Source organism: Schistocerca gregaria, chromosome 11 (assembly GCF_023897955.1).
Source record: "Schistocerca gregaria isolate iqSchGreg1 chromosome 11, iqSchGreg1.2, whole genome shotgun sequence".
Taxonomy (NCBI): Eukaryota; Metazoa; Arthropoda; class Insecta; order Orthoptera; family Acrididae; genus Schistocerca; species Schistocerca gregaria.
In genome coordinates this window covers 4,490,213-5,038,447 of record NC_064930.1, presented here as the reverse complement: position 1 = coordinate 5,038,447, position 548,235 = coordinate 4,490,213, and the positions used below count along the sequence as shown (strand labels likewise).

At 49.2% G+C, this 548,235-nt stretch overlaps 252 non-coding genes across 252 annotated transcripts; all 252 read left to right on the top strand.

Annotated features, from left to right (window-relative positions):
* Positions 1-5,128: 5,128 nt before the first annotated feature.
* Positions 5,129-5,202, top strand: Trnaa-agc (transfer RNA alanine (anticodon AGC)). The gene has a single exon. It is a non-coding gene; the product is annotated as a tRNA-Ala (tRNA).
* A 1,502-nt stretch (positions 5,203-6,704) lies between these two features.
* Trnaa-agc (transfer RNA alanine (anticodon AGC)) lies at positions 6,705-6,778 on the top strand. Its single transcript has one exon. It is a non-coding gene; the product is annotated as a tRNA-Ala (tRNA).
* Positions 6,779-8,280: 1,502 nt separating this feature from the next.
* Positions 8,281-8,354, top strand: Trnaa-agc (transfer RNA alanine (anticodon AGC)). Its single transcript has one exon. It is a non-coding gene; the product is annotated as a tRNA-Ala (tRNA).
* A 3,070-nt stretch (positions 8,355-11,424) lies between these two features.
* Positions 11,425-11,498, top strand: Trnaa-agc (transfer RNA alanine (anticodon AGC)). Its single transcript has one exon. It is a non-coding gene; the product is annotated as a tRNA-Ala (tRNA).
* A 3,059-nt stretch (positions 11,499-14,557) lies between these two features.
* Positions 14,558-14,631, top strand: Trnaa-agc (transfer RNA alanine (anticodon AGC)). The gene has a single exon. It is a non-coding gene; the product is annotated as a tRNA-Ala (tRNA).
* Positions 14,632-16,130: 1,499 nt separating this feature from the next.
* Positions 16,131-16,204, top strand: Trnaa-agc (transfer RNA alanine (anticodon AGC)). Its single transcript has one exon. It is a non-coding gene; the product is annotated as a tRNA-Ala (tRNA).
* Positions 16,205-17,705: 1,501 nt separating this feature from the next.
* On the top strand, positions 17,706-17,779 carry Trnaa-agc (transfer RNA alanine (anticodon AGC)). Its single transcript has one exon. It is a non-coding gene; the product is annotated as a tRNA-Ala (tRNA).
* Positions 17,780-19,284: 1,505 nt separating this feature from the next.
* Positions 19,285-19,358, top strand: Trnaa-agc (transfer RNA alanine (anticodon AGC)). The gene has a single exon. It is a non-coding gene; the product is annotated as a tRNA-Ala (tRNA).
* A 3,101-nt stretch (positions 19,359-22,459) lies between these two features.
* Trnaa-agc (transfer RNA alanine (anticodon AGC)) lies at positions 22,460-22,533 on the top strand. Its single transcript has one exon. It is a non-coding gene; the product is annotated as a tRNA-Ala (tRNA).
* A 1,513-nt stretch (positions 22,534-24,046) lies between these two features.
* Positions 24,047-24,120, top strand: Trnaa-agc (transfer RNA alanine (anticodon AGC)). The gene has a single exon. It is a non-coding gene; the product is annotated as a tRNA-Ala (tRNA).
* A 1,503-nt stretch (positions 24,121-25,623) lies between these two features.
* Trnaa-agc (transfer RNA alanine (anticodon AGC)) lies at positions 25,624-25,697 on the top strand. Its single transcript has one exon. It is a non-coding gene; the product is annotated as a tRNA-Ala (tRNA).
* Positions 25,698-27,200: 1,503 nt separating this feature from the next.
* On the top strand, positions 27,201-27,274 carry Trnaa-agc (transfer RNA alanine (anticodon AGC)). Its single transcript has one exon. It is a non-coding gene; the product is annotated as a tRNA-Ala (tRNA).
* A 4,679-nt stretch (positions 27,275-31,953) lies between these two features.
* Trnaa-agc (transfer RNA alanine (anticodon AGC)) lies at positions 31,954-32,027 on the top strand. Its single transcript has one exon. It is a non-coding gene; the product is annotated as a tRNA-Ala (tRNA).
* Positions 32,028-33,530: 1,503 nt separating this feature from the next.
* On the top strand, positions 33,531-33,604 carry Trnaa-agc (transfer RNA alanine (anticodon AGC)). The gene has a single exon. It is a non-coding gene; the product is annotated as a tRNA-Ala (tRNA).
* Positions 33,605-35,001: 1,397 nt separating this feature from the next.
* Trnaa-agc (transfer RNA alanine (anticodon AGC)) lies at positions 35,002-35,075 on the top strand. Its single transcript has one exon. It is a non-coding gene; the product is annotated as a tRNA-Ala (tRNA).
* Positions 35,076-37,943: 2,868 nt separating this feature from the next.
* On the top strand, positions 37,944-38,017 carry Trnaa-agc (transfer RNA alanine (anticodon AGC)). Its single transcript has one exon. It is a non-coding gene; the product is annotated as a tRNA-Ala (tRNA).
* A 4,339-nt stretch (positions 38,018-42,356) lies between these two features.
* On the top strand, positions 42,357-42,430 carry Trnaa-agc (transfer RNA alanine (anticodon AGC)). The gene has a single exon. It is a non-coding gene; the product is annotated as a tRNA-Ala (tRNA).
* A 1,399-nt stretch (positions 42,431-43,829) lies between these two features.
* On the top strand, positions 43,830-43,905 carry Trnaa-agc (transfer RNA alanine (anticodon AGC)). The gene has a single exon. It is a non-coding gene; the product is annotated as a tRNA-Ala (tRNA).
* Positions 43,906-45,291: 1,386 nt separating this feature from the next.
* Positions 45,292-45,365, top strand: Trnaa-agc (transfer RNA alanine (anticodon AGC)). The gene has a single exon. It is a non-coding gene; the product is annotated as a tRNA-Ala (tRNA).
* A 1,397-nt stretch (positions 45,366-46,762) lies between these two features.
* On the top strand, positions 46,763-46,836 carry Trnaa-agc (transfer RNA alanine (anticodon AGC)). The gene has a single exon. It is a non-coding gene; the product is annotated as a tRNA-Ala (tRNA).
* A 1,386-nt stretch (positions 46,837-48,222) lies between these two features.
* Trnaa-agc (transfer RNA alanine (anticodon AGC)) lies at positions 48,223-48,296 on the top strand. The gene has a single exon. It is a non-coding gene; the product is annotated as a tRNA-Ala (tRNA).
* A 1,397-nt stretch (positions 48,297-49,693) lies between these two features.
* On the top strand, positions 49,694-49,767 carry Trnaa-agc (transfer RNA alanine (anticodon AGC)). The gene has a single exon. It is a non-coding gene; the product is annotated as a tRNA-Ala (tRNA).
* A 1,397-nt stretch (positions 49,768-51,164) lies between these two features.
* Trnaa-agc (transfer RNA alanine (anticodon AGC)) lies at positions 51,165-51,238 on the top strand. Its single transcript has one exon. It is a non-coding gene; the product is annotated as a tRNA-Ala (tRNA).
* A 1,397-nt stretch (positions 51,239-52,635) lies between these two features.
* On the top strand, positions 52,636-52,709 carry Trnaa-agc (transfer RNA alanine (anticodon AGC)). Its single transcript has one exon. It is a non-coding gene; the product is annotated as a tRNA-Ala (tRNA).
* A 1,386-nt stretch (positions 52,710-54,095) lies between these two features.
* On the top strand, positions 54,096-54,169 carry Trnaa-agc (transfer RNA alanine (anticodon AGC)). Its single transcript has one exon. It is a non-coding gene; the product is annotated as a tRNA-Ala (tRNA).
* A 1,393-nt stretch (positions 54,170-55,562) lies between these two features.
* Positions 55,563-55,640, top strand: Trnaa-agc (transfer RNA alanine (anticodon AGC)). The gene has a single exon. It is a non-coding gene; the product is annotated as a tRNA-Ala (tRNA).
* A 1,386-nt stretch (positions 55,641-57,026) lies between these two features.
* Trnaa-agc (transfer RNA alanine (anticodon AGC)) lies at positions 57,027-57,100 on the top strand. The gene has a single exon. It is a non-coding gene; the product is annotated as a tRNA-Ala (tRNA).
* A 1,386-nt stretch (positions 57,101-58,486) lies between these two features.
* Trnaa-agc (transfer RNA alanine (anticodon AGC)) lies at positions 58,487-58,560 on the top strand. The gene has a single exon. It is a non-coding gene; the product is annotated as a tRNA-Ala (tRNA).
* A 1,397-nt stretch (positions 58,561-59,957) lies between these two features.
* Trnaa-agc (transfer RNA alanine (anticodon AGC)) lies at positions 59,958-60,031 on the top strand. Its single transcript has one exon. It is a non-coding gene; the product is annotated as a tRNA-Ala (tRNA).
* A 1,397-nt stretch (positions 60,032-61,428) lies between these two features.
* On the top strand, positions 61,429-61,502 carry Trnaa-agc (transfer RNA alanine (anticodon AGC)). Its single transcript has one exon. It is a non-coding gene; the product is annotated as a tRNA-Ala (tRNA).
* A 1,393-nt stretch (positions 61,503-62,895) lies between these two features.
* On the top strand, positions 62,896-62,973 carry Trnaa-agc (transfer RNA alanine (anticodon AGC)). The gene has a single exon. It is a non-coding gene; the product is annotated as a tRNA-Ala (tRNA).
* Positions 62,974-64,359: 1,386 nt separating this feature from the next.
* Trnaa-agc (transfer RNA alanine (anticodon AGC)) lies at positions 64,360-64,433 on the top strand. Its single transcript has one exon. It is a non-coding gene; the product is annotated as a tRNA-Ala (tRNA).
* A 1,393-nt stretch (positions 64,434-65,826) lies between these two features.
* Trnaa-agc (transfer RNA alanine (anticodon AGC)) lies at positions 65,827-65,904 on the top strand. Its single transcript has one exon. It is a non-coding gene; the product is annotated as a tRNA-Ala (tRNA).
* A 2,888-nt stretch (positions 65,905-68,792) lies between these two features.
* On the top strand, positions 68,793-68,870 carry Trnaa-agc (transfer RNA alanine (anticodon AGC)). Its single transcript has one exon. It is a non-coding gene; the product is annotated as a tRNA-Ala (tRNA).
* A 1,397-nt stretch (positions 68,871-70,267) lies between these two features.
* Positions 70,268-70,341, top strand: Trnaa-agc (transfer RNA alanine (anticodon AGC)). The gene has a single exon. It is a non-coding gene; the product is annotated as a tRNA-Ala (tRNA).
* Positions 70,342-71,723: 1,382 nt separating this feature from the next.
* Trnaa-agc (transfer RNA alanine (anticodon AGC)) lies at positions 71,724-71,801 on the top strand. The gene has a single exon. It is a non-coding gene; the product is annotated as a tRNA-Ala (tRNA).
* Positions 71,802-73,222: 1,421 nt separating this feature from the next.
* Trnaa-agc (transfer RNA alanine (anticodon AGC)) lies at positions 73,223-73,296 on the top strand. The gene has a single exon. It is a non-coding gene; the product is annotated as a tRNA-Ala (tRNA).
* A 1,397-nt stretch (positions 73,297-74,693) lies between these two features.
* Trnaa-agc (transfer RNA alanine (anticodon AGC)) lies at positions 74,694-74,767 on the top strand. Its single transcript has one exon. It is a non-coding gene; the product is annotated as a tRNA-Ala (tRNA).
* Positions 74,768-76,137: 1,370 nt separating this feature from the next.
* Trnaa-agc (transfer RNA alanine (anticodon AGC)) lies at positions 76,138-76,211 on the top strand. Its single transcript has one exon. It is a non-coding gene; the product is annotated as a tRNA-Ala (tRNA).
* Positions 76,212-77,597: 1,386 nt separating this feature from the next.
* Trnaa-agc (transfer RNA alanine (anticodon AGC)) lies at positions 77,598-77,671 on the top strand. The gene has a single exon. It is a non-coding gene; the product is annotated as a tRNA-Ala (tRNA).
* A 2,840-nt stretch (positions 77,672-80,511) lies between these two features.
* Trnap-agg (transfer RNA proline (anticodon AGG)) lies at positions 80,512-80,585 on the top strand. Its single transcript has one exon. It is a non-coding gene; the product is annotated as a tRNA-Pro (tRNA).
* Positions 80,586-81,982: 1,397 nt separating this feature from the next.
* On the top strand, positions 81,983-82,056 carry Trnaa-agc (transfer RNA alanine (anticodon AGC)). The gene has a single exon. It is a non-coding gene; the product is annotated as a tRNA-Ala (tRNA).
* Positions 82,057-83,442: 1,386 nt separating this feature from the next.
* Trnap-agg (transfer RNA proline (anticodon AGG)) lies at positions 83,443-83,516 on the top strand. Its single transcript has one exon. It is a non-coding gene; the product is annotated as a tRNA-Pro (tRNA).
* A 1,386-nt stretch (positions 83,517-84,902) lies between these two features.
* On the top strand, positions 84,903-84,976 carry Trnap-agg (transfer RNA proline (anticodon AGG)). The gene has a single exon. It is a non-coding gene; the product is annotated as a tRNA-Pro (tRNA).
* A 1,397-nt stretch (positions 84,977-86,373) lies between these two features.
* Positions 86,374-86,447, top strand: Trnaa-agc (transfer RNA alanine (anticodon AGC)). Its single transcript has one exon. It is a non-coding gene; the product is annotated as a tRNA-Ala (tRNA).
* Positions 86,448-87,833: 1,386 nt separating this feature from the next.
* On the top strand, positions 87,834-87,907 carry Trnap-agg (transfer RNA proline (anticodon AGG)). The gene has a single exon. It is a non-coding gene; the product is annotated as a tRNA-Pro (tRNA).
* A 1,386-nt stretch (positions 87,908-89,293) lies between these two features.
* Trnap-agg (transfer RNA proline (anticodon AGG)) lies at positions 89,294-89,367 on the top strand. The gene has a single exon. It is a non-coding gene; the product is annotated as a tRNA-Pro (tRNA).
* Positions 89,368-90,764: 1,397 nt separating this feature from the next.
* Trnaa-agc (transfer RNA alanine (anticodon AGC)) lies at positions 90,765-90,838 on the top strand. The gene has a single exon. It is a non-coding gene; the product is annotated as a tRNA-Ala (tRNA).
* A 1,386-nt stretch (positions 90,839-92,224) lies between these two features.
* Positions 92,225-92,298, top strand: Trnaa-agc (transfer RNA alanine (anticodon AGC)). Its single transcript has one exon. It is a non-coding gene; the product is annotated as a tRNA-Ala (tRNA).
* A 1,386-nt stretch (positions 92,299-93,684) lies between these two features.
* Positions 93,685-93,758, top strand: Trnaa-agc (transfer RNA alanine (anticodon AGC)). Its single transcript has one exon. It is a non-coding gene; the product is annotated as a tRNA-Ala (tRNA).
* A 1,397-nt stretch (positions 93,759-95,155) lies between these two features.
* Positions 95,156-95,229, top strand: Trnaa-agc (transfer RNA alanine (anticodon AGC)). Its single transcript has one exon. It is a non-coding gene; the product is annotated as a tRNA-Ala (tRNA).
* Positions 95,230-96,626: 1,397 nt separating this feature from the next.
* Positions 96,627-96,700, top strand: Trnaa-agc (transfer RNA alanine (anticodon AGC)). The gene has a single exon. It is a non-coding gene; the product is annotated as a tRNA-Ala (tRNA).
* Positions 96,701-98,086: 1,386 nt separating this feature from the next.
* Trnaa-agc (transfer RNA alanine (anticodon AGC)) lies at positions 98,087-98,160 on the top strand. Its single transcript has one exon. It is a non-coding gene; the product is annotated as a tRNA-Ala (tRNA).
* Positions 98,161-99,546: 1,386 nt separating this feature from the next.
* On the top strand, positions 99,547-99,620 carry Trnaa-agc (transfer RNA alanine (anticodon AGC)). Its single transcript has one exon. It is a non-coding gene; the product is annotated as a tRNA-Ala (tRNA).
* Positions 99,621-101,006: 1,386 nt separating this feature from the next.
* Positions 101,007-101,080, top strand: Trnav-aac (transfer RNA valine (anticodon AAC)). The gene has a single exon. It is a non-coding gene; the product is annotated as a tRNA-Val (tRNA).
* A 1,397-nt stretch (positions 101,081-102,477) lies between these two features.
* Trnaa-agc (transfer RNA alanine (anticodon AGC)) lies at positions 102,478-102,551 on the top strand. The gene has a single exon. It is a non-coding gene; the product is annotated as a tRNA-Ala (tRNA).
* A 1,386-nt stretch (positions 102,552-103,937) lies between these two features.
* On the top strand, positions 103,938-104,011 carry Trnaa-agc (transfer RNA alanine (anticodon AGC)). Its single transcript has one exon. It is a non-coding gene; the product is annotated as a tRNA-Ala (tRNA).
* A 1,386-nt stretch (positions 104,012-105,397) lies between these two features.
* Positions 105,398-105,471, top strand: Trnaa-agc (transfer RNA alanine (anticodon AGC)). The gene has a single exon. It is a non-coding gene; the product is annotated as a tRNA-Ala (tRNA).
* Positions 105,472-106,868: 1,397 nt separating this feature from the next.
* Trnaa-agc (transfer RNA alanine (anticodon AGC)) lies at positions 106,869-106,942 on the top strand. The gene has a single exon. It is a non-coding gene; the product is annotated as a tRNA-Ala (tRNA).
* Positions 106,943-108,328: 1,386 nt separating this feature from the next.
* On the top strand, positions 108,329-108,402 carry Trnaa-agc (transfer RNA alanine (anticodon AGC)). The gene has a single exon. It is a non-coding gene; the product is annotated as a tRNA-Ala (tRNA).
* Positions 108,403-109,788: 1,386 nt separating this feature from the next.
* On the top strand, positions 109,789-109,862 carry Trnaa-agc (transfer RNA alanine (anticodon AGC)). Its single transcript has one exon. It is a non-coding gene; the product is annotated as a tRNA-Ala (tRNA).
* A 1,397-nt stretch (positions 109,863-111,259) lies between these two features.
* Positions 111,260-111,333, top strand: Trnaa-agc (transfer RNA alanine (anticodon AGC)). Its single transcript has one exon. It is a non-coding gene; the product is annotated as a tRNA-Ala (tRNA).
* Positions 111,334-112,730: 1,397 nt separating this feature from the next.
* On the top strand, positions 112,731-112,804 carry Trnaa-agc (transfer RNA alanine (anticodon AGC)). Its single transcript has one exon. It is a non-coding gene; the product is annotated as a tRNA-Ala (tRNA).
* A 1,386-nt stretch (positions 112,805-114,190) lies between these two features.
* Trnaa-agc (transfer RNA alanine (anticodon AGC)) lies at positions 114,191-114,264 on the top strand. Its single transcript has one exon. It is a non-coding gene; the product is annotated as a tRNA-Ala (tRNA).
* Positions 114,265-115,649: 1,385 nt separating this feature from the next.
* Trnaa-agc (transfer RNA alanine (anticodon AGC)) lies at positions 115,650-115,723 on the top strand. Its single transcript has one exon. It is a non-coding gene; the product is annotated as a tRNA-Ala (tRNA).
* Positions 115,724-117,109: 1,386 nt separating this feature from the next.
* On the top strand, positions 117,110-117,183 carry Trnaa-agc (transfer RNA alanine (anticodon AGC)). The gene has a single exon. It is a non-coding gene; the product is annotated as a tRNA-Ala (tRNA).
* Positions 117,184-118,569: 1,386 nt separating this feature from the next.
* Trnaa-agc (transfer RNA alanine (anticodon AGC)) lies at positions 118,570-118,643 on the top strand. The gene has a single exon. It is a non-coding gene; the product is annotated as a tRNA-Ala (tRNA).
* Positions 118,644-120,040: 1,397 nt separating this feature from the next.
* On the top strand, positions 120,041-120,114 carry Trnaa-agc (transfer RNA alanine (anticodon AGC)). Its single transcript has one exon. It is a non-coding gene; the product is annotated as a tRNA-Ala (tRNA).
* A 1,397-nt stretch (positions 120,115-121,511) lies between these two features.
* Positions 121,512-121,585, top strand: Trnaa-agc (transfer RNA alanine (anticodon AGC)). Its single transcript has one exon. It is a non-coding gene; the product is annotated as a tRNA-Ala (tRNA).
* Positions 121,586-124,228: 2,643 nt separating this feature from the next.
* Trnaa-agc (transfer RNA alanine (anticodon AGC)) lies at positions 124,229-124,302 on the top strand. The gene has a single exon. It is a non-coding gene; the product is annotated as a tRNA-Ala (tRNA).
* Positions 124,303-128,191: 3,889 nt separating this feature from the next.
* Positions 128,192-128,265, top strand: Trnaa-agc (transfer RNA alanine (anticodon AGC)). The gene has a single exon. It is a non-coding gene; the product is annotated as a tRNA-Ala (tRNA).
* A 2,762-nt stretch (positions 128,266-131,027) lies between these two features.
* Trnaa-agc (transfer RNA alanine (anticodon AGC)) lies at positions 131,028-131,101 on the top strand. The gene has a single exon. It is a non-coding gene; the product is annotated as a tRNA-Ala (tRNA).
* Positions 131,102-135,328: 4,227 nt separating this feature from the next.
* Positions 135,329-135,402, top strand: Trnaa-agc (transfer RNA alanine (anticodon AGC)). Its single transcript has one exon. It is a non-coding gene; the product is annotated as a tRNA-Ala (tRNA).
* Positions 135,403-136,788: 1,386 nt separating this feature from the next.
* Positions 136,789-136,862, top strand: Trnaa-agc (transfer RNA alanine (anticodon AGC)). The gene has a single exon. It is a non-coding gene; the product is annotated as a tRNA-Ala (tRNA).
* Positions 136,863-139,719: 2,857 nt separating this feature from the next.
* On the top strand, positions 139,720-139,793 carry Trnaa-agc (transfer RNA alanine (anticodon AGC)). Its single transcript has one exon. It is a non-coding gene; the product is annotated as a tRNA-Ala (tRNA).
* Positions 139,794-142,650: 2,857 nt separating this feature from the next.
* Trnaa-agc (transfer RNA alanine (anticodon AGC)) lies at positions 142,651-142,724 on the top strand. The gene has a single exon. It is a non-coding gene; the product is annotated as a tRNA-Ala (tRNA).
* A 1,386-nt stretch (positions 142,725-144,110) lies between these two features.
* On the top strand, positions 144,111-144,184 carry Trnaa-agc (transfer RNA alanine (anticodon AGC)). Its single transcript has one exon. It is a non-coding gene; the product is annotated as a tRNA-Ala (tRNA).
* A 1,397-nt stretch (positions 144,185-145,581) lies between these two features.
* Trnaa-agc (transfer RNA alanine (anticodon AGC)) lies at positions 145,582-145,655 on the top strand. Its single transcript has one exon. It is a non-coding gene; the product is annotated as a tRNA-Ala (tRNA).
* Positions 145,656-147,037: 1,382 nt separating this feature from the next.
* On the top strand, positions 147,038-147,114 carry Trnaa-agc (transfer RNA alanine (anticodon AGC)). The gene has a single exon. It is a non-coding gene; the product is annotated as a tRNA-Ala (tRNA).
* A 2,857-nt stretch (positions 147,115-149,971) lies between these two features.
* Positions 149,972-150,045, top strand: Trnaa-agc (transfer RNA alanine (anticodon AGC)). Its single transcript has one exon. It is a non-coding gene; the product is annotated as a tRNA-Ala (tRNA).
* Positions 150,046-151,442: 1,397 nt separating this feature from the next.
* On the top strand, positions 151,443-151,516 carry Trnaa-agc (transfer RNA alanine (anticodon AGC)). The gene has a single exon. It is a non-coding gene; the product is annotated as a tRNA-Ala (tRNA).
* A 1,397-nt stretch (positions 151,517-152,913) lies between these two features.
* Trnaa-agc (transfer RNA alanine (anticodon AGC)) lies at positions 152,914-152,987 on the top strand. Its single transcript has one exon. It is a non-coding gene; the product is annotated as a tRNA-Ala (tRNA).
* A 1,386-nt stretch (positions 152,988-154,373) lies between these two features.
* Positions 154,374-154,447, top strand: Trnaa-agc (transfer RNA alanine (anticodon AGC)). Its single transcript has one exon. It is a non-coding gene; the product is annotated as a tRNA-Ala (tRNA).
* Positions 154,448-157,304: 2,857 nt separating this feature from the next.
* On the top strand, positions 157,305-157,378 carry Trnaa-agc (transfer RNA alanine (anticodon AGC)). Its single transcript has one exon. It is a non-coding gene; the product is annotated as a tRNA-Ala (tRNA).
* A 1,387-nt stretch (positions 157,379-158,765) lies between these two features.
* Positions 158,766-158,839, top strand: Trnaa-agc (transfer RNA alanine (anticodon AGC)). Its single transcript has one exon. It is a non-coding gene; the product is annotated as a tRNA-Ala (tRNA).
* A 1,386-nt stretch (positions 158,840-160,225) lies between these two features.
* Positions 160,226-160,299, top strand: Trnaa-agc (transfer RNA alanine (anticodon AGC)). Its single transcript has one exon. It is a non-coding gene; the product is annotated as a tRNA-Ala (tRNA).
* Positions 160,300-163,145: 2,846 nt separating this feature from the next.
* On the top strand, positions 163,146-163,219 carry Trnaa-agc (transfer RNA alanine (anticodon AGC)). Its single transcript has one exon. It is a non-coding gene; the product is annotated as a tRNA-Ala (tRNA).
* Positions 163,220-168,859: 5,640 nt separating this feature from the next.
* On the top strand, positions 168,860-168,933 carry Trnaa-agc (transfer RNA alanine (anticodon AGC)). Its single transcript has one exon. It is a non-coding gene; the product is annotated as a tRNA-Ala (tRNA).
* Positions 168,934-170,319: 1,386 nt separating this feature from the next.
* On the top strand, positions 170,320-170,393 carry Trnaa-agc (transfer RNA alanine (anticodon AGC)). Its single transcript has one exon. It is a non-coding gene; the product is annotated as a tRNA-Ala (tRNA).
* A 1,386-nt stretch (positions 170,394-171,779) lies between these two features.
* On the top strand, positions 171,780-171,853 carry Trnaa-agc (transfer RNA alanine (anticodon AGC)). Its single transcript has one exon. It is a non-coding gene; the product is annotated as a tRNA-Ala (tRNA).
* A 1,386-nt stretch (positions 171,854-173,239) lies between these two features.
* Trnaa-agc (transfer RNA alanine (anticodon AGC)) lies at positions 173,240-173,313 on the top strand. Its single transcript has one exon. It is a non-coding gene; the product is annotated as a tRNA-Ala (tRNA).
* Positions 173,314-174,699: 1,386 nt separating this feature from the next.
* Positions 174,700-174,773, top strand: Trnaa-agc (transfer RNA alanine (anticodon AGC)). The gene has a single exon. It is a non-coding gene; the product is annotated as a tRNA-Ala (tRNA).
* A 1,385-nt stretch (positions 174,774-176,158) lies between these two features.
* On the top strand, positions 176,159-176,233 carry Trnaa-agc (transfer RNA alanine (anticodon AGC)). The gene has a single exon. It is a non-coding gene; the product is annotated as a tRNA-Ala (tRNA).
* A 1,386-nt stretch (positions 176,234-177,619) lies between these two features.
* Positions 177,620-177,693, top strand: Trnaa-agc (transfer RNA alanine (anticodon AGC)). The gene has a single exon. It is a non-coding gene; the product is annotated as a tRNA-Ala (tRNA).
* A 1,386-nt stretch (positions 177,694-179,079) lies between these two features.
* On the top strand, positions 179,080-179,153 carry Trnaa-agc (transfer RNA alanine (anticodon AGC)). The gene has a single exon. It is a non-coding gene; the product is annotated as a tRNA-Ala (tRNA).
* A 1,386-nt stretch (positions 179,154-180,539) lies between these two features.
* Positions 180,540-180,613, top strand: Trnaa-agc (transfer RNA alanine (anticodon AGC)). Its single transcript has one exon. It is a non-coding gene; the product is annotated as a tRNA-Ala (tRNA).
* Positions 180,614-181,999: 1,386 nt separating this feature from the next.
* Positions 182,000-182,073, top strand: Trnaa-agc (transfer RNA alanine (anticodon AGC)). Its single transcript has one exon. It is a non-coding gene; the product is annotated as a tRNA-Ala (tRNA).
* A 1,397-nt stretch (positions 182,074-183,470) lies between these two features.
* Positions 183,471-183,544, top strand: Trnap-agg (transfer RNA proline (anticodon AGG)). Its single transcript has one exon. It is a non-coding gene; the product is annotated as a tRNA-Pro (tRNA).
* Positions 183,545-184,930: 1,386 nt separating this feature from the next.
* On the top strand, positions 184,931-185,004 carry Trnaa-agc (transfer RNA alanine (anticodon AGC)). The gene has a single exon. It is a non-coding gene; the product is annotated as a tRNA-Ala (tRNA).
* A 1,386-nt stretch (positions 185,005-186,390) lies between these two features.
* Positions 186,391-186,464, top strand: Trnap-agg (transfer RNA proline (anticodon AGG)). The gene has a single exon. It is a non-coding gene; the product is annotated as a tRNA-Pro (tRNA).
* A 1,387-nt stretch (positions 186,465-187,851) lies between these two features.
* On the top strand, positions 187,852-187,925 carry Trnaa-agc (transfer RNA alanine (anticodon AGC)). Its single transcript has one exon. It is a non-coding gene; the product is annotated as a tRNA-Ala (tRNA).
* Positions 187,926-193,692: 5,767 nt separating this feature from the next.
* Trnaa-agc (transfer RNA alanine (anticodon AGC)) lies at positions 193,693-193,766 on the top strand. The gene has a single exon. It is a non-coding gene; the product is annotated as a tRNA-Ala (tRNA).
* Positions 193,767-203,943: 10,177 nt separating this feature from the next.
* Positions 203,944-204,019, top strand: Trnaa-agc (transfer RNA alanine (anticodon AGC)). The gene has a single exon. It is a non-coding gene; the product is annotated as a tRNA-Ala (tRNA).
* A 1,396-nt stretch (positions 204,020-205,415) lies between these two features.
* On the top strand, positions 205,416-205,491 carry Trnaa-agc (transfer RNA alanine (anticodon AGC)). Its single transcript has one exon. It is a non-coding gene; the product is annotated as a tRNA-Ala (tRNA).
* A 1,396-nt stretch (positions 205,492-206,887) lies between these two features.
* Positions 206,888-206,963, top strand: Trnaa-agc (transfer RNA alanine (anticodon AGC)). Its single transcript has one exon. It is a non-coding gene; the product is annotated as a tRNA-Ala (tRNA).
* A 1,396-nt stretch (positions 206,964-208,359) lies between these two features.
* On the top strand, positions 208,360-208,435 carry Trnaa-agc (transfer RNA alanine (anticodon AGC)). The gene has a single exon. It is a non-coding gene; the product is annotated as a tRNA-Ala (tRNA).
* Positions 208,436-209,830: 1,395 nt separating this feature from the next.
* On the top strand, positions 209,831-209,907 carry Trnaa-agc (transfer RNA alanine (anticodon AGC)). The gene has a single exon. It is a non-coding gene; the product is annotated as a tRNA-Ala (tRNA).
* Positions 209,908-211,302: 1,395 nt separating this feature from the next.
* Trnaa-agc (transfer RNA alanine (anticodon AGC)) lies at positions 211,303-211,379 on the top strand. The gene has a single exon. It is a non-coding gene; the product is annotated as a tRNA-Ala (tRNA).
* Positions 211,380-212,774: 1,395 nt separating this feature from the next.
* Trnaa-agc (transfer RNA alanine (anticodon AGC)) lies at positions 212,775-212,851 on the top strand. Its single transcript has one exon. It is a non-coding gene; the product is annotated as a tRNA-Ala (tRNA).
* Positions 212,852-214,246: 1,395 nt separating this feature from the next.
* Positions 214,247-214,323, top strand: Trnaa-agc (transfer RNA alanine (anticodon AGC)). The gene has a single exon. It is a non-coding gene; the product is annotated as a tRNA-Ala (tRNA).
* A 1,396-nt stretch (positions 214,324-215,719) lies between these two features.
* Trnaa-agc (transfer RNA alanine (anticodon AGC)) lies at positions 215,720-215,795 on the top strand. Its single transcript has one exon. It is a non-coding gene; the product is annotated as a tRNA-Ala (tRNA).
* Positions 215,796-217,191: 1,396 nt separating this feature from the next.
* Trnaa-agc (transfer RNA alanine (anticodon AGC)) lies at positions 217,192-217,267 on the top strand. The gene has a single exon. It is a non-coding gene; the product is annotated as a tRNA-Ala (tRNA).
* A 1,396-nt stretch (positions 217,268-218,663) lies between these two features.
* On the top strand, positions 218,664-218,739 carry Trnaa-agc (transfer RNA alanine (anticodon AGC)). The gene has a single exon. It is a non-coding gene; the product is annotated as a tRNA-Ala (tRNA).
* A 1,407-nt stretch (positions 218,740-220,146) lies between these two features.
* Positions 220,147-220,222, top strand: Trnaa-agc (transfer RNA alanine (anticodon AGC)). The gene has a single exon. It is a non-coding gene; the product is annotated as a tRNA-Ala (tRNA).
* Positions 220,223-221,620: 1,398 nt separating this feature from the next.
* On the top strand, positions 221,621-221,696 carry Trnaa-agc (transfer RNA alanine (anticodon AGC)). The gene has a single exon. It is a non-coding gene; the product is annotated as a tRNA-Ala (tRNA).
* Positions 221,697-224,564: 2,868 nt separating this feature from the next.
* Trnaa-agc (transfer RNA alanine (anticodon AGC)) lies at positions 224,565-224,640 on the top strand. Its single transcript has one exon. It is a non-coding gene; the product is annotated as a tRNA-Ala (tRNA).
* A 2,868-nt stretch (positions 224,641-227,508) lies between these two features.
* Trnaa-agc (transfer RNA alanine (anticodon AGC)) lies at positions 227,509-227,582 on the top strand. The gene has a single exon. It is a non-coding gene; the product is annotated as a tRNA-Ala (tRNA).
* A 1,386-nt stretch (positions 227,583-228,968) lies between these two features.
* On the top strand, positions 228,969-229,044 carry Trnaa-agc (transfer RNA alanine (anticodon AGC)). The gene has a single exon. It is a non-coding gene; the product is annotated as a tRNA-Ala (tRNA).
* Positions 229,045-230,424: 1,380 nt separating this feature from the next.
* Positions 230,425-230,498, top strand: Trnaa-agc (transfer RNA alanine (anticodon AGC)). The gene has a single exon. It is a non-coding gene; the product is annotated as a tRNA-Ala (tRNA).
* Positions 230,499-231,885: 1,387 nt separating this feature from the next.
* Trnaa-agc (transfer RNA alanine (anticodon AGC)) lies at positions 231,886-231,959 on the top strand. Its single transcript has one exon. It is a non-coding gene; the product is annotated as a tRNA-Ala (tRNA).
* A 1,386-nt stretch (positions 231,960-233,345) lies between these two features.
* Trnaa-agc (transfer RNA alanine (anticodon AGC)) lies at positions 233,346-233,419 on the top strand. The gene has a single exon. It is a non-coding gene; the product is annotated as a tRNA-Ala (tRNA).
* Positions 233,420-234,802: 1,383 nt separating this feature from the next.
* Positions 234,803-234,880, top strand: Trnaa-agc (transfer RNA alanine (anticodon AGC)). Its single transcript has one exon. It is a non-coding gene; the product is annotated as a tRNA-Ala (tRNA).
* A 1,383-nt stretch (positions 234,881-236,263) lies between these two features.
* Trnaa-agc (transfer RNA alanine (anticodon AGC)) lies at positions 236,264-236,341 on the top strand. Its single transcript has one exon. It is a non-coding gene; the product is annotated as a tRNA-Ala (tRNA).
* A 2,839-nt stretch (positions 236,342-239,180) lies between these two features.
* On the top strand, positions 239,181-239,254 carry Trnaa-agc (transfer RNA alanine (anticodon AGC)). Its single transcript has one exon. It is a non-coding gene; the product is annotated as a tRNA-Ala (tRNA).
* A 1,383-nt stretch (positions 239,255-240,637) lies between these two features.
* Positions 240,638-240,714, top strand: Trnaa-agc (transfer RNA alanine (anticodon AGC)). The gene has a single exon. It is a non-coding gene; the product is annotated as a tRNA-Ala (tRNA).
* A 1,386-nt stretch (positions 240,715-242,100) lies between these two features.
* Trnaa-agc (transfer RNA alanine (anticodon AGC)) lies at positions 242,101-242,174 on the top strand. The gene has a single exon. It is a non-coding gene; the product is annotated as a tRNA-Ala (tRNA).
* A 1,386-nt stretch (positions 242,175-243,560) lies between these two features.
* Trnaa-agc (transfer RNA alanine (anticodon AGC)) lies at positions 243,561-243,634 on the top strand. Its single transcript has one exon. It is a non-coding gene; the product is annotated as a tRNA-Ala (tRNA).
* A 6,922-nt stretch (positions 243,635-250,556) lies between these two features.
* Trnar-ucg (transfer RNA arginine (anticodon UCG)) lies at positions 250,557-250,629 on the top strand. The gene has a single exon. It is a non-coding gene; the product is annotated as a tRNA-Arg (tRNA).
* Positions 250,630-251,081: 452 nt separating this feature from the next.
* Trnak-cuu (transfer RNA lysine (anticodon CUU)) lies at positions 251,082-251,154 on the top strand. The gene has a single exon. It is a non-coding gene; the product is annotated as a tRNA-Lys (tRNA).
* A 6,318-nt stretch (positions 251,155-257,472) lies between these two features.
* Trnar-ucg (transfer RNA arginine (anticodon UCG)) lies at positions 257,473-257,545 on the top strand. The gene has a single exon. It is a non-coding gene; the product is annotated as a tRNA-Arg (tRNA).
* A 452-nt stretch (positions 257,546-257,997) lies between these two features.
* Positions 257,998-258,070, top strand: Trnak-cuu (transfer RNA lysine (anticodon CUU)). Its single transcript has one exon. It is a non-coding gene; the product is annotated as a tRNA-Lys (tRNA).
* Positions 258,071-258,986: 916 nt separating this feature from the next.
* Positions 258,987-259,059, top strand: Trnar-ucg (transfer RNA arginine (anticodon UCG)). The gene has a single exon. It is a non-coding gene; the product is annotated as a tRNA-Arg (tRNA).
* A 452-nt stretch (positions 259,060-259,511) lies between these two features.
* Positions 259,512-259,584, top strand: Trnak-cuu (transfer RNA lysine (anticodon CUU)). Its single transcript has one exon. It is a non-coding gene; the product is annotated as a tRNA-Lys (tRNA).
* Positions 259,585-260,502: 918 nt separating this feature from the next.
* Trnar-ucg (transfer RNA arginine (anticodon UCG)) lies at positions 260,503-260,575 on the top strand. Its single transcript has one exon. It is a non-coding gene; the product is annotated as a tRNA-Arg (tRNA).
* Positions 260,576-261,027: 452 nt separating this feature from the next.
* On the top strand, positions 261,028-261,100 carry Trnak-cuu (transfer RNA lysine (anticodon CUU)). Its single transcript has one exon. It is a non-coding gene; the product is annotated as a tRNA-Lys (tRNA).
* Positions 261,101-262,022: 922 nt separating this feature from the next.
* On the top strand, positions 262,023-262,095 carry Trnar-ucg (transfer RNA arginine (anticodon UCG)). Its single transcript has one exon. It is a non-coding gene; the product is annotated as a tRNA-Arg (tRNA).
* Positions 262,096-262,547: 452 nt separating this feature from the next.
* Trnak-cuu (transfer RNA lysine (anticodon CUU)) lies at positions 262,548-262,620 on the top strand. The gene has a single exon. It is a non-coding gene; the product is annotated as a tRNA-Lys (tRNA).
* Positions 262,621-263,526: 906 nt separating this feature from the next.
* Trnar-ucg (transfer RNA arginine (anticodon UCG)) lies at positions 263,527-263,599 on the top strand. The gene has a single exon. It is a non-coding gene; the product is annotated as a tRNA-Arg (tRNA).
* A 3,476-nt stretch (positions 263,600-267,075) lies between these two features.
* On the top strand, positions 267,076-267,148 carry Trnak-cuu (transfer RNA lysine (anticodon CUU)). Its single transcript has one exon. It is a non-coding gene; the product is annotated as a tRNA-Lys (tRNA).
* A 1,426-nt stretch (positions 267,149-268,574) lies between these two features.
* Trnak-cuu (transfer RNA lysine (anticodon CUU)) lies at positions 268,575-268,647 on the top strand. The gene has a single exon. It is a non-coding gene; the product is annotated as a tRNA-Lys (tRNA).
* Positions 268,648-270,073: 1,426 nt separating this feature from the next.
* Trnak-cuu (transfer RNA lysine (anticodon CUU)) lies at positions 270,074-270,146 on the top strand. Its single transcript has one exon. It is a non-coding gene; the product is annotated as a tRNA-Lys (tRNA).
* Positions 270,147-271,572: 1,426 nt separating this feature from the next.
* Trnak-cuu (transfer RNA lysine (anticodon CUU)) lies at positions 271,573-271,645 on the top strand. The gene has a single exon. It is a non-coding gene; the product is annotated as a tRNA-Lys (tRNA).
* Positions 271,646-272,580: 935 nt separating this feature from the next.
* Trnar-ucg (transfer RNA arginine (anticodon UCG)) lies at positions 272,581-272,653 on the top strand. Its single transcript has one exon. It is a non-coding gene; the product is annotated as a tRNA-Arg (tRNA).
* A 452-nt stretch (positions 272,654-273,105) lies between these two features.
* Positions 273,106-273,178, top strand: Trnak-cuu (transfer RNA lysine (anticodon CUU)). The gene has a single exon. It is a non-coding gene; the product is annotated as a tRNA-Lys (tRNA).
* A 919-nt stretch (positions 273,179-274,097) lies between these two features.
* On the top strand, positions 274,098-274,170 carry Trnar-ucg (transfer RNA arginine (anticodon UCG)). The gene has a single exon. It is a non-coding gene; the product is annotated as a tRNA-Arg (tRNA).
* Positions 274,171-274,622: 452 nt separating this feature from the next.
* On the top strand, positions 274,623-274,695 carry Trnak-cuu (transfer RNA lysine (anticodon CUU)). Its single transcript has one exon. It is a non-coding gene; the product is annotated as a tRNA-Lys (tRNA).
* Positions 274,696-275,595: 900 nt separating this feature from the next.
* Trnar-ucg (transfer RNA arginine (anticodon UCG)) lies at positions 275,596-275,668 on the top strand. The gene has a single exon. It is a non-coding gene; the product is annotated as a tRNA-Arg (tRNA).
* A 3,476-nt stretch (positions 275,669-279,144) lies between these two features.
* On the top strand, positions 279,145-279,217 carry Trnak-cuu (transfer RNA lysine (anticodon CUU)). Its single transcript has one exon. It is a non-coding gene; the product is annotated as a tRNA-Lys (tRNA).
* Positions 279,218-280,643: 1,426 nt separating this feature from the next.
* Positions 280,644-280,716, top strand: Trnak-cuu (transfer RNA lysine (anticodon CUU)). Its single transcript has one exon. It is a non-coding gene; the product is annotated as a tRNA-Lys (tRNA).
* A 1,426-nt stretch (positions 280,717-282,142) lies between these two features.
* Trnak-cuu (transfer RNA lysine (anticodon CUU)) lies at positions 282,143-282,215 on the top strand. The gene has a single exon. It is a non-coding gene; the product is annotated as a tRNA-Lys (tRNA).
* Positions 282,216-283,641: 1,426 nt separating this feature from the next.
* Trnak-cuu (transfer RNA lysine (anticodon CUU)) lies at positions 283,642-283,714 on the top strand. The gene has a single exon. It is a non-coding gene; the product is annotated as a tRNA-Lys (tRNA).
* A 926-nt stretch (positions 283,715-284,640) lies between these two features.
* Trnar-ucg (transfer RNA arginine (anticodon UCG)) lies at positions 284,641-284,713 on the top strand. Its single transcript has one exon. It is a non-coding gene; the product is annotated as a tRNA-Arg (tRNA).
* A 452-nt stretch (positions 284,714-285,165) lies between these two features.
* Positions 285,166-285,238, top strand: Trnak-cuu (transfer RNA lysine (anticodon CUU)). Its single transcript has one exon. It is a non-coding gene; the product is annotated as a tRNA-Lys (tRNA).
* An 896-nt stretch (positions 285,239-286,134) lies between these two features.
* Positions 286,135-286,207, top strand: Trnar-ucg (transfer RNA arginine (anticodon UCG)). Its single transcript has one exon. It is a non-coding gene; the product is annotated as a tRNA-Arg (tRNA).
* A 452-nt stretch (positions 286,208-286,659) lies between these two features.
* Positions 286,660-286,732, top strand: Trnak-cuu (transfer RNA lysine (anticodon CUU)). The gene has a single exon. It is a non-coding gene; the product is annotated as a tRNA-Lys (tRNA).
* A 932-nt stretch (positions 286,733-287,664) lies between these two features.
* Trnar-ucg (transfer RNA arginine (anticodon UCG)) lies at positions 287,665-287,737 on the top strand. Its single transcript has one exon. It is a non-coding gene; the product is annotated as a tRNA-Arg (tRNA).
* Positions 287,738-288,189: 452 nt separating this feature from the next.
* Positions 288,190-288,262, top strand: Trnak-cuu (transfer RNA lysine (anticodon CUU)). Its single transcript has one exon. It is a non-coding gene; the product is annotated as a tRNA-Lys (tRNA).
* An 896-nt stretch (positions 288,263-289,158) lies between these two features.
* On the top strand, positions 289,159-289,231 carry Trnar-ucg (transfer RNA arginine (anticodon UCG)). The gene has a single exon. It is a non-coding gene; the product is annotated as a tRNA-Arg (tRNA).
* A 452-nt stretch (positions 289,232-289,683) lies between these two features.
* On the top strand, positions 289,684-289,756 carry Trnak-cuu (transfer RNA lysine (anticodon CUU)). Its single transcript has one exon. It is a non-coding gene; the product is annotated as a tRNA-Lys (tRNA).
* A 1,463-nt stretch (positions 289,757-291,219) lies between these two features.
* Trnak-cuu (transfer RNA lysine (anticodon CUU)) lies at positions 291,220-291,292 on the top strand. Its single transcript has one exon. It is a non-coding gene; the product is annotated as a tRNA-Lys (tRNA).
* A 1,451-nt stretch (positions 291,293-292,743) lies between these two features.
* Positions 292,744-292,816, top strand: Trnak-cuu (transfer RNA lysine (anticodon CUU)). Its single transcript has one exon. It is a non-coding gene; the product is annotated as a tRNA-Lys (tRNA).
* A 1,442-nt stretch (positions 292,817-294,258) lies between these two features.
* Positions 294,259-294,331, top strand: Trnak-cuu (transfer RNA lysine (anticodon CUU)). Its single transcript has one exon. It is a non-coding gene; the product is annotated as a tRNA-Lys (tRNA).
* Positions 294,332-295,782: 1,451 nt separating this feature from the next.
* Positions 295,783-295,855, top strand: Trnak-cuu (transfer RNA lysine (anticodon CUU)). Its single transcript has one exon. It is a non-coding gene; the product is annotated as a tRNA-Lys (tRNA).
* A 1,445-nt stretch (positions 295,856-297,300) lies between these two features.
* Trnak-cuu (transfer RNA lysine (anticodon CUU)) lies at positions 297,301-297,373 on the top strand. Its single transcript has one exon. It is a non-coding gene; the product is annotated as a tRNA-Lys (tRNA).
* A 1,448-nt stretch (positions 297,374-298,821) lies between these two features.
* Positions 298,822-298,894, top strand: Trnak-cuu (transfer RNA lysine (anticodon CUU)). Its single transcript has one exon. It is a non-coding gene; the product is annotated as a tRNA-Lys (tRNA).
* Positions 298,895-300,336: 1,442 nt separating this feature from the next.
* On the top strand, positions 300,337-300,409 carry Trnak-cuu (transfer RNA lysine (anticodon CUU)). The gene has a single exon. It is a non-coding gene; the product is annotated as a tRNA-Lys (tRNA).
* A 1,442-nt stretch (positions 300,410-301,851) lies between these two features.
* On the top strand, positions 301,852-301,924 carry Trnak-cuu (transfer RNA lysine (anticodon CUU)). Its single transcript has one exon. It is a non-coding gene; the product is annotated as a tRNA-Lys (tRNA).
* A 1,448-nt stretch (positions 301,925-303,372) lies between these two features.
* Positions 303,373-303,445, top strand: Trnak-cuu (transfer RNA lysine (anticodon CUU)). Its single transcript has one exon. It is a non-coding gene; the product is annotated as a tRNA-Lys (tRNA).
* Positions 303,446-304,872: 1,427 nt separating this feature from the next.
* Trnak-cuu (transfer RNA lysine (anticodon CUU)) lies at positions 304,873-304,945 on the top strand. The gene has a single exon. It is a non-coding gene; the product is annotated as a tRNA-Lys (tRNA).
* Positions 304,946-306,423: 1,478 nt separating this feature from the next.
* Positions 306,424-306,496, top strand: Trnak-cuu (transfer RNA lysine (anticodon CUU)). Its single transcript has one exon. It is a non-coding gene; the product is annotated as a tRNA-Lys (tRNA).
* Positions 306,497-307,944: 1,448 nt separating this feature from the next.
* On the top strand, positions 307,945-308,017 carry Trnak-cuu (transfer RNA lysine (anticodon CUU)). Its single transcript has one exon. It is a non-coding gene; the product is annotated as a tRNA-Lys (tRNA).
* A 1,451-nt stretch (positions 308,018-309,468) lies between these two features.
* Trnan-guu (transfer RNA asparagine (anticodon GUU)) lies at positions 309,469-309,541 on the top strand. Its single transcript has one exon. It is a non-coding gene; the product is annotated as a tRNA-Asn (tRNA).
* A 1,457-nt stretch (positions 309,542-310,998) lies between these two features.
* On the top strand, positions 310,999-311,071 carry Trnan-guu (transfer RNA asparagine (anticodon GUU)). Its single transcript has one exon. It is a non-coding gene; the product is annotated as a tRNA-Asn (tRNA).
* Positions 311,072-317,988: 6,917 nt separating this feature from the next.
* Positions 317,989-318,061, top strand: Trnak-cuu (transfer RNA lysine (anticodon CUU)). The gene has a single exon. It is a non-coding gene; the product is annotated as a tRNA-Lys (tRNA).
* Positions 318,062-319,524: 1,463 nt separating this feature from the next.
* Positions 319,525-319,597, top strand: Trnak-cuu (transfer RNA lysine (anticodon CUU)). The gene has a single exon. It is a non-coding gene; the product is annotated as a tRNA-Lys (tRNA).
* Positions 319,598-321,030: 1,433 nt separating this feature from the next.
* On the top strand, positions 321,031-321,103 carry Trnan-guu (transfer RNA asparagine (anticodon GUU)). Its single transcript has one exon. It is a non-coding gene; the product is annotated as a tRNA-Asn (tRNA).
* Positions 321,104-322,563: 1,460 nt separating this feature from the next.
* On the top strand, positions 322,564-322,636 carry Trnan-guu (transfer RNA asparagine (anticodon GUU)). Its single transcript has one exon. It is a non-coding gene; the product is annotated as a tRNA-Asn (tRNA).
* A 1,454-nt stretch (positions 322,637-324,090) lies between these two features.
* Trnak-cuu (transfer RNA lysine (anticodon CUU)) lies at positions 324,091-324,163 on the top strand. The gene has a single exon. It is a non-coding gene; the product is annotated as a tRNA-Lys (tRNA).
* Positions 324,164-325,620: 1,457 nt separating this feature from the next.
* Positions 325,621-325,693, top strand: Trnak-cuu (transfer RNA lysine (anticodon CUU)). The gene has a single exon. It is a non-coding gene; the product is annotated as a tRNA-Lys (tRNA).
* A 921-nt stretch (positions 325,694-326,614) lies between these two features.
* On the top strand, positions 326,615-326,687 carry Trnar-ucg (transfer RNA arginine (anticodon UCG)). The gene has a single exon. It is a non-coding gene; the product is annotated as a tRNA-Arg (tRNA).
* A 453-nt stretch (positions 326,688-327,140) lies between these two features.
* On the top strand, positions 327,141-327,213 carry Trnak-cuu (transfer RNA lysine (anticodon CUU)). Its single transcript has one exon. It is a non-coding gene; the product is annotated as a tRNA-Lys (tRNA).
* Positions 327,214-328,664: 1,451 nt separating this feature from the next.
* Positions 328,665-328,737, top strand: Trnak-cuu (transfer RNA lysine (anticodon CUU)). The gene has a single exon. It is a non-coding gene; the product is annotated as a tRNA-Lys (tRNA).
* Positions 328,738-330,185: 1,448 nt separating this feature from the next.
* On the top strand, positions 330,186-330,258 carry Trnak-cuu (transfer RNA lysine (anticodon CUU)). Its single transcript has one exon. It is a non-coding gene; the product is annotated as a tRNA-Lys (tRNA).
* A 2,981-nt stretch (positions 330,259-333,239) lies between these two features.
* Positions 333,240-333,312, top strand: Trnak-cuu (transfer RNA lysine (anticodon CUU)). The gene has a single exon. It is a non-coding gene; the product is annotated as a tRNA-Lys (tRNA).
* Positions 333,313-334,760: 1,448 nt separating this feature from the next.
* Positions 334,761-334,833, top strand: Trnak-cuu (transfer RNA lysine (anticodon CUU)). The gene has a single exon. It is a non-coding gene; the product is annotated as a tRNA-Lys (tRNA).
* A 4,823-nt stretch (positions 334,834-339,656) lies between these two features.
* Positions 339,657-339,729, top strand: Trnak-cuu (transfer RNA lysine (anticodon CUU)). The gene has a single exon. It is a non-coding gene; the product is annotated as a tRNA-Lys (tRNA).
* A 1,437-nt stretch (positions 339,730-341,166) lies between these two features.
* Trnan-auu (transfer RNA asparagine (anticodon AUU)) lies at positions 341,167-341,239 on the top strand. The gene has a single exon. It is a non-coding gene; the product is annotated as a tRNA-Asn (tRNA).
* Positions 341,240-342,678: 1,439 nt separating this feature from the next.
* Positions 342,679-342,751, top strand: Trnak-cuu (transfer RNA lysine (anticodon CUU)). Its single transcript has one exon. It is a non-coding gene; the product is annotated as a tRNA-Lys (tRNA).
* A 960-nt stretch (positions 342,752-343,711) lies between these two features.
* Positions 343,712-343,784, top strand: Trnar-ucg (transfer RNA arginine (anticodon UCG)). The gene has a single exon. It is a non-coding gene; the product is annotated as a tRNA-Arg (tRNA).
* A 453-nt stretch (positions 343,785-344,237) lies between these two features.
* Trnak-cuu (transfer RNA lysine (anticodon CUU)) lies at positions 344,238-344,310 on the top strand. Its single transcript has one exon. It is a non-coding gene; the product is annotated as a tRNA-Lys (tRNA).
* Positions 344,311-345,751: 1,441 nt separating this feature from the next.
* On the top strand, positions 345,752-345,824 carry Trnak-cuu (transfer RNA lysine (anticodon CUU)). Its single transcript has one exon. It is a non-coding gene; the product is annotated as a tRNA-Lys (tRNA).
* Positions 345,825-346,736: 912 nt separating this feature from the next.
* Trnar-ucg (transfer RNA arginine (anticodon UCG)) lies at positions 346,737-346,809 on the top strand. Its single transcript has one exon. It is a non-coding gene; the product is annotated as a tRNA-Arg (tRNA).
* Positions 346,810-347,262: 453 nt separating this feature from the next.
* On the top strand, positions 347,263-347,335 carry Trnak-cuu (transfer RNA lysine (anticodon CUU)). The gene has a single exon. It is a non-coding gene; the product is annotated as a tRNA-Lys (tRNA).
* Positions 347,336-348,776: 1,441 nt separating this feature from the next.
* On the top strand, positions 348,777-348,849 carry Trnak-cuu (transfer RNA lysine (anticodon CUU)). The gene has a single exon. It is a non-coding gene; the product is annotated as a tRNA-Lys (tRNA).
* A 918-nt stretch (positions 348,850-349,767) lies between these two features.
* On the top strand, positions 349,768-349,840 carry Trnar-ucg (transfer RNA arginine (anticodon UCG)). The gene has a single exon. It is a non-coding gene; the product is annotated as a tRNA-Arg (tRNA).
* A 453-nt stretch (positions 349,841-350,293) lies between these two features.
* On the top strand, positions 350,294-350,366 carry Trnak-cuu (transfer RNA lysine (anticodon CUU)). Its single transcript has one exon. It is a non-coding gene; the product is annotated as a tRNA-Lys (tRNA).
* Positions 350,367-351,807: 1,441 nt separating this feature from the next.
* Trnak-cuu (transfer RNA lysine (anticodon CUU)) lies at positions 351,808-351,880 on the top strand. Its single transcript has one exon. It is a non-coding gene; the product is annotated as a tRNA-Lys (tRNA).
* A 924-nt stretch (positions 351,881-352,804) lies between these two features.
* Trnar-ucg (transfer RNA arginine (anticodon UCG)) lies at positions 352,805-352,877 on the top strand. The gene has a single exon. It is a non-coding gene; the product is annotated as a tRNA-Arg (tRNA).
* A 453-nt stretch (positions 352,878-353,330) lies between these two features.
* Trnak-cuu (transfer RNA lysine (anticodon CUU)) lies at positions 353,331-353,403 on the top strand. The gene has a single exon. It is a non-coding gene; the product is annotated as a tRNA-Lys (tRNA).
* Positions 353,404-354,844: 1,441 nt separating this feature from the next.
* On the top strand, positions 354,845-354,917 carry Trnak-cuu (transfer RNA lysine (anticodon CUU)). The gene has a single exon. It is a non-coding gene; the product is annotated as a tRNA-Lys (tRNA).
* A 1,462-nt stretch (positions 354,918-356,379) lies between these two features.
* Trnak-cuu (transfer RNA lysine (anticodon CUU)) lies at positions 356,380-356,452 on the top strand. Its single transcript has one exon. It is a non-coding gene; the product is annotated as a tRNA-Lys (tRNA).
* Positions 356,453-357,896: 1,444 nt separating this feature from the next.
* Positions 357,897-357,969, top strand: Trnak-cuu (transfer RNA lysine (anticodon CUU)). The gene has a single exon. It is a non-coding gene; the product is annotated as a tRNA-Lys (tRNA).
* Positions 357,970-358,872: 903 nt separating this feature from the next.
* Trnar-ucg (transfer RNA arginine (anticodon UCG)) lies at positions 358,873-358,945 on the top strand. The gene has a single exon. It is a non-coding gene; the product is annotated as a tRNA-Arg (tRNA).
* Positions 358,946-359,397: 452 nt separating this feature from the next.
* On the top strand, positions 359,398-359,470 carry Trnak-cuu (transfer RNA lysine (anticodon CUU)). The gene has a single exon. It is a non-coding gene; the product is annotated as a tRNA-Lys (tRNA).
* A 2,429-nt stretch (positions 359,471-361,899) lies between these two features.
* Positions 361,900-361,972, top strand: Trnar-ucg (transfer RNA arginine (anticodon UCG)). Its single transcript has one exon. It is a non-coding gene; the product is annotated as a tRNA-Arg (tRNA).
* Positions 361,973-363,946: 1,974 nt separating this feature from the next.
* On the top strand, positions 363,947-364,019 carry Trnak-cuu (transfer RNA lysine (anticodon CUU)). The gene has a single exon. It is a non-coding gene; the product is annotated as a tRNA-Lys (tRNA).
* Positions 364,020-364,937: 918 nt separating this feature from the next.
* Positions 364,938-365,010, top strand: Trnar-ucg (transfer RNA arginine (anticodon UCG)). The gene has a single exon. It is a non-coding gene; the product is annotated as a tRNA-Arg (tRNA).
* Positions 365,011-366,465: 1,455 nt separating this feature from the next.
* Positions 366,466-366,538, top strand: Trnar-ucg (transfer RNA arginine (anticodon UCG)). Its single transcript has one exon. It is a non-coding gene; the product is annotated as a tRNA-Arg (tRNA).
* Positions 366,539-366,990: 452 nt separating this feature from the next.
* Trnak-uuu (transfer RNA lysine (anticodon UUU)) lies at positions 366,991-367,063 on the top strand. Its single transcript has one exon. It is a non-coding gene; the product is annotated as a tRNA-Lys (tRNA).
* Positions 367,064-367,981: 918 nt separating this feature from the next.
* Trnar-ucg (transfer RNA arginine (anticodon UCG)) lies at positions 367,982-368,054 on the top strand. Its single transcript has one exon. It is a non-coding gene; the product is annotated as a tRNA-Arg (tRNA).
* Positions 368,055-369,497: 1,443 nt separating this feature from the next.
* Positions 369,498-369,570, top strand: Trnar-ucg (transfer RNA arginine (anticodon UCG)). The gene has a single exon. It is a non-coding gene; the product is annotated as a tRNA-Arg (tRNA).
* Positions 369,571-370,022: 452 nt separating this feature from the next.
* On the top strand, positions 370,023-370,095 carry Trnak-uuu (transfer RNA lysine (anticodon UUU)). Its single transcript has one exon. It is a non-coding gene; the product is annotated as a tRNA-Lys (tRNA).
* A 920-nt stretch (positions 370,096-371,015) lies between these two features.
* On the top strand, positions 371,016-371,088 carry Trnar-ucg (transfer RNA arginine (anticodon UCG)). Its single transcript has one exon. It is a non-coding gene; the product is annotated as a tRNA-Arg (tRNA).
* A 6,452-nt stretch (positions 371,089-377,540) lies between these two features.
* Trnak-cuu (transfer RNA lysine (anticodon CUU)) lies at positions 377,541-377,613 on the top strand. Its single transcript has one exon. It is a non-coding gene; the product is annotated as a tRNA-Lys (tRNA).
* A 1,467-nt stretch (positions 377,614-379,080) lies between these two features.
* Trnak-uuu (transfer RNA lysine (anticodon UUU)) lies at positions 379,081-379,153 on the top strand. Its single transcript has one exon. It is a non-coding gene; the product is annotated as a tRNA-Lys (tRNA).
* A 17,741-nt stretch (positions 379,154-396,894) lies between these two features.
* Trnaa-agc (transfer RNA alanine (anticodon AGC)) lies at positions 396,895-396,968 on the top strand. Its single transcript has one exon. It is a non-coding gene; the product is annotated as a tRNA-Ala (tRNA).
* Positions 396,969-398,472: 1,504 nt separating this feature from the next.
* On the top strand, positions 398,473-398,546 carry Trnaa-agc (transfer RNA alanine (anticodon AGC)). Its single transcript has one exon. It is a non-coding gene; the product is annotated as a tRNA-Ala (tRNA).
* An 8,180-nt stretch (positions 398,547-406,726) lies between these two features.
* Positions 406,727-406,800, top strand: Trnaa-agc (transfer RNA alanine (anticodon AGC)). Its single transcript has one exon. It is a non-coding gene; the product is annotated as a tRNA-Ala (tRNA).
* A 2,964-nt stretch (positions 406,801-409,764) lies between these two features.
* Trnaa-agc (transfer RNA alanine (anticodon AGC)) lies at positions 409,765-409,838 on the top strand. The gene has a single exon. It is a non-coding gene; the product is annotated as a tRNA-Ala (tRNA).
* Positions 409,839-414,262: 4,424 nt separating this feature from the next.
* On the top strand, positions 414,263-414,336 carry Trnaa-agc (transfer RNA alanine (anticodon AGC)). The gene has a single exon. It is a non-coding gene; the product is annotated as a tRNA-Ala (tRNA).
* Positions 414,337-415,840: 1,504 nt separating this feature from the next.
* On the top strand, positions 415,841-415,914 carry Trnaa-agc (transfer RNA alanine (anticodon AGC)). Its single transcript has one exon. It is a non-coding gene; the product is annotated as a tRNA-Ala (tRNA).
* Positions 415,915-417,419: 1,505 nt separating this feature from the next.
* Positions 417,420-417,492, top strand: Trnat-agu (transfer RNA threonine (anticodon AGU)). The gene has a single exon. It is a non-coding gene; the product is annotated as a tRNA-Thr (tRNA).
* Positions 417,493-418,879: 1,387 nt separating this feature from the next.
* Positions 418,880-418,952, top strand: Trnat-agu (transfer RNA threonine (anticodon AGU)). The gene has a single exon. It is a non-coding gene; the product is annotated as a tRNA-Thr (tRNA).
* Positions 418,953-420,337: 1,385 nt separating this feature from the next.
* On the top strand, positions 420,338-420,411 carry Trnaa-agc (transfer RNA alanine (anticodon AGC)). Its single transcript has one exon. It is a non-coding gene; the product is annotated as a tRNA-Ala (tRNA).
* Positions 420,412-421,915: 1,504 nt separating this feature from the next.
* Positions 421,916-421,988, top strand: Trnat-agu (transfer RNA threonine (anticodon AGU)). The gene has a single exon. It is a non-coding gene; the product is annotated as a tRNA-Thr (tRNA).
* Positions 421,989-423,374: 1,386 nt separating this feature from the next.
* Trnaa-agc (transfer RNA alanine (anticodon AGC)) lies at positions 423,375-423,448 on the top strand. The gene has a single exon. It is a non-coding gene; the product is annotated as a tRNA-Ala (tRNA).
* Positions 423,449-424,954: 1,506 nt separating this feature from the next.
* Trnat-agu (transfer RNA threonine (anticodon AGU)) lies at positions 424,955-425,027 on the top strand. Its single transcript has one exon. It is a non-coding gene; the product is annotated as a tRNA-Thr (tRNA).
* Positions 425,028-426,414: 1,387 nt separating this feature from the next.
* Positions 426,415-426,487, top strand: Trnat-agu (transfer RNA threonine (anticodon AGU)). Its single transcript has one exon. It is a non-coding gene; the product is annotated as a tRNA-Thr (tRNA).
* Positions 426,488-427,872: 1,385 nt separating this feature from the next.
* Trnaa-agc (transfer RNA alanine (anticodon AGC)) lies at positions 427,873-427,946 on the top strand. The gene has a single exon. It is a non-coding gene; the product is annotated as a tRNA-Ala (tRNA).
* A 1,504-nt stretch (positions 427,947-429,450) lies between these two features.
* On the top strand, positions 429,451-429,523 carry Trnat-agu (transfer RNA threonine (anticodon AGU)). The gene has a single exon. It is a non-coding gene; the product is annotated as a tRNA-Thr (tRNA).
* Positions 429,524-430,909: 1,386 nt separating this feature from the next.
* Positions 430,910-430,983, top strand: Trnaa-agc (transfer RNA alanine (anticodon AGC)). Its single transcript has one exon. It is a non-coding gene; the product is annotated as a tRNA-Ala (tRNA).
* A 3,082-nt stretch (positions 430,984-434,065) lies between these two features.
* Trnat-agu (transfer RNA threonine (anticodon AGU)) lies at positions 434,066-434,138 on the top strand. The gene has a single exon. It is a non-coding gene; the product is annotated as a tRNA-Thr (tRNA).
* A 1,387-nt stretch (positions 434,139-435,525) lies between these two features.
* On the top strand, positions 435,526-435,598 carry Trnat-agu (transfer RNA threonine (anticodon AGU)). Its single transcript has one exon. It is a non-coding gene; the product is annotated as a tRNA-Thr (tRNA).
* A 9,297-nt stretch (positions 435,599-444,895) lies between these two features.
* Positions 444,896-444,969, top strand: Trnaa-agc (transfer RNA alanine (anticodon AGC)). The gene has a single exon. It is a non-coding gene; the product is annotated as a tRNA-Ala (tRNA).
* A 1,504-nt stretch (positions 444,970-446,473) lies between these two features.
* Trnaa-agc (transfer RNA alanine (anticodon AGC)) lies at positions 446,474-446,547 on the top strand. The gene has a single exon. It is a non-coding gene; the product is annotated as a tRNA-Ala (tRNA).
* A 1,505-nt stretch (positions 446,548-448,052) lies between these two features.
* Positions 448,053-448,125, top strand: Trnat-agu (transfer RNA threonine (anticodon AGU)). The gene has a single exon. It is a non-coding gene; the product is annotated as a tRNA-Thr (tRNA).
* A 1,386-nt stretch (positions 448,126-449,511) lies between these two features.
* Trnaa-agc (transfer RNA alanine (anticodon AGC)) lies at positions 449,512-449,585 on the top strand. Its single transcript has one exon. It is a non-coding gene; the product is annotated as a tRNA-Ala (tRNA).
* A 2,965-nt stretch (positions 449,586-452,550) lies between these two features.
* Positions 452,551-452,623, top strand: Trnat-agu (transfer RNA threonine (anticodon AGU)). The gene has a single exon. It is a non-coding gene; the product is annotated as a tRNA-Thr (tRNA).
* A 1,504-nt stretch (positions 452,624-454,127) lies between these two features.
* Trnaa-agc (transfer RNA alanine (anticodon AGC)) lies at positions 454,128-454,201 on the top strand. Its single transcript has one exon. It is a non-coding gene; the product is annotated as a tRNA-Ala (tRNA).
* Positions 454,202-455,705: 1,504 nt separating this feature from the next.
* Positions 455,706-455,779, top strand: Trnaa-agc (transfer RNA alanine (anticodon AGC)). Its single transcript has one exon. It is a non-coding gene; the product is annotated as a tRNA-Ala (tRNA).
* Positions 455,780-468,307: 12,528 nt separating this feature from the next.
* On the top strand, positions 468,308-468,381 carry Trnaa-agc (transfer RNA alanine (anticodon AGC)). The gene has a single exon. It is a non-coding gene; the product is annotated as a tRNA-Ala (tRNA).
* Positions 468,382-474,123: 5,742 nt separating this feature from the next.
* Positions 474,124-474,197, top strand: Trnaa-agc (transfer RNA alanine (anticodon AGC)). The gene has a single exon. It is a non-coding gene; the product is annotated as a tRNA-Ala (tRNA).
* A 2,836-nt stretch (positions 474,198-477,033) lies between these two features.
* Positions 477,034-477,107, top strand: Trnaa-agc (transfer RNA alanine (anticodon AGC)). Its single transcript has one exon. It is a non-coding gene; the product is annotated as a tRNA-Ala (tRNA).
* Positions 477,108-478,493: 1,386 nt separating this feature from the next.
* Positions 478,494-478,567, top strand: Trnaa-agc (transfer RNA alanine (anticodon AGC)). The gene has a single exon. It is a non-coding gene; the product is annotated as a tRNA-Ala (tRNA).
* Positions 478,568-481,424: 2,857 nt separating this feature from the next.
* Positions 481,425-481,498, top strand: Trnaa-agc (transfer RNA alanine (anticodon AGC)). The gene has a single exon. It is a non-coding gene; the product is annotated as a tRNA-Ala (tRNA).
* Positions 481,499-488,736: 7,238 nt separating this feature from the next.
* Positions 488,737-488,810, top strand: Trnat-cgu (transfer RNA threonine (anticodon CGU)). Its single transcript has one exon. It is a non-coding gene; the product is annotated as a tRNA-Thr (tRNA).
* A 1,386-nt stretch (positions 488,811-490,196) lies between these two features.
* On the top strand, positions 490,197-490,270 carry Trnat-cgu (transfer RNA threonine (anticodon CGU)). The gene has a single exon. It is a non-coding gene; the product is annotated as a tRNA-Thr (tRNA).
* A 6,382-nt stretch (positions 490,271-496,652) lies between these two features.
* On the top strand, positions 496,653-496,726 carry Trnat-agu (transfer RNA threonine (anticodon AGU)). The gene has a single exon. It is a non-coding gene; the product is annotated as a tRNA-Thr (tRNA).
* Positions 496,727-512,745: 16,019 nt separating this feature from the next.
* On the top strand, positions 512,746-512,819 carry Trnat-agu (transfer RNA threonine (anticodon AGU)). The gene has a single exon. It is a non-coding gene; the product is annotated as a tRNA-Thr (tRNA).
* A 2,846-nt stretch (positions 512,820-515,665) lies between these two features.
* On the top strand, positions 515,666-515,739 carry Trnat-agu (transfer RNA threonine (anticodon AGU)). Its single transcript has one exon. It is a non-coding gene; the product is annotated as a tRNA-Thr (tRNA).
* A 4,315-nt stretch (positions 515,740-520,054) lies between these two features.
* On the top strand, positions 520,055-520,130 carry Trnat-agu (transfer RNA threonine (anticodon AGU)). Its single transcript has one exon. It is a non-coding gene; the product is annotated as a tRNA-Thr (tRNA).
* A 1,370-nt stretch (positions 520,131-521,500) lies between these two features.
* On the top strand, positions 521,501-521,576 carry Trnat-agu (transfer RNA threonine (anticodon AGU)). Its single transcript has one exon. It is a non-coding gene; the product is annotated as a tRNA-Thr (tRNA).
* The last annotated feature ends 26,659 nt before the right edge of the window (positions 521,577-548,235 follow it).

Here is a 548,235-nt window from a genome sequence, read left to right as displayed (position 1 = left end):
AACATAAACGCACGCAAGAAGTTGCAAAACCAGCGTCACAGACTGATATGATGTATACTGTCATAAGGAGAGCAAGATGTAAGTGTGAGGACCGGCTGTTATCGTGGTGTCATCGAGTGCAGATCTGTCTTAGGTATCACGGCTTAACGTCATTGAAGTCTAGAGGTGGACAACACGTTCGTCTTACTCAGAGCGGTGTCTGAACTCTATTTTCGACGTTATGCGTGCCACTTTCATTGTGGCCAACTACGATTCGATACAGAATGCACGAAACCTGAAAGATACCCTCACTGATACATAGAGAGTAGTGTTTGTCTGCGGAATAATGGGAGTGCAAGGGTCTGTGACGTTGATATGACTGTATGTAGCACTACTTGTTATCGGGGGGGGTGGGCGTAGCTCAGATGGTAGAGCGCTCGCTTAGCGTGCGAGAGGTACTGGGATCGATACCGAGCACCTCCAGAATTTTTAACACACCTACATGCGCACCTTGCCATGCAAGTGGAACAATTCCCAACCGGCAGAGGTGTGTAGGCAGATACAAGCGAACGATTAGCATCCACAATTGGCGAGCGTGCTTTTATTCGTGCGCAGGAAGCACCCTCCTCCCACACCTACACTTAATTTAGAAACAGTACAAATGTTCCCATAAGATTCTCAAGCCTACGTCGGAAAGATCTGCCTTGCGCCGATTTCACGTAAATCCCACTGAACATTCCCATTCTTTGCGTCAGTCGGCTGCTACTGGTGTTGCTGGTTGTGACTGCTGATAACAGATGCCGTAGCAATCAATTCATGGAGTGAGTTGTATGTTTTGCGATAGTCTGTCTCTGACAAGGAAGCACAGGTGATATAGGTGCGAACACAGGAAGCTTGCAGCCCCTCGCTGCCTGCAGACACAGAGCAGCCACACTTGAAGAGCGGTCTAAGCCGTAGGCGAAATGTGCTCATTCGCTTTGGCGCGACGTCGAACTGTAAATAAGGCTGTCACTAGCGTGAGCGTCGTGTAAAGTCGGAAAAGTCATCTGCATGGGTGATTGCTAAGTTTGGGGAGCGTTTCGTAGTACGATCAGTGCAATGGAGACGCGGAAACTTGTTGTGTCCCAGTGTTTTGCAGTTGGACGACAAGAGTTTTACACAGTAGCAAAGAGCGAGGCACTGAGTTGGCATGAACAATGGAGAGCACAATGGGGCTCGAGATGTGCTTGTTACCTCAGGTGCTGTGTGATTGTCGACAAGGAGTGAAATGGACCAATTTGTGACCGCCCTTTCAATTTAAGACGTTCAAAACAGACGGAATTTGCATTCGTAATACCAGAGCATCGAAACTACTTGGAACTCTTGTGTATATGAACGTGTCCGCGCCTTTGTATTCTGGTACCTTCGCCGCTACAAACCAACCAAGCATCGTGTCCGTGCACATCAGAGTCGCAAAGAATGGAGAAGAGCCAGGCTTGGTCGTGTGTGTAGCTGTAGCTCAGTTGGCAGATCGTTCGCTTAGCGTGTGAACGGTCTCGGGTTCAAGCCACGGCTCCTCCATGTTTTGTGGTCAGTGCATGGTAAGTGTTGGTCGCGGCGAACATAAACGCACGCAAGAAGTTGCAAAACCAGCGTCACAGACTGATATGATGTATACTGTCAGAAGGAGAGCAAGATGTAAGTGTGAGGACCGGCTGTTATCGTGGTGTCATCGAGTGCAGATCTGTCTTAGGTATCACGACTTAACGTCATTGAAGCCTAGAGGTGGACAACACGTTCGTCTTACTCAGAGCGGTGTCTGAACTCTATTTTCGACGTTATGCGTGCCACTTTCATTGTGGTCAACTACGATTCGATACAGAATGCACGAAACCTGAAAGACACTCTCACTGATACATAGAGAGTAGTGTTTGTCTGCGGAATAATGGGAGTGCAAGGGTCTGTGACGTTGATATGACTGTATGTAGCACTACTAGTTATCGGGGGGGGTGGGCGTAGCTCAGATGGTAGAGCGCTCGCTAAGTGTGCGAGAGGTACTGGGATCGATGCCCAGCGCCTCCAGAATTTTTAACACACCTACATGCGCACCTTGCCATGCAAGTGGAATAATTCCCAACCGGCAGAGGTGTGTAGGCAGATACAAGCGAACGATTAGCATCCACAATTGGCGAGCGTGCTTTTATTCGTGCGCAGGAAACACCCTCCTCCCACACCTACACTTAATTTAGAAACAGTACAAATGTTCCCATAAGATTCTCAAGCCTACGTCGGAAAGATCTGCCTTGCGCCGATTTCACGTAAATCCCACTGCACATTCCCATTCTTTGCGTCAGTCGGCTGCTACTGGTGTTGCTGGTTGTGACTGCTGATAACAGATGCCGTAGCAATCAATTCATGGAGTGAGTTGTATGTTTTGCGATAGTCTGTCTCTGACAAGGAAGCACAGGTGATATAGGTGCGAACACAGGAAGCTTGCAGCCCCTCGCTGCCTGCAGACACAGAGCAGCCACACTTAAAGAGCGGCCTAAGCCGTAGGCGAAATGTGCTCATTCGCTTTGGCGCGACGTCGAACTGTAAATAAGGCTGTCACTAGCGTGAGCGTTGCGTGAGCGTCGTGTAAAGTCGGAAAAGTCATCTGCATGGGTGATTGCCAAGTTTGGGGAGCGTTTCGTAGTACGATCAGTGCAATGGAGACGCGGAAACTTGTTGTGTCCCAGTGTTTTGCAGTTGGACGAGAAGAGTTTTACACAGTAGCAAAGAGCGAGGCACTGAGTTGGCATGAACAATGGAGAGCACAATGGGGCTCGAGATGTGCTTGTTACCTCAGGTGCTGTGTGATTGTCGACAAGGAGTGAAATGGACCAATTTGTGACCGCCCTTTCAATTTAAGACGTTCAAAACAGACGGAATTTGCATTCGTAATACCAGAGCATCGAAACTACTTGGAACTCTTGTGTATATGAACGTGTCCGCGATTTGTATTCTGGTACCTTCGCCGCTACAAACCAACCAACCATCGTGTCCGTGCACATCAGAGTCGCAAAGAATGGAGAATAGCCAGGCTTGGTCGTGTGTGTAGCTGTAGCTCAGTTGGCAGATCGTTCGCTTAGCGTGTGACGGTCTCGGGTTCAAGCCCCGGCTCCTCCATGTTTTGTGGTCAGTGCATGGTAAGTGTTGGTCGCGGCGAACATAAACGCACGCAAGAAGTTGCAAAACCAGCGTCACAGACTGATATGATGTATACTGTCATAAGAAGAGCAAGATGTAAGTGTGAGGACCGGCTGTTATCGTGGTGTCATCGAGTGCAGATCTGTCTTAGGTATCACGGCTTAACGTCATTGAAGTCTAGAGGTGGACAACACGTTCGTCTTACTCAGAGCGGTGTCTGAACTCTATTTTCGACGTTATGCGTGCCACTTTCATTGTGGCCAACTACGATTCGATACAGAATGCACGAAACCTGAAAGACACCCTCACTGATACATAGAGAGTAGTGTTTGTCTGCGGAATAATGGGAGTGCAAGGGTCTGTGACGTTGATATGACTGTATGTAGCACTACTAGTTATCGGGGGGGTGGGCGTAGCTCAGATGGTAGAGCGCTCGCTTAGTGTGCGAGAGGTACTGGGATCGATGCCCAGCGCCTCCAGAATTTTCAACACACCTACATGCGCACCTTGCCATGCAAGTGGAATAATTCCCAACCGGCAGAGGTGTGTAGGCAGATACAAGCGAACGATTAGCATCCACAATTGGCGAGCGTGCTTTTATTCGTGCGCAGGAAGCACCCTCCTCCCACACCTACACTTAATTTAGAAACAGTACAAATGTTCCCATAAGATTCTCAAGCCTACGTCGGAAAGATCTGCCTTGCGCCGATTTCACGTAAATCCCACTGCACATTCCCATTCTTTGCGTCAGTCGGCTGCTACTGGTGTTGCTGGTTGTGACTGCTGATAACAGATGCCGTAGCAATCAATTCATGGAGTGAGTTGTATGTTTTGCGATAGTCTGTCTCTGACAAGGAAGCACAGGTGATATAGGTGCGAACACAGGAAGCTTGCAGCCCCTCGCTGCCTGCAGACACAGAGCAGCCACACTTAAAGAGCGGCCTAAGCCGTAGGCGAAATGTGCTCATTCGCTTTGGCGCGACGTCGAACTGTAAATAAGGCTGTCACTAGCGTGAGCGTCGTGTACAGTCGGAAAAGTCATCTGCATGGGTGATTGCCAAGTTTGGGGAGCGTTTCGTAGTACGATCAGTGCAATGGAGACGCGGAAACTTGTTGTGTCTCAGTGTTTTGCAGTTGGACGACAAGAGTTTTACACAGTAGCAAAGAGCGAGGCACTGAGTTGGCATGAGCAATGGAGAGCACAATGGGGCTCGAGATGTGCTTGTTACCTCAGGTGCTGTGTGATTGTCGACAAGGAGTGAAATGGACCAATTTGTGACCGCCCTTTCAATTTAAGACGTTCAAAACAGACGGAATTTGCATTCGTAATACCAGAGCATCGAAACTACTTGGAACTCATGTGTATATGAACGTGTCCGCGATTTGTATTCTGGTACCTTCGCCGCTACAAACCAACCAACCATCGTGTCCGTGCACATCAGAGTCGCAAAGAATGGAGAATAGCCAGGCTTCGTCGTGTGTGTAGCTGTAGCTCAGTTGGCAGATCGTTCGCTTAGCGTGTGAACGGTCTCGGGTTCAAGCCCCGGCTCCTCCATGTTTTGTGGTCAGTGCATGGTAAGTGTTGGTCGCGGCGAACATAAACGCACGCAAGAAGTTGCAAAACCAGCGTCACAGACTGATATGATGTATACTGTCATAAGGAGAGCAAGATGTAAGTGTGAGGACCGGCTGTTATCGTGGTGTCATCGAGTGCAGATCTGTCTTAGGTATCACGGCTTAACGTCATTGAAGTCTAGAGGTGGACAACACGTTCGTCTTACTCAGAGCGGTGTCTGAACTCTATTTTCGACGTTATGCGTGCCACTTTCATTGTGGCCAACTACGATTCGATACAGAATGCACGAAACCTGAAAGACACCCTCACTGATACATAGAGAGTAGTGTTTGTCTGCGGAATAATGGGAGTGCAAGGGTCTGTGACGTTGATATGACTGTATGTAGCACTACTAGTTATCGAGGGGGTGGGCGTAGCTCAGATGGTAGAGCGCTCGCTTAGCGTGCGAGAGGTACTGGGATCGATACCCAGCGCCTCCAGAATTTTTAACACACCTACATGCGCACCTTGCCATGCAAGTGGAATAATTCCCAACCGGCAGAGGTGTGTAGGCAGATACAAGCGAACGATTAGCATCCACAATTGGCGAGCGTGCTTTTATTCGTGCGCACGAAGCACCCTCCTCCCACACCTACACTTAATTTAGAAACAGTGCAAATGTTCCCATAAGATTCTCAAGCCTACGTCGGAAAGATCTGCCTTGCGCCGATTTCACGTAAATCCCACTGCACGTTCCCATTCTTTGCGTCAGCCGGCTGCTACTGGTGTTGCTGGTTGTGACTGCTGATAACAGATGCCGTAGCAATCAATTCATGGAGTGAGTTGTATGTTTTGCGATATTCTGTCTCTGACAAGGAAGCACAGGTGATATAGGTGCGAACACAGGAAGCTTGCAGCCCCTCGCTGCCTGCATACACAGAGCAGCCACACTAGAAGAGCGGCCTAAGCCATAGGCGAAATGTGCTCATTCGCTTTGGCGCGACGTCGAACTGTAAATAAGGCTGTCACTAGCGTGAGCGTCGTGTAAAGTCGGAAAAGTCATCTGCATGGGTGATTGCCAAGTTTGGGGAGCGTTTCGTAGTACGATCAGTGCAATGGAGACGCGGAAACTTGTTGTGTCCCAGTGTTTTGCAGTTGGACGACAAGAGTTTTACACAGTAGCAAAGAGCGAGGCACTGAGTTGGCATGAACAATGGAGAGCACAATTGGGCTCGAGATGTGCTTGTTACCTCAGGTGCTGTGTGATTGTCGACAAGGAGTGAAATGGACCAATTTGTGACCGCCCTTTCAATTTAAGACGTTCAAAACAGACGGAATTTGCATTCGTAATACCAGAGCATCGAAACTACTTGGAACTCTTGTGTATATGAACGTGTCCGCGATTTGTATTCTGGTACCTTCGCCGCTACAAACCAACCAACCATCGTGTCCGTGCACATCAGAGTCGCAAAGAATGGAGAATAGCCAGGCTTGGTCGTGTGTGTAGCTGTAGCTCAGTTGGCAGATCGTTCGCTTAGCGTGTGAACGGTCTCGGGTTCAAGCCCCGGCTCCTCCATGTTTTGTGGTCAGTGCATGGTAAGTGTTGGTCGCGGCGAACATAAACGCACGCAAGAAGTTGCAAAACCAGCGTCACAGACTGATATGATGTATACTGTCATAAGGAGAGCAAGATGTAAGTGTGAGGACCGGCTGTTATCGTGGTGTCATCGAGTGCAGATCTGTCTTAGGTATCACGGCTTAACGTCATTGAAGTCTAGAGGTGGACAACACGTTCGTCTTACTCAGAGCGGTGTCTGAACTCTATTTTCGACGTTATGCGTGCCACTTTCATTGTGGCCAACTACGATTCGATACAGAATGCACGAAACCTGAAAGACACCCTCACTGTTACATAGAGAGTAGTGTTTGTCTGCGGAATAATTTGAGTGCAAGGGTCTGTGACGTTGATATGACTGTATGTAGCACTACTAGTTACCGGGGGGGTGGGCGTAGCTCAGATGGTAGAGCACTCGCTTAGCGTGCGAGAGGTACTGGGATCGATACCCAGCGCCTCCAGAATTTTTAACACACCTACATGCGCACCTTGCCATGCAAGTGGAATAATTCCCAACCGGCAGAGGTGTGTAGGCAGATACAAGCGAACGATTAGCATCCACAATTGGCGAGCGTGCTTTTATTCGTGCGCACGAAGCACCCTCCTCCCACACCTACACTTAATTTAGAAACAGTACAAATGTTCCCATAAGATTCTCAAGCCTACGTCGGAAAGATCTGCCTTGCGCCGATTTCACGTAAATCCCACTGCACGTTCCCATTCTTTGCGTCAGTCGGCTGCTACTGGTGTTGCTGGTTGTGACTGCTGATAACAGATGCCGTAGCAATCAATTCATGGAGTGAGTTGTATGTTTTGCGATAGTCTGTCTCTGACAAGGAAGCACAGGTGATATAGGTGCGAACACAGGAAGCTTGCAGCCCCTCGCTGCCTGCAGACACAGAGCAGCCACACTAGAAGACCGGCCTAAGCCGTAGGCGAAATGTGCTCATTCGCTTTGGCGCGACGTCGAACTGTAAATAAGGCTGTCACTAGCGTGAGCGTCGTGTAAAGTCGGAAAAGTCATCTGCATGGGTGATTGCCAAGTTTGGGGAGCGTTTCGTAGTACGATCAGTGCAATGGAGACGCGGAAACTTGTTGTGTCCCAGTGTTTTGCAGTTGGACGACAAGAGTTTTACACAGTAGCAAAGAGCGAGGCACTGAGTTGGCATGAACAATGGAGAGCACAATTGGGCTCGAGATGTGCTTGTTACCTCAGGTGCTGTGTGATTGTCGACAAGGAGTGAAATGGACCAATTTGTGACCGCCCTTTCAATTTAAGACGTTCAAAACAGACGGAATTTGCATTCGTAATACCAGAGCATCGAAACTACTTGGAACTCTTGTGTATATGAACGTGTCCGCGATTTGTATTCTGGTACCTTCGCCGCTACAAACCAACCAACCATCGTGTCCGTGCACATCAGAGTCGCAAAGAATGGAGAATAGCCAGGCTTGGTCGTGTGTGTAGCTGTAGCTCAGTTGGCAGATCGTTCGCTTAGCGTGTGAACGGTCTCGGGTTCAAGCCCCGGCTCCTCCATGTTTTGTGGTCAGTGCATGGTAAGTGTTGGTCGCGGCGAACATAAACGCACGCAAGAAGTTGCAAAACCAGCGTCACAGACTGATATGATGTATACTGTCATAAGGAGAGCAAGATGTAAGTGTGAGGACCGGCTGTTATCGGTGTGTCATCGAGTGCAGATCTGTCTTAGGTATCACGGCTTAACGTCATTGAAGTCTAGAGGTGGACAACACGTTCGTCTTACTCAGAGCGGTGTCTGAACTCTATTTTCGACGTTATGCGTGCCACTTTCATTGTGGCCAACTACGATTCGATACAGAATGCACGAAACCTGAAAGACACCCTCACTGATACATAGAGAGTAGTGTTTGTCTGCGGAATAATGGGAGTGCAAGGGTCTGTGACGTTGATATGACTGTATGTAGCACTACTAGTTATCGGGGGGGTGGGCGTAGCTCAGATGGTAGAGCGCTCGCTTAGCGTGCGAGAGGTACTGGGATCGATACCCAGCGCCTCCAGAATTTTTAACACACCTACATGCGCACCTTGCCATGCAAGTGGAATAATTCCCAACCGGCAGAGGTGTGTAGGCAGATACAAGCGAACGATTAGCATCCACAATTGGCGAGCGTGCTTTTATTCGTGCGCAGGAAGCACCCTCCTCCCACACCTACACTTAATTTAGAAACAGTACAAATGTTCCCATAAGATTCTCAAGCCTACGTCGGAAGGATCTGCCTTGCGCCGATTTTACGTAAATCCCACTGCACGTGCCCATTCTTTGCGTCAGTCGGCTGCTACTGGTGTTGCTGGTTGTGACTGCTGATAACAGATGCCGTAGCAATCAATTCATGGAGTGAGTTGTATGTTTTGCGATAGTCTGTCTCTGACAAGGAAGCACAGGTGATATAGGTGCGAACACAGGAAGCTTGCAGCCCCTCGCTGCCTGCAGACACAGAGCTGCCACACTAGAAGAGCGGCCTAAGCCGTAGGCGAAATGTGCTCATTCGCTTTGGCGCGACGTCGAACTGTAAATAAGGCTGTCACTAGCGTGAGCGTTGCGTGAGCGTCGTGTAAAGTCGGAAAAGTCATGTGCATGGGTGATTGCCAAGTTTGGGGAGCGTTTCGTAGTACGATCAGTGCAATGGAGACGCGGAAACTTGTTGTGTCCCAGTGTTTTGCAGTTGGACGACAAAAGTTTTACACAGTAGCAAAGAGCGAGGCACTGAGTTGGCATGAACAATGGAGAGCACAATGGGGCTCTAGATGTGCTTGTTACCTCAGGTGCTGTGTGATTGTCGACAAGGAGTGAAATGCACCAATTTGTGACCGCCCTTTCAATTTAAGACGTTCAAAACAGACGGAATTTGCATTCGTAATACCAGAGCATCGAAACTGCTTGGAACTCTTGTGTATATGAACGTGTCCGCGCCTTTGTATTCTGGTACCTTCGCCGCTACAAACCAACCAAGCATCGTGTCCGTGCACATCAGAGTCGCAAAGAATGGAGAATAGCCAGGCTTGGTCGTGTGTGAAGCTGTAGCTCAGTTGGCAGATCGTTCGCTTAGCGTGTGAACGGTCTCGGGTTCAAGCCCCGGCTTCTCCATGTTTTGTGGTCAGTGCATGGTAAGTGTTGGTCGCGGCGAACATAAACGCACGCAAGTAGTTGCAAAACCAGCGTCACAGACTGATATGATGTATACTGTCATAAGGAGAGCAAGATGTAAGTGTGAGGACCGGCTGTGATCGTGGTGTCATCGAGTGCAGATCTGTCTTAGGTATCACGGCTTAACGTCATTGAAGTCTAGAGGTGGACAACACGTTCGTCTTACTCAGAGCGGTGTCTGAACTCTATTTTCGACGTTATGCGTGCCACTTTCACTGTGGCCAACTACGATTCGATACAGAATGCACGAAACCTGAAAGACACCCTCACTGATACATAGAGAGTAGTGTTTGTCTGCGGAATAATGGGAGTGCAAGGGTATGTGACGTTGATATGACTGTATGTAGCACTACTAGTTATCGGGGGGGTGGGCGTAGCTCAGATGGTAGAGCGCTCGCTTAGCGTGGGATCGATACCCAGCGCCTCCAGAATTTTTAACACACCTACATGCGCACCTTGCCATGCAAGTGGAATAATTCCCAACCGGCAGAGGTGTGTAGGCAGATACAAGCGAACGATTAGCATCCACAATTGGCGAGCGTGCTTTTATTCGTGCGCAGGAAGCACCCTCCTCCCACACCTACACTTAATTTAGAAACAGTACAAATGTTCCCATAAGATTCTCAAGCCTACGTCGGAAAGATCTGCCTTGCGCCGATTTCACGTAAATCTTTGCGTCAGTCGGCTGCTACTGGTGTTGCTGGTTGTGACTGCTGATAACAGATGCCGTAGCAATCAATTCATGGAGTGAGTTGTATGTTTTGCGATAGTCTGTCTTTGACAAGGAAGCACAGGTGATATAGGTGCGAACACAGGAAGCTTGCAGCCCCTCGCTGCCTGCAGACACAGAGCTGCCACACTAGAAGAGCGGCCTAAGCCGTAGGCGAAATGTGCTCATTCGCTTTGGCGCGACGTCGAACTGTAAATAAGGCTGTCACTAGCGTGAGCGTTGCGTGAGCGTCGTGTAAAGTCGGAAAAGTCATGTGCATGGGTGATTGCCAAGTTTGGGGAGCGTTTCGTAGTACGATCAGTGCAATGGAGACGCGGAAACTTGTTGTGTCCCAGTGTTTTGCAGTTGGACGACAAAAGTTTTACACAGTAGCAAAGAGCGAGGCACTGAGTTGGCATGAACAATGGAGAGCACAATGGGGCTCGAGATGTGCTTGTTACCTCAGGTGCTGTGTGATTGTCGACAAGGAGTGAAATGCACCAATTTGTGACCGCCCTTTCAATTTAAGACGTTCAAAACAGACGGAATTTGCATTCGTAATACCAGAGCATCGAAACTACTTGGAACTCTTGTGTATATGAACGTGTCCGCGCCTTTGTATTCTGGTACCTTCGCCGCTACAAACCAACCAAGCATCGTGTCCGTGCACATCAGAGTCGCAAAGAATGGAGAATAGCCAGGCTTGGTCGTGTGTGTAGCTGTAGCTCAGTTGGCAGATCGTTCGCTTAGCGTGTGAACGGTCTCGGGTTCAAGCCCCGGCTCCTTCATGTTTTGTGGTCAGTGCATGGTAAGTGTTGGTCGCGGCGAACATAAACGCACGCAAGAAGTTGCAAGACCAGCGTCACAGACTGATATGATGTATACTGTCATAGGGAGAGCAAGATGTAAGTGTGGGGACCGGCTGTTATCGTGGTGTCATCGAGTGCAGATCTGTCTTAGGTATCACGGCTTAACGTCATTGAAGTCTAGAGGTGGACAACACGTTCGTCTTACTCAGAGCGGTGTCTGAACTCTATTTTCGACGTTATGCGTGCCACTTTCATTGTGGCCAACTGCGATTCGATACAGAATGCACGAAACCTGAAAGACACCCTCACTGATACATAGAGAGTAGTGTTTGTCTGCGGAATAATTGGAGTGCAAGGGTCTGTGACGTTGATATGACTGTATGTAGCACTACTAGTTATCCGGGGGTGGGCGTAGCTCAGATGGTAGAGCGCTCGCTTAGCGTGCGAGAGGTACTGGGATCGATACCCAGCGCCTCCAGAATTTTTAACACACCTACATGCGCACCTTGCCATGCAAGTGGAATAATTCCCAACCGGCAGAGGTGTGTAGGCAGATACAAGCGAACGATTAGCATCCACAATTGGCGAGCGTGCTTTTATTCGTGCGCAGGAAGCACCCTCCTCCCACACCTACACTTAATTTAGAAACAGTACAAATGTTCCCATAAGATTCTCAAGCCTACGTCGGAAGGATCTGCCTTGCGCCGATTTCACGTAAATCCCACTGCACGTGCCCATTCTTTGCGTCAGTCGGCTGCTACTGGTGTTGCTGGTTGTGACTGCTGATAACAGATGCCGTAGCAATCAATTCATGGAGTGAGTTGTATGTTTTGCGATAGTCTGTCTCTGACAAGGAAGCACAGGTGATATAGGTGCGAACACAGGAAGCTTGCAGCCCCTCGCTGCCTGCAGACACAGAGCTGCCACACTAGAAGAGCGGCCTAAGCCGTAGGCGAAATGTGCTCATTCGCTTTGGCGCGACGTCGAACTGTAAATAAGGCTGTCACTAGCGTGAGCGTTGCGTGAGCGTCGTGTAAAGTCGGAAAAGTCATGTGCATGGGTGATTGCCAAGTTTGGGGAGCGTTTCGTAGTACGATCAGTGCAATGGAGACGCGGAAACTTGTTGTGTCCCAGTGTTTTGCAGTTGGACGACAAAAGTTTTACACAGTAGCAAAGAGCGAGGCACTGAGTTGGCATGAACAATGGAGAGCACAATGGGGCTCTAGATGTGCTTGTTACCTCAGGTGCTGTGTGATTGTCGACAAGGAGTGAAATGCACCAATTTGTGACCGCCCTTTCAATTTAAGACGTTCAAAACAGACGGAATTTGCATTCGTAATACCAGAGCATCGAAACTACTTGGAACTCTTGTGTATATGAACGTGTCCGCGCCTTTGTATTCTGGTACCTTCGCCGCTACAAACCAACCAAGCATCGTGTCCGTGCACATCAGAGTCGCAAAGAATGGAGAATAGCCAGGCTTGGTCGTGTGTGAAGCTGTAGCTCAGTTGGCAGATCGTTCGCTTAGCGTGTGAACGGTCTCGGGTTCAAGCCCCGGCTTCTCCATGTTTTGTGGTCAGTGCATGGTAAGTGTTGGTCGCGGCGAACATAAACGCACGCAAGTAGTTGCAAAACCAGCGTCACAGACTGATATGATGTATACTGTCATAAGGAGAGCAAGATGTAAGTGTGAGGACCGGCTGTGATCGTGGTGTCATCGAGTGCAGATCTGTCTTAGGTATCACGGCTTAACGTCATTGAAGTCTAGAGGTGGACAACACGTTCGTCTTACTCAGAGCGGTGTCTGAACTCTATTTTCGACGTTATGCGTGCCACTTTCACTGTGGCCAACTACGATTCGATACAGAATGCACGAAACCTGAAAGACACCCTCACTGATACATAGAGAGTAGTGTTTGTCTGCGGAATAATGGGAGTGCAAGGGTATGTGACGTTGATATGACTGTATGTAGCACTACTAGTTATCGGGGGGGTGGGCGTAGCTCAGATGGTAGAGCGCTCGCTTAGCGTGGGATCGATACCCAGCGCCTCCAGAATTTTTAACACACCTACATGCGCACCTTGCCATGCAAGTGGAATAATTCCCAACCGGCAGAGGTGTGTAGGCAGATACAAGCGAACGATTAGCATCCACAATTGGCGAGCGTGCTTTTATTCGTGCGCAGGAAGCACCCTCCTCCCACACCTACACTTAATTTAGAAACAGTACAAATGTTCCCATAAGATTCTCAAGCCTACGTCGGAAAGATCTGCCTTGCGCCGATTTCACGTAAATCTTTGCGTCAGTCGGCTGCTACTGGTGTTGCTGGTTGTGACTGCTGATAACAGATGCCGTAGCAATCAATTCATGGAGTGAGTTGTATGTTTTGCGATAGTCTGTCTTTGACAAGGAAGCACAGGTGATATAGGTGCGAACACAGGAAGCTTGCAGCCCCTCGCTGCCTGCAGACACAGAGCTGCCACACTAGAAGAGCGGCCTAAGCCGTAGGCGAAATGTGCTCATTCGCTTTGGCGCGACGTCGAACTGTAAATAAGGCTGTCACTAGCGTGAGCGTCGTGTAAAGTCGGAAAAGTCATGTGCATGGGTGATTGCCAAGTTTGGGGAGCGTTTCGTAGTACGATCAGTGCAATGGAGACGCGGAAACTTGTTGTGTCCCAGTGTTTTGCAGTTGGACGACAAAAGTTTTACACAGTAGCAAAGAGCGAGGCACTGAGTTGGCATGAACAATGGAGAGCACAATGGGGCTCGAGATGTGCTTGTTACCTCAGGTGCTGTGTGATTGTCGACAAGGAGTGAAATGCACCAATTTGTGACCGCCCTTTCAATTTAAGACGTTCAAAACAGACGGAATTTGCATTCGTAATACCAGAGCATCGAAACTACTTGGAACTCTTGTGTATATGAACGTGTCCGCGCCTTTGTATTCTGGTACCTTCGCCGCTACAAACCAACCAAGCATCGTGTCCGTGCACATCAGAGTCGCAAAGAATGGAGAATAGCCAGGCTTGGTCGTGTGTGTAGCTGTAGCTCAGTTGGCAGATCGTTCGCTTAGCGTGTGAACGGTCTCGGGTTCAAGCCCCGGCTCCTTCATGTTTTGTGGTCAGTGCATGGTAAGTGTTGGTCGCGGCGAACATAAACGCACGCAAGAAGTTGCAAGACCAGCGTCACAGACTGATATGATGTATACTGTCATAGGGAGAGCAAGATGTAAGTGTGGGGACCGGCTGTTATCGTGGTGTCATCGAGTGCAGATCTGTCTTAGGTATCACGGCTTAACGTCATTGAAGTCTAGAGGTGGACAACACGTTCGTCTTACTCAGAGCGGTGTCTGAACTCTATTTTCGACGTTATGCGTGCCACTTTCATTGTGGCCAACTGCGATTCGATACAGAATGCACGAAACCTGAAAGACACCCTCACTGATACATAGAGAGTAGTGTTTGTCTGCGGAATAATGGGAGTGCAAGGGTCTGTGACGTTGATATGACTGTATGTAGCACTACTAGTTATCCGGGGGTGGGCGTAGCTCAGATGGTAGAGCGCTCGCTTAGCGTGCGAGAGGTACTGGGATCGATACCCAGCGCCTCCAGAATTTTTAACACACCTACATGCGCACCTTGCCATGCAAGTGGAATAATTCCCAACCGGCAGAGGTGTGTAGGCAGATACAAGCGAACGATTAGCATCCACAATTGGCGAGCGTGCCTTTATTCGTGCGCAGGAAGCACCCTCCTCCCACACCTGCACTTAATTTAGAAACAGTACAAATGTTCCCATAAGATTCTCAAGCCTACGTCGGAAAGATCTGCCTTGCGCCGATTTCACGTAAATCCCACTGCACGTTCCCATTCTTTGCGTCAGTCGGCTGCTACTGGTGTTGCTGGTTGTGACTGCTGATAACAGATGCCGTAGCAATCAATTCATGGAGTGAGTTGTATGTTTTGCGATAGTCTGTCTCTGACAAGGAAGCACAGGTGATATAGGTGCGAACACAGGAAGCTTGCAGCCCCTCGCTGTCTGCAGACACAGAGCAGCCACACTAGAAGAGCGGCCTAAGCCGTAGGAGAAATGTGCTCATTCGCTTTGGCGCGACGTCGAACTGTAAATAAGGCTGTCACTAGCGTGAGCGTCGTGTAAAGTCGGAAAAGTCATGTGCATGGGTGATTGCCAAGTTTGGGGAGCGTTTCGTAGTATGATCAGTGCAATGGAGACGCGGAAACTTGTTGTGTCCCAGTGTTTTGCAGTTGGACGACAAAAGTTTTACACAGTAGCAAAGAGCGAGGCACTGAGTTGGCATGAACAATGGAGAGCACAATGGGGCTCGAGATGTGCTTGTTACCTCAGGTGCTGTGTGATTGTCGACAAGGAGTGAAATGGACCAATTTGTGACCGCCCTTTCAATTTAAGACGTTCAAAACAGGCGGAATTTGCATTCGTAATACCAGAGCATCGAAACTACTTGGAACTCTTGTGTATATGAACGTGTCCGCGCCTTTGTATTCTGGTACCTTCGCCGCTACAAACCAACCAACCATCGTGTCCGTGCACATCAGAGTCGCAAAGAATGGAGAATAGCCAGGCTTGGTCGTGTGTGAAGCTGTAGCGCAGTTGGCAGATCGTTCGCTTAGCGTGTGAACGGTCTCGGGTTCAAGCCCCGGCTTCTCCATGTTTTGTGGTCAGTGCATGGTAAGTGTTGGTCGCGGCGAACATAAACGCACGCAAGTAGTTGCAAAACCAGCGTCACAGACTGATATGATGTATACTGTCATAAGGAGAGCAAGATGTAAGTGTGAGGACCGGCTGTTATCGTGGTGTCATCGAGTGCAGATCTGTCTTAGGTATCACGGCTTAACGTCATTGAAGTCTAGAGGTGGACAACACGTTCGTCTTACTCAGAGCGGTGTCTGAACTCTATTTTCGACGTTATGCGTGCCACTTTCATTGTGGCCAACTACGATTCGATACAGAATGCACGAAACCTGAAAGACACCCTCACTGATACATAGAGAGTAGTGTTTGTCTGCGGAATAATGGGAGTGCAAGGGTCTGTGACGTTGATATGACTGTATGTAGCACTACTAGTTATCGGGTGGGCGTAGCTCAGATGGTAGAGCGCTCGCTTAGCGTGCGAGAGGTACTGGGATCGATACCCAGCGCCTCCAGAATTTTTAACACACCTACATGCGCACCTTGCCATGCAAGTGGAATAATTCCCAACCGGCAGAGGTGTGTAGGCAGATACAAGCGAACGATTAGCATCCACAATTGGCGAGCGTGCTTTTATTCGTGCGCAGGAAGCACCCTCCTCCCACACCTACACTTAATTTAGAAACAGTACAAATGTTCCCATAAGATTCTCAAGCCTACGTCGGAAAGATCTTCCTTGCGCCGATTTCACGTAAATCCCACTGCACGTTCCCATTCTTTGCGTCAGTCGGCTGCTACTGGTGTTGCTGGTTGTGACTGCTGATAACAGATGCCGTAGCAATCAATTCATGGAGTGAGTTGTATGTTTTGCGATAGTCTGTCTTTGACAAGGAAGCACAGGTGATATAGGTGCGAACACAGGAAGCTTGCAGCCCTCGCTGCCTGCAGACACAGAGCTGCCACACTAGAAGAGCGGCCTAAGCCGTAGGCGAAATGTGCTCATTCGCTTTGGCGCGACGTCGAACTGTAAATAAGGCTGTCACTAGCGTGAGCGTCGTGTAAAGTCGGAAAAGTCATGTGCATGGGTGATTGCCAAGTTTGGGGAGCGTTTCGTAGTACGATCAGTGCAATGGAGACGCGGAAACTTGTTGTGTCCCAGTGTTTTGCAGTTGGACGACAAAAGTTTTTTACAGTAGCAAAGAGCGAGGCACTGAGTTGGCATGAACAATGGAGAGCACAATGGGGCTCGAGATGTGCTTGTTACCTCAGGTGCTGTGTGATTGTGGACAAGGAGTGAAATGGACCAATTTGTGACCGCCCTTTCAATTTAAGACGTTCAAAACAGACGGAATTTGCATTCGTAATACCAGAGCATCGAAACTACTTGGAACTCTTGTGTATATGAACGTGTCCGCGCCTTTGTATTCTGGTACCTTCGCCGCTACAAACCAACCAAGCATCGTGTCCGTGCACATCAGAGTCGCAAAGAATGGAGAATAGCCAGGCTTGGTCGTGTGTGTAGCTGTAGCTCAGTTGGCAGATCGTTCGCTTAGCGTGTGAACGGTCTCGGGTTCAAGCCCCGGCTCCTTCATATTTTGTGGTCAGTGCATGGTAAGTGTTGGTCGCGGCGAACATAAACGCACGCAAGAAGTTGCAAGACCAGCGTCACAGACTGATATGATGTATACTGTCATAGGGAGAGCAAGATGTAAGTGTGGGGACCGGCTGTTATCGTGGTGTCATCGAGTGCAGATCTGTCTTAGGTATCACGGCTTAACGTCATTGAAGTCTAGAGGTGGACAACACGTTCGTCTTACTCAGAGCGGTGTCTGAACTCTATTTTCGACGTTATGCGTGCCACTTTCATTGTGGCCAACTGCGATTCGATACAGAATGCACGAAACCTGAAAGACACCCTCACTGATACATAGAGAGTAGTGTTTGTCTGCGGAATAATGGGAGTGCAAGGGTCTGTGACGTTGATATGACTGTATGTAGCACTACTAGTTATCCGGGGGTGGGCGTAGCTCAGATGGTAGAGCGCTCGCTTAGCGTGCGAGAGGTACTGGGATCGATACCCAGCGCCTCCAGAATTTTTAACACACCTACATGCGCACCTTGCCATGCAAGTGGAATAATTCCCAACCGGCAGAGGTGTGTAGGCAGATACAAGCGAACGATTAGCATCCACAATTGGCGAGCGTGCCTTTATTCGTGCGCAGGAAGCACCCTCCTCCCACACCTGCACTTAATTTAGAAACAGTACAAATGTTCCCATAAGATTCTCAAGCCTACGTCGGAAAGATCTGCCTTGCGCCGATTTCACGTAAATCCCACTGCACGTTCCCATTCTTTGCGTCAGTCGGCTGCTACTGGTGTTGCTGGTTGTGACTGCTGATAACAGATGCCGTAGCAATCAATTCATGGAGTGAGTTGTATGTTTTGCGATAGTCTGTCTCTGACAAGGAAGCACAGGTGATATAGGTGCGAACACAGGAAGCTTGCAGCCCCTCGCTGTCTGCAGACACAGAGCAGCCACACTAGAAGAGCGGCCTAAGCCGTAGGCGAAATGTGCTCATTCGCTTTGGCGCGACGTCGAACTGTAAATAAGGCTGTCACTAGCGTGAGCGTCGTGTAAAGTCGGAAAAGTCATGTGCATGGGTGATTGCCAAGTTTGGGGAGCGTTTCGTAGTATGATCAGTGCAATGGAGACGCGGAAACTTGTTGTGTCCCAGTGTTTTGCAGTTGGACGACAAAAGTTTTACACAGTAGCAAAGAGCGAGGCACTGAGTTGGCATGAACAATGGAGAGCACAATGGGGCTCGAGATGTGCTTGTTACCTCAGGTGCTGTGTGATTGTCGACAAGGAGTGAAATGGACCAATTTGTGACCGCCCTTTCAATTTAAGACGTTCAAAACAGGCGGAATTTGCATTCGTAATACCAGAGCATCGAAACTACTTGGAACTCTTGTGTATATGAACGTGTCCGCGCCTTTGTATTCTGGTACCTTCGCCGCTACAAACCAACCAACCATCGTGTCCGTGCACATCAGAGTCGCAAAGAATGGAGAATAGCCAGGCTTGGTCGTGTGTGAAGCTGTAGCGCAGTTGGCAGATCGTTCGCTTAGCGTGTGAACGGTCTCGGGTTCAAGCCCCGGCTTCTCCATGTTTTGTGGTCAGTGCATGGTAAGTGTTGGTCGCGGCGAACATAAACGCACGCAAGTAGTTGCAAAACCAGCGTCACAGACTGATATGATGTATACTGTCATAAGGAGAGCAAGATGTAAGTGTGAGGACCGGCTGTTATCGTGGTGTCATCGAGTGCAGATCTGTCTTAGGTATCACGGCTTAACGTCATTGAAGTCTAGAGGTGGACAACACGTTCGTCTTACTCAGAGCGGTGTCTGAACTCTATTTTCGACGTTATGCGTGCCACTTTCATTGTGGCCAACTACGATTCGATACAGAATGCACGAAACCTGAAAGACACCCTCACTGATACATAGAGAGTAGTGTTTGTCTGCGGAATAATGGGAGTGCAAGGGTCTGTGACGTTGATATGACTGTATGTAGCACTACTAGTTATCGGGGGGGGGTGGGCGTAGCTCAGATGGTAGAGCGCTCGCTTAGCGTGCGAGAGGTACTGGGATCGATACCCAGCGCCTCCAGAATTTTTAACACACCTACATGCGCACCTTGCCATGCAAGTGGAATAATTCCCAACCGGCAGAGGTGTGTAGGCAGATACAAGCGAACGATTAGCATCCACAATTGGCGAGCGTGCTTTTATTCGTGCGCAGGAAGCACCCTCCTCCCACACCTACACTTAACTTAGAAACAGTACAAATGTTCCCATAAGATTCTCAAGCCTACGTCGGAAAGATCTTCCTTGCGCCGATTTCACGTAAATCCCACTGCACGTTCCCATTCTTTGCGTCAGTCGGCTGCTACTGGTGTTGCTGGTTGTGACTGCTGATAACAGATGCCGTAGCAATCAATTCATGGAGTGAGTTGTATGTTTTGCGATAGTCTGTCTTTGACAAGGAAGCACAGGTGATATAGGTGCGAACACAGGAAGCTTGCAGCCCTCGCTGCCTGCAGACACAGAGCTGCCACACTAGAAGAGCGGCCTAAGCCGTAGGCGAAATGTGCTCATTCGCTTTGGCGCGACGTCGAACTGTAAATAAGGCTGTCACTAGCGTGAGCGTTGCGTGAGCGTCGTGTAAAGTCGGAAAAGTCATGTGCATGGGTGATTGCCAAGTTTGGGGAGCGTTTCGTAGTACGATCAGTGCAATGGAGACGCGGAAACTTGTTGTGTCCCAGTGTTTTGCAGTTGGACGACAAAAGTTTTTTACAGTAGCAAAGAGCGAGGCACTGAGTTGGCATGAACAATGGAGAGCACAATGGGGCTCGAGATGTGCTTGTTACCTCAGGTGCTGTGTGATTGTCGACAAGGAGTGAAATGGACCAATTTGTGACCGCCCTTTCAATTTAAGACGTTCAAAACAGACGGAATTTGCATTCGTAATACCAGAGCATCGAAACTACTTGGAACTCTTGTGTATATGAACGTGTCCGCGCCTTTGTATTCTGGTACCTTCGCCGCTACAAACCAACCAAGCATCGTGTCCGTGCACATCAGAGTCGCAAAGAATGGAGAATAGCCAGGCTTGGTCGTGTGTGTAGCTGTAGCTCAGTTGGCAGATCGTTCGCTTAGCGTGTGAACGGTCTCGGGTTCAAGCCCCGGCTCCTTCATGTTTTGTGGTCAGTGCATGGTAAGTGTTGGTCGCGGCGAACATAAACGCACGCAAGAAGTTGCAAGACCAGCGTCACAGACTGATATGATGTATACTGTCATAGGGAGAGCAAGATGTAAGTGTGGGGACCGGCTGTTATCGTGGTGTCATCGAGTGCAGATCTGTCTTAGGTATCACGGCTTAACGTCATTGAAGTCTAGAGGTGGACAACACGTTCGTCTTACTCAGAGCGGTGTCTGAACTCTATTTTCGACGTTATGCGTGCCACTTTCATTGTGGCCAACTGCGATTCGATACAGAATGCACGAAACCTGAAAGACACCCTCACTGATACATAGAGAGTAGTGTTTGTCTGCGGAATAATGGGAGTGCAAGGGTCTGTGACGTTGATATGACTGTATGTAGCACTACTAGTTATCGGGGGGGTGGGCGTAGCTCAGATGGTAGAGCGCTCGCTTAGCGTGCGAGAGGTACTGGTATCGATACCCAGCGCCTCCAGAATTTTTAACACACCTACATGCGCACCTTGCCATGCAAGTGGAATAATTCCCAACCGGCAGAGGTGTGTAGGCAGATACAAGCGAACGATTAGCATCCACAATTGGCGAGCGTGCTTTTATTCGTGCGCAGGAAGCACCCTCCTCCCACACCTACACTTAATTTAGAAACAGTACAAATGTTCCCATAAGATTCTCAAGCCTACGTCGGAAAGATCTTCCTTGCGCCGATTTCACGTAAATCCCACTGCACGTTCCCATTCTTTGCGTCAGTCGGCTGCTACTGGTGTTGCTGGTTGTGACTGCTGATAACAGATGCCGTAGCAATCAATTCATGGAGTGAGTTGTATGTTTTGCGATAGTCTGTCTTTGACAAGGAAGCACAGGTGATATAGGTGCGAACACAGGAAGCTTGCAGCCCCTCGCTGCCTGCAGACACAGAGCTGCCACACTAGAAGAGCGGCCTAAGCCGTAGGCGAAATGTGCTCATTCGCTTTGGCGCGACGTCGAACTGTAAATAAGGCTGTCACTAGCGTGAGCGTTGCGTGAGCGTCGTGTAAAGTCGGAAAAGTCATGTGCATGGGTGATTCCCAAGTTTGGGGAGCGTTTCGTAGTACGATCAGTGCAATGGAGACGCGGAAACTTGTTGTGTCCCAGTGTTTTGAAGTTGGACGACAAAAGTTTTTTACAGTAGCAAAGAGCGAGGCACTGAGTTGGCATGAACAATGGAGAGCACAATGGGGCTCGAGATGTGCTTGTTACCTCAGGTGCTGTGTGATTGTCGACAAGGAGTGAAATGGACCAATTTGTGACCGCCCTTTCAATTTAAGACGTTCAAAACAGACGGAATTTGCATTCGTAATACCAGAGCATCGAAACTACTTGGAACTCTTGTGTATATGAACGTGTCCGCGCCTTTGTATTCTGGTACCTTCGCCGCTACAAACCAACCAAGCATCGTGTCCGTGCACATCAGAGTCGCAAAGAATGGAGAATAGACAGGCTTGGTCGTGTGTGTAGCTGTAGCTCAGTTGGCAGATCGTTCGCTTAGCGTGTGAACGGTCTCGGGTTCAAGCCCCGGCTCCTTCATGTTTTGTGGTCAGTGCATGGTAAGTGTTGGTCGCGGCGAACATAAACGCACGCAAGAAGTTGCAAGACCAGCGTCACAGACTGATATGATGTATACTGTCATAGGGAGAGCAAGATGTAAGTGTGGGGACCGGCTGTTATCGTGGTGTCATCGAGTGCAGATCTGTCTTAGGTATCACGGCTTAACGTCATTGAAGTCTAGAGGTGGACAACACGTTCGTCTTACTCAGAGCGGTGTCTGAACTCTATTTTCGACGTTATGCGTGCCACTTTCATTGTGGCCAACTGCGATTCGATACAGAATGCACGAAACCTGAAAGACACCCTCACTGATACATAGAGAGTAGTGTTTGTCTGCGGAATAATGGGAGTGCAAGGGTCTGTGACGTTGATATGACTGTATGTAGCACTACTAGTTATCGGGGGGGTGGGCGTAGCTCAGATGGTAGAGCGCTCGCTTAGCGTGCGAGAGGTACTGGGATCGATACCCAGCGCCTCCAGAATTTTTAACACACCTACATGCGCACCTTGCCATGCAAGTGGAATAATTCCCAACCGGCAGAGGTGTGTAGGCAGATACAAGCGAACGATTAGCATCCACAATTGGCGAGCGTGCTTTTATTCGTGCGCAGGAAGCACCCTCCTCCCACACCTGCACTTAATTTAGAAACAGTACAAATGTTCCCATAAGATTCTCAAGCCTACGTCGGAAAGATCTGCCTTGCGCCGATTTCACGTAAATCCCACTGCACGTTCCCATTCTTTGCGTCAGTCGGCTGCTACTGGTGTTGCTGGTTGTGACTGCTGATAACAGATGCCGTAGCAATCAATTCATGGAGTGAGTTGTATGTTTTGCGATAGTCTGTCTCTGACAAGGAAGCACAGGTGATATAGGTGCGAACACAGGAAGCTTGCAGCTCCTCGCTGTCTGCAGACACAGAGCAGCCACACTAGAAGAGCGGCCTAAGCCGTAGGCGAAATGTGCTCATTCGCTTTGGCGCGACGTCGAACTGTAAATAAGGCTGTCACTAGCGTGAGCGTCGTGTAAAGTCGGAAAAGTCATCTGCATGGGTGATTGCCAAGTTTGGGGAGCGTTTCGTAGTACGATCAGTGCAATGGAGACGCGGAAACTTGTTGTGTCCCAGTGTTTTGCAGTTGGACGACAAGAGTTTTACACAGTAGCAAAGAGCGAGGCACTGAGTTGGCATGAACAATGGAGAGCACAATGGGCCTCGTGATGTGCTTGTTACCTCAGGTGCTGTGTGATTGTCGACAAGGAGTGAAATGGACCAATTTGTGACCGCCCTTTCAATTTAAGACGTTCAAAACAGACGGAATTTGCATTCGTAATACCAGAGCATCGAAACTACTTGGAACTCTTGTGTATATGAACGTGTCCGCGCCTTTGTATTCTGGTACCTTCGCCGCTACAAACCAACCAACCATCGTGTCCGTGCACATCAGAGTCGTAAAGAATGGAGAATAGCCAGGCTTGGTCGTGTGTGTAGCTGTAGCTGAGTTGGCAGATCGTTCGCTTAGCGTGTGAACGGTCTCGGGTTCAAGCCCCGGCTCCTCTATGTTTTGTGGTCAGTGCATGGTAAGTGTTGGTCGCGGCGAACATAAACGCACGCAAGAAGTTGCAAAACCAGCGTCACAGACTGATATGATGTAAACTGTCATAAGGAGAGCAAGATGTAAGTGTGAGGACCGGCTGTTATCGTGGTGTCATCGAGTGCAGATCTGTCTTAGGTATCACGGCTTAACGTCATTGAAGTCTAGAGGTGGACAACACGTTCGTCTTACTCAGAGCGGTGTCTGAACTCTATTTTCGATGTTATGCGTGACACTTTCATTGTGGCCAACTACGATTCGATACAGAATGCACGAAACCTGAAAGACACCCTCACTGATACATAGAGAGTAGTGTTTGTCTGCGGAATAATGGGAGTGCAAGGGTCTGTGACGTTGATATGACTGTATGTAGCACTACTAGTTATCGGGGGGGGGGGGGGGGGTGGGCGTAGCTCAGATGGTAGAGCGCTCGCTTAGCGTGCGAGAGGTACTGGGATCGATACCCAGCGCCTCCAGAATTTTTAACACACCTACATGCGCACCTTGCCATGCAAGTGGAATAATTCCCATCCGACAGAGGTGTGTAGGCAGATACAAGCGAACGATTAGCATCCACAATTGGCGAGCGTGCTTTTATTCGTGCGCAGGAAGCACCCTCCTCCCACACCTACACTTAATTTAGAAACAGTACAAATGTTCCCATAAGATTCTCAAGCCTACGTCGGAAAGATCTGCCTTGCGCCGATTTCACGTAAATCCCACTGCACGTTCCCATTCTTTGCGTCAGTCGGCTGCTACTGGTGTTGCTGGTTGTGACTGCTGATAACAGATGCCGTAGCAATCAATTCATGGAGTGAGTTGTATGTTTTGCGATAGTCTGTCTCTGACAAGGAAGCACAGGTGATATAGGTGCGAACACAGGAAGCTTGCAGCCCCTCGCTGCCTGCAGACACAGAGCAGCCACACTAGAAGAGCGGCCTAAGCCGTAGGCGAAATGTGCTCATTCGCTTTGGCGCGACGTCGAACTGTAAATAAGGCTGTCACTAGCGTGAGCGTCGTGTAAAGTCGGAAAAGTCATCTGCATGGGTGGTTGCCAAGTTTGGGGAGCGTTTCGTAGTACGATCAGTGCAATGGAGACGCGGAAACTTGTTGTGTCCCAGTGTTTTGCAGTTGGACGACAAGAGTTTTACACAGTAGCAAAGAGCGAGGCACTAAGTTGGCATGAACAATGGAGAGCACAATGGGGCTCGAGATGTGCTTGTTACCTCAGGTGCTGTGTGATTGTCGACAAGGAGTGAAATGGACCAATTTGTGACCGCCCTTTCAATTTAAGACGTTCAAAACAGACGGAATTTGCATTCGTAATACCAGAGCATCGAAACTACTAGGAACTCTTGTGTATATGAACGTCTCCGCGCCTTTGTATTCTGGTACCTTCGCCGCTACAAACCAACCAACCATCGTGTCCGTGCACATCAGAGTCGCAAAGAATGGAGAATAGCCAGGCTTGGTCGTGTGTGAAGCTGTAGCTCAGTTGGCAGATCGTTCGCTTAGCGTGTGAACGGTCTCGGGTTCAAGCCCCGGCTTCTCCATGTTTTGTGGTCAGTGCATGGTAAGTGTTGGTCGCGGCGAACATAAACGCACGCAAGTAGTTGCAAAACCAGCGTCACAGACTGATATGATGTATACTGTCATAAGGAGAGCAAGATGTAAGTGTGAGGACCGGCTGTTATCGTGGTGTCATCGAGTGCAGATCTGTCTTAGGTATCACGGCTTAACGTCATTGAAGTCTAGAGGTGGACAACACGTTCGTCTTACTCAGAGCGGTGTCTGAACTCTATTTTCGACGTTATGCGTGCCACTTTCATTGTGGCCAACTACGATTCGATACAGAATGCACGAAACCTGAAAGACACCCTCACTGATACATAGAGAGTAGTGTTTGTCTGCGGAATAATGGGAGTGCAAGGGTCTGTGACGTTGATATGACTGTATGTAGCACTACTAGTTATCGGGGGGGTGGGCGTAGCTCAGATGGTAGAGCGCTCGCTTAGCGTGCGAGAGGTACTGGGATCGATACCCAGCGCCTCCAGAATTTTTAACACACCTACATGCGCACCTTGCCATGCAAGTGGAATAATTCCCAACCGGCAGAGGTGTGTAGGCAGATACAAGCGAACGATTAGCATCCACAATTGGCGAGCGTGCTTTTATTCGTGCGCAGGAAGCACCCTCCTCCCACACCTACACTTAATTTAGAAACAGTACAAATGTTCCCATAAGATTCTCAAGCCTACGTCGGAAAGATCTGCCTTGCGCCGATTTCACGTAAATCCCACTGCACGTTCCCATTCTTTGCGTCAGTCGGCTGCTACTGGTGTTGCTGGTTGTGACTGCTGATAACAGATGCCGTAGCAATCAATTCATGGAGTGAGTTGTATGTTTTGCGATAGTCTGTCTCTGACAAGGAAGCACAGGTGATATAGGTGCGAACACAGGAAGCTTGCAGCCCCTCGCTGCCTGCAGACACAGAGCAGCCACACTAGAAGAGCGGCCTAAGCGGTAGGCGAAATGTGCTCATTCGCTTTGGCGCGACGTCGAACTGTAAATAAGGCTGTCACTAGCGTGAGCGTCGTGTAAAGTCGGAAAAGTCATCTGCATGGGTGGTTGCCAAGTTTGGGGAGCGTTTCGTAGTACGATCAGTGCAATGGAGACGCGGAAACTTGTTGTGTCCCAGTGTTTTGCAGTTGGACGACAAGAGTTTTACACAGTAGCAAAGAGCGAGGCACTGAGTTGGCATGAACAATGGAGAGCACAATGGGCCTCGAGATGTGCTTGTTACCTCAGGTGCTGTGTGATTGTCGACAAGGAGTGAAATGGACCAATTTGTGACCGCCCTTTCAATTTAAGACGTTCAAAACAGACGGAATTTGCATTCGTAATACCAGAGCATCGAAACTACTAGGAACTCTTGTGTATATGAACGTCTCCGCGCCTTTGTATTCTGGTACCTTCGCCGCTACAAACCAACCAACCATCGTGTCCGTGCACATCAGAGTCGCAAAGAATGGAGAATAGCCAGGCTTGGTCGTGTGTGAAGCTGTAGCTCAGTTGGCAGATCGTTCGCTTAGCGTGTGAACGGTCTCGGGTTCAAGCCCCGGCTTCTCCATGTTTTGTGGTCAGTGCATGGTAAGTGTTGGTCGCGGCGAACATAAACGCACGCAAGTAGTTGCAAAACCAGCGTCACAGACTGATATGATGTATACTGTCATAAGGAGAGCAAGATGTAAGTGTGAGGACCGGCTGTTATCGTGGTGTCATCGAGTGCAGATCTGTCTTAGGTATCACGGCTTAACGTCATTGAAGTCTAGAGGTGGACAACACGTTCGTCTTACTCAGAGCGGTGTCTGAACTCTATTTTCGACGTTATGCGTGCCACTTTCATTGTGGCCAACTACGATTCGATACAGAATGCACGAAACCTGAAAGACACCCTCACTGATACATAGAGAGTAGTGTTTGTCTGCGGAATAATGGGAGTGCAAGGGTCTGTGACGTTGATATGACTGTATGTAGCACTACTAGTTATCGGGGGGGTGGGCGTAGCTCAGATGGTAGAGCGCTCGCTTAGCGTGCGAGAGGTACTGGGATCGATACCCAGCGCCTCCAGAATTTTTAACACACCTACATGCGCACCTTGCCATGCAAGTGGAATAATTCCCAACCGGCAGAGGTGTGTAGGCAGATACAAGCGAACGATTAGCATCCACAATTGGCGAGCGTGCTTTTATTCGTGCGCAGGAAGCACCCTCCTCCCACACCTACACTTAATTTAGAAACAGTACAAATGTTCCCATAAGATTCTCAAGCCTACGTCGGAAAGATCTGCCTTGCGCCGATTTCACGTAAATCCCACTGCACGTTCCCATTCTTTGCGTCAGTCGGCTGCTACTGGTGTTGCTGGTTGTGACTGCTGATAACAGATGCCGTAGCAATCAATTCATGGAGTGAGTTGTATGTTTTGCGATAGTCTGTCTCTGACAAGGAAGCACAGGTGATATAGGTGCGAACACAGGAAGCTTGCAGCCCCTCGCTGCCTGCAGACACAGAGCTGCCACACTAGAAGAGCGGCCTAAGCCGTAGGCGAAATGTGCTCATTAGCTTTGGCGCGACGTCGAACTGTAAATAAGGCTGTCACTAGCGTGAGCGTCGTGTAAAGTCGGAAAAGTCATGTGCATGGGTGATTGCCAAGTTTGGGGAGCGTTTCGTAGTATGATCAGTGCAATGGAGACGCGGAAACTTGTTGTGTCCCATTGTTTTGCAGTTGGACGACAAAAGTTTTACACAGTAGCAAAGAGCGAGGCACTGAGTTGGCATGAACAATGGAGAGCACAATGGGGCTCGAGATGTGCTTGTTACCTCAGGTGCTGTGTGATTGTCGACAAGGAGTGAAATGGACCAATTTGTGACCGCCCTTTCAATTTAAGACGTTCAAAACAGACGGAATTTGCATTCGTAATACCAGAGCATCGAAACTACTTGGAACTCTTGTGTATATGAACGTGTCCGCGCCTTTGTATTCTGGTACCTTCGCCGCTACAAACCAACCAACCATCGTGTCCGTGCACATCAGAGTCGCAAAGAATGGAGAATAGCCAGGCTTGGTCGTGTGTGTAGCTGTAGCTCAGTTGGCAGATCGTTCACTTAGCGTGTGAACGGTCTCGGGTTCAAGCTCCGGCTCCTCCATGTTTTGTGGTCAGTGCATGGTAAGTGTTAGTCGCAGCGAACATAAACGCACGCAAGAAGTTGCAAAACCAGCGTCACAGACTGATATGATGTATACTGTCATAAGGAGAGCAAGATGTAAGTGTGAGGACCGGCTGTTATCGTGGTGTCATCGAGTGCAGATCTGTCTTAGGTATCACGGCTTAACGTCATTGAAGTCTAGAGGTGGACAACACGTTCGTCTTACTCAGAGCGGTGTCTGAACCCTATTTTCGACGTTATGCGTGCCACTTTCATTGTGGCTAACTACGATTCGATACAGAATGCACGAAACCTGAAAGACACCCTCACTGATACATAGAGAGTAGTGTTTGTCTGCGGAATAATGGGAGTGCAAGGGTCTGTGACGTTGATATGACTGTATGTAGCACTACTAGTTATCGGGGGGGTGGGCGTAGCTCAGATGGTAGAGCGCTCGCTTAGCGTGCGGGAGGTACTGGGATCGATACCCAGCGCCTCCAGAATTTTTAACACACCTACATGCGCACCTTGCCATGCAAGTGGAATAATTCCCAACCGGCAGAGGTGTGTAGGCAGATACAAGCGAACGATTAGCATCCACAATTGGCGAGCGTGCTTTTATTCGTGCGCAGGAAGCACCCTCCTCCCACACCTACACTTAATTTAGAAACAGTACAAATGTTCCCATAAGATTCTCAAGCCTACGTCGGAAAGATCTGCCTTGCGCCGATTTCACGTAAATCCCACTGCACGTTCCCATTCTTTGCGTCAGTCGGCTGCTACTGGTGTTGCTGGTTGTGACTGCTGATAACAGATGCCGTAGCAATCAATTCATGGAGTGAGTTGTGTGTTTTGCGATAGTCTGTCTCTGACAAGGAAGCACAGGTGATATAGGTGCGAACACAGGAAGCTTGCAGCCCCTCGCTGCCTGCAGACACAGAGCAGCCACACTAGAAGAGCGGCCTAAGCCGTAGGCGAAATGTGCTCATTCGCTTTGGCGCGACGTCGAACTGTAAATAAGGCTGTCACTAGCGTGAGCGTTGCGTGAGCGTCGTGTAAAGTCGGAAAAGTCATCTGCATGGGTGATTGCCAAGTTTGGGGAGCGTTTCGTAGTACGATCAGTGCAATGGAGACGCGGAAACTTGTTGTGTCCCAGTGTTTTGCAGTTGGACGACAAGAGTTTTACACAGTAGCAAAGAGCGAGGCACTGAGTTGGCACGAACAATGGAGAGCACAATGAGGCTCGAGATGTGCTTGTTACCTCAGGTGCTGTGTGATTGTCGACAAGGAGTGAAATGGACCAATTTGTGACCGCCCTTTCAATTTAAGACGTTCAAAACAGACGGAATTTGCATTCGTAATACCAGAGCATCGAAACTACTTGGAACTCTTGTGTATATGAACGTGTCCGCGCCTTTGTATTCTGGTACCTTCGCCGCTACAAACCAACCAACCATCGTGTCCGTGCACATCAGAGTCGCAAAGAATGGAGAATAGCCAGGCTTGGTCGTGTGTGTAGCTGTAGCTCAGTTGGCAGATCGTTCACTTAGCGTGTGAACGGTCTCGGGTTCAAGCCCCGGCTCCTCCATGTTTTGTGGTCAGTGCATGGTAAGTGTTGGTCGCAGCGAACATAAACGCACGCAAGAAGTTGCAAAACCAGCGTCACAGACTGATATGATGTATACTGTCATAAGGAGAGCAAGATGTAAGTGTGAGGACCGGCTGTTATCGTGGTGTCATCGAGTGCAGATCTGTCTTACGTATCACGGCTTAACGTCATTGAAGTCTAGAGGTGGACAACACGTTCGTCTTACTCAGAGCGGTGTCTGAACTCTATTTTCGACGTTATGCGTGCCACTTTCATTGTGGCCAACTACGATTCGATACAGAATGCACGAAACCTGAAAGACACCCTCACTGATACATAGAGAGTAGTGTTTGTCTGCGGAATAATGGGAGTGCAAGGGTCTGTGACGTTGATATGACTGTATGTAGCACTACTAGTTATCGGGGGGGTGGGCGTAGCTCAGATGGTAGAGCGCTCGCTTAGCGTGCGGGAGGTACTGGGATCGATACCCAGCGCCTCCAGAATTTTTAACACACCTACATGCGCACCTTGCCATGCAAGTGGAATAATTCCCAACCGGCAGAGGTGTGTAGGCAGATACAAGCGAACGATTAGCATCCACAATTGGCGAGCGTGCTTTTATTCGTGCGCAGGAAGCACCCTCCTCCCACACCTACACTTAATTTAGAAACAGTACAAATGTTCCCATAAGATTCTCAAGCCTACGTCGGAAAGATCTGCCTTGCGCCGATTTCACGTAAATCCCACTGCACGTTCCCATTCTTTGCGTCAGTCGGCTGCTACTGGTGTTGCTGGTTGTGACTGCTGATAACAGATGCCGTAGCAATCAATTCATGGAGTGAGTTGTATGTTTTGCGATAGTCTGTCTCTGACAAGGAAGCACAGGTGATATAGGTGCGAACACAGGAAGCTTGCAGCCCCTCGCTGCCTGCAGACACAGAGCAGCCACACTAGAAGAGCGGCCTAAGCCGTAGGCGAAATGTGCTCATTCGCTTTGGCGCGACGTCGAACTGTAAATAAGGCTGTCACTAGCGTGAGCGTTGCGTGAGCGTCGTGTAAAGTCGGAAAAGTCATCTGCATGGGTGATTGCCAAGTTTGGGGAGCGTTTCGTAGTACGATCAGTGCAATGGAGACGCGGAAACTTGTTGTGTCCCAGTGTTTTGCAGTTGGACGACAAGAGTTTTACACAGTAGCAAAGAGCGAGGCACTGAGTTGGCATGAACAATGGAGAGCACAATGAGGCTCGAGATGTGCTTGTTACCTCAGGTGCTGTGTGATTGTCGACAAGGAGTGAAATGGACCAATTTGTGACCGCCCTTTCAATTTAAGACGTTCAAAACAGACGGAATTTGCATTCGTAATACCAGAGCATCGAAACTACTTGGAACTCTTGTGTATATGAACGTGTCCGCGACTTTGTATTCTGGTACCTTCGCCGCTACAAACCAACCAACCATCGTGTCCGTGCACATCAGAGTCGCAAAGAATGGAGAATAGCCAGGCTTGGTCGTGTGTGTAGCTGTAGCTCAGTTGGCAGATCGTTCACTTAGCGTGTGAACGGTCTCGGGTTCAAGCCCCGGCTCCTCCATGTTTTGTGGTCAGTGCATGGTAAGTGTTGGTCGCGGCGAACATAAACGCACGCAAGAAGTTGCAAAACCAGCGTCACAGACTAATATTATGTATACTGTCATAAGGAGAGCAAGATGTAAGTGTGAGGACCGGCTGTTATCGTGGTGTCATCGAGTGCAGATCTGTCTTAGGTATCACGGCTTAACGTCATTGAAGTCTAGAGGTGGACAACACGTTCGTCTTACTCAGAGCGGTGTCTGAACTCTATTTTCGACGTTATGCGTGCCACTTTCATTGTGGCCAACTACGATTCGATACAGAATGCACGAAACCTGAAAGACACCCTCACTGATACATAGAGAGTAGTGTTTGTCTGCGGAATAATGGGAGTGCAAGGGTCTGTGACGTTGATATGACTGTATGTAGCACTACTAGTTATCGGGGGGGTGGGCGTAGCTCAGATGGTAGAGCGCTCGCTTAGCGTGCGAGAGGTACTGGGATCGATACCCAGCGCCTCCAGAATTTTTAACACACCTACATGCACACCTTGCCATGCAAGTGGAATAATTCCCAACCGGCAGAGGTGTGTAGGCAGATACAAGCGAACGATTAGCATCCACAATTGGCGAGCGTGCTTTTATTCGTGCGCAGGAAGCACCCTCCTCCCACACCTACACTTAATTTAGAAACAGTACAAATGTTCCCATAAGATTCTCAAGCCTACGTCGGAAAGATCTGCCTTGCGCCGATTTCACGTAAATCCCACTGCACGTTCCCATTCTTTGCGTCAGTCGGCTGCTACTGGTGTTGCTGGTTGTGACTGCTGATAACAGATGCCGTAGCAATCAATTCATGGAGTGAGTTGTATGTTTTGCGATAGTCTGTCTCTGACAAGGAAGCACAGGTGATATAGGTGCGAACACAGGAAGCTTGCAGCCCCTCGCTGCCTGCAGACACAGAGCAGCCACACTAGAAGAGCGGCCTAAGCCGTAGGCGAAATGTGCTCATTCGCTTTGGCGCGACGTCGAACTATAAATAAGGCTGTCACTAGCGTGAGCGTCGTGTAAAGTCGGAAAAGCCATCTGCATGGGTGATTGCCAAGTTTGGGGAGCGTTTCGTAGTACGATCAGTGCAATGGGGACGCGGAAACTTGTTGTGTCCCAGTGTTTTGCAGTTGGACGACAAGAGTTTTACACAGTAGCAAAGAGCGAGGCACTGAGTTGGCATGAACAATGGAGAGCACAATGGGGCTCGAGATGTGCTTGTTACCTCAGGTGCTGTGTGATTGTGGACAAGGAGTGAAATGGACCAATTTGTGACCGCCCTTTCAATTTAAGACGTTCAAAACAGACGGAATTTGCATTCGTAATACCAGAGCATCGAAACTACTTGGAACTCTTGTGTATATGAACGTGTCCGCGCCTTTGTATTCTGGTACCTTCGCCGCTACAAACCAACCAACCATCGTGTCCGTGCACATCAGAGTCGCAAAGAATGGAGAATAGCCAGGCTTGGTCGTGTGTGTAGCTGTAGCTCAGTTGGCAGATCGTTCGCTTAGCGTGTGAACGGTCTCGGGTTCAAGCCCCGGCTCCTCCATGTTTTGTGTTCAGTGCATGGTAAGTGTTGGTCGCGGCGAACATAAACGCACGCAAGAAGTTGCAAAACCAGCGTCACAGACTGATACGATGTATACTGTCATAAGGAGAGCAAGATGTAAGTGTGGGGACCGGCTGTTATCGTGGTGTCATCGAGTGCAGATCTGTCTTAGGTATCACGGCTTAACGTCATTGAAGTCTAGAGGTGGACAACACGTTCGTCTTACTCAGAGCGGTGTCTGAACTCTATTTTCGACGTTATGCGTGCCACTTTCATTGTGGCCAACTACGATTCGATACAGAATGCACGAAACCTGAAAGACACCCTCACTGATACATAGAGAGTAGTGTTTGTCTGCGGAATAATGGGAGTGCAAGGGTCTGTGACGTTGATATGACTGTATGTAGCACTACTAGTTATCGCGGGGGTGGGCGTAGCTCAGATGGTAGAGCGCTCGCTTAGCGTGCGAGAGGTACTGGGATCGATACCCAGCGCCTCCAGAATTTTTAACGCACCTACATGAGCACCTTGCCATGCAAGTGGAATAATTCCCAACCGGCAGAGGTGTGTAGGCAGATACAAGCGAACGATTAGCATCCACAATTGCGCCGATTTCACGTAAATCCCACTGCACGTTCCCATTCTTTGCGTGCAGTCGGCTGCTACTGGTGTTGCTGGTTGTGACTGCTGATAACAGATGCCGTAGCAATCAATTCATGGAGTGAGTTGTATGTTTTGCGATAGTCTGTCTCTGACAAGGAAGCACAGGTGATATAGGTGCGAACACAGGAAGCTTGCAGCCCCTCGCTGCCTGCAGACACAGAGCAGCCACACTAGAAGAGCGGCCTAAGCCGTAGGCGAAATGTGCTCATTCGCTTTGGCGCGACGTCGAACTATAAATAAGGCTGTCACTAGCGTGAGCGTTGCGTGAGCGTCGTGTAAAGTCGGAAAAGTCATCTGCATGGGTGATTGCCAAGTTTGGGGAGCGTTTCGTAGTACGATCAGTGCAATGGGGACGCGGAAACTTGTTGTGTCCCAGTGTTTTGCAGTTGGACGACAAGAGTTTTACACAGTAGCAAAGAGCGAGGCACTGAGTTGGCATGAACAATGGAGAGCACAATGGGGCTCGAGATGTGCTTGTTACCTCAGGTGCTGTGTGATTGTGGACAAGGAGTGAAATGGACCAATTTGTGACCGCCCTTTCAATTTAAGACGTTCAAAACTGACGGAATTTGCATTCGTAATACCAGAGCATCTAAACTACTTGGAACTCTTGTGTATATGAACGTGTCCGCGCCTTTGTATTCTGGTACCTTCGCCGCTACAAACCAACCAACCATCGTGTCCGTGCACATCAGAGTCGCAAAGAATGGAGAATAGCCAGGCTTGGTCGTGTGTGTAGCTGTAGCTCAGTTGGCAGATCGTTCGCTTAGCGTGTGAACGGTCTCGGGTTCAAGCCCCGGCTCCTCCATGTTTTGTGTTCAGTGCATGGTAAGTGTTGGTCGCGGCGAACATAAACGCACGCAAGAAGTTGCAAAACCAGCGTCACAGACTGATACGATGTATACTGTCATAAGGAGAGCAAGATGTAAGTGTGGGGACCGGCTGTTATCGTGGTGTCATCGAGTGCAGATCTGTCTTAGGTATCACGGCTTAACGTCATTGAAGTCTAGAGGTGGACAACACGTTCGTCTTACTCAGAGCGGTGTCTGAACTCTATTTTCGACGTTATGCGTGCCACTTTCATTGTGGCCAACTACGATTCGATACAGAATGCACGAAACCTGAAAGACACCCTCACTGATACATAGAGAGTAGTGTTTGTCTGCGGAATAATGGGAGTGCAAGGGTCTGTGACGTTGATATGACTGTATGTAGCACTACTAGTTATCGGGGGGGTGGGCGTAGCTCAGATGGTAGAGCGCTCGCTTAGCGTGCGAGAGGTACTGGGATCGATACCCAGCGCCTCCAGAATTTTTAACGCACCTACATGAGCACCTTGCCATGCAAGTGGAATAATTCCCAACCGGCAGAGGTGTGTAGGCAGATACAAGCGAACGATTAGCATCCACAATTGCGCCGATTTCACGTAAATCCCACTGCACGTTCCCATTCTTTGCGTGCAGTCGGCTGCTACTGGTGTTGCTGGTTGTGACTGCTGATAACAGATGCCGTAGCAATCAATTCATGGAGTGAGTTGTATGTTTTGCGATAGTCTGTCTCTGACAAGGAAGCACAGGTGATATAGGTGCGAACACAGGAAGCTTGCAGCCCCTCGCTGCCTGCAGACACAGAGCAGCCACACTAGAAGAGCGGCCTAAGCCGTAGGCGAAATGTGCTCATTCGCTTTGGCGCGACGTCGAACTATAAATAAGGCTGTCACTAACGTGATCGTTGCGTGAGCGTCGTGTAAAGTCGGAAAAGTCATCTGCATGGGTGATTGCCAAGTTTGGGGAGCGTTTCGTAGTACGATCAGTGCAATGGGGACGCGGAAACTTGTTGTGTCCCAGTGTTTTGCAGTTGGACGACAAGAGTTTTACACAGTAGCAAAGAGCGAGGCACTGAGTTGGCATGAACAATGGAGAGCACAATGGGGCTCGAGATGTGCTTGTTACCTCAGGTGCTGCGTGATTGTGGACAAGGAGTGAAATGGACCAATTTGTGACCGCCCTTTCAATTTAAGACGTTCAAAACAGACGGAATTTGCATTCGTAATACCAGAGCATCGAAACTACTTGGAACTCTTGTGTATATGAACGTGTCCGCGCCTTTGTATTCTGGTACCTTCGCCGCTACAAACCAACCAACCATCGTGTCCGTGCACATCAGAGTCGCAAAGAATGGAGAATAGCCAGGCTTGGTCGTGTGTGTAGCTGTAGCTCAGTTGGCAGATCGTTCGCTTAGCGTGTGAACGGTCTCGGGTTCAAGCCCCGGCTCCTCCATGTTTAGTGTTCAGTGCATGGTAAGTGTTGGTCGCGGCGAACATAAACGCACGCAAGAAGTTGCAAAACCAGCGTCACAGACTGATACGATGTATACTGTCATAAGGAGAGCAAGATGTAAGTGTGGGGACCGGCTGTTATCGTGGTGTCATCGAGTGCAGATCTGTCTCAGGTATCACGGCTTAACGTCATTGAAGTCTAGAGGTGGACAACACGTTCGTCTTACTCAGAGCGGTGTCTGAACTCTATTTTCGACGTTATGCGTGCCACTTTCATTGTGGCCAACTACGATTCGATACAGAATGCACGAAACCTGAAAGACACCCTCACTGATACATAGAGAGTAGTGTTTGTCTGCGGAATAATGGGAGTGCAAGGGTCTGTGACGTTGATATGACTGTATGTAGCACTACTAGTTATCGGGGGGGTGGGCGCAGCTCAGATGGTAGAGCGCTCGCTTAGCGTGCGAGAGGTACTGGGATCGATACCCAGCGCCTCCAGAATTTTGAACGCACCTACATGAGCACCTTGCCATGCAAGTGGAATAATTCCCAACCGGCAGAGGTGTGTAGGCAGATACAAGCGAACGATTAGCATCCACAATTGCGCCGATTTCACGTAAATCCCACTGCACGTTCCCATTCTTTGCGTGCAGTCGGCTGCTACTGGTGTTGCTGGTTGTGACTGCTGATAACAGATGCCGTAGCAATCAATTCATGGAGTGAGTTGTATGTTTTGCGATAGTCTGTCTCTGACAAGGAAGCACAGGTGATATAGGTGCGAACACAGGAAGCTTGCAGCCCCTCGCTGCCTGCAGACACAGAGCAGCCACACTAGAAGAGCGGCCTAAGCCGTAGGCGAAATGTGCTCATTCGCTTTGGCGCGACGTCGAACTATAAATAAGGCTGTCACTAGCGTGAGCGTTGCGTGAGCGTCGTGTAAAGTCGGAAAAGTCATCTGCATGGGTGATTGCCAAGTTTGGGGAGCGTTTCGTAGTACGATCAGTGCAATGGGGACGCGGAAACTTGTTGTGTCCCAGTGTTTTGCAGTTGGACGACAAGAGTTTTACACAGTAGCAAAGAGCGAGGCACTGAGTTGGCATGAACAATGGAGAGCACAATGGGGCTCGAGATGTGCTTGTTACCTCAGGTGCTGTGTGATTGTGGACAAGGAGTGAAATGGACCAATTTGTGACCGCCCTTTCAATTTAAGACGTTCAAAACTGACGGAATTTGCATTCGTAATACCAGAGCATCTAAACTACTTGGAACTCTTGTGTATATGAACGTGTCCGCGCCTTTGTATTCTGGTACCTTCGCCGCTACAAACCAACCAACCATCGTGTCCGTGCACATCAGAGTCGCAAAGAATGGAGAATAGCCAGGCTTGGTCGTGTGTGTAGCTGTAGCTCAGTTGGCAGATCGTTCGCTTAGCGTGTGAACGGTCTCGGGTTCAAGCCCCGGCTCCTCCATGTTTTGTGTTCAGTGCATGGTAAGTGTTGGTCGCGGCGAACATAAACGCACGCAAGAAGTTGCAAAACCAGCGTCACAGACTGATACGATGTATACTGTCATAAGGAGAGCAAGATGTAAGTGTGGGGACCGGCTGTTATCGTGGTGTCATCGAGTGCAGATCTGTCTTAGGTATCACGGCTTAACGTCATTGAAGTCTAGAGGTGGACAACACGTTCGTCTTACTCAGAGCGGTGTCTGAACTCTATTTTCGACGTTATGCGTGCCACTTTCATTGTGGCCAACTACGATTCGATACAGAATGCACGAAACCTGAAAGACACCCTCACTGATACATAGAGAGTAGTGTTTGTCTGCGGAATAATGGGAGTGCAAGGGTCTGTGACGTTGATATGACTGTATGTAGCACTACTAGTTATCGGGGGGGTGGGCGTAGCTCAGATGGTAGAGCGCTCGCTTAGCGTGCGAGAGGTACTGGGATCGATACCCAGCGCCTCCAGAATTTTTAACGCACCTACATGAGCACCTTGCCATGCAAGTGGAATAATTCCCAACCGGCAGAGGTGTGTAGGCAGATACAAGCGAACGATTAGCATCCACAATTGCGCCGATTTCACGTAAATCCCACTGCACGTTCCCATTCTTTGCGTGCAGTCGGCTGCTACTGGTGTTGCTGGTTGTGACTGCTGATAACAGATGCCGTAGCAATCAATTCATGGAGTGAGTTGTATGTTTTGCGATAGTCTGTCTCTGACAAGGAAGCACAGGTGATATAGGTGCGAACACAGGAAGCTTGCAGCCCCTCGCTGCCTGCAGACACAGAGCAGCCACACTAGAAGAGCGGCCTAAGCCGTAGGCGAAATGTGCTCATTCGCTTTGGCGCGACGTCGAACTATAAATAAGGCTGTCACTAACGTGATCGTTGCGTGAGCGTCGTGTAAAGTCGGAAAAGTCATCTGCATGGGTGATTGCCAAGTTTGGGGAGCGTTTCGTAGTACGATCAGTGCAATGGGGACGCGGAAACTTGTTGTGTCCCAGTGTTTTGCAGTTGGACGACAAGAGTTTTACACAGTAGCAAAGAGCGAGGCACTGAGTTGGCATGAACAATGGAGAGCACAATGGGGCTCGAGATGTGCTTGTTACCTCAGGTGCTGCGTGATTGTGGACAAGGAGTGAAATGGACCAATTTGTGACCGCCCTTTCAATTTAAGACGTTCAAAACAGACGGAATTTGCATTCGTAATACCAGAGCATCGAAACTACTTGGAACTCTTGTGTATATGAACGTGTCCGCGCCTTTGTATTCTGGTACCTTCGCCGCTACAAACCAACCAACCATCGTGTCCGTGCACATCAGAGTCGCAAAGAATGGAGAATAGCCAGGCTTGGTCGTGTGTGTAGCTGTAGCTCAGTTGGCAGATCGTTCGCTTAGCGTGTGAACGGTCTCGGGTTCAAGCCCCGGCTCCTCCATGTTTAGTGTTCAGTGCATGGTAAGTGTTGGTCGCGGCGAACATAAACGCACGCAAGAAGTTGCAAAACCAGCGTCACAGACTGATACGATGTATACTGTCATAAGGAGAGCAAGATGTAAGTGTGGGGACCGGCTGTTATCGTGGTGTCATCGAGTGCAGATCTGTCTCAGGTATCACGGCTTAACGTCATTGAAGTCTAGAGGTGGACAACACGTTCGTCTTACTCAGAGCGGTGTCTGAACTCTATTTTCGACGTTATGCGTGCCACTTTCATTGTGGCCAACTACGATTCGATACAGAATGCACGAAACCTGAAAGACACCCTCACTGATACATAGAGAGTAGTGTTTGTCTGCGGAATAATGGGAGTGCAAGGGTCTGTGACGTTGATATGACTGTATGTAGCACTACTAGTTATCGGGGGGGTGGGCGCAGCTCAGATGGTAGAGCGCTCGCTTAGCGTGCGAGAGGTACTGGGATCGATACCCAGCGCCTCCAGAATTTTGAACGCACCTACATGAGCACCTTGCCATGCAAGTGGAATAATTCCCAACCGGCAGAGGTGTGTAGGCAGATACAAGCGAACGATTAGCATCCACAATTGCGCCGATTTCACGTAAATCCCACTGCACGTTCCCATTCTTTGCGTGCAGTCGGCTGCTACTGGTGTTGCTGGTTGTGACTGCTGATAACAGATGCCGTAGCAATCAATTCATGGAGTGAGTTGTATGTTTTGCGATAGTCTGTCTCTGACAAGGAAGCACAGGTGATATAGGTGCGAACACAGGAAGCTTGCAGCCCCTCGCTGCCTGCAGACACAGAGCAGCCACACTAGAAGAGCGGCCTAAGCCGTAGGCGAAATGTGCTCATTCGCTTTGGCGCGACGTCGAACTATAAATAAGGCTGTCACTAGCGTGAGCGTTGCGTGAGCGTCGTGTAAAGTCGGAAAAGTCATCTGCATGGGTGATTGCCAAGTTTGGGGAGCGTTTCGTAGTACGATCAGTGCAATGGGGACGCGGAAACTTGTTGTGTCCCAGTGTTTTGCAGTTGGACGACAAGAGTTTTACACAGTAGCAAAGAGCGAGGCACTGAGTTGGCATGAACAATGGAGAGCACAATGGGGCTCGAGATGTGCTTGTTACCTCAGGTGCTGCGTGATTGTGGACAAGGAGTGAAATGGACCAATTTGTGACCGCCCTTTCAATTTAAGACGTTCAAAACAGACGGAATTTGCATTCGTAATACCAGAGCATCGAAACTACTTGGAACTCTTGTGTATATGAACGTGTCCGCGCCTTTGTATTCTGGTACCTTCGCCGCTACAAACCAACCAACCATCGTGTCCGTGCACATCAGAGTCGCAAAGAATGGAGAATAGCCAGGCTTGGTCGTGTGTGTAGCTGTAGCTCAGTTGGCAGATCGTTCGCTTAGCGTGTGAACGGTCTCGGGTTCAAGCCCCGGCTCCTCCATGTTTAGTGTTCAGTGCATGGTAAGTGTTGGTCGCGGCGAACATAAACGCACGCAAGAAGTTGCAAAACCAGCGTCACAGACTGATACGATGTATACTGTCATAAGGAGAGCAAGATGTAAGTGTGGGGACCGGCTGTTATCGTGGTGTCATCGAGTGCAGATCTGTCTCAGGTATCACGGCTTAACGTCATTGAAGTCTAGAGGTGGACAACACGTTCGTCTTACTCAGAGCGGTGTCTGAACTCTATTTTCGACGTTATGCGTGCCACTTTCATTGTGGCCAACTACGATTCGATACAGAATGCACGAAACCTGAAAGACACCCTCACTGATACATAGAGAGTAGTGTTTGTCTGCGGAATAATGGGAGTGCAAGGGTCTGTGACGTTGATATGACTGTATGTAGCACTACTAGTTATCGGGGGGGTGGGCGCAGCTCAGATGGTAGAGCGCTCGCTTAGCGTGCGAGAGGTACTGGGATCGATACCCAGCGCCTCCAGAATTTTGAACGCACCTACATGAGCACCTTGCCATGCAAGTGGAATAATTCCCAACCGGCAGAGGTGTGTAGGCAGATACAAGCGAACGATTAGCATCCACAATTGCGCCGATTTCACGTAAATCCCACTGCACGTTCCCATTCTTTGCGTGCAGTCGGCTGCTACTGGTGTTGCTGGTTGTGACTGCTGATAACAGATGCCGTAGCAATCAATTCATGGAGTGAGTTGTATGTTTTGCGATAGTCTGTCTCTGACAAGGAAGCACAGGTGATATAGGTGCGAACACAGGAAGCTTGCAGCCCCTCGCTGCCTGCAGACACAGAGCAGCCACACTAGAAGAGCGGCCTAAGCCGTAGGCGAAATGTGCTCATTCGCTTTGGCGCGACGTCGAACTATAAATAAGGCTGTCACTAGCGTGAGCGTTGCGTGAGCGTCGTGTAAAGTCGGAAAAGTCATCTGCATGGGTGATTGCCAAGTTTGGGGAGCGTTTCGTAGTACGATCAGTGCAATGGGGACGCGGAAACTTGTTGTGTCCCAGTGTTTTGCAGTTGGACGACAAGAGTTTTACACAGTAGCAAAGAGCGAGGCACTGAGTTGGCATGAACAATGGAGAGCACAATGGGGCTCGAGATGTGCTTGTTACCTCAGGTGCTGTGTGATTGTGGACAAGGAGTGAAATGGACCAATTTGTGACCGCCCTTTCAATTTAAGACGTTCATAACAGACGGAATTTGCATTCGTAATACCAGAGCATCGAAACTACTTGGAACTCTTGTGTATATGAACGTGTCCGCGCCTTTGTATTCTGGTACCTTCGCCGCTACAAACCAACCAACCATCGTGTCCGTGCACATCAGAGTCGCAAAGAATGGAGAATAGCCAGGCTTGGTCGTGTGTGTAGCTGTAGCTCAGTTGGCAGATCGTTCGCTTAGCGTGTGAACGGTCTCGGGTTCAAGCCCCGGCTCCTCCATGTTTTGTGTTCAGTGCATGGTAAGTGTTGGTCGCGGCGAACATAAACGCACGCAAGAAGTTGCAAAACCAGCGTCACAGACTGATACGATGTATACTGTCATAAGGAGAGCAAGATGTAAGTGTGGGGACCGGCTGTTATCGTGGTGTCATCGAGTGCAGATCTGTCTTAGGTATCACGGCTTAACGTCATTGAAGTCTAGAGGTGGACAACACGTTCGTCTTACTCAGAGCGGTGTCTGAACTCTATTTTCGACGTTATGCGTGCCACTTTCATTGTGGCCAACTACGATTCGATACAGAATGCACGAAACCTGAAAGACACCCTCACTGATACATAGAGAGTAGTGTTTGTCTGCGGAATAATGGGAGTGCAAGGGTCTGTGACGTTGATATGACTGTATGTAGCACTACTAGTTATCGGGGTGGTGGGCGTAGCTCAGATGGTAGAGCGCTCGCTTAGCGTGCGAGAGGTACTGGGATCGATACCCAGCGCCTCCAGAATTTTTAACGCACCTACATGAGCACCTTGCCATGCAAGTGGAATAATTCCCAACCGGCAGAGGTGTGTAGGCAGATACAAGCGAACGATTAGCATCCACAATTGCGCCGATTTCACGTAAATCCCACTGCACGTTCCCATTCTTTGCGTGCAGTCGGCTGCTACTGGTGTTGCTGGTTGTGACTGCTGATAACAGATGCCGTAGCAATCAATTCATGGAGTGAGTTGTATGTTTTGCGATAGTCTGTCTCTGACAAGGAAGCACAGGTGATATAGGTGCGAACACAGGAAGCTTGCAGCCCCTCGCTGCCTGCAGACACAGAGCAGCCACACTAGAAGAGCGGCCTAAGCCGTAGGCGAAATGTGATCATTCGCTTTGGCGCGACGTCGAACTATAAATAAGGCTGTCACTAGCGTGAGCGTTGCGTGAGCGTCGTGTAAAGTCGGAAAAGTCATCTGCATGGGTGATTGCCAAGTTTGGGGAGCGTTTCGTAGTACGATCAGTGCAATGGGGACGCGGAAACTTGTTGTGTCCCAGTGTTTTGCAGTTGGACGACAAGAGTTTTACACAGTAGCAAAGAGCGAGGCACTGAGTTGGCATGAACAATGGAGAGCACAATGGGGCTCGAGATGTGCTTGTTACCTCAGGTGCTGTGTGATTGTGGACAAGGAGTGAAATGGACCAATTTGTGACCGCCCTTTCAATTTAAGACGTTCAAAACAGACGGAATTTGCATTCGTAATACCAGAGCATCGAAACTACTTGGAACTCTTGTGTATATGAACGTGTCCGCGCCTTTGTATTCTGGTACCTTCGCCGCTACAAACCAACCAACCATCGTGTCCGTGCACATCAGAGTCGCAAAGAATGGAGAATAGCCAGGCTTGGTCGTGTGTGTAGCTGTAGCTCAGTTGGCAGATCGTTCGCTTAGCGTGTGAACGGTCTCGGGTTCAAGCCCCGGCTCCTCCATGTTTTGTGTTCAGTGCATGGTAAGTGTTGGTCGCGGCGAACATAAACGCACGCAAGAAGTTGCAAAACCAGCGTCACAGACTGATACGATGTATACTGTCATAAGGAGAGCAAGATGTAAGTGTGGGGACCGGCTGTTATCGTGGTGTCATCGAGTGCAGATCTGTCTTAGGTATCACGGCTTAACGTCATTGAAGTCTAGAGGTGGACAACACGTTCGTCTTACTCAGAGCGGTGTCTGAACTCTATTTTCGACGTTATGCGTGCCACTTTCATTGTGGCCAACTACGATTCGATACAGAATGCACGAAACCTGAAAGACACCCTCACTGATACATAGAGAGTAGTGTTTGTCTGCGGAATAATGGGAGTGCAAGGGTCTGTGACGTTGATATGACTGTATGTAGCACTACTAGTTATCGGGGGGGGGGGTGTGCGTAGCTCAGATGGTAGAGCGCTCGCTTAGCGTGCGAGAGGTACTGGGATCGATACCCAGCGCCTCCAGAATTTTTAACGCACCTACATGAGCACCTTGCCATGCAAGTGGAATAATTCCCAACCGGCAGAGGTGTGTAGGCAGATACAAGCGAACGATTAGCATCCACAATTGCGCCGATTTCACGTAAATCCCTCTGCACGTTCCCATTCTTTGCGTGCAGTCGGCTGCTACTGGTGTTGCTGGTTGTGACTGCTGATAACAGATGCCGTAGCAATCAATTCATGGAGTGAGTTGTATGTTTTGCGATAGTCTGTCTCTGACAAGGAAGCACAGGTGATATAGGTGCGAACACAGGAAGCTTGCAGCCCCTCGCTGCCTGCAGACACAGAGCAGCCACACTAGAAGAGCGGCCTAAGCCGTAGGCGAAATGTGCTCATTCGCTTTGGCGCGACGTCGAACTATAAATAAGGCTGTCACTAGCGTGAGCGTCGTGTAAAGTCGGAAAAGTCATCTGCATGGGTGATTGCCAAGTTTGGGGAGCGTTTCGTAGTACGATCAGTGCAATGGGGACGCGGAAAGTTGTTGTGTCCCAGTGTTTTGCAGTTGGACGACAAGAGTTTTACACAGTAGCAAAGAGCGAGGCACTGAGTTGGCATGAACAATGGAGAGCACAATGGGGCTCGAGATGTGCTTGTTACCTCAGGTGCTGTGTGATTGTGGACAAGGAGTGAAATGGACCAATTTGTGACCGCCCTTTCAATTTAAGACGTTCAAAACAGACGGAATTTGCATTCGTAATACCAGAGCATCGAAACTACTTGGAACTCTTGTGTATATGAACGTGTCCGCGCCTTTGTATTCTGGTACCTTCGCCGCTACAAACCAACCAACCATCGTGTCCGTGCACATCAGAGTCGCAAAGAATGGAGAATAGCCAGGCTTGGTCGTGTGTGTAGCTGTAGCTCAGTTGGCAGATCGTTCGCTTAGCGTGTGAACGGTCTCGGGTTCAAGCCCCGGCTCCTCCATGTTTTGTGTTCAGTGCATGGTAAGTGTTGGTCGCGGCGAACATAAACGCACGCAAGAAGTTGCAAAACCAGCGTCACAGACTGATACGATGTATACTGTCATAAGGAGAGCAAGATGTAAGTGTGGGGACCGGCTGTTATCGTGGTGTCATCGAGTGCAGATCTGTCTTAGGTATCACGGCTTAACGTCATTGAAGTCTAGAGGTGGACAACACGTTCGTCTTACTCAGAGCGGTGTCTGAACTCTATTTTCGACGTTATGCGTGCCACTTTCATTGTGGCCAACTACGATTCGATACAGAATGCACGAAACCTGAAAGACACCCTCACTGATACATAGAGAGTAGTGTTTGTCTGCGGAATAATGGGAGTGCAAGGGTCTGTGACGTTGATATGACTGTATGTAGCACTACTAGTTATCGGGGGGGTGGGCGTAGCTCAGATGGTAGAGCGCTCGCTTAGCGTGCGAGAGGTACTGGGATCGATACCCAGCGCCTCCAGAATTTTTAACGCACCTACATGAGCACCTTGCCATGCAAGTGGAATAATTCCCAACCGGCAGAGGTGTGTAGGCAGATACAAGCGAACGATTAGCATCCACAATTGCGCCGGTTTCACGTAAATCCCACTGCACGTTCCCATTCTTTGCGTGCAGTCGGCTGCTACTGGTGTTGCTGGTTGTGACTGCTGATAACAGATGCCGTAGCAATCAATTCATGGCGTGAGTTGTATGTTTTGCGATAGTCTGTCTCTGACAAGGAAGCACAGGTGATATAGGTGCGAACACAGGAAGCTTGCAGCCCCTCGCTGCCTGTAGACACAGAGCAGCCACACTAGAAGAGCGGCCTAAGCCGTAGGCGAAATGTGCTCATTCGCTTTGGCGCGACGTCGAACTATAAATAAGGCTGTCACTAGCGTGAGCGTTGCGTGAGCGTCGTGTAAAGTCGGAAAAGTCATCTGCATGGGTGATTGCCAAGTTTGGGGAGCATTTCGTAGTACGATCAGTGCAATGGGGACGCGGAAACTTGTTGTGTCCCAGTGTTTTGCAGTTGGACGACAAGAGTTTTACACAGTAGCAAAGAGCGAGGCACTGAGTTGGCATGAACAATGGAGAGCACAATGGGGCTCGAGATGTGCTTGTTACCTCAGGTGCTGTGTGATTGTGGACAAGGAGTGAAATGGACCAATTTGTGACCGCCCTTTCAATTTAAGACGTTCAAAACAGACGGAATTTGCATTCGTAATACCAGAGCATCGAAACTACTTGGAACTCTTGTGTATATGAACGTGTCCGCGCCTTTGTATTCTGGTACCTTCGCCGCTACAAACCAACCAACCATCGTGTCCGTGCACATCAGAGTCGCAAAGAATGGAGAATAGCCAGGCTTGGTCGTGTGTGTAGCTGTAGCTCAGTTGGCAGATCGTTCGCTTAGCGTGTGAACGGTCTCGGGTTCAAGCCCCGGCTCCTCCATGTTTTGTGTTCAGTGCATGGTAAGTGTTGGTCGCGGCGAACATAAACGCACGCAAGAAGTTGCAAAACCAGCGTCACAGACTGATACGATGTATACTGTCATAAGGAGAGCAAGATGTAAGTGTGGGGACCGGCTGTTATCGTGGTGTCATCGAGTGCAGATCTGTCTTAGGTATCACGGCTTAACGTCATTGAAGTCTAGAGGTGGACAACACGTTCGTCTTACTCAGAGCGGTGTCTGAACTCTATTTTCGACGTTATGCGTGCCACTTTCATTGTGGCCAACTACGATTCGATACAGAATGCACGAAACCTGAAAGACACCCTCACTGATACATAGAGAGTAGTGTTTGTCTGCGGAATAATGGGAGTGCAAGGGTCTGTGACGTTGATATGACTGTATGTAGCACTACTAGTTATCGGGGGGGTGGGCGTAGCTCAGATGGTAGAGCGCTCGCTTAGCGTGCGAGAGGTACTGGGATCGATACCCAGCGCCTCCAGAATTTTTAACGCACCTACATGAGCACCTTGCCATGCAAGTGGAATAATTCCCAACCGGCAGAGGTGTGTAGGCAGATACAAGCGAACGATTAGCATCCACAATTGCGCCGATTTCACGTAAATCCCTCTGCACGTTCCCATTCTTTGCGTGCAGTCGGCTGCTACTGGTGTTGCTGGTTGTGACTGCTGATAACAGATGCCGTAGCAATCAATTCATGGAGTGAGTTGTATGTTTTGCGATAGTCTGTCTCTGACAAGGAAGCACAGGTGATATAGGTGCGAACACAGGAAGCTTGCAGCCCCTCGCTGCCTGCAGACACAGAGCAGCCACACTAGAAGAGCGGCCTAAGCCGTAGGCGAAATGTGCTCATTCGCTTTGGCGCGACGTCGAACTATAAATAAGGCTGTCACTAGCGTGAGCGTCGTGTAAAGTCGGAAAAGTCATCTGCATGGGTGATTGCCAAGTTTGGGGAGCGTTTCGTAGTACGATCAGTGCAATGGGGACGCGGAAACTTGTTGTGTCCCAGTGTTTTGCAGTTGGACGACAAGAGTTTTACACAGTAGCAAAGAGCGAGGCACTGAGTTGGCATGAACAATGGAGAGCACAATGGGGCTCGAGATGTGCTTGTTACCTCAGGTGCTGTGTGATTGTGGACAAGGAGTGAAATGGACCAATTTGTGACCGCCCTTTCAATTTAAGACGTTCAAAACAGACGGAATTTGCATTCGTAATACCAGAGCATCGAAACTACTTGGAACTCTTGTGTATATGAACGTGTCCGCGCCTTTGTATTCTGGTACCTTCGCCGCTACAAACCAACCAACCATCGTGTCCGTGCACATCAGAGTCGCAAAGAATGGAGAATAGCCAGGCTTGGTCGTGTGTGTAGCTGTAGCTCAGTTGGCAGATCGTTCGCTTAGCGTGTGAACGGTCTCGGGTTCAAGCCCCGGCTCCTCCATGTTTTGTGTTCAGTGCATGGTAAGTGTTGGTCGCGGCGAACATAAACGCACGCAAGAAGTTGCAAAACCAGCGTCACAGACTGATACGATGTATACTGTCATAAGGAGAGCAAGATGTAAGTGTGGGGACCGGCTGTTATCATGGTGTCATCGAGTGCAGATCTGTCTTAGGTATCACGGCTTAACGTCATTGAAGTCTAGAGGTGGACAACACGTTCGTCTTACTCAGAGCGGTGTCTGAACTCTATTTTCGACGTTATGCGTGCCACTTTCATTGTGGCCAACTACGATTCGATACAGAATGCACGAAACCTGAAAGACACCCTCACTGATACATAGAGAGTAGTGTTTGTCTGCGGAATAATGGGAGTGCAAGGGTCTGTGACGTTGATATGACTGTATGTAGCACTACTAGTTATCGGGGGGGTGGGCGTAGCTCAGATGGTAGAGCGCTCGCTTAGCGTGCGAGAGGTACTGGGATCGATACCCAGCGCCTCCAGAATTTTTAACGCACCTACATGAGCACCTTGCCATGCAAGTGGAATAATTCCCAACCGGCAGAGGTGTGTAGGCAGATACAAGCGAACGATTAGCATCCACAATTGCGCCGATTTCACGTAAATCCCACTGCACGTTCCCATTCTTTGCGTGCAGTCGGCTGCTACTGGTGTTGCTGGTTGTGACTGCTGATAACAGATGCCGTAGCAATCAATTCATGGAGTGAGTTGTATGTTTTGCGATAGTCTGTCTCTGACAAGGAAGCACAGGTGATATAGGTGCGAACACAGGAAGCTTGCAGCCCCTCGCTGCCTACAGACACAGAGCAGCCACACTAGAAGAGCGGCCTAAGCCGTAGGCGAAATGTGCTCATTCGCTTTGGCGCGACGTCGAACTATAAATAAGGCTGTCACTAGCGTGAGCGTTGCGTGAGCGTCGTGTAAAGTCGGAAAAGTCATCTGCATGGGTGATTGCCAAGTTTGGGGAGCGTTTCGTAGTACGATCAGTGCAATGGGGACGCGGAAACTTGTTGTGTCCCAGTGTTTTGCAGTTGGACGACAAGAGTTTTACACAGTAGCAAAGAGCGAGGCACTGAGTTGGCATGAACAATGGAGAGCACAATGGGGCTCGAGATGTGCTTGTTACCTCAGGTGCTGTGTGATTGTGGACAAGGAGTGAAATGGACCAATTTGTGACCGCCCTTTCAATTTAAGACGTTCAAAACAGACGGAATTTGCATTCGTAATACCAGAGCATCGAAACTACTTGGAACTCTTGTGTATATGAACGTGTCCGCGCCTTTGTATTCTGGTACCTTCGCCGCTACAAACCAACCAACCATCGTGTCCGTGCACATCAGAGTCGCAAAGAATGGAGAATAGCCAGGCTTGGTCGTGTGTGTAGCTGTAGCTCAGTTGGCAGATCGTTCGCTTAGCGTGTGAACGGTCTCGGGTTCAAGCCCCGGCTCCTCCATGTTTTGTGTTCAGTGCATGGTAAGTGTTGGTCGCGGCGAACATAAACGCACGCAAGAAGTTGCAAAACCAGCGTCACAGACTGATACGATGTATACTGTCATAAGGAGAGCAAGATGTAAGTGTGGGGACCGGCTGTTATCATGGTGTCATCGAGTGCAGATCTGTCTTAGGTATCACGGCTTAACGTCATTGAAGTCTAGAGGTGGACAACACGTTCGTCTTACTCAGAGCGGTGTCTGAACTCTATTTTCGACGTTATGCGTGCCACTTTCATTGTGGCCAACTACGATTCGATACAGAATGCACGAAACCTGAAAGACACCCTCACTGATACATAGAGAGTAGTGTTTGTCTGCGGAATAATGGGAGTGCAAGGGTCTGTGACGTTGATATGACTGTATGTAGCACTACTAGTTATCGGGGGGGTGGGCGTAGCTCAGATGGTAGAGCGCTCGCTTAGCGTGCGAGAGGTACTGGGATCGATACCCAGCGCCTCCAGAATTTTTAACGCACCTACATGAGCACCTTGCCATGCAAGTGGAATAATTCCCAACCGGCAGAGGTGTGTAGGCAGATACAAGCGAACGATTAGCATCCACAATTGCGCCGATTTCACGTAAATCCCACTGCACGTTCCCATTCTTTGCGTGCAGTCGGCTGCTACTGGTGTTGCTGGTTGTGACTGCTGATAACAGATGCCGTAGCAATCAATTCATGGAGTGAGTTGTATGTTTTGCGATAGTCTGTCTCTGACAAGGAAGCACAGGTGATATAGGTGCGAACACAGGAAGCTTGCAGCCCCTCGCTGCCTACAGACACAGAGCAGCCACACTAGAAGAGCGGCCTAAGCCGTAGGCGAAATGTGCTCATTCGCTTTGGCGCGACGTCGAACTATAAATAAGGCTGTCACTAGCGTGAGCGTTGCGTGAGCGTCGTGTAAAGTCGGAAAAGTCATCTGCATGGGTGATTGCCAAGTTTGGGGAGCGTTTCGTAGTACGATCAGTGCAATGGGGACGCGGAAACTTGTTGTGTCCCAGTGTTTTGCAGTTGGACGACAAGAGTTTTACACAGTAGCAAAGAGCGAGGCACTGAGTTGGCATGAACAATGGAGAGCACAATGGGGCTCGAGATGTGCTTGTTACCTCAGGTGCTGTGTGATTGTGGACAAGGAGTGAAATGGACCAATTTGTGACCGCCCTTTCAATTTAAGACGTTCAAAACAGACGGAATTTGCATTCGTAATACCAGAGCATCGAAACTACTTGGAACTCTTGTGTATATGAACGTGTCCGCGCCTTTGTATTCTGGTACCTTCGCCGCTACAAACCAACCAACCATCGTGTCCGTGCACATCAGAGTCGCAAAGAATGGAGAATAGCCAGGCTTGGTCGTGTGTGTAGCTGTAGCTCAGTTGGCAGATCGTTCGCTTAGCGTGTGAACGGTCTCGGGTTCAAGCCCCGGCTCCTCCATGTTTTGTGTTCAGTGCATGGTAAGTGTTGGTCGCGGCGAACATAAACGCACGCAAGAAGTTGCAAAACCAGCGTCACAGACTGATACGATGTATACTGTCATAAGGAGAGCAAGATGTAAGTGTGGGGACCGGCTGTTATCATGGTGTCATCGAGTGCAGATCTGTCTTAGGTATCACGGCTTAACGTCATTGAAGTCTAGAGGTGGACAACACGTTCGTCTTACTCAGAGCGGTGTCTGAACTCTATTTTCGACGTTATGCGTGCCACTTTCATTGTGGCCAACTACGATTCGATACAGAATGCACGAAACCTGAAAGACACCCTCACTGATACATAGAGAGTAGTGTTTGTCTGCGGAATAATGGGAGTGCAAGGGTCTGTGACGTTGATATGACTGTATGTAGCACTACTAGTTATCGGGGGGGTGGGCGTAGCTCAGATGGTAGAGCGCTCGCTTAGCGTGCGAGAGGTACTGGGATCGATACCCAGCGCCTCCAGAATTTTTAACGCACCTACATGAGCACCTTGCCATGCAAGTGGAATAATTCCCAACCGGCAGAGGTGTGTAGGCAGATACAAGCGAACGATTAGCATCCACAATTGCGCCGATTTCACGTAAATCCCACTGCACGTTCCCATTCTTTGCGTGCAGTCGGCTGCTACTGGTGTTGCTGGTTGTGACTGCTGATAACAGATGCCGTAGCAATCAATTCATGGAGTGAGTTGTATGTTTTGCGATAGTCTGTCTCTGACAAGGAAGCACAGGTGATATAGGTGCGAACACAGGAAGCTTGCAGCCCCTCGCTGCCTACAGACACAGAGCAGCCACACTAGAAGAGCGGCCTAAGCCGTAGGCGAAATGTGCTCATTCGCTTTGGCGCGACGTCGAACTATAAATAAGGCTGTCACTAGCGTGAGCGTTGCGTGAGCGTCGTGTAAAGTCGGAAAAGTCATCTGCATGGGTGATTGCCAAGTTTGGGGAGCGTTTCGTAGTACGATCAGTGCAATGGGGACGCGGAAACTTGTTGTGTCCCAGTGTTTTGCAGTTGGACGACAAGAGTTTTACACAGTAGCAAAGAGCGAGGCACTGAGTTGGCATGAACAATGGAGAGCACAATGGGGCTCGAGATGTGCTTGTTACCTCAGGTGCTGTGTGATTGTGGACAAGGAGTGAAATGGACCAATTTGTGACCGCCCTTTCAATTTAAGACGTTCAAAACAGACGGAATTTGCATTCGTAATACCAGAGCATCGAAACTACTTGGAACTCTTGTGTATATGAACGTGTCCGCGCCTTTGTATTCTGGTACCTTCGCCGCTACAAACCAACCAACCATCGTGTCCGTGCACATCAGAGTCGCAAAGAATGGAGAATAGCCAGGCTTGGTCGTGTGTGTAGCTGTAGCTCAGTTGGCAGATCGTTCGCTTAGCGTGTGAACGGTCTCGGGTTCAAGCCCCGGCTCCTCCATGTTTTGTGTTCAGTGCATGGTAAGTGTTGGTCGCGGCGAACATAAACGCACGCAAGAAGTTGCAAAACCAGCGTCACAGACTGATACGATGTATACTGTCATAAGGAGAGCAAGATGTAAGTGTGGGGACCGGCTGTTATCGTGGTGTCATCGAGTGCAGATCTGTCTTAGGTATCACGGCTTAACGTCATTGAAGTCTAGAGGTGGACAACACGTTCGTCTTACTCAGAGCGGTGTCTGAACTCTATTTTCGACGTTATGCGTGCCACTTTCATTGTGGCCAACTACGATTCGATACAGAATGCACGAAACCTGAAAGACACCCTCACTGATACATAGAGAGTAGTGTTTGTCTGCGGAATAATGGGAGTGCAAGGGTCTGTGACGTTGATATGACTGTATGTAGCACTACTAGTTATCGGGGGGGTGGGCGTAGCTCAGATGGTAGAGCGCTCGCTTAGCGTGCGAGAGGTACTGGGATCGATACCCAGCGCCTCCAGAATTTTTAACGCACCTACATGAGCACCTTGCCATGCAAGTGGAATAATTCCCAACCGGCAGAGGTGTGTAGGCAGATACAAGCGAACGATTAGGATCCACAATTGCGCCGATTTCACGTAAATCCCACTGCACGTTCCCATTCTTTGCGTGCAGTCGGCTGCTACTGGTGTTGCTGGTTGTGACTGCTGATAACAGATGCCGTAGCAATCAATTCATGGCGTGAGTTGTATGTTTTGCGATAGTCTGTCTCTGACAAGGAAGCACAGGTGATATAGGTGCGAACACAGGAAGCTTGCAGCCCCTCGCTGCCTGTAGACACAGAGCAGCCACACTAGAAGAGCGGCCTAAGCCGTAGGCGAAATGTGCTCATTCGCTTTGGCGCGACGTCGAACTATAAATAAGGCTGTCACTAGCGTGAGCGTCGTGTAAAGTCGGAAAAGTCATCTGCATGGGTGATTGCCAAGTTTGGGGAGCGTTTCGTAGTACGATCAGTGCAATGGGGACGCGGAAACTTGTTGTGTCCCAGTGTTTTGCAGTTGGACGACAAGAGTTTTACACAGTAGCAAAGAGCGAGGCACTGAGTTGGCATGAACAATGGAGAGCACAATGGGGCTCGAGATGTGCTTGTTACCTCAGGTGCTGTGTGATTGTGGACAAGGAGTGAAATGGACCAATTTGTGACCGCCCTTTCAATTTAAGACGTTCAAAACAGACGGAATTTGCATTCGTAATACCAGAGCATCGAAACTACTTGGAACTCTTGTGTATATGAACGTGTCCGCGCCTTTGTATTCTGGTACCTTCGCCGCTACAAACCAACCAACCATCGTGTCCGTGCACATCAGAGTCGCAAAGAATGGAGAATAGCCAGGCTTGGTCGTGTGTGTAGCTGTAGCTCAGTTGGCAGATCGTTCGCTTAGCGTGTGAACGGTCTCGGGTTCAAGCCCCGGCTCCTCCATGTTTTGTGTTCAGTGCATGGTAAGTGTTGGTCGCGGCGAACATAAACGCACGCAAGAAGTTGCAAAACCAGCGTCACAGACTGATACGATGTATACTGTCATAAGGAGAGCAAGATGTAAGTGTGGGGACCGGCTGTTATCGTGGTGTCATCGAGTGCAGATCTGTCTTAGGTATCACGGCTTAACGTCATTGAAGTCTAGAGGTGGACAACACGTTCGTCTTACTCAGAGCGGTGTCTGAACTCTATTTTCGACGTTATGCGTGCCACTTTCATTGTGGCCAACTACGATTCGATACAGAATGCACGAAACCTGAAAGACACCCTCACTGATACATAGAGAGTAGTGTTTGTCTGCGGAATAATGGGAGTGCAAGGGTCTGTGACGTTGATATGACTGTATGTAGCACTACTAGTTATCGGGGGGGTGGGCGTAGCTCAGATGGTAGAGCGCTCGCTTAGCGTGCGAGAGGTACTGGGATCGATACCCAGCGCCTCCAGAATTTTTAACGCACCTACATGAGCACCTTGCCATGCAAGTGGAATAATTCCCAACCGGCAGAGGTGTGTAGGCAGATACAAGCGAACGATTAGCATCCACAATTGCGCCGATTTCACGTAAATCCCACTGCACGTTCCCATTCTTTGCGTGCAGTCGGCTGCTACTGGTGTTGCTGGTTGTGACTGCTGATAACAGATGCCGTAGCAATCAATTCATGGCGTGAGTTGTATGTTTTGCGATAGTCTGTCTCTGACAAGGAAGCACAGGTGATATAGGTGCGAACACAGGAAGCTTGCAGCCCCTCGCTGCCTGCAGACACAGAGCAGCCACACTAGAAGAGCGGCCTAAGCCGTAGGCGAAATGTGCTCATTCGCTTTGGCGCGACGTCGAACTATAAATAAGGCTGTCAGTAGCGTGAGCGTTGCGTGAGCGTCGTGTAAAGTCGGAAAAGTCATCTGCATGGGTGATTGCCAAGTTTGGGGAGCGTTTCGTAGTACGATCAGTGCAATGGGGACGCGGAAACTTGTTGTGTCCCAGTGTTTTGCAGTTGGACGACAAGAGTTTTACACAGTAGCAAAGAGCGAGGCACTGAGTTGGCATGAACAATGGAGAGCACAATGGGGCTCGAGATGTGCTTGTTACCTCAGGTGCTGTGTGATTGTGGACAAGGAGTGAAATGGACCAATTTGTGACCGCCCTTTCAATTTAAGACGTTCAAAACAGACGGAATTTGCATTCGTAATACCAGAGCATCGAAACTACTTGGAACTCTTGTGTATATGAACGTGTCCGCGCCTTTGTATTCTGGTACCTTCGCCGCTACAAACCAACCAACCATCGTGTCCGTGCACATCAGAGTCGCAAAGAATGGAGAATAGCCAGGCTTGGTCGTGTGTGTAGCTGTAGCTCAGTTGGCAGATCGTTCGCTTAGCGTGTGAACGGTCTCGGGTTCAAGCCCCGGCTCCTCCATGTTTTGTGTTCAGTGCATGGTAAGTGTTGGTCGCGGCGAACATAAACGCACGCAAGAAGTTGCAAAACCAGCGTCACAGACTGATACGATGTATACTGTCATAAGGAGAGCAAGATGTAAGTGTGGGGACCGGCTGTTATCGTGGTGTCATCGAGTGCAGATCTGTCTTAGGTATCACGGCTTAACGTCATTGAAGTCTAGAGGTGGACAACACGTTCGTCTTACTCAGAGCGGTGTCTGAACTCTATTTTCGACGTTATGCGTGCCACTTTCATTGTGGCCAACTACGATTCGATACAGAATGCACGAAACCTGAAAGACACCCTCACTGATACATAGAGAGTAGTGTTTGTCTGCGGAATAATGGGAGTGCAAGGGTCTGTGACGTTGATATGACTGTATGTAGCACTACTAGTTATCGGGAGTGTGGGCGTAGCTCAGATGGTAGAGCGCTCGCTTAGCGTGCGAGAGGTACTGGGATCGATACCCAGCGCCTCCAGAATTTTTAACGCACCTACATGAGCACCTTGCCATGCAAGTGGAATAATTCCCAACCGGCAGAGGTGTGTAGGCAGATACAAGCGAACGATTAGCATCCACAATTGCGCCGATTTCACGTAATTCCCTCTGCACGTTCCCATTCTTTGCGTGCAGTCGGCTGCTCCTGGTGTTGCTGGTTGTGACTGCTGATAACAGATGCCGTAGCAATCAATTCATGGAGTGAGTTGTATGTTTTGCGATAGTCTGTCTCTGACAAGGAAGCACAGGTGATATAGGTGCGAACACAGGAAGCTTGCAGCCCCTCGCTGCCTGCAGACACAGAGCAGCCACACTAGAAGAGCGGCCTAAGCCGTAGGCGAAATGTGCTCATTCGCTTTGGCGCGACGTCGAACTATAAATAAGGCTGTCACTAGCGTGAGCGTCGTGTAAAGTCGGAAAAGTCATCTGCATGGGTGATTGCCAAGTTTAGGGAGCGTTTCGTAGTACGATCAGTGCAATGGGGACGCGGAAACTTGTTGTGTCCCAGTGTTTTGCAGTTGGACGACAAGAGTTTTACACAGTAGCAAAGAGCGAGGCACTGAGTTGGCATGAACAATGGAGAGCACAATGGGGCTCGAGATGTGCTTGTTACCTCAGGTGCTGTGTGATTGTGGACAAGGAGTGAAATGGACCAATTTGTGACCGCCCTTTCAATTTAAGACGTTCAAAACAGACGGAATTTGCATTCGTAATACCAGAGCATCGAAACTACTTGGAACTCTTGTGTATATGAACGTGTCCGCGCCTTTGTATTCTGGTACCTTCGCCGCTACAAACCAACCAACCATCGTGTCCGTGCACATCAGAGTCGCAAAGAATGGAGAATAGCCAGGCTTGGTCGTGTGTGTAGCTGTAGCTCAGTTGGCAGATCGTTCGCTTAGCGTGTGAACGGTCTCGGGTTCAAGCCCCGGCTCCTCCATGTTTTGTGTTCAGTGCATGGTAAGTGTTGGTCGCGGCGAACATAAACGCACGCAAGAAGTTGCAAAACCAGCGTCACAGACTGATACGATGTATACTGTCATAAGGAGAGCAAGATGTAAGTGTGGGGACCGGCTGTTATCGTGGTGTCATCGAGTGCAGATCTGTCTTAGGTATCACGGCTTAACGTCATTGAAGTCTAGAGGTGGACAACACGTTCGTCTTACTCAGAGCGGTGTCTGAACTCTATTTTCGACGTTATGCGAGCCACTTTCATTGTGGCCAACTACGATTCGATACAGAATGCACGAAACCTGAAAGACACCCTCACTGATACATAGAGAGTAGTGTTTGTCTGCGGAATAATGGGAGTGCAAGGGTCTGTGACGTTGATATGACTGTATGTAGCACTACTAGTTATCGGGGGGGTGGGCGTAGCTCAGATGGTAGAGCGCTCGCTTAGCGTGCGAGAGGTACTGGGATCGATACCCAGCGCCTCCAGAATTTTTAACGCACCTACATGAGCACCTTGCCATGCAAGTGGAATAATTCCCAACCGGCAGAGGTGTGTAGGCAGATACAAGCGAACGATTAGCATCCACAATTGCGCCGATTTCACGTAAATCCCACTGCACGTTCCCATTCTTTGCGTGCAGTCGGCTGCTACTGGTGTTGCTGGTTGTGACTGCTGATAACAGATGCCGTAGCAATCAATTCATGGAGTGAGTTGTATGTTTTGCGATAGTCTGTCTCTGACAAGGAAGCACAGGTGATATAGGTGCGAACACAGGAAGCTTGCAGCCCCTCGCTGCCTGCAGACACAGAGCAGGCACACTAGAAGAGCGGCCTAAGCCGTAGGCGAAATGTGCTCATTCGCTTTGGCGCGACGTCGAACTATAAATAAGGCTGTCACTAGCGTGAGCGTCGTGTAAAGTCGGAAAAGTCATCTGCATGGGTGATTGCCAAGTTTGGGGAGCGTTTCGTAGTACGATCAGTGCAATGGGGACGCGGAAACTTGTTGTGTCCCAGTGTTTTGCAGTTGGACGACAAGAGTTTTACACAGTAGCAAAGAGCGAGGCACTGAGTTGGCATGAACAATGGAGAGCACAATGGGGCTCGAGATGTGCTTGTTACCTCAGGTGCTGTGTGATTGTGGACAAGGAGTGAAATGGACCAATTTGTGACCGCCCTTTCAATTTAAGACGTTCAAAACAGACGGAATTTGCATTCGTAATACCAGAGCATCGAAACTACTTGGAACTCTTGTGTATATGAACGTGTCCGCGCCTTTGTATTCTGGTACCTTCGCCGCTACAAACCAACCAACCATCGTGTCCGTGCACATCAGAGTCGCAAAGAATGGAGAATAGCCAGGCTTGGTCGTGTGTGTAGCTGTAGCTCAGTTGGCAGATCGTTCGCTTAGCGTGTGAACGGTCTCGGGTTCAAGCCCCGGCTCCTCCATGTTTTGTGTTCAGTGCATGGTAAGTGTTGGTCGCGGCGAACATAAACGCACGCAAGAAGTTGCAAAACCAGCGTCACAGACTGATACGATGTATACTGTCATAAGGAGAGCAAGATGTAAGTGTGGGGACCGGCTGTTATCGTGGTGTCATCGAGTGCAGATCTGTCTTAGGTATCACGGCTTAACGTCATTGAAGTCTAGAGGTGGACAACACGTTCGTCTTACTCAGAGCGGTGTCTGAACTCTATTTTCGACGTTATGCGTGCCACTTTCATTGTGGCCAACTACGATTCGATACAGAATGCACGAAACCTGAAAGACACCCTCACTGATACATAGAGAGTAGTGTTTGTCTGCGGAATAATGGGAGTGCAAGGGTCTGTGACGTTGATATGACTGTATGTAGCACTACTAGTTATCGGGGGGGTGGGCGTAGCTCAGATGGTAGAGCGCTCGCTTAGCGTGCGAGAGGTACTGGGATCGATACCCAGCGCCTCCAGAATTTTTAACGCACCTACATGAGCACCTTGCCATGCAAGTGGAATAATTCCCAACCGGCAGAGGTGTGTAGGCAGATACAAGCGAACGATTAGCATCCACAATTGCGCCGATTTCACGTAAATCCCTCTGCACGGTCCCATTCTTTGCGTGCAGTCGGCTGCTACTGGTGTTGCTGGTTGTGACTGCTGATAACAGATGCCGTAGCAATCAATTCATGGAGTGAGTTGTATGTTTTGCGATAGTCTGTCTCTGACAAGGAAGCACAGGTGATATAGGTGCGAACACAGGAAGCTTGAAGCCCCTCGCTGCCTGCAGACACAGAGCAGCCACACTAGAAGAGCGGCCTAAGCCGTAGGCGAAATGTGCTCATTCGCTTTGGCGCGACGTCGAACTATAAATAAGGCTGTCACTAGCGTGAGCGTTGCGTGAGCGTCGTGTAAAGTCGGAAAAGTCATCTGCATGGGTGATTGCCAAGTTTGGGGAGCGTTTCGTAGTACGATCAGTGCAATGGGGACGCGGAAACTTGTTGTGTCCCAGTGTTTTGCAGTTGGACGACAAGAGTTTTACACAGTAGCAAAGAGCGAGGCACTGAGTTGGCATGAACAATGGAGAGCACAATGGGGCTCGAGATGTGCTTGTTACCTCAGGTGCTGTGTGATTGTGGACAAGGAGTGAAATGGACCAATTTGTGACCGCCCTTTCAATTTAAGACGTTCAAAACAGACGGAATTTGCATTCGTAATACCAGAGCATCGAAACTACTTGGAACTCTTGTGTATATGAACGTGTCCGCGCCTTTGTATTCTGGTACCTTCGCCGCTACAAACCAACCAACCATCGTGTCCGTGCACATCAGAGTCGCAAAGAATGGAGAATAGCCAGGCTTGGTCGTGTGTGTAGCTGTAGCTCAGTTGGCAGATCGTTCGCTTAGCGTGTGAACGGTCTCGGGTTCAAGCCCCGGCTCCTCCATGTTTTGTGTTCAGTGCATGGTAAGTGTTGGTCGCGGCGAACATAAACGCACGCAAGAAGTTGCAAAACCAGCGTCACAGACTGATACGATGTATACTGTCATAAGGAGAGCAAGATGTAAGTGTGGGGACCGGCTGTTATCGTGGTGTCATCGAGTGCAGATCTGTCTTAGGTATCACGGCTTAACGTCATTGAAGTCTAGAGGTGGACAACACGTTCGTCTTACTCAGAGCGGTGTCTGAACTCTATTTTCGACGTTATGCGTGCCACTTTCATTGTGGCCAACTACGATTCGATACAGAATGCACGAAACCTGAAAGACACCCTCACTGATACATAGAGAGTAGTGTTTGTCTGCGGAATAATGGGAGTGCAAGGGTCTGTGACGTTGATATGACTGTATGTAGCACTACTAGTTATCGGGGGGGTGGGCGTAGCTCAGATGGTAGAGCGCTCGCTTAGCGTGCGAGAGGTACTGGGATCGATACCCAGCGCCTCCAGAATTTTTAACGCACCTACATGAGCACCTTGCCATGCAAGTGGAATAATTCCCAACCGGCAGAGGTGTGTAGGCAGATACAAGCGAACGATTAGCATCCACAATTGCGCCGATTTCACGTAAATCCCACTGCACGTTCCCATTCTTTGCGTGCAGTCGGCTGCTACTGGTGTTGCTGGTTGTGACTGCTGATAACAGATGCCGTAGCAATCAATTCATGGAGTGAGTTGTATGTTTTGCGATAGTCTGTCTCTGACAAGGAAGCACAGGTGATATAGGTGCGAACACAGGAAGCTTGCAGCCCCTCGCTGCCTGCAGACACAGAGCAGCCACACTAGAAGAGCGGCCTAAGCCGTAGGCGAAATGTGCTCATTCGCTTTGGCGCGACGTCGAACTATAAATAAGGCTGTCACTAGCGTGAGCGTTGCGTGAGCGTCGTGTAAAGTCGGAAAAGTCATCTGCATGGGTGATTGCCAAGTTTGGGGAGCGTTTCGTAGTACGATCAGTGCAATGGGGACGCGGAAACTTGTTGTGTCCCAGTGTTTTGCAGTTGGACGACAAGAGTTTTACACAGTAGCAAAGAGCGAGGCACTGAGTTGGCATGAACAATGGAGAGCACAATGGGGCTCGAGATGTGCTTGTTACCTCAGGTGCTGTGTGATTGTGGACAAGGAGTGAAATGGACCAATTTGTGACCGCCCTTTCAATTTAAGACGTTCAAAACAGACGGAATTTGCATTCGTAATACCAGAGCATCGAAACTACTTGGAACTCTTGTGTATATGAACGTGTCCGCGCCTTTGTATTCTGGTACCTTCGCCGCTACAAACCAACCAACCATCGTGTCCGTGCACATCAGAGTCGCAAAGAATGGAGAATAGCCAGGCTTGGTCGTGTGTGTAGCTGTAGCTCAGTTGGCAGATCGTTCGCTTAGCGTGTGAACGGTCTCGGGTTCAAGCCCCGGCTCCTCCATGTTTTGTGTTCAGTGCATGGTAAGTGTTGGTCGCGGCGAACATAAACGCACGCAAGAAGTTGCAAAACCAGCGTCACAGACTGATACGATGTATACTGTCATAAGGAGAGCAAGATGTAAGTGTGGGGACCGGCTGTTATCGTGGTGTCATCGAGTGCAGATCTGTCTTAGGTATCACGGCTTAACGTCATTGAAGTCTAGAGGTGGACAACACGTTCGTCTTACTCAGAGCGGTGTCTGAACTCTATTTTCGACGTTATGCGTGCCACTTTCATTGTGGCCAACTACGATTCGATACAGAATGCACGAAACCTGAAAGACACCCTCACTGATACATAGAGAGTAGTGTTTGTCTGCGGAATAATGGGAGTGCAAGGGTCTGTGACGTTGATATGACTGTATGTAGCACTACTAGTTATCGGGGGGGTGGGCGTAGCTCAGATGGTAGAGCGCTCGCTTAGCGTGCGAGAGGTACTGGGATCGATACCCAGCGCCTCCAGAATTTTTAACGCACCTACATGAGCACCTTGCCATGCAAGTGGAATAATTCCCAACCGGCAGAGGTGTGTAGGCAGATACAAGCGAACGATTAGCATCCACAATTGCGCCGATTTCACGTAAATCCCACTGCACGTTCCCATTCTTTGCGTGCAGTCGGCTGCTACTGGTGTTGCTGGTTGTGACTGCTGATAACAGATGCCGTAGCAATCAATTCATGGAGTGAGTTGTATGTTTTGCGATAGTCTGTCTCTGACAAGGAAGCACAGGTGATATAGGTGCGAACACAGGAAGCTTGCAGCCCCTCGCTGCCTGCAGACACAGAGCAGCCACACTAGAAGAGCGGCCTAAGCCGTAGGCGAAATGTGCTCATTCGCTTTGGCGCGACGTCGAACTATAAATAAGGCTGTCACTAGCGTGAGCGTTGCGTGAGCGTCGTGTAAAGTCGGAAAAGTCATCTGCATGGGTGATTGCCAAGTTTGGGGAGCGTTTCGTAGTACGATCAGTGCAATGGGGACGCGGAAACTTGTTGTGTCCCAGTGTTTTGCAGTTGGACGACAAGAGTTTTACACAGTAGCAAAGAGGGAGGCACTGAGTTGGCATGAACAATGGAGAGCACAATGGGGCTCGAGATGTGCTTGTTACCTCAGGTGCTGTGTGATTGTGGACAAGGAGTGAAATGGACCAATTTGTGACCGCCCTTTCAATTTAAGACGTTCAAAACAGACGGAATTTGCATTCGTAATACCAGAGCATCGAAACTACTTGGAACTCTTGTGTATATGAACGTGTCCGCGCCTTTGTATTCTGGTACCTTCGCCGCTACAAACCAACCAACCATCGTGTCCGTGCACATCAGAGTCGCAAAGAATGGAGAATAGCCAGGCTTGGTCGTGTGTGTAGCTGTAGCTCAGTTGGCAGATCGTTCGCTTAGCGTGTGAACGGTCTCGGGTTCAAGCCCCGGCTCCTCCATGTTTTGTGTTCAGTGCATGGTAAGTGTTGGTCGCGGCGAACATAAACGCACGCAAGAAGTTGCAAAACCAGCGTCACAGACTGATACGATGTATACTGTCATAAGGAGAGCAAGATGTAAGTGTGGGGACCGGCTGTTATCATGGTGTCATCGAGTGCAGATCTGTCTTAGGTATCACGGCTTAACGTCATTGAAGTCTAGAGGTGGACAACACGTTCGTCTTACTCAGAGCGGTGTCTGAACTCTATTTTCGACGTTATGCGTGCCACTTTCATTGTGGCCAACTACGATTCGATACAGAATGCACGAAACCTGAAAGACACCCTCACTGATACATAGAGAGTAGTGTTTGTCTGCGGAATAATGGGAGTGCAAGGGTCTGTGACGTTGATATGACTGTATGTAGCACTACTAGTTATCGGGAGTGTGGGCGTAGCTCAGATGGTAGAGCGCTCGCTTAGCGTGCGAGAGGTACTGGGATCGATACCCAGCGCCTCCAGAATTTTTAACGCACCTACATGAGCACCTTGCCATGCAAGTGGAATAATTCCCAACCGGCAGAGGTGTGTAGGCAGATACAAGCGAACGATTAGCATCCACAATTGCGCCGATTTCACGTAATTCCCTCTGCACGTTCCCATTCTTTGCGTGCAGTCGGCTGCTACTGGTGTTGCTGGTTGTGACTGCTGATAACAGATGCCGTAGCAATCAATTCATGGAGTGAGTTGTATGTTTTGCGATAGTCTGTCTCTGACAAGGAAGCACAGGTGATATAGGTGCGAACACAGGAAGCTTGCAGCCCCTCGCTGCCTGCAGACACAGAGCAGCCACACTAGAAGAGCGGCCTAAGCCGTAGGCGAAATGTGCTCATTCGCTTTGGCGCGACGTCGAACTATAAATAAGGCTGTCACTAGCGTGAGCGTCGTGTAAAGTCGGAAAAGTCATCTGCATGGGTGATTGCCAAGTTTGGGGAGCGTTTCGTAGTACGATCAGTGCAATGGGGACGCGGAAACTTGTTGTGTCCCAGTGTTTTGCAGTTGGACGACAAGAGTTTTACACAGTAGCAAAGAGCGAGGCACTGAGTTGGCATGAACAATGGAGAGCACAATGGGGCTCGAGATGTGCTTGTTACCTCAGGTGCTGTGTGATTGTGGACAAGGAGTGAAATGGACCAATTTGTGACCGCCCTTTCAATTTAAGACGTTCAAAACAGACGGAATTTGCATTCGTAATACCAGAGCATCGAAACTACTTGGAACTCTTGTGTATATGAACGTGTCCGCGCCTTTGTATTCTGGTACCTTCGCCGCTACAAACCAACCAACCATCGTGTCCGTGCACATCAGAGTCGCAAAGAATGGAGAATAGCCAGGCTTGGTCGTGTGTGTAGCTGTAGCTCAGTTGGCAGATCGTTCGCTTAGCGTGTGAACGGTCTCGGGTTCAAGCCCCGGCTCCTCCATGTTTTGTGTTCAGTGCATGGTAAGTGTTGGTCGCGGCGAACATAAACGCACGCAAGAAGTTGCAAAACCAGCGTCACAGACTGATACGATGTATACTGTCATAAGGAGAGCAAGATGTAAGTGTGGGGACCGGCTGTTATCGTGGTGTCATCGAGTGCAGATCTGTCTTAGGTATCACGGCTTAACGTCATTGAAGTCTAGAGGTGGACAACACGTTCGTCTTACTCAGAGCGGTGTCTGAACTCTATTTTCGACGTTATGCGTGCCACTTTCATTGTGGCCAACTACGATTCGATACAGAATGCACGAAACCTGAAAGACACCCTCACTGATACATAGAGAGTAGTGTTTGTCTGCGGAATAATGGGAGTGCAAGGGTCTGTGACGTTGATATGACTGTATGTAGCACTACTAGTTATCGGGGGGGTGGGCGTAGCTCAGATGGTAGAGCGCTCGCTTAGCGTGCGAGAGGTACTGGGATCGATACCCAGCGCCTCCAGAATTTTTAACGCACCTACATGAGCACCTTGCCATGCAAGTGGAATAATTCCCAACCGGCAGAGGTGTGTAGGCAGATACAAGCGAACGATTAGCATCCACAATTGCGCCGATTTCACGTAAATCCCACTGCACGTTCCCATTCTTTGCGTGCAGTCGGCTGCTACTGGTGTTGCTGGTTGTGACTGCTGATAACAGATGCCGTAGCAATCAATTCATGGAGTGAGTTGTATGTTTTGCGATAGTCTGTCTCTGACAAGGAAGCACAGGTGATATAGGTGCGAACACAGGAAGCTTGCAGCCCCTCGCTGCCTGCAGACACAGAGCAGCCACACTAGAAGAGCGGCCTAAGCCGTAGGCGAAATGTGCTCATTCGCTTTGGCGCGACGGCGAACTATAAATAAGGCTGTCACTAGCGTGAGCGTTGCGTGAGCGTCGTGTAAAGTCGGAAAAGTCATCTGCATGGGTGATTGCCAAGTTTGGGGAGCGTTTCGTAGTACGATCAGTGCAATGGGGACGCGGAAACTTGTTGTGTCCCAGTGTTTTGCAGTTGGACGACAAGAGTTTTACACAGTAGCAAAGAGCGAGGCACTGAGTTGGCATGAACAATGGAGAGCACAATGGGGCTCGAGATGTGCTTGTTACCTCAGGTGCTGTGTGATTGTGGACAAGGAGTGAAATGGACCAATTTGTGACCGCCCTTTCAATTTAAGACGTTCAAAACAGACGGAATTTGCATTCGTAATACCAGAGCATCGAAACTACTTGGAACTCTTGTGTATATGAACGTGTCCGCGCCTTTGTATTCTGGTACCTTCGCCGCTACAAACCAACCAACCATCGTGTCCGTGCACATCAGAGTCGCAAAGAATGGAGAATAGCCAGGCTTGGTCGTGTGTGTAGCTGTAGCTCAGTTGGCAGATCGTTCGCTTAGCGTGTGAACGGTCTCGGGTTCAAGCCCCGGCTCCTCCATGTTTTGTGTTCAGTGCATGGTAAGTGTTGGTCGCGGCGAACATAAACGCACGCAAGAAGTTGCAAAACCAGCGTCACAGACTGATACGATGTATACTGTCATAAGGAGAGCAAGATGTAAGTGTGGGGACCGGCTGTTATCATGGTGTCATCGAGTGCAGATCTGTCTTAGGTATCACGGCTTAACGTCATTGAAGTCTAGAGGTGGACAACACGTTCGTCTTACTCAGAGCGGTGTCTGAACTCTATTTTCGACGTTATGCGTGCCACTTTCATTGTGGCCAACTACGATTCGATACAGAATGCACGAAACCTGAAAGACACCCTCACTGATACATAGAGAGTAGTGTTTGTCTGCGGAATAATGGGAGTGCAAGGGTCTGTGACGTTGATATGACTGTATGTAGCACTACTAGTTATCGGGAGTGTGGGCGTAGCTCAGATGGTAGAGCGCTCGCTTAGCGTGCGAGAGGTACTGGGATCGATACCCAGCGCCTCCAGAATTTTTAACGCACCTACATGAGCACCTTGCCATGCAAGTGGAATAATTCCCAACCGGCAGAGGTGTGTAGGCAGATACAAGCGAACGATTAGCATCCACAATTGCGCCGATTTCACGTAATTCCCTCTGCACGTTCCCATTCTTTGCGTGCAGTCGGCTGCTACTGGTGTTGCTGGTTGTGACTGCTGATAACAGATGCCGTAGCAATCAATTCATGGAGTGAGTTGTATGTTTTGCGATAGTCTGTCTCTGACAAGGAAGCACAGGTGATATAGGTGCGAACACAGGAAGCTTGCAGCCCCTCGCTGCCTGCAGACACAGAGCAGCCACACTAGAAGAGCGGCCTAAGCCGTAGGCGAAATGTGCTCATTCGCTTTGGCGCGACGTCGAACTATAAATAAGGCTGTCACTAGCGTGAGCGTCGTGTAAAGTCGGAAAAGTCATCTGCATGGGTGATTGCCAAGTTTGGGGAGCGTTTCGTAGTACGATCAGTGCAATGGGGACGCGGAAACTTGTTGTGTCCCAGTGTTTTGCAGTTGGACGACAAGAGTTTTACACAGTAGCAAAGAGCGAGGCACTGAGTTGGCATGAACAATGGAGAGCACAATGGGGCTCGAGATGTGCTTGTTACCTCAGGTGCTGTGTGATTGTGGACAAGGAGTGAAATGGACCAATTTGTGACCGCCCTTTCAATTTAAGACGTTCAAAACAGACGGAATTTGCATTCGTAATACCAGTTCAAAACAGACGGAATTTGCATTCGTAATACCAGAGCATCGAAACTACTTGGAACTCTTGTGTATATGAACGTGTCCCCGCCTTTGTATTCTGGTACCTTCGCCGCTACAAACCAACCAACCATCGTGTCCGTGCACATCAGAGTCGCAAAGAATGGAGAATAGCCAGGCTTGGTCGTGTGTGTAGCTGTAGCTCAGTTGGCAGATCGTTCGCTTAGCGTGTGAACGGTCTCGGGTTCAAGCCCCGGCTCCTCCATGTTTTGTGTTCAGTGCATGGTAAGTGTTGGTTGCGGCGAACATAAACGCACGCAAGAAGTTGCAAAACCAGCGTCACAGACTGATACGATGTATACTGTCATAAGGAGAGCAAGATGTAAGTGTGGGGACCGGCTGTTATCATGGTGTCATCGAGTGCAGATCTGTCTTAGGTATCACGGCTTAACGTCATTGAAGTCTAGAGGTGGACAACACGTTCGTCTTACTCAGAGCGGTGTCTGAACTCTATTTTCGACGTTATGCGTGCCACTTTCATTGTGGCCAACTACGATTCGATACAGAATGCACGAAACCTGAAAGACACCCTCACTGATACATAGAGAGTAGTGTTTGTCTGCGGAATAATGGGAGTGCAAGGGTCTGTGACGTTGATATGACTGTATGTAGCACTACTAGTTATCGGGGGGGTAGGCGTAGCTCAGATGGTATAGCGCTCGCTTAGCGTGCGAGAGGTACTGGGATCGATACCCAGCGCCTCCAGAATTTTTAACGCACCTACATGAGCACCTTGCCATGCAAGTGGAATAATTCCCAACCGGCAGAGGTGTGTAGGCAGATACAAGCGAACGATTAGCATCCACAATTGCGCCGATTTCACGTAATTCCCTCTGCACGTTCCCATTCTTTGCGTGCAGTCGGCTGCTACTGGTGTTGCTGGTTGTGACTGCTGATAACAGATGCCGTAGCAATCAATTCATGGAGTGAGTTGTATGTTTTGCGATAGTCGGTCTCTGACAAGGAAGCACAGGTGATATAGGTGCGAACACAGGAAGCTTCCAGCCCCTCGCTGCCTGCAGACACAGAGCAGCCACACTAGAAGAGCGGCCTAAGCCGTAGGCGAAATGTGCTCATTCGCTTTGGCGCGACGTCGAACTATAAATAAGGCTGTCACTAGCGTGAGCGTTGCGTGAGCGTCGTGTAAAGTCGGAAAAGTCATCTGCATGGGTGATTGCCAAGTTTGGGGAGCGTTTCGTAGTACGATCAGTGCAATGGGGACGCGGAAACTTGTTGTGTCCCAGTGTTTTGCAGTTGGACGACAAGAGTTTTACACAGTAGCAAAGAGGGAGGCACTGAGTTGGCATGAACAATGGAGAGCACAATGGGGCTCGAGATGTGCTTGTTACCTCAGGTGCTGTGTGATTGTGGACAAGGAGTGAAATGGACCAATTTGTGACCGCCCTTTCAATTTAAGACGTTCAAAACAGACGGAATTTGCATTCGTAATACCAGAGCATCGAAACTACTTGGAACTCTTGTGTATATGAACGTGTCCGCGCCTTTGTATTCTGGTACCTTCGCCGCTACAAACCAACCAACCATCGTGTCCGTGCACATCAGAGTCGCAAAGAATGGAGAATAGCCAGGCTTGGTCGTGTGTGTAGCTGTAGCTCAGTTGGCAGATCGTTCGCTTAGCGTGTGAACGGTCTCGGGTTCAAGCCCCGGCTCCTCCATGTTTTGTGTTCAGTGCATGGTAAGTGTTGGTCGCGGCGAACATAAACGCACGCAAGAAGTTGCAAAACCAGCGTCACAGACTGATACGATGTATACTGTCATAAGGAGAGCAAGATGTAAGTGTGGGGACCGGCTGTTATCATGGTGTCATCGAGTGCAGATCTGTCTTAGGTATCACGGCTTAACGTCATTGAAGTCTAGAGGTGGACAACACGTTCGTCTTACTCAGAGCGGTGTCTGAACTCTATTTTCGACGTTATGCGTGCCACTTTCATTGTGGCCAACTACGATTCGATACAGAATGCACGAAACCTGAAAGACACCCTCACTGATACATAGAGAGTAGTGTTTGTCTGCGGAATAATGGGAGTGCAAGGGTCTGTGACGTTGATATGACTGTATGTAGCACTACTAGTTATCGGGAGTGTGGGCGTAGCTCAGATGGTAGAGCGCTCGCTTAGCGTGCGAGAGGTACTGGGATCGATACCCAGCGCCTCCAGAATTTTTAACGCACCTACATGAGCACCTTGCCATGCAAGTGGAATAATTCCCAACCGGCAGAGGTGTGTAGGCAGATACAAGCGAACGATTAGCATCCACAATTGCGCCGATTTCACGTAAATCCCACTGCACGTTCCCATTCTTTGCGTGCAGTCGGCTGCTACTGGTGTTGCTGGTTGTGACTGCTGATAACAGATGCCGTAGCAATCAATTCATGGAGTGAGTTGTATGTTTTGCGATAGTCTGTCTCTGACAAGGAAGCACAGGTGATATAGGTGCGAACACAGGAAGCTTGCAGCCCCTCGCTGCCTGCAGACACAGAGCAGCCACACTAGAAGAGCGGCCTAAGCCGTAGGCGAAATGTGCTCATTCGCTTTGGCGCGACGGCGAACTATAAATAAGGCTGTCACTAGCGTGAGCGTTGCGTGAGCGTCGTGTAAAGTCGGAAAAGTCATCTGCATGGGTGATTGCCAAGTTTGGGGAGCGTTTCGTAGTACGATCAGTGCAATGGGGACGCGGAAACTTGTTGTGTCCCAGTGTTTTGCAGTTGGACGACAAGAGTTTTACACAGTAGCAAAGAGCGAGGCACTGAGTTGGCATGAACAATGGAGAGCACAATGGGGCTCGAGATGTGCTTGTTACCTCAGGTGCTGTGTGATTGTGGACAAGGAGTGAAATGGACCAATTTGTGACCGCCCTTTCAATTTAAGACGTTCAAAACAGACGGAATTTGCATTCGTAATACCAGAGCATCGAAACTACTTGGAACTCTTGTGTATATGAACGTGTCCGCGCCTTTGTATTCTGGTACCTTCGCCGCTACAAACCAACCAACCATCGTGTCCGTGCACATCAGAGTCGCAAAGAATGGAGAATAGCCAGGCTTGGTCGTGTGTGTAGCTGTAGCTCAGTTGGCAGATCGTTCGCTTAGCGTGTGAACGGTCTCGGGTTCAAGCCCCGGCTCCTCCATGTTTTGTGTTCAGTGCATGGTAAGTGTTGGTCGCGGCGAACATAAACGCACGCAAGAAGTTGCAAAACCAGCGTCACAGACTGATACGATGTATACTGTCATAAGGAGAGCAAGATGTAAGTGTGGGCACCGGCTGTTATCATGGTGTCATCGAGTGCAGATCTGTCTTAGGTATCACGGCTTAACGTCATTGAAGTCTAGAGGTGGACAACACGTTCGTCTTACTCAGAGCGGTGTCTCAACTCTATTTTCGACGTTATGCGTGCCACTTTCATTGTGGCCAACTACGATTCGATACAGAATGCACGAAACCTGAAAGACACCCTCACTGATACATAGAGAGTAGTGTTTGTCTGCGGAATAATGGGAGTGCAAGGGTCTGTGACGTTGATATGACTGTATGTAGCACTACTAGTTATCGGGGTGGTGGGCGTAGCTCAGATGGTAGAGCGCTCGCTTAGCGTGCGAGAGGTACTGGGATCGATACCCAGCGCCTCCAGAATTTTTAACGCACCTACATGAGCACCTTGCCATGCAAGTGGAATAATTCCCAACCGGCAGAGGTGTGTAGGCAGATACAAGCGAACGATTAGCATCCACAATTGCGCCGATTTCACGTAATTCCCTCTGCACGTTCCCATTCTTTGCGTGCAGTCGGCTGCTACTGGTGTTGCTGGTTGTGACTGCTGATAACAGATGCCGTAGCAATCAATTCATGGAGTGAGTTGTATGTTTTGCGATAGTCTGTCTCTGACAAGGAAGCACAGGTGATATAGGTGCGAACACAGGAAGCTTGCAGCCCCTCGCTGCCTGCAGACACAGAGCAGCCACACTAGAAGAGCGGCCTAAGCCGTAGGCGAAATGTGCTCATTCGCTTTGGCGCGACGTCGAACTATAAATAAGGCTGTCACTAGCGTGAGCGTCGTGTAAAGTCGGAAAAGTCATCTGCATGGGTGATTGCCAAGTTTGGGGAGCGTTTCGTAGTACGATCAGTGCAATGGGGACGCGGAAACTTGTTGTGTCCCAGTGTTTTGCAGTTGGACGACAAGAGTTTTACACAGTAGCAAAGAGCGAGGCACTGAGTTGGCATGAACAATGGAGAGCACAATGGGGCTCGAGATGTGCTTGTTACCTCAGGTGCTGTGTGATTGTGGACAAGGAGTGAAATGGACCAATTTGTGACCGCCCTTTCAATTTAAGACGTTCAAAACAGACGGAATTTGCATTCGTAATACCAGAGCATCGAAACTACTTGGAACTCTTGTGTATATGAACGTGTCCGCGCCTTTGTATTCTGGTACCTTCGCCGCTACAAACCAACCAACCATCGTGTCCGTGCACATCAGAGTCGCAAAGAATGGAGAATAGCCAGGCTTGGTCGTGTGTGTAGCTGTAGCTCAGTTGGCAGATCGTTCGCTTAGCGTGTGAACGGTCTCGGGTTCAAGCCCCGGCTCCTCCATGTTTTGTGTTCAGTGCATGGTAAGTGTTGGTCGCGGCGAACATAAACGCACGCAAGAAGTTGCAAAACCAGCGTCACAGACTGATACGATGTATACTGTCATAAGGAGAGCAAGATGTAAGTGTGGGGACCGGCTGTTATCATGGTGTCATCGAGTGCAGATCTGTCTTAGGTATCACGGCTTAACGTCATTGAAGTCTAGAGGTGGACAACACGTTCGTCTTACTCAGAGCGGTGTCTGAACTCTATTTTCGACGTTATGCGTGCCACTTTCATTGTGGCCAACTACGATTCGATACAGAATGCACGAAACCTGAAAGACACCCTCACTGATACATAGAGAGTAGTGTTTGTCTGCGGAATAATGGGAGTGCAAGGGTCTGTGACGTTGATATGACTGTATGTAGCACTACTAGTTATCGGGAGTGTGGGCGTAGCTCAGATGGTAGAGCGCTCGCTTAGCGTGCGAGAGGTACTGGGATCGATACCCAGCGCCTCCAGAATTTTTAACGCACCTACATGAGCACCTTGCCATGCAAGTGGAATAATTCCCAACCGGCAGAGGTGTGTAGGCAGATACAAGCGAACGATTAGCATCCACAATTGCGCCGATTTCACGTAATTCCCTCTGCACGTTCCCATTCTTTGCGTGCAGTCGGCTGCTACTGGTGTTGCTGGTTGTGACTGCTGATAACAGATGCCGTAGCAATCAATTCATGGAGTGAGTTGTATGTTTTGCGATAGTCTGTCTCTGACAAGGAAGCACAGGTGATATAGGTGCGAACACAGGAAGCTTGCAGCCCCTCGCTGCCTGCAGACACAGAGCAGCCACACTAGAAGAGCGGCCTAAGCCGTAGGCGAAATGTGCTCATTCGCTTTGGCGCGACGTCGAACTATAAATAAGGCTGTCACTAGCGTGAGCGTCGTGTAAAGTCGGAAAAGTCATCTGCATGGGTGATTGCCAAGTTTGGGGAGCGTTTCGTAGTACGATCAGTGCAATGGGGACGCGGAAACTTGTTGTGTCCCAGTGTTTTGCAGTTGGACGACAAGAGTTTTACACAGTAGCAAAGAGCGAGGCACTGAGTTGGCATGAACAATGGAGAGCACAATGGGGCTCGAGATGTGCTTGTTACCTCAGGTGCTGTGTGATTGTGGACAAGGAGTGAAATGGACCAATTTGTGACCGCCCTTTCAATTTAAGACGTTCAAAACAGACGGAATTTGCATTCGTAATACCAGTTCAAAACAGACGGAATTTGCATTCGTAATACCAGAGCATCGAAACTACTTGGAACTCTTGTGTATATGAACGTGTCCCCGCCTTTGTATTCTGGTACCTTCGCCGCTACAAACCAACCAACCATCGTGTCCGTGCACATCAGAGTCGCAAAGAATGGAGAATAGCCAGGCTTGGTCGTGTGTGTAGCTGTAGCTCAGTTGGCAGATCGTTCGCTTAGCGTGTGAACGGTCTCGGGTTCAAGCCCCGGCTCCTCCATGTTTTGTGTTCAGTGCATGGTAAGTGTTGGTTGCGGCGAACATAAACGCACGCAAGAAGTTGCAAAACCAGCGTCACAGACTGATACGATGTATACTGTCATAAGGAGAGCAAGATGTAAGTGTGGGGACCGGCTGTTATCGTGGTGTCATCGAGTGCAGATCTGTCTTAGGTATCACGGCTTAACGTCATTGAAGTCTAGAGGTGGACAACACGTTCGTCTTACTCAGAGCGGTGTCTGAACTCAATTTTCGACGTTATGCGTGCCACTTTCATTGTGGCCAACTACGATTCGATACAGAATGCACGAAACCTGAAAGACACCCTCACTGATACATAGAGAGTAGTGTTTGTCTGCGGAATAATGGGAGTGCAAGGGTCTGTGACGTTGATATGACTGTATGTAGCACTACTAGTTATCGGGGGGGTAGGCGTAGCTCAGATGGTAGAGCGCTCGCTTAGCGTGCGAGAGGTACTGGGATCGATACCCAGCGCCTCCAGAATTTTTAACGCACCTACATGAGCACCTTGCCATGCAAGTGGAATAATTCCCAACCGGCAGAGGTGTGTAGGCAGATACAAGCGAACGATTAGCATCCACAATTGCGCCGATTTCACGTAATTCCCTCTGCACGTTCCCATTCTTTGCGTGCAGTCGGCTGCTACTGGTGTTGCTGGTTGTGACTGCTGATAACAGATGCCGTAGCAATCAATTCATGGAGTGAGTTGTATGTTTTGCGATAGTCGGTCTCTGACAAGGAAGCACAGGTGATATAGGTGCGAACACAGGAAGCTTCCAGCCCCTCGCTGCCTGCAGACACAGAGCAGCCACACTAGAAGAGCGGCCTAAGCCGTAGGCGAAATGTGCTCATTCGCTTTGGCGCGACGTCGAACTATAAATAAGGCTGTCACTAGCGTGAGCGTTGCGTGAGCGTCGTGTAAAGTCGGAAAAGTCATCTGCATGGGTGATTGCCAAGTTTGGGGAGCGTTTCGTAGTACGATCAGTGCAATGGGGACGCGGAAACTTGTTGTGTCCCAGTGTTTTGCAGTTGGACGACAAGAGTTTTACACAGTAGCAAAGAGCGAGGCACTGAGTTGGCATGAACAATGGAGAGCACAATGGGGCTCGAGATGTGCTTGTTACCTCAGGTGCTGTGTGATTGTGGACAAGGAGTGAAATGGACCAATTTGTGACCGCCCTTTCAATTTAAGACGTTCAAAACAGACGGAATTTGCATTCGTAATACCAGAGCATCGAAACTACTTGGAACTCTTGTGTATATGAACGTGTCCGCGCCTTTGTATTCTGGTACCTTCGCCGCTACAAACCAACCAACCATCGTGTCCGTGCACATCAGAGTCGCAAAGAATGGAGAATATCCAGGCTTGGTCGTGTGTGTAGCTGTAGCTCAGTTGGCAGATCGTTCGCTTAGCGTGTGAACGGTCTCGGGTTCAAGCCCTGGCTCCTCCATGTTTTGTGTTCAGTGCATGGTAAGTGTTGGTCGCGGCGAACATAAACGCACGCAAGAAGTTGCAAAACCAGCGTCACAGACTGATACGATGTATACTGTCATAAGGAGAGCAAGATGTAAGTGTGGGGACCGGCTGTTATCGTGGTGTCATCGAGTGCAGATCTGTCTTAGGTATCACGGCTTAACGTCATTGAAGTCTAGAGGTGGACAACACGTTCGTCTTACTCAGAGCGGTGTCTGAACTCTATTTTCGACGTTATGCGTGCCACTTTCATTGTGGCCAACTACGATTCGATACAGAATGCACGAAACCTGAAAGACACCCTCACTGATACATAGAGAGTAGTGTTTGTCTGCGGAATAATGGGAGTGCAAGGGTCTGTGACGTTGATATGACTGTATGTAGCACTACTAGTCATCGGGGGGGTGGGCGTAGCTCAGATGGTAGAGCGCTCGCTTAGCGTGCGAGAGGTACTGGGATCGATACCCAGCGCCTCCAGAATTTTTAACGCACCTACATGAGCACCTTGCCATGCAAGTGGAATAATTCCCAACCGGCAGAGGTGTGTAGGCAGATACAAGCGAACGATTAGCATCCACAATTGCGCCGATTTCACGTAAATCCCTCTGCACGGTCCCATTCTTTGCGTGGTGTTGCTGGTTGTGACTGCTGATAACAGATGCCGTAGCAATCAATTCATGGAGTGAGTTGTATGTTTTGCGATAGTCTGTCTCTGACAAGGAAGCACAGGTGATATAGGTGCGAACACAGGAAGCTTGCAGCCCCTCGCTGCCTGCAGACACAGAGCAGCCACACTAGAAGAGCGGCCTAAGCCGTAGGCGAAATGTGCTCATTCGCTTTGGCGCGACGTCGAACTATAAATAAGGCTGTCACTAGCGTGAGCGTTGCGTGAAGTCGGAAAAGTCATCTGCATGGGTGATTGCCAAGTTTGGGGAGCGTTTCGTAGTACGATCAGTGCAATGGGGACGCGGAAACTTGTTGTGTCCCAGTGTTTTGCAGTTGGACGACAAGAGTTTTACACAGTAGCAAAGAGCGAGGCACTGAGTTGGCATGAACAATGGAGAGCACAATGGGGCTCGAGATGTGCTTGTTACCTCAGGTGCTGTGTGATTGTGGACAAGGAGTGAAATGGACCAATTTGTGACCGCCTTTTCAATTTAAGACGTTCAAAACAGACGGAATTTGCATTCGTAATACCAGAGCATCGAAACTACTTGGAACTCTTGTGTATATGAACGTGTCCGCGCCTTTGTATTCTGGTACCTTCGCCGCTACAAACCAACCAACCATCGTGTCCGTGCACATCAGAGTCGCAAAGAATGGAGAATAGCCAGGCTTGGTCGTGTGTGTAGCTGTAGCTCAGTTGGCAGATCGTTCGCTTAGCGTGTGAACGGTCTCGGGTTCAAGCCCCGGCTCCTCCATGTTTTGTGTTCAGTGCATGGTAAGTGTTGGTCGCGGCGAACATAAACGCACGCAAGAAGTTGCAAAACCAGCGTCACAGACTGATACGATGTATACTGTCATAAGGAGAGCAAGATGTAAGTGTGGGGACCGGCTGTTATCGTGGTGTCATCGAGTGCAGATCTGTCTTAGGTATCACGGCTTAACGTCATTGAAGTCTAGAGGTGGACAACACGTTCGTCTTACTCAGAGCGGTGTCTGAACTCTATTTTCGACGTTATGCGTGCCACTTTCATTGTGGCCAACTACGATTCGATACAGAATGCACGAAACCTGAAAGACACCCTCACTGATACATAGAGAGTAGTGTTTGTCTGCGGAATAATGGGAGTGCAAGGGTCTGTGACGTTGATATGACTGTATGTAGCACTACTAGTCATCGGGGGGGTGGGCGTAGCTCAGATGGTAGAGCGCTCGCTTAGCGTGCGAGAGGTACTGGGATCGATACCCAGCGCCTCCAGAATTTTTAACGCACCTACATGAGCACCTTGCCATGCAAGTGGAATAATTCCCAACCGGCAGAGGTGTGTAGGCAGATACAAGCGAACGATTAGCATCCACAATTGCGCCGATTTCACGTAAATCCCTCTGCACGGTCCCATTCTTTGCGTGCAGTCGGCTGCTACTGGTGTTGCTGGTTGTGACTGCTGATAACAGATGCCGTAGCAATCAATTCATGGAGTGAGTTGTATGTTTTGCGATAGTCTGTCTCTGACAAGGAAGCACAGGTGATATAGGTGCGAACACAGGAAGCTTGCAGCCCCTCGCTGCCTGCAGACACAGAGCAGCCACACTAGAAGAGCGGCCTAAGCCGTAGGCGAAATGTGCTCATTCGCTTTGGCGCGACGTCGAACTATAAATAAGGCTGTCACTAGCGTGAGCGTTGCGTGAAGTCGGAAAAGTCATCTGCATGGGTGATTGCCAAGTTTGGGGAGCGTTTCGTAGTACGATCAGTGCAATGGGGACGCGGAAACTTGTTGTGTCCCAGTGTTTTGCAGTTGGACGACAAGAGTTTTACACAGTAGCAAAGAGCGAGGCACTGATTTGGAATGAACAATGGAGAGCACAATGGGGCTCGAGATGTGCTTGTTACCTCAGGTGCTGTGTGATTGTGGACAAGGAGTGAAATGGACCAATTTGTGACCGCCTTTTCAATTTAAGACGTTCAAAACAGACGGAATTTGCATTCGTAATACCAGAGCATCGAAACTACTTGGAACTCTTGTGTATATGAACGTGTCCGCGCCTTTGTATTCTGGTACCTTCGCCGCTACAAACCAACCAACCATCGTGTCCGTGCACATCAGAGTCGCAAAGAATGGAGAATAGCCAGGCTTGGTCGTGTGTGTAGCTGTAGCTCAGTTGGCAGATCGTTCGCTTAGCGTGTGAACGGTCTCGGGTTCAAGCCCCGGCTCCTCCATGTTTTGTGTTCAGTGCATGGTAAGTGTTGGTCGCGGCGAACATAAACGCACGCAAGAAGTTGCAAAACCAGCGTCACAGACTGATACGATGTATACTGTCATAAGGAGAGCAAGATGTAAGTGTGGGGACCGGCTGTTATCGTGGTGTCATCGAGTGCAGATCTGTCTTAGGTATCACGGCTTAACGTCATTGAAGTCTAGAGGTGGACAACACGTTCGTCTTACTCAGAGCGGTGTCTGAACTCTATTTTCGACGTTATGCGTGCCACTTTCATTGTGGCCAACTACGATTCGATACAGAATGCACGAAACCTGAAAGACACCCTCACTGATACATAGAGAGTAGTGTTTGTCTGCGGAATAATGGGAGTGCAAGGGTCTGTGACGTTGATATGACTGTATGTAGCACTACTAGTCATCGGGGGGGTGGGCGTAGCTCAGATGGTAGAGCGCTCGCTTAGCGTGCGAGAGGTACTGGGATCGATACCCAGCGCCTCCAGAATTTTTAACGCACCTACATGAGCACCTTGCCATGCAAGTGGAATAATTCCCAACCGGCAGAGGTGTGTAGGCAGATACAAGCGAACGATTAGCATCCACAATTGCGCCGATTTCACGTAAATCCCTCTGCACGGTCCCATTCTTTGCGTGCAGTCGGCTGCTACTGGTGTTGCTGGTTGTGACTGCTGATAACAGATGCCGTAGCAATCAATTCATGGAGTGAGTTGTATGTTTTGCGATAGTCTGTCTCTGACAAGAAAGCACAGGTGATATAGGTGCGAACACAGAAAGCTTGCAGCCCCTCGCTGCCTGCAGACACAGAGCAGCCACACTAGAAGAGCGGCCTAAGCCGTAGGCGAAATGTGCTCATTCGCTTTGGCGCGACGTCGAACTATAAATAAGGCTGTCACTAGCGTGAGCGTTGCGTGAAGTCGGAAAAGTCATCTGCATGGGTGATTGCCAAGTTTGGGGAGCGTTTCGTAGTACGATCAGTGCAATGGGGACGCGGAAACTTGTTGTGTCCCAGTGTTTTGCAGTTGGACGACAAGAGTTTTACACAGTAGCAAAGAGCGAGGCACTGAGTTGGCATGAACAATGGAGAGCACAATGGGGCTCGAGATGTGCTTGTTACCTCAGGTGCTGTGTGATTGTGGACAAGGAGTGAAATGGACCAATTTGTGACCGCCTTTTCAATTTAAGACGTTCAAAACAGACGGAATTTGCATTCGTAATACCAGAGCATCGAAACTACTTGGAACTCTTGTGTATATGAACGTGTCCGCGCCTTTGTATTCTGGTACCTTCGCCGCTACAAACCAACCAACCATCGTGTCCGTGCACATCAGAGTCGCAAAGAATGGAGAATAGCCAGGCTTGGTCGTGTGTGTAGCTGTAGCTCAGTTGGCAGATCGTTCGCTTAGCGTGTGAACGGTCTCGGGTTCAAGCCCCGGCTCCTCCATGTTTTGTGTTCAGTGCATGGTAAGTGTTGGTCGCGGCGAACATAAACGCACGCAAGAAGTTGCAAAACCAGCGTCACAGACTGATACGATGTATACTGTCATAAGGAGAGCAAGATGTAAGTGTGGGGTGTCATCGAGTGCAGATCTGTCTTAGGTATCACGGCTTAACGTCATTGAAGTCTAGAGGTGGACAACACGTTCGTCTTACTCAGAGCGGTGTCTGAACTCTATTTTCGACGTTATGCGTGCCACTTTCATTGTGGCCAACTACGATTCGATACAGAATGCACGAAACCTGAAAGACACCCTCACTGATACATAGAGAGTAGTGTTTGTCTGCGGAATAATGGGAGTGCAAGGGTCTGTGACGTTGATATGACTGTATGTAGCACTACTAGTTATCGGGGGGGTGGGCGTAGCTCAGATGGTAGAGCGCTCGATTAGCGTGCGAGAGGTACTGGGATCGATACCCAGCGCCTCCAGAATTTTTAACGCACCTACATGAGCACCTTGCCATGCAAGTGGAATAATTCCCAACTGGCAGAGGTGTGTAGGCAGATACAAGCGAACGATTAGCATCCACAATTGCGCCGATTTCACGTAAATCCCTCTGCACGTTCCCATTCTTTGCGTGCTGTCGGCTGCTACTGGTGTTGCTGGTTGTGACTGCTGATAACAGATGCCGTAGCAATCAATTCATGGAGTGAGTTGTATGTTTTGCGATAGTCTGTCTCTGACAAGGAAGCACAGGTGATATAGGTGCGAACACAGGAAGCTTGCAGCCCCTCGCTGCCTGCAGACACAGAGCAGCCACACTAGAAGAGCGGCCTAAGCCGTAGGCGAAATGTGCTCATTCGCTTTGGCGCGACGTCGAACTATAAATAAGGCTGTCACTAGCGTGAGCGTTGCGTGAGCGTCGTGTAAAGTCGGAAAAGTCATCTGCATGGGTGATTGCCAAGTTTGGGGAGCGTTTCGTAGTACGATCAGTGCAATGGGGACGCGGAAACTTGTTGTGTCCCAGTGTTTTGCAGTTGGACGACAAGAGTTTTACACAGTAGCAAAGAGCGAGGCACTGAGTTGGCATGAACAATGGAGAGCACAATGGGGCTCGAGATGTGCTTGTTACCTCAGGTGCTGTGTGATTGTGGACAAGGAGTGAAATGGACCAATTTGTGACCGCCTTTTCAATTTAAGACGTTCAAAACAGACGGAATTTGCATTCGTAATACCAGAGCATCGAAACTACTTGGAACTCTTGTGTATATGAACGTGTCCGCGCCTTTGTATTCTGGTACCTTCGCCGCTACAAACCAACCAACCATCGTGTCCGTGCACATCAGAGTCGCAAAGAATGGAGAATAGCCAGGCTTGGTCGTGTGTGTAGCTGTAGCTCAGTTGGCAGATCGTTCGCTTAGCGTGTGAACGGTCTCGGGTTCAAGCCCCGGCTCCTCCATGTTTTGTGTTCAGTGCATGGTAAGTGTTGGTCGCGGCGAACATAAACGCACGCAAGAAGTTGCAAAACCAGCGTCACAGACTGATACGATGTATACTGTCATAAGGAGAGCAAGATGTAAGTGTGGGGACCGGCTGTTATCGTGGTGTCATCGAGTGCAGATCTGTCTTAGGTATCACGGCTTAACGTCATTGAAGTCTAGAGGTGGACAACACGTTCGTCTTACTCAGAGCGGTGTCTGAACTCTATTTTCGACGTTATGCGTGCCACTTTCATTGTGGCCAACTACGATTCGATACAGAATGCACGAAACCTGAAAGACACCCTCACTGATACATAGAGAGTAGTGTTTGTCTGCGGAATAATGGGAGTGCAAGGGTCTGTGACGTTGATATGACTGTATGTAGCACTACTAGTTATCGGGGGGGTGGGCGTAGCTCAGATGGTAGAGCGCTCGCTTAGGGTGCGAGAGGTACTGGGATCGATACCCAGCGCCTCCAGAATTTTTAACGCACCTACATGAGCACCTTGCCATGCAAGTGGAATAATTCCCAACTGGCAGAGGTGTGTAGGCAGATACAAGCGAACGATTAGCATCCACAATTGCGCCGATTTCACGTAAATCCCTCTGCACGTTCCCATTCTTTGCGTGCAGTCGGCTGCTACTGGTGTTGCTGGTTGTGACTGCTGATAACAGATGCCGTAGCAATCAATTCATGGAGTGAGTTGTATGTTTTGCGATAGTCTGTCTCTGACAAGGAAGCACAGGTGATATAGGTGCGAACACAGGAAGCTTGCAGCCCCTCGCTGCCTGCAGACACAGAGCAGCCACACTAGAAGAGCGGCCTAAGCCGTAGGCGAAATGTGCTCATTCGCTTTGGCGCGACGTCGAACTATAAATAAGGCTGTCACTAGCGTGAGCGTTGCGTGAGCGTCATGTAAAGTCGGAAAAGTCATCTGCATGGGTGATTGCCAAGTTTGGGGAGCGTTTCGTAGTACGATCAGTGCAATGGGGACGCGGAAACTTGTTGTGTCCCAGTGTTTTGCAGTTGGACGACAAGAGTTTTACACAGTAGCAAAGAGCGAGGCACTGAGTTGGCATGAACAATGGAGAGCACAATGGGGCTCGAGATGTGCTTGTTACCTCAGGTGCTGTGTGATTGTGGACAAGGAGTGAAATGGACCAATTTGTGACCGCCCTTTCAATTTAAGACGTTCAAAACAGACGGAATTTGCATTCGTAATACCAGAGCATCGAAACTACTTGGAACTCTTGTGTATATGAACGTGTCCGCGCCTTTGTATTCTGGTACCTTCGCCGCTACAAACCAACCAACCATCGTGTCCGTGCACATCAGAGTCGCAAAGAATGGAGAATAGCCAGGCTTGGTCGTGTGTGTAGCTGTAGCTCAGTTGGCAGATCGTTCGCTTAGCGTGTGAACGGTCTCGGGTTCAAGCCCCGGCTCCTCCATGTTTTGTGTTCAGTGCATGGTAAGTGTTGGTCGCGGCGAACATAAACGCACGCAAGAAGTTGCAAAACCAGCGTCACAGACTGATACGATGTATACTGTCATAAGGAGAGCAAGATGTAAGTGTGGGGACCGGCTGTTATCGTGGTGTCATCGAGTGCAGATCTGTCTTAGGTATCACGGCTTAACGTCATTGAAGTCTAGAGGTGGACAACACGTTCGTCTTACTCAGAGCGGTGTCTGAACTCTATTTTCGACGTTATGCGTGCCACTTTCATTGTGGCCAACTACGATTCGATACAGAATGCACGAAACCTGAAAGACACCCTCACTGATACATAGAGAGTAGTGTTTGTCTGCGGAATAATGGGAGTGCAAGGGTCTGTGACGTTGATATGACTGTATGTAGCACTACTAGTTATCGGGGGGGTGGGCGTAGCTCAGATGGTAGAGCGCTCGCTTAGCGTGCGAGAGGTACTGGGATCGATACCCAGCGCCTCCAGAATTTTTAACGCACCTACATGAGCACCTTGCCATGCAAGTGGAATAATTCCCAACTGGCAGAGGTGTGTAGGCAGATACAAGCGAACGATTAGCATCCACAATTGCGCCGATTTCACGTAAATCCCTCTGCACGTTCCCATTCTTTGCGTGCAGTCGGCTGCTACTGGTGTTGCTGGTTGTGACTGCTGATAACAGATGCCGTAGCAATCAATTCATGGAGTGAGTTGTATGTTTTGCGATAGTCTGTCTCTGACAAGGAAGCACAGGTGATATAGGTGCGAACACAGGAAGCTTGCAGCCCCTCGCTGCCTGCAGACACAGAGCAGCCACACTAGAAGAGCGGCCTAAGCCGTAGGCGAAATGTGCTCATTCGCTTTGGCGCGACGTCGAACTATAAATAAGGCTGTCACTAGCGTGAGCGTCGTGTAAAGTCGGAAAAGTCATCTGCATGGGTGATTGCCAAGTTTGGGGAGCGTTTCGTAGTACGATCAGTGCAATGGGGACGCGGAAACTTGTTGTGTCCCAGTGTTTTGCAGTTGGACGACAAGAGTTTTACACAGTAGCAAAGAGCGAGGCACTGAGTTGGCATGAACAATGGAGAGCACAATGGGGCTCGAGATGTGCTTGTTACCTCAGGTGCTGTGTGATTGTGGACAAGGAGTGAAATGGACCAATTTGTGACCGCCCTTTCAATTTAAGACGTTCAAAACAGACGGAATTTGCATTCGTAATACCAGAGCATCGAAACTACTTGGAACTCTTGTGTATATGAACGTGTCCGCGCCTTTGTATTCTGGTACCTTCGCCGCTACAAACCAACCAACCATCGTGTCCGTGCACATCAGAGTCGCAAAGAATGGAGAATAGCCAGGCTTGGTCGTGTGTGTAGCTGTAGCTCAGTTGGCAGATCGTTCGCTTAGCGTGTGAACGGTCTCGGGTTCAAGCCCCGGCTCCTCCATGTTTTGTGTTCAGTGCATGGTAAGTGTTGGTCGCGGCGAACATAAACGCACGCAAGAAGTTGCAAAACCAGCGTCACAGACTGATACGATGTATACTGTCATAAGGAGAGCAAGATGTAAGTGTGGGGACCGGCTGTTATCGTGGTGTCATCGAGTGCAGATCTGTCTTAGGTATCACGGCTTAACGTCATTGAAGTCTAGAGGTGGACAACACGTTCGTCTTACTCAGAGCGGTGTCTGAACTCTATTTTCGACGTTATGCGTGCCACTTTCATTGTGGCCAACTACGATTCGATACAGAATGCACGAAACCTGAAAGACACCCTCACTGATACATAGAGAGTAGTGTTTGTCTGCGGAATAATGGGAGTGCAAGGGTCTGTGACGTTGATATGACTGTATGTAGCACTACTAGTTATCGGGGGGGTGGGCGTAGCTCAGATGGTAGAGCGCTCGCTTAGGGTGCGAGAGGTACTGGGATCGATACCCAGCGCCTCCAGAATTTTTAACGCACCTACATGAGCACCTTGCCATGCAAGTGGAATAATTCCCAACTGGCAGAGGTGTGTAGGCAGATACAAGCGAACGATTAGCATCCACAATTGCGCCGATTTCACGTAAATCCCTCTGCACGTTCCCATTCTTTGCGTGCAGTCGGCTGCTACTGGTGTTGCTGGTTGTGACTGCTGATAACAGATGCCGTAGCAATCAATTCATGGAGTGAGTTGTATGTTTTGCGATAGTCTGTCTCTGACAAGGAAGCACAGGTGATATAGGTGCGAACACAGGAAGCTTGCAGCCCCTCGCTGCCTGCAGACACAGAGCAGCCACACTAGAAGAGCGGCCTAAGCCGTAGGCGAAATGTGCTCATTCGCTTTGGCGCGACGTCGAACTATAAATAAGGCTGTCACTAGCGTGAGCGTCGTGTAAAGTCGGAAAAGTCATCTGCATGGGTGATTGCCAAGTTTGGGGAGCGTTTCGTAGTACGATCAGTGCAATGGGGACGCGGAAACTTGTTGTGTCCCAGTGTTTTGCAGTTGGACGACAAGAGTTTTACACAGTAGCAAAGAGCGAGGCACTGAGTTGGCATGAACAATGGAGAGCACAATGGGGCTCGAGATGTGCTTGTTACCTCAGGTGCTGTGTGATTGTGGACAAGGAGTGAAATGGACCAATTTGTGACCGCCTTTTCAATTTAAGACGTTCAAAACAGACGGAATTTGCATTCGTAATACCAGAGCATCGAAACTACTTGGAACTCTTGTGTATATGAACGTGTCCGCGCCTTTGTATTCTGGTACCTTCGCCGCTACAAACCAACCAACCATCGTGTCCGTGCACATCAGAGTCGCAAAGAATGGAGAATAGCCAGGCTTGGTCGTGTGTGTAGCTGTAGCTCAGTTGGCAGATCGTTCGCTTAGCGTGTGAACGGTCTCGGGTTCAAGCCCCGGCTTCTCCATGTTTTGTGTTCAGTGCATGGTAAGTGTTGGTCGCGGCGAACATAAACGCACGCAAGAAGTTGCAAAACCAGCGTCACAGACTGATACGATGTATACTGTCATAAGGAGAGCAAGATGTAAGTGTGGGGACCGGCTGTTATCGTGGTGTCATCGAGTGCAGATCTGTCTTAGGTATCACGGCTTAACGTCATTGAAGTCTAGAGGTGGACAACACGTTCGTCTTACTCAGAGCGGTGTCTGAACTCTATTTTCGACGTTATGCGTGCCACTTTCATTGTGGCCAACTACGATTCGATACAGAATGCACGAAACCTGAAAGACACCCTCACTGATACATAGAGAGTAGTGTTTGTCTGCGGAATAATGGGAGTGCAAGGGTCTGTGACGTTGATATGACTGTATGTAGCACTACTAGTTATCGGGGGGGTGGGCGTAGCTCAGATGGTAGAGCGCTCGCTTAGGGTGCGAGAGGTACTGGGATCGATACCCAGCGCCTCCAGAATTTTTAACGCACCTACATGAGCACCTTGCCATGCAAGTGGAATAATTCCCAACTGGCAGAGGTGTGTAGGCAGATACAAGCGAACGATTAGCATCCACAATTGCGCCGATTTCACGTAAATCCCTCTGCACGTTCCCATTCTTTGCGTGCAGTCGGCTGCTACTGGTGTTGCTGGTTGTGACTGCTGATAACAGATGCCGTAGCAATCAATTCATGGAGTGAGTTGTATGTTTTGCGATAGTCTGTCTCTGACAAGGAAGCACAGGTGATATAGGTGCGAACACAGGAAGCTTGCAGCCCCTCGCTGCCTGCAGACACAGAGCAGCCACACTAGAAGAGCGGCCTAAGCCGTAGGCGAAATGTGCTCATTCGCTTTGGCGCGACGTCGAACTATAAATAAGGCTGTCACTAGCGTGAGCGTTGCGTGAGCGTCGTGTAAAGTCGGAAAAGTCATCTGCATGGGTGATTGCCAAGTTTGGGGAGCGTTTCGTAGTACGATCAGTGCAATGGGGACGCGGAAACTTGTTGTGTCCCAGTGTTTTGCAGTTGGACGACAAGAGTTTTACACAGTAGCAAAGAGCGAGGCACTGAGTTGGCATGAACAATGGAGAGCACAATGGGGCTCGAGATGTGCTTGTTACCTCAGGTGCTGTGTGATTGTGGACAAGGAGTGAAATGGACCAATTTGTGACCGCCTTTTCAATTTAAGACGTTCAAAACAGACGGAATTTGCATTCGTAATACCAGAGCATCGAAACTACTTGGAACTCTTGTGTATATGAACGTGTCCGCGCCTTTGTATTCTGGTACCTTCGCCGCTACAAACCAACCAACCATCGTGTCCGTGCACATCAGAGTCGCAAAGAATGGAGAATAGCCAGGCTTGGTCGTGTGTGTAGCTGTAGCTCAGTTGGCAGATCGTTCGCTTAGCGTGTGAACGGTCTCGGGTTCAAGCCCCGGCTCCTCCATGTTTTGTGTTCAGTGCATGGTAAGTGTTGGTCGCGGCGAACATAAACGCACGCAAGAAGTTGCAAAACCAGCGTCACAGACTGATACGATGTATACTGTCATAAGGAGAGCAAGATGTAAGTGTGGGGACCGGCTGTTATCGTGGTGTCATCGAGTGCAGATCTGTCTTAGGTATCACGGCTTAACGTCATTGAAGTCTAGAGGTGGACAACACGTTCGTCTTACTCAGAGCGGTGTCTGAACTCTATTTTCGACGTTATGCGTGCCACTTTCATTGTGGCCAACTACGATTCGATACAGAATGCACGAAACCTGAAAGACACCCTCACTGATACATAGAGAGTAGTGTTTGTCTGCGGAATAATGGGAGTGCAAGGGTCTGTGACGTTGATATGACTGTATGTAGCACTACTAGTTATCGGGGGGGTGGGCGTAGCTCAGATGGTAGAGCGCTCGCTTAGCGTGCGAGAGGTACTGGGATCGATACCCAGCGCCTCCAGAATTTTTAACGCACCTACATGAGCACCTTGCCATGCAAGTGGAATAATTCCCAACTGGCAGAGGTGTGTAGGCAGATACAAGCGAACGATTAGCATCCACAATTGCGCCGATTTCACGTAAATCCCTCTGCACGTTCCCATTCTTTGCGTGCAGTCGGCTGCTACTGGTGTTGCTGGTTGTGACTGCTGATAACAGATGCCGTAGCAATCAATTCATGGAGTGAGTTGTATGTTTTGCGATAGTCTGTCTCTGACAAGGAAGCACAGGTGATATAGGTGCGAACACAGGAAGCTTGCAGCCCCTCGCTGCCTGCAGACACAGAGCAGCCACACTAGAAGAGCGGCCTAAGCCGTAGGCGAAATGTGCTCATTCGCTTTGGCGCGACGTCGAACTATAAATAAGGCTGTCACTAGCGTGAGCGTCGTGTAAAGTCGGAAAAGTCATCTGCATGGGTGATTGCCAAGTTTGGGGAGCGTTTCGTAGTACGATCAGTGCAATGGGGACGCGGAAACTTGTTGTGTCCCAGTGTTTTGCAGTTGGACGACAAGAGTTTTACACAGTAGCAAAGAGCGAGGCACTGAGTTGGCATGAACAATGGAGAGCACAATGGGGCTCGAGATGTGCTTGTTACCTCAGGTGCTGTGTGATTGTGGACAAGGAGTGAAATGGACCAATTTGTGACCGCCTTTTCAATTTAAGACGTTCAAAACAGACGGAATTTGCATTCGTAATACCAGAGCATCGAAACTACTTGGAACTCTTGTGTATATGAACGTGTCCGCGCCTTTGTATTCTGGTACCTTCGCCGCTACAAACCAACCAACCATCGTGCCCGTGCACATCAGAGTCGCAAAGAATGGAGAATAGCCAAGCTTGGTCGTGTGTGTAGCTGTAGCTCAGTTGGCAGATCGTTCGCTTAGCGTGTGAACGGTCTCGGGTTCAAGCCCCGGCTTCTCCATGTTTTGTGTTCAGTGCATGGTAAGTGTTGGTCGCGGCGAACATAAACGCACGCAAGAAGTTGCAAAACCAGCGTCACAGACTGATACGATGTATACTGTCATAAGGAGAGCAAGATGTAAGTGTGGGGACCGGCTGTTATCGTGGTGTCATCGAGTGCAGATCTGTCTTAGGTATCACGGCTTAACGTCATTGAAGTCTAGAGGTGGACAACACGTTCGTCTTACTCAGAGCGGTGTCTGAACTCTATTTTCGACGTTATGCGTGCCACTTTCATTGTGGCCAACTACGATTCGATACAGAATGCACGAAACCTGAAAGACACCCTCACTGATACATAGAGAGTAGTGTTTGTCTGCGGAATAATGGGAGTGCAAGGGTCTGTGACGTTGATATGACTGTATGTAGCACTACTAGTTATCGGGGGGGTGGGCGTAGCTCAGATGGTAGAGCGCTCGCTTAGGGTGCGAGAGGTACTGGGATCGATACCCAGCGCCTCCAGAATTTTTAACGCACCTACATGAGCACCTTGCCATGCAAGTGGAATAATTCCCAACTGGCAGAGGTGTGTAGGCAGATACAAGCGAACGATTAGCATCCACAATTGCGCCGATTTCACGTAAATCCCTCTGCACGTTCCCATTCTTTGCGTGCAGTCGGCTGCTACTGGTGTTGCTGGTTGTGACTGCTGATAACAGATGCCGTAGCAATCAATTCATGGAGTGAGTTGTATGTTTTGCGATAGTCTGTCTCTGACAAGGAAGCACAGGTGATATAGGTGCGAACACAGGAAGCTTGCAGCCCCTCGCTGCCTGCAGACACAGAGCAGCCACACTAGAAGAGCGGCCTAAGCCGTAGGCGAAATGTGCTCATTCGCTTTGGCGCGACGTCGAACTATAAATAAGGCTGTCACTAGCGTGAGCGTCGTGTAAAGTCGGAAAAGTCATCTGCATGGGTGATTGCCAAGTTTGGGGAGCGTTTCGTAGTACGATCAGTGCAATGGGGACGCGGAAACTTGTTGTGTCCCAGTGTTTTGCAGTTGGACGACAAGAGTTTTACACAGTAGCAAAGAGCGAGGCACTGAGTTGGCATGAACAATGGAGAGCACAATGGGGCTCGAGATGTGCTTGTTACCTCAGGTGCTGTGTGATTGTGGACAAGGAGTGAAATGGACCAATTTGTGACCGCCCTTTCAATTTAAGACGTTCAAAACAGACGGAATTTGCATTCGTAATACCAGAGCATCGAAACTACTTGGAACTCTTGTGTATATGAACGTGTCCGCGCCTTTGTATTCTGGTACCTTCGCCGCTACAAACCAACCAACCATCGTGTCCGTGCACATCAGAGTCGCAAAGAATGGAGAATAGCCAGGCTTGGTCGTGTGTGTAGCTGTAGCTCAGTTGGCAGATCGTTCGCTTAGCGTGTGAACGGTCTCGGGTTCAAGCCCCGGCTCCTCCATGTTTTGTGTTCAGTGCATGGTAAGTGTTGGTCGCGGCGAACATAAACGCACGCAAGAAGTTGCAAAACCAGCGTCACAGACTGATACGATGTATACTGTCATAAGGAGAGCAAGATGTAAGTGTGGGGACCGGCTGTTATCGTGGTGTCATCGAGTGCAGATCTGTCTTAGGTATCACGGCTTAACGTCATTGAAGTCTAGAGGTGGACAACACGTTCGTCTTACTCAGAGCGGTGTCTGAACTCTATTTTCGACGTTATGCGTGCCACTTTCATTGTGGCCAACTACGATTCGATACAGAATGCACGAAACCTGAAAGACACCCTCACTGATACATAGAGAGTAGTGTTTGTCTGCGGAATAATGGGAGTGCAAGGGTCTGTGACGTTGATATGACTGTATGTAGCACTACTAGTTATCGGGGGGGTGGGCGTAGCTCAGATGGTAGAGCGCTCGCTTAGGGTGCGAGAGGTACTGGGATCGATACCCAGCGCCTCCAGAATTTTTAACGCACCTACATGAGCACCTTGCCATGCAAGTGGAATAATTCCCAACTGGCAGAGGTGTGTAGGCAGATACAAGCGAACGATTAGCATCCACAATTGCGCCGATTTCACGTAAATCCCTCTGCACGTTCCCATTCTTTGCGTGCAGTCGGCTGCTACTGGTGTTGCTGGTTGTGACTGCTGATAACAGATGCCGTAGCAATCAATTCATGGAGTGAGTTGTATGTTTTGCGATAGTCTGTCTCTGACAAGGAAGCACAGGTGATATAGGTGCGAACACAGGAAGCTTGCAGCCCCTCGCTGCCTGCAGACACAGAGCAGCCACACTAGAAGAGCGGCCTAAGCCGTAGGCGAAATGTGCTCATTCGCTTTGGCGCGACGTCGAACTATAAATAAGGCTGTCACTAGCGTGAGCGTTGCGTGAGCGTCGTGTAAAGTCGGAAAAGTCATCTGCATGGGTGATTGCCAAGTTTGGGGAGCGTTTCGTAGTACGATCAGTGCAATGGGGACGCGGAAACTTGTTGTGTCCCAGTGTTTTGCAGTTGGACGACAAGAGTTTTACACAGTAGCAAAGAGCGAGGCACTGAGTTGGCATGAACAATGGAGAGCACAATGGGGCTCGAGATGTGCTTGTTACCTCAGGTGCTGTGTGATTGTGGACAAGGAGTGAAATGGACCAATTTGTGACCGCCCTTTCAATTTAAGACGTTCAAAACAGACGGAATTTGCATTCGTAATACCAGAGCATCGAAACTACTTGGAACTCTTGTGTATATGAACGTGTCCGCGCCTTTGTATTCTGGTACCTTCGCCGCTACAAACCAACCAACCATCGTGTCCGTGCACATCAGAGTCGCAAAGAATGGAGAATAGCCAGGCTTGGTCGTGTGTGTAGCTGTAGCTCAGTTGGCAGATCGTTCGCTTAGCGTGTGAACGGTCTCGGGTTCAAGCCCCGGCTCCTCCATGTTTTGTGTTCAGTGCATGGTAAGTGTTGGTCGCGGCGAACATAAACGCACGCAAGAAGTTGCAAAACCAGCGTCACAGACTGATACGATGTATACTGTCATAAGGAGAGCAAGATGTAAGTGTGGGGACCGGCTGTTATCGTGGTGTCATCGAGTGCAGATCTGTCTTAGGTATCACGGCTTAACGTCATTGAAGTCTAGAGGTGGACAACACGTTCGTCTTACTCAGAGCGGTGTCTGAACTCTATTTTCGACGTTATGCGTGCCACTTTCATTGTGGCCAACTACGATTCGATACAGAATGCACGAAACCTGAAAGACACCCTCACTGATACATAGAGAGTAGTGTTTGTCTGCGGAATAATGGGAGTGCAAGGGTCTGTGACGTTGATATGACTGTATGTAGCACTACTAGTTATCGGGGGGGTGGGCGTAGCTCAGATGGTAGAGCGCTCGCTTAGCGTGCGAGAGGTACTGGGATCGATACCCAGCGCCTCCAGAATTTTTAACGCACCTACATGAGCACCTTGCCATGCAAGTGGAATAATTCCCAACCGGCAGAGGTGTGTAGGCAGATACAAGCGAACGATTAGCATCCACAATTGCGCCGATTTCACGTAAATCCCTCTGCACGGTCCCATTCTTTGCGTGCAGTCGGCTGCTACTGGTGTTGCTGGTTGTGACTGCTGATAACAGATGCCGTAGCAATCAATTCATGGAGTGAGTTGTATGTTTTGCGATAGTCTGTCTCTGACAAGGAAGCACAGGTGATATAGGTGCGAACACAGGAAGCTTGCAGCCCCTCGCTGCCTGCAGACACAGAGCAGCCACACTAGAAGAGCGGCCTAAGCCGTAGGCGAAATGTGCTCATTCGCTTTGGCGCGACGTCGAACTATAAATAAGGCTGTCACTAGCGTGAGCGTTGCGTGAAGTCGGAAAAGTCATCTGCATGGGTGATTGCCAAGTTTGGGGAGCGTTTCGTAGTACGATCAGTGCAATGGGGACGCGGAAACTTGTTGTGTCCCAGTGTTTTGCAGTTGGACGACAAGAGTTTTACACAGTAGCAAAGAGCGAGGCACTGAGTTGGCATGAACAATGGAGAGCACAATGGGGCTCGAGATGTGCTTGTTACCTCAGGTGCTGTGTGATTGTGGACAAGGAGTGAAATGGACCAATTTGTGACCGCCTTTTCAATTTAAGACGTTCAAAACAGACGGAATTTGCATTCGTAATACCAGAGCATCGAAACTACTTGGAACTCTTGTGTATATGAACGTGTCCGCGCCTTTGTATTCTGGTACCTTCGCCGCTACAAACCAACCAACCATCGTGTCCGTGCACATCAGAGTCGCAAAGAATGGAGAATAGCCAGGCTTGGTCGTGTGTGTAGCTGTAGCTCAGTTGGCAGATCGTTCGCTTAGCGTGTGAACGGTCTCGGGTTCAAGCCCCGGCTCCTCCATGTTTTGTGTTCAGTGCATGGTAAGTGTTGGTCGCGGCGAACATAAACGCACGCAAGAAGTTGCAAAACCAGCGTCACAGACTGATACGATGTATACTGTCATAAGGAGAGCAAGATGTAAGTGTGGGGACCGGCTGTTATCGTGGTGTCATCGAGTGCAGATCTGTCTTAGGTATCACGGCTTAACGTCATTGAAGTCTAGAGGTGGACAACACGTTCGTCTTACTCAGAGCGGTGTCTGAACTCTATTTTCGACGTTATGCGTGCCACTTTCATTGTGGCCAACTACGATTCGATACAGAATGCACGAAACCTGAAAGACACCCTCACTGATACATAGAGAGTAGTGTTTGTCTGCGGAATAATGGGAGTGCAAGGGTCTGTGACGTTGATATGACTGTATGTAGCACTACTAGTTATCGGGGGGGTGGGCGTAGCTCAGATGGTAGAGCGCTCGCTTAGCGTGCGAGAGGTACTGGGATCGATACCCAGCGCCTCCAGAATTTTTAACGCACCTACATGAGCACCTTGCCATGCAAGTGGAATAATTCCCAACCGGCAGAGGTGTGTAGGCAGATACAAGCGAACGATTAGCATCCACAATTGCGCCGATTTCACGTAAATCCCTCTGCACGGTCCCATTCTTTGCGTGCAGTCGGCTGCTACTGGTGTTGCTGGTTGTGACTGCTGATAACAGATGCCGTAGCAATCAATTCATGGAGTGAGTTGTATGTTTTGCGATAGTCTGTCTCTGACAAGGAAGCACAGGTGATATAGGTGCGAACACAGGAAGCTTGCAGCCCCTCGCTGCCTGCAGACACAGAGCAGCCACACTAGAAGAGCGGCCTAAGCCGTAGGCGAAATGTGCTCATTCGCTTTGGCGCGACGTCGAACTATAAATAAGGCTGTCACTAGCGTGAGCGTTGCGTGAAGTCGGAAAAGTCATCTGCATGGGTGATTGCCAAGTTTGGGGAGCGTTTCGTAGTACGATCAGTGCAATGGGGACGCGGAAACTTGTTGTGTCCCAGTGTTTTGCAGTTGGACGACAAGAGTTTTACACAGTAGCAAAGAGCGAGGCACTGAGTTGGCATGAACAATGGAGAGCACAATGGGGCTCGAGATGTGCTTGTTACCTCAGGTGCTGTGTGATTGTGGACAAGGAGTGAAATGGACCAATTTGTGACCGCCTTTTCAATTTAAGACGTTCAAAACAGACGGAATTTGCATTCGTAATACCAGAGCATCGAAACTACTTGGAACTCTTGTGTATATGAACGTGTCCGCGCCTTTGTATTCTGGTACCTTCGCCGCTACAAACCAACCAACCATCGTGTCCGTGCACATCAGAGTCGCAAAGAATGGAGAATAGCCAGGCTTGGTCGTGTGTGTAGCTGTAGCTCAGTTGGCAGATCGTTCGCTTAGCGTGTGAACGGTCTCGGGTTCAAGCCCCGGCTCCTCCATGTTTTGTGTTCAGTGCATGGTAAGTGTTGGTCGCGGCGAACATAAACGCACGCAAGAAGTTGCAAAACCAGCGTCACAGACTGATACGATGTATACTGTCATAAGGAGAGCAAGATGTAAGTGTGGGGACCGGCTGTTATCGTGGTGTCATCGAGTGCAGATCTGTCTTAGGTATCACGGCTTAACGTCATTGAAGTCTAGAGGTGGACAACACGTTCGTCTTACTCAGAGCGGTGTCTGAACTCTATTTTCGACGTTATGCGTGCCACTTTCATTGTGGCCAACTACGATTCGATACAGAATGCACGAAACCTGAAAGACACCCTCACTGATACATAGAGAGTAGTGTTTGTCTGCGGAATAATGGGAGTGCAAGGGTCTGTGACGTTGATATGACTGTATGTAGCACTACTAGTTATCGGGGGGGTGGCCGTAGCTCAGATGGTAGAGCGCTCGCTTAGCGTGCGAGAGGTACTGGGATCGATACCCAGCGCCTCCAGAATTTTTAACGCACCTACATGAGCACCTTGCCATGCAAGTGGAATAATTCCCAACTGGCAGAGGTGTGTAGGCAGATACAAGCGAACGATTAGCATCCACAATTGCGCCGATTTCACGTAAATCCCTCTGCACGTTCCCATTCTTTGCGTGCAGTCGGCTGCTACTGGTCTTGCTGGTTGTGACTGCTGATAACAGATGCCGTAGCAATCAATTCATGGAGTGAGTTGTATGTTTTGCGATAGTCTGTCTCTGACAAGGAAGCACAGGTGATATAGGTGCGAACACAGGAAGCTTGCAGCCCCTCGCTGCCTGCAGACACAGAGCAGCCACACTAGAAGAGCGGCCTAAGCCGTAGGCGAAATGTGCTCATTCGCTTTGGCGCGACGTCGAACTATAAATAAGGCTGTCACTAGCGTGAGCGTTGCGTGAGCGTCGTGTAAAGTCGGAAAAGTCATCTGCATGGGTGATTGCCAAGTTTGGGGAGCGTTTCGTAGTACGATCAGTGCAATGGGGACGCGGAAACTTGTTGTGTCCCAGTGTTTTGCAGTTGGACGACAAGAGTTTTACACAGTAGCAAAGAGCGAGGCACTGAGTTGGCATGAACAATGGAGAGCACAATGGGGCTCGAGATGTGCTTGTTACCTCAGGTGCTGTGTGATTGTGGACAAGGAGTGAAATGGACCAATTTGTGACCGCCCTTTCAATTTAAGACGTTCAAAACAGACGGAATTTGCATTCGTAATACCAGAGCAACGAAACTACTTGGAACTCTTGTGTATATGAACGTGTCCGCGCCTTTGTATTCTGGTACCTTCGCCGCTACAAACCAACCAACCATCGTGTCCGTGCACATCAGAGTCGCAAAGAATGGAGAATAGCCAGGCTTGGTCGTGTGTGTAGCTGTAGCTCAGTTGGCAGATCGTTCGCTTAGCGTGTGAACGGTCTCGGGTTCAAGCCCCGGCTCCTCCATGTTTTGTGTTCAGTGCATGGTAAGTGTTGGTCGCGGCGAACATAAACGCACGCAAGAAGTTGCAAAACCAGCGTCACAGACTGATACGATGTATACTGTCATAAGGAGAGCAAGATGTAAGTGTGGGGACCGGCTGTTATCGTGGTGTCATCGAGTGCAGATCTGTCTTAGGTATCACGGCTTAACGTCATTGAAGTCTAGAGGTGGACAACACGTTCGTCTTACTCAGAGCGGTGTCTGAACTCTATTTTCGACGTTATGCGTGCCACTTTCATTGTGGCCAACTACGATTCGATACAGAATGCACGAAACCTGAAAGACACCCTCACTGATACATAGAGAGTAGTGTTTGTCTGCGGAATAATGGGAGTGCAAGGGTCTGTGACGTTGATATGACTGTATGTAGCACTACTAGTTATCGGGGGGGTGGGCGTAGCTCAGATGGTAGAGCGCTCGCTTAGCGTGCGAGAGGTACTGGGATCGATACCCAGCGCCTCCAGAATTTTTAACGCACCTACATGAGCACCTTGCCATGCAAGTGGAATAATTCCCAACCGGCAGAGGTGTGTAGGCAGATACAAGCGAACGATTAGCATCCACAATTGCGCCGATTTCACGTAAATCCCTCTGCACGGTCCCATTCTTTGCGTGCAGTCGGCTGCTACTGGTGTTGCTGGTTGTGACTGCTGATAACAGATGCCGTAGCAATCAATTCATGGAGTGAGTTGTATGTTTTGCGATAGTCTGTCTCTGACAAGGAAGCACAGGTGATATAGGTGCGAACACAGGAAGCTTGCAGCCCCTCGCTGCCTGCAGACACAGAGCAGCCACACTAGAAGAGCGGCCTAAGCCGTAGGCGAAATGTGCTCATTCGCTTTGGCGCGACGTCGAACTATAAATAAGGCTGTCACTAGCGTGAGCGTTGCGTGAGCGTCGTGTAAAGTCGGAAAAGTCATCTGCATGGGTGATTGCCAAGTTTGGGGAGCGTTTCGTAGTACGATCAGTGCAATGGGGACGCGGAAACTTGTTGTGTCCCAGTGTTTTGCAGTTGGACGACAAGAGTTTTACACAGTAGCAAAGAGCGAGGCACTGAGTTGGCATGAACAATGGAGAGCACAATGGGGCTCGAGATGTGCTTGTTACCTCAGGTGCTGTGTGATTGTGGACAAGGAGTGAAATGGACCGATTTGTGACCGCCCTTTCAATTTAAGACGTTCAAAACAGACGGAATTTGCATTCGTAATACCAGAGCAACGAAACTACTTGGAACTCTTGTGTATATGAACGTGTCCGCGCCTTTGTATTCTGGTACCTTCGCCGCTACAAACCAACCAACCATCGTGTCCGTGCACATCAGAGTCGCAAAGAATGGAGAATAGCCAGGCTTGGTCGTGTGTGTAGCTGTAGCTCAGTTGGCAGATCGTTCGCTTAGCGTGTGAACGGTCTCGGGTTCAAGCCCCGGCTCCTCCATGTTTTGTGTTCAGTGCATGGTAAGTGTTGGTCGCGGCGAACATAAACGCACGCAAGAAGTTGCAAAACCAGCGTCACAGACTGATACGATGTATACTGTCATAAGGAGAGCAAGATGTAAGTGTGGGGACCGGCTGTTATCGTGGTGTCATCGAGTGCAGATCTGTCTTAGGTATCACGGCTTAACGTCATTGAAGTCTAGAGGTGGACAACACGTTCGTCTTACTCAGAGCGGTGTCTGAACTCTATTTTCGACGTTATGCGTGCCACTTTCATTGTGGCCAACTACGATTCGATACAGAATGCACGAAACCTGAAAGACACCCTCACTGATACATAGAGAGTAGTGTTTGTCTGCGGAATAATGGGAGTGCAAGGGTCTGTGACGTTGATATGACTGTATGTAGCACTACTAGTTATCGGGGGGGTGGGCGTAGCTCAGATGGTAGAGCGCTCGCTTAGCGTGCGAGAGGTACTGGGATCGATACCCAGCGCCTCCAGAATTTTTAACGCACCTACATGAGCACCTTGCCATGCAAGTGGAATAATTCCCAACCGGCAGAGGTGTGTAGGCAGATACAAGCGAACGATTAGCATCCACAATTGCGCCGATTTCACGTAAATCCCTCTGCACGGTCCCATTCTTTGCGTGCAGTCGGCTGCTACTGGTGTTGCTGGTTGTGACTGCTGATAACAGATGCCGTAGCAATCAATTCATGGAGTGAGTTGTATGTTTTGCGATAGTCTGTCTCTGACAAGGAAGCACAGGTGATATAGGTGCGAACACAGGAAGCTTGCAGCCCCTCGCTGCCTGCAGACACAGAGCAGCCACACTAGAAGAGCGGCCTAAGCCGTAGGCGAAATGTGCTCATTCGCTTTGGCGCGACGTCGAACTATAAATAAGGCTGTCACTAGCGTGAGCGTTGCGTGAAGTCGGAAAAGTCATCTGCATGGGTGATTGCCAAGTTTGGGGAGCGTTTCGTAGTACGATCAGTGCAATGGGGACGCGGAAACTTGTTGTGTCCCAGTGTTTTGCAGTTGGACGACAAGAGTTTTACACAGTAGCAAAGAGCGAGGCACTGAGTTGGCATGAACAATGGAGAGCACAATGGGGCTCGAGATGTGCTTGTTACCTCAGGTGCTGTGTGATTGTGGACAAGGAGTGAAATGGACCAATTTGTGACCGCCCTTTCAATTTAAGACGTTCAAAACAGACGGAATTTGCATTCGTAATACCAGAGCATCGAAACTACTTGGAACTCTTGTGTATATGAACGTGTCCGCGCCTTTGTATTCTGGTACCTTCGCCGCTACAAACCAACCAACCATCGTGTCCGTGCACATCAGAGTCGCAAAGAATGGAGAATAGCCAGGCTTGGTCGTGTGTGTAGCTGTAGCTCAGTTGGCAGATCGTTCGCTTAGCGTGTGAACGGTCTCGGGTTCAAGCCCCGGCTCCTCCATGTTTTGTGTTCAGTGCATGGTAAGTGTTGGTCGCGGCGAACATAAACGCACGCAAGAAGTTGCAAAACCAGCGTCACAGACTGATACGATGTATACTGTCATAAGGAGAGCAAGATGTAAGTGTGGGGACCGGCTGTTATCGTGGTGTCATCGAGTGCAGATCTGTCTTAGGTATCACGGCTTAACGTCATTGAAGTCTAGAGGTGGACAACACGTTCGTCTTACTCAGAGCGGTGTCTGAACTCTATTTTCGACGTTATGCGTGCCACTTTCATTGTGGCCAACTACGATTCGATACAGAATGCACGAAACCTGAAAGACACCCTCACTGATACATAGAGAGTAGTGTTTGTCTGCGGAATAATGGGAGTGCAAGGGTCTGTGACGTTGATATGACTGTATGTAGCACTACTAGTTATCGGGGGGGTGGGCGTAGCTCAGATGGTAGAGCGCTCGCTTAGCGTGCGAGAGGTACTGGGATCGATACCCAGCGCCTCCAGAATTTTTAACGCACCTACATGAGCACCTTGCCATGCAAGTGGAATAATTCCCAACCGGCAGAGGTGTGTAGGCAGATACAAGCGAACGATTAGCATCCACAATTGCGCCGATTTCACGTAAATCCCTCTGCACGGTCCCATTCTTTGCGTGCAGTCGGCTGCTACTGGTGTTGCTGGTTGTGACTGCTGATAACAGATGCCGTAGCAATCAATTCATGGAGTGAGTTGTATGTTTTGCGATAGTCTGTCTCTGACAAGGAAGCACAGGTGATATAGGTGCGAACACAGGAAGCTTGCAGCCCCTCGCTGCCTGCAGACACAGAGCAGCCACACTAGAAGAGCGGCCTAAGCCGTAGGCGAAATGTGCTCATTCGCTTTGGCGCGACGTCGAACTATAAATAAGGCTGTCACTAGCGTGAGCGTTGCGTGAAGTCGGAAAAGTCATCTGCATGGGTGATTGCCAAGTTTGGGGAGCGTTTCGTAGTACGATCAGTGCAATGGGGACGCGGAAACTTGTTGTGTCCCAGTGTTTTGCAGTTGGACGACAAGAGTTTTACACAGTAGCAAAGAGCGAGGCACTGAGTTGGCATGAACAATGGAGAGCACAATGGGGCTCGAGATGTGCTTGTTACCTCAGGTGCTGTGTGATTGTGGACAAGGAGTGAAATGGACCAATTTGTGACCGCCCTTTCAATTTAAGACGTTCAAAACAGACGGAATTTGCATTCGTAATACCAGAGCAACGAAACTACTTGGAACTCTTGTGTATATGAACGTGTCCGCGCCTTTGTATTCTGGTACCTTCGCCGCTACAAACCAACCAACCATCGTGTCCGTGCACATCAGAGTCGCAAAGAATGGAGAATAGCCAGGCTTGGTCGTGTGTGTAGCTGTAGCTCAGTTGGCAGATCGTTCGCTTAGCGTGTGAACGGTCTCGGGTTCAAGCCCCGGCTCCTCCATGTTTTGTGTTCAGTGCATGGTAAGTGTTGGTCGCGGCGAACATAAACGCACGCAAGAAGTTGCAAAACCAGCGTCACAGACTGATACGATGTATACTGTCATAAGGAGAGCAAGATGTAAGTGTGGGGACCGGCTGTTATCGTGGTGTCATCGAGTGCAGATCTGTCTTAGGTATCACGGCTTAACGTCATTGAAGTCTAGAGGTGGACAACACGTTCGTCTTACTCAGAGCGGTGTCTGAACTCTATTTTCGACGTTATGCGTGCCACTTTCATTGTGGCCAACTACGATTCGATACAGAATGCACGAAACCTGAAAGACACCCTCACTGATACATAGAGAGTAGTGTTTGTCTGCGGAATAATGGGAGTGCAAGGGTCTGTGACGTTGATATGACTGTATGTAGCACTACTAGTTATCGGGGGGGTGGGCGTAGCTCAGATGGTAGAGCGCTCGCTTAGCGTGCGAGAGGTACTGGGATCGATACCCAGCGCCTCCAGAATTTTTAACGCACCTACATGAGCACCTTGCCATGCAAGTGGAATAATTCCCAACCGGCAGAGGTGTGTAGGCAGATACAAGCGAACGATTAGCATCCACAATTGCGCCGATTTCACGTAAATCCCTCTGCACGGTCCCATTCTTTGCGTGCAGTCGGCTGCTACTGGTGTTGCTGGTTGTGACTGCTGATAACAGATGCCGTAGCAATCAATTCATGGAGTGAGTTGTATGTTTTGCGATAGTCTGTCTCTGACAAGGAAGCACAGGTGATATAGGTGCGAACACAGGAAGCTTGCAGCCCCTCGCTGCCTGCAGACACAGAGCAGCCACACTAGAAGAGCGGCCTAAGCCGTAGGCGAAATGTGCTCATTCGCTTTGGCGCGACGTCGAACTATAAATAAGGCTGTCACTAGCGTGAGCGTTGCGTGAAGTCGGAAAAGTCATCTGCATGGGTGATTGCCAAGTTTGGGGAGCGTTTCGTAGTACGATCAGTGCAATGGGGACGCGGAAACTTGTTGTGTCCCAGTGTTTTGCAGTTGGACGACAAGAGTTTTACACAGTAGCAAAGAGCGAGGCACTGAGTTGGCATGAACAATGGAGAGCACAATGGGGCTCGAGATGTGCTTGTTACCTCAGGTGCTGTGTGATTGTGGACAAGGAGTGAAATGGACCAATTTGTGACCGCCCTTTCAATTTAAGACGTTCAAAACAGACGGAATTTGCATTCGTAATACCAGAGCATCGAAACTACTTGGAACTCTTGTGTATATGAACGTGTCCGCGCCTTTGTATTCTGGTACCTTCGCCGCTACAAACCAACCAACCATCGTGTCCGTGCACATCAGAGTCGCAAAGAATGGAGAATAGCCAGGCTTGGTCGTGTGTGTAGCTGTAGCTCAGTTGGCAGATCGTTCGCTTAGCGTGTGAACGGTCTCGGGTTCAAGCCCCGGCTCCTCCATGTTTTGTGTTCAGTGCATGGTAAGTGTTGGTCGCGGCGAACATAAACGCACGCAAGAAGTTGCAAAACCAGCGTCACAGACTGATACGATGTATACTGTCATAAGGAGAGCAAGATGTAAGTGTGGGGACCGGCTGTTATCGTGGTGTCATCGAGTGCAGATCTGTCTTAGGTATCACGGCTTAACGTCATTGAAGTCTAGAGGTGGACAACACGTTCGTCTTACTCAGAGCGGTGTCTGAACTCTATTTTCGACGTTATGCGTGCCACTTTCATTGTGGCCAACTACGATTCGATACAGAATGCACGAAACCTGAAAGACACCCTCACTGATACATAGAGAGTAGTGTTTGTCTGCGGAATAATGGGAGTGCAAGGGTCTGTGACGTTGATATGACTGTATGTAGCACTACTAGTTATCGGGGGGGTGGGCGTAGCTCAGATGGTAGAGCGCTCGCTTAACGTGCGAGAGGTACTGGGATCGATACCCAGCGCCTCCAGAATTTTTAACGCACCTACATGAGCACCTTGCCATGCAAGTGGAATAATTCCCAACCGGCAGAGGTGTGTAGGCAGATACAAGCGAACGATTAGCATCCACAATTGCGCCGATTTCACGTAAATCCCTCTGCACGGTCCCATTCTTTGCGTGCAGTCGGCTGCTACTGGTGTTGCTGGTTGTGACTGCTGATAACAGATGCCGTAGCAATCAATTCATGGAGTGAGTTGTATGTTTTGCGATAGTCTGTCTCTGACAAGGAAGCACAGGTGATATAGGTGCGAACACAGGAAGCTTGCAGCCCCTCGCTGCCTGCAGACACAGAGCAGCCACACTAGAAGAGCGGCCTAAGCCGTAGGCGAAATGTGCTCATTCGCTTTGGCGCGACGTCGAACTATAAATAAGGCTGTCACTAGCGTGAGCGTTGCGTGAGCGTCGTGTAAAGTCGGAAAAGTCATCTGCATGGGTGATTGCCAAGTTTGGGGAGCGTTTCGTAGTACGATCAGTGCAATGGGGACGCGGAAACTTGTTGTGTCCCAGTGTTTTGCAGTTGGACGACAAGAGTTTTACACAGTAGCAAAGAGCGAGGCACTGAGTTGGCATGAACAATGGAGAGCACAATGGGGCTCGAGATGTGCTTGTTACCTCAGGTGCTGTGTGATTGTGGACAAGGAGTGAAATGGACCAATTTGTGACCGCCCTTTCAATTTAAGACGTTCAAAACAGACGGAATTTGCATTCGTAATACCAGAGCAACGAAACTACTTGGAACTCTTGTGTATATGAACGTGTCCGCGCCTTTGTATTCTGGTACCTTCGCCGCTACAAACCAACCAACCATCGTGTCCGTGCACATCAGAGTCGCAAAGAATGGAGAATAGCCAGGCTTGGTCGTGTGTGTAGCTGTAGCTCAGTTGGCAGATCGTTCGCTTAGCGTGTGAACGGTCTCGGGTTCAAGCCCCGGCTCCTCCATGTTTTGTGTTCAGTGCATGGTAAGTGTTGGTCGCGGCGAACATAAACGCACGCAAGAAGTTGCAAAACCAGCGTCACAGACTGATACGATGTATACTGTCATAAGGAGAGCAAGATGTAAGCGTGGGGACCGGCTGTTATCGTGGTGTCATCGAGTGCAGATCTGTCTTAGGTATCACGGCTTAACGTCATTGAAGTCTAGAGGTGGACAACACGTTCGTCTTACTCAGAGCGGTGTCTGAACTCTATTTTCGACGTTATGCGTGCCACTTTCATTGTGGCCAACTACGATTCGATACAGAATGCACGAAACCTGAAAGACACCCTCACTGATACATAGAGAGTAGTGTTTGTCTGCGGAATAATGGGAGTGCAAGGGTCTGTGACGTTGATATGACTGTATGTAGCACTACTAGGTATCGGGGGGGTGGGCGTAGCTCAGATGGTAGAGCGCTCGCTTAGCGTGCGAGAGGTACTGGGATCGATACCCAGCGCCTCCAGAATTTTTAACGCACCTACATGAGCACCTTGCCATGCAAGTGGAATAATTCCCAACCGGCAGAGGTGTGTAGGCAGATACAAGCGAACGATTAGCATCCACAATTGCGCCGATTTCACGTAAATCCCTCTGCACGGTCCCATTCTTTGCGTGCAGTCGGCTGCTACTGGTGTTGCTGGTTGTGACTGCTGATAACAGATGCCGTAGCAATCAATTCATGGAGTGAGTTGTATGTTTTGCGATAGTCTGTCTCTGACAAGGAAGCACAGGTGATATAGGTGCGAACACAGGAAGCTTGCAGCCCCTCGCTGCCTGCAGACACAGAGCAGCCACACTAGAAGAGCGGCCTAAGCCGTAGGCGAAATGTGCTCATTCGCTTTGGCGCGACGTCGAACTATAAATAAGGCTGTCACTAGCGTGAGCGTTGCGTGAAGTCGGAAAAGTCATCTGCATGGGTGATTGCCAAGTTTGGGGAGCGTTTCGTAGTACGATCAGTGCAATGGGGACGCGGAAACTTGTTGTGTCCCAGTGTTTTGCAGTTGGACGACAAGAGTTTTACACAGTAGCAAAGAGCGAGGCACTGAGTTGGCATGAACAATGGAGAGCACAATGGGGCTCGAGATGTGCTTGTTACCTCAGGTGCTGTGTGATTGTGGACAAGGAGTGAAATGGACCAATTTGTGACCGCCCTTTCAATTTAAGACGTTCAAAACAGACGGAATTTGCATTCGTAATACCAGAGCATCGAAACTACTTGGAACTCTTGTGTATATGAACGTGTCCGCGCCTTTGTATTCTGGTACCTTCGCCGCTACAAACCAACCAACCATCGTGTCCGTGCACATCAGAGTCGCAAAGAATGGAGAATAGCCAGGCTTGGTCGTGTGTGTAGCTGTAGCTCAGTTGGCAGATCGTTCGCTTAGCGTGTGAACGGTCTCGGGTTCAAGCCCCGGCTCCTCCATGTTTTGTGTTCAGTGCATGGTAAGTGTTGGTCGCGGCGAACATAAACGCACGCAAGAAGTTGCAAAACCAGCGTCACAGACTGATACGATGTATACTGTCATAAGGAGAGCAAGATGTAAGTGTGGGGACCGGCTGTTATCGTGGTGTCATCGAGTGCAGATCTGTCTTAGGTATCACGGCTTAACGTCATTGAAGTCTAGAGGTGGACAACACGTTCGTCTTACTCAGAGCGGTGTCTGAACTCTATTTTCGACGTTATGCGTGCCACTTTCATTGTGGCCAACTACGATTCGATACAGAATGCACGAAACCTGAAAGACACCCTCACTGATACATAGAGAGTAGTGTTTGTCTGCGGAATAATGGGAGTGCAAGGGTCTGTGACGTTGATATGACTGTATGTAGCACTACTAGTTATCGGGGGGGTGGGCGTAGCTCAGATGGTAGAGCGCTCGCTTAGCGTGCGAGAGGTACTGGGATCGATACCCAGCGCCTCCAGAATTTTTAACGCACCTACATGAGCACCTTGCCATGCAAGTGGAATAATTCCCAACCGGCAGAGGTGTGTAGGCAGATACAAGCGAACGATTAGCATCCACAATTGCGCCGATTTCACGTAAATCCCTCTGCACGTTCCCATTCTTTGCGTGCAGTCGGCTGCTACTGGTGTTGCTGGTTGTGACTGCTGATAACAGATGCCGTAGCAATCAATTCATGGAGTGAGTTGTATGTTTTGCGATAGTCTGTCTCTGACAAGGAAGCACAGGTGATATAGGTGCGAACACAGGAAGCTTGCAGCCCCTCGCTGCCTGCAGACACAGAGCAGCCACACTAGAAGAGCGGCCTAAGCCGTAGGCGAAATGTGCTCATTCGCTTTGGCGCGACGTCGAACTATAAATAAGGCTGTCACTAGCGTGAGCGTTGCGTGAAGTCGTAAAAGTCATCTGCATGGGTGATTGCCAAGTTTGGGGAGCGTTTCGTAGTACGATCAGTGCAATGGGGACGCGGAAACTTGTTGTGTCCCAGTGTTTTGCAGTTGGACGACAAGAGTTTTACACAGTAGCAAAGAGCGAGGCACTGAGTTGGCATGAACAATGGAGAGCACAATGGGGCTCGAGATGTGCTTGTTACCTCAGGTGCTGTGTGATTGTGGACAAGGAGTGAAATGGACCAATTTGTGACCGCCTTTTCAATTTAAGACGTTCAAAACAGACGGAATTTGCATTCGTAATACCAGAGCATCGAAACTACTTGGAACTCTTGTGTATATGAACGTGTCCGCGCCTTTGTATTCTGGTACCTTCGCCGCTACAAACCAACCAACCATCGTGTCCGTGCACATCAGAGTCGCAAAGAATGGAGAATAGCCAGGCTTGGTCGTGTGTGTAGCTGTAGCTCAGTTGGCAGATCGTTCGCTTAGCGTGTGAACGGTCTCGGGTTCAAGCCCCGGCTCCTCCATGTTTTGTGTTCAGTGCATGGTAAGTGTTGGTCGCGGCGAACATAAACGCACGCAAGAAGTTGCAAAACCAGCGTCACAGACTGATACGATGTATACTGTCATAAGGAGAGCAAGATGTAAGTGTGGGGACCGGCTGTTATCGTGGTGTCATCGAGTGCAGATCTGTCTTAGGTATCACGGCTTAACGTCATTGAAGTCTAGAGGTGGACAACACGTTCGTCTTACTCAGAGCGGTGTCTGAACTCTATTTTCGACGTTATGCGTGCCACTTTCATTGTGGCCAACTACGATTCGATACAGAATGCACGAAACCTGAAAGACACCCTCACTGATACATAGAGAGTAGTGTTTGTCTGCGGAATAATGGGAGTGCAAGGGTCTGTGACGTTGATATGACTGTATGTAGCACTACTAGTTATCGGGGGGGTGGGCGTAGCTCAGATGGTAGAGCGCTCGCTTAGCGTGCGAGAGGTACTGGGATCGATACCCAGCGCCTCCAGAATTTTTAACGCACCTACATGAGCACCTTGCCATGCAAGTGGAATAATTCCCAACCGGCAGAGGTGTGTAGGCAGATACAAGCGAACGATTAGCATCCACAATTGCGCCGATTTCACGTAAATCCCTCTGCACGTTCCCATTCTTTGCGTGCAGTCGGCTGCTACTGGTCTTGCTGGTTGTGACTGCTGATAACAGATGCCGTAGCAATCAATTCATGGAGTGAGTTGTATGTTTTGCGATAGTCTGTCTCTGACAAGGAAGCACAGGTGATATAGGTGCGAACACAGGAAGCTTGCAGCCCCTCGCTGCCTGCAGACACAGAGCAGCCACACTAGAAGAGCGGCCTAAGCCGTAGGCGAAATGTGCTCATTCGCTTTGGCGCGACGTCGAACTATAAATAAGGCTGTCACTAGCGTGAGCGTTGCGTGAGCGTCGTGTAAAGTCGGAAAAGTCATCTGCATGGGTGATTGCCAAGTTTGGGGAGCGTTTCGTAGTACGATCAGTGCAATGGGGACGCGGAAAGTTGTTGTGTCCCAGTGTTTTGCAGTTGGACGACAAGAGTTTTACACAGTAGCAAAGAGCGAGGCACTGAGTTGGCATGAACAATGGAGAGCACAATGGGGCTCGAGATGTGCTTGTTACCTCAGGTGCTGTGTGATTGTGGACAAGGAGTGAAATGGACCAATTTGTGACCGCCCTTTCAATTTAAGACGTTCAAAACAGACGGAATTTGCATTCGTAATACCAGAGCATCGAAACTACTTGGAACTCTTGTGTATATGAACGTGTCCGCGCCTTTGTATTCTGGTACCTTCGCCGCTACAAACCAACCAACCATCGTGTCCGTGCACATCAGAGTCGCAAAGAATGGAGAATAGCCAGGCTTGGTCGTGTGTGTAGCTGTAGCTCAGTTGGCAGATCGTTCGCTTAGCGTGTGAACGGTCTCGGGTTCAAGCTCCGGCTCCTCCATGTTTTGTGTTCAGTGCATGGTAAGTGTTGGTCGCGGCGAACATAAACGCACGCAAGAAGTTGCAAAACCAGCGTCACAGACTGATACGATGTATACTGTCATAAGGAGAGCAAGATGTAAGTGTGGGGACCGGCTGTTATCGTGGTGTCATCGAGTGCAGATCTGTCTTAGGTATCACGGCTTAACGTCATTGAAGTCTAGAGGTGGACAACACGTTCGTCTTACTCAGAGCGGTGTCTGAACTCTATTTTCGACGTTATGCGTGCCACTTTCATTGTGGCCAACTACGATTCGATACAGAATGCACGAAACCTGAAAGACACCCTCACTGATACATAGAGAGTAGTGTTTGTCTGCGGAATAATGGGAGTGCAAGGGTCTGTGACGTTGATATGACTGTATGTAGCACTACTAGTTATCGGGGGGGTGGGCGTAGCTCAGATGGTAGAGCGCTCGCTTAGCGTGCGAGAGGTACTGGGATCGATACCCAGCGCCTCCAGAATTTTTAACGCACCTACATGAGCACCTTGCCATGCAAGTGGAATAATTCCCAACCGGCAGAGGTGTGTAGGCAGATACAAGCGAACGATTAGCATCCACAATTGCGCCGATTTCACGTAAATCCCTCTGCACGTTCCCATTCTTTGCGTGCAGTCGGCTGCTACTGGTCTTGCTGGTTGTGACTGCTGATAACAGATGCCGTAGCAATCAATTCATGGAGTGAGTTGTATGTTTTGCGATAGTCTGTCTCTGACAAGGAAGCACAGGTGATATAGGTGCGAACACAGGAAGCTTGCAGCCCCTCGCTGCCTGCAGACACAGAGCAGCCACACTAGAAGAGCGGCCTAAGCCGTAGGCGAAATGTGCTCATTCGCTTTGGCGCGACGTCGAACTATAAATAAGGCTGTCACTAGCGTGAGCGTTGCGTGAAGTCGGAAAAGTCATCTGCATGGGTGATTGCCAAGTTTGGGGAGCGTTTCGTAGTACGATCAGTGCAATGGGGACGCGGAAACTTGTTGTGTCCCAGTGTTTTGCAGTTGGACGACAAGAGTTTTACACAGTAGCAAAGAGCGAGGCACTGAGTTGGCATGAACAATGGAGAGCACAATGGGGCTCGAGATGTGCTTGTTACCTCAGGTGCTGTGTGATTGTGGACAAGGAGTGAAATGGACCAATTTGTGACCGCCCTTTCAATTTAAGACGTTCAAAACAGACGGAATTTGCATTCGTAATACCAGAGCATCGAAACTACTTGGAACTCTTGTGTATATGAACGTGTCCGCGCCTTTGTATTCTGGTACCTTCGCCGCTACAAACCAACCAACCATCGTGTCCGTGCACATCAGAGTCGCAAAGAATGGAGAATAGCCAGGCTTGGTCGTGTGTGTAGCTGTAGCTCAGTTGGCAGATCGTTCGCTTAGCGTGTGAACGGTCTCGGGTTCAAGCCCCGGCTCCTCCATGTTTTGTGTTCAGTGCATGGTAAGTGTTGGTCGCGGCGAACATAAACGCACGCATGAAGTTGCAAAACCAGCGTCACAGACTGATACGATGTATACTGTCATAAGGAGAGCAAGATGTAAGTGTGGGGACCGGCTGTTATCGTGGTGTCATCGAGTGCAGATCTGTCTTAGGTATCACGGCTTAACGTCATTGAAGTCTAGAGGTGGACAACACGTTCGTCTTACTCAGAGCGGTGTCTGAACTCTATTTTCGACGTTATGCGTGCCACTTTCATTGTGGCCAACTACGATTCGATACAGAATGCACGAAACCTGAAAGACACCCTCACTGATACATAGAGAGTAGTGTTTGTCTGCGGAATAATGGGAGTGCAAGGGTCTGTGACGTTGATATGACTGTATGTAGCACTACTAGTTATCGGGGGGGTGGGCGTAGCTCAGATGGTAGAGCGCTCGCTTAGCGTGCGAGAGGTACTGGGATCGATACCCAGCGCCTCCAGAATTTTTAACGCACCTACATGAGCACCTTGCCATGCAAGTGGAATAATTCCCAACCGGCAGAGGTGTGTAGGCAGATACAAGCGAACGATTAGCATCCACAATTGCGCCGATTTCACGTAAATCCCTCTGCACGGTCCCATTCTTTGCGTGCAGTCGGCTGCTACTGGTCTTGCTGGTTGTGACTGCTGATAACAGATGCCGTAGCAATCAATTCATGGAGTGAGTTGTATGTTTTGCGATAGTCTGTCTCTGACAAGGAAGCACAGGTGATATAGGTGCGAACACAGGAAGCTTGTAGCCCCTCGCTGCCTGCAGACACAGAGCAGCCACACTAGAAGAGCGGCCTAAGCCGTAGGCGAAATGTGCTCATTCGCTTTGGCGCGACGTCGAACTATAAATAAGGCTGTCACTAGCGTGAGCGTCGTGTAAAGTCGGAAAAGTCATCTGCATGGGTGATTGCCAAGTTTGGGGAGCGTTTCGTAGTACGATCAGTGCAATGGGGACGCGGAAACTTGTTGTGTCCCAGTGTTTTGCAGTTGGACGACAAGAGTTTTACACAGTAGCAAAGAGCGAGGCACTGAGTTGGCATGAACAATGGAGAGCACAATGGGGCTCGAGATGTGCTTGTTACCTCAGGTGCTGTGTGATTGTGGACAAGGAGTGAAATGGACCAATTTGTGACCGCCCTTTCAATTTAAGACGTTCAAAACAGACGGAATTTGCATTCGTAATACCAGAGCATCGAAACTACTTGGAACTCTTGTGTATATGAACGTGTCCGCGCCTTTGTATTCTGGTACCTTCGCCGCTACAAACCAACCAACCATCGTGTCCGTGCACATCAGAGTCGCAAAGAATGGAGAATAGCCAGGCTTGGTCGTGTGTGTAGCTGTAGCTCAGTTGGCAGATCGTTCGCTTAGCGTGTGAACGGTCTCGGGTTCAAGCCCCGGCTCCTCCATGTTTTGTGTTCAGTGCATGGTAAGTGTTGGTCGCGGCGAACATAAACGCACGCAAGAAGTTGCAAAACCAGCGTCACAGACTGATACGATGTATACTGTCATAAGGAGAGCAAGATGTAAGTGTGGGGACCGGCTGTTATCGTGGTGTCATCGAGTGCAGATCTGTCTTAGGTATCACGGCTTAACGTCATTGAAGTCTAGAGGTGGACAACACGTTCGTCTTACTCAGAGCGGTGTCTGAACTCTATTTTCGACGTTATGCGTGCCACTTTCATTGTGGCCAACTACGATTCGATACAGAATGCACGAAACCTGAAAGACACCCTCACTGATACATAGAGAGTAGTGTTTGTCTGCGGAATAATGGGAGTGCAAGGGTCTGTGACGTTGATATGACTGTATGTAGCACTACTAGTTATCGGGGGGGTGGGCGTAGCTCAGATGGTAGAGCGCTCGCTTAGCGTGCGAGAGGTACTGGGATCGATACCCAGCGCCTCCAGAATTTTTAACGCACCTGCATGAGCACCTTGCCATGCAAGTGGAATAATTCCCAACCGGCAGAGGTGTGTAGGCAGATACAAGCGAACGATTAGCATCCACAATTGCGCCGATTTCACGTAAATCCCTCTGCACGTTCCCATTCTTTGCGTGCAGTCGGCTGCTACTGGTGTTGCTGGTTGTGACTGCTGATAACAGATGCCGTAGCAATCAATTCATGGAGTGAGTTGTATGTTTTGCGATAGTCTGTCTCTGACAAGGAAGCACAGGTGATATAGGTGCGAACACAGGAAGCTTGCAGCCCCTCGCTGCCTGCAGACACAGAGCAGCCACACTAGAAGAGCGGCCTAAGCCGTAGGCGAAATGTGCTCATTCGCTTTGGCGCGACGTCGAACTATAAATAAGGCTGTCACTAGCGTGACCGTTGCGTGAGCGTCGTGTAAAGTCGGAAAAGTCATCTGCATGGGTGATTGCCAAGTTTGGGGAGCGTTTCGTAGTACGATCAGTGCAATGGGGACGCGGAAAGTTGTTGTGTCCCAGTGTTTTGCAGTTGGACGACAAGAGTTTTACACAGTAGCAAAGAGCGAGGCACTGAGTTGGCATGAACAATGGAGAGCACAATGGGGCTCGAGATGTGCTTGTTACCTCAGGTGCTGTGTGATTGTGGACAAGGAGTGAAATGGACCAATTTGTGACCGCCCTTTCAATTTAAGACGTTCAAAACAGACGGAATTTGCATTCGTAATACCAGAGCATCGAAACTACTTGGAACTCTTGTGTATATGAACGTGTCCGCGCCTTTGTATTCTGGTACCTTCGCCGCTACAAACCAACCAACCATCGTGTCCGTGCACATCAGAGTCACAAAGAATGGAGAATAGCCAGGCTTGGTCGTGTGTGTAGCTGTAGCTCAGTTGGCAGATCGTTCGCTTAGCGTGTGAACGGTCTCGGGTTCAAGCCCCGGCTCCTCCATGTTTTGTGTTCAGTGCATGGTAAGTGTTGGTCGCGGCGAACATAAACGCACGCAAGAAGTTGCAAAACCAGCGTCACAGACTGATACGATGTATACTGTCATAAGGAGAGCAAGATGTAAGTGTGGGGACCGGCTGTTATCGTGGTGTCATCGAGTGCAGATCTGTCTTAGGTATCACGGCTGAACGTCATTGAAGTCTAGAGGTGGACAACACGTTCGTCTTACTCAGAGCGGTGTCTGAACTCTATTTTCGACGTTATGCGTGCCACTTTCATTGTGGCCAACTACGATTCGATACAGAATGCACGAAACCTGAAAGACACCCTCACTGATACATAGAGAGTAGTGTTTGTCTGCGGAATAATGGGAGTGCAAGGGTCTGTGACGTTGATATGACTGTATGTAGCACTACTAGTTATCGGGGGGGTGGGCGTAGCTCAGATGGTAGAGCGCTCGCTTAGCGTGCGAGAGGTACTGGGATCGATACCCAGCGCCTCCAGAATTTTTAACGCACCTACATGAGCACCTTGCCATGCAAGTGGAATAATTCCCAACCGGCAGAGGTGTGTAGGCAGATACAAGCGAACGATTAGCATCCACAATTGCGCCGATTTCACGTAAATCCCTCTGCACGTTCCCATTCTTTGCGTGCAGTCGGCTGCTACTGGTGTTGCTGGTTGTGACTGCTGATAACACATGCCGTAGCAATCAATTCATGGAGTGAGTTGTATGTTTTGCGATAGTCTGTCTCTGACAAGGAAGCACAGGTGATATAGGTGCGAACACAGGAAGCTTGCAGCCCCTCGCTGCCTGCAGACACAGAGCAGCCACACTAGAAGAGCGGCCTAAGCCGTAGGCGAAATGTGCTCATTCGCTTTGGCGCGACGTCGAACTATAAATAAGGCTGTCACTAGCGTGAGCGTTGCGTGAGCGTCGTGTAAAGTCGGAAAAGTCATCTGCATGGGTGATTGCCAAGTTTGGGGAGCGTTTCGTAGTACGATCAGTGCAATGGGGACGCGGAAACTTGTTGTGTCCCAGTGTTTTGCAGTTGGACGACAAGAGTTTTACACAGTAGCAAAGAGCGAGGCACTGAGTTGGCATGAACAATGGAGAGCACAATGGGGCTCGAGATGTGCTTGTTACCTCAGGTTCTGTGTGATTGTGGACAAGGAGTGAAATGGACCAATTTGTGACCGCCCTTTCAATTTAAGACGTTCAAAACAGACGGAATTTGCATTCGTAATACCAGAGCATCGAAACTACTTGGAACTCTTGTGTATATGAACGTGTCCGCGCCTTTGTATTCTGGTACCTTCGCCGCTACAAACCAACCAACCATCGTGTCCGTGCACATCAGAGTCGCAAAGAATGGAGAATAGCCAGGCTTGGTCGTGTGTGTAGCTGTAGCTCAGTTGGCAGATCGTTCGCTTAGCGTGTGAACGGTCTCGGGTTCAAGCCCCGGCTCCTCCATGTTTTGTGTTCAGTGCATGGTAAGTGTTGGTCGCGGCGAACATAAACGCACGCATGAAGTTGCAAAACCAGCGTCACAGACTGATACGATGTATACTGTCATAAGGAGAGCAAGATGTAAGTGTGGGGACCGGCTGTTATCGTGGTGTCATCGAGTGCAGATCTGTCTTAGGTATCACGGCTTAACGTCATTGAAGTCTAGAGGTGGACAACACGTTCGTCTTACTCAGAGCGGTGTCTGAACTCTATTTTCGACGTTATGCGTGCCACTTTCATTGTGGCCAACTACGATTCGATACAGAATGCACGAAACCTGAAAGACACCCTCACTGATACATAGAGAGTAGTGTTTGTCTGCGGAATAATGGGAGTGCAAGGGTCTGTGACGTTGATATGACTGTATGTAGCACTACTAGTTATCGGGGGGGTGGGCGTAGCTCAGATGGTAGAGCGCTCGCTTAGCGTGCGAGAGGTACTGGGATCGATACCCAGCGCCTCCAGAATTTTTAACGCACCTACATGAGCACCTTGCCATGCAAGTGGAATAATTCCCAACCGGCAGAGGTGTGTAGGCAGATACAAGCGAACGATTAGCATCCACAATTGCGCCGATTTCACGTAAATCCCTCTGCACGTTCCCATTCTTTGCGTGCAGTCGGCTGCTACTGGTCTTGCTGGTTGTGACTGCTGATAACAGATGCCGTAGCAATCAATTCATGGAGTGAGTTGTATGTTTTGCGATAGTCTGTCTCTGACAAGGAAGCACAGGTGATATAGGTGCGAACACAGGAAGCTTGCAGCCCCTCGCTGCCTGCAGACACAGAGCAGCCACACTAGAAGAGCGGCCTAAGCCGTAGGCGAAATGTGCTCATTCGCTTTGGCGCGACGTCGAACTATAAATAAGGCTGTCACTAGCGTGAGCGTCGTGTAAAGTCGGAAAAGTCATCTGCATGGGTGATTGCCAAGTTTGGGGAGCGTTTCGTAGTACGATCAGTGCAATGGGGACGCGGAAAGTTGTTGTGTCCCAGTGTTTTGCAGTTGGACGACAAGAGTTTTACACAGTAGCAAAGAGCGAGGCACTGAGTTGGCATGAACAATGGAGAGCACAATGGGGCTCGAGATGTGCTTGTTACCTCAGGTGCTGTGTGATTGTGGACAAGGAGTGAAATGGACCAATTTGTGACCGCCCTTTCAATTTAAGACGTTCAAAACAGACGGAATTTGCATTCGTAATACCAGAGCATCGAAACTACTTGGAACTCTTGTGTATATGAACGTGTCCGCGCCTTTGTATTCTGGTACCTTCGCCGCTACAAACCAACCAACCATCGTGTCCGTGCACATCAGAGTCGCAAAGAATGGAGAATAGCCAGGCTTGGTCGTGTGTGTAGCTGTAGCTCAGTTGGCAGATCGTTCGCTTAGCGTGTGAACGGTCTCGGGTTCAAGCCCCGGCTCCTCCATGTTTTGTGTTCAGTGCATGGTAAGTGTTGGTCGCGGCGAACATAAACGCACGCGAGAAGTTGCAAAACCAGCGTCACGGACTGATACGATGTATACTGTCATAAGGAGAGCAAGATGTAAGTGTGGGGACCGGCTGTTATCGTGGTGTCATCGAGTGCAGATCTGTCTTAGGTATCACGGCTTAACGTCATTGAAGTCTAGAGGTGGACAACACGTTCGTCTTACTCAGAGCGGTGTCTGAACTCTATTTTCGACGTTATGCGTGCCACTTTCATTGTGGCCAACTACGATTCGATACAGAATGCACGAAACCTGAAAGACACCCTCACTGATACATAGAGAGTAGTGTTTGTCTGCGGAATAATGGGAGTGCAAGGGTCTGTGACGTTGATATGACTGTATGTAGCACTACTAGTTATCGGGGGGGTGGGCGTAGCTCAGATGGTAGAGCGCTCGCTTAGCGTGCGAGAGGTACTGGGATCGATACCCAGCGCCTCCAGAATTTTTAACGCACCTACATGAGCACCTTGCCATGCAAGTGGAATAATTCCCAACCGGCAGAGGTGTGTAGGCAGATACAAGCGAACGATTAGCATCCACAATTGCGCCGATTTCACGTAAATCCCTCTGCACGTTCCCATTCTTTGCGTGCAGTCGGCTGCTACTGGTGTTGCTGGTTGTGACTGCTGATAACAGATGCCGTAGCAATCAATTCATGGAGTGAGTTGTATGTTTTGCGATAGTCTGTCTCTGACAAGGAAGCACAGGTGATATAGGTGCGAACACAGGAAGCTTGCAGCCCCTCGCTGCCTGCAGACACAGAGCAGCCACACTAGAAGAGCGGCCTAAGCCGTAGGCGAAATGTGCTCATTCGCTTTGGCGCGACGTCGAACTATAAATAAGGCTGTCACTAGCGTGAGCGTCGTGTAAAGTCGGAAAAGTCATCTGCATGGGTGATTGCCAAGTTTGGGGAGCGTTTCGTAGTACGATCAGTGCAATGGGGACGCGGAAAGTTGTTTGTCCCAGTGTTTTGCAGTTGGACGACAAGAGTTTTACACAGTAGCAAAGAGCGAGGCACTGAGTTGGCATGAACAATGGAGAGCACAATGGGGCTCGAGATGTGCTTGTTACCTCAGGTGCTGTGTGATTGTGGACAAGGAGTGAAATGGACCAATTTGTGACCGCCCTTTCAATTTAAGACGTTCAAAACAGACGGAATTTGCATTCGTAATACCAGAGCATCGAAACTACTTGGAACTCTTGTGTATATGAACGTGTCCGCGCCTTTGTATTCTGGTACCTTCGCCGCTACAAACCAACCAACCATCGTGTCCGTGCACATCAGAGTCGCAAAGAATGGAGAATAGCCAGGCTTGGTCGTGTGTGTAGCTGTAGCTCAGTTGGCAGATCGTTCGCTTAGCGTGTGAACGGTCTCGGGTTCAAGCCCCGGCTCCTCCATGTTTTGTGTTCAGTGCATGGTAAGTGTTGGTCGCGGCGAACATAAACGCACGCGAGAAGTTGCAAAACCAGCGTCACGGACTGATACGATGTATACTGTCATAAGGAGAGCAAGATGTAAGTGTGGGGACCGGCTGTTATCGTGGTGTCATCGAGTGCAGATCTGTCTTAGGTATCACGGCTTAACGTCATTGAAGTCTAGAGGTGGACAACACGTTCGTCTTACTCAGAGCGGTGTCTGAACTCTATTTTCGACGTTATGCGTGCCACTTTCATTGTGGCCAACTACGATTCGATACAGAATGCACGAAACCTGAAAGACACCCTCACTGATACATAGAGAGTAGTGTTTGTCTGCGGAATAATGGGAGTGCAAGGGTCTGTGACGTTGATATGACTGTATGTAGCACTACTAGTTATCGGGGTGGTGGGCGTAGCTCAGATGGTAGAGCGCTCGCTTAGCGTGCGAGAGGTACTGGGATCGATACCCAGCGCCTCCAGAATTTTTAACGCACCTACATGAGCACCTTGCCATGCAAGTGGAATAATTCCCAACCGGCAGAGGTGTGTAGGCAGATACAAGCGAACGATTAGCATCCACAATTGCGCCGATTTCACGTAATTCCCTCTGCACGTTCCCATTCTTTGCGTGCAGTCGGCTGCTACTGGTGTTGCTGGTTGTGACTGCTGATAACAGATGCCGTAGCAATCAATTCATGGAGTGAGTTGTATGTTTTGCGATAGTCTGTCTCTGACAAGGAAGCACAGGTGATATAGGTGCGAACACAGGAAGCTTGCAGCCCCTCGCTGCCTGCAGACACAGAGCAGCCACACTAGAAGAGCGGCCTAAGCCGTAGGCGAAATGTGCTCATTCGCTTTGGCGCGACGTCGAACTATAAATAAGGCTGTCACTAGCGTGAGCGTCGTGTAAAGTCGGAAAAGTCATCTGCATGGGTGATTGCCAAGTTTGGGGAGCGTTTCGTAGTACGATCAGTGCAATGGGGACGCGGAAAGTTGTTGTGTCCCAGTGTTTTGCAGTTGGACGACAAGAGTTTTACACAGTAGCAAAGAGCGAGGCACTGAGTTGGCATGAACAATGGAGAGCACAATGGGGCTCGAGATGTGCTTGTTACCTCAGGTGCTGTGTGATTGTGGACAAGGAGTGAAATGGACCAATTTGTGACCGCCCTTTCAATTTAAGACGTTCAAAACAGACGGAATTTGCATTCGTAATACCAGAGCATCGAAACTACTTGGAACTCTTGTGTATATGAACGTGTCCGCGCCTTTGTATTCTGGTACCTTCGCCGCTACAAACCAACCAACCATCGTGTCCGTGCACATCAGAGTCGCAAAGAATGGAAAATAGCCAGGCTTGGTCGTGTGTGTAGCTGTAGCTCAGTTGGCAGATCGTTCGCTTAGCGTGTGAACGGTCTCGGGTTCAAGCCCCGGCTCCTCCATGTTTTGTGTTCAGTGCATGGTAAGTGTTGGTCGCGGCGAACATAAACGCACGCAAGAAGTTGCAAAACCAGCGTCACAGACTGATACGATGTATACTGTCATAAGGAGAGCAAGATGTAAGTGTGGGGACCGGCTGTTATCGTGGTGTCATCGAGTGCAGATCTGTCTTAGGTATCACGGCTTAACGTCATTGAAGTCTAGAGGTGGACAACACGTTCGTCTTACTCAGAGCGGTGTCTGAACTCTATTTTCGACGTTATGCGTGCCACTTTCATTGTGGCCAACTACGATTCGATACAGAATGCACGAAACCTGAAAGACACCCTCACTGATACATAGAGAGTAGTGTTTGTCTGCGGAATAATGGGAGTGCAAGGGTCTGTGACGTTGATATGACTGTATGTAGCACTACTAGTTATCGGGGGGGTGGGCGTAGCTCAGATGGTAGAGCGCTCGCTTAGCGTGCGAGAGGTACTGGGATCGATACCCAGCGCCTCCAGAATTTTTAACGCACCTACATGAGCACCTTGCCATGCAAGTGGAATAATTCCCAACCGGCAGAGGTGTGTAGGCAGATACAAGCGAACGATTAGCATCCACAATTGCGCCGATTTCACGTAAATCCCTCTGCACGTTCCCATTCTTTGCGTGCAGTCGGCTGCTACTGGTCTTGCTGGTTGTGACTGCTGATAACAGATGCCGTAGCAATCAATTCATGGAGTGAGTTGTATGTTTTGCGATAGTCTGTCTCTGACAAGGAAGCACAGGTGATATAGGTGCGAACACAGGAAGCTTGCAGCCCCTCGCTGCCTGCAGACACAGAGCAGCCACACTAGAAGAGCGGCCTAAGCCGTAGGCGAAATGTGCTCATTCGCTTTGGCGCGACGTCGAACTATAAATAAGGCTGTCACTAGCGTGAGCGTCGTGTAAAGTCGGAAAAGTCATCTGCATGGGTGATTGCCAAGTTTGGGGAGCGTTTCGTAGTACGATCAGTGCAATGGGGACGCGGAAAGTTGTTGTGTCCCAGTGTTTTGCAGTTGGACGACAAGAGTTTTACACAGTAGCAAAGAGCGAGGCACTGAGTTGGCATGAACAATGGAGAGCACAATGGGGCTCGAGATGTGCTTGTTACCTCAGGTGCTGTGTGATTGTGGACAAGGAGTGAAATGGACCAATTTGTGACCGCCCTTTCAATTTAAGACGTTCAAAACAGACGGAATTTGCATTCGTAATACCAGAGCATCGAAACTACTTGGAACTCTTGTGTATATGAACGTGTCCGCGCCTTTGTATTCTGGTACCTTCGCCGCTACAAACCAACCAACCATCGTGTCCGTGCACATCAGAGTCGCAAAGAATGGAGAATAGCCAGGCTTGGTCGTGTGTGTAGCTGTAGCTCAGTTGGCAGATCGTTCGCTTAGCGTGTGAACGGTCTCGGGTTCAAGCCCCGGCTCCTCCATGTTTTGTGTTCAGTGCATGGTAAGTGTTGGTCGCGGCGAACATAAACGCACGCGAGAAGTTGCAAAACCAGCGTCACGGACTGATACGATGTATACTGTCATAAGGAGAGCAAGATGTAAGTGTGGGGACCGGCTGTTATCGTGGTGTCATCGAGTGCAGATCTGTCTTAGGTATCACGGCTTAACGTCATTGAAGTCTAGAGGTGGACAACACGTTCGTCTTACTCAGAGCGGTGTCTGAACTCTATTTTCGACGTTATGCGTGCCACTTTCATTGTGGCCAACTACGATTCGATACAGAATGCACGAAACCTGAAAGACACCCTCACTGATACATAGAGAGTAGTGTTTGTCTGCGGAATAATGGGAGTGCAAGGGTCTGTGACGTTGATATGACTGTATGTAGCACTACTAGTTATCGGGGGGGTGGGCGTAGCTCAGATGGTAGAGCGCTCGCTTAGCGTGCGAGAGGTACTGGGATCGATACCCAGCGCCTCCAGAATTTTTAATGCACCTGCATGAGCACCTTGCCATGCAAGTGCAATAATTCCCAACCGGCAGAGGTGTGTAGGCAGATACAAGCGAACGATTAGCATCCACAATTGCGCCGATTTCACGTAAATCCCTCTGCACGTTCCCATTCTTTGCGTGCAGTCGGCTGCTACTGGTGTTGCTGGTTGTGACTGCTGATAACAGATGCCGTAGCAATCAATTCATGGAGTGAGTTGTATGTTTTGCGATAGTCTGTCTCTGACAAGGAAGCACAGGTGATATAGGTGCGAACACAGGAAGCTTGCAGCCCCTCGCTGCCTGCAGACACAGAGCAGCCACACTAGAAGAGCGGCCTAAGCCGTAGGCGAAATGTGCTCATTCGCTTTGGCGCGACGTCGAACTATAAATAAGGCTGTCACTAGCGTGACCGTTGCGTGAGCGTCGTGTAAAGTCGGAAAAGTCATCTGCATGGGTGATTGCCAAGTTTGGGGAGCGTTTCGTAGTACGATCAGTGCAATGGGGACGCGGAAAGTTGTTGTGTCCCAGTGTTTTGCAGTTGGACGACAAGAGTTTTACACAGTAGCAAAGAGCGAGGCACTGAGTTGGCATGAACAATGGAGAGCACAATGGGGCTCGAGATGTGCTTGTTACCTCAGGTGCTGTGTGATTGTGGACAAGGAGTGAAATGGACCAATTTGTGACCGCCCTTTCAATTTAAGACGTTCAAAACAGACGGAATTTGCATTCGTAATACCAGAGCATCGAAACTACTTGGAACTCTTGTGTATATGAACGTGTCCGCGCCTTTGTATTCTGGTACCTTCGCCGCTACAAACCAACCAACCATCGTGTCCGTGCACATCAGAGTCGCAAAGAATGGAGAATAGCCAGGCTTGGTCGTGTGTGTAGCTGTAGCTCAGTTGGCAGATCGTTCGCTTAGCGTGTGAACGGTCTCGGGTTCAAGCCCCGGCTCCTCCATGTTTTGTGTTCAGTGCATGGTAAGTGTTGGTCGCGGCGAACATAAACGCACGCAAGAAGTTGCAAAACCAGCGTCACAGACTGATACGATGTATACTGTCATAAGGAGAGCAAGATGTAAGTGTGGGGACCGGCTGTTATCGTGGTGTCATCGAGTGCAGATCTGTCTTAGGTATCACGGCTTAACGTCATTGAAGTCTAGAGGTGGACAACACGTTCGTCTTACTCAGAGCGGTGTCTGAACTCTATTTTCGACGTTATGCGTGCCACTTTCATTGTGGCCAACTACGATTCGATACAGAATGCACGAAACCTGAAAGACACCCTCACTGATACATAGAGAGTAGTGTTTGTCTGCGGAATAATGGGAGTGCAAGGGTCTGTGACGTTGATATGACTGTATGTAGCACTACTAGTTATCGGGGGGGTGGGCGTAGCTCAGATGGTAGAGCGCTCGCTTAGCGTGCGAGAGGTACTGGGATCGATACCCAGCGCCTCCAGAATTTTTAACGCACCTACATGAGCACCTTGCCATGCAAGTGGAATAATTCCCAACCGGCAGAGGTGTGTAGGCAGATACAAGCGAACGATTAGCATCCACAATTGCGCCGATTTCACGTAAATCCCTCTGCACGTTCCCATTCTTTGCGTGCAGTCGGCTGCTACTGGTGTTGCTGGTTGTGACTGCTGATAACACATGCCGTAGCAATCAATTCATGGAGTGAGTTGTATGTTTTGCGATAGTCTGTCTCTGACAAGGAAGCACAGGTGATATAGGTGCGAACACAGGAAGCTTGCAGCCCCTCGCTGCCTGCAGACACAGAGCAGCCACACTAGAAGAGCGGCCTAAGCCGTAGGCGAAATGTGCTCATTCGCTTTGGCGCGACGTCGAACTATAAATAAGGCTGTCACTAGCGTGAGCGTTGCGTGAGCGTCGTGTAAAGTCGGAAAAGTCATCTGCATGGGTGATTGCCAAGTTTGGGGAGCGTTTCGTAGTACGATCAGTGCAATGGGGACGCGGAAACTTGTTGTGTCCCAGTGTTTTGCAGTTGGACGACAAGAGTTTTACACAGTAGCAAAGAGCGAGGCACTGAGTTGGCATGAACAATGGAGAGCACAATGGGGCTCGAGATGTGCTTGTTACCTCAGGTTCTGTGTGATTGTGGACAAGGAGTGAAATGGACCAATTTGTGACCGCCCTTTCAATTTAAGACGTTCAAAACAGACGGAATTTGCATTCGTAATACCAGAGCATCGAAACTACTTGGAACTCTTGTGTATATGAACGTGTCCGCGCCTTTGTATTCTGGTACCTTCGCCGCTACAAACCAACCAACCATCGTGTCCGTGCACATCAGAGTCGCAAAGAATGGAGAATAGCCAGGCTTGGTCGTGTGTGTAGCTGTAGCTCAGTTGGCAGATCGTTCGCTTAGCGTGTGAACGGTCTCGGGTTCAAGCCCCGGCTCCTCCATGTTTTGTGTTCAGTGCATGGTAAGTGTTGGTCGCGGCGAACATAAACGCACGCATGAAGTTGCAAAACCAGCGTCACAGACTGATACGATGTATACTGTCATAAGGAGAGCAAGATGTAAGTGTGGGGACCGGCTGTTATCGTGGTGTCATCGAGTGCAGATCTGTCTTAGGTATCACGGCTTAACGTCATTGAAGTCTAGAGGTGGACAACACGTTCGTCTTACTCAGAGCGGTGTCTGAACTCTATTTTCGACGTTATGCGTGCCACTTTCATTGTGGCCAACTACGATTCGATACAGAATGCACGAAACCTGAAAGACACCCTCACTGATACATAGAGAGTAGTGTTTGTCTGCGGAATAATGGGAGTGCAAGGGTCTGTGACGTTGATATGACTGTATGTAGCACTACTAGTTATCGGGGGGGTGGGCGTAGCTCAGATGGTAGAGCGCTCGCTTAGCGTGCGAGAGGTACTGGGATCGATACCCAGCGCCTCCAGAATTTTTAACGCACCTACATGAGCACCTTGCCATGCAAGTGGAATAATTCCCAACCGGCAGAGGTGTGTAGGCAGATACAAGCGAACGATTAGCATCCACAATTGCGCCGATTTCACGTAAATCCCTCTGCACGTTCCCATTCTTTGCGTGCAGTCGGCTGCTACTGGTCTTGCTGGTTGTGACTGCTGATAACAGATGCCGTAGCAATCAATTCATGGAGTGAGTTGTATGTTTTGCGATAGTCTGTCTCTGACAAGGAAGCACAGGTGATATAGGTGCGAACACAGGAAGCTTGCAGCCCCTCGCTGCCTGCAGACACAGAGCAGCCACACTAGAAGAGCGGCCTAAGCCGTAGGCGAAATGTGCTCATTCGCTTTGGCGCGACGTCGAACTATAAATAAGGCTGTCACTAGCGTGAGCGTCGTGTAAAGTCGGAAAAGTCATCTGCATGGGTGATTGCCAAGTTTGGGGAGCGTTTCGTAGTACGATCAGTGCAATGGGGACGCGGAAAGTTGTTGTGTCCCAGTGTTTTGCAGTTGGACGACAAGAGTTTTACACAGTAGCAAAGAGCGAGGCACTGAGTTGGCATGAACAATGGAGAGCACAATGGGGCTCGAGATGTGCTTGTTACCTCAGGTGCTGTGTGATTGTGGACAAGGAGTGAAATGGACCAATTTGTGACCGCCCTTTCAATTTAAGACGTTCAAAACAGACGGAATTTGCATTCGTAATACCAGAGCATCGAAACTACTTGGAACTCTTGTGTATATGAACGTGTCCGCGCCTTTGTATTCTGGTACCTTCGCCGCTACAAACCAACCAACCATCGTGTCCGTGCACATCAGAGTCGCAAAGAATGGAGAATAGCCAGGCTTGGTCGTGTGTGTAGCTGTAGCTCAGTTGGCAGATCGTTCGCTTAGCGTGTGAACGGTCTCGGGTTCAAGCCCCGGCTCCTCCATGTTTTGTGTTCAGTGCATGGTAAGTGTTGGTCGCGGCGAACATAAACGCACGCAAGAAGTTGCAAAACCAGCGTCACAGACTGATACGATGTATACTGTCATAAGGAGAGCAAGATGTAAGTGTGGGGACCGGCTGTTATCGTGGTGTCATCGAGTGCAGATCTGTCTTAGGTATCACGGCTTAACGTCATTGAAGTCTAGAGGTGGACAACACGTTCGTAGCTCAGATGGTAGAGCGCTCGCTTAGCGTGCGAGAGGTAATGGGATCGATACCCAGCGCCTCCAGAATTTTTAACGCACCTACATGAGCACCTTGCCATGCAAGTGGAATAATTCCCAACCGGCAGAGGTGTGTAGGCAGATACAAGCGAACGATTAGCATCCACAATTGCGCCGATTTCACGTAAATCCCTCTGCACGTTCCCATTCTTTGCGTGCAGTCGGCTGCTACTGGTGTTGCTGGTTGTGACTGCTGATAACACATGCCGTAGCAATCAATTCATGGAGTGAGTTGTATGTTTTGCGATAGTCTGTCTCTGACAAGGAAGCACAGGTGATATAGGTGCGAACACAGGAAGCTTGCAGCCCCTCGCTGCCTGCAGACACAGAGCAGCCACACTAGAAGAGCGGCCTAAGCCGTAGGCGAAATGTGCTCATTCGCTTTGGCGCGACGTCGAACTATAAATAAGGCTGTCACTAGCGTGAGCGTTGCGTGAGCGTCGTGTAAAGTCGGAAAAGTCATCTGCATGGGTGATTGCCAAGTTTGGGGAGCGTTTCGTAGTACGATCAGTGCAATGGGGACGCGGAAACTTGTTGTGTCCCAGTGTTTTGCAGTTGGACGACAAGAGTTTTACACAGTAGCAAAGAGCGAGGCACTGAGTTGGCATGAACAATGGAGAGCACAATGGGGCTCGAGATGTGCTTGTTACCTCAGGTTCTGTGTGATTGTGGACAAGGAGTGAAATGGACCAATTTGTGACCGCCCTTTCAATTTAAGACGTTCAAAACAGACGGAATTTGCATTCGTAATACCAGAGCATCGAAACTACTTGGAACTCTTGTGTATATGAACGTGTCCGCGCCTTTGTATTCTGGTACCTTCGCCGCTACAAACCAACCAACCATCGTGTCCGTGCACATCAGAGTCGCAAAGAATGGAGAATAGCCAGGCTTGGTCGTGTGTGTAGCTGTAGCTCAGTTGGCAGATCGTTCGCTTAGCGTGTGAACGGTCTCGGGTTCAAGCCCCGGCTCCTCCATGTTTTGTGTTCAGTGCATGGTAAGTGTTGGTCGCGGCGAACATAAACGCACGCATGAAGTTGCAAAACCAGCGTCACAGACTGATACGATGTATACTGTCATAAGGAGAGCAAGATGTAAGTGTGGGGACCGGCTGTTATCGTGGTGTCATCGAGTGCAGATCTGTCTTAGGTATCACGGCTTAACGTCATTGAAGTCTAGAGGTGGACAACACGTTCGTCTTACTCAGAGCGGTGTCTGAACTCTATTTTCGACGTTATGCGTGCCACTTTCATTGTGGCCAACTACGATTCGATACAGAATGCACGAAACCTGAAAGACACCCTCACTGATACATAGAGAGTAGTGTTTGTCTGCGGAATAATGGGAGTGCAAGGGTCTGTGACGTTGATATGACTGTATGTAGCACTACTAGTTATCGGGGGGGTGGGCGTAGCTCAGATGGTAGAGCGCTCGCTTAGCGTGCGAGAGGTACTGGGATCGATACCCAGCGCCTCCAGAATTTTTAACGCACCTACATGAGCACCTTGCCATGCAAGTGGAATAATTCCCAACCGGCAGAGGTGTGTAGGCAGATACAAGCGAACGATTAGCATCCACAATTGCGCCGATTTCACGTAAATCCCTCTGCACGTTCCCATTCTTTGCGTGCAGTCGGCTGCTACTGGTCTTGCTGGTTGTGACTGCTGATAACAGATGCCGTAGCAATCAATTCATGGAGTGAGTTGTATGTTTTGCGATAGTCTGTCTCTGACAAGGAAGCACAGGTGATATAGGTGCGAACACAGGAAGCTTGCAGCCCCTCGCTGCCTGCAGACACAGAGCAGCCACACTAGAAGAGCGGCCTAAGCCGTAGGCGAAATGTGCTCATTCGCTTTGGCGCGACGTCGAACTATAAATAAGGCTGTCACTAGCGTGAGCGTCGTGTAAAGTCGGAAAAGTCATCTGCATGGGTGATTGCCAAGTTTGGGGAGCGTTTCGTAGTACGATCAGTGCAATGGGGACGCGGAAAGTTGTTGTGTCCCAGTGTTTTGCAGTTGGACGACAAGAGTTTTACACAGTAGCAAAGAGCGAGGCACTGAGTTGGCATGAACAATGGAGAGCACAATGGGGCTCGAGATGTGCTTGTTACCTCAGGTGCTGTGTGATTGTGGACAAGGAGTGAAATGGACCAATTTGTGACCGCCCTTTCAATTTAAGACGTTCAAAACAGACGGAATTTGCATTCGTAATACCAGAGCATCGAAACTACTTGGAACTCTTGTGTATATGAACGTGTCCGCGCCTTTGTATTCTGGTACCTTCGCCGCTACAAACCAACCAACCATCGTGTCCGTGCACATCAGAGTCGCAAAGAATGGAGAATAGCCAGGCTTGGTCGTGTGTGTAGCTGTAGCTCAGTTGGCAGATCGTTCGCTTAGCGTGTGAACGGTCTCGGGTTCAAGCCCCGGCTCCTCCATGTTTTGTGTTCAGTGCATGGTAAGTGTTGGTCGCGGCGAACATAAACGCACGCAAGAAGTTGCAAAACCAGCGTCACAGACTGATACGATGTATACTGTCATAAGGAGAGCAAGATGTAAGTGTGGGGACCGGCTGTTATCGTGGTGTCATCGAGTGCAGATCTGTCTTAGGTATCACGGCTTAACGTCATTGAAGTCTAGAGGTGGACAACACGTTCGTAGCTCAGATGGTAGAGCGCTCGCTTAGCGTGCGAGAGGTACTGGGATCGATACCCAGCGCCTCCAGAATTTTTAACGCACCTACATGAGCACCTTGCCATGCAAGTGGAATAATTCCCAACCGGCAGAGGTGTGTAGGCAGATACAAGCGAACGATTAGCATCCACAATTGCGCCGATTTCACGTAAATCCCTCTGCACGTTCCCATTCTTTGCGTGCAGTCGGCTGCTACTGGTGTTGCTGGTTGTGACTGCTGATAACAGATGCCGTAGCAATCAATTCATGGAGTGAGTTGTATGTTTTGCGATAGTCTGTCTCTGACAAGGAAGCACAGGTGATATAGGTGCGAACACAGGAAGCTTGCAGCCCCTCGCTGCCTGCAGACACAGAGCAGCCACACTAGAAGAGCGGCCTAAGCCGTAGGCGAAATGTGCTCATTCGCTTTGGCGCGACGTCGAACTATAAATAAGGCTGTCACTAGCGTGAGCGTTGCGTGAGCGTCGTGTAAAGTCGGAAAAGTCATCTGCATGGGTGATTGCCAAGTTTGGGGAGCGTTTCGTAGTACGATCAGTGCAATGGGGACGCGGAAACTTGTTGTGTCCCAGTGTTTTGCAGTTGGACGACAAGAGTTTTACACAGTAGCAAAGAGCGAGGCACTGAGTTGGCATGAACAATGGAGAGCACAATGGGGCTCGAGATGTGCTTGTTACCTCAGGTGCTGTGTGATTGTGGACAAGGAGTGAAATGGACCAATTTGTGACCGCCCTTTCAATTTAAGACGTTCAAAACAGACGGAATTTGCATTCGTAATACCAGAGCATCGAAACTACTTGGAACTCTTGTGTATATGAACGTGTCCGCGCCTTTGTATTCTGGTACCTTCGCCGCTACAAACCAACCAACCATCGTGTCCGTGCACATCAGAGTCGCAAAGAATGGAGAATAGCTAGGCTTGGTCGTGTGTGTAGCTGTAGCTCAGTTGGCAGATCGTTCGCTTAGCGTGTGAACGGTCTCGGGTTCAAGCCCCGGCTCCTCCATGTTTTGTGTTCAGTGCATGGTAAGTGTTGGTCGCGGCGAACATAAACGCACGCAAGAAGTTGCAAAACCAGCGTCACAGACTGATACGATGTATACTGTCATAAGGAGAGCAAGATGTAAGTGTGGGGACCGGCTGTTATCGTGGTGTCATCGAGTGCAGATCTGTCTTAGGTATCACGGCTTAACGTCATTGAAGTCTAGAGGTGGACAACACGTTCGTAGCTCAGATGGTAGAGCGCTCGCTTAGCGTGCGAGAGGTACTGGGATCGATACCCAGCGCCTCCAGAATTTTTAACGCACCTACATGAGCACCTTGCCATGCAAGTGGAATAATTCCCAACCGGCAGAGGTGTGTAGGCAGATACAAGCGAACGATTAGCATCCACAATTGCGCCGATTTCACGTAAATCCCTCTGCACGTTCCCATTCTTTGCGTGCAGCCGGCTGCTACTGGTGTTGCTGGTTGTGACTGCTGATAACAGATGCCGTAGCAATCAATTCATGGAGTGAGTTGTATGTTTTGCGATAGTCTGTCTCTGACAAGGAAGCACAGGTGATATAGGTGCGAACACAGGAAGCTTGCAGCCCCTCGCTGCCTGCAGACACAGAGCAGCAACACTAGAAGAGCGGCCTAAGCCGTAGGCGAAATGTGCTCATTCACTTTGGCGCGACGTCGAACTATAAATAAGGCTGTCACTAGCGTGAGCGTCGTGTAAAGTCGGAAAAGTCATCTGCATGGGTGATTGCCAAGTTTGGGGAGCGTTTCGTAGTACGATCAGTGCAATGGGGACGCGGAAACTTGTTGTGTCCCAGTGTTTTGCAGTTGGACGACAAGAGTTTTACACAGTAGCAAAGAGCGAGGCACTGAGTTGGCATGAACAATGGAGAGCACAATGGGGCTCGAGATGTACTTGTTACCTCAGGTGCTGTGTGATTGTGGACAAGGAGTGAAATGGACCAATTTGTGACCGCCCTTTCAATTTAAGACGTCCAAAACAGACGGAATTTGCATTCGTAATACCAGAGCATCGAAACTACTTGGAACTCTTGTGTATATGAACGTGTCCGCGCCTTTGTATTCTGGTACCTTCGCCGCTACAAACCAACCAACCATCGTGTCCGTGCACATCAGAGTCGCAAAGAATGGAGAATAGCCAGGCTTGGTCGTGTGTGTAGCTGTAGCTCAGTTGGCAGATCGTTCGCTTAGCGTGTGAACGGTCTCGGGTTCAAGCCCCGGCTCCACTATGTTTTGTGTTCAGTGCATGGTAAGTGTTGGTCGCGGCGAACATAAACGCACGCAAGAAGTTGCAAAACCAGCGTCACAGACTGATACGATGTATACTGTCATAAGGAGAGCAAGATGTAAGTGTGGGGACCGGCTGTTATCGTGGTGTCATCGAGTGCAGATCTGTCTTAGGTATCACGGCTTAACGTCATTGAAGTCTAGAGGTGGACAACACGTTCGTCTTACTCAGAGCGGTGTCTGAACTCTATTTTCGACGTTATGCGTGCCACTTTCATTGTGGCCAACTACGATTCGATACAGAATGCACGAAACCTGAAAGACACCCTCACTGATACATAGAGAGTAGTGTTTGTCTGCGGAATAATGGGAGTGCAAGGGTCTGTGACGTTGATATGACTGTATGTAGCACTACTAGTTATCGGGGGGGTGGGCGTAGCTCAGATGGTAGAGCGCTCGCTTAGCGTGCGAGAGGTACTGGGATCGATACCCAGCGCCTCCAGAATTTTTAACGCACCTACATGAGCACCTTGCCATGCAAGTGGAATAATTCCCAACCGGCAGAGGTGTGTAGGCAGATACAAGCGAACGATTAGCATCCACAATTGCGCCGATTTCACGTAAATCCCTCTGCACGTTCCCATTCTTTGCGTGCAGTCGGCTGCTACTGGTGTTGCTGGTTGTGACTGCTGATAACAGATGCCGTAGCAATCAATTCATGGAGTGAGTTGTATGTTTTGCGATAGTCAGTCTCTGACAAGGAAGCACAGGTGATATAGGTGCGAACACAGGAAGCTTGCAGCCCCTCGCTGCCTGCAGACACAGAGCAGCCACACTAGAAGAGCGGCCTAAGCCGTAGGCGAAATGTGCTCATTCGCTTTGGCGCGACGTCGAACTATAAATAAGGCTGTCACTAGCGTGAGCGTCGTGTAAAGTCGGAAAAGTCATCTGCATGGGTAATTGCCAAGTTTGGGGAGCGATTCGTAGTACGATCAGTGCAATGGGGACGCGGAAACTTGTTGTGTCCCAGTGTTTTGCAGTTGGACGACAAGAGTTTTACACAGTAGCTAAGAGCGAGGCACTGAGTTGGCATGAACAATGGAGAGCACAATGGGGCTCGAGATGTGCTTGTTACCTCAGGTGCTGTGTGATTGTGGACAAGGAGTGAAATGGACCAATTTGTGACCGCCCTTTCAATTTAAGACGTTCAAAACAGACGGAATTTGCATTCGTAATACCAGAGCATCGAAACTACTTGGAACTCTTGTGTATATGAACGTGTCCGCGCCTTTGTATTCTGGTACCTTCGCCGCTACAAACCAACCAACCATCGTGTCCGTGCACATCAGAGTCGCAAAGAATGGAGAATAGCCAGGCTTGGTCGTGTGTGTAGCTGTAGCTCAGTTGGCAGATCGTTCGCTTAGCGTGTGAACGGTCTCGGGTTCAAGCCCCGGCTCCTCCATGTTTTGTGTTCAGTGCATGGTAAGTGTTGGTCGCGGCGAACATAAACGCACGCAAGAAGTTGCAAAACCAACGTCACAGACTGATACGATGTATACTGTCATAAGGAGAGCAAGATGTAAGTGTGGGGACCGGTTGTTATCGTGGTGTCATCGAGTGCAGATCTGTCTTAGGTATCACGGCTTAACGTCATTGAAGTCTAGAGGTGGACAACACGTTCGTCTTACTCAGAGCGGTGTCTGAACTCTATTTTCGACGTTATGCGTGCCACTTTCATTGTGGCCAACTACGATTCGATACAGAATGCACGAAACCTGAAAGACACCCTCACTGATACATAGAGAGTAGTGTTTGTCTGCGGAATAATGGGAGTGCAAGGGTCTGTGACGTTGATATGACTGTATGTAGCACTACTAGTTATCGGGGGGGTGGGCGTAGCTCAGATGGTAGAGCGCTCGCTTAGCGTGCGAGAGGTACTGGGATGGGTAGGCAGATACAAGCGAACGATTAGCATCCACAATTGCGCCGATTTCACGTAAATCCCTCTGCACGTTCCCATTCTTTGCGTGCAGTCGGCTGCTACTGGTGTTGCTGGTTGTGACTGCTGATAACAGATGCCGTAGTAATCAATTCATGGAGTGAGTTGTATGTTTTGCGATAGTCTGTCTCTGACAAGGAAGCACAGGTGATATAGGTGCGAACACAGGAAGCTTGCAGCCCCTCGCTGCCTGCAGACACAGAGCAGCCACACTAGAAGAGCGGCCTAAGCCGTAGGCGAAATGTGCTCATTCGCTTTGGCGCGACGTCGAACTATAAATATGGCTGTCACTAGCGTGAGCGTCGTGTAAAGTCGGAAAAGTCATCTGCATGGGTGATTGCCAAGTTTGGGGAGCGTTTCGTAGTACGATCAGTGCAATGGGGACGCGGAAACTTGTTGTGTCCCAGTGTTTTGCAGTTGGACGACAAGAGTTTTACACAGTAGCAAAGAGCGAGGCACTGAGTTGGCATGAACAATGGAGAGCACAATGGGGCTCGAGATGTGCTTGTTACCTCAGGTGCTGTGTGATTGTGGACAAGGAGTGAAATGGACCAATTTGTGACCGCCCTTTCAATTTAAGACGTTCAAAACAGACGGAATTTGCATTCGTAATACCAGAGCATCGAAACTACTTGGAACTCTTGTGTATATGAACGTGTCCGCGCCTTTGTATTCTGGTACCTTCGCCGCTACAAACCAACCAACCATCGTGTCCGTGCACATCAGAGTCGCAAAGAATGGAGAATAGCCAGGCTTGGTCGTGTGTGTAGCTGTAGCTCAGTTGGCAGATCGTTCGTTTAGCGTGTGAACGGTCTCGGGTTCAAGCCCCGGCTCCTCCATGTTTTGTGTTCAGTGCATGGTAAGTGTTGGTCGCGGCGAACATAAACGCACGCAAGAAGTTGCAAAACCAACGTCACAGACTGATACGATGTATACTGTCATAAGGAGAGCAAGATGTAAGTGTGGGGACCGGTTGTTATCGTGGTGTCATCGAGTGCAGATCTGTCTTAGGTATCACGGCTTAACGTCATTGAAGTCTAGAGGTGGACAACACGTTCGTCTTACTCAGAGCGGTGTCTGAACTCTATTTTCGACGTTATGCGTGCCACTTTCATTGTGGCCAACTACGATTCGACACAGAATGCACGAAACCTGAAAGACACCCTCACTGATACATAGAGAGTAGTGTTTGTCTGCGGAATAATGGGAGTGCAAGGGTCTGTGACGTTGATATGACTGTATGTAGCACTACTAGTTATCGGGGGGGTGGGCGTAGCTCAGATGGTAGAGCGCTCGCTTAGCGTGCGAGAGGTACTGGGATCGATACCCAGCGCCTCCAGAATTTTTAACGCACCTACATGAGCACCTTGCCATGCAAGTGGAATAATTCCCAACCGGCAGAGGTGTGTAGGCAGATACAAGCGAACGATTAGCATCCACAATTGCGCCGATTTCACGTAAATCCCTCTGCACGTTCCCATTCTTTGCGTGCAGTCGGCTGCTACTGGTGTTGCTGGTTGTGACTGCTGATAACAGATGCCGTAGCAATCAATTCATGGAGTGAGTTGTATGTTTTGCGATAGTCTGTCTCTGACAAGGAAGCACAGGTGATATAGGTGCGAACACAGGAAGCTTGCAGCCCCTCGCTGCCTGCAGACACAGAGCAGCCACACTAGAAGAGCGGCCTAAGCCGTAGGCGAAATGTGCTCATTCGCTTTGGCGCGACGTCGAACTATAAATAAGGCTGTCACTAGCGTGAGCGTTGCGTGAGCGTCGTGTAAAGTCGGAAAAGTCATTTGCATGGGTGATTGCCAAGTTTGGGGAGCGTTTCGTAGTACGATCAGTGCAATGGGGACGCGGAAACTTGTTGTGTCCCAGTGTTTTGCAGTTGGACGACAAGAGTTTTACACAGTAGCAAAGAGCGAGGCACTGAGTTGGCATGAACAATGGAGAGCACAATGGGGCTCGAGATGTGCTTGTTACCTCAGGTGCTGTGTGATTGTGGACAAGGAGTGAAATGGACCAATTTGTGACCGCCCTTTCAATTTAAGACGTCCAAAACAGACGGAATTTGCATTCGTAATACCAGAGCATCGAAACTACTTGGAACTCTTGTGTATATGAACGTGTCCGCGCCTTTGTATTCTGGTACCTTCGCCGCTACAAACCAACCAACCATCGTGTCCGTGCACATCAGAGTCGCAAAGAATGGAGAATAGCCAGGCTTGGTCGTGTGTGTAGCTGTAGCTCAGTTGGCAGATCGTTCGCTTAGCGTGTGAACGGTCTCGGGTTCAAGCCCCGGCTCCTCCATGTTTTGTGTTCAGTGCATGGTAAGTGTTGGTCGCGGCGAACATAAACGCACGCAAGAAGTTGCAAAACCAACGTCACAGACTGATACGATGAATACTGTCATAAGGAGAGCAAGATGTAAGTGTGGGGACCGGTTGTTATCGTGGTGTCATCGAGTGCAGATCTGTCTTAGGTATCACGGCTTAACGTCATTGAAGTCTAGAGGTGGACAACACGTTCGTCTTACTCAGAGCGGTGTCTGAACTCTATTTTCGACGTTATGCGTGCCACTTTCATTGTGGCCAACTACGATTCGATACAGAATGCACGAAACCTGAAAGACACCCTCACTGATACATAGAGAGTAGTGTTTGTCTGCGGAATAATGGGAGTGCAAGGGTCTGTGACGTTGATATGACTGTATGTAGCACTACTAGTTATCGGGGGGGTGGGCGTAGCTCAGATGGTAGAGCGCTCGCTTAGCGTGCGAGAGGTACTGGGATCGATACCTAGCGCCTCCAGAATTTTTAACGCACCTACATGAGCACCTTGCCATGCAAGTGGAATAATTCCCAACCGGCAGAGGTGTGTAGGCAGATACAAGCGAACGATTAGCATCAACAATTGCGCCGATTTCACGTAAATCCCTCTGCACGTTCCCATTCTTTGCGTGCAGTCGGCTGCTACTGGTGTTGCTGGTTGTGACTGCTGATAACAGATGCCGTAGCAATCAATTCATGGAGTGAGTTGTATGTTTTGCGATAGTCTGTCTCTGACAAGGAAGCACAGGTGATATAGGTGCGAACACAGGAAGCTTGCAGCCCCTCGCTGCCTGCAGACACAGAGCAGCCACACTAGAAGAGCGGCCTAAGCCGTAGGCGAAATGTGCTCATTCGCTTTGGCGCGACGTCGAACTATAAATAAGGCTGTCACTAGCGTGAGCGTCGTGTAAAGTCGGAAAATTCATCTGCATGGGTGATTGCCAAGTTTGGGGAGCGTTTCGTAGTACGATCAGTGCAATGGGGACGCGGAAACTTGTTGTGTCCCAGTGTTTTGCAGTTGGACGACAAGAGTTTTACACAGTAGCAAAGAGCGAGGCACTGAGTTGGCATGAACAATGGAGAGCACAATGGGGCTCGAGATGTGCTTGTTACCTCAGGTGCTGTGTGATTGTGGACAAGGAGTGAAATGGACCAATTTGTGACCGCCCTTTCAATTTAAGACGTTCAAAACAGACGGAATTTGCATTCGTAATACCAGAGCATCGAAACTACTTGGAACTCTTGTGTATATGAACGTGTCCGCGACTTTGTATTCTGGTACCTTCGCCGCTACAAACCAACCAACCATCGTGTCCGTGCACATCAGAGTCGCAAAGAATGGAGAATAGCCAGGCTTGGTCGTGTGTGTAGCTGTAGCTCAGTTGGCAGATCGTTCGCTTAGCGTGTGAACGGTCTCGGGTTCAAGCCCCGGCTCCTCCATGTTTTGTGTTCAGTGCATGGTAAGTGTTGGTCGCGGCGAACATAAACGCACGCAAGAAGTTGCAAAACCAACGTCACAGACTGATACGATGTATACTGTCATAAGGAGAGCAAGATGTAAGTGTGGGGACCGGTTGTTATCGTGGTGTCATCGAGTGCAGATCTGTCTTAGGTATCACGGCTTAACGTCATTGAAGTCTAGAGGTGGACAACACGTTCGTCTTACTCAGAGCGGTGTCTGAACTCTATTTTCGACGTTATGCGTGCCACTTTCATTGTGGCCAACTACGATTCGATACAGAATGCACGAAACCTGAAAGACACCCTCACTGATACATAGAGAGTAGTGTTTGTCTGCGGAATAATGGGAGTGCAAGGGTCTGTGACGTTGATATGACTGTATGTAGCACTACTAGTTATCGGGGGGGTGGGCGTAGCTCAGATGGTAGAGCGCTCGCTTAGCGTGCGAGAGGTACTGGGATGGGTAGGCAGATACAAGCGAACGATTAGCATCCACAATTGCGCCGATTTCACGTAAATCCCTCTGCACGTTCCCATTCTTTGCGTGCAGTCGGCTGCTACTGGTGTTGCTGGTTGTGACTGCTGATAACAGATGCCGTAGTAATCAATTCATGGAGTGAGTTGTATGTTTTGCGATAGTCTGTCTCTGACAAGGAAGCACAGGTGATATAGGTGCGAACACAGGAAGCTTGCAGCCCCTCGCTGCCTGCAGACACAGAGCAGCCACACTAGAAGAGCGGCCTAAGCCGTAGGCGAAATGTGCTCATTCGCTTTGGCGCGACGTCGAACTATAAATATGGCTGTCACTAGCGTGAGCGTCGTGTAAAGTCGGAAAAGTCATCTGCATGGGTGATTGCCAAGTTTGGGGAGCGTTTCGTAGTACGATCAGTGCAATGGGGCCGCGGAAACTTGTTGTGTCCCAGTGTTTTGCAGTTGGACGACAAGAGTTTTACACAGTAGCAAAGAGCGAGGCACTGAGTTGGCATGAACAATGGAGAGCACAATGGGGCTCGAGATGTGCTTGTTACCTCAGGTGCTGTGTGATTGTGGACAAGGAGTGAAATGGACCAATTTGTGACCGCCCTTTCAATTTAAGACGTTCAAAACAGACGGAATTTGCATTCGTAATACCAGAGCATCGAAACTACTTGGAACTCTTGTGTATATGAACGTGTCCGCGCCTTTGTATTCTGGTACCTTCGCCGCTACAAACCAACCAACCATCGTGTCCGTGCACATCAGAGTCGCAAAGAATGGAGAATAGCCAGGCTTGGTCGTGTGTGTAGCTGTAGCTCAGTTGGCAGATCGTTCGTTTAGCGTGTGAACGGTCTCGGGTTCAAGCCCCGGCTCCTCCATGTTTTGTGTTCAGTGCATGGTAAGTGTTGGTCGCGGCGAACATAAACGCACGCAAGAAGTTGCAAAACCAACGTCACAGACTGATACGATGTATACTGTCATAAGGAGAGCAAGATGTAAGTGTGGGGACCGGTTGTTATCGTGGTGTCATCGAGTGCAGATCTGTCTTAGGTATCACGGCTTAACGTCATTGAAGTCTAGAGGTGGACAACACGTTCGTCTTACTCAGAGCGGTGTCTGAACTCTATTTTCGACGTTATGCGTGCCACTTTCATTGTGGCCAACTACGATTCGACACAGAATGCACGAAACCTGAAAGACACTGATACATAGAGAGTAGTGTTTGTCTGCGGAATAATGGGAGTGCAAGGGTCTGTGACGTTGATATGACTGTATGTAGCACTACTAGTTATCGGGGGGGTGGGCGTAGCTCAGATGGTAGAGCGCTCGCTTAGCGTGCGAGAGGTACTGGGATCGATACCCAGCGCCTCCAGAATTTTTAACGCACCTACATGAGCACCTTGCCATGCAAGTGGAATAATTCCCAACCGGCAGAGGTGTGTAGGCAGATACAAGCGAACGATTAGCATCCACAATTGCGCCGATTTCACGTAAATCCCTCTGCACGTTCCCATTCTTTGCGTGCAGTCGGCTGCTACTGGTGTTGCTGGTTGTGACTGCTGATAACAGATGCCGTAGCAATCAATTCATGGAGTGAGTTGTATGTTTTGCGATAGTCTGTCTCTGACAAGGAAGCACAGGTGATATAGGTGCGAACACAGGAAGCTTGCAGCCCCTCGCTGCCTGCAGACACAGAGCAGCCACACTAGAAGAGCGGCCTAAGCCGTAGGCGAAATGTGCTCATTCGCTTTGGCGCGACGTCGAACTATAAATAAGGCTGTCACTAGCGTGAGCGTCGTGTAAAGTCGGAAAAGTCATCTGCATGGGTGATTGCCAAGTTTGGGGAGCGTTTCGTAGTACGATCAGTGCAATGGGGACGCGGAAACTTGTTGTGTCCCAGTGTTTTGCAGTTGGACGACAAGAGTTTTACACAGTAGCAAAGAGCGAGGCACTGAGTTGGCATGAACAATGGAGAGCACAATGGGGCTCGAGATGTGCTTGTTACCTCAGGTGCTGTGTGATTGTGGACAAGGAGTGAAATGGACCAATTTGTGACCGCCCTTTCAATTTAAGACGTTCAAAACAGACGGAATTTGCATTCGTAATACCAGAGCATCGAAACTACTTGGAACTCTTGTGTATATGAACGTGTCCGCGCCTTTGTATTCTGGTACCTTCGCCGCTACAAACCAACCAACAATCGTGTCCGTGCACATCAGAGTCGCAAAGAATGGAGAATAGCCAGGCTTGGTCGTGTGTGTAGCTGTAGCTCAGTTGGCAGATCGTTCGCTTAGCGTGTGAACGGTCTCGGGTTCAAGCCCCGGCTCCTCCATGTTTTGTGTTCAGTGCATGGTAAGTGTTGGTCGCGGCGAACATAAACGCACGCAAGAAGTTGCAAAACCAGCGTCACAGACTGATACGATGTATACTGTCATAAGGAGAGCAAGATGTAAGTGTGGGGACCGGCTGTTATCGTGGTGTCATCGAGTGCAGATCTGTCTTAGGTATCACGGCTTAACGTCATTGAAGTCTAGAGGTGGACAACACGTTCGTCTTACTCAGAGCGGTGTCTGAACTCTATTTTCGACGTTATGCGTGCCACTTTCATTGTGGCCAACTACGATTCGATACAGAATGCACGAAACCTGAAAGACACCCTCACTGATACATAGAGAGTAGTGTTTGTCTGCGGAATAATGGGAGTGCAAGGGTCTGTGACGTTGATATGACTGTATGTAGCACTACTAGTTATCGGGGGGGTGGGCGTAGCTCAGATGGTAGAGCGCTCGCTTAGCGTGCGAGAGGTACTGGGATCGATACCCAGCGCCTCCAGAATTTTTAACGCACCTACATGAGCACCTTGCCATGCAAGTGGAATAATTCCCAACCGGCAGAGGTGTGTAGGCAGATACAAGCGAACGATTAGCATCCACAATTGCGCCGATTTCACGTAAATCCCTCTGCACGTTCCCATTCTTTGCGTGCAGTCGGCTGCTACTGGCGTTGCTGGTTGTGACTGCTGATAACAGATGCCGTAGCAATCAATTAATGGAGTGAGTTGTATGTTTTGCGATAGTCTGTCTCTGACAAGGAAGCACAGGTGATATAGGTGCGAACACAGGAAGCTTGCAGCCCCTCGCTGCCTGCAGACACAGAGCAGCCACACTAGAAGAGCGGCCTAAGCCGTAGGCGAAATGTGCTCATTCGCTTTGGCGCGACGTCGAACTATAAATAAGGCTGTCACTAGCGTGAGCGTCGTGTAAAGTCGGAAAAGTCATCTGCATGGGTGATTGCCAAGTTTGGGGAGCGTTTCGTAGTACGATCAGTGCAATGGGGACGCGGAAACTTGTTGTGTCCCAGTGTTTTGCAGTTGGACGACAAGAGTTTTACACAGTAGCAAAGAGCGAGGCACTGAGTTGGCATGAACAATGGAGAGCACAATGGGGCTCGAGATGTGCTTGTTACCTCAGGTGCTGTGTGATTGTGGACAAGGAGTGAAATGGACCAATTTGTGACCGCCCTTTCAATTTAAGACGTTCAAAACAGACGGAATTTGCATTCGTAATACCAGAGCATCGAAACTACTTGGAACTCTTGTGTATATGAACGTGTCCGCGCCTTTGTATTCTGGTACCTTCGCCGCTACAAACCAACCAACCATCGTGTCCGTGCACATCAGAGTCGCAAAGAATGGAGAATAGCCAGGCTTGGTCGTGTGTGTAGCTGTAGCTCAGTTGGCAGATCGTTCGTTTAGCGTGTGAACGGTCTCGGGTTCAAGCCCCGGCTCCTCCATGTTTTGTGTTCAGTGCATGGTAAGTGTTGGTCGCGGCGAACATAAACGCACGCAAGAAGTTGCAAAACCAACGTCACAGACTGATACGATGTATACTGTCATAAGGAGAGCAAGATGTAAGTGTGGGGACCGGTTGTTATCGTGGTGTCATCGAGTGCAGATCTGTCTTAGGTATCACGGCTTAACGTCATTGAAGTCTAGAGGTGGACAACACGTTCGTCTTACTCAGAGCGGTGTCTGAACTCTATTTTCGACGTTATGCGTGCCACTTTCATTGTGGCCAACTACGATTCGACACAGAATGCACGAAACCTGAAAGACACCCTCACTGATACATAGAGAGTAGTGTTTGTCTGCGGAATAATGGGAGTGCAAGGGTCTGTGACGTTGATATGACTGTATGTAGCACTACTAGTTATCGGGGGGGTGGGCGTAGCTCAGATGGTAGAGCGCTCGCTTAGCGTGCGAGAGGTACTGGGATCTATACCCAGCGCCTCCAGAATTTTTAACGCACCTACATGAGCACCTTGCCATGCAAGTGGAATAATTCCCAACCGGCAGAGGTGTGTAGGCAGATACAAGCGAACGATTAGCATCCACAATTGCGCCGATTTCACGTAAATCCCTCTGCACGTTCCCATTCTTTGCGTGCAGTCGGCTGCTACTGGTGTTGCTGGTTGTGACTGCTGATAACAGATGCCGTAGCAATCAATTCATGGAGTGAGTTGTATGTTTTGCGATAGTCTGTCTCTGACAAGGAAGCACAGGTGATATAGGTGCGAACACAGGAAGCTTGCAGCCCCTCGCTGCCTGCAGACACAGAGCAGCCACACTAGAAGAGCGGCCTAAGCCGTAGGCGAAATGTGCTCATTCGCTTTGGCGCGACGTCGAACTATAAATAAGGCTGTCACTAGCGTGAGCGTTGCGTGAGCGTCGTGTAAAGTCGGAAAAGTCATTTGCATGGGTGATTGCCAAGTTTGGGGAGCGTTTCGTAGTACGATCAGTGCAATGGGGACGCGGAAACTTGTTGTGTCCCAGTGTTTTGCAGTTGGACGACAAGAGTTTTACACAGTAGCAAAGAGCGAGGCACTGAGTTGGCATGAACAATGGAGAGCACAATGGGGCTCGAGATGTGCTTGTTACCTCAGGTGCTGTGTGATTGTGGACAAGGAGTGAAATGGACCAATTTGTGACCGCCCTTTCAATTTAAGACGTTCAAAACAGACGGAATTTGCATTCGTAATACCAGAGCATCGAAACTACTTGGAACTCTTGTGTATATGAACGTGTCCGCGCCTTTGTATTCTGGTACCTTCGCCGCTACAAACCAACCAACAATCGTGTCCGTGCACATCAGAGTCGCAAAGAATGGAGAATAGCCAGGCTTGGTCGTGTGTGTAGCTGTAGCTCAGTTGGCAGATCGTTCGCTTAGCGTGTGAACGGTCTCGGGTTCAAGCCCCGGCTCCTCCATGTTTTGTGTTCAGTGCATGGTAAGTGTTGGTCGCGGCGAACATAAACGCACGCAAGAAGTTGCAAAACCAGCGTCACAGACTGATACGATGTATACTGTCATAAGGAGAGCAAGATGTAAGTGTGGGGACCGGCTGTTATCGTGGTGTCATCGAGTGCAGATCTGTCTTAGGTATCACGGCTTAACGTCATTGAAGTCTAGAGGTGGACAACACGTTCGTCTTACTCAGAGCGGTGTCTGAACTCTATTTTCGACGTTATGCGTGCCACTTTCATTGTGGCCAACTACGATTCGATACAGAATGCACGAAACCTGAAAGACACCCTCACTGATACATAGAGAGTAGTGTTTGTCTGCGGAATAATGGGAGTGCAAGGGTCTGTGACGTTGATATGACTGTATGTAGCACTACTAGTTATCGGGGGGGTGGGCGTAGCTCAGATGGTAGAGCGCTCGCTTAGCGTGCGAGAGGTACTGGGATCGATACCCAGCGCCTCCAGAATTTTTAACGCACCTACATGAGCACCTTGCCATGCAAGTGGAATAATTCCCAACCGGCAGAGGTGTGTAGGCAGATACAAGCGAACGATTAGCATCCACAATTGCGCCGATTTCACGTAAATCCCTCTGCACGTTCCCATTCTTTGCGTGCAGTCGGCTGCTACTGGTGTTGCTGGTTGTGACTGCTGATAACAGATGCCGTAGCAATCAATTAATGGAGTGAGTTGTATGTTTTGCGATAGTCTGTCTCTGACAAGGAAGCACAGGTGATATAGGTGCGAACACAGGAAGCTTGCAGCCCCTCGCTGCCTGCAGACACAGAGCAGCCACACTAGAAGAGCGGCCTAAGCCGTAGGCGAAATGTGCTCATTCGCTTTGGCGCGACGTCGAACTATAAATAAGGCTGTCACTAGCGTGAGCGTCGTGTAAAGTCGGAAAAGTCATCTGCATGGGTGATTGCCAAGTTTGGGGAGCGTTTCGTAGTACGATCAGTGCAATGGGGACGCGGAAACTTGTTGTGTCCCAGTGTTTTGCAGTTGGACGACAAGAGTTTTACACAGTAGCAAAGAGCGAGGCACTGAGTTGGCATGAACAATGGAGAGCACAATGGGGCTCGAGATGTGCTTGTTACCTCAGGTGCTGTGTGATTGTGGACAAGGAGTGAAATGGACCAATTTGTGACCGCCCTTTCAATTTAAGACGTTCAAAACAGACGGAATTTGCATTCGTAATACCAGAGCATCGAAACTACTTGGAACTCTTGTGTATATGAACGTGTCCGCGCCTTTGTATTCTGGTACCTTCGCCGCTACAAACCAACCAACCATCGTGTCCGTGCACATCAGAGTCGCAAAGAATGGAGAATAGCCAGGCTTGGTCGTGTGTGTAGCTGTAGCTCAGTTGGCAGATCGTTCGTTTAGCGTGTGAACGGTCTCGGGTTCAAGCCCCGGCTCCTCCATGTTTTGTGTTCAGTGCATGGTAAGTGTTGGTCGCGGCGAACATAAACGCACGCAAGAAGTTGCAAAACCAACGTCACAGACTGATACGATGTATACTGTCATAAGGAGAGCAAGATGTAAGTGTGGGGACCGGTTGTTATCGTGGTGTCATCGAGTGCAGATCTGTCTTAGGTATCACGGCTTAACGTCATTGAAGTCTAGAGGTGGACAACACGTTCGTCTTACTCAGAGCGGTGTCTGAACTCTATTTTCGACGTTATGCGTGCCACTTTCATTGTGGCCAACTACGATTCGACACAGAATGCACGAAACCTGAAAGACACCCTCACTGATACATAGAGAGTAGTGTTTGTCTGCGGAATAATGGGAGTGCAAGGGTCTGTGACGTTGATATGACTGTATGTAGCACTACTAGTTATCGGGGGGGTGGGCGTAGCTCAGATGGTAGAGCGCTCGCTTAGCGTGCGAGAGGTACTGGGATCTATACCCAGCGCCTCCAGAATTTTTAACGCACCTACATGGGCACCTTGCCATGCAAGTGGAATAATTCCCAACCGGCAGAGGTGTGTAGGCAGATACAAGCGAACGATTAGCATCCACAATTGCGCCGATTTCACGTAAATCCCTCTGCACGTTCCCATTCTTTGCGTGCAGTCGGCTGCTACTGGTGTTGCTGGTTGTGACTGCTGATAACAGATGCCGTAGCAATCAATTCATGGAGTGAGTTGTATGTTTTGCGATAGTCTGTCTCTGACAAGGAAGCACAGGTGATATAGGTGCGAACACAGGAAGCTTGCAGCCCCTCGCTGCCTGCAGACACAGAGCAGCCACACTAGAAGAGCGGCCTAAGCCGTAGGCGAAATGTGCTCATTCGCTTTGGCGCGACGTCGAACTATAAATAAGGCTGTCACTAGCGTGAGCGTTGCGTGAGCGTCGTGTAAAGTCGGAAAAGTCATTTGCATGGGTGATTGCCAAGTTTGGGGAGCGTTTCGTAGTACGATCAGTGCAATGGGGACGCGGAAACTTGTTGTGTCCCAGTGTTTTGCAGTTGGACGACAAGAGTTTTACACAGTAGCAAAGAGCGAGGCACTGAGTTGGCATGAACAATGGAGAGCACAATGGGGCTCGAGATGTGCTTGTTACCTCAGGTGCTGTGTGATTGTGGACAAGGAGTGAAATGGACCAATTTGTGACCGCCCTTTCAATTTAAGACGTCCAAAACAGACGGAATTTGCATTCGTAATACCAGAGCATCGAAACTACTTGGAACTCTTGTGTATATGAACGTGTCCGCGCCTTTGTATTCTGGTACCTTCGCCGCTACAAACCAACCAACCATCGTGTCCGTGCACATCAGAGTCGCAAAGAATGGAGAATAGCCAGGCTTGGTCGTGTGTGTAGCTGTAGCTCAGTTGGCAGATCGTTCGCTTAGCGTGTGAACGGTCTCGGGTTCAAGCCCCGGCTCCTCCATGTTTTGTGTTCAGTGCATGGTAAGTGTTGGTCGCGGCGAACATAAACGCACGCAAGAAGTTGCAAAACCAACGTCACAGACTGATACGATGAATACTGTCATAAGGAGAGCAAGATGTAAGTGTGGGGACCGGTTGTTATCGTGGTGTCATCGAGTGCAGATCTGTCTTAGGTATCACGGCTTAACGTCATTGAAGTCTAGAGGTGGACAACACGTTCGTCTTACTCAGAGCGGTGTCTGAACTCTATTTTCGACGTTATGCGTGCCACTTTCATTGTGGCCAACTACGATTCGATACAGAATGCACGAAACCTGAAAGACACCCTCACTGATACATAGAGAGTAGTGTTTGTCTGCGGAATAATGGGAGTGCAAGGGTCTGTGACGTTGATATGACTGTATGTAGCACTACTAGTTATCGGGGGGGTGGGCGTAGCTCAGATGGTAGAGCGCTCGCTTAGCGTGCGAGAGGTACTGGGATCGATACCCAGCGCCTCCAGAATTTTTAACGCACCTACATGAGCACCTTGCCATGCAAGTGGAATAATTCCCAACCGGCAGAGGTGTGTAGGCAGATACAAGCGAACGATTAGCATCCACAATTGCGCCGATTTCACGTAAATCCCTCTGCACGTTCCCATTCTTTGCGTGCAGTCGGCTGCTACTGGTGTTGCTGGTTGTGACTGCTGATAACAGATGCCGTAGCAATCAATTCATGGAGTGAGTTGTATGTTTTGCGATAGTCTGTCTCTGACAAGGAAGCACAGGTGATATAGGTGCGAACACAGGAAGCTTGCAGCCCCTCGCTGCCTGCAGACACAGAGCAGCCACACTAGAAGAGCGGCCTAAGCCGTAGGCGAAATGTGCTCATTCGCTTTGGCGCGACGTCGAACTATAAATAAGGCTGTCACTAGCGTGAGCGTCGTGTAAAGTCGGAAAAGTCATCTGCATGGGTGATTGCCAAGTTTGGGGAGCGTTTCGTAGTACGATCAGTGCAATGGGGACGCGGAAACTTGTTGTGTCCCAGTGTTTTGCAGTTGGACGACAAGAGTTTTACACAGTAGCAAAGAGCGAGGCACTGAGTTGGCATGAACAATGGAGAGCACAATGGGGCTCGAGATGTGCTTGTTACCTCAGGTGCTGTGTGATTGTGGACAAGGAGTGAAATGGACCAATTTGTGACCGCCCTTTCAATTTAAGACGTTCAAAACAGACGGAATTTGCATTCGTAATACCAGAGCATCGAAACTACTTGGAACTCTTGTGTATATGAACGTGTCCGCGCCTTTGTATTCTGGTACCTTCGCCGCTACAAACCAACCAACAATCGTGTCCGTGCACATCAGAGTCGCAAAGAATGGAGAATAGCCAGGCTTGGTCGTGTGTGTAGCTGTAGCTCAGTTGGCAGATCGTTCGCTTAGCGTGTGAACGGTCTCGGGTTCAAGCCCCGGCTCCTCCATGTTTTGTGTTCAGTGCATGGTAAGTGTTGGTCGCGGCGAACATAAACGCACGCAAGAAGTTGCAAAACCAGCGTCACAGACTGATACGATGTATACTGTCATAAGGAGAGCAAGATGTAAGTGTGGGGACCGGCTGTTATCGTGGTGTCATCGAGTGCAGATCTGTCTTAGGTATCACGGCTTAACGTCATTGAAGTCTAGAGGTGGACAACACGTTCGTCTTACTCAGAGCGGTGTCTGAACTCTATTTTCGACGTTATGCGTGCCACTTTCATTGTGGCCAACTACGATTCGATACAGAATGCACGAAACCTGAAAGACACCCTCACTGATACATAGAGAGTAGTGTTTGTCTGCGGAATAATGGGAGTGCAAGGGTCTGTGACGTTGATATGACTGTATGTAGCACTACTAGTTATCGGGGGGGTGGGCGTAGCTCAGATGGTAGAGCGCTCGCTTAGCGTGCGAGAGGTACTGGGATCGATACCCAGCGCCTCCAGAATTTTTAACGCACCTACATGAGCACCTTGCCATGCAAGTGGAATAATTCCCAACCGGCAGAGGTGTGTAGGCAGATACAAGCGAACGATTAGCATCCACAATTGCGCCGATTTCACGTAAATCCCTCTGCACGTTCCCATTCTTTGCGTGCAGTCGGCTGCTACTGGTGTTGCTGGTTGTGACTGCTGATAACAGATGCCGTAGCAATCAATTAATGGAGTGAGTTGTATGTTTTGCGATAGTCTGTCTCTGACAAGGAAGCACAGGTGATACAGGTGCGAACACAGGAAGCTTGCAGCCCCTCGCTGCCTGCAGACACAGAGCAGCCACACTAGAAGAGCGGCCTAAGCCGTAGGCGAAATGTGCTCATTCGCTTTGGCGCGACGTCGAACTATAAATAAGGCTGTCACTAGCGTGAGCGTTGCGTGAGCGTCGTGTAAAGTCGGAAAAGTCATCTGCATGGGTAATTGCCAAGTTTGGGGAGCGATTCGTAGTACGATCAGTGCAATGGGGACGCGGAAACTTGTTGTGTCCCAGTGTTTTGCAGTTGGACGACAAGAGTTTTACACAGTAGCAAAGAGCGAGGCACTGAGTTGGCATGAACAATGGAGAGCACAATGGGGCTCGAGATGTGCTTGTTACCTCAGGTGCTGTGTGATTGTGGACAAGGAGTGAAATGGACCAATTTGTGACCGCCCTTTCAATTTAAGACGTTCAAAACAGACGGAATTTGCATTCGTAATACCAGAGCATCGAAACTACTTGGAACTCTTGTGTATATGAACGTGTCCGCGCCTTTGTATTCTGGTACCTTCGCCGCTACAAACCAACCAACCATCGTGTCCGTGCACATCAGAGTCGCAAAGAATGGAGAATAGCCAGGCTTGGTCGTGTGTGTAGCTGTAGCTCAGTTGGCAGATCGTTCGCTTAGCGTGTGAACGGTCTCGGGTTCAAGCCCCGGCTCCTCCATGTTTTGTGTTCAGTGCATGGTAAGTGTTGGTCGCGGCGAACATAAACGCACGCAAGAAGTTGCAAAACCAGCGTCACAGACTGATACGATGTATACTGTCATAAGGAGAGCAAGATGTAAGTGTGGGGACCGGCTGTTATCGTGGTGTCATCGAGTGCAGATCTGTCTTAGGTATCACGGCTTAACGTCATTGAAGTCTAGAGGTGGACAACACGTTCGTCTTACTCAGAGCGGTGTCTGAACTCTATTTTCGACGTTATGCGTGCCACTTTCATTGTGGCCAACTACGATTCGATACAGAATGCACGAAACCTGAAAGACACCCTCACTGATACATAGAGAGTAGTGTTTGTCTGCGGAATAATGGGAGTGCAAGGGTCTGTGACGTTGATATGACTGTATGTAGCACTACTAGTTATCGGGGGGGTGGGCGTAGCTCAGATGGTAGAGCGCTCGCTTAGCGTGCGAGAGGTACTGGGATCGATACCCAGCGCCTCCAGAATTTTTAACGCACCTACATGAGCACCTTGCCATGCAAGTGGAATAATTCCCAACCGGCAGAGGTGTGTAGGCAGATACAAGCGAACGATTAGCATCCACAATTGCGCCGATTTCACGTAAATCCCTCTGCACGTTCCCATTCTTTGCGTGCAGTCGGCTGCTACTGGTGTTGCTGGTTGTGACTGCTGATAACAGATGCCGTAGCAATCAATTCATGGAGTGAGTTGTATGTTTTGCGATAGTCTGTCTCTGACAAGGAAGCACAGGTGATATAGGTGCGAACACAGGAAGCTTGCAGCCCCTCGCTGCCTGCAGACACAGAGCAGCCACACTAGAAGAGCGGCCTAAGCCGTAGGCGAAATGTGCTCATTCGCTTTGGCGCGACGTCGAACTATAAATAAGGCTGTCACTAGCGTGAGCGTCGTGTAAAGTCGGAAAAGTCATCTGCATGGGTGATTGCCAAGTTTGGGGAGCGTTTCGTAGTACGATCAGTGCAATGGGGACGCGGAAACTTGTTGTGTCCCAGTGTTTTGCAGTTGGACGACAAGAGTTTTACACAGTAGCAAAGAGCGAGGCACTGAGTTGGCATGAACAATGGAGAGCACAATGGGGCTCGAGATGTGCTTGTTACCTCAGGTGCTGTGTGATTGTGGACAAGGAGTGAAATGGACCAATTTGTGACCGCCCTTTCAATTTAAGACGTCCAAAACAGACGGAATTTGCATTCGTAATACCAGAGCATCGAAACTACTTGGAACTCTTGTGTATATGAACGTGTCCGCGCCTTTGTATTCTGGTACCTTCGCCGCTACAAACCAACCAACCATCGTGTCCGTGCACATCAGAGTCGCAAAGAATGGAGAATAGCCAGGCTTGGTCGTGTGTGTAGCTGTAGCTCAGTTGGCAGATCGTTCGCTTAGCGTGTGAACGGTCTCGGTTTCAAGCCCCGGCTCCTCCATGTTTTGTGTTCAGTGCATGGTAAGTGTTGGTCGCGGCGAACATAAACGCACGCAAGAAGTTGCAAAACCAGCGTCACAGACTGATACGATGTATACTGTCATAAGGAGAGCAAGATGTAAGTGTGGGGACCGGCTGTTATCGTGGTGTCATCGAGTGCAGATCTGTCTTAGGTATCACGGCTTAACGTCATTGAAGTCTAGAGGTGGACAACACGTTCGTCTTACTCAGAGCGGTGTCTGAACTCTATTTTCGACGTTATGCGTGCCACTTTCATTGTGGCCAACTACGATTCGATACAGAATGCACGAAACCTGAAAGACACCCTCACTGATACATAGAGAGTAGTGTTTGTCTGCGGAATAATGGGAGTGCAAGGGTCTGTGACGTTGATATGACTGTATGTAGCACTACTAGTTATCGGGGGTTGGGCGTAGCTCAGATGGTAGAGCGCTCGCTTAGCGTGCGAGAGGTACTGGGATCGATACCCAGCGCCTCCAGAATTTTTAACGCACCTACATGAGCACCTTGCCATGCAAGTGGAATAATTCCCAACCGGCAGAGGTGTGTAGGCAGATACAAGCGAACGATTAGCATCCACAATTGCGCCGATTTCACGTAAATCCCTCTGCACGTTCCCATTCTTTGCGTGCAGTCGGCTGCTACTGGTGTTGCTGGTTGTGACTGCTGATAACACATGCCGTAGCAATCAATTCATGGAGTGAGTTGTATGTTTTGCAATAGTCGGTCTCTGACAAGGAAGCACAGGTGATATAGGTGCGAACACAGGAAGCTTGCAGCCCCTCGCTGCCTGCAGACACAGAGCAGCCACACTAGAAGAGCGGCCTAAGCCGTAGGCGAAATGTGCTCATTCGCTTTGGCGCGACGTCGAACTATAAATAAGGCTGTCACTAGCGTGAGCGTCGTGTAAAGTCGGAAAAGTCATCTGCATGGGTGATTGCCAAGTTTGGGGAGCGTTTCGTAGTACGATCAGTGCAATGGGGACGCGGAAACTTGTTGTGTCCCAGTGTTTTGCAGTTGGACGACAAGAGTTTTACACAGTAGCAAAGAGCGAGGCACTGAGTTGGCATGAACAATGGAGAGCACAATGGGGCTCGAGATGTGCTTGTTACCTCAGGTGCTGTGTGATTGTGGACAAGGAGTGAAATGGACCAATTTGTGACCGCCCTTTCAATTTAAGACGTCCAAAACAGACGGAATTTGCATTCGTAATACCAGAGCATCGAAACTACTTGGAACTCTTGTGTATATGAACGTGTCCGCGCCTTTGTATTCTGGTACCTTCGCCGCTACAAACCAACCAACCATCGTGTCCGTGCACATCAGAGTCGCAAAGAATGGAGAATAGCCAGGCTTGGTCGTGTGTGTAGCTGTAGCTCAGTTGGCAGATCGTTCGCTTAGCGTGTGAACGGTCTCGGGTTCAAGCCCCGGCTCCTCCATGTTTTGTGTTCAGTGCATGGTAAGTGTTGGTCGCGGCGAACATAAACGCACGCAAGAAGTTGCAAAACCAGCGTCACAGACTGATACGATGTATACTGTCATAAGGAGAGCAAGATGTAAGTGTGGGGACCGGCTGTTATCGTGGTGTCATCGAGTGCAGATCTGTCTTAGGTATCACGGCTTAACGTCATTGAAGTCTAGAGGTGGACAACACGTTCGTCTTACTCAGAGCGGTGTCTGAACTCTATTTTCGACGTTATGCGTGCCACTTTCATTGTGGCCAACTACGATTCGATACAGAATGCACGAAACCTGAAAGACACCCTCACTGATACATAGAGAGTAGTGTTTGTCTGCGGAATAATGGGAGTGCAAGGGTCTGTGACGTTGATATGACTGTATGTAGCACTACTAGTTATCGGGGGGGTGGGCGTAGCTCAGATTGTAGAGCGCTCGCTTAGCGTGCGAGAGGTACTGGGATCGATACCCAGCGCCTCCAGAATTTTTAACGCACCTACATGAGCACCTTGCCATGCAAGTGGAATAATTCCCAACCGGCAGAGGTGTGTAGGCAGATACAAGCGAACGATTAGCATCCACAATTGCGCCGATTTCACGTAAATCCCTCTGCACGTTCCCATTCTTTGCGTGCAGTCGGCTGCTACTGGTGTTGCTGGTTGTGACTGCTGATAACAGATGCCGTAGCAATCAATTAATGGAGTGAGTTGTATGTTTTGCGATAGTCTGTCTCTGACAAGGAAGCACAGGTGATATAGGTGCGAACACAGGAAGCTTGCAGCCCCTCGCTGCCTGCAGACACAGAGCAGCCACACTAGAAGAGCGGCCTAAGCCGTAGGCGAAATGTGCTCATTCGCTTTGGCGCGACGTCGAACTATAAATAAGGCTGTCACTAGCGTGAACGTTGCGTGAGCGTCGTGTAAAGTCGGAAAAGTCATCTGCATGGGTAATTGCCAAGTTTGGGGAGCGTTTCGTAGTACGATCAGTGCAATGGGGACGCGGAAACTTGTTGTGTCCCAGTGTTTTGCAGTTGGACGACAAGAGTTTTACACAGTAGCAAAGAGCGAGGCACTGAGTTGGCATGAACAATGGAGAGCACAATGGGGCTCGAGATGTGCTTGTTACCTCAGGTGCTGTGTGATTGTGGACAAGGAGTGAAATGGACCAATTTGTGACCGCCCTTTCAATTTAAGACGTTCAAAACAGACGGAATTTGCATTCGTAATACCAGAGCATCGAAACTACTTGGAACTCTTGTGTATATGAACGTGTCCGCGCCTTTGTATTCTGGTACCTTCGCCGCTACAAACCAACCAACCATCGTGTCCGTGCACATCAGAGTCGCAAAGAATGGAGAATAGCCAGGCTTGGTCGTGTGTGTAGCTGTAGCTCAGTTGGCAGATCGTTCGCTTAGCGTGTGAACGGTCTCGGGTTCAAGCCCCGGCTCCTCCATGTTTTGTGTTCAGTGCATGGTAAGTGTTGGTCGCGGCGAACATAAACGCACGCAAGAAGTTGCAAAACCAGCGTCACAGACTGATACGATGTATACTGTCATAAGGAGAGCAAGATGTAAGTGTGGGGACCGGCTGTTATCGTGGTGTCATCGAGTGCAGATCTGTCTTAGGTATCACGGCTTAACGTCATTGAAGTCTAGAGGTGGACAACACGTTCGTCTTACTCAGAGCGGTGTCTGAACTCTATTTTCGACGTTATGCGTGCCACTTTCATTGTGGCCAACTACGATTCGATACAGAATGCACGAAACCTGAAAGACACCCTCACTGATACATAGAGAGTAGTGTTTGTCTGCGGAATAATGGGAGTGCAAGGGTCTGTGACGTTGATATGACTGTATGTAGCACTACTAGTTATCGGGGGGGTGGGCGTAGCTCAGATGGTAGAGCGCTCGCTTAGCGTGCGAGAGGTACTGGGATCGATACCCAGCGCCTCCAGAATTTTTAACGCACCTACATGAGCACCTTGCCATGCAAGTGGAATAATTCCCAACCGGCAGAGGTGTGTAGGCAGATACAAGCGAACGATTAGCATCCACAATTGCGCCGATTTCACGTAAATCCCTCTGCACGTTCCCATTCTTTGCGTGCAGTCGGCTGCTACTGGTGTTGCTGGTTGTGACTGCTGATAACAGATGCCGTAGCAATCAATTAATGGAGTGAGTTGTATGTTTTGCGATAGTCTGTCTCTGACAAGGAAGCACAGGTGATATAGGTGCGAACACAGGAAGCTTGCAGCCCCTCTCTGCCTGCAGACACAGAGCAGCCACACTAGAAGAGCGGCCTAAGCCGTAGGCGAAATGTGCTCATTCGCTTTGGCGCGACGTCGAACTATAAATAAGGCTGTCACTAGCGTGAACGTTGCGTGAGCGTCGTGTAAAGTCGGAAAAGTCATCTGCATGGGTAATTGCCAAGTTTGGGGAGCGTTTCGTAGTACGATCAGTGCAATGGGGACGCGGAAACTTGTTGTGTCCCAGTGTTTTGCAGTTGGACGACAAGAGTTTTACACAGTAGCAAAGAGCGAGGCACTGAGTTGGCATGAACAATGGAGAGCACAATGGGGCTCGAGATGTGCTTGTTACCTCAGGTGCTGTGTGATTGTGGACAAGGAGTGAAATGGACCAATTTGTGACCGCCCTTTCAATTTAAGACGTTCAAAACAGACGGAATTTGCATTCGTAATACCAGAGCATCGAAACTACTTGGAACTCTTGTGTATATGAACGTGTCCGCGCCTTTGTATTCTGGTACCTTCGCCGCTACAAACCAACCAACCATCGTGTCCGTGCACATCAGAGTCGCAAAGAATGGAGAATAGCCAGGCTTGGTCGTGTGTGTAGCTGTAGCTCAGTTGGCAGATCGTTCGCTTAGCGTGTGAACGGTCTCGGGTTCAAGCCCCGGCTCCTCCATGTTTTGTGTTCAGTGCATGGTAAGTGTTGGTCGCGGCGAACATAAACGCACGCAAGAAGTTGCAAAACCAGCGTCACAGACTGATACGATGTATACTGTCATAAGGAGAGCAAGATGTAAGTGTGGGGACCGGCTGTTATCGTGGTGTCATCGAGTGCAGATCTGTCTTAGGTATCACGGCTTAACGTCATTGAAGTCTAGAGGTGGACAACACGTTCGTCTTACTCAGAGCGGTGTCTGAACTCTATTTTCGACGTTATGCGTGCCACTTTCATTGTGGCCAACTACGATTCGATACAGAATGCACGAAACCTGAAAGACACCCTCACTGATACATAGAGAGTAGTGTTTGTCTGCGGAATAATGGGAGTGCAAGGGTCTGTGACGTTGATATGACTGTATGTAGCACTACTAGTTATCGGGGGGGTGGGCGTAGCTCAGATGGTAGAGCGCTCGCTTAGCGTGCGAGAGGTACTGGGATCGATACCCAGCGCCTCCAGAATTTTTAACGCACCTACATGAGCACCTTGCCATGCAAGTGGAATAATTCCCAACCGGCAGAGGTGTGTAGGCAGATACAAGCGAACGATTAGCATCCACAATTGCGCCGATTTCACGTAAATCCCTCTGCACGTTCCCATTCTTTGCGTGCAGTCGGCTGCTACTGGTGTTGCTGGTTGTGACTGCTGATAACAGATGCCGTAGCAATCAATTAATGGAGTGAGTTGTATGTTTTGCGATAGTCTGTCTCTGACAAGGAAGCACAGGTGATATAGGTGCGAACACAGGAAGCTTGCAGCCCCTCGCTGCCTGCAGACACAGAGCAGCCACACTAGAAGAGCGGCCTAAGCCGTAGGCGAAATGTGCTCATTCGCTTTGGCGCGACGTCGAACTATAAATAAGGCTGTCACTAGCGTGAGCGTTGCGTGAGCGTCGTGTAAAGTCGGAAAAGTCATCTGCATGGGTAATTGCCAAGTTTGGGGAGCGATTCGTAGTACGATCAGTGCAATGGGGACGCGGAAACTTGTTGTGTCCCAGTGTTTTGCAGTTGGACGACAAGAGTTTTACACAGTAGCAAAGAGCGAGGCACTGAGTTGGCATGAACAATGGAGAGCACAATGGGGCTCGAGATGTGCTTGTTACCTCAGGTGCTGTGTGATTGTGGACAAGGAGTGAAATGGACCAATTTGTGACCGCCCTTTCAATTTAAGACGTTCAAAACAGACGGAATTTGCATTCGTAATACCAGAGCATCGAAACTACTTGGAACTCTTGTGTATATGAACGTGTCCGCGCCTTTGTATTCTGGTACCTTCGCCGCTACAAACCAACCAACCATCGTGTCCGTGCACATCAGAGTCGCAAAGAATGGAGAATAGCCAGGCTTGGTCGTGTGTGTAGCTGTAGCTCAGTTGGCAGATCGTTCGCTTAGCGTGTGAACGGTCTCGGGTTCAAGCCCCGGCTCCTCCATGTTTTGTGTTCAGTGCATGGTAAGTGTTGGTCGCGGCGAACATAAACGCACGCAAGAAGTTGCAAAACCAGCGTCACAGACTGATACGATGTATACTGTCATAAGGAGAGCAAGATGTAAGTGTGGGGACCGGCTGTTATCGTGGTGTCATCGAGTGCAGATCTGTCTTAGGTATCACGGCTTAACGTCATTGAAGTCTAGAGGTGGATAACACGTTCGTCTTACTCAGAGCGGTGTCTGAACTCTATTTTCGACGTTATGCGTGCCACTTTCATTGTGGCCAACTACGATTCGATACAGAATGCACGAAACCTGAAAGACACCCTCACTGATACATAGAGAGTAGTGTTTGTCTGCGGAATAATGGGAGTGCAAGGGTCTGTGACGTTGATATGACTGTATGTAGCACTACTAGTTATCGGGGGGGTGGGCGTAGCTCAGATGGTAGAGCGCTCGCTTAGCGTGCGAGAGGTACTGGGATCGATACCCAGCGCCTCCAGAATTTTTAACGCACCTACATGAGCACCTTGCCATGCAAGTGGAATAATTCCCAACCGGCAGAGGTGTGTAGGCAGATACAAGCGAACGATTAGCATCCACAATTGCGCCGATTTCACGTAAATCCCTCTGCACGTTCCCATTCTTTGCGTGCAGTCGGCTGCTACTGGTGTTGCTGGTTGTGACTGCTGATAACACATGCCGTAGCAATCAATTCATGGAGTGAGTTGTATGTTTTGCAATAGTCTGTCTCTGACAAGGAAGCACAGGTGATATAGGTGCGAACACAGGAAGCTTGCAGCCCCTCGCTGCCTGCAGACACAGAGCAGCCACACTAGAAGAGCGGCCTAAGCCGTAGGCGAAATGTGCTCATTCGCTTTGGCGCGACGTCGAACTATAAATAAGGCTGTCACTAGCGTGAGCGTCGTGTAAAGTCGGAAAAGTCATCTGCATGGGTGATTGCCAAGTTTGGGGAGCGTTTCGTAGTACGATCAGTGCAATGGGGACGCGGAAACTTGTTGTGTCCCAGTGTTTTGCAGTTGGACGACAAGAGTTTTACACAGTAGCAAAGAGCGAGGCACTGAGTTGGCATGAACAATGGAGAGCACAATGGGGCTCGAGATGTGCTTGTTACCTCAGGTGCTGTGTGATTGTGGACAAGGAGTGAAATGGACCAATTTGTGACCGCCCTTTCAATTTAAGACGTTCAAAACAGACGGAATTTGCATTCGTAATACCAGAGCATCGAAACTACTTGGAACTCTTGTGTATATGAACGTGTCCGCGCCTTTGTATTCTGGTACCTTCGCCGCTACAAACCAACCAACCATCGTGTCCGTGCACATCAGAGTCGCAAAGAATGGAGAATAGCCAGGCTTGGTCGTGTGTGTAGCTGTAGCTCAGTTGGCAGATCGTTCGCTTAGCGTGTGAACGGTCTCGGGTTCAAGCCCCGGCTCCTCCATGTTTTGTGTTCAGTGCATGGTAAGTGTTGGTTGCGGCGAACATAAACGCACGCAAGAAGTTGCAAAACCAGCGTCACAGACTGATACGATGTATACTGTCATAAGGAGAGCAAGATGTAAGTGTGGGGACCGGCTGTTATCGTGGTGTCATCGAGTGCAGATCTGTCTTAGGTATCACGGCTTAACGTCATTGAAGTCTAGAGGTGGACAACACGTTCGTCTTACTCAGAGCGGTGTCTGAACTCTATTTTCGACGTTATGCGTGCCACTTTCATTGTGGCCAACTACGATTCGATACAGAATGCACGAAACCTGAAAGACACCCTCACTGATACATAGAGAGTAGTGTTTGTCTGCGGAATAATGGGAGTGCAAGGGTCTGTGACGTTGATATGACTGTATGTAGCACTACTAGTTATCGGGGGGGTGGGCGTAGCTCAGATGGTAGAGCGCTCGCTTAGCGTGCGAGAGGTACTGGGATCGATACCCAGCGCCTCCAGAATTTTTAACGCACCTACATGAGCACCTTGCCATACAAGTGGAATAATTCCCAACCGGCAGAGGTGTGTAGGCAGATACAAGCGAACGATTAGCATCCACAATTGCGCCGATTTCACGTAAATCCCTCTGCACGTTCCCATTCTTTGCGTGCAGTCGGCTGCTACTGGTGTTGCTGGTTGTGACTGCTGATAACAGATGCCGTAGCAATCAATTCATGGAGTGAGTTGTATGTTTTGCAATAGTCTGTCTCGGACAAGTAAGCACAGGTGATATAGGTGCGAACACAGGAAGCTTGCAGCCCCTCGCTGCCTGCAGACACAGAGCAGCCACACTAGAAGAGCGGCCTAAGCCGTAGGCGAAATGTGCTCATTCGCTTTGGCGCGACGTCGAACTATAAATAAGGCTGTCACTAGCGTGAGCGTTGCGTGAGCGTCGTGTAAAGTCGGAAAAGTCATCTGCATGGGTAATTGCCAAGTTTGGGGAGCGATTCGTAGTACGATCAGTGCAATGGGGACGCGGAAACTTGTTGTGTCCCAGTGTTTTGCAGTTGGACGACAAGAGTTTTACACAGTAGCAAAGAGCGAGGCACTGAGTTGGCATGAACAATGGAGAGCACAATGGGGCTCGAGATGTGCTTGTTACCTCAGGTGCTGTGTGATTGTGGACAAGGAGTGAAATGGACCAATTTGTGACCGCCCTTTCAATTTAAGACGTTCAAAACAGACGGAATTTGCATTCGTAATACCAGAGCATCGAAACTACTTGGAACTCTTGTGTATATGAACGTGTCCGCGCCTTTGTATTCTGGTACCTTCGCCGCTACAAACCAACCAACCATCGTGTCCGTGCACATCAGAGTCGCAAAGAATGGAGAATAGCCAGGCTTGGTCGTGTGTGTAGCTGTAGCTCAGTTGGCAGATCGTTCGCTTAGCGTGTGAACGGTCTCGGGTTCAAGCCCCGGCTCCTCCATGTTTTGTGTTCAGTGCATGGTAAGTGTTGGTCGCGGCGAACATAAACGCACGCAAGAAGTTGCAAAACCAGCGTCACAGACTGATACGATGTATACTGTCATAAGGAGAGCAAGATGTAAGTGTGGGGACCGGCTGTTATCGTGGTGTCATCGAGTGCAGATCTGTCTTAGGTATCACGGCTTAACGTCATTGAAGTCTAGAGGTGGACAACACGTTCGTCTTACTCAGAGCGGTGTCTGAACTCTATTTTCGACGTTATGCGTGCCACTTTCATTGTGGCCAACTACGATTCGATACAGAATGCACGAAACCTGAAAGACACCCTCACTGATACATAGAGAGTAGTGTTTGTCTGCGGAATAATGGGAGTGCAAGGGTCTGTGACGTTGATATGACTGTATGTAGCACTACTAGTTATCGGGGGGGTGGGCGTAGCTCGGATGGTAGAGCGCTCGCTTAGCGTGCGAGAGGTACTGGGATCGATACCCAGCGCCTCCAGAATTTTTAACGCACCTACATGAGCACCTTGCCATGCAAGTGGAATAATTCCCAACCGGCAGAGGTGTGTAGGCAGATACAAGCGAACGATTAGCATCCACAATTGCGCCGATTTCACGTAAATCCCTCTGCACGTTCCCATTCTTTGCGTGCAGTCGGCTGCTACTGGTGTTGCTGGTTGTGACTGCTGATAACAGATGCCGTAGCAATCAATTCATGGAGTGAGTTGTATGTTTTGCGATAGTCTGTCTCTGACAAGGAAGCACAGGTGATATAGGTGCGAACACAGGAAGCTTGCAGCCCCTCGCTGCCTGCAGACACAGAGCAGCCACACTAGAAGAGCGGCCTAAGCCGTAGGCGAAATGTGCTCATTCGCTTTGGCGCGACGTCGAACTATAAATAAGGCTGTCACTAGCGTGAGCGTCGTGTAAAGTCGGAAAAGTCATCTGCATGGGTAATTGCCAAGTTTGGGGAGCGATTCGTAGTACGATCAGTGCAATGGGGACGCGGAAACTTGTTGTGTCCCAGTGTTTTGCAGTTGGACGACAAGAGTTTTACACAGTAGCAAAGAGCGAGGCACTGAGTTGGCATGAACAATGGAGAGCACAATGGGGCTCGAGATGTGCTTGTTACCTCAGGTGCTGTGTGATTGTGGACAAGGAGTGAAATGGACCAATTTGTGACCGCCCTTTCAATTTATGACGTTCAAAACAGACGGAATTTGCATTCGTAATACCAGAGCATCGAAACTACTTGGAACTCTTGTGTATATGAACGTGTCCGCGCCTTTGTATTCTGGTACCTTCGCCGCTACAAACCAACCAACCACCGTGTCCGTGCACATCAGAGTCGCAAAGAATGGAGAATAGCCAGGCTTGGTCGTGTGTGTAGCTGTAGCTCAGTTGGCAGATCGTTCGCTTAGCGTGTGAACGGTCTCGGGTTCAAGCCCCGGCTCCTCCATGTTTTGTGTTCAGTGCATGGTAAGTGTTGGTCGCGGCGAACATAAACGCACGCAAGAAGTTGCAAAACCAACGTCACAGACTGATACGATGTATACTGTCATAAGGAGAGCAAGATGTAAGTGTGGGGACCGGTTGTTATCGTGGTGTCATCGAGTGCAGATCTGTCTTAGGTATCACGGCTTAACGTCATTGAAGTCTAGAGGTGGACAACACGTTCGTCTTACTCAGAGCGGTGTCTGAACTCTATTTTCGACGTTATGCGTGCCACTTTCATTGTGGCCAACTACGATTCGATACAGAATGCACGAAACCTGAAAGACACCCTCACTGATACATAGAGAGTAGTGTTTGTCTGCGGAATAATGGGAGTGCAAGGGTCTGTGACGTTGATATGACTGTATGTAGCACTACTAGTTATCGGGAGGGTGGGCGTAGCTCAGATGGTAGAGCGCTCGCTTAGCGTGCGAGAGGTACTGGGATCGATACCCAGCGCCTCCAGAATTTTTAACGCACCTACATGAGCACCTTGCCATGCAAGTGGAATAATTCCCAACCGGCAGAGGTGTGTAGGCAGATACAAGCGAACGATTAGCATCCACAATTGCGCCGATTTCACGTAAATCCCTCTGCACGTTCCCATTCTTTGCGTGCAGTCGGCTGCTACTGGTGTTGCTGGTTGTGACTGCTGATAACAGATGCCGTAGTAATCAATTCATGGAGTGAGTTGTATGTTTTGCGATAGTCTGTCTCTGACAAGGAAGCACAGGTGATATAGGTGCGAACACAGGAAGCTTGCAGCCCCTCGCTGCCTGCAGACACAGAGCAGCCACACTAGAAGAGCGGCCTAAGCCGTAGGCGAAATGTGCTCATTCGCTTTGGCGCGACGTCGAACTATAAATAAGGCTGTCACTAGCGTGAGCGTCGTGTAAAGTCGGAAAAGTCATTTGCATGGGTGATTGCCAAGTTTGGGGAGCGTTTCGTAGTACGATCAGTGCAATGGGGACGCGGAAACTTGTTGTGTCCCAGTGTTTTGCAGTTGGACGACAAGAGTTTTACACAGTAGCAAAGAGCGAGGCACTGAGTTGGCATGAACAATGGAGAGCACAATGGGGCTCGAGATGTGCTTGTTACCTCAGGTGCTGTGTGATTGTGGACAGGGAGTGAAATGGACCAATTTGTGACCGCCCTTTCAATTTAAGACGTTCAAAACAGACGGAATTTGCATTCGTAATACCAGAGCATCGAAACTACTTGGAACTCTTGTGTATATGAACGTGTCCGCGCCTTTGTATTCTGGTACCTTCGCCGCTACAAACCAACCAACCATCGTGTCCGTGCACATCAGAGTCGCAAAGAATGGAGAATAGCCAGGCTTGGTCGTGTATGTAGCTGTAGCTCAGTTGGCAGATCGTTCGCTTAGCGTGTGAACGGTCTCGGGTTCAAGCCCCGGCTCCTCCATGTTTTGTGTTCAGTGCATGGTAAGTGTTGGTCGCGGCGAACATAAACGCACGCAAGAAGTTGCAAAACCAACGTCACAGACTGATACGATGTATACTGTCATAAGGAGAGCAAGATGTAAGTGTGGGGACCGGTTGTTATCGTGGTGTCATCGAGTTCAGATCTGTCTTAGGTATCACGGCTTAACGTCATTGAAGTCTAGAGGTGGACAACACGTTCGTCTTACTCAGAGCGGTGTCTGAACTCTATTTTCGACGTTATGCGTGCCACTTTCATTGTGGCCAACTACGATTCGATACAGAATGCACGAAACCTGAAAGACACCCTCACTGATACATAGAGAGTAGTGTTTGTCTGCGGAATAATGGGAGTGCAAGGGTCTGTGACGTTGATATGACTGTATGTAGCACTACTAGTTATTGGGGGGGGTGGGCGTAGCTCAGATGGTAGAGCGCTCGCTTAGCGTGCGAGAGGTACTGGGATCGATACCCAGCGCCTCCAGAATTTTTAACGCACCTACATGAGCACCTTGCCATGCAAGTGGAATAATTCCCAACCGGCAGAGTTGTGTAGGCAGATACAAGCGAACGATTAGCATCCACAATTGCGCCGATTTCACGTAAATCCCTCTGCACGTTCCCATTCTTTGCGTGCAGTCGGCTGCTACTGGTGTTGCTGGTTGTGACTGCTGATAACAGATGCCGTAGCAATCAATTCATGGAGTGAGTTGTATGTTTTGCGATAGTCTGTCTCTGACAAGGAAGCACAGGTGATATAGGTGCGAACACAGGAAGCTTGCAGCCCCTCGCTGCCTGCAGACACAGAGCAGCCACACTAGAAGAGCGGCCTAAGCCGTAGGCGAAATGTGCTCATTCGCTTTGGCGCGACGTCGAACTATAAATAAGGCTGTCACTAGCGTGAGCGTCGTGTAAAGTCGGAAAAGTCATCTGCATGGGTGATTGCCAAGTTTGGGGAGCGTTTCGTAGTACGATCAGTGCAATGGGGACGCGGAAACTTGTTGTGTCCCAGTGTTTTGCAGTTGGACGACAAGAGTTTTACACAGTAGCAAAGAGCGAGGCACTGAGTTGGCATGAACAATGGAGAGCACAATGGGGCTCGAGATGTGCTTGTTACCTCAGGTGCTGTGTGATTGTGGACAAGGAGTGAAATGGACCAATTTGTGACCGCCCTTTCAATTTAAGACGTTCAAAACAGACGGAATTTGCATTCGTAATACCAGAGCATCGAAACTACTTGGAACTCTTGTGTATATGAACGTGTCCGCGCCTTTGTATTCTGGTACCTTCGCCGCTACAAACCAACCAACCATCGTGTCCGTGCACATCAGAGTCGCAAAGAATGGAGAATAGCCAGGCTTGGTCGTGTGTGTAGCTGTAGCTCAGTTGGCAGATCGTTCGCTTAGCGTGTGAACGGTCTCGGGTTCAAGCCCCGGCTCTTCCATGTTTTGTGTTCAGTGCATGGTAAGTGTTGGTCGCGGCGAACATAAACGCACGCAAGAAGTTGCAAAACCAACGTCACAGACTGATACGATGTATACTGTCATAAGGAGAGCAAGATGTAAGTGTGGGGACCGGTTGTTATCGTGGTGTCATCGAGTGCAGATCTGTCTTAGGTATCACGGCTTAACGTCATTGAAGTCTAGAGGTGGACAACACGTTCGTGTTACTCAGAGCGGTGTCTGAACTCTATTTTCGACGTTATGCGTGCCACTTTCATTGTGGCCAACTACGATTCGATACAGAATGCACGAAACCTGAAAGACACCCTCACTGATACATAGAGAGTAGTGTTTGTCTGCGGAATAATGGGAGTGCAAGGGTCTGTGACGTTGATATGACTGTATGTAGCACTACTAGTTATCGGGGGGGTGGGCGTAGCTCAGATGGTAGAGCGCTCGCTTAGCGTGCGAGAGGTACTGGGATCGATACCCAGCGCCTCCAGAATTTTTAACGCACCTACATGAGCACCTTGCCATGCAAGTGGAATAATTCCCAACCGGCAGAGGTGTGTAGGCAGATACAAGCGAACGATTAGCATCCACAATTGCGCCGATTTCACGTAAATCCCTCTGCACGTTCCCATTCTTTGCGTGCAGTCGGCTGCTACTGGTGTTGCTGGTTGTGACTGCTGATAACAGATGCCGTAGCAATCAATTCATGGAGTGAGTTGTATGTTTTGCGATAGTCTGTCTCTGACAAGGAAGCACAGGTGATATAGGTGCGAACACAGGAAGCTTGCAGCCCCTCGCTGCCTGCAGACACAGAGCAGCCACACTAGAAGAGCGGCCTAAGCCGTAGGCGAAATGTGCTCATTCGCTTTGGCGCGACGTCGAACTATAAATAAGGCTGTCACTAGCGTGAGCGTCGTGTAAAGTCGGAAAAGTCATCTGCATGGGTGATTGCCAAGTTTGGGGAGCGTTTCGTAGTACGATCAGTGCAATGGGGACGCGGAAACTTGTTGTGTCCCAGTGTTTTGCAGTTGGACGACAAGAGTTTTACACAGTAGCAAAGAGCGAGGCACTGAGTTGGCATGAACAATGGAGAGCACAATGGGGCTCGAGATGTGCTTGTTACCTCAGGTGCTGTGTGATTGTGGACAAGGAGTGAAATGGACCAATTTGTGACCGCCCTTTCAATTTAAGACGTTCAAAACAGACGGAATTTGCATTCGTAATACCAGAGCATCGAAACTACTTGGAACTCTTGTGTATATGAACGTGTCCGCGCCTTTGTATTCTGGTACCTTCGCCGCTACAAACCAACCAACCATCGTGTCCGTGCACATCAGAGTCGCAAAGAATGGAGAATAGCCAGGCTTGGTCGTGTGTGTAGCTGTAGCTCAGTTGGCAGATCGTTCGCTTAGCGTGTGAACGGTCTCGGGTTCAAGCCCCGGCTCCTCCATGTTTTGTGTTCAGTGCATGGTAAGTGTTGGTCGCGGCGAACATAAACGCACGCAAGAAGTTGCAAAACCAACGTCACAGACTGATACGATGTATACTGTCATAAGGAGAGCAAGATGTAAGTGTGGGGACCGGTTGTTATCGTGGTGTCATCGAGTGCAGATCTGTCTTAGGTATCACGGCTTAACGTCATTGAAGTCTAGAGGTGGACAACACGTTCGTCTTACTCAGAGCGGTGTCTGAACTCTATTTTCGACGTTATGCGTGCCACTTTCATTGTGGCCAACTACGATTCGATACAGAATGCACGAAACCTGAAAGACACCCTCACTGATACATAGAGAGTAGTGTTTGTCTGCGGAATAATGGGAGTGCAAGGGTCTGTGACGTTGATATGACTGTATGTAGCACTACTAGTTATCGGGGGGGTGGGAGTAGCTCAGATGGTAGAGCGCTCGCTTAGCGTGCGAGAGGTACTGGGATCGATACCCAGCGCCTCCAGAATTTTTAACTCACCTACATGAGCACCTTGCCATGCAAGTGGAATAATTCCCAACCGGCAGAGGTGTGTAGGCAGATACAAGCGAACGATTAGCATCCACAATTGCGCCGATTTCACGTAAATCCCTCTGCACGTTCCCATTCTTTGCGTGCAGTCGGCTGCTACTGGTGTTGCTGGTTGTGACTGCTGATAACAGATGCCGTAGCAATCAATTAATGGAGTGAGTTGTATGTTTTGCGATAGTCTGTCTCTGACAAGGAAGCACAGGTGATATAGGTGCGAACACAGGAAGCTTGCAGCCCCTCGCTGCCTGCAGACACAGAGCAGCCACACTAGAAGAGCGGCCTAAGCCGTAGGCGAAATGTGCTCATTCGCTTTGGCGCGACGTCGAACTATAAATAAGGCTGTCACTAGCGTGAGCGTCGTGTAAAGTCGGAAAAGTCATCTGCATGGGTGATTGCCAAGTTTGGGGAGCGTTTCGTAGTACGATCAGTGCAATGGGGACGCGGAAACTTGTTGTGTCCCAGTGTTTTGCAGTTGGACGACAAGAGTTTTACACAGTAGCAAAGAGCGAGGCACTGAGTTGGCATGAACAATGGAGAGCACAATGGGGCTCGAGATGTGCTTGTTACCTCAGGTGCTGTGTGATTGTGGACAAGGAGTGAAATGGACCAATTTGTGACCGCCCTTTCAATTTAAGACGTTCAAAACAGACGGAATTTGCATTCGTAATACCAGAGCATCGAAACTACTTGGAACTCTTGTGTATATGAACGTGTCCGCGCCTTTGTATTCTGGTACCTTCGCCGCTACAAACCAACCAACCATCGTGTCCGTGCACATCAGAGTCGCAAAGAATGGAGAATAGCCAGGCTTGGTCGTGTGTGTAGCTGTAGCTCAGTTGGCAGATCGTTCGCTTAGCGTGTGAACGGTCTCGGGTTCAAGCCCCGGCTCCTCCATGTTTTGTGTTCAGTGCATGGTAAGTGTTGGTCGCGGCGAACATAAACGCACGCAAGAAGTTGCAAAACCAGCGTCACAGACTGATACGATGTATACTGTCATAAGGAGAGCAAGATGTAAGTGTGGGGACCGGCTGTTATCGTGGTGTCATCGAGTGCAGATCTGTCTTAGGTATCACGGCTTAACGTCATTGAAGTCTAGAGGTGGACAACACGTTCGTCTTACTCAGAGCGGTGTCTGAACTCTATTTTCGACGTTATGCGTGCCACTTTCATTGTGGCCAACTACGATTCGATACAGAATGCACGAAACCTGAAAGACACCCTCACTGATACATAGAGAGTAGTGTTTGTCTGCGGAATAATGGGAGTGCAAGGGTCTGTGACGTTGATATGACTGTATGTAGCACTACTAGTTATCGGGGGGGTGGGCGTAGCTCAGATGGTAGAGCGCTCGCTTAGCGTGCGAGAGGTACTGGGATCGATACCCAGCGCCTCCAGAATTTTTAACGCACCTACATGAGCACCTTGCCATGCAAGTGGAATAATTCCCAACCGGCAGAGGTGTGTAGGCAGATACAAGCGAACGATTAGCATCCACAATTGCGCCGATTTCACGTAAATCCCTCTGCACGTTCCCATTCTTTGCGTGCAGTCGGCTGCTACTGGTGTTGCTGGTTGTGACTGCTGATAACAGATGCCGTAGCAATCAATTAATGGAGTGAGTTGTATGTTTTGCGATAGTCTGTCTCTGACAAGGAAGCACAGGTGATATAGGTGCGAACACAGGAAGCTTGCAGCCCCTCGCTGCCTGCAGACACAGAGCAGCCACACTAGAAGAGCGGCCTAAGCCGTAGGCGAAATGTGCTCATTCGCTTTGGCGCGACGTCGAACTATAAATAAGGCTGTCACTAGCGTGAGCGTCGTGTAAAGTCGGAAAAGTCATCTGCATGGGTAATTGCCAAGATGGGGAGCGATTCGTAGTACGATCAGTGCAATGGGGACGCGGAAACTTGTTGTGTCCCAGTGTTTTGCAGTTGGACGACAAGAGTTTTACACAGTAGCAAAGAGCGAGGCACTGAGTTGGCATGAACAATGGAGAGCACAATGGGGCTCGAGATGTGCTTGTTACCTCAGGTGCTGTGTGATTGTGGACAAGGAGTGAAATGGACCAATTTGTGACCGCCCTTTCAATTTAAGACGTTCAAAACAGACGGAATTTGCATTCGTAATACCAGAGCATCGAAACTACTTGGAACTCTTGTGTATATGAACGTGTCCGCGCCTTTGTATTCTGGTACCTTCGCCGCTACAAACCAACCAACCATCGTGTCCGTGCACATCAGAGTCGCAAAGAATGGAGAATAGCCAGGCTTGGTCGTGTGTGTAGCTGTAGCTCAGTTGGCAGATCGTTCGCTTAGCGTGTGAACGGTCTCGGGTTCAAGCCCCGGCTCCTCCATGTTTTGTGTTCAGTGCATGGTAAGTGTTGGTCGCGGCGAACATAAACGCACGCAAGAAGTTGCAAAACCAGCGTCACAGACTGATACGATGTATACTGTCATAAGGAGAGCAAGATGTAAGTGTGGGGACCGGCTGTTATCGTGGTGTCATCGAGTGCAGATCTGTCTTAGGTATCACGGCTTAACGTCATTGAAGTCTAGAGGTGGACAACACGTTCGTCTTACTCAGAGCGGTGTCTGAACTCTATTTTCGACGTTATGCGTGCCACTTTCATTGTGGCCAACTACGATTCGATACAGAATGCGCGAAACCTGAAAGACACCCTCACTGATACATAGAGAGTAGTGTTTGTCTGCGGAATAATGGGAGTGCAAGGGTCTGTGACGTTGATATGACTGTATGTAGCACTACTAGTTATCGGGGGGGTGGGCGTAGCTCGGATGGTAGAGCGCTCGCTTAGCGTGCGAGAGGTACTGGGATCGATACCCAGCGCCTCCAGAATTTTTAACGCACCTACATGAGCACCTTGCCATGCAAGTGGAATAATTCCCAACCGGCAGAGGTGTGTAGGCAGATACAAGCGAACGATTAGCATCCACAATTGCGCCGATTTCACGTAAATCCCTCTGCACGTTCCCATTCTTTGCGTGCAGTCGGCTGCTACTGGTGTTGCTGGTTGTGACTGCTGATAACAGATGCCGTAGCAATCAATTCATGGAGTGAGTTGTATGTTTTGCGATAGTCTGTCTCTGACAAGGAAGCACAGGTGATATAGGTGCGAACACAGGAAGCTTGCAGCAGTAAAGTCGGAAAAGTCATCTGCATGGGTGATTGCCAAGTTTGGGGAGCGTTTCGTAGTACGATCAGTGCAATGGGGACGCGGAAACTTGTTGTGTCCCAGTGTTTTGCAGTTGGACGACAAGAGTTTTACACAGTAGCAAAGAGCGAGGCACTGAGTTGGCATGAACAATGGAGAGCACAATGGGGCTCGAGATGTGCTTGTTACCTCAGGTGCTGTGTGATTGTGGACAAGGAGTGAAATGGACCAATTTGTGACCGCCCTTTCAATTTAAGACGTTCAAAACAGACGGAATTTGCATTCGTAATACCAGAGCATCGAAACTACTTGGAACTCTTGTGTATATGAACGTGTCCGCGCCTTTGTATTCTGGTACCTTCGCCGCTACAAACCAACCAACCATCGTGTCCGTGCACATCAGAGTCGCAAAGAATGGAGAATAGCCAGGCTTGGTCGTGTGTGTAGCTGTAGCTCAGTTGGCAGATCGTTCGCTTAGCGTGTGAACGGTCTCGGGTTCAAGCCCCGGCTCCTCCATGTTTTGTGTTCAGTGCATGGTAAGTGTTGGTCGCGGCGAACATAAACGCACGCAAGAAGTTGCAAAACCAGCGTCACAGACTGATACGATGTATACTGTCATAAGGAGAGCAAGATGTAAGTGTGGGGACCGGCTGTTATCGTGGTGTCATCGAGTGCAGATCTGTCTTAGGTATCACGGCTTAACGTCACTGAAGTCTAGAGGTGGACAACACGTTCGTCTTACTCAGAGCGGTGTCTGAACTCTATTTTCGACGTTATGCGTGCCACTTTCATTGTGGCCAACTACGATTCGATACAGAATGCACGAAACCTGAAAGACACCCTCACTGATACATAGAGAGTAGTGTTTGTCTGCGGAATAATGGGAGTGCAAGGGTCTGTGACGTTGATATGACTGTATGTAGCACTACTAGTTATCGGGGGGGTGGGCGTAGCTCAGATGGTAGAGCGCTAGCTTAGCGTGCGAGAGGTACTGGGATCGATACCCAGCGCCTCCAGAATTTTTAACGCACCTACATGAGCACCTTGCCATGCAAGTGGAATAATTCCCAACCGGCAGAGGTGTGTAGGCAGATACAAGCGAACGATTAGCATCCACAATTGCGCCGATTTCACGTAAATCCCTCTGCACGTTCCCATTCTTTGCGTGCAGTCGGCTGCTACTGGTGTTGCTGGTTGTGACTGCTGATAACAGATGCCGTAGCAATCAATTCATGGAGTGAGTTGTATGTTTTGCGATAGTCTGTCTCTGACAAGGAAGCACAGGTGATATAGGTGCGAACACAGGAAGCTTGCAGCCCCTCGCTGCCTGCAGACACAGAGCAGCCACACTAGAAGAGCGGCCTAAGCTGTAGGCGAAATGTGCTCATTCGCTTTGGCGCGACGTCGAACTATAAATAAGGCTGTCAATAGCGTGAGCGTCGTGTAAAGTCGGAAAAGTCATCTGCATGGGTGATTGCCAAGTTTGGGGAGCGTTTCGTAGTACGATCAGTGCAATGGGGACGCGGAAACTTGTTGTGTCCCAGTGTTTTGCAGTTGGACGACAAGAGTTTTACACAGTAGCAAAGAGCGAGGCACTGAGTTGGCATGAACAATGGAGAGCACAATGGGGCTCGAGATGTGCTTGTTACCTCAGGTGCTGTGTGATTGTGGACAAGGAGTGAAATGGACCAATTTGTGACCGCCCTTTCAATTTAAGACGTTCAAAACAGACGGAATTTGCATTCGTAATACCAGAGCATCGAAACTACTTGGAACTCTTGTGTATATGAACGTGTCCGCGCCTTTGTATTCTGGTACCTTCGCCGCTACAAACCAACCAACCATCGTGTCCGTGCACATCAGAGTCGCAAAGAATGGAGAATAGCCAGGCTTGGTCGTGTGTGTAGCTGTAGCTCAGTTGGCAGATCGTTCGCTTAGCGTGTGAACGGTCTCGGGTTCAAGCCCCGGCTCCTCCATGTTTTGTGTTCAGTGCATGGTAAGTGTTGGTCGCGGCGAACATAAACGCACGCAAGAAGTTGCAAAACCAGCGTCACAGACTGATACGATGTATACTGTCATAAGGAGAGCAAGATGTAAGTGTGGGGACCGGCTGTTATCGTGGTGTCATCGAGTGCAGATCTGTCTTAGGTATCACGGCTTAACGTCACTGAAGTCTAGAGGTGGACAACACGTTCGTCTTACTCAGAGCGGTGTCTGAACTCTATTTTCGACGTTATGCGTGCCACTTTCATTGTGGCCAACTACGATTCGATACAGAATGCACGAAACCTGAAAGACACCCTCACTGATACATAGAGAGTAGTGTTTGTCTGCGGAATAATGGGAGTGCAAGGGTCTGTGACGTTGATATGACTGTATGTAGCACTACTAGTTATAGGGGGGGTGGGCGTAGCTCAGATGGTAGAGCGCTAGCTTAGCGTGCGAGAGGTACTGGGATCGATACCCAGCGCCTCCAGAATTTTTAACGCACCTACATGAGCACCTTGCCATGCAAGTGGAATAATTCCCAACCGGCAGAGGTGTGTAGGCAGATACAAGCGAACGATTAGCATCCACAATTGCGCCGATTTCACGTAAATCCCTCTGCACGTTCCCATTCTTTGCGTGCAGTCGGCTGCTACTGGTGTTGCTGGTTGTGACTGCTGATAACAGATGCCGTAGCAATCAATTAATGGAGTGAGTTGTATGTTTTGCGATAGTCTGTCTCTGACAAGGAAGCACAGGTGATATAGGTGCGAACACAGGAAGCTTGCAGCCCCTCGCTGCCTGCAGACACAGAGCAGCCACACTAGAAGAGCGGCCTAAGCCGTAGGCGAAATGTGCTCATTCGCTTTGGCGCGACGTCGAACTATAAATAAGGCTGTCACTAGCGTGAGCGTCGTGTAAAGTCGGAAAAGTCATCTGCATGGGTGATTGCCAAGTTTGGGGAGCGTTTCGTAGTACGATCAGTGCAATGGGGACGCGGAAACTTGTTGTGTCCCAGTGTTTTGCAGTTGGACGACAAGAGTTTTACACAGTAGCAAAGAGCGAGGCACTGAGTTGGCATGAACAATGGAGAGCACAATGGGGCTCGAGATGTGCTTGTTACCTCAGGTGCTGTGTGATTGTGGACAAGGAGTGAAATGGACCAATTTGTGACCGCCCTTTCAATTTAAGACGTTCAAAACAGACGGAATTTGCATTCGTAATACCAGAGCATCGAAACTACTTGGAACTCTTGTGTATATGAACGTGTCCGCGCCTTTGTATTCTGGTACCTTCGCCGCTACAAACCAACCAACCATCGTGTCCGTGCACATCAGAGTCGCAAAGAATGGAGAATAGCCAGGCTTGGTCGTGTGTGTAGCTGTAGCTCAGTTGGCAGATCGTTCGCTTAGCGTGTGAACGGTCTCGGGTTCAAGCCCCGGCTCCTCCATGTTTTGTGTTCAGTGCATGGTAAGTGTTGGTCGCGGCGAACATAAACGCACGCAAGAAGTTGCAAAACCAGCGTCACAGACTGATACGATGTATACTGTCATAAGGAGAGCAAGATGTAAGTGTGGGGACCGGCTGTTATCGTGGTGTCATCGAGTGCAGATCTGTCTTAGGTATCACGGCTTAACGTCACTGAAGTCTAGAGGTGGACAACACGTTCGTCTTACTCAGAGCGGTGTCTGAACTCTATTTTCGACGTTATGCGTGCCACTTTCATTGTGGCCAACTACGATTCGATACAGAATGCACGAAACCTGAAAGACACCCTCACTGATACATAGAGAGTAGTGTTTGTCTGCGGAATAATGGGAGTGCAAGGGTCTGTGACGTTGATATGACTGTATGTAGCACTACTATTTATCGGGAGGGTGGGCGTAGCTCAGATGGTAGAGCGCTCGCTTAGCGTGCGAGAGGTTCTGGGATCGATACCCAGCGCCTCCAGAATTTTTAACGCACCTACATGAGCACCTTGCCATGCAAGTGGAATAATTCCCAACCGGCAGAGGTGTGTAGGCAGATACAAGAGAACGATTAGCATCCACAATTGCGCCGATTTCACGTAAATCCCTCTGCACGTTCCCATTCTTTGCGTGCAGTCGGCTGCTACTGGTGTTGCTGGTTGTGACTGCTGATAACAGATGCCGTAGCAATCAATTCATGGAGTGAGTTGTATGTTTTGCGATAGTCTGTCTCTGACAAGGAAGCACAGGTGATATAGGTGCGAGCACAGGAAGCTTGCAGCCCCTCGCTGCCTGCAGACACAGAGCAGCCACACTAGAAGAGCGGCCTAAGCCGTAGGCGAAATGTGCTCATTCGCTTTGGCGCGACGTCGAACTATAAATAAGGCTGTCACTAGCGTGAGCGTCGTGTAAAGTCGGAAAAGTCATCTGCATGGGTGATTGCCAAGTTTGGGGAGCGTTTCGTAGTACGATCAGTGCAATGGGGACGCGGAAACTTGTTGTGTCCCAGTGTTTTGCAGTTGGACGACAAGAGTTTTACACAGTAGCAAAGAGCGAGGCACTGAGTTGGCATGAACAATGGAGAGCACAATGGGGCTCGAGATGTGCTTGTTACCTCAGGTGCTGTGTGATTGTGGACAAGGAGTGAAATGGACCAATTTGTGACCGCCCTTTCAATTTAAGACGTTCAAAACAGACGGAATTTGCATTCGTAATACCAGAGCATCGAAACTACTTGGAACTCTTGTGTATATGAACGTGTCCGCGCCTTTGTATTCTGGTACCTTCGCCGCTACAAACCAACCAACCATCGTGTCCGTGCACATCAGAGTCGCAAAGAATGGAGAATAGCCAGGCTTGGTCGTGTGTGTAGCTGTAGCTCAGTTGGCAGATCGTTCGCTTAGCGTGTGAACAGTCTCGGGTTCAAGCCCCGGCTCCTCCATGTTTTGTGTTCAGTGCATGGTAAGTGTTGGTCGCGGCGAACATAAACGCACGCAAGAAGTTGCAAAACCAGCGTCACAGACTGATACGATGTATACTGTCATAAGGAGAGCAAGATGTAAGTGTGGGGACCGGCTGTTATCGTGGTGTCATCGAGTGCAGATCTGTCTTAGGTATCACGGCTTAACGTCATTGAAGTCTAGAGGTGGACAACACGTTCGTCTTACTCAGAGCGGTATCTGAACTCTATTTTCGACGTTATGCGTGCCACTTTCATTGTGGCCAACTACGATTCGATACAGAATGCACGAAACCTGAAAGACACCCTCACTGATACATAGAGAGTAGTGTTTGTCTGCGGAATAATGGGAGTGCAAGGGTCTGTGACGTCGATATGACTGTATGTAGCACTACTAGTTATCGGGGGGGTGGGCGTAGCTCAGATGGTAGAGCGCTCGCTTAGCGTGCGAGAGGTACTGGGATCGATACCCAGCGCCTCCAGAATTTTTAACGCACCTACATGAGCACCTTGCCATGCAAGTGGAATAATTCCCAACCGGCAGAGGTGTGTAGGCAGATACAAGCGAACGATTAGCATCCACAATTGCGCCGATTTCACGTAAATCCCTCTGCACGTTCCCATTCTTTGCGTGCAGTCGGCTGCTACTGGTGTTGCTGGTTGTGACTGCTGATAACAGATGCCGTAGCAATCAATTAATGGAGTGAGTTGTATGTTTTGCGATAGTCTGTCTCTGACAAGGAAGCACAGGTGATATAGGTGCGAACACAGGAAGCTTGCAGCCCCTCGCTGCCTGCAGACACAGAGCAGCCACACTAGAAGAGCGGCCTAAGCCGTAGGCGAAATGTGCTCATTCGCTTTGGCGCGACGTCGAACTATAAATAAGGCTGTCACTAGCGTGAGCGTCGTGTAAAGTCGGAAAAGTCATCTGCATGGGTGATTGCCAAGTTTGGGGAGCGTTTCGTAGTACGATCAGTGCAATGGGGACGCGGAAACTTGTTGTGTCCCAGTGTTTTGCAGTTGGACGACAAGAGTTTTACACAGTAGCAAAGAGCGAGGCACTGAGTTGGCATGAACAATGGAGAGCACAATGGGGCTCGAGATGTGCTTGTTACCTCAGGTGCTGTGTGATTGTGGACAAGGAGTGAAATGGACCAATTTGTGACCGCCCTTTCAATTTAAGACGTTCAAAACAGACGGAATTTGCATTCGTAATACCAGAGCATCGAAACTACTTGGAACTCTTGTGTATATGAACGTGTCCGCGCCTTTGTATTCTGGTACCTTCGCCGCTACAAACCAACCAACCATCGTGTCCGTGCACATCAGAGTCGCAAAGAATGGAGAATAGCCAGGCTTGGTCGTGTGTGTAGCTGTAGCTTAGTTGGCAGATCGTTCGCTTAGCGTGTGAACGGTCTCGGGTTCAAGCCCCGGCTCCTCCATGTTTTGTGTTCAGTGCATGGTAAGTGTTGGTCGCGGCGAACATAAACGCACGCAAGAAGTTGCAAAACCAGCGTCACAGACTGATACGATGTATACTGTCATAAGGAGAGCAAGATGTAAGTGTGGGGACCGGCTGTTATCGTGGTGTCATCGAGTGCAGATCTGTCTTAGGTATCACGGCTTAACGTCACTGAAGTCTAGAGGTGGACAACACGTTCGTCTTACTCAGAGCGGTGTCTGAACTCTATTTTCGACGTTATGCGTGCCACTTTCATTGTGGCCAACTACGATTCGATACAGAATGCACGAAACCTGAAAGACACCCTCACTGATACATAGAGAGTAGTGTTTGTCTGCGGAATAATGGGAGTGCAAGGGTCTGTGACGTTGATATGACTGTATGTAGCACTACTAGTTATCGGGGGGGTGGGCGTAGCTCAGATGGTAGAGCGCTCGCTTAGCGTGCGAGAGGTACTGGGATCGATACCCAGCGCCTCCAGAATTTTTAACGCACCTACATGAGCACCTTGCCATGCAAGTGGAATAATTCCCAACCGGCAGAGGTGTGTAGGCAGATACAAGCGAACGATTAGCATCAACAATTGCGCCGATTTCACGTAAATCCCTCTGCACGTTCCCATTCTTTGCGTGCAGTCGGCTGCTACTGGTGTTGCTGGTTGTGACTGCTGATAACAGATGCCGTAGCAATCAATTAATGGAGTGAGTTGTATGTTTTGCGATAGTCTGTCTCTGACAAGGAAGCACAGGTGATATAGGTGCGAACACAGGAAGCTTGCAGCCCCTCGCTGCCTGCAGACACAGAGCAGCCACACTAGAAGAGCGGCCTAAGCCGTAGGCGAAATGTGCTCATTCGCTTTGGCGCGACGTCGAACTATAAATAAGGCTGTCACTAGCGTGAGCGTCGTGTAAAGTCGGAAAAGTCATCTGCATGGGTGATTGCCAAGTTTGGGGAGCGTTTCGTAGTACGATCAGTGCAATGGGGACGCGGAAAGTTGTTGTGTCCCAGTGTTTTGCAGTTGGACGACAAGAGTTTTACACAGTAGCAAAGAGCGAGGCACTGAGTTGGCATGAACAATGGAGAGCACAATGGGGCTCGAGATGTGCTTGTTACCTCAGGTGCTGTGTGATTGTGGACAAGGAGTGAAATGGACCAATTTGTGACCGCCCTTTCAATTTAAGACGTTCAAAACAGACGGAATTTGCATTCGTAATACCAGAGCATCGAAACTACTTGGAACTCTTGTGTATATGAACGTGTCCGCGCCTTTGTATTCTGGTACCTTCGCCGCTACAAACCAACCAACCATCGTGTCCGTGCACATCAGAGTCGCAAAGAATGGAGAATAGCCAGGCTTGGTCGTGTGTGTAGCTGTAGCTCAGTTGGCAGATCGTTCGCTTAGCGTGTGAACAGTCTCGGGTTCAAGCCCCGGCTCCTCCATGTTTTGTGTTCAGTGCATGGTAAGTGTTGGTCGCGGCGAACATAAACGCACGCAAGAAGTTGCAAAACCAGCGTCACAGACTGATACGATGTATACTGTCATAAGGAGAGCAAGATGTAAGTGTGGGGACCGGCTGTTATCGTGGTGTCATCGAGTGCAGATCTGTCTTAGGTATCACGGCTTAACGTCATTGAAGTCTAGAGGTGGACAACACGTTCGTCTTACTCAGAGCGGTGTCTGAACTCTATTTTCGACGTTATGCGTGCCACTTTCATTGTGGCCAACTACGATTCGATACAGAATGCACGAAACCTGAAAGACACCCTCACTGATACATAGAGAGTAGTGTTTGTCTGCGGAATAATGGGAGTGCAAGGGTCTGTGACGTCGATATGACTGTATGTAGCACTACTAGTTATCCGGGGGGTGGGCGTAGCTCAGATGGTAGAGCGCTCGCTTAGCGTGCGAGAGGTACTGGGATCGATACCCAGCGCCTCCAGAATTTTTAACGCACCTACATGAGCACCTTGCCATGCAAGTGGAATAATTCCCAACCGGCAGAGGTGTGTAGGCAGATACAAGCGAACGATTAGCATCCACAATTGCGCCGATTTCACGTAAATCCCTCTGCACGTTCCCATTCTTTGCGTGCAGTCGGCTGCTACTGGTGTTGCTGGTTGTGACTGCTGATAACAGATGCCGTAGCAATCAATTAATGGAGTGAGTTGTATGTTTTGCGATAGTCTGTCTCTGACAAGGAAGCACAGGTGATATAGGTGCGAACACAGGAAGCTTGCAGCCCCTCGCTGCCTGCAGACACAGAGCAGCCACACTAGAAGAGCGGCCTAAGCCGTAGGCGAAATGTGCTCATTCGCTTTGGCGCGACGTCGAACTATAAATAAGGCTGTCACTAGCGTGAGCGTCGTGTAAAGTCGGAAAAGTCATCTGCATGGGTGATTGCCAAGTTTGGGGAGCGTTTCGTAGTACGATCAGTGCAATGGGGACGCGGAAACTTGTTGTGTCCCAGTGTTTTGCAGTTGGACGACAAGAGTTTTACACAGTAGCAAAGAGCGAGGCACTGAGTTGGCATGAACAATGGAGAGCACAATGGGGCTCGAGATGTGCTTGTTACCTCAGGTGCTGTGTGATTGTGGACAAGGAGTGAAATGGACCAATTTGTGACCGCCCTTTCAATTTAAGACGTTCAAAACAGACGGAATTTGCATTCGTAATACCAGAGCATCGAAACTACTTGGAACTCTTGTGTATATGAACGTGTCCGCGCCTTTGTATTCTGGTACCTTCGCCGCTACAAACCAACCAACCATCGTGTCCGTGCACATCAGAGTCGCAAAGAATGGAGAATAGCCAGGCTTGGTCGTGTGTGTAGCTGTAGCTCAGTTGGCAGATCGTTCGCTTAGCGTGTGAACGGTCTCGGGTTCAAGCCCCGGCTCCTCCATGTTTTGTGTTCAGTGCATGGTAAGTGTTGGTCGCGGCGAACATAAACGCACGCAAGAAGTTGCAAAACCAGCGTCACAGACTGATACGATGTATACTGTCATAAGGAGAGCAAGATGTAAGTGTGGGGACCGGCTGTTATCGTGGTGTCATCGAGTGCAGATCTGTCTTAGGTATCACGGCTTAACGTCACTGAAGTCTAGAGGTGGACAACACGTTCGTCTTACTCAGAGCGGTGTCTGAACTCTATTTTCGACGTTATGCGTGCCACTTTCATTGTGGCCAACTACGATTCGATACAGAATGCACGAAACCTGAAAGACACCCTCACTGATACATAGAGAGTAGTGTTTGTCTGCGGAATAATGGGAGTGCAAGGGTCTGTGACGTTGATATGACTGTATGTAGCACTACTATTTACCGGGGGGGTGGGCGTAGCTCAGATGGTAGAGCGCTCGCTTAGCGTGCGAGAGGTTCTGGGATCGATACCCAGCGCCTCCAGAATTTTTAACGCACCTACATGAGCACCTTGCCATGCAAGTGGAATAATTCCCAACCGGCAGAGGTGTGTAGGCAGATACAAGCGAACGATTAGCATCCACAATTGCGCCGATTTCACGTAAATCCCTCTGCACGTTCCCATTCTTTGCGTGCAGTCGGCTGCTACTGGTGTTGCTGGTTGTGACTGCTGATAACAGATGCCGTAGCAATCAATTCATGGAGTGAGTTGTATGTTTTGCGATAGTCTGTCTCTGACAAGGAAGCACAGGTGATATAGGTGCGAACACAGGAAGCTTGCAGCCCCTCGCTGCCTGCAGACACAGAGCAGCCACACTAGAAGAGCGGCCTAAGCCGTAGGCGAAATGTGCTCATTCGCTTTGGCGCGACGTCGAACTATAAATAAGGCTGTCACTAGCGTGAGCGTCGTGTAAAGTCGGAAAAGTCATCTGCATGGGTGATTGCCAAGTTTGGGGAGCGTTTCGTAGTACGATCAGTGCAATGGGGACGCGGAAACTTGTTGTGTCCCAGTGTTTTGCAGTTGGACGACAAGAGTTTTACACAGTAGCAAAGAGCGAGGCACTGAGTTGGCATGAACAATGGAGAGCACAATGGGGCTCGAGATGTGCTTGTTACCTCAGGTGCTGTGTGATTGTGGACAAGGAGTGAAATGGACCAATTTGTGACCGCCCTTTCAATTTAAGACGTTCAAAACAGACGGAATTTGCATTCGTAATACCAGAGCATCGAAACTACTTGGAACTCTTGTGTATATGAACGTGTCCGCGCCTTTGTATTCTGGTACCTTCGCCGCTACAAACCAACCAACCATCGTGTCCGTGCACATCAGAGTCGCAAAGAATGGAGAATAGCCAGGCTTGGTTGTGTGTGTAGCTGTAGCTCAGTTGGCAGATCGTTCGCTTAGCGTGTGAACAGTCTCGGGTTCAAGCCCCGGCTTCTCCACGTTTTGTGTTCAGTGCATGGTAAGTGTTGGTCGCGGCGAACATAAACGCACGCAAGAAGTTGCAAAACCAGCGTCACAGACTGATACGATGTATACTGTCATAAGGAGAGCAAGATGTAAGTGTGGGGACCGGCTGTTATCGTGGTGTCATCGAGTGCAGATCTGTCTTAGGTATCACGGCTTAACGTCATTGAAGTCTAGAGGTGGACAACACGTTCGTCTTACTCAGAGCGGTGTCTGAACTCTATTTTCGACGTTATGCGTGCCACTTTCATTGTGGCCAACTACGATTCGATACAGAATGCACGAAACCTGAAAGACACCCTCACTGATACATAGAGAGTAGTGTTTGTCTGCGGAATAATGGGAGTGCAAGGGTCTGTGACGTTGATATGACTGTATGTAGCACTACTAGTTATCGGGGGGGTGGGCGTAGCTCAGATGGTAGAGCGCTCGCTTAGCGTGCGAGAGGTACTGGGATCGATACCCAGCGCGTCCAGAATTTTTAACGCACCTACATGAGCACCTTGCCATGCAAGTGGAATAATTCCCAACCGGCAGAGGTGTGTAGGCAGATACAAGCGAACGATTAGCATCAACAATTGCGCCGATTTCACGTAAATCCCTCTGCACGTTCCCATTCTTTGCGTGCAGTCGGCTGCTACTGGTGTTGCTGGTTGTGACTGCTGATAACAGATGCCGTAGCAATCAATTAATGGAGTGAGTTGTATGTTTTGCGATAGTCTGTCTCTGACAAGGAAGCACAGGTGATATAGGTGCGAACACAGGAAGCTTGCAGCCCCTCGCTGCCTGCAGACACAGAGCAGCCACACTAGAAGAGCGGCCTAAGCCGTAGGCGAAATGTGCTCATTCGCTTTGGCGCGACGTCGAACTATAAATAAGGCTGTCACTAGCGTGAGCGTCGTGTAAAGTCGGAAAAGTCATCTGCATGGGTGATTGCCAAGTTTGGGGAGCGTTTCGTAGTACGATCAGTGCAATGGGGACGCGGAAAGTTGTTGTGTCCCAGTGTTTTGCAGTTGGACGACAAGAGTTTTACACAGTAGCAAAGAGCGAGGCACTGAGTTGGCATGAACAATGGAGAGCACAATGGGGCTCGAGATGTGCTTGTTACCTCAGGTGCTGTGTGATTGTGGACAAGGAGTGAAATGGACCAATTTGTGACCGCCCTTTCAATTTAAGACGTTCAAAACAGACGGAATTTGCATTCGTAATACCAGAGCATCGAAACTACTTGGAACTCTTGTGTATATGAACGTGTCCGCGCCTTTGTATTCTGGTACCTTCGCCGCTACAAACCAACCAACCATCGTGTCCGTGCACATCAGAGTCGCAAAGAATGGAGAATAGCCAGGCTTGGTCGTGTGTGTAGCTGTAGCTCAGTTGGCAGATCGTTCGCTTAGCGTGTGAACGGTCTCGGGTTCAAGCCCCGGCTCCTCCATGTTTTGTGTTCAGTGCATGGTAAGTGTTGGTCGCGGCGAACATAAACGCACGCAAGAAGTTGCAAAACCAGCGTCACAGACTGATACGATGTATACTGTCATAAGGAGAGCAAGATGTAAGTGTGGGGACCGGCTGTTATCGTGGTGTCATCGAGTGCAGATCTGTCTTAGGTATCACGGCTTAACGTCACTGAAGTCTAGAGGTGGACAACACGTTCGTCTTACTCAGAGCGGTGTCTGAACTCTATTTTCGACGTTATGCGTGCCACTTTCATTGTGGCCAACTACGATTCGATACAGAATGCACGAAACCTGAAAGACACCCTCACTGATACATAGAGAGTAGTGTTTGTCTGCGGAATAATGGGAGTGCAAGGGTCTGTGACGTTGATATGACTGTATGTAGCACTACTAGTTATCGGGGGGGTGGGCGTAGCTCAGATGGTAGAGCGCTCGCTTAGCGTGCGAGAGGTACTGGGATCGATACCCAGCGCCTCCAGAATTTTTAACGCACCTACATGAGCACCTTGCCATGCAAGTGGAATAATTCCCAACCGGCAGAGGTGTGTAGGCAGATACAAGCGAACGATTAGCATCCACAATTGCGCCGATTTCACGTAAATCCCTCTGCACGTTCCCATTCTTTGCGTGCAGTCGGCTGCTACTGGTGTTGCTGGTTGTGACTGCTGATAACAGATGCCGTAGCAATCAATTAATGGAGTGAGTTGTATGTTTTGCGATAGTCTGTCTCTGACAAGGAAGCACAGGTGATATAGGTGCGAACACAGGAAGCTTGCAGCCCCTCGCTGCCTGCAGACACAGAGCAGCCACACTAGAAGAGCGGCCTAAGCCGTAGGCGAAATGTGCTCATTCGCTTTGGCGCGACGTCGAACTATAAATAAGGCTGTCACTAGCGTGAGCGTCGTGTAAAGTCGGAAAAGTCATCTGCATGGGTGATTGCCAAGTTTGGGGAGCGTTTCGTAGTACGATCAGTGCAATGGGGACGCGGAAACTTGTTGTGTCCCAGTGTTTTGCAGTTGGACGACAAGAGTTTTACACAGTAGCAAAGAGCGAGGCACTGAGTTGGCATGAACAATGGAGAGCACAATGGGGCTCGAGATGTGCTTGTTACCTCAGGTGCTGTGTGATTGTGGACAAGGAGTGAAATGGACCAATTTGTGACCGCCCTTTCAATTTAAGACGTTCAAAACAGACGGAATTTGCATTCGTAATACCAGAGCATCGAAACTACTTGGAACTCTTGTGTATATGAACGTGTCCGCGCCTTTGTATTCTGGTACCTTCGCCGCTACAAACCAACCAACCATCGTGTCCGTGCACATCAGAGTCGCAAAGAATGGAGAATAGCCAGGCTTGGTCGTGTGTGTAGCTGTAGCTCAGTTGGCAGATCGTTCGCTTAGCGTGTGAACGGTCTCGGGTTCAAGCCCCGGCTCCTCCATGTTTTGTGTTCAGTGCATGGTAAGTGTTGGTCGCGGCGAACATAAACGCACGCAAGAAGTTGCAAAACCAGCGTCACAGACTGATACGATGTATACTGTCATAAGGAGAGCAAGATGTAAGTGTGGGGACCGGCTGTTATCGTGGTGTCATCGAGTGCAGATCTGTCTTAGGTATCACGGCTTAACGTCACTGAAGTCTAGAGGTGGACAACACGTTCGTCTTACTCAGAGCGGTGTCTGAACTCTATTTTCGACGTTATGCGTGCCACTTTCATTGTGGCCAACTACGATTCGATACAGAATGCACGAAACCTGAAAGACACCCTCACTGATACATAGAGAGTAGTGTTTGTCTGCGGAATAATGGGAGTGCAAGGGTCTGTGACGTTGATATGACTGTATGTAGCACTACTAGTTATCGGGGGGGTGGGCGTAGCTCAGATGGTAGAGCGCTCGCTTAGCGTGCGAGAGGTACTGGGATCGATACCCAGCGCCTCCAGAATTTTTAACGCACCTACATGAGCACCTTGCCATGCAAGTGGAATAATTCCCAACCGGCAGAGGTGTGTAGGCAGATACAAGCGAACGATTAGCATCCACAATTGCGCCGATTTCACGTAAATCCCTCTGCACGTTCCCATTCTTTGCGTGCAGTCGGCTGCTACTGGTGTTGCTGGTTGTGACTGCTGATAACAGATGCCGTAGCAATCAATTAATGGAGTGAGTTGTATGTTTTGCGATAGTCTGTCTCTGACAAGGAAGCACAGGTGATATAGGTGCGAACACAGGAAGCTTGCAGCCCCTCGCTGCCTGCAGACACAGAGCAGCCACACTAGAAGAGCGGCCTAAGCCGTAGGCGAAATGTGCTCATTCGCTTTGGCGCGACGTCGAACTATAAATAAGGCTGTCACTAGCGTGAGCGTCGTGTAAAGTCGGAAAAGTCATCTGCATGGGTGATTGCCAAGTTTGGGGAGCGTTTCGTAGTACGATCAGTGCAATGGGGACGCGGAAACTTGTTGTGTCCCAGTGTTTTGCAGTTGGACGACAAGAGTTTTACACAGTAGCAAAGAGCGAGGCACTGAGTTGGCATGAACAATGGAGAGCACAATGGGGCTCGAGATGTGCTTGTTACCTCAGGTGCTGTGTGATTGTGGACAAGGAGTGAAATGGACCAATTTGTGACCGCCCTTTCAATTTAAGACGTTCAAAACAGACGGAATTTGCATTCGTAATACCAGAGCATCGAAACTACTTGGAACTCTTGTGTATATGAACGTGTCCGCGCCTTTGTATTCTGGTACCTTCGCCGCTACAAACCAACCAACCATCGTGTCCGTGCACATCAGAGTCGCAAAGAATGGAGAATAGCCAGGCTTGGTCGTGTGTGTAGCTGTAGCTCAGTTGGCAGATCGTTCGCTTAGCGTGTGAACGGTCTCGGGTTCAAGCCCCGGCTCCTCCATGTTTTGTGTTCAGTGCATGGTAAGTGTTGGTCGCGGCGAACATAAACGCACGCAAGAAGTTGCAAAACCAGCGTCACAGACTGATACGATGTATACTGTCATAAGGAGAGCAAGATGTAAGTGTGGGGACCGGCTGTTATCGTGGTGTCATCGAGTGCAGATCTGTCTTAGGTATCACGGCTTAACGTCATTGAAGTCTAGAGGTGGACAACACGTTCGTCTTACTCAGAGCGGTGTCTGAACTCTATTTTCGACGTTATGCGTGCCACTTTCATTGTGGCCAACTACGATTCGATACAGAATGCACGAAACCTGAAAGACACCCTCACTGATACATAGAGAGTAGTGTTTGTCTGCGGAATAATGGGAGTGCAAGGGTCTGTGACGTTGATATGACTGTATGTAGCACTACTAGTTATCGGGGGGGTGGGCGTAGCTCAGATGGTAGAGCGCTCGCTTAGCGTGCGAGAGGTACTGGGATCGATACCCAGCGCCTCCAGAATTTTTAACGCACCTACATGAGCACCTTGCCATGCAAGTGGAATAATTCCCAACCGGCAGAGGTTTGTAGGCAGATACAAGCGAACGATTAGCATCCACAATTGCGCCGATTTCACGTAAATCCCTCTGCACGTTCCCATTCTTTGCGTGCAGTCGGCTGCTACTGGTCTTGCTGGTTGTGACTGCTGATAACAGATGCCGTAGCAATCAATTCATGGAGTGAGTTGTATGTTTTGCGATAGTCTGTCTCTGACAAGGAAGCACAGGTGATATAGGTGCGAACACAGGAAGCTTGCAGCCCCTCGCTGCCTGCAGACACAGAGCAGCCACACTAGAAGAGCGGCCTAAGCCGTAGGCGAAATGTGCTCATTCGCTTTGGCGCGACGTCGAACTATAAATAAGGCTGTCACTAGCGTGAGCGTCGTGTAAAGTCGGAAAAGTCATCTGCATGGGTGATTGCCAAGTTTGGGGAGCGTTTCGTAGTACGATCAGTGCAATGGGGACGCGGAAACTTGTTGTGTCCCAGTGTTTTGCAGTTGGACGACAAGAGTTTTACACAGTAGCAAAGAGCGAGGCACTGAGTTGGCATGAACAATGGAGAGCACAATGGGGCTCGAGATGTGCTTGTTACCTCAGGTGCTGTGTGATTGTGGACAAGGAGTGAAATGGACCAATTTGTGACCGCCCTTTCAATTTAAGACGTTCAAAACAGACGGAATTTGCATTCGTAATACCAGAGCATCGAAACTACTTGGAACTCTTGTGTATATGAACGTGTCCGCGCCTTTGTATTCTGGTACCTTCGCCGCTACAAACCAACCAACCATCGTGTCCGTGCACATCAGAGTCGCAAAGAATGGAGAATAGCCAGGCTTGGTCGTGTGTGTAGCTGTAGCTCAGTTGGCAGATCGTTCGCTTAGCGTGTGAACGGTCTCGGGTTCAAGCCCCGGCTCCTCCATGTTTTGTGTTCAGTGCATGGTAAGTGTTGGTCGCGGCGAACATAAACGCACGCAAGAAGTTGCAAAACCAGCGTCACAGACTGATACGATGTATACTGTCATAAGGAGAGCAAGATGTAAGTGTGGGGACCGGCTGTTATCGTGGTGTCATCGAGTGCAGATCTGTCTTAGGTATCACGGCTTAACGTCATTGAAGTCTAGAGGTGGACAACACGTTCGTCTTACTCAGAGCGGTGTCTGAACTCTATTTTCGACGTTATGCGAGCCACTTTCATTGTGGCCAACTACGATTCGATACAGAATGCACGAAACCTGAAAGACACCCTCACTGATACATAGAGAGTAGTGTTTGTCTGCGGAATAATGGGAGTGCAAGGGTCTGTGACGTTGATATGACTGTATGTAGCACTGCTAGTTATCGGGGGGGTGGGCGTAGCTCAGATGGTAGAGCGCTCGCTTAGCGTGCGAGAGGTACTGGGATCGATACCCAGCGCCTCCAGAATTTTTAACGCACCTACATGAGCACCTTGCCATGCAAGTGGAATAATTCCCAACCGGCAGAGGTGTGTAGGCAGATACAAGCGAACGATTAGCATCCACAATTGCGCCGATTTCACGTAAATCCCACTGCACGTTCCCATTCTTTGCGTGCAGTCGGCTGCTACTGGTGTTGCTGGTTGTGACTGCTGATAACAGATGCCGTAGCAATCAATTCATGGAGTGAGTTGTATGTTTTGCGATAGTCTGTCTCTGACAAGGAAGCACAGGTGATATAGGTGCGAACACAGGAAGCTTGCAGCCCCTCGCTGCCTGCAGACACAGAGCAGCCACACTAGAAGAGCGGCCTAAGCCGTAGGCGAAATGTGCTCATTCGCTTTGGCGCGACGTCGAACTATAAATAAGGCTGTCACTAGCGTGAGCGTTGCGTGAGCGTCGTGTAAAGTCGGAAAAGTCATCTGCATGGGTGATTGCCAAGTTTGGGGAGCGTTTCGTAGTACGATCAGTGCAATGGGGACGCGGAAACTTGTTGTGTCCCAGTGTTTTGCAGTTGGACGACAAGAGTTTTACACAGTAGCAAAGAGCGAGGCACTGAGTTGGCATGAACAATGGAGAGCACAATGGGGCTCGAGATGTGCTTGTTACCTCAGGTGCTGTGTGATTGTGGACAAGGAGTGAAATGGACCAATTTGTGACCGCCCTTTCAATTTAAGACGTTCAAAACAGACGGAATTTGCATTCGTAATACCAGAGCATCGAAACTACTTGGAACTCTTGTGTATATGAACGTGTCCGCGCCTTTGTATTCTGGTACCTTCGCCGCTACAAACCAACCAACCATCGTGTCCGTGCACATCAGAGTCGCAAAGAATGGAGAATAGCCAGGCTTGGTCGTGTGTGTAGCTGTAGCTCAGTTGGCAGATCGTTCGCTTAGCGTGTGAACGGTCTCGGGTTCAAGCCCCGGCTCCTCCATGTTTTGTGTTCAGTGCATGGTAAGTGTTGGTCGCGGCGAACATAAACGCACGCAAGAAGTTGCAAAACCAGCGTCACAGACTGATACGATGTATACTGTCATAAGGAGAGCAAGATGTAAGTGTGGGGACCGGCTGTTATCGTGGTGTCATCGAGTGCAGATCTGTCTTAGGTATCACGGCTTAACGTCACTGAAGTCTAGAGGTGGACAACACGTTCGTCTTACTCAGAGCGGTGTCTGAACTCTATTTTCGACGTTATGCGTGCCACTTTCATTGTGGCCAACTACGATTCGATACAGAATGCACGAAACCTGAAAGACACCCTCACTGATACATAGAGAGTAGTGTTTGTCTGCGGAATAATGGGAGTGCAAGGGTCTGTGACGTTGATATGACTGTATGTAGCACTACTAGCTATCGGGGGGGTGGGCGTAGCTCAGATGGTAGAGCGCTCGCTTAGGGTGCGAGAGGTACTGGGATCGATACCCAGCGCCTCCAGAATTTTTAACGCACCTACATGAGCACCTTGCCATGCAAGTGGAATAATTCCCAACCGGCAGAGGTGTGTAGGCAGATACAAGCGAACGATTAGCATCCACAATTGCGCCGATTTCACGTAAATCCCTCTGCACGTTCCCATTCTTTGCGTGCAGTCGGCTGCTACTGGTGTTGCTGGTTGTGACTGCTGATAACAGATGCCGTAGCAATCAATTAATGGAGTGAGTTGTATGTTTTGCGATAGTCTGTCTCTGACAAGGAAGCACAGGTGATATAGGTGCGAACACAGGAAGCTTGCAGCCCCTCGCTGCCTGCAGACACAGAGCAGCCACACTAGAAGAGCGGCCTAAGCCGTAGGCGAAATGTGCTCATTCGCTTTGGCGCGACGTCGAACTATAAATAAGGCTGTCACTAGCGTGAGCGTCGTGTAAAGTCGGAAAAGTCATCTGCATGGGTGATTGCCAAGTTTGGGGAGCGTTTCGTAGTACGATCAGTGCAATGGGGACGCGGAAACTTGTTGTGTCCCAGTGTTTTGCAGTTGGACGACAAGAGTTTTACACAGTAGCAAAGAGCGAGGCACTGAGTTGGCATGAACAATGGAGAGCACAATGGGGCTCGAGATGTGCTTGTTACCTCAGGTGCTGTGTGATTGTGGACAAGGAGTGAAATGGACCAATTTGTGACCGCCCTTTCAATTTAAGACGTTCAAAACAGACGGAATTTGCATTCGTAATACCAGAGCATCGAAACTACTTGGAACTCTTGTGTATATGAACGTGTCCGCGCCTTTGTATTCTGGTACCTTCGCCGCTACAAACCAACCAACCATCGTGTCCGTGCACATCAGAGTCGCAAAGAATGGAGAATAGCCAGGCTTGGTCGTGTGTGTAGCTGTAGCTCAGTTGGCAGATCGTTCGCTTAGCGTGTGAACGGTCTCGGGTTCAAGCCCCGGCTCCTCCATGTTTTGTGTTCAGTGCATGGTAAGTGTTGGTCGCGGCGAACATAAACGCACGCAAGAAGTTGCAAAACCAGCGTCACAGACTGATACGATGTATACTGTCATAAGGAGAGCAAGATGTAAGTGTGGGGACCAGCTGTTATCGTGGTGTCATCGAGTGCAGATCTGTCTTAGGTATCACGGCTTAACGTCATTGAAGTCTAGAGGTGGACAACACGTTCGTCTTACTCAGAGCGGTGTCTGAACTCTATTTTCGACGTTATGCGTGCCACTTTCATTGTGGCCAACTACGATTCGATACAGAATGCACGAAACCTGAAAGACACCCTCACTGATACATAGAGAGTAGTGTTTGTCTGCGGAATAATGGGAGTGCGAGGGTCTGTGACGTTGATATGACTGTATGTAGCACTACTAGTTATCGGGGGGGTGGGCGTAGCTCAGATGGTAGAGCGCTCGCTTAGCGTGCGAGAGGTACTGGGATCGATACCCAGCGCCTCCAGAATTTTTAACGCACCTACATGAGCACCTTGCCATGCAAGTGGAATAATTCCCAACCGGCAGAGGCGTGTAGGCAGATACAAGCGAACGATTAGCATCCACAATTGCGCCGATTTCACGTAAATCCCTCTGCACGTTCCCATTCTTTGCGTGCAGTCGGCTGCTACTGGTGTTGCTGGTTGTGACTGCTGATAACAGATGCCGTAGCAATCAATTAATGGACTGAGTTGTATGTTTTGCGATAGTCTGTCTCTGACAAGGAAGCACAGGTGATATAGGTGCGAACACAGGAAGCTTGCAGCCCCTCGCTGCCTGCAGACACAGAGCAGCCACACTAGAAGAGCGGCCTAAGCCGTAGGCGAAATGTGCTCATTCGCTTTGGCGCGACGTCGAACTATAAATAAGGCTGTCACTAGCGTGAGCGTCGTGTAAAGTCGGAAAAGTCATCTGCATGGGTGATTGCCAAGTTTGGGGAGCGTTTCGTAGTACGATCAGTGCAATGGGGACGCGGAAACTTGTTGTGTCCCAGTGTTTTGCAGTTGGACGACAAGAGTTTTACACAGTAGCAAAGAGCGAGGCACTGAGTTGGCATGAACAATGGAGAGCACAATGGGGCTCGAGATGTGCTTGTTACCTCAGGTGCTGTGTGATTGTGGACAAGGAGTGAAATGGACCAATTTGTGACCGCCCTTTCAATTTAAGACGTTCAAAACAGACGGAATTTGCATTCGTAATACCAGAGCATCGAAACTACTTGGAACTCTTGTGTATATGAACGTGTCCGCGCCTTTGTATTCTGGTACCTTCGCCGCTACAAACCAACCAACCATCGTGTCCGTGCACATCAGAGTCGCAAAGAATGGAGAATAGCCAGGCTTGGTCGTGTGTGTAGCTGTAGCTCAGTTGGCAGATCGTTCGCTTAGCGTGTGAACGGTCTCGGGTTCAAGCCCCGGCTCCTCCATGTTTTGTGTTCAGTGCATGGTAAGTGTTGGTCGCGGCGAACATAAACGCACGCAAGAAGTTGCAAAACCAGCGTCACAGACTGATACGATGTATACTGTCATAAGGAGAGCAAGATGTAAGTGTGGGGACCGGCTGTTATCGTGGTGTCATCGAGTGCAGATCTGTCTTAGGTATCACGGCTTAACGTCACTGAAGTCTAGAGGTGGACAACACGTTCGTCTTACTCAGAGCGGTGTCTGAACTCTATTTTCGACGTTATGCGTGCCACTTTCATTGTGGCCAACTACGATTCGATACAGAATGCACGAAACCTGAAAGACACCCTCACTGATACATAGAGAGTAGTGTTTGTCTGCGGAATAATGGGAGTGCAAGGGTCTGTGACGTTGATATGACTGTATGTAGCACTACTAGCTATCGGGGGGGTGGGCGTAGCTCAGATGGTAGAGCGCTCGCTTAGGGTGCGAGAGGTACTGGGATCGATACCCAGCGCCTCCAGAATTTTTAACGCACCTACATGAGCACCTTGCCATGCAAGTGGAATAATTCCCAACCGGCAGAGGTGTGTAGGCAGATACAAGCGAACGATTAGCATCCACAATTGCGCCGATTTCACGTAAATCCCTCTGCACGTTCCCATTCTTTGCGTGCAGTCGGCTGCTACTGGTGTTGCTGGTTGTGACTGCTGATAACAGATGCCGTAGCAATCAATTCATGGAGTGAGTTGTATGTTTTGCGATAGTCTGTCTCTGACAAGGAAGCACAGGTGATATAGGTGCGAACACAGGAAGCTTGCAGCCCCTCGCTGCCTGCAGACACAGAGCAGCCACACTAGAAGAGCGGCCTAAGCCGTAGGCGAAATGTGCTCATTCGCTTTGGCGCGACGTCGAACTATAAATAAGGCTGTCACTAGCGTGAGCGTCGTGTAAAGTCGGAAAAGTCATCTGCATGGGTGATTGCCAAGTTTGGGGAGCGTTTCGTAGTACGATCAGTGCAATGGGGACGCGGAAACTTGTTGTGTCCCAGTGTTTTGCAGTTGGACGACAAGAGTTTTACACAGTAGCAAAGAGCGAGGCACTGAGTTGGCATGAACAATGGAGAGCACAATGGGGCTCGAGATGTGCTTGTTACCTCAGGTGCTGTGTGATTGTGGACAAGGAGTGAAATGGACCAATTTGTGACCGCCCTTTCAATTTAAGACGTTCAAAACAGACGGAATTTGCATTCGTAATACCAGAGCATCGAAACTACTTGGAACTCTTGTGTATATGAACGTGTCCGCGCCTTTGTATTCTGGTACCTTCGCCGCTACAAACCAACCAACCATCGTGTCCGTGCACATCAGAGTCGCAAAGAATGGAGAATAGCCAGGCTTGGTCGTGTGTGTAGCTGTAGCTCAGTTGGCAGATCGTTCGCTTAGCGTGTGAACGGTCTCGGGTTCAAGCCCCGGCTCCTCCATGTTTTGTGTTCAGTGCATGGTAAGTGTTGGTCGCGGCGAACATAAACGCACGCAAGAAGTTGCAAAACCAGCGTCACAGACTGATACGATGTATACTGTCATAAGGAGAGCAAGATGTAAGTGTGGGGACCGGCTGTTATCGTGGTGTCATCGAGTGCAGATCTGTCTTAGGTATCACGGCTTAACGTCACTGAAGTCTAGAGGTGGACAACACGTTCGTCTTACTCAGAGCGGTGTCTGAACTCTATTTTCGACGTTATGCGTGCCACTTTCATTGTGGCCAACTACGATTCGATACAGAATGCACGAAACCTGAAAGACACCCTCACTGATACATAGAGAGTAGTGTTTGTCTGCGGAATAATGGGAGTGCAAGGGTCTGTGACGTTGATATGACTGTATGTAGCACTACTAGTTATCGGGGGGGGTGGGCGTAGCTCAGATGGTAGAGCGCTCGCTTAGCGTGCGAGAGGTACTGGGATCGATACCCAGCGCCTCCAGAATTTTTAACGCACCTACATGAGCACCTTGCCATGCAAGTGGAATAATTCCCAACCGGCAGAGGTGTGTAGGCAGATACAAGCGAACGATTAGCATCCACAATTGCGCCGATTTCACGTAAATCCCACTGCACGTTCCCATTCTTTGCGTGCAGTCGGCTGCTACTGGTGTTGCTGGTTGTGACTGCTGATAACAGATGCCGTAGCAATCAATTCATGGAGTGAGTTGTATGTTTTGCGATAGTCTGTCTCTGACAAGGAAGCACAGGTGATATAGGTGCGAACACAGGAAGCTTGCAGCCCCTCGCTGCCTGCAGACACAGAGCAGCCACACTAGAAGAGCGGCCTAAGCCGTAGGCGAAATGTGCTCATTCGCTTTGGCGCGACGTCGAACTATAAATAAGGCTGTCACTAGCGTGAGCGTCGTGTAAAGTCGGAAAAGTCATCTGCATGGGTGATTGCCAAGTTTGGGGAGCGTTTCGTAGTACGATCAGTGCAATGGGGACGCGGAAACTTGTTGTGTCCCAGTGTTTTGCAGTTGGACGACAAGAGTTTTACACAGTAGCAAAGAGCGAGGCACTGAGTTGGCATGAACAATGGAGAGCACAATGGGGCTCGAGATGTGCTTGTTACCTCAGGTGCTGTGTGATTGTGGACAAGGAGTGAAATGGACCAATTTGTGACCGCCCTTTCAATTTAAGACGTTCAAAACAGACGGAATTTGCATTCGTAATACCAGAGCATCGAAACTACTTGGAACTCTTGTGTATATGAACGTGTCCGCGCCTTTGTATTCTGGTACCTTCGCCGCTACAAACCAACCAACCATCGTGTCCGTGCACATCAGAGTCGCAAAGAATGGAGAATAACCAGGCTTGGTCGTGTGTGTAGCTGTAGCTCAGTTGGCAGATCGTTCGCTTAGCGTGTGAACGGTCTCGGGTTCAAGCCCCGGCTCCTCCATGTTTTGTGTTCAGTGCATGGTAAGTGTTGGTCGCGGCGAACATAAACGCACGCAAGAAGTTGCAAAACCAGCGTCACAGACTGATACGATGTATACTGTCATAAGGAGAGCATGATGTAAGTGTGGGGACCGGCTGTTATCGTGGTGTCATCGAGTGCAGATCTGTCTTAGGTATCACGGCTTAACGTCATTGAAGTCTAGAGGTGGACAACACGTTCGTCTTACTCAGAGCGGTGTCTGAACTCTATTTTCGACGTTATGCGTGCCACTTTCATTGTGGCCAACTACGATTCGATACAGAATGCACGAAACCTGAAAGACACCCTCACTGATACATAGAGAGTAGTGTTTGTCTGCGGAATAACGGGAGTGCAAGGGTCTGTGACGTTGATATGACTGTATGTAGCACTACTAGTTATCGGGGGGGTGGGCGTAGCTCGGATGGTAGAGCGCTCGCTTAGCGTGCGAGAGGTACTGGGATCGATACCCAGCGCCTCCAGAATTTTTAACGCACCTACATGAGCACCTTGCCATGCAAGTGGAATAATTCCCAACCGGCAGAGGTGTGTAGGCAGATACAAGCGAACGATTAGCATCCACAATTGCGCCGATTTCACGTAAATCCCACTGCACGTTCCCATTCTTTGCGTGCAGTCGGCTGCTACTGGTGTTGCTGGTTGTGACTGCTGATAACAGATGCCGTAGCAATCAATTCATGGAGTGAGTTGTATGTTTTGCGATAGTCTGTCTCTGACAAGGAAGCACAGGTGATATAGGAGCGAACACAGGAAGCTTGCAGCCCCTCGCTGCCTGCAGACACAGAGCAGCCACACTAGAAGAGCGGCCTAAGCCGTAGGCGAAATGTGCTCATTCGCTTTGGCGCGACGTCGAACTATAAATAAGGCTGTCACTAGCGTGAGCGTCGTGTAAAGTCGGAAAAGTCATCTGCATGGGTGATTGCCAAGTTTGGGGAGCGTTTCGTAGTACGATCAGTGCAATGGGGACGCGGAAACTTGTTGTGTCCCAGTGTTTTGCAGTTGGACGACAAGAGTTTTACACAGTAGCAAAGAGCGAGGCACTGAGTTGGCATGAACAATGGAGAGCACAATGGGGTTCGAGATGTGCTTGTTACCTCAGGTGCTGTGTGATTGTGGACAAGGAGTGAAATGGACCAATTTGTGACCGCCCTTTCAATTTAAGACGTTCAAAACAGACGGAATTTGCATTCGTAATACCAGAGCATCGAAACTACTTGGAACTCTTGTGTATATGAACGTGTCCGCGCCTTTGTATTCTGGTACCTTCGCCGCTACAAACCAACCAACCATCGTGTCCGTGCACATCAGAGTCGCAAAGAATGGAGAATAACCAGGCTTGGTCGTGTGTGTAGCTGTAGCTCAGTTGGCAGATCGTTCGCTTAGCGTGTGAACGGTCTCGGGTTCAAGCCCCGGCTCCTCCATGTTTTGTGTTCAGTGCATGGTAAGTGTTGGTCGCGGCGAACATAAACGCACGCAAGAAGTTGCAAAACCAGCGTCACAGACTGATACGATGTATACTGTCATAAGGAGAGCAAGATGTAAGTGTGGGGACCGGCTGTTATCGTGGTGTCATCGAGTGCAGATCTGTCTTAGGTATCACGGCTTAACGTCATTGAAGTCTAGAGGTGGACAACACGTTCGTCTTACTCAGAGCGGTGTCTGAACTCTATTTTCGACGTTATGCGTGCCACTTTCATTGTGGCCAACTACGATTCGATACAGAATGCACGAAACCTGAAAGACACCCTCACTGATACATAGAGAGTAGTGTTTGTCTGCGGAATAATGGGAGTGCAAGGGTCTGTGACGTTGATATGACTGTATGTAGCACTACTAGTTATCGGGGGGGGTGGGCGTAGCTCGGATGGTAGAGCGCTGGCTTAGCGTGCGAGAGGTACTGGGATCGATACCCAGCGCCTCCAGAACTTTTAACGCACCTACATGAGCACCTTGCCATGCAAGTGGAATAATTCCCAACCGGCAGAGGTGTGTAGGCAGATACAAGCGAACGATTAGCATCCACAATTGCGCCGATTTCACGTAAATCCCACTGCACGTTCCCATTCTTTGCGTGCAGTCGGCTGCTACTGGTGTTGCTGGTTGTGACTGCTGATAACAGATGCCGTAGCAATCAATTAATGGAGTGAGTTGTATGTTTTGCGATAGTCTGTCTCTGACAAGGAAGCACAGGTGATATAGGTGCGAACACAGGAAGCTTGCAGCCCCTCGCTGCCTGCAGACACAGAGCAGCCACACTAGAAGAGCGGCCTAAGCCGTAGGCGAAATGTGCTCATTCGCTTTGGCGCGACGTCGAACTATAAATAAGGCTGTCACTAGCGTGAGCGTCGTGTAAAGTCGGAAAAGTCATCTGCATGGGTGATTGCCAAGTTTGGGGAGCGTTTCGTAGTACGATCAGTGCAATGGGGACGCGGAAACTTGTTGTGTCCCAGTGTTTTGCAGTTGGACGACAAGAGTTTTACACAGTAGCAAAGAGCGAGGCACTGAGTTGGCATGAACAATGGAGAGCACAATGGGGCTCGAGATGTGCTTGTTACCTCAGGTGCTGTGTGATTGTGGACAAGGAGTGAAATGGACCAATTTGTGACCGCCCTTTCAATTTAAGACGTTCAAAACAGACGGAATTTGCATTCGTAATACCAGAGCATCGAAACTACTTGGAACTCTTGTGTATATGAACGTGTCCGCGCCTTTGTATTCTGGTACCTTCGCCGCTACAAACCAACCAACCATCGTGTCCGTGCACATCAGAGTCGCAAAGAATGGAGAATAACCAGGCTTGGTCGTGTGTGTAGCTGTAGCTCAGTTGGCAGATCGTTCGCTTAGCGTGTGAACGGTCTCGGGTTCAAGCCCCGGCTCCTCCATGTTTTGTGTTCAGTGCATGGTAAGTGTTGGTCGCGGCGAACATAAACGCACGCAAGAAGTTGCAAAACCAGCGTCACAGACTGATACGATGTATACTGTCATAAGGAGAGCATGATGTAAGTGTGGGGACCGGCTGTTATCGTGGTGTCATCGAGTGCAGATCTGTCTTAGGTATCACGGCTTAACGTCATTGAAGTCTAGAGGTGGACAACACGTTCGTCTTACTCAGAGCGGTGTCTGAACTCTATTTTTGACGTTATGCGTGCCACTTTCATTGTGGCCAACTACGATTCGATACAGAATGCACGAAACCTGAAAGACACCCTAACTGATACATAGAGAGTAGTGTTTGTCTGCGGAATAACGGGAGTGCAAGGGTCTGTGACGTTGATATGACTGTATGTAGCACTACTAGTTATCGGGGGGGTGGGCGTAGCTCGGATGGTAGAGCGCTGGCTTAGCGTGCGAGAGGTACTGGGATCGATACCCAGCGCCTCCAGAATTTTTAACGCACCTACATGAGCACCTTGCCATGCAAGTGGAATAATTCCCAACCGGCAGAGGTGTGTAGGCAGATACAAGCGAACGATTAGCATCCACAATTGCGCCGATTTCACGTAAATCCCACTGCACGTTCCCATTCTTTGCGTGCAGTCGGCTGCTACTGGTGTTGCTGGTTGTGACTGCTGATAACAGATGCCGTAGCAATCAATTCATGGAGTGAGTTGTATGTTTTGCGATAGTCTGTCTCTGACAAGGAAGCACAGGTGATATAGGTGCGAACACATCAAGCTTGCAGCCCCTCGCTGCCTGTAGACACAGAGCAGCCACACTAGAAGAGCGGCCTAAGCCGTAGGCGAAATGTGCTCATTCGCTTTGGCGCGACGTCGAACTATAAATAAGGCTGTCACTAGCGTGAGCGTCGTGTAAAGTCGGAAAAGTCATCTGCATGGGTGATTGCCAAGTTTGGGGAGCGTTTCGTAGTACGATCAGTGCAATGGGGACGCGGAAACTTGTTGTGTCCCAGTGTTTTGCAGTTGGACGACAAGAGTTTTACACAGTAGCAAAGAGCGAGGCACTGAGTTGGCATGAACAATGGAGAGCACAATGGGGTTCGAGATGTGCTTGTTACCTCAGGTGCTGTGTGATTGTGGACAAGGAGTGAAATGGACCAATTTGTGACCGCCCTTTCAATTTAAGACGTTCAAAACAGACGGAATTTGCATTCGTAATACCAGAGCATCTAAACTACTTGGAACTCTTGTGTATATGAACGTGTCCGCGCCTTTGTATTCTGGTACCTTCGCCGCTACAAACCAACCAACCATCGTGTCCGTGCACATCAGAGTCGCAAAGAATGAAGAATAGCCAGGCTTGGTCGTGTGTGTAGCTGTAGCTCAGTTGGCAGATCGTTCGCTTAGCGTGTGAACGGTCTCGGGTTCAAGCCCCGGCTCCTCCATGTTTTGTGTTCAGTGCATGGTAAGTGTTGGTCGCGGCGAACATAAACGCACGCAAGAAGTTGCAAAACCAGCGTCACAGACTGATACGATGTATACTGTCATAAGGAGAGCAAGATGTAAGTGTGGGGATCGGCTGTTATCGTGGTGTCATCGAGTGCAGATCTGTCTTAGGTATCACGGCTTAACGTCATTGAAGTCTAGAGGTGGACAACACGTTCGTCTTACTCAGAGCGGTGTCTGAACTCTATTTTCGACGTTATGCGTGCCACTTTCATTGTGGCCAACTACGATTCGATACAGAATGCACGAAACCTGAAAGACACCCTCACTGATACATAGAGAGTAGTGTTTGTCTGCGGAATAATGGGAGTGCAAGGGTCTGTGACGTTGATATGACTGTATGTAGCACTACTAGTTATCGGGGTGGTGGGCGTAGCTCAGATGGTAGAGCGCTCGCTTAGCGTGCGAGAGGTACTGGGATCGATACCCAGCGCCTCCAGAATTTTTAACGCACCTACATGAGCACCTTGCCATGCAAGTGGAATAATTCCCAACCGGCAGAGGTGTGTAGGCAGATACAAGCGAACGATTAGCATCCACAATTGCGCCGATTTCACGTAAATCCCACTGCACGTTCCCATTCTTTGCGTGCAGTCGGCTGCTACTGGTGTTGCTGGTTGTGACTGCTGATAACAGATGCCGTAGCAATCAATTCATGGAGTGAGTTGTATGTTTTGCGATAGTCTGTCTCTGACAAGGAAGCACAGGTGATATAGGAGCGAACACAGGAAGCTTGCAGCCCCTCGCTGCCTGCAGACACAGAGCAGCCACACTAGAAGAGCGGCCTAAGCCGTAGGCGAAATGTGCTCATTCGCTTTGGCGCGACGTCGAACTATAAATAAGGCTGTCACTAGCGTGAGCGTTGCGTGAGCGTCGTGTAAAGTCGGAAAAGTCATCTGCATGGGTGATTGCCAAGTTTGGGGAGCGTTTCGTAGTACGATCAGTGCAATGGGGACGCGGAAACTCTTTGTGTCCCAGTGTTTTGCAGTTGGACGACAAGAGTTTTACACAGTAGCAAAGAGCGAGGCACTGAGTTGGCATGAACAATGGAGAGCACAATGGGGTTCGAGATGTGCTTGTTACCTCAGGTGCTGTGTGATTGTGGACAAGGAGTGAAATGGACCAATTTGTGACCGCCCTTTCAATTTAAGACGTTCAAAACAGACGGAATTTGCATTCGTAATACCAGAGCATCGAAACTACTTGGAACTCTTGTGTATATGAACGTGTCCGCGCCTTTGTATTCTGGTACCTTCGCCGCTACAAACCAACCAACCATCGTGTCCGTGCACATCAGAGTCGCAAAGAATGGAGAATAACCAGGCTTGGTCGTGTGTGTAGCTGTAGCTCAGTTGGCAGATCGTTCGCTTAGCGTGTGAACGGTCTCGGGTTCAAGCCCCGGCTCCTCCATGTTTTGTGTTCAGTGCATGGTAAGTGTTGGTCGCGGCGAACATAAACGCACGCAAGAAGTTGCAAAACCAGCGTCACAGACTGATACGATGTATACTGTCATAAGGAGAGCAAGATGTAAGTGTGGGGACCGGCTGTTATCGTGGTGTCATCGAGTGCAGATCTGTCTTAGGTATCACGGCTTAACGTCATTGAAGTCTAGAGGTGGACAACACGTTCGTCTTACTCAGAGCGGTGTCTGAACTCTATTTTCGACGTTATGCGTGCCACTTTCATTGTGGCCAACTACGATTCGATACAGAATGCACGAAACCTGAAAGACACCCTCACTGATACATAGAGAGTAGTGTTTGTCTGCGGAATAATGGGAGTGCAAGGGTCTGTGACGTTGATATGACTGTATGTAGCACTACTAGTTATCGGGGGGGTGGGCGTAGCTCGGATGGTAGAGCGCTGGCTTAGCGTGCGAGAGGTACTGGGATCGATACCCAGCGCCTCCAGAATTTTTAACGCACCTACATGAGCACCTTGCCATGCAAGTGGAATAATTCCCAACCGGCAGAGGTGTGTAGGCAGATACAAGCGAACGATTAGCATCCACAATTGCGCCGATTTCACGTAAATCCCACTGCACGTTCCCATTCTTTGCGTGCAGTCGGCTGCTACTGGTGTTGCTGGTTGTGACTGCTGATAACAGATGCCGTAGCAATCAATTCATGGAGTGAGTTGTATGTTTTGCGATAGTCTGTCTCTGACAAGGAAGCACAGGTGATATAGGTGCGAACACAGGAAGCTTGCAGCCCCTCGCTGCCTGCAGACACAGAGCAGCCACACTAGAAGAGCGGCCTAAGCCGTAGGCGAAATGTGCTCATTCGCTTTGGCGCGACGTCGAACTATAAATAAGGCTGTCACTAGCGTGAGCGTCGTGTAAAGTCGGAAAAGTCATCTGCATGGGTGATTGCCAAGTTTGGGGAGCGTTTCGTAGTACGATCAGTGCAATGGGGACGCGGAAACTTGTTGTGTCCCAGTGTTTTGCAGTTGGACGACAAGAGTTTTACACAGTAGCAAAGAGCGAGGCACTGAGTTGGCATGAACAATGGAGAGCACAATGGGGTTCGAGATGTGATTGTTACCTCAGGTGCTGTGTGATTGTGGACAAGGAGTGAAATGGACCAATTTGTGACCGCCCTTTCAATTTAAGACGTTCAAAACAGACGGAATTTGCATTCGTAATACCAGAGCATCTAAACTACTTGGAACTCTTGTGTATATGAACGTGTCCGCGCCTTTGTATTCTGGTACCTTCGCCGCTACAAACCAACCAACCATCGTGTCCGTGCACATCAGAGTCGCAAAGAATGAAGAATAGCCAGGCTTGGTCGTGTGTGTAGCTGTAGCTCAGTTGGCAGATCGTTCGCTTAGCGTGTGAACGGTCTCGGGTTCAAGCCCCGGCTCCTCCATGTTTTGTGTTCAGTGCATGGTAAGTGTTGGTCGCGGCGAACATAAACGCACGCAAGAAGTTGCAAAACCAGCGTCACAGACTGATACTATGTATACTGTCATAAGGAGAGCAAGATGTAAGTGTGGGGATCGGCTGTTATCGTGGTGTCATCGAGTGCAGATCTGTCTTAGGTATCACGGCTTAACGTCATTGAAGTCTAGAGGTGGACAACACGTTCGTCTTACTCAGAGCGGTGTCTGAACTCTATTTTCGACGTTATGCGTGCCACTTTCATTGTGGCCAACTACGATTCGATACAGAATGCACGAAACCTGAAAGACACCCTCACTGATACATAGAGAGTAGTGTTTGTCTGCGGAATAATGGGAGTGCAAGGGTCTGTGACGTTGATATGACTGTATGTAGCACTACTAGTTATCGGGGGGGTGGGCGTAGCTCGGATGGTAGAGCGCTGGCTTAGCGTGCCAGAGGTACTGGGATCGATACCCAGCGCCTCCAGAATTTTTAACGCACCTACATGAAACCCTTGCCATGCAAGTGGAATAATTCCCAACCGGCAGAGGTGTGTAGGCAGATACAAGCGAACGATTAGCATCCACAATTGCGCCGATTTCACGTAAATCCCACTGCACGTTCCCATTCTTTGCGTGCAGTCGGCTGCTACTGGTGTTGCTGGTTGTGACTGCTGATAACAGATGCCGTAGCAATCAATTCATGGAGTGAGTTGTATGTTTTGCGATAGTCTGTCTCTGACAAGGAAGCACAGGTGATATAGGTGCGAACACAGGAAGCTTGCAGCCCCTCGCTGCCTGCAGACACAGAGCAGCCACACTAGAAGAGCGGCCTAAGCCGTAGGCGAAATGTGCTCATTCGCTTTGGCGCGACGTCGAACTATAAATAAGGCTGTCACTAGCGTGAGCGTCGTGTAAAGTCGGAAAAGTCATCTGCATGGGTGATTGCCAAGTTTGGGGAGCGTTTCGTAGTACGATCAGTGCAATGGGGACGCGGAAACTTGTTGTGTCCCAGTGTTTTGCAGTTGGACGACAAGAGTTTTACACAGTAGCAAAGAGCGAGGCACTGAGTTGGCATGAACAATGGAGAGCACAATGGGGTTCGAGATGTGCTTGTTACCTCAGGTGCTGTGTGATTGTGGACAAGGAGTGAAATGGACCAATTTGTGACCGCCCTTTCAATTTAAGACGTTCAAAACAGACGGAATTTGCATTCGTAATACCAGAGCATCGAAACTACTTGGAACTCTTGTGTATATGAACGTGTCCGCGCCTTTGTATTCTGGTACCTTCGCCGCTACAAACCAACCAACCATCGTGTCCGTGCACATCAGAGTCGCAAAGAATGGAGAATAACCAGGCTTGGTCGTGTGTGTAGCTGTAGCTCAGTTGGCAGATCGTTCGCTTAGCGTGTGAACGGTCTCGGGTTCAAGCCCCGGCTCCTCCATGTTTTGTGTTCAGTGCATGGTAAGTGTTGGTCGCGGCGAACATAAACGCACGCAAGAAGTTGCAAAACCAGCGTCACAGACTGATACGATGTATACTGTCATAAGGAGAGCATGATGTAAGTGTGGGGACCGGCTGTTATCGTGGTGTCATCGAGTGCAGATCTGTCTTAGGTATCACGGCTTAACGTCATTGAAGTCTAGAGGTGGACAACACGTTCGTCTTACTCAGAGCGGTGTCTGAACTCTATTTTCGACGTTATGCGTGCCACTTTCATTGTGGCCAACTACGATTCGATACAGAATGCACGAAACCTGAAAGACACCCTCACTGATACATAGAGAGTAGTGTTTGTCTGCGGAATAACGGGAGTGCAAGGGTCTGTGACGTTGATATGACTGTATGTAGCACTACTAGTTATCGGGGGGGTGGGCGTAGCTCGGATGGTAGAGCGCTGGCTTAGCGTGCGAGAGGTACTGGGATCGATACCCAGCGCCTCCAGAATTTTTAACGCACCTACATGAGCACCTTGCCATGCAAGTGGAATAATTCCCAACCGGCAGAGGTGTGTAGGCAGATACAAGCGAACGATTAGCATCCACAATTGCGCCGATTTCACGTAAATCCCACTGCACGTTCCCATTCTTTGCGTGCAGTCGGCTGCTACTGGTGTTGCTGGTTGTGACTGCTGATAACAGATGCCGTAGCAATCAATTCATGGAGTGAGTTGTATGTTTTGCGATAGTCTGTCTCTGACAAGGAAGCACAGGTGATATAGGTGCGAACACAGGAAGCTTGCAGCCCCTCGCTGCCTGCAGACACAGAGCAGCCACACTAGAAGAGCGGCCTAAGCCGTAGGCGAAATGTGCTCATTCGCTTTGGCGCGACGTCGAACTATAAATAAGGCTGTCACTAGCGTGAGCGTCGTGTAAAGTCGGAAAAGTCATCTGCATGGGTGATTGCCAAGTTTGGGGAGCGTTTCGTAGTACGATCAGTGCAATGGGGACGCGGAAACTTGTTGTGTCCCAGTGTTTTGCAGTTGGACGACAAGAGTTTTACACAGTAGCAAAGAGCGAGGCACTGAGTTGGCATGAACAATGGAGAGCACAATGGGGTTCGAGATGTGCTTGTTACCTCAGGTGCTGTGTGATTGTGGACAAGGAGTGAAATGGACCAATTTGTGACCGCCCTTTCAATTTAAGACGTTCAAAACAGACGGAATTTGCATTCGTAATACCAGAGCATCGAAACTACTTGGAACTCTTGTGTATATGAACGTGTCCGCGCCTTTGTATTCTGGTACCTTCGCCGCTACAAACCAACCAACCATCGTGTCCGTGCACATCAGAGTCGCAAAGAATGAAGAATAGCCAGGCTTGGTCGTGTGTGTAGCTGTAGCTCAGTTGGCAGATCGTTCGCTTAGCGTGTGAACGGTCTCGGGTTCAAGCCCCGGCTCCTCCATGTTTTGTGTTCAGTGCATGGTAAGTGTTGGTCGCGGCGAACATAAACGCACGCAAGAAGTTGCAAAACCAGCGTCACAGACTGATACGATGTATACTGTCATAAGGAGAGCAAGATGTAAGTGTGGGGATCGGCTGTTATCGTGGTGTCATCGAGTGCAGATCTGTCTTAGGTATCACGGCTTAACGTCATTGAAGTCTAGAGGTGGACAACACGTTCGTCTTACTCAGAGCGGTGTCTGAACTCTATTTTCGACGTTATGCGTGCCACTTTCATTGTGGCCAACTACGATTCGATACAGAATGCACGAAACCTGAAAGACACCCTCACTGATACATAGAGAGTAGTGTTTGTCTGCGGAATAATGGGAGTGCAAGGGTCTGTGACGTTGATATGACTGTATGTAGCACTACTAGTTATCGGGGGGGTGGGCGTAGCTCGGATGGTAGAGCGCTCGCTTAGCGTGCGAGAGGTACTGGGATCGATACCCAGCGCCTCCAGAATTTTTAACGCACCTACATGAGCACCTTGCCATGCAAGTGGAATAATTCCCAACCGGCAGAGGTGTGTAGGCAGATACAAGCGAACGATTAGCATCCACAATTGCGCCGATTTCACGTAAATCCCACTGCACGTTCCCATTCTTTGCGTGCAGTCGGCTGCTACTGGTGTTGCTGGTTGTGACTGCTGATAACAGATGCCGTAGCAATCAATTCATGGAGTGAGTTGTATGTTTTGCGATAGTCTGTCTCTGACAAGGAAGCACAGGTGATATAGGAGCGAACACAGGAAGCTTGCAGCCCCTCGCTGCCTGCAGACACAGAGCAGCCACACTAGAAGAGCGGCCTAAGCCGTAGGCGAAATGTGCTCATTCGCTTTGGCGCGACGTCGAACTATAAATAAGGCTGTCACTAGCGTGAGCGTCGTGTAAAGTCGGAAAAGTCATCTGCATGGGTGATTGCCAAGTTTGGGGAGCGTTTCGTAGTACGATCAGTGCAATGGGGACGCGGAAACTTGTTGTGTCCCAGTGTTTTGCAGTTGGACGACAAGAGTTTTACACAGTAGCAAAGAGCGAGGCACTGAGTTGGCATGAACAATGGAGAGCACAATGGGGCTCGAGATGTGCTTGTTACCTCAGGTGCTGTGTGATTGTGGACAAGGAGTGAAATGGACCAATTTGTGACCGCCCTTTCAATTTAAGACGTTCAAAACAGACGGAATTTGCATTCGTAATACCAGAGCATCGAAACTACTTGGAACTCTTGTGTATATGAACGTGTCCGCGCCTTTGTATTCTGGTACCTTCGCCGCTACAAACCAACCAACCATCGTGTCCGTGCACATCAGAGTCGCAAAGAATGGAGAATAACCAGGCTTGGTCGTGTGTGTAGCTGTAGCTCAGTTGGCAGATCGTTCGCTTAGCGTGTGAACGGTCTCGGGTTCAAGCCCCGGCTCCTCCATGATTTGTGTTCAGTGCATGGTAAGTGTTGGTCGCGGCGAACATAAACGCACGCAAGAAGTTGCAAAACCAGCGTCACAGACTGATACGATGTATACTGTCATAAGGAGAGCATGATGTAAGTGTGGGGACCGGCTGTTATCGTGGTGTCATCGAGTGCAGATCTGTCTTAGGTATCACGGCTTCACGTCACTGAAGTCTAGAGGTGGACAACACGTTCGTCTTACTCAGAGCGGTGTCTGAACTCTATTTTCGACGTTATGCGTGCCACTTTCATTGTGGCCAACTACGATTCGATACAGAATGCACGAAACCTGAAAGACACCCTCACTGATACATAGAGAGTAGTGTTTGTCTGCGGAATAATGGGAGTGCAAGGGTCTGTGACGTTGATATGACTGTATGTAGCACTACTAGTTATCGGGGGGGTGGGCGTAGCTCGGATGGTAGAGCGCTGGCTTAGCGTGCGAGAGGTACTGGGATCGATACCCAGCGCCTCCAGAATTTTTAACGCACCTACATGAGCACCTTGCCATGCAAGTGGAATAATTCCCAACCGGCAGAGGTGTGTAGGCAGATACAAGCGAACGATTAGCATCCACAATTGCGCCGATTTCACGTAAATCCCACTGCACGTTCCCATTCTTTGCGTGCAGTCGGCTGCTACTGGTGTTGCTGGTTGTGACTGCTGATAACAGATGCCGTAGCAATCAATTCATGGAGTCAGTTGTATGTTTTGCGATAGTCTGTCTCTGACAAGGAAGCACAGGTGATATAGGAGCGAACACAGGAAGCTTGCAGCCCCTCGCTGCCTGCAGACACAGAGCAGCCACACTAGAAGAGCGGCCTAAGCCGTAGGCGAAATGTGCTCATTCGCTTTGGCGCGACGTCGAACTATAAATAAGGCTGTCACTAGCGTGAGCGTTGCGTGAGCGTCGTGTAAAGTCGGAAAAGTCATCTGCATGGGTGATTGCCAAGTTTGGGGAGCGTTTCGTAGTACGATCAGTGCAATGGGGACGCGGAAACTTGTTGTGTCCCAGTGTTTTGCAGTTGGACGACAAGAGTTTTACACAGTAGCAAAGAGCGAAGCACTGAGTTGGCATGAACAATGGAGAGCACAATGGGGCTCGAGATGTGCTTGTTACCTCAGGTGCTGTGTGACTGTGGACAAGGAGTGAAATGGACCAATTTGTGACCGCCCTTTCAATTTAAGACGTTCAAAACAGACGGAATTTGCATTCGTAATACCAGAGCATCGAAACTACTTGGAACTCTTGTGTATATGAACGTGTCCGCGCCTTTGTATTCTGGTACCTTCGCCGCTACAAACCAACCAACCATCGTGTCCGTGCACATCAGAGTCGCAAAGAATGGAGAATAAACAGGCTTGGTCGTGTGTGTAGCTGTAGCTCAGTTGGCAGATCGTTCGCTTAGCGTGTGAACGGTCTCGGGTTCAAGCCCCGGCTCCTCTATGTTTTGTGTTCAGTGCATGGTAAGTGTTGGTCGCGGCGAACATAAACGCACGCAAGAAGTTGCAAAACCAGCGTCACAGACTGATACGATGTATACTGTCATAAGGAGAGCAAGATGTAAGTGTGGGGACCGGCTGTTATCGTGGTGTCATCGAGTGCAGATCTGTCTTAGGTATCACGGCTTAACGTCATTGAAGTCTAGAGGTGGACAACACGTTCGTCTTACTCAGAGCGGTGTCTGAACTCTATTTTCGACGTTATGCGTGCCACTTTCATTGTGGCCAACTACGATTCGATACAGAATGCACGAAACCTGAAAGACACCCTCACTGATACATAGAGAGTAGTGTTTGTCTGCGGAATAATGGGAGTGCAAGGGTCTGTGACGTTGATATGACTGTATGTAGCACTACTAGTTATCGGGGGGGTGGGCGTAGCTCGGATGGTAAAGCGCTGGCTTAGCGTGCGAGAGGTACTGGGATCGATACCCAGCGCCTCCAGAATTTTTAACGCACCTACATGAGCACCTTCCATGCAAGTGGAATAATTCCCAACCGGCAGAGGTGTGTAGGCAGATACAAGCGAACGATTAGCATCCACAATTGCGCCGATTTCACGTAAATCCCACTGCACGTTCCCATTCTTTGCGTGCAGTCGGCTGCTACTGGTCTTGCTGGTTGTGACTGCTGATAACAGATGCCGTAGCAATCAATTCATGGAGTGAGTTGTATGTTTTGCGATAGTCTGTCTCTGACAAGGAAGCACAGGTGATATAGGTGCGAACACAGGAAGCTTGCAGCCCCTCGCTGCCTGCAGACACAGAGCAGCCACACTAGAAGAGCGGCCTAAGCCGTAGGCGAAATGTGCTCATTCGCTTTGGCGCGACGTCGAACTATAAATAAGGCTGTCACTAGCGTGAGCGTCGTGTAAAGTCGGAAAAGTCATCTGCATGGGTGATTGCCAAGTTTGGGGAGCGTTTCGTAGTACGATCAGTGCAATGGGGACGCGGAAACTTGTTGTGTCCCAGTGTTTTGCAGTTGGACGACAAGAGTTTTACACAGTAGCAAAGAGCGAGGCACTGAGTTGGCATGAACAATGGAGAGCACAATGGGGCTCGAGATGTGCTTGTTACCTCAGGTGCTGTGTGATTGTGGACAAGGAGTGAAATGGACCAATTTGTGACCGCCCTTTCAATTTAAGACGTTCAAAACAGACGGAATTTGCATTCGTAATACCAGAGCATCGAAACTACTAGGAACTCTTGTGTATATGAACGTGTCCGCGCCTTTGTATTCTGGTACCTTCGCCGCTACAAACCAACCAACCATCGTGTCCGTGCACATCAGAGTCGCAAAGAATGGAGAATAGCCAGGCTTGGTCGTGTGTGTAGCTGTAGCTCAGTTGGCAGATCGTTCGCTTAGCGTGTGAACGGTCTCGGGTTCAAGCCCCGGCTCCTCCATGTTTTGTGTTCAGTGCATGGTAAGTGTTGGTCGCGGCGAACATAAACGCACGCAAGAAGTTGCAAAACCAGCGTCACAGACTGATACGATGTATACTGTCATAAGGAGAGCATGATGTAAGTGTGGGGACCGGCTGTTATCGTGGTGTCATCGAGTGCAGATCTGTCTTAGGTATCACGGCTTCACGTCATTGAAGTCTAGAGGTGGACAACACGTTCGTCTTACTCAGAGCGGTGTCTGAACTCTATTTTCGACGTTGTGCGTGCCACTTTCATTGTGGCCAACTACGATTCGATACAGAATGCACGAAACCTGAAAGACACCCTCACTGATACATAGAGAGTAGTGTTTGTCTGCTGAATAATGGGAGTGCAAGGGTCTGTGACGTTGATATGACTGTATGTAGCACTACTAGTTATCGGGGGGGGGGGGGGGGGGGTCGGCGTAGCTCAGATGGTAGAGCGCTCGCTTAGCGTGCGAGAGGTACTGGGATCGATACCCAGCGCCTCCAGAATTTTTAACGCACCTACATGAGCACCTTGCCATGCAAGTGGAATAATTCCCAACCGGCAGAGGTGTGTAGGCAGATACAAGCGAACGATTAGCATCCACATTTGCGCCGATTTCACGTAAATCCCTCTGCACGTTCCCATTCTTTGCGTGCAGTCGGCTGCTACTGGTGTTGCTGGTTGTGACTGCTGATAACAGATGCCGTAGCAATCAATTCATGGAGTGAGTTGTATGTTTTGCGATAGTCTGTCTCTGACAAGGAAGCACAGGTGATATAGGTGCGAACACAGGAAGCTTGCAGCCCCTCGCTGCCTGCAGACACAGAGCAGCCACACTAGAAGAGCGGCCTAAGCCGTAGGCGAAATGTGCTCATTCGCTTTGGCGCGACGTCGAACTATAAATAAGGCTGTCACTAGCGTGAGCGTTGCGTGAGCGTCGTGTAAAGTCGGAAAAGTCATCTGCATGGGTGATTGCCAAGTTTGGGGAGCGTTTCGTAGTACGATCAGTGCAATGGGGACGCGGAAACTTGTTGTGTCCCAGTGTTTTGCAGTTGGACGACAAGAGTTTTACACAGTAGCAAAGAGCGAGGCACTGAGTTGGCATGAACAATGGAGAGCACAATGGGGCTCGAGATGTGCTTGTTACCTCAGGTGCTGTGTGATTGTGGACAAGGAGTGAAATGGACCAATTTGTGACCGCCCTTTCAATTTAAGACGTTCAAAACAGACGGAATTTGCATTCGTAATACCAGAGCATCGAAACTACTTGGACCTCTTGTGTATATGAACGTGTCCGCGCCTTTGTATTCTGGTACCTTCGCCGCTACAAACCAACCAACCATCGTGTCCGTGCACATCAAAGTCGCAAAGAATGGAGAATAGCCAGGCTTGGTCGTGTGTGTAGCTGTAGCTCAGTTGGCAGATCGTTCGCTTAGCGTGTGAACGGTCTCGGGTTCAAGCCCCGGCTCCTCCATGTTTTGTGTTCAGTGCATGGTAAGTGTTGGTCGCGGCGAACATAAACGCACGCAAGAAGTTGCAAAACCAGCGTCACAGACTGATACGATGTATACTGTCATAAGGAGAGCATGATGTAAGTGTGGGGACCGGCTGTTATCGTGGTGTCATCGAGTGCAGATCTGTCTTAGGTATCACGGCTTCACGTCATTGAAGTCTAGAGGTGGACAACACGTTCGTCTTACTCAGAGCGGTGTCTGAACTCTATTTTCGACGTTGTGCGTGCCACTTTCATTGTGGCCAACTACGATTCGATACAGAATGCACGAAACCTGAAAGACACCCTCACTGATACATAGAGAGTAGTGTTTGTCTGCGGAATAATGGGAGTGCAAGGGTCTGTGACGTTGATATGACTGTATGTAGCACTACTAGTTATCGGGGGGGGTCGGCGTAGCTCAGATGGTAGAGCGCTCGCTTAGCGTGCGAGAGGTACTGGGATCGATACCCAGCGCCTCCAGAATTTTTAACGCACCTACATGAGCACCTTGCCATGCAAGTGGAATAATTCCCAACCGGCAGAGGTGTGTAGGCAGATACAAGCGAACGATTAGCATCCACATTTGCGCCGATTTCACGTAAATCCCTCTGCACGTTCCCATTCTTTGCGTGCAGTCGGCTGCTACTGGTGTTGCTGGTTGTGACTGCTGATAACAGATGCCGTAGCAATCAATTCATGGAGTGAGTTGTATGTTTTGCGATAGTCTGTCTCTGACAAGGAAGCACAGGTGATATAGGTGCGAACACAGGAAGCTTGCAGCCCCTCGCTGCCTGCAGACACAGAGCAGCCACACTAGAAGAGCGGCCTAAGCCGTAGGCGAAATGTGCTCATTCGCTTTGGCGCGACGTCGAACTATAAATAAGGCTGTCACTAGCGTGAGCGTTGCGTGAGCGTCGTGTAAAGTCGGAAAAGTCATCTGCATGGGTGATTGCCAAGTTTGGGGAGCGTTTCGTAGTACGATCAGTGCAATGGGGACGCGGAAACTTGTTGTGTCCCAGTGTTTTGCAGTTGGACGACAAGAGTTTTACACAGTAGCAAAGAGCGAGGCACTGAGTTGGCATGAACAATGGAGAGCACAATGGGGCTCGAGATGTGCTTGTTACCTCAGGTGCTGTGTGATTGTGGACAAGGAGTGAAATGGACCAATTTGTGACCGCCCTTTCAATTTAAGACGTTCAAAACAGACGGAATTTGCATTCGTAATACCAGAGCATCGAAACTACTTGGAACTCTTGTGTATATGAACGTGTCCGCGCCTTTGTATTCTGGTACCTTCGCCGCTACAAACCAACCAACCATCGTGTCCGTGCACATCAAAGTCGCAAAGAATGGAGAATAGCCAGGCTTGGTCGTGTGTGTAGCTGTAGCTCAGTTGGCAGATCGTTCGCTTAGCGTGTGAACGGTCTCGGGTTCAAGCCCCGGCTCCTCCATGTTTTGTGTTCAGTGCATGGTAAGTGTTGGTCGCGGCGAACATAAACGCACGCAAGAAGTTGCAAAACCAGCGTCACAGACTGATACGATGTATACTGTCATAAGGAGAGCATGATGTAAGTGTGGGGACCGGCTGTTATCGTGGTGTCATCGAGTGCAGATCTGTCTTAGGTATCACGGCTTCACGTCATTGAAGTCTAGAGGTGGACAACACGTTCGTCTTACTCAGAGCGGTGTCTGAACTCTATTTTCGACGTTGTGCGTGCCACTTTCATTGTGGCCAACTACGATTCGATACAGAATGCACGAAACCTGACAGACACCCTCACTGATACATAGAGAGTAGTGTTTGTCTGCGGAATAATGGGAGTGCAAGGGTCTGTGACGTTGATATGACTGTATGTAGCACTACTAGTTATCGGGGGGGGTCGGCGTAGCTCAGATGGTAGAGCGCTCGCTTAGCGTGCGAGAGGTACTGGGATCGATACCCAGCGCCTCCAGAATTTTTAACGCACCTACATGAGCACCTTGCCATGCAAGTGGAATAATTCCCAACCGGCAGAGGTGTGTAGGCAGATACAAGCGAACGATTAGCATCCACATTTGCGCCGATTTCACGTAAATCCCTCTGCACGTTCCCATTCTTTGCGTGCAGTCGGCTGCTACTGGTGTTGCTGGTTGTGACTGCTGATAACAGATGCCGTAGCAATCAATTCATGGAGTGAGTTGTATGTTTTGCGATAGTCTGTCTCTGACAAGGAAGCACAGGTGATATAGGTGCGAACACAGGAAGCTTGCAGCCCCTCGCTGCCTGCAGACACAGAGCAGCCACACTAGAAGAGCGGCCTAAGCCGTAGGCGAAATGTGCTCATTCGCTTTGGCGCGACGTCGAACTATAAATAAGGCTGTCACTAGCGTGAGCGTTGCGTGAGCGTCGTGTAAAGTCGGAAAAGTCATCTGCATGGGTGATTGCCAAGTTTGGGGAGCGTTTCGTAGTACGATCAGTGCAATGGGGACGCGGAAACTTGTTGTGTCCCAGTGTTTTGCAGTTGGACGACAAGAGTTTTACACAGTAGCAAAGAGCGAGGCACTGAGTTGGCATGAACAATGGAGAGCACAATGGGGCTCGAGATGTGCTTGTTACCTCAGGTGCTGTGTGATTGTGGACAAGGAGTGAAATGGACCAATTTGTGACCGCCCTTTCAATTTAAGACGTTCAAAACAGACGGAATTTGCATTCGTAATACCAGAGCATCGAAACTACTTGGACCTCTTGTGTATATGAACGTGTCCGCGCCTTTGTATTCTGGTACCTTCGCCGCTACAAACCAACCAACCATCGTGTCCGTGCACATCAAAGTCGCAAAGAATGGAGAATAGCCAGGCTTGGTCGTGTGTGTAGCTGTAGCTCAGTTGGCAGATCGTTCGCTTAGCGTGTGAACGGTCTCGGGTTCAAGCCCCGGCTCCTCCATGTTTTGTGTTCAGTGCATGGTAAGTGTTGGTCGCGGCGAACATAAACGCACGCAAGAAGTTGCAAAACCAGCGTCACAGACTGATACGATGTATACTGTCATAAGGAGAGCATGATGTAAGTGTGGGGACCGGCTGTTATCGTGGTGTCATCGAGTGCAGATCTGTCTTAGGTATCACGGCTTCACGTCATTGAAGTCTAGAGGTGGACAACACGTTCGTCTTACTCAGAGCGGTGTCTGAACTCTATTTTCGACGTTGTGCGTGCCACTTTCATTGTGGCCAACTACGATTCGATACAGAATGCACGAAACCTGAAAGACACCCTCACTGATACATAGAGAGTAGTGTTTGTCTGCGGAATAATGGGAGTGCAAGGGTCTGTGACGTTGATATGACTGTATGTAGCCCTACTAGTTATCGGGGGGGGTCGGCGTAGCTCAGATGGTAGAGCGCTCGCTTAGCGTGCGAGAGGTACTGGGATCGATACCCAGCGCCTCCAGAATTTTTAACGCACCTACATGAGCACCTTGCCATGCAAGTGGAATAATTCCCAACCGGCAGAGGTGTGTAGGCAGATACAAGCGAACGATTAGCATCCACATTTGCGCCGATTTCACGTAAATCCCTCTGCACGTTCCCATTCTTTGCGTGCAGTCGGCTGCTACTGGTGTTGCTGGTTGTGACTGCTGATAACAGATGCCGTAGCAATCAATTCATGGAGTGAGTTGTATGTTTTGCGATAGTCTGTCTCTGACAAGGAAGCACAGGTGATATAGGTGCGAACACAGGAAGCTTGCAGCCCCTCGCTGCCTGCAGACACAGAGCAGCCACACTAGAAGAGCGGCCTAAGCCGTAGGCGAAATGTGCTCATTCGCTTTGGCGCGACGTCGAACTATAAATAAGGCTGTCACTAGCGTGAGCGTTGCGTGAGCGTCGTGTAAAGTCGGAAAAGTCATCTGCATGGGTGATTGCCAAGTTTGGGGAGCGTTTCGTAGTACGATCAGTGCAATGGGGACGCGGAAACTTGTTGTGTCCCAGTGTTTTGCAGTTGGACGACAAGAGTTTTACACAGTAGCAAAGAGCGAGGCACTGAGTTGGCATGAACAATGGAGAGCACAATGGGGCTCGAGATGTGCTTGTTACCTCAGGTGCTGTGTGATTGTGGACAAGGAGTGAAATGGACCAATTTGTGACCGCCCTTTCAATTTAAGACGTTCAAAACAGACGGAATTTGCATTCGTAATACCAGAGCATCGAAACTACTTGGACCTCTTGTGTATATGAACGTGTCCGCGCCTTTGTATTCTGGTACCTTCGCCGCTACAAACCAACCAACCATCGTGTCCGTGCACATCAAAGTCGCAAAGAATGGAGAATAGCCAGGCTTGGTCGTGTGTGTAGCTGTAGCTCAGTTGGCAGATCGTTCGCTTAGCGTGTGAACGGTCTCGGGTTCAAGCCCCGGCTCCTCCATGTTTTGTGTTCAGTGCATGGTAAGTGTTGGTCGCGGCGAACATAAACGCACGCAAGAAGTTGCAAAACCAGCGTCACAGACTGATACGATGTATACTGTCATAAGGAGAGCATGATGTAAGTGTGGGGACCGGCTGTTATCGTGGAGTCATCGAGTGCAGATCTGTCTTAGGTATCACGGCTTCACGTCATTGAAGTCTAGAGGTGGACAACACGTTCGTCTTACTCAGAGCGGTGTCTGAACTCTATTTTCGACGTTGTGCGTGCCACTTTCATTGTGGCCAACTACGATTCGATACAGAATGCACGAAACCTGAAAGACACCCTCACTGATACATAGAGAGTAGTGTTTGTCTGCGGAATAATGGGAGTGCAAGGGTCTGTGACGTTGATATGACTGTATGTAGCACTACTAGTTATCGGGGGAGGTCGGCGTAGCTCAGATGGTAGAGCGCTCGCTTAGCGTGCGAGAGGTACTGGGATCGATACCCAGCGCCTCCAGAATTTTTAACGCACCTACATGAGCACCTTGCCATGCAAGTGGAATAATTCCCAACCGGCAGAGGTGTGTAGGCAGATACAAGCGAACGATTAGCATCCACATTTGCGCCGATTTCACGTAAATCCCTCTGCACGTTCCCATTCTTTGCGTGCAGTCGGCTGCTACTGGTGTTGCTGGTTGTGACTGCTGATAACAGATGCCGTAGCAATCAATTCATGGAGTGAGTTGTATGTTTTGCGATAGTCTGTCTCTGACAAGGAAGCACAGGTGATATAGGTGCGAACACAGGAAGCTTGCAGCCCCTCGCTGCCTGCAGACACAGAGCAGCCACACTAGAAGAGCGGCCTAAGCCGTAGGCGAAATGTGCTCATTCGCTTTGGCGCGACGTCGAACTATAAATAAGGCTGTCACTAGCGTGAGCGTTGCGTGAGCGTCGTGTAAAGTCGGAAAAGTCATCTGCATGGGTGATTGCCAAGTTTGGGGAGCGTTTCGTAGTACGATCAGTGCAATGGGGACGCGGAAACTTGTTGTGTCCCAGTGTTTTGCAGTTGGACGACAAGAGTTTTACACAGTAGCAAAGAGCGAGGCACTGAGTTGGCATGAACAATGGAGAGCACAATGGGGCTCGAGATGTGCTTGTTACCTCAGGTGCTGTGTGATTGTGGACAAGGAGTGAAATGGACCAATTTGTGACCGCCCTTTCAATTTAAGACGTTCAAAACAGACGGAATTTGCATTCGTAATACCAGAGCATCGAAACTACTTGGACCTCTTGTGTATATGAACGTGTCCGCGCCTTTGTATTCTGGTACCTTCGCCGCTACAAACCAACCAACCATCGTGTCCGTGCACATCAAAGTCGCAAAGAATGGAGAATAGCCAGGCTTGGTCGTGTGTGTAGCTGTAGCTCAGTTGGCAGATCGTTCGCTTAGCGTGTGAACGGTCTCGGGTTCAAGCCCCGGCTCCTCCATGTTTTGTGTTCAGTGCATGGTAAGTGTTGGTCGCGGCGAACATAAACGCACGCAAGAAGTTGCAAAACCAGCGTCACAGACTGATACGATGTATACTGTCATAAGGAGAGCATGATGTAAGTGTGGGGACCGGCTGTTATCGTGGAGTCATCGAGTGCAGATCTGTCTTAGGTATCACGGCTTCACGTCATTGAAGTCTAGAGGTGGACAACACGTTCGTCTTACTCAGAGCGGTGTCTGAACTCTATTTTCGACGTTGTGCGTGCCACTTTCATTGTGGCCAACTACGATTCGATACAGAATGCACGAAACCTGAAAGACACCCTCACTGATACATAGAGAGTAGTGTTTGTCTGCGGAATAATGGGAGTGCAAGGGTCTGTGACGTTGATATGACTGTATGTAGCACTACTAGTTATCGGGGGAGGTCGGCGTAGCTCAGATGGTAGAGCGCTCGCTTAGCGTGCGAGAGGTACTGGGATCGATACCCAGCGCCTCCAGAATTTTTAACGCACCTACATGAGCACCTTGCCATGCAAGTGGAATAATTCCCAACCGGCAGAGGTGTGTAGGCAGATACAAGCGAACGATTAGCATCCACATTTGCGCCGATTTCACGTAAATCCCTCTGCACGTTCCCATTCTTTGCGTGCAGTCGGCTGCTACTGGTGTTGCTGGTTGTGACTGCTGATAACAGATGCCGTAGCAATCAATTCATGGAGTGAGTTGTATGTTTTGCGATAGTCTGTCTCTGACAAGGAAGCACAGGTGATATAGGTGCGAACACAGGAAGCTTGCAGCCCCTCGCTGCCTGCAGACACAGAGCAGCCACACTAGAAGAGCGGCCTAAGCCGTAGGCGAAATGTGCTCATTCGCTTTGGCGCGACGTCGAACTATAAATAAGGCTGTCACTAGCGTGAGCGTTGCGTGAGCGTCGTGTAAAGTCGGAAAAGTCATCTGCATGGGTGATTGCCAAGTTTGGGGAGCGTTTCGTAGTACGATCAGTGCAATGGGGACGCGGAAACTTGTTGTGTCCCAGTGTTTTGCAGTTGGACGACAAGAGTTTTACACAGTAGCAAAGAGCGAGGCACTGAGTTGGCATGAACAATGGAGAGCACAATGGGGCTCGAGATGTGCTTGTTACCTCAGGTGCTGTGTGATTGTGGACAAGGAGTGAAATGGACCAATTTGTGACCGCCCTTTCAATTTAAGACGTTCAAAACAGACGGAATTTGCATTCGTAATACCAGAGCATCGAAACTACTTGGACCTCTTGTGTATATGAACGTGTCCGCGCCTTTGTATTCTGGTACCTTCGCCGCTACAAACCAACCAACCATCGTGTCCGTGCACATCAAAGTCGCAAAGAATGGAGAATAGCCAGGCTTGGTCGTGTGTGTAGCTGTAGCTCAGTTGGCAGATCGTTCGCTTAGCGTGTGAACGGTCTCGGGTTCAAGCCCCGGCTCCTCCATGTTTTGTGTTCAGTGCATGGTAAGTGTTGGTCGCGGCGAACATAAACGCACGCAAGAAGTTGCAAAACCAGCGTCACAGACTGATACGATGTATACTGTCATAAGGAGAGCATGATGTAAGTGTGGGGACCGGCTGTTATCGTGGAGTCATCGAGTGCAGATCTGTCTTAGGTATCACGGCTTCACGTCATTGAAGTCTAGAGGTGGACAACACGTTCGTCTTACTCAGAGCGGTGTCTGAACTCTATTTTCGACGTTGTGCGTGCCACTTTCATTGTGGCCAACTACGATTCGATACAGAATGCACGAAACCTGAAAGACACCCTCACTGATACATAGAGAGTAGTGTTTGTCTGCGGAATAATGGGAGTGCAAGGGTCTGTGACGTTGATATGACTGTATGTAGCACTACTAGTTATCGGGGGAGGTCGGCGTAGCTCAGATGGTAGAGCGCTCGCTTAGCGTGCGAGAGGTACTGGGATCGATACCCAGCGCCTCCAGAATTTTTAACGCACCTACATGAGCACCTTGCCATGCAAGTGGAATAATTCCCAACCGGCAGAGGTGTGTAGGCAGATACAAGCGAACGATTAGCATCCACATTTGCGCCGATTTCACGTAAATCCCTCTGCACGTTCCCATTCTTTGCGTGCAGTCGGCTGCTACTGGTGTTGCTGGTTGTGACTGCTGATAACAGATGCCGTAGCAATCAATTCATGGAGTGAGTTGTATGTTTTGCGATAGTCTGTCTCTGACAAGGAAGCACAGGTGATATAGGTGCGAACACAGGAAGCTTGCAGCCCCTCGCTGCCTGCAGACACAGAGCAGCCACACTAGAAGAGCGGCCTAAGCCGTAGGCGAAATGTGCTCATTCGCTTTGGCGCGACGTCGAACTATAAATAAGGCTGTCACTAGCGTGAGCGTTGCGTGAGCGTCGTGTAAAGTCGGAAAAGTCATCTGCATGGGTGATTGCCAAGTTTGGGGAGCGTTTCGTAGTACGATCAGTGCAATGGGGACGCGGAAACTTGTTGTGTCCCAGTGTTTTGCAGTTGGACGACAAGAGTTTTACACAGTAGCAAAGAGCGAGGCACTGAGTTGGCATGAACAATGGAGAGCACAATGGGGCTCGAGATGTGCTTGTTACCTCAGGTGCTGTGTGATTGTGGACAAGGAGTGAAATGGACCAATTTGTGACCGCCCTTTCAATTTAAGACGTTCAAAACAGACGGAATTTGCATTCGTAATACCAGAGCATCGAAACTACTTGGACCTCTTGTGTATATGAACGTGTCCGCGCCTTTGTATTCTGGTACCTTCGCCGCTACAAACCAACCAACCATCGTGTCCGTGCACATCAAAGTCGCAAAGAATGGAGAATAGCCAGGCTTGGTCGTGTGTGTAGCTGTAGCTCAGTTGGCAGATCGTTCGCTTAGCGTGTGAACGGTCTCGGGTTCAAGCCCCGGCTCCTCCATGTTTTGTGTTCAGTGCATGGTAAGTGTTGGTCGCGGCGAACATAAACGCACGCAAGAAGTTGCAAAACCAGCGTCACAGACTGATACGATGTATACTGTCATAAGGAGAGCATGATGTAAGTGTGGGGACCGGCTGTTATCGTGGAGTCATCGAGTGCAGATCTGTCTTAGGTATCACGGCTTCACGTCATTGAAGTCTAGAGGTGGACAACACGTTCGTCTTACTCAGAGCGGTGTCTGAACTCTATTTTCGACGTTGTGCGTGCCACTTTCATTGTGGCCAACTACGATTCGATACAGAATGCACGAAACCTGAAAGACACCCTCACTGATACATAGAGAGTAGTGTTTGTCTGCGGAATAATGGGAGTGCAAGGGTCTGTGACGTTGATACGACTGTATGTAGCACTACTAGTTATCGGGGGAGGTCGGCGTAGCTCAGATGGTAGAGCGCTCGCTTAGCGTGCGAGAGGTACTGGGATCGATACCCAGCGCCTCCAGAATTTTTAACGCACCTACATGAGCACCTTGCCATGCAAGTGGAATAATTCCCAACCGGCAGAGGTGTGTAGGCAGATACAAGCGAACGATTAGCATCCACATTTGCGCCGATTTCACGTAAATCCCTCTGCACGTTCCCATTCTTTGCGTGCAGTCGGCTGCTACTGGTGTTGCTGGTTGTGACTGCTGATAACAGATGCCGTAGCAATCAATTCATGGAGTGAGTTGTATGTTTTGCGATAGTCTGTCTCTGACAAGGAAGCACAGGTGATATAGGTGCGAACACAGGAAGCTTGCAGCCCCTCGCTGCCTGCAGACACAGAGCAGCCACACTAGAAGAGCGGCCTAAGCCGTAGGCGAAATGTGCTCATTCGCTTTGGCGCGACGTCGAACTATAAATAAGGCTGTCACTAGCGTGAGCGTTGCGTGAGCGTCGTGTAAAGTCGGAAAAGTCATCTGCATGGGTGATTGCCAAGTTTGGGGAGCGTTTCGTAGTACGATCAGTGCAATGGGGACGCGGAAACTTGTTGTGTCCCAGTGTTTTGCAGTTGGACGACAAGAGTTTTACACAGTAGCAAAGAGCGAGGCACTGAGTTGGCATGAACAATGGAGAGCACAATGGGGCTCGAGATGTGCTTGTTACCTCAGGTGCTGTGTGATTGTGGACAAGGAGTGAAATGGACCAATTTGTGACCGCCCTTTCAATTTAAGACGTTCAAAACAGACGGAATTTGCATTCGTAATACCAGAGCATCGAAACTACTTGGAACTCTTGTGTATATGAACGTGTCCGCGCCTTTGTATTCTGGTACCTTCGCCGCTACAAACCAACCAACCATCGTGTCCGTGCACATCAAAGTCGCAAAGAATGGAGAATAGCCAGGCTTGGTCGTGTGTGTAGCTGTAGCTCAGTTGGCAGATCGTTCGCTTAGCGTGTGAACGGTCTCGGGTTCAAGCCCCGGCTCCTCCATGTTTTGTGTTCAGTGCATGGTAAGTGTTGGTCGCGGCGAACATAAACGCACGCAAGAAGTTGCAAAACCAGCGTCACAGACTGATACGATGTATACTGTCATAAGGAGAGCATGATGTAAGTGTGGGGACCGGCTGTTATCGTGGTGTCATCGAGTGCAGATCTGTCTTAGGTATCACGGCTTCACGTCATTGAAGTCTAGAGGTGGACAACACGTTCGTCTTACTCAGAGCGGTGTCTGAACTCTATTTTCGACGTTGTGCGTGCCACTTTCATTGTGGCCAACTACGATTCGATACAGAATGCACGAAACCTGAAAGACACCCTCACTGATACATAGAGAGTAGTGTTTGTCTGCGGAATAATGGGAGTGCAAGGGTCTGTGACGTTGATATGACTGTATGTAGCACTACTAGTTATCGGGGGGGGTCGGCGTAGCTCAGATGGTAGAGCGCTCGCTTAGCGTGCGAGAGGTACTGGGATCGATACCCAGCGCCTCCAGAATTTTTAACGCACCTACATGAGCACCTTGCCATGCAAGTGGAATAATTCCCAACCGGCAGAGGTGTGTAGGCAGATACAAGCGAACGATTAGCATCCACATTTGCGCCGATTTCACGTAAATCCCTCTGCACGTTCCCATTCTTTGCGTGCAGTCGGCTGCTACTGGTGTTGCTGGTTGTGACTGCTGATAACAGATGCCGTAGCAATCAATTCATGGAGTGAGTTGTATGTTTTGCGATAGTCTGTCTCTGACAAGGAAGCACAGGTGATATAGGTGCGAACACAGGAAGCTTGCAGCCCCTCGCTGCCTGCAGACACAGAGCAGCCACACTAGAAGAGCGGCCTAAGCCGTAGGCGAAATGTGCTCATTCGCTTTGGCGCGACGTCGAACTATAAATAAGGCTGTCACTAGCGTGAGCGTTGCGTGAGCGTCGTGTAAAGTCGGAAAAGTCATCTGCATGGGTGATTGCCAAGTTTGGGGAGCGTTTCGTAGTACGATCAGTGCAATGGGGACGCGGAAACTTGTTGTGTCCCAGTGTTTTGCAGTTGGACGACAAGAGTTTTACACAGTAGCAAAGAGCGAGGCACTGAGTTGGCATGAACAATGGAGAGCACAATGGGGCTCGAGATGTGCTTGTTACCTCAGGTGCTGTGTGATTGTGGACAAGGAGTGAAATGGACCAATTTGTGACCGCCCTTTCAATTTAAGACGTTCAAAACAGACGGAATTTGCATTCGTAATACCAGAGCATCGAAACTACTTGGAACTCTTGTGTATATGAACGTGTCCGCGCCTTTGTATTCTGGTACCTTCGCCGCTACAAACCAACCAACCATCGTGTCCGTGCACATCAAAGTCGCAAAGAATGGAGAATAGCCAGGCTTGGTCGTGTGTGTAGCTGTAGCTCAGTTGGCAGATCGTTCGCTTAGCGTGTGAACGGTCTCGGGTTCAAGCCCCGGCTCCTCCATGTTTTGTGTTCAGTGCATGGTAAGTGTTGGTCGCGGCGAACACAAACGCACGCAAGAAGTTGCAAAACCAGCGTCACAGACTGATACGATGTATACTGTCATAAGGAGAGCATGATGTAAGTGTGGGGACCGGCTGTTATCGTGGTGTCATCGAGTGCAGATCTGTCTTAGGTATCACGGCTTCACGTCATTGAAGTCTAGAGGTGGACAACACGTTCGTCTTACTCAGAGCGGTGTCTGAACTCTATTTTCGACGTTGTGCGTGCCACTTTCATTGTGGCCAACTACGATTCGATACAGAATGCACGAAACCTGAAAGACACCCTCACTGATACATAGAGAGTAGTGTTTGTCTGCGGAATAATGGGAGTGCAAGGGTCTGTGACGTTGATATGACTGTATGTAGCACTACTAGTTATCGGGGGGGGTCGGCGTAGCTCAGATGGTAGAGCGCTCGCTTAGCGTGCGAGAGGTACTGGGATCGATACCCAGCGCCTCCAGAATTTTTAACGCACCTACATGAGCACCTTGCCATGCAAGTGGAATAATTCCCAACCGGCAGAGGTGTGTAGGCAGATACAAGCGAACGATTAGCATCCACATTTGGGCCGATTTCACGTAAATCCCTCTGCACGTTCCCATTCTTTGCGTGCAGTCGGCTGCTACTGGTGTTGCTGGTTGTGACTGCTGATAACAGATGCCGTAGCAATCAATTCATGGAGTGAGTTGTATGTTTTGCGATAGTCTGTCTCTGACAAGGAAGCACAGGTGATATAGGTGCGAACACAGGAAGCTTGCAGCCCCTCGCTGCCTGCAGACACAGAGCAGCCACACTAGAAGAGCGGCCTAAGCCGTAGGCGAAATGTGCTCATTCGCTTTGGCGCGACGTCGAACTATAAATAAGGCTGTCACTAGCGTGAGCGTTGCGTGAGCGTCGTGTAAAGTCGGAAAAGTCATCTGCATGGGTGATTGCCAAGTTTGGGGAGCGTTTCGTAGTACGATCAGTGCAATGGGGACGCGGAAACTTGTTGTGTCCCAGTGTTTTGCAGTTGGACGACAAGAGTTTTACACAGTAGCAAAGAGCGAGGCACTGAGTTGGCATGAACAATGGAGAGCACAATGGGGCTCGAGATGTGCTTGTTACCTCAGGTGCTGTGTGATTGTGGACAAGGAGTGAAATGGACCAATTTGTGACCGCCCTTTCAATTTAAGACGTTCAAAACAGACGGAATTTGCATTCGTAATACCAGAGCATCGAAACTACTTGGAACTCTTGTGTATATGAACGTGTCCGCGCCTTTGTATTCTGGTACCTTCGCCGCTACAAACCAACCAACCATCGTGTCCGTGCACATCAAAGTCGCAAAGAATGGAGAATAGCCAGGCTTGGTCGTGTGTGTAGCTGTAGCTCAGTTGGCAGATCGTTCGCTTAGCGTGTGAACGGTCTCGGGTTCAAGCCCCGGCTCCTCCATGTTTTGTGTTCAGTGCATGGTAAGTGTTGGTCGCGGCGAACATAAACGCACGCAAGAAGTTGCAAAACCAGCGTCACAGACTGATACGATGTATACTGTCATAAGGAGAGCATGATGTAAGTGTGGGGACCGGCTGTTATCGTGGTGTCATCGAGTGCAGATCTGTCTTAGGTATCACGGCTTCACGTCATTGAAGTCTAGAGGTGGACAACACGTTCGTCTTACTCAGAGCGGTGTCTGAACTCTATTTTCGACGTTGTGCGTGCCACTTTCATTGTGGCCAACTACGATTCGATACAGAATGCACGAAACCTGAAAGACACCCTCACTGATACATAGAGAGTAGTGTTTGTCTGCGGAATAATGGGAGTGCAAGGGTCTGTGACGTTGATATGACTGTATGTAGCACTACTAGTTATCGGGGGGGGTCGGCGTAGCTCAGATGGTAGAGCGCTCGCTTAGCGTGCGAGAGGTACTGGGATCGATACCCAGCGCCTCCAGAATTTTTAACGCACCTACATGAGCACCTTGCCATGCAAGTGGAATAATTCCCAACCGGCAGAGGTGTGTAGGCAGATACAAGCGAACGATTAGCATCCACATTTGCGCCGATTTCACGTAAATCCCTCTGCACGTTCCCATTCTTTGCGTGCAGTCGGCTGCTACTGGTGTTGCTGGTTGTGACTGCTGATAACAGATGCCGTAGCAATCAATTCATGGAGTGAGTTGTATGTTTTGCGATAGTCTGTCTCTGACAAGGAAGCACAGGTGATATAGGTGCGAACACAGGAAGCTTGCAGCCCCTCGCTGCCTGCAGACACAGAGCAGCCACACTAGAAGAGCGGCCTAAGCCGTAGGCGAAATGTGCTCATTCGCTTTGGCGCGACGTCGAACTATAAATAAGGCTGTCACTAGCGTGAGCGTTGCGTGAGCGTTGCGTGAGCGTCGTGTAAAGTCGGAAAAGTCATCTGCATGGGTGATTGCCAAGTTTGGGGAGCGTTTCGTAGTACGATCAGTGCAATGGGGACGCGGAAACTTGTTGTGTCCCAGTGTTTTGCAGTTGGACGACAAGAGTTTTACACAGTAGCAAAGAGCGAGGCACTGAGTTGGCATGAACAATGGAGAGCACAATGGGGCTCGAGATGTGCTTGTTACCTCAGGTGCTGTGTGATTGTGGACAAGGAGTGAAATGGACCAATTTGTGACCGCCCTTTCAATTTAAGACGTTCAAAACAGACGGAATTTGCATTCGTAATACCAGAGCATCGAAACTACTTGGAACTCTTGTGTATATGAACGTGTCCGCGCCTTTGTATTCTGGTACCTTCGCCGCTACAAACCAACCAACCATCGTGTCCGTGCACATCAAAGTCGCAAAGAATGGAGAATAGCCAGGCTTGGTCGTGTGTGTAGCTGTAGCTCAGTTGGCAGATCGTTCGCTTAGCGTGTGAACGGTCTCGGGTTCAAGCCCCGGCTCCTCCATGTTATGTGTTCAGTGCATGGTAAGTGTTGGTCGCGGCGAACATAAACGCACGCAAGAAGTTGCAAAACCAGCGTCACAGACTGATACGATGTATACTGTCATAAGGAGAGCATGATGTAAGTGTGGGGACCGGCTGTTATCGTGGTGTCATCGAGTGCAGATCTGTCTTAGGTATCACGGCTTCACGTCATTGAAGTCTAGAGGTGGACAACACGTTCGTCTTACTCAGAGCGGTGTCTGAACTCTATTTTCGACGTTGTGCGTGCCACTTTCATTGTGGCCAACTACGATTCGATACAGAATGCACGAAACCTGAAAGACACCCTCACTGATACATAGAGAGTAGTGTTTGTCTGCGGAATAATGGGAGTGCAAGGGTCTGTGACGTTGATATGACTGTATGTAGCACTACTAGTTATCGGGGGGGGTCGGCGTAGCTCAGATGGTAGAGCGCTCGCTTAGCGTGCGAGAGGTACTGGGATCGATACCCAGCGCCTCCAGAATTTTTAACGCACCTACATGAGCACCTTGCCATGCAAGTGGAATAATTCCCAACCGGCAGAGGTGTGTAGGCAGATACAAGCGAACGATTAGCATCCACATTTGGGCCGATTTCACGTAAATCCCTCTGCACGTTCCCATTCTTTGCGTGCAGTCGGCTGCTACTGGTGTTGCTGGTTGTGACTGCTGATAACAGATGCCGTAGCAATCAATTCATGGAGTGAGTTGTATGTTTTGCGATAGTCTGTCTCTGACAAGGAAGCACAGGTGATATAGGTGCGAACACAGGAAGCTTGCAGCCCCTCGCTGCCTGCAGACACAGAGCAGCCACACTAGAAGAGCGGCCTAAGCCGTAGGCGAAATGTGCTCATTCGCTTTGGCGCGACGTCGAACTATAAATAAGGCTGTCACTAGCGTGAGCGTTGCGTGAGCGTCGTGTAAAGTCGGAAAAGTCATCTGCATGGGTGATTGCCAAGTTTGGGGAGCGTTTCGTAGTACGATCAGTGCAATGGGGACGCGGAAACTTGTTGTGTCCCAGTGTTTTGCAGTTGGACGACAAGAGTTTTACACAGTAGCAAAGAGCGAGGCACTGAGTTGGCATGAACAATGGAGAGCACAATGGGGCTCGAGATGTGCTTGTTACCTCAGGTGCTGTGTGATTGTGGACAAGGAGTGAAATGGACCAATTTGTGACCGCCCTTTCAATTTAAGACGTTCAAAACAGACGGAATTTGCATTCGTAATACCAGAGCATCGAAACTACTTGGAACTCTTGTGTATATGAACGTGTCCGCGCCTTTGTATTCTGGTACCTTCGCCGCTACAAACCAACCAACCATCGTGTCCGTGCACATCAAAGTCGCAAAGAATGGAGAATAGCCAGGCTTGGTCGTGTGTGTAGCTGTAGCTCAGTTGGCAGATCGTTCGCTTAGCGTGTGAACGGTCTCGGGTTCAAGCCCCGGCTCCTCCATGTTTTGTGTTCAGTGCATGGTAAGTGTTGGTCGCGGCGAACATAAACGCACGCAAGAAGTTGCAAAACCAGCGTCACAGACTGATACGATGTATACTGTCATAAGGAGAGCATGATGTAAGTGTGGGGACCGGCTGTTATCGTGGTGTCATCGAGTGCAGATCTGTCTTAGGTATCACGGCTTCACGTCATTGAAGTCTAGAGGTGGACAACACGTTCGTCTTACTCAGAGCGGTGTCTGAACTCTATTTTCGACGTTGTGCGTGCCACTTTCATTGTGGCCAACTACGATTCGATACAGAATGCACGAAACCTGAAAGACACCCTCACTGATACATAGAGAGTAGTGTTTGTCTGCGGAATAATGGGAGTGCAAGGGTCTGTGACGTTGATATGACTGTATGTAGCACTACTAGTTATCGGGGGGGGGGTCGGCGTAGCTCAGATGGTAGAGCGCTCGCTTAGCGTGCGAGAGGTACTGGGATCGATACCCAGCGCCTCCAGAATTTTTAACGCACCTACATGAGCACCTTGCCATGCAAGTGGAATAATTCCCAACCGGCAGAGGTGTGTAGGCAGATACAAGCGAACGATTAGCATCCACATTTGCGCCGATTTCACGTAAATCCCTCTGCACGTTCCCATTCTTTGCGTGCAGTCGGCTGCTACTGGTGTTGCTGGTTGTGACTGCTGATAACAGATGCCGTAGCAATCAATTCATGGAGTGAGTTGTATGTTTTGCGATAGTCTGTCTCTGACAAGGAAGCACAGGTGATATAGGTGCGAACACAGGAAGCTTGCAGCCCCTCGCTGCCTGCAGACACAGAGCAGCCACACTAGAAGAGCGGCCTAAGCCGTAGGCGAAATGTGCTCATTCGCTTTGGCGCGACGTCGAACTATAAATAAGGCTGTCACTAGCGTGAGCGTTGCGTGAGCGTCGTGTAAAGTCGGAAAAGTCATCTGCATGGGTGATTGCCAAGTTTGGGGAGCGTTTCGTAGTACGATCAGTGCAATGGGGACGCGGAAACTTGTTGTGTCCCAGTGTTTTGCAGTTGGACGACAAGAGTTTTACACAGTAGCAAAGAGCGAGGCACTGAGTTGGCATGAACAATGGAGAGCACAATGGGGCTCGAGATGTGCTTGTTACCTCAGGTGCTGTGTGATTGTGGACAAGGAGTGAAATGGACCAATTTGTGACCGCCCTTTCAATTTAAGACGTTCAAAACAGACGGAATTTGCATTCGTAATACCAGAGCATCGAAACTACTTGGAACTCTTGTGTATATGAACGTGTCCGCGCCTTTGTATTCTGGTACCTTCGCCGCTACAAACCAACCAACCATCGTGTCCGTGCACATCAAAGTCGCAAAGAATGGAGAATAGCCAGGCTTGGACGTGTGTGTAGCTGTAGCTCAGTTGGCAGATCGTTCGCTTAGCGTGTGAACGGTCTCGGGTTCAAGCCCCGGCTCCTCCATGTTTTGTGTTCAGTGCATGGTAAGTGTTGGTCGCGGCGAACATAAACGCACGCAAGAAGTTGCAAAACCAGCGTCACAGACTGATACGATGTATACTGTCATAAGGAGAGCAAGATGTAAGTGTGGGGACCGGCTGTTATCGTGGTGTCATCGAGTGCAGATCTGTCTTAGGTATCACGGCTTAACGTCATTGAAGTCTAGAGGTGGACAACACGTTCGTCTTACTCAGAGCGGTGTCTGAACTCTATTTTCGACGTTATGCGTGCCACTTTCATTGTGGCCAACTACGATTCGATACAGAATGTACGAAACCTGAAAGACACCCTCACTGATACATAGAGAGTAGTGTTTGTCTGCGGAATAATGGGAGTGCAAGGGTCTGTGACGTTGATATGACTGTATGTAGCACTACTAGTTATCGGGGGGGTGGGCGTAGCTCGGATGGTAGAGCGCTGGCTTAGCGTGCGAGAGGTACTGGGATCGATACCCAGCGCCTCCAGAATTTTTAACGCACCTACATGAGCACCTTGCCATGCAAGTGGAATAATTCCCAACCGGCAGAGGTGTGTAGGCAGATACAAGCGAACGATTAGCATCCACATTTGGGCCGATTTCACGTAAATCCCTCTGCACGTTCCCATTCTTTGCGTGCAGTCGGCTGCTACTGGTGTTGCTGGTTGTGACTGCTGATAACAGATGCCGTAGCAATCAATTCATGGAGTGAGTTGTATGTTTTGCGATAGTCTGTCTCTGACAAGGAAGCACAGGTGATATAGGTGCGAACACAGGAAGCTTGCAGCCCCTCGCTGCCTGCAGACACAGAGCAGCCACACTAGAAGAGCGGCCTAAGCCGTAGGCGAAATGTGCTCATTCGCTTTGGCGCGACGTCGAACTATAAATAAGGCTGTCACTAGCGTGAGCGTTGCGTGAGCGTCGTGTAAAGTCGGAAAAGTCATCTGCATGGGTGATTGCCAAGTTTGGGGAGCGTTTCGTAGTACGATCAGTGCAATGGGGACGCGGAAACTTGTTGTGTCCCAGTGTTTTGCAGTTGGACGACAAGAGTTTTACACAGTAGCAAAGAGCGAGGCACTGAGTTGGCATGAACAATGGAGAGCACAATGGGGCTCGAGATGTGCTTGTTACCTCAGGTGCTGTGTGATTGTGGACAAGGAGTGAAATGGACCAATTTGTGACCGCCCTTTCAATTTAAGACGTTCAAAACAGACGGAATTTGCATTCGTAATACCAGAGCATCGAAACTACTTGGAACTCTTGTGTATATGAACGTGTCCGCGCCTTTGTATTCTGGTACCTTCGCCGCTACAAACCAACCAACCATCGTGTCCGTGCACATCAAAGTCGCAAAGAATGGAGAATAGCCAGGCTTGGTCGTGTGTGTAGCTGTAGCTCAGTTGGCAGATCGTTCGCTTAGCGTGTGAACGGTCTCGGGTTCAAGCCCCGGCTCCTCCATGTTTTGTGTTCAGTGCATGGTAAGTGTTGGTCGCGGCGAACATAAACGCACGCAAGAAGTTGCAAAACCAGCGTCACAGACTGATACGATGTATACTGTCATAAGGAGAGCATGATGTAAGTGTGGGGACCGGCTGTTATCGTGGTGTCATCGAGTGCAGATCTGTCTTAGGTATCACGGCTTCACGTCATTGAAGTCTAGAGGTGGACAACACGTTCGTCTTACTCAGAGCGGTGTCTGAACTCTATTTTCGACGTTGTGCGTGCCACTTTCATTGTGGCCAACTACGATTCGATACAGAATGCACGAAACCTGAAAGACACCCTCACTGATACATAGAGAGTAGTGTTTGTCTGCGGAATAATGGGAGTGCAAGGGTCTGTGACGTTGATATGACTGTATGTAGCACTACTAGTTATCGGGGGGGGGTCGGCGTAGCTCAGATGGTAGAGCGCTCGCTTAGCGTGCGAGAGGTACTGGGATCGATACCCAGCGCCTCCAGAATTTTTAACGCACCTACATGAGCACCTTGCCATGCAAGTGGAATAATTCCCAACCGGCAGAGGTGTGTAGGCAGATACAAGCGAACGATTAGCATCCACATTTGCGCCGATTTCACGTAAATCCCTCTGCACGTTCCCATTCTTTGCGTGCAGTCGGCTGCTACTGGTGTTGCTGGTTGTGACTGCTGATAACAGATGCCGTAGCAATCAATTCATGGAGTGAGTTGTATGTTTTGCGATAGTCTGTCTCTGACAAGGAAGCACAGGTGATATAGGTGCGAACACAGGAAGCTTGCAGCCCCTCGCTGCCTGCAGACACAGAGCAGCCACACTAGAAGAGCGGCCTAAGCCGTAGGCGAAATGTGCTCATTCGCTTTGGCGCGACGTCGAACTATAAATAAGGCTGTCACTAGCGTGAGCGTTGCGTGAGCGTCGTGTAAAGTCGGAAAAGTCATCTGCATGGGTGATTGCCAAGTTTGGGGAGCGTTTCGTAGTACGATCAGTGCAATGGGGACGCGGAAACTTGTTGTGTCCCAGTGTTTTGCAGTTGGACGACAAGAGTTTTACACAGTAGCAAAGAGCGAGGCACTGAGTTGGCATGAACAATGGAGAGCACAATGGGGCTCGAGATGTGCTTGTTACCTCAGGTGCTGTGTGATTGTGGACAAGGAGTGAAATGGACCAATTTGTGACCGCCCTTTCAATTTAAGACGTTCAAAACAGACGGAATTTGCATTCGTAATACCAGAGCATCGAAACTACTTGGAACTCTTGTGTATATGAACGTGTCCGCGCCTTTGTATTCTGGTACCTTCGCCGCTACAAACCAACCAACCATCGTGTCCGTGCACATCAAAGTCGCAAAGAATGGAGAATAGCCAGGCTTGGACGTGTGTGTAGCTGTAGCTCAGTTGGCAGATCGTTCGCTTAGCGTGTGAACGGTCTCGGGTTCAAGCCCCGGCTCCTCCATGTTTTGTGTTCAGTGCATGGTAAGTGTTGGTCGCGGCGAACATAAACGCACGCAAGAAGTTGCAAAACCAGCGTCACAGACTGATACGATGTATACTGTCATAAGGAGAGCAAGATGTAAGTGTGGGGACCGGCTGTTATCGTGGTGTCATCGAGTGCAGATCTGTCTTAGGTATCACGGCTTAACGTCATTGAAGTCTAGAGGTGGACAACACGTTCGTCTTACTCAGAGCGGTGTCTGAACTCTATTTTCGACGTTATGCGTGCCACTTTCATTGTGGCCAACTACGATTCGATACAGAATGTACGAAACCTGAAAGACACCCTCACTGATACATAGAGAGTAGTGTTTGTCTGCGGAATAATGGGAGTGCAAGGGTCTGTGACGTTGATATGACTGTATGTAGCACTACTAGTTATCGGGGGGGTGGGCGTAGCTCGGATGGTAGAGCGCTGGCTTAGCGTGCGAGAGGTACTGGGATCGATACCCAGCGCCTCCAGAATTTTTAACGCACCTACATGAGCACCTTGCCATGCAAGTGGAATAATTCCCAACCGGCAGAGGTGTGTAGGCAGATACAAGCGAACGATTAGCATCCACAATTGCACCGATTTCACGTAAATCCCACTGCACGTTCCCATTCTTTGCGTGCAGTCGGCTGCTACTGGTGTTGCTGGTTGTGACTGCTGAAAACAGATGCCGTAGCAATCAATTCATGGAGTGAGTTGTATGTTTTGCGATAGTCTGTCTCTGACAAGGAAGCACAGGTGATATAGGTGCGAACACAGGAAGCTTGCAGCCCCTCGCTGCCTGCAGACACAGAGCAGCCACACTAGAAGAGCGGCCTAAGCCGTAGGCGAAATGTGCTCATTCGCTTTGGCGCGACGTCGAACTATAAATAAGGCTGTCACTAGCGTGAGCGTTGCGTGAGCGTCGTGTAAAGTCGGAAAAGTCATCTGCATGGGTGATTGCCAAGTTTGGGGAGCGTTTCGTAGTACGATCAGTGCAATGGGGACGCGGAAACTTGTTGTGTCCCAGTGTTTTGCAGTTGGACGACAAGAGTTTTACACAGTAGCAAAGAGCGAGGCACTGAGTTGGCATGAACAATGGAGAGCACAATGGGGCTCGAGATGTGCTTGTTACCTCAGGTGCTGTGTGATTGTGGACAAGGAGTGAAATGGACCAATTTGTGACCGCCCTTTCAATTTAAGACGTTCAAAACAGACGGAATTTGCATTCGTAATACCAGAGCATCGAAACTACTTGGAACTCTTGTGTATATGAACGTGTCCGCGCCTTTGTATTCTGGTACCTTCGCCGCTACAAACCAACCAACCATCGTGTCCGTGCACATCAGAGTCGCAAAGAATGGAGAATAGCCAGGCTTGGTCGTGTGTGTAGCTGTAGCTCAGTTGGCAGATCGTTCGCTTAGCGTGTGAACGGTCTCGGGTTCAAGCCCCGGCTCCTCCATGTTTTGTGTTCAGTGCATGGTAAGTGTTGGTCGCGGCGAACATAAACGCACGCAAGAAGTTGCAAAACCAGCGTCACAGACTGATACGATGTATACTGTCATAAGGAGAGCAAGATGTAAGTGTGGGGACCGGCTGTTATCGTGGTGTCATCGAGTGCAGATCTGTCTTAGGTATCACGGCTTAACGTCATTGAAGTCTAGAGGTGGACAACACGTTCGTCTTACTCAGAGCGGTGTCTGAACTCTATTTTCGACGTTATGCGTGCCACTTTCATTGTGGCCAACTACGATTCGATACAGAATGCACGAAACCTGAAAGACACCCTCACTGATACATAGAGAGTAGTGTTTGTCTGCGGAATAATGGGAGTGCAAGGGTCTGTGACGTTGATATGACTGTATGTAGCACTACTAGTTATCGGGGGGGTGGGCGTAGCTCAGATGGTAGAGCGCTCGCTTAGCGTGCGAGAGGTACTGGGATCGATACCCAGCGCCTCCAGAATTTTTAACGCACCTACATGAGCACCTTGCCATGCAAGTGGAATAATTCCCAACCGGCAGAGGTGTGTAGGCAGATACAAGCGAACGATTAGCATCCACAATTGCGCCGATTTCACGTAAATCCCACTGCACGTTCCCATTCTTTGCGTGCAGTCGGCTGCTACTGGTGTTGCTGGTTGTGACTGCTGATAACAGATGCCGTAGCAATCAATTCATGGAGTGAGTTGTATGTTTTGCGATAGTCTGTCTCTGACAAGGAAGCACAGGTGATATAGGTGCGAACACAGGAAGCTTGCAGCCCCTCGCTGCCTGCAGACACAGAGCAGCCACACTAGAAGAGCGGCCTAAGCCGTAGGCGAAATGTGCTCATTCGCTTTGGCGCGACGTCGAACTATAAATAAGGCTGTCACTAGCGTGAGCGTCGTGTAAAGTCGGAAAAGTCATCTGCATGGGTGATTGCCAAGTTTGGGGAGCGTTTCGTAGTACGATCAGTGCAATGGGGACGCGGAAACTTGTTGTGTCCCAGTGTTTTGCAGTTGGACGACAAGAGTTTTACACAGTAGCAAAGAGCGAGGCACTGAGTTGGCATGAACAATGGAGAGCACAATGGGGCTCGAGATGTGCTTGTTACCTCAGGTGCTGTGTGATTGTGGACAAGGAGTGAAATGGACCGATTTGTGACCGCCCTTTCAATTTAAGACGTTCAAAACAGACGGAATTTGCATTCGTAATACCAGAGCATCGAAACTACTTGGAACTCTTGTGTATATGAACGTGTCCGCGCCTTTGTATTCTGGTACCTTCGCCGCTACAAACCAACCAACCATCGTGTCCGTGCACATCAGAGTCGCAAAGAATGGAGAATAGCCAGGCTTGGTCGTGTGTGTAGCTGTAGCTCAGTTGGCAGATCGTTCGCTTAGCGTGTGAACGGTCTCGGGTTCAAGCCCCGGCTCCTCCATGTTTTGTGTTCAGTGCATGGTAAGTGTTGGTCGCGGCGAACATAAACGCACGCAAGAAGTTGCAAAACCAGCGTCACAGACTGATACGATGTATACTGTCATAAGGAGAGCAAGATGTAAGTGTGGGGACCGGCTGTTATCGTGGTGTCATCGAGTGCAGATCTGTCTTAGGTATCACGGCTTAACGTCATTGAAGTCTAGAGGTGGACAACACGTTCGTCTTGCTCAGAGCGGTGTCTGAACTCTATTTTCGACGTTATGCGTGCCACTTTCATTGTGGCCAACTACGATTCGATACAGAATGCACGAAACCTGAAAGACACCCTCACTGATACATAGAGAGTAGTGTTTGTCTGCGGAATAATGGGAGTGCAAGGGTCTGTGACGTTGATATGACTGTATGTAGCACTACTAGTTATCGGGGGGGGGTCGGCGTAGCTCAGATGGTAGAGCGCTCGCTTAGCGTGCGAGAGGTACTGGGATCGATACCCAGCGCCTCCAGAATTTTTAACGCACCTACATGAGCACCTTGCCATGCAAGTGGAATAATTCCCAACCGGCAGAGGTGTGTAGGCAGATACAAGCGAACGATTAGCATCCACAATTGCGCCGATTTCACGTAAATCCCTCTGCACGTTCCCATTCTTTGCGTGCAGTCGGCTGCTACTGGTGTTGCTGGTTGTGACTGCTGATAACAGATGCCGTAGCAATCAATTCATGGAGTGAGTTGTATGTTTTGCGATAGTCTGTCTCTGACAAGGAAGCACAGGTGATATAGGTGCGAACACAGGAAGCTTGCAGCCCCTCGCTGCCTGCAGACACAGAGCAGCCACACTAGAAGAGCGGCCTAAGCCGTAGGCGAAATGTGCTCATTCGCTTTGGCGCGACGTCGAACTATAAATAAGGCTTTCACTAGCGTCGTGTAAAGTCGGAAAAGTCATCTGCATGGGTGATTGCCAAGTTTGGGGAGCGTTTCGTAGTACGATCAGTGCAATGGGGACGCGGAAACTTGTTGTGTCCCAGTGTTTTGCAGTTGGACGACAAGAGTTTTACACAGTAGCAAAGAGCGAGGCACTGAGTTGGCATGAACAATGGAGAGCACAATGGGGCTCGAGATGTGCTTGTTACCTCAGGTGCTGTGTGATTGTGGACAAGGAGTGAAATGGACCAATTTGTGACCGCCCTTTCAATTTAAGACGTTCAAAACAGACGGAATTTGCATTCGTAATACCAGAGCATCGAAACTACTTGGAACTCTTGTGTATATGAACGTGTCCGCGCCTTTGTATTCTGGTACCTTCGCCGCTACAAACCAACCAACCATCGTGTCCGTGCACATCAGAGTCGCAAAGAATGGAGAATAGCCAGGCTTGGTCGTGTGTGTAGCTGTAGCTCAGTTGGCAGATCGTTCGCTTAGCGTGTGAACGGTCTCGGGTTCAAGCCCCGGCTCCTCCATGTTTTGTGTTCAGTGCATGGTAAGTGTTGGTCGCGGCGAACATAAACGCACGCAAGAAGTTGCAAAACCAGCGTCACAGACTGATACGATGTATACTGTCATAAGGAGAGCAAGATGTAAGTGTGGGGACCGGCTGTTATCGTGGTGTCATCGAGTGCAGATCTGTCTTAGGTATCACGGCTTAACGTCATTGAAGTCTAGAGGTGGACAACACGTTCGTCTTACTCAGAGCGGTGTCTGAACTCTATTTTCGACGTTATGCGTGCCACTTTCATTGTGGCCAACTACGATTCGATACAGAATGCACGAAACCTGAAAGACACCCTCACTGATACATAGAGAGTAGTGTTTGTCTGCGGAATAATGGGAGTGCAAGGGTCTGTGACGTTGATATGACTGTATGTAGCACTACTAGTTATCGGGGGGGTGGGCGTAGCTCAGATGGTAGAGCGCTCGCTTAGCGTGCGAGAGGTACTGGGATCGATACCCAGCGCCTCCAGAATTTTTAACGCACGTACATGAGCACCTTGCCATGCAAGTGGAATAATTCCCAACCGGCAGAGGTGTGTAGGCAGATACAAGCGAACGATTAGCATCCACAATTGCGCCGATTTCACGTAAATCCCTCTGCACGTTCCCATTCTTTGCGTGCAGTCGGCTGCTACTGGTGTTGCTGGTTGTGACTGCTGATAACAGATGCCGTAGCAATCAATTCATGGAGTGAGTTGTATGTTTTGCGATAGTCTGTCTCTGACAAGGAAGCACAGGTGATATAGGTGCGAACACAGGAAGCTTGCAGCCCCTCGCTGCCTGCAGACACAGAGCAGCCACACTAGAAGAGCGGCCTAAGCCGTAGGCGAAATGTGCTCATTCGCTTTGGCGCGACGTCGAACTATAAATAAGGCTGTCACTAGCGTGAGCGTCGTGTAAAGTCGGAAAAGTCATCTGCATGGGTGATTGCCAAGTTTGGGGAGCGTTTCGTAGTACGATCAGTGCAATGGGGACGCGGAAACTTGTTGTGTCCCAGTGTTTTGCAGTTGGACGACAAGAGTTTTACACAGTAGCAAAGAGCGAGGCACTGAGTTGGCATGAACAATGGAGAGCACAATGGGGCTCGAGATGTGCTTGTTACCTCAGGTGCTGTGTGATTGTGGACAAGGAGTGAAATGGACCAATTTGTGACCGCCCTTTCAATTTAAGACGTTCAAAACTGACGGAATTTGCATTCGTAATACCAGAGCATCTAAACTACTTGGAACTCTTGTGTATATGAACGTGTCCGCGCCTTTGTATTCTGGTACCTTCGCCGCTACAAACCAACCAACCATCGTGTCCGTGCACATCAGAGTCGCAAAGAATGGAGAATAGCCAGGCTTGGTCGTGTGTGTAGCTGTAGCTCAGTTGGCAGATCGTTCGCTTAGCGTGTGAACGGTCTCGGGTTCAAGCCCCGGCTCCTCCATGTTTTGTGTTCAGTGCATGGTAAGTGTTGGTCGCGGCGAACATAAACGCACGCAAGAAGTTGCAAAACCAGCGTCACAGACTGATACGATGTATACTGTCATAAGGAGAGCAAGATGTAAGTGTGGGGACCGGCTGTTATCGTGGTGTCATCGAGTGCAGATCTGTCTTAGGTATCACGGCTTAACGTCATTGAAGTCTAGAGGTGGACAACACGTTCGTCTTACTCAGAGCGGTGTCTGAACTCTATTTTCGACGTTATGCGTGCCACTTTCATTGTGGCCAACTACGATTCGATACAGAATGCACGAAACCTGAAAGACACCCTCACTGATACATAGAGAGTAGTGTTTGTCTGCGGAATAATGGGAGTGCAAGGGTCTGTGACGTTGATATGACTGTATGTAGCACTACTAGTTATCGGGGGGGGTGGCCGTAGCTCAGATGGTAGAGCGCTCGCTTAGCGTGCGAGAGGTACTGGGATCGATACCCAGCGCCTCCAGAATTTTTAACGCACCTACATGAGCACCTTGCCATGCAAGTGGAATAATTCCCAACCGGCAGAGGTGTGTAGGCAGATACAAGCGAACGATTAGCATCCACAATTGCGCCGATTTCACGTAAATCCCTCTGCACGTTCCCATTCTTTGCGTGCAGTCGGCTGCTACTGGTGTTGCTGGTTGTGACTGCTGATAACAGATGCCGTAGCAATCAATTCATGGAGTGAGTTGTATGTTTTGCGATAGTCTGTCTCTGACAAGGAAGCACAGGTGATATAGGTGCGAACACAGGAAGCTTGCAGCCCCTCGCTGCCTGCAGACACAGAGCAGCCACACTAGAAGAGCGGCCTAAGCCGTAGGCGAAATGTGCTCATTCGCTTTGGCGCGACGTCGAACTATAAATAAGGCTGTCACTAGCGTGAGCGTCGTGTAAAGTCGGAAAAGTCATCTGCATGGGTGATTGCCAAGTTTGGGGAGCGTTTCGTAGTACGATCAGTGCAATGGGGACGCGGAAACTTGTTGTGTCCCAGTGTTTTGCAGTTGGACGACAAGAGTTTTATACAGTAGCAAAGAGCGAGGCACTGAGTTGGCATGAACAATGGAGAGCACAATGGGGCTCGAGATGTGCTTGTTACCTCAGGTGCTGTGTGATTGTGGACAAGGAGTGAAATGGACCAATTTGTGACCGCCCTTTCAATTTAAGACGTTCAAAACAGACCGAATTTGCATTCGTAATACCAGAGCATCGAAACTACTTGGAACTCTTGTGTATATGAACGTGTCCGCGCCTTTGTATTCTGGTACCTTCGCCGCTACAAACCAACCAACCATCGTGTCCGTGCACATCAGAGTCGCAAAGAATGGAGAATAGCCAGGCTTGGTCGTGTGTGTAGCTGTAGCTCAGTTGGCAGATCGTTCGCTTAGCGTGTGAACGGTCTCGGGTTCAAGCCCCGGCTCCTCCATGTTTTGTGTTCAGTGCATGGTAAGTGTTGGTCGCGGCGAACATAAACGCACGCAAGAAGTTGCAAAACCAGCGTCACAGACTGATACGATGTATACTGTCATAAGGAGAGCAAGATGTAAGTGTGGGGACCGGCTGTTATCGTGGTGTCATCGAGTGCAGATCTGTCTTAGGTATCACGGCTTAACGTCATTGAAGTCTAGAGGTGGACAACACGTTCGTCTTACTCAGAGCGGTGTCTGAACTCTATTTTCGACGTTATGCGTGCCACTTTCATTGTGGCCAACTACGATTCGATACAGAATGCACGAAACCTGAAAGACACCCTCACTGATACATAGAGAGTAGTGTTTGTCTGCGGAATAATGGGAGTGCAAGGGTCTGTGACGTTGATATGACTGTATGTAGCACTACTAGTTATCGGGGGGGTGGGCGTAGCTCAGATGGTAGAGCGCTCGCTTAGCGTGCGAGAGGTACTGGGATCGATACCCAGCGCCTCCAGAATTTTTAACGCACCTACATGAGCACCTTGCCATGCAAGTGGAATAATTCCCAACCGGCAGAGGTGTGTAGGCAGATACAAGAGAACGATTAGCATCCACAATTGCGCCGATTTCACGTAAATCCCTCTGCACGTTCCCATTCTTTGCGTGCAGTCGGCTGCTACTGGTGTTGCTGGTTGTGACTGCTGATAACAGATGCCGTAGCAATCAATTCATGGAGTGAGTTGTATGTTTTGCGATAGTCTGTCTCTGACAAGGAAGCACAGGTGATATAGGTGCGAACACAGGAAGCTTGCAGCCCCTCGCTGCCTGCAGACACAGAGCAGCCACACTAGAAGAGCGGCCTAAGCCGTAGGCGAAATGTGCTCATTCGCTTTGGCGCGACGTCGAACTATAAATAAGGCTGTCACTAGCGTGAGCGTCGTGTAAAGTCGGAAAAGTCATCTGCATGGGTGATTGCCAAGTTTGGGGAGCGTTTCGTAGTACGATCAGTGCAATGGGGACGCGGAAACTTGTTGTGTCCCAGTGTTTTGCAGTTGGACGACAAGAGTTTTACACAGTAGCAAAGAGCGAGGCACTGAGTTGGCATGAACAATGGAGAGCACAATGGGGCTCGAGATGTGCTTGTTACCTCAGGTGCTGTGTGATTGTGGACAAGGAGTGAAATGGACCAATTTGTGACCGCCCTTTCAATTTAAGACGTTCAAAACAGACGGAATTTGCATTCGTAATACCAGAGCATCGAAACTACTTGGAACTCTTGTGTATATGAACGTGTCCGCGCCTTTGTATTCTGGTACCTTCGCCGCTACAAACCAACCAACCATCGTGTCCGTGCACATCAGAGTCGCAAAGAATGGAGAATAGCCAGGCTTGGTCGTGTGTGTAGCTGTAGCTCAGTTGGCAGATCGTTCGCTTAGCGTGTGAACGGTCTCGGGTTCAAGCCCCGGCTCCTCCATGTTTTGTGTTCAGTGCATGGTAAGTGTTGGTCGCGGCGAACATAAACGCACGCAAGAAGTTGCAAAACCAGCGTCACAGACTGATACGATGTATACTGTCATAAGGAGAGCAAGATGTAAGTGTGGGGACCGGCTGTTATCGTGGTGTCATCGAGTGCAGATCTGTCTTAGGTATCACGGCTTAACGTCATTGAAGTCTAGAGGTGGACAACACGTTCGTCTTACTCAGAGCGGTGTCTGAACTCTATTTTCGACGTTATGCGTGCCACTTTCATTGTGGCCAACTACGATTCGATACAGAATGCACGAAACCTGAAAGACACCCTCACTGATACATAGAGAGTAGTGTTTGTCTGCGGAATAATGGGAGTGCAAGGGTCTGTGACGTTGATATGACTGTATGTAGCACTACTAGTTATCGGGGGGTGTCGGCGTAGCTCAGATGGTAGAGCGCTCGCTTAGCGTGCGAGAGGTACTGGGATCGATACCCAGCGCCTCCAGAATTTTTAACGCACCTACATGAGCACCTTGCCATGCAAGTGGAATAATTCCCAACCGGCAGAGGTGTGTAGGCAGATACAAGCGAACGATTAGCATCCACATTTGCGCCGATTTCACGTAAATCCCTCTGCACGTTCCCATTCTTTGCGTGCAGTCGGCTGCTACTGGTGTTGCTGGTTGTGACTGCTGAAAACAGATGCCGTAGCAATCAATTCATGGAGTGAGTTGTATGTTTTGCGATAGTCTGTCTCTGACAAGGAAGCACAGGTGATATAGGTGCGAACACAGGAAGCTTGCAGCCCCTCGCTGCCTGCAGACACAAAGCAGCCACGCTAGAAGAGCGGCCTAAGCCGTAGGCGAAATGTGCTCATTCGCTTTGGCGCGACGTCGAACTATAAATAAGGCTGTCACTAGCGTGAGCGTCGTGTAAAGTCGGAAAAGTCATCTGCATGGGTGATTGCCAAGTTTGGGGAGCGTTTCGTAGTACGATCAGTGCAATGGGGACGCGGAAACTTGTTGTGTCCCAGTGTTTTGCAGTTGGACGACAAGAGTTTTACACAGTAGCAAAGAGCGAGGCACTGAGTTGGCATGAACAATGGAGAGCACAATGGGGCTCGAGATGTGCTTGTTACCTCAGGTGCTGTGTGATTGTGGACAAGGAGTGAAATGGACCAATTTGTGACCGCCCTTTCAATTTAAGACGTTCAAAACAGACGGAATTTGCATTCGTAATACCAGAGCATCGAAACTACTTGGAACTCTTGTGTATATGAACGTGTCCGCGCCTTTGTATTCTGGTACCTTCGCCGCTACAAACCAACCAACCATCGTGTCCGTGCACATCAGAGTCGCAAAGAATGGAGAATAGCCAGGCTTGGTCGTGTGTGTAGCTGTAGCTCAGTTGGCAGATCGTTCGCTTAGCGTGTGAACGGTCTCGGGTTCAAGCCCCGGCTCCTCCATGTTTTGTGTTCAGTGCATGGTAAGTGTTGGTCGCGGCGAACATAAACGCACGCAAGAAGTTGCAAAACCAGCGTCACAGACTGATACGATGTATACTGTCATAAGGAGAGCAAGATGTAAGTGTGGGGACCGGCTGTTATCGTGGTGTCATCGAGTGCAGATCTGTCTTAGGTATCACGGCTTAACGTCATTGAAGTCTAGAGGTGGACAACACGTTCGTCTTACTCAGAGCGGTGTCTGAACTCTATTTTCGACGTTATGCGTGCCACTTTCATTGTGGCCAACTACGATTCGATACAGAATGCACGAAACCTGAAAGACACCCTCACTGATACATAGAGAGTAGTGTTTGTCTGCGGAATAATGGGAGTGCAAGGGTCTGTGACGTTGATATGACTGTATGTAGCACTACTAGTTATCGGGGGGTGTCGGCGTAGCTCAGATGGTAGAGCGCTCGCTTAGCGTGCGAGAGGTACTGGGATCGATACCCAGCGCCTCCAGAATTTTTAACGCACCTACATGAGCACCTTGCCATGCAAGTGGAATAATTCCCAACCGGCAGAGGTGTGTAGGCAGATACAAGCGAACGATTAGCATCCACATTTGCGCCGATTTCACGTAAATCCCTCTGCACGTTCCCATTCTTTGCGTGCAGTCGGCTGCTACTGGTGTTGCTGGTTGTGACTGCTGAAAACAGATGCCGTAGCAATCAATTCATGGAGTGAGTTGTATGTTTTGCGATAGTCTGTCTCTGACAAGGAAGCACAGGTGATATAGGTGCGAACACAGGAAGCTTGCAGCCCCTCGCTGCCTGCAGACACAAAGCAGCCACGCTAGAAGAGCGGCCTAAGCCGTAGGCGAAATGTGCTCATTCGCTTTGGCGCGACGTCGAACTATAAATAAGGCTGTCACTAGCGTGAGCGTTGCGTGAGCGTCGTGTAAAGTCGGAAAAGTCATCTGCATGGGTGATTGCCAAGTTTGGGGAGCGTTTCGTAGTACGATCAGTGCAATGGGGACGCGGAAACTTGTTGTGTCCCAGTGTTTTGCAGTTGGACGACAAGAGTTTTACACAGTAGCAAAGAGCGAGGCACTGAGTTGGCATGAACAATGGAGAGCACAATGGGGCTCGAGATGTGCTTGTTACCTCAGGTGCTGTGTGATTGTGGACAAGGAGTGAAATGGACCAATTTGTGACCGCCCTTTCAATTTAAGACGTTCAAAACAGACGGAATTTGCATTCGTAATACCAGAGCATCGAAACTACTTGGAACTCTTGTGTATATGAACGTGTCCGCGCCTTTGTATTCTGGTACCTTCGCCGCTACAAACCAACCAACCATCGTGTCCGTGCACATCAGAGTCGCAAAGAATGGAGAATAGCCAGGCTTGGTCGTGTGTGTAGCTGTAGCTCAGTTGGCAGATCGTTCGCTTAGCGTGTGAACGGTCTCGGGTTCAAGCCCCGGCTCCTCCATGTTTTGTGTTCAGTGCATGGTAAGTGTTGGTCGCGGCGAACATAAACGCACGCAAGAAGTTGCAAAACCAGCGTCACAGACTGATACGATGTATACTGTCATAAGGAGAGCAAGATGTAAGTGTGGGGACCGGCTGTTATCGTGGTGTCATCGAGTGCAGATCTGTCTTAGGTATCACGGCTTAACGTCATTGAAGTCTAGAGGTGGACAACACGTTCGTCTTACTCAGAGCGGTGTCTGAACTCTATTTTCGACGTTATGCGTGCCACTTTCATTGTGGCCAACTACGATTCGATACAGAATGCACGAAACCTGAAAGACACCCTCACTGATACATAGAGAGTAGTGTTTGTCTGCGGAATAATGGGAGTGCAAGGGTCTGTGACGTTGATATGACTGTATGTAGCACTACTACTTATCGGGGGGGTAGATCGCTCGCTTAGCGTGCGAGAGGTACTGGGATCGATACCCAGCGCCTCCAGAATTTTTAACGCACCTACATGAGCACCTTGCCATGCAAGTGGAATAATTCCCAACCGGCAGAGGTGTGTAGGCAGATACAAGCGAACGATTAGCATCCACAATTGCGCCGATTTCACGTAAATCCCTCTGCACGTTCCCATTCTTTGCGTGCAGTCGGCTGCTACTGGTGTTGCTGGTTGTGACTGCTGATAACAGATGCCGTAGCAATCAATTCATGGAGTGAGTTGTATGTTTTGCGATAGTCTGTCTCTGACAAGGAAGCACAGGTGATATAGGTGCGAACACAGGAAGCTTGCAGCCCCTCGCTGCCTGCAGACACAGAGCAGCCACACTAGAAGAGCGGCCTAAGCCGTAGGCGAAATGTGCACATTCGCTTTGGCGCGACGTCGAACTATAAATAAGGCTGTCACTAGCGTGAGCGTCGTGTAAAGTCGGAAAAGTCATCTGCATGGGTGATTGCCAAGTTTGGGGAGCGTTTCGTAGTACGATCAGTGCAATGGGGACGCGGAAACTTGTTGTGTCCCAGTGTTTTGCAGTTGGACGACAAGAGTTTTACACAGTAGCAAAGAGCGAGGCACTGAGTTGGCATGAACAATGGAGAGCACAATGGGGCTCGAGATGTGCTTGTTACCTCAGGTGCTGTGTGATTGTGGACAAGGAGTGAAATGGACCAATTTGTGACCGCCCTTTCAATTTAAGACGTTCAAAACAGACGGAATTTGCATTCGTAATACCAGAGCATCGAAACTACTTGGAACTCTTGTGTATATGAACGTGTCCGCGCCTTTGTATTCTGGTACCTTCGCCGCTACAAACCAACCAACCATCGTGTCCGTGCACATCAGAGTCGCAAAGAATGGAGAATAGCCAGGCTTGGTCGTGTGTGTAGCTGTAGCTCAGTTGGCAGATCGTTCGCTTAGCGTGTGAACGGTCTCGGGTTCAAGCCCCGGCTCCTCCATGTTTTGTGTTCAGTGCATGGTAAGTGTTGGTCGCGGCGAACATAAACGCACGCAAGAAGTTGCAAAACCAGCGTCACAGACTGATACGATGTATACTGTCATAAGGAGAGCAAGATGTAAGTGTGGGGACCGGCTGTTATCGTGGTGTCATCGAGTGCAGATCTGTCTTAGGTATCACGGCTTAACGTCATTGAAGTCTAGAGGTGGACAACACGTTCGTCTTACTCAGAGCGGTGTCTGAACTCTATTTTCGACGTTATGCGTGCCACTTTCATTGTGGCCAACTACGATTCGATACAGAATGCACGAAACCTGAAAGACACCCTCACTGATACATAGAGAGTAGTGTTTGTCTGCGGAATAATGGGAGTGCAAGGGTCTGTGACGTTGATATGACTGTATGTAGCACTACTAGTTATCGGGGGGGTGGGCGTAGCTCAGATGGTAGAGCGCTCGCTTAGCGTGCGAGAGGTACTGGGATCGATACCCAGCGCCTCCAGAATTTTTAACGCACCTACATGAGCACCTTGCCATGCAAGTGGAATAATTCCCAACCGGCAGAGGTGTGTAGGCAGATACAAGCGAACGATTAGCATCCACAATTGCGCCGATTTCACGTAAATCCCTCTGCACGTTCCCATTCTTTGCGTGCAGTCGGCTGCTACTGGTGTTGCTGGTTGTGACTGCTGATAACAGATGCCGTAGCAATCAATTCATGGAGTGAGTTGTATGTTTTGCGATAGTCTGTCTCTGACAAGGAAGCACAGGTGATATAGGTGCGAACACAGGAAGCTTGCAGCCCCTCGCTGCCTGCAGACACAGAGCAGCCACACTAGAAGAGCGGCCTAAGCCGTAGGCGAAATGTGCTCATTCGCTTTGGCGCGACGTCGAACTATAAATAAGGCTGTCACTAGCGTGAGCGTCGTGTAAAGTCGGAAAAGTCATCTGCATGGGTGATTGCCAAGTTTGGGGAGCGTTTCGTGGTACGATCAGTGCAATGGGGACGTGGAAACTTGTTGTGTCCCAGTGTTTTGCAGTTGGACGACAAGAGTTTTACACAGTAGCAAAGAGCGAGGCACTGAGTTGGCATGAACAATGGAGAGCACAATGGGGCTCGAGATGTGCTTGTTACCTCAGGTGCTGTGTGATTGTGGACAAGGAGTGAAATGGACCAATTTGTGACCGCCCTTTCAATTTAAGACGTTCAAAACAGACGGAATTTGCATTCGTAATACCAGAGCATCGAAACTACTTGGAACTCTTGTGTATATGAACGTGTCCGCGCCTTTGTATTCTGGTACCTTCGCCGCTACAAACCAACCAACCATCGTGTCCGTGCACATCAGAGTCGCAAAGAATGGAGAATAGCCAGGCTTGGTCGTGTGTGTAGCTGTAGCTCAGTTGGCAGATCGTTCGCTTAGCGTGTGAACGGTCTCGGGTTCAAGCCCCGGCTCCTCCATGTTTTGTGTTCAGTGCATGGTAAGTGTTGGTCGCGGCGAACATAAACGCACGCAAGAAGTTGCAAAACCAGCGTCACAGACTGATACGATGTATACTGTCATAAGGAGAGCAAGATGTAAGTGTGGGGACCGGCTGTTATCGTGGTGTCATCGAGTGCAGATCTGTCTTAGGTATCACGGCTTAACGTCATTGAAGTCTAGAGGTGGACAACACGTTCGTCTTACTCAGAGCGGTGTCTGAACTCTATTTTCGACGTTATGCGTGCCACTTTCATTGTGGCCAACTACGATTCGATACAGAATGCACGAAACCTGAAAGACACCCTCACTGATACATAGAGAGTAGTGTTTGTCTGCGGAATAATGGGAGTGCAAGGGTCTGTGACGTTGATATGACTGTATGTAGCACTACTTGTTACCGGGGGGCTGGGCGTAGCTCAGATGGTAGAGCGCTCGCTTAGCGTGCGAGAGGTACTGGGATCGATACCCAGCGCCTCCAGAATTTTTAACGCACCTACATGAGCACCTTGCCATGCAAGTGGAATAATTCCCAACCGGCAGAGGTGTGTAGGCAGATACAAGCGAACGATTAGCATCCACAATTGCGCCGATTTCACGTAAATCCCTCTGCACGTTCCCATTCTTTGCGTGCAGTCGGCTGCTACTGGTGTTGCTGGTTGTGACTGCTGATAACAGATGCCGTAGCAATCAATTCATGGAGTGAGTTGTATGTTTTGCGATAGTCTGTCTCTGACAAGGAAGCACAGGTGATACAGGTGCGAACACAGGAAGCTTGCAGCCCCTCGCTGCCTGCAGACACAGAGCAGCCACACTAGAAGAGCGGCCTAAGCCGTAGGCGAAATGTGCTCATTCGCTTTGGCGCGACGTCGAACTATAAATAAGGCTGTCACTAGCGTGAGCGTCGTGTAGAGTCGGAAAAGTCATCTGCATGGGTGATTGCCAAGTTTGGGGAGCGTTTCGTAGTACGATCAGTGCAATGGGGACGCGGAAACTTGTTGTGTCCCAGTGTTTTGCAGTTGGACGACAAGAGTTTTACACAGTAGCAAAGAGCGAGGCACTGAGTTGGCATGAACAATGGAGAGCACAATGGGGCTCGAGATGTGCTTGTTACCTCAGGTGCTGTGTGATTGTGGACAAGGAGTGAAATGGACCAATTTGTGACCGCCCTTTCAATTTAAGACGTTCAAAACAGACGGAATTTGCATTCGTAATACCAGAGCATCGAAACTACTTGGAACTCTTGTGTATATGAACGTGTCCGCGCCTTTGTATTCTGGTACCTTCGCCGCTACAAACCAACCAACCATCGTGTCCGTGCACATCAGAGTCGCAAAGAATGGAGAATAGCCAGGCTTGGTCGTGTGTGTAGCTGTAGCTCAGTTGGCAGATCGTTCGCTTAGCGTGTGAACGGTCTCGGGTTCAAGCCCCGGCTCCTCCATGTTTTGTGTTCAGTGCATGGTAAGTGTTGGTCGCGGCGAACATAAACGCACGCAAGAAGTTGCAAAACCAGCGTCACAGACTGATACGATGTATACTGTCATAAGGAGAGCAAGATGTAAGTGTGGGGACCGGCTGTTATCGTGGTGTCATCGAGTGCAGATCTGTCTTAGGTATCACGGCTTAACGTCATTGAAGTCTAGAGGTGGACAACACGTTCGTCTTACTCAGAGCGGTGTCTGAACTCTATTTTCGACGTTATGCGTGCCACTTTCATTGTGGCCAACTACGATTCGATACAGAATGCACGAAACCTGAAAGACACCCTCACTGATACATAGAGAGTAGTGTTTGTCTGCGGAATAATGGGAGTGCAAGGGTCTGTGACGTTGATATGACTGTATGTAGCACTACTAGTTATCGGGGGGGTGGGCGTAGCTCAGATGGTAGAGCGCTCGCTTAGCGTGCGAGAGGTACTGGGATCGATACCCAGCGCCTCCAGAATTTTTAACGCACCTACATGAGCACCTTGCCATGCAAGTGGAATAATTCCCAACCGGCAGAGGTGTGTAGGCAGATACAAGAGAACGATTAGCATCCACAATTGCGCCGATTTCACGTAAATCCCTCTGCACGTTCCCATTCTTTGCGTGCAGTCGGCTGCTACTGGTGTTGCTGGTTGTGACTGCTGATAACAGATGCCGTAGCAATCAATTCATGGAGTGAGTTGTATGTTTTGCGATAGTCTGTCTCTGACAAGGAAGCACAGGTGATATAGGTGCGAACACAGGAAGCTTGCAGCCCCTCGCTGCCTGCAGACACAGAGCAGCCACACTAGAAGAGCGGCCTAAGCCGTAGGCGAAATGTGCTCATTCGCTTTGGCGCGACGTCGAACTATAAATAAGGCTGTCACTAGCGTGAGCGTCGTGTAAAGTCGGAAAAGTCATCTGCATGGGTGATTGCCAAGTTTGGGGAGCGTTTCGTAGTACGATCAGTGCAATGGGGACGCGGAAACTTGTTGTGTCCCAGTGTTTTGCAGTTGGACGACAAGAGTTTTACACAGTAGCAAAGAGCGAGGCACTGAGTTGGCATGAACAATGGAGAGCACAATGGGGCTCGAGATGTGCTTGTTACCTCAGGTGCTGTGTGATTGTGGACAAGGAGTGAAATGGACCAATTTGTGACCGCCCTTTCAATTTAAGACGTTCAAAACAGACGGAATTTGCATTCGTAATACCAGAGCATCGAAACTACTTGGAACTCTTGTGTATATGAACGTGTCCGCGCCTTTGTATTCTGGTACCTTCGCCGCTACAAACCAACCAACCATCGTGTCCGTGCACATCAGAGTCGCAAAGAATGGAGAATAGCCAGGCTTGGTAGTGTGTGTAGCTGTAGCTCAGTTGGCAGATCGTTCGCTTAACGTGTGAACGGTCTCGGGTTCAAGCCCCGGCTCCTCCATGTTTTGTGTTCAGTGCATGGTAAGTGTTGGTCGCGGCGAACATAAACGCACGCAAGAAGTTGCAAAACCAGCGTCACAGACTGATACGATGTATACTGTCATAAGGAGAGCAAGATGTAAGTGTGGGGACCGGCTGTTATCGTGGTGTCATCGAGTGCAGATCTGTCTTAGGTATCACGGCTTAACGTCATTGAAGTCTAGAGGTGGACAACACGTTCGTCTTACTCAGAGCGGTGACCGAACTCTATTTTCGACGTTATGCGTGCCACTTTCATTGTGGCCAACTACGATTCGATACAGAATGCACGAAACCTGAAAGACACCCTCACTGATACATAGAGAGTAGTGTTTGTCTGCGGAATAATGGGAGTGCAAGGGTCTGTGACGTTGATATGACTGTATGTAGCTCTACTAGTTATCGGGGGGGTGGGCGTAGCTCAGATGGTAGAGCGCTCGCTTAGCGTGCGAGAGGTACTGGGATCGATACCCAGCGCCTCCAGAATTTTTAACGCACCTACATGAGCACCTTGCCATGCAAGTGGAATAATTCCCAACCGGCAGAGGTGTGTAGGCAGATACAAGCGAACGATTAGCATCCACAATTGCGCCGATTTCACGTAAATCCCTCTGCACGTTCCCATTCTTTGCGTGCAGTCGGCTGCTACTGGTGTTGCTGGTTGTGACTGCTGATAACAGATGCCGTAGCAATCAATTCATGGAGTAGTCAGTTGCGAGTCAGCCGCCGAGCGGGACGGACGTGTGGCGGAGCTGGACGTCTGGCTGTAGTAAACACAGACTGAGTCGCTGCGTTTGAGGTTAGTGGTGCTGCTAAGCCGCTATTCGTGTTGCACTTGTATTCATGAAGTTCTAGAATGAATAGGTCGAATTATTTGAGGAAAGACACAATCAAGTTTACTTTCGATCGAAACTTCGTTCGACCTAAAGCATTTGAAATTAAAGCATGGTTTATCGAAAAAGTATTGATTAACGGTGATGATGTTGTCGGAGTTTATCTCTCGTTTGTGACAAATGCTGTGTATCTGAAGATGAAAAGTCCAGAATTATGTAGTTCCATTGTGGATCGTTGCGGAGGTAGCGTGAAGTTTAATCATTCTGATGGGAATGTGAGTGACGTTGCTGTTAGTCATGCTGGGTACGGGATTCGTACGATCAGAGTGTTTGAGCTCCCTTTTGAAATTCCGCCCGAAGAACTTAATGTTGCCCTTCGGCCTTATGGCAGAATTATTTCCAATGTGGCAGAAAGGTGGTCTGAAGCTCATATGTTTCCTGTCTTGAACGGCGTAAGGCAATTTAAGATTGAATTACAGAAGCATGTCCCCTCTTATCTTAATATTTGTGGGTATCGTGCTTTGATTATCTATGATGGGCAACCGCGGACTTGCGCTTTATGCAATTCCACGGAACACATTCGTGCAGAATGTTCACGGAGGCGTGTCCCGCAGTTACCGCGTGACGAGATGCCGAGTTCCGGCCCTGTTGTTGGTATGAAGTTGTCATACGCTGCCGCTGCTGACTTCCGCAGCCGAGGCGAGTCGGTGCCGCCTGTGCGCTTGGAGCCTGCTGCCTCGCGGGCGGTTGTCGATGATACTCCGGCTTCAAGCTCTAGATTTTCGGATGGTCTGCGATCAGCTCCGCGCCCCTCGACTCTATGCCGACGCCAACTTTTTCCAACTCTCCCACTGTGGTTGCTCGTTCTTCCGCGGACTCGGCCGAAGATCCCCAAATACCCGCAACGGAGGTTTCCTTGCGTCGTCAGGATTCCCACCAACGTGAGGATATTGCCACTAGCTTCCGAGGAGTGGACGCTCCAGGCATCCACTCTGCGGGAACTATGAACGAAGATAGCAATCTGGACATTGGTTTCACGTTGGCGCCCACAGAAGACACTTGCGTCAAGGAAACCACAACGAGCGATAGTGTAGAATTGGAGACTGGGTTGTTACCAGTGGGAGCCATGGAAAAAGATGCGCCTCCTTCTGCCGTTGTGGAATGCGATACGCGGACTTTTGTCCGAAAAAAGGAACAGGCGACGTCAGACGTATCATCCGGTACTTCTCCTGACAGGTCGCAAACTTCATCTCCTGCTAGATCGCCGAAGAGATCTTCGAAGAAAGGCAAGAAGAGGAGATTGGCACACAAAGCAGCAGAGAGTTTAGCTCCTGCATTGCGGGAAAAGTTAAAACATTTAAGGGATAATGAACGACTACGAGAACAATGCCCAGTAGCACGAGTTAACGAGTGTACTGAAGCGGAGATGAGTCGTGCCGATGCAGATGATCTTCAACAACAACCTCGCGCACCGCTTGGCGTCGCAGGTTTGCAGACCGGCACTACTATGGATTTAGACCGAACTGTCTCAGGAAAAGGACTTGATTGGGCCGATGCCCAAGAAGATCGCACCGACCACGGAATGGAGATGGACCTGACACATGCTAGTGGCATTTAATTTTTTTTTTAATGTCTATTTTTCTTTCTGACAGACAGAATGGAATGGTACAGACGTGACTCTGCATGGGGTATACTTCATTAGCCAATTTCTTTTACCTGCACCTATGCCAACGGAACTGACATATAATGTGACCACGATAAATATAAATCGGATTCGCAGTGAAACGAAAGTCGCTTCTTTAAAAGATTTCCTTTACCAGTCGGATACTGATATAGCCCTCCTACAGGAATTTAATGTCCACAACTTTTATGTCCCAGGTTTTCAAGAGATTTTAAATATTGCACCGGAAGCCACATGTGGGACTGCGATCCTTGTCAAAGATGGTATTGATGTGAAGGATATCTGTCTGTTAGAAAATGGGAGGGGCATCAGTTGTAAAATTTTTACTACTACTGTTTTAAATGTATATGTCCCCTCTGGTAACAACGCTAGAGATGATAGGGCAAATTTTTTTAAGAACGATATGGTCTATTTACTTCAGGGGAATCCGGCGGAAGCTTTAATCGGTGGTGACTTTAATTGTCTACTTCACAAAAAGGATCAGCGACCAAATTTTAACTTCTCCAGGGAACTGGCGGCTTTGGGGACAAACATGAAGTGGACAGACGTGTGGGAAAGCAAATACCCCACGTTAGTCAAATTTACGTACATCAGTAGTCGCTCGCAAAGCAGAATAGACAGAATATACGTCACAGCAAACCTGGAAAATAAAATCAGTAGTATCGAAGTAATTCCCACTACCTTTTCGGACCATCTCGCAGTGAAATGCAGCATTCGGTTTCAGAAGCAAGGAACGTATTGGGGTCGCCCCTTATGGAAGCTGAATACCCATATGTTGTTCGAGGGTGCCCTATCAAGAACAGTAGCGGAGGTATGGCAGGCTGCTCTACGTATGCGCCATAAATACAGCTCTCGCCTTGCGTGGTGGACCTCATGTGCTAAAAAGAAATTGAGATCATCCCTAATAGCTTACGGGAGGGAGCGAGCGATGTGGTCTCGCAATACCGTTGAATTTTACTATACATGCTTAAGGGAACTATCAGCTCAGCAGATGACTGATGAGGTTTTCATTGAAATAAAGAAGATCAAGGCTCACCTCATAAGTCTCAAGCGACAACAGCTGGAGGGTTTAAAAATTAAATCTCGTGTCCCGACAACGGTGGAGGACGAAAACGCATCGCTGTACCACTTACTCGAACATGAAAGAAATAGAAGACGAGCGTTTATTGCTTGTCTTAGAGTGGGCGATAACCGGGTGCTGACGGAACACTCTGACATTTTAAATGCAGTTTATGGATTTTATCGTACGTTATATACTGATACCCGGTATAATCTAGACTGTGCGAACGATTTGCTACGAACTACAGGTATCGACAACGTTATCAATGACGAGGACAATGTGTCCCTTACCACTGCGATCACATGTGAGGAGGTGTTTGATATACTTAAATATTCGCCTACCCGTAAGTCCCCAGGGCCTGATGGCTTGCCTGTAGAGTTTTATTGTAAATTTTGGCCTCTCATCGGTAATCAATTCACAGAAGTGATAAATGAAGTATTGCAAGGTGTTACTGTTCCACGCGAGTTCAAAGAAAGCGTAACTGTGCTAATACCAAAGGGAAGGAACGCGACAGTTAAAGATCTCAATCAATTGAGACCAATATGTTTGATGAACTCGGATTATAAAATAATTGCACGTGTACTGAAGGAAAGACTGAGACCTCTAATGGAGAAGATCATAGGTGACCACCAAACCTGTCTCTCGGGGCGGAATATTTTTAAAACTGTTTGCGAATATAGGGATGTCTCTGCAATTTTTGCAACGTCATCCTCACCAGGAGGCCTTGCCTTTATCGACTTCTCAAAGGCTTTTGACAGGGTCAACCACTTATTTTTGTTCAGAACGTTGACCTATCTGGGTTTTAGTCAACATTTTGTGCAAGTTTTAATTAACATTGTTGAAGGCATCCAAACACAAGTGTCCGTAAATGGGCATTTCACTCCACCCATTGAAATTCGCAACGGCGTCCCGCAGGGAAGTCCTTTGTCAATGCTCCTGTCTGTTGTTGCACTGGAGCCTTTACTAAGGAGACTCGATGTCGATCTTGAGGGCATCACGATATCTGGCGTTAACAACGTCACCAATGCATATGCTGATGACGTTGGAGTGGTTATTCGTAGTAACGAAAATTTAGAGAAATTAACTACGAATATTCAGATCTTTTGTGAAGCTACAGGCGCTAGGGTTAACGAGGTGAAGAGTTCGTTTTTAAATCTTAAAGGTCTTCAAGATGTCCGTTTGGAATGGGCACGCTCCGTCGATCGTCACACCGCTCTGGGTGTCACCTTTTACCGATGTCCGCTTCAGACCATGACCTACAATTGGAAGAAAGTACTGGATACAATCAGAGGAGCCACAATACTCAATCAGACCAGACATCTGAACATTAAACAACGAATCAGAATAATTAATTGGTCCATTTTATCAAAAGCTATATATATAGGTCAAATATTGCCAGTTTCGAAACCCATTGCCAAACGTATGATGAGTATCATTTGCCGATTTATATGGACAGGGAATATTTTTAGAGTAGCAGTCGGTACAGTTACGTTACCTTCCGCTGAAGGTGGCCTAGGTTTAACAGATATATGGCGGAAGACTACGGCTTTATATATAAAGAGGACCCTACAAATTATAGAAAAACATCCACATAGTATTACGGCCAGGCTGTATCGACTCCTACAGCCAGAAAATTTACGTCCACCCATAAATATAGGCGGAATTAATTATAAATTGAAATATATTCGCCAGTTCTTTTTAGAGATTAGCTACATGGACAGTATTGTCACGAATCCACAATCAAGGAATTGCAGGAAATTAATGGAACTCTTAACAACGAAAGAACATGTCAACAAAATGGAGTGCAGATATCCCGACAAAGACTGGAAAAGAATTTGGAAAAATATTAGTAATCGTGAACTGTCTTCCGACATTCAGGCAACCTGGTACCGAGTTGTTAATAACGTAGTTTCCACTAACGAAAAGTTGCACTCCATTGGTCTTAGTGACACGATTGTGTGCACCCGATGTGACGCAGTTGACACATTGATCCACCGCTTTCTCTGTGGCGGATACGCCGAAATATGGAGGGGACTCCAACGGCGGGTAGCCTTTATAACCAGAACTGTTAGTACTGAGATCAATGTTGAAAAATTACTCTTCCCCGATGGTGTTTTCTTCCCTGTCCAGAAAACCAATGCTGTGTTGTGGTTGTTTGGCAATTATGTACATTACGTTATATCTGAACACGGCAATGACCGTGTTTTAGAATACGAATTATACGAACGAGCAAAATATTATCAGATATGTACGCGCAGGGACCACAAAAAAACTTTTGGTAACATGTTACACATTCTGTTTCAGAGACAAGGGATTGGATAAACATCTTAATAGCCCTCGTCTACGAAAAATGTAGTCACAGGCCAAAGTAGGGGATCGCTGTTGAGGGTGAAGTACGGTGGGGACTTCGTGTGCCCCAGGGCCGCTACGGTAGCCGTGAAGGCCTCGGACAGAACCCCGAAACGGCACTGCGGCTTCACACTTACTGCTGGATGAACCCCATATCTCCAGCAACTACTTTCATCTATGATGATTTTCCAGGATCTCGGTAATATCGGAAGGTGATTTCGATGCACACAATGCAGTGGAAGCTTCTTGCACGTGTTCCTCAGTTACAATCTTTCTATTTTTGTTTAATTTTTTTCAGTATGAAGCAAGAGTGACAATTTATTAATTCCCAAGAAGCCTTAATTTTTCAATTTTCAGTTTTACGGAGGAGAAGCCTCACATGGCGAAGAAGCCAAACATCATTTCATTTCATTAACTGTCACAGTAAATTTGAAAAAAAAAAAAATCAGTCGATATAGCATAGAAGCTCGCCGAAGAAGGCATAAAAGGAAAAAAAATAATAATAAAAAAAAAGTCGGTAGAGCCTGAGACTCTTATTCACAGGGTCGTGGGTTCGAGCCCTACGCTGGGCGGAACGGAATTTTTTTCCGCTGCAGATGTAAATTACCGATTTTCTGATTAACGTGATGTAATGGAAATAGCAACTTTAAAATTTGCCTACGTCTCCATCAGTCGCAAGAAATCTGTATTTGAAGGTGAAGGTGACTTTGTAGACATGTGTGAAAGTCATGTTCTGAAGTGCAGGTGGTTTTGTTTGGAGAGAATATCGGCTACGTGTCAGATGTGAAGCCAAGCAGTAATGGGTCGCCATAGCTGCTAATATTAGTCGAAAATATGAAGTGTTGTCAGCTGAAGTCTGATGATTCAGACGACCATACGGTCGAAGTACGCAAAAGTGCCGCTAGGCGGCGCCTGTTTCGCTCTGTGGTAGATCATTGGTCTAGTAAACCAGGGGTCGTGAGTTCCATCCTCACAGGAGGAAGACGAATCTTGGAAATCAGTTGCGCGTCGTGGCCGTATAGAAAGCAGTATCTTTGATGAAGAACAATTAGCGACAGGCGTATTATTAAGAATTACTCTCAGATGTGATTAAGGCGAATGGCGCAGATAAAGCATTTGCCAAAGCGGTATAGCATAAGGTGAGACGAGGCAGTCTGAATTACATTTTATAGATGTATTTCTCACAAATCTCAGAGCCTCTCGCGGTCGTCGTCGTCGTCGTCGTTTTCGCCGCCGCTTCTGCAGAAGTAGCAAATGGCCATCGTAGCAAATGCGGCGAGGAACACCCTGCCATCGATTCCGAATGCGCAAAGTGTGTGGTCTTGTTTTCCTGTCTATGTTTGGTCGGTCTCGTAAGAGTTGAATGTAACGAATGGGTGGGGAAGAGTAAGGGGCAGCGGCTGTGTGGAACGAAAGCACAATTCCTCAGGGGGTGTGAGCGTTTCGAGATGAGTCGTATATAAGTTATACTTGGTCGTCAGTGACCGTGTGGCCTAATGGATAAGGCGTCGGACTTCGGATCCGAAGATTGCAGGTTCGAATCTTGTCACGGTCGTGTTTTTCCAGTTCTGAAAAAGAAACATATCGTTTTAATGTAGCAATTGAGCAGTACGAAACCGTCTGAATGTTGCTGTTGAGCATTTTGTGCTTGGAGATGGTCTTGAGCTTGAAACACACACAACAAGACAGGTGTTAACTAGCGAAATGAACGGCAGAGTGGCCTCACCGCGAGGTGTGACTGGCACTTGCACATCTAAAACAACGTCGGAAAGTAACTCGTTCGACTTTTGAGTCACATCAAGTATGTGTGTTAATTTTGACGCCGCTAGCTCTGCAGATTTTCATGCAATTCCTTTACCTCTCAGAAGTTAATTTGATATAAAAGTGAAGTACGTGACGAGTGTGACGTTAGGAAAACATTAGGCAGCATGGAGAGATTCTGTATGGGACCAACCAACCCAAACGAGTACTATGTGATCTGCTGCCCAGCAGGTATCCAACGAGGCAGCACGGCTAGCTCAGTCGGTAGAGCATGAGACTCTTATTCACAGGATCGTGGGTTCGAGCCCTACGCTGGGCGGAACTAATTTTTTTCCGCTGCAGATGTAAATTACCGATTTTCTGATTAACGTGATGTAATGGAAATAGCAACTTTAAAATTTGCCTACGTCTCCATCAGTCGCAAGGAAACTGTATTTGAAGGTGAAGGTGATTTTGTAGACATGTGTGAAAGTCATGTTCTAAAGTGCAGGTGGTTTTGTTTGGAGAGAATATCGGCTACGTGTCAGATGTGAAGCCAAGCAGTAATGGGTCGCCATAGCTGCTAATATTAGTCGAAAATATGAAGTGTTGTCAGCTGAAGTCTGATGATTCAGACGACCATACGGACGAAGTACGCAAAAGTGCCGCTAGGCGGCGCCTGTTTCGCTCTGTGGTAGAGCATTGGTCTAGTAAACCAGGGGTCGTGAGTTCCATCCTCACAGGAGGAAGACGAATCTTGGAAATCAGTTGCGCGTCGTGGCCGTATAGAAAGCAGTATCTGTGATGAAGAACAATTAGCGACAGGCGTATTATTAAGAATTACTCTCAGATGTGATTAAGGCGAATGGCGCAGATAAAGCATTTGCCAAAGCGGTATAGCATACACATCTTCGGTGTAACTCGAGAGTGTTGCGCCCTTCGATATTATTGTCGTTAATATCGAAGTGCTAGGAGTTTCAGTGATCGCTGCTGCTGCCGTTGTCCCGAGCCTTTGCCGCCGTTGGTCCTAGCCGCTGCTGCCGCCGCCGCCGGTTCCCACCGCCGCCACCGCCGCCGCCGCCGCCGCCGGTCTCCCGCCGACGCCGGTTGCCGCCATCGTATCCGGTTCCTGCCGCTGCTGCTTTTGCCGACCGCCGCCGCCGCCGCCGCCGCCGCCGCCGCCGCCGCTCCCTGCCCGTCTTTCGTTCTGTCGTCTCTGCTTACGTCTTACCCTTCCTCTTCGTCAGTCTCTTGTCCTTGTCCTTTGACTGTCCCCTGTTATTTTTCCTCTTTTTCCCTCTCCCACTTATCCTCTCACCATGACAACCCCCACAACTACCGCCACTACCACTGCAATCGTGTACACGACCCCCTCACTTGCTGCCACCACCATCACGTCGTGTGCTCAATCACCGCCTCCCCCATATATTCCCCCCCTCCTCACTCTTCCCACCCCCGCTCCTTTTGTTGCTCCCTCCCCTGTTCCTACCCCCCATGCCTCACGTGACCCATTCCCTCCCCTCCCACATGTAACTCATGCCACCCCCGCCAGGGTTGTTGCCCGTCGGGCCACCACCCACGCCACACCATCATCATCGTCATCACCATCACCATCACCATCGCCCACGCCATCGCCAGTGCCAACCACTGCCACTGCATCTTCTGTGGCGCCAGCTCCAGCTCCAGCGCCAGCACCTGCACCACCACCAGTGCCTGCACCGCCGGTGGGACCTGCCATCTCCCGCCATCTCCCGGTCGTCCCCATCCCCCACACCTCTTCCCGTCCCTCTCCCGCTGTGAAACGTCCCAGCGGCACCCCAGCCTCTTCTGCTCCCAAGAAGTCGCAGACTCTCCCCCCTCCAACCCCCCAGGATGCCATGGATACCACCCCACCTTCCCTATCTACTCCCTCCTCTACCTCCCCCTCCTACAGGTACCTCCTTTCTCACCCTGATCCCTCTCTCCTGGAGGCCCGCAATCTTACCCTTCTCCTCCGCCAGCACTTCCCCGGAGCCCCGATCTCCCTTCTCACCCCCCGTCGGGACTCCGTCCTGATCACATCCCCCAGCCCCACCCTCCACTCCGACATCCTCTCCCGCATTCCCCTCACCCGGTTTGGTCCCCATGCCTCCCTTGCCCCTGCTCCCCCCCCCTCCTCATCCCGACAACCCCAGCCGCCCCGTCGCCCACCGACCCTCACTGCCGTGATCACTCGGCTTAGCCCGATGATCACGGAGGAGGAGGTGTTGGCGGAGCTGAAGGCCCATCCCTATCTAGAGGTTCGAGCTGTCCGCCGGATTCACAATCCAGCCGGCCCCACCCGCCTCATGCGGGTGTTCTCCGAGCATGCTCCCTCCATAGACCTCCTCCTCGAGGAGGGTGCCCTCCTTTTCAACCGCCGTTATAAGGTCGACCCCTCCCGCTCCCCTCCACAGTCCATCCGCTGCCAGAGGTGCTTGCGCTATAATGCACATCCCACATCTGAGTGCCGCGAGGCCCCCGTCTGCCCGCACTGCAAAGAAGCACACTTCCTCCGGCAGTGCCCCAACCTTCAGTCCCCCCCCTCCTGTAACACCTGTAACCTCCAACACCCAACCAACTCCCAAAAGTGCAAGGCCCGACCCCCTCCCTCCGCTCCTGAACTCACTGTCCCTGTCCGCCCCTTGGATGCCCCCACCCCTCCCGGCAATTCCCTCCGTCCCCCCCCCACAGCTGAGGACATCATCCGCTTTGTAACCGTTGTCCTTCAGAACATCCACCCCTTTCAGCGCCCCCACACCCTCCAGCAGATATCCCTTGCCGCCCGTTCCGTCTTCCAGCTCAACACTTACGCCACCTACTCCCATAACCAGGCCCATTTTACCTTCTCCCGTCTCGACACCCTCGTCTAAATTCCCACTATGGCGCGACAGCAACGTATCCTGTTTAACAACATCCGTTCCCTTCCTGTCAACAAGAATCTCCTTATGCATACCCTCACCACCCACCGCGTGGATGCCTTCCTCCTAAACGAAACATTTCTCCAGCCCCACCATACTGTCCATACCTCGCCCTACCTCCTTCACCGCTCTGACAACCCCCTCCCGATAGCGCGTGGCGGAGTTGCCATTGGCCACCATCGCCAGATCCCTGTTCGGCTCCAACCCCTCCTTCCCAACCCCACGGAACACCTGATCCTTAGTCTATTCTTCCCCGGCCTCATCGTTACCTGTGCCACCATCTATGTCCGCCCCTCTGCCCCTATTCCTTTTGACTTCCTTTCCCACATCGACCGTACCTTCTCCTCCTACGTGATTGCCACAGATCTCAATATACATAGTCGCTCCGCCACCCAGTTACGGCGGTGGCATCGGTTCCTCGCCACCATCCAAGGAGATGTCCTTCCTCTTCCCCAACACACCCGCCCTGAATCCAATACCACACCCGATGTCGTCCTAGCCTCCCCCAACCTCCTTGGCCACATAGCGGTGGACGTCCTCGACCCTATTGGCAGTGACCATCTCCCTGTGCTTCTTACCATATCAGACGGTCGTCGCCCCCGTCCCGATCCTCGCCTTGACCCTCCCCCCAAGTATGTCCATGATTACTCCCGTGCCGACTGGAATGCATACCGGGATACCCTTACTACCCGAGTCGATAGCCACCCCCTCACCTACCACCGCCCACATGACATAACCCATGCCGCATCCTTTCTCCAGCAGACCTTGTCTGAGGCCGTGGAGGCCCACATCCCTACCGTCGCCATCCACCCGCACCGTCCCACTTTACCCCCACAGGCCGTCCTCCTCCTCTGAGAATCCCGTCGTCTCTACCGTGCCTTCCTCCACACGCGTGACCGGGACACACTACAACGCCACCGGCAACTCCAGAGACACATCCGGAACTTGCTCGCGGCTAAGAAACGCCGGGACTGGCGACAGACATGCACCCGTCTTAATGCTACCCTACCTATTAACTCGTCCAAATACTGGTCAGCCTTCCGCCGCCTTACTGGATCAAAACCCCCCCCTTACAATCCTCTCCTTCATAATGACAATCCCTTTCCTGACAACCTTAGTAAGGCCAACCATTTTGCCTCCTACCTCACCGATGTCTTTACCATCCCTGACGATCCCCAGTTCGATTATTCCCTCTTCCCCGATGTCCGCGATCGAACTGACACCTCTATACCTCCACTAGCTCCTGGCTTCCAGTACTTGGACAACATTACACACACTGAACTCAATAACCCTATAACTACTCAAGACATCATCGATATACTCCGCACCAAACGCAACACTGCTCCTGGTCACGACCGTGTTACTTACCGTCACCTCCGTGAAGCTCCCGCCCCCTTCCTCTCCACCCTCGCCAGGCTGTACAATGTGGTCTTGTCCACCGGCTTCTACCCCGACCTGTGGAAAACCTCCCGGATCCTCATGTTCCTCAAACCCGATAAACCACCTTCCACTGTCTCCTCCTACCGTCCTATAAGCCTTACCTCGGTCTTCAGCAAGGTCCTGGAATCCATTCTAACCCGCCGCATCCACCAGCATCTCCACCGGCACCGCTTCCTTCCCTCCACCCAATGTGGCTTTCGACCATCCTTCTCTGCCGATGACCTTCTCCTTCACCTCACTCACCTCCTCTCCGAACAACTCAACTCCCGTCGCTCCGCCATATTCCTCTCCCTTGACCTTGAACGCGCCTATGACCGTGTGTGGCATTCTGGTCTCCTCTTCAAGCTCCAAACCTTTGCTCTTCCTATTAACTATGTCCGTCTGATCGCCTCCTTCATTTCCCACCGCCCTTCCTATGTCACTATCCACAACACTGATTCCTACACCTTCTACCCCTCTGCCGGTGTGCCCCAAGGTTCCGTCCTTTCCCCTCTTCTTTACCTTCTTTATACGGCGGACATGCCTCCACCTGCACCCCCCCTTCACCTTCTCCAGTACGCCGATGACACCGCCTTCCTTGCCCTTGCCCCCACCCTGCAACGCTCCCAACACCTTCTCCAATCCCATCTTGACCGGTTCACCTCTTGGTGTAACCAGTGGTTGCTCAAGGTCAATCCTTCCAAGACCCAGGCAATCATCGTAGGCAAAACCACCCCTTCCTTCCGTCTCCTTGATTTCTATCTTACCATTTATGGCCGTCCTATTAACCTCACACCCACCCTCAAGCACCTTGGCGTCGCCCTTGACCGTCGGCTCTCCTGGACCCCTCATCTCCGGACAATCCAAGCCAAGGCACGCTCCCGACTCCACCTCCTGAAGCTCCTTTCTGGCCGCACATGGGGTCTGGACCCCTCCACCGTCCTCCACACCTATAAATCTCTCATCCGCCCTATCCTCTGTTATGCCCATCCCGCCTGGATCTCTGCCCCGCCTACCTTTTACAAATCCCTTCAAATCCTTGAACGGCATGCACTCCGCCTCGCCTATCGCATCCGCCTCCCTTCCCCCACGTGGCTCCTCTATGACCTCAACCCCTTCCCACACCTCCTCCTCTTCCTCCAACGGCTACGGATCCTCTACACCTCCCGCAAGCTTGATCCTCCCCACCCGCTTGTCTCTTCCATCCTCTCCCACCCCAACCCACTGCCGCGCCTGTACTCCTGTATCCCACCTGCTCTCCATCTTCACACTCTCCACACCCTCTCCCAAGGTGGCTTCCGCCGACTCCCCCTCCCAGCTGATGCCCTCCTCCCCTCCATCTACCCCTCCTACCAACTTTGAGCCTTGCCTTCCCCTCTCCTCTCATTTTCCTGTGGGCACCCCCTCAACCTTCTCTCCCTACCTCTCTCCCTCCTTCCATCCTTACCTCCCCTCCCCCTCTCCCTGGGCTTCCACCCCCCTCTTTTCGTTTTCTCCCCTCCTCCTCCCTGGCATCCTATCTCTCCCTCCCTCCTTCCCTCCCAATGTTTTTTCCCTTGGCAGGCCCCCAGCTTTTCGGTGTGGACAGTGCCCCTGCAAGCGCCGAAGCCCATCTCCGCAGTGTCCGTGTCTTTCGTCCCGTCTGTACCTCGAGTGTTTCTTCGTTTTCTGCTCCACCGTTCACCTGTGCTAGTGTTCTCTATTCCGTGCTGTGCTGCCCGTTTTTTTAAAACTGAAACAGTGCTGCGTCGGTGAACGACTTCAATTCTTTTTATTCTCTGTTGTCTTCTGATTTTTGTCCTCCATGTCTGTGTTTTGAGATTATGTCTTCCTGTTTTTATCTCTTGTATGTTTCTTGTGGCCGAAGAGCGGCATATTAGGCCGCTGCCGGCCTACCTTTGTAGGTATAAAATGACAATAAAGGAAAAAAAAAAGGTATAGCATAAGGTTAGACGAGGCAGTCTGAATTACATTTTATAGATGTATTTCTCACAAATCTCAGAGCCTCTCGCGGTCGTCGTCGTCGTCGTCGTCGTCGTCGTCGCCGCCGCCGCTTCTGCAGAAGTAGCAAATGGCCATCGTAGCAAATGCGGCGAGGGACACCCTGCCATCGATTCCGAATGCGCAAAGTGTGTGCTCTTGTTTTCCTGTCTATGTTTGGTCGGTCTCGTAAGAGGTTGAATGTAACGAATGGGTGGGGAAGAGTAAGGGGCAGCGGCTGTGTGGAACGAAAGCACAATTCCTCAGGGGGTGTGAGCGTTTCGAGATGAGTCGTATATAAGTTATACTTGGTCGTCAGTGACCGTGTGGCCTAATGGATAAGGCGTCGGACTTCGGATCCGAAGATTGCAGGTTCGAATCTTGTCACGGTCGTGTTTTTCCAGTTCTGAAAAAGAAACATATCGTTTTAATGTAGCAATTGAGCAGTACGAAACCGTCTGAATGTTGCTGTTGAGCATTTTGTGCTTGGAGATGGTCTTGAGCTTGAAACACACACAACAAGACAGGTGTTAACTAGCGAAATGAACGGCAGAGTGGCCTCACCGCGAGGTGTGACTGGCACTTGCACATCTAAAACAACGTCGGAAAGTAACTCGTTCGGCTTTTGAGTCACATCAAGTATGTGTGTTAATTTTGACGCCGCTAGCTCTGCAGATTTTCATGCAATTCCTTTACCTCTCAGAAGTGAATTTGATATAAAAGTGAAGTACGTGACGAGTGTGACGTTAGGAAAACATTAGGCAGCATGGAGAGATTCTGTATGGGACCAACCAACCCAAACGAGTACTGTGTGATCTGCTGCCCAGCAGGTATCCAACGAGGCAGCACGGCTAGCTCAGTCGGTAGAGCATGAGACTCTTATTCACAGGGTCGTGGCTTCGAGCCCTACGCTGGGCGGAACTAATTTTTTTCCGCTGCAGATGTAAGTTACCGATTTTCTGATTAACGTGATGTAATGGAAATAGCAACTTTAAAATTTGCCTACGTCTCCATCGATCGCAAGAAAACTGTATTTGAAGGTGAAGGTGATTTTGTAGACATGTGTGAAAGTCATGTTCTAAAGGGCAGGTGGTTTTGTTTGGAGAGAATATCGGCTACGTGTCAGATGTGAAGCCAAGCAGTAATGGGTCGCCATAGCTGCTAACATTAGTCGAAAATATGAAGTGTTGTCAGCTGAAGTCTGATGATTCAGACGACCGTACGGACGAAGTACGCAAAAGTGCCGCTAGGCGGCGCCTGTTTCGCTCAGTGGTAGAGCAGTGGTCTAGTAAACCAGGGGTCGTGAGTTCCATCCTCACAGGAGGAAGACGAATCTTGGAAATCAGTTGCGCGTCGTGGCCGTATTGAAAGCAGTATCTGTGATGAGGAACAATTAGCGACAGGCGTATTATTAAGAATTACTCTCAGATGTGATTAAGGCGAATGGCGCAGATAAAGCATTTGCCAAAGCGGTATAGCATAAGGTGGGACGAGGCAGACTGAACTACACTTTATAGATGTATTTCTCACAAATCTCAGAGCCTCTCGCGGTCGTCGTCGTCGTCGTCGTCGTCGTCGCCGCCGCCGCTTCTGCAGAAGTAGCAAATGGCCATCGTAGCAAATGCGGCGAGGAACACCCTGCCATCGATTCCGAATGCGCAAAATGTGTGGTCTTGTTTTCCTGTCTATGTTTGGTCGGTCTCGTAAGAGGTTGAATGTAACGAATGGGTGGGGAAGAGTAAGGGGCAGCGGCTGTGTGGAACGAAAGCACAATTCCTCAGGGGGTGTGAGCGTTTCGAGATGAGTCGTATATAAGTTATACTTGGTCGTCAGTGACCGTGTGGCCTAATGGATAAGGCGTCGGACTTCGGATCCGAAGATTGTAGGTTCGAATCTTGTCACGGTCGTGTTTTTCCAGTTCTGAAAAAGAAACATATCGTTTTAATGTAGCAATTGAGCAGTACGAAACCGTCTGAATGTTGCTGTTGAGCATTTTGTGCTTGGAGATGGTCTTGAGCTTGAAACACACACAACAAGACAGGTGTTAACTAGCGAAATGAACGGCAGAGTGGCCTCACCGCGAGGTGTGACTGGCACTTGCACATCTAAAACAACGTCGGAAAGTAACTCGTTCGGCTTTAGGGTCACATCAAGTATGTGTGTTAATTTTGACACCGCTAGCTCTGCAGATTTTCATGCAATTCCTTTACCTCTCATAAGTGAATATGATATAAAAGTGAAGTACGACCCGAGTGTGACGTTAGGAAAACATTAGGCAGCATGGAGAGATTCTGTATGGGACCAACCAACCCAAACGAGTACTGTGTGATCTGCTGCCCAGCAGGTATCCAACGAGGCAGCACGGCTAGCTCAGTCGGTAGAGCATGAGACTCTTATTCACAGGGCTGTGGGTTCGAGCCCTACGCTGGGCGGAACTAATTTTTTTCCGCTGCAGATGTAAATTACCGATTTTCTGATTAACGTGATGTAATGGAAATAGCAACTTTAAAATTTGCCTACGTCTCCATCAGTCGCAAGAAAACTGTATTTGAAGGTGAAGGTGATTTTGTAGACATGTGTGAAAGTCATGTTCTGAAGTGCAGGTGGTTTTGTTTGGAGAGAATATCGGCTACGTGTCAGATGTGAAGCCAAGCAGTAATGGGTAGCCATAGCTGCTAATATTAGTCGAAAATATGAAGTGTTGTCAGCTGAAGTCTGATGATTCAGACGACCGTACGGACGAAGTACGCAAAAGTGCCGCTAGGCGGCGCCTGTTTCGCTCAGTGGTAGAGCAGTGGTCTAGTAAACCAGGGGTCGTGAGTTCCATCCTCACAGGAGGAAGACGAATCTTGGAAATCAGTTGCGCGTCGTGGCCGTATTGAAAGCAGTATCTGTGATGAGGAACAATTAGCGACAGGCGTATTATTAAGAATTACTCTCAGATGTGATTAAGGCGAATGGCGCAGATAAAGCATTTGCCAAAGCGGTATAGCATAAGGTGGGACGAGGCAGACTGAACTACATTTTATAGATGTATTTCTCACAAATCTCAGAGCCTCTCGCGGTCGTCGTCGTCGTCGTCGTCGTCGTCGTCGCCGCCGCCGCTTCTGCAGAAGTAGCAAATGGCCATCGTAGCAAATGCGGCGAGGAACACCCTGCCATCGATTCCGAATGCGCAAAGTGTGTGGTCTTGTTTTCCTGTCTATGTTTGGTCGGTCTCGTAAGAGTTGAATGTAACGAATGGGTGGGGAAGAGTAAGGGGCAGCGGCTGTGTGGAACGAAAGCACAATTCCTCAGGGGGTGTGAGCGTTTCGAGATGAGTCGTATATAAGTTATACTTGGTCGTCAGTGACTGTGTGGCCTAATGGATAAGGCGTCGGACTTCGGATCCGAAGATTGCAGGTTCGAATCTTGTCACGGTCGTGTTTTTCCAGTTCTGAAAAAGAAACATATCGTTTTAATGTAGCAATTGAGCAGTACGAAACCGTCTGAATGTTGCTGTTGAGCATTTTGTGCTTGGAGATGGTCTTGAGCTTGAAACACACACAACAAGACAGGTGTTAACTAGCGAAATGAACGGCAGAGTGGCCTCACCGCGAGGTGTGACTGGCACTTGCACATCTAAAACAACGTCGGAAAGTAACTCGTTCGGCTTTTGAGTCACATCAAGTATGTGTGTTAATTTTGACGCCGCTAGCTCTGCAGATTTTCATGCAATTCCTTTACCTCTCAGAAGTGAATTTGATATAAAAGTGAAGTACGTGACGAGTGTGACGTTAGGAAAACATTAGGCAGCATGGAGAGATTCTGTATGGGACCAACCAACCCAAACGAGTACTGTGTGATCTGCTGCCCAGCAGGTATCCAACGAGGCAGCACGGCTAGCTCAGTCGGTAGAGCATGAGACTCTTATTCACAGGGTCGTGGCTTCGAGCCCTACGCTGGGCGGAACTAATTTTTTTCCGCTGCAGATGTAAGTTACCGATTTTCTGATTAACGTGATGTAATGGAAATAGCAACTTTAAAATTTGCCTACGTCTCCATCGGTCGCAAGAAAACTGTATTTGAAGGTGAAGGTGATTTTGTAGACATGTGTGAAAGTCATGTTCTAAAGGGCAGGTGGTTTTGTTTGGAGAGAATATCGGCTACGTGTCAGATGTGAAGCCAAGCAGTAATGGGTCGCCATAGCTGCTAACATTAGTCGAAAATATGAAGTGTTGTCAGCTGAAGTCTGATGATTCAGACGACCGTACGGACGAAGTACGCAAAAGTGCCGCTAGGCGGCGCCTGTTTCGCTCAGTGGTAGAGCAGTGGTCTAGTAAACCAGGGGTCGTGAGTTCCATCCTCACAGGAGGAAGACGAATCTTGGAAATCAGTTGCGCGTCGTGGCCGTATTGAAAGCAGTATCTGTGATGAGGAACAATTAGCGACAGGCGTATTATTAAGAATTACTCTCAGATGTGATTAAGGCGAATGGCGCAGATAAAGCATTTGCCAAAGCGGTATAGCATAAGGTGGGACGAGGCAGACTGAACTACACTTTATAGATGTATTTCTCACAAATCTCAGAGCCTCTCGCGGTCGTCGTCGTCGTCGTCGTCGTCGTCGTCGTCGCCGCCGCCGCTTCTGCAGAAGTAGCAAATGGCCATCGTAGAAAATGCGGCGAGGAACAACCTGCCATCGATTCCGAATGCGCAAAGTGTGTGGTCTTGTTTTCCTGTCTATGCTTTGTCGGTCTCGTAAGAGGTTGAATATAACGAATGGGTGGGGAAGAGTAAGGGGCAGCGGCTGTGTGGAACGAAAGCACAATTCCTCAGGGGGTGTGAGCGTTTCGAGATGAGTCGTATATAAGTTATACTTGGTCGTCAGTGACCGTGTGGCCTAATGGATAAGGCGTCGGACTTCGGATCCGAAGATTGCAGGTTCGAATCTTGTCACGGTCGTGTTTTTCCAGTTCTGAAAAAGAAACATATCGTTTTAATGTAGCAATTGAGCAGTACGAAACCGTCTGAATGTTGCTGTTGAGCATTTTGTGCTTGGAGATGGTCTTGAGCTTGAAACACACACAACAAGACAGGTGTTAACTAGCGAAATGAACGGCAGAGTGGCCTCACCGCGAGGTGTGACTGGCACTTGCACATCTAAAACAACGTCGGAAAGTAACTCGTTCGGCTTTTGAGTCACATCAAGTATGTGTGTTAATTTTGACGCCGCTAGCTCTGCAGATTTTCATGCAATTCCTTTACCTCTCAGAAGTGAATTTGATATAAAAGTGAAGTACGTGACGAGTGTGACGTTAGGAAAACATTAGGCAGCATGGAGAGATTCTGTATGGGACCAACCAACACAAACGAGTACTGTGTGATCTGCTGCCCAGCAGGTATCCAACGAGGCAGCACGGCTAGCTCAGTCGGTAGAGCATGAGACTCTTATTCACAGGGTCGTGGCTTCGAGCCCTACGCTGGGCGGAACTAATTTTTTTCCGCTGCAGATGTAAGTTACCGATTTTCTGATTAACGTGATGTAATGGAAATAGCAACTTTAAAATTTGCCTACGTCTCCATCGGTCGCAAGAAAACTGTATTTGAAGGTGAAGGTGATTTTGTAGACATGTGTGAAAGTCATGTTCTGAAGTGCAGGTGGTTTTGTTTGGAGAGAATATCGGCTACGTGTCAGATGTGAAGCCAAGCAGTAATGGGTGGCCATAGCTGCTAACATTAGTCGAAAATATGAAGTGTTGTCAGCTGAAGTCTGATGATTCAGACGACCGTACGGACGAAGTACGCAAAAGTGCCGCTAGGCGGCGCCTGTTTCGCTCAGTGGTAGAGCAGTGGTCTAGTAAACCAGGGGTCGTGAGTTCCATCCTCACAGGAGGAAGACGAATCTTGGAAATCAGTTGCGCGTCGTGGCCGTATTGAAAGCAGTATCTGTGATGAGGAACAATTAGCGACAGGCGTATTATTAAGAATTACTCTCAGATGTGATTAAGGCGAATGGCGCAGATAAAGCATTTGCCAAAGCGGTATAGCATAAGGTGAGACGAGGCAGTCTGAATTACATTTTATAGATGTATTTCTCACAAATCTCAGAGCCTCTAGCGGTCGTCGTCGTCGTCGTCGCCGCCGCCGCTTCTGCAGAAGTAGCAAATGGCCATCGTAGCAAATGCGGCGAGGAACAACCTGCCATCGATTCCGAATGCGCAAAGTGTGTGGTCTTGTTTTCCTGTCTATGTTTGGTCGGTCTCGTAAGAGTTGAATGTAACGAATGGGTGGGGAAGAGTAAGGGGCAGCGGCTGTGTGGAACGAAAGCACAATTCCTCAGGGGGTGTGAGCGTTTCGAGATGAGTCGTATATAAGTTATACTTGGTCGTCAGTGACTGTGTGGCCTAATGGATAAGGCGTCGGACTTCGGATCCGAAGATTGCAGGTTCGAATCTTGTCACGGTCGTGTTTTTCCAGTTCTGAAAAAGAAACATATCGTTTTAATGTAGCAATTGAGCAGTACGAAACCGTCTGAATGTTGCTGTTGAGCATTTTGTGCTTGGAGATGGTCTTGAGCTTGAAACACACACAACAAGACAGGTGTTAACTAGCGAAATGAACGGCAGAGTGGCCTCACCGCGAGGTGTGACTGGCACTTGCACATCTAAAACAACGTCGGAAAGTAACTCGTTCGGCTTTTGAGTCACATCAAGTATGTGTGTTAATTTTGACGCCGCTAGCTCTGCAGATTTTCATGCAATTCCTTTACCTCTCAGAAGTGAATTTGATATAAAAGTGAAGTACGTGACGAGTGTGACGTTAGGAAAACATTAGGCAGCATGGAGAGATTCTGTATGGGACCAACCAACCCAAACGAGTACTGTGTGATCTGCTGCCCAGCAGGTATCCAACGAGGCAGCACGGCTAGCTCAGTCGGTAGAGCATGAGACTCTTATTCACAGGGCTGTGGCTTCGAGCCCTACGCTGGGCGGAACTAATTTTTTTCCGCTGCAGATGTAAGTTACCGATTTTCTGATTAACGTAATGTAATGGAAATAGCAACTTTAAAATTTGCCTACGTCTCCATCGGTCGCAAGAAAACTGTATTTGAAGGTGAAGGTGATTTTGTAGACATGTGTGAAAGTCATGTTCTGAAGTGCAGGTGGTTTTGTTTGGAGAGAATATCGGCTACGTGTCAGATGTGAAGCCAAGCAGTAATGGGTCGCCATAGCTGCTAATATTAGTCGAAAATATGAAGTGTTGTCAGCTGAAGTCTGATGATTCAGACGACCATACGGTCGAAGTACGCAAAAGTGCCGCTAGGCGGCGCCTGTTTCGCTCTGTGGTAGATCATTGGTCTAGTAAACCAGGGGTCGTGAGTTCCATCCTCACAGGAGGAAGACGAATCTTGGAAATCAGTTGCGCGTCGTGGCCGTATAGAAAGCAGTATCTTTGATGAAGAACAATTAGCGACAGGCGTATTATTAAGAATTACTCTCAGATGTGATTAAGGCGAATGGCGCAGATAAAGCATTTGCCAAAGCGGTATAGCATAAGGTGAGACGAGGCAGTCTGAATTACATTTTATAGATGTATTTCTCACAAATCTCAGAGCCTCTCGCGGTCGTCGTCGTCGTCGTCGTCGTCGTCGTCGTCGTTTTCGCCGCCGCTTCTGCAGAAGTAGCAAATGGCCATCGTAGCAAATGCGGCGAGGAACACCCTGCCATCGATTCCGAATGCGCAAAGTGTGTGGTCTTGTTTTCCTGTCTATGTTTGGTCGGTCTCGTAAGAGGTTGAATGTAACGAATGGGTGGTGAAGAGTAAGGGGCAGCGGCTGTGTGGAACGAAAGCAAATTCCTCAGGGGGTGTGAGCGTTTCGAGATGAGTAGTATATAAGTTACACTTGGACGTCAGTGACCGTGTGGACTAATGGATAAGGCGTCGGACTTCGGATCCGAAGGTTGCAGGTTCGAATCTTGGCACGGTCGTGTTTTTCCAGTTCTGAAAAAGAAACATATCGTTTTAATGTAGCAATTGAGCAGTACGTAACCGTCTGAATGTTGCTGTTGAGCATTTTGTGCTTGGAGATGGTCTTGAGCTTGAAACACACACAACAAGACAGGTGTTAACTAGCGAAATGAACGGCAGAGTGGCCTCACCGCGAGGTGTGACTGGCACTTGCACATCTAAAACAACGTCGGAAAGTAACTCGTTCGGCTTTTGAGTCACATCAAGTATGTGTGTTAATTTTGACGCCGCTAGCTCTGCAGATTTTCATGCAATTCCTTTACCTCTCATAAGTGAATATGATATAAAAGTGAAGTACGTGACGAGTGTGACGTTAGGAAAACATTAGGCAGCATGGAGAGATTCTGTATGGGACCAACCAACACAAACGAGTACTGTGTGATCTGCTGCCCAGCAGGTATCCAACGAGGCAGCACGGCTAGATCAGTCGGTAGAGCATGAGACTCTTATTCACAGGGTCGTGGCTTCGAGCCCTACGCTGGGCGGAACGGAATTTTTTTCCGCTGCAGATGTAAATTACCGATTTTCTGATTAACGTGATGTAATGGAAATAGCAACGTTAAAATTTGCCTACGTCTCCATCAGTCGCAAGAAAACTGTATTTGAAGGTGAAGGTGATTTTGTAGACATGTGTGAAAGTCATGTTCTGAAGTGCAGGTGGTTTTGTTTGGAGAGAATATCGGCTACGTGTCAGATGTGTAGCCAAGCAGTAATGGGTCGCCATAGCTGCTAATATTAGTCGAAAATATGAAGTGTTGTCAGCTGAAGTCTGATGATTCAGACGACCGTATGGACGAAGAACGCAAAAGTGCCGCTAGGCGGCGCCTGTTTAGCTCAGTGGTAGAGCATTGGTCTAGTAAACCAGGGGTCGTGAGTTCCATCCTCACAGGAGGAAGACGAATCTTGGAAATCAGTTGCGCGTCGTGGCAGTATAGAAAGCAGTATCTGTGATGAAGAACAATTAGCGACAGGCGTATTATTAGGAATTACTCTCAGATGTGATTAAGGCGAATGGCGCAGATAAAGCATTTGCCAAAGCGGTATAGCATAAGGTGAGACGAGGCAGTCTGAATTACATTTTATAGATGTATTTCTCACAAATCTCAGAGCCTCTCGCGGTCGTCGTCGTCGTCGTCGCCGCCGCTTCTGCAGAAGTAGCAAATGGCCATCGTAGCAAATGCGGCGAGGAACACCCTGCCATCGATTCCGAATGCGCAAAGTGTGTGGTCTTGTTTTCCTGTCTATGTTTGGTCGGTCTCGTAAGAGGTTGAATGTAACGAATGGGTGGTGAAGAGTAAGGGGCAGCGGCTGTGTGGAACGAAAGCAAATTCCTCAGGGGGTGTGAGCGTTTCGAGATGAGTCGTATATAAGTTACACTTGGACGTCAGTGACCGTGTGGACTAATGGATAAGGCGTCGGACTTCGGATCCGAAGATTGCAGGTTCGAATCTTGGCACGGTCGTGTTTTTCCAGTTCTGAAAAAGAAACATATCGTTTTAATGTAGCAATTGAGCAGTACGTAACCGTCTGAATGTTGCTGTTGAGCATTTTGTGCTTGGAGATGGTCTTGAGCTTGAAACACACACAACAAGACAGGTGTTAACTAGCGAAATGAACGGCAGAGTGGCCTCACCGCGAGGTGTGACTGGCACTTGCACATCTAAAACGACGTCGGAAAGTAACTCGTTCGGCTTTTGAGTCACATCAAGTATGTGTGTTAATTTTGACGCCGCTAGCTCTGCAGATTTTCATGCAATTCCTTTACCTCTCATAAGTGAATATGATATAAAAGTGAAGTACGTGACGAGTGTGACGTTAGGAAAACATTAGGCAGCATGGAGAGATTCTGTATGGGACCAACCAACCCAAACGAGTACTGTGTGATCTGCTGCCCAGCAGGTATCCAACGAGGCAGCACGGCTAGCTCAGTCGGTAGAGCATGAGACTCTTATTCACAGGGTCGTGGGTTCGAGCCCTACGCTGGGCGGAACGGAATTTTTTTCCGCTGCAGATGTAAATTACCGATTTTCTGATTAACGTGATGTAATGGAAGTAGCAACTTTAAAATTTGCCTACGTCTCCATCAGTCGCAAGAAAACTGTATTTGAAGGTGAAGGTGATTTTGTAGACATGTGTGAAAGTCATGTTCTGAAGTGCAGGTGGTTTTGTTTGGAGAGAATATCGGCTACGTGTCAGATGGGAAGCCAAGCAGTAATGAGTCGCCATAGCTGCTAATATTAGTCGAAAATATGAAGTGTTGTCAGCTGAAGTCTGATGATTCAGACGACCATACGGACGAAGTACGCAAAAGTGCCGTCAGGCGGCGCCTGTTTCGCTCTGTGGTAGAGCATTGGTCTAGTAAACCAGGGGTCGTGAGTTCCATCCTCACAGGAGGAAGACGAATCTTGGAAATCAGTTGCGCGTCGTGGCCGTATAGAAAGCAGTATCTGTGATGAAGAACAATTAGTGACAGGCGTATTATTAAGAATTACTCTCAGATGTGATTAAGGCGAATGGCGCAGATAAAGCATTTGCCAAAGCGGTATAGCATAAGGTGAGACGAGGCAGTCTGAATTACATTTTATAGATGTATTTCTCACAAATCTCAGAGCCTCTCGCGGTCGTCGTCGTCGTCGCCGCCGCTTCTGCAGAAGTAGCAAATGGCCATCGTAGCAAATGCGGCGAGGAACACCCTGCCATCGATTCCGAATGCGCAAAGTGTGTGGTCTTGTTTTCCTGTCTATGTTTGGTCGGTCTCGTAAGAGGTTGAATGTAACGAATGGGTGGTGAAGAGTAAGGGGCAGCGGCTGTGTGGAACGAAAGCAAATTCCTCAGGGGGTGTGAGCGTTTCGAGATGAGTCGTATATAAGTTACACTTGGACGTCAGTGACCGTGTGGACTAATGGATAAGGCGTCGGACTTCGGATCCGAAGATTGTAGGTTCGAATCTTGTCACGGTCGTGTTTTTCCAGTTCTGAAAAAGAAACATATCGTTTTAATGTAGCAATTGAGCAGTACGTAACCGTCTGAATGTTGCTGTTGAGCATTTTGTGCTTGGAGATGGTCTTGAGCTTGAAACACACACAACAAGACAGGTGTTAACTAGCGAAATGAACGGCAGAGTGGCCTCACCGCGAGGTGTGACTGGCACTTGCACATCTAAAACAACGTCGGAAAGTAACTCGTTCGGCTTTTGAGTCACATCAAGTATGTGTGTTAATTTTGACGCCGCTAGCTCTGCAGATTTTCATGCAATTCCTTTACCTCTCATAAGTGAATATGATATAAAAGTGAAGTACGTGACGAGTGTGACGTTAGGAAAACATTAGGCAGCATGGAGAGATTCTGTATGGGACCAACCAACCCAAACGAGTACTGTGTGATCTGCTGCCCAGCAGGTATCCAACGAGGCAGCACGGCTAGCTCAGTCGGTAGAGCATGAGACTCTTATTCACAGGGTCGTGGGTTCGAGCCCTACGCTGGGCGGAACGGAATTTTTTTCCGCTGCAGATGTAAATTACCGATTTTCTGATTAACGTGATGTAATGGAAATAGCAACGTTAAAATTTGCCTACGTCTCCATCAGTCGCAAGAAAACTGTATTTGAAGGTGAAGGTGATTTTGTAGACATGTGTGAAAGTCATGTTCTGAAGTGCAGGTGGTTTTGTTTGGAGAGAATATCGGCTACGTGTCAGATGTGTAGCCAAGCAGTAATGGGTCGCCATAGCTGCTAATATTAGTCGAAAATATGAAGTGTTGTCAGCTGAAGTCTGATGATTCAGACGACCGTACGGACGAAGAACGCAAAAGTGCCGTCAGGCGGCGCCTGTTTAGCTCAGTGGTAGAGCATTGGTCTAGTAAACCAGGGGTCGTGAGTTCCATCCTCACAGGAGGAAGACGAATCTTGGAAATCAGTTGCGCGTCGTGGCCGTATAGAAAGCAGTATCTGTGATGAAGAACAATTAGCGACAGGCGTATTATTAAGAATTACTTTCAGATGTGATTAAGGCGAATGGCGCAGATAAAGCATTTGCCAAAGCGGTATAGCATAAGGTGAGACGAGGCAGTCTGAATTACATTTTATAGATGTATTTCTCACAAATCTCAGAGCCTCTCGCGGTCGTCGTCGTCGTCGCCGCCGCTTCTGCAGAAGTAGCAAATGGCCATCGTAGCAAATGCGGCGAGGAACACCCTGCCATCGATTCCGAATGCGCAAAGTGTGTGGTCTTGTTTTCCTGTCTATGTTTGGTCGGTCTCGTAAGAGGTTGAATGTAACGAATGGGTGGTGAAGAGTAAGGGGCAGCGGCTGTGTGGAACGAAAGCAAATTCCTCAGGGGGTGTGAGCGTTTCGAGATGAGTCGTATATAAGTTACACTTGGACGTCAGTGACCGTGTGGACTAATGGATAAGGCGTCGGACTTCGGATCCGAAGATTGTAGGTTCGAATCTTGTCACGGTCGTGTTTTTCCAGTTCTGAAAAAGAAACATATCGTTTTAATGTAGCAATTGAGCAGTACGTAACCGTCTGAATGTTGCTGTTGAGCATTTTGTGCTTGGAGATGGTCTTGAGCTTGAAACACACACAACAAGACAGGTGTTAACTAGCGAAATGAACGGCAGAGTGGCCTCACCGCGAGGTGTGACTGGCACTTGCACATCTAAAACAACGTCGGAAAGTAACTCGTTCGGCTTTTGAGTCACATCAAGTATGTGTGTTAATTTTGACGCCGCTAGCTCTGCAGATTTTCATGCAATTCCTTTACCTCTCATAAGTGAATATGATATAAAAGTGAAGTACGTGACGAGTGTGACGTTACGAAAACATTAGGCAGCATGGAGAGATTCTGTATGGGACCAACCAACCCAAACGAGTACTGTGTGATCTGCTGCCCAGCAGGTATCCAACGAGGCAGCACGGCTAGCTCAGTCGGTAGAGCATGAGACTCTTATTCACAGGGTCGTGGGTTCGAGCCCTACGCTGGGCGGAACGGAATTTTTTTCCGCTGCAGATGTAAATTACCGATTTTCTGATTAACGTGATGTAATGGAAATAGCAACGTTAAAATTTGCCTACGTCTCCATCAGTCGCAAGAAAACTGTATTTGAAGGTGAAGGTGATTTTGTAGACATGTGTGAAAGTCATGTTCTGAAGTGCAGGTGGTTTTGTTTGGAGAGAATATCGGCTACGTGTCAGATGTGTAGCCAAGCAGTAATGGGTCGCCATAGCTGCTAATATTAGTCGAAAATATGAAGTGTTGTCAGCTGAAGTCTGATGATTCAGACGACCGTACGGACGAAGAACGCAAAAGTGCCGTCAGGCGGCGCCTGTTTAGCTCAGTGGTAGAGCATTGGTCTAGTAAACCAGGGGTCGTGAGTTCCATCCTCACAGGAGGAAGACGAATCTTGGAAATCAGTTGCGCGTCGTGGCCGTATAGAAAGCAGTATCTGTGATGAAGAACAATTAGCGACAGGCGTATTATTAAGAATTACTTTCAGATGTGATTAAGGCGAATGGCGCAGATAAAGCATTTGCCAAAGCGGTATAGCATAAGGTGAGACGAGGCAGTCTGAATTACATTTTATAGATGTATTTCTCACAAATCTCAGAGCCTCTCGCGGTCGTCGTCGTCGTCGCCGCCGCTTCTGCAGAAGTAGCAAATGGCCATCGTAGCAAATGCGGCGAGGAACACCCTGCCATCGATTCCGAATGCGCAAAGTGTGTGGTCTTGTTTTCCTGTCTATGTTTGGTCGGTCTCGTAAGAGGTTGAATGTAACGAATGGGTGGTGAAGAGTAAGGGGCAGCGGCTGTGTGGAACGAAAGCAAATTCCTCAGGGGGTGTGAGCGTTTCGAGATGAGTCGTATATAAGTTACACTTGGACGTCAGTGACCGTGTGGACTAATGGATAAGGCGTCGGACTTCGGATCCGAAGGTTGCAGGTTCGAATCTTGGCACGGTCGTGTTTTTCCAGTTCTGAAAAAGAAACATATCGTTTTAATGTAGCAATTGAGCAGTACGTAACCGTCTGAATGTTGCTGTTGAGCATTTTGTGCTTGGAGATGGTCTTGAGCTTGAAACACACACAACAAGACAGGTGTTAACTAGCGAAATGAACGGCAGAGTGGCCTCACCGCGAGGTGTGACTGGCACTTGCACATCTAAAACGACGTCGGAAAGTAACTCGTTCGGCTTTTGAGTCACATCAAGTATGTGTGTTAATTTTGACGCCGCTAGCTCTGCAGATTTTCATGCAATTCCTTTACCTCTCATAAGTGAATATGATATAAAAGTGAAGTACGTGACGAGTGTGACGTTAGGAAAACATTAGGCAGCATGGAAAGATTCTGTATGGGACCAACCAACCCAAACGAGTACTGTGTGATCTGCTGCCCAGCTGGTATCCAACGAGGCAGCACGGCTAGCTCAGTCGGTAGAGCATGAGACTCTTATTCACAGGGTCGTGGGTTCGAGCCCTACGCTGGGCGGAACGGAATTTTTTTCCGCTGCAGATGTAAATTACCGATTTTCTGATTAACGTGATGTAATGGAAATAGCAACGTTAAAATTTGCCTACGTCTCCATCAGTCGCAAGAAAACTGTATTTGAAGGTGAAGGTGATTTTGTAGACATGTGTGAAAGTCATGTTCTGAAGTGCAGGTGGTTTTGTTTGGAGAGAATATCGGCTACGTGTCAGATGTGTAGCCAAGCAGTAATGGGTCGCCATAGCTGCTAATATTAGTCGAAAATATGAAGTGTTGTCAGCTGAAGTCTGATGATTCAGACGACCGTACGGACGAAGAACGCAAAAGTGCCGTCAGGCGGCGACTGTTTAGCTCAGTGGTAGAGCATTGGTCTAGTAAACCAGGGGTCGTGAGTTCCATCCTCACAGGAGGAAGACGAATCTTGGAAATCAGTTGCGCGTCGTGGCCGTATAGAAAGCAGTATCTGTGATGAAGAACAATTAGCGACAGGCGTATTGTTAAGAATTACTCTCAGATGTGATTAAGGCGAATGGCGCAGATAAAGCATTTGCCAAAGCGGTATAGCATAAGGTGAGACGAGGCAGTCTGAATTACATTTTATAGATGTATTTCTCACAAATCTCAGAGCCTCTTGCGGTCGTCGTCGTCGTCGTCGTCGTCGTCGTCGTCGTCGTCGTCGTCGCCGCCGCCGCTTCTGCAGAAGTAGCAAATGGCCATCGTAGCAAATGCGGCGAGGAACACTCTGCCATCGATTCCGAATGCGCAAAGTGTGTGGTCTTGTTTTCCTGTCTATGTTTGGTCGGTCTCGTAAGAGGTTGAATGTAACGAATGGGTGGGGAAGAGTAAGGGGCAGCGGCTGTGTGGAACGAAAGCACAATTCCTCAGGGGGTGTGAGCGTTTCGAGATGAGTCGTATATAAGTTATACTTGGTCGTCAGTGACCGTGTGGCCTAATGGATAAGGCGTCGGACTTCGGATCCGAAGATTGCAGGTTCGAATCCTGTCACGGTCGTGTTCTTCCAGTTCTGAAAAAGAAACATATCGTTTCAACGTAGCAATTGAGCAGTACGAAACCGTCTGAATGTTGCTGTTGAGCATTTTGTGCTTGGAGATGGTCTTGAGCTTGAAACACACACAACAAGGCAGGTGTTAACTAGCGAAATGAACGGCAGAGTGGCCTCACCGCGAGGTGTGACTGGCACTTGCACATCTAAAACAACGTCGGAAAGTAACTCGTTCGACTTCTGAGTCACATCAAGTATGTGTGTTAATTTTGACGCCGCTAGCTCTGCAGATTTTCAGGCAATTCCTTTACCTCTCATAAGTGAATATGATATAAAAGTGAAGTACGTGACGAGTGTGACGTTAGGAAAACATTAGGCAGCATGGAGAGATTCTGTATGGGACCAACCAACCCAAATGAGTACTGTGTGATCTGCTGCCCAGCAGGTATCCAACGAGTCAGCACGGCTAGCTCAGTCGGTAGAGCATGAGACTCTTATTCACAGGGTCGTGGCTTCGAGCCCTACGCTGGGCGGAACTAATTTTTTTCCGCTGCAGATGTAAGTTACCGATTTTCTGATTAACGTGATGTAATGGAAATAGCAACTTTAAAATTTGCCTACGTCTCCATCGGTCGCAAGAAAACTGTATTTGAAGGTGAAGGTGATTTTGTAGACATGTGTGAAAGTCATGTTCTAAAGGGCAGGTGGTTTTGTTTGGAGAGAATATCGGCTACGTGTCAGATGTGAAGCCAAGCAGTAATGGGTCGCCATAGCTGCTAACATTAGTCGAAAATATGAAGTGTTGTCAGCTGAAGTCTGATGATTCAGACGACCGTACGGACGAAGTACGCAAAAGTGCCGCTAGGCGGCGCCTGTTTCGCTCAGTGGTAGAGCAGTGGTCTAGTAAACCAGGGGTCGTGAGTTCCATCCTCACAGGAGGAAGACGAATCTTGGAAATCAGTTGCGCGTCGTGGCCGTATTGAAAGCAGTATCTGTGATGAGGAACAATTAGCGACAGGCGTATTATTAAGAATTACTCTCAGATGTGATTAAGGCGAATGGCGCAGATAAAGCATTTGCCAAAGCGGTATAGCATAAGGTGGGACGAGGCAGACTGAACTACACTTTATAGATGTATTTCTCACAAATCTCAGAGCCTCTCGCGGTCGTCGTCGTCGTCGTCGTCGTCGTCGTCGCCGCCGCCGCTTCTGCAGAAGTAGCAAATGGCCATCGTAGCAAATGCGGCGAGGAACAACCTGCCATCGATTCCGAATGCGCAAAGTGTGTGGTCTTGTTTTCCTGTCTATGCTTTGTCGGTCTCGTAAGAGGTTGAATATAACGAATGGGTGGGGAAGAGTAAGGGGCAGCGGCTGTGTGGAACGAAAGCACAATTCCTCAGGGGGTGTGAGCGTTTCGAGATGAGTCGTATATAAGTTATACTTGGTCGTCAGTGACCGTGTGGCCTAATGGATAAGGCGTCGGACTTCGGATCCGAAGATTGCAGGTTCGAATCTTGTCACGGTCGTGTTTTTCCAGTTCTGAAAAAGAAACATATCGTTTTAATGTAGCAATTGAGCAGTACGAAACCGTCTGAATGTTGCTGTTGAGCATTTTGTGCTTGGAGATGGTCTTGAGCTTGAAACACACACAACAAGACAGGTGTTAACTAGCGAAATGAACGGCAGAGTGGCCTCACCGCGAGGTGTGACTGGCACTTGCACATCTAAAACAACGTCGGAAAGTAACTCGTTCGGCTTTTGAGTCACATCAAGTATGTGTGTTAATTTTGACGCCGCTAGCTCTGCAGATTTTCATGCAATTCCTTTACCTCTCAGAAGTGAATTTGATATAAAAGTGAAGTACGTGACGAGTGTGACGTTAGGAAAACATTAGGCAGCATGGAGAGATTCTGTATGGGACCAACCAACACAAACGAGTACTGTGTGATCTGCTGCCCAGCAGGTATCCAACGAGGCAGCACGGCTAGCTCAGTCGGTAGAGCATGAGACTCTTATTCACAGGGTCGTGGCTTCGAGCCCTACGCTGGGCGGAACTAATTTTTTTCCGCTGCAGATGTAAGTTACCGATTTTCTGATTAACGTGATGTAATGGAAATAGCAACTTTAAAATTTGCCTACGTCTCCATCGGTCGCAAGAAAACTGTATTTGAAGGTGAAGGTGATTTTGTAGACATGTGTGAAAGTCATGTTCTGAAGTGCAGGTGGTTTTGTTTGGAGAGAATATCGGCTACGTGTCAGATGTGAAGCCAAGCAGTAATGGGTGGCCATAGCTGCTAACATTAGTCGAAAATATGAAGTGTTGTCAGCTGAAGTCTGATGATTCAGACGACCGTACGGACGAAGTACGCAAAAGTGCCGCTAGGCGGCGCCTGTTTCGCTCAGTGGTAGAGCAGTGGTCTAGTAAACCAGGGGTCGTGAGTTCCATCCTCACAGGAGGAAGACGAATCTTGGAAATCAGTTGCGCGTCGTGGCCGTATTGAAAGCAGTATCTGTGATGAGGAACAATTAGCGACAGGCGTATTATTAAGAATTACTCTCAGATGTGATTAAGGCGAATGGCGCAGATAAAGCATTTGCCAAAGCGGTATAGCATAAGGTGAGACGAGGCAGTCTGAATTACATTTTATAGATGTATTTCTCACAAATCTCAGAGCCTCTCGCGGTCGTCGTCGTCGCCGCCGCCGCTTCTGCAGAAGTAGCAAATGGCCATCGTAGCAAATGCGGCGAGGAACAACCTGCCATCGATTCCGAATGCGCAAAGTGTGTGGTCTTGTTTTCCTGTCTATGTTTGGTCGGTCTCGTAAGAGTTGAATGTAACGAATGGGTGGGGAAGAGTAAGGGGCAGCGGCTGTGTGGAACGAAAGCACAATTCCTCAGGGGGTGTGAGCGTTTCGAGATGAGTCGTATATAAGTTATACTTGGTCGTCAGTGACTGTGTGGCCTAATGGATAAGGCGTCGGACTTCGGATCCGAAGATTGCAGGTTCGAATCTTGTCACGGTCGTGTTTTTCCAGTTCTGAAAAAGAAACATATCGTTTTAATGTAGCAATTGAGCAGTACGAAACCGTCTGAATGTTGCTGTTGAGCATTTTGTGCTTGGAGATGGTCTTGAGCTTGAAACACACACAACAAGACAGGTGTTAACTAGCGAAATGAACGGCAGAGTGGCCTCACCGCGAGGTGTGACTGGCACTTGCACATCTAAAACAACGTCGGAAAGTAACTCGTTCGGCTTTTGAGTCACATCAAGTATGTGTGTTAATTTTGACGCCGCTAGCTCTGCAGATTTTCATGCAATTCCTTTACCTCTCAGAAGTGAATTTGATATAAAAGTGAAGTACGTGACGAGTGTGACGTTAGGAAAACATTAGGCAGCATGGAGAGATTCTGTATGGGACCAACCAACCCAAACGAGTACTGTGTGATCTGCTGCCCAGCAGGTATCCAACGAGGCAGCACGGCTAGCTCAGTCGGTAGAGCATGAGACTCTTATTCACAGGGCTGTGGCTTCGAGCCCTACGCTGGGCGGAACTAATTTTTTTCCGCTGCAGATGTAAGTTACCGATTTTCTGATTAACGTGATGTAATGGAAATAGCAACTTTAAAATTTGCCTACGTCTCCATCGGTCGCAAGAAAACTGTATTTGAAGGTGAAGGTGATTTTGTAGACATGTGTGAAAGTCATGTTCTGAAGTGCAGGTGGTTTTGTTTGGAGAGAATATCGGCTACGTGTCAGATGTGAAGCCAAGCAGTAATGGGTCGCCATAGCTGCTAATATTAGTCGAAAATATGAAGTGTTGTCAGCTGAAGTCTGATGATTCAGACGACCATACGGTCGAAGTACGCAAAAGTGCCGCTAGGCGGCGCCTGTTTCGCTCTGTGGTAGATCATTGGTCTAGTAAACCAGGGGTCGTGAGTTCCATCCTCACAGGAGGAAGACGAATCTTGGAAATCAGTTGCGCGTCGTGGCCGTATAGAAAGCAGTATCTTTGATGAAGAACAATTAGCGACAGGCGTATTATTAAGAATTACTCTCAGATGTGATTAAGGCGAATGGCGCAGATAAAGCATTTGCCAAAGCGGTATAGCATAAGGTGAGACGAGGCAGTCTGAATTACATTTTATAGATGTATTTCTCACAAATCTCAGAGCCTCTCGCGGTCGTCGTCGTCGTCGTCGTCGTCGTCGTCGTCGTTTTCGCCGCCGCTTCTGCAGAAGTAGCAAATGGCCATCGTAGCAAATGCGGCGAGGAACACCCTGCCATCGATTCCGAATGCGCAAAGTGTGTGGTCTTGTTTTCCTGTCTATGTTTGGTCGGTCTCGTAAGAGGTTGAATGTAACGAATGGGTGGTGAAGAGTAAGGGGCAGCGGCTGTGTGGAACGAAAGCAAATTCCTCAGGGGGTGTGAGCGTTTCGAGATGAGTAGTATATAAGTTACACTTGGACGTCAGTGACCGTGTGGACTAATGGATAAGGCGTCGGACTTCGGATCCGAAGGTTGCAGGTTCGAATCTTGGCACGGTCGTGTTTTTCCAGTTCTGAAAAAGAAACATATCGTTTTAATGTAGCAATTGAGCAGTACGTAACCGTCTGAATGTTGCTGTTGAGCATTTTGTGCTTGGAGATGGTCTTGAGCTTGAAACACACACAACAAGACAGGTGTTAACTAGCGAAATGAACGGCAGAGTGGCCTCACCGCGAGGTGTGACTGGCACTTGCACATCTAAAACAACGTCGGAAAGTAACTCGTTCGGCTTTTGAGTCACATCAAGTATGTGTGTTAATTTTGACGCCGCTAGCTCTGCAGATTTTCATGCAATTCCTTTACCTCTCATAAGTGAATATGATATAAAAGTGAAGTACGTGACGAGTGTGACGTTAGGAAAACATTAGGCAGCATGGAGAGATTCTGTATGGGACCAACCAACACAAACGAGTACTGTGTGATCTGCTGCCCAGCAGGAATCCAACGAGGCAGCACGGCTAGATCAGTCGGTAGAGCATGAGACTCTTATTCACAGGGTCGTGGCTTCGAGCCCTACGCTGGGCGGAACGGAATTTTTTTCCGCTGCAGATGTAAATTACCGATTTTCTGATTAACGTGATGTAATGGAAATAGCAACGTTAAAATTTGCCTACGTCTCCATCAGTCGCAAGAAAACTGTATTTGAAGGTGAAGGTGATTTTGTAGACATGTGTGAAAGTCATGTTCTGAAGTGCAGGTGGTTTTGTTTGGAGAGAATATCGGCTACGTGTCAGATGTGTAGCCAAGCAGTAATGGGTCGCCATAGCTGCTAATATTAGTCGAAAATATGAAGTGTTGTCAGCTGAAGTCTGATGATTCAGACGACCGTATGGACGAAGAACGCAAAAGTGCCGCTAGGCGGCGCCTGTTTAGCTCAGTGGTAGAGCATTGGTCTAGTAAACCAGGGGTCGTGAGTTCCATCCTCACAGGAGGAAGACGAATCTTGGAAATCAGTTGCGCGTCGTGGCAGTATAGAAAGCAGTATCTGTGATGAAGAACAATTAGCGACAGGCGTATTATTAGGAATTACTCTCAGATGTGATTAAGGCGAATGGCGCAGATAAAGCATTTGCCAAAGCGGTATAGCATAAGGTGAGACGAGGCAGTCTGAATTACATTTTATAGATGTATTTCTCACAAATCTCAGAGCCTCTCGCGGTCGTCGTCGTCGTCGTCGCCGCCGCTTCTGCAGAAGTAGCAAATGGCCATCGTAGCAAATGCGGCGAGGAACACCCTGCCATCGATTCCGAATGCGCAAAGTGTGTGGTCTTGTTTTCCTGTCTATGTTTGGTCGGTCTCGTAAGAGGTTGAATGTAACGAATGGGTGGTGAAGAGTAAGGGGCAGCGGCTGTGTGGAACGAAAGCAAATTCCTCAGGGGGTGTGAGCGTTTCGAGATGAGTCGTATATAAGTTACACTTGGACGTCAGTGACCGTGTGGACTAATGGATAAGGCGTCGGACTTCGGATCCGAAGATTGCAGGTTCGAATCTTGGCACGGTCGTGTTTTTCCAGTTCTGAAAAAGAAACATATCGTTTTAATGTAGCAATTGAGCAGTACGTAACCGTCTGAATGTTGCTGTTGAGCATTTTGTGCTTGGAGATGGTCTTGAGCTTGAAACACACACAACAAGACAGGTGTTAACTAGCGAAATGAACGGCAGAGTGGCCTCACCGCGAGGTGTGACTGGCACTTGCACATCTAAAACGACGTCGGAAAGTAACTCGTTCGGCTTTTGAGTCACATCAAGTATGTGTGTTAATTTTGACGCCGCTAGCTCTGCAGATTTTCATGCAATTCCTTTACCTCTCATAAGTGAATATGATATAAAAGTGAAGTACGTGACGAGTGTGACGTTAGGAAAACATTAGGCAGCAGGGAGAGATTCTGTATGGGACCAACCAACCCAAACGAGTACTGTGTGATCTGCTGCCCAGCAGGTATCCAACGAGGCAGCACGGCTAGCTCAGTCGGTAGAGCATGAGACTCTTATTCACAGGGTCGTGGGTTCGAGCCCTACGCTGGGCGGAACGGAATTTTTTTCCGCTGCAGATGTAAATTACCGATTTTCTGATTAACGTGATGTAATGGAAGTAGCAACTTTAAAATTTGCCTACGTCTCCATCAGTCGCAAGAAAACTGTATTTGAAGGTGAAGGTGATTTTGTAGACATGTGTGAAAGTCATGTTCTGAAGTGCAGGTGGTTTTGTTTGGAGAGAATATCGGCTACGTGTCAGATGGGAAGCCAAGCAGTAATGAGTCGCCATAGCTGCTAATATTAGTCGAAAATATGAAGTGTTGTCAGCTGAAGTCTGATGATTCAGACGACCATACGGACGAAGTACGCAAAAGTGCCGTCAGGCGGCGCCTGTTTCGCTCTGTGGTAGAGCATTGGTCTAGTAAACCAGGGGTCGTGAGTTCCATCCTCACAGGAGGAAGACGAATCTTGGAAATCAGTTGCGCGTCGTGGCCGTATAGAAAGCAGTATCTGTGATGAAGAACAATTAGTGACAGGCGTATTATTAAGAATTACTCTCAGATGTGATTAAGGCGAATGGCGCAGATAAAGCATTTGCCAAAGCGGTATAGCATAAGGTGAGACGAGGCAGTCTGAATTACATTTTATAGATGTATTTCTCACAAATCTCAGAGCCTCTCGCGGTCGTCGTCGTCGTCGCCGCCGCTTCTGCAGAAGTAGCAAATGGCCATCGTAGCAAATGCGGCGAGGAACACCCTGCCATCGATTCCGAATGCGCAAAGTGTGTGGTCTTGTTTTCCTGTCTATGTTTGGTCGGTCTCGTAAGAGGTTGAATGTAACGAATGGGTGGTGAAGAGTAAGGGGCAGCGGCTGTGTGGAACGAAAGCAAATTCCTCAGGGGGTGTGAGCGTTTCGAGATGAGTCGTATATAAGTTACACTTGGACGTCAGTGACCGTGTGGACTAATGGATAAGGCGTCGGACTTCGGATCCGAAGATTGTAGGTTCGAATCTTGTCACGGTCGTGTTTTTCCAGTTCTGAAAAAGAAACATATCGTTTTAATGTAGCAATTGAGCAGTACGTAACCGTCTGAATGTTGCTGTTGAGCATTTTGTGCTTGGAGATGGTCTTGAGCTTGAAACACACACAACAAGACAGGTGTTAACTAGCGAAATGAACGGCAGAGTGGCCTCACCGCGAGGTGTGACTGGCACTTGCACATCTAAAACAACGTCGGAAAGTAACTCGTTCGGCTTTTGAGTCACATCAAGTATGTGTGTTAATTTTGACGCCGCTAGCTCTGCAGATTTTCATGCAATTCCTTTACCTCTCATAAGTGAATATGATATAAAAGTGAAGTACGTGACGAGTGTGACGTTAGGAAAACATTAGGCAGCATGGAGAGATTCTGTATGGGACCAACCAACCCAAACGAGTACTGTGTGATCTGCTGCCCAGCAGGTATCCAACGAGGCAGCACGGCTAGCTCAGTCGGTAGAGCATGAGACTCTTATTCACAGGGTCGTGGGTTCGAGCCCTACGCTGGGCGGAACGGAATTTTTTTCCGCTGCAGATGTAAATTACCGATTTTCTGATTAACGTGATGTAATGGAAATAGCAACGTTAAAATTTGCCTACGTCTCCATCAGTCGCAAGAAAACTGTATTTGAAGGTGAAGGTGATTTTGTAGACATGTGTGAAAGTCATGTTCTGAAGTGCAGGTGGTTTTGTTTGGAGAGAATATCGGCTACGTGTCAGATGTGTAGCCAAGCAGTAATGGGTCGCCATAGCTGCTAATATTAGTCGAAAATATGAAGTGTTGTCAGCTGAAGTCTGATGATTCAGACGACCGTACGGACGAAGAACGCAAAAGTGCCGTCAGGCGGCGCCTGTTTAGCTCAGTGGTAGAGCATTGGTCTAGTAAACCAGGGGTCGTGAGTTCCATCCTCACAGGAGGAAGACGAATCTTGGAAATCAGTTGCGCGTCGTGGCCGTATAGAAAGCAGTATCTGTGATGAAGAACAATTAGCGACAGGCGTATTATTAAGAATTACTTTCAGATGTGATTAAGGCGAATGGCGCAGATAAAGCATTTGCCAAAGCGGTATAGCATAAGGTGAGACGAGGCAGTCTGAATTACATTTTATAGATGTATTTCTCACAAATCTCAGAGCCTCTCGCGGTCGTCGTCGTCGTCGCCGCCGCTTCTGCAGAAGTAGCAAATGGCCATCGTAGCAAATGCGGCGAGGAACACCCTGCCATCGATTCCGAATGCGCAAAGTGTGTGGTCTTGTTTTCCTGTCTATGTTTGGTCGGTCTCGTAAGAGGTTGAATGTAACGAATGGGTGGTGAAGAGTAAGGGGCAGCGGCTGTGTGGAACGAAAGCAAATTCCTCAGGGGGTGTGAGCGTTTCGAGATGAGTCGTATATAAGTTACACTTGGACGTCAGTGACCGTGTGGACTAATGGATAAGGCGTCGGACTTCGGATCCGAAGATTGTAGGTTCGAATCTTGTCACGGTCGTGTTTTTCCAGTTCTGAAAAAGAAACATATCGTTTTAATGTAGCAATTGAGCAGTACGTAACCGTCTGAATGTTGCTGTTGAGCATTTTGTGCTTGGAGATGGTCTTGAGCTTGAAACACACACAACAAGACAGGTGTTAACTAGCGAAATGAACGGCAGAGTGGCCTCACCGCGAGGTGTGACTGGCACTTGCACATCTAAAACAACGTCGGAAAGTAACTCGTTCGGCTTTTGAGTCACATCAAGTATGTGTGTTAATTTTGACGCCGCTAGCTCTGCAGATTTTCATGCAATTCCTTTACCTCTCATAAGTGAATATGATATAAAAGTGAAGTACGTGACGAGTGTGACGTTACGAAAACATTAGGCAGCATGGAGAGATTCTGTATGGGACCAACCAACCCAAACGAGTACTGTGTGATCTGCTGCCCAGCAGGTATCCAACGAGGCAGCACGGCTAGCTCAGTCGGTAGAGCATGAGACTCTTATTCACAGGGTCGTGGGTTCGAGCCCTACGCTGGGCGGAACGGAATTTTTTTCCGCTGCAGATGTAAATTACCGATTTTCTGATTAACGTGATGTAATGGAAATAGCAACGTTAAAATTTGCCTACGTCTCCATCAGTCGCAAGAAAACTGTATTTGAAGGTGAAGGTGATTTTGTAGACATGTGTGAAAGTCATGTTCTGAAGTGCAGGTGGTTTTGTTTGGAGAGAATATCGGCTACGTGTCAGATGTGTAGCCAAGCAGTAATGGGTCGCCATAGCTGCTAATATTAGTCGAAAATATGAAGTGTTGTCAGCTGAAGTCTGATGATTCAGACGACCGTACGGACGAAGAACGCAAAAGTGCCGTCAGGCGGCGCCTGTTTAGCTCAGTGGTAGAGCATTGGTCTAGTAAACCAGGGGTCGTGAGTTCCATCCTCACAGGAGGAAGACGAATCTTGGAAATCAGTTGCGCGTCGTGGCCGTATAGAAAGCAGTATCTGTGATGAAGAACAATTAGCGACAGGCGTATTATTAAGAATTACTTTCAGATGTGATTAAGGCGAATGGCGCAGATAAAGCATTTGCCAAAGCGGTATAGCATAAGGTGAGACGAGGCAGTCTGAATTACATTTTATAGATGTATTTCTCACAAATCTCAGAGCCTCTCGCGGTCGTCGTCGTCGTCGCCGCCGCTTCTGCAGAAGTAGCAAATGGCCATCGTAGCAAATGCGGCGAGGAACACCCTGCCATCGATTCCGAATGCGCAAAGTGTGTGGTCTTGTTTTCCTGTCTATGTTTGGTCGGTCTCGTAAGAGGTTGAATGTAACGAATGGGTGGTGAAGAGTAAGGGGCAGCGGCTGTGTGGAACGAAAGCAAATTCCTCAGGGGGTGTGAGCGTTTCGAGATGAGTCGTATATAAGTTACACTTGGACGTCAGTGACCGTGTGGACTAATGGATAAGGCGTCGGACTTCGGATCCGAAGGTTGCAGGTTCGAATCTTGGCACGGTCGTGTTTTTCCAGTTCTGAAAAAGAAACATATCGTTTTAATGTAGCAATTGAGCAGTACGTAACCGTCTGAATGTTGCTGTTGAGCATTTTGTGCTTGGAGATGGTCTTGAGCTTGAAACACACACAACAAGACAGGTGTTAACTAGCGAAATGAACGGCAGAGTGGCCTCACCGCGAGGTGTGACTGGCACTTGCACATCTAAAACGACGTCGGAAAGTAACTCGTTCGGCTTTTGAGTCACATCAAGTATGTGTGTTAATTTTGACGCCGCTAGCTCTGCAGATTTTCATGCAATTCCTTTACCTCTCATAAGTGAATATGATATAAAAGTGAAGTACGTGACGAGTGTGACGTTAGGAAAACATTAGGCAGCATGGAAAGATTCTGTATGGGACCAACCAACCCAAACGAGTACTGTGTGATCTGCTGCCCAGCTGGTATCCAACGAGGCAGCACGGCTAGCTCAGTCGGTAGAGCATGAGACTCTTATTCACAGGGTCGTGGGTTCGAGCCCTACGCTGGGCGGAACGGAATTTTTTTCCGCTGCAGATGTAAATTACCGATTTTCTGATTAACGTGATGTAATGGAAATAGCAACGTTAAAATTTGCCTACGTCTCCATCAGTCGCAAGAAAACTGTATTTGAAGGTGAAGGTGATTTTGTAGACATGTGTGAAAGTCATGTTCTGAAGTGCAGGTGGTTTTGTTTGGAGAGAATATCGGCTACGTGTCAGATGTGTAGCCAAGCAGTAATGGGTCGCCATAGCTGCTAATATTAGTCGAAAATATGAAGTGTTGTCAGCTGAAGTCTGATGATTCAGACGACCGTACGGACGAAGAACGCAAAAGTGCCGTCAGGCGGCGACTGATTAGCTCAGTGGTAGAGCATTGGTCTAGTAAACCAGGGGTCGTGAGTTCCATCCTCACAGGAGGAAGACGAATCTTGGAAATCAGTTGCGCGTCGTGGCCGTATAGAAAGCAGTATCTGTGATGAAGAACAATTAGCGACAGGCGTATTGTTAAGAATTACTCTCAGATGTGATTAAGGCGAATGGCGCAGATAAAGCATTTGCCAAAGCGGTATAGCATAAGGTGAGACGAGGCAGTCTGAATTACATTTTATAGATGTATTTCTCACAAATCTCAGAGCCTCTTGCGGTCGTCGTCGTCGTCGTCGTCGTCGTCGTCGTCGTCGCCGCCGCCGCTTCTGCAGAAGTAGCAAATGGCCATCGTAGCAAATGCGGCGAGGAACACTCTGCCATCGATTCCGAATGCGCAAAGTGTGTGGTCTTGTTTTCCTGTCTATGTTTGGTCGGTCTCGTAAGAGGTTGAATGTAACGAATGGGTGGGGAAGAGTAAGGGGCAGCGGCTGTGTGGAACGAAAGCACAATTCCTCAGGGGGTGTGAGCGTTTCGAGATGAGTCGTATATAAGTTATACTTGGTCGTCAGTGACCGTGTGGCCTAATGGATAAGGCGTCGGACTTCGGATCCGAAGATTGCAGGTTCGAATCCTGTCACGGTCGTGTTCTTCCAGTTCTGAAAAAGAAACATATCGTTTCAACGTAGCAATTGAGCAGTACGAAACCGTCTGAATGTTGCTGTTGAGCATTTTGTGCTTGGAGATGGTCTTGAGCTTGAAACACACACAACAAGGCAGGTGTTAACTAGCGAAATGAACGGCAGAGTGGCCTCACCGCGAGGTGTGACTGGCACTTGCACATCTAAAACAACGTCGGAAAGTAACTCGTTCGACTTCTGAGTCACATCAAGTATGTGTGTTAATTTTGACGCCGCTAGCTCTGCAGATTTTCAGGCAATTCCTTTACCTCTCATAAGTGAATATGATATAAAAGTGAAGTACGTGACGAGTGTGACGTTAGGAAAACATTAGGCAGCATGGAGAGATTCTGTATGGGACCAACCAACCCAAATGAGTACTGTGTGATCTGCTGCCCAGCAGGTATCCAACGAGTCAGCACGGCTAGCTCAGTCGGTAGAGCATGAGACTCTTATTCACAGGGTCGTGGGTTCGAGCCCTACGCTGGGCGGAACGGAATTTTTTTCCGCTGCAGATGTAAATTACCGATTTTCTGATTAACGTGATGTAATGGAAATAGCAACTTTAAAATTTGCCTACGTCTCCATCAGTCGCAAGAAAACTGTATTTGAAGGTGAAGGTGATTTTGTAGACATGTGTGAAAGTCATGTTCTGAAGTGCATGTGGTTTTGTTTGGAGAGAATATCGGCTACGTGTCAGATGTGAAGCCAAGCAGTAATGGGTCGCCATAGCTGCTAATATTAGTCGAAAATATGAAGTGTTGTCAGCTGAAGTCTGATGATTCAGACGACCATACGGACGAAGTACGCAAAAGTGCCGTCAGGCGGCGTCTGTTTCGCTCTGTGGTAGAGCATTGGTCTAGTAAACCAGGGGTCGTGAGTTCCATCCTCACAGGAGGAAGACGAATCTTGGAAATCAGTTGCGCGTCGTGGCCGTATAGAAAGCAGTATCTGTGATGAAGAACAATTAGCGACAGGCGTATTATTAAGAATTACTCTCAGATGTGATTAAGGCGAATGGCGCAGATAAAGCATTTGCCAAAGCGGTATAGCATAAGGTGAGACGAGGCAGTCTGAATTACATTTTATAGATGTATTTCTCACAAATCTCAAAGCCTCTCGCGGTCGTCGTCGTCGCCGCTTCTGCAGAAGTAGCAAATGGCCATCGTAGGAAATGCGGCGAGGAACACCCTGCCATCGATTCCGAATGCGCAAAGTGTGTGGTCTTCTTTTCCTGTCTATGTTTGGTCGGTCTCGTAAGAGGTTGAATGTAACGAATGGGTGGAAAAGAGTAAGGGGCAAGGGCTGTGTGGAACGAAAACACAGTTCCTCAGGGGGTGTGAGCGTTTCGAAATGAGTCGTATATAAGTTATACTTGGTCGTCAGTGACCGTGTGGCCTAATGGATAAGGCGTCGGACTTCGTATCCGAAGATTGCAGGTTTGAATCCTGTTACGGTCGTGTTTTTCCAGTTCTGAAAAAGAAACATACCGTTTTAATGTAGCAATTGAGCAGTACGAAACCGTCTGAATGTTGCTGTTGAGCATTTTGTGCTTGGAGATGGTCTTGAGCTTGAAACACACACAACAAGACAGGTGTTAACTAGCGAAATGAACGGCAGAGTGCCCTCACCGCGAGGTGTGACTGGCACTTGCACATCTAAAACAACGTCGGAAAGTAACTCGTTCGGCTTTTGAGTCTCATCAAGTATGTGTGTTAATTTTGACGCCGCTAGCTCAGCAGATTTTCATGCAATTCCTTTACCTCTCAGAAGTGAATTTGATATAAAAGTGAAGTACGTGACGAGTGTGACGATAGGAAAACATTAGGCAGCATGGAGAGATGCTGTATGGGACCAACCAACCCAAACGAGTACTGTGTGATCTGCTGCCCAGCAGGTATCCAACGAGGCAGCACGGCTAGCTCAGTGGGTAGAGCATGAGACTCTTAATCACAGGGTCGTGGGTTCGAGCCCTACGCTGGGCGGAACGGAATTTTTTTCCGCTGCAGATGTGAATTACCGATTTTCTGATTAACGTGATGTAATGGAAATAGCAACTTTAAAATTTGCCTACGTCTCCATCAGTCGCAAGAAAACTGTATTTGAAGTGAAGGTGATTTTGTAGACATGTGTGAAAGTCATGTTCTGAAGTGCAAGTGGTTTTGGTTGGAGAGAACACGGCTACGTGTCAGATGTGTAGCCAAGCAGTAATGGGTCGCCATAGCTGCAAATATTAGTCGAAAATATGAAGTGTTGTCAGCTGAAGTCTGATGATTCAGACGACCGTACGGACAAAGTACGCAAAAGTGCCGCTAGGCGGCGCCTGTTTCGCTCTGTGGTAGAGCATTGGTCTAGTAAGCCAGGGGTCGTGAGTTCCATCCTCACAGGAGGAAGACGAATCTTGGAAATCAGTTGCGCGTCGTGGCCGTATAGAAAGCAGTATCTGTGATGAGGAACAATTAGCGACAGGCGTATTATTAAGAATTACTCTCAGATGTGATTAAGGCGAATGGCGCAGATAAAGCATTTGCCAAAGCGGTACGGCATAAGGTGGGACGAGGCAGTCTGAATTACATTTTATAGATGTATTTCTCACAAATCTCAGAGCCTCTCGCGGTCGTCGTCGTCGTCGTCGTCGTCGTCGTCGTCGTCGCCGCCGCCGCCGACGACGCTTCTGCAGAAGTAGCAAATGGCCATCGTAGAAAATGCGGCGAGGAACACCCTGCCATCGATTCCAAATGCGCAAAGTGTGTGGTCTTGTTTTCCTGTCTATGTTTGGTCGGTCTCATAAGAGGTTGAATGTAACGAATGGGTGGTGAAGAGTAAGGGGCAGCAGCTGTGTGGAACGAAAGCAAATTCCTCAGGGGGTGTGAGCGTTTTGAGATGAGTCGTATATAAGTTATACTTGGTCGTCAGTGACCGTGTGGCCTAATGGATAAGGCGTCGGACTTCGGATCCGAAGATTGCAGGTTCGAATCCTGTCACGGTCGTGTTCTTCCAGTTCTGAAAAAGAAACATATCGTTTCAACGTAGCAATTGAGCAGTACGAAACCGTCTGAATGTTGCTGTTGAGCATTTTGTGCTTGGAGATGGTCTTGAGCTTGAAACACACACAACAAGGCAGGTGTTAACTAGCGAAATGAACGGCAGAGTGGCCTCACCGCGAGGTGTGACTGGCACTTGCACATCTAAAACAACGTCGGAAAGTAACTCGTTCGACTTCTGAGTCACATCAAGTATGTGTGTTAATTTTGACGCCGCTAGCTCTGCAGATTTTCAGGCAATTCCTTTACCTCTCATAAGTGAATATGATATAAAAGTGAAGTACGTGACGAGTGTGACGTTAGGAAAACATTAGGCAGCATGGAGAGATTCTGTATGGGACCAACCAACCCAAATGAGTACTGTGTGATCTGCTGCCCAGCAGGTATCCAACGAGTCAGCACGGCTAGCTCAGTCGGTAGAGCATGAGACTCTTATTCACAGGGTCGTGGGTTCGAGCCCTACGCTGGGCGGAACGGAATTTTTTTCCGCTGCAGATGTAAATTACCGATTTTCTGATTAACGTGATGTAATGGAAATAGCAACTTTAAAATTTGCCTACGTCTCCATCAGTCGCAAGAAAACTGTATTTGAAGGTGAAGGTGATTTTGTAGACATGTGTGAAAGTCATGTTCTGAAGTGCATGTGGTTTTGTTTGGAGAGAATATCGGCTACGTGTCAGATGTGAAGCCAAGCAGTAATGGGTCGCCATAGCTGCTAATATTAGTCGAAAATATGAAGTGTTGTCAGCTGAAGTCTGATGATTCAGACGACCATACGGACGAAGTACGCAAAAGTGCCGTCAGGCGGCGTCTGTTTCGCTCTGTGGTAGAGCATTGGTCTAGTAAACCAGGGGTCGTGAGTTCCATCCTCACAGGAGGAAGACGAATCTTGGAAATCAGTTGCGCGTCGTGGCCGTATAGAAAGCAGTATCTGTGATGAAGAACAATTAGCGACAGGCGTATTATTAAGAATTACTCTCAGATGTGATTAAGGCGAATGGCGCAGATAAAGCATTTGCCAAAGCGGTATAGCATAAGGTGAGACGAGGCAGTCTGAATTACATTTTATAGATGTATTTCTCACAAATCTCAAAGCCTCTCGCGGTCGTCGTCGTCGCCGCTTCTGCAGAAGTAGCAAATGGCCATCGTAGGAAATGCGGCGAGGAACACCCTGCCATCGATTCCGAATGCGCAAAGTGTGTGGTCTTCTTTTCCTGTCTATGTTTGGTCGGTCTCGTAAGAGGTTGAATGTAACGAATGGGTGGAAAAGAGTAAGGGGCAAGGGCTGTGTGGAACGAAAACACAGTTCCTCAGGGGGTGTGAGCGTTTCGAAATGAGTCGTATATAAGTTATACTTGGTCGTCAGTGACCGTGTGGCCTAATGGATAAGGCGTCGGACTTCGTATCCGAAGATTGCAGGTTTGAATCCTGTTACGGTCGTGTTTTTCCAGTTCTGAAAAAGAAACATACCGTTTTAATGTAGCAATTGAGCAGTACGAAACCGTCTGAATGTTGCTGTTGAGCATTTTGTGCTTGGAGATGGTCTTGAGCTTGAAACACACACAACAAGACAGGTGTTAACTAGCGAAATGAACGGCAGAGTGCCCTCACCGCGAGGTGTGACTGGCACTTGCACATCTAAAACAACGTCGGAAAGTAACTCGTTCGGCTTTTGAGTCTCATCAAGTATGTGTGTTAATTTTGACGCCGCTAGCTCAGCAGATTTTCATGCAATTCCTTTACCTCTCAGAAGTGAATTTGATATAAAAGTGAAGTACGTGACGAGTGTGACGATAGGAAAACATTAGGCAGCATGGAGAGATGCTGTATGGGACCAACCAACCCAAACGAGTACTGTGTGATCTGCTGCCCAGCAGGTATCCAACGAGGCAGCACGGCTAGCTCAGTGGGTAGAGCATGAGACTCTTAATCACAGGGTCGTGGGTTCGAGCCCTACGCTGGGCGGAACGGAATTTTTTTCCGCTGCAGATGTGAATTACCGATTTTCTGATTAACGTGATGTAATGGAAATAGCAACTTTAAAATTTGCCTACGTCTCCATCAGTCGCAAGAAAACTGTATTTGAAGTGAAGGTGATTTTGTAGACATGTGTGAAAGTCATGTTCTGAAGTGCAAGTGGTTTTGGTTGGAGAGAACACGGCTACGTGTCAGATGTGTAGCCAAGCAGTAATGGGTCGCCATAGCTGCAAATATTAGTCGAAAATATGAAGTGTTGTCAGCTGAAGTCTGATGATTCAGACGACCGTACGGACAAAGTACGCAAAAGTGCCGCTAGGCGGCGCCTGTTTCGCTCTGTGGTAGAGCATTGGTCTAGTAAGCCAGGGGTCGTGAGTTCCATCCTCACAGGAGGAAGACGAATCTTGGAAATCAGTTGCGCGTCGTGGCCGTATAGAAAGCAGTATCTGTGATGAGGAACAATTAGCGACAGGCGTATTATTAAGAATTACTCTCAGATGTGATTAAGGCGAATGGCGCAGATAAAGCATTTGCCAAAGCGGTACGGCATAAGGTGGGACGAGGCAGTCTGAATTACATTTTATAGATGTATTTCTCACAAATCTCAGAGCCTCTCGCGGTCGTCGTCGTCGTCGTCGTCGTCGTCGTCGTCGTCGTCGTCGCCGCCGCCGCCGACGACGCTTCTGCAGAAGTAGCAAATGGCCATCGTAGAAAATGCGGCGAGGAACACCCTGCCATCGATTCCAAATGCGCAAAGTGTGTGGTCTTGTTTTCCTGTCTATGTTTGGTCGGTCTCATAAGAGGTTGAATGTAACGAATGGGTGGTGAAGAGTAAGGGGCAGCAGCTGTGTGGAACGAAAGCAAATTCCTCAGGGGGTGTGAGCGTTTTGAGATGAGTCGTATAAAAGTTATACTTGGACGTCAGTGACCGTGTGGACTAATGGATAATGCGTCGGACTTCGGATCCGAAGATTGCAGGTTCGAATCCTGTCACGGTCGTGTTTTTCCAGTTCTGAAAAAGAAACATATCGTTTTAACGTAGCAATTGAGCAGTACGAAACCGTCTGAATGTTGCTGTTGAGCATTTTGTGCTTGGAGATGTTCTTGAGATTGAAAGACAGACAACAAGACATGTGTTAACTAGCGAAATGAACGGCAGAGTGGCCTCACCGCGAGGTGTGACTGGCACTTGCACATCTAAAACAACGTCGGAAAGTAACTCGTTCGGCTTTTGAGTCACATCAAGTATGTGTGTTAATTTTGACGCCGCTAGCTCTGCAGATTTTCATGCAATTCCTTTACCTCTCAGAAGTGAATTTGATATAAAAGTGAAGTACGTGACGAGTGTGACGTTAGGAAAACATTAGGCAGCATGGAGAGATTCTGTATGGGACCAACCAACCCAAACGAGTACTGTGTGATCTGCTGCCCAGCAGGTATCCAACGAGGCAGCACGGCTAGCTCAGTGGGTAGAGCATGAGACTCTTAATCACAGGGTCGTGGGTTCGAGCCCTACGCTGGGCGGAACGGAATTTTTTTCCGCTGCAGATGTGAATTACCGATTTTCTGATTAACGTGATGTAATGGAAATAGCAACTTTAAAATTTGCCTACGTCTCCATCAGTCGCAAGAAAACTGTATTTGAAGTGAAGGTGATTTTGTAGACATGTGTGAAAGTCATGTTCTGAAGTGCAAGTGGTTTTGGTTGGAGAGAACACGGCTACGTGTCAGATGTGTAGCCAAGCAGTAATGGGTCGCCATAGCTGCAAATATTAGTCGAAAATATGAAGTGTTGTCAGCTGAAGTCTGATGATTCAGACGACCGTACGGACAAAGTACGCAAAAGTGCCGCTAGGCGGCGCCTGTTTCGCTCTGTGGTAGAGCATTGGTCTAGTAAGCCAGGGGTCGTGAGTTCCATCCTCACAGGAGGAAGACGAATCTTGGAAATCAGTTGCGCGTCGTGGCCGTATAGAAAGCAGTATCTGTGATGAGGAACAATTAGCGACAGGCGTATTATTAAGAATTACTCTCAGATGTGATTAAGGCGAATGGCGCAGATAAAGCATTTGCCAAAGCGGTACGGCATAAGGTGGGACGAGGCAGTCTGAATTACATTTTATAGATGTATTTCTCACAAATCTCAGAGCCTCTCGCGGTCGTCGTCGTCGTCGTCGTCGTCGTCGTCGTCGCCGCCGCCGCCGACGCTTCTGCAGAAGTAGCAAATGGCCATCGTAGAAAATGCGGCGAGGAACACCCTGCCATCGATTCCAAATGCGCAAAGTGTGTGGTCTTGTTTTCCTGTCTATGTTTGGTCGGTCTCATAAGAGGTTGAATGTAACGAATGGGTGGTGAAGAGTAAGGGGCAGCAGCTGTGTGGAACGAAAGCAAATTCCTCAGGGGGTGTGAGCGTTTTGAGATGAGTCGTATAAAAGTTATACTTGGACGTCAGTGACCGTGTGGACTAATGGATAATGCGTCGGACTTCGGATCCGAAGATTGCAGGTTCGAATCCTGTCACGGTCGTGTTTTTCCAGTTCTGAAAAAGAAACATATCGTTTTAACGTAGCAATTGAGCAGTACGAAACCGTCTGAATGTTGCTGTTGAGCATTTTGTGCTTGGAGATGTTCTTGAGATTGAAAGACAGACAACAAGACATGTGTTAACTAGCGAAATGAACGGCAGAGTGGCCTCACCGCGAGGTGTGACTGGCACTTGCACATCTAAAACAACGTCGGAAAGTAACTCGTTCGGCTTTTGAGTCACATCAAGTATGTGTGTTAATTTTGACGCCGCTAGCTCTGCAGATTTTCATGCAATTCCTTTACCTCTCCGAAGTGAATTTGATATAAAAGTGAAGTACGTGACGAGTGTGACGTTAGGAAAACATTAGGCAGCATGGAGAGATTCTGTATGGGACCAACCAACCCAAACGAGTACTGTGTGATCTGCTGCCCAGCAGGTATCCAACGAGGCAGCACGGCTAGCTCAGTGGGTAGAGCATGAGACTCTTAATCACAGGGTCGTGGGTTCGAGCCCTACGCTGGGCGGAACGGAATTTTTCTCCGCTGCAGATGTGAATTACCGATTTTCTGATTAACGTGATGTAATGGAAATAGCAACTTTAAAATTTGCCTACGTCTCCATCAGTCGCAAGAAAACTGTATTTGAAGTGAAGGTGATTTTGTAGACATGTGTGAAAGTCATGTTCTGAAGTGCAAGTGGTTTTGGTTGGAGAGAACACGGCTACGTGTCAGATGTGTAGCCAAGCAGTAATGGGTCGCCATAGCTGCAAATATTAGTCGAAAATATGAAGTGTTGTCAGCTGAAGTCTGATGATTCAGACGACCGTACGGACAAAGTACGCAAAAGTGCCGCTAGGCGGCGCCTGTTTCGCTCTGTGGTAGAGCATTGGTCTAGTAAGCCAGGGGTCGTGAGTTCCATCCTCACAGGAGGAAGACGAATCTTGGAAATCAGTTGCGCGTCGTGGCCGTATAGAAAGCAGTATCTGTGATGAGGAACAATTAGCGACAGGCGTATTATTAAGAATTACTCTCAGATGTGATTAAGGCGAATGGCGCAGATAAAGCATTTGCCAAAGCGGTACGGCATAAGGTGGGACGAGGCAGTCTGAATTACATTTTATAGATGTATTTCTCACAAATCTCAGAGCCTCTCGCGGTCGTCGTCGTCGTCGTCGTCGTCGCCGCCGCCGCCGACGCTTCTGCAGAAGTAGCAAATGGCCATCGTAGAAAATGCGGCGAGGAACACCCTGCCATCGATTCCAAATGCGCAAAGTGTGTGGTCTTGTTTTCCTGTCTATGTTTGGTCGGTCTCATAAGAGGTTGAATGTAACGAATGGGTGGTGAAGAGTAAGGGGCAGCAGCTGTGTGGAACGAAAGCAAATTCCTCAGGGGGTGTGAGCGTTTTGAGATGAGTCGTATAAAAGTTATACTTGGACGTCAGTGACCATGTGGACTAATGGATAATGCGTCGGACTTCGGATCCGAAGATTGCAGGTTCGAATCCTGTCACGGTCGTGTTTTTCCAGTTCTGAAAAAGAAACATATCGTTTTAACGTAGCAATTGAGCAGTACGAAACCGTCTGAATGTTGCTGTTGAGCATTTTGTGCTTGGAGATGTTCTTGAGATTGAAAGACAGACAACAAGACATGTGTTAACTAGCGAAATGAACGGCAGAGTGGCCTCACCGCGAGGTGTGACTGGCACTTGCACATCTAAAACAACGTCGGAAAGTAACTCGTTCGGCTTTTGAGTCACATCAAGTATGTGTGTTAATTTTGACGCCGCTAGCTCTGCAGATTTTCATGCAATTCCTTTACCTCTCAGAAGTGAATTTGATATAAAAGTGAAGTACGTGACGAGTGTGACGTTAGGAAAACATTAGGCAGCATGGAGAGATTCTGTATGGGACCAACCAACCCAAACGAGTACTGTGTGATCTGCTGCCCAGCAGGTATCCAACGAGGCAGCACGGCTAGCTCAGTGGGTAGAGCATGAGACTCTTAATCACAGGGTCGTGGGTTCGAGCCCTACACTGGGCGGAACGGAATTTTTTTCCGCTGCAGATGTGAATTACCGATTTTCTGATTAACGTGATGTAATGGAAATAGCAACTTTAAAATTTGCCTACGTCTCCATCAGTCGCAAGAAAACTGTATTTGAAGTGAAGGTGATTTTGTAGACATGTGTGAAAGTCATGTTCTGAAGTGCAAGTGGTTTTGGTTGGAGAGAACACGGCTACGTGTCAGATGTGTAGCCAAGCAGTAATGGGTCGCCATAGCTGCAAATATTAGTCGAAAATATGAAGTGTTGTCAGCTGAAGTCTGATGATTCAGACGACCGTACGGACAAAGTACGCAAAAGTGCCGCTAGGCGGCGCCTGTTTCGCTCTGTGGTAGAGCATTGGTCTAGTAAGCCAGGGGTCGTGAGTTCCATCCTCACAGGAGGAAGACGAATCTTGGAAATCAGTTGCGCGTCGTGGCCGTATAGAAAGCAGTATCTGTGATGAGGAACAATTAGCGACAGGCGTATTATTAAGAATTACTCTCAGATGTGATTAAGGCGAATGGCGCAGATAAAGCATTTGCCAAAGCGGTACGGCATAAGGTGGGACGAGGCAGTCTGAATTACATTTTATAGATGTATTTCTCACAAATCTCAGAGCCTCTCGCGGTCGTCGTCGTCGTCGTCGTCGTCGTCGTCGTCGTCGTCGCCGCCGACGCTTCTGCAGAAGTAGCAAATGGCCATCGTAGAAAATGCGGCGAGGAACACCCTGCCATCGATTCCAAATGCGCAAAGTGTGTGGTCTTGTTTTCCTGTCTATGTTTGGTCGGTCTCATAAGAGGTTGAATGTAACGAATGGGTGGTGAAGAGTAAGGGGCAGCAGCTGTGTGGAACGAAAGCAAATTCCTCAGGGGGTGTGAGCGTTTTGAGATGAGTCGTATAAAAGTTATACTTGGACGTCAGTGACCGTGTGGACTAATGGATAATGCGTCGGACTTCGGATCCGAAGATTGCAGGTTCGAATCCTGTCACGGTCGTGTTTTTCCAGTTCTGAAAAAGAAACATATCGTTTTAACGTAGCAATTGAGCAGTACGAAACCGTCTGAATGTTGCTGTTGAGCATTTTGTGCTTGGAGATGTTCTTGAGATTGAAAGACAGACAACAAGACATGTGTTAACTAGCGAAATGAACGGCAGAGTGGCCTCACCGCGAGGTGTGACTGGCACTTGCACATCTAAAACAACGTCGGAAAGTAACTCGTTCGGCTTTTGAGTCACATCAAGTATGTGTGTTAATTTTGACGCCGCTAGCTCTGCAGATTTTCATGCAATTCCTTTACCTCTCCGAAGTGAATTTGATATAAAAGTGAAGTACGTGACGAGTGTGACGTTAGGAAAACATTAGGCAGCATGGAGAGATTCTGTATGGGACCAACCAACCCAAACGAGTACTGTGTGATCTGCTGCCCAGCAGGTATCCAACGAGGCAGCACGGCTAGCTCAGTGGGTAGAGCATGAGACTCTTAATCACAGGGTCGTGGGTTCGAGCCCTACGCTGGGCGGAACGGAATTTTTCTCCGCTGCAGATGTGAATTACCGATTTTCTGATTAACGTGATGTAATGGAAATAGCAACTTTAAAATTTGCCTACGTCTCCATCAGTCGCAAGAAAACTGTATTTGAAGTGAAGGTGATTTTGTAGACATGTGTGAAAGTCATGTTCTGAAGTGCAAGTGGTTTTGGTTGGAGAGAACACGGCTACGTGTCAGATGTGTAGCCAAGCAGTAATGGGTCGCCATAGCTGCAAATATTAGTCGAAAATATGAAGTGTTGTCAGCTGAAGTCTGATGATTCAGACGACCGTACGGACGAAGTACGCAAAAGTGCCGCTAGGCGGCGCCTGTTTCGCTCTGTGGTAGAGCATTGGTCTAGTAAGCCAGGGGTCGTGAGTTCCATCCTCACAGGAGGAAGACGAATCTTGGAAATCAGTTGCGCGTCGTGGCCGTATAGAAAGCAGTATCTGTGATGAGGAACAATTAGCGACAGGCGTATTATTAAGAATTACTCTCAGATGTGATTAAGGCGAATGGCGCAGATAAAGCATTTGCCAAAGCGGTACGGCATAAGGTGGGACGAGGCAGTCTGAATTACATTTTATAGATGTATTTCTCACAAATCTCAGAGCCTCTCGCGGTCGTCGTCGTCGTCGTCGTCGTCGTCGCCGCCGCCGCCGACGCTTCTGCAGAAGTAGCAAATGGCCATCGTAGAAAATGCGGCGAGGAACACCCTGCCATCGATTCCAAATGCGCAAAGTGTGTGGTCTTGTTTTCCTGTCTATGTTTGGTCGGTCTCATAAGAGGTTGAATGTAACGAATGGGTGGTGAAGAGTAAGGGGCAGCAGCTGTGTGGAACGAAAGCAAATTCCTCAGGGGGTGTGAGCGTTTTGAGATGAGTCGTATAAAAGTTATACTTGGACGTCAGTGACCATGTGGACTAATGGATAATGCGTCGGACTTCGGATCCGAAGATTGCAGGTTCGAATCCTGTCACGGTCGTGTTTTTCCAGTTCTGAAAAAGAAACATATCGTTTTAACGTAGCAATTGAGCAGTACGAAACCGTCTGAATGTTGCTGTTGAGCATTTTGTGCTTGGAGATGTTCTTGAGATTGAAAGACAGACAACAAGACATGTGTTAACTAGCGAAATGAACGGCAGAGTGGCCTCACCGCGAGGTGTGACTGGCACTTGCACATCTAAAACAACGTCGGAAAGTAACTCGTTCGGCTTTTGAGTCACATCAAGTATGTGTGTTAATTTTGACGCCGCTAGCTCTGCAGATTTTCATGCAATTCCTTTACCTCTCAGAAGTGAATTTGATATAAAAGTGAAGTACGTGACGAGTGTGACGTTAGGAAAACATTAGGCAGCATGGAGAGATTCTGTATGGGACCAACCAACCCAAACGAGTACTGTGTGATCTGCTGCCCAGCAGGTATCCAACGAGGCAGCACGGCTAGCTCAGTGGGTAGAGCATGAGACTCTTAATCACAGGGTCGTGGGTTCGAGCCCTACACTGGGCGGAACGGAATTTTTTTCCGCTGCAGATGTGAATTACCGATTTTCTGATTAACGTGATGTAATGGAAATAGCAACTTTAAAATTTGCCTACGTCTCCATCAGTCGCAAGAAAACTGTATTTGAAGTGAAGGTGATTTTGTAGACATGTGTGAAAGTCATGTTCTGAAGTGCAAGTGGTTTTGGTTGGAGAGAACACGGCTACGTGTCAGATGTGTAGCCAAGCAGTAATGGGTCGCCATAGCTGCAAATATTAGTCGAAAATATGAAGTGTTGTCAGCTGAAGTCTGATGATTCAGACGACCGTACGGACAAAGTACGCAAAAGTGCCGCTAGGCGGCGCCTGTTTCGCTCTGTGGTAGAGCATTGGTCTAGTAAGCCAGGGGTCGTGAGTTCCATCCTCACAGGAGGAAGACGAATCTTGGAAATCAGTTGCGCGTCGTGGCCGTATAGAAAGCAGTATCTGTGATGAGGAACAATTAGCGACAGGCGTATTATTAAGAATTACTCTCAGATGTGATTAAGGCGAATGGCGCAGATAAAGCATTTGCCAAAGCGGTACGGCATAAGGTGGGACGAGGCAGTCTGAATTACATTTTATAGATGTATTTCTCACAAATCTCAGAGCCTCTCGCGGTCGTCGTCGTCGTCGTCGTCGTCGTCGTCGTCGTCGCCGCCGACGCTTCTGCAGAAGTAGCAAATGGCCATCGTAGAAAATGCGGCGAGGAACACCCTGCCATCGATTCCAAATGCGCAAAGTGTGTGGTCTTGTTTTCCTGTCTATGTTTGGTCGGTCTCATAAGAGGTTGAATGTAACGAATGGGTGGTGAAGAGTAAGGGGCAGCAGCTGTGTGGAACGAAAGCAAATTCCTCAGGGGGTGTGAGCGTTTTGAGATGAGTCGTATAAAAGTTATACTTGGACGTCAGTGACCGAGTGGACTAATGGATAATGCGTCGGACTTCGGATCCGAAGATTGCAGGTTCGAATCCTGTCACGGTCGTGTTTTTCCAGTTCTGAAAAAGAAACATATCGTTTTAACGTAGCAATTGAGCAGTACGAAACCGTCTGAATGTTGCTGTTGAGCATTTTGTGCTTGGAGATGTTCTTGAGATTGAAAGACAGACAACAAGACATGTGTTAACTAGCGAAATGAACGGCAGAGTGGCCTCACCGCGAGGTGTGACTGGCACTTGCACATCTAAAACAACGTCGGAAAGTAACTCGTTCGGCTTTTGAGTCACATCAAGTATGTGTGTTAATTTTGACGCCGCTAGCTCTGCAGATTTTCATGCAATTCCTTTACCTCTCCGAAGTGAATTTGATATAAAAGTGAAGTACGTGACGAGTGTGACGTTAGGAAAACATTAGGCAGCATGGAGAGATTCTGTATGGGACCAACCAACCCAAACGAGTACTGTGTGATCTGCTGCCCAGCAGGTATCCAACGAGGCAGCACGGCTAGCTCAGTGGGTAGAGCATGAGACTCTTAATCACAGGGTCGTGGGTTCGAGCCCTACGCTGGGCGGAACGGAATTTTTCTCCGCTGCAGATGTGAATTACCGATTTTCTGATTAACGTGATGTAATGGAAATAGCAACTTTAAAATTTGCCTACGTCTCCATCAGTCGCAAGAAAACTGTATTTGAAGTGAAGGTGATTTTGTAGACATGTGTGAAAGTCATGTTCTGAAGTGCAAGTGGTTTTGGTTGGAGAGAACACGGCTACGTGTCAGATGTGTAGCCAAGCAGTAATGGGTCGCCATAGCTGCAAATATTAGTCGAAAATATGAAGTGTTGTCAGCTGAAGTCTGATGATTCAGACGACCGTACGGACGAAGTACGCAAAAGTGCCGCTAGGCGGCGCCTGTTTCGCTCTGTGGTAGAGCATTGGTCTAGTAAGCCAGGGGTCGTGAGTTCCATCCTCACAGGAGGAAGACGAATCTTGGAAATCAGTTGCGCGTCGTGGCCGTATAGAAAGCAGTATCTGTGATGAGGAACAATTAGCGACAGGCGTATTATTAAGAATTACTCTCAGATGTGATTAAGGCGAATGGCGCAGATAAAGCATTTGCCAAAGCGGTACGGCATAAGGTGGGACGAGGCAGTCTGAATTACATTTTATAGATGTATTTCTCACAAATCTCAGAGCCTCTCGCGGTCGTCGTCGTCGTCGTCGTCGTCGTCGCCGCCGCCGACGCTTCTGCAGAAGTAGCAAATGGCCATCGTAGAAAATGCGGCGAGGAACACCCTGCCATCGATTCCAAATGCGCAAAGTGTGTGGTCTTGTTTTCCTGTCTATGTTTGGTCGGTCTCATAAGAGGTTGAATGTAACGAATGGGTGGTGAAGAGTAAGGGGCAGCAGCTGTGTGGAACGAAAGCAAATTCCTCAGGGGGTGTGAGCGTTTTGAGATGAGTCGTATAAAAGTTATACTTGGACGTCAGTGACCGTGTGGACTAATGGATAATGCGTCGGACTTCGGATCCGAAGATTGCAGGTTCGAATCCTGTCACGGTCGTGTTTTTCCAGTTCTGAAAAAGAAACATATCGTTTTAACGTAGCAATTGAGCAGTACGAAACCGTCTGAATGTTGCTGTTGAGCATTTTGTGCTTGGAGATGTTCTTGAGATTGAAAGACAGACAACAAGACATGTGTTAACTAGCGAAATGAACGGCAGAGTGGCCTCACCGCGAGGTGTGACTGGCACTTGCACATCTAAAACAACGTCGGAAAGTAACTCGTTCGGCTTTTGAGTCACATCAAGTATGTGTGTTAATTTTGACGCCGCTAGCTCTGCAGATTTTCATGCAATTCCTTTACCTCTCCGAAGTGAATTTGATATAAAAGTGAAGTACGTGACGAGTGTGACGTTAGGAAAACATTAGGCAGCATGGAGAGATTCTGTATGGGACCAACCAACCCAAACGAGTACTGTGTGATCTGCTGCCCAGCAGGTATCCAACGAGGCAGCACGGCTAGCTCAGTGGGTAGAGCATGAGACTCTTAATCACAGGGTCGTGGGTTCGAGCCCTACGCTGGGCGGAACGGAATTTTTCTCCGCTGCAGATGTGAATTACCGATTTTCTGATTAACGTGATGTAATGGAAATAGCAACTTTAAAATTTGCCTACGTCTCCATCAGTCGCAAGAAAACTGTATTTGAAGTGAAGGTGATTTTGTAGACATGTGTGAAAGTCATGTTCTGAAGTGCAAGTGGTTTTGGTTGGAGAGAACACGGCTACGTGTCAGATGTGTAGCCAAGCAGTAATGGGTCGCCATAGCTGCAAATATTAGTCGAAAATATGAAGTGTTGTCAGCTGAAGTCTGATGATTCAGACGACCGTACGGACGAAGTACGCAAAAGTGCCGCTAGGCGGCGCCTGTTTCGCTCTGTGGTAGAGCATTGGTCTAGTAAGCCAGGGGTCGTGAGTTCCATCCTCACAGGAGGAAGACGAATCTTGGAAATCAGTTGCGCGTCGTGGCCGTATAGAAAGCAGTATCTGTGATGAGGAACAATTAGCGACAGGCGTATTATTAAGAATTACTCTCAGATGTGATTAAGGCGAATGGCGCAGATAAAGCATTTGCCAAAGCGGTACGGCATAAGGTGGGACGAGGCAGTCTGAATTACATTTTATAGATGTATTTCTCACAAATCTCAGAGCCTCTCGCGGTGGTCGTCGTCGTCGTCGTCGTCGCCGCCGCCGCCGACGCTTCTGCAGAAGTAGCAAATGGCCATCGTAGAAAATGCGGCGAGGAACACCCTGCCATCGATTCCAAATGCGCAAAGTGTGTGGTCTTGTTTTCCTGTCTATGTTTGGTCGGTCTCATAAGAGGTTGAATGTAACGAATGGGTGGTGAAGAGTAAGGGGCAGCAGCTGTGTGGAACGAAAGCAAATTCCTCAGGGGGTGTGAGCGTTTTGAGATGAGTCGTATAAAAGTTATACTTGGACGTCAGTGACCATGTGGACTAATGGATAATGCGTCGGACTTCGGATCCGAAGATTGCAGGTTCGAATCCTGTCACGGTCGTGTTTTTCCAGTTCTGAAAAAGAAACATATCGTTTTAACGTAGCAATTGAGCAGTACGAAACCGTCTGAATGTTGCTGTTGAGCATTTTGTGCTTGGAGATGTTCTTGAGATTGAAAGACAGACAACAAGACATGTGTTAACTAGCGAAATGAACGGCAGAGTGGCCTCACCGCGAGGTGTGACTGGCACTTGCACATCTAAAACAACGTCGGAAAGTAACTCGTTCGGCTTTTGAGTCACATCAAGTATGTGTGTTAATTTTGACGCCGCTAGCTCTGCAGATTTTCATGCAATTCCTTTACCTCTCAGAAGTGAATTTGATATAAAAGTGAAGTACGTGACGAGTGTGACGTTAGGAAAACATTAGGCAGCATGGAGAGATTCTGTATGGGACCAACCAACCCAAACGAGTACTGTGTGATCTGCTGCCCAGCAGGTATCCAACGAGGCAGCACGGCTAGCTCAGTGGGTAGAGCATGAGACTCTTAATCACAGGGTCGTGGGTTCGAGCCCTACACTGGGCGGAACGGAATTTTTTTCCGCTGCAGATGTGAATTACCGATTTTCTGATTAACGTGATGTAATGGAAATAGCAACTTTAAAATTTGCCTACGTCTCCATCAGTCGCAAGAAAACTGTATTTGAAGTGAAGGTGATTTTGTAGACATGTGTGAAAGTCATGTTCTGAAGTGCAAGTGGTTTTGGTTGGAGAGAACACGGCTACGTGTCAGATGTGTAGCCAAGCAGTAATGGGTCGCCATAGCTGCAAATATTAGTCGAAAATATGAAGTGTTGTCAGCTGAAGTCTGATGATTCAGACGACCGTACGGACAAAGTACGCAAAAGTGCCGCTAGGCGGCGCCTGTTTCGCTCTGTGGTAGAGCATTGGTCTAGTAAGCCAGGGGTCGTGAGTTCCATCCTCACAGGAGGAAGACGAATCTTGGAAATCAGTTGCGCGTCGTGGCCGTATAGAAAGCAGTATCTGTGATGAGGAACAATTAGCGACAGGCGTATTATTAAGAATTACTCTCAGATGTGATTAAGGCGAATGGCGCAGATAAAGCATTTGCCAAAGCGGTACGGCATAAGGTGGGACGAGGCAGTCTGAATTACATTTTATAGATGTATTTCTCACAAATCTCAGAGCCTCTCGCGGTCGTCGTCGTCGTCGTCGTCGTCGTCGTCGTCGTCGCCGCCGACGCTTCTGCAGAAGTAGCAAATGGCCATCGTAGAAAATGCGGCGAGGAACACCCTGCCATCGATTCCAAATGCGCAAAGTGTGTGGTCTTGTTTTCCTGTCTATGTTTGGTCGGTCTCATAAGAGGTTGAATGTAACGAATGGGTGGTGAAGAGTAAGGGGCAGCAGCTGTGTGGAACGAAAGCAAATTCCTCAGGGGGTGTGAGCGTTTTGAGATGAGTCGTATAAAAGTTATACTTGGACGTCAGTGACCGTGTGGACTAATGGATAATGCGTCGGACTTCGGATCCGAAGATTGCAGGTTCGAATCCTGTCACGGTCGTGTTTTTCCAGTTCTGAAAAAGAAACATATCGTTTTAACGTAGCAATTGAGCAGTACGAAACCGTCTGAATGTTGCTGTTGAGCATTTTGTGCTTGGAGATGTTCTTGAGATTGAAAGACAGACAACAAGACATGTGTTAACTAGCGAAATGAACGGCAGAGTGGCCTCACCGCGAGGTGTGACTGGCACTTGCACATCTAAAACAACGTCGGAAAGTAACTCGTTCGGCTTTTGAGTCACATCAAGTATGTGTGTTAATTTTGACGCCGCTAGCTCTGCAGATTTTCATGCAATTCCTTTACCTCTCCGAAGTGAATTTGATATAAAAGTGAAGTACGTGACGAGTGTGACGTTAGGAAAACATTAGGCAGCATGGAGAGATTCTGTATGGGACCAACCAACCCAAACGAGTACTGTGTGATCTGCTGCCCAGCAGGTATCCAACGAGGCAGCACGGCTAGCTCAGTGGGTAGAGCATGAGACTCTTAATCACAGGGTCGTGGGTTCGAGCCCTACGCTGGGCGGAACGGAATTTTTCTCCGCTGCAGATGTGAATTACCGATTTTCTGATTAACGTGATGTAATGGAAATAGCAACTTTAAAATTTGCCTACGTCTCCATCAGTCGCAAGAAAACTGTATTTGAAGTGAAGGTGATTTTGTAGACATGTGTGAAAGTCATGTTCTGAAGTGCAAGTGGTTTTGGTTGGAGAGAACACGGCTACGTGTCAGATGTGTAGCCAAGCAGTAATGGGTCGCCATAGCTGCAAATATTAGTCGAAAATATGAAGTGTTGTCAGCTGAAGTCTGATGATTCAGACGACCGTACGGACGAAGTACGCAAAAGTGCCGCTAGGCGGCGCCTGTTTCGCTCTGTGGTAGAGCATTGGTCTAGTAAGCCAGGGGTCGTGAGTTCCATCCTCACAGGAGGAAGACGAATCTTGGAAATCAGTTGCGCGTCGTGGCCGTATAGAAAGCAGTATCTGTGATGAGGAACAATTAGCGACAGGCGTATTATTAAGAATTACTCTCAGATGTGATTAAGGCGAATGGCGCAGATAAAGCATTTGCCAAAGCGGTACGGCATAAGGTGGGACGAGGCAGTCTGAATTACATTTTATAGATGTATTTCTCACAAATCTCAGAGCCTCTCGCGGTCGTCGTCGCCGCCGCCGCCGACGCTTCTGCAGAAGTAGCAAATGGCCATCGTAGAAAATGCGGCGAGGAACACCCTGCCATCGATTCCAAATGCGCAAAGTGTGTGGTCTTGTTTTCCTGTCTATGTTTGGTCGGTCTCATAAGAGGTTGAATGTAACGAATGGGTGGTGAAGAGTAAGGGGCAGCGGCTGTGTGGAACGAAAGCAAATTCCTCAGGGGGTGTGAGCGTTTTGAGATGAGTCGTATAAAAGTTATACTTGGACGTCAGTGACCGTGTGGACTAATGGATAATGCGTCGGACTTCGGATCCGAAGATTGCAGGTTCGAATCCTGTCACGGTCGTGTTTTTCCAGTTCTGAAAAAGAAACATATCGTTTTAACGTAGCAATTGAGCAGTACGAAACCGTCTGAATGTTGCTGTTGAGCATTTTGTGCTTGGAGATGTTCTTGAGATTGAAAGACAGACAACAAGACATGTGTTAACTAGCGAAATGAACGGCAGAGTGGCCTCACCGCGAGGTGTGACTGGCACTTGCACATCTAAAACAACGTCGGAAAGTAACTCGTTCGGCTTTTGAGTCACATCAAGTATGTGTGTTAATTTTGACGCCGCTAGCTCTGCAGATTTTCATGCAATTCCTTTACCTCTCCGAAGTGAATTTGATATAAAAGTGAAGTACGTGACGAGTGTGACGTTAGGAAAACATTAGGCAGCATGGAGAGATTCTGTATGGGACCAACCAACCCAAACGAGTACTGTGTGATCTGCTGCCCAGCAGGTATCCAACGAGGCAGCACGGCTAGCTCAGTGGGTAGAGCATGAGACTCTTAATCACAGGGTCGTGGGTTCGAGCCCTACGCTGGGCGGAACGGAATTTTTTTCCGCTGCAGATGTGAATTACCGATTTTCTGATTAACGTGATGTAATGGAAATAGCAACTTTAAAATTTGCCTACGTCTCCATCAGTCGCAAGAAAACTGTATTTGAAGTGAAGGTGATTTTGTAGACATGTGTGAAAGTCATGTTCTGAAGTGCAAGTGGTTTTGGTTGGAGAGAACACGGCTACGTGTCAGATGTGTAGCCAAGCAGTAATGGGTCGCCATAGCTGCAAATATTAGTCGAAAATATGAAGTGTTGTCAGCTGAAGTCTGATGATTCAGACGACCGTACGGACAAAGTACGCAAAAGTGCCGCTAGGCGGCGCCTGTTTCGCTCTGTGGTAGAGCATTGGTCTAGTAAGCCAGGGGTCGTGAGTTCCATCCTCACAGGAGGAAGACGAATCTTGGAAATCAGTTGCGCGTCGTGGCCGTATAGAAAGCAGTATCTGTGATGAGGAACAATTAGCGACAGGCGTATTATTAAGAATTACTCTCAGATGTGATTAAGGCGAATGGCGCAGATAAAGCATTTGCCAAAGCGGTACGGCATAAGGTGGGACGAGGCAGTCTGAATTACATTTTATAGATGTATTTCTCACAAATCTCAGAGCCTCTCGCGGTCGTCGTCGTCGTCGTCGTCGTCGTCGTCGTCGTCGTCGTCGTCGTCGTCGTCGTCGCCGCCGCCGCCGCCGACGCTTCTGCAGAAGTAGCAAATGGCCATCGTAGAAAATGCGGCGAGGAACACCCTGCCATCGATTCCAAATGCGCAAAGTGTGTGGTCTTGTTTTCCTGTCTATGTTTGGTCGGTCTCATAAGAGGTTGAATGTAACGAATGGGTGGTGAAGAGTAAGGGGCAGCAGCTGTGTGGAACGAAAGCAAATTCCTCAGGGGGTGTGAGCGTTTTGAGATGAGTCGTATAAAAGTTATACTTGGACGTCAGTGACCGTGTGGACTAATGGATAATGCGTCGGACTTCGGATCCGAAGATTGCAGGTTCGAATCCTGTCACGGTCGTGTTTTTCCAGTTCTGAAAAAGAAACATATCGTTTTAACGTAGCAATTGAGCAGTACGAAACCGTCTGAATGTTGCTGTTGAGCATTTTGTGCTTGGAGATGTTCTTGAGATTGAAAGACAGACAACAAGACATGTGTTAACTAGCGAAATGAACGGCAGAGTGGCCTCACCGCGAGGTGTGACTGGCACTTGCACATCTAAAACAACGTCGGAAAGTAACTCGTTCGGCTTTTGAGTCACATCAAGTATGTGTGTTAATTTTGACGCCGCTAGCTCTGCAGATTTTCATGCAATTCCTTTACCTCTCCGAAGTGAATTTGATATAAAAGTGAAGTACGTGACGAGTGTGACGTTAGGAAAACATTAGGCAGCATGGAGAGATTCTGTATGGGACCAACCAACCCAAACGAGTACTGTGTGATCTGCTGCCCAGCAGGTATCCAACGAGGCAGCACGGCTAGCTCAGTGGGTAGAGCATGAGACTCTTAATCACAGGGTCGTGGGTTCGAGCCCTACGCTGGGCGGAACGGAATTTTTCTCCGCTGCAGATGTGAATTACCGATTTTCTGATTAACGTGATGTAATGGAAATAGCAACTTTAAAATTTGCCTACGTCTCCATCAGTCGCAAGAAAACTGTATTTGAAGTGAAGGTGATTTTGTAGACATGTGTGAAAGTCATGTTCTGAAGTGCAAGTGGTTTTGGTTGGAGAGAACACGGCTACGTGTCAGATGTGTAGCCAAGCAGTAATGGGTCGCCATAGCTGCAAATATTAGTCGAAAATATGAAGTGTTGTCAGCTGAAGTCTGATGATTCAGACGACCGTACGGACAAAGTACGCAAAAGTGCCGCTAGGCGGCGCCTGTTTCGCTCTGTGGTAGAGCATTGGTCTAGTAAGCCAGGGGTCGTGAGTTCCATCCTCACAGGAGGAAGACGAATCTTGGAAATCAGTTGCGCGTCGTGGCCGTATAGAAAGCAGTATCTGTGATGAGGAACAATTAGCGACAGGCGTATTATTAAGAATTACTCTCAGATGTGATTAAGGCGAATGGCGCAGATAAAGCATTTGCCAAAGCGGTACGGCATAAGGTGGGACGAGGCAGTCTGAATTACATTTTATAGATGTATTTCTCACAAATCTCAGAGCCTCTCGCGGTCGTCGTCGTCGTCGTCGTCGTCGTCGTCGCCGCCGCCGCCGACGCTTCTGCAGAAGTAGCAAATGGCCATCGTAGAAAATGCGGCGAGGAACACCCTGCCATCGATTCCAAATGCGCAAAGTGTGTGGTCTTGTTTTCCTGTCTATGTTTGGTCGGTCTCATAAGAGGTTGAATGTAACGAATGGGTGGTGAAGAGTAAGGGGCAGCAGCTGTGTGGAACGAAAGCAAATTCCTCAGGGGGTGTGAGCGTTTTGAGATGAGTCGTATAAAAGTTATACTTGGACGTCAGTGACCGTGTGGACTAATGGATAATGCGTCGGACTTCGGATCCGAAGATTGCAGGTTCGAATCCTGTCACGGTCGTGTTTTTCCAGTTCTGAAAAAGAAACATATCGTTTTAACGTAGCAATTGAGCAGTACGAAACCGTCTGAATGTTGCTGTTGAGCATTTTGTGCTTGGAGATGTTCTTGAGATTGAAAGACAGACAACAAGACATGTGTTAACTAGCGAAATGAACGGCAGAGTGGCCTCACCGCGAGGTGTGACTGGCACTTGCACATCTAAAACAACGTCGGAAAGTAACTCGTTCGGCTTTTGAGTCACATCAAGTATGTGTGTTAATTTTGACGCCGCTAGCTCTGCAGATTTTCATGCAATTCCTTTACCTCTCCGAAGTGAATTTGATATAAAAGTGAAGTACGTGACGAGTGTGACGTTAGGAAAACATTAGGCAGCATGGAGAGATTCTGTATGGGACCAACCAACCCAAACGAGTACTGTGTGATCTGCTGCCCAGCAGGTATCCAACGAGGCAGCACGGCTAGCTCAGTGGGTAGAGCATGAGACTCTTAATCACAGGGTCGTGGGTTCGAGCCCTACGCTGGGCGGAACGGAATTTTTTTCCGCTGCAGATGTGAATTACCGATTTTCTGATTAACGTGATGTAATGGAAATAGCAACTTTAAAATTTGCCTACGTCTCCATCAGTCGCAAGAAAACTGTATTTGAAGTGAAGGTGATTTTGTAGACATGTGTGAAAGTCATGTTCTGAAGTGCAAGTGGTTTTGGTTGGAGAGAACACGGCTACGTGTCAGATGTGTAGCCAAGCAGTAATGGGTCGCCATAGCTGCAAATATTAGTCGAAAATATGAAGTGTTGTCAGCTGAAGTCTGATGATTCAGACGACCGTACGGACAAAGTACGCAAAAGTGCCGCTAGGCGGCGCCTGTTTCGCTCTGTGGTAGAGCATTGGTCTAGTAAGCCAGGGGTCGTGAGTTCCATCCTCACAGGAGGAAGACGAATCTTGGAAATCAGTTGCGCGTCGTGGCCGTATAGAAAGCAGTATCTGTGATGAGGAACAATTAGCGACAGGCGTATTATTAAGAATTACTCTCAGATGTGATTAAGGCGAATGGCGCAGATAAAGCATTTGCCAAAGCGGTACGGCATAAGGTGGGACGAGGCAGTCTGAATTACATTTTATAGATGTATTTCTCACAAATCTCAGAGCCTCTCGCGGTCGTCGTCGTCGTCGTCGTCGTCGTCGTCGTCGCCGCCGCCGCCGACGCTTCTGCAGAAGTAGCAAATGGCCATCGTAGAAAATGCGGCGAGGAACACCCTGCCATCGATTCCAAATGCGCAAAGTGTGTGGTCTTGTTTTCCTGTCTATGTTTGGTCGGTCTCATAAGAGGTTGAATGTAACGAATGGGTGGTGAAGAGTAAGGGGCAGCAGCTGTGTGGAACGAAAGCAAATTCCTCAGGGGGTGTGAGCGTTTTGAGATGAGTCGTATAAAAGTTATACTTGGACGTCAGTGACCGTGTGGACTAATGGATAATGCGTCGGACTTCGGATCCGAAGATTGCAGGTTCGAATCCTGTCACGGTCGTGTTTTTCCAGTTCTGAAAAAGAAACATATCGTTTTAACGTAGCAATTGAGCAGTACGAAACCGTCTGAATGTTGCTGTTGAGCATTTTGTGCTTGGAGATGTTCTTGAGATTGAAAGACAGACAACAAGACATGTGTTAACTAGCGAAATGAACGGCAGAGTGGCCTCACCGCGAGGTGTGACTGGCACTTGCACATCTAAAACAACGTCGGAAAGTAACTCGTTCGGCTTTTGAGTCACATCAAGTATGTGTGTTAATTTTGACGCCGCTAGCTCTGCAGATTTTCATGCAATTCCTTTACCTCTCCGAAGTGAATTTGATATAAAAGTGAAGTACGTGACGAGTGTGACGTTAGGAAAACATTAGGCAGCATGGAGAGATTCTGTATGGGACCAACCAACCCAAACGAGTACTGTGTGATCTGCTGCCCAGCAGGTATCCAACGAGGCAGCACGGCTAGCTCAGTGGGTAGAGCATGAGACTGTTAATCACAGGGTCGTGGGTTCGAGCCCTACGCTGGGCGGAACGGAATTTTTTTCCGCTGCAGATGTGAATTACCGATTTTCTGATTAACGTGATGTAATGGAAATAGCAACTTTAAAATTTGCCTACGTCTCCATCAGTCGCAAGAAAACTGTATTTGAAGTGAAGGTGATTTTGTAGACATGTGTGAAAGTCATGTTCTGAAGTGCAAGTGGTTTTGGTTGGAGAGAACACGGCTACGTGTCAGATGTGTAGCCAAGCAGTAATGGGTCGCCATAGCTGCAAATATTAGTCGAAAATATGAAGTGTTGTCAGCTGAAGTCTGATGATTCAGACGACCGTACGGACAAAGTACGCAAAAGTGCCGCTAGGCGGCGCCTGTTTCGCTCTGTGGTAGAGCATTGGTCTAGTAAGCCAGGGGTCGTGAGTTCCATCCTCACAGGAGGAAGACGAATCTTGGAAATCAGTTGCGCGTCGTGGCCGTATAGAAAGCAGTATCTGTGATGAGGAACAATTAGCGACAGGCGTATTATTAAGAATTACTCTCAGATGTGATTAAGGCGAATGGCGCAGATAAAGCATTTGCCAAAGCGGTACGGCATAAGGTGGGACGAGGCAGTCTGAATTACATTTTATAGATGTATTTCTCACAAATCTCAGAGCCTCTCGCGGTCGTCGTCGTCGTCGTCGTCGTCGTCGTCGTCGTCGTCGCCGCCGCCGCCGACGCTTCTGCAGAAGTAGCAAATGGCCATCGTAGAAAATGCGGCGAGGAACACCCTGCCATCGATTCCAAATGCGCAAAGTGTGTGGTCTTGTTTTCCTGTCTATGTTTGGTCGGTCTCATAAGAGGTTGAATGTAACGAATGGGTGGTGAAGAGTAAGGGGCAGCAGCTGTGTGGAACGAAAGCAAATTCCTCAGGGGGTGTGAGCGTTTTGAGATGAGTCGTATAAAAGTTATACTTGGACGTCAGTGACCGTGTGGACTAATGGATAATGCGTCGGACTTCGGATCCGAAGATTGCAGGTTCGAATCCTGTCACGGTCGTGTTTTTCCAGTTCTGAAAAAGAAACATATCGTTTTAACGTAGCAATTGAGCAGTACGAAACCGTCTGAATGTTGCTGTTGAGCATTTTGTGCTTGGAGATGTTCTTGAGATTGAAAGACAGACAACAAGACATGTGTTAACTAGCGAAATGAACGGCAGAGTGGCCTCACCGCGAGGTGTGACTGGCACTTGCACATCTAAAACAACGTCGGAAAGTAACTCGTTCGGCTTTTGAGTCACATCAAGTATGTGTGTTAATTTTGACGCCGCTAGCTCTGCAGATTTTCATGCAATTCCTTTACCTCTCCGAAGTGAATTTGATATAAAAGTGAAGTACGTGACGAGTGTGACGTTAGGAAAACATTAGGCAGCATGGAGAGATTCTGTATGGGACCAACCAACCCAAACGAGTACTGTGTGATCTGCTGCCCAGCAGGTATCCAACGAGGCAGCACGGCTAGCTCAGTGGGTAGAGCATGAGACTGTTAATCACAGGGTCGTGGGTTCGAGCCCTACGCTGGGCGGAACGGAATTTTTTTCCGCTGCAGATGTGAATTACCGATTTTCTGATTAACGTGATGTAATGGAAATAGCAACTTTAAAATTTGCCTACGTCTCCATCAGTCGCAAGAAAACTGTATTTGAAGTGAAGGTGATTTTGTAGACATGTGTGAAAGTCATGTTCTGAAGTGCAAGTGGTTTTGGTTGGAGAGAACACGGCTACGTGTCAGATGTGTAGCCAAGCAGTAATGGGTCGCCATAGCTGCAAATATTAGTCGAAAATATGAAGTGTTGTCAGCTGAAGTCTGATGATTCAGACGACCGTACGGACAAAGTACGCAAAAGTGCCGCTAGGCGGCGCCTGTTTCGCTCTGTGGTAGAGCATTGGTCTAGTAACCCAGGGGTCGTGAGTTCCATCCTCACAGGAGGAAGACGAATCTTGGAAATCAGTTGCGCGTCGTGGCCGTATAGAAAGCAGTATCTGTGATGAGGAACAATTAGCGACAGGCGTATTATTAAGAATTACTCTCAGATGTGATTAAGGCGAATGGCGCAGATAAAGCATTTGCCAAAGCGGTACGGCATTCTTCGGCGGACCTCGGAAGAGTTCCGCCCTTCGATACCTTGCAGAGTACTGCTACGTATCGAAGTGTTAGGGCTTCGCAGAAGTCGCAGTCGCAGTCGCAGTCGCAGTCGCAGTCGCAGTTCCGGAACCGCCAGCAGCAGCAGCAGCAGCAGCAGCAGTTTCCAGTGCCGCCAGTTTTGCAGTAGCAGTCGTCGCCGGACCCAGCCGCAGCTTCCGGACCCAGCCGCCGCCGCCGCCGCCGCCGCCGCAGCTTCCGGCCCCCGCCGCCGCCGCCGCCGCCGCCGCCGCCGCAGCTTCCGGCCCCCGCCGCCGCCGCCGCCGCCGCCGCCGCCAGGACCCAGTGCTTCGTCTTCCTCTCCTGCTTTCGTTGTCGTCGCTATTCTCGTCTTCGTCTTTGCCTTCATCCTTTCGCTCCTCGACGTCTCTCATCTGTCATCTGTAATCTGTTCCTGACTTTGTCCCTTGTCTGTCCCCATTCTTCTTTTCTGTGTTTCCAGTTTTCCTTACTGCCATCATGACCACCCCCACCACCACCGCCACTACCACCGCCATCGTCTATACGACGCCCTCCCTCGCTGCCACTACTCTTACTTGGTGTGCTCAGTCGCCCCCGTCCTACTATATCCCGCCCCTCCTCACCCTTCCCACCCCAGCTCCCTCTGTCGCCCCATCCCCTGCTCCTTCTCCCCAAGCCTCCACACACGACCCCTTTCCCCCACTCCCCCACACCACTCATGCGGCCCCTGCCAGGGTTGTGTCTCGTCGGGCTACGACCCATGCCGCTCCATCGCCGGCGCCAGCACCACCACCTGCAGCAGCGCCACAACCAGCAGCAGCACCAACAGCAGCACCAACAGCAGCACCAGCACCAGCACCGACACCGGGACCTGCCGCTTCCCGTCATCTCCCCGTCACTCCTGTGCCCCACACCTCCTCCCATCCTGTCCCCGCTGTTAAGCGTCCCAGTGGCACCCCCGCCTCCTCTGCACCCAAGAAGTCCCAGCATCTTCCCCCTCCCCCACCCCTAGATGCCATGGATGTCTCCCCTCCAGCCCCCTCTACTTCCTCTTCTAACTCCCCCTCCTACAAGTATCTCCTCTCCCGTCCTGATCCCTCTCTCCTGGAGGCCCGCAACCTGACCTTGCTCCTCCGCCAATACTTCCCTGCAGCCCCCATCTCCCTTCTTACCCCCCGTAGGGACTCTGTCTTGATCACCTCCCCAAGCCCTACCCTACACTCCGACATCCTCTCCCGAATTCCTCTCACCCGATTTGGACCTAATGCCTCCCTTGCCCCTGCTCCTTCCCCTTCCTCCCCCCGTCAACCCCAACCCCCACGTCGCCCGCCGACCCTCACCGCCGTGATCACTCGGCTTAGCCCGACGATCACGGAGGAAGAGGTGCTGGCGGAGTTGAAGGCCCACCCGTACCTGGAGGTGCGAGCTGTTCGCCGCATTTTCAACTCTGCGGGCCCCACTCGCCTTATGCGAGTTTTCTCCGAACACGCTCCCTCCATCGACCATCTCCTTAAGGAGGGTGCCCTCCTCTTCCACCGCCGGTATAAGGTTGACCCCTCCCGCTCCCCACCACAATCCATTCGCTGCCAGAGGTGTCTGCGTTATAACGCACACCCAACATCAGAGTGCCGCGAGGCCCCAGTCTGCCCGCATTGTAAGCAAGCGCACTTCCTCCGGCAGTGCCCCCACCTTCAGTCTCCTCCCTCCTGCAATACCTGCAACCTCCAACACCCTACCTACTCCCAGAAATGCAAGGCTCGACCTCCTCCATCCGCTCCTGAACTCACTGTTCCTCTCCGCCCTTTGGATGACCCCACCCCTCCTGGCAATTCCCTCCGTCCTCCCCCCACCGCAGAGGACATCATCAGGTTCGTCACAATAGTGCTCCAGAACGTCCATCCCTTTCAGCGTCCCCACACCCTCCACCAGATTTCCCTCGCTGCCCGTTCCGTGTTCCACCTCAACACCTACGCCACCTATTCCCACAACCAGGCCCATTTCACCTTCTCCCGTCTCGACTCCCTCGTTTAAATTCCCATTATGGCACGACAGCACCGTATCCTGTTCAATAACATCCGCTCCCTTCCCACCAACAAGCACCTCCTTATGCATACCCTTACGACCCACCGTGTGGATGCCTTCCTTCTGAACGAAACCTTTCTTCAGCCCCACCACACCGTCCACACCTCGCCCTACCTCCTTCACCGGTCTGACAATCCACTCCAGATAGCGCGTGGCGGAGTTGCCATTGGCCACCACCGCCAGATCCCTGTCCGGCTCCAACCCCTCCTTCCTGACCCCACAGAACACTTGATCCTTAGTCTCTTCTTCCCCGGCCTTACCCTTACCTGTGCCACCATCTATGTCCGCCCCGCTGCACCTATTCCTTTCGACTTCCTTTCCCACATCGACCGTACCTTCTCCTCCTACGTGATCGCCGCCGACCTTAACATCCATAGTCGTTCTGCCGCCCAGTTACGGCGGTGGCATCGGTTCCTTGCCACCCTCCAAGGCGACGTCCTTCCAATTCCCCAACACACCCGCCCTGAATCCAATACCACTCCCGATGTCGTCCTAGCCTCCCCCACCCTGCTTGGCCGCATAGCGGTGGACGTCCTTGATCCCATTGGCAGTGACCATCTCCCTGTCCTCCTCACTGTATCAGACGGTCGTCGCCCACGTCCCGACCCGCGCCATGACCCTCCCCCGAAATATGTCCATGACTACTCCCGTGCCAACTGGAATGCCTACCGGGACTCCCTTGCTCTCCAGGTCGATAGCCACCCCCTCACCTACCACCAACCTGATGACGTTACCCGTGCTGCCTCCTTTCTCCAGCAGACCTTGTCTGAGGCCGTGGAGGCCCACGTCCCTACCATTGCCATCCATCCGCACCGCCCCACCTTACCCCCACAGGCCGTCCTTCTCCTGCGTGAATCCCGCCGGCTCTACCGTGCCTTCCTTCACACACGTGACCAGGACACACTACGACGCCACCGGCAACTACAGCGACACATCAGGAACTTACTCACGGCAAAGAAACGCCGGGACTGGCGACAGACATGCACCCGTCTTAATGCCACCTTACCTATCAACTCGTCCAAGTACTGGTCAGCCTTCCGCCGCCTTACCGGATCTAAACCCTCTCCCTACTACCCTCTCCTTCATGATGACCACCCCTTCCCTGATGCCCTTAGTAAGGCCAACCATTTCGCCTCCTACCTCTCCGATATCCTTACCATCCCTGACGATCCCCAGTTCGATTATTCCCTCTTTCCTGATGTCCGTGATCGAACTGATACCTCTGTCCCCCCGCTTGCTCCTGGCTTCCAGTACTTGGACAACATCACACACACAGAACTAAATACCCCAATCACCACTCAAGATATCATTGCTACACTTCGCCCTAAACGCAACACTGCTCCCGGTCACGATCGTGTTACTTACCGTCACCTCCGTGAAGCTCCTGCCTCCTTCCTCTCCACATTGGCCAGGCTCTACAATGTGGTCCTGTCCACCGGCTACTACCCCGACCTGTGGAAAACCTCCCGGATCCTGATGTTCCTCAAGCCCGACAAACCGCCTTCCGCTGTCTCCTCCTACCGTCCCATCAGCCTTACCTCGGTCTTCAGCAAGGTCCTGGAATCCATTCTTACCCGCCGCCTACACAAGCACCTTCACCAACACCGCCTCCTCCCCCCTACCCAATGTGGCTTTCGGCCGTCCTTCTCCGCCGATGACCTCCTCCTTCACCTCACTCACCTCCTCTCCGAACAACTCAATTCCCGTCGTTCCGCCATCTTCCTTTCCCTCGACCTCGAACGCGCATATGACCGTGTGTGGCATTCCGGTCTCCTTTTCAAGCTCCAAACCTTTGCTCTTCCTCTCAACTATGTCCGTCTGGTCGCTTCCTTCCTTTCCCACCGTCCTTCCTATGTCACCATCCACAACACTGATTCCTACACCTTCTACCCCTCCGCCGGTGTGCCCCAAGGTTCCGTCCTTTCCCCTCTTCTCTACCTCCTTTACACGGCAGACATGCCTCCACCTGCACCTCCCCTACACCTTCTCCAGTACGCCGATGACACTGCCTTCCTTGCCCTCGCTCCCACCCTGCAACGCTCCCAGCACCTTCTCCAATCCTATCTTGACCGGTTCACCACTTGGTGTAACCAGTGGTTGCTCAAGGTCAATCCTTCCAAGACCCAGGCGATCATTGTAGGCAAAACCACTCGTTCCTTCCGTCTCCTTGATTTCTATCTTACTATTTATGGCCGTCCCATCACCCTCACACCTACTCTCAAGTACCTTGGTGTCACCCTCGACCGTCGCCTCTCCTGGAACCCACATCTCCGGACGATCCAAGCCAAGGCACGCTCCCGCCTCCGCCTCCTTAAGCTCCTTTCTGGCCGTACATGGGGTCTGGACCCTTCCACCATCCTCTACACCTACAAGTCCCTCATCCGTCCTATCCTTTGCTATGCTCATCCCGCCTGGATCTCTGCCCCTCCTACCTTCTACAAGTCCATTCAGATCCTAGAACGCCATGCGCTCCGCCTCGCCTATCGCATCCGTCTCCCTTCCCCCACGCGGATCCTCTATGACCTGATTCCCTTCCCGCACCTCCTCCTTTTCCTCGAACGGTTACGGATCCTCTACACCTCCCGCAAGCTTGATCCTCCACACCCTCTTGTCTCTCCCATCCTCTCCCACCCCAACCCGCTGCCGCGCCTGCATTCCTATATCCCACCTGCTCTCCATCTTTACACCCTCCACACCCTCTCCCTCGGTGGCTTCCGTCAACTCCCCCTCCCTGATGATGCCCTCCTCCCCTCCATCTACCCCTCCTACCAACTTTGAGCCTTACCTTCCCTCTCCTCTCCTTTTCCTATGGGCACCCTCTCTCCCTTCTCTCCCTCCCTCCCCTCCCCTTTCTCCTTGGGCTTCCACTCCCCCTACCCTCCCCCTTCTCCTCCATCCCTCTCCTCCACTGGCATCTTCCCCTCCCCCTCTCTCTCCTCTTCCCCACACCTTTTCCCCTTGGCAGGCCACGACTCTGCTGTCTTCCATCAGTTACTTTCATCGTCCTACGCCGAAGACCATCGCATGTGTTTGTGCCTCGACTCTCCTGCAGTGTGTTTGTGATTCGTCGTTTGTGCTCCGCTGGTTCACGTGTGGCCATCTGCCATCTGCGTTTGTGCACCTTGTTTCTCCGCTTTTATCCATTGTGCTACGCACGTGACCGACTCCGTTTTAACTCTGTTTTGTCTACTGTTTGTACCCCGCCGTCTTGATTGTTTTTATATCTCACTCATCTCTGTTCTTGTATACTCTGAGGCCGAAGAGCGGCATACTTGGTCCGCTGCCGGCCTACCTGTTTGTCACAGGTATTAAAATCACAATAAAGGAAAAAAAAAAAAAAAAAGCGGTACGGCATAAGGTGGGACGAGGCAGTCTGAATTACATTTTATAGATGTATTTCTCACAAATCTCAGAGCCTCTCGCGGTCGTCGTCGTCGTCGTCGTCGTCGTCGTCGTCGTCGTCGTCGTCGCCGCCGCCGCCGACGCTTCTGCAGAAGTAGCAAATGGCCATCGTAGAAAATGCGGCGAGGAACACCCTGCCATCGATTCCAAATGCGCAAAGTGTGTGGTCTTGTTTTCCTGTCTATGTTTGGTCGGTCTCATAAGAGGTTGAATGTAACGAATGGGTGGTGAAGAGTAAGGGGCAGCAGCTGTGTGGAACGAAAGCAAATTCCTCAGGGGGTGTGAGCGTTTTGAGATGAGTCGTATAAAAGTTATACTTGGACGTCAGTGACCGTGTGGACTAATGGATAATGCGTCGGACTTCGGATCCGAAGATTGCAGGTTCGAATCCTGTCACGGTCGTGTTTTTCCAGTTCTGAAAAAGAAACATATCGTTTTAACGTAGCAATTGAGCAGTACGAAACCGTCTGAATGTTGCTGTTGAGCATTTTGTGCTTGGAGATGTTCTTGAGATTGAAAGACAGACAACAAGACATGTGTTAACTAGCGAAATGAACGGCAGAGTGGCCTCACCGCGAGGTGTGACTGGCACTTGCACATCTAAAACAACGTCGGAAAGTAACTCGTTCGGCTTTTGAGTCACATCAAGTATGTGTGTTAATTTTGACGCCGCTAGCTCTGCAGATTTTCATGCAATTCCTTTACCTCTCCGAAGTGAATTTGATATAAAAGTGAAGTACGTGACGAGTGTGACGTTAGGAAAACATTAGGCAGCATGGAGAGATTCTGTATGGGACCAACCAACCCAAACGAGTACTGTGTGATCTGCTGCCCAGCAGGTATCCAACGAGGCAGCACGGCTAGCTCAGTGGGTAGAGCATGAGACTCTTAATCACAGGGTCGTGGGTTCGAGCCCTACGCTGGGCGGAACGGAATTTTTTTCCGCTGCAGATGTGAATTACCGATTTTCTGATTAACGTGATGTAATGGAAATAGCAACTTTAAAATTTGCCTACGTCTCCATCAGTCGCAAGAAAACTGTATTTGAAGTGAAGGTGATTTTGTAGACATGTGTGAAAGTCATGTTCTGAAGTGCAAGTGGTTTTGGTTGGAGAGAACACGGCTACGTGTCAGATGTGTAGCCAAGCAGTAATGGGTCGCCATAGCTGCAAATATTAGTCGAAAATATGAAGTGTTGTCAGCTGAAGTCTGATGATTCAGACGACCGTACGGACAAAGTACGCAAAAGTGCCGCTAGGCGGCGCCTGTTTCGCTCTGTGGTAGAGCATTGGTCTAGTAAGCCAGGGGTCGTGAGTTCCATCCTCACAGGAGGAAGACGAATCTTGGAAATCAGTTGCGCGTCGTGGCCGTATAGAAAGCAGTATCTGTGATGAGGAACAATTAGCGACAGGCGTATTATTAAGAATTACTCTCAGATGTGATTAAGGCGAATGGCGCAGATAAAGCATTTGCCAAAGCGGTAAGGCATAAGGTGGGACGAGGCAGTCTGAATTACATTTTATAGATGTATTTCTCACAAATCTCAGAGCCTCTCGCGGTCGTCGTCGTCGTCGTCGTCGTCGTCGTCGTCGTCGTCGTCGTCGCCGCCGCCGCCGACGCTTCTGCAGAAGTAGCAAATGGCCATCGTAGAAAATGCGGCGAGGAACACCCTGCCATCGATTCCAAATGCGCAAAGTGTGTGGTCTTGTTTTCCTGTCTATGTTTGGTCGGTCTCATAAGAGGTTGAATGTAACGAATGGGTGGTGAAGAGTAAGGGGCAGCAGCTGTGTGGAACGAAAGCAAATTCCTCAGGGGGTGTGAGCGTTTTGAGATGAGTCGTATAAAAGTTATACTTGGACGTCAGTGACCGTGTGGACTAATGGATAATGCGTCGGACTTCGGATCCGAAGATTGCAGGTTCGAATCCTGTCACGGTCGTGTTTTTCCAGTTCTGAAAAAGAAACATATCGTTTTAACGTAGCAATTGAGCAGTACGAAACCGTCTGAATGTTGCTGTTGAGCATTTTGTGCTTGGAGATGTTCTTGAGATTGAAAGACAGACAACAAGACATGTGTTAACTAGCGAAATGAACGGCAGAGTGGCCTCACCGCGAGGTGTGACTGGCACTTGCACATCTAAAACAACGTCGGAAAGTAACTCGTTCGGCTTTTGAGTCACATCAAGTATGTGTGTTAATTTTGACGCCGCTAGCTCTGCAGATTTTCATGCAATTCCTTTACCTCTCCGAAGTGAATTTGATATAAAAGTGAAGTACGTGACGAGTGTGACGTTAGGAAAACATTAGGCAGCATGGAGAGATTCTGTATGGGACCAACCAACCCAAACGAGTACTGTGTGATCTGCTGCCCAGCAGGTATCCAACGAGGCAGCACGGCTAGCTCAGTGGGTAGAGCATGAGACTCTTAATCACAGGGTCGTGGGTTCGAGCCCTACGCTGGGCGGAACGGAATTTTTCTCCGCTGCAGATGTGAATTACCGATTTTCTGATTAACGTGATGTAATGGAAATAGCAACTTTAAAATTTGCCTACGTCTCCATCAGTCGCAAGAAAACTGTATTTGAAGTGAAGGTGATTTTGTAGACATGTGTGAAAGTCATGTTCTGAAGTGCAAGTGGTTTTGGTTGGAGAGAACACGGCTACGTGTCAGATGTGTAGCCAAGCAGTAATGGGTCGCCATAGCTGCAAATATTAGTCGAAAATATGAAGTGTTGTCAGCTGAAGTCTGATGATTCAGACGACCGTACGGACAAAGTACGCAAAAGTGCCGCTAGGCGGCGCCTGTTTCGCTCTGTGGTAGAGCATTGGTCTAGTAAGCCAGGGGTCGTGAGTTCCATCCTCACAGGAGGAAGACGAATCTTGGAAATCAGTTGCGCGTCGTGGCCGTATAGAAAGCAGTATCTGTGATGAGGAACAATTAGCGACAGGCGTATTATTAAGAATTACTCTCAGATGTGATTAAGGCGAATGGCGCAGATAAAGCATTTGCCAAAGCGGTACGGCATAAGGTGGGACGAGGCAGTCTGAATTACATTTTATAGATGTATTTCTCACAAATCTCAGAGCCTCTCGCGGTCGTCGTCGTCGTCGCCGCCGCCGCCGACGCTTCTGCAGAAGTAGCAAATGGCCATCGTAGAAAATGCGGCGAGGAACACCCTGCCATCGATTCCAAATGCGCAAAGTGTGTGGTCTTGTTTTCCTGTCTATGTTTGGTCGGTCTCATAAGAGGTTGAATGTAACGAATGGGTGGTGAAGAGTAAGGGGCAGCAGCTGTGTGGAACGAAAGCAAATTCCTCAGGGGGTGTGAGCGTTTTGAGATGAGTCGTATAAAAGTTATACTTGGACGTCAGTGACCGTGTGGACTAATGGATAATGCGTCGGACTTCGGATCCGAAGATTGCAGGTTCGAATCCTGTCACGGTCGTGTTTTTCCAGTTCTGAAAAAGAAACATATCGTTTTAACGTAGCAATTGAGCAGTACGAAACCGTCTGAATGTTGCTGTTGAGCATTTTGTGCTTGGAGATGTTCTTGAGATTGAAAGACAGACAACAAGACATGTGTTAACTAGCGAAATGAACGGCAGAGTGGCCTCACCGCGAGGTGTGACTGGCACTTGCACATCTAAAACAACGTCGGAAAGTAACTCGTTCGGCTTTTGAGTCACATCAAGTATGTGTGTTAATTTTGACGCCGCTAGCTCTGCAGATTTTCATGCAATTCCTTTACCTCTCCGAAGTGAATTTGATATAAAAGTGAAGTACGTGACGAGTGTGACGTTAGGAAAACATTAGGCAGCATGGAGAGATTCTGTATGGGACCAACCAACCCAAACGAGTACTGTGTGATCTGCTGCCCAGCAGGTATCCAACGAGGCAGCACGGCTAGCTCAGTGGGTAGAGCATGAGACTGTTAATCACAGGGTCGTGGGTTCGAGCCCTACGCTGGGCGGAACGGAATTTTTTTCCGCTGCAGATGTGAATTACCGATTTTCTGATTAACGTGATGTAATGGAAATAGCAACTTTAAAATTTGCCTACGTCTCCATCAGTCGCAAGAAAACTGTATTTGAAGTGAAGGTGATTTTGTAGACATGTGTGAAAGTCATGTTCTGAAGTGCAAGTGGTTTTGGTTGGAGAGAACACGGCTACGTGTCAGATGTGTAGCCAAGCAGTAATGGGTCGCCATAGCTGCAAATATTAGTCGAAAATATGAAGTGTTGTCAGCTGAAGTCTGATGATTCAGACGACCGTACGGACAAAGTACGCAAAAGTGCCGCTAGGCGGCGCCTGTTTCGCTCTGTGGTAGAGCATTGGTCTAGTAACCCAGGGGTCGTGAGTTCCATCCTCACAGGAGGAAGACGAATCTTGGAAATCAGTTGCGCGTCGTGGCCGTATAGAAAGCAGTATCTGTGATGAGGAACAATTAGCGACAGGCGTATTATTAAGAATTACTCTCAGATGTGATTAAGGCGAATGGCGCAGATAAAGCATTTGCCAAAGCGGTACGGCATAAGGTGGGACGAGGCAGTCTGAATTACATTTTATAGATGTATTTCTCACAAATCTCAGAGCCTCTCGCGGTCGTCGTCGTCGTCGTCGTCGTCGTCGTCGTCGTCGTCGTCGCCGCCGCCGCCGACGCTTCTGCAGAAGTAGCAAATGGCCATCGTAGAAAATGCGGCGAGGAACACCCTGCCATCGATTCCAAATGCGCAAAGTGTGTGGTCTTGTTTTCCTGTCTATGTTTGGTCGGTCTCATAAGAGGTTGAATGTAACGAATGGGTGGTGAAGAGTAAGGGGCAGCAGCTGTGTGGAACGAAAGCAAATTCCTCAGGGGGTGTGAGCGTTTTGAGATGAGTCGTATAAAAGTTATACTTGGACGTCAGTGACCGTGTGGACTAATGGATAATGCGTCGGACTTCGGATCCGAAGATTGCAGGTTCGAATCCTGTCACGGTCGTGTTTTTCCAGTTCTGAAAAAGAAACATATCGTTTTAACGTAGCAATTGAGCAGTACGAAACCGTCTGAATGTTGCTGTTGAGCATTTTGTGCTTGGAGATGTTCTTGAGATTGAAAGACAGACAACAAGACATGTGTTAACTAGCGAAATGAACGGCAGAGTGGCCTCACCGCGAGGTGTGACTGGCACTTGCACATCTAAAACAACGTCGGAAAGTAACTCGTTCGGCTTTTGAGTCACATCAAGTATGTGTGTTAATTTTGACGCCGCTAGCTCTGCAGATTTTCATGCAATTCCTTTACCTCTCCGAAGTGAATTTGATATAAAAGTGAAGTACGTGACGAGTGTGACGTTAGGAAAACATTAGGCAGCATGGAGAGATTCTGTATGGGACCAACCAACCCAAACGAGTAGTGTGTGATCTGCTGCCCAGCAGGTATCCAACGAGGCAGCACGGCTAGCTCAGTGGGTAGAGCATGAGACTGTTAATCACAGGGTCGTGGGTTCGAGCCCTACGCTGGGCGGAACGGAATTTTTTTCCGCTGCAGATGTGAATTACCGATTTTCTGATTAACGTGATGTAATGGAAATAGCAACTTTAAAATTTGCCTACGTCTCCATCAGTCGCAAGAAAACTGTATTTGAAGTGAAGGTGATTTTGTAGACATGTGTGAAAGTCATGTTCTGAAGTGCAAGTGGTTTTGGTTGGAGAGAACACGGCTACGTGTCAGATGTGTAGCCAAGCAGTAATGGGTCGCCATAGCTGCAAATATTAGTCGAAAATATGAAGTGTTGTCAGCTGAAGTCTGATGATTCAGACGACCGTACGGACAAAGTACGCAAAAGTGCCGCTAGGCGGCGCCTGTTTCGCTCTGTGGTAGAGCATTGGTCTAGTAAGCCAGGGGTCGTGAGTTCCATCCTCACAGGAGGAAGACGAATCTTGGAAATCAGTTGCGCGTCGTGGCCGTATAGAAAGCAGTATCTGTGATGAGGAACAATTAGCGACAGGCGTATTATTAAGAATTACTCTCAGATGTGATTAAGGCGAATGGCGCAGATAAAGCATTTGCCAAAGCGGTACGGCATAAGGTGGGACGAGGCAGTCTGAATTACATTTTATAGATGTATTTCTCACAAATCTCAGAGCCTCTCGCGGTCGTCGTCGTCGTCGTCGTCGTCGTCGTCGTCGTCGCCGCCGCCGCCGACGCTTCTGCAGAAGTAGCAAATGGCCATCGTAGAAAATGCGGCGAGGAACACCCTGCCATCGATTCCAAATGCGCAAAGTGTGTGGTCTTGTTTTCCTGTCTATGTTTGGTCGGTCTCATAAGAGGTTGAATGTAACGAATGGGTGGTGAAGAGTAAGGGGCAGCAGCTGTGTGGAACGAAAGCAAATTCCTCAGGGGGTGTGAGCGTTTTGAGATGAGTCGTATAAAAGTTATACTTGGACGTCAGTGACCGTGTGGACTAATGGATAATGCGTCGGACTTCGGATCCGAAGATTGCAGGTTCGAATCCTGTCACGGTCGTGTTTTTCCAGTTCTGAAAAAGAAACATATCGTTTTAACGTAGCAATTGAGCAGTACGAAACCGTCTGAATGTTGCTGTTGAGCATTTTGTGCTTGGAGATGTTCTTGAGATTGAAAGACAGACAACAAGACATGTGTTAACTAGCGAAATGAACGGCAGAGTGGCCTCACCGCGAGGTGTGACTGGCACTTGCACATCTAAAACAACGTCGGAAAGTAATTCGTTCGGCTTTTGAGTCACATCAAGTATGTGTGTTAATTTTGACGCCGCTAGCTCTGCAGATTTTCATGCAATTCCTTTACCTCTCAGAAGTGAATTTGATATAAAAGTGAAGTACGTGACGAGTGTGACGTTAGGAAAACATTAGGCAGCATGGAGAGATTCTGTATGGGACCAACCAACCCAAACGAGTACTGTGTGATCTGCTGCCCAGCAGGTATCCAACGAGGCAGCACGGCTAGCTCAGTGGGTAGAGCATGAGACTCTTAATCACAGGGTCGTGGGTTCGAGCCCTACGCTGGGCGGAACGGAATTTTTTTCCGCTGCAGATGTGAATTACCGATTTTCTGATTAACGTGATGTAATGGAAATAGCAACGTTAAAATTTGCCTACGTCTCCATCAGTCGCAAGAAAACTGTATTTGAAGTGAAGGTGATTTTGTAGACATGTGTGAAAGTCATGTTCTGAAGTGCAGGTGGTTTTGGTTGGAGAGAACATGGCTACGTGTCAGATGTGTAGCCAAGCAGTAATGGGTCGCCATAGCTGCAAATATTAGTCGAAAATATGAAGTGTTGTCAGCTGAAGTCTGATGATTCAGACGACCGTACGGACAAAGTACGCAAAAGTGCCGCTAGGCGGCGCCTGTTTCGCTCTGTGGTAGAGCATTGGTCTAGTAAACCAGGGGTCGTGAGTTCCATCCTCACAGGAGGAAGACGAATCTTGGAAATCAGTTGCGCGTCGTGGCCGTATAGAAAGCAGTATCTGTGATGAGGAACAATTAGCGACAGGCGTATTATTAAGAATTACTCTCAGATGTGATTGAGGCGAATGGCGCAGATAAAGCATTTGCCAAAGCGGTACGGCATAAGGTGGGATGAGGCAGTCTGAATTACATTTTATAGATGTATTTCTCACAAATCTCAGAGCCTCTCGCGGTCGTCGTCGTCGTCGTCGTCGTCGTCGTCGTCGTCGTCGCCGCCGCCGCCGACGCTTCTGCAGAAGTAGCAAATGGCCATCGTAGAAAATGCGGCGAGGAACACCCTGCCATCGATTCCAAATGCGCAAAGTGTGTGGTCTTGTTTTCCTGTCTATGTTTGGTCGGTCTCATAAGAGGTTGAATGTAACGAATGGGTGGTGAAGAGTAAGGGGCAGCAGCTGTGTGGAACGAAAGCAAATTCCTCAGGGGGTGTGAGCGTTTTGAGATGAGTCGTATAAAAGTTATACTTGGACGTCAGTGACCGTGTGGACTAATGGATAATGCGTCGGACTTCGGATCCGAAGATTGCAGGTTCGAATCCTGTCACGGTCGTGTTTTTCCAGTTCTGAAAAAGAAACATATCGTTTTAACGTAGCAATTGAGCAGTACGAAACCGTCTGAATGTTGCTGTTGAGCATTTTGTGCTTGGAGATGTTCTTGAGATTGAAAGACAGACAACAAGACATGTGTTAACTAGCGAAATGAACGGCAGAGTGGCCTCACCGCGAGGTGTGACTGGCACTTGCACATCTAAAACAACGTCGGAAAGTAATTCGTTCGGCTTTTGAGTCACATCAAGTATGTGTGTTAATTTTGACGCCGCTAGCTCTGCAGATTTTCATGCAATTCCTTTACCTCTCAGAAGTGAATTTGATATAAAAGTGAAGTACGTGACGAGTGTGACGTTAGGAAAACATTAGGCAGCATGGAGAGATTCTGTATGGGACCAACCAACCCAAACGAGTACTGTGTGATCTGCTGCCCAGCAGGTATCCAACGAGGCAGCACGGCTAGCTCAGTGGGTAGAGCATGAGACTCTTAATCACAGGGTCGTGGGTTCGAGCCCTACGCTGGGCGGAACGGAATTTTTTTCCGCTGCAGATGTGAATTACCGATTTTCTGATTAACGTGATGTAATGGAAATAGCAACGTTAAAATTTGCCTACGTCTCCATCAGTCGCAAGAAAACTGTATTTGAAGTGAAGGTGATTTTGTAGACATGTGTGAAAGTCATGTTCTGAAGTGCAGGTGGTTTTGGTTGGAGAGAACACGGCTACGTGTCAGATGTGTAGCCAAGCAGTAATGGGTCGCCATAGCTGCAAATATTAGTCGAAAATATGAAGTGTTGTCAGCTGAAGTCTGATGATTCAGACGACCGTACGGACAAAGTACGCAAAAGTGCCGCTAGGCGGCGCCTGTTTCGCTCTGTGGTAGAGCATTGGTCTAGTAAACCAGGGGTCGTGAGTTCCATCCTCACAGGAGGAAGACGAATCTTGGAAATCAGTTGCGCGTCGTGGCCGTATAGAAAGCAGTATCTGTGATGAGGAACAATTAGCGACAGGCGTATTATTAAGAATTACTCTCAGATGTGATTGAGGCGAATGGCGCAGATAAAGCATTTGCCAAAGCGGTATAGCATAACGTGGGAGGAGGCAGACTGAACTACATTTTATAGATGTATTTCTCACAAATCTCAGAGCCTCTCGCGGTCGTCGTCGTCGTCGTCGTCGTCGCCGCCGCCGCCGCCGCCGCTTCTGCAGAAGTAGCAAATGGCCATCGTAGCAAATGCGGCGAGGAACACCCTGCCATCGATTCCGAATGCGCAAAGTGTGTGGTCTTCTTTTCCTGTCTATGTTTGGTCGGTCTCGTAAGAGGTTGAATGTAACGAATGGGTGGAAAAGAGTAAGGGGCAAGGGCTGTGTGGAACGAAAGCACAATTCCTCAGGGGGTGTGAGCGTTTCGAGATGAGTCGTATATAAGTTATACTTGGTCGTCAGTGACCGTGTGGCCTAATGGATAAGGCGTCGGACTTCGGATGCGAAGGTTGCAGGTTCGAATCCTGTCACGGTCGTGTTTTTCCAGTTCAGAAAAAGGAACATACCGTTTTAATGTAGCAATTGAGCAGTACGAAACCGTCTGAATGTTGCTGTTGACCATTTTGTACTTGGAGATGGTCTTGAACCTGAAACACACACAACAAGACCGGTGTTAACTAGCGAAATGGTCGCCAGAGTGCCCTCACCGCGAGTTTTGACTGGCACTTGCACATCTAAAAACAACGTCGGAAAGTAACTCGTTCAGCTTTTGAGTCACATCAAGTATGTGTGTTAATTTTTACGCCGCTAGCTCTGCAGATTTTCATGCAATTCCTTTACCTCTCATAAGTGAATATGATATAAAAGTGAGGTACGTGACGAGTGTGACGTTAGGAAAACATTAGGCAGCATGGAGAGATTCTGTATGGGACCAACCAACCCAAACGAGTACTGTGTGATCTGCTGACCAGCAGGTATCCAACGAGGCAGCACGGCTAGCTCAGTGGGTAGAGCATGAGACTCTTAATCACAGGGTCGTGGGTTCGAGCCCTACGCTGGGCGGAACGGAATTTTTTTCCGCTGCAGATGTGAATTACCGATTTTCTGATTAACGTGATGTAATGGAAATAGCAACTTTAAAATTTGCCTACGTCTCCATCAGTCGCAAGAAAACTGTATTTGAAGTGAAGGTGATTTTGTAGACATGTGTGAAAGTCATGTTCTGAAGTGCAAGTGGTTTTGGTTGGAGAGAACACGGCTACGTGTCAGATGTGTAGCCAAGCAGTAATGGGTCGCCATAGCTGCAAATATTAGTCGAAAATATGAAGTGTTGTCAGCTGAAGTCTGATGATTCAGACGACCGTACGGACAAAGTACGCAAAAGTGCCGCTAGGCGGCGCCTGTTTCGCTCTGTGGTAGAGCATTGGTCTAGTAACCCAGGGGTCGTGAGTTCCATCCTCACAGGAGGAAGACGAATCTTGGAAATCAGTTGCGCGTCGTGGCCGTATAGAAAGCAGTATCTGTGATGAGGAACAATTAGCGACAGGCGTATTATTAAGAATTACTCTCAGATGTGATTAAGGCGAATGGCGCAGATAAAGCATTTGCCAAAGCGGTACGGCATAAGGTGGGACGAGGCAGTCTGAATTACATTTTATAGATGTATTTCTCACAAATCTCAGAGCCTCTCGCGGTCGTCGTCGTCGTCGTCGTCGTCGTCGTCGTCGCCGCCGCCGCCGACGCTTCTGCAGAAGTAGCAAATGGCCATCGTAGAAAATGCGGCGAGGAACACCCTGCCATCGATTCCAAATGCGCAAAGTGTGTGGTCTTGTTTTCCTGTCTATGTTTGGTCGGTCTCATAAGAGGTTGAATGTAACGAATGGGTGGTGAAGAGTAAGGGGCAGCAGCTGTGTGGAACGAAAGCAAATTCCTCAGGGGGTGTGAGCGTTTTGAGATGAGTCGTATAAAAGTTATACTTGGACGTCAGTGACCGTGTGGACTAATGGATAATGCGTCGGACTTCGGATCCGAAGATTGCAGGTTCGAATCCTGTCACGGTCGTGTTTTTCCAGTTCTGAAAAAGAAACATATCGTTTTAACGTAGCAATTGAGCAGTACGAAACCGTCTGAATGTTGCTGTTGAGCATTTTGTGCTTGGAGATGTTCTTGAGATTGAAAGACAGACAACAAGACATGTGTTAACTAGCGAAATGAACGGCAGAGTGGCCTCACCGCGAGGTGTGACTGGCACTTGCACATCTAAAACAACGTCGGAAAGTAACTCGTTCGGCTTTTGAGTCACATCAAGTATGTGTGTTAATTTTGACGCCGCTAGCTCTGCAGATTTTCATGCAATTCCTTTACCTCTCCGAAGTGAATTTGATATAAAAGTGAAGTACGTGACGAGTGTGACGTTAGGAAAACATTAGGCAGCATGGAGAGATTCTGTATGGGACCAACCAACCCAAACGAGTACTGTGTGATCTGCTGCCCAGCAGGTATCCAACGAGGCAGCACGGCTAGCTCAGTGGGTAGAGCATGAGACTCTTAATCACAGGGTCGTGGGTTCGAGCCCTACGCTGGGCGGAACGGAATTTTTTTCCGCTGCAGATGTGAATTACCGATTTTCTGATTAACGTGATGTAATGGAAATAGCAACTTTAAAATTTGCCTACGTCTCCATCAGTCGCAAGAAAACTGTATTTGAAGTGAAGGTGATTTTGTAGACATGTGTGAAAGTCATGTTCTGAAGTGCAAGTGGTTTTGGTTGGAGAGAACACGGCTACGTGTCAGATGTGTAGCCAAGCAGTAATGGGTCGCCATAGCTGCAAATATTAGTCGAAAATATGAAGTGTTGGCAGCTGAAGTCTGATGATTCAGACGACCGTACGGACAAAGTACGCAAAAGTGCCGCTAGGCGGCGCCTGTTTCGCTCTGTGGTAGAGCATTGGTCTAGTAACCCAGGGGTCGTGAGTTCCATCCTCACAGGAGGAAGACGAATCTTGGAAATCAGTTGCGCGTCGTGGCCGTATAGAAAGCAGTATCTGTGATGAGGAACAATTAGCGACAGGCGTATTATTAAGAATTACTCTCAGATGTGATTAAGGCGAATGGCGCAGATAAAGCATTTGCCAAAGCGGTACGGCATAAGGTGGGACGAGGCAGTCTGAATTACATTTTATAGATGTATTTCTCACAAATCTCAGAGCCTCTCGCGGTCGTCGTCGTCGTCGTCGTCGTCGTCGTCGCCGCCGCCGCCGACGCTTCTGCAGAAGTAGCAAATGGCCATCGTAGAAAATGCGGCGAGGAACACCCTGCCATCGATTCCAAATGCGCAAAGTGTGTGGTCTTGTTTTCCTGTCTATGTTTGGTCGGTCTCATAAGAGGTTGAATGTAACGAATGGTTGGTGAAGAGTAAGGGGCAGCAGCTGTGTGGAACGAAAGCAAATTCCTCAGGGGGTGTGAGCGTTTTGAGATGAGTCGTATAAAAGTTATACTTGGACGTCAGTGACCGTGTGGACTAATGGATAATGCGTCGGACTTCGGATCCGAAGATTGCAGGTTCGAATCCTGTCACGGTCGTGTTTTTCCAGTTCTGAAAAAGAAACATATCGTTTTAACGTAGCAATTGAGCAGTACGAAACCGTCTGAATGTTGCTGTTGAGCATTTTGTGCTTGGAGATGTTCTTGAGATTGAAAGACAGACAACAAGACATGTGTTAACTAGCGAAATGAACGGCAGAGTGGCCTCACCGCGAGGTGTGACTGGCACTTGCACATCTAAAACAACGTCGGAAAGTAACTCGTTCGGCTTTTGAGTCACATCAAGTATGTGTGTTAATTTTGACGCCGCTAGCTCTGCAGATTTTCATGCAATTCCTTTACCTCTCCGAAGTGAATTTGATATAAAAGTGAAGTACGTGACGAGTGTGACGTTAGGAAAACATTAGGCAGCATGGAGAGATTCTGTATGGGACCAAACAACCCAAACGAGTACTGTGTGATCTGCTGCCCAGCAGGTATCCAACGAGGCAGCACGGCTAGCTCAGTGGGTAGAGCATGAGACTCTTAATCACAGGGTCGTGGGTTCGAGCCCTACGCTGGGCGGAACGGAATTTTTTTCCGCTGCAGATGTGAATTACCGATTTTCTGATTAACGTGATGTAATGGAAATAGCAACTTTAAAATTTGCCTACGTCTCCATCAGTCGCAAGAAAACTGTATTTGAAGTGAAGGTGATTTTGTAGACATGTGTGAAAGTCATGTTCTGAAGTGCAAGTGGTTTTGGTTGGAGAGAACACGGCTACGTGTCAGATGTGTAGCCAAGCAGTAATGGGTCGCCATAGCTGCAAATATTAGTCGAAAATATGAAGTGTTGGCAGCTGAAGTCTGATGATTCAGACGACCGTACGGACAAAGTACGCAAAAGTGCCGCTAGGCGGCGCCTGTTTCGCTCTGTGGTAGAGCATTGGTCTAGTAACCCAGGGGTCGTGAGTTCCATCCTCACAGGAGGAAGACGAATCTTGGAAATCAGTTGCGCGTCGTGGCCGTATAGAAAGCAGTATCTGTGATGAGGAACAATTAGCGACAGGCGTATTATTAAGAATTACTCTCAGATGTGATTAAGGCGAATGGCGCAGATAAAGCATTTGCCAAAGCGGTACGGCATAAGGTGGGACGAGGCAGTCTGAATTACATTTTATAGATGTATTTCTCACAAATCTCAGAGCCTCTCGCGGTCGTCGTCGTCGTCGTCGTCGTCGTCGTCGTCGTCGTCGTCGTCGTCGTCGCCGCCGCCGCCGACGCTTCTGCAGAAGTAGCAAATGGCCATCGTAGAAAATGCGGCGAGGAACACCCTGCCATCGATTCCAAATGCGCAAAGTGTGTGGTCTTGTTTTCCTGTCTATGTTTGGTCGGTCTCATAAGAGGTTGAATGTAACGAATGGGTGGTGAAGAGTAAGGGGCAGCAGCTGTGTGGAACGAAAGCAAATTCCTCAGGGGGTGTGAGCGTTTTGAGATGAGTCGTATAAAAGTTATACTTGGACGTCAGTGACCGTGTGGACTAATGGATAATGCGTCGGACTTCGGATCCGAAGATTGCAGGTTCGAATCCTGTCACGGTCGTGTTTTTCCAGTTCTGAAAAAGAAACATATCGTTTTAACGTAGCAATTGAGCAGTACGAAACCGTCTGAATGTTGCTGTTGAGCATTTTGTGCTTGGAGATGTTCTTGAGATTGAAAGACAGACAACAAGACATGTGTTAACTAGCGAAATGAACGGCAGAGTGGCCTCACCGCGAGGTGTGACTGGCACTTGCACATCTAAAACAACGTCGGAAAGTAACTCGTTCGGCTTTTGAGTCACATCAAGTATGTGTGTTAATTTTGACGCCGCTAGCTCTGCAGATTTTCATGCAATTCCTTTACCTCTCCGAAGTGAATTTGATATAAAAGTGAAGTACGTGACGAGTGTGACGTTAGGAAAACATTAGGCAGCATGGAGAGATTCTGTATGGGACCAACCAACCCAAACGAGTACTGTGTGATCTGCTGCCCAGCAGGTATCCAACGAGGCAGCACGGCTAGCTCAGTGGGTAGAGCATGAGACTCTTAATCACAGGGTCGTGTGTTCGAGCCCTACGCTGGGCGGAACGGAATTTTTCTCCGCTGCAGATGTGAATTACCGATTTTCTGATTAACGTGATGTAATGGAAATAGCAACTTTAAAATTTGCCTACGTCTCCATCAGTCGCAAGAAAACTGTATTTGAAGTGAAGGTGATTTTGTAGACATGTGTGAAAGTCATGTTCTGAAGTGCAAGTGGTTTTGGTTGGAGAGAACACGGCTACGTGTCAGATGTGTAGCCAAGCAGTAATGGGTCGCCATAGCTGCAAATATTAGTCGAAAATATGAAGTGTTGTCAGCTGAAGTCTGATGATTCAGACGACCGTACGGACAAAGTACGCAAAAGTGCCGCTAGGCGGCGCCTGTTTCGCTCTGTGGTAGAGCATTGGTCTAGTAAGCCAGGGGTCGTGAGTTCCATCCTCACAGGAGGAAGACGAATCTTGGAAATCAGTTGCGCGTCGTGGCCGTATAGAAAGCAGTATCTGTGATGAGGAACAATTAGCGACAGGCGTATTATTAAGAATTACTCTCAGATGTGATTAAGGCGAATGGCGCAGATAAAGCATTTGCCAAAGCGGTACGGCATAAGGTGGGACGAGGCAGTCTGAATTACATTTTATAGATGTATTTCTCACAAATCTCAGAGCCTCTCGCGGTCGTCGTCGTCGTCGTCGTCGCCGCCGCCGCCGACGCTTCTGCAGAAGTAGCAAATGGCCATCGTAGAAAATGCGGCGAGGAACACCCTGCCATCGATTCCAAATGCGCAAAGTGTGTGGTCTTGTTTTCCTGTCTATGTTTGGTCGGTCTCATAAGAGGTTGAATGTAACGAATGGGTGGTGAAGAGTAAGGGGCAGCAGCTGTGTGGAACGAAAGCAAATTCCTCAGGGGGTGTGAGCGTTTTGAGATGAGTCGTATAAATGTTATACTTGGACGTCAGTGACCATGTGGACTAATGGATAATGCGTCGGACTTCGGATCCGAAGATTGCAGGTTCGAATCCTGTCACGGTCGTGTTTTTCCAGTTCTGAAAAAGAAACATATCGTTTTAACGTAGCAATTGAGCAGTACGAAACCGTCTGAATGTTGCTGTTGAGCATTTTGTGCTTGGAGATGTTCTTGAGATTGAAAGACAGACAACAAGACATGTGTTAACTAGCGAAATGAACGGCAGAGTGGCCTCACCGCGAGGTGTGACTGGCACTTGCACATCTAAAACAACGTCGGAAAGTAACTCGTTCGGCTTTTGAGTCACATCAAGTATGTGTGTTAATTTTGACGCCGCTAGCTCTGCAGATTTTCATGCAATTCCTTTACCTCTCCGAAGTGAATTTGATATAAAAGTGAAGTACGTGACGAGTGTGACGTTAGGAAAACATTAGGCAGCATGGAGAGATTCTGTATGGGACCAACCAACCCAAACGAGTACTGTGTGATCTGCTGCCCAGCAGCTATCCAACGAGGCAGCACGGCTAGCTCAGTGGGTAGAGCATGAGACTCTTAATCACAGGGTCGTGGGTTCGAGCCCTACGCTGGGCGGAACGGAATTTTTTTCCGCTGCAGATGTGAATTACCGATTTTCTGATTAACGTGATGTAATGGAAATAGCAACTTTAAAATTTGCCTACGTCTCCATCAGTCGCAAGAAAACTGTATTTGAAGTGAAGGTGATTTTGTAGACATGTGTGAAAGTCATGTTCTGAAGTGCAAGTGGTTTTGGTTGGAGAGAACACGGCTACGTGTCAGATGTGTAGCCAAGCAGTAATGGGTCGCCATAGCTGCAAATATTAGTCGAAAATATGAAGTGTTGTCAGCTGAAGTCTGATGATTCAGACGACCGTACGGACAAAGTACGCAAAAGTGCCGCTAGGCGGCGCCTGTTTCGCTCTGTGGTAGAGCATTGGTCTAGTAAGCCAGGGGTCGTGAGTTCCATCCTCACAGGAGGAAGACGAATCTTGGAAATCAGTTGCGCGTCGTGGCCGTATAGAAAGCAGTATCTGTGATGAGGAACAATTAGCGACAGGCGTATTATTAAGAATTACTCTCAGATGTGATTAAGGCGAATGGCGCAGATAAAGCATTTGCCAAAGCGGTACGGCATAAGGTGGGACGAGGCAGTCTGAATTACATTTTATAGATGTATTTCTCACAAATCTCAGAGCCTCTCGCGGTCGTCGTCGTCGTCGTCGTCGTCGTCGTCGCCGCCGCCGCCGACGCTTCTGCAGAAGTAGCAAATGGCCATCGTAGAAAATGCGGCGAGGAACACCCTGCCATCGATTCCAAATGCGCAAAGTGTGTGGTCTTGTTTTCCTGTCTATGTTTGGTCGGTCTCATAAGAGGTTGAATGTAACGAATGGGTGGTGAAGAGTAAGGGGCAGCAGCTGTGTGGAACGAAAGCAAATTCCTCAGGGGGTGTGAGCGTTTTGAGATGAGTCGTATAAAAGTTATACTTGGACGTCAGTGACCGTGTGGACTAATGGATAATGCGTCGGACTTCGGATCCGAAGATTGCAGGTTCGAATCCTGTCACGGTCGTGTTTTTCCAGTTCTGAAAAAGAAACATATCGTTTTAACGTAGCAATTGAGCAGTACGAAACCGTCTGAATGTTGCTGTTGAGCATTTTGTGCTTGGAGATGTTCTTGAGATTGAAAGACAGACAACAAGACATGTGTTAACTAGCGAAATGAACGGCAGAGTGGCCTCACCGCGAGGTGTGACTGGCACTTGCACATCTAAAACAACGTCGGAAAGTAATTCGTTCGGCTTTTGAGTCACATCAAGTATGTGTGTTAATTTTGACGCCGCTAGCTCTGCAGATTTTCATGCAATTCCTTTACCTCTCAGAAGTGAATTTGATATAAAAGTGAAGTACGTGACGAGTGTGACGTTAGGAAAACATTAGGCAGCATGGAGAGATTCTGTATGGGACCAACCAACCCAAACGAGTACTGTGTGATCTGCTGCCCAGCAGGTATCCAACGAGGCAGCACGGCTAGCTCAGTGGGTAGAGCATGAGACTCTTAATCACAGGGTCGTGGGTTCGAGCCCTACGCTGGGCGGAACGGAATTTTTTTCCGCTGCAGATGTGAATTACCGATTTTCTGATTAACGTGATGTAATGGAAATAGCAACGTTAAAATTTGCCTACGTCTCCATCAGTCGCAAGAAAACTGTATTTGAAGTGAAGGTGATTTTGTAGACATGTGTGAAAGTCATGTTCTGAAGTGCAGGTGGTTTTGGTTGGAGAGAACACGGCTACGTGTCAGATGTGTAGCCAAGCAGTAATGGGTCGCCATAGCTGCAAATATTAGTCGAAAATATGAAGTGTTGTCAGCTGAAGTCTGATGATTCAGACGACCGTACGGACAAAGTACGCAAAAGTGCCGCTAGGCGGCGCCTGTTTCGCTCTGTGGTAGAGCATTGGTCTAGTAAACCAGGGGTCGTGAGTTCCATCCTCACAGGAGGAAGACGAATCTTGGAAATCAGTTGCGCGTCGTGGCCGTATAGAAAGCAGTATCTGTGATGAGGAACAATTAGCGACAGGCGTATTATTAAGAATTACTCTCAGATGTGATTGAGGCGAATGGCGCAGATAAAGCATTTGCCAAAGCGGTACGGGGCAATAACATCCGCTCCCTTCCCACCAACAAGCACCTCCTTATGCATACCCTTACGACCCACCGTGTGGATGCCTTCCTTCTGAACGAAACCTTTCTTCAGCCCCACCACACCGTCCACACCTCGCCCTACCTCCTTCACCGGTCTGACAATCCACTCCAGATAGCGCGTGGCGGAGTTGCCATTGGCCACCACCGCCAGATCCCTGTCCGGCTCCAACCCCTCCTTCCTGACCCCACAGAACACTTGATCCTTAGTCTCTTCTTCCCCGGCCTTACCCTTACCTGTGCCACCATCTATGTCCGCCCCGCTGCACCTATTCCTTTCGACTTCCTTTCCCACATCGACCGTACCTTCTCCTCCTACGTGATCGCCGCCGACCTTAACATCCATAGTCGTTCTGCCGCCCAGTTACGGCGGTGGCATCGGTTCCTTGCCACCCTCCAAGGCGACGTCCTTCCAATTCCCCAACACACCCGCCCTGAATCCAATACCACTCCCGATGTCGTCCTAGCCTCCCCCACCCTGCTTGGCCGCATAGCGGTGGACGTCCTTGATCCCATTGGCAGTGACCATCTCCCTGTCCTCCTCACTGTATCAGACGGTCGTCGCCCCCGTCCCGACCCGCGCCATGACCCTCCCCCGAAATATGTCCATGACTACTCCCGTGCCAACTGGAATGCCTACCGGGACTCCCTTGCTCTCCAGGTCGATAGCCACCCCCTCACCTACCACCAACCTGATGACGTTACCCGTGCTGCCTCCTTTCTCCAGCAGACCTTGTCTGAGGCCGTGGAGGCCCACGTCCCTACCATTGCCATCCATCCGCACCGCCCCACCTTACCCCCACAGGCCGTCCTTCTCCTGCGTGAATCCCGCCGGCTCTACCGTGCCTTCCTTCACACACGTGACCAGGACACACTACGACGCCACCGGCAACTACAGCGACACATCAGGAACTTACTCACGGCAAAGAAACGCCGGGACTGGCGACAGACATGCACCCGTCTTAATGCCACCTTACCTATCAACTCGTCCAAGTACTGGTCAGCCTTCCGCCGCCTTACCGGATCTAAACCCTCTCCCTACTACCCTCTCCTTCATGATGACCACCCCTTCCCTGATGCCCTTAGTAAGGCCAACCATTTCGCCTCCTACCTCTCCGATATCCTTACCATCCCTGACGATCCCCAGTTCGATTATTCCCTCTTTCCTGATGTCCGTGATCGAACTGATACCTCTGTCCCCCCGCTTGCTCCTGGCTTCCAGTACTTGGACAACATCACACACACAGAACTAAATACCCCAATCACCACTCAAGATATCATTGCTACACTTCGCCCTAAACGCAACACTGCTCCCGGTCACGATCGTGTTACTTACCGTCACCTCCGTGAAGCTCCTGCCTCCTTCCTCTCCACATTGGCCAGGCTCTACAATGTGGTCCTGTCCACCGGCTACTACCCCGACCTGTGGAAAACCTCCCGGATCCTGATGTTCCTCAAGCCCGACAAACCGCCTTCCGCTGTCTCCTCCTACCGTCCCATCAGCCTTACCTCGGTCTTCAGCAAGGTCCTGGAATCCATTCTTACCCGCCGCCTACACAAGCACCTTCACCAACACCGCCTCCTCCCCCCTACCCAATGTGGCTTTCGGCCGTCCTTCTCAGCCGATGACCTCCTCCTTCACCTCACTCACCTCCTCTCCGAACAACTCAATTCCCGTCGTTCCGCCATCTTCCTTTCCCTCGACCTCGAACGCGCATATGACCGTGTGTGGCATTCCGGTCTCCTTTTCAAGCTCCAAACCTTTGCTCTTCCTCTCAACTATGTCCGTCTGGTCGCTTCCTTCCTTTCCCACCGTCCTTCCTATGTCACCATCCACAACACTGATTCCTACACCTTCTACCCCTCCGCCGGTGTGCCCCAAGGTTCCGTCCTTTCCCCTCTTCTCTACCTCCTTTACACGGCAGACATGCCTCCACCTGCACCTCCCCTACACCTTCTCCAGTACGCCGATGACACTGCCTTCCTTGCCCTCGCTCCCACCCTGCAACGCTCCCAGCACCTTCTCCAATCCTATCTTGACCGGTTCACCACTTGGTGTAACCAGTGGTTGCTCAAGGTCAATCCTTCCAAGACCCAGGCGATCATTGTAGGCAAAACCACTCGTTCCTTCCGTCTCCTTGATTTCTATCTTACTATTTATGGCCGTCCCATCACCCTCACACCTACTCTCAAGTACCTTGGTGTCACCCTCGACCGTCGCCTCTCCTGGAACCCACATCTCCGGACGATCCAAGCCAAGGCACGCTCCCGCCTCCGCCTCCTTAAGCTCCTTTCTGGCCGTACATGGGGTCTGGACCCTTCCACCATCCTCTACACCTACAAGTCCCTCATCCGTCCTATCCTTTGCTATGCTCATCCCGCCTGGATCTCTGCCCCTCCTACCTTCTACAAGTCCATTCAGATCCTAGAACGCCATGCGCTCCGCCTCGCCTATCGCATCCGTCTCCCTTCCCCCACGCGGATCCTCTATGACCTGATTCCCTTCCCGCACCTCCTCCTTTTCCTCGAACGGTTACGGATCCTCTACACCTCCCGCAAGCTTGATCCTCCACACCCTCTTGTCTCTCCCATCCTCTCCCACCCCAACCCGCTGCCGCGCCTGCATTCCTATATCCCACCTGCTCTCCATCTTTACACCCTCCACACCCTCTCCCTCGGTGGCTTCCGTCAACTCCCCCTCCCTGATGATGCCCTCCTCCCCTCCATCTACCCCTCCTACCAACTTTGAGCCTTACCTTCCCTCTCCTCTCCTTTTCCTGTGGGCACCCTCTCTCCCTTCTCTCCCTCCCTCCCCTCCCCTTTCTCCTTGGGCTTCCACTCCCCCTACCCTCCCCCTTCTCCTCCATCCCTCTCCTCCACTGGCATCTTCCCCTCCCCCTCTCTCTCCTCTTCCCCACACCTTTTCCCCTTGGCAGGCCACGACTCTGCTGTCTTCCATCAGTTACTTTCATCGTCCTACGCCGAAGACCATCGCATGTGTTTGTGCCTCGACTCTCCTGCAGTGTGTTTGTGTTTCGTCGTTTGTGCTCCGCTGGTTCACGTGTGGCCATCTGCCATCTGCGTTTGTGCACCGTGTTTCTCCGCTTTTATCCATTGTGCTACGCACGTGACCGACTCCGTTTTAACTCTGTTTTGTCTACTGTTTGTACCCCGCCGTCTTGATTGTTTTTATATCTCACTCATCTCTGTTCTGTGTATACTCTGAGGCCGAAGAGCGGCATACTTGGTCCGCTGCCGGCCTACCTGTTTGTCACAGGTATTAAAATCACAATAAAGGAAAAAAAAAAAAAAAAAAAAGGTACGGCATAAGGTGGGATGAGGCAGTCTGAATTACATTTTATAGATGTATTTCTCACAAATCTCAGAGCCTCTCGCGGTCGTCGTCGTCGTCGTCGTCGTCGTCATCGCCGCCGCCGCCGCCGACGCTTCTGCAGAAGTAGCAAATGGCCATCGTAGAAAATGCGGCGAGGAACACCCTGCCATCGATTCCAAATGCGCAAAGTGTGTGGTCTTGTTTTCCTGTCTATGTTTGGTCGGTCTCATAAGAGGTTGAATGTAACGAATGGGTGGTGAAGAGTAAGGGGCAGCAGCTGTGTGGAACGAAAGCAAATTCCTCAGGGGGTGTGAGCGTTTTGAGATGAGTCGTATAAAAGTTATACTTGGACGTCAGTGACCGTGTGGACTAATGGATAATGCGTCGGACTTCGGATCCGAAGATTGCAGGTTCGAATCCTGTCACGGTCGTGTTTTTCCAGTTCTGAAAAAGAAACATATCGTTTTAACGTAGCAATTGAGCAGTACGAAACCGTCTGAATGTTGCTGTTGAGCATTTTGTGCTTGGAGATGTTCTTGAGATTGAAAGACAGACAACAAGACATGTGTTAACTAGCGAAATGAACGGCAGAGTGGCCTCACCGCGAGGTGTGACTGGCACTTGCACATCTAAAACAACGTCGGAAAGTAACTCGTTCGGCTTTTGAGTCACATCAAGTATGTGTGTTAATTTTGACGCCGCTAGCTCTGCAGATTTTCATGCAATTCCTTTACCTCTCCGAAGTGAATTTGATATAAAAGTGAAGTACGTGACGAGTGTGACGTTAGGAAAACATTAGGCAGCATGGAGAGATTCTGTATGGGACCAACCAACCCAAACGAGTACTGTGTGATCTGCTGCCCAGCAGGTATCCAACGAGGCAGCACGGCTAGCTCAGTGGGTAGAGCATGAGACTCTTAATCACAGGGTCGTGGGTTCGAGCCCTACGCTGGGCGGAACGGAATTTTTTTCCGCTGCAGATGTGAATTACCGATTTTCTGATTAACGTGATGTAATGGAAATAGCAACTTTAAAATTTGCCTACGTCTCCATCAGTCGCAAGAAAACTGTATTTGAAGTGAAGGTGATTTTGTAGACATGTGTGAAAGTCATGTTCTGAAGTGCAAGTGGTTTTGGTTGGAGAGAACACGGCTACGTGTCAGATGTGTAGCCAAGCAGTAATGGGTCGCCATAGCTGCAAATATTAGTCGAAAATATGAAGTGTTGTCAGCTGAAGTCTGATGATTCAGACGACCGTACGGACAAAGTACGCAAAAGTGCCGCTAGGCGGCGCCTGTTTCGCTCTGTGGTAGAGCATTGGTCTAGTAAGCCAGGGGTCGTGAGTTCCATCCTCACAGGAGGAAGACGAATCTTGGAAATCAGTTGCGCGTCGTGGCCGTATAGAAAGCAGTATCTGTGATGAGGAACAATTAGCGACAGGCGTATTATTAAGAATTACTCTCAGATGTGATTAAGGCGAATGGCGCAGATAAAGCATTTGCCAAAGCGGTACGGCATAAGGTGGGACGAGGCAGTCTGAATTACATTTTATAGATGTATTTCTCACAAATCTCAGAGCCTCTCGCGGTCGTCGTCGTCGTCGTCGCCGCCGCCGCCGACGCTTCTGCAGAAGTAGCAAATGGCCATCGTAGAAAATGCGGCGAGGAACACCCTGCCATCGATTCCAAATGCGCAAAGTGTGTGGTCTTGTTTTCCTGTCTATGTTTGGTCGGTCTCATAAGAGGTTGAATGTAACGAATGGGTGGTGAAGAGTAAGGGGCAGCAGCTGTGTGGAACGAAAGCAAATTCCTCAGGGGGTGTGAGCGTTTTGAGATGAGTCGTATAAAAGTTATACTTGGACGTCAGTGACCGTGTGGACTAATGGATAATGCGTCGGACTTCGGATCCGAAGATTGCAGGTTCGAATCCTGTCACGGTCGTGTTTTTCCAGTTCTGAAAAAGAAACATATCGTTTTAACGTAGCAATTGAGCAGTACGAAACCGTCTGAATGTTGCTGTTGACCATTTTGTACTTGGAGATGGTCTTGAACCTGAAACACACACAACAAGACCGGTGTTAACTAGCGAAATGGTCGCCAGAGTGCCCTCACCGCGAGTTTTGACTGGCACTTGCACATCTAAAAACAACGTCGGAAAGTAACTCGTTCAGCTTTTGAGTCACATCAAGTATGTGTGTTAATTTTTACGCCGCTAGCTCTGCAGATTTTCATGCAATTCCTTTACCTCTCATAAGTGAATATGATATAAAAGTGAGGTACGTGACGAGTGTGACGTTAGGAAAACATTAGGCAGCATGGAGAGATTCTGTATGGGACCAACCAACCCAAACGAGTACTGTGTGATCTGCTGCCCAGCAGGTATCCAACGAGGCAGCACGGCTAGCTCAGTGGGTAGAGCATGAGACTATTAATCGCAGGGTCGTGGGTTCGAGCCCTACGCTGGGCGGAACGGAATTTTTTTCCGCTGCAGATGTGAATTACCGATTTTCTGATTAACGTGATGTAATGGAAATAGCAACTTTAAAATTTGCCTACGTCTCCATCAGTCGCAAGAAAACTGTATTTGAAGTGAAGGTGATTTTGTAGACATGTGTGAAAGTCATGTTCTGAAGTGCAAGTGGTTTTGGTTGGAGAGAACACGGCTACGTGTCAGATGTGTAGCCAAGCAGTAATGGGTCGCCATAGCTGCAAATATTAGTCGAAAATATGAAGTGTTGTCAGCTGAAGTCTGATGATTCAGACGACCGTACGGACAAAGTACGCAAAAGTGCCGCTAGGCGGCGCCTGTTTCGCTCTGTGGTAGAGCATTGGTCTAGTAACCCAGGGGTCGTGAGTTCCATCCTCACAGGAGGAAGACGAATCTTGGAAATCAGTTGCGCGTCGTGGCCGTATAGAAAGCAGTATCTGTGATGAGGAACAATTAGCGACAGGCGTATTATTAAGAATTACTCTCAGATGTGATTAAGGCGAATGGCGCAGATAAAGCATTTGCCAAAGCGGTACGGCATAAGGTGGGATGAGGCAGTCTGAATTACGTTTTATAGATGTATTTCTCACAAATCTCAGAGCCTCTCGCGGTCGTCGTCGTCGTCTTCATCGTCGTCGCCGCCGCCGCTTCTGCAGAAGTAGGAAATGGCCATCGTAGCAAATGCGGCAAGGGACACCCTGCCATCGATTCCGAATGCGCAAAGTGTGTGGTCTTGTTTTCCTGTCTATGTTTGGTCGGTCTCATAAGAGGTTTCATGTAACGAATGGGTGGTGAAGAGTAAGGGGCAGCAGCTGTGTGGAACGAAAGCAAATTCCTCAGGGGGTGTGAGCGTTTTGAGATGAGTCGTATAAAAGTTATACTTGGACGTCAGTGACCGTGTGGACTAATGGATAATGCGTCGGACTTCGGATCCGAAGATTGCAGGTTCGAATCCTGTCACGGTCGTGTTTTTCCAGTTCTGAAAAAGAAACATATCGTTTTAACGTAGCAATTGAGCAGTACGAAACCGTCTGAATGTTGCTGTTGAGCATTTTGTGCTTGGAGATGTTCTTGAGATTGAAAGACAGACAACAAGACATGTGTTAACTAGCGAAATGAACGGCAGAGTGGCCTCACCGCGAGGTGTGACTGGCACTTGCACATCTAAAACAACGTCGGAAAGTAACTCGTTCGGCTTTTGAGTCACATCAAGTATGTGTGTTAATTTTGACGCCGCTAGCTCTGCAGATTTTCATGCAATTCCTTTACCTCTCAGAAGTGAATTTGATATAAAAGTGAAGTACGTGACGAGTGTGACGTTAGGAAAACATTAGGCAGCATGGAGAGATTCTGTATGGGACCAACCAACCCAAACGAGTACTGTGTGATCTGCTGCCCAGCAGGTATCCAACGAGGCAGCACGGCTAGCTCAGTGGGTAGAGCATGAGACTCTTAATCACAGGGTCGTGGGTTCGAGCCCTACGCTGGGCGGAACGGAATTTTTTTCCGCTGCAGATGTGAATTACCGATTTTCTGATTAACGTGATGTAATAGAAATAGCAACGTTAAAATTTGCCTACGTCTCCATCAGTCGCAAGAAAACTGTATTTGAAGTGAAGGTGATTTTGTAGACATGTGTGAAAGTCATGTTCTGAAGTGCAGGTGGTTTTGGTTGGAGAGAACACGGCTACGTGTCAGATGTGTAGCCAAGCAGTAATGGGTCGCCATAGCTGCAAATATTAGTCGAAAATATGAAGTGTTGTCAGCTGAAGTCTGATGATTCAGACGACCGTACGGACAAAGTACGCAAAAGTGCCGCTAGGCGGCGCCTGTTTCGCTCTGTGGTAGAGCATTGGTCTAGTAAACCAGGGGTCGTGAGTTCCATCCTCACAGGAGGAAGACGAATCTTGGAAATCAGTTGCGCGTCGTGGCCGTATAGAAAGCAGTATCTGTGATGAGGAACAATTAGCGACAGGCGTATTATTAAGAATTACTCTCAGATGTGATTGAGGCGAATGGCGCAGATAAAGCATTTGCCAAAGCGGTATAGCATAACGTGGGAGGAGGCAGACTGAATTACATTTTATAGATGTATTTCTCACAAATCTCAGAGCCTCTCGCGGTCGTCGTCGTCGTCGTCGTCGTCGTCGTCGTCGTCGTCGTCGTCGTCGTCGTCGTCGTCGTCGTCGTCGTCGCCGCCGCCGCTTCTGCAGAAGTAGCAAATGGCCATCGTAGCAAATGCGGCGAGGAACACCCTGCCATCGATTCCGAATGCGCAAAGTGTGTGGTCTTCTTTTCCTGTCTATGTTTGGTCGGTCTCGTAAGAGGTTGAATGTAACGAATGGGTGGAAAAGAGTAAGGGGCAAGGGCTGTGTGGAACGAAAGCACAATTCCTCAGGGGGTGTGAGCGTTTCGAGATGAGTCGTATATAAGTTATACTTGGTCGTCAGTGACCGTGTGGCCTAATGGATAAGGCGTCGGACTTCGGATGCGAAGGTTGCAGGTTCGAATCCTGTCACGGTCGTGTTTTTCCAGTTCAGAAAAAGGAACATACCGTTTTAATGTAGCAATTGAGCAGTACGAAACCGTCTGAATGTTGCTGTTGACCATTTTGTACTTGGAGATGGTCTTGAACCTGAAACACACACAACAAGACCGGTGTTAACTAGCGAAATGGTCGCCAGAGTGCCCTCACCGCGAGTTTTGACTGGCACTTGCACATCTAAAAACAACGTCGGAAAGTAACTCGTTCAGCTTTTGAGTCACATCAAGTATGTGTGTTAATTTTTACGCCGCTAGCTCTGCAGATTTTCATGCAATTCCTTTACCTCTCATAAGTGAATATGATATAAAAGTGAGGTACGTGACGAGTGTGACGTTAGGAAAACATTAGGCAGCATGGAGAGATTCTGTATGGGACCAACCAACCCAAACGAGTACTGTGTGATCTGCTGCCCAGCAGGTATCCAACGAGGCAGCACGGCTAGCTCAGTGGGTAGAGCATGAGACTCTTAATCACAGGGTCGTGGGTTCGAGCCCCACGCTGGGCGGAACGGAATTTTTTTCCGCTGCAGATGTAAATTACCGATTTTCTGATTAACGTGATGTAATGGAAATAGCAACGTTAAAATTTGCCTACGTCTCCATCAGTCGCAAGAAAACTGTATTTGAAGGTGAAGGTGATTTTGTAGACATGTGTGAAAGTCATGTTCTGAAGTGCAGGTGGTTTTGTTTGGAGAGAATATCGGCTACGTGTCAGATGTGTAGCCAAGCAGTAATGGGTCGCCATAGCTGCTAATATTAGTCGAAAATATGAAGTGTTGTCAGCTGAAGTCTGATGATTCAGACGACCATAAGGACGAAGAAGGCAAAAGTGCCGTCAGGCGGCGCCTGTTTAGCTCAGTGGTAGAGCATTGGTCTAGTAAACCAGGGGTCGTGAGTTCCATCCTCACAGGAGGAAGACGAATCTTGGAAATCAGTTGCGCGTCGTGGCCGTATAGAAAGCAGTATCTGTGATGAAGAACAATTAGCGACAGGCGTATTATTAAGAATTACTCTCAGATGTGATTAAGGCGAATGGCGCAGATAAAGCATTTGCCAAAGCGGTATAGCATAAGGTGAGACGAGGCAGTCTGCATTACATTTTATAGATGTATTTCTCACAAATCTCAGAGCCTCTCGCGGTCGTCGTCGTCGTCTTCATCGTCGTCGCCGCCGCCGCTTCTGCAGAAGTAGGAAATGGCCATCGTAGCAAATGCGGCAAGGGACACCCTGCCATCGATTCCGAATGCGCAAAGTGTGTGGTCTTGTTTTCCTGTCTATGTTTGGTCGGTCTCATAAGAGGTTGAATGTAACGAATGGGTGGTGAAGAGTAAGGGGCAGCAGCTGTGTGGAACGAAAGCAAATTCCTCAGGGGGTGTGAGCGTTTTGAGATGAGTCGTATAAAAGTTATACTTGGACGTCAGTGACCGTGTGGACTAATGGATAATGCGTCGGACTTCGGATCCGAAGATTGCAGGTTCGAATCCTGTCACGGTCGTGTTTTTCCAGTTCTGAAAAAGAAACATATCGTTTTAACGTAGCAATTGAGCAGTACGAAACCGTCTGAATGTTGCTGTTGAGCATTTTGTGCTTGGAGATGTTCTTGAGATTGAAACACAGACAACAAGACATGTGTTAACTAGCGAAATGAACGGCAGAGTGGCCTCACCGCGAGGTGTGACTGGCACTTGCACATCTAAAACAACGTCGGAAAGTAACTCGTTCGGCTTTTGAGTCACATCAAGTATGTGTGTTAATTTTGACGCCGCTAGCTCTGCAGATTTTCATGCAATTCCTTTACCTCTCAGAAGTGAATTTGATATAAAAGTGAAGTACGTGACGAGTGTGACGTTAGGAAAACATTAGGCAGCATGGAGAGATTCTGTATGGGACCAACCAACCCAAACGAGTACTGTGTGATCTGCTGCCCAGCAGGTATCCAACGAGGCAGCACGGCTAGCTCAGTGGGTAGAGCATGAGACTCTTAATCACAGGGTCGTGGGTTCGAGCCCTACGCTGGGCGGAACGGAATTTTTTTCCGCTGCAGATGTGAATTACCGATTTTCTGATTAACGTGATGTAATGGAAATAGCAACGTTAAAATTTGCCTACGTCTCCATCAGTCGCAAGAAAACTGTATTTGAAGTGAAGGTGATTTTGTAGACATGTGTGAAAGTCATGTTCTGAAGTGCAGGTGGTTTTGGTTGGAGAGAACACGGCTACGTGTCAGATGTGTAGCCAAGCAGTAATGGGTCGCCATAGCTGCAAATATTAGTCGAAAATATGAAGTGTTGTCAGCTGAAGTCTGATGATTCAGACGACCGTACGGACAAAGTACGCAAAAGTGCCGCTAGGCGGCGCCTGTTTCGCTCTGTGGTAGAGCATTGGTCTAGTAAACCAGGGGTCGTGAGTTCCATCCTCACAGGAGGAAGACGAATCTTGGAAATCAGTTGCGCGTCGTGGCCGTATAGAAAGCAGTATCTGTGATGAGGAACAATTAGCGACAGGCGTATTATTAAGAATTACTCTCAGATGTGATTGAGGCGAATGGCGCAGATAAAGCATTTGCCAAAGCGGTATAGCATAACGTGGGAGGAGGCAGACTGAACTACATTTTATAGATGTATTTCTCACAAATCTCAGAGCCTCTCGCGGTCGTCGTCGTCGTCGTCGTCGTCGCCGCCGCCGCTTCTGCAGAAGTAGCAAATGGCCATCGTAGCAAATGCGGCGAGGAACACCCTGCCATCGATTCCGAATGCGCAAAGTGTGTGGTCTTCTTTTCCTGTCTATGTTTGGTCGGTCTCGTAAGAGGTTGAATGTAACGAATGGGTGGAAAAGAGTAAGGGGCAAGGGCTGTGTGGAACGAAAGCACAATTCCTCAGGGGGTGTGAGCGTTTCGAGATGAGTCGTATATAAGTTATACTTGGTCGTCAGTGACCGTGTGGCCTAATGGATAAGGCGTCGGACTTCGGATGCGAAGGTTTCAGGTTCGAATCCTGTCACGGTCGTGTTTTTCCAGTTCAGAAAAAGGAACATACCGTTTTAATGTAGCAATTGAGCAGTACGAAACCGTCTGAATGTTGCTGTTGACCATTTTGTACTTGGAGATGGTCTTGAACCTGAAACACACACAACAAGACCGGTGTTAACTAGCGAAATGGTCGCCAGAGTGCCCTCACCGCGAGTTTTGACTGGCACTTGCACATCTAAAAACAACGTCGGAAAGTAACTCGTTCAGCTTTTGAGTCACATCAAGTATGTGTGTTAATTTTTACGCCGCTAGCTCTGCAGATTTTCATGCAATTCCTTTACCTCTCATAAGTGAATATGATATAAAAGTGAGGTACGTGACGAGTGTGACGTTAGGAAAACATTAGGCAGCATGGAGAGATTCTGTATGGGACCAACCAACCCAAACGAGTACTGTGTGATCTGCTGCCCAGCAGATATCCAACGAGGCAGCACGGCTAGCTCAGTGGGTAGAGCATGAGACTCTTAATCACAGGGTCGTGGGTTCGAGCCCCACGCTGGGCGGAACGGAATTTTTTTCCGCTGCAGATGTAAATTACCGATTTTCTGATTAACGTGATGTAATGGAAATAGCAACGTTAAAATTTGCCTACGTCTCCATCAGTCGCAAGAAAACTGTATTTGAAGGTGAAGGTGATTTTGTAGACATGTGTGAAAGTCATGTTCTGAAGTGCAGGTGGTTTTGTTTGGAGAGAATATCGGCTACGTGTCAGATGTGTAGCCAAGCAGTAATGGGTCGCCATAGCTGCTAATATTAGTCGAAAATATGAAGTGTTGTCAGCTGAAGTCTGATGATTCAGACGACCATAAGGACGAAGAAGGCAAAAGTGCCGTCAGGCGGCGCCTGTTTAGCTCAGTGGTAGAGCATTGGTCTAGTAAACCAGGGGTCGTGAGTTCCATCCTCACAGGAGGAAGACGAATCTTGGAAATCAGTTGCGCGTCGTGGCCGTATAGAAAGCAGTATCTGTGATGAAGAACAATTAGCGACAGGCGTATTATTAAGAATTACTCTCAGATGTGATTAAGGCGAATGGCGCAGATAAAGCATTTGCCAAAGCGGTATAGCATAAGGTGAGACGAGGCAGTCTGCATTACATTTTATAGATGTATTTCTCACAAATCTCAGAGCCTCTCGCGGTCGTCGTCGTCGTCTTCATCGTCGTCGCCGCCGCCGCTTCTGCAGAAGTAGGAAATGGCCATCGTAGCAAATGCGGCAAGGGACACCCTGCCATCGATTCCGAATGCGCAAAGTGTGTGGTCTTGTTTTCCTGTCTATGTTTGGTCGGTCTCATAAGAGGTTGAATGTAACGAATGGGTGGTGAAGAGTAAGGGGCAGCAGCTGTGTGGAACGAAAGCAAATTCCTCAGGGGGTGTGAGCGTTTTGAGATGAGTCGTATAAAAGTTATACTTGGACGTCAGTGACCGTGTGGACTAATGGATAATGCGTCGGACTTCGGATCCGAAGATTGCAGGTTCGAATCCTGTCACGGTCGTGTTTTTCCAGTTCTGAAAAAGAAACATATCGTTTTAACGTAGCAATTGAGCAGTACGAAACCGTCTGAATGTTGCTGTTGAGCATTTTGTGCTTGGAGATGTTCTTGAGATTGAAACACAGACAACAAGACATGTGTTAACTAGCGAAATGAACGGCAGAGTGGCCTCACCGCGAGGTGTGACTGGCACTTGCACATCTAAAACAACGTCGGAAAGTAACTCGTTCGGCTTTTGAGTCACATCAAGTATGTGTGTTAATTTTGACGCCGCTAGCTCTGCAGATTTTCATGCAATTCCTTTACCTCTCAGAAGTGAATTTGATATAAAAGTGAAGTACGTGACGAGTGTGACGTTAGGAAAACATTAGGCAGCATGGAGAGATTCTGTATGGGACCAACCAACCCAAACGAGTACTGTGTGATCTGCTGCCCAGCAGGTATCCAACGAGGCAGCACGGCTAGCTCAGTGGGTAGAGCATGAGACTCTTAATCACAGGGTCGTGGGTTCGAGCCCTACGCTGGGCGGAACGGAATTTTTTTCCGCTGCAGATGTGAATTACCGATTTTCTGATTAACGTGATGTAATGGAAATAGCAACGTTAAAATTTGCCTACGTCTCCATCAGTCGCAAGAAAACTGTATTTGAAGTGAAGGTGATTTTGTAGACATGTGTGAAAGTCATGTTCTGAAGTGCAGGTGGTTTTGGTTGGAGAGAACACGGCTACGTGTCAGATGTGTAGCCAAGCAGTAATGGGTCGCCATAGCTGCAAATATTAGTCGAAAATATGAAGTGTTGTCAGCTGAAGTCTGATGATTCAGACGACCGTACGGACAAAGTACGCAAAAGTGCCGCTAGGCGGCGCCTGTTTCGCTCTGTGGTAGAGCATTGGTCTAGTAAACCAGGGGTCGTGAGTTCCATCCTCACAGGAGGAAGACGAATCTTGGAAATCAGTTGCGCGTCGTGGCCGTATAGAAAGCAGTATCTGTGATGAGGAACAATTAGCGACAGGCGTATTATTAAGAATTACTCTCAGATGTGATTGAGGCGAATGGCGCAGATAAAGCATTTGCCAAAGCGGTATAGCATAACGTGGGAGGAGGCAGACTGAACTACATTTTATAGATGTATTTCTCACAAATCTCAGAGCCTCTCGCGGTCGTCGTCGTCGTCGTCGTCGTCGTCGTCGCCGCCGCCGCTTCTGCAGAAGTAGCAAATGGCCATCGTAGCAAATGCGGCGAGGAACACCCTGCCATCGATTCCGAATGCGCAAAGTGTGTGGTCTTCTTTTCCTGTCTATGTTTGGTCGGTCTCGTAAGAGGTTGAATGTAACGAATGGGTGGAAAAGAGTAAGGGGCAAGGGCTGTGTGGAACGAAAGCACAATTCCTCAGGGGGTGTGAGCGTTTCGAGATGAGTCGTATATAAGTTATACTTGGTCGTCAGTGACCGTGTGGCCTAATGGATAAGGCGTCGGACTTCGGATGCGAAGGGTTCAGGTTCGAATCCTGTCACGGTCGTGTTTTTCCAGTTCAGAAAAAGGAACATACCGTTTTAATGTAGCAATTGAGCAGTACGAAACCGTCTGAATGTTGCTGTTGACCATTTTGTACTTGGAGATGGTCTTGAACCTGAAACACACACAACAAGACCGGTGTTAACTAGCGAAATGGTCGCCAGAGTGCCCTCACCGCGAGTTTTGACTGGCACTTGCACATCTAAAAACAACGTCGGAAAGTAACTCGTTCAGCTTTTGAGTCACATCAAGTATGTGTGTTAATTTTTACGCCGCTAGCTCTGCAGATTTTCATGCAATTCCTTTACCTCTCATAAGTGAATATGATATAAAAGTGAGGTACGTGACGAGTGTGACGTTAGGAAAACATTAGGCAGCATGGAGAGATTCTGTATGGGACCAACCAACCCAAACGAGTACTGTGTGATCTGCTGCCCAGCAGATATCCAACGAGGCAGCACGGCTAGCTCAGTGGGTAGAGCATGAGACTCTTAATCACAGGGTCGTGGGTTCGAGCCCCACGCTGGGCGGAACGGAATTTTTTTCCGCTGCAGATGTAAATTACCGATTTTCTGATTAACGTGATGTAATGGAAATAGCAACGTTAAAATTTGCCTACGTCTCCATCAGTCGCAAGAAAACTGTATTTGAAGGTGAAGGTGATTTTGTAGACATGTGTGAAAGTCATGTTCTGAAGTGCAGGTGGTTTTGTTTGGAGAGAATATCGGCTACGTGTCAGATGTGTAGCCAAGCAGTAATGGGTCGCCATAGCTGCTAATATTAGTCGAAAATATGAAGTGTTGTCAGCTGAAGTCTGATGATTCAGACGACCATAAGGACGAAGAAGGCAAAAGTGCCGTCAGGCGGCGCCTGTTTAGCTCAGTGGTAGAGCATTGGTCTAGTAAACCAGGGGTCGTGAGTTCCATCCTCACAGGAGGAAGACGAATCTTGGAAATCAGTTGCGCGTCGTGGCCGTATAGAAAGCAGTATCTGTGATGAAGAACAATTAGCGACAGGCGTATTATTAAGAATTACTCTCAGATGTGATTTAGGCGAATGGCGCAGATAAAGCATTTGCCAAAGCGGTATAGCATAAGGTGAGACGAGGCAGTCTGCATTACATTTTATAGATGTATTTCTCACAAATCTCAGAGCCTCTCGCGGTCGTCGTCGTCGTCTTCATCGTCGTCGCCGCCGCCGCTTCTGCAGAAGTAGGAAATGGCCATCGTAGCAAATGCGGCAAGGGACACCCTGCCATCGATTCCGAATGCGCAAAGTGTGTGGTCTTGTTTTCCTGTCTATGTTTGGTCGGTCTCATAAGAGGTTTCATGTAACGAATGGGTGGTGAAGAGTAAGGGGCAGCAGCTGTGTGGAACGAAAGCAAATTCCTCAGGGGGTGTGAGCGTTTTGAGATGAGTGGTATAAAAGTTATACTTGGACGTCAGTGACCGTGTGGACTAATGAATAATGCGTCGGACTTCGGATCCGAAGATTGCAGGTTCGAATCCTGTCACGGTCGTGTTTTTCCAGTTCTGAAAAAGAAACATATCGTTTTAACGTAGCAATTGAGCAGTACGAAACCGTCTGAATGTTGCTGTTGAGCATTTTGTGCTTGGAGATGTTCTTGAGATTGAAACACAGACAACAAGACATGTGTTAACTAGCGAAATGAACGGCAGAGTGGCCTCACCGCGAGGTGTGACTGGCACTTGCACATCTAAAACAACGTCGGAAAGTAACTCGTTCGGCTTTTGAGTCACATCAAGTATGTGTGTTAATTTTGACGCCGCTAGCTCTGCAGATTTTCATGCAATTCCTTTACCTCTCAGAAGTGAATTTGATATAAAAGTGAAGTACGTGACGAGTGTGACGTTAGGAAAACATTAGGCAGCATGGAGAGATTCTGTATGGGACCAACCAACCCAAACGAGTACTGTGTGATCTGCTGCCCAGCAGGTATCCAACGAGGCAGCACGGCTAGCTCAGTGGGTAGAGCATGAGACTCTTAATCACAGGGTCGTGGGTTCGAGCCCTACGCTGGGCGGAACGGAATTTTTTTCCGCTGCAGATGTGAATTACCGATTTTCTGATTAACGTGATGTAATGGAAATAGCAACGTTAAAATTTGCCTACGTCTCCATCAGTCGCAAGAAAACTGTATTTGAAGTGAAGGTGATTTTGTAGACATGTGTGAAAGTCATGTTCTGAAGTGCAGGTGGTTTTGGTTGGAGAGAACACGGCTACGTGTCAGATGTGTAGCCAAGCAGTAATGGGTCGCCATAGCTGCAAATATTAGTCGAAAATATGAAGTGTTGTCAGCTGAAGTCTGATGATTCAGACGACCGTACGGACAAAGTACGCAAAAGTGCCGCTAGGCGGCGCCTGTTTCGCTCTGTGGTAGAGCATTGGTCTAGTAAACCAGGGGTCGTGAGTTCCATCCTCACAGGAGGAAGACGAATCTTGGAAATCAGTTGCGCGTCGTGGCCGTATAGAAAGCAGTATCTGTGATGAGGAACAATTAGCGACAGGCGTATTATTAAGAATTACTCTCAGATGTGATTGAGGCGAATGGCGCAGATAAAGCATTTGCCAAAGCGGTATAGCATAACGTGGAAGGAGGCAGACTGAACTACATTTTATAGATGTATTTCTCACAAATCTCAGAGCCTCTCGCGGTCGTCGTCGTCGTCGTCGTCGTCGTCGTCGCCGCCGCCGCCGCCGCTTCTGCAGAAGTAGCAAATGGCCATCGTAGCAAATGCGGCGAGGAACACCCTGCCATCGATTCCGAATGCGCAAAGTGTGTGGTCTTCTTTTCCTGTCTATGTTTGGTCGGTCTCGTAAGAGGTTGAATGTAACGAATGGGTGGAAAAGAGTAAGGGGCAAGGGCTGTGTGGAACGAAAGCACAATTCCTCAGGGGGTGTGAGCGTTTCGAGATGAGTCGTATATAAGTTATACTTGGTCGTCAGTGACCGTGTGGCCTAATGGATAAGGCGTCGGACTTCGGATGCGAAGGTTGCAGGTTCGAATCCTGTCACGGTCGTGTTTTTCCAGTTCTGAAAAAGGAACATACCGTTTTAATGTAGCAATTGAGCAGTACGAAACCGTCTGAATGTTGCTGTTGACCATTTTGTACTTGGAGATGGTCTTGAACCTGAAACACACACAACAAGACCGGTGTTAACTAGCGAAATGGTCGCCAGAGTGCCCTCACCGCGAGTTTTGACTGGCACTTGCACATCTAAAAACAACGTCGGAAAGTAACTCGTTCAGCTTTTGAGTCACATCAAGTATGTGTGTTAATTTTTACGCCGCTAGCTCTGCAGATTTTCATGCAATTCCTTTACCTCTCATAAGTGAATATGATATAAAAGTGAGGTACGTGACGAGTGTGACGTTAGGAAAACATTAGGCAGCATGGAGAGATTCTGTATGGGACCAACCAACCCAAACGAGTACTGTGTGATCTGCTGCCCAGCAGGTATCCAACGAGGCAGCACGGCTAGCGCAGTGGGTAGAGCATGAGACTCTTAATCACAGGGTCGTGGGTTCGAGCCCCACGCTGGGCGGAACGGAATTTTTTTCCGCTGCAGATGTAAATTACCGATTTTCTGATTAACGTGATGTAATGGAAATAGCAACGTTAAAATTTGCCTACGTCTCCATCAGTTGCAAGAAAACTGTATTTGAAGGTGAAGGTGATTTTGTAGACATGTGTGAAAGTCATGTTCTGAAGTGCAGGTGGTTTTGTTTGGAGAGAATATCGGCTACGTGTCAGATGTGTAGCCAAGCAGTAATGGGTCGCCATAGCTGCTAATATTAGTCGAAAATATGAAGTGTTGTCAGCTGAAGTCTGATGATTCAGACGACCATAAGGACGAAGAAGGCAAAAGTGCCGTCAGGCGGCGCCTGTTTAGCTCAGTGGTAGAGCATTGGTCTAGTAAACCAGGGGTCGTGAGTTCCATCCTCACAGGAGGAAGACGAATCTTGGAAATCAGTTGCGCGTCGTGGCCGTATAGAAAGCAGTATCTGTGATGAAGAACAATTAGCGACAGGCGTATTATTAAGAATTACTCTCAGATGTGATTAAGGCGAATGGCGCAGATAAAGCATTTGCCAAAGCGGTATAGCATAAGGTGAGACGAGGCAGTCTGCATTACATTTTATAGATGTATTTCTCACAAATCTCAGAGCCTCTCGCGGTCGTCGTCGTCGTCTTCATCGTCGTCGCCGCCGCCGCTTCTGCAGAAGTAGGAAATGGCCATCGTAGCAAATGCGGCAAGGGACACCCTGCCATCGATTCCGAATGCGCAAAGTGTGTGGTCTTGTTTTCCTGTCTATGTTTGGTCGGTCTCATAAGAGGTTGAATGTAACGAATGGGTGGTGAAGAGTAAGGGGCAGCAGCTGTGTGGAACGAAAGCAAATTCCTCAGGGGGTGTGAGCGTTTTGAGATGAGTCGTATAAAAGTTATACTTGGACGTCAGTGACCGTGTGGACTAATGGATAATGCGTCGGACTTCGGATCCGAAGATTGCAGGTTCGAATCCTGTCACGGTCGTGTTTTTCCAGTTCTGAAAAAGAAACATATCGTTTTAACGTAGCAATTGAGCAGTACGAAACCGTCTGAATGTTGCTGTTGAGCATTTTGTGCTTGGAGATGTTCTTGAGATTGAAACACAGACAACAAGACATGTGTTAACTAGCGAAATGAACGGCAGAGTGGCCTCACCGCGAGGTGTGACTGGCACTTGCACATCTAAAACAACGTCGGAAAGTAACTCGTTCGGCTTTTGAGTCACATCAAGTATGTGTGTTAATTTTGACGCCGCTAGCTCTGCAGATTTTCATGCAATTCCTTTACCTCTCAGAAGTGAATTTGATATAAAAGTGAAGTACGTGACGAGTGTGACGTTAGGAAAACATTAGGCAGCATGGAGAGATTCTGTATGGGACCAACCAACCCAAACGAGTACTGTGTGATCTGCTGCCCAGCAGGTATCCAACGAGGCAGCACGGCTAGCTCAGTGGGTAGAGCATGAGACTCTTAATCACAGGGTCGTGGGTTCGAGCCCTACGCTGGGCGGAACGGAATTTTTTTCCGCTGCAGATGTGAATTACCGATTTTCTGATTAACGTGATGTAATGGAAATTGCAACGTTAAAATTTGCCTACGTCTCCATCAGTCGCAAGAAAACTGTATTTGAAGTGAAGGTGATTTTGTAGACATGTGTGAAAGTCATGTTCTGAAGTGCAGGTGGTTTTGGTTGGAGAGAACACGGCTACGTGTCAGATGTGTAGCCAAGCAGTAATGGGTCGCCATAGCTGCAAATATTAGTCGAAAATATGAAGTGTTGTCAGCTGAAGTCTGATGATTCAGACGACCGTACGGACAAAGTTCGCAAAAGTGCCGCTAGGCGGCGCCTGTTTCGCTCTGTGGTAGAGCATTGGTCTAGTAAACCAGGGGTCGTGAGTTCCATCCTCACAGGAGGAAGACGAATCTTGGAAATCAGTTGCGCGTCGTGGCCGTATAGAAAGCAGTATCTGTGATGAGGAACAATTAGCGACAGGCGTATTATTAAGAATTACTCTCAGATGTGATTGAGGCGAATGGCGCAGATAAAGCATTTGCCAAAGCGGTATAGCATAACGTGGGAGGAGGCAGACTGAACTACATTTTATAGATGTATTTCTCACAAATCTCAGAGCCTCTCGCGGTCGTCGTCGTCGTCGTCGTCGTCGTCGTCGTCGTCGTCGTCGTCGCCGCCGCCGCCGCTTCTGCAGAAGTAGCAAATGGCCATCGTAGCAAATGCGGCGAGGAACACCCTGCCATCGATTCCGAATGCGCAAAGTGTGTGGTCTTCTTTTCCTGTCTATGTTTGGTCGGTCTCGTAAGAGGTTGAATGTAACGAATGGGTGGAAAAGAGTAAGGGGCAAGGGCTGTGTGGAACGAAAACACAGTTCCTCAGGGGGTGTGAGCGTTTCGAAATGAGTCGTATATAAGTTATACTTGGTCGTCAGTGACCGTGTGGCCTAATGGATAAGGCGTCGGACTTCGGATGCGAAGATTGCGTGTTCGAATCCTGTCACGGTCGTGTTTTTCCAGTTCTGAAAAAGAAACATACCGTTTTAATGTAGCAATTGAGCAGTAGGAAACCGTCTGAATGTTGCTGTTGACCATTTTGTACTTGGAGATGGTCTTGAACCTGAAACACACACAACAAGACCGGTGTTAACAAGCGAAATGGTCGCCAGAGTGCCCTCACCGCGAGTTTTGACTGGCACTTGCACATCTAAAAACAACGTCGGTAAGTAACTCGTTCAGCTTTTGAGTCACATCAAGTATGTGTGTTAATTTTTACGCCGCTAGCTCTGCAGATTTTCATGCAATTCCTTTACCTCTCATAAGTGAATATGATATAAAAGTGAGGTACGTGACGAGTGTGACGTTAGGAAAACATTAGGCAGCATGGAGAGATTCTGTATGGGACCAACCAACCCAAACGAGTACTGTGTGATCTGCTGCCCAGCAGGTATCCAACGAGGCAGCACGGCTAGCTCAGTGGGTAGAGCATGAGACTCTTAATCACAGGGTCGTGGGTTCGAGCCCCACGCTGGGCGGAACGGAATTTTTTTCCGCTGCAGATGTAAATTACCGATTTTCTGATTAACGTGATGTAATGGAAATAGCAACGTTAAAATTTGCCTACGTCTCCATCAGTCGCAAGAAAACTGTATTTGAAGGTGAAGGTGATTTTGTAGACATGTGTGAAAGTCATGTTCTGAAGTGCAGGTGGTTTTGTTTGGAGAGAATATCGGCTACGTGTCAGATGTGTAGCCAAGCAGTAATGGGTCGCCATAGCTGCTAATATTAGTCGAAAATATGAAGTGTTGTCAGCTGAAGTCTGATGATTCAGACGACCATAAGGACGAAGAAGGCATAAGTGCCGTCAGGCGGCGCCTGTTTAGCTCAGTGGTAGAGCATTGGTCTAGTAAACCAGGGGTCGTGAGTTCCATCCTCACAGGAGGAAGACGAATCTTGGAAATCAGTTGCGCGTCGTGGCCGTATAGAAAGCAGTATCTGTGATGAAGAACAATTAGCGACAGGCGTATTATTAAGAATTACTCTCAGATGTGATTAAGGCGAATGGCGCAGATAAAGCATTTGCCAAAGCGGTACGGCATAAGGTGGGATGAGGCACTCTGAATTACATTTTATAGATGTATTTCTCACAAATCTCAGAGCCTCTCGCGGTCGTCGTCGTCGTCGTCGTCGCCGTCGTCGTCGCCGCCGCTTCTGCAGAAGTAGGAAATGGCCATCGTAGCAAATGCGGCAAGGGACACCCTGCCATCGATTCCGAATGCGCAAAGTGTGTGGTCTTGTTTTCCTGTCTATGTTTGGTCGGTCTCATAAGAGGTTGAATGTAACGAATGGGTGGTGAAGAGTAAGGGGCAGCAGCTGTGTGGAACGAAAGCAAATTCCTCAGGGGGTGTGAGCGTTTTGAGATGAGTCGTATAAAAGTTATACTTGGACGTCAGTGACCGTGTGGACTAATGGATAATGCGTCGGACTTCGGATCCGAAGATTGCAGGTTCGAATCCTGTCACGGTCGTGTTTTTCCAGTTCTGAAAAAGAAACATATCGTTTTAACGTAGCAATTGAGCAGTACGAAACCGTCTGAATGTTGCTGTTGAGCATTTTGTGCTTGGAGATGTTCTTGAGATTGAAACACAGACAACAAGACATGTGTTAACTAGCGAAATGAACGGCAGAGTGGCCTCACCGCGAGGTGTGACTGGCACTTGCACATCTAAAACAACGTCGGAAAGTAACTCGTTCGGCTTTTGAGTCACATCAAGTATGTGTGTTAATTTTGACGCCGCTAGCTCTGCAGATTTTCATGCAATTCCTTTACCTCTCAGAAGTGAATTTGATATAAAAGTGAAGTACGTGACGAGTGTGACGTTAGGAAAACATTAGGCAGCATGGAGAGATTCTGTATGGGACCAACCAACCCAAACGAGTACTGTGTGATCTGCTGCCCATCAGGTATCCAACGAGGCAGCACGGCTAGCTCAGTGGGTAGAGCATGAGACTCTTAATCACAGGGTCGTGGGTTCGAGCCCTACGCTGGGCGGAACGGAATTTTTTTCCGCTGCAGATGTGAATTACCGATTTTCTGATTAACGTGATGTAATGGAAATAGCAACGTTAAAATTTGCCTACGTCTCCATCAGTCGCAAGAAAACTGTATTTGAAGTGAAGGTGATTTTGTAGACATGTGTGAAAGTCATGTTCTGAAGTGCAGGTGGTTTTGGTTGGAGAGAACACGGCTACGTGTCAGATGTGTAGCCAAGCAGTAATGGGTCGCCATAGCTGCAAATATTAGTCGAAAATATGAAGTGTTGTCAGCTGAAGTCTGATGATTCAGACGACCGTACGGACAAAGTACGCAAAAGTGCCGCTAGGCGGCGCCTGTTTCGCTCTGTGGTAGAGCATTGGTCTAGTAAACCAGGGGTCGTGAGTTCCATCCTCACAGGAGGAAGACGAATCTTGGAAATCAGTTGCGCGTCGTGGCCGTATAGAAAGCAGTATCTGTGATGAGGAACAATTAGCGACAGGCGTATTATTAAGAATTACTCTCAGATGTGATTGAGGCGAATGGCGCAGATAAAGCATTTGCCAAAGCGGTATAGCATAACGTGGGAGGAGGCAGACTGAACTACATTTTATAGATGTATTTCTCACAAATCTCAGAGCCTCTCGCGGTCGTCGTCGTCGTCGCCGCCGCCGCTTCTGCAGAAGTAGCAAATGGCCATCGTAGCAAATGCGGCGAGGAACACCCTGCCATCGATTCCGAATGCGCAAAGTGTGTGGTCTTGTTTTCCTGTCTATGTTTGGTCGGTCTCGTAAGAGGTTGAATGTAACGAATGGGTGGAAAAGAGTAAGGGGCAAGGGCTGTGTAGAACGAAAACACAGTTCCTCAGGGAGTGTGAGCGTTTCGAAATGAGTCGTATATAAGCTACACTTGGTCGTCAGTGACCGTGTGGCCTAATGGATAAGCCGTCGGACTTCGGATCCGAAGATTGCTGGTTCGAATCCTGTCACGGTCGTGTATTTCCAGTTCTGAAAAAGAAACATACCGTTTTAATGTAGCAATTGAGCAGTACGAAACCGTCTGAATGTTGCTGTTGACCATTTTGTACTTGGAGATGGTCTTGAACCTGAAACACACACAACAAGACCGGTGTTAACTAGCGAAATGGTCGGCAGAGTGCCCTCACCGCGAGGTGTGACTGGCACTTGCACATCTAAAACAACGTCGGAAAGTAACTCGTTCGGCTTTTGAGTCACATCAAGTATGTGTGTAAATTTTGACGCCGCTAGCTCTGCAGATTGTCATGCAATTCCTTTACCTCTCAGAAATGATTATGAAATAAAAGTGAAGTACGTGACGAGTGTGACGTTAGGAAAACATTAGGAAGCATGGAGAGATTCTGTATGGGACCACACAACCCAAACGAGTATTGTTTGATCTGCTGCCCAGCAGGTATCCAACGAGGCTGCACGGCTAGCTCAGTCGGTAGAGCATGAGACTCTTAATCACAGGGTCGTGGGTTCGATCCCTACGCTGGGCGGAACGGAATTTTTTTCCGCTGCAGATGTAAATTACCGATTTTCTGATTAACGTGATGTAATGGAAATAGCAACGTTAAAATTTGCCTACGTCTCCATCAGTCGCAAGAAAACTGTATTTGAAGGTGAAGGTGATTTTGTAGACATGTGTGAAAGTCATGTTCTGAAGTGCAGGTGGTTTTGTTTGGAGAGAATATCGGCTACGTGTCAGATGTGTAGCCAAGCAGTAATGGGTCGCCATAGCTGCTAATATTAGTCGAAAATATGAAGTGTTGTCAGCTGAAGTCTGATGATTCAGACGACCGTACGGACGAAGTACGCAAAAGTGCCGCTAGGCGGCGCCTGTTTAGGTCAGTGGTAGAGCATTGGTCTAGTAAAGCAGGGGTCGTGAGTTCCATCCTCACAGGAGGAAGACGAATCTTGGAAATCAGTTGCACGTCGTGGCCGTATAGAAAGCAGTATCTGTGATGAAGAACAATTAGCGACAGGCGTATTATTAAGAATTACTCTCAGATGTGATTAAGGCGAATGGCGCAGATAAAGCATTTGCCAAAGCGGTACGGCATAAGGTGGGACGAGGCAGACTGAATTACATTTTATAGATGTATTTCTCACAAATCTTAGAGCCTCTCGCGGTCGTCGTCGTCGTCGTTGTCGTCGCCGCCGCCGCTTCTGCAGAAGTAGCAAATGGCCGTCGTAGCAAATGCGGCGAGGAACACCCTGCCATCGATTCCGAATGCGCAAAGTGTGTGGTCTTGTTTTCCTGTCTATGTTTGGTCGGTCTCGTAAGAGGTTGAATGTAACGAATATGTGGGGAAGAGTAAGGGGCAGCGGCTGTGTTTAACGAAACCACAGTTCCTCAGGGGGTGTGAGGGTTTCGAAATGAGTAGTATATAAGTTATACTTGGTCGTCAGTGACCGTGTGGCCTAATGGATAAGCCGTCGGAATTCGGATCTGAAGATTGCAGGTTCGAATGCTGTCACGGTCGTGTTTTTCCAGTTCTGAAAAAGAAACATATCGTTTTAACGTAGCAATTGAGCAGTACGAAACCGTCTGAATGTTGCTGTTGACCATTTTGTACTTGGAGATGGTCTTGAACCTGAAACACACACAACAAGACCGGTGTTAACTAGCGAAATGGTCGGCAGAGTGCCCTGACCGCGAGTTTTGACTGGCACTTGCACATCTAAAACAACGTCGGAAAGTAACTCGTTCGGCTTTTGAGTCACATCAAGTATGTGTGTTAATTTTGACGCCGCTAGCTCTGCAGATTGTCATGCAATTCCTTTACCTCTCAGAAATGATTATGAAATAAAAGTGAAGTACGTGACGAGTGTGACGTTAGGAAAACATTAGGAAGCATGGTGAGATTCTGTATGGGACCACCCAACCCAAACGATTACTGTGTGATCTGCTGCCCAACAGGTATCCAACGAGGCAGCAGGGCTAGCTCTGCCGGTAGAGCATGAGACTCTTATTCACAGGGTTGTGGGTTCGAGCCCTACGCTGGCCGGAACGGAATTTTTTTCCGCTGCAGATGTAAGTTACCGATTTTCTGATTAATGTGATGTAATGGAAATAGCAACTATAAATTTGCCTACGTCTCCATCAGTCGCAAGAAAACTGTATTTGAAGTGAAGGTGATTTTGTAGACATGTGTGAAAGTCATGTTCTGAAGTGCAAGTGGTTTTGGTTGCAGAGAAGACGGCTACGTGTCAGATGTGTAGCCAAGCAGTAATGGGTCGCCATAGCTGCAAATATTAGTCGAAAATATGAAGTGTTGTCAGCTGAAGTCTGATGATTCAGACAACCGTACGGACGAAGTACGCAAAAGTGCCGCTAGGCGGCGCCTGTTTAGGTCAGTGGTAGAGCATTGGTCTAGTAAACCAGGGGTCGTGAGTTCCATCCTCACAGGAGGAAGACGAGTTTTGGAAATCAGTTGCGCATCGTAGCCGTATAGCAAACAGTATCTGTGATGAGGAACAATTAGCGACAGGAGTATTATTAAGAATTACTCTCAGATGTGATTAAGGCGAATGGCGCAGATAAAGCATTTGCCAAAGCGGTACGGCATAAGGTGGGACGAGGCAGTCTGAATTACATTTTATAGATGTATTTCTCACAAATCTCAGAGCCTCTCGCGGTCGTCATCGTCGTCGTCGTCGTCGTCGTCGTCGCCGCCGCTTCTGCAGAAGTAGCAAATGGCCATCGTAGCAAATGCGGCGAGGAACACCCTGCCATCGATTCCGAATGCGCAAAGTGTGTGGTCTTGTTTTCCTGTCTATGTTTGGTCGGTCTCGTAAGAGGTTGAATGTAACGAATGGGTGGGGAAGAGTAAGGGGCAGCGGCTGTGTGGAACGAAAGCACAATTCCTCAGGGGGTGTGAGCGTTTCGAGATGAGTCGTATATAAGTTATACTTGGTCGTCAGTGACCGTGTGGCCTAATGGATAAGGCGTCGGACTTCGGATCTGAAGATTGCAGGTTCGAATGCTGTCACGGTCGTGTTTTTCCAGTTCTGAAAAAGAAACATACCGTTTTCATGTAGCAATTGAGCAGTACGAAACCGTCTGAATGTTGCTGTTGACCATTTTGTACTTGGAGATGGTCTTGAACCTGAAACACACACAACAAGACCGGTGTTAACTAGCGAAATGGTCGGCAGAGTGGCCTCACCGCGAGGTGTGACTGGCACTTGCACATCTAAAACAACGTCGGAAAGTAACTCGTTCGGCTTTTGAGTCACATCAAGTATGTGTGTTAATTTTGACGCCGCTAGCTCTGCAGATTGTCATGCAATTCCTTTACCTCTCAGAAGTGAATATGATATAAAAGTGAAGTACGTGACGAGTGTGACGTTAGGAAAACATTAGGCAGCATGGAGAGATTCTGTATGGGACCAACCAACCCAAACGAGTACTGTGTGATCTGCTGCCCAGCAGGTATCCAACGAGGCAGCACGGCTAGCTCAGTCGGTAGAGCATGAGACTCTTATTCACAGGGTTGTGGGTTCGTGCCCTACGCTGGGCGGAACGGAATTTTCTTCCGCTGCAGATGTAAATTACCGATTTTCTGATTAACGTGATGTAATGGAAATAGCAACTTTAAAATTTGCCTACGTCTCCATCAGTCGCAAGAAAACTGTATTTGAAGTGAAGGTGATTTTGTAGACATGTGTGAAAGTCATGTTCTGAAGTGCAAGTGGTTTTGGTTGGAGAGAAGACGGCTACGTGTCAGATGTGTAGCCAAGCAGTAATGGGTCGCCATAGCTGCAAATATTAGTCGAAAATATGAAGTGTTGTCAGCTGAGGTCTGATGATTCAGACGACCGTACGGACGAAGTACGCAAAAGTGCCGCTAGGCGGCGCCTGTTTAGCTCAGTGGTAGACCATTGGTCTAGTAAAGCAGGGGTCGTGAGTTCCATCCTCACAGGGGGAAGACGAATCTTGGAAATCAGTTGCGCATCGTGGCCGTATAGAAAGCAGTATCTGTGATGAGGAACAATTAGCGACAGGCGTATTATTAAGAATTACTCTCAGATGTGATTAAGGCAAATGGCGCACATAAAGCATTTGCCAAAGAGGTATAGCATAAGGTGGGACGAGGCAGTCTGAATTACATTTTATAGATGTATTTCTCACAAATCTCAGAGCCACTCGCGGTCGTCGTCGTCGTCGTGGTCGTCGTCGTCGTCGCCGCCGCCGCCGCTTCTGCAGAAGTAGCAAATGGCCATCGTAGCAAATGCGGCGAGGGACACCCTGCCATCGATTCCGAATGCGCAAAGTGTGTGGTCTTGTTTTCCTGTCTATGTTTGGTCGGTCTCGTAAGAGGTTGAATGTAACGAATGGGTGGGAAAGAGTAAGGAGCAGCGGCTGTGTGGAACGAAAGCACAGTTCCTCAGGGGGTGTGAGCGTATCGAGATGAGTCGTATATAAGTGATACTTGGTCGTCAGTGACCGTGTGGCCTAAAGGATAAGGCGTCGGACTTCGGATCCGAAGATTGCAGGTTCGTATTCCGTCACGGTCGTGTTTTTCCAGTTATGAAAAAGAAACATATCGTTTTAATGTAGCAATTGAGCAGTACGAAACCGTCTGAATGTTGCTGTTGAGCATTTTGTGCTTGGAGATGGTCTTGAGCTTGAAACACACACAACAAGAAAGGTGTTAACTACCGAAATGGTCGGCAGAGTGGCCTCACCGCGAGGTGTGACTGGCAGTTGCACATCTAAAACAACGTCGGAAAGTAACTTGTTCGGCTTTTGAGTCACATCAAGTATGTGTGTTAATTTTGACGCCGCTAGCTCTGCAGATTTACATGCAATTCCTTTACCTCTCAGAAGTGAATATGATATAAAAGTGAAGTACATGACGAGTGTGACGTTAGGAAAACATTAGGCAGCATGGAGAGATTCTGTATGGGACCAACCAACCCAAACCAGTATCGTGTGATCTGCTGCCCAGCAGGTATCCAACGAGGCAGCACGGCTAGCTCAGTCGGTAGAGCATGAGACTCTTATTCACAGGGTCGTGGGTTCGAGCCCAACGCTGGGCGGAACGGAATTTTTTTCCGCTGCAGATGTAAATTACCGATTTTCTGATTAACGTGATGTAATGGAAATAGCAACTTTAAAATTTGCCTACGTCTCCATCAGTCGCAAGAAAACTGTATTTGAAGTGAAGGTGATTTTGTAGACATGTGTGAAAGTCATGTTCTGAAGTGCAAGTGGTTTTGGTTGGAGAGAACACGGTTACGTGTCACATGTGTAGCCAAGCAGTAATGGGTCGCCATAGCTGCAAATATTAGTCGAAAATATGAAGTGTTGTCAGCTGAAGTCTGATGATTCAGACGACCGTACGGACGAAGTACGCAAAAGTGCCGCTAGGCGGCGCCTGTTTAGCTCAGTGGTAGAGCATTGGTCTAGTAAACCAGGGGTCGTGAGTTCCATCCTCACAGGAGGAAGACGAATTTTGGAAATCAGTTGCGCATCGTGGCCGTATAGCAAACAGTATCTGTGATGAGGAATAATTAGCGACAGGAGTATTATTAAGAATTACTCTCAGATGTGATTAAGGCGAATGGCGCAGATAAAGCATTTGCCAAAGCGGTACGGCATAAGGTGGGATGAGGCACTCTGAATTACGTTTTATAGATGTATTTCTCACAAATCTCAGAGCCTCTCGCGGTCGTCGTCGACGTCGTCGTCGTAGTCGCCGCCGCCGCTGCTTCTGCAGAAGTAGCAAATGGCCATCGTAGCAAATGCGGCGAGGGACACCCTGACATCGATTCCGAATGCGCAAAGTGTGTGGTCTTGTTTTCCTGTCTATGTTTGGTCGGTCTCGTAAGGGGTTGAATGTAACGCATGGGTGGGGAAGAGTAAGGAGCAGCGGCTGTGTGGAACGAAAGCACAATTCCTCAGGGGGTGTGAGCGTTTCGAGATGAGTCGTATATAAGTTATACTTGGTCGTCAGTGACCGTGTGGCCTAATGGATAAGGCGTCGGATTTCGGATCCGAAGATTGCAGGTTCGAATCCTGTCACGGTCGTGTTTTTCTAGGTCTGAAAAAGAAACATATCGTTTTAATGTAGCAATTGAGCAGTACGAAACCGTCTGAGTGTTGCTGTTGAGCATTTTGTGCTTGGAGATGGTCTTGAGATTGAAACACACACAACAAAACAGGTGTTAACTAGCGAAATGGTCGGCAGAGTGGCCTCACCGCGAGGTGTGACTGGCACTTGCACATCTAAAACAACGTGAGAAAGTAACTCGTTCGGCTTTTGAGTCACATCAAGTAAGTGTGTTAATTTTGACGCCGCTAGCTCTGCAGATTTTCATGCAATTCCTTTACCTCTCAGAAGTGAAAATGATATAAAAGTGAAGTACGTGACGAGTGGGACGTTAGGAAAACATTAGGCAGCATGGAGAGATTCTGTATGGGACCAACCTACCCAAACGAGTACTGTGTGATCTGCTGCCCAGCAGGTATCCAACGAGGCAGCACGGCTAGCTCAGTCAGTAAAGCATGAGACTCTTATTCACAGGGTCGTGGGATCGAGCTCTACGCTGGGCGGAACGGAATTTTTTTCCGCTGCAGATGTAAATTACCGATTTTCTGATTAACGTGATGTAATGGAAATAGCAACTTTAAAATTTGCCTACGTCTCCATCAGTCACAAGAAAACTGTATTTGAAGTGAAGGTGATTTTGTAGACATGTGTGAAAGTCATGTTCTGAAGTGCAAGTGGTTTTGGTTGGAGAGAACACGGTTACGTGTCACATGTGTAGCCAAGCAGTAATGGGTCGCCATAGCTGCAAATATTAGTCGAAAATATGAAGTGTTGTCAGCTGAAGTCTGATGATTCAGACGACCGTACGGACGAAGTACGCAAAAGTGCCGCTAGGCGGCGCCTGTTTAGCTCAGTGGTAGAGCATTGGTCTAGTAAACCAGGGGTCGTGAGTTCCATCCTCACAGGAGCAAGACGAATTTTGGAAATCAGTTGCGCATCGTGGCCGTATAGCAAACAGTATCTGTGATGAGGAACAATTAGCGACAGGAGTATTATTAAGAATTACTCTCAGATGTGATTAAGGCGAATGGCGCAGATAAAGCATTTGCCAAAGCGGTACGGCATAAGGTGGGATGAGGCACTCTGAATTACATTTTATAGATGTATTTCTCACAAATCTCAGAGCCTCTCGCGGTCGTCGTCGTCGTCGTCGTCGTCGTCGTCGTCGTCGTCATCGCCGCCGCCGCTTCTGCAGAAGTAGCAAATGGCCATCATAGCAAATGCGGCGAGGGACACCATGCCATCGATTCCGAATGCGCAAAGTGTCTGGTCTTGTTTTCCTGTCTATGTTTGGTCGGTCTCGTAAGAGGTTGAATGTAACGAATGGGTGGGGAAGAGTAAGGAGCAGCGGCTGTGTGGAACGAAAGCACAATTCCTCAGGGGGTGTGAGCGTTTCGAGATGAGTCGTATATAAGTTATACTTGGTCGTCAGTGACCGTGTGGCCTAAAGGATAAGGCGTCGGGCTTCGGATCCGAAGATTGCAGGTTCGAATCCTGTCACGGTCGTGTTTTTCTAGGTCTGAAAAAGAAACATATCGTTATAATGTAGCAATTGAGCAGTACGAAACCGTCTGAATGTTGCTGTTGAGCATTTTGTGCTTGGAGATGGTCTTGAGCTTGAAACACACACAACAAAACAGGTGTTAACTAGCGAAATGGTCGGCAGAGTGGCCTCACCGCGAGGTGTGACTGGCACTTGCACATCTAAAACAACGTCGGAAAGTAACTCGTTCGGCTTTTGAGTCACATCAAGTATGTGTGTTAATTTTGATGCCGCTAGCTCTGCAGATTTTCATGCAATTCCTTTACCTCTCAGAAGTGAATATGATATAAAAGTGAAGTACGTGACGAGTGTGACGTTAGGAAAACATTAGGCAGCATGGAGAGATTCTGTATGGGACCAACCAACCCAAACCAGTATCGTGTGATCTGCTGCCCAGCAGGTATCCAACGAGGCAGCACGGCTAGCTCAGTCGGTAGACCATGAGACTTTTATTCACAGGGTCGTGGGTTCGAGCCCTACGCTGGGCGGAACGGAATTTTTTTCCGCTGCAGATGTAAATTACCAATTTTCTGATTAACGTGATGTAATGGAAATAGCAACTTTAAAATTTGCCTACGTCTCCATCAGTCGCAAGAAAACTGTATTTGAAGTGAAGGTGATTTTGTAGACATGTGTGAAAGTCATGTTCTGAAGTGCAAGTGGTTTTGGTTGGAGAGAACACGGTTACGTGTCACATGTGTAGCCAAGCAGTAATGGGTCGCCATAGCTGCAAATATTAGTCGAAAATATGAAGTGTTGTCAGCTGAAGTCTGATGATTCAGACGACCGTACGGACGAAGTACGCAAAAGTGCCGCTAGGCGGCGCCTGTTTAGCTCAGTGGTAGAGCATTGGTCTAGTAAACCAGGGGTCGTGAGTTCCATCCTCACAGGAGGAAGACGAATTTTGGAAATCAGTTGCGCATCGTGGCCGTATAGCAAACAGTATCTGTGATGAGGAATAATTAGCGACAGGTGTATTATTAAGAATTACTCTCAGATGTGATTAAGGCGAATGGCGCAGATAAAGCATTTGCCAAAGCGGTACGGCATAAGGTGGGATGAGGCACTCTGAATTACGTTTTATAGATGTATTTCTCACAAATCTCAGAGCCTCTCGCGGTCGTCGTCGACGTCGTCGTCGTAGTCGCCGCCGCCGCTGCTTCTGCAGAAGTAGCAAATGGCCATCGTAGCAAATGCGGCGAGGGACACCCTGACATCGATTCCGAATGCGCAAAGTGTGTGGTCTTGTTTTCCTGTCTATGTTTGGTCGGTCTCGTAAGGGGTTGAATGTAACGCATGGGTGGGGAAGAGTAAGGAGCAGCGGCTGTGTGGAACGAAAGCACAATTCCTCAGGGGGTGTGAGCGTTTCGAGATGAGTCGTATATAAGTTATACTTGGTCGTCAGTGACCGTGTGGCCTAATGGATAAGGCGTCGGACTTCGGATCCGAAGATTGCAGGTTCGAATCCTGTCACGGTCGTGTTTTTCTAGGTCTGAAAAAGAAACATATCGTTTTAATGTAGCAATTGAGCAGTACGAAACCGTCTGAGTGTTGCTGTTGAGCATTTTGTGCTTGGAGATGGTCTTGAGATTGAAACACACACAACAAAACAGGTGTTAACTAGCGAAATGGTCGGCAGAGTGGCCTCACCGCGAGGTGTGACTGGCACTTGCACATCTAAAACAACGTGAGAAAGTAACTCGTTCGGCTTTTGAGTCACATCAAGTAAGTGTGTTAATTTTGACGCCGCTAGCTCTGCAGATTTTCATGCAATTCCTTTACCTCTCAGAAGTGAAAATGATATAAAAGTGAAGTACGTGACGAGTGGGACGTTAGGAAAACATTAGGCAGCATGGAGAGATTCTGTATGGGACCAACCTACCCAAACGAGTACTGTGTGATCTGCTGCCCAGCAGGTATCCAACGAGGCAGCACGGCTAGCTCAGTCAGTAAAGCATGAGACTCTTATTCACAGGGTCGTGGGATCGAGCTCTACGCTGGGCGGAACGGAATTTTTTTCCGCTGCAGATGTAAATTACCGATTTTCTGATTAACGTGATGTAATGGAAATAGCAACTTTAAAATTTGCCTACGTCTCCATCAGTCACAAGAAAACTGTATTTGAAGTGAAGGTGATTTTGTAGACATGTGTGAAAGTCATGTTCTGAAGTGCAAGTGGTTTTGGTTGGAGAGAACACGGTTACGTGTCACATGTGTAGCCAAGCAGTAATGGGTCGCCATAGCTGCAAATATTAGTCGAAAATATGAAGTGTTGTCAGCTGAAGTCTGATGATTCAGACGACCGTACGGACGAAGTACGCAAAAGTGCCGCTAGGCGGCGCCTGTTTAGCTCAGTGGTAGAGCATTGGTCTAGTAAACCAGGGGTCGTGAGTTCCATCCTCACAGGAGCAAGACGAATTTTGGAAATCAGTTGCGCATCGTGGCCGTATAGCAAACAGTATCTGTGATGAGGAACAATTAGCGACAGGAGTATTATTAAGAATTACTCTCAGATGTGATTAAGGCGAATGGCGCAGATAAAGCATTTGCCAAAGCGGTACGGCATAAGGTGGGATGAGGCACTCTGAATTACATTTTATAGATGTATTTCTCACAAATCTCAGAGCCTCTCGCGGTCGTCGTCGTCGTCGTCGTCGTCGTCATCGCCGCCGCCGCTTCTGCAGAAGTAGCAAATGGCCATCATAGCAAATGCGGCGAGGGACACCATGCCATCGATTCCGAATGCGCAAAGTGTCTGGTCTTGTTTTCCTGTCTATGTTTGGTCGGTCTCGTAAGAGGTTGAATGTAACGAATGGGTGGGGAAGAGTAAGGAGCAGCGGCTGTGTGGAACGAAAGCACAATTCCTCAGGGGGTGTGAGCGTTTCGAGATGAGTCGTATATAAGTTATACTTGGTCGTCAGTGACCGTGTGGCCTAAAGGATTAGGCGTCGGGCTTCGGATCCGAAGATTGCAGGTTCGAATCCTGTCACGGTCGTGTTTTTCTAGGTCTGAAAAAGAAACATATCGTTATAATGTAGCAATTGAGCAGTACGAAACCGTCTGAATGTTGCTGTTGAGCATTTTGTGCTTGGAGATGGTCTTGAGCTTGAAACACACACAACAAAACAGGTGTTAACTAGCGAAATGGTCGGCAGAGTGGCCTCACCGCGAGGTGTGACTGGCACTTGCACATCTAAAACAACGTCGGAAAGTAACTCGTTCGGCTTTTGAGTCACATCAAGTATGTGTGTTAATTTTGATGCCGCTAGCTCTGCAGATTTTCATGCAATTCCTTTACCTCTCAGAAGTGAATATGATATAAAAGTGAAGTACGTGACGAGTGTGACGTTAGGAAAACATTAGGCAGCATGGAGAGATTCTGTATGGGACCAACCAACCCAAACGAGTACTGTGTGATCTGCTGCCCAGCAGGTATCCAACGAGGCAGCACGGCTAGCTCAGTCGGTAGACCATGAGACTTTTATTCACAGGGTCGTGGGTTCGAGCCCTACGCTGGGCGGAACGGAATTTTTTTTTCCGCTGCAGATGTAAATTACCAATTTTCTGATTAACGTGATGTAATGGAAATAGCAACTTTAAAATTTGCCTACGTCTCCATCAGTCGCAAGAAAACTGTATTTGAAGTGAAGGTGATTTTGTAGACATGTGTGAAAGTCATGTTCTGAAGTGCAAGTGGTTTTGGTTGGAGAGAACACGGTTACGTGTCACATGTGTAGCCAAGCAGTAATGGGTCGCCATAGCTGCAAATATTAGTCGAAAATATGAAGTGTTATCAGCTGAAGTCTGATGATTCAGACGACCGTACGGACGAAGTACGCAAAAGTGCCGCTAGGCGGCGCCTGTTTAGCTCAGTGGTAGAGCATTGGTCTAGTAAACCAGGGGTCGTGAGTTCCATCCTCACAGGAGGAAGACGACTTTTGGAAATCAGTTGCGCATCGTGGCCGTATAGCAAACAGTATCTGTGATGAGGAACAATTAGCGACAGGAGTATTATTAAGAATTACTCTCAGATGTGATTAAGGCGAATGGCGCAGATAAAGCATTTGCCAAATCGGTACGGCATAAGGTGGGACGAGGCAGTCTGAATTACATTTTATAGATGTATTTCTCACAAATCTCAGAGCCTCTCGCGGTCGACGTCGTCGTCGTCGTCGTCGTCGTCGTCGCCGCCGCTTCTGCAGAAGTAGCAAATGGCCATCGCAGCAAATGCGGCGAGGGACACCCTGCCGTCGATTACGAATGCGCAAAGTGTGTGGTCTTGTTTTCCTGTCTATGTTTGGTCGGTCTCGTAAGAGGTTGAATGTAACGAATGGGTGGGGAAGAGTAAGGAGCAGCGGCTGTGTGGAACGAAAGCACAAATCCTCAGGGGGTGTGAGCGTTTCGAGATGAGTCGTATATAAGTTATTCTTGGTCGTCAGTGACCGTGTGGCCTAATGGATAAGGCGTCGGTCTTCGGATCCGAAGATTGCAGGTTCGAATCCCGTCACGGTCGTGTTTTTCCAGTTCTGAAAAAGAAACATATCGTTTTAATGTAGCAATTGAGCAGTACGAAACCGTCTGAATGTTGCTGTTGAGCATTTTGTGCTTGGAGATGGTCTTGAGCTTGAAACACACACAACAAGACAGGTGTTAACTAGCGAAATGGTCGGCAGAGTGGCCTCACCGCGAGGTGTGACTGGCACTTGCACATCTAAAACAACGTCGGAAAGTAACTCGTTCGACTTTTGAGTCACATCAAGTATGTGTGTTAATTTTGACGCCGCTAGCCCTGCAGATTGTCATGCAATTCCTTTACCTCTCAGAAGTGAATATGATATAAAAGTGAAGTACGTGACGAGTGTGACGTTAGGAAAACATTAGGCAGCATGGAGTGATTCTGTATGGGACCAACCACCCCAAACGAGTACTGTGTGATCTGCTGCCCAGCAGGTATCCAACGAGGCAGCATAGCTAACTCAGTCGGTAGAGCATGAGACTCTTATTCACAGGCTCGTGGGTTCGAGCCCAACGCTGGGCGGAACGGAATTTTTTTCCGCTGCATATGTATATTACCGATTTTCTGATTAACGTGATGTAATGGAAATAGCAACTTTAAAATTTGCCTACGTCTCCATCAGTCGCAAGGAAACTGTATTTGAAGTGAAGGTGATTTTGTAGACTTGTGTGAAAGTCATGTTCTGAAGTGCAAGTGGTTTTGGTTGGAGAGAACACGGTTACGTGTCCCATGTGTAGCCAAGCAGTAATGGGTCGCCATAGCTGCAAATATTAGTCGAAAATATGAAGTGTTGTCAGCTGAAGTCTGATGATTCAGACGACCGTACGGACGAAGTACGCAAAAGTGCCGCTAGGCGGCGCCTGTATAGCTCAGTGGTTGCAGTTGCGACTCAGCCGCCGAGCGGGACGGACGTGTGGCGGAGCTGGACGTCTGGCTGTAGTAAACACAGGCTGAGTCGCTGCGTTTGAGGTTAGTGGTGCAGCTAAGCCGCTATTCGTGTTGCACTTGTATTCATGAAGTTCTAGAATGAATAGGTCGAATTATTTCAGGAAAGACACAATCAAGTTTACTTTCGATCGAAATTTCGTTCGACCTAAAGCATTTGAAATTAAAGCATGGTTTATCGAAAAAGTATTGATTAACGGTGATGATGTTGTCGGAGTTTATCTCTCGTTTGTGACAAATGCTGTGTATCTGAAGATGAAAAGTCCAGAATTATGTAGTTCCATTGTGGATCGTTGCGGAGGTAGCGTGAAGTTTAATCATTCTGATGGGAATGTGAGTGACGTTGCTGTTAGTCATGCTGGGTACGGGATTTGTACGATCAGAGTGTTTGAGCTCCCTTTTGAAATTCCGCCCGAAGAACTTAATGTTGCCCTTCGGCCTTATGGCAGAATTATTTCCAATGTGGCAGAAAGGTGGTCTGAAGCTCATATGTTTCCTGTCCTGAACGGCGTAAGGCAAATTAAGGTTGAATTACAGAAGCATGTCCCCTCTTATCTTAATATTTGTGGGTATCGTGCTTTGATTATCTATGATGGGCAACCGCGGACTTGCGCTTTATGCAATTCCACGGAACACATTCGTGCAGAATGTTCACGGAGGCGTGTCCCGCAGTTACCGCGTGACGAGATGCCGAGTTCCGGCCCTGTTGTTGGTATGAAGTTGTCATACGCTGCCGCTGCTGACTTCCGCAGCCGAGGCGAGTCGGTGCCGCCTGTGCGCTTGGAGCCTGCTGCCTCGCGGGCGGTTGTCGATGATACTCCGGCTTCAAGCTCTAGATTTTCGGATGGTCTGCGATCAGCTCCGCGCCCCTCGACTCTATGCCGACGCCAACTTTTTCCAACTCTCCCACTGTGGTTGCTCGTTCTTCCGCGGACTCGGCCGAAGATCCCCAAATACCCGCAACGGAGGTTTCCTTGCGTCGTCAGGATTCCCACCAACGTGAGGATATTGCCACTAGCTTCCGAGGAGTGGACGCTCCAGGCATCCACTCTGCGGGAACTATGAACGAAGATAGCAATCTGGACATTGGTTTCACGTTGGCGCCCACAGAAGACACTTGCGTCAAGGAAACCACAACGAGCGATAGTGTAGAATTGGAGACTGGGTTGCTACCAGTGGGAGCCATGGAAAAAGATGCGCCTCCTTCTGCCGTTGTGGAATGCGATACGCGGACTTTTGTCCGAACTGGCGGCTTTGGTGACAAACATGAAGTGGACAGACGTGTGGGAAAGCAAATACCCCACGTTAGTCAAATTTACGTACATCAGTAGTCGCTCGCAAAGCAGAATAGACAGAATATACGTCACAGCAAACCTGGAAAATAAAATCAGTAGTATCGAAGTAATTCCCACTACCTTTTCGGACCATCTCGCAGTGAAATGCAGCATTCGGTTTCAGAAGCAAGGAACGTATTGGGGTCGCCCCTTATGGAAGCTGAATACCCATATGTTGTTCGAGGGTGCCCTATCAAGAACAGTAGCGGAGGTATGGCAGGCTGCTCTACGTATGCGCCATAAATACAGCTCTCGCCTTGCGTGGTGGACCTCATGTGCTAAAAAGAAATTGAGATCATCCCTAATAGCTTACGGGAGGGAGCGAGCGATGTGGTCTCGCAATACCGTTGAATTTTACTATACATGCTTAAGGGAACTATCAGCTCAGCAGATGACTGATGAGGTTTTCATTGAAATAAAGAAGATCAAGGCTCACCTCATAAGTCTCAAGCGACAACAGCTGGAGGGTTTAAAAATTAAATCTCGTGTCCCGACAACGGTGGAGGACGAAAACGCATCGCTGTACCACTTACTCGAACATGAAAGAAATAGAAGACGAGCGTTTATTGCTTGTCTTAGAGTGGGCGATAACCGGGTGCTGACGGAACACTCTGACATTTTAAATGCAGTTTATGGATTTTATCGTACGTTATATACTGATACCCGGTATAATCTAGACTGTGCGAACGATTTGCTACGAACTACAGGTATCGACAACGTTATCAATGACGAGGACAATGTGTCCCTTACCACTGCGATCACATGTGAGGAGGTGTTTGATATACTTAAATATTCGCCTACCCGTAAGTCCCCAGGGCCTGATGGCTTGCCTGTAGAGTTTTATTGTAAATTTTGGCCTCTCATCGGTAATCAATTCACAGAAGTGATAAATGAAGTATTGCAAGGTGTTACTGTTCCACGCGAGTTCAAAGAAAGCGTAACTGTGCTAATACCAAAGGGAAGGAACGCGACAGTTAAAGATCTCAATCAATTGAGACCAATATGTTTGATGAACTCGGATTATAAAATAATTGCACGTGTACTGAAGGAAAGACTGAGACCTCTAATGGAGAAGATCATAGGTGACCACCAAACCTGTCTCTCGGGGCGGAATATTTTTAAAACTGTTTGCGAATATAGGGATGTCTCTGCAATTTTTGCAACGTCATCCTCACCAGGAGGCCTTGCCTTTATCGACTTCTCAAAGGCTTTTGACAGGGTCAACCACTTATTTTTGTTCAGAACGTTGACCTATCTGGGTTTTAGTCAACATTTTGTGCAAGTTTTAATTAACATTGTTGAAGGCATCCAAACACAAGTGTCCGTAAATGGGCATTTCACTCCACCCATTGAAATTCGCAACGGCGTCCCGCAGGGAAGTCCTTTGTCAATGCTCCTGTCTGTTGTTGCACTGGAGCCTTTACTAAGGAGACTCGATGTCGATCTTGAGGGCATCACGATATCTGGCGTTAACAACGTCACCAATGCATATGCTGATGACGTTGGAGTGGTTATTCGTAGTAACGAAAATTTAGAGAAATTAACTACGAATATTCAGATCTTTTGTGAAGCTACAGGCGCTAGGGTTAACGAGGTGAAGAGTTCGTTTTTAAATCTTAAAGGTCTTCAAGATGTCCGTTTGGAATGGGCACGCTCCGTCGATCGTCACACCGCTCTGGGTGTCACCTTTTACCGATGTCCGCTTCAGACCATGACCTACAATTGGAAGAAAGTACTGGATACAATCAGAGGAGCCACAATACTCAATCAGACCAGACATCTGAACATTAAACAACGAATCAGAATAATTAATTGGTCCATTTTATCAAAAGCTATATATATAGGTCAAATATTGCCAGTTTCGAAACCCATTGCCAAACGTATGATGAGTATCATTTGCCGATTTATATGGACAGGGAATATTTTTAGAGTAGCAGTCGGTACAGTTACGTTACCTTCCGCTGAAGGTGGCCTAGGTTTAACAGATATATGGCGGAAGACTACGGCTTTATATATAAAGAGGACCCTACAAATTATAGAAAAACATCCACATAGTATTACGGCCAGGCTGTATCGACTCCTACAGCCAGAAAATTTACGTCCACCCATAAATATAGGCGGAATTAATTATAAATTGAAATATATTCGCCAGTTCTTTTTAGAGATTAGCTACATGGACAGTATTGTCACGAATCCACAATCAAGGAATTGCAGGAAATTAATGGAACTCTTAACAACGAAAGAACATGTCAACAAAATGGAGTGCAGATATCCCGACAAAGACTGGAAAAGAATTTGGAAAAATATTAGTAATCGTGAACTGTCTTCCGACATTCAGGCAACCTGGTACCGAGTTGTTAATAACGTAGTTTCCACTAACGAAAAGTTGCACTCCATTGGTCTTAGTGACACGATTGTGTGCACCCGATGTGACGCAGTTGACACATTGATCCACCGCTTTCTCTGTGGCGGATACGCCGAAATATGGAGGGGACTCCAACGGCGGGTAGCCTTTATAACCAGAACTGTTAGTACTGAGATCAATGTTGAAAAATTACTCTTCCCCGATGGTGTTTTCTTCCCTGTCCAGAAAACCAATGCTGTGTTGTGGTTGTTTGGCAATTATGTACATTACTTTATATCTGAACACGGCAATGACCGTGTTTTAAAATACGAATTATACGAACGAGCAAAATATTATCAGATATGTACGCGCAGGGACCACAAAAAAACTTTTGGTAACATGTTACACATTCTGTTTCAGAGACAAGGGATTGGATAAACATCTTAATAGCCCTCGTCTACGAAAAATGTAGTCACAGGCCAAAGTAGGGGATCGCTGTTGAGGGTGAAGTACGGTGGGGACTTCGTGTGCCCCAGGGCCGCTACGGTAGCCGTGAAGGCCTCGGACAGAACCCCGAAACGGCACTGCGGCTTCACACTTACTGCTGGATGAACCCCATATATCCAGCAACTACTTTCATCTATGATGATTTTCCAGGATCTCGGTAATGTCGGAAGGTGGTTTCGTTGCACACAATGCAGTGGAAGCTTCTTGCACGTGTTTCTCAGTTACAATCTTTCTATTTTTGTTTAATTTTTTTCAGTATGAAGCAAGAGTGACAATTTATTAATTCCCAAGAAGCCTTAATTTTTCAATTTTCAGTTCTACGGAGGAGAAGCCTCACATGGCGAAGAAGCCAAACATCATTTCATTTCCCTAACTGTCACAGTAAATTTGAAAAAAAAAAATCAGTCGATATAGCATAGAAGCTCGCCGAAGAAGGCATAAAAGGAGAGCGAATGGATGGGCTGTGTGGGGAGAAGGGAGGCCCATTGCTTTATCTTAAAAAAAAAAAAAAAAAAAAAAAAAAAAAAAAAAAAAAAAAAAAAAAGGTAGTGGTAGAGCACAAAAAAAAAAGTGGTAGAGCATTGATCTAGTAAACCAGGGGTCGTGAGTTCCATCCTCACAGGAGGAAGACGAATTTTGGAAATCAGTTGCGCATCGTGGCCGTATAGCAAACAGTATCTGTGATGAGGAACAATTAGCGACAGGAGTATTATTATGAATTACTCTCAGATGTGATTAAGGCGAATGGCGCAGATAAAGCATTTGCCAAAGTGGTACGGCATAAGGTGGGACGAGGCAGTCTCAATTACATTTTATAGATGTATTTCTCACAAATCTCAAATACTGGTTAGAATACCGTCACGGTCGTGTTTTTCCAGTTCTGAAAAAGAAACATATCGTTTTAATGTAGCAATTGAGCAGTACGAAACCGTCTGAATGTTGCTGTTGACCATTTTGTGCTTGGAGATGGTCTTGAGCTTGAAACACACACAACAACACAGGTGTTAACTAGCGAAATGGTCGGCAGAGTGGCCTCACCGCGAGGTGTGACTGGCACTTGCACATCTAAAACAACGTCGGAAAGTAACTCGTTCGGCTTTTGAGTCACATAAAGTTTGTGTGTTAATTTTGACGCGGCTAGCTCTGCAGATTTTCATGCAATGCCTTTACCTCTCAGAAGTGAATATGATATAAAAGTGAAGTACGTGACGAGTGTGACATTAGGAAAACATTAGGCAGCATGGAGAGATTCTGTATGGGACCAACCAACCCAAACCAGTATCGTGTGATCTGCTGCCCAGCAGGTATCCAACGAGGCAGCACGGCTAGCTCAGTCGGTAGAGCATGAGACTCTTATTCACAGGGTCGTGGGTTCGACCCCTACGCTGGGCGGAACGGAATTTTTCTCCGCTGCAGATGTAAATTACCAATTTTCTGATTAACGTGATGTAATGGAAATAGCAACTTTAAAATTTGCCTACGTCTCCATCAGTCGCAAGAAAACTGTATTTGAAGTGAAGGTGATTTTGTAGACATGTGTGAAAGTCATGTTCTGAAGTGCAAGTGGTTTTGGTTGGAGAGAACACGGTTACGTGTCACATGTGTAGCCAAGCAGTAATGGGTCGCCATAGCTGCAAATATTAGTCGAAAATATGAAGTGTTGTCAGCTGAAGTCTGATGATTCAGACGACCGTACGGACGAAGTACGCAAAAGTGCCGCTAGGCGGCGCCTCTTTAGCTCAGTGGTAGAGCAGTGGTCTAGTAAACCAGGGGTCGTGAGTTCCATCCTCACAGGAGCAAGACGAATTTTGGAAATCAGTTGCGCATCGTGGCCGTATAGCAAACAGTATCTGTGATGAGGAACAATTAGCGACAGGAGTATTATTAAGAATTACTCTCAGATGTGATTAAGGCGAATGGCGCAGATAAAGCATTTGCCAAAGCGGTACGGCATAAGGTGGGATGAGGCACTCTGAATTACATTTTATAGATGTATTTCTCACAAATCTCAGAGCCTCTCGCGGTCGTCGTCGTCGTCGTCGTCGTCGTCGTCGTCGTCGTCGTCGTCGTCGCCGCCGCCGCCGCCGCTTCTGCAGAAGTAGCAAATGGCCATCATAGCAAATGCGGCGAGGGACACCATGCCATCGATTCCGAATGCGCAAAGTGTGTGGTCTTGTTTTCCTGTCTATGTTTGGTCGGTCTCGTAAGAGGTTGAATGTAACGAATGGGTGGGGAAGAGTAAGGAGCAGCGGCTGTGTGGAACGAAAGCACAATTCCTCAGGGGGTGTGAGCGTTTCGAGATGAGTCGTATATAAGTGATACTTAGTCGTCAGTGACCGTGTGGCCTAATGGACAAGGCGTCTTACTTCGGATCCGAAGATTGCAGGTTCGAATCCTGTCATGGTCATGTTTTTCTAGGTCTGAAAAAGAAACATATCGTTTTAATGTAGCAATTGAGCAGTACGAAACCGTCTGAATGTTGCTGTTGAGCATGTTGTGCTTGGAGATGGTCTTGAGCTTGAAACACACACAACAAAACAGGTGTTAACTAGCGAAATGGTCGGCAGAGTGGCCTCACCGCGAGGTGTGACTGGTACTTGCACATCTAAAACAACGTCGGAAAGTAACTTGTTCGGCTTTTGAGTCACATCAAGTATGTGTGTTAATTTTGACGCCGCAAGCTCTGCAGATTTTCATGCAATGCCTTTACCTCTCAGAAGTGAATATGATATAAAAGTGAAGTACGTGACGAGTGTGACGTTAGGAAAACATTAGGCAGCATGGAGAGATTCTGTATGGGACCAACCAACCCAAACGAGTACTGTGTGATCTGCTGCCCAGCAGGTATCCAACGAGGCAGCACGGCTAGCTCAGTCGGTAGACCATGAGACTTTTATTCACAGGGTCGTGGGTTCGAGCCCTACGCTGGGCGGAACGGAATTTTTTTCCGCTGCAGATGTAAATTACCAATTTTCTGATTAACGTGATGTAATGGAAATAGCAACTTTAAAATTTGCCTACGTCTCCATCAGTCGCAAGAAAACTGTATTTGAAGTGAAGGTGATTTTGTAGACATGTGTGAAAGTCATGTTCTGAAGTGCAAGTGGTTTTGGTTGGAGAGAACACGGTTACGTGTCAAATGTGTAGCCAAGCAGTAATGGGTCGCCATAGCTGCAAATATTAGTCGAAAATATGAAGTGTTGTCAGCTGAAGTCTGATGATTCAGACGACCATACGGACGAAGTACGCAAAAGTGCCGCTAGGCGGCGCCTGTTTAGCTCAGTGGTAGAGCATTGGTCTAGTAAACCAGTGGTCGTGAGTTCCCTCCTCACAGGAGGAAGACGAATTTTGGAAATCAGTTGCGCATCGTGGCCGTATAGCAAACAGTATCTGTGATGAGGAACAATTAGCGACAGGAGTATTATTAAGAATTACTCTCAGATGTGATTAAGGCGAATGGCGCAGATAAAGCATATGCCAAAGCGGTACGGCATAAGGTGGTCCCTGCTGTCGAGACATCTTCGCGGGTACCGGGCGCGGTTGGGCCACCCTCTCCCCAAGGGGAGTGGCTGGTTCAGCGGCGTTCGCGGCGCACGAGGCGGAGGGTCAATGTGGAGGCTGGCCGTGTGGCATCGCCCGCTCTGCCTGTGAGTGGACATGTGGCTGCTCCTTCAGCAAGGTCCGAGCAGGTACACGGGGGGAGGGGTTTATTAGTTATTGGGAGCTCCAACGTTAGGCGGGTGATGGAGCCCCTTAGGGAAATAGCGGAAAGGTCGGGGAAGAAGGCCAGTGTTCACTCTGTCTGCTTGCCGGGGGGTCTCATCCGAGATGTGGAGGAGGCCCTACCGGCGGCGATAGAGAGCACTGGGTGCACCCGACTGCAAATTGTTGCTCATGTCGGCACCAATGACTCTTGCCGTCTGGGTTCAGAGGTCATCCTCAGTTCGTACAGGCGGTTGGCGGAGTTGGTGAAGGTGGAAAGCCTCGCTCGCGGGGTGGAATCAGAGCTAACTATTTGTAGTATCGTTCCGAGAACCGATCGCGGTCCTCTGGTTTGGAGCCGAGTGGAAGGCTTAAACCAGAGGCTCAGACGATTCTGTGGAGAGCTGGGGTGCAAATTTCTCGACCTCCGCTATCGGGTAGAGAAATGTAGGGTCCCCCTGAATAGGTCAGGCGTGCACTACACGCCGGAAGCGGCTACGAGGGTAGCGGAGTACGTGTGGAGTGCACATGGGGTTTTTTTAGGTTAGAGAATTCCCTCCCTAGGCCCGACAAGACGCCTCCTGAGACGCGGCAAGGCAGGAGTAGGCAAAATGCAACAAGGAATAACAATATTAATGTGCTAATAGTAAACTGCAGGAGCGTCTATAGAAAGGTCCCAGAACTGCTCTCATTAATAAACGGTCACAACGCCCATATAGTACTAGGAACAGAAAGTTGGCTGAAACCAGACGTAAACAGTAATGAAATCCTAAACTCTGATTGGAATGTATACCGCAGAGATAGGCTGGACAGTGAAGGGGGAGGCGTGTTTATAGCGATAAGAAGTGCAATAGTATCGAAGGAAATTGACGGAGATTCGAATTGTGAAATGATTTGGGTGAAGGTCACGGTTAAAGCAGGCTCAGACATGGTAATTGGATGTCTCTATAGGCCCCCGGGCTCAGCAGCTGTTGTGGCTCAGCACCTGAAGAATAATTTGGAAAATATTTCGAGTAGATTTCCCCACCATGTTATAGTTCTGGGTGGAGATTTTAATTTGCCGGATATAGACTGGGAGACTCAAACGTTCATAACGGGTGGCAGGGACAAAGAATCCAGTGAAATATTTTTAAGTGCTTTATCTGAAAACTACCTTGAGCAATTAAACAGAGAACCGACTCGTGGCGATAACATATTAGACCTTCTGGTGACAAACAGACCCGAACTATTTGAATCAGTTAATGCAGAACAGGGAATCAGCGATCATAAAGCGGTTATTGCATCGATGATTTCAGCCGTAAATAGAAATATTAAAAAAGGTAGGAAGATTTTTCTGTTTAGCAAAAGTGACAAAAAGCAGATTTCAGAGTACTTGATGGCTCAACACACAAGTTTTGTCTCAAGTACAGATAGTGTTGAGCATCAGTGGACGAAGTTCAAAACCATGGTACAATATGCGTTAGATGAGTATGTGCCAAGCAAGATCGTAAGAGATGGAAAAGAGCCACCGTGGTACAACAACCGAGTTAGAAAACTGCTGCGCAAGCAAAGGGAACTTCACAGCAAACATAAACATAGCCAAAGCCTTGCAGACAAACAAAAATTACGCGAAGCGAAATGTAGTGTGAGGAGGGCTATGCGAGAGGCTTTCAATGAATTCGAAAGTAAAGTTCTATGTACTGACTTGGCAGAAAATCCTAAGAAATTTTGGTCCTATGTCAAAGCGGTAGGTGGATCAAAACAAAATGTCCAGACACTCTGTGACCAAAATGGTACTGAAACAGAGGATGACAGACTAAAGGCCGAATTACTAAATGTCTTCTTCCAAAGCTGTTTCACAGAGGAAGACTGCACTGTGCTTCCTTCTCTAGATTGTCGCACAGTTGACTAAATGGTAGATATCGAAGTAGACGACAGAGGGATAGAGAAACAATTAAAATCGCTCAAAAGAGGAAAGGCCGCTGGTCCTGATGGGATACCAGTTCGATTTTACACAGAGTACGCGAAGGAACTTGCCCCCCTTCTTGCAGCGGTGTACCGTAGGTCTCTAGAAGAGCGAAGCGTTCCAAAGGATTGGAAAAGGGCACAGGTCATCCCCGTTCTCAAGAAGGGACGTCGAACAGATGTGCAGAACTATAGACCTATATCTCTAACGTCGATCAGGTGTAGAATTTTGGAACACGTATTATGTTCGAGTATAATGTCTTTTCTGGAGACTAGAAATCTACTCTGTAGGAATCAGCATGGGTTTCGAAAAAGACGATCGTGTGAAACCCAGCTCGCGCTATTCGTCCACGAGACTCAGAGGGCCTTAGACACGGGTTCACAGGTAGATGCCGTGTTTCTTGACTTCCGCAAGGCGTTTGACACAGTTCCCCACAGTCGTTTAATGAACAAAGTAAGAGCATACGGACTATCGGATCAATTGTGTGATTGGATTGAGGAGTTCCTAGATAACAGAACGCAGCACGTCATTCTCAATGGAGAGAAGTCTTCCGAAGTAAGAGTGATTTCAGGTGTGCCGCAGGGGAGTGTCATAGGACCGTTGCTATTCACAATATACATAAATGACCTGGTGGATGACATCGGAAGTTCACTGAGGCTTTTTGCAGATGATGCTGTGGTGTATCGAAAGGTTGCAACAATGGAAAATTGTGCTGAAATGCAGGAGGATCTGCAGCGGATTGACGCATGGTGCACGGAATGGCAATTGAATCTCAATGTAGCGAAGTGTAATGTGATGCGAATACATAGAAAGATAGGTCCCTTATCATTTAGCTACAAAATAGCAGGTCAGCAACTGGTAGCAGTTAATTCCATAAATTATCTGGGAGTACGCATTAGGAGTGATTTAAAATGGAATGATCATATGAAGTTGATCGTCGGTAAAGCAGATGCCAGACTGAGATTCATTGGAAGAATCCTAAGGAAATGCAATCCGACAACAAAGGAAGTAGGTTACAGTACGCTTGTTCGCCCAATGCTTGAATACTGCTCAGCAGTGTGGGATCCGCACCAGGTAGGGTTGATAGAAGAGATAGAGAAGATCCAACGGAGAGCAGCGCGCTTCGTTACAGGATCATTTAGTAATCGCGAAAGCGTTACGGAGATGATAGATAAACTCCAGTGGAAGACTCTGCAGGAGAGACGCTCAGTAGCTCGGTACGGGCTTTTGTTAAAGTTTCGAGAACATACCTTCACCGAAGAGTCAAGCAGTATATTGCTCCCTCCTACGTATATCTCGCGAAGAGACCATGAGGATAAAATCAGAGAGATTAGAGCCCACACAGAAGCATACCGACAATCCTTCTTTCCACGTACAATACGAGACTGGAATAGAAGGGAGAACCGATAGAGGTACTCAGGGTACCCTCCGCCACACACCGTCAGGTGGCTTGCGGAGTACGGATGTAGATGTAGATGTAGAACGAGGCAGTCTGAATTACATTTTATAGATGTATTTCTCACAAATCTCAGAGCCTCTCGCGGTCGTCGCCGTCGTCGTCGTCGTCGTCGTCGTCGTCGTCGTCGTCGCCGCCGCTGCTTCTGCAGAAGTAGCAAATGGCCATCGTAGCAAATGCGGCGAGGGACACCCTGCCATCGTTTCCGAATGCGCAAAGTGTGTGGTCTTGTTTTCCTGTCTATGTTTGGTCGGTCTCGTAAGAGGTTGAATGTAACGAATGGGTGGGGAAGAGTAAGGGGCAGCGGCTGTGTGGAACGAAAGCACAATTCCTCAGGGGGTGTGAGCGTTTCGAGATGAGTCGTATATAAGTTATACTTGGTCGTCAGTGACCGTGTGGCCGTGTCTATAGCCAGTCTGCCTGCGGCAGCGGTGGTGAGCGGATCTCCAGGGCCAGCGCGCTGTGGCAGGAAGTGTTTACGTCAGGCGGTGAGTCGCGTTCTTACAGCGTCTGCTTATTAGTATTCGTTCCGTTCTGTAGGATCTGATATGGAATTATGAATCCGACTAACAGGAAAGATACCTTGAAGTTTACCTTTGATAGGAACTTTTCGAAACCAAATTCGTTTGAAGTTGAAGCATGGTTAGAGGAAACAACTAAGATTACTATTGATGACATTGTAGGGATAAATTTCTCTATCGTGATTAGTGTTTTTTATGTGAAATTAACGTCCTCTGAAATGTGTGATAGAATTGTGGAGTCCAGTGGAGGTGTACTGAAGTTTAAACATAGAGATGGTACCGTCAGTGACGTCAGCATTACGCATGCTGGACTGGGCATCCGAACGGCACGTATTTTCGAACTCCCGTTTGAAATATCAGCTGCGCAAATAAATTCTGCATTAACACCTTACGGGAGGGTCATTAACAATTTTGCGGAGCGTTGGTCCAAAGCCCACAAATTTCCGGTGCTTAACGGCGTCAGGCAGGTTAAGATCGATCTACAGAAGCACATACCTTCATATATTTACGTAGGTGGACATCGCGGAATTGTCATATATGATGGGCAGCCAAAAACGTGTGCCGGCTGTGGTGCGCCCGGCCACGTGCGCTCTGAATGTATACAAAGACGCGTGACGCAGATACCTGTCGGTGAAGCCGCTAGCCCCCCTGTGACGACGGCACTGCCACTGACATACGCTGTCGCGGCTTCTGGTCTTCCACCCGCGACCCCGCCTGTAGATGCCCCTCGTTTGAATGATGTTTTGGCCGATAACGTCAAAGAACCGAGTGCTGACGCGGCACCGCCGCTACCACACTCAGAGATGGAGGTAACGACGGATGACTCCCCAGTGGTTGATGCCACTGGTACTGAGGATGAAGCAGACGCTGTGTTCCCGGCGGATCAACCCCAGAGTCAACAGTCCACTTCGGATGTTGATGATACTGCGAACCCTAACAGGAAGCCTTCCAAAAAGAAGCGGAGACTTGCACATCAAGGAGCCAATCAGCTCGCCCCACAGCTCCGCGACAAAGCGAAACGAATAAGCAGCCAAATGAGTCAGAACACTTCTGAACCCTCTGAAGTTGGTCTCCCTGCGTCTGGTCGAATGGACATTGATCCTGTAGTGTCTCCCCCTGTGAATCCACGACGGGTGGAAGATAGTGATACCTCGAGTAGAGTCGTTTTGCCGGATACCCACGCTCAAGGAAACGCAGGATCGCTTTTGTCAGAGGCCACTCTCACTGGGAATTGGGCACAGGAAATGGAAGTATTGGATGCGAGCAATGATGCGGCTGTCATGCGGACCATTGAGACGGAATCTTCGGCACCCCCCACAGAGCAGCATACACCAAACGTACCGGGAACTACAGGAGCTCCGACTGACGCGCTTGGCCTCAATTTCGTTAGCCATCCTTCTAAGACTGTTTAATTAATAGTATGTGCCTTCTCCCATGAACGAGCCCCAAGCCTATAAAATTGCCACGTTAAACATCAATAAGATACAGTCGTACTGGCGGCTCCGTAATTTACAAGATTTTGTATACGCAGCGGATATCGATATTCTGTTACTTCAAGAAGTCGCTGAGATTGAACTTGACCGAATATCTGGTTATACTACTCTCTCCAATTCCGGGAGCGGTGCGAATTTAGGGACAGCGATTCTGTTAAAAGAAGGGATTGTAGCGACCGACGCAGAAAAACTGCCTGATCATAGAGGGATCGCTGTCACTTTCCATCGGACACGCATAATCAATGTTTACGCCCCGTCCGGCAGTAGCAATAGGCGTGCTAGGGCTGAGTTCTTCACAAGCGCCATAGTCCCACTTTTTAGGGGAACCTACGATCGTATAATTTTTGCGGGTGACTTCAATTGTGTCTTAAGTCCAAAAGACCAGACGCCTAATTTTAACAAATCTGGAGAACTAGAACGTATCGTCCAAGAAATGAACCTCATTGACACATGGGAGCATACGCACGGAGCGGCACCTGGGTTCACTCATGTCACGAACCACTCTGCAAGCCGGCTAGACAGAATCTATGTATCGGCGTGTATGAAGACTCAAGTCCTCCAATCCGAAGTTTGGCCCACAATTTTTTCCGATCATGCCGCATATATTTGTACTGTTAACATGGTCAAGCAAGGCACATTTCGCGGCAGAGGTTTCTGGAAACTTAACAATGCTCTCCTTAACGATGTTGACTGTCGCCGTGTCTTTAACGAAACATGGGAGGCATGTGAACGACGGGTTGCACAGTATGCCTCCGTTACTGAATGGTGGATAACACATGCCAAACCAACTTTATCAAAAATGTTTAAACGCTACGCTCGGGACAAATCCAGGTGGCAACGGCAAACGTCTGAGTTTTATTTTACTTGTCTCAGGGAGCTCTACCAGTCCGATGTGACTGTACCTGAAAATTTTATGCAGATTAAAAAAATTAAGGCAAAATTATTAAAACTTCAGCGGCAGCAGGCAGAAGGCTTTCAAATAAGGTCCAGGCCCCAGAATGTGATAGACGACGAAATGACATCCATGTTTCACGTCATTCGTGAAAATAAGAGGGGGCGGCGGAGATTAATAACTCGTCTTCAGTTGAGTGAAGGCGTTGCGCTCACGCGGCAACAAGACATACGGAACGCACTTCACAATCACCTGGCAGATCTGCTGGCAACGACACATACCGACGATGGAACTCACGATGAATTACTCAATAACTTGCAAAGGACTTTGGGTGCTGCTGAAGTCGAAACTCTCATGCGAGAAATAGATGAAGACGAATTGGATTCTGCGCTATCACGAAGTCCGAAAAATAAATCGCCGGGACCCGACGGTCTCACTGCCGAATTTTATCTTACTTTCCGCGACAAATTAAAGCCCAAGTTGTTGAGTATGTTTAATGAAATTTTACGGCCTGATTTTAATGTTCCTCAGGCTCTCGTGGAAGGCATCGTGGTTTTAATCCCTAAACGCCCAATGTGCAGTTCTGTTGACGATTTTCGGCCGCTTACTTTACTGAACAGTGACTACAAAATTTTAGCACGTATTATTTCTAATAGATTGAAAATGTTGATGAATACTGTCATTGGTCAGTACCAGACCAGTGTAGGTGTCGGTAGGACGATCTTCCAAAATTTGTCTCAATACAGGGACGTCATAGCCATTGCAGATGCGTGCAAGATACGGTGTGCGCTAGTTTCCCTTGACTTTTCAAAGGCATTCGACAGAGTAAACCATCAGTTTCTCATCCGGACGATGCGTGCCATGGGATTTCCACTACGTTTTATCAATCTTATACATGAGCTGCTTCGTAAAGGAGTAACTCGACTCATGGTGAATGGCCAGCTGAGCGCATCGATTAATATTACTAATTCAGTGCGACAGGGATGCCCTATGTCAATGGCCTTGTTTGCCATTGCCATTGAGCCTTTGCTTGTCACCTTGACACAGCGTCTACAAGGATTAACCATCCACGGCATTAGGATTTTTTGTACTGCATATGCGGATGACGTCGGAATTTTGGTCATGGACGAAGGTGAAGTCGAGGAAGCCCTTCAGATTGTCAAAAACTACGAACTTGTTGCGGGTGCGAAGTTGAATGCCAGGAAATCTGGCATTATGAACATAGGACGCGGCATCTCGCTGCACCATCACGGTCAGTTGCAACTACTTTCTAAAATGAAATGCCTTGGTATTGAGTACAGGAGCAACATACAGCACACAATTGCGGTGAACTATAGGAATCTCCTGGCAAGTATGCGTGCTTGCATGCAGACCCACTACCTAAGGAGCCTTGATGAACTGCAGAAAGTCACCTTCGCTAATGTCTACCTCACCTCAAAGATTAACTACGTTGCACAAGTACTGCCCATGCCACAGGAGACAGCGAAGCGTATGATGTCCGCTCTAGGTCATTTTGTCACACGTTGACACATTTTTAAAGTCAAGTACGACACGCTCACTCTCTCCACGACCGATGGAGGTTTAAATTTAACAGATGTTCGTTCCAAGTCACGAGCTTTGTACGTATGCACCATCTACAAACGGTGGAGGTCGTTACCGAACAGTCTAACGGCTCACTTGTTAACCGAAATAGCGCCGGCCTGCCTGCAGCCTCCCGTCTCTGTTCAACATATTCCGCCTGCGCTGACTCACTTTAAGAGCTTTTTCATTGAGTTCAGTTACGTACGGTCAACTCTCCCAGAAAATGAGCTTTCCGTGGTGAAGTTAGTTTATAATAAACTACTGGCAACCAAGAACAGGAACAACATCGAACACAAATACCCCAATCATCGCTGGCCAGTGATATGGAAAAACATACATAGCCGTGATTTACCAACGTCAGTGAAAGCCTCTTGGTACAGGGTCGTGAACCGTAAAATAAGTACCAATTCACGACTTCATGCTCTACATTTGGCTGACTCACCTTTGTGCCTTACGTGCAACTTGCCTGATACTGATGAACATCGCTTTCTGTGCACCACTGTCCAAGCAGTTTGGCCATGCATTCGCCGAAAACTGGCTACGATTATGAGGACTTCCCAGCTTTGTATTAAACCTGAAGATTTCCTGTATCCGGATTCAGTGCCGTACCCGAACACCAAACGGAACTCTGTCAATTGTTTGAAGGGTCATTATGTTCATTATTTACAGACGCAAGAACCCAAGAGTGAGGCGGCGTTCTGTCTTTACATGGCATTACAGTTTCACATACTTTCACAGACGAGACATTACAGGAAACGATATGCGAATTTTTTAGAAGTCGTTCTTCGATGAAAGAAGTATTTTTTTTTCTTTTCTTTCCTTCATTCTACATTGCTTTGTTTTTTTTCTTTTCTTCTTCAAATGTCACAGTGACGTATACTGAATAGTGTTACGACAAGGACTATTTTATTTTCTTCTGTTTTTCTAGAGGACCAGAGTTCCTTGTTTCATTTTCTATTAAAAAAAATATATTCTACTTTGTCACCATTGCGGGACTATGCATTAGGTTTAGAAGTATCTTTGGTTTGGAAATTGGAATAGTTCAGTAGAAAAAGTAATTCAGAAATCATGGCAGATGAAGCCGACGCCGAAGACGGCGATTTATGGCGAGCGCAAGGCGGGGCTGAAGGGGAGGAAGGAAGCCCTATATAAAAAAAAATTAAAAAAAAGGTGGTAGAGCGCTCGCTTAGCGTTGCTGGTTGTGACTGCTGATAACAGATGCCGTAGCAATCAATTCATGGAGTGAGTTGAATGTTTTGCGATAGTCTGTCTCTGACAAGCAAGCACAGGTGATATAGGTGCGAACACAGGAAGCTTGCAGCCCCTCGCTGCCTGCAGACACAGAGCAGCCACACTAGGAGAGCGGCCTAAGCCGTAGGCGAAATGTGCTCATTCGCTTTGGCGCGACGTCGAACTATAAATAAGGCTGTCACTAGTGTGAGCGTTGCGTGAGCGTCGTGTAAAGTCGGAAAAGTCGGCTGCATGGGTGATTGCCAAGTTTGGGGAGCGTTTCGTAGTATGATCAGTGCAATGGAGACGCGGAAACTTGTTGTGTCCCAGTGTTTTGCAGTTGGGCGACAAGAGTTTTACACAGTAGCAAAGAGCGAGGCACTGAGTTGGCATGAACAATGGAGAGCACAATTGGGCTCGAGATGTGCTTGTTACCTCAGGTGCTGTGTGATTGTCGACAAGGAGTGAAATGGACCAATTTGTGACCGCCCTTTCAATTTAAGACGCTAAAAACAGACGGAATTTGCATTCGTAATACCAGAGCATCGAAACTACTTGGAACTCTTGTGTATATGAACGTGTCCGCGCCTTTGTACTCTGGTACCTTCGCCGCTACAAACCAACCAACCATCGTGTCCGTGCACATCAGAGTCGCAAAGAATGGAGAATAGCCAGGCTTGGTCGTGTGTGCAGCCGTAGCTCAGTTGGCAGATCGTTCGCTTAGCGTGTGAAAGGTCTTGGGTTCAATCCCCGGCTCGTCCATGTTTTGTGGTCATTGCATGGTAAGTGTTGGTCGCGGCGAACATAAAGGCACGCAAGAAGTTGCAAAACCAGCGTCACAGACTGACATGATGTATACTGTCATAAGGAGAGCAAGATGTAAGTGTGGGGACCGGCTGTTATCGTGGTGTCATCGAGTGCAGATCTGTCTTAGGTATCACGGCTTAACGTCATTGAAGGCTAGAGAGTGGACAGCACGTTCGTCTTACTCAGAGCGGTGTTCGAACTCTATTTTCGAAGTTATGCGGGCAACTTTCCTTGTGGCCAACTACGATTCGATACAGAATGCACGAAACCTGAAAGACACCCTCACTGATACATAGAGAGTACTGCGGAATAATGGGAGTGCAAGGGTCTGTGACGTTGATATGACTGTATGTAGCACTACTAGTTATCGGTTGGGTGGGCGTTTCTCAGATGGTAGAGCGCTCGCTTAGCGTGCGAGAGGTACTGGGATCGATACCCAGCGCCTCCAGAATCTTTAACACACCTACATGCGCACCTTGCCGTGCAAGTGGAATAATTCCCAACCGGCAAATTTTTTTTTTTCCTTTATTGTCATTTTATACCTACAAAGGTAGGCCGGCAGCGGCCTAATATGCCGCTCTTCGGCCACAAGAAACATACAAGAGATAAAAACAGGAAGACATAATCTCAAAACACAGACATGGAGAACAAAAATCAGAAGACAACAGAGAATAAAAAGAATTGAAGTCGTTCACCGACGCAGCACTGTTTCAGTTTTAAAAAAAGAAAACGGGCAGCACAGCACGGAACAGAGAACCCTAGCACAGGTGAACGGTGGAGCAGAAAACGAAGAAACACTCGAGGCACAGACGGGACGAAAGACACGGACACTGCGGAGATGGGCTTCGGCGCTTGCAGGGGCACTGTCCACACCGAAAAGCTGGGGGCCTGCCAAGGGAAAAAACAGGGGGAGGGAAGGAGGGAGGGGGAGATAGGATGTCAGGGAGGAGGAGGGGAGAGAACGAAAAGAGGGGGGTGGAAGCCCAGGGAGAGGGGGAGGGGAGGTAAGGATGGAAGGAGGGAGAGAGGGAGGGAGAGAAGGGAGAGAGGGTGCCCACAGGAAAATGAGAGGAGAGGGGACGGCAAGGCTCAAAGTTGGTAGGAGGGGTAGATGGAGGGGAGGAGGGCATCATCCGGGAGGGGGAGTCGGCGGAAGCCACCTTGGGAGAGGGTGTGGAGAGTGTGAAGATGGAGAGCAGGTGGGATACAGGAGTACAGGCGCGGCAGTGGTTTGGGGTGGGAGAGGATGGAAGAGACAAGCGGGTGGGGAGGATCAAGCTTGCGGGAGGTGTAGAGGATCCGTATCCGTTGGAGGAAGAGGAGGAGGTGTGGGAAGGGGATGAGGTCATAGAGGAGCCGCGTGGTGGAAGGGAGGCGGATGCGATAGGCGAGGCGGAGTGCATGCCGTTCAAGGATTTGAAGGGATTTGTAAAAGGTAGGCGGGGCAGAGATCCAGGCGGGATGGGCATAACAGAGGATAGGGCGGATGAGAGATTTATAGGTGTGGAGGACGGTGGAGGGGTCCAGACCCCATGTGCGGCCAGAAAGGAGCTTCAGGAGGTGGAGTCGGGAGCGTGCCTTGGCTTGGATTGTCCGGAGATGAGGGGTCCAGGAGAGGCGACGGTCAAGGGTGACGCCAAGGTACTTGAGGGTGGGTGTGAGGTTAATAGGACGGCCATAAATGGTAAGATAGAAATCAAGGAGACGGAAGGAAGGGGTGGTTTTGCCTACGATGATTGCCTGGGTCTTGGAAGGATTGACCTTGAGCAACCACTGGTTGCACCAAGAGGTGAACCGGTCAAGATGGGATTGGAGAAGGTGTTGGGAGCGTTGCAGGGTGGGGGCAAGGGCAAGGAAGGCGGTGTCATCGGCGTACTGGAGAAGGTGAAGGGGGGGTGCAGGTGGAGGCATGTCCGCCGTATAAAGAAGGTAAAGAAGAGGGGAAAGGACGGAACCTTGGGGCACACCGGCAGAGGGGTAGAAGGTGTAGTAATCAGTGTTGTGGATAGAGACATAGGAAGGGCGGTGGGAAATGAAGGAGGCGATCACACGGACGTAGTTAATAGGAAGAGCAAAGGTTTGGAGCTTGAAGAGGAGACCAGAATGCCACACTCGGTCATAGGCGCGTTCAAGGTCAAGGGAGAGGAATATGGCGGAGCGACGGGAGTTGAGTTGTTCGGAGAGGAGGTGAGTGAGGTGAAGGAGAAGGTCATCGGCAGAGAAGGATGGTCGAAAGCCACATTGGGTGGAGGGAAGGAATCGGTGCCGGTGGAGATGCTGGTGGATGCGGCGGGTTAGAATGGATTCCAGGACCTTGCTGAAGACCGAGGTAAGGCTTATAGGACGGTAGGAGGAGACAGCGGAAGGTGGTTTATCGGGTTTGAGGAACATCAGGATCCGGGAGGTTTTCCACAGGTCGGGGTAGAAGCCGGTGGACAAGACCACATTGTACAGCCTGGCCAGGGTGGAGAGGAATGGGGCGGGAGCTTCATGGAGGTGACGGTAAGTAACACGGTCGTGACCAGGAGCAGTGTTGCGTTTGGTGCGGAGTATATCGATGATGTCTTGAGTAGTTATAGGGTTATTGAGTTCAGTGTGTGTAATGTTGTCGAAGTACTGGAAGCCAGGAGCTAGTGGAGGGATAGAGGTGTCAGTTCGATCGCGGACATCGGGGAAGAGGGAATAATCGAACTGGGGATCGTCAGGGATGGTAAAGACATCGGTGAGGTAGGAGGCAAAATGGTTGGCCTTACTAAGGTTGTCAGGAAAGGGATTGTCATTATGAAGGAGAGGATAGTAAGGGGGGGGTTTGATCCAGTAAGGCGGCGGAAGGCTGACCAGTATTTGGACGAGTTAATAGGTAGGGTAGCATTAAGACGGGTGCATGTCTGTCGCCAGTCCCGGCGTTTCTTAGCCGAGAGCAAGTTCCGGATATGTCTCTGGAGTTGCCGGTGGCGTTGTAGTGTGTCCCGGTCACGCGTGTGGAGGAAGGCACGGTAGAGACGACGGGATTCTCGAAGGAGGAGGACGGCCTGTGGGGGTAAAGTGGGATGGTGCGGGTGGATGGCGACGGTAGGGATGTGGGCCTCCACGGCCTCAGACAAGGTCTGCTGGAGAAAGGATGCGGCATGGGTTATGTCATGTGGGCGGTGGTGGGTGAGGGGGTGGCTATCGACTCGGGTAGTAAGGGTATCCCGGTATGCATTCCAGTCGGCACGGGAGTAATCATGGACATACTTGGGGGGAGGGTCAAGGCGAGGATCGGGACAGGGGCGACGACCGTCTGATATGGTAAGAAGGACAGGGAGATGGTCACTGCCAATAGGGTCGAGGACGTCCACCGCTATGCGGCCAAGGAGGTTGGGGGAGGCTAGGACGACATCGGGTGTGGTATTGGATTCAGGGCGGGTGTGTTGGGGAAGAGGAAGGACATCTCCTTGGATGGTGGCGAGGAACCGATGCCACCGCCGTAACTGGGTGGCGGAGCGACTATGGATATTGAGATCGGCGGCAATCACGTAGGAGGAGAAGGTACGGTCGATGTGGGAAAGGAAGTCAAAAGGAATAGGGGCAGAGGGGCGGACATAGATGGTGGCGCAGGTAACGGTGAGGCCGGGGAAGAATAGACTAAGGATCAGGTGTTCCGTGGGGTTGGGAAGGAGGGGTTGGAGCCGAACAGGGATCTGGCGATGGTGGCCAATGGCAACTCCGCCACGCGCTATCGGGAGGGGGTTGTCAGAGCGGTGAAGGAAGTAGGGCGAGGTATGGACAGTATGGTGGGGCTGGAGAAATGTTTCGTTTAGGAGGAAGGCATCCACGCGGTGGGTGGTGAGGGTATGCATAAGGAGATTCTTGTTGACAGGAAGGGAACGGATGTTGTTAAACAGGATATGTTGCTGTCGCGCCATAGTGGGAATTTAGACAAGGGTGTCGAGACGGGAGAAGGTAAAATGGGCCTGGTTATGGGAGTAGGTGGCGTAAGTGTTGAGCTGGAAGACGGAACGGGCGGCAAGGGATATCTGCTGGAGGGTGTGGGGGCGCTGAAAGGGGTGGATGTTCTGAAGGACAACGGTTACAAAGCGGATGATGTCCTCAGCTGTGGGGGGGGGACGGAGGGAATTGCCGGGAGGGGTGGGGGCATCCAAGGGGCGGACAGGGACAGTGAGTTCAGGAGCGGAGGGAGGGGGTCGGGCCTTGCACTTTTGGGAGTAGGTTGGGTGTTGGAGGTTACAGGTGTTACAGGAGGGGGGGACTGAAGGTTGTGGCACTGCCGGAGGAAGTGTGCTTCTTTGCAGTGCGGGCAGACGGGGGCCTCGCGGCACTCAGATGTAGGATGTGCATTATAGCGCAAGCACCTCTGGCAGCGGATGGACTGTGGAGGGGAGCGGGAGGGGTCGACCTTATAACGGCGGTTGAAAAGGAGGGCACCCTCCTTGAGGAGGAGGTCTATGGAGGGAGCATGCTCGGAGAACACCCGCATGAGGCGGGTGGGGCCGGCTGGATTGTGAATCCGGCGGACAGCTCGAACCTCTAGATAGGGATGGGCCTTTAGCTCCGCCAACACCTCCTCCTCCGTGATCATCGGGCTAAGCCGACTGATCACGGCAGTGAGGGTCGGTGGGCGACGGGGCGGCTGGGGTTGTCGGGATGAGGAGGGGGGAGGAGCAGGGGCAAGGGAGGCATGGGGACCAAACCGGGTGAGGGGAATGCGGGAGAGGATGTCGGAGTGGAGGGTGGGGCTGGGGGATGTGATCAGGACGGAGTCCCGACGGGGGGTGAGAAGGGAGATCGGGGCTCCGGGGAAGTGCTGGCGGAGGAGAAGGGTAAGATTGCGGGCCTCCAGGAGAGAGGGATCAGGGTGAGAAAGGAGGTACCTGTAGGAGGGGAGGTAGAGGAGGGAGTAGATAGGGAAGGTGGGGTGGTATCCATGGCATCCTGGGGGGTTGGAGGGGGGAGAGTCTGCGACTTCTTGGGAGCAGAAGAGGCTGGGGTGCCGCTGGGACGTTTCACAGCGGGAGAGGGATGGGAAGAGGTGTGGGGGATGGGGACGACCGGGAGATGGCGGGAGATGGCAGGTCCCACCGGCGGTGCAGGCACTGGTGGTGGTGCTGATGCTGGCGCTGGAGCTGGAGCTGGCGCCACAGAAGATGCAGTGGCAGTGGTTGGCACTGGCGATGGCGAGGGCGATGGTGATGGTGATGGTGATGACGATGATGATGGTGTGGCGTGGGTGGTGGCCCGACGGGCAACAACCCTGGCGGGGGTGGCATGAGTTACATGTGGGAGGGGAGGGAATGGGTCACGTGAGGCATGGGGGGTAGGAACAGGGGAGGGAGCAACAAAAGGAGCGGGGGTGGGAAGAGTGAGGAGGGGGTGAATATATGGGGGAGGCGGTGATTGAGCACACCACGTGATGGTGGTGGCAGCAAGTGAGGGGGACGTGTACACGATTGCAGTGGTAGTGGCGGTAGTTGTGGGGGTTGTCATGGTGAGAGGATAAGTGGGAGAGGGGAAAAGAGGAAAAATAACAGGGGACAGTCAAAGGACAAGGACAAGAGACTGACGGAGAGGAAGGGTAAGACGTAAGCAGAGACGACAGAACGAAAGACGGGCAGGGAGCGGCGGCGGCGGCGGCGGCGGCGGCGGTGGGAACCGGCGGCAAAGGCTCGGGACGACGGCAGCTGCAGCGATCACTGAAACTCCTAGCACTTCGATATTAACGACAATAATATCGAAGGGCGCAACCCTCACGAGTTACGCCGAAGATGAACCGGCAGAGGCAGAGGTGTGTAGGCAGATACAAGCGAACGATTAGCATCCACAATTGGCGAGCGTGCTTTTATTCGTGCGCAGGAAGCACCCTCCTCCCACACCTACACTTAATTTAGAAACAGTACAAATGTTCCCATAAGATACTCAGGCCTACGTCGGAAAGATCTGCCTTGCGCCAGTTTCACGTAAATCCCACTGCATGTTCCCATTCCTTGCGTGCAGCCGGCTGCTACTGGTGTTGCTGGTTGTGACTGCTGATAACAGATGCCGTAGCAATCAATTCATGGAGTGAGTTGTATGTTTTGCGATAGTCTGTCTCTGACAAGGAAGCACAGGTGATATAGGTGCGAACACAGGACGCTTGCAGCCCCTCGCTGCCTGCAGACACAGAGCAGCCACACTAGAAGCGCGGCCTAAGGCGTAGGCGAAATGTGCTCATTCGCTTTGGCGCGACGTCGAACTATAAATAAGGCTGTCACTAGCGTGAGCGTCGTGTAAAGTCGGAAAAGTCGGTTGCATGGGTGATTGCCAAGTTTGCGGAGCGTTTCGTAGTATGATCAGTGCAATGGAGACGCGGAAACTTGTTGTGTCCCAGTGTTTTGCAGTTAGACGACAAGAGTTGTACACAGTAGCAAAGAGCGAGGCACTGAGTTGGCATGAACAATGGATAACACAATGGGGCTCGAGATGTGCTTCTTACTTCAGGTGCTGTGTGATTGTCGACAAGGAGTGAAATGGACCAATTTGTGACTGCTCCTTCAATTTAAGACGCCGTAGCTCAGTTGGCGGATCGTTCGCTTAGCGTGTGAAAGGTCTTGGGTTCAAGCCCCGGCTCCTCCATGTTTTGTGGTCATTGCTTGGTAAGTGTTGGTCGCGGCGAACATAAAGGCACGCAAGAAGTTGCAAAACCAGCGTCACAGATTGATATGATGTATACTGTCATAAGGAGAGCAAGATGTAAGTGTGGGGACCGGATGTTATCGTGATGTCATCGAGTGCAGATCTGTCTTAGGTATCACGGCTTAACGTCATTGAAGGCTAGAGAGTGGACAGCACGTTCGTCTTACTCAGAGCGGTGTCCGAACTCTATTTCCGAAGTTATGCGGGCCACTTTCCTTGTGGCCAACTACGATTCGATACAGAATGCACGAAACCTGAAAGACCCCCCCCCCCCCCCCTGATACATAGAGAGGAGTGTTTGTCTGCGGAATAATGGGAGTGCAAGGGTCTGTGACGTTGATATGGCTGTATGTAGCACTACTAGTAAACGGGAGGGTGGGCGTAGCTCAGGTGGTAGAGCGCTCGCTTAGCGTGCGAGAGGTACTGGGATCGATACCCAGCGCCTCCAGAATTTTTAACACACCTACATGCGCACCTTGCCATGCAAGTGGAATAATTCCCAACCGGCAGAGGTGTGTAGGCAGATACAAGCGAACGATTAGCATCCACAATTGGCGAGCGTGCTTTTATTCGTGCGCAGGAAGCACCCTCCTCCCACACCTACACTTAATTTAGAAACAGTACAAATGTTCCCATAAGATTCTCAAGCCTACGTCGGAAAGATCTGCCTTGCGCCGAGTTCACGTAAATCCCACTGCACGTTCCCATTCTTTGCGTGCAGTCGGCTGCTACTGGTGCTGCTGGTTGTGACTGCTGATAACAGATGCCGTAGCAATCAATTCATGGAGTGAGTTGTATGTTTTGCGATAGTCTGTCTCTGACAAGGAAGCACAGGTGATATAGGTGCGAACACAGGACGCTTGCAGCCCCTCGCTGCTTGCAGACACAGAGCAGCCACACTAGAAGCGCGGCCTAAGCCGTAGGCGAAATGTGCTCATTCGCTTTGGCGCGACGTCGAACTATAAATAAGGCTGTCACTAGCGTGAGCGTCGTGTAAAGTCGGAAAAGTCATCTGCATGGGTGATTGCCAAGTTTGGGGAGCGTTTCGTAGTACGATCAGTGCAATGGAGACGCGGAAACTTGTTGTGTCCCAGTGTTTTGCAGTTGGGCGACAAGAGTTTTACACAGTAGCAAAGAGCGAGGCACTGAGTTGGCATGAACAATGGAGAGCACAATGGGGCTCGAGATGTGCTTGTTACCTCAGGTGCTGTGTGATTGTGGACAAGGAGTGAAATGGACCAATTTGTGACCGCCCTTTCAATTTAAGACGTTCAAAACAGACGGAATTTGCATTCGTAATACCAGAGCATCGAAACAACTTGGAAATCTTGTGTATATGAACGTGTCCGCGCCTTTGTATTCTGGTACCTTCGCCGCTACAAACCAACCAACCATCGTGTCCGTGCACATCAGAGTCGCAAAGAATGGAGAATAGCCAGGTTTGGTCGCGTGTGTAGCTGTAGCTCAGTTGGCAGATCGTTCGCTTAGCGTGTGAACGGTCTCGGGTTCAAGCCCCGGCTCCTCCATGTTTTGTGGTCAGTGCATGGTAAGTGTTGGTCGCGGCGAACATAAACGCACGCAAGAAGTTGCAAAACCAGCGTCACATACTGATATGATGTATACTGTCATAAGGAGAGCAAGATGTAAGTGTGGGGAGCGGCTGTTATCGTGGTGTCATCGAGTGCAGATCTGTCTTAGGTATCACGGCTTAACGTCATTGAAGTCTAGAGGTGGACAACACGTTCTTCTTACTCAGAGCGGTGTCCGAACTCTATTTTCGACGTTATGCGTGCCACTTTCATTGTGGCCAACTACGATTCGATACAGAATGCACGAAACCTGAAAGACACCCTCACTGATACATAGAGAGTAGTGTTTGTCTGCGGAATAATGGGAGTGCAAGGGTCTGTGACGTTGATATGACTGTATGTAGCACAACTAGTTATCGGGGGGGTGGGCGTAGCTCAGATGGTAGAGCGCTCGCTTAGCGTGCGAGAGGTACTGGGATCGATACCCAGCGCCTCCAGAATCTTTAACACACCTACATGCGCACCTTGCCATGCAAGTGGAATAATTCCCAACCGGCAGAGGTGTGTAGGCAGATACAAGCGAACGATTAGCATCCACAATTGGCGAGCGTGCTTTTATTCGTGCGCAGGAAGCACCCTCCTCCCACACCTACACTTAATTTAGAAACAGTACAAATGTTCCCATAAGATTCTCAAGCCTACGTCGGAAAGATCTGCCTTGCGCCGATTTCACGTAAATCCCACTGCACGTTCCCATTCTTTGCCTGCAGTCGGCTGCTACTGGTGTTGCTGGTTGTGACTGCTGATAACAGATGCCGTAGCAATCAATTCATGGAGTGAGTTGAATGTTTTGCGATAGTCTGTCTCTGACAAGCAAGCACAGGTGATATAGGTGCGAACACAGGAAGCTTGCAGCCCCTCGCTGCCTGCAGACACAGAGCAGCCACACTAGGAGAGCGGCCTAAGCCGTAGGCGAAATGTGCTCATTCGCTTTGGCGCGACGTCGAACTATAAATAAGGCTGTCACTAGTGTGAGCGTTGCGTGAGCGTCGTGTAAAGTCGGAAAAGTCGGCTGCATGGGTGATTGCCAAGTTTGGGGAGCGTTTCGTAGTATGATCAGTGCAATGGAGACGCGGAAACTTGTTGTGTCCCAGTGTTTTGCAGTTGGGCGACAAGAGTTTTACACAGTAGCAAAGAGCGAGGCACTGAGTTGGCATGAACAATGGAGAGCACAATTGGGCTCGAGATGTGCTTGTTACCTCAGGTGCTGTGTGATTGTCGACAAGGAGTGAAATGGACCAATTTGTGACCGCCCTTTCAATTTAAGACGCTAAAAACAGACGGAATTTGCATTCGTAATACCAGAGCATCGAAACTACTTGGAACTCTTGTGTATATGAACGTGTCCGCGCCTTTGTACTCTGGTACCTTCGCCGCTACAAACCAACCAACCATCGTGTCCGTGCACATCAGAGTCGCAAAGAATGGAGAATAGCCAGGCTTGGTCGTGTGTGCAGCCGTAGCTCAGTTGGCAGATCGTTCGCTTAGCGTGTGAAAGGTCTTGGGTTCAATCCCCGGCTCGTCCATGTTTTGTGGTCATTGCATGGTAAGTGTTGGTCGCGGCGAACATAAAGGCACGCAAGAAGTTGCAAAACCAGCGTCACAGACTGACATGATGTATACTGTCATAAGGAGAGCAAGATGTAAGTGTGGGGACCGGCTGTTATCGTGGTGTCATCGAGTGCAGATCTGTCTTAGGTATCACGGCTTAACGTCATTGAAGGCTAGAGAGTGGACAGCACGTTCGTCTTACTCAGAGCGGTGTTCGAACTCTATTTTCGAAGTTATGCGGGCAACTTTCCTTGTGGCCAACTACGATTCGATACAGAATGCACGAAACCTGAAAGACACCCTCACTGATACATAGAGAGTACTGCGGAATAATGGGAGTGCAAGGGTCTGTGACGTTGATATGACTGTATGTAGCACTACTAGTTATCGGTTGGGTGGGCGTTTCTCAGATGGTAGAGCGCTCGCTTAGCGTGCGAGAGGTACTGGGATCGATACACAGCGCCTCCAGAATCTTTAACACACCTACATGCGCACCTTGCCGTGCAAGTGGAATAATTCCCAACCGGCAAATTTTTTTTTTTCCTTTATTGTCATTTTATACCTACAAAGGTAGGCCGGCAGCGGCCTAATATGCCGCTCTTCGGCCACAAGAAACATACAAGAGATGAAAACAGGAAGACATAATCTCAAAACACAGACATGGAAAACAAAAATCAGAAGACAACAGAGAATAAAAAGAATTGAAGTCGTTCACCGACGCAGCACTGTTTCAGTTTTAAAAAAAGAAAACGGGCAGCACAGCACGGAACAGAGAACCCTAGCACAGGTGAACGGTGGAGCAGAAAACGAAGAAACACTCGAGGCACAGACGGGACGAAAGACACGGACACTGCGGAGATGGGCTTCGGCGCTTGCAGGGGCACTGTCCACACCGAAAAGCTGGGGGCCTGCCAAGGGAAAAAACAGGGGGAGGGAAGGAGGGAGGGGGAGATAGGATGTCAGGGAGGAGGAGGGGAGAGAACGAAAAGAGGGGGGTGGAAGCCCAGGGAGAGGGGGAGGGGAGGTAAGGATGGAAGGAGGGAGAGAGGGAGGGAGAGAAGGGAGAGAGGGTGCCCACAGGAAAATGAGAGGAGAGGGGACGGCAAGGCTCAAAGTTGGTAGGAGGGGTAGATGGAGGGGAGGAGGGCATCATCCGGGAGGGGGAGTCGGCGGAAGCCACCTTGGGAGAGGGTGTGGAGAGTGTGAAGATGGAGAGCAGGTGGGATACAGGAGTACAGGCGCGGCAGTGGTTTGGGGTGGGAGAGGATGGAAGAGACAAGCGGGTGGGGAGGATCAAGCTTGCGGGAGGTGTAGAGGATCCGTATCCGTTGGAGGAAGAGGAGGAGGTGTGGGAAGGGGATGTGGTCATAGAGGAGCCGCGTGGTGGAAGGGAGGCGGATGCGATAGGCGAGGCGGAGTGCATGCCGTTCAAGGATTTGAAGGGATTTGTAAAAGGTAGGCGGGGCAGAGATCCAGGCGGGATGGGCATAACAGAGGATAGGGCGGATGAGAGATTTATAGGTGTGGAGGACGGTGGAGGGGTCCAGACCCCATGTGCGGCCAGAAAGGAGCTTCAGGAGGTGGAGTCGGGAGCGTGCCTTGGCTTGGATTGTCCGGAGATGAGGGGTCCAGGAGAGGCGACGGTCAAGGGTGACGCCAAGGTACTTGAGGGTGGGTGTGAGGTTAATAGGACGGCCATAAATGGTAAGATAGAAATCAAGGAGACGGAAGGAAGGGGTGGTTTTGCCTACGATGATTGCCTGGGTCTTGGAAGGATTGACCTTGAGCAACCACTGGTTGCACCAAGAGGTGAACCGGTCAAGATGGGATTGGAGAAGGTGTTGGGAGCGTTGCAGGGTGGGGGCAAGGGCAAGGAAGGCGGTGTCATCGGCGTACTGGAGAAGGTGAAGGGGGGGTGCAGGTGGAGGCATGTCCGCCGTATAAAGAAGGTAAAGAAGAGGGGAAAGGACGGAACCTTGGGGCACACCGGCAGAGGGGTAGAAGGTGTAGTAATCAGTGTTGTGGATAGAGACATAGGAAGGGCGGTGGGAAATGAAGGAGGCGATCACACGGACGTAGTTAATAGGAAGAGCAAAGGTTTGGAGCTTGAAGAGGAGACCAGAATGCCACACTCGGTCATAGGCGCGTTCAAGGTCAAGGGAGAGGAATATGGCGGAGCGACGGGAGTTGAGTTGTTCGGAGAGGAGGTGAGTGAGGTGAAGGAGAAGGTCATCGGCAGAGAAGGATGGTCGAAAGCCACATTGGGTGGAGGGAAGGAATCGGTGCCGGTGGAGATGCTGGTGGATGCGGCGGGTTAGAATGGATTCCAGGACCTTGCTGAAGACCGAGGTAAGGCTTATAGGACGGTAGGAGGAGACAGCGGAAGGTGGTTTATCGGGTTTGAGGAACATCAGGATCCGGGAGGTTTTCCACAGGTCGGGGTAGAAGCCGGTGGACAAGACCACATTGTACAGCCTGGCCAGGGTGGAGAGGAATGGGGCGGGAGCTTCATGGAGGTGACGGTAAGTAACACGGTCGTGACCAGGAGCAGTGTTGCGTTTGGTGCGGAGTATATCGATGATGTCTTGAGTAGTTATAGGGTTATTGAGTTCAGTGTGTGTAATGTTGTCGAAGTACTGGAAGCCAGGAGCTAGTGGAGGGATAGAGGTGTCAGTTCGATCGCGGACATCGGGGAAGAGGGAATAATCGAACTGGGGATCGTCAGGGATGGTAAAGACATCGGTGAGGTAGGAGGCAAAATGGTTGGCCTTACTAAGGTTGTCAGGAAAGGGATTGTCATTATGAAGGAGAGGATAGTAAGGGGGGGGTTTGATCCAGTAAGGCGGCGGAAGGCTGACCAGTATTTGGACGAGTTAATAGGTAGGGTAGCATTAAGACGGGTGCATGTCTGTCGCCAGTCCCGGCGTTTCTTAGCCGAGAGCAAGTTCCGGATATGTCTCTGGAGTTGCCGGTGGCGTTGTAGTGTGTCCCGGTCACGCGTGTGGAGGAAGGCACGGTAGAGACGACGGGATTCTCGAAGGAGGAGGACGGCCTGTGGGGGTAAAGTGGGATGGTGCGGGTGGATGGCGACGGTAGGGATGTGGGCCTCCACGGCCTCAGACAAGGTCTGCTGGAGAAAGGATGCGGCATGGGTTATGTCATGTGGGCGGTGGTGGGTGAGGGGGTGGCTATCGACTCGGGTAGTAAGGGTATCCCGGTATGCATTCCAGTCGGCACGGGAGTAATCATGGACATACTTGGGGGGAGGGTCAAGGCGAGGATCGGGACAGGGGCGACGACCGTCTGATATGGTAAGAAGGACAGGGAGATGGTCACTGCCAATAGGGTCGAGGACGTCCACCGCTATGCGGCCAAGGAGGTTGGGGGAGGCTAGGACGACATCGGGTGTGGTATTGGATTCAGGGCGGGTGTGTTGGGGAAGAGGAAGGACATCTCCTTGGATGGTGGCGAGGAACCGATGCCACCGCCGTAACTGGGTGGCGGAGCGACTATGGATATTGAGATCGGCGGCAATCACGTAGGAGGAGAAGGTACGGTCGATGTGGGAAAGGAAGTCAAAAGGAATAGGGGCAGAGGGGCGGACATAGATGGTGGCGCAGGTAACGGTGAGGCCGGGGAAGAATAGACTAAGGATCAGGTGTTCCGTGGGGTTGGGAAGGAGGGGTTGGAGCCGAACAGGGATCTGGCGATGGTGGCCAATGGCAACTCCGCCACGCGCTATCGGGAGGGGGTTGTCAGAGCGGTGAAGGAAGTAGGGCGAGGTATGGACAGTATGGTGGGGCTGGAGAAATGTTTCGTTTAGGAGGAAGGCATCCACGCGGTGGGTGGTGAGGGTATGCATAAGGAGATTCTTGTTGACAGGAAGGGAACGGATGTTGTTAAACAGGATATGTTGCTGTCGCGCCATAGTGGGAATTTAGACAAGGGTGTCGAGACGGGAGAAGGTAAAATGGGCCTGGTTATGGGAGTAGGTGGCGTAAGTGTTGAGCTGGAAGACGGAACGGGCGGCAAGGGATATCTGCTGGAGGGTGTGGGGGCGCTGAAAGGGGTGGATGTTCTGAAGGACAACGGTTACAAAGCGGATGATGTCCTCAGCTGTGGGGGGGGGACGGAGGGAATTGCCGGGAGGGGTGGGGGCATCCAAGGGGCGGACAGGGACAGTGAGTTCAGGAGCGGAGGGAGGGGGTCGGGCCTTGCACTTTTGGGAGTAGGTTGGGTGTTGGAGGTTACAGGTGTTACAGGAGGGGGGGACTGAAGGTTGTGGCACTGCCGGAGGAAGTGTGCTTCTTTGCAGTGCGGGCAGACGGGGGCCTCGCGGCACTCAGATGTAGGATGTGCATTATAGCGCAAGCACCTCTGGCAGCGGATGGACTGTGGAGGGGAGCGGGAGGGGTCGACCTTATAACGGCGGTTGAAAAGGAGGGCACCCTCCTTGAGGAGGAGGTCTATGGAGGGAGCATGCTCGGAGAACACCCGCATGAGGCGGGTGGGGCCGGCTGGATTGTGAATCCGGCGGACAGCTCGAACCTCTAGATAGGGATGGGCCTTTAGCTCCGCCAACACCTCCTCCTCCGTGATCATCGGGCTAAGCCGACTGATCACGGCAGTGAGGGTCGGTGGGCGACGGGGCGGCTGGGGTTGTCGGGATGAGGAGGGGGGAGGAGCAGGGGCAAGGGAGGCATGGGGACCAAACCGGGTGAGGGGAATGCGGGAGAGGATGTCGGAGTGGAGGGTGGGGCTGGGGGATGTGATCAGGACGGAGTCCCGACGGGGGGTGAGAAGGGAGATCGGGGCTCCGGGGAAGTGCTGGCGGAGGAGAAGGGTAAGATTGCGGGCCTCCAGGAGAGAGGGATCAGGGTGAGAAAGGAGGTACCTGTAGGAGGGGAGGTAGAGGAGGGAGTAGATAGGGAAGGTGGGGTGGTATCCATGGCATCCTGGGGGGTTGGAGGGGGGAGAGTCTGCGACTTCTTGGGAGCAGAAGAGGCTGGGGTGCCGCTGGGACGTTTCACAGCGGGAGAGGGATGGGAAGAGGTGTGGGGGATGGGGACGACCGGGAGATGGCGGGAGATGGCAGGTCCCACCGGCGGTGCAGGCACTGGTGGTGGTGCTGATGCTGGCGCTGGAGCTGGAGCTGGCGCCACAGAAGATGCAGTGGCAGTGGTTGGCACTGGCGATGGCGAGGGCGATGGTGATGGTGATGGTGATGACGATGATGATGGTGTGGCGTGGGTGGTGGCCCGACGGGCAACAACCATGGCGGGGGTGGCATGAGTTACATGTGGGAGGGGAGGGAATGGGTCACGTGAGGCATGGGGGGTAGGAACAGGGGAGGGAGCAACAAAAGGAGCGGGGGTGGGAAGAGTGAGGAGGGGGTGAATATATGGGGGAGGCGGTGATTGAGCACACCACGTGATGGTGGTGGCAGCAAGTGAGGGGGACGTGTACACGATTGCAGTGGTAGTGGCGGTAGTTGTGGGGGTTGTCATGGTGAGAGGATAAGTGGGAGAGGGGAAAAGAGGAAAAATAACAGGGGACAGACAAAGGACAAGGACAAGAGACTGACGGAGAGGAAGGGTAAGACGTAAGCAGAGACGACAGAACGAAAGACGGGCAGGGAGCGGCGGCGGCGGCGGCGGCGGCGGCGGTGGGAACCGGCGGCAAAGGCTCGGGACGACGGCAGCTGCAGCGATCACTGAAACTCCTAGCACTTCGATATTAACGACAATAATATCGAAGGGCGCAACCCTCACGAGTTACGCCGAAGATGAACCGGCAGAGGCAGAGGTGTGTAGGCAGATACAAGCGAACGATTAGCATCCACAATTGGCGAGCGTGCTTTTATTCGTGCGCAGGAAGCACCCTCCTCCCACACCTACACTTAATTTAGAAACAGTACAAATGTTCCCATAAGATACTCAGGCCTACGTCGGAAAGATCTGCCTTGCGCCAGTTTCACGTAAATCCCACTGCATGTTCCCATTCCTTGCGTGCAGCCGGCTGCTACTGGTGTTGCTGGTTGTGACTGCTGATAACAGATGCCGTAGCAATCAATTCATGGAGTGAGTTGTATGTTTTGCGATAGTCTGTCTCTGACAAGGAAGCACAGGTGATATAGGTGCGAACACAGGACGCTTGCAGCCCCTCGCTGCCTGCAGACACAGAGCAGCCACACTAGAAGCGCGGCCTAAGGCGTAGGCGAAATGTGCTCATTCGCTTTGGCGCGACGTCGAACTATAAATAAGGCTGTCACTAGCGTGAGCGTCGTGTAAAGTCGGAAAAGTCGGTTGCATGGGTGATTGCCAAGTTTGCGGAGCGTTTCGTAGTATGATCAGTGCAATGGAGACGCGGAAACTTGTTGTGTCCCAGTGTTTTGCAGTTAGACGACAAGAGTTGTACACAGTAGCAAAGAGCGAGGCACTGAGTTGGCATGAACAATGGATAACACAATGGGGCTCGAGATGTGCTTCTTACTTCAGGTGCTGTGTGATTGTCGACAAGGAGTGAAATGGACAAATTTGTGACTGCTCTTTCAATTTAAGACGCCGTAGCTCAGTTGGCGGATCGTTCGCTTAGCGTGTGAAAGGTCTTGGGTTCAAGCCCCGGCTCCTCCATGTTTTGTGGTCATTGCTTGGTAAGTGTTGGTCGCGGCGAACATAAAGGCACGCAAGAAGTTGCAAAACCAGCGTCACAGATTGATATGATGTATACTGTCATAAGGAGAGCAAGATGTAAGTGTGGGGACCGGATGTTATCGTGATGTCATCGAGTGCAGATCTGTCTTAGGTATCACGGCTTAACGTCATTGAAGGCTAGAGAGTGGACAGCACGTTCGTCTTACTCAGAGCGGTGTCCGAACTCTATTTCCGAAGTTATGCGGGCCACTTTCCTTGTGGCCAACTACGATTCGATACAGAATGCACGAAACCTGAAAGACCCCCCCCCCCCCCCCTGATACATAGAGAGTAGTGTTTGTCTGCGGAATAATGGGAGTGCAAGGGTCTGTGACGTTGATATGACTGTATGTAGCACAACTAGTTATCGGGGGGGTGGGCGTAGCTCAGATGGTAGAGCGCTCGCTTAGCGTGCGAGAGGTACTGGGATCGATACCCAGCGCCTCCAGAATCTTTAACACACCTACATGCGCACCTTGCCATGCAAGTGGAATAATTCCCAACCGGCAGAGGTGTGTAGGCAGATACAAGCGAACGATTAGCATCCACAATTGGCGAGCGTGCTTTTATTCGTGCGCAGGAAGCACCCTCCTCCCACACCTACACTTAATTTAGAAACAGTACAAATGTTCCCATAAGATTCTCAAGCCTACGTCGGAAAGATCTGCCTTGCGCCGAGTTCACGTAAATCCCACTGCACGTTCCCATTCTTTGCGTGCAGTCGGCTGCTACTGGTGCTGCTGGTTGTGACTGCTGATAACAGATGCCGTAGCAATCAATTCATGGAGTGAGTTGTATGTTTTGCGATAGTCTGTCTCTGACAAGGAAGCACAGGTGATATAGGTGCGAACACAGGACGCTTGCAGCCCCTCGCTGCCTGCAGACACAGAGCAGCCACACTAGAAGCGCGGCCTAAGCCGTAGGCGAAATGTGCTCATTCGCTTTGGCGCGACGTCGAACTATAAATAAGGCTGTCACTAGCGTGAGCGTCGTGTAAAGTCGGAAAAGTCATCTGCATGGGTGATTGCCAAGTTTGGGGAGCGTTTCGTAGTAAGATCAGTGCAATGGAGACGCGGAAACTTGTTGTGTCCCAGTGTTTTGCAGTTGGGCGACAAGAGTTTTACACAGTAGCAAAGAGCGAGGCACTGAGTTGGCATGAACAATGGTGAGCACAATGGGGCTCGAGATGTGCTTGTTACCTCAGGTGCGGTGTGATTGTGGACAAGGAGTGAAATGGACCAATTTGTGACCGCCCTTTCAATTTAAGACGTTCAAAACAGACGGAATTTGCATTCGTAATACCAGAGCATCGAAACAACTTGGAAATCTTGTGTATATGAACGTGTCCGCGCCTTTGTATTCTGGTACCTTCGCCGCTACAAACCAACCAACCATCGTGTCCGTGCACATCAGAGTCGCAAAGAATGGAGAATAGCCAGGTTTGGTCGCGTGTGTAGCTGTAGCTCAGTTGGCAGATCGTTCGCTTAGCGTGTGAACGGTCTCGGGTTCAAGCCCCGGCTCCTCCATGTTTTGTGGTCAGTGCATGGTAAGTGTTGGTCGCGGCGAACATAAACGCACGCAAGCTGTTGCAAAACCAGCGTCACATACTGATATGATGTATACTGTCATAAGGAGAGCAAGATGTAAGTGTGGGGAGCGGCTGTTATCGTGGTGTCATCGAGTGCAGATCTGTCTTAGGTATCACGGCTTAACGTCATTGAAGTCTAGAGGTGGACAACACGTTCGTCTTACTCAGAGCGGTGTCCGAACTCTATTTTCGACGTTATGCGTGCCACTTTCATTGTGGCCAACTACGATTCGATACAGAATGCACGAAACCTGAAAGACACCCTCACTGATACATAGAGAGTAGTGTTTGTCTGCGGAATAATGGGAGTGCAAGGGTCTGTGACGTTGATATGACTGTATGTAGCACTACTATTTATCGGGGGGGTGGGCGTAGCTCAGATGGTAGAGCGCTCGCTTAGTGTGGGAGAGGTACTGGGATCGATACCCAGCGCCTCCAGAATTTTTAACACACCTACATGCGCACTTTGCCATGCAAGTGGAATAATTCCCAACCGGCAGAGGTGTGTAGGCAGATACAAGCGAACGATTAGCATCCACAATTGCGCCGATTTCACGTAAATCCCACTGCACGTTCCCATTCTTTGCGTGCAGTCGGCTGCTACTGGTGTTGCTGGTTGTGACTGCTGATAACAGATGCCGAAGCAATCAATTCATGGAGTGAGTTGTATGTTTTGCGATAGTCTGTCTCTGACAAGGAAGCACAGGTGATATAGGTGCGAACACAGGAAGCTTGCAGCCCCTCGCTGCCTGCAGACACAGAGCAGCCACACTAGAAGAGCGGCCTAAGCCGTAGGCGAAATGTGCTCATTCGCTTTGGCGCGACGTCGAACTATAAATAAGGCTGTCACTAGCGTGAGCGTCGTGTAAAGTCGGAAAAGTCATCTGCATGGGTGATTGCCAAGTTTGGGGAGCGTTTCGTAGTACGATCAGTGCAATGGGGACGCGGAAACTTGTTGTGTCCCAGTGTTTTGCAGTTGGACGACAAGAGTTTTACACAGTAGCAAAGAGCGAGGCACTGAGTTGGCATGAACAATGGAGAGCACAATGGGGCTCGAGATGTGCTTGTTACCTCAGGTGCTGTGTGATTGTCGACATGGAGTGAAATGGACCAATTTGTGACCGCCCTTTCAATTTAAGACGTTCAAAACAGACGGAATTTGCATTCGTAATACCAGAGCATCGAAACAACTTGGAACTCTTGTGTATATGAACGTGTCCGCGCCTTTGTATTCTGGTACCTTCGCCGCTACAAACCAACCAACCATCGTGTCCGTGCACATCAGAGTCGCAAAGAATGGAGAATAGCCAGGCTTGGTCGTGTGTGCAGCTGTAGCTCAGTTGGCAGATCGTTCGCTTAGCGTTTGAACGGTCTCGGGTTCAAGCCCCGGCTCCTCCATGTTTTGTGGTCAGTGCATGGTAAGTGTTGGTCGCGGCGAACATAAACGCACGCAAGAAGTTGCAAAACCAGCGTCACAGACTGATATGATGTATACTGTCATAAGGAGAGAAAGATGTAAGTGTGGGGACCGGCTGTTATCGTGGTGTCATCGAGTGCAGATCTGTCTTAGGTATCACGGCTTAACGTCATTGAAGTCTAGAGGTGGACAACACGTTCGTCTTACTCAGAGCGGTGTCCGAACTCTATTTTCGACGTTATGCGTGCCACTTTCATTGTGGCCAACTACGATTCGATACAGAATGCACGAAACCTGAAAGACACCCTCACTGATACATAGAGAGTAGTGTTTGTCTGCGGAATAATGGGGGTGCAAGGGTCTGTGACGTTGATATGACTGTATGTAGCACAACTAGTTATCGGGGGGGTGGGCGTAGCTCAGATGGTAGAGCGCTCGCTTAGCGTGCGAGAGGTACTGGGATCGATACCCAGCGCCTCCAGAATCTTTAACAGACCTACATGCGCACCTTGCCATGCAAGTGGAATAATTCCCAACCGGCAGAGGTGTGTAGGCAGATACAAGCGAACGATTAGCATCCACAATTGGCGAGCGTGCTTTTATTCGTGCGCAGGAAGCACCCTCCTCCCACACCTACACTTAATTTAGAAACAGTACAAATGTTCCCATAAGATTCTCAAGCCTACGTCGGAAAGATCTGCCTTGCGCCGATTTCACGTAAATCCCACTGCACGTTCCCATTCTTTGCCTGCAGTCGGCTGCTACTGGTGTTGCTGGTTGTGACTGCTGATAACAGATGCCGTAGCAATCAATTCATGGAGTGAGTTGTATGTTTTGCGATAGTCTGTCTCTGACAAGGAAGCACAGGTGATATAGGTGCGAACACAGGAAGCTTGCAGCCCCTCGCTGCCTGCAGACACAGAGCAGCCACACTAGAAGCGCGGCCTAAGCCGTAGGCGATATGTGCTCATTCGCTTTGGCGCGACGTCGAACTATAAATAAGGCTGTCACTAGCGTGAGCGTCTTGTAAAGTCGGAAAAGTCATCTGCATGGGTGATTGCCAAGTTTGGGGAGCGTTTCGTAGTACGATCAGTGCAATGGAGACGCGGAAACTTGTTGTGTCCCAGTGTTTTGCAGTTGGACGACAAGAGTTTTACACAGTAGCAAAGAGCGAGGCACTGTGTTGGCATGAACAATGGAGAGCACAATGGGGCTCGAGATGTGCTTGTTACCTCAGGTGCTGTGTGATTGTCGACATGGAGTGAAATGGACCAATTTGTGACCGCCCTTTCAATTTAAGACGTTCAAAACAGACGGAATTTGCATTCGTAATACCAGAGCATCGAAACAACTTGGAACTCTTGTGTATATGAACGTGTCCGCGCCTTTGTAATCTGGTACCTTCGCCGCTACAAACCAACCAACCATCGTGTCCGTGCACATCAGAGTCCCAAAGAATGGAGAATAGCCAGGCTTGGTCGCGTGTGTAGCTGTAGCTCAGTTGGCAGATCGTTCGCTTAGCGTGTGAAAGGTCTCGGGTTCAAGCCCCGGCTCCTCCATGTTTTGTGGTCAGTGCATGGTAAGTGTTGGTCGCGGCGAACATAAACGCACGCAAGAAGTTGCAAAACCAGCGTCACATACTGATATGATGTATACTGTCATAAGGAGAGCAAGATGTAAGTGTGGGGACCGGCTGTTATCGTGGTGTCATCGAGTGCAGATCTGTCTTAGGTATTACGGCTTAACGTCATTGAAGTCTAGAGGTGGACAACACGTTCGTCTTACTCAGAGCGGTGTCCGAACTCTATTTTCGACGTTATGCGTGCCACTTTCATTGTGGCCAACTACGATTCGATACAGAATGCACGAAACCTGAAAGACACCCTCACTGATACATAGAGAGTAGTGTTTGTCTGCGGAATAATGGGAGTGCAAGGGTCTGTGACGTTGAAATGACTGTATGTAGCACAACTAGTTATCGGGGGGGTGGGCGTACCTCAGATGGTAGAGCGCTCGCTTAGCGTGCGAGAGGTACTGGGATCGATACAAAGCGCCTCCAGAATCTTTAACACACCTACATGCGCACCTTGCCATGCAAGTGGAATAATTCCCAACCGGCAGAGGTGTGTAGGCAGATACAAGCGAACGATTAGCATCCACAATTGCGCCGATTTCACGTAAATCCCACTGCACGTTCCCATTCTTTGCCTGCAGTCGGCTGCTACTGGTGTTGCTGGTTGTGACTGCTGATAACAGATGCCGTAGCAATCAATTCATGGAGTGAGTTGTATGTTTTGCGATAGTCTGTCTCTGACAAGGAAGCACAGGTGATATAGGTGCGAACACAGGAAGCTTGCAGCCCCTCGCTGCCGCAGACACAGAGCAGCCACACTAGAAGAGCGGCCTAAGCCGTAGGCGAAATGTGCTCATTCGCTTTGGCGCGACGTCGAACTATAAATAAGGCTGTCACTAGCGTGAATGTCGTGTAAAGTCGGAAAAGTCATCTGCATGGGTGATTGCCAAGTTTGGGGAGCGTTTCGTAGTACGATCAGTGCAATGGAGACGCGGAAACTTGTTGTGTCCCAGTGTTTTGCAGTTGGACGACAAGAGTTTTACACAGTAGCAAAGAGCGAGGCACTGTATTGGCACGAACAATGGAGAGCACAATAGGGCTCGAGATGTGCTTGTTACCTCAGGTGCTGTGTGATTGTGGACAAGGAGTGAAATGGACCAATTTGTGACCGCCCTTTCAATGTAAGACGTTCAAAACAGACGGAATTTGCATTCGTAATACCAGAGCATCGAAACTACTTGGAACTCTTGTGTATATGAACGTGTCCGCGCCTTTGTATTCTGGTACCTTCGCCGCTACAAACCAACCAACCATCGTGTCCGTGCACATCAGAGTCGCAAAGAATGGAGAATAGCCAGGCTTGGTCGCGTGTGTAGCTGTAGCTCAGTTGGCAGATCGTTCGCTTAGCGTGTGAACGGTCTCGGGTTCAAGCCCCGGCTCCTCCATGTTTTGTGGTCAGTGCATGGTAAGTGTTGGTCGCGGCGAACATAAACGCACGCAAGAAGTTGCAAAACCAGCGTCACATACTGATATGATGTATACTGTCATAAGGAGAGCAAGATGTAAGTGTGGGGAGCGGCTGTTATCGTGGTGTCATCGAGTGCAGATCTGTCTTAGGTGTCACGGCTTAACGTCATTGAAGTCTAGAGGTGGACAACACGTTCGTCTTACTCAGAGCGGTGTCCGAACTCTATTTTCGACGTTATGCGTGCCACTTTCATTGTGGCCAACTACGATTCGATACAGAATGCACGAAACCTGAAAGACACCCTCACTGATACATAGAGAGTAGTGTTTGTCTGCGGAATAATGGGAGTGCAAGGGTCTGTGACGTTGATATGACTGTATGTAGCACTGCTAGTTATCGGGGTGGTGGGCGTAGCTCAGATGGTAGAGCGCTCGCTTAGTGTGTGAGAGGTACTGGGATCGATACCCAGCGCCTCCAGAATTTTTAACACCCCTACATGCGCACCTTGCCATGCAAGTGGAATAATTCCCAACCGGCAGAGATGTGTAGGCAGATACAAGCGAACGATTAGCATCCACAATTGCGCCGATTTCACGTAAATCCCACTGCACGTTCCCATTCTTTGCGTGCAGTCGGCTGCTACTGGTGTTGCTGGTTGTGACTGCTGATAACAGATGCCGTAGCAATCAATTCATGGAGTGAGTTGTATGTTTTGCGATAGTCTGTCTCTGACAAGGAAGCACAGGTGATATAGGTGCGAACACAGGAAACTTGCAGCCCCTCGCTGCCTGCAGACACAGAGCAGCCACACTAGAAGAGCGGCCTAAGCCGTAGGCGAAATGTGCTCATTCGCTTTGGCGCGACGTCGAACTATAAATAAGGCTGTCACTAGCGTGAGCGTCGTGTAAAGTCGGAAAAGTCATCTGCATGGGTGATTGCCAAGTTTGGGGAGCGTTTCGTAGTACGATCAGTGCAATGGAGACGCGGAAACTTGCTGTGTCCCAGTGTTTTGCAGTTGGACGACAAGAGTTTTACACAGTAGCAAAGAGCGAGGCACTGTATTGGCATGAACAATGGAGAGCACAATGGGGCTCGAGATGTGCTTGTTACCTCAGGTGCTGTGTGATTGTGGACAAGGAGTGAAATGGACCAATTTGTGACCGCCCTTTCAATTTAAGACGTTCAAAACAGACGGAATTTGCATTCGTAATACCAGAGCATCGAAACTACTTGGAACTCTTGTGTATATGAACGTGTCCGCGCCTTTGTATTCTGGTACCTTCGCCGCTACAAACCAACCAACCATCGTATCCGTGCACATCAGAGTCGCAAAGAATGGAGAATAGCCAGGCTTGGTCGCGTGTGTAGCTGTAGCTCAGTTGGCAGATCGTTCGCTTAGCGTGTGAACGGTCTCGGGTTCAAGCCCCGGCTCCTCCATGTTTTGTGGTCAGTGCATGGTAAGTGTTGGTCGCGGCGAACATAAACGCACGCAAGAAGTTGCAAAACCAGCGTCACATACTGATATGATGTATACTGTCATAAGGAGAGCAAGATGTAAGTGTGGGGACCGACTGTTATCGTGGTGTCATCGAGTGCAGATCTGTCTTAGGTATCACGGCTTAACGTCATTGAAGTCTAGAGGTGGACAACACGTTCGTCTTACTCAGAGCGGTGTCCGAACTCTATTTTCGACGTTATGCGTGCCACTTTCATTGTGGCCAACTACGATTCGATACAGAATGCACGAAAACCTGAAAGACACCCTCACTGATACATAGAGAGTAGTGTTTGTCTGCGGAATAATGGGAGTGCAAGGGTCTGTGACGTTGATATGACTGTATGTAGCACAACTAGTTATCGGGGGGGTGGGCGTAGCTCAGGTGGTAGAGCGCTCGCTTAGCGTGCGAGAGGTACTGGGATCGATACCCAGCGCCTCCAGAATCTTTAACACACCTACATGCGCACCTTGCCATGCAAGTGGAATAATTCCCAACCGGCAGAGGTGTGTAGGCAGATACAAGCGAACGATTAGCATCCACAATTGGCGAGCGTGCTTTTATTCGTGCGCAGGAAGCACCCTCCTCCCACACCTACACTTAATTTAGAAACAGTACAAATGTTCCCATAAGATTCTCAAGCCTACGTCGGAAAGATCTGCCTTGCGCCGATTTCACGTAAATCCCACTGCACGTTCCCATTCTTTGTCTGCAGTCGGCTGCTACTGGTGTTGCTGGTTGTGACTGCTGATAACAGATGCCGTAGCAATCAATTCATGGAGTGAGTTGTATGTTTTGCGATAGTCTGTCTCTGACAAGGAAGCACAGGTGATATAGGTGCGAACACAGGAAGCTTGCAGCCCCTCGCTGCCTGCAGACACAGAGCAGCCACACTAGAAGCGCGGCCTAAGCCGTAGGCGAAATGTGCTCATTCGCTTTGGCGCGACGTCGAACTATAAATAAGGCTTTCACTAGCGTGAGCGTCGTGTAAAGTCGGAAAAGTCATCTGCATGGGTGATTGCCAAGTTTGGGGAGCGTTTCGTAGTACGATCAGTGCAATGGAGACGCGGAAACTTATTGTGTCCCAGTGTTTTGCAGTTGGACGACAAGAGTTTTACACAGTAGCAAAGAGCGAGGCACTGTATTGGCATGAACAATGGAGAGCACAATGGGGCTCGAGATGTGCTTGTTACCTCAGGTGCTGTGTGATTGTGGACAAGGAGTGAAATGGACCAATTTGTGACCGCCCTTTCAATTTAAGACGTTCAAAACAGACGGAATTTGCATTCGTAATACCAGAGCATCGAAACTACTTGGAACTCTTGTGTATATGAACGTGTCCGCGCCTTTGTATTCTGGTACCTTCGCCGCTACAAACCAACCAACCATCGTGTCCGTGCACATCAGAGTCGCAAAGAATGGAGAATAGCCAGGCTTGGTCGCGTGTGTAGCTGTAGCTCAGTTGGCAGATCGTTCGCTTAGCGTGTGAACGGTCTCGGGTTCAAGCCCCGGCTCCTCCATGTTTTGTGGTCAGTGCATGGTAAGTGTTGGTCGCGGCGAACATAAACGCACGCAAGAAGTTGCAAAACCAGCGTCACATACTGATATGATGTATACTGTCATAAGGAGAGCAAGATGTAAGTGTGGGGAGCGGCTGTTATCGTGGTGTCATCGAGTGCAGATCTGTCTTAGGTATCACGGCTTAACGTCATTGAAGTCTAGAGGTGGACAACACGTTCGTCTTACTCAGAGCGGTGTCCGAACTCTATTTTCGACGTTATGCGTGCCACTTTCATTGTGGCCAACTACGATTCGATACAGAATGCACGAAACCTGAAAGACACCCTCACTGATACATAGAGAGTAGTGTTTGTCTGCGGAATAATGGGAGTGCAAGGGTCTGTGACGTTGATATGACTGTATGTAGCACAACTAGTTATCGGGGGGGTGGGCGTAGCTCAGATGGTAGAGCGCTCGCTTAGCGTGCGAGAGGTACTGGGATCGATACCCAGCGCCTCCAGAATCTTTAACACACCTGCATGCGCACCTTGCCATGCAAGTGGAATAATTCCCAACCGGCAGAGGTGTGTAGGCAGATACAAGCGAACGATTAGCATCCACAATTGGCGAGCGTGCTTTTATTCGTGCGCAGGAAGCACCCTCCTCCCACACCTACACTTAATTTAGAAACAGTACAAATGTTCCCATAAGATTCTCAAGCCTACGTCGGAAAGATCTGCCTTGCGCCGATTTCACGTAAAACCCACTGCACGTTCCCATTCTTTGCCTGCAGTCGGCTGCTACTGGTGTTGCTGGTTGTGACTGCTGATAACAGATGCCGTAGCAATCAATTCATGGAGTGAGTTGTATGTTTTGCGATAGTCTGTCTCTGACAAGGAAGCACAGGTGATATAGGTGCGAACACAGGAAGCTTGCAGCCCCTCGCTGCCTGCAGACACAGAGCAGCCACACTAGAAGCGCGGCCTAAGCCGTAGGCGAAATGTGCTCATTCGCTTTGGCGCGACGTCGAACTATAAATAAGGCTGTCACTAGCGTGAGCGTCGTGTAAAGTCGGAAAAGTCATCTGCATGGGTGATTGCCAAGTTTGGGGAGCGTTTCGTAGTACGATCAGTGCAATGGAGACGCGGAAACTTGCTGTGTCCCAGTGTTTTGCAGTTGGACGACAAGAGTTTTACACAGTAGCAAAGAGCGAGGCACTGTATTGGCATGAACAATGGAGAGCACAATGGGGCTCGAGATGTGCTTGTTACCTCAGGTGCTGTGTGATTGTCGACAAGGAGTGAAATGGACCAATTTGTGACCGCCCTTTCAATGTAAGACGTTCAAAACAGACGGAATTTGCATTCGTAATACCAGAGCATCGAAACAACTTGGAACTCTTGTGTATATGAACGTGTCCGCGCCTTTGTATTCTGGTACCTTCGCCGCTACAAACCAACCAACCATCGTGTCCGTGCACATCAGAGTCGCAAAGAATGGAGAATAACCAGGCTTGGTCGTGTGTGTAGCTGTAGCTCAGTTGGCAGATCGTTCGCTTAGCGTGTGAACGGTCTCGGGTTCAAGCCCCGGCTCCTCCATGTTTTGTGGTCAGTGCATGGTAAGTGTTGGTCGCGGCGAACATAAACGCACGCAAGAAGTTGCAAAACCAGCGTCACATACTGATATGATGTATACTGTCATAAGGAGAGCAAGATGTAAGTGTGGGGAGCGGCTGTTATCGTGGTGTCATCGAGTGCAGATCTGTCTTAGGTGTCACGGCTTAACGTCATTGAAGTCTAGAGGTGGACAACACGTTCGTCTTACTCAGAGCGGTGACCGAACTCTATTTTCGACGTTATGCGTGCCACTTTCATTGTGGCCAACTACGATTCGATACAGAATGCACGAAACCTGAAAGACACCCTCACTGATACATAGAGAGTAGTGTTTGTCTGCGGAATAATGGGAGTGCAAGGGTCTGTGACGTTGATATGACTGTATGTAGCACTACTAGTTATCGGGGGGGTGGGCGTAGCTCAGATGGTAGAGCGCTCGCTTAGTGTGCGAGAGGTACTGGGATCGATACCCAGCGCCTACAGAATTTTTAACACACCTACATGCGCACCTTGCCATGCAAGTGGAATAGTTCCCAACCGGCAGAGGTGTGTAGGCAGATACAAGCGAACGATTAGCATCCACAATTGCGCCGATTTCACGTAAATCCCACTGCACGTTCCCATTCTTTGCGTGCAGTCGGCTGCTACTGGTGTTGCTGGTTGTGACTACTGATAACAGATGCCGTAGCAATCAATTCATGGAGTGAGTTGTATGTTTTGCGATAGTCTGTCTCTGACAAGGAAGCACAGGTGATATAGGTGCGAACACAGGAAGCTTGCAGCCCCTCGCTGCCTGCAGACACAGAGCAGCCACACTAGAAGCGCGGCCTAAGCCGTAGGCGAAATGTGCTCATTCGCTTTGGCGCGACGTCGAACTATAAATAAGGCTGTCACTAGCGTGAGCGTCGTGTAAAGTCGGAAAAGTCATCTGCATGGGTGATTGCCAAGTTTGGGGAGCGTTTCGTAGTACGATCAGTGCAATGGAGACGCGGAAACTTGCTGTGTCCCAGTGTTTTGCAGTTGGACGACAAGAGTTTTACACAGTAGCAAAGAGCGAGGCACTGAGTTGGCATGAACAATGGAGAGCACAATGGGGCTCGAGATGTGCTTGTTACCTCAGGTGCTGTGTGATTGTGGGCAAGGAGTGAAATGGACCAATTTGTGACCGCCCTTTCAATTTAAGACGTTCAAAACAGACGGAATTTGCATTCGTAATACCAGAGCATCGAAACTACTTGGAACTCTTGTGTATATGAACGTGTCCGCGCCTTTGTATTCTGGTACCTTCGCCGCTACAAACCAACCAACCATCGTGTCCGTGCACATCAGAGTCGCAAAGAATGGAGAATAGCCAGGCTTGGTCGTGTGTGTAGCTGTAGCTCAGTTGGCAGATCGTTCGCTTAGCGTGTGAACGGTCTCGGGTTCAAGCCCCGGCTCCTCCATGTTTTGTGGTCAGTGCATGGTAAGTGTTGGTCGCGGCGAACATAAACGCACGCAAGAAGTTGCAAAACCAGCGTCACATACTGATATGATGTATACTGTCATAAGGAGAGCAAGATGTAAGTGTGGGGAGCGGCTGTTATCGTGGTGTCATCGAGTGCAGATCTGTCTTAGGTGTCACGGCTTAACGTCATTGAAGTCTAGAGGTGGACAACACGTTCGTCTTACTCAGAGCGGTGTCCGAACTCTATTTTCGACGTTATGCGTGCCACTTTCATTGTGGCCAACTACGATTCGATACACAATGCACGAAACCTGAAAGACACCCTCACTGATACATAGAGAGTAGTGTTTGTCTGCGGAATAATGGGAGTGCAAGGGTCTGTGAAGTTGATATGACTGTATGTAGCACTACTAGTTATCGGGGGGGTGGGCGTAGCTCAGATGGTAGAGCGCTCGCTTAGTGTGCGAGAGGTACTGGGATCGATACCCAGCGCCTACAGAATTTTTAACACACCTGCATTCGCACCTTGCCATGCAAGTGGAATAATTCCCAACCGGCAGAGGTGTGTAGGCAGATACAAGCGAACGATTAGCATCCACAATTGCGCCGATTTCACGTAAATCCCACTGCACGTTCCCATTCTTTGCGTGCAGTCGGCTGCTGCTGGTGTTGCTGGTGTGACTGCTGATAACAGATGCCGTAGCAATCAATTCATGGAGTGAGTTGTATGTTTTGCGATAGTCTGTCTCTGACAAGGAAGCACTGGTGATATAGGTGCGAACACAGGAAACTTGCAGCCCCTCGCTGCCTGCAGACACAGAGCAGCCACACTAGAAGAGCGGCCTAAGCCGTAGGCGAAATGTGCTCATTCGCTTTGGCGCGACGTCGAACTATAAATAAGGCTGTCACTAGCGTGAGCGTCGTGTAAAGTCGGAAAAGTCATCTGCATGGGTGATTGCCAAGTTTGGGGAGCGTTTCGTAGTACGATCAGTGCAATGGAGACGCGGAAACTTGTTGTGTCCCAGTGTTTTGCAGTTGGACGACAAGAGTTTTACACAGTAGCAAAGAGCGAGGCACTGAGTTGGCATGAACAATGGAGAGCACAATGGGGCTCGAGATGTGCTTGTTTCCTCAGGTGCTGTGTGATTGTCGACATGGAGTGAAATGGACCAATTTGTGACCGCCCTTTCAATGTAAGACGTTCAAAACAGACGGAATTTGCATTCGTAATACCAGAGCATCGAAACAACTTGGAACTCTTGTGTATATGAACGTGTCCGCGCCTTTGTATTCTGGTACCTTCGCCGCTACAAACCAACCAACCATCGTGTCCGTGCACATCAGAGTCGCAAAGAATGGAGAATAGCCAGGCTTGGTCGCGTGTGTAGCTGTAGCTCAGTTGGCAGATCGTTCGCTTAGCGTGTGAACGGTCTCGGGTTCAAGCCCCGGCTCCTCCATGTTTTGTGGTCAGTGCATGGTAAGTGTTGGTCGCGGCGAACATAAACGCACGCAAGAAGTTGCAAAACCAGCGTCACATACTGATATGATGTATACTGTCATAAGGAGAGCAAGATGTAAGTGTGGGGACCGACTGTTATCGTGGTGTCATCGAGTGCAGATCTGTCTTAGGTATCACGGCTTAACGTCATTGAAGTCTAGAGGTGGACAACACGTTCGTCTTACTCAGAGCGGTGTCCGAACTCTATTTTCGACGTTATGCGTGCCACTTTCATTGTGGCCAACTACGATTCGATACAGAATGCACGAAACCTGAAAGACACCCTCACTGATACATAGAGAGTAGTGTTTGTCTGCGGAATAATGGGAGTGCAAGGGTCTGTGACGTTGATATGACTGTATGTAGCACAACTAGTTATCGGGGGGGTGGGCGTAGCTCAGATGGTAGAGCGCTCGCTTAGCGTGCGAGAGGTACTGGGATCGATACCCAGCGCCTCCAGAATCTTTAACACACCTACATGCGCACCTTGCCATGCAAGTGGAATAATTCCCAACCGGCAGAGGTGTGTAGGCAGATACAAGCGAACGATTAGCATCCACAATTGGCGAGCGTGCTTTTATTCGTGCGCAGGAAGCACCCTCCTCCCACACCTACACTTAATTTAGAAACAGTACAAATGTTCCCATAAGATTCTCAAGCCTACGTCGGAAAGATCTGCCTTGCGCCGATTTCACGTAAATCCCACTGCACGTTCCCATTCTTTGCCTGCAGTCGGCTGCTGCTGGTGTTGCTGGTTGTGACTGCTGATAACAGATGCCGTAGCAATCAATTCATGGAGTGAGTTGTATGTTTTGCGATAGTCTGTCTCTGACAAGGAAGCACAGGTGATATAGGTGCGAACACAGGAAGCTTGCAGCCCCTCGCTGCCTGCAGACACAGAGCAGCCACACTAGAAGCGCGGCCTAAGCCGTAGGCGAAATGTGCTCATTCGCTTTGGCGCGACGTCGAACTATAAATAAGGCTTTCACTAGCGTGAGCGTCGTGTAAAGTCGGAAAAGTCATCTGCATGGGTGATTGCCAAGTTTGGGGAGCGTTTCGTAGTACGATCAGTGCAATGGAGACGCGGAAACTTGCTGTGTCCCAGTGTTTTGCAGTTGGACGACAAGAGTTTTACACAGTAGCAAAGAGCGAGGCACTGTATTGGCATGAACAATGGAGAGCACAATGGGGCTCGAGATGTGCTTGTTACCTCAGGTGCTGTGTGATTGTGGACAAGGAGTGAAATGGACCAATTTGTGACCGCCCTTTCAATTTAAGACGTTCAAAACAGACGGAATTTGCATTCGTAATACCAGAGCATCGAAACTACTTGGAACTCTTGTGTATATGAACGTGTCCGCGCCTTTGTATTCTGGTACCTTCGCCGCTACAAACCAACCAACCATCGTGTCCGTGCACATCAGAGTCGCAAAGAATGGAGAATAGCCAGGCTTGGTCGCGTGTGTAGCTGTAGCTCAGTTGGCAGATCGTTCGCTTAGCGTGTGAACGGTCTCGGGTTCAAGCCCCGGCTCCTCCATGTTTTGTGGTCAGTGCATGGTAAGTGTTGGTCGCGGCGAACATAAACGCACGCAAGAAGTTGCAAAACCAGCGTCACATACTGATATGATGTATACTGTCATAAGGAGAGCAAGATGTAAGTGTGGGGAGCGGCTGTTATCGTGGTGTCATCGAGTGCAGATCTGTCTTAGGTGTCACGGCTTAACGTCATTGAAGTCTAGAGGTGGACAACACGTTCGTCTTACTCAGAGCGGTGACCGAACTCTATTTTCGACGTTATGCGTGCCACTTTCATTGTGGCCAACTACGATTCGATACAGAATGCACGAAACCTGAAAGACACCCTCACTGATACATAGAGAGTAGTGTTTGTCTGCGGAATAATGGGAGTGCAAGGGTCTGTGACGTTGATATGACTGTATGTAGCACTACTAGTTATCGGGGGGTGGGCGTAGCTCAGATGGTAGAGCGCTCGCTTAGTGTGCGAGAGGTACTGGGATCGATACCCAGCGCCTACAGAATTTTTAACACACCTACATGCGCACCTTGCCATGCAAGTGGAATAGTTCCCAACCGGCAGAGGTGTGTAGGCAGATACAAGCGAACGATTAGCATCCACAATTGCGCCGATTTCACGTAAATCCCACTGCACGTTCCCATTCTTTGCGTGCAGTCGGCTGCTACTGGTGTTGCTGGTTGTGACTGCTGATAACAGATGCCGTAGCAATCAATTCATGGAGTGAGTTGTATGTTTTGCGATAGTCTGTCTCTGACAAGGAAGCACAGGTGATATAGGTGCGAACACAGGAAGCTTGCAGCCCCTCGCTGCCTGCAGACACAGAGCAGCCACACTAGAAGCGCGGCCTAAGCCGTAGGCGAAATGTGCTCATTCGCTTTGGCGCGACGTCGAACTATAAATAAGGCTTTCACTAGCGTGAGCGTCGTGTAAAGTCGGAAAAGTCATCTGCATGGGTGATTGCCAAGTTTGGGGAGCGTTTCGTAGTACGATCAGTGCAATGGAGACGCGGAAACTTATTGTGTCCCAGTGTTTTGCAGTTGGACGACAAGAGTTTTACACAGTAGCAAAGAGCGAGGCACTGTATTGGCATGAACAATGGAGAGCACAATGGGGCTCGAGATGTGCTTGTTACCTCAGGTGCTGTGTGATTGTGGACAAGGAGTGAAATGGACCAATTTGTGACCGCCCTTTCAATTTAAGACGTTCAAAACAGACGGAATTTGCATTCGTAATACCAGAGCATCGAAACTACTTGGAACTCTTGTGTATATGAACGTGTCCGCGCCTTTGTATTCTGGTACCTTCGCCGCTACAAACCAACCAACCATCGTGTCCGTGCACATCAGAGTCGCAAAGAATGGAGAATAGCCAGGCTTGGTCGCGTGTGTAGCTGTAGCTCAGTTGGCAGATCGTTCGCTTAGCGTGTGAACGGTCTCGGGTTCAAGCCCCGGCTCCTCCATGTTTTGTGGTCAGTGCATGGTAAGTGTTGGTCGCGGCGAACATAAACGCACGCAAGAAGTTGCAAAACCAGCGTCACATACTGATATGATGTATACTGTCATAAGGAGAGCAAGATGTAAGTGTGGGGAGCGGCTGTTATCGTGGTGTCATCGAGTGCAGATCTGTCTTAGGTATCACGGCTTAACGTCATTGAAGTCTAGAGGTGGACAACACGTTCGTCTTACTCAGAGCGGTGTCCGAACTCTATTTTCGACGTTATGCGTGCCACTTTCATTGTGGCCAACTACGATTCGATACAGAATGCACGAAACCTGAAAGACACCCTCACTGATACATAGAGAGTAGTGTTTGTCTGCGGAATAATGGGAGTGCAAGGGTCTGTGACGTTGATATGACTGTATGTAGCACAACTAGTTATCGGGGGGGTGGGCGTAGCTCAGATGGTAGAGCGCTCGCTTAGCGTGCGAGAGGTACTGGGATCGATACCCAGCGCCTCCAGAATCTTTAACACACCTGCATGCGCACCTTGCCATGCAAGTGGAATAATTCCCAACCGGCAGAGGTGTGTAGGCAGATACAAGCGAACGATTAGCATCCACAATTGGCGAGCGTGCTTTTATTCGTGCGCAGGAAAGCACCCTCCTCCCACACCTACACTTAATTTAGAAACAGTACAAATGTTCCCATAAGATTCTCAAGCCTACGTCGGAAAGATCTGCCTTGCGCCGATTTCACGTAAAACCCACTGCACGTTCCCATTCTTTGCCTGCAGTCGGCTGCTACTGGTGTTGCTGGTTGTGACTGCTGATAACAGATGCCGTAGCAATCAATTCATGGAGTGAGTTGTATGTTTTGCGATAGTCTGTCTCTGACAAGGAAGCACAGGTGATATAGGTGCGAACACAGGAAGCTTGCAGCCCCTCGCTGCCTGCAGACACAGAGCAGCCACACTAGAAGCGCGGCCTAAGCCGTAGGCGAAATGTGCTCATTCGCTTTGGCGCGACGTCGAACTATAAATAAGGCTGTCACTAGCGTGAGCGTCGTGTAAAGTCGGAAAAGTCATCTGCATGGGTGATTGCCAAGTTTGGGGAGCGTTTCGTAGTACGATCAGTGCAATGGAGACGCGGAAACTTGCTGTGTCCCAGTGTTTTGCAGTTGGACGACAAGAGTTTTACACAGTAGCAAAGAGCGAGGCACTGTATTGGCATGAACAATGGAGAGCACAATGGGGCTCGAGATGTGCTTGTTACCTCAGGTGCTGTGTGATTGTGGACAAGGAGTGAAATGGACCAATTTGTGACCGCCCTTTCAATGTAAGACGTTCAAAACAGACGGAATTTGCATTCGTAATACCAGAGCATCGAAACAACTTGGAACTCTTGTGTATATGAACGTGTCCGCGCCTTTGTATTCTGGTACCTTCGCCGCTACAAACCAACCAACCATCGTGTCCGTGCACATCAGAGTCGCAAAGAATGGAGAATAACCAGGCTTGGTCGTGTGTGTAGCTGTAGCTCAGTTGGCAGATCGTTCGCTTAGCGTGTGAACGGTCTCGGGTTCAAGCCCCGGCTCCTCCATGTTTTGTGGTCAGTGCATGGTAAGTGTTGGTCGCGGCGAACATAAACGCACGCAAGAAGTTGCAAAACCAGCGTCACATACTGATATGATGTATACTGTCATAAGGAGAGCAAGATGTAAGTGTGGGGAGCGGCTGTTATCGTGGTGTCATCGAGTGCAGATCTGTCTTAGGTGTCACGGCTTAACGTCATTGAAGTCTAGAGGTGGACAACACGTTCGTCTTACTCAGAGCGGTGACCGAACTCTATTTTCGACGTTATGCGTGCCACTTTCATTGTGGCCAACTACGATTCGATACAGAATGCACGAAACCTGAAAGACACCCTCACTGATACATAGAGAGTAGTGTTTGTCTGCGGAATAATGGGAGTGCAAGGGTCTGTGAAGTTGATATGACTGTATGTAGCACTACTAGTTATCGGGGGGGTGGGCGTAGCTCAGATGGTAGAGCGCTCGCTTAGTGTGCGAGAGGTACTGGGATCGATACCCAGCGCCTACAGAATTTTTAACACACCTACATGCGCACCTTGCCATGCAAGTGGAATAGTTCCCAACCGGCAGAGGTGTGTAGGCAGATACAAGCGAACGATTAGCATCCACAATTGCGCCGATTTCACGTAAATCCCACTGCACGTTCCCATTCTTTGCGTGCAGTCGGCTGCTACTGGTGTTGCTGGTTGTGACTACTGATAACAGATGCCGTAGCAATCAATTCATGGAGTGAGTTGTATGTTTTGCGATAGTCTGTCTCTGACAAGGAAGCACAGGTGATATAGGTGCGAACACAGGAAGCTTGCAGCCCCTCGCTGCCTGCAGACACAGAGCAGCCACACTAGAAGCGCGGCCTAAGCCGTAGGCGAAATGTGCTCATTCGCTTTGGCGCGACGTCGAACTATAAATAAGGCTGTCACTAGCGTGAGCGTCGTGTAAAGTCGGAAAAGTCATCTGCATGGGTGATTGCCAAGTTTGGGGAGCGTTTCGTAGTACGATCAGTGCAATGGAGACGCGGAAACTTGCTGTGTCCCAGTGTTTTGCAGTTGGACGACAAGAGTTTTACACAGTAGCAAAGAGCGAGGCACTGAGTTGGCATGAACAATGGAGAGCACAATGGGGCTCGAGATGTGCTTGTTACCTCAGGTGCTGTGTGATTGTGGGCAAGGAGTGAAATGGACCAATTTGTGACCGCCCTTTCAATTTAAGACGTTCAAAACAGACGGAATTTGCATTCGTAATACCAGAGCATCGAAACTACTTGGAACTCTTGTGTATATGAACGTGTCCGCGCCTTTGTATTCTGGTACCTTCGCCGCTACAAACCAACCAACCATCGTGTCCGTGCACATCAGAGTCGCAAAGAATGGAGAATAGCCAGGCTTGGTCGTGTGTGTAGCTGTAGCTCAGTTGGCAGATCGTTCGCTTAGCGTGTGAACGGTCTCGGGTTCAAGCCCCGGCTCCTCCATGTTTTGTGGTCAGTGCATGGTAAGTGTTGGTCGCGGCGAACATAAACGCACGCAAGAAGTTGCAAAACCAGCGTCACATACTGATATGATGTATACTGTCATAAGGAGAGCAAGATGTAAGTGTGGGGAGCGGCTGTTATCGTGGTGTCATCGAGTGCAGATCTGTCTTAGGTGTCACGGCTTAACGTCATTGAAGTCTAGAGGTGGACAACACGTTCGTCTTACTCAGAGCGGTGTCCGAACTCTATTTTCGACGTTATGCGTGCCACTTTCATTGTGGCCAACTACGATTCGATACACAATGCACGAAACCTGAAAGACACCCTCACTGATACATAGAGAGTAGTGTTTGTCTGCGGAATAATGGGAGTGCAAGGGTCTGTGAAGTTGATATGACTGTATGTAGCACTACTAGTTATCGGGGGGGTGGGCGTAGCTCAGATGGTAGAGCGCTCGCTTAGTGTGCGAGAGGTACTGGGATCGATACCCAGCGCCTACAGAATTTTTAACACACCTGCATTCGCACCTTGCCATGCAAGTGGAATAATTCCCAACCGGCAGAGGTGTGTAGGCAGATACAAGCGAACGATTAGCATCCACAATTGCGCCGATTTCACGTAAATCCCACTGCACGTTCCCATTCTTTGCGTGCAGTCGGCTGCTGCTGGTGTTGCTGGTGTGACTGCTGATAACAGATGCCGTAGCAATCAATTCATGGAGTGAGTTGTATGTTTTGCGATAGTCTGTCTCTGACAAGGAAGCACTGGTGATATAGGTGCGAACACAGGAAACTTGCAGCCCCTCGCTGCCTGCAGACACAGAGCAGCCACACTAGAAGAGCGGCCTAAGCCGTAGGCGAAATGTGCTCATTCGCTTTGGCGCGACGTCGAACTATAAATAAGGCTGTCACTAGCGTGAGCGTCGTGTAAAGTCGGAAAAGTCATCTGCATGGGTGATTGCCAAGTTTGGGGAGCGTTTCGTAGTACGATCAGTGCAATGGAGACGCGGAAACTTGTTGTGTCCCAGTGTTTTGCAGTTGGACGACAAGAGTTTTACACAGTAGCAAAGAGCGAGGCACTGAGTTGGCATGAACAATGGAGAGCACAATGGGGCTCGAGATGTGCTTGTTTCCTCAGGTGCTGTGTGATTGTCGACATGGAGTGAAATGGACCAATTTGTGACCGCCCTTTCAATGTAAGACGTTCAAAACAGACGGAATTTGCATTCGTAATACCAGAGCATCGAAACAACTTGGAACTCTTGTGTATATGAACGTGTCCGCGCCTTTGTATTCTGGTACCTTCGCCGCTACAAACCAACCAACCATCGTGTCCGTGCACATCAGAGTCGCAAAGAATGGAGAATAGCCAGGCTTGGTCGCGTGTGTAGCTGTAGCTCAGTTGGCAGATCGTTCGCTTAGCGTGTGAACGGTCTCGGGTTCAAGCCCCGGCTCCTCCATGTTTTGTGGTCAGTGCATGGTAAGTGTTGGTCGCGGCGAACATAAACGCACGCAAGAAGTTGCAAAACCAGCGTCACATACTGATATGATGTATACTGTCATAAGGAGAGCAAGATGTAAGTGTGGGGACCGACTGTTATCGTGGTGTCATCGAGTGCAGATCTGTCTTAGGTATCACGGCTTAACGTCATTGAAGTCTAGAGGTGGACAACACGTTCGTCTTACTCAGAGCGGTGTCCGAACTCTATTTTCGACGTTATGCGTGCCACTTTCATTGTGGCCAACTACGATTCGATACAGAATGCACGAAACCTGAAAGACACCCTCACTGATACATAGAGAGTAGTGTTTGTCTGCGGAATAATGGGAGTGCAAGGGTCTGTGACGTTGATATGACTGTATGTAGCACAACTAGTTATCGGGGGGGTGGGCGTAGCTCAGATGGTAGAGCGCTCGCTTAGCGTGCGAGAGGTACTGGGATCGATACCCAGCGCCTCCAGAATCTTTAACACACCTACATGCGCACCTTGCCATGCAAGTGGAATAATTCCCAACCGGCAGAGGTGTGTAGGCAGATACAAGCGAACGATTAGCATCCACAATTGGCGAGCGTGCTTTTATTCGTGCGCAGGAAGCACCCTCCTCCCACACCTACACTTAATTTAGAAACAGTACAAATGTTCCCATAAGATTCTCAAGCCTACGTCGGAAAGATCTGCCTTGCGCCGATTTCACGTAAATCCCACTGCACGTTCCCATTCTTTGCCTGCAGTCGGCTGCTGCTGGTGTTGCTGGTTGTGACTGCTGATAACAGATGCCGTAGCAATCAATTCATGGAGTGAGTTGTATGTTTTGCGATAGTCTGTCTCTGACAAGGAAGCACAGGTGATATAGGTGCGAACACAGGAAGCTTGCAGCCCCTCGCTGCCTGCAGACACAGAGCAGCCACACTAGAAGCGCGGCCTAAGCCGTAGGCGAAATGTGCTCATTCGCTTTGGCGCGACGTCGAACTATAAATAAGGCTTTCACTAGCGTGAGCGTCGTGTAAAGTCGGAAAAGTCATCTGCATGGGTGATTGCCAAGTTTGGGGAGCGTTTCGTAGTACGATCAGTGCAATGGAGACGCGGAAACTTGCTGTGTCCCAGTGTTTTGCAGTTGGACGACAAGAGTTTTACACAGTAGCAAAGAGCGAGGCACTGTATTGGCATGAACAATGGAGAGCACAATGGGGCTCGAGATGTGCTTGTTACCTCAGGTGCTGTGTGATTGTGGACAAGGAGTGAAATGGACCAATTTGTGACCGCCCTTTCAATTTAAGACGTTCAAAACAGACGGAATTTGCATTCGTAATACCAGAGCATCGAAACTACTTGGAACTCTTGTGTATATGAACGTGTCCGCGCCTTTGTATTCTGGTACCTTCGCCGCTACAAACCAACCAACCATCGTGTCCGTGCACATCAGAGTCGCAAAGAATGGAGAATAGCCAGGCTTGGTCGCGTGTGTAGCTGTAGCTCAGTTGGCAGATCGTTCGCTTAGCGTGTGAACGGTCTCGGGTTCAAGCCCCGGCTCCTCCATGTTTTGTGGTCAGTGCATGGTAAGTGTTGGTCGCGGCGAACATAAACGCACGCAAGAAGTTGCAAAACCAGCGTCACATACTGATATGATGTATACTGTCATAAGGAGAGCAAGATGTAAGTGTGGGGAGCGGCTGTTATCGTGGTGTCATCGAGTGCAGATCTGTCTTAGGTGTCACGGCTTAACGTCATTGAAGTCTAGAGGTGGACAACACGTTCGTCTTACTCAGAGCGGTGACCGAACTCTATTTTCGACGTTATGCGTGCCACTTTCATTGTGGCCAACTACGATTCGATACAGAATGCACGAAACCTGAAAGACACCCTCACTGATACATAGAGAGTAGTGTTTGTCTGCGGAATAATGGGAGTGCAAGGGTCTGTGACGTTGATATGACTGTATGTAGCACTACTAGTTATCGGGGGGTGGGCGTAGCTCAGATGGTAGAGCGCTCGCTTAGTGTGCGAGAGGTACTGGGATCGATACCCAGCGCCTACAGAATTTTTAACACACCTACATGCGCACCTTGCCATCCAAGTGGAATAGTTCCCAACCGGCAGAAGTGTGTAGGGAGATACAAGCGAACGATTAGCATCCACAATTGCGCCGATTTCACGTAAATCCCACTGCACGTTCCCATTCTTTGCGTGCAGTCGGCTGCTACTGGTGTTGCTGGTTGTGACTGCTGATAACAGATGCCGTAGCAATCAATTCATGGAGTGAGTTGTATGTTTTGCGATAGTCTGTCTCTGACAAGGAAGCACAGGTGATATAGGTGCGAACACAGGAAGCTTGCAGCCCCTCGCTGCCTGCAGACACAGAGCAGCCACACTAGAAGAGCGGCCTAAGCCGTAGGCGAAATGTGCTCATTCGCTTTGGCGCGACGTCGAACTATAAATATGGCTGTCACTAGCGTGAGCGTCGTGTAAAGTCGGAAAAGTCATCTGCATGGGTGATTGCCAAGTTTGGGGAGCGTTTCGTAGTACGATCAGTGCAATGGAGACTCGGAAACTTGTTGTGTCCCAGTGTTTTGCAGTTGGACGACAAGAGTTTTACACAGTAGCAAAGAGCGAGGCACTGAGTTGGCATGAACAATGGAGAGCACAATGGGGCTCGAGATGTGCTTGTTACCTCAGGTGCTGTGTGATTGTCGACATGGAGTGAAATGGACCAATTTGTGACCGCCCTTTCAATGTAAGACGTTCAAAACAGACGGAATTTGCATTCGTAATACCAGAGCATCGAAACAACTTGGAACTCTTGTGTATATGAACGTGTCCGCGCCTTTGTATTCTGGTACCTTCGCCGCTACAAACCAACCAACCATCGTGTCCGTGCACATCAGAGTCGCAAAGAATGGAGAATAGCCAGGCTTGGTCGCGTGTGTAGCTGTAGCTCAGTTGGCAGATCATTCGCTTAGCGTGTGAACGGTCTCGGGTTCAAGCCCCGGCTCCTCCATGTTTTGTGGTCAGTGCATGGTAAGTGTTGGTCGCGGCGAACATAAACGCACGCAAGAAGTTGCAAAACCAGCGTCACATACTGATATGATGTATACTGTCATAAGGAGAGCAAGATGTAAGTGTGGGGAGCGGCTGTTATCGTGGTGTCATCGAGTGCAGATCTGTCTTAGGTATCACGGCTTAACGTCATTGAAGTCTAGAGGTGGACAACACGTTCGTCTTACTCAGAGCGGTGTCCGAACTCTATTTTCGACGTTATGCGTGCCACTTTCATTGTGGCCAACTACGATTCGATACAGAATGCACGAAACCTGAAAGACACCCTCACTGATACATAGAGAGTAGTGTTTGTCTGCGGAATAATGGGAGTGCAAGGGTCTGTGACGTTGATATGACTGTATGTAGCACAACTAGTTATCGGGGGGGTGGGCGTAGCTCAGATGGTAGAGCGCTCGCTTAGCGTGCGAGAGGTACTGGGATCGATACCCAGCGCCTCCAGAATCTTTAACACACCTACATGCGCACCTTGCCATGCAAGTGGAATAATTCCCAACCGGCAGAGGTGTGTAGGCAGATACAAGCGAACGATTAGAATCCACAATTGGCGAGCGTGCTTTTATTCGTGCGCAGGAAGCACCCTCCTCCCACACCTACACTTAATTTAGAAACAGTACAAATGTTCCCATAAGATTCTCAAGCCTACGTCGGAAAGATCTGCCTTGCGCCGATTTCACGTAAATCCCACTGCACGTTCCCATTCTTTGCCTGCAGTCGGCTGCTACTGGTGTTGCTGGTTGTGACTGCTGATAACAGATGCCGTAGCAATCAATTCATGGAGTGAGTTGTATGTTTTGCGATAGTCTGTCTCTGACAAGGAAGCACAGGTGATATAGGTGCGAACACAGGAAGCTTGCAGCCCCTCGCTGCCTGCAGACACAGAGCAGCCACACTAGAAGAGCGGCCTAAGCCGTAGGCGAAATGTGCTCATTCGCTTTGGCGCGACGTCGAACTATAAATAAGGCAGTCACTAGCGTGAGCGTCGTGTAAAGTCGGAAAAGTCATCTGCATGGGTGATTGCCAAGTTTGGGGAGCGTTTCGTAGTACGATCAGTGCAATGGAGACGCGGAAACTTGTTGTGTCCCAGTGTTTTGCAGTTGGACGACAAGAGTTTTACACAGTAGCAAAGAGCGAGGCACTGAGTTGGCATGAACAATGGAGAGCACAATGGGGCTCGAGATGTGCTTGTTACCTCAGGTGCTGCGTGATTGTCGACATGGACTGAAATGGACCAATTTGTGACCGCCCTTTCAATGTAAGACGTTCAAAACAGACGGAATTTGCATTCGTAATACCAGAGCATCGAAACAACTTGGAACTCTTGTGTATATGAACGTGTCCCCGCCTTTGTATTCTGGTACCTTCGCCGCTACAAAGCAACCAACCATCGTGTCCGTGCACATCAGAGTCGCAAAGAATGGAGAATAGCCAGGCTTGGTCGCGTGTGTAGCTGTAGCTCAGTTGGCAGATCGTTCGCTTAGCGTGTGAACGGTCTCGGGTTCAAGCCCCGGCTCCTCCATGTTTTGTGGTCAGTGCATGGTAAGTGTTGGTCGCGGCGAACATAAACGCACGCAAGAAGTTGCAAAACCAGCGTCACATACTGATATGATGTATACTGTCATAAGGAGAGCAAGATGTAAGTGTGGGGACCGACTGTTATCGTGGTGTCATCGAGTGCAGATCTGTCTTAGGTATCACGGCTTAACGTCATTGAAGTCTAGAGGTGGACAACACGTTCGTCTTACTCAGAGCGGTGTCCGAACTCTATTTTCGACGTTATGCGTGCCACTTTCATTGTGGCCAACTACGATTCGATACAGAATGCACGAAACCTGAAAGACACCCTCACTGATACATAGAGAGTAGTGTTTGTCTGCGGAATAATGGGAGTGCAAGGGTCTGTGACGTTGATATGACTGTATGTAGCACAACTAGTTATCGGGGGGGTGGGCGTAGCTCAGATGGTAGAGCGCTGGCTTAGCGTGCGAGAGGTACTGGGATCGATACCCAGCGCCTCCAGAATCTTTAACACACCTACATGCGCACCTTGCCATGCAAGTGGAATAATTCCCAACCGGCAGAGGTGTGTAGGCAGATACAAGCGAACGATTAGCATCCACAATTGGCGAGCGTGCTTTTATTCGTGCGCAGGAAGCACCCTCCTCCCACACCTACACTTAATTTAGAAACAGTACAAATGTTCCCATAAGATTCTCAAGCCTACGTCGGAAAGATCTGCCTTGCGCCGATTTCACGTAAATCCCACTGCACGTTCCCATTCTTTGCCTGCAGTCGGCTGCCACTGGTGTTGCTGGTTGTGACTGCTGATAACAGATGCCGTAGCAATCAATTCATGGAGAAAGTTGTATGTTTTGCGATAGTCTGTCTCTGACAAGGAAGCACAGGTGATATAGGTGCGAACACAGGAAGCTTGCAGCCCCTCGCTGCCTGCAGACACAGAGCAGCCACACTAGAAGCGCGGCCTAAGCCGTAGGCGAAATGTGCTCATTCGCTTTGGCGCGACGTCGAACTATAAATAAGGTTTCACTAGCGTGAGCGTCGTGTAAAGTCGGAAAAGTCATCTGCATGGGTGATTGCCAAGTTTGGGGAGCGTTTCGTAGTACGATCAGTGCAATGGATACGCGGAAACTTGCTGTGTCCCAGTGTTTTGCAGTTGGACGACAAGAGTTTTACACAGTAGCAAAGAGCGAGGCACTGTATTGGCATGAACAATGGAGAGCACAATGGGGCTCGAGATGTGCTTGTTACCTCAGGTGCTGTGTGATTGTGGACAAGGAGTGAAATGGACCAATTTGTGACCGCCCTTTCAATTTAAGACGTTCAAAACAGACGGAATTTGCATTCGTAATACCAGAGCATCGAAACAACTTGGAACTCTTGTGTATATGAACGTGTCCGCGCCTTTGTATTCTGGTACCTTCGCCGCTACAAACCAACCAACCATCGTGTCCGTGCACATCAGAGTCGCAAAGAATGGAGAATAACCAGGCTTGGTCGCGTGTGTAGCTGTAGCTCAGTTGGCAGATCGTTCGCTTAGCGTGTGAACGGTCTCGGGTTCAAGCCCCGGCTCCTCCATGTTTTGTGGTCAGTGCATGGTAAGTGTTGGTCGCGGCGAACATAAACGCACGCAAGAAGTTGCAAAACCAGCGTCACATACTGATATGATGTATACTGTCATAAGGAGAGCAAGATGTAAGTGTGGGGTGCGGCTGTTATCGTGGTGTCATCGAGTGCAGATCTGTCTTAGGTGTCACGGCTTAACGTCATTGAAGTCTAGAGGTGTACAACACGTTCGTCTTACTCAGAGCGGTGACCGAACTCTATTTTCGACGTTATGCGTGCCACTTTCATTGTGGCCAACTACGATTCGATACAGAATGCACGAAACCTGAAAGACACCCTCACTGATACATAGAGAGTAGTGTTTGTCTGCGGAATAATGGGAGTGCAAGGGTCTGTGACGTTGATATGACTGTATGTAGCACTACTAGTTATCGGGGGGGTGGGCGTAGCTCAGATGGTAGAGCGCTCGCTTAGTGTGCGAGAGGTACTGGGATCGATACCCAGCGCCTACAGAATTTTTAACACACCTACATGCGCACCTTGCCATGCAAGTGGAATAGTTCCCAACCGGCAGAGGTGTGTAGGCAGATACAAGCGAACGATTAGCATCCACAATTGCGCCGATTTCACGTAAATCCCACTGCACGTTCCCATTCTTTGCGTGCAGTCGGCTGCTGCTGGTGTTGCTGGTTGTGACTGCTGATAACAGATGCCGTAGCAATCAATTCATGGAGTGAGTTGTATGTTTTGCGATAGTCTGTCTCTGACAAGGAAGCACAGGTGATATAGGTGCGAACACAGGAAGCTTGCAGCCCCTCGCTGCCTGCAGACACAGAGCAGCCACACTAGAAGCGCGGCCTAAGCCGTAGGCGAAATGTGCTCATTCGCTTTGGCGCGACGTCGAACTATAAATAAGGCTTTCACTAGCGTGAGCGTCGTGTAAAGTCGGAAAAGTCATCTGCATGGGTGATTGCCAAGTTTGGGGAGCGTTTCGTAGTACGATCAGTGCAATGGAGACGCGGAAACTTGCTGTGTCCCAGTGTTTTGCAGTTGGACGACAAGAGTTTTACACAGTAGCAAAGAGCGAGGCACTGTATTGGCATGAACAATGGAGAGCACAATGGGGCTCGAGATGTGCTTGTTACCTCAGGTGCTGTGTGATTGTGGGCAAGGAGTGAAATGGACCAATTTGTGACCGCCCTTTCAATTTAAGACGTTCAAAACAGACGGAATTTGCATTCGTAATACCAGAGCATCGAAACTACTTGGAACTCTTGTGTATATGAACGTGTCCGCGCCTTTGTATTCTGGTACCTTCGCCGCTACAAACCAACCAACCATCGTGTCCGGGCACATCAGAGTCGCAAAGAATGGAGAATAGCCAGGCTTGGTCGCGTGTGTAGCTGTAGCTCAGTTGGCAGATCGTTCGCTTAGCGTGTGAACGGTCTCGGGTTCAAGCCCCGGCTCCTCCATGTTTTGTGGTCAGTGCATGGTAAGTGTTGGTCGCGGCGAACATAAACGCACGCAAGAAGTTGCAAAACCAGCGTCACATACTGATATGATGTATACTGTCATAAGGAGAGCAAGATGTAAGTGTGGGGAGCGGCTGTTATCGTGGTGTCATCGAGTGCAGATCTGTCTTAGGTGTCACGGCTTAACGTCATTGAAGTCTAGAGGTGGACAACACGTTCGTCTTACTCAGAGCGGTGACCGAACTCTATTTTCGACGTTATGCGTGCCACTTTCATTGTGGCCAACTACGATTCGATACAGAATGCACGAAACCTGAAAGACACCCTCACTGATACATAGAGAGTAGTGTTTGTCTGCGGAATAATGGGAGTGCAAGGGTCTGTGACGTTGATATGACTGTATGTAGCACAACTAGTTATCGGGGGGGTGGGCGTAGCTCAGATGGTAGAGCGCTCGCTTAGTGTGCGAGAGGTACTGGGATCGATACCCAGCGCCTACAGAATTTTTAACACACCTACATGCGCACCTTGCCATGCAAGTGGAATAGTTCCCAACCGGCAGAGGTGTGTAGGCAGATACAAGCGAACGATTAGCATCCACAATTGCGCCGATTTCACGTAAATCCCACTGCACGTTCCCATTCTTTGCGTGCAGTCGGCTGCTACTGGTGTTGCTGGTTGTGACTGCTGATAACAGATGCCGTAGCAATCAATTCATGGAGTGAGTTGTATGTTTTGCGATAGTCTGTCTCTGACAAGGAAGCACAGGTGATATAGGTGCGAACACAGGAAGCTTGCAGCCCCTCGCTGCCTGCAGACACAGAGCAGCCACACTAGAAGAGCGGCCTAAGCCGCAGGCGAAATGTGCTCATTCGCTTTGGCGCGACGTCGAACTATAAATAAGGCTGTCACTAGCGTGAGCGTCGTGTAAAGTCGGAAAAGTCATCTGCATGGGTGATTGCCAAGTTTGCGGAGCGTTTCGTAGTACGATCAGTGCAATGGAGACGCGGAAACTTGTTGTGTCCCAGTGTTTTGCAGTTGGACGACAAGAGTTTTACACAGTAGCAAAGAGCGAGGCACTGAGTTGGCATGAACAATGGAGAGCACAATGGGGCTCGAGATGTGCTTGTTACCTCAGGTGCTGTGTGATTGTCGACATGGAGTGAAATGGACCAATTTGTGACCGCCCTTTCAATGTAAGACGTTCAAAACAGACGGAATTTGCATTCGTGATACCAGAGCATCGAAACAACTTGGAACTCTTGTGTATATGAACGTGTCCGCGCCTTTGTATTCTGGTACCTTCGCCGCTACAAACCAACCAACCATCGTGTCCGTGCACATCAGAGTCGCAAAGAATGGAGAATAGCCAGGCTTGGTCGCGTGTGTAGCTGTAGCTCAGTTGGCAGATCGTTCGCTTAGCGTGTGAACGGTCTCGGGTTCAAGCCCCGGCTCCTCCATGTTTTGTGGTCAGTGCATGGTAAGTGTTGGTCGCGGCGAACATAAACGCACGCAAGAAGTTGCAAAACCAGCGTCACATACTGATATGATGTATACTGTCATAAGGAGAGCAAGATGTAAGTGTGGGGAGCGGCTGTTATCGTGGTGTCATCGAGTGCAGATCTGTCTTAGGTATCACGGCTTAACGTCATTGAAGTCTAGAGGTGGACAACACGTTCGTCTTACTCAGAGCGGTGTCCGAACTCTATTTTCGACGTTATGCGTGCCACTTTCATTGTGGCCAACTACGATTCGATACAGAATGCACGAAACCTGAAAGACACCCTCACTGATACATAGAGAGTAGTGTTTGTCTGCGGAATAATGGGAGTGCAAGGGTCTGTGACGTTGATATGACTGTATGTAGCACAACTAGTTATCGGGGGGTGGGCGGAGCTCAGATGGTAGAGCGCTCGCTTAGCGTGCGAGAGGTACTGGGATCGATACCCAGCGCCTCCAGAATCTTTAACACACCTACATGCGCACCTTGCCATGCAAGTGGAATAATTCCCAACCGGCAGAGGTGTGTAGGCAGATACAAGCGAACGATTAGCATCCACAATTGGCGAGCGTGCTTTTATTCGTGCGCAGGAAGCACCCTCCTCCCACACCTACACTTAATTTAGAAACAGTACAAATGTTCCCATAAGATTCTCAAGCCTACGTCGGAAAGATCTGCCTTGCGCCGATTTCACGTAAATCCCACTGCACGTTCCCATTCTTTGCCTGCATTCGGCTGCTACTGGTGTTGCTGGTTGTGACTGCTGATAACAGATGCCGTAGCAATCAATTCATGGAGTGAGTTGTATGTTTTGCGATAGTCTGTCTCTGACAAGGAAGCACAGGTGATATAGGTGCGAACACAGGAAGCTTGCAGCCCCTCGCTGCCTGCAGACACAGAGCAGCCACACTAGAAGAGCGGCCTAAGCCGTAGGCGAAATGTGCTCATTCGCTTTGGCGCGACGTCGAACTATAAATAAGGCTGTCACTAGCGTGAGCGTTGCGTGAGCGTCGTGTAAAGTCGGAAAAGTCATCTGCATGGGTGATTGCCAAGTTTGCGGAGCGTTTCGTAGTACGATCAGTGCAATGGAGACGCGGAAACTTGTTGTGTCCCAGTGTTTTGCAGTTGGACGACAAGAGTTTTACACAGTAGCAAAGAGCGAGGCACTGAGTTGGCATGAACAATGGAGAGCACAATGGGGCTCGAGATGTGCTTGTTACCTCAGGTGCTGTGTGATTGTCGACATGGAGTGAAATGGACCAATTTGTGACCGCCCTTTCAATGTAAGCCGTTCAAAACAGACGGAATTTGCATTCGTGATACCAGAGCATCGAAACAACTTGGAACTCTTGTGTATATGAACGTGTCCGCGCCTTTGTATTCTGGTACCTTCGCCGCTACAAACCAACCAACCATCGTGTCCGTGCACATCAGAGTCGCAAAGAATGGAGAATAGCCAGGCTTGGTCGCGTGTGTAGCTGTAGCTCAGTTGGCAGATCGTTCGCTTAGCGTGTGAACGGTCTCGGGTTCAAGCCCCGGCTCCTCCATGTTTTGTGGTCAGTGCATGGTAAGTGTTGGTCGCGGCGAACATAAACGCACGCAAGAAGTTGCAAAACCAGCGTCACATACTGATATGATGTATACTGTCATAAGGAGAGCAAGATGTAAGTGTGGGGAGCGGCTGTTATCGTGGTGTCATCGAGTGCAGATCTGTCTTAGGTATCACGGCTTAACGTCATTGAAGTCTAGAGGTGGACAACACGTTCGTCTTACTCAGAGCGGTGTCCGAACTCTATTTTCGACGTTATGCGTGCCACTTTCATTGTGGCCAACTACGATTCGATACAGAATGCACGAAACCTGAAAGACACCCTCACTGATACATAGAGAGTAGTGTTTGTCTGCGGAATAATGGGAGTGCAAGGGTCTGTGACGTTGATATGACTGTATGTAGCACAACTAGTTATCGGGGGGTGGGCGGAGCTCAGATGGTAGAGCGCTCGCTTAGCGTGCGAGAGGTACTGGGATCGATACCCAGCGCCTCCAGAATCTTTAACACACCTACATGCGCACCTTGCCATGCAAGTGGAATAATTCCCAACCGGCAGAGGTGTGTAGGCAGATACAAGCGAACGATTAGCATCCACAATTGGCGAGCGTGCTTTTATTCGTGCGCAGGAAGCACCCTCCTCCCACACCTACACTTAATTTAGAAACAGTACAAATGTTCCCATAAGATTCTCAAGCCTACGTCGGAAAGATCTGCCTTGCGCCGATTTCACGTAAATCCCACTGCACGTTCCCATTCTTTGCCTGCATTCGGCTGCTACTGGTGTTGCTGGTTGTGACTGCTGATAACAGATGCCGTAGCAATCAATTCATGGAGTGAGTTGTATGTTTTGCGATAGTCTGTCTCTGACAAGGAAGCACAGGTGATATACGTGCGAACACAGGAAGCTTGCAGCCCCTCGCTGCCTGCAGACACAGAGCAGCCACACTAGAAGAGCGGCCTAAGCCGTAGGCGAAATGTGCTCATTCGCTTTGGCGCGACGTCGAACTATAAATAAGGCTGTCACTAGCGTGAGCGTTGCGTGAGCGTCGTGTAAAGTCATCTGCATGGGTGATTGCCAAGTTTGGGGAGCGTTTCGTAGTACGATCAGTGCAATGGAGACGCGGAAACTTGTTGTGTCCCAGTGTTTTGCAGTTGGACGACAAGAGTTTTACACAGTAGCAAAGAGCGAGGCACTGAGTTGGCATGAACAATGGAGAGCACAATGGGGCTCGAGATGTGCTTGTTACCTCAGGTGCTGTGTGATTGTCGACATGGAGTGAAATGGACCAATTTGTGACCGCCCTTTCAATGTAAGACGTTCAAAACAGACGGAATTTGCATTCGTGATACCAGAGCATCGAAACAACTTGGAACTCTTGTGTATATGAACGTGTCCGCGCCTTTGTATTCTGGTACCTTCGCCGCTACAAACCAACCAACCATCGTGTCCGTGCACATCAGAGTCGCAAAGAATGGAGAATAGCCAGGCTTGGTCGCGTGTGTAGCTGTAGCTCAGTTGGCAGATCGTTCGCTTAGCGTGTGAACGGTCTCGGGTTCAAGCCCCGGCTCCTCCATGTTTTGTGGTCAGTGCATGGTAAGTGTTGGTCGCGGCGAACATAAACGCACGCAAGAAGTTGCAAAACCAGCGTCACATACTGATATGATGTATACTGTCATAAGGAGAGCAAGATGTAAGTGTGGGGAGCGGCTGTTATCGTGGTGTCATCGAGTGCAGACCTGTCTTAGGTATCACGGCTTAACGTCATTGAAGTCTAGAGGTGGACAACACGTTCGTCTTACTCAGAGCGGTGTCCGAACTCTATTTTCGACGTTATGCGTGCCACTTTCATTGTGGCCAACTACGATTCGATACAGAATGCACGAAACCTGAAAGACACCCTCACTGATACATAGAGAGTAGTGTTTGTCTGCGGAATAATGGGAGTGCAAGGGTCTGTGACGTTGATATGACTGTATGTAGCACAACTAGTTATCGGGGGGTGGGCGGAGCTCAGATGGTAGAGCGCTCGCTTAGCGTGCGAGAGGTACTGGGATCGATACCCAGCGCCTCCAGAATCTTTAACACACCTACATGCGCACCTTGCCATGCAAGTGGAATAATTCCCAACCGGCAGAGGTGTGTAGGCAGATACAAGCGAACGATTAGCATCCACAATTGGCGAGCGTGCTTTTATTCGTGCGCAGGAAGCACCCTCCTCCCACACCTACACTTAATTTAGAAACAGTACAAATGTTCCCATAAGATTCTCAAGCCTACGTCGGAAAGATCTGCCTTGCGCCGATTTCACGTAAATCCCACTGCACGTTCCCATTCTTTGCCTGCATTCGGCTGCTACTGGTGTTGCTGGTTGTGACTGCTGATAACAGATGCCGTAGCAATCAATTCATGGAGTGAGTTGTATGTTTTGCGATAGTCTGTCTCTGACAAGGAAGCACAGGTGATATACGTGCGAACACAGGAAGCTAGCAGCCCCTCGCTGCCTGCAGACACAGAGCAGCCACACTAGAAGAGCGGCCTAAGCCGTAGGCGAAATGTGCTCACTCGCTTTGGCGCGACGTCGAACTATAAATAAGGCTGTCACTAGCGTGAGCGTTGCGTGAGCGTCGTGTAAAGTCGGAAAAGTCATCTGCATGGGTGATTGCCAAGTTTGGGGAGCGTTTCGTAGTACGATCAGTGCAATGGAGACGCGGAAACTTGTTGTGTCCCAGTGTTTTGCAGTTGGACGACAAGAGTTTTACACAGTAGCAAAGAGCGAGGCACTGAGTTGGCATGAACAATGGAGAGCACAATGGGGCTCGAGATGTGCTTGTTACCTCAGGTGCTGTGTGATTGTCGACATGGAGTGAAATGGACCAATTTGTGACCGCCCTTTCAATGTAAGACGTTCAAAACAGACGGAATTTGCATTCGTGATACCAGAGCATCGAAACAACTTGGAACTCTTGTGTATATGAACGTGTCCGCGCCTTTGTATTCTGGTACCTTCGCCGCTACAAAGCAACCAACCATCGTGTCCGTGCACATCAGAGTCGCAAAGAATGGAGAATAGCCAGGCTTGGTCGCGTGTGTAGCTGTAGCTCAGTTGGCAGATCGTTCGCTTAGCGTGTGAACGGTCTCGGGTTCAAGCCCCGGCTCCTCCATGTTTTGTGGTCAGTGCATGGTAAGTGTTGGTCGCGGCGAACATAAACGCACGCAAGAAGTTGCAAAACCAGCGTCACATACTGATATGATGTATACTGTCATAAGGAGAGCAAGATGTAAGTGTGGGGAGCGGCTGTTATCGTGGTGTCATCGAGTGCAGATCTGTCTTAGGTATCACGGCTTAACGTCATTGAAGTCTAGAGGTGGACAACACGTTCGTCTTACTCAGAGCGGTGTCCGAACTCTATTTTCGACGTTATGCGTGCCACTTTCATTGTGGCCAACTACGATTCGATACAGAATGCACGAAACCTGAAAGACACCCTCACTGATACATAGAGAGTAGTGTTTGTCTGCGGAATAATGGGAGTGCAAGGGTCTGTGACGTTGATATGACTGTATGTAGCACAACTAGTTATCGGGGGGGTGGGCGGAGCTCAGATGGTAGAGCGCTCGCTTAGCGTGCGAGAGGTACTGGGATCGATACCCAGCGCCTCCAGAATCTTTAACACACCTACATGCGCACCTTGCCATGCAAGTGGAATAATTCCCAACCGGCAGAGGTGTGTAGGCAGATACAAGCGAACGATTAGCATCCACAATTGGCGAGCGTGCTTTTATTCGTGCGCAGGAAGCACCCTCCTCCCACACCTACACTTAATTTAGAAACAGTACAAATGTTCCCATAAGATTCTCAAGCCTACGTCGGAAAGATCTGCCTTGCGCCGATTTCACGTAAATCCCACTGCACGTTCCCATTCTTTGCCTGCATTCGGCTGCTACTGGTGTTGCTGGTTGTGACTGCTGATAACAGATGCCGTAGCAATCAATTCATGGAGTGAGTTGTATGTTTTGCGATAGTCTGTCTCTGACAAGGAAGCACAGGTGATATAGGTGCGAACACAGGAAGCTTGCAGCCCCTCGCTGCCTGCAGACACAGAGCAGCCACACTAGAAGAGCGGCCTAAGCCGTAGGCGAAATGTGCTCATTCGCTTTGGCGCGACGTCGAACTATAAATAAGGCTGTCACTAGCGTGAGCGTCGTGTAAAGTCGGAAAAGTCATCTGCATGGGTGATTGCCAAGTTTGGGGATCGTTTCGTAGTACGATCAGTGCAATGGAGACGCGGAAACTTGTTGTGTCCCAGTGTTTTGCAGTTGGACGACAAGAGTTTTACACAGTAGCAAAGAGCGAGGCACTGAGTTGGCATGAACAATGGAGAGCACAATGGGGCTCGAGATGTGCTTGTTACCTCAGGTGCTGTGTGATTGTCGACATGGACTGAAATGGACCAATTTGTGACCGCCCTTTCAATGTAAGACGTTCAAAACAGACGGAATTTGCATTCGTGATACCAGAGCATCGAAACAACTTGGAACTCTTGTGTATATGAACGTGTCCGCGCCTTTGTATTCTGGTACCTTCGCCGCTACAAACCAACCAACCATCGTGTCCGTGCACATCAGAGTCGCAAAGAATGGAGAATAGCCAGGCTTGGTCGCGTGTGTAGCTGTAGCTCAGTTGGCAGATCGTTCGCTTAGCGTGTGAACGGTCTCGGGTTCAAGCCCCGGCTCCTCCATGTTTTGTGGTCAGTGCATGGTAAGTGTTGGTCGCGGCGAACATAAACGCACGCAAGAAGTTGCAAAACCAGCGTCACATACTGATATGATGTATACTGTCATAAGGAGAGCAAGATGTAAGTGTGGGGAGCGGCTGTTATCGTGGTGTCATCGAGTGCAGATCTGTCTTAGGTATCACGGCTTAACGTCATTGAAGTCTAGAGGTGGACAACACGTTCGTCTTACTCAGAGCGGTGTCCGAACTCTATTTTCGACGTTATGCGTGCCACTTTCATTGTGGCCAACTACGATTCGATACAGAATGCACGAAACCTGAAAGACACCCTCACTGATACATAGAGAGTAGTGTTTGTCTGCGGAATAATGGGAGTGCAAGGGTCTGTGACGTTGATATGACTGTATGTAGCACAACTAGTTATCGGGGGGGTGGGCGGAGCTCAGATGGTAGAGCGCTCGCTTAGCGTGCGAGAGGTACTGGGATCGATACCCAGCGCCTCCAGAATCTTTAACACACCTACATGCGCACCTTGCCATGCAAGTGGAATAATTCCCAACCGGCAGAGGTGTGTAGGCAGATACAAGCGAACGATTAGCATCCACAATTGGCGAGCGTGCTTTTATTCGTGCGCAGGAAGCACCCTCCTCCCACACCTACACTTAATTTAGAAACAGTACAAATGTTCCCATAAGATTCTCAAGCCTACGTCGGAAAGATCTGCCTTGCGCCGATTTCACGTAAATCCCACTGCACGTTCCCATTCTTTGCCTGCATTCGGCTGCTACTGGTGTTGCTGGTTGTGACTGCTGATAACAGATGCCGTAGCAATCAATTCATGGAGTGAGTTGTATGTTTTGCGATAGTCTGTCTCTGACAAGGAAGCACAGGTGATATAGGTGCGAACACAGGAAGCTTGCAGCCCCTCGCTGCCTGCAGACACAGAGCAGCCACACTAGAAGAGCGGCCTAAGCCGTAGGCGAAATGTGCTCATTCGCTTTGGCGCGACGTCGAACTATAAATAAGGCTGTCACTAGCGTGAGCGTCGTGTAAAGTCGGAAAAGTCATCTGCATGGGTGATTGCCAAGTTTGGGGATCGTTTCGTAGTACGATCAGTGCAATGGAGACGCGGAAACTTGTTGTGTCCCAGTGTTTTGCAGTTGGACGACAAGAGTTTTACACAGTAGCAAAGAGCGAGGCACTGAGTTGGCATGAACAATGGAGAGCACAATGGGGCTCGAGATGTGCTTGTTACCTCAGGTGCTGTGTGATTGTCGACATGGACTGAAATGGACCAATTTGTGACCGCCCTTTCAATGTAAGACGTTCAAAACAGACGGAATTTGCATTCGTGATACCAGAGCATCGAAACAACTTGGAACTCTTGTGTATATGAACGTGTCCGCGCCTTTGTATTCTGGTACCTTCGCCGCTACAAACCAACCAACCATCGTGTCCGTGCACATCAGAGTCGCAAAGAATGGAGAATAGCCAGGCTCGGTCGCGTGTGTAGCTGTAGCTCAGTTGGCAGATCGTTCGCTTAGCGTGTGAACGGTCTCGGGTTCAAGCCCCGGCTCCTCCATGTTTTGTGGTCAGTGCATGGTAAGTGTTGGTCGCGGCGAACATAAACGCACGCAAGAAGTTGCAAAACCAGCGTCACATACTGATATGATATATACTGTCATAAGGAGAGCAAGATGTAAGTGTGGTCAGCGGCTGTTATCGTGGTGTCATCGAGTGCAGATCTGTCTTAGGTATCACGGCTTAACGTCATTGAAGTCTAGAGGTGGACAACACGTTCGTCTTACTCAGAGCGGTGTCCGAACTCTATTTTCGACGTTATGCGTGCCACTTTCATTGTGGCCAACTACGATTCGATACAGAATGCACGAAACCTGAAAGACACCCTCACTGATACATAGAGAGTAGTGTTTGTCTGCGGAATAATGGGAGTGCAAGGGTCTGTGACGTTGATATGACTGTATGTAGCACAACTAGTTATCGGGGGGGTGGGCGTAGCTCAGATGGTAGAGCGCTCGCTTAGCGTGCGAGAGGTACTGGGATCGATACCCAGCGCCTCCAGAATCTTTAACACACCTACATGCGCACCTTGCCATGCAAGTGGAATAATTCCCAACCGGCAGAGGTGTGTAGGCAGATACAAGCGAACGATTAGCATCCACAATTGGCGAGCGTGCTTTTATTCGTGCGCAGGAAGCACCCTCCTCCCACACCTACACTTAATTTAGAAACAGTACAAATGTTCCCATAAGATTCTCAAGCCTACGTCGGAAAGATCTGCCTTGCGCCGATTTCACGTAAATCCCACTGCACGTTCCCATTCTTTGCCTGCATTCGGCTGCTACTGGTGTTGCTGGTTGTGACTGCTGATAACAGATGCCGTAGCAATCAATTCATGGAGTGAGTTGTATGTTTTGCGATAGTCTGTCTCTGACAAGGAAGCACAGGTGATATAGGTGCGAACACAGGAAGCTTGCAGCCCCTCGCTGCCTGCAGACACAGAGCAGCCACACTAGAAGAGCGGCCTAAGCCGTAGGCGAAATGTGCTCATTCGCTTTGGCGCGACGTCGAACTATAAATAAGGCTGTCACTAGCGTGAGCGTCGTGTAAAGTCGGAAAAGTCATCTGCATGGGTGATTGCCAAGTTTGGGGAGCGTTTCGTAGTACGATCAGTGCAATGGAGACGCGGAAACTTGTTGTGTCCCAGTGTTTTGCAGTTGGACGACAAGAGTTTTACACAGTAGCAAAGAGCGAGGCACTGAGTTGGCATGAACAATGGAGAGCACAATGGGGCTCGAGATGTGCTTGTTACCTCAGGTGCTGTGTGATTGTCGACATGGAGTGAAATGGACCAATTTGTGACCGCCCTTTCAATGTAAGACGTTCAAAACAGACGGAATTTTCATTCGTGATACCAGAGCATCGAAACAACTTGGAACTCTTGTGTATATGAACGTGTCCGCGCCTTTGTATTCTGGTACCTTCGCCGCTACAAACCAACCAACCATCGTGTCCGTGCACATCAGAGTCGCAAAGAATGGAGAATAGCCAGGCTTGGTCGCGTGTGTAGCTGTAGCTCAGTTGGCAGATCGTTCGCTTAGCGTGTGAACGGTCTCGGGTTCAAGCCCCGGCTCCTCCATGTTTTGTGGTCAGTGCATGGTAAGTGTTGGTCGCGGCGAACATAAATGCACGCAAGAAGTTGCAAAACCAGCGTCACATACTGATATGATGTATACTGTCATAAGGAGAGCAAGATGTAAGTGTGGTCAGCGGCTGTTATCGTGGTGTCATCGAGTGCAGATCTGTCTTAGGTATCACGGCTTAACGTCATTGAAGTCTAGAGGTGGACAACACGTTCGTCTTACTCAGAGCGGTGGCCGAACTCTATTTTCGACGTTATGCGTGCCACTTTCATTGTGGCCAACTACGATTCGATACAGAATGCACGAAACCTGAAAGACACCCTCACTGATACATAGAGAGTAGTGTTTGTCTGCGGAATAATGGGAGTGCAAGGGTCTGTGACGTTGATATGACTGTATGTAGCACAACTAGTTATCGGGGGGGTGGGCGTAGCTCAGATGGTAGAGCGCTCGCTTAGCGTGCGAGAGGTACTGGGATCGATACCCAGCGCCTCCAGAATCTTTAACACACCTACATGCGCACCTTGCCATGCAAGTGGAATAATTCCCAACCGGCAGAGGTGTGTAGGCAGATACAAGCGAACGATTAGCATCCACAATTGGCGAGCGTGCTTTTATTCGTGCGCAGGAAGCACCCTCCTCCCACACCTACACTTAATTTAGAAACAGTACAAATGTTCCCATAAGATTCTCAAGCCTACGTCGGAAAGATCTGCCTTGCGCCGATTTCACGTAAATCCCACTGCACGTTCCCATTCTTTGCCTGCATTCGGCTGCTACTGGTGTTGCTGGTTGTGACTGCTGATAACAGATGCCGTAGCAATCAATTCATGGAGTGAGTTGTATGTTTTGCAATAGTCTGTCTCTGACAAGGAAGCACTGGTGATATAGGTGCGAACACAGGAAGCTTGCAGCCCCTCGCTGCCTGCAGACACAGAGCAGCCACACTAGAAGAGCGGCCTAAGCCGTAGGCGAAATGTGCTCATTCGCTTTGGCGCGACGTCGAACTATAAATAAGGCTGTCACTAGCGTGAGCGTCGTGTAAAGTCGGAAAAGTCATCTGCATGGGTGATTGCCAAGTTTGGGGAGCGTTTCGTAGTACGATCAGTGCAATGGAGACGCGGAAACTTGCTGTGTCCCAGTGTTTTGCAGTTGGACGACAAGAGTTTTACACAGTAGCAAAGAGCGAGGCACTGAGTTGGCATGAACAATGGAGAGCACAATGGGGCTCGAGATGTGCTTGTTACCTCAGGTGCTGTGTGATTGTGGGCAAGGAGTGAAATGGACCAATTTGTGACCGCCCTTTCAATTTAAGACGTTCAAAACAGACGGAATTTGCATTCGTAATACCAGAGCATCGAAACTACTTGGAACTCTTGTGTATATGAACGTGTCCGCGCCTTTGTATTCTGGTACCTTCGCCGCTACAAACCAACCAACCATCGTGTCCGTGCACATCAGAGTCGCAAAGAATGGAGAATAGCCAGGCTTGGTCGTGTGTGTAGCTGTAGCTCAGTTAGCAGATCGTTCGCTTAGCGTGTGAACAGTCTCGGGTTCAAGCCCCGGCTCCTCCATGTTTTGTGGTCAGTGCATGGTAAGTGTTGGTCGCGGCGAACATAAACGCACGCAAGAAGTTGCAAAACCAGCGTCACATACTGATATGATGTATACTGTCATAAGGAGAGCAAGATGTAAGTGTGGGGAGCGGCTGTTATCGTGGTGTCATCGAGTGCAGATCTGTCTTAGGTGTCACGGCTTAACGTCATTGAAGTCTAGAGGTGGACAACACGTTCGTCTTACTCAGAGCGGTGTCCGAACTCTATTTTCGACGTTATGCGTGCCACTTTCATTGTGGCCAACTACGATTCGATACAGAATGCACGAAACCTGAAAGACACCCTCACTGATACATAGAGAGTAGTGTTTGTCTGCGGAATAATGGGAGTGCAAGGGTCCGTGACGTTGATATGACTGTATGTAGCACTACTACTTATCGGGTGGGTGGGCGTAGCTCAGATGGTAGAGCGCTCGCTTAGTGTGCGAGAGGTACTGGGATCGATACCCAGCGCCTACAGAATTTTTAACACACCTACATTCGCACCTTGCCATGCAAGTGGAATAATTCCCAACCGGCAGAGGTGTGTAGGCAGATACAAGCGAACGATTAGCATCCACAATTGCGCCGATTTCACGTAAATCCCACTGCACGTTCCCATTCTTTGCGTGCAGTCGGCTGCTACTGGTGTTGCTGGTTGTGACTGCTGATAACAGATGCCGTAGCAATCAATTCATGGAGTGAGTTGTATGTTTTGCGATAGTCTGTCTCTGACAAGGAAGCACTGGTGATATAGGTGCGAACACAGGAAGCTTGCAGCCCCTCGCTGCCTGCAGACACAGAGCAGCCACACTAGAAGAGCGGCCTAAGCCGTAGGCGAAATGTGCTCATTCGCTTTGGCGCGACGTCGAACTATAAATAAGGCTGTCACTAGCGTGAGCGTCGTGTAAAGTCGGAAAAGTCATCTGCATGGGTGATTGCCAAGTTTGGGGAGCGTTTCGTAGTACGATCAGTGCAATGGAGACGCGGAAACTTGTTGTGTCCCAGTGTTTTGCAGTTGGACGACAAGAGTTTTACACAGTAGCAAAGAGCGAGGCACTGAGTTGGCATGACCAATGGAGAGCACAATGGGGCTCGAGATGTGCTTGTTACCTCAGGTGCTGTGTGATTGTCGACATGGAGTGAAATGGACCAATTTGTGACCGCCCTTTCAATGTAAGACGTTCAAAACAGACGGAATTTGCATTCGTAATACCAGAGCATCGAAACAACTTGGAACTCTTGTGTATATGAACGTGTCCGCGCCTTTGTATTCTGGTACCTTCGCCGCTAGAAACCAACCAACCATCGTGTCCGTGCACATCAGAGTCGCAAAGAATGGAGAATAGCCAGGCTTGGTCGCGTGTGTAGCTGTAGCTCAGTTGGCAGATCGTTCGCTTAGCGTGTGAACGGTCTCGGGTTCAAGCCCCGGCTCCTCCATGTTTTGTGGTCAGTGCATGGTAAGTGTTGGTCGCGGCGAACATAAACGCACGCAAGAAGTTGCAAAACCAGCGTCACATACTGATATGATGTATACTGTCATAAGGAGAGCAAGATGTAAGTGTGGGGACCGACTGTTATCGTGGTGTCATCGAGTGCAGATCTGTCTTAGGTATCACGGCTTAACGTCATTGAAGTCTAGAGGTGGACAACACGTTCGTCTTACTCAGAGCGGTGTCCGAACTCTATTTTCGACGTTATGCGTGCCACTTTCATTGTGGCCAACTACGATTCGATACAGAATGCACGAAACCTGAAAGACACCCTCACTGATACATAGAGAGTAGTGTTTGTCTGCGGAATAATGGGAGTGCAAGGGTCTGTGACGTTGATATGACTGTATGTAGCACAACTAGTTATCGGGGGGGTGGGCGTAGCTCAGATGGTAGAGCGCTCGCTTAGCGTGCGAGAGGTACTGGGATCGATACCCAGCGCCTCCAGAATCTTTAACACACCTACATGCGCACCTTGCCATGCAAGTGGAATAATTCCCAACCGGCCGAGGTGTGTAGGCAGATACAAGCGAACGATTAGCATCCACAATTGCGCCGATTTCACGTAAATCCCACTGCACGTTCCCATTCTTTGCGTGCAGTCGGCTGCTACTGGTGTTGCTGGTTGTGACTGCTGATAACAGATGCCGTAGCAATCAATTCATGGAGTGAGTTGTATGTTTTGCGATAGTCTGTCTCTGACAAGGAAGCACTGGTGATATTGGTGCGAACACAGGAAGCTTGCAGCCCCTCGCTGCCTGCAGACACAGAGCAGCCACACTAGAAGAGCGTTCTAAGCCGTAGGCGAAATGTGCTCATTCGCTTTGGCGCGACGTCGAACTATAAATAAGGCTGTCACTAGCGTGAGCGTCGTGTAAAGTCGGAAAAGTCATCTGCATGGGTGATTGCCAAGTTTGGGGAGCGTTTCGTAGTACGATCAGTGCAATGGAGACGCGGAAACTTGTTGTGTCCCAGTGTTTTGCAGTTGGACGACAAGAGTTTTACACAGTAGCAAAGAGCGAGGCACTGAGTTGGCATGAACAATGGAGAGCACAATGGGGCTCGAGATGTGCTTGTTACCTCAGGTGCTGTGTGATTGTCGACATGGAGTGAAATGGACCAATTTGTGACCGCCCTTTCAATGTAAGACGTTCAAAACAGACGGAATTTGCATTCGTAATACCAGAGCATCGAAACTACTTGGAACTCTTGTGTATATGAACGTGTCCGCGCCTTTGTATTCTGGTACCTTCGCCGCTACAAACCAACCAACCATCGTGTCCGTGCACATCAGAGTCGCAAAGAATGGAGAATAGCCAGGCTTGGTCGCGTGTGTAGCTGTACCTCAGTTGGCAGATCGTTCGCTTAGCGTGTGAACGGTCTCGGGTTCAAGCCCCGGCTCCTCCATGTTTTGTGGTCAGTGCATGGTAAGTGTTGGTCGCGGCGAACATAAACGCACGCAAGAAGTTGCAAAACCAGCGTCACATACTGATATGATGTATACTGTCATAAGGAGAGCAAGATGTAAGTGTGGGGACCGACTGTTATCGTGGTGTCATCGAGTGCAGATCTGTCTTAGGTATCACGGCTTAACGTCATTGAAGTCTACAGGTGGACAACACGTTCGTCTTACTCAGAGCGGTGTCCGAACTCTATTTTCGACGTTATGCGTGCCACTTTCATTGTGGCCAACTACGATTCGATACAGAATGCACGAAACCTGAAAGACACCCTCACTGATACATAGAGAGTAGTGTTTGTCTGCGGAATAATGGGAGTGCAAGGGTCTGTGACGTTGATATGACTGTATGTAGCACAACTAGTTATCGGGGGGGTGGGCGGAGCTCAGATGGTAGAGCGCTCGCTTAGCGTGCGAGAGGTACTGGGATCGATACCCAGCGCCTCCAGAATCTTTAACACACCTACATGCGCACCTTGCCATGCAAGTGGAATAATTCCCAACCGGCAGAGGTGTGTAGGCAGATACAAGTGAACGATTAGCATCCACAATTGGCGAGCGTGCTTTTATTCGTGCGCAGGAAGCACCCTCCTCCCACACCTACACTTAATATAGAAACAGTACAAATGTTCCCATAAGATTCTCAAGCCTACGTCGGAAAGATCTGCCTTGCGCCGATTTCACGTAAATCCCACTGCACGTTCCCATTCTTTGCCTGCAGTCGGCTGCTGCTGGTGTTGCTGGTTGTGACTGCTGATAACAGATGCCGTAGCAATCAATTCATGGAGTGAGTTGTATGTTTTGCGATAGTCTGTCTCTGACAAGGAATCACAGGTGATATAGGTGCGAACACAGGAAGCTTGCAGCCCCTCGCTGCCTGCAGACACAGAGCAGCCACACTAGAAGCGCGGCCTAAGCCGTAGGCGAAATGTGCTCATTCGCTTTGGCGCGACGTCGAACTATAAATAAGGCTTTCACTAGCGTGAGCGTCGTGTAAAGTCGGAAAAGTCATCTGCATGGGTGATTGCCAAGTTTGGGGAGCGTTTCGTAGTACGATCAGTGCAATGGAGACGCGGAAACTTGCTGTGTCCCAGTGTTTTGCAGTTGGACGACAAGAGTTTTACACAGTAGCAAAGAGCGAGGCACTGTATTGGCATGAACAATGGAGAGCACAATGGGGCTCGAGATGTGCTTGTTACCTCAGGTGCTGTGTGATTGTGGACAAGGAGTGAAATGGACCAATTTGTGACCGCCCTTTCAATGTAAGACGTTCAAAACAGACGGAATTTGCATTCGTAATACCAGAGCATCGAAACAACTTGGAACTCTTGTGTATATGAACGTGTCCGCGCCTTTGTATTCTGGTACCTTCGCCGCTACAAACCAACCAACCATCGTGTCCGTGCACATCAGAGTCGCAAAGAATGGAGAATAGCCAGGCTTGGTCGCGTGTGTAGCTGTAGCTCAGTTGGCAGATCGTTCGCTTAGCGTGTGAACGGTCTCGGGTTCAAGCCCCGGCTCCTCCATGTTTTGTGGTCAGTGCATGGTAAGTGTTGGTCGCGGCGAACATAAACGCACGCAAGAAGTTGCAAAACCAGCGTCACATACTGATATGATGTATACTGTCATAAGGAGAGCAAGATGTAAGTGTGGGGAGCGGCTGTTATCGTGGTGTCATCGAGTGCAGATCTGTCTTAGGTGTCACGGCTTAACGTCATTGAAGTCTAGAGGTGGACAACACGTTCGTCTTACTCAGAGCGGTGTCCGAACTCTATTTTCGACGTTATGCGTGCCACTTTCATTGTGGCCAACTACGATTCGATACAGAATGCACGAAACCTGAAAGACACCCTCACTGATACATAGAGAGTAGTGTTTGTCTGCGGAATAATGGGAGTGCAAGGGTCTGTGACGTTGATATGACTGTATGTAGCACTACTAGTTATCGGGGGGGTGGGCGTAGCTCAGATGGTAGAGCGCTCGCTTAGTGTGCGAGAGGTACTGGGATCGATACCCAGCGCCTACAGAATTTTTAACACACCTACATGCGCACCTTGCCATGCAAGTGGAATAGTTCCCAACCGGCAGAGGTGTGTAGGCAGATACAAGCGAACGATTAGCATCCACAATTGGCGAGCGTGCTTTTATTCGTGCGCAGGAAGCACCCTCCTCCCACACCTACACTTAATTTAGAAACAGTACAAATGTTCCCATAAGATTCTCAAGCCTACGTCGGAAAGATCTGCCTTGCGCCGATTTCACGTAAATCCCACTGCACGTTCCCATTCTTTGCCTGCAGTCGACTGCTACTGGTGTTGCTGGTTGTGACTGCTGATAACAGATGCCGTAGCAATCAATTCATGGAGTGAGTTGTATGTTTTGCGATAGTCTGTCTCTGACAAGGAAGCACTGGTGATATAGGTGCGAACACAGGAAGCTTGCAGCCCCTCGCTGCCTGCAGACACAGAGCAGCCACACTAGAAGAGCGGCCTAAGCCGTAGGCGAAATGTGCTCATTCGCTTTGGCGCGACGTCGAACTATAAATAAGGCTGTCACTAGCGTGAGCGTCGTGTAAAGTCGGAAAAATCATCTGCATGGGTGATTGCCAAGTTTGGGGAGCGTTTCGTAGTACGATCAGTGCAATGGAGACGCGGAAACTTGTTGTGTCCCAGTGTTTTGCAGTTGGACGACAAGAGTTTTACAAAGTAGCAAAGAGCGAGGCACTGAGTTGGCATGAACAATGGAGAGCACAATGGGGCTCGAGATGTGCTTGTTACCTCAGGTGCTGTGTGATTGTCGACATGGAGTGAAATGGACCAATTTGTGACCGCCCTTTCAATGTAAGACGTTCAAAACAGACGGAATTTGCATTCGTAATACCAGAGCATCGAAACAACTTGGAACTCTTGTGTATATGAACGTGTCCCCGCCTTTGTATTCTGGTACCTTCGCCGCTACAAACCAACCAACCATCGTGTCCGTGCACATCAGAGTCGCAAAGAATGGAGAATAGCCAGGCTTGGTCGCGTGTGTAGCTGTAGCTCAGTTGGCAGATCGTTCGCTTAGCGTGTGAACGGTCTCGGGTTCAAGCCCCGGCTCCTCCATGTTTTGTGGTCAGTGCATGGTAAGTGTTGGTCGCGGCGAACATAAACGCACACAAGAAGTTGCAAAACCAGCGTCACATACTGATATGATGTATACTGTCATAAGGAGAGCAAGATGTAAGTGTGGGGAGCGGCTGTTATCGTGGTGTCATCGAGTGCAGATCTGTCTTAGGTATCACGGCTTAACGTCATTGAAGTCTAGAGGTGGACAACACGTTCGTCTTACTCAGAGCGGTGTCCGAACTCTATTTTCGACGTTATGCGTGCCACTTTCATTGTGGCCAACTACGATTCGATACAGAATGCACGAAACCTGAAAGACACCCTCACTGATACATAGAGAGTAGTGTTTGTCTGCGGAATAATGGGAGTGCAAGGGTCTGTGACGTTGATATGACTGTATGTAGCACAACTAGTTATCGGGGGGGTGGGCGTAGCTCAGATGGTAGAGCGCTCGCTTAGCGTGCGAGAGGTACTGGGATCGATACCCAGCGCCTCCAGAATCTTTAACACACCTACATGCGCACCTTGCCATGCAAGTGGAATAATTCCCAACCGGCAGAGGTGTGTAGGCAGATACAAGCGAACGATTAGCATCCACAATTGGCGAGCGTGCTTTCATTCGTGCGCAGGAAGCACCCTCCTCCCACACCTACACTTAATTTAGAAACAGTACAAATGTTCCCATAAGATTCTCAAGCCTACGTCGGAAAGATCTGCCTTGCGCCGAATTCACGTAAATCCCACTGCACGTTCCCATTCTTTGCCTGCAGTCGGCTGCTACTGGTGTTGCTGGTTGTGACTGCTGATAACAGATGCCGTAGCAATCAATTCATGGAGTGAGTTGTATGTTTTGCGATAGTCTGTCTCTGACAAGGAAGCACAGGTGATATAGGTGCGAACACAGGAAGCTTGCAGCCCCTCGCTGCCTGCAGACACAGAGCAGCCACACTAGAAGAGCGGCCTAAGCCGTAGGCGAAATGTGCTCATTCGCTTTGGCGCGACGTCGAACTATAAATAAGGCTGTCACTAGCGTGAGCGTCGTGTAAAGTCGGAAAAGTCATCTGCATGGGTGATTGCCAAGTTTGGGGAGCGTTTCGTAGTACGATCAGTGCAATGGAGACGCGGAAACTTGTTGTGTCCCAGTGTTTTGCAGTTGGACGACAAGAGTTTTACACAGTAGCAAAGAGCGAGGCACTGAGTTGGCATGAACAATGGAGAGCACAATGGGGCTCGAGATGTGCTTGTTACCTCAGGTGCTGTGTGATTGTCGACATGGAGTGAAATGGACCAATTTGTGACCACCCTTTCAATGTAAGACGTTCAAAACAGACGGAATTTGCATTCGTAATACCAGAGCATCGAAACTACTTGGAACTCTTGTGTATATGAACGTGTCCGCGCCTTTGTATTCTGGTACCTTCGCCGCTACAAACCAACCAACCATCGTGTCCGTGCACATCAGAGTCGCAAAGAATGGAGAATAGCCAGGCTTGGTCGCGTGTGTAGCTGTAGCTCAGTTGGCAGATCGTTCGCTTAGCGTGTGAACGGTCTCGGGTTCAAGCCCCGGCTCCTCCATGTTTTGTGGTCAGTGCATGGTAAGTGTTGGTCGCGGCGAACATAAACGCACGCAAGAAGTTGCAAAACCAGCGTCACAGACTGATATGATGTATACTGTCATAAGTAGAGCAAGATGTAAGTGTGGGGACCGACTGTTATCGTGGTGTCATCGAGTGCAGATCTGTCTTAGGTATCACGGCTTAACGTCATTGAAGTCTAGAGGTGGACAACACGTTCGTCTTACTCAGAGCGGTGTCCGAACTCTATTTTCGACGTTATGCGTGCCACTTTCATTGTGGCCAACTACGATTCGATACAGAATGCACGAAACCTGAAAGACACCCTCACTGATACATAGAGAGTAGTGTTTGTCTGCGGAATAATGGGAGTGCAAGGGTCTGTGACGTTGATATGACTGTATGTAGCACTACTAGTTATCGGGGGGGTGGGCGTAGCTCAGATGGTAGAGCGCTCGCTTAGCGTGCGAGAGGTACTGGGATCGATACCCAGCGCCTCCAGAATCTTTAACACACCTACATGCGCACCTTGCCATGCAAGTGGAATAATTCCCAACCGGCAGAGGTGTGTAGGCAGATACAAGCGAACGATTAGCATCCACAATTGGCGAGCGTGCTTTTATTCGTGCGCAGGAAGCACCCTCCTCCCACACCTACACTTAATTTAGAAACAGTACAAATGTTCCCATAAGATTCTCAAGCCTACGTCGGAAAGATCTGCCTTGCGCCGATTTCACGTAAATCCCACTGCACGTTCCCATTCTTTGCCTGCAGTCGGCTGCTACTGGTGTTGCTGGTTGTGACTGCTGATAACAGATGCCGTAGCAATCAATTCATGGAGTGAGTTGTATGTTTTGCGATAGTCTGTCTCTGACAAGGAAGCACAGGTGATATAGGTGCGAACACAGGAAGCTTGCAGCCCCTCGCTGCCTGCAGACACAGAGCAGCCACACTAGAAGCGCGGCCTAAGCCGTAGGCGAAATGTGCTCATTCGCTTTGGCGCGACGTCGAACTATAAATAAGGCTGTCACTAGCGTGAGCGCCGTGTAAAGTCGGAAAAGTCATCTGCATGGGTGATTGCCAAGTTTGGGGAGCGTTTCGTAGTACGATCAGTGCAATGGAGACGCGGAAACTTGCTGTGTCCCAGTGTTTTGCAGTTGGACGACAAGAGTTTTACACAGTAGCAAAGAGCGAGGCACTGAGTTGGCATGAACAATGGAGAGCACAATGGGGCTCGAGATGTGCTTGTTACCTCAGGTGCTGTGTGATTGTCGACATGGAGTGAAATGGACCAATTTGTGACCGCCCTTTCAATGTAAGACGTTCAAAACAGACGGAATTTGCATTCGTAATACCAGAGCATCGAAACTACTTGGAACTCTTGTGTATATGAACGTGTCCGCGCCTTTGTATTCTGGTACCTTCGCCGCTACAAACCGACAAACCATCGTGTCCGTGCACATCAGAGTCGCAAAGAATGGAGAAAAGCCAGGCTTGGTCGCGTGTGTAGCTGTAGCTCAGTTGGCAGATCGTTCGCTTAGCGTGTGAACGGTCTCGGGTTCAAGCCCCGGCTCCTCCATGTTTTGTGGTCAGTGCATGGTAAGTGTTGGTCGCGGCGAACATAAACGCACGCAAGAAGTTGCAAAACCAGCCTCACATACAGATATGATGTATACTGTCATAAGGAGAGCAAGATGTCAGTGTGGGGAGCGGCTGTTATCGTGGTGTCATCGAGTGCAGATCTGTCTTAGGTGTCACGGCTTAACGTCATTGAAGTCTAGAGGTGGACAACACGTTCGTCTTACTCAGAGCGGTGTCCGAACTCTATTTTCGACGTTATGCGTGCCACTTTCATTGTGGCCAACTACGATTCGATACAGAATGCACGAAACCTGAAAGACACCCTCACTGATACATAGAGAGTAGTGTTTGTCTGCGGAATAATGGGAGTGCAAGGGTCTGTGACGTTGATATGACTGTATGTAGCACTACTAGTTACCGGGGGGGTGGGCGTAGCTCAGATGGTAGAGCGCTCGCTTAGTGTGCGAGAGGTACTGGGATCGATACCCAGCGCCTCCAGAATTTTTAACACACCTACATGCGCACCTTGCCATGCAAGTGGAATAATTCCCAACCGGCAGAGGTGTGTAGGCAGATACAAGCGAACGATTAGCATCCACAATTGGCGAGCGTGCTTTTATTCGTGCGCAGGAAGCACCCTCCTCCCACACCTACACTTAATTTAGAAACAGTACAAATGTTCCCATAAGATTCTCAAGCCTACGTCGGAAAGATCTGCCTTGCGCCGATTTCACGTAAATCCCACTGCACGTTCCCATTCTTTGCCTGCAGTCGGCTGCTACTGGTGTTGCTGGTTGTGACTGCTGATAACAGATGCCGTAGCAATCAATTCATGGAGTGAGTTGTATGTTTTGCGATAGTCTGTCTCTGAAAAGGAAGCACAGGTGATATAGGTGCGAACACAGGAAGCTTGCAGCCCCTCGCTGCCTGCAGACACAGAGCAGCCACACTAGAAGCGCGGCCTAAGCCGTAGGCGAAAGGTGCTCATTCGCTTTGGCGCGACGTCGAACTATAAATAAGGCTGTCACTAGCGTGAGCGTTGCGTGACCATCGTGTAAAGTCGGAAAAGTGATCTGCATGGGTGATTGCCAAGTTTGGGGAGCGTTTCGTAGTACGATCAGTGCAATGGGGACACGGAAACTTGTTGTGTCCCAGTGTTTTGCAGTTGGACGACAAGAGTTTTACACAGTAGCAAAGAGCGAGGCACTGAGTTGGCATGAACAATGGAGAGCACAATGGGGCTCGAGATGTGCTTGTTACCTCAGGTGCTGTGTGATTGTCGACATGGAGTGAAATGGACCAATTTGTGACCGCCCTTTCAATGTAAGACGTTCAAAACAGACGGAATTTGCATTCGTAATACCAGAGCATCGAAACTACTTGGAACTCTTGTGTATATGAACGTGTCCGCGCCTTTGTATTCTGGTACCTTCGCCGCTACAAACCAACCAACCATCGTGTCCGTGCACATCAGAGTCGCAAAGAATGGAGAATAGCCAGGCTTGGTCGCGTGTGTAGCTGTACCTCAGTTGGCAGATCGTTCGCTTAGCGTGTGAACGGTCTCGGGTTCAAGCCCCGGCTCCTCCATGTTTTGTGGTCAGTGCATGGTAAGTGTTGGTCGCGGCGAACATAAACGCACGCAAGAAGTTGCAAAACCAGCGTCACATACTGATATGATGTATACTGTCATAAGGAGAGCAAGATGTAAGTGTGGGGAGCGGCTGTTATCGTGGTGTCATCGAGTGCAGATCTGTCTTAGGTGTCACGGCTTAACGTCATTGAAGTCTAGAGGTGGACAACACGTTCGTCTTACTCAGAGCGGTGTCCGAACTCTATTTTCGACGTTATGCGTGCCACTTTCATTGTGGCCAACTACGATTCGATACAGAATGCACGAAACCTGAAAGACACCCTCACTGATACATAGGGAGTAGTGTTTGTCTGCGGAATAATGGGAGTGCAAGGGTCTGTGACGTTGATATGACTGTATGTAGCACTACTAGTTATCGGGGGGGTGGGCGTAGCTCAGATGGTAGAGCGCTCGCTTAGTGTGCGAGAGGTACTGGGATCGATACCCAGCGCCTCCAGTCGGCTGCTACTGGTGTTGCTGGTTGTGACTGCTGATAACAGATGCCGTAGCAATCAATTCATGGAGTGAGTTGTATGTTTTGCGATAGTCTGTCTCTGACAAAGAAGCACAGGTGATATAGGTGCGAACACAGGAAGCTTGCAGCCCCTCGCTGCCTGCAGACACAGAGCAGCCACACTAGAAGAGCGGCCTAAGCCGTAGGCGAAATGTGCTCATTCGCTTTGGCGCGACGTCGAACTATAAATAAGGCTGTCACTAGCGTGAGCGTCGTCTCCCCTCCTCCTCCCTGGCATCCTATCTCCCCCTCCCTCCTTCCCTCCCCCTGTTTTTTCCCTTGGCAGGCCCCCAGCTTTTCGGTGTGGACAGTGCCCCTGCAAGCGCCGAAGCCCATCTCCGCAGTGTCCGTGTCTTTCGTCCCGTCTGTGCCTCGCGTGTTTCTTCATTTTCTGCTCCACCGTTCACCTGTGCTAGTGTTCTCTGTTCCGTGCTGTGCTGCCCGTCTTTTTAAAACTGAAACAGTGCTGCGTCGGTGAACGACTTCATTTCTTTTTATTCTCTGTTGTCTTCTGATTTTTGTCCTCCATGTCTGTGTTTTGAGATTATGTCTTCCTGTTTTTCTCTCTTGTATGTTTCTTGTGGCCGAAGAGCGGCATATTAGGCCGCTGCCGGCCTACCTTTGTAGGTATAAAATGACAATAAAGGAAAAAAAAAAAAAAAAAAAAAAGCGTGAGCGTCGTGTAAAGTCGGAAAAGTCATCTGCATGGGTGATTGCCAAGTTTGGGGAGCGTTTCGTAGTACGATCAGTGCAATGGAGACGCGGAAACTTGTTGTGTCCCAGTGTTTTGCAGTTGGACGACAAGAGTTTTACACAGTAGCAAAGAGCGAGGCACTGAGTTGGCATGAACAATGGAGAGCACAATGGGGCTCGAGATGTGCTTGTTACCTCAGGTGCTGTGTGATTGTCGACATGGAGTGAAATGGACCAATTTGTGACCGCCCTTTCAATGTAAGACGTTCAAAACAGACGGAATTTGCATTCGTAATACCAGAGCATCGAAACAACTTGGAACTCTTGTGTATATGAACGTGTCCGCGCCTTTGTATTCTGGTACCTTCGCAGCTACAAACCAACCAACCATCGTGTCCGTTCACATCAGAGTCGCAAAGAATGGAGAATAGCCAGGCTTGGTCGCGTGTGTAGCTGTAGCTCAGTTGGCAGATCGTTCGCTTAGCGTGTGAACGGTCTCGGGTTCAAGCCCGGGCTCCTCCATGTTTTGTGGTCAGTGCATGGTAAATGTTGGTCGCGGCGAACATAAACGCACGCAAGAAGTTGCAAAACCAGCGTCACATACTGACATGATGTATACTGTCATAAGGAGAGCAAGATGTAAGTGTGGGGACCGACTGTTATCGTGGTGTCATCGAGTGCAGATCTGTCTTAGGTATCACGGCTTAACGTCATTGAAGTCTAGAGGTGGACAACACGTTCGTCTTACTCAGAGCGGTGTCCGAACTCTATTTTCGACGTTATGCGTGCCACTTTCATTGTGGCCAACTACGATTCGATACAGAATGTACGAAACCTGAAAGACACCCTCACTGATACATAGAGAGTAGTGTTTGTCTGCGGAATAATGGGAGTGCAAGGGTCTGTGACGTTGATATGACTGTATGTAGCACTACTAGTTATCGGGGGCTGGGCGTAGCTCAGATGGTAGAGCGCTCGCGTAGCGTGCGAGAGGTACTGGGATCGATACCCAGCGCCTCCAGAATCTTTAACACACCTACATGCGCACCTTGCCATGCAAGTGGAATAATTCCCAACCGGCAGAGGTGTGTAGGCAGATACAAGCGAACGATTAGCATCCACAATTGGCGAGCGTGCTTTTATTCGTGCGCAGGAAGCACCCTCCACCCACACCTACACTTAATTTAGAAACAGTACAAATGTTCCCATAAGATTCTCAAGCCTACGTTGGAAAGATCTGCCTTGCGCCGATTTCACGTAAATCCCACTGCACGTTCCCATTCTTTGCCTGCAGTTGGCTGCTACTGGTGTTGCTGGTTGTGACTGCTGATAACAGATGCCGTAGCAATCAATTCATGGAGTGAGTTGTATGTTTTGCGATAGTCTGTCTCTGACAAGGAAGCACAGGTGATATAGGTGCGAACACAGGAAGCTTGCAGCCCCTCGCTGCCTGCAGACACAGAGCAGCCACACTAGAAGAGCGGCCTAAGCCGTAGGCGAAATGTGCTCATTCGCTTTGGCGCGACGTCGAACTATAAATAAGGCTGTCACTAGCGTGAGCGTCGTGTAAAGTCGGAAAAGTCATCTGCATGGGTGATTGCCAAGTTTGGGGAGCGTTTCGTAGTACGATCAGTGCAATGGGGACACGGAAACTTGTTGTGTCCCAGTGTTTTGCAGTTAGACGACAAGAGTTTTACACAGTAGCAAAGAGCGAGGCACTGAGTTGGCATGAACAATGGAGAGCACAATGGGGCTCGAGATGTGCTTGTTACCTCAGGTGCTGTGTGATTGTGGACAAGGAGTGAAATGGACCAATTTGTGACCGCCCTTTCAATTTAAGACGTTCAAAACAGACAGAATTTGCATTCGTAATACCAGAGCATCGAAACTACTTGGAACTCTTGTGTATATGAACGTGTCCGCGCCTTTGTATTCTGGTACCTTTGCCGCTACAAACCAACCAACCATCGTGTCCGTGCACATCAGAGTCGCAAAGAATGGAGAATAGCCAGGCTTGGTCGTGTGTGTAGCTGTAGCTCAGTTGGCAGATCGTTCGCGTAGTGTGTGAACGGTCTCGGGTTCAAGCCCCGGCTCCTCCATGTTTTGTGGTCAGTGCATGGTAAATGTTGGTCGCGGCGAACATAAACGCACGCAAGAAGTTGCAAAACCAGCGTCACAGACTGATATGATGTATACTGTCATAAGGAGAGCAAGATGTAAGTGTGGGGACCGGCTGTTATCGTGGTGTTATCGAGTGCAGATCTCTCTTAGGTATCACGGCTTAACGTCATTGAAGTCTAGAGGTGGACAACACGTTCGTCTTACTCAGAGCGGTGTCTGAACTCTATTTTCGACGTTATGCGTGCCACTTTCATTGTGGCCAACTACGATTCGATACAGAATGCACGAAACCTGAAAGACACCCTCACTGATACATAGAGAGTAGTGTTTGTCTGCGGAATAATGGGAGTGCAAGGGTCTGTGACGTTGATATGACTGTATGTAGCACTACTAGTTATCGGGAGGGTGGGCGTAGCTCAGATGGTAGAGCGCTCGCTTAGTGTGCGAGAGGTACTGGGATCGATATCCAGCGCCTCCAGAATTTTTAACACACCTACATGCGCACCTTGCCATGCAAGTGGAATAATTCCCAACCGGCAGAGGTGTGTAGGCAGATACAAGCGAACGATTAGCATCCACAATTGCGCCGATTTCACGTAAATCCCACTGCACGTTCCCATTCTTTGCGTGCAGTCGGCTGCTACTGGTGTTGCTGGTTGTGACTGCTGATAACAGATGCCGTAGCAATCAATTCATGGAGTGAGTTGTATGTTTTGCGATAGTCTGTCTCTGACAAGGAAGCACAGGTGATATAGGTGCGAACACAGGAAGCTTGCAGCCCCTCGCTGCCTGCAGACACAGAGCAGCCACACTAGAAGAGCGGCCTAAGCCGTAGGCGAAATGTGCTCATTCGCTTTGGCGCGACGTCGAACTATAAATAAGGCTGTCACTAGCGTGAGCGTCGTGTAAAGTCGGAAAAGTCATCTGCATGGGTGATTGCCAAGTTTGGGGAGCGTTTCGTAGTACGATCAGTGCAATGGAGACGCGGAAACTTGTTGTGTCCCAGTGTTTTGCAGTTGGACGACAAGAGTTTTACACAGTAGCAAAGAGCGAGGCACTGAGTTGGCATGAACAATGGAGAGCACAATGGGGCTCGAGATGTGCTTGTTACCTCAGGTGCTTTGTGATTGTCGACATGGAGTGAAATGGACCAATTTGTGACCGCCCTTTCAATGTAAGACATTCAAAACAGACGGAATTTGCATTCGTAATACCAGAGCATCGAAACAACTTGGAACTCTTGTGTATATGAACGTGTCCGCGCCTTTGTATTCTGGTACCTTCGCCGCTACAAACCAACCAACCATCGTGTCCGTGCACATCAGAGTCGCAAAGAATGGAGAATAGCCAGGCTTGGTCTTGTGTGTAGCTGTAGCTCAGTTGGCAGATCGTTCGCTTAGCGTGTGAACGGTCTCGGGTTCAAGCCCCGGCTCCTCCATGTTTTGTGGTCAGTGCATGGTAAGTGTTGGTCGCGGCGAACATAAACGCACGCAAGAAGTTGCAAAACCAGCGTCACATACTGGTATGATGTATACTGTCATAAGGAGAGCAAGATGTAAGTGTGGGGACCGACTGTTATCGTGGTGTCATCGAGTGCAGATCTGTCTTAGGTATCACGGCTTAACGTCATTGAAGTCTAGAGGTGGACAACACGTTCGTCTTACTCAGAGCGGTGTCCGAACTCTATTTTCGACGTTATGCGTGCCACTTTCATTGTGGCCAACTACGATTCGATACAGAATGCACGAAACCTGAAAGACACCCTCACTGATACATAGAGAGTAGTGTTTGTCTGCGGAATAATGGGAGTGCAAGGGTCTGTGACGTTGATATGACTGTATGTAGCACAACTAGTTATCGGGGGGGTGGGCGTAGCTCAAATGGTAGAGCGCTCGCTTAGCGTGCGAGAGGTACTGCGATCGATACCCAGCGCCTCCAGAATCTTTAACACACCTACATGCGCACCTTGCCATGCAAGTGGAATAATCCCCAACCGGCAGAGGTGTGTAGGCAGATACAAGCGAACGATTAGCATCCACAATTGGCGAGCGTGCTTTTATTCGTGCGCAGGAAGCACCCTCCTCCCACACCTACACTTAATTTAGAAACAGTACAAATGTTCCCATAAGATTCTCAAGCCTACGTCGGAAAGATCTGCCTTGCGCCGATTTCACGTAAATCCCACTGCACGTTCCCATTCTTTGCGTGCAGTCGGCTGCTACTGGTGTTGCTGGTTGTGACTGCTGATAACAGATGCTGTAGCAATCAATTCATGGAGTGAGTTGTATGTTTTGCGATAGTCTGTCTCTGACAAGGAAGCACAGGTGATATAGGTGCGAACACAGGAAGCTTGCAGCCCCTCGCTGCCTGCAGACACAGAGCAGCCACACTAGAAGCGCGGCCTAAGCCGTAGGCGAAATGTGCTCATTCGCTTTGGCGCGACGTCGAACTATAAATAAGGCTGTCACTAGCGTGAGCGCCGTGTAAAGTTGGAAAAGTCATCTGCATGGGTGATTGCCAAGTTTGGGGAGCGTTTCGTAGTACGATCAGTGCAATGGAGACGCGGAAACTTGCTGTGTCCCAGTGTTTTGCAGTTGGACGACAAGAGTTTTACACAGTAGCAAAGAGCGAGGCACTGAGTTGGCATGAACAATGGAGAGCACAATGGGGCTCGAGATGTGCTTGTTACCTCAGGTGCTGTGTGATTGTCGACATGGAGTGAAATGGACCAATTTGTGACCGCCCTTTCAATGTAAGACGTTCAAAACAGACGGAATTTGCATTCGTAATACCAGAGCATCGAAACTACTTGGAACTCTTGTGTATATGAACGTGTCCGCGCCTTTGTATTCTGGTACCTTCGCCGCTACAAACCGACAAACCATCGTGTCCGTGCACATCAGAGTCGCAAAGAATGGAGAAAAGCCAGGCTTGGTCGCGTGTGTAGCTGTAGCTCAGTTGGCAGATCGTTCGCTTAGCGTGTGAACGGTCTCGGGTTCAAGCCCCGGCTCCTCCATGTTTTGTGGTCAGTGCATGGTAAGTGTTGGTCGCGGCGAACATAAACGCACGCAAGAAGTTGCAAAACCAGCCTCACATACAGATATGATGTGTACTGTCATAAGGAGAGCAAGATGTAAGTGTGGGGAGCGGCTGTTATCGTGGTGTCATCGAGTGCAGTTCTGTCTTAGGTGTCACGGCTTAACGTCATTGAAGTCTAGAGGTGGACAACACGTTCGTCTTACTCAGAGCGGTGTCCGAACTCTATTTTCGACGTTATGCGTGCCACTTTCATTGTGGCCAACTACGATTCGATACAGAATGCACGAAACCTGAAAGACACCCTCACTGATACATAGAGAGTAGTGTTTGTCTGCGGAATAATGGGAGTGCAAGGGTCTGTGACGTTGATATGACTGTATGTAGCACTACTAGTTACCGGGGGGGTGGGCGTAGCTCAGATGGTAGAGCGCTCGCTTAGTGTGCGAGAGGTACTGGGATCGATACCCAGCGCCTCCAGAATTTTTAACACACCTACATGCGCACCTTGCCATGCAAGTGGAATAATTCCCAACCGGCAGAGGTGTGTAGGCAGATACAAGCGAACGATTAGCATCCACAATTGGCGAGCGTGCTTTTATTCGTGCGCAGGAAGCACCCTCCTCCCACACCTACACTTAATTTAGAAACAGTACAAATGTTCCCATAAGATTCTCAAGCCTACGTCGGAAAGATCTGCCTTGCGCCGATTTCACGTAAATCCCACTGCACGTTCCCATTCTTTGCCTGCAGTCGGCTGCTACTGGTGTTGCTGGTTGTGACTGCTGATAACAGATGCCGTAGCAATCAATTCATGGAGTGAGTTGTATGTTTTGCGATAGTCTGTCTCTCAAAAGGAAGCACAGGTGATATAGGTGCGAACACAGGAAGCTTGCAGCCCCTCGCTGCCTGCAGACACAGAGCAGCCACACTAGAAGCGCGGCCTAAGCCGTAGGCGAAAGGTGCTCATTCGCTTTGGCGCGACGTCGAACTATAAATAAGGCTGTCACTAGCGTGAGCGTTGCGTGACCATCGTGTAAAGTCGGAAAAGTGATCTGCATGGGTGATTGCCAAGTTTGGGGAACGTTTCGTAGTACGATCAGTGCAATGGGGACACGGAAACTTGTTGTGTCCCAGTGTTTTGCAGTTGGACGACAAGAGTTTTACACAGTAGCAAAGAGCGAGGCACTGAGTTGGCATGAACAATGGAGAGCACAATGGGGCTCGAGATGTGCTTGTTACCTCAGGTGCTGTGTGATTGTCGACATGGAGTGAAATGGACCAATTTGTGACCGCCCTTTCAATGTAAGGCGTTCAAAACAGACGGAATTTGCATTCGTAATACCAGAGCATCGAAACTACTTGGAACTCTTGTGTATATGAACGTGTCCGCGCCTTTGTATTCTGGTACCTTCGCCGCTACAAACCAACCAACCATCGTGTCCGTGCACATCAGAGTCGCAAAGAATGGAGAATAGCCAGGCTTGGTCGCGTGTGTAGCTGTACCTCAGTTGGCAGATCGTTCGCTTAGCGTGTGAACGGTCTCGGGTTCAAGCCCCGGCTCCTCCATGTTTTGTGGTCAGTGCATGGTAAGTGTTGGTCGCGGCGAACATAAACGCACGCAAGAAGTTGCAAAACCAGCGTCACATACTGATATGATGTATACTGTCATAAGGAGAGCAAGATGTAAGTGTGGGGACCGGCTGTTATCGTGGTGTCACCGAGTGCAGATCTGTCTTAGGTATCACGGCTTAACGTCATTGAAGTCTAGAGGTGGACAACACGTTCGTCTTACTCAGAGCGGTGTCCGAACTCTATTTTCGACGTTATGCGTGCCACTTTCATTGTGGCCAACTACGATTCGATACAGAATGCACGAAACCTGAAAGACACCCTCACTGATACATAGAGAGTAGTGTTTGTCTGCGGAATAATGGGAGTGCAAGGGTTTGTGACGTTGATATGACTGTATGTAGCACAACTAGTTATCGGGGGGGTGGGCGTAGCTCAGATGGTAGAGCGCTAGCTTAGCGTGCGAGAGGTACTGGGATCCATACCCAGCGCCTCCAGAATCTTTAACACACCTACATGCGCACCTTGCCATGCAAGTGGAATAATTCCCAACCGGCAGAGGTGTGTAGGCAGATACAAGCGAACGATTAGCATCCACAATTGCGCCGATTTCACGTAAATCCCACTGCACGTTCCCATTCTTTGCGTGCAGTCGGCTGCTACTGGTGTTGCTGGTTGTGACTGCTGATAACAGATGCCGTAGCAATCAATTCATTGAGTGAGTTGTATGTTTTGCGATAGTCTGTCTCTGACAAAGAAGCACAGGTGATATAGGTGCGAACACAGGAAGCTTGCAGCCCCTCACTGCCTGCAGACACAGAGCAGCCACACTAGAAGAGCGGCCTAAGCCGTAGGCGAAATGTGCTCATTCGCTTTGGCGCGACGTCGAACTATAAATAAGGCTGCCACTAGCGTGAGCGTCGTGTAAAGTCGGAAAAGTCATCTGCATGGGTGATTGCCAAGTTTGGGGAGCGTTTCGTAGTACGATCAGTGCAATGGAGACGCGGAAACTTGTTGTGTCCCAGTGTTTTGCAGTTGGACGACAAGAGTTTTACACAGTAGCAAAGAGCGAGGCACTGAGTTGGCATGAACAATGGAGAGCACAATGGGGCTCGAGATGTGCTTGTTACCTCAGGTGCTGTGTAATTGTCGACATGGAGTGAAATGGACCAATTTGTGACCGCCCTTTCAATGTAAGACGTTCAAAACAGACGAATTTGCATTCGTAATACCAGAGCATCGAAACTACTTGGAACTCTTGTGTATATGAACGTGTCCGCGCCTTTGTATTCTGGTACCTTCGCCGCTACAAACCAACCAACCATCGTGTCCGTGCACATCAGAGTCGCAAAGAATGGAGAATAGCCAGGCTTGGTCGCGTGTGTAGCTGTAGCTCAGTTGGCAGATCGTTCGCTTAGCGTGTGAACGGTCTCGGGTTCAAGCCCCGGCTCCTCCATGTTTTGTGGTCAGTGCATGGTAAGTGTTGGTCGCGGCGAACATAAACGCACGCAAGAAGTTGCAAAACCAGCGTCACATACTGATATGATGTATACTGTCATAAGGAGAGCAAGATGTAAGTGTGGGGACCGACTGTTATCGTGGTGTCATCGAGTGCAGATCTGTCTTAGGTATCACGGCTTAACGTCATTGAAGTCTAGAGGTGGACAACACGTTCGTCTTACTCAGAGCGGTGTCCGAACTCTATTTTCGACGTTATGCGTGCCACTTTCATTGTGGCCAACTACGATTCGATACAGAATGCACGAAACCTGAAAGACACCCTCACTGATACATAGAGAGTAGTGTTTGTCTGCGGAATAATGGGAGTGCAAGGGTCTGTGACGTTGATATGACTGTATGTAGCACAACTAGTTATCGGGGGGGTGGGCGTAGCTCAGATGGTAGAGCGCTCGCTTAGCGTGCGAGAGGTACTGGGATCGATACCCAGCGCCTCCAGAATCTTTAACACACCTACATGCGCACCTTGCCATGCAAGTGGAATAATTCCCAACCGGCAGAGGTGTGTAGGCAGATACAAGCGAACGATTAGCATCCACAATTGGCGAGCGTGCTTTTATTCGTGCGCAGGAAGCACCCTCCTCCCACACCTACACTTAATTTAGAAACAGTACAAATGTTCCCATAAGATTCTCAAGCCTACGTTGGAAAGATCTGCCTTGCGCCGATTTCACGTAAATCCCACTGCACGTTCCCATTCTTTGCCTGCAGTTGGCTGCTACTGGTGTTGCTGGTTGTGACTGCTGATAACAGATGCCGTAGCAATCAATTCATGGAGTGAGTTGTATGTTTTGCGATAGTCTGTCTCTGACAAGGAAGCACAGGTGATATAGGTGCCAACACAGGAAGCTTGCAGCCCCTCGCTGCCTGCAGACACAGAGCAGCCACACTAGAAGCGCGGCCTAAGCCGTAGGCGAAATGTGCTCATTCGCTTTGGCGCGACGTCGAACTATAAATAAGGCTGTCACTAGCGTGAGCGTCGTGTAAAGTCGGAAAAGTCATCTGCATGGGTGATTGCCAAGTTTGGGGAGCGTTTCGTAGTACGATCAGTGCAATGGGGACACGGAAACTTGTTGTGTCCCAGTGTTTTGCAGTTAGACGACAAGAGTTTTACACAGTAGCAAAGAGCGAGGCACTGAGTTGGCATGAACAATGAAGAGCACAATGGGGCTCGAGATGTGCTTGTTACCTCAGGTGCTGTGTGATTGTGGACAAGGAGTGAAATGGACCAATTTGTGACCGCCCTTTCAATTTAAGACGTTCAAAACAGACGGAATTTGCATTCGTAATACCAGAGCATCGAAACTACTTGGAACTCTTGTGTATATGAACGTGTCCGCGCCTTTGTATTCTGGTACCTTCGCCGCTACAAACCAACCAACCATCGTGTCCGTGCACATCAGAGTCGCAAAGAATGGAGAATAGCCAGGCTTGGTCGCGTGTGTAGCTGTAGCTCAGTTGGCAGATCGTTCGCTTAGCGTGTGAACGGTCTCGGGTTCAAGCCCCGGCTCCTCCATGTTTTGTGGTCAGTGCATGGTAAGTGTTGGTCGCGGCGAACATAAACGCACGCAAGAAGTTGCAAAACCAGCGTCACAGACTGATATGATGTATACTGTCATAAGGAGAGCAAGATGTAAGTGTGGGGAGCGGCTGTTATCGTGGTGTCATCGAGTGCAGATCTGTCTTAGGTGTCACGGCTTAACGTCATTGAAGTCTAGAGGTGGACAACACGTTCGGCTTACTCAGAGCGGTGTCCGAACTCTATTTTCGACGTTATGCGTGCCACTTTCATTGTGGCCAACTACGATTCGATACAGAATGCACGAAACCTGAAAGACACCCTCACTGATACATAGGGAGTAGTGTTTGTCTGCGGAATAATGGGAGTGCAAGGGTCTGTGACGTTGATATGACTGTATGTAGCACTACTAGTTATCGGGGGGGTGGGCGTAGCTCAGATGGTAGAGCGCTCGCTTAGTGTGCGGGAGGTACTGGGATCGATACCCAGCGCCTCCAGTCGGCTGCTACTGGTGTTGCTGGTTGTGACTGCTGATAACAGATGCCGTAGCAATCAATTCATGGAGTGAGTTGTATGTTTTGCGATAGTCTGTCTCTGACAAGGAAGCACAGGTGATATAGGTGCGAACACAGGAAGCTTGCAGCCCCTCGCTGCCTGCAGACACAGAGCAGCCACACTAGAAGCGCGGCCTAAGCCGTAGGCGAAATGTGCTCATTCGCTTTGGCGCGACGTCGAACTATAAATAAGGCTGTCACTAGCGTGAGCGTTGCGTGAGCGTCGTGTAAAATCGGAAAAGTCATCTGCATGGGTGATTGCCAAGTTTGGGGAGCGTTTCGTAGTACGATCAGTGCAATGGGGACACGGAAACTTGTTGTGTCCCAGTGTTTTGCAGTTAGACGACAAGAGTTTTACACAGTAGCAAAGAGCGAGGCACTGAGTTGGCATGAACAATGGAGAGCACAATGGGGCTCGAGATGTGCTTGTTACCTCAGGTGCTGTGTGATTGTGGACAAGGAGTGAAATGGACCAATTTGTGACCGCCCTTTCAATTTAAGACGTTCAAAACAGACGGAATTTGCATTCGTAATACCAGAGCATCGAAACTACTTGGAACTCTTGTGTATATGAACGTGTCCGCGCCTTTTGTATTCTGGTACTTTCGCCGCTACAAACCAACCAACCATCGTGTCCGTGCACATCAGAGTCGCAAAGAATGGAGAATAGCCAGGCTTGGTCGTGTGTGTAGCTGTAGCTCAGTTGGCAGATCGTTCGCTTAGCGTGTGAACGGTCTCGGGTTCAAGCCCCGGCTCCTCCATGTTTTGTGGTCAGTGCATGGTAAGTGTTGGTCGCGTCGAACATAAAAGCACGCAAGAAGTTGCAAAACCAGCGTCACAGACTGATATGATGTATACTATCATAAGGAGAGCAAGATGTAAGTGTGGGGACCGGCTGTTATCGTTTTGTTATCGAGTGCAGATCTCTCTTAGGTATCACGGCTTAACGTCATTGAAGTCTAGAGGTGGACAACACGTTCGTCTTACTCAGAGCGGTGTCTGAACTCTATTTTCGACGTTATGCGTGCCACTTTCATTGTGGCCAACTACGATTCGATACAGAATGCACGAAACCTGAAAGACACCCTCACTGATACATAGAGAGTAGTGTTTGTCTGCGGAATAATGGGAGTGCAAGGGTCTGTGACGTTGACATGACTGTATGTAGCACTACTAGTTATCGGGGGGGTGGGCGTAGCTCAGATGGTAGAGCGCTCGCTTAGTGTGCGAGAGGTACTGGGATCGATACCCAGCGCCTCCAGAATTTTTAGCACACCTACATGCGCACCTTGCCATGCAAGTGGAATAATTCCCAACCGGCAGAGGTGTGTAGGCAGATACAAGCGAACGATTAGCATCCACAATTGCGCCGATTTCACGTAAATCCCACTGCACGTTCCCATTCTTTGCGTGCAGTCGGCTGCTACTGGTGTTGCTGGTTGTGACTGCTGATAACAGATGCCGTAGCAATCAATTCATGGAGTGAGTTGTATGTTTTGCGATAGTCTGTCTCTGACAAGGAAGCACAGGTGATATAGGTGCGAACACAGGAAGCTTGCAGCCCCTCGCTGCCTGCAGACACAGAGCAGCCACACTAGAAGCGCGGCCTAAGCCGTAGGCGAAATGTGCTCATTCGCTTTGGCGCGACGTCGAACTATAAATAAGGCTGTCACTAGCGTGAGCGTCGTGTAAAGTCGGAAAAGTCATCTGCATGTGTGATTGCCAAGTTTGGGGAGCGTTTCGTAGTACGATCAGTGCAATGGGGACACGGAAACTTGTTGTGTCCCAGTGTTTTGCAGTTAGACGACAAGAGTTTTACACAGTAGCAAAGAGCGAGGCACTGAGTTGGCATGAACAATGGAGAGCACAATGGGGCTCGAGATGTGCTTGTTACCTCAGGTGCTGTGTGATTGTGGACAAGGAGTGAAATGGACCAATTTGTGACCGCCCTTTCAATTTAAGACGTTCAAAACAGACGGAATTTGCATTCGTAATACCAGAGCATCGAAACTACTTGGAACTCTTGTGTATATGAACGTGTCCGCGCCTTTGTATTCTGGTACTTTCGCCGCTACAAACCAACCAACCATCGTGTCCGTGCACATCAGAGTCGCAAAGAATGGAGAATAGCCAGGCTTGGTCGTGTGTGTAGCTGTAGCTCAGTTGGCAGATCGTTCGCTTAGCGTGTGAACGGTCTCGGGTTCAAGCCCCGGCTCCTCCATGTTTTGTGGTCAGTGCATGGTAAGTGTTGGTCGCGGCGAACATAAACGCACGCAAGAAGTTGCAAAACCAGCGTCACACTCTGATATGATGTATACTATCATAAGGAGAGCAAGATGTAAGTGTGGGGACCGGCTGTTATCGTGGTGTTATCGAGTGCAGATCTCTCTTAGGTATCACGGCTTAACGTCATTGAGGTCTAGAGGTGGACAACACGTTCGTCTTACTCAGAGCGGTGTCTGAACTCTATTTTCGACATTATGCGTGCCTCTTTCATTGTGGCCAACTACGATTCGATACAGAATGCACGAAACCTGAAAGACACCCTCACTGATACATAGAGAGTAGTGTTTGTCTGCGGAATAATGGGAGTGCAAGGGTCTGTGACGTTGACATGACTGTATGTAGCACTACTAGTTATCGGGGGGGTGGGCGTAGCTCAGATGGTAGAGCGCTCGCTTAGTGTGCGAGAGGTACTGGGATCGATACCCAGCGCCTCCAGAATTTTTAGCACACCTACATGCGCACCTTGCCATGCAAGTGGAATAATTCCCAACCGGCAGAGGTGTGTAGGCAGATACAAGCGAACGATTAGCATCCACAATTGCGCCGATTTCACGTAAATCCCACTGCACGTTCCCATTCTTTGCGTGCAGTCGGCTGCTACTGGTGTTGCTGGTTGTGACTGCTGATAACAGATGCCGTAGCAATCAATTCATGGAGTGAGTTGTATGTTTTGCGATAGTCTGTCTCTGACAAGGAAGCACAGGTGATATAGGTGCGAACACAGGAAGCTTGCAGCCCCTCGCTGCCTGCAGACACAGAGCAGCCACACTAGAAGAGCGGCCTAAGCCGTAGGCGAAATGGGCTCATTCGCTTTGGCGCGACGTCGAACTATAAATAAGGCTGTCACTAGCGTGAGCGTCGTGTAAAGTCGGAAAAGTCATCTGCATGGGTGATTGCCAAGTTTGGGGAGCGTTTCGTAGTACGATCAGTGCAATGGGGACACGGAAACTTGTTGTGTCCCAGTGTTTTGCAGTTGGACGACAAGAGTTTTACACAGTAGCAAAGAGCGAGGCACTGAGTTGGCATGAACAATGGAGAGCACAATGGGGCTCGAGATGTGCTTGTTACCTCAGGTGCTGTGTGATTGTGGACAAGGAGTGAAATGGACCAATTTGTGACCGCCCTTTCAATTTAAGACGTTCAAAACAGACGGAATTTGCATTCGTAATACCAGAGCATCGAAACTACTTGGAACTCATGTGTATATGAACGTGTCCGCGCCTTTATATTCTGGTACCTTCGCCACTACAAACCAACCAACCATCGTGTCCGTGCACATCAGAGTCGCAAAGAATGGAGAATAGCCAGGCTTGGTCGTGTGTGTAGCTGTAGCTCAGTTGGCAGATCGTTCGCTTAGCGTGTGAACGGTCTCGGGTTCAAGCCCCGGCTCCTCCATGTTTTGTGGTCAGTGCATGGTAAGTGTTGGTCGCGGCGAACATAAACGCACGCAAGAAGTTGAAAAACCAGCGTCACAGACTGATATGATGTATACTGTCATAAGGAGAGCAAGATGTAAGTGTGGGGACCGGCTGTTATCGTGGTGTTATCGAGTGCAGATCTCTCTTAGGTATCACGGCTTAACGTCATTGAAGTCTAGAGGTGGACAACACGTTCGTCTTACTCAGAGCGGTGTCTGAACTCTATTTTCGACGTTATGCGTGCCACTTTCATTGTGGCCAACTACGATTCGATACAGAATGCACGAAACCTGAAAGACACCCTCACTGATACATAGAGAGTAGTGTTTGTCTGCGGAATAATGGGAGTGCAAGGGTCTGTGACGTTGACATGACTGTATGTAGCACTACTAGTTATCGGGGGGGTGGGCGTAGCTCAGATGGTAGAGCGCTCGCTTAGCGTGCGAGAGGTACTGGGATCGATACCCAGCGCCTCCAGAATTTTTAACACACCTACATGCGCACCTTGCCATGCAAGTGGAATAATTCCCAACCGGCAGAGGTGTGTAGGCAGATACAAGCGAACGATTAGCATCCACAATTGCGCCGATTTCACGTAAATCCCACTGCACGTTCCCATTCTTTGCGTGCAGTCGGCTGCTACTGGTGTTGCTGGTTGTGACTGCTGATAACAGATGCCGTAGCAATCAATTCATGGAGTGAGTTGTATGTTTTGCGATAGTCTGTCTCTGACAAGGAACCACAGGTGATATAGGTGCGAACACAGGAAGCTTGCAGCCCCTCGCTGCCTGCAGACACAGAGCAGCCACACTAGAAGCGCGGCCTAAGCCGTAGGCGAAATGTGCTCATTCGCTTTGGCGCGACGTCGAACTATAAATAAGGCTGTCACTAGCGTGAGCGTCGTGTAAAGTCGGAAAAGTCATCTGCATGGGTGATTGCCAAGTTTGGGGAGCGTTTCGTAGTACGATCAGTGCAATGGGGACACGGAAACTTGTTGTGTCCCAGTGTTTTGCAGTTGGACGACAAGAGTTTTACACAGTAGCAAAGAGCGAGGCACTGAGTTGGCATGAACAATGGAGAGCACAATGGGGCTCGAGATGTGCTTGTTACCTCAGGTGCTGTGTGATTGTGGACAAGGAGTGAAATGGACCAATTTGTGACCGCCCTTTCAATTTAAGACGTTCAAAACAGACGGAATTTGCATTCGTAATACCAGAGCATCGAAACTACTTGGAACTCATGTGTATATGAACGTGTCCGCGCCTTTATATTCTGGTACCTTCGCCACTACAAACCAACCAACCATCGTGTCCGTGCACATCAGAGTCGCAAAGAATGGAGAATAGCCAGGCTTGGTCGTGTGTGTAGCTGTAGCTCAGTTGGCAGATCGTTCGCTTAGCGTGTGAACGGTCTCGGGTTCAAGCCCCGGCTCCTCCATGTTTTGTGGTCAGTGCATGGTAAGTGTTGGTCGCGGCGAACATAAACGCACGCAAGAAGTTGCAAAACCAGCGTCACAGACTGATATGATGTATACTATCATAAGGAGAGCAAGATGTAAGTGTGGGGACCGGCTGTTATCGTGGTGTTATCGAGTGCAGATCTCTCTTAGGTATCACGGCTTAACGTCATTGAAGTCTAGAGGTGGACAACACGTTCGTCTTACTCAGAGCGGTGTCTGAACTCTATTTTCGACGTTATGCGTGCCACTTTCATTGTGGCCAACTACGATTCGATACAGAATGCACGAAACCTGAAAGACACCCTCACTGATACATAGAGAGTAGTGTTTGTCTGCGGAATAATGGGAGTGCAAGGGTCTGTGACGTTGATATGACTGTATGTAGCACTACTAGTTATCGGGGGGGTGGGCGTAGCTCAGATGGTAGAGCGCTCGCTTAGTGTGCGAGAGGTACTGGGATCGATACCCAGCGCCTCCAGAATTTTTAACACACCTACATGCGCACCTTGCCATGCAAGTGGAATAATTCCCAACCGGCAGAGGTGTGTAGGCAGATACAAGCGAACGATTAGCATCCACAAATGCGCCGATTTCACGTAAATCCCACTGCACGTTCCCATTCTTTGCGTGCAGTCGGCTGCTACTGGTGTTGCTGGTTGTGACTGCTGATAACAGATGCCGTAGCAATCAATTCATGGAGTGAGTTGTATGTTTTGCGATAGTCTGTCTCTGACAAGGAAGCACAGGTGATATAGGTGCGAACACAGGAAGCTTGCAGCCCCTCGCTGCCTGCAGACACAGAGCAGCCACACTAGAAGCGCGGCCTAAGCCGTAGGCGAAATGTGCTCATTCGCTTTGGCGCGACGTCGAACTATAAATAAGGCTGTCACTAGCGTGAGCGTCGTGTAAAGTCGGAAAAGTCATCTGCATGGGTGATTGCCAAGTTTGGGGAGCGTTTCGTAGTACGATCAGTGCAATGGGGACACGGAAACTTGTTGTGTCCCAGTGTTTTGCAGTTGGACGACAAGAGTTTTACACAGTAGCAAAGAGCGAGGCACTGCTTTGGCATGAACAATGGAGAGCACAATGGGGCTCGAGATGTGCTTGTTACCTCAGGTGCTGTGTGATTGTGGACAAGGAGTGAAATGGACCAATTTGTGACCGCCCTTTCAATTTAAGACGTTCAAAACAGACGGAATTTGCATTCGTAATACCAGAGCATCGAAACTACTTGGAACTCATGTGTATATGAACGTGTCCGCGCCTTTATATTCTGGTACCTTCGCCACTACAAACCAACCAACCATCGTGTCCGTGCAAATCAGAGTCGCAAAGAATGGAGAATAGCCAGGCTTGGTCGTGTGTGTAGCTGTAGCTCAGTTGGCAGATCGTTCGCTTAGCGTGTGAACGGTCTCGGGTTCAAGCCCCGGCTCCTCCATGTTTTGTGGTCAGTGCATGGTAAGTGTTGGTCGCGGCGAACATAAACGCACGCAAGAAGTTGCAAAACCAGCGTCACAGACTGATATGATGTATACTGTCATAAGGAGAGCAAGATGTAAGTGTGGGGACCGGCTGTTATCGTGGTGTTATCGAGTGCAGATCTCTCTTAGGTATCACGGCTTAACGTCATTGAAGTCTAGAGGTGGACAACACGTTCGTCTTACTCAGAGCGGTGTCTGAACTCTATTTTCGACGTTATGCGTGCCACTTTCATTGTGGCCAACTACGATTCGATACAGAATGCACGAAACCTGAAAGACACCCTCACTGAGTAGTGTTTGTCTGCGGAATAATGGGAGTGCAAGGGTCTGTGACGTTGACATGACTGTATGTAGCACTACTAGTTATCGGGGGGGTGGGCGTAGCTCAGATGGTAGAGCGCTCGCTTAGCGTGCGAGAGGTACTGGGATCGATACCCAGCGCCTCCAGAATTTTTAACACACCTACATGCGCACCTTGCCATGCAAGTGGAATAATTCCCAACCGGCAGAGGTGTGTAGGCAGATACAAGCGAACGATTAGCATCCACAATTGCGCCGATTTCACGTAAATCCCACTGCACGTTCCCATTCTTTGCGTGCAGTCGGCTGCTACTGGTGTTGCTGGTTGTGACTGCTGATAACAGATGCCGTAGCAATCAATTCATGGAGTGAGTTGTATGTTTTGCGATAGTCTGTCTCTGACAAGGAACCACAGGTGATATAGGTGCGAACACAGGAAGCTTGCAGCCCCTCGCTGCCTGCAGACACAGAGCAGCCACACTAGAAGCGCGGCCTAAGCCGTAGGCGAAATGTGCTCATTCGCTTTGGCGCGACGTCGAACTATAAATAAGGCTGTCACTAGCGTGAGCGTCGTGTAAAGTCGGAAAAGTCATCTGCATGGGTGATTGCCAAGTTTGGGGAGCGTTTCGTAGTACGATCAGTGCAATGGGGACACGGAAACTTGTTGTGTCCCAGTGTTTTGCAGTTGGACGACAAGAGTTTTACACAGTAGCAAAGAGCGAGGCACTGAGTTGGCATGAACAATGGAGAGCACAATGGGGCTCGAGATGTGCTTGTTACCTCAGGTGCTGTGTGATTGTGGACAAGGAGTGAAATGGACCAATTTGTGACCGCCCTTTCAATTTAAGACGTTCAAAACAGACGGAATTTGCATTCGTAATACCAGAGCATCGAAACTACTTGGAACTCATGTGTATATGAACGTGTCCGCGCCTTTATATTCTGGTACCTTCGCCACTACAAACCAACCAACCATCGTGTCCGTGCACATCAGAGTCGCAAAGAATGGAGAATAGCCAGGCTTGGTCGTGTGTGTAGCTGTAGCTCAGTTGGCAGATCGTTCGCTTAGCGTGTGAACGGTCTCGGGTTCAAGCCCCGGCTCCTCCATGTTTTGTGGTCAGTGCATGGTAAGTGTTGGTCGCGGCGAACATAAACGCACGCAAGAAGTTGAAAAACCAGCGTCACAGACTGATATGATGTATACTGTCATAAGGAGAGCAAGATGTAAGTGTGGGGACCGGCTGTTATCGTGGTGTTATCGAGTGCAGATCTCTCTTAGGTATCACGGCTTAACGTCATTGAAGTCTAGAGGTGGACAACACGTTCGTCTTACTCAGAGCGGTGTCTGAACTCTATTTTCGACGTTATGCGTGCCACTTTCATTGTGGCCAACTACGATTCGATACAGAATGCACGAAACCTGAAAGACACCCTCACTGATACATAGAAAGTAGTGTTTGTCTGCGGAATAATGGGAGTGCAAGGGTCTGTGACGTTGACATGACTGTATGTAGCACTACTAGTTATCGGGGGGGTGGGCGTAGCTCAGATGGTAGAGCGCTCGCTTAGCGTGCGAGAGGTACTGGGATCGATACCCAGCGCCTCCAGAATTTTTAACACACCTACATGCGCACCTTGCCATGCAAGTGGAATAATTCCCAACCGGCAGAGGTGTGTAGGCAGATACAAGCGAACGATTAGCATCCACAATTGCGCCGATTTCACGTAAATCCCACTGCACGTTCCCATTCTTTGCGTGCAGTCGGCTGCTACTGGTGTTGCTGGTTGTGACTGCTGATAACAGATGCCGTAGCAATCAATTCATGGAGTGAGTTGTATGTTTTGCGATAGTCTGTCTCTGACAAGGAAGCACAGGTGATATAGGTGCGAACACAGGAAGCTTGCAGCCCCTCGCTGCCTGCAGACACAGAGCAGCCACACTAGAAGCGCGGCCTAAGCCGTAGGCGAAATGTGCTCATTCGCTTTGGCGCGACGTCGAACTATAAATAAGGCTGTCACTAGCGTGAGCGTTGCGTGAGCGTCGTGTAAAGTCGGAAAAGTCATCTGCATGGGTGATTGCCAAGTTTGGGGAGCGTTTCGTAGTACGATCAGTGCAATGGGGACACGGAAACTTGTTGTGTCCCAGTGTTTTGCAGTTAGACGACAAGAGTTTTACACAGTAGCAAAGAGCGAGGCACTGAGTTGGCATGAACAACGGAGAGCACAATGGGGCTCGAGATGTGCTTGTTACCTCAGGTGCTGTGTGATTGTGGACAAGGAGTGAAATGGACCAATTTGTGACCGCCCTTTCAATTTAAGACGTTCAAAACAGACGGAATTTGCATTCGCAATACCAGAGCATCGAAACTACTTGGAACTCTTGTGTATATGAACGTGTCCGCGCCTTTGTATTCTGGTACTTTCGCCGCTACAAACCAACCAACCATCGTGTCCGTGCACATCAGAGTCGCAAAGAATGGAGAATAGCCAGGCTTGGTCGTGTGTGTAGCTGTAGCTCAGTTGGCAGATCGTTCGCTTAGCGTGTGAACGGTCTCGGGTTCAAGCCCCGGCTCCTCCATGTTTTGTGGTCAGTGCATGGTAAGTGTTGGTCGCGGCGAACATAAACGCACGCAAGAAGTTGCAAAACCAGCGTCACAGACTGATATGATGTATACTATCATAAGGAGAGCAAGATGTAAGTGTGGGGACCGGCTGTTATCGTGGTGTTATCGAGTGCAGATCTCTCTTAGGTATCACGGCTTAACGTCATTGAAGTCTAGAGGTGGACAACACGTTCGTCTTACTCAGAGCGGTGTCTGAACTCTATTTTCGACGTTATGCGTGCCACTTTCATTGTGGCCAACTACGATTCGATACAGAATGCACGAAACCTGAAAGACACCCTCACTGATACATAGAGAGTAGTGTTTGTCTGCGGAATAATGGGAGTGCAAGGGTCTGTGACGTTGATATGACTGTATGTAGCACTACTAGTTATCGGGGGGGTGGGCGTAGCTCAGATGGTAGAGCGCTCGCTTAGTGTGCGAGAGGTACTGGGATCGATACCCAGCGCCTCCAGAATTTTTAACACACCTACATGCGCACCTTGCCATGCAAGTGGAATAATTCCCAACCGGCAGAGGTGTGTAGGCAGATACAAGCGAACGATTAGCATCCACAAATGCGCCGATTTCACGTAAATCCCACTGCACGTTCCCATTCTTTGCGTGCAGTCGGCTGCTACTGGTGTTGCTGGTTGTGACTGCTGATAACAGATGCCGTAGCAATCAATTCATGGAGTGAGTTGTATGTTTTGCGATAGTCTGTCTCTGACAAGGAAGCACAGGTGATATAGGTGCGAACACAGGAAGCTTGCAGCCCCTCGCTGCCTGCAGACACAGAGCAGCCACACTAGAAGCGCGGCCTAAGCCGTAGGCGAAATGTGCTCATTCGCTTTGGCGCGACGTCGAACTATAAATAAGGCTGTCACTAGCGTGAGCGTCGTGTAAAGTCGGAAAAGTCATCTGCATGGGTGATTGCCAAGTTTGGGGAGCGTTTCGTAGTACGATCAGTGCAATGGGGACACGGAAACTTGTTGTGTCCCAGTGTTTTGCAGTTGGACGACAAGAGTTTTACACAGTAGCAAAGAGCGAGGCACTGAGTTGGCATGAACAATGGAGAGCACAATGGGGCTCGAGATGTGCTTGTTACCTCAGGTGCTGTGTGATTGTGGACAAGGAGTGAAATGGACCAATTTGTGACCGCCCTTTCAATTTAAGACGTTCAAAACAGACGGAATTTGCATTCGTAATACCAGAGCATCGAAACTACTTGGAACTCATGTGTATATGAACGTGTCCGCGCCTTTATATTCTGGTACCTTCGCCACTACAAACCAACCAACCATCGTGTCCGTGCACATCAGAGTCGCAAAGAATGGAGAATAGCCAGGCTTGGTCGTGTGTGTAGCTGTAGCTCAGTTGGCAGATCGTTCGCTTAGCGTGTGAACGGTCTCGGGTTCAAGCCCCGGCTCCTCCATGTTTTGTGGTCAGTGCATGGTAAGTGTTGGTCGCGGCGAACATAAACGCACGCAAGAAGTTGAAAAACCAGCGTCACAGACTGATATGATGTATACTGTCATAAGGAGAGCAAGATGTAAGTGTGGGGACCGGCTGTTATCGTGGTGTTATCGAGTGCAGATCTCTCTTAGGTATCACGGCTTAACGTCATTGAAGTCTAGAGGTGGACAACACGTTCGTCTTACTCAGAGCGGTGTCTGAACTCTATTTTCGACGTTATGCGTGCCACTTTCATTGTGGCCAACTACGATTCGATACAGAATGCACGAAACCTGAAAGACACCCTCACTGATACATAGAGAGTAGTGTTTGTCTGCGGAATAATGGGAGTGCAAGGGTCTGTGACGTTGACATGACTGTATGTAGCACTACTAGTTATCGGGGGGGTGGGCGTAGCTCAGATGGTAGAGCGCTCGCTTAGCGTGCGAGAGGTACTGGGATCGATACCCAGCGCCTCCAGAATTTTTAACACACCTACATGCGCACCTTGCCATGCAAGTGGAATAATTCCCAACCGGCAGAGGTGTGTAGGCAGATACAAGCGAACGATTAGCATCCACAATTGCGCCGATTTCACGTAAATCCCACTGCACGTTCCCATTCTTTGCGTGCAGTCGGCTGCTACTGGTGTTGCTGGTTGTGACTGCTGATAACAGATGCCGTAGCAATCAATTCATGGAGTGAGTTGTATGTTTTGCGATAGTCTGTCTCTGACAAGGAACCACAGGTGATATAGGTGCGAACACAGGAAGCTTGCAGCCCCTCGCTGCCTGCAGACACAGAGCAGCCACACTAGAAGAGCGGCCTAAGCCGTAGGCGAAATGTGCTCATTCGCTTTGGCGCGACGTCGAACTATAAATAAGGCTGTCACTAGCGTGAGCGTTGCCTGAGCGTCGTGTAAAGTCGGAAAAGTCATCTGCATGGGTGATTGCCAAGTTTGGGGAGCGTTTCGTAGTACGATCAGTGCAATGGGGACACGGAAACTTGTTGTGTCCCAGTGTTTTGCAGTTGGACGACAAGAGTTTTACACAGTAGCAAAGAGCGAGGCACTGAGTTGGCATGAACAATGGAGAGCACAATGGGGCTCGAGATGTGCTTGTTACCTCAGGTGCTGTGTGATTGTGTACAAGGAGTGAAATGGACCAATTTGTGACCGCCCTTTCAATTTAAGACGTTCAAAACAGACGGAATTTGCATTCGTAATACCAGAGCATCGAAACTACTTGGAACTCTTGTGTATATGAACGTGTCCGCGCCTTTGTATTCTGGTACCTTCGCCACTACAAACCAACCAACCATCGTGTCCGTGCACATCAGAGTCGCAAAGAATGGAGAATAGCCAGGCTTGGTCGTGTGTGTAGCTGTAGCTCAGTTGGCAGATCGTTCGCTTAGCGTGTGAACGGTCTCGGGTTCAAGCCCCGGCTCCTCCATGTTTTGTGGTCAGTGTATGGTAAGTGTTGGTCGCGGCGAACATAAACGAACGCAAGAAGTTGAAAAACCAGCGTCACAGACTGATATGATGTATACTGTCATAAGGAGAGCAAGATGTAAGTGTGGGGACCGGCTGTTATCGTGGTGTTATCGAGTGCAGATCTCTCTTAGGTATCACGGCTTAACGTCATTGAAGTCTAGAGGTGGACAACACGTTCGTCTTACTCAGAGCGGTGTCTGAACTCTATTTTCGACGTTATGCGTGCCACTTTCATTGTGGCCAACTACGATTCGATACAGAATGCACGAAACCTGAAAGACACCCTCACTGATACATAGAGAGTAGTGTTTGTCTGCGGAATAATGGGAGTGCAAGGGTCTGTGACGTTGACATGACTGTATGTAGCACTACTAGTTATCGGGGGGGTGGGCGTAGCTCAGATGGTAGAGCGCTCGCTTAGTGTGCGAGAGGTACTGGGATCGATACCCAGCGCCTCCAGAATTTTTAACACACCTACATGCGCACCTTGCCATGCAAGTGGAATAATTCCCAACCTTCAGAGGTGTGTAGGCAGATACAAGCGAACGATTAGCATCCACAATTGCGCCGATTTCACGTAAATCCCACTGCACGTTCCCATTCTTTGCGTGCAGTCGGCTGCTACTGGTGTTGCTGGTTGTGACTGCTGATAACAGATGCCGTAGCAATCAATTCATGGAGTGAGTTGTATGTTTTGCGATATTCTGTCTCTGACAAGGAAGCACAGGTGATATACGTGCGAACACAGGAAGCTTGCAGCCCCTCGCTGCCTGCAGACACAGAGCAGCCACACTAGAAGAGCGGCCTAAGCCGTAGGCGAAATGTGCTCATTCGCTTTGGCGCGACGTCGAACTATAAATAAGGCTGTCACTAGCGTGAGCGTCGTGTAAAGTCGGAAAAGTCATCTGCATGGGTGATTGCCAAGTTTGGGGAGCGTTTCGTAGTACGATCAGTGCAATGGGGACACGGAAACTTGTTGTGTCCCAGTGTTTTGCAGTTAGACGACAAGAGTTTTACACAGTAGCAAAGAGCGAGGCACTGAGTTGGCATGAACAACGGAGAGCACAATGGGGCTCGAGATGTGCTTGTTACCTCAGGTGCTGTGTGATTGTGGACAAGGAGTGAAATGGACCAATTTGTGACCGCCCTTTCAATTTAAGACGTTCAAAACAGACGGAATTTGCATTCGTAATACCAGAGCATCGAAACTACTTGGAACTCTTGTGTATATGAACGTGTCCGCGCCTTTGTATTCTGGTACTTTCGCCGCTACAAACCAACCAACCATCGTGTCCGTGCACATCAGAGTCGCAAAGAATGGAGAATAGTTAGGCTTGGTCGTGTGTGTAGCTGTAGCTCAGTTGGCAGATCGTTCGCTTAGCGTGTGAACGGTCTCGGGTTCAAGCCCCGGCTCCTCCATGTTTTGTGGTCAGTGCATGGTAAGTGTTGGTCGCGGCGAACATAAACGCACGCAAGAAGTTGCAAAACCAGCGTCACAGACTGATATGATGTATACTATCATAAGGAGAGCAAGATGTAAGTGTGGGGACCGGCTGTTATCGTGGTGTTATCGAGTGCAGATCTCTCTTAGGTATCACGGCTTAACGTCATTGAAGTCTAGAGGTGGACAACACGTTCGTCTTACTCAGAGCGGTGTCTGAACTCTATTTTCGACGTTATGCGTGCCACTTTCATTGTGGCCAACTACGATTCGATACAGAATGCACGAAACCTGAAAGACACCCTCACTGATACATAGAGAGTAGTGTTTGTCTGCGGAATAATGGGAGTGCAAGGGTCTGTGACGTTGATATGACTGTATGTAGCACTACTAGTTATCGGGGGGGTGGGCGTAGCTCAGATGGTAGAGCGCTCGCTTAGTGTGCGAGAGGTACTGGGATCGATACCCAGCGCCTCCAGAATTTTTAACACACCTACATGCGCACCTTGCCATGCAAGTGGAATAATTCCCAACCGGCAGAGGTGTGTAGGCAGATACAAGCGAACGATTAGCATCCACAAATGCGCCGATTTCACGTAAATCCCACTGCACGTTCCCATTCTTTGCGTGCAGTCGGCTGCTACTGGTGTTGCTGGTTGTGACTGCTGATAACAGATGCCGTAGCAATCAATTCATGGAGTGAGTTGTATGTTTTGCGATAGTCTGTCTCTGACAAGGAAGCACAGGTGATATAGGTGCGAACACAGGAAGCTTGCAGCCCCTCGCTGCCTGCAGACACAGAGCAGCCACACTAGAAGCGCGGCCTAAGCCGTAGGCGAAATGTGCTCATTCGCTTTGGCGCGACGTCGAACTATAAATAAGGCTGTCACTAGCGTGAGCGTCGTGTAAAGTCGGAAAAGTCATCTGCATGGGTGATTGCCAAGTTTGGGGAGCGTTTCGTAGTACGATCAGTGCAATGGGGACACGGAAACTTGTTGTGTCCCAGTGTTTTGCAGTTAGACGACAAGAGTTTTACACAGTAGCAAAGAGCGAGGCACTGAGTTGGCATGAACAACGGAGAGCACAATGGGGCTCGAGATGTGCTTGTTACCTCAGGTGCTGTGTGATTGTGGACAAGGAGTGAAATGGACCAATTTGTGACCGCCCTTTCAATTTAAGACGTTCAAAACAGACGGAATTTGCATTCGTAATACCAGAGCATCGAAACTACTTGGAACTCTTGTGTATATGAACGTGTCCGCGCCTTTGTATTCTGGTACTTTCGCCGCTACAAACCAACCAACCATCGTGTCCGTGCACATCAGAGTCGCAAAGAATGGAGAATAGTTAGGCTTGGTCGTGTGTGTAGCTGTAGCTCAGTTGGCAGATCGTTCGCTTAGCGTGTGAACGGTCTCGGGTTCAAGCCCCGGCTCCTCCATGTTTTGTGGTCAGTGCATGGTAAGTGTTGGTCGCGGCGAACATAAACGCACGCAAGAAGTTGCAAAACCAGCGTCACAGACTGATATGATGTATACTATCATAAGGAGAGCAAGATGTAAGTGTGGGGACCGGCTGTTATCGTGGTGTTATCGAGTGCAGATCTCTCTTAGGTATCACGGCTTAACGTCATTGAAGTCTAGAGGTGGACAACACGTTCGTCTTACTCAGAGCGGTGTCTGAACTCTATTTTCGACGTTATGCGTGCCACTTTCATTGTGGCCAACTACGATTCGATACAGAATGCACGAAACCTGAAAGACACCCTCACTGATACATAGAGAGTAGTGTTTGTCTGCGGAATAATGGGAGTGCAAGGGTCTGTGACGTTGATATGACTGTATGTAGCACTAGTAGTTATCGGGAGGGTGGGCGTAGCTCAGATGGTAGAGCGCTCGCTTAGTGTGCGAGAGGTACTGGGATCGATACCCAGCGCCTCCAGAATTTTTAACACACCTACATGCGCACCTTGCCATGCAAGTGGAATAATTCCCAACCGGCAGAGGTGTGTAGGCAGATACAAGCGAACGATTAGCATCCACAAATGCGCCGATTTCACGTAAATCCCACTGCACGTTCCCATTCTTTGCGTGCAGTCGGCTGCTACTGGTGTTGCTGGTTGTGACTGCTGATAACAGATGCCGTAGCAATCAATTCATGGAGTGAGTTGTATGTTTTGCGATAGTCTGTCTCTGACAAGGAAGCACAGGTGATATAGGTGCGAACACAGGAAGCTTGCAGCCCCTCGCTGCCTGCAGACACAGAGCAGCCACACTAGAAGCGCGGCCTAAGCCGTAGGCGAAATGTGCTCATTCGCTTTGGCGCGACGTCGAACTATAAATAAGGCTGTCACTAGCGTGAGCGTCGTGTAAAGTCGGAAAAGTCATCTGCATGGGTGATTGCCAAGTTTGGGGAGCGTTTCGTAGTACGATCAGTGCAATGGGGACACGGAAACTTGTTGTGTCCCAGTGTTTTGCAGTTAGACGACAAGAGTTTTACACAGTAGCAAAGAGCGAGGCACTGAGTTGGCATGAACAACGGAGAGCACAATGGGGCTCGAGATGTGCTTGTTACCTCAGGTGCTGTGTGATTGTGGACAAGGAGTGAAATGGACCAATTTGTGACCGCCCTTTCAATTTAAGACGTTCAAAACAGACGGAATTTGCATTCGTAATACCAGAGCATCGAAACTACTTGGAACTCTTGTGTATATGAACGTGTCCGCGCCTTTGTATTCTGGTACTTTCGCCGCTACAAACCAACCAACCATCGTGTCCGTGCACATCAGAGTCGCAAAGAATGGAGAATAGTTAGGCTTGGTCGTGTGTGTAGCTGTAGCTCAGTTGGCAGATCGTTCGCTTAGCGTGTGAACGGTCTCGGGTTCAAGCCCCGGCTCCTCCATGTTTTGTGGTCAGTGCATGGTAAGTGTTGGTCGCGGCGAACATAAACGCACGCAAGAAGTTGCAAAACCAGCGTCACAGACTGATATGATGTATACTATCATAAGGAGAGCAAGATGTAAGTGTGGGGACCGGCTGTTATCGTGGTGTTATCGAGTGCAGATCTCTCTTAGGTATCACGGCTTAACGTCATTGAAGTCTAGAGGTGGACAACACGTTCGTCTTACTCAGAGCGGTGTCTGAACTCTATTTTCGACGTTATGCGTGCCACTTTCATTGTGGCCAACTACGATTCGATACAGAATGCACGAAACCTGAAAGACACCCTCACTGATACATAGAGAGTAGTGTTTGTCTGCGGAATAATGGGAGTGCAAGGGTCTGTGACGTTGATATGACTGTATGTAGCACTACTAGTTATCGGGGGGGTGGGCGTAGCTCAGATGGTAGAGCGCTCGCTTAGTGTGCGAGAGGTACTGGGATCGATACCCAGCGCCTCCAGAATTTTTAACACACCTACATGCGCACCTTGCCATGCAAGTGGAATAATTCCCAACCGGCAGAGGTGTGTAGGCAGATACAAGCGAACGATTAGCATCCACAAATGCGCCGATTTCACGTAAATCCCACTGCACGTTCCCATTCTTTGCGTGCAGTCGGCTGCTACTGGTGTTGCTGGTTGTGACTGCTGATAACAGATGCCGTAGCAATCAATTCATGGAGTGAGTTGTATGTTTTGCGATAGTCTGTCTCTGACAAGGAAGCACAGGTGATATAGGTGCGAACACAGGAAGCTTGCAGCCCCTCGCTGCCTGCAGACACAGAGCAGCCACACTAGAAGCGCGGCCTAAGCCGTAGGCGAAATGTGCTCATTCGCTTTGGCGCGACGTCGAACTATAAATAAGGCTGTCACTAGCGTGAGCGTCGTGTAAAGTCGGAAAAGTCATCTGCATGGGTGATTGCCAAGTTTGGGGAGCGTTTCGTAGTACGATCAGTGCAATGGAGACACGGAAACTTGTTGTGTCCCAGTGTTTTGCAGTTAGACGACAAGAGTTTTACACAGTAGCAAAGAGCGAGGCACTGAGTTGGCATGAACAACGGAGAGCACAATGGGGCTCGAGATGTGCTTGTTACCTCAGGTGCTGTGTGATTGTGGACAAGGAGTGAAATGGACCAATTTGTGACCGCCCTTTCAATTTAAGACGTTCAAAACAGACGGAATTTGCATTCGTAATACCAGAGCATCGAAACTACTTGGAACTCTTGTGTATATGAACGTGTCCGCGCCTTTATATTCTGGTACCTTCGCCACTACAAACCAACCAACCATCGTGTCCGTGCACATCAGAGTCGCAAAGAATGGAGAATAGCCAGGCTTGGTCGTGTGTGTAGCTGTAGCTCAGTTGGCAGATCGTTCGCTTAGCGTGTGAACGGTCTCGGGTTCAAGCCCCGGCTCCTCCATGTTTTGTGGTCAGTGCATGGTAAGTGTTGGTCGCGGCGAACATAAACGCACGCAAGAAGTTGAAAAACCAGCGTCACAGACTGATATGATGTATACTGTCATAAGGAGAGCAAGATGTAAGTGTGGGGACCGGCTGTTATCGTGGTGTTATCGAGTGCAGATCTCTCTTAGGTATCACGGCTTAACGTCATTGAAGTCTAGAGGTGGACAACACGTTCGTCTTACTCAGAGCGGTGTCTGAACTCTATTTTCGACGTTATGCGTGCCACTTTCATTGTGGCCAACTACGATTCGATACAGAATGCACGAAACCTGAAAGACACCCTCACTGATACATAGAGAGTAGTGTTTGTCTGCGGAATAATGGGAGTGCAAGGGTCTGTGACGTTGACATGACTGTATGTAGCACTACTAGTTATCGGGGGGGGTGGGCGTAGCTCAGATGGTAGAGCGCTCGCTTCGTGTGCGAGAGGTACTGGGATCGATACCCAGCGCCTCCAGAATTTTTAACACACCTACATGCGCACCTTGCCATGCAAGTGGAATAATTCCCAACCGGCAGAGGTGTGTAGGCAGATACAAGCGAACGATTAGCATCCACAATTGCGCCGATTTCACGTAAATCCCACTGCACGTTCCCATTCTTTGCGTGCAGTCGGCTGCTACTGGTGTTGCTGGTTGTGACTGCTGATAACAGATGCCGTAGCAATCAATTCATGGAGTGAGTTGTATGTTTTGCGATAGTCTGTCTCTGACAAGGAACCACAGGTGATATAGGTGCGAACACAGGAAGCTTGCAGCCCCTCGCTGCCTGCAGACACAGAGCAGCCACACTAGAAGAGCGGCCTAAGCCGTAGGCGAAATGTGCTCATTCGCTTTGGCGCGACGTCGAACTATAAATAAGGCTGTCACTAGCGTGAGCGTCGTGTAAAGTCGGAAAAGTCATCTGCATGGGTGATTGCCAAGTTTGGGGAGCGTTTCGTAGTACGATCAGTGCAATGGAGACACGGAAACTTGTTGTGTCCCAGTGTTTTGCAGTTGGACGACAAGAGTTTTACACAGTAGCAAAGAGCGAGGCACTGAGTTGGCATGAACAATGGAGAGCACAATGGGGCTCGAGATGTGCTTGTTACCTCAGGTGCTGTGTGATTGTGGACAAGGAGTGAAATGGACCAATTTGTGACCGCCCTTTCAATTTAAGACGTTCAAAACAGACGGAATTTGCATTCGTAATACCAGAGCATCGAAACTACTTGGAACTCTTGTGTATATGAACGTGTCCGCGCCTTTGTATTCTGGTACCTTCGCCACTACAAACCAACCAACCATCGTGTCCGTGCACATCAGAGTCGCAAAGAATGGAGAATAGCCAGGCTTGGTCGTGTGTGTAGCTGTAGCTCAGTTGGCAGATCGTTCGCTTAGCGTGTGAAAGGTCTCGGGTTCAAGCCCCGGCTCCTCCATGTTTTGTGGTCAGTGCATGGTAAGTGTTGGTCGCGGCGAACATAAACGAACGCAAGAAGTTGAAAAACCAGCGTCACAGACTGATATGATGTATACTGTCATAAGGAGAGCAAGATGTAAGTGTGGGGACCGGCTGTTATCGTGGTGTTATCGAGTGCAGATCTCTCTTAGGTATCACGGCTTAACGTCATTGAAGTCTAGAGGTGGACAACACGTTCGTCTTACTCAGAGCGGTGTCTGAACTCTATTTTCGACGTTATGCGTGCCACTTTCATTGTGGCCAACTACGATTCGATACAGAATGCACGAAACCTGGAAGACACCCTCACTGATACATAGAGAGTAGTGTTTGTCTGCGGAATAATGGGAGTGCAAGGGTCTGTGACGTTGACATGACTGTATGTAGCACTACTAGTTATCGGGGGGGTGGGCGTAGCTCAGATGGTAGAGCGCTCGCTTCGTGTGCGAGAGGTTTTGGGATCGATACCCAGCGCCTCCAGAATTTTTAACACACCTACATGCGCACCTTGCCATGCAAGTGGAATAATTCCCAACCTGCAGAGGTGTGTAGGCAGATACAAGCGAACGATTAGCATCCACAATTGCGCCGATTTCACGTAAATCCCACTGCACGTTCCCATTCTTTGCGTGCAGTCGGCTGCTACTGGTGTTGCTGGTTGTGACTGCTGATAACAGATGCCGTAGCAATCAATTCATGGAGTGAGTTGTATGTTTTGCGATAGTCTGTCTCTGACAAGGAACCACAGGTGATATAGGTGCGAACACAGGAAGCTTGCAGCCCCTCGCTGCCTGCAGACACAGAGCAGCCACACTAGAAGAGCGGCCTAAGCCGTAGGCGAAATGTGCTCATTCGCTTTGGCGCGACGTCGAACTATAAATAAGGCTGTCACTAGTGTGAGCGTTGCGTGAGCGTCGTGTAAAGTCGGAAAAGTCATCTGCATGGGTGATTGCCAAGTTTGGGGAGCGTTTCGTAGTACGATCAGTGCAATGGGGACACGGAAACTTGTTGTGTCCCAGTGTTTTGCAGTTGGACGACAAGAGTTTTACACAGTAGCAAAGAGCGAGGCACAGAGTTGGCATGAACAATGGAGAGCACAATGGGGCTCGAGATGTGCTTGTTACCTCAGGTGCTGTGTGATTGTGTACAAGGAGTGAAATGGACCAATTTGTGACCGCCCTTTCAATTTAAGACGTTCAAAACAGACGGAATTTGCATTCGTAATACCAGAGCATCGAAACTACTTGGAACTCTTGTGTATATGAACGTGTCCGCGCCTTTGTATTCTGGTACCTTCGCCACTACAAACCAACCAACCATCGTGTCCGTGCACATCAGAGTCGCAAAGAATGGAGAATAGCCAGGCTTGGTCGTGTATGTAGCTGTAGCTCAGTTGGCAGATCGTTCACTTAGCTTGTGAAAGGTCTCGGGTTCAAGCCCCGGCTCCTCCATGTTTTGTGGTCAGTGCATGGTAAGTGTTGGTCGCGGCGAACATAAACGCACGCAAGAAGTTGAAAAACCAGCGTCACAGACTGATATGATGTATACTGTCATAAGGAGAGCAAGATGTAAGTGTGGGGACCGGCTGTTATCGTGGTGTTATCGAGTGCAGATCTCTCTTAGGTATCACGGCTTAACGTCATTGAAGTCTAGAGGTGGACAACACGTTCGTCTTACTCAGAGCGGTGTCTGAACTCTATTTTCGACGTTATGCGTGCCACTTTCATTGTGGCCAACTACGATTCGATACAGAATGCACGAAACCTGAAAGACACCCTCACTGATACATAGAGAGTAGTGTTTGTCTGCGGAATAATGGGAGTGCAAGGGTCTGTGACGTTGACATGACTGTATGTAGCACTACTAGTTATCGGGGGGGTGGGCGTAGCTCAGATGGTAGAGCGCTCGCTTAGTGTGCGAGAGGTACTGGGATCGATACCCAGCGCCTCCAGAATTTTTAACACACCTACATGCGCACCTTGCCATGCAAGTGGAATAATTCCCAACCGGCAGAGGTGTGTACGCAGATACAAGCGAACGATTAGCATCCACAATTGCGCCGATTTCACGTAAATCCCACTGCACGTTCCCATTCTTTGCGTGCAGTCGGCTGCTACTGGTGTTGCTGGTTGTGACTGCTGATAACAGATGCCGTAGCAATCAATTCATGGAGTGAGTTGTATGTTTTGCGATATTCTGTCTCTGACAAGGAAGCACAGGTGATATACGTGCGAACACAGGAAGCTTGCAGCCCCTCGCTGCCTGCAGACACAGAGAAGCCACACTAGAAGAGCGGTGTCTGAACTCTATTTTCGACGTTATGCGTGCCACTTTCATTGTGGCCAACTACGATTCGATACAGAATGCACGAAACCTGAAAGACACCCTCACTGATACATAGAGAGTAGTGTTTGTCTGCGGAATAATGGGAGTGCAAGGGTCTGTGACGTTGATATGACTGTATGTAGCACTACTAGTTATCGGGGGGGGTGGGCGTAGCTCAGATGGTAGAGCGCTCGCTTAGTGTGCGAGAGGTACTGGGATCGATACCCAGCGCCTCCAGAATTTTTAACACACCTACATGCGCACCTTGCCATGCAAGTGGAATAATTCCCAACCGGCAGAGGTGTGTACGCAGATACAAGCGAACGATTAGCATCCACAATTGCGCCGATTTCACGTAAATCCCACTGCACGTTCCCATTCTTTGCGTGCAGTCGGCTGCTACTGGTGTTGCTGGTTGTGACTGCTGATAACAGATGCCGTAGCAATCAATTCATGGAGTGAGTTGTATGTTTTGCGATATTCTGTCTCTGACAAGGAAGCACAGGTGATATACGTGCGAACACAGGAAGCTTGCAGCCCCTCGCTGCCTGCAGACACAGAGAAGCCACACTAGAAGAGCGGCCTAAGCCGTAGGCGAAATGTGCTCATTCGCTTTGGCGCGACGTCGAACTATAAATAAGGCTGTCACTAGCGTGAGCGTCGTGTAAAGTCGGAAAAGTCATCTGCATGGGTGATTGTCAAGTTTGGGGAGCGTTTCGTAGTACGATCAGTGCAATGGGGACACGGAAACTTGTTGTGTCCCAGTGTTTTGCAGTTGGACGACAAGAGTTTTACACAGTAGCAAAGAGCGAGGCACTGAGTTGGCATGAACAATGGAGAGCACAATGGGGCTCGAGATGTGCTTGTTACCTCAGGTGCTGTGTGATTGTGGACAAGGAGTGAAATGGACCAATTTGTGACCGCCCTTTCAATTTAAGACGTTCAAAACAGACGGAATTTGCATTCGTAATACCAGAGCATCGAAACTACTTGGAACTCTTGTGTATATGAACGTGTCCGCGCCTTTGTATTCTGGTACCTTCGCCACTACAAACCAACCAACCATCGTGTCCGTGCACATCAGAGTCGCAAAGAATGGAGAATAGCCAGGCTTGGTCGTGTGTGTAGCTGTAGCTCAGTTGGCAGATCGTTCGCTTAGCGTGTGAAAGGTCTCGGGTTCAAGCCCCGGCTCCTCCATGTTTTGTGGTCAGTGCATGGTAAGTGTTGGTCGCGGCGAACATAAACGCACGCAAGAAGTTGAAAAACCAGCGTCACAGACTGATATGATGTATACTGTCATAAGGAGAGCAAGATGTAAGTGTGGGGACCGGCTGTTATCGTGGTGTTATCGAGTGCAGATCTCTCTTAGGTATCACGGCTTAACGTCATTGAAGTCTAGAGGTGGACAACACGTTCGTCTTACTCAGAGCGGTGTCTGAACTCTATTTTCGACGTTATGCGTGCCACTTTCATTGTGGCCAACTACGATTCGATACAGAATGCACGAAACCTGAAAGACACCCTCACTGATACATGGAGAGTAGTGTTTGTCTGCGGAATAATGGGAGTGCAAGGGTCTGTGACGTTGACATGACTGTATGTAGCACTACTAGTTATCGGGGGGATGGGCGTAGCTCAGATGGTAGAGCGCTCGCTTAGTGTGCGAGAGGTACTGGGATCGATACCCAGCGCCTCCAGAATTTTTAACACACCTACATGCGCACCTTGCCATGCAAGTGGAATAATTCCCAACCGGCAGAGGTGTGTAGGCAGATACAAGCGAACGATTAGCATCCACAATTGCGCCGATTTCACGTAAATCCCACTGCACGTTCCCATTCTTTGCGTGCAGTCGGCTGCTACTGGTGTTGCTGGTTGTGACTGCTGATAACAGATGCCGTAGCAATCAATTCATGGAGTGAGTTGTATGTTTTGCGATAGTCTGTCTCTGACATAGGTGCGAACACAGGAAGCTTGCAGCCCCTCGCTGCCTGCAGACACAGAGCAGCCACACTAGAAGAGCGGCCTAAGCCGTAGGCGAAATGTGCTCATTCGCTTTGGCGCGACGTCGAACTATAAATAAGGCTGTCACTAGTGTGAGCGTTGCGTGAGCGTCGTGTAAAGTCGGAAAAGTCATCTGCATGGGTGATTGCCAAGTTTGGGGAGCGTTTCGTAGTACGATCAGTGCAATGGGGACACGGAAACTTGTTGTGTCCCAGTGTTTTGCAGTTGGACGACAAGAGTTTTACACAGTAGCAAAGAGCGAGGCACTGAGTTGGCATGAACAATGGAGAGCACAATGGGGCTCGAGATGTGCTTGTTACCTCAGGTGCTGTGTGATTGTGTACAAGGAGTGAAATGGACCAATTTGTGACCGCCCTTTCAATTTAAGACGTTCAAAACAGACGGAATTAGCATTCGTAATACCAGAGCATCGAAACTACTTGGAACTCATGTGTATATGAACGTGTCCGCGCCTTTGTATTCTGGTACCTTCGCCACTACAAACCAACCAACCATCGTGTCCGTGCACATCAGAGTCGCAAAGAATGGAGAATAGCCAGGCTTGGTCGTGTGTGTAGCTGTAGCTCAGTTGGCAGATCGTTCGCTTAGCTTGTGAAAGGTCTCGGGTTCAAGCCCCGGCTCCTCCATGCTTTGTGGTCAGTGCATGGTAAGTGTTGGTCGCGGCGAACATAAACGCACGCAAGAAGTTGAAAAACCAGCGTCACAGACTGGTATGATGTATACTGTCATAAGGAGAGCAAGATGTAAGTGTGGGGACCGGCTGTTATCGTGGTGTTATCGAGTGCAGATCTCTCTTAGGTATCACGGCTTAACGTCATTGAAGTCTAGAGGTGCACAACACGTTCGTCTTACTCAGAGCGGTGTCTGAACTCTATTTTCGACGTTATGCGTGCCACTTTCATTGTGGCCAACTACGATTCGATACAGAATGCACGAAACCTGAAAGACACCCTCACTGATACATAGAGAGTATTGTTTGTCTGCGGAATAATGGGAGTGCAAGGGTCTGTGACGTTGACATGACTGTATGTAGCACTACTAGTTATCGGGGGGGTGGGCGTAGCTCAGATGGTAGAGCGCTCGCTTAGTGTGTGAGAGGTACTGGGATCGATACCCAGCGACTCCAGAATTTTTAACACACCTACATGCGCACCTTGCCATGCAAGTGGAATAATTCCCAACCTGCAGAGGTGTGTACGCAGATACAAGCGAACGATTAGCATCCACAATTGCGCCGATTTCACGTAAATCCCACTGCACGTTCCCATTCTTTGCGTGCAGTCGGCTGCTACTGGTGTTGCTTGTTGTGACTGCTGATAACAGATGCCGTAGCAATCAATTCATGGAGTGAGTTGTATGTTTTGCGATAGTCTGTCTCTGACAAGGAAGCACAGGTGATATAGGTGCGAACACAGGAAGCTTGCAGCCCCTCGCTGCCTGCAGACACAGAGCAGCCACACTAGAAAAGCGGCCTAAGCCGTAGGCGAAATGTGCTCATTCGCTTTGGCGCGCCGTCGAACTATAAATAAGGCTGTCACTAGCGTGAGCGTCGTGTAAAGTCGGAAAAGTCATCTGCATGGGTGATTGCCAAGTTTGGGGAGCGTTTCGTAGTACGATCAGTGCAATGGGGACACGGAAACTTGTTGTGTCCCAGTGTTTTGCAGTTGGACGACAAGAGTTTTACACAGTAGCAAAGAGCGAGGCACTGAGTTGGCATGAACAATGGAGAGCACAATGGGGCTCGAGATGTGCTTGTTACCTCAGGTGCTGTGTGATTGTGGACAAGGAGTGAAATGGACCAATTTGTGACCGCCCTTTCAATTTAAGACGTTCAAAACAGACGGAATTTGCATTCGTAATACCAGAGCATCGAAACTACTTGGAACTCTTGTGTACATGAACGTGTCCGCGCCTTTGTATTCTGGTACTTTCGCCGCTACAAACCAACCAACCATCGTGTCCGTGCACATCAGAGTCGCAAAGAATGGAGAATAGCCAGGCTTGGTCGTGTGTGTAGCTGTAGCTCAGTTGGCAGATCGTTCGCTTAGCGTGTGAACGGTCTCGGGTTCAAGCCCCGGCTCCTCCATGTTTTGTGGTCAGTGCATGGTAAGTGTTGGTCGCGGCGAACATAAACGCACGCAAGAAGTTGCAAAACCAGCGTCACAGACTGATATGATGTATACTGTCATAAGGAGAGCAAGATGTAAGTGTGGGGACCGGCTGTTATCGTGGTGTTATCGAGTGCAGATCTCTCTTAGGTATCACGGCTTAACGTCATTGAAGTCTAGAGGTGGACAACACGTTCGTCTTACTCAGAGCGGTGTCTGAACTCTATTTTCGACGTTATGCGTGCCACTTTCATTGTGGCCAAATACGATTCGATACAGAATGCACGAAACCTGGAAGACACCCTCACTGATACATAGAGAGTAGTGTTTGTCTGCGGAATAATGGGAGTGCAAGGGTCTGTGACGTTGATATGACTGTATGTAGCACTACTAGTTATCGGGGGGGTGGGCGTAGCTCAGATGGTAGAGCGCTCGCTTAGTGCGCGAGAGGTACTGGGATCGATACCCAGCGCCTCCAGAATTTGTAACACACCTACATGCGCACCTTGCCATGCAAGTGGAATAATTCCCAACCGGCAGAGGTGAGTAGGCAGATACAAGCGAACGATTAGCATCCACAATTGCGCCGATTTCACGTAAATCCCACTGCACGTTCCCATTCTTTGCGTGCAGTCGGCTGCTACTGGTGTTGCTGGTTGTGACTGCTGATAACAGATGCCGTAGCAATCAATTCATGGAGTGAGTTGTATGTTTTGCGATAGTCTGTCTCTGACAAGGAAGCACAGGTGATATAGGTGCGAACACAGGAAGCTTGCAGCCCCTCGCTGCCTGCAGACACAGAGCAGCCACACTAGAAGAGCGGCCTAAGCCGTAGGCGAAATGTGCTCATTCGCTTTGGCGCGACGTCGAACTATAAATAAGGCTGTCACTAGCGTGAGCGTCGTGTAAAGTCGGAAAAGTCATCTGCATGGGTGATTGCCAAGTTTGGGGAGCGTTTCGTAGTACGATCAGTGCAATGGGGACACGGAAACTTGTTGTGTCCCAGTGTTTTGCAGTTGGACGACAAGAGTTTTACACAGTAGCAAAGAGCGAGGCACTGAGTTGGCATGAACAATGGAGAGCACAATGGGGCTCGAGATGTGCTTGTTACCTCAGGTGCTGTGTGATTGTGGACAAGGAGTGAAATGGACCAATTTGTGACCGCCCTTTCAATTTAAGACGTTCAAAACAGACGGAATTTGCATTCGTAATACCAGAGCATCGAAACTACTTGGAACTCTTGTGTATATGAACGTGTCCGCGCCTTTGTATTCTGGTACTTTCGCCGCTACAAACCAACCAACCATCGTGTCCGTGCACATCAGAGTCGCAAAGAATGGAGAATAGCCAGGCTTGGTCGTGTGTGTAGCTGTAGCTCAGTTGGCAGCTCGTTCGCTTAGCGTGTGAACGGTCTCGGGTTCAAGCCCCGGCTCCTCCATGTTTTGTGGTCAGTGCATGGTAAGTGTTGGTCGCGGCGAACATAAACGCACGCAAGAAGTTGAAAAACCAGCGTCACAGACTGATATGATGTACACTGTCATAAGGAGAGCAAGATGTAAGTGTGGGGACCGGCTGTTATCGTGGTGTTATCGAGTGCAGATCTCTCTTAGGTATCACGGCTTAACGTCATTGAAGTCTAGAGGTGGACAACACGTTCGTCTTACTCAGAGCGGTGTCTGAACTCTATTTTCGACGTTATGCGTGCCACTTTCATTGTGGCCAACTACGATTCGATACAGTATGCACGAAACCTGAAAGACACCCTCACTGATACATAGAGAGTAGTGTTTGTCTGCGGAATAATGGGAGTGCAAGGGTCTGTGACGTTGACATGACTGTATGTAGCACTACTAGTTATCGCGGGGGTGGGCGTAGCTCAGATGGTAGAGCGCTCGCTTAGTGTGCGAGAGGTACTGGGATCGATACCCAGCGCCTCCAGAATTTTTAACACACCTACATGCGCACCTTGCCATGCAAGTGGAATAATTCCCAACCGGCAGAGGTGTGTAGGCAGATACAAGCGAACGATTAGCATCCACAATTGCGCCGATTTCACGTAAATCCCACTGCACGTTCCCATTCTTTGCGTGCAGTTGGCTGCTACTGGTGTTGCTGGTTGTGACTGCTGATAACAGATGCCGTAGCAATCAATTCATGGAGTGAGTTGTATGTTTTGCGATAGTCTGTCTCTGACAAGGAAGCACAGGTGATATAGGTGCGAACACAGGAAGCTTGCAGCCCCTCGCTGCCTGCAGACACAGAGCAGCCACACTAGAAGAGCGGCCTAAGCCGTAGGCGAAATGTGCTCATTCGCTTTGGCGCGACGTCGTACTATAAATAAGGCTGACACTAGCGTGAGCGTCGTGTAAAGTCGGAAAAGTCATCTGCATGGGTGATTGCCAAGTTTGGGGAGCGTTTCGTAGTACGATCAGTGCAATGGGGACACGGAAACTTGTTGTGTCCCAGTGTTTTGCAGTTGGACGACAAGAGTTTTACACAGTAGCAAAGAGCGAGGCACTGAGTTGGCATGAACAATGGAGAGCACAATGGGGCTCGAGATGTGCTTGTTACCTCAGGTGCTGTGTGATTGTGGACAAGGAGTGAAATGGACCAATTTGTGACCGGCCTTTCAATTTAACGTTCAAAACAGACGGAATTTGCATTCGTAATACCAGAGCATCGAAACTACTTGGAACTCTTGTGTATATGAACGTGTCCGCGCCTTTGTATTCTGGTACTTTCGCCGCTACAAACCAACCAACCATCGTGTCCGTGCACATCAGAGTCGCAAAGAATGGAGAATAGCCAGGCTTGGTCGTGTGTGTGGCTGTAGCTCAGTTGGCAGATCGTTCGCATAGCGTGTGAACGGTCTCGGGTTCAAGCCCCGGCTCCTCCATGTTTTGTGGTCAGTGCATGGTAAGTGTTGGTCGCGGCGAACATAAACGCACGCAAGAAGTTGAAAAACCAGCGTCACAGACTGATATGATGTATACTGTCATAAGGAGAGCAAGATGTAAGTGTGGGGACCGGCTGTTATCGTGGTGTTATCGAGTGCAGATCTCTCTTAGGTATCACGGCTTAACGTCATTGAAGTCTAGAGGTGGACAACACGTTCGTCTTACTCAGAGCGGTGTCTGAACTCTATTTTCGACGTTATGCGTGCCACTTTCATTGTGGCCAACTACGATTCGATACAGAATGCACGAAACCTGAAAGACACCCTCACTGATACATAGAGAGTAGTGTTTGTCTGCGGAATAATGGGAGTGCAAGGGTCTGTGACGTTGACATGACTGTATGTAGCACTACTAGTTATCGGGGGGGTGGGCGTAGCTCAGATGGTAGAGCGCTCGCTTAGTGGGCGAGAGGTACTGGGATCGATACCCAGCGCCTCCAGAATTTTTAACACACCTACATGCGCACCTTGCCATGCAAGTGGAATAATTCCCAACCGGCAGAGGTGTGTAGGCAGATACAAGCGAACGATTAGCATCTACAATTGCGCCGATTTCACGTAAATCCCATTGCACGTTCCCATTCTTTGCGTGCAGTCGGCTGCTACTGGTGTTGCTGGTTGTGACTGCTGATAACAGATGCCGTAGCAATCAATTCATGGAGTGAGTTGTATGTTTTGCGATAGTCTGTCTCTGACAAGGAAGCACAGGTGATATAGGTGCGAACACAGGAAGCTTGCAGCCCCTCGCTGCCTGCAGACACAGAGCAGCCACACTAGAAGAGCGGCCTAAGCCGTAGGCGAAATGTGCTCATTCGCTTTGGCGCGACGTCGAACTATAAATAAGGCTGTCACTAGCGTGAGCGTCGTGTAAAGTCGGAAAAGTCATCTGCATGGGTGATTGCCAAGTTTGGGGAGCGTTTCGTAGTACGATCAGTGCAATGGGGACACGGAAACTTGTTGTGTCTTAGTGTTTTGCAGTTGGACGACAAGAGTTTTACACAGTAGCAAAGAGCGAGGCACTGAGTTGGCATGAACAATGGAGAGCACAATGGGGCTCGAGATGTGCTTGTTACCTCAGGTGCTGTGTGATTGTGGACAAGGAGTGAAATGGATCAATTTGTGACCGCCCTTTCAATTTAAGACGTTCAAAACAGACGGAATTTGCATTCGTAATACCAGAGCATCGAAACTACTTGGAACTCTTGTGTATATGAACGTGTCCGCGCCATTGTATTCTGGTACCTTCGCCACTACAAACCAACCAACCATCGTGTCCGTGCACATCAGAGTCGCAAAGAATGGAGAATAGCCAGGCTTGGTCGTGTGTGTAGCTGTAGCTTAGTTGGCAGATCGTTCGCTTAGCGTGTGAACGGTCTCGGGTTCAAGCCCCGGCTCCTCCATGTTTTGTGGTCAGTGCATGGTAAGTGTTGGTCGCGGCGAACATAAACGCACGCAAGAAGTTGAAAAACCAGCGTCACAGACTGATATGATGTATACTGTCATAAGGAGAGCAAGATGTAAGTGTGGGGACCGGCTGTTATCGTGGTGTTATCGAGTGCAGATCTCTCTTAGGTATCACGGCTTAACGTCATTGAAGTCTAGAGGTGGACAACTCGTTCGTCTTACTCAGAGCGGTGTCTGAACTCTATTTTCGACGTTATGCGTGCCACTTTCATTGTGGCCAACTACGATTCGATACAGAATGCACGAAACCTGAAAGACACCCTCACTGATACATAGAGAGTAGTGTTTGTCTGCGGAATAATGGGAGTGCAAGGGTCTGTGACGTTGACATGACTGTATGTAGCACTACTAGTTATCGGGGGGGTGGGCGTAGCTCAGATGGTAGAGCGCTCGCTTAGTGTGCGAGAGGTACTGGGATCGATACCCAGCGCCTCCAGAATTTTTAACACACCTACATGCGCACCTTGCCATGCAAGTGGAATAATTCCCAACCGGCAGAGGTGTGTAGGCAGATACAAGCGAACGATTAGCATCCACAATTGCGCCGATTTCACGTAAATCCCACTGCACGTTCCCATTCTTTGCGTGCAGTCGGCTGCTACTGGTGTTGCTGGTTGTGACTGCTGATAACAGATGCCGTAGCAATCAATTCATGGAGTGAGTTGTATGTTTTGCGATAGTCTGTCTCTGACAAGGAAGCACAGGTGATATAGGTGCGAACACAGGAAGCTTGCAGCCCCTCGCTGCCTGCAGACACAGAGCAGCCACACTAGAAAAGCGGCCTAAGCCGTAGGCGAAATGTGCTCATTCGCTTTGGCACGACGTCGAACTATAAATAAGGCTGTCACTAGCGTGAGCGTCGTGTAAAGTCGGAAAAGTCATCTGCATGGGTGATTGCCAAGTTTGGGGAGCGTTTCGTAGTACGATCAGTGCAATGGGGACACGGAAACTTGTTGTGTCCCAGTGTTTTGCAGTTGGACGACAAGAGTTTTACACAGTAGCAAAGAGCGAGGCACTGAGTTGGCATGAACAATGGAGAGCACAATGGGGCTCGAGATGTGCTTGTTACCTCAGGTGCTGTGTGATTGTGGACAAGGAGTGAAATGGACCAATTTGTGACCGCCCTTTCAATTTAAGACGTTCAAAACAGACGGAATTTGCATTCGTAATACCAGAGCATCGAAACTACTTGGAACTCTTGTGTATATGAACGTGTCCGCGCCTTTGTATTCTGGTACCTTCGCCACTACAAACCAACCAACCATCGTGTCCGTGCACATCAGAGTCGCAAAGAATGGAGAATAGCCAGGCTTGGTCGTGTGTGTAGCTGTAGCTCAGTTGGCAGATCGTTCGCTTAGCGTGTGAACGGTCTCGGGTTCAAGCCCCGGCTCCTCCATGTTTTGTGGTCAGTGCATGGTAAGTGTTGGTCGCGGCGAACATAAACGCACGCAAGAAGTTGCAAAACCAGCGTCACAGACTGACATGATGTATACTGTCATAAGGAGAGCAAGATGTAAGTGTGGGGACCGGCTGTTATCGTGGTGTTATCGAGTGCAGATCTCTCTTAGGTATCACGGCTTAACGTCATTGAAGTCTAGAGGTGGACAACACGTTCGTCTTACTCATAGCGGTGTCTGAACTCTATTTTCGACGTTATGCGTGCCACTTTCATTGTGGCCAACTACTATTCGATACAGATTGCACGAAACCTGAAAGACACCCTCACTGATACATAGAGAGTAGTGTTTGTCTGCGGAATAATGGGAGTGCAAGGGTCTGTGACGTTGACATGACTGTATGTAGCACTACTAGTTATCGGGGGGGGTGGGCGTAGCTCAGATGGTAGAGCGCTCGCTTAGTGTGCGAGAGGTACTGGGATCGATACCCAGCGCCTCCAGAATTTTTAACACACCTACATGCGCACCTTGCCATGCAAGTGGAATAATTCCCAACCGGCAGAGGTGTGTAGGCAGATACAAGCGAACGATTAGCATCCACAATTGCGCCGATTTCACGTAAATCCCACTGCACGTTCCCATTCTTTGCGTGCAGTCGGCTGCTACTGGTGTTGCTGGTTGTGACTGCTGATAACAGATGCCGTAGCAATCAATTCATGGAGTGAGTTGTATGTTTTGCGATAGTCTGTCTCTGACAAGGAAGCACAGGTGATATAGGTGCGAACACAGGAAGCTTGCAGCCCCTCGCTGCCTGCAGACACAGAGCAGCCACACTAGAAGAGCGGCCTAAGCCGTAGGCGAAATGTGCTCATTCGCTTTGGCGCGACGTCGAACTATAAATAAGGCTGTCACTAGCGTGAGCGTCGTGTAAAGTCGGAAAAGTCATCTGCATGGGTGATTGCCAAGTTTGGGGAGCGTTTCGTAGTACGATCAGTGCAATGGGGACACGGAAACTTGTTGTGTCCCAGTGTTTTGCAGTTGGACGACAAGAGTTTTACACAGTAGCAAAGAGCGAGGCACTGAGTTGGCATGAACAATGGAGAGCACAATGGGGCTCGAGATGTGCTTGTTACCTCAGGTGCTGTGTGATTGTGGACAAGGAGTGAAATGGACCAATTTGTGACCGCCCTTTCAATTTAAGACGTTCAAAACAGACGGAATTTGCATTCGTAATACCAGAGCATCGAAACTACTTGGAACTCTTGTGTATATGAACGTGTCCGCGCCTTTGTATTCTGGTACCTTCGCCACTACAAACCAACCAACCATCGTGTCCGTGCACATCAGAGTCGCAAAGAATGGAGAATAGCCAGGCTTGGTCGTGTGTGTAGCTGTAGCTCAGTTGGCAGATCGTTCGCTTAGCGTGTGAACGGTCTCGGGTTCAAGCCCCGGCTCCTCCATGTTTTGTGGTCAGTGCATGGTAAGTGTTGGTCGCGGCGAACATAAACGCACGCAAGAAGTTGCAAAACCAGCGTCACAGACTGATATGATGTATACTGTCATAAGGAGAGCAAGATGTAAGTGTGGGGACCGGCTGTTATCGTGGTGTTATCGAGTGCAGATCTCTCTTAGGTATCACGGCTTAACGTCATTGAAGTCTAGAGGTGGACAACACGTTCGTCTTACTCAGAGCGGTGTCTGAACTCTATTTTCGACGTTATGCGTGCCACTTTCATTGTGGCCAACTACGATTCGATACAGTATGCACGAAACCTGAAAGACACCCTCACTGATACATAGAGAGTAGTGTTTGTCTGCGGAATAATGGGAGTGCAAGGGTCTGTGACGTTGACATGACTGTCTGTAGCACTACTAGTTATCGGGGGGGTGGGCGTAGCTCAGATGGTAGAGTGCTCGCTTAGTGTGTGAGAGGTACTGGGATCGATACCCAGCGCCTCCAGAATTTTTAACACACCTACATGCGCACCTTGCCATGCAAGTGGAATAATTCCCAACCGGCAGAGGTGTGTAGGCAGATACAAGCGAACGATTAGCATCCACAATTGCGCCGATTTCACGTAAATCCCACTGCACGTTCCCATTCTTTGCGTGCAGTCGGCTGCTACTGGTGTTGCTGGTTGTGACTGCTGATAACAGATGCCGTAGCAATCAATTCATGGAGTGAGTTGTATGTTTTGCGATAGTCTGTCTCTGACAAGGAAGCACAGGTGATATAGGTGCGAACACAGGAAGCTTGCAGCCCCTCGCTGCCTGCAGACACAGAGCAGCCACACTAGAAGAGCGGCCTAAGCCGTAGGCGAAATGTGCTCATTCGCTTTGGCGCGACGTCGAACTATAAATAAGGCTGTCACTAGCGTGAGCGTTGCGTGAGCGTCGTCTAAAGTCGGAAAAGTCATCTGCATGGGTGATTGCCAAGTTTGGGGAGCGTTTCGTAGTACGATCAGTGCAATGGGGACACGGAAACTTGTTGTGTCCCAGTGTTTTGCAGTTGGACGACAAGAGTTTTACACAGTAGCAAAGAGCGAGGCACTGAGTTGGCATGAACAATGGAGAGCACAATGGGGCTCGAGATGTGCTTGTTACCTCAGGTGCTGTGTGATTGTGGACAAGGAGTGAAATGGACCAATTTGTGACCGCCCTTTCAATTTAAGACGTTCAAAACAGACGGAATTTGCATTCGTAATACCAGAGCATCGAAACTACTTGGAACTCTTGTGTATATGAACGTGTCCGCGCCTTTGTATTCTGGTACCTTCGCCACTACAAACCATCCAACCATCGTGTCCGTGCACATCAGAGTCGCAAAGAATGGAGAATAGCCAGGCTTGGTCGTGTGTGTAGCTGTAGCTCAGTTGGCAGATCGTTCGCTTAGCGTGTGAACGGTCTCGGGTTCAAGCCCCGGCTCCTCCATGTTTTGTGGTCAGTGCATGGTAAGTGTTGGTCGCGGCGAACATAAACGCACGCAAGAAGTTGCAAAACCAGCGTCACAGACTGATATGATGTATACTGTCATAAGGAGAGCAAGATGTAAGTGTGGGGACCGGCTGTTATCGTGGTGTTATCGAGTGCAGATCTCTCTTAGGTATCACGGCTTAACGTCATTGAAGTCTAGAGGTGGACAACACGTTCGTCTTACTCAGAGCGGTGTCTGAACTCTATTTTCGACGTTATGCGTGCCACTTTCATTGTGGCCAACTACGATTCGATACAGAATGCACGAAACCTGAAAGACACCCTCACTGATACATAGAGAGTAGTGTTTGTCTGCGGAATAATGGGAGTGCAAGGGTCTGTGACGTTGACATGACTGTATGTAGCACTACTAGTTATCGGGGGGGTGGGCGTAGCTCAGATGGTAGAGCGCTCGCTTAGTGTGCGAGAGGTACTGGGATCGATACCCAGCGCCTCCAGAACTTTTAACACACCTACATGCGCACCTTGCCATGCAAGTGGAATAATTCCCAACCGGCAGAGGTGTGTACGCAGATACAAGCGAACGATTAGCATCCACAATTGCGCCGATTTCACGTAAATCCCACTGCACGTTCCCATTCTTTGCGTGCAGTCGGCTGCTACTGGTGTTGCTGGTTGTGACTGCTGATAACAGATGCCGTAGCAATCAATTCATGGAGTGAGTTGTATGTTTTGCGATAGTCTGTCTCTGACAAGGAAGCACAGGTGATATAGGTGCGAACACAGGAAGCTTGCAGCCCCTCGCTGCCTGCAGACACAGAGCAGCCACACTAGAAGAGCGGCCTAAGCCGTAGGCGAAATGTGCTCATTCGCTTTGGCGCGACGTCGAACTATAAATAAGGCTGTCACTAGCGTGAGCGTTGCGTGAGCGTCGTGTAAAGTCGGAAAAGTCATCTGCATGGGTGATTGCCAAGTTTGGGGAGCGTTTCGTAGTACGATCAGTGCAATGGGGACACGGAAACTTGTTGTGTCCCAGTGTTTTGCAGTTGGACGACAAGAGTTTTACACAGTAGCAAAGAGCGAGGCACTCAGTTGGCATGAACAATGGAGAGCACAATGGGGCTCGAGATGTGCTTGTTACCTCAGGTGCTGTGTGATTGTGGACAAGGAGTGAAATGGACCAATTTGTGACCGCCCTTTCAATTTAAGACGTTCAAAACAGACGGAATTTGCATTCGTAATACCAGAGCATCGAAACTACTTGGAACTCTTGTGTATATGAACGTGTCCGCGCCTTTGTATTCTGGTACTTTCGCCGCTACAAACCAACCAACCATCGTGTCCGTGCACATCAGAGTCGCAAAGAATGGAGAATAGCCAGGCTTGGTCGTGTGTGTAGCTGTAGCTCAGTTGGCAGATCGTTCGCTTAGCGTGTGAACGGTCTCGGGTTCAAGCCCCGGCTCCTCCATGTTTTGTGGTCAGTGCATGGTAAGTGTTGGTCGCGGCGAACATAAACGCACGCAAGAAGTTGCAAAACCAGCGTCACAGACTGATATGATGTATACTGTCATAAGGAGAGCAAGATGTAAGTGTGGGGACCGGCTGTTATCGTGGTGTTATCGAGTGCAGATCTCTCTTAGGTATCACGGCTTAACGTCATTGAAGTCTAGAGGTGGACAACACGTTCGTCTTACTCATAGCGGTGTCTGAACTCTATTTTCGACGTTATGCGTGCCACTTTCATTGTGGCCAACTACTATTCGATACAGATTGCACGAAACCTGAAAGACACCCTCACTGATACATAGAGAGTAGTGTTTGTCTGCGGAGTAATGGGAGTGCAAGGGTCTGTGACGTTGACATGACTGTATGTAGCACTACTAGTTATCGGTGGGGGTGGGCGTAGCTCAGATGGTAGAGCGCTCGCTTAGTGTGCGAGAGGTACTGGGATCGATACCCAGCGCCTCCAGAATTTTTAACACACCTACATGCGCACCTTGCCATGCAAGTGGAATAATTCCCAACCGGCAGAGGTGTGTAGGCAGATACAAGCGAACGATTAGCATCCACAATTGCGCCGATTTCACGTAAATCCCACTGCACGTTCCCATTCTTTGCGTGCAGTCGGCTGCTACTGGTGTTGCTGGTTGTGACTGCTGATAACAGATGCCGTAGCAATCAATTCATGGAGTGAGTTGTATGTTTTGCGATAGTCTGTCTCTGACAAGGAAGCACAGGTGATATAGGTGCGAACACAGGAAGCTTGCAGCCCCTCGCTGCCTGCAGACACAGGGCAGCCACACTAGAAGAGCGGCCTAAGCCGTAGGCGAAATGTGCTCATTCGCTTTGGCGCGACGTCGAACTATAAATAAGGCTGTCACTAGCGTGAGCGTCGTGTAAAGTCGGAAAAGTCATCTGCATGGGTGATTGCCAAGTTTGGGGAGCGTTTCGTAGTACGATCAGTGCAATGGGGACACGGAAACTTGTTGTGTCCCAGTGTTTTGCAGTTGGACGACAAGAGTTTTACACAGTAGCAAAGAGCGAGGCACTGAGTTGGCATGAACAATGGAGAGCACAATGGGGCTCGAGATGTGCTTGTTACCTCAGGTGCTGTGTGATTGTGGACAAGGAGTGAAATGGACCAATTTGTGACCGCCCTTTCAATTTAAGACGTTCAAAACAGACGGAATTTGCATTCGTAATACCAGAGCATCGAAACTACTTGGAACTCTTGTGTATATGAACGTGTCCGCGCCTTTGTATTCTGGTACCTTCGCCACTACAAACCAACCAACCATCGTGTCCGTGCACATCAGAGTCGCAAAGAATGGAGAATAGCCAGGCTTGGTCGTGTGTGTAGCTGTAGCTCAGTTGGCAGATCGTTCGCTTAGCGTGTGAACGGTCTTGGGTTCAAGCCCCGGCTCCTCCATGTTTTGTGGTCAGTGCATGGTAAGTGTTGGTCGCGGCGAACATAAACGCACGCAAGAAGTTGCAAAACCAGCGTCACAGACTGATATGATGTATACTGTCATAAGGAGAGCAAGATGTAAGTGTGGGGACCGGCTGTTATCGTGGTGTTATCGAGTGCAGATCTCTCTTAGGTATCACGGCTTAACGTCATTGAAGTCTAGAGGTGGACAACACGTTCGTCTTACTCAGAGCGGTGTCTGAACTCTATTTTCGACGTTATGCGTGCCACTTTCATTGTGGCCAACTACGATTCGATACAGAATGCACGAAACCTGAAAGACACCCTCACTGATACATAGAGAGTAGTGTTTGTCTGCGGAATAATGGGAGTGCAAGGGTCTGTGACGTTGACATGACTGTATGTAGCACTACTAGTTATCGGGGGGGTGGGCGTAGCTCAGATGGTAGAGCGCTCGCTTAGTGTGCGAGAGGTACTGGGATCGATACCCAGCGCCTCCAGAATTTTTAACACACCTACATGCGCACCTTGCCATGCAAGTGGAATAATTCCCAACCGGCAGAGGTGTGTACGCAGATACAAGCGAACGATTAGCATCCACAATTGCGCCGATTTCACGTAAATCCCACTGCACGTTCCCATTCTTTGCGTGCAGTCGGCTGCTACTGGTGTTGCTGGTTGTGACTGCTGATAACAGATGCCGTAGCAATCAATTCATGGAGTGAGTTGTATGTTTTGCGATAGTCTGTCTCTGACAAGGAAGAACAGGTGATATAGGTGCGAACACAGGAAGCTTGCAGCCCCTCGCTGCCTGCAGACACAGAGCAGCCACACTAGAAGAGCGGCCTAAGCCGTAGGCGAAATGTGCTCATTCGCTTTGGCGCGACGTCGAACTATAAATAAGGCTGTCACTAGCGTGAGCGTCGTGTAAAGTCGGAAAAGTCATCTGCATGGGTGATTGCCAAGTTTGGGGAGCGTTTCGTAGTACGATCAGTGCAATGGGGACACGGAAACTTGTTGTGTCCCAGTGTTTTGCAGTTGGACGACAAGAGTTTTACACAGTAGCAAAGAGCGAGGCACTCAGTTGGCATGAACAATGGAGAGCACAATGGGGCTCGAGATGTGCTTGTTACCTCAGGTGCTGTGTGATTGTGGACAAGGAGTGAAATGGACCAATTTGTGACCGCCCTTTCAATTTAAGACGTTCAAAACAGACGGAATTTGCATTCGTAATACCAGAGCATCGAAACTACTTGGAACTCTTGTGTATATGAACGTGTCCGCGCCTTTGTATTCTGGTACCTTCGCCACTACAAACCAACCAACCATCGTGTCCGTGCACATCAGAGTCGCAAAGAATGGAGAATAGCCAGGCTTGGTCGTGTGTGTAGCTGTAGCTCAGTTGGCAGATCGTTCGCTTAGCGTGTGAACGGTCTCGGGTTCAAGCCCCGGCTCCTGCATGTTTTGTGGTCAGTGCATGGTAAGTGTTGGTCGCGGCGAACATAAACGCACGCAAGAAGTTGCAAAACCAGCGTCACAGACTGATATGATGTATACTGTCATAAGGAGAGCAAGATGTAAGTGTGGGGACCGGCTGTTATCGTGGTGTTATCGAGTGCAGATCTCTCTTAGGTATCACGGCTTAACGTCATTGAAGTCTAGAGGTGGACAACACGTTCGTCTTACTCATAGCGGTGTCTGAACTCTATTTTCGACGTTATGCGTGCCACTTTCATTGTGGCCAACTACGATTCGATACAGTATGCACGAAACCTGAAAGACACCCTCACTGATACATAGAGAGTAGTGTTTGTCTGCGGAATAATGGGAGTGCAAGGGTCTGTGACGTTGACATGACTGTATGTAGCACTACTAGTTATCGGGGGGGTGGGCGTAGCTCAGATGGTAGAGTGCTCGCTTAGTGTGTGAGAGGTACTGGGATCGATACCCAGCGCCTCCAGAATTTTTAACACACCTACATGCGCACCTTGCCATGCAAGTGGAATAATTCCCAACCGGCAGAGGTGTGTACGCAGATACAAGCGAACGATTAGCATCCACAATTGCGCCGATTTCACGTAAATCCCACTGCACGTTCCCATTCTTTGCGTGCAGTCGGCTGCTACTGGTGTTGCTGGTTGTGACTGCTGATAACAGATGCCGTAGCAATCAATTCATGGAGTGAGTTGTATGTTTTGCGATAGTCTGTCTCTGACAAAGAAGCACAGGTGATATAGGTGCGAACACAGGAAGCTTGCAGCCCCTCGCTGCCTGCAGACACAGAGCAGCCACACTAGAAGAGCGGCCTAAGCCGTAGGCGAAATGTGCTCATTCGCTTTGGCGCGACGTCGAACTATAAATAAGGCTGACACTAGCGTGAGCGTTGCATGAGCGTCGTGTAAAGTCGGAAAAGTCATCTGCATGGGTGATTGCCAAGTTTGGGGAGCGTTTCGTAGTACGATCAGTGCAATGGGGACACGGAAACTTGTTGTGTCCCAGTGTTTTGCACTTGGACGACAAGAGTTTTACACAGTAGCAAAGAGCAAGGCACTGAGTTGGCATGAACAATGGAGAGCACAATGGGGCTCGAGATGTGCTTGTTACCTCAGGTGCTGTGTGATTGTGGACAAGGAGTGAAATGGACCAATTTGTGACCGCCCTTTCAATTTAAGACGTTCAAAACAGACGGAATTTGCATTCGTAATACCAGAGCATCGAAACTACTTGGAACTCTTGTGTATATGAACGTGTCCGCGCCTTTGTATTCTGGTACCTTCGCCACTACAAACCAACCAACCATCGTGTCCGTGCACATCAGAGTCGCAAAGAATGGAGAATAGCCAGGCTTGGTCGTGTGTGTAGCTGTAGCTCAGTTGGCATATCGTTCGCTTAGCGTGTGAACGGTCTAGGGTTCAAGCCCCGGCTCCTCCATGTTTTGTGGTCAGTGCATGGTAAGTGTTGGTCGCGGCGAACATAAACGCACGCAAGAAGTTGCAAAACCAGCGTCACAGACTGATATGATGTATACTATCATAAGGAGAGCAAGATGTAAGTGTGGGGACCGGCTGTTATCGTGGTGTTATCGAGTGCAGATCTCTCTTAGGTATCACGGCTTAACGTCATTGAAGTCTAGAGGTGGACAACACGTTCGTCTTACTCAGAGCGGTGTCTGAACTCTATTTTCGACGTTATGCGTGCCACTTTCATTGTGGCCAACTACGATTCGATACAGAATGCACGAAACCTGAAAGACACCCTCACTGATACATAGAGAGTAGTGTTTGTCTGCGGAATAATGGGAGTGCAAGGGTCTGTGACGTTGATATGACTGTATGTAGCACTACTAGTTATCGGGGGGGTGGGCGTAGCTCAGATGGTAGAGCGCTCGCTTAGTGTGCGAGAGGTACTGGGATCGATACCCAGCGCCTCCAGAATTTTTAACACACCTACATGCGCACCTTGCCATGCAAGTGGAATAATTCCCAACCGGCAGAGGTGTGTAGGCAGATACAAGCGAACGATTAGCATCCACAATTGCGCCGATTTCACGTAAATCCCACTGCACGTTCCCATTCTTTGCGTGCAGTCGGCTGCTACTGGTGTTGCTGGTTGTGACTGCTGATAACAGATGCCGTAGCAATCAATTCATGGAGTGAGTTGTATGTTTTGCGATAGTCTGTCTCTGACAAGGAAGCACAGGTGATATAGGTGCGAACACAGGAAGCTTGCAGCCCCTCGCTGCCTGCAGACACAGAGCAGCCACACTAGAAGAGCGGCCTAAGCCGTAGGCGAAATGTGCTCATTCGCTTTGGCGCGACGTCGAACTATAAATAAGGCTGTCACTAGCGTGAGCGTCGTGTAAAGTCGGAAAAGTCATCTGCATGGGTGATTGCCAAGTTTGGGGAGCGTTTCGTAGTACGATCAGTGCAATGGGGACACGGAAACTTGTTGTGTCCCAGTGTTTTGCAGTTGGACGACAAGAGTTTTACACAGTAGCAAAGAGCGAGGCACTGAGTTGGCATGAACAATGGAGAGCACAATGGGGCTCGAGATGTGCTTGTTACCTCAGGTGCTGTGTGATTGTGGACAAGGAGTGAAATGGACCAATTTGTGACCGCCCTTTCAATTTAAGACGTTCAAAACAGACGGAATTTGCATTCGTAATACCAGAGCATCGAAACTACTTGGAACTCTTGTGTATATGAACGTGTCCGCGCCTTTGTATTCTGGTACTTTCGCCGCTACAAACAAACCAACCATCGTGTCCGTGCACATCAGAGTCGCAAAGAATGGAGAATAGCCAGGCTTGGTCGTGTGTGTAGCTGTAGCTCAGTTGGCAGATCGTTCGCTTAGCGTGTGAACGGTCTCGGGTTCAAGCCCCGGCTCCTCCATGTTTTGTGGTCAGTGCATGGTAAGTGTTGGTCGCGGCAAACATAAACGCACGCAAGAAGTTGGAAAACCAGCGTCACAGACTGATATGATGTATACTGTCATAAGGAGAGCAAGATGTAAGTGTGGGGACCGGCTGTTATCGTGGTGTTATCGAGTGCAGATCTCTCTTAGGTATCACGGCTTAACGTCATTGAAGTCTAGAGGTGGACAACACGTTCGTCTTACTCATAGCGGTGTCTGAACTCTATTTTCGACGTTATGCGTGCCACTTTCATTGTGGCCAACTACTATTCGATACAGATTGCACGAAACCTGAAAGACACCCTCACTGATACATAGAGAGTAGTGTTTGTCTGCGGAATAATGGGAGTGCAAGGGTCTGTGACGTTGACATGACTGTATGTAGCACTACTAGTTATCGGGGGGGTGGGCGTAGCTCAGATGGTAGAGCGCTCGCTTAGTGTGCGAGAGGTTCTGGGATCGATACCCAGCGCCTCCAGAATTTTTAACACACCTACATGCGCACCTTGCCATGCAAGTGGAATAATTCCCAACCGGCAGAGGTGTGTAGGCAGATACAAGCGAACGATTAGCATCCACAATTGCGCCGATTTCACGTAAATCCCACTGCAAGTTCCCATTCTTTGCGTGCAGTCGGCTGCTACTGGTGTTGCTGGTTGTGACTGCTGATAACAGATGCCGTAGCAATCAATTCATGGAGTGAGTTGTATGTTTTGCGATAGTCTGTCTCTGACAAGGAAGCACAGGTGATATAGGTGCGAACACAGGAAGCTTGCAGCCCCTCGCTGCCTGCAGACACAGAGCAGCCACACTAGAAGAGCGGCCTAAGCCGTAGGCGAAATGTGCTCATTCGCTTTGGCGCGACGTCGAACTATAAATAAGGCTGTCACTAGCGTGAGCGTCGTGTAAAGTCGGAAAAGTCATCTGCATGGGTGATTGCCAAGTTTGGGGAGCGTTTCGTAGTACGATCAGTGCAATGGGGACACGGAAACTTGTTGTGTCCCAGTGTTTTGCAGTTGGACGACAAGAGTTTTACACAGTAGCAAAGAGCGAGGCACTGAGTTGGCATGAACAATGGAGAGCACAATGGGGCTCGAGATGTGCTTGTTACCTCAGGTGCTGTGTGATTGTGGACAAGGAGTGAAATGGACCAATTTGTGACCGCCCTTTCAATTTAAGACGTTCAAAACAGACGGAATTTGCATTCGTAATACCAGAGCATCGAAACTACTTGGAACTCTTGTGTATATGAACGTGTCCGCGCCTTTGTATTCTGGTACCTTCGCCACTACAAACCAACCAACCATCGTGTCCGTGCACATCAGAGTCGCAAAGAATGGAGAATAGCCAGGCTTGGTCGTGTGTGTAGCTGTAGCTCAGTTGGCAGATCGTTCGCTTAGCGTGTGAACGGTCTCGGGTTCAAGCCCCGGCTCCTCCATGTTTTGTGGTCAGTGCATGGTAAGTGTTGGTCGCGGCGAACATAAACGCACGCAAGAAGTTGCAAAACCAGCGTCACAAACTGATATGATGTATACTGTCATAAGGAGAGCAAGATGTAAGTGTGGGGACCGGCTGTTATCGTGGTGTTATCGAGTGCAGATCTCTCTTAGGTATCACGGCTTAACGTCATTGAAGTCTAGAGGTGGACAACACGTTCGTCTTACTCAGAGCGGTGTCTGAACTCTATTTTCGACGTTATGCGTGCCACTTTCATTGTGGCCAACTACGATTCGATACAGTATGCACGAAACCTTAAAGACACCCTCACTGATACATAGAGAGTAGTGTTTGTCTGCGGAATAATGGGAGTGCAAGGGTCTGTGACGTTGACATGACTGTATGTAGCACTACTAGTTATCGGGGGGGTGGGCGTAGCTCAGATGGTAGAGCGCTCGCTTAGTGTGTGAGAGGTACTGGGATCGATACCCAGCGCCTCCAGAATTTTTAACACACCTACATGCGCACCTTGCCATGCAAGTGGAATAATTCCCAACCGGCAGAGGTGTGTACGCAGATACAAGCGAACGATTAGCATCCACAATTGCGCCGATTTCACGTAAATCCCACTGCACGTTCCCATTCTTTGCGTGCAGTCGGCTGCTACTGGTGTTGCTTGTTGTGACTGCTGATAACAGATGCCGTAGCAATCAATTCATGGAGTGAGTTGTATGTTTTGCGATAGTCTGTCTCTGACAAGGAAGCACAGGTGATATAGGTGCGAACACAGGAAGCTTGCAGCCCCTCGCTGCCTGCAGACACAGAGCAGCCACACTAGAAGAGCGGCCTAAGCCGTAGGCGAAATGTGCTCATTCGCTTTGGCGCGACGTCGAACTATAAATAAGGCTGTCACTAGCGTGAGCGTCGTGTAAAGTCGGAAAAGTCATCTGCATGGGTGATTGCCAAGTTTGGGGAGCGTTTCGTAGTACGATCAGTGCAATGGGGACACGGAAACTTGTTGTGTCCCAGTGTTTTGCAGTTGGACGACAAGAGTTTTACACAGTAGCAAAGAGCGAGGCACTGAGTTGGCATGAACAATGGAGAGCACAATGGGGCTCGAGATGTGCTTGTTACCTCAGGTGCTGTGTGATTGTGGACAAGGAGTGAAATGGACCAATTTGTGACCGCCCTTTCAATTTAAGACGTTCAAAACAGACGGAATTTGCATTCGTAATACCAGAGCATCGAAACTACTTGGAACTCTTGTGTATATGAACGTGTCCGCGCCTTTGTATTCTGGTACTTTCGCCGCTACAAACCAACCAACCATCGTGTCCGTGCACATCAGAGTCGCAAAGAATGGAGAATAGCCAGGCTTGGTCGTGTGTGTAGCTGTAGCTCAGTTGGCAGATCGTTCGCTTAGCGTGTGAACGGTCTCGGGTTCAAGCCCCGGCTCCTCCATGTTTTGTGGTCAGTGCATGGTAAGTGTTGGTCGCGGCAAACATAAACGCACGCAAGAAGTTGCAAAACCAGCGTCACAGACTGATATGATGTATACTGTCATAAGGAGAGCAAGATGTAAGTGTGGGGACCGGCTGTTATCGTGGTGTTATCGAGTGCAGATCTCTCTTAGGTATCACGGCTTAACGTCATTGAAGTCTAGAGGTGGACAACACGTTCGTCTTACTCATAGCGGTGTCTGAACTCTATTTTCGACGTTATGCGTGCCACTTTCATTGTGGCCAACTACTATTCGATACAGATTGCACGAAACCTGAAAGACACCCTCACTGATACATAGAGAGTAGTGTTTGTCTGCGGAATAATGGGAGTGCAAGGGTCTGTGACGTTGACATGACTGTATGTAGCACTACTAGTTATCGGGGGGGTGGGCGTAGCTCAGATGGTAGAGCGCTCGCTTAGTGTGCGAGAGGTTCTGGGATCGATACCCAGCGCCTCCAGAATTTTTAACACACCTACATGCGCACCTTGCCATGCAAGTGGAATAATTCCCAACCGGCAGAGGTGTGTAGGCAGATACAAGCGAACGATTAGCATCCACAATTGCGCCGATTTCACGTAAATCCCACTGCACGTTCCCATTCTTTGCGTGCAGTCGGCTGCTACTGGTGTTGCTGGTTGTGACTGCTGATAACAGATGCCGTAGCAATCAATTCATGGAGTGAGTTGTATGTTTTGCGATAGTCTGTCTCTGACAAGGAAGCACAGGTGATATAGGTGCGAACACAGGAAGCTTGCAGCCCCTCGCTGCCTGCAGACACAGAGCAGCCACACTAGAAGAGCGGCCTAAGCCGTAGGAGAAATGTGCTCATTCGCTTTGGCGCGACGTCGAACTATAAATAAGGCTGTCACTAGCGTGAGCGTCGTGTAAAGTCGGAAAAGTCATCTGCATGGGTGATTGCCAAGTTTGGGGAGCGTTTCGTAGTACGATCAGTGCAATGGGGACACGGAAACTTGTTGTGTCCCAGTGTTTTGCAGTTGGACGACAAGAGTTTTACACAGTAGCAAAAGCGAGGCACTGAGTTGGCATGAACAATGGAGAGCACAATGGGGCTCGAGATGTGCTTGTTACCTCAGGTGCTGTGTGATTGTGGACAAGGAGTGAAATGGACCAATTTGTGACCGCCCTTTCAATTTAAGACGTTCAAAACAGACGGAATTTGCATTCGTAATACCAGAGCATCGAAACTACTTGGAACTCTTGTGTATATGAACGTGTCCGCGCCTTTGTATTCTGGTACCTTCGCCACTACAAACCAACCAACCATCGTGTCCGTGCACATCAGAGTCGCAAAGAATGGAGAATAGCCAGGCTTGGTCGTGTGTGTAGCTGTAGCTCAGTTGGCAGATCGTTCGCTTAGCGTGTGAACGGTCTCGGGTTCAAGCCCCGGCTCCTGCATGTTTTGTGGTCAGTGCATGGTAAGTGTTGGTCGCGGCGAACATAAACGCACGCAAGAAGTTGCAAAACCAGCGTCACAGACTGATATGATGTATACTGTCATAAGGAGAGCAAGATGTAAGTGTGGGGACCGGCTGTTATCGTGGTGTTATCGAGTGCAGATCTCTCTTAGGTATCACGGCTTAACGTCATTGAAGTCTAGAGGTGGACAACACGTTCGTCTTACTCAGAGCGGTGTCTGAACTCTATTTTCGACGTTATGCGTGCCACTTTCATTGTGGCCAACTACGATTCAATACAGAATGCACGAAACCTGGAAGACACACTCACTGATACATAGAGAGTAGTGTTTGTCTGCGGAATAATGGGAGTGCAAGGGTCTGTGACGTTGATATGACTGTATGTAGCACTACTAGTTATCGGAGGGGGTGGGCGTAGCTCAGATGGTAGAGCGCTCGCTTAGTGTGCGAGAGGTACTGGGATCGATACCCAGCGCCTCCAGAATTTTTAACACACCTACATGCGCACCTTGCCATGCAAGTGGAATAATTCCCAACCGGCAGAGGTGTGTACGCAGATACAAGCGAACGATTAGCATCCACAATTGCGCCGATTTCACGTAAATCCCACTGCACGTTCCCATTCTTTGCGTGCAGTCGGCTGCTACTGGTGTTGCTGGTTGTGACTGCTGATAACAGATGCCGTAGCAATCAATTCATGGAGTGAGTTGTATGTTTTGCGATAGTCTGTCTCTAACAAGGAAGCACAGGTGATATAGGTGCGAACACAGGAAGCTTGCAGCCCCTCGCTGCCTGCAGACACAGAGCAGCCACTCTAGAAGAGCGGCCTAAGCCGTAGGCGAAATGTGCTCATTCGCTTTGGCGCGACGTCGAACTATAAATAAGGCTGTCACTAGCGTGAGCGTCGTGTAAAGTCGGAAAAGTCATCTGCATGGGTGATTGCCAAGTTTGGGGAGCGTTTCGTAGTACGATCAGTGCAATGGGGACACGGAAACTTGTTGTGTCCCAGTGTTTTGCAGTTGGACGACAAGAGTTTTACACAGTAGCAAAGAGCGAGGCACTGAGTTGGCATGAACAATGGAGAGCACAATGGGGCTCGAGATGTGCTTGTTACCTCAGGTGCTGTGTGATTGTGGACAAGGAGTGAAATGGACCAATTTGTGACCGCCCTTTCAATTTAAGACGTTCAAAACAGACGGAATTTGCATTCGTAATACCAGAGCATCGAAACTACTTGGAACTCTTGTGTATATGAACGTGTCCGCGCCTTTGTATTCTGGTACCTTCGCCACTACAAACCAACCAACCATCGTGTCCGTGCACATCAGAGTCGCAAAGAATGGAGAATAGCCAGGCTTGGTCGTGTGTGTAGCTGTAGCTCAGTTGGCAGATCGTTCGCTTAGCGTGTGAACGGTCTTGGGTTCAAGCCCCGGCTCCTCCATGTTTTGTGGTCAGTGCATGGTAAGTGTTGGTCGCGGCGAACATAAACGCACGCAAGAAGTTGCAAAACCAGCGTCACAGACTGATATGATGTATACTGTCATAAGGAGAGCAAGATGTAAGTGTGGGGACCGGCTGTTATCGTGGTGTTATCGAGTGCAGATCTCTCTTAGGTATCACGGCTTAACGTCATTGAAGTCTAGAGGTGGACAACACGTTCGTCTTACTCAGAGCGGTGTCTGAACTCTATTTTCGACGTTATGCGTGCCACTTTCATTGTGGCCAACTACGATTCAATACAGAATGCACGAAACCTGGAAGACACACTCACTGATACATAGAGAGTAGTGTTTGTCTGCGGAATAATGGGAGTGCAAGGGTCTGTGACGTTGATATGCCTGTATGTAGCACTACTAGTTATCGGGGGGGTGGGCGTAGCTCAGATGGTAGAGCGCTCGCTTAGTGTGCGAGAGGTACTGGGATCGATACCCAGCGCCTCCAGAATTTTTAACACACCTACATGCGCACCTTGCCATGCAAGTGGAATAATTCCCAACCGGCAGAGGTGTGTACGCAGATACAAGCGAACGATTAGCATCCACAATTGCGCCGATTTCACGTAAATCCCACTGCACGTTCCCATTCTTTGCGTGCAGTCGGCTGCTACTGGTGTTGCTGGTTGTGACTGCTGATAACAGATGCCGTAGCAATCAATTCATGGAGTGAGTTGTATGTTTTGCGATAGTCTGTCTCTAACAAGGAAGCACAGGTGATATAGGTGCGAACACAGGAAGCTTGCAGCCCCTCGCTGCCTGCAGACACAGAGCAGCCACACTAGAAGAGCGGCCTAAGCCGTAGGCGAAATGTGCTCATTCGCTTTGGCGCGACGTCGAACTATAAATAAGGCTGTCACTAGCGTGAGCGTTGCGTGAGCGTCGTGTAAAGTCGGAAAAGTCATCTGCATGGGTGATTGCCAAGTTTGGGGAGCGTTTCGTAGTACGATCAGTGCAATGGGGACACGGAAACTTGTTGTGTCCCAGTGTTTTGCAGTTGGACGACAAGAGTTTTACACAGTAGCAAAGAGCGAGGCACTGAGTTGGCATGAACAATGGAGAGCACAATGGGGCTCGAGATGTGCTTGTTACCTCAGGTGCTGTGTGATTGTGGACAAGGAGTGAAATGGACCAATTTGTGACCGCCCTTTCAATTTAAGACGTTCAAAACAGACGGAATTTGCATTCGTAATACCAGAGCATCGAAACTACTTGGAACTCTTGTGTATATGAACGTGTCCGCGCCTTTGTATTCTGGTACCTTCGCCACTACAAACCAACCAACCATCGTGTCCGTGCACATCAGAGTCGCAAAGAATGGAGAATAGCCAGGCTTGGTCGTGTGTGTAGCTGTAGCTCAGTTGGCAGATCGTTCGCGTAGCGTGTGAACGGTCTCGGGTTCAAGCCCCAGCTCCTGCATGTTTTGTGGTCAGTGCATGGTAAGTGTTGGTCGCGGCGAACATAAACGCACGCAAGAAGTTGCAAAACCAGCGTCACAGACTGATATGATGTATACTGTCATAAGGAGAGCAAGATGTAAGTGTGGGGACCGGCTGTTATCGTGGTGTTATCGAGTGCAGATCTCTCTTAGGTATCACGGCTTAACGTCATTGAAGTCTAGAGGTGGACAACACGTTCGTCTTACTCAGAGCGGTGTCTGAACTCTATTTTCGACGTTATGCGTGCCACTTTCATTGTGGCCAACTACGATTCGATACAGAATGCACGAAACCTGAAAGACACCCTCACTGATACATAGAGAGTAGTGTTTGTCTGCGGAATAATGGGAGTGCAAGGGTCTGTGACGTTGACATGACTGTATGTAGCACTACTAGTTATCGGGGGAGTGGGCGTAGCTCAGATGGTAGAGCGCTCGCTTAGTGTGCGAGAGGTACTGGGATCGATACCCAGCGCCTCCAGAATTTTTAACACACCTACATGCGCACCTTGCCATGCAAGTGGAATAATTCCCAACCGGCAGATACAAGCGAACGATTAGCATCCACAATTGCGCCGATTTCACGTAAATCCCACTGCACGTTCCCATTCTTTGCGTGCAGTCGGCTGCTACTGGTGTTGCTGGTTGTGACTGCTGATAACAGATGCCGTAGCAATCAATTCATGGAGTGAGTTGTATGTTTTGCGATAGTCTGTCTCTGACAAGGAGGCACAGGTGATATAGGTGCGAACACAGGAAGCTTGCAGCCCCTCGCTGCCTGCAGACACAGAGCAGCCACACTAGAAAAGCGGCCTAAGCCGTAGGCGAAATGTGCTCATTCGCTTTGGCACGACGTCGAACTATAAATAAGGCTGTCACTAGCGTGAGCGTCGTGTAAAGTCGGAAAAGTCATCTGCATGGGTGATTGCCAAGTTTGGGGAGCGTTTCGTAGTACGATCAGTGCAATGGGGACACGGAAACTTGTTGTGTCCCAGTGTTTTGCAGTTGGACGACAAGAGTTTTACACAGTAGCAAAGAGCGAGGCACTGAGTTGGCATGAACAATGGAGAGCACAATGGGGCTCGAGATGTGCTTGTTACCTCAGGTGCTGTGTGATTGTGGACAAGGAGTGAAATGGACCAATTTGTGACTGCCCTTTCAATTTAAGACGTTCAAAACAGACGGAATTTGCATTCGTAATACCAGAGCATCGAAACTACTTGGAACTCTTGTGTATATGAACGTGTCCGCGCCTTTGTATTCTGGTACCTTCGCCGCTACAAACCAACCAACCATCGTGTCCGTGCACATCAGAGTCGCAAAGAATGGAGAATAGCCAGGCTTGGTCGTGTGTGTAGCTGTAGCTCAGTTGGCAGATCGTTCGCTTAGCGTGTGAACGGTCTCGGGTTCAAGCCCCGGCTCCTCCATGTTTTGTGGTCAGTGCATGGTAAGTGTTGGTCGCGGCGAACATAAACGCACGCAAGAAGTTGCAAAACCAGCGTCACAGACTGATATGATGTATACTGTCATAAGGAGAGCAAGATGTAAGTGTGGGGACCGGCTGTTATCGTGGTGTTATCGAGTGCAGATCTCTCTTAGGTATCACGGCTTAACGTCATTGAAGTCTAGAGGTGGACAACACGTTCGTCTTACTCAGAGCGGTGTCTGAACTCTATTTTCGACGTTATGCGTGCCACTTTCATTGTGGCCAACTACGATTCGATACAGAATGCACGAAACCTGAAAGACACCCTCACTGATACATAGAGAGTAGTGTTTGTCTGCGGAATAATGGGAGTGCAAGGGTCTGTGACGTTGACATGACTGTATGTAGCACTACTAGTTATCGGGGGAGTGGGCGTAGCTCAGATGGTAGAGCGCTCGCTTAGTGTGCGAGAGGTACTGGGATCGATACCCAGCGCCTCCAGAATTTTTAACACACCTACATGCGCACCTTGCCATGCAAGTGGAATAATTCCCAACCGGCAGAGGTGTGTAGGCAGGTACAAGCGAACGATTAGCATCCACAATTGCGCCGATTTCACGTAAATCCCACTGCACGTTCCCATTCTTTGCGTGCAGTCGGCTGCTACTGGTGTTGCTGGTTGTGACTGCTGATAACAGATGCCGTAGCAATCAATTCATGGAGTGAGTTGTATGTTTTGCGATAGTCTGTCTCTGACAAGGAAGCACAGGTGATATAGGTGCGAACACAGGAAGCTTGCAGCCCCTCGCTGCCTGCAGACACAGAGCAGCCACACTAGAAGAGCGGCCTAAGCCGTAGGCGAAATGTGCTCATTCGCTTTGGCGCGACGTCGAACTATAAATAAGGCTGTCACTTGCGTGAGCGTCGTGTAAAGTCGGAAAAGTCATCTGCATGGGTGATTGCCAAGTTTGGGGAGCGTTTCGTAGTACGATCAGTGCAATGGGGACACGGAAACTTGTTGTGTCCCAGTGTTTTGCAGTTGGACGACAAGAGTTTTACACAGTAGCAAAGAGCGAGGCACTGAGTTGGCATGAACAATGGAGAGCACAATGGGGCTCGAGATGTGCTTGTTACCTCAGGTGCTGTGTGATTGTGGACAAGGAGTGAAATGGACCAATTTGTGACCGCCCTTTCAATTTAAGACGTTCAAAACAGACGGAATTTGCATTCGTAATACCAGAGCATCGAAACTACTTGGAACTCTTGTGTATATGAACGTGTCCGCGCCTTTGTATTCTGGTACCTTCGCCACTACAAACCAACCAACCATCGTGTCCGTGCACATCAGAGTCGCAAAGAATGGAGAATAGCCAGGCTTGGTCGTGTGTGTAGCTGTAGCTCAGTTGGCAGATCGTTCGCGTAGCGTGTGAACGGTCTCGGGTTCAAGCCCCAGCTCCTGCATGTTTTGTGGTCAGTGCATGGTAAGTGTTGGTCGCGGCGAACATAAACGCACGCAAGAAGTTGCAAAACCAGCGTCACAGACTGATATGATGTATACTGTCATAAGGAGAGCAAGATGTAAGTGTGGGGACCGGCTGTTATCGTGGTGTTATCGAGTGCAGATCTCTCTTAGGTATCACGGCTTAACGTCATTGAAGTCTAGAGGTGGACAACACGTTCGTCTTACTCAGAGCGGTGTCTGAACTCTATTTTCGACGTTATGCGTGCCACTTTCATTGTGGCCAACTACGATTCGATACAGAATGCACGAAACCTGAAAGACACCCTCACTGATACATAGAGAGTAGTGTTTGTCTGCGGAATAATGGGAGTGCAAGGGTCTGTGACGTTGACATGACTGTATGTAGCACTACTAGTTATCGGGGGAGTGGGCGTAGCTCAGATGGTAGAGCGCTCGCTTAGTGTGCGAGAGGTACTGTGATCGATACCCAGCGCCTCCAGAATTTTTAACACACCTACATGCGCACCTTGCCATGCAAGTGGAATAATTCCCAACCGGCAGAGGTGTGTAGGCAGGTACAAGCGAACGATTAGCATCCACAATTGCGCCGATTTCACGTAAATCCCACTGCACGTTCCCATTCTTTGCGTGCAGTCGGCTGCTACTGGTGTTGCTGGTTGTGACTGCTGATAACAGATGCCGTAGCAATCAATTCATGGAGTGAGTTGTATGTTTTGCGATAGTCTGTCTCTGACAAGGAAGCACAGGTGATATAGGTGCGAACACAGGAAGCTTGCAGCCCCTCGCTGCCTGCAGACACAGAGCAGCCACACTAGAAGAGCGGCCTAAGCCGTAGGCGAAATGTGCTCATTCGCTTTGGCGCGACGTCGAACTATAAATAAGGCTGTCACTTGCGTGAGCGTCGTGTAAAGTCGGAAAAGTCATCTGCATGGGTGATTGCCAAGTTTGGGGAGCGTTTCGTAGTACGATCAGTGCAATGGGGACACGGAAACTTGTTGTGTCCCAGTGTTTTGCAGTTGGACGACAAGAGTTTTACACAGTAGCAAAGAGCGAGGCACTGAGTTGGCATGAACAATGGAGAGCACAATGGGGCTCGAGATGTGCTTGTTACCTCAGGTGCTGTGTGATTGTGGACAAGGAGTGAAATGGACCAATTTGTGACCGCCCTTTCAATTTAAGACGTTCAAAAAAGACGGAATTTGCATTCGTAATACCAGAGCATCGAAACTACTTGGAACTCTTGTGTATATGAACGTGTCCGCGCCTTTGTATTCTGGTACCTTCGCCACTACAAACCAACCAACCATCGTGTCCGTGCACATCAGAGTCGCAAAGAATGGAGAATAGCCAGGCTTGGTCGTGTGTGTAGCTGTAGCTCAGTTGGCAGATCGTTCGCTTAGCGTGTGAACGGTCTCGGGTTCAAGCCCCGGCTCCTCCATGTTTTGTGGTCAGTGCATGGTAAGTGTTGGTCGCGGCGAACATAAACGCACGCAAGAAGTTTCAAAACCAGCGTCACAGACTGATATGATGTATACTGTCATAAGGAGAGCAAGATGTAAGTGTGGGGACCGGCTGTTATCGTGGTGTTATCGAGTGCAGATCTCTCTTAGGTATCACGGCTTAAGGTCATTGAAGTCTAGAGGTGGACAACACGTTCGTCTTACTCAGAGCGGTGTCTGAACTCTATTTTCGACGTTATGCGTGCCACTTTCATTGTGGCCAACTACGATTCGGTACAGTATGCACGAAACCTGAAAGACACCCTCACTGATACATAGAGAGTAGTGTTTGTCTGCGGAATAATGGGAGTGCAAGGGTCTGTGACGTTGACATGACTGTATGTAGCACTACTAGTTATCGGGGGGGTGGGCGTAGCTCAGATGGTAGAGCGCTCGCTTAGTGTGTGAGAGGTACTGGGATCGATACCCAGCGCCTCCAGAATTTTTAACACACCTACATGCGCACCTTGCCATGCAAGTGGAATAATTCCCAACCGGCAGAGGTGTGTACGCAGATACAAGCGAACGATTAGCATCCACAATTGCGCCGATTTCACGTAAATCCCACTGCACGTTCCCATTCTTTGCGTTCAGTCGGCTGCTACTGGTGTTGCTTGTTGTGACTGCTGATAACAGATGCCGTAGCAATCAATTCATGGAGTGAGTTGTATGTTTTGCGATAGTCTGTCTCTGACAAGGAAGCACAGGTGATATAGGTGCGAACACAGGAAGCTTGCAGCCCCTCGCTGCCTGCAGACACAGAGCAGCCACACTAGAAAAGCGGCCTAAGCCGTAGGCGAAATGTGCTCATTGGCTTTGGCGCGACGTCGAACTATAAATAAGGCTGTCACTAGCGTGAGCGTTGCGTGAGCGTCGTGTAAAGTCGGAAAAGTCTTCTGCATGGGTGATTGCCAAGTTTGGGGAGCGTTTCGTAGTACGATCAGTGCAATGGGGACACGGAAACTTGTTGTGTCCCAGTGTTTTGCAGTTGGACGACAAGAGTTTTACACAGTAGCAAAGAGCGAGGCACTGAGTTGGCATGAACAATGGAGAGCACAATGGGGCTCGAGATGTGCTTGTTACCTCAGGTGCTGTGTGATTGTGGACAAGGAGTGAAATGGACCAATTTGTGACCGCCCTTTCAATTTAAGACGTTCAAAACAGACGGAATTTGCATTCGTAATACCAGAGCATCGAAACTACTTGGAACTCTTGTGTATATGAACGTGTCCGCGCCTTTGTATTCTGGTACCTTCGCCACTACAAACCAACCAACCATCGTGTCCGTGCACATCAGAGTCGCAAAGAATGGAGAATAGCCAGGCTTGGTCGTGTGTGTAGCTGTAGCTCAGTTGGCAGATCGTTCGCGTAGCGTGTGAACGGTCTCGGGTTCAAGCCCCGGCTCCTGCATGTTTTGTGGTCAGTGCATGGTAAGTGTTGGTCGCGGCGAACATAAACGCACGCAAGAAGTTGCAAAACCAGCGTCACAGACTGATATGATGTATACTGTCATAAGGAGAGCAAGATGTAAGTGTGGGGACCGGCTGTTATCGTGGTGTTATCGAGTGCAGATCTCTCTTAGGTATCACGGCTTAACGTCATTGAAGTCTAGAGGTGGACAACACGTTCGTCTTACTCAGAGCGGTGTCTGAACTCTATTTTCGACGTTATGCATGCCACTTTCATTGTGGCCAACTACGATTCGATACAGAATGCACGAAACCTGAAAGACACCCTCACTGATACATAGAGAGTAGTGTTTGTCTGCGGAATAATGGGAGTGCAAGGGTCTGTGACGTCGACATGACTGTATGTAGCACTACTAGTTATCGGGGGGTGGGTGGGCGTAGCTCAGATGGTAGAGCGCTCGCTTAGTGTGCGAGAGGTACTGGGATCGATACCCAGCGCCTCCAGAATTTTTAACACACCTACATGCGCACCTTGCCATGCAAGTGGAATAATTCCCAACCGGCAGATACAAGCGAACGATTAGCATCCACAATTGCGCCGATTTCACGTAAATCCCACTGCACGTTCCCATTCTTTGCGTGCAGTCGGCTGCTACTGGTGTTGCTTGTTGTGACTGCTGATAACAGATGCCGTAGCAATCAATTCATGGAGTGAGTTGTATGTTTTGCGATAGTCTGTCTCTGACAAGGAAGCACAGGTGATATAGGTGCGAACACAGGAAGCTTGCAGCCCCTCGCTGCCTGCAGACACAGAGCAGCCACACTAGAAAAGCGGCCTAAGCCGTAGGCGAAATGTGCTCATTGGCTTTGGCGCGACGTCGAACTATAAATAAGGCTGTCACTAGCGTGAGCGTTGCGTGAGCGTCGTGTAAAGTCGGAAAAGTCATCTGCATGGGTGATTGCCAAGTTTGGGGAGCGTTTCGTAGTACGATCAGTGCAATGGGGACACGGAAACTTGTTGTGTCCCAGTGTTTTGCAGTTGGACGACAAGAGTTTTACACAGTAGCAAAGAGCGAGGCACTGAGTTGGCATGAACAATGGAGAGCACAATGGGGCTCGAGATGTGCTTGTTACCTCAGGTGCTGTGTGATTGTGGACAAGGAGTGAAATGGACCAATTTGTGACCGCCCTTTCAATTTAAGACGTTCAAAACAGACGGAATTTGCATTCGTAATACCAGAGCATCGAAACTACTTGGAACTCTTGTGTATATGAACGTGTCCGCGCCTTTGTATTCTGGTACCTTCGCCACTACAAACCAACCAACCATCGTGTCCGTGCACATCAGAGTCGCAAAGAATGGAGAATAGCCAGGCTTGGTCGTGTGTGTAGCTGTAGCTCAGTTGGCAGATCGTTCGCGTAGCGTGTGAACGGTCTCGGGTTCAAGCCCCGGCTCCTGCATGTTTTGTGGTCAGTGCATGGTAAGTGTTGGTCGCGGCGAACATAAACGCACGCAAGAAGTTGCAAAACCAGCGTCACAGACTGATATGATGTATACTGTCATAAGGAGAGCAAGATGTAAGTGTGGGGACCGGCTGTTATCGTGGTGTTATCGAGTGCAGATCTCTCTTAGGTATCACGGCTTAACGTCATTGAAGTCTAGAGGTGGACAACACGTTCGTCTTACTCAGAGCGGTGTCTGAACTCTATTTTCGACGTTATGCGTGCCACTTTCATTGTGGCCAACTACGATTCGATACAGAATGCACGAAACCTGAAAGACACCCTCACTGATACATAGAGAGTAGTGTTTGTCTGCGGAATAATGGGAGTGCAAGGGTCTGTGACGTCGACATGACTGTATGTAGCACTACTAGTTATCGGGGGGGGGGGGGGGGGGTGTGGGCGTAGCTCAGATGGTAGAGCGCTCGCTTAGTGTGCGAGAGGTACTGGGATCGATACCCAGCGCCTCCAGAATTTTTAACACACCTACATGCGCACCTTGCCATGCAAGTGGAATAATTCCCAACCGGCAGAGGTGTGTACGCAGATACAAGCGAACGATTAGCATCCACAATTGCGCCGATTTCACGTAAATCCCACTGCACGTTCCCATTCTTTGCGTGCAGTCGGCTGCTACTGGTGTTGCTGGTTGTGACTGCTGATAACAGATGCCGTAGCAATCAATTCATGGAGTGAGTTGTATGTTTTGCGATAGTCTGTCTCTGACAAGGAACCACAGGTGATATAGGTGCGAACACAGGAAGCTTGCAGCCCCTCGCTGCCTGCAGACACAGAGCAGCCACACTAGAAAAGCGGCCTAAGCCGTAGGCGAAATGTGCTCATTCGCTTTGGCACGACGTCGAACTATAAATAAGGCTGTCACTAGCGTGAGCGTTGCGTGAGCGTCGTGTAAAGTCGGAAAAGTCATCTGCATGGGTGATTGCCAAGTTTGGGGAGCGTTTCGTAGTACGATCAGTGCAATGGGGACACGGAAACTTGTTGTGTCCCAGTGTTTTGCAGTTGGACGACAAGAGTTTTACACAGTAGCAAAGAGCGAGGCACTGAGTTGGCATGAACAATGGAGAGCACAATGGGGCTCGAGATGTGCTTGTTACCTCAGGTGCTGTGTGATTGTGGACAAGGAGTGAAATGGACCAATTTGTGACCGCCCTTTCAATTTAAGACGTTCAAAACAGACGGAATTTGCATTCGTAATACCAGAGCATCGAAACTACTTGGAACTCTTGTGTATATGAACGTGTCCGCGCCTTTGTATTCTGGTACCTTCGCCACTACAAACCAACCAACCATCGTGTCCGTGCACATCAGAGTCGCAAAGAATGGAGAATAGCCAGGCTTGGTCGTGTGTGTAGCTGTAGCTCAGTTGGCAGATCGTTCGCTTAGCGTGTGAACGGTCTCGGGTTCAAGCCCCGGCTCCTGCATGTTTTGTGGTCAGTGCATGGTAAGTGTTGGTCGCGGCGAACATAAACGCACGCAAGAAGTTGCAAAACCAGCGTCACAGACTGATATGATGTATACTGTCATAAGGAGAGCAAGATGTAAGTGTGGGGACCGGCTGTTATCGTGGTGTTATCGAGTGCAGATCTCTCTTAGGTATCACGGCTTAACGTCATTGAAGTCTAGAGGTGGACAACACGTTCGTCTTACTCAGAGCGGTGTCTGAACTCTATTTTCGACGTTATGCGTGCCACTTTCATTGTGGCCAACTACGATTCGATACAGAATGCACGAAACCTGAAAGACACCCTCACTGATACATAGAGAGTAGTGTTTGTCTGCGGAATAATGGGAGTGCAAGGTTCTGTGACGTCGACATGACTGTATGTAGCACTACTAGTTATCGAGGGGGGGGGGGGGGTGGGCGTAGCTCAGATGGTAGAGCGCTCGCTTAGTGTGCGAGAGGTACTGGGATCGATACCCAGCGCCTCCAGAATTTTTAACACACCTACATGCGCACCTTGCCATGCAAGTGGAATAATTCCCAACCGGCAGAGGTGTGTACGCAGATACAAGCGAACGATTAGCATCCACAATTGCGCCGATTTCACGTAAATCCCACTGCACGTTCCCATTCTTTGCGTGCAGTCGGCTGCTACTGGTGTTGCTGGTTGTGACTGCTGATAACAGATGCCGTAGCAATCAATTCATGGAGTGAGTTGTATGTTTTGCGATAGTCTGTCTCTGACAAGGAAGCACAGGTGATATAGGTGCGAACACAGGAAGCTTGCAGCCCCTCGCTGCCTGCAGACACAGAGCAGCCACACTAGAAGAGCGGCCTAAGCCGTAGGCGAAATGTGCTCATTCGCTTTGGCGCGACGTCGAACTATAAATAAGGCTGTCACTAGCGTGAGCGTTGCGTGAGCGTCGTGTAAAGTCGGAAAAGTCATCTGCATGGGTGATTGCCAAGTTTGGGGAGCGTTTCGTAGTACGATCAGTGCAATGGGGACACGGAAACTTGTTGTGTCCCAGTGTTTTGCAGTTGGACGACAAGAGTTTTACACAGTAGCAAAGAGCGAGGCACTGAGTTGGCATGAACAATGGAGAGCACAGTGGGGCTCGAGATGTGCTTGTTACCTCAGGTGCTGTGTGATTGTGGACAAGGAGTGAAATGGACCAATTTGTGACCGCCCTTTCAATTTAAGACGTTCAAAACAGACGGAATTTGCATTCGTAATACCAGAGCATCGAAACTACTTGGAACTCTTGTGTATATGAACGTGTCCGCGCCTTTGTATTCTGGTACCTTCGCCACTACAAACCAACCAACCATCGTGTCCGTGCACATCAGAGTCGCAAAGAATGGAGCATAGCCAGGCTTGGTCGTGTGTGTAGCTGTAGCTCAGTTGGCAGATCGTTCGCTTAGCGTGTGAACGGTCTCGGGTTCAAGCCCCGGCTCCTCCATGTTTTGTGGTCAGTGCATGGTAAGTGTTGGTCGCGGCGAACATAAACGCACGCAAGAAGTTGCAAAACCAGCGTCACAGACTGATATGATGTATACTGTCATAAGGAGAGCAAGATGTAAGTGTGGGGACCGGCTGTTATCGTGGTGTTATCGAGTGCAGATCTCTCTTAAGTATCACGGCTTAACGTCATTGAAGTCTAGAGGTGGACAACACGTTCGTCTTACTCAGAGCGGTGTCTGAACTCTATTTTCGACGTTATGCGTGCCACTTTCATTGTGGCCAACTACGATTCGATACAGAATGCACGAAACCTGAAAGACACCCTCACTGATACATAGAGAGTAGTGTTTGTCTGCGGAATAATGGGAGTGCAAGGGTCTGTGACGTCGACATGACTGTATGTAGCACTACTAGTTATCGGGGGGGGGGGGGGGGGGGGTGTGGGCGTAGCTCAGATGGTAGAGCGCTCGCTTAGTGTGCGAGAGGTACTGGGATCGATACCCAGCGCCTCCAGAATTTTTAACACACCTACATGCGCACCTTGCCATGCAAGTGGAATAATTCCCAACCGGCAGAGGTGTGTACGCAGATACAAGCGAACGATTAGCATCCACAATTGCGCCGATTTCACGTAAATCCCACTGCACGTTCCCATTCTTTGCGTGCAGTCGGCTGCTACTGGTGTTGCTGGTTGTGACTGCTGATAACAGATGCCGTAGCAATCAATTCATGGAGTGAGTTGTATGTTTTGCGATAGTCTGTCTCTGACAAGGAACCACAGGTGATATAGGTGCGAACACAGGAAGCTTGCAGCCCCTCGCTGCCTGCAGACACAGAGCAGCCACACTAGAAAAGCGGCCTAAGCCGTAGGCGAAATGTGCTCATTCGCTTTGGCACGACGTCGAACTATAAATAAGGCTGTCACTAGCGTGAGCGTTGCGTGAGCGTCGTGTAAAGTCGGAAAAGTCATCTGCATGGGTGATTGCCAAGTTTGGGGAGCGTTTCGTAGTACGATCAGTGCAATGGGGACACGGAAACTTGTTGTGTCCCAGTGTTTTGCAGTTGGACGACAAGAGTTTTACACAGTAGCAAAGAGCGAGGCACTGAGTTGGCATGAACAATGGAGAGCACAATGGGGCTCGAGATGTGCTTGTTACCTCAGGTGCTGTGTGATTGTGGACAAGGAGTGAAATGGACCAATTTGTGACCGCCCTTTCAATTTAAGACGTTCAAAACAGACGGAATTTGCATTCGTAATACCAGAGCATCGAAACTACTTGGAACTCTTGTGTATATGAACGTGTCCGCGCCTTTGTATTCTGGTACCTTCGCCACTACAAACCAACCAACCATCGTGTCCGTGCACATCAGAGTCGCAAAGAATGGAGAATAGCCAGGCTTGGTCGTGTGTGTAGCTGTAGCTCAGTTGGCAGATCGTTCGCTTAGCGTGTGAACGGTCTCGGGTTCAAGCCCCGGCTCCTGCATGTTTTGTGGTCAGTGCATGGTAAGTGTTGGTCGCGGCGAACATAAACGCACGCAAGAAGTTGCAAAACCAGCGTCACAGACTGATATGATGTATACTGTCATAAGGAGAGCAAGATGTAAGTGTGGGGACCGGCTGTTATCGTGGTGTTATCGAGTGCAGATCTCTCTTAGGTATCACGGCTTAACGTCATTGAAGTCTAGAGGTGGACAACACGTTCGTCTTACTCAGAGCGGTGTCTGAACTCTATTTTCGACGTTATGCGTGCCACTTTCATTGTGGCCAACTACGATTCGATACAGAATGCACGAAACCTGAAAGACACCCTCACTGATACATAGAGAGTAGTGTTTGTCTGCGGAATAATGGGAGTGCAAGGTTCTGTGACGTCGACATGACTGTATGTAGCACTACTAGTTATCGAGGGGGGGGGGGGGGGTGGGCGTAGCTCAGATGGTAGAGCGCTCGCTTAGTGTGCGAGAGGTACTGGGATCGATACCCAGCGCCTCCAGAATTTTTAACACACCTACATGCGCACCTTGCCATGCAAGTGGAATAATTCCCAACCGGCAGAGGTGTGTACGCAGATACAAGCGAACGATTAGCATCCACAATTGCGCCGATTTCACGTAAATCCCACTGCACGTTCCCATTCTTTGCGTGCAGTCGGCTGCTACTGGTGTTGCTGGTTGTGACTGCTGATAACAGATGCCGTAGCAATCAATTCATGGAGTGAGTTGTATGTTTTGCGATAGTCTGTCTCTGACAAGGAAGCACAGGTGATATAGGTGCGAACACAGGAAGCTTGCAGCCCCTCGCTGCCTGCAGACACAGAGCAGCCACACTAGAAGAGCGGCCTAAGCCGTAGGCGAAATGTGCTCATTCGCTTTGGCGCGACGTCGAACTATAAATAAGGCTGTCACTAGCGTGAGCGTTGCGTGAGCGTCGTGTAAAGTCGGAAAAGTCATCTGCATGGGTGATTGCCAAGTTTGGGGAGCGTTTCGTAGTACGATCAGTGCAATGGGGACACGGAAACTTGTTGTGTCCCAGTGTTTTGCAGTTGGACGACAAGAGTTTTACACAGTAGCAAAGAGCGAGGCACTGAGTTGGCATGAACAATGGAGAGCACAGTGGGGCTCGAGATGTGCTTGTTACCTCAGGTGCTGTGTGATTGTGGACAAGGAGTGAAATGGACCAATTTGTGACCGCCCTTTCAATTTAAGACGTTCAAAACAGACGGAATTTGCATTCGTAATACCAGAGCATCGAAACTACTTGGAACTCTTGTGTATATGAACGTGTCCGCGCCTTTGTATTCTGGTACCTTCGCCACTACAAACCAACCAACCATCGTGTCCGTGCACATCAGAGTCGCAAAGAATGGAGCATAGCCAGGCTTGGTCGTGTGTGTAGCTGTAGCTCAGTTGGCAGATCGTTCGCTTAGCGTGTGAACGGTCTCGGGTTCAAGCCCCGGCTCCTCCATGTTTTGTGGTCAGTGCATGGTAAGTGTTGGTCGCGGCGAACATAAACGCACGCAAGAAGTTGCAAAACCAGCGTCACAGACTGATATGATGTATACTGTCATAAGGAGAGCAAGATGTAAGTGTGGGGACCGGCTGTTATCGTGGTGTTATCGAGTGCAGATCTCTCTTAAGTATCACGGCTTAACGTCATTGAAGTCTAGAGGTGGACAACACGTTCGTCTTACTCAGAGCGGTGTCTGAACTCTATTTTCGACGTTATGCGTGCCACTTTCATTGTGGCCAACTACGATTCGATACAGAATGCACGAAACCTGAAAGACACCCTCACTGATACATAGAGAGTAGTGTTTGCGGAATAATGGGAGTGCAAGGGTCTGTGACGTCGACATGACTGTATGTAGCACTACTAGTTATCGGGGGGGTGGGCGTAGCTCAGATGGTAGAGCGCTCGCTTAGTGTGCGAGAGGTACTGGGATCGATACCCAGCGCCTCCAGAATTTTTAACACACCTACATGCGCACCTTGCCATGCAAGTGGAATAATTCCCAACCGGCAGATACAAGCTGGGATCGATACCCAGCGCCTCCAGAATTTTTAACACACCTACATGCGCACCTTGCCATGCAAGTGGAATAATTCCCAACCGGCAGATACAAGCGAACGATTAGCATCCACAATTGCGCCGATTTCACGTAAATCCCACTGCACGTTCCCATTCTTTGCGTGCAGTCGGCTGCTACTGGTGTTGCTGGTTGTGACTGCTGATAACAGATGCCGTAGCAATCAATTCATGGAGTGAGTTGTATGTTTTGCGATAGTCTGTCTCTGACAAGGAACCACAGGTGATATAGGTGCGAACACAGGAAGCTTGCAGCCCCTCGCTGCCTGCAGACACAGAGCAGCCACACTAGAAAAGCGGCCTAAGCCGTAGGCGAAATGTGCTCATTCGCTTTGGCGCGACGTCGAACTATAAATAAGGCTGTCACTAGCGTGAGCGTCGTGTAAAGTCGGAAAAGTCATCTGCATGGGTGATTGCCAAGTTTGGGGAGCGTTTCGTAGTACGATCAGTGCAATGGGGACACGAAAACTTGTTGTGTCCCAGTGTTTTGCAGTTGGACGACAAGAGTTTTACACAGTAGCAAAGAGCGAGGCACTGAGTTGGCATGAACAATGGAGAGCACAATGGGGCTCGAGATGTGCTTGTTACCTCAGGTGCTGTGTGATTGTGGACAAGGAGTGAAATGGACCAATTTGTGACCGCCCTTTCAATTTAAGACGTTCAAAACAGACGGAATTTGCATTCGTAATACCAGAGCATCGAAACTACTTGGAACTCTTGTGTATATGAACGTGTCCGCGCCTTTGTATTCTGGTACCTTCGCCACTACAAACCAACCAACCATCGTGTCCGTGCACATCAGAGTCGCAAAGAATGGAGAATAGCCAGGCTTGGTCGTGTGTGTAGCTGTAGCTCAGTTGGCAGATCGTTCGCTTAGCGTGTGAACGGTCTCGGGTTCAAGCCCCGGCTCCTCCATGTTTTGTGGTCAGTGCATGGTAAGTGTTGGTCGCGGCGAACATAAACGCACGCAAGAAGTTGCAAAACCAGCGTCACAGACTGATATGATGTATACTGTCATAAGGAGAGCAAGATGTAAGTGTGGGGACCGGCTGTTATCGTGGTGTTATCGAGTGCAGATCTCTCTTAGGTATCACGGCTTAAGGTCATTGAAGTCTAGAGGTGGACAACACGTTCGTCTTACTCAGAGCGGTGTCTGAACTCTATTTTCGACGTTATGCGTGCCACTTTCATTGTGGCCAACTACGATTCGATACAGAATGCACGAAACCTGAAAGACACCCTCACTGATACATAGAGAGTAGTGTTTGTCTGCGGAATAATGGGAGTGCAAGGGTCTGTGACGTTGACATGACTGTATGTAGCACTACTAGTTATCGGGGGGGTGGGCGTAGCTCAGATGGTAGAGCGCTCGCTTAGTGTGCGAGAGGTACTGGGATCGATACCCAGCGCCTCCAGAATTTTTAACACACCTACATGCGCACCTTGCCATGCAAGTGGAATAATTCCCAACCGGCAGAGGTGTGTACGCAGATACAAGCGAACGATTAGCATCCACAATTGCGCCGATTTCACGTAAATCCCACTGCACGTTCCCATTCTTTGCGTGCAGTCGGCTGCTACTGGTGTTGCTGGTTGTGACTGCTGATAACAGATGCCGTAGCAATCAATTCATGGAGTGAGTTGTATGTTTTGCGATAGTCTGTCTCTGACAAGGAAGCACAGGTGATATAGGTGCGAACACAGGAAGCTTGCAGCCCCTCGCTGCCTGCAGACACAGAGCAGCCACACTAGAAGAGCGGCCTAAGCCGTAGGCGAAATGTGCTCATTCGCTTTGGCGCGACGTCGAACTATAAATAAGGCTGTCACTAGCGTGAGCGTTGCGTGAGCGTCGTGTAAAGTCGGAAAAGTCATCTGCATGGGTGATTGCCAAGTTTGGGGAGCGTTTCGTAGTACGATCAGTGCAATGGGGACACGGAAACTTGTTGTGTCCCAGTGTTTTGCAGTTGAACGACAAGAGTTTTACACAGTAGCAAAGAGCGAGGCACTGAGTTGGCATGAACAATGGAGAGCACAATGGGGCTCGAGATGTGCTTGTTACCTCAGGTGCTGTGTGATTGTGGACAAGGAGTGAAATGGACCAATTTGTGACCGCCCTTTCAATTTAAGACGTTCAAAAAAGACGGAATTTGCATTCGTAATACCAGAGCATCGAAACTACTTGGAACTCTTGTGTATATGAACGTGTCCGCGCCTTTGTATTCTGGTACCTTCGCCACTACAAACCAACCAACCATCGTGTCCGTGCACATCAGAGTCGCAAAGAATGGAGAATAGCCAGGCTTGGTCGTGTGTGTAGCTGTAGCTCAGTTGGCAGATCGTTCGCTTAGCGTGTGAACGGTCTCGGGTTCAAGCCCCGGCTCCTCCATGTTTTGTGGTCAGTGCATGGTAAGTGTTGGTCGCGGCGAACATAAACGCACGCAAGAAGTTTCAAAACCAGCGTCACAGACTGATATGATGTATACTGTCATAAGGAGAGCAAGATGTAAGTGTGGGGACCGGCTGTTATCGTGGTGTTATCGAGTGCAGATCTCTCTTAGGTATCACGGCTTAAGGTCATTGAAGTCTAGAGGTGGACAACACGTTCGTCTTACTCAGAGCGGTGTCTGAACTCTATTTTCGACGTTATGCGTGCCACTTTCATTGTGGCCAACTACGATTCGGTACAGTATGCACGAAACCTGAAAGACACCCTCACTGATACATAGAGAGTAGTGTTTGTCTGCGGAATAATGGGAGTGCAAGGGTCTGTGACGTTGACATGACTGTATGTAGCACTACTAGTTATCGGGGGGGTGGGCGTAGCTCAGATGGTAGAGCGCTCGCTTAGTGTGTGAGAGGTACTGGGATCGATACCCAGCGCCTCCAGAATTTTTAACACACCTACATGCGCACCTTGCCATGCAAGTGGAATAATTCCCAACCTGCAGAGGTGTGTACGCAGATACAAGCGAACGATTAGCATCCACAATTGCGCCGATTTCACGTAAATCCCACTGCACGTTCCCATTCTTTGCGTGCAGTCGGCTGCTACTGGTGTTGCTTGTTGTGACTGCTGATAACAGATGCCGTAGCAATCAATTCATGGAGTGAGTTGTATGTTTTGCGATAGTCTGTCTCTGACAAGGAAGCACAGGTGATATAGGTGCGAACACAGGAAGCTTGCAGCCCCTCGCTGCCTGCAGACACAGAGCAGCCACACTAGAAAAGCGGCCTAAGCCGTAGGCGAAATGTGCTCATTCGCTTTGGCGCGACGTCGAACTATAAATAAGGCTGTCACTAGCGTGAGCGTCGTGTAAAGTCGGAAAAGTCATCTGCATGGGTGATTGCCAAGTTTGGGGAGCGTTTCGTAGTACGATCAGTGCAATGGGGACACGGAAACTTGTTGTGTCCCAGTGTTTTGCAGTTGGACGACAAGAGTTTTACACAGTAGCAAAGAGCGAGGCACTGAGTTGGCATGAACAATGGAGAGCACAATGGGGCTCGAGATGTGCTTGTTACCTCAGGTGCTGTGTGATTGTGGACAAGGAGTGAAATGGACCAATTTGTGACCGCCCTTTCAATTTAAGACGTTCAAAACAGACGGAATTTGCATTCGTAATACCAGAGCATCGAAACTACTTGGAACTCTTGTGTATATGAACGTGTCCGCGCCTTTGTATTCTGGTACCTTCGCCACTACAAACCAACCAACCATCGTGTCCGTGCACATCAGAGTCGCAAAGAATGGAGAATAGCCAGGCTTGGTCGTGTGTGTAGCTGTAGCTCAGTTGGCAGATCGTTCGCGTAGCGTGTGAACGGTCTCGGGTTCAAGCCCCGGCTCCTGCATGTTTTGTGGTCAGTGCATGGTAAGTGTTGGTCGCGGCGAACATAAACGCACGCAAGAAGTTGCAAAACCAGCGTCACAGACTGATATGATGTATACTGTCATAAGGAGAGCAAGATGTAAGTGTGGGGACCGGCTGTTATCGTGGTGTTATCGAGTGCAGATCTCTCTTAGGTATCACGGCTTAACGTCATTGAAGTCTAGAGGTGGACAACACGTTCGTCTTACTCAGAGCGGTGTCTGAACTCTATTTTCGACGTTATGCGTGCCACTTTCATTGTGGCCAACTACGATTCGATACAGAATGCACGAAACCTGAAAGACACCCTCACTGATACATAGAGAGTAGTGTTTGTCTGCGGAATAATGGGAGTGCAAGGGTCTGTGACGTCGACATGACTTTATGTAGCACTACTAGTTATCGGGGGGGGGGGGGGGGAGGGTGGGCGTAGCTCAGATGGTAGAGCGCTCGCTTAGTGTGCGAGAGGTACTGGGATCGATACCCAGCGCCTCCAGAATTTTTAACACACCTACATGCGCACCTTGCCATGCAAGTGGAATAATTCCCAACCGGCAGAGGTGTGTACGCAGATACAAGCGAACGATTAGCATCCACAATTGCGCCGATTTCACGTAAATCCCACTGCACGTTCCCATTCTTTGCGTGCAGTCGGCTGCTACTGGTGTTGCTGGTTGTGACTGCTGATAACAGATGCCGTAGCAATCAATTCATGGAGTGAGTTGTATGTTTTGCGATAGTCTGTCTCTGACAAGGAAGCACAGGTGATATAGGTGCGAACACAGGAAGCTTGCAGCCCCTCGCTGCCTGCAGACACAGAGCAGCCACACTAGAAGAGCGGCCTAAGCCGTAGGCGAAATGTGCTCATTCGCTTTGGCGCGACGTCGAACTATAAATAAGGCTGTCACTAGCGTGAGCGTTGCGTGAGCGTCGTGTAAAGTCGGAAAAGTCATCTGCATGGGTGATTGCCAAGTTTGGGGAGCGTTTCGTAGTACGATCAGTGCAATGGGGACACGGAAACTTGTTGTGTCCCAGTGTTTTGCAGTTGGACGACAAGAGTTTTACACAGTAGCAAAGAGCGAGGCACTGAGTTGGCATGAACAATGGAGAGCACAATGGAGCTCGAGATGTGCTTGTTACCTCAGGTGCTGTGTGATTGTGGACAAGGAGTGAAATGGACCAATTTGTGACCGCCCTTTCAATTTAAGACGTTCAAAACAGACGGAATTTGCATTCGTAATACCAGAGCATCGAAACTACTTGGAACTCTTGTGTATATGAACGTGTCCGCGCCTTTGTATTCTGGTACCTTCGCCACTACAAACCAACCAACCATCGTGTCCGTGCACATCAGAGTCGCAAAGAATGGAGCATAGCCAGGCTTGGTCGTGTGTGTAGCTGTAGCTCAGTTGGCAGATCGTTCGCTTAGCGTGTGAACGGTCTCGGGTTCAAGCCCCGGCTCCTCCATGTTTTGTGGTCAGTGCATGGTAAGTGTTGGTCGCGGCGAACATAAACGCACGCAAGAAGTTGCAAAACCAGCGTCACAGACTGATATGATGTATACTGTCATAAGGAGAGCATGATGTAAGTGTGGGGACCGGCTGTTATCGTGGTGTTATCGAGTGCAGATCTCTCTTAAGTATCACGGCTTAACGTCATTGAAGTCTAGAGGTGGACAACACGTTCGTCTTACTCAGAGCGGTGTCTGAACTCTATTTTCGACGTTATGCGTGCCACTTTCATTGTGGCCAACTACGATTCGATACAGAATGCACGAAACCTGAAAGACACCCTCACTGATACATAGAGAGTAGTGTTTGCGGAATAATGGGAGTGCAAGGGTCTGTGACGTCGACATGACTGTATGTAGCACTACTAGTTATCGGGGGGGTGGGCGTAGCTCAGATGGTAGAGCGCTCGCTTAGTGTGCGAGAGGTACTGGGATCGATACCCAGCGCCTCCAGAATTTTTAACACACCTACATGCGCACCTTGCCATGCAAGTGGAATAATTCCCAACCGGCAGATACAAGCTGGGATCGATACCCAGCGCCTCCAGAATTTTTAACACACCTACATGCGCACCTTGCCATGCAAGTGGAATAATTCCCAACCGGCAGATACAAGCGAACGATTAGCATCCACAATTGCGCCGATTTCACGTAAATCCCACTGCACGTTCCCATTCTTTGCGTGCAGTCGGCTGCTACTGGTGTTGCTGGTTGTGACTGCTGATAACAGATGCCGTAGCAATCAATTCATGGAGTGAGTTGTATGTTTTGCGATAGTCTGTCTCTGACAAGGAACCACAGGTGATATAGGTGCGAACACAGGAAGCTTGCAGCCCCTCGCTGCCTGCAGACACAGAGCAGCCACACTAGAAAAGCGGCCTAAGCCGTAGGCGAAATGTGCTCATTCGCTTTGGCGCGACGTCGAACTATAAATAAGGCTGTCACTAGCGTGAGCGTCGTGTAAAGTCGGAAAAGTCATCTGCATGGGTGATTGCCAAGTTTGGGGAGCGTTTCGTAGTACGATCAGTGCAATGGGGACACGAAAACTTGTTGTGTCCCAGTGTTTTGCAGTTGGACGACAAGAGTTTTACACAGTAGCAAAGAGCGAGGCACTGAGTTGGCATGAACAATGGAGAGCACAATGGGGCTCGAGATGTGCTTGTTACCTCAGGTGCTGTGTGATTGTGGACAAGGAGTGAAATGGACCAATTTGTGACCGCCCTTTCAATTTAAGACGTTCAAAACAGACGGAATTTGCATTCGTAATACCAGAGCATCGAAACTACTTGGAACTCTTGTGTATATGAACGTGTCCGCGCCTTTGTATTCTGGTACCTTCGCCACTACAAACCAACCAACCATCGTGTCCGTGCACATCAGAGTCGCAAAGAATGGAGAATAGCCAGGCTTGGTCGTGTGTGTAGCTGTAGCTCAGTTGGCAGATCGTTCGCTTAGCGTGTGAACGGTCTCGGGTTCAAGCCCCGGCTCCTCCATGTTTTGTGGTCAGTGCATGGTAAGTGTTGGTCGCGGCGAACATAAACGCACGCAAGAAGTTGCAAAACCAGCGTCACAGACTGATATGATGTATACTGTCATAAGGAGAGCAAGATGTAAGTGTGGGGACCGGCTGTTATCGTGGTGTTATCGAGTGCAGATCTCTCTTAGGTATCACGGCTTAAGGTCATTGAAGTCTAGAGGTGGACAACACGTTCGTCTTACTCAGAGCGGTGTCTGAACTCTATTTTCGACGTTATGCGTGCCACTTTCATTGTGGCCAACTACGATTCGATACAGAATGCACGAAACCTGAAAGACACCCTCACTGATACATAGAGAGTAGTGTTTGTCTGCGGAATAATGGGAGTGCAAGGGTCTGTGACGTTGACATGACTGTATGTAGCACTACTAGTTATCGGGGGGGTGGGCGTAGCTCAGATGGTAGAGCGCTCGCTTAGTGTGCGAGAGGTACTGGGATCGATACCCAGCGCCTCCAGAATTTTTAACACACCTACATGCGCACCTTGCCATGCAAGTGGAATAATTCCCAACCGGCAGAGGTGTGTACGCAGATACAAGCGAACGATTAGCATCCACAATTGCGCCGATTTCACGTAAATCCCACTGCACGTTCCCATTCTTTGCGTGCAGTCGGCTGCTACTGGTGTTGCTGGTTGTGACTGCTGATAACAGATGCCGTAGCAATCAATTCATGGAGTGAGTTGTATGTTTTGCGATAGTCTGTCTCTGACAAGGAAGCACAGGTGATATAGGTGCGAACACAGGAAGCTTGCAGCCCCTCGCTGCCTGCAGACACAGAGCAGCCACACTAGAAGAGCGGCCTAAGCCGTAGGCGAAATGTGCTCATTCGCTTTGGCGCGACGTCGAACTATAAATAAGGCTGTCACTAGCGTGAGCGTTGCGTGAGCGTCGTGTAAAGTCGGAAAAGTCATCTGCATGGGTGATTGCCAAGTTTGGGGAGCGTTTCGTAGTACGATCAGTGCAATGGGGACACGGAAACTTGTTGTGTCCCAGTGTTTTGCAGTTGAACGACAAGAGTTTTACACAGTAGCAAAGAGCGAGGCACTGAGTTGGCATGAACAATGGAGAGCACAATGGGGCTCGAGATGTGCTTGTTACCTCAGGTGCTGTGTGATTGTGGACAAGGAGTGAAATGGACCAATTTGTGACCGCCCTTTCAATTTAAGACGTTCAAAAAAGACGGAATTTGCATTCGTAATACCAGAGCATCGAAACTACTTGGAACTCTTGTGTATATGAACGTGTCCGCGCCTTTGTATTCTGGTACCTTCGCCACTACAAACCAACCAACCATCGTGTCCGTGCACATCAGAGTCGCAAAGAATGGAGAATAGCCAGGCTTGGTCGTGTGTGTAGCTGTAGCTCAGTTGGCAGATCGTTCGCTTAGCGTGTGAACGGTCTCGGGTTCAAGCCCCGGCTCCTCCATGTTTTGTGGTCAGTGCATGGTAAGTGTTGGTCGCGGCGAACATAAACGCACGCAAGAAGTTTCAAAACCAGCGTCACAGACTGATATGATGTATACTGTCATAAGGAGAGCAAGATGTAAGTGTGGGGACCGGCTGTTATCGTGGTGTTATCGAGTGCAGATCTCTCTTAGGTATCACGGCTTAAGGTCATTGAAGTCTAGAGGTGGACAACACGTTCGTCTTACTCAGAGCGGTGTCTGAACTCTATTTTCGACGTTATGCGTGCCACTTTCATTGTGGCCAACTACGATTCGGTACAGTATGCACGAAACCTGAAAGACACCCTCACTGATACATAGAGAGTAGTGTTTGTCTGCGGAATAATGGGAGTGCAAGGGTCTGTGACGTTGACATGACTGTATGTAGCACTACTAGTTATCGGGGGGGGTGGGCGTAGCTCAGATGGTAGAGCGCTCGCTTAGTGTGTGAGAGGTACTGGGATCGATACCCAGCGCCTCCAGAATTTTTAACACACCTACATGCGCACCTTGCCATGCAAGTGGAATAATTCCCAACCTGCAGAGGTGTGTACGCAGATACAAGCGAACGATTAGCATCCACAATTGCGCCGATTTCACGTAAATCCCACTGCACGTTCCCATTCTTTGCGTGCAGTCGGCTGCTACTGGTGTTGCTTGTTGTGACTGCTGATAACAGATGCCGTAGCAATCAATTCATGGAGTGAGTTGTATGTTTTGCGATAGTCTGTCTCTGACAAGGAAGCACAGGTGATATAGGTGCGAACACAGGAAGCTTGCAGCCCCTCGCTGCCTGCAGACACAGAGCAGCCACACTAGAAAAGCGGCCTAAGCCGTAGGCGAAATGTGCTCATTCGCTTTGGCGCGACGTCGAACTATAAATAAGGCTGTCACTAGCGTGAGCGTCGTGTAAAGTCGGAAAAGTCATCTGCATGGGTGATTGCCAAGTTTGGGGAGCGTTTCGTAGTACGATCAGTGCAATGGGGACACGGAAACTTGTTGTGTCCCAGTGTTTTGCAGTTGGACGACAAGAGTTTTACACAGTAGCAAAGAGCGAGGCACTGAGTTGGCATGAACAATGGAGAGCACAATGGGGCTCGAGATGTGCTTGTTACCTCAGGTGCTGTGTGATTGTGGACAAGGAGTGAAATGGACCAATTTGTGACCGCCCTTTCAATTTAAGACGTTCAAAACAGACGGAATTTGCATTCGTAATACCAGAGCATCGAAACTACTTGGAACTCTTGTGTATATGAACGTGTCCGCGCCTTTGTATTCTGGTACCTTCGCCACTACAAACCAACCAACCATCGTGTCCGTGCACATCAGAGTCGCAAAGAATGGAGAATAGCCAGGCTTGGTCGTGTGTGTAGCTGTAGCTCAGTTGGCAGATCGTTCGCGTAGCGTGTGAACGGTCTCGGGTTCAAGCCCCGGCTCCTGCATGTTTTGTGGTCAGTGCATGGTAAGTGTTGGTCGCGGCGAACATAAACGCACGCAAGAAGTTGCAAAACCAGCGTCACAGACTGATATGATGTATACTGTCATAAGGAGAGCAAGATGTAAGTGTGGGGACCGGCTGTTATCGTGGTGTTATCGAGTGCAGATCTCTCTTAGGTATCACGGCTTAACGTCATTGAAGTCTAGAGGTGGACAACACGTTCGTCTTACTCAGAGCGGTGTCTGAACTCTATTTTCGACGTTATGCGTGCCACTTTCATTGTGGCCAACTACGATTCGATACAGAATGCACGAAACCTGAAAGACACCCTCACTGATACATAGAGAGTAGTGTTTGTCTGCGGAATAATGGGAGTGCAAGGGTCTGTGACGTCGACATGACTTTATGTAGCACTACTAGTTATCGGGGGGGGTGGGCGTAGCTCAGATGGTAGAGCGCTCGCTTAGTGTGTGAGAGGTACTGGGATCGATACCCAGCGCCTCCAGAATTTTTAACACACCTACATGCGCACCTTGCCATGCAAGTGGAATAATTCCCAACCTGCAGAGGTGTGTACGCAGATACAAGCGAACGATTAGCATCCACAATTGCGCCGATTTCACGTAAATCCCACTGCACGTTCCCATTCTTTGCGTGCAGTCGGCTGCTACTGGTGTTGCTTGTTGTGACTGCTGATAACAGATGCCGTAGCAATCAATTCATGGAGTGAGTTGTATGTTTTGCGATAGTCTGTCTCTGACAAGGAAGCACAGGTGATATAGGTGCGAACACAGGAAGCTTGCAGCCCCTCGCTGCCTGCAGACACAGAGCAGCCACACTAGAAAAGCGGCCTAAGCCGTAGGCGAAATGTGCTCATTCGCTTTGGCGCGACGTCGAACTATAAATAAGGCTGTCACTAGCGTGAGCGTCGTGTAAAGTCGGAAAAGTCATCTGCATGGGTGATTGCCAAGTTTGGGGAGCGTTTCGTAGTACGATCAGTGCAATGGGGACACGGAAACTTGTTGTGTCCCAGTGTTTTGCAGTTGGACGACAAGAGTTTTACACAGTAGCAAAGAGCGAGGCACTGAGTTGGCATGAACAATGGAGAGCACAATGGGGCTCGAGATGTGCTTGTTACCTCAGGTGCTGTGTGATTGTGGACAAGGAGTGAAATGGACCAATTTGTGACCGCCCTTTCAATTTAAGACGTTCAAAACAGACGGAATTTGCATTCGTAATACCAGAGCATCGAAACTACTTGGAACTCTTGTGTATATGAACGTGTCCGCGCCTTTGTATTCTGGTACCTTCGCCACTACAAACCAACCAACCATCGTGTCCGTGCACATCAGAGTCGCAAAGAATGGAGAATAGCCAGGCTTGGTCGTGTGTGTAGCTGTAGCTCAGTTGGCAGATCGTTCGCGTAGCGTGTGAACGGTCTCGGGTTCAAGCCCCGGCTCCTGCATGTTTTGTGGTCAGTGCATGGTAAGTGTTGGTCGCGGCGAACATAAACGCACGCAAGAAGTTGCAAAACCAGCGTCACAGACTGATATGATGTATACTGTCATAAGGAGAGCAAGATGTAAGTGTGGGGACCGGCTGTTATCGTGGTGTTATCGAGTGCAGATCTCTCTTAGGTATCACGGCTTAACGTCATTGAAGTCTAGAGGTGGACAACACGTTCGTCTTACTCAGAGCGGTGTCTGAACTCTATTTTCGACGTTATGCGTGCCACTTTCATTGTGGCCAACTACGATTCGATACAGAATGCACGAAACCTGAAAGACACCCTCACTGATACATAGAGAGTAGTGTTTGTCTGCGGAATAATGGGAGTGCAAGGGTCTGTGACGTCGACATGACTTTATGTAGCACTACTAGTTATCGGGGGGGGGGGGGGGGGTGGGCGTAGCTCAGATGGTAGAGCGCTCGCTTAGTGTGCGAGAGGTACTGGGATCGATACCCAGCGCCTCCAGAATTTTTAACACACCTACATGCGCACCTTGCCATGCAAGTGGAATAATTCCCAACCGGCAGAGGTGTGTACGCAGATACAAGCGAACGATTAGCATCCACAATTGCGCCGATTTCACGTAAATCCCACTGCACGTTCCCATTCTTTGCGTGCAGTCGGCTGCTACTGGTGTTGCTGGTTGTGACTGCTGATAACAGATGCCGTAGCAATCAATTCATGGAGTGAGTTGTATGTTTTGCGATAGTCTGTCTCTGACAAGGAAGCACAGGTGATATAGGTGCGAACACAGGAAGCTTGCAGCCCCTCGCTGCCTGCAGACACAGAGCAGCCACACTAGAAGAGCGGCCTAAGCCGTAGGCGAAATGTGCTCATTCGCTTTGGCGCGACGTCGAACTATAAATAAGGCTGTCACTAGCGTGAGCGTTGCGTGAGCGTCGTGTAAAGTCGGAAAAGTCATCTGCATGGGTGATTGCCAAGTTTGGGGAGCGTTTCGTAGTACGATCAGTGCAATGGGGACACGGAAACTTGTTGTGTCCCAGTGTTTTGCAGTTGGACGACAAGAGTTTTACACAGTAGCAAAGAGCGAGGCACTGAGTTGGCATGAACAATGGAGAGCACAATGGAGCTCGAGATGTGCTTGTTACCTCAGGTGCTGTGTGATTGTGGACAAGGAGTGAAATGGACCAATTTGTGACCGCCCTTTCAATTTAAGACGTTCAAAACAGACGGAATTTGCATTCGTAATACCAGAGCATCGAAACTACTTGGAACTCTTGTGTATATGAACGTGTCCGCGCCTTTGTATTCTGGTACCTTCGCCACTACAAACCAACCAACCATCGTGTCCGTGCACATCAGAGTCGCAAAGAATGGAGAATAGCCAGGCTTGGTCGTGTGTGTAGCTGTAGCTCAGTTGGCAGATCGTTCGCTTAGCGTGTGAACGGTCTCGGGTTCAAGCCCCGGCTCCGCCATGTTTTGTGGTCAGTGCATGGTAAGTGTTGGTCGCGGCGAACATAAACGCACGCAAGAAGTTGCAAAACCAGCGTCACAGACTGATATGATGTATACTGTCATAAGGAGAGCAAGATGTAAGTGTGGGGACCGGCTGTTATCGTGGTGTTATCGAGTGCAGATCTCTCTTAGGTATCACGGCTTAAGGTCATTGAAGTCTAGAGGTGGACAACACGTTCGTCTTACTCAGAGCGGTGTCTGAACTCTATTTTCGACGTTATGCGTGCCACTTTCATTGTGGCCAACTACGATTCGATACAGAATGCACGAAACCTGAAAGACACCCTCACTGATACATAGAGAGTAGTGTTTGCGGAATAATGGGAGTGCAAGGGTCTGTGACGTCGACATGACTGTATGTAGCACTACTAGTTATCGGGGGGGTGGGCGTAGCTCAGATGGTAGAGCGCTCGCTTAGTGTGCGAGAGGTACTGGGATCGATACCCAGCGCCTCCAGAATTTTTAACACACCTACATGCGCACCTTGCCATGCAAGTGGAATAATTCCCAACCGGCAGATACAAGCGAACGATTAGCATCCACAATTGCGCCGATTTCACGTAAATCCCACTGCACGTTCCCATTCTTTGCGTGCAGTCGGCTGCTACTGGTGTTGCTGGTTGTGACTGCTGATAACAGATGCCGTAGCAATCAATTCATGGAGTGAGTTGTATGTTTTGCGATAGTCTGTCTCTGACAAGGAACCACAGGTGATATAGGTGCGAACACAGGAAGCTTGCAGCCCCTCGCTGCCTGCAGACACAGAGCAGCCACACTAGAAAAGCGGCCTAAGCCGTAGGCGAAATGTGCTCATTCGCTTTGGCACGACGTCGAACTATAAATAAGGCTGTCACTAGCGTGAGCGTCGTGTAAAGTCGGAAAAGTCATCTGCATGGGTGATTGCCAAGTTTGGGGAGCGTTTCGTAGTACGATCAGTGCAATGGGGACACGGAAACTTGTTGTGTCCCAGTGTTTTGCAGTTGGACGACAAGAGTTTTACACAGTAGCAAAGAGCGAGGCACTGAGTTGGCATGAACAATGGAGAGCACAATGGGGCTCGAGATGTGCTTGTTACCTCAGGTGCTGTGTGATTGTGGACAAGGAGTGAAATGGACCAATTTGTGACCGCCCTTTCAATTTAAGACGTTCAAAACAGACGGAATTTGCATTCGTAATACCAGAGCATCGAAACTACTTGGAACTCTTGTGTATATGAACGTGTCCGCGCCTTTGTATTCTGGTACCTTCGCCACTACAAACCAACCAACCATCGTGTCCGTGCACATCAGAGTCGCAAAGAATGGAGAATAGCCAGGCTTGGTCGTGTGTGTAGCTGTAGCTCAGTTGGCAGATCGTTCGCTTAGCGTGTGAACGGTCTCGGGTTCAAGCCCCGGCTCCTCCATGTTTTGTGGTCAGTGCATGGTAAGTGTTGGTCGCGGCGAACATAAACGCACGCAAGAAGTTGCAAAACCAGCGTCACAGACTGATATGATGTATACTGTCATAAGGAGAGCAAGATGTAAGTGTGGGGACCGGCTGTTATCGTGGTGTTATCGAGTGCAGATCTCTCTTAGGTATCACGGCTTAACGTCATTGAAGTCTAGAGGTGGACAACACGTTCGTCTTACTCAGAGCGGTGTCTGAACTCTATTTTCGACGTTATGCGTGCCACTTTCATTGTGGCCAACTACGATTCGATACAGAATGCACGAAACCTGAAAGACACCCTCACTGATACATAGAGAGTAGTGTTTGTCTGCGGAATAATGGGAGTGCAAGGGTCTGTGACGTCGACATGACTGTATGTAGCACTACTAGTTATCGGGGGGTTGGGCGTAGCTCAGATGGTAGAGCGCTCGCTTAGTGTGCGAGAGGTACTGGGATCGATACCCAGCGCCTCCAGAATTTTTAACACACCTACATGCGCACCTTGCCATGCAAGTGGAATAATTCCCAACCGGCAGAGGTGTGTACGC